Raw genomic sequence first — 537,225 nt, 5'->3', positions numbered from 1 at the left:
CACAACTTTTTCCCTTGTTATCTCTTAGCCACTCCATCTCGATCTCTCTTTGCTGCTGTGAATCGACGTCTCTCTGTAGCTCTCCGTGTCCCCTTCAGATGGCCCATGTCTCCGTGTCTCACTGGATCGTCTCACTCTTCACCCACCCTGCCTCTCCTGCTCTGGGTCTCCCTCTGGGTCTCCATCTCAGTTTTGACAGCAGTCTGTCTCTCTGTCTTACTCTGTCCTTGGTCTCTGCATTTCCCTCCGACTCTGTCCTTAGTCTCTGTGTCTCTCGCAGTCCTGGGGCCACGTTCTCCAGGACCTGAGGCCTAGCCCAGGACCTCTGGGAGCTCCTTCCATCCCTGCCAGGAGACAGATGGCCCAGCGGCTGCCACCTCACATCAGAGCAACAGCCGTGGACCGAGAGAGTGTGCCCCACCCCCATGCCGGGGGCCTCCGGAGCCCAGGACTGGGGTGAGGCAGCAAAGAGCAAAAGCAACGAGAGGGGAAGCCACCTGCCTGGGGTCACACAGCTGGGAGGCGGTAAAGCCAGAAAGTGCCCAGGGGCTCAGACAGGGCTGGCCGCGGAGGAGCCACAAATGAGACGGAGGGGCAAAGCCTGCACTGAGAGCCTGGGGCCAGGCTACCCCGGCTTTCTGTGTAACCATGCCAGGCCCTTCCTCTCTGGGCCATTTTCCCCACTGGAGCTTGTTCTCCCTTGGGGCCTCTGCACTTGCTGTTCCCTCTGCCTGGAATGCCCTTCCCCCAGGTCCCCATGGCTGGCTCACCCTTGATTAGATACAGGTGCAATGTCACCACCCCAGAGAGCCCTCCCTAAGACCCCAGCAGAGATAGCAACTGCCCCTCCCTCGGTCACTCTTTCCCCTCTCTACACCTCAGAGTACTTGTCACTAGCGGCCTTTCTAAAATTCATTTATAAGTGACTGTAGGTAAGATAGCCTGGTAAAAACTCCACCACCACCCACCAGCTGTGTGACCTTGGGCAAGTTGCTTCACGTCCCTGGGTCTTGATTACCTCAACTGTAAAATGAGCTGAATGATATCAGGGCCAATCTGGTGGGATTGTTGGGAAGATTAACTGAACTGAAATCCAAGAGTACTTTGAACAGGGCTTGGCCCCAGGGGCGAGCTCAGTAGCATCTGATGATTGAGTGAGTGGTAGATTGAATCCTTCCTTCCGTCATTACTTGTGGAAGGCACCAGGCTTTGCCTCGCGTGAGCCTGGGCGACTCTCTGCCCTCCAACGCGCTCCCTTCCTGCCCCAGGTGTCCGAGCGGAGGTTTGGCCTCCCCTCAGCCCGCCCCCAAGGCCTGGCCAGCTTTCCAGGAGAGAAAGTGAGATACTTCCCTGTTATCTGAGCTGGAGATGCACTAAGGCAGCCGCCCCCTCGGAGCCCTGCCAGGGCTGTTATCGCAGACGGAGTGCACATCACCCACCAGGAATTTGGGGCCCGGGGCTCAGGCGAGACACGGTTGGAGGGAGTTCCAGGCCGATAAGGCCAAGACAGAATGCTCAGAGTGGGCAGCCGAGTTACATCGGTGACATCTCGGCAGCCTCCCGGGCATCGAGGCGCCAGGGCTGGCGGGTGCGGGGCCCACCTGCACCCCCGGGCAGCCCAGGTGGCGCGGAGGAGGCCCGCCGGGCTTCCTGGGTCTGCATCCTCGCTGGGTAGCCAGGAGGAGGTTACTGTGCCTCTTCTGGCATCTGAGAAATGAGAGTGTCAATAATAATAGCCCACACAGCAGTAGCGTAGGGTTTACACGCGTGGGCCCTGTAGCCACGTGGTTGGTTTAAAGCCACGTGCCCCTGTGTGACGTTCACGGTGGCTTTAGCCCTCTGCCCTCAGTGGCCTCGTCCACAAAATATTCCCTGTCTCCTGTGATTGCTTTGGAGATGCTTAGAGCAGGTCTGGCAGGTGATGAGCCCTCAGTTAAATGCTCGCTGCTCCTAACGGCACACGACCTAGACCAGCTCGAGCCAGCGTGGCGCCCCCGTCTCCCTGCACACCTGGGTGCCGGCAGCATGGGGGCAGCTGGCTCCTTGGATGCTGGGCCTGACCCCCCTGCCAGGACCTGGCCTGCTGCTGCTTCTGGGGGCCAAGGGACCCCCCTTTGTCCAGGGGTGAGCTCTGCACTGGGCCGGCTCCGTCATCGCTCTGGCCTCACATTCAGCATCCGATGTAGCCACCATGACTGGGCAGGACGGAAAGGGAGTGTCTGGGCCCAGCCAGACTCGAGAATATTCCGTAACTACAGGATACATATTCAGAGCGGATGGGCAGTGATTTTCGCACAGAGGCGCTCCTCACCCAGGGGTGGCACTGCCTGTCAGACTTCTGCCCAACAAGCCCCAGGGCAGCGCCACCCAGACCTCAGCTGTAGGACAAATCCGTCCTCTAGAATCACCCGGGGGCGTCTACACCCAGAACGGGGGGAGCTGAGTCTCTGGAGGATGCAGCTGGGCATCAGTATTTTTTAAGCCCCAGGTGCCCGGAGATGCTGCCAAGTGTAGAAAGCACAGCCTCCCTCTACCCTTCTTCCAACTGTGTCCCTCCCACCTGGAGCCCACGATGCCTCATGCCAGGCCCTGGCATCCCCTGCTCAGACGGCCCTGAGTCCCAGGGTCTGTGTTGGCCCTGCCCCCAGGTGTGGGCCGCGGTAGACACCCCCCAGGCCCAAGGGGTGGCCGAGGGCAGCGGCTGGCAGGTGGCGTGAACGGAGCTCAGATCTGTGGGCACACAGGCAGTCCTGGGAACGCAATTCAGGTCCTCTCTGGTCTGGACTCCACCCACCTCTCAAGCCCCTTCGCCCACCCCACGCATGCTCCTGTCCGTAGCCCCGGCCTCCTACTCTTCAACCCCATGGACAGCTGATCGTGCCCTGAAAACTTCCCCACCTCCTGGCCTTCCCATCCCCTGTGGAAGCTGGGCCACCCGGGGCAGACGTGACCAGCCGTCCCCCACTCTCCACGTAAGAAACAAAACTATAGAAACTTGACACAGACCCACGGCTGCCTGACTAAAGACTACAGTCCCAGCCTCTCCGGCATCCAGGTAGGAAAGTGAACATTTGAGGCCACTGAATGGGAGCAAAAGTGGTGTGGCCCCTCCCTCCCTTTCTCCTTCCTGCTGGAGGCGGCGGCCTGGGGTGGGCATGGAGCTGCAGCACCGCCTCGACTACCAGGTGGAAGTCACACTTGGGTGGAAGGCATACCTGAGCATCATGGAGCCACTGCACCTGGCCCAGACCTTCACCTAAGAGAGAAATGAGCTCTCAAATGCGGTAAGCTGTGAGTCTGTAAGGCCTGAAGCCAGCCCACCCCTTTCAGTTCCAGGGGCCACTAAATTCCCTTTGGGGCTTCAGCCAATCTCAATTTGGCTTTTATTGCTCGCACCCAAGAGCCTTGGCTAATAGCCCGAGTTTCACTGTGGCGACATTACCTACCGGCATTTCCCAGGCCCATTTTGGACACCGGGTTAGTTGGCCATCAGGATCCCTTTGGATCTCTGAGCCATCAGGGATCCGTTTTTTATGATCCCCAAGGATGCTTTACCTTAAATAAATGAAAAGTAAACTCGTATCTGTTCATCATACACTTTAATAGGCACCCTACACTGATTAATTCATTCGATCCTCAAAACAGTCCCAGTGGGACTAGATATTATCACCCCCATCTCACAGACAAAGATACTGAGGCTCGGTGGCATAACTAGGGCCCCAGCCCAGAGCAGTCTGACTCGAGTTCACACGCTCTCCCTGCCCTTCCCGAGGCAGGAGGGAAGCACCCTGCAGTCAGGCAGTGGGTTCCCCATCCCCAGGGTATGAACAGGGACCAGGCGCCCCCTTGGCAGCGTGGCTGGAGGGGCTGATGCACGTGGAGGGGGGTATACAGAGAGAGGAGGTGGGGGAAGCCGTTACAATTTTTCTCTCACTCACACTTTCCCAAGCTGTCTGCTTATTCCAGGAAAGCTGCCCAGCCTAACGCCTCCCATCTGGGAATGGTCAGCCCCTACCTCCTGTGGCCTCGCTCGTTCGTGACTCACCCCCGCCCATCCCTCCGCCTGGTGTGATGAAATTTCTGGCACTTCTGAAAAGTTCTGGCCACCCTAGACAAGACTTGGCCCAGCCTTGCAATCAGGCCAGCTCGCCTGGCAGGGGGGAGAGCAAGGAGGCCAGGGGCACTCCGTTCAGGGGCTGGGACCTCCCTAGCGGGCTGGAGAACTAGGCTGAAGGGTCTCAGAGCCGTTTCCCTACTGGAGCAGCCCAGAGCCGGGAGGCCTGGTCCCAGCAGGTTTCTTGCTCACTCCAAGCCTCAGTTTTCCCATCTGTGAAATGGGAGAGGCTGACTCTGATTTTTAATAAACAAGTTAGGAAACACACATAAAAAAACATTCAACACCAAAAAACCCGCCTTCACAAGAGAACCTCTTCCAACCCCTTTTGTTTTATACATATAAGTTGCTGCATGAATGAATGTATGTATGCATACCCACGATCAAATTCTAATGAACACTTTTTCTGCTACATTTTTATGTGATCTATTGTGGCCATTTTCTACAACAAAACATGTATCTACACAATCACTGTCAAGAGCTGCCCCGTATTCCACCATCTGCTATAACCACGGTTGATCTGATCCTCCACTGATCATTTCCAATTTTTTTATCATGAAAAATGATTTGAAGAATATTCTTGAATCTGTGTTTTGGGACATTTGTCCACCTCACAGAAGTCGCACGGGCGAAGGGCATGTACATTTGCAAATGCTTGTGATACGTCTGCCAGGGGAAGATGTTGTCCCGTTGTTTGAAGCCGATTGCCTTTGTAAATGTTTACCAGCCATTTGTGTGTCTTCTGAGAGCTCCATGTACATGTCCTTCATTCACTTTCATTCTTGAGGCGTTCATCTTAATAATTTTTAAGACTTCTCTGTATAGTAGTAGTACTGGCCCTTTGTCCGCCAAGTACATACAGCAGACACCTCTGTTTTAACTTTGTTTCTGTATATATATATTTTTTACATGTAGAACTTGTAAAGTTTGATGTAGAAAAACTTTCCAGTATTTTCCTTTGTGCTTAGAAAGGCTTTCTCCATTCTAAGTAAGCTACCTATGTTTTCTTCCAGCACTATTTTTGTTCATTCATTCATCCATCCTTCATTCATTGTTACCCTTTAATCTAACTCTGAGTCCTCTGGTTACCCGGGTCCACAGAGCTGGTAGCTGGACCCTTAGCACAATGCCTTGTTGAGGGACAGGAATTTCCGGTAATTCCTGGAAGCCTCCCCTTCTAGGAATGTGGGGAGGGGAAACACATCTCTAAATAATGAACCTTGGCCTCCAAGGCTCCAAATGACCTCCAGTTACCTGACAGGGCTCCACCCAACCAGTCCTTGGGTGCCAACGAGCTTAGGGTAATGATGCTCGTGGCGGCCATGGGAACGCATCACTCAGATCTCCTGCTCCAAGCAGAGCGGGTGACCGCCCACCCCCTCCATCTGAGCTGCCCCCCAGCCAGCAATGGAGCACAGTGGCTACAAATGCAGGATCACTCCAGCAAGACCCAGTATCCCCCCAGCAGAAAAGTGGCTGAGGGCCCCCGCGTCCTGGATGAAGCTTTTTGGAATAATAGTAAAGACAGTAACTAAAATAGTCATGGTGTCATACACTTTAGGAAGCCCTGGTACGACCATGTCTCTTGCATCCCTCTCCACCACACCGCTGAGACTCAGAGCCGGGCTTGGGTCCAAATCCAGGCTCTCTCTGTCCCACCAGGCAGCTTGTGTGAGCCCCGTGCCCACTCCCAGCCCAGAGTCCCAAGCCCTTCAGTCTAGGCCTCCCAGTCCAGAGCCATGGCCCAGCAGGCTCTGTGTTTCCTGATCCAACTCTGAGACCCCTGGGCCCCACTTGGCCATAGGGTTGCCGGGGGACAGGGCCCAGAACACCCTTCCCTGAGTGGAGGAGCCTGGAACCTCCTGCCCCAGGTGAACCTGGAAGAAGGAGCCAGAAACTGGGCTATTAGGTGTGGAGAGAAAAGTCTTCCTCACACAGAGAGGCGACTCCTTCCTGGGCTCCGGCCCTGCCCTCCGGTAACCGCAGAGCTCCCTGCTCCTCCTCAGTCAGGGCCCAGGGCGACTATGTTCCACACCTACAAAAGCCCAGCACCCTGTGGTCATCTCAGCCTGTCCCTCTCCCAAGGTTGGGCCAGAGGCTGAGCTCAGGACCCCAGGGCTCTCTGTGCAGCCTAGAGAGAAGTTTCACCTTCCACGTTCCAACCTTTAGACCTCAGGCGATGTGACCCAGGCTGGAAGTAGTTATTTGGGGTGACTATTGAACTGCCCATACACACGGACCGCAGTGCCCCTCGGCTGCCGGCTGAGCACACAAAGCTGAGGACTCCTTTGTGTTTTTTTGTTTGTTTGTTTGTTTGTTTTGCGGTACACGGGCCTCTCACCTCTCACGGCTGTGGCCTCTTCCGTTGCAGAGCACAGGCTCTGGATGTGCAGGCTCAGCGGCCATGGCTCACGGGCCCAGCCGCTCCGCGGCATGTGGGATCTTCCCGGACCGGGGCACAAACCCGTGTCCCCTGCATCGGCAGGCGGACTCTCAACCACTGCGCCACCAGGGAAGCCCTGAGAACTCCTTTGAAGGAAGGGCTGTGGAAGGACAGGATTTGACGAGGCCCGGTGGGCTCTCGGAAGCATTCGGTGTTTATTCTGAGAGCTGTGGGAGCTGCTGGAGGATTAGTGGGAACTGCTGAGGAGGCTGGTACTAGAGTCCAGGTGGGAGATGATGGAGTTCAGATGAGGGTGGTGACATGAGGACGTGGTAGGATTGGAGAGATACTGAGGAGAGAGACCACACAGGCTGGTGTGATGCTGGGAGCCGGGGAGAGAGAGGGGCAGGGGTGACTCCTGGGTTTCTGGCTCAGGAGGTGTCACTGATGAGCTGGGGAGGGGTGCCGGTCTGGACTTCCTGCTGCAAGTCACAGAACACTTGACTCAAAGAGGCTTAAGCCAAAAAAGGGAGGACTTCAAGCATAGCTGGATCCAGGTACTCAAATGTCTCCAGGAGCAAGTTTCTCCCCGCTTGTCTCTGAGCTCTCCTCCCCTCTCCTCCATTTTCCACCAGAAGCACCTCTCCTGGGGACCAAAATTCCCAGCAGCTCTGGCCCACAAGCCTTCAAGTCCAGACAAAATGAAGCAATACTCCACTGGTAGTAAGGTTCTCTCCAGTTGGGGGGGTTTAAGTCAGATGCTCAGGCCTGGACCAATCACTGCAGCCAGAGGAATGGGCTGTGCTGATTGGCTCAACCCAAGTCATATGCTCTCCCAAAAGCCTGGCTGGGGGGGTGAACCTCTAATTGGAAACTGGGGTCCGTTGCCAGATGCTGGAGAGGAATCCATGAATGACCCCGACAGGGCGGATAAATTTGCATTCTTGGATTTGAAGTTGATTTTTTTCTACATTCAACTCAGATACTGTCAGCTAATAGCACACATTCTTAAAGTATGTCCTCTGTAAAAGCCCCAATAGACACAAGGGGACTTCATCAAGCTCATCAGTGATTGGCTCTCAGCCGAGGAAGCCCTGAGCCAGTCCAGCCAATGAGAGCCCAGAGATTCCCGGATCTCACACAGTCATTGACTCCTGCTGGGCTGGGTACCAGAGGCCGGGCACCACCGTGGAAGCAACGTGGGCCTGATAGGAATTCTGTCGCCTGTGGCTGGTGACTAATAATAAAACAAGCAGGTTACACCCATTGCAAAAATGTTAAGCCAGATGGAGAGAATGTGACATGAGCCCAGTGGCTGATTTCCATTTTGTGAAAATGCCAGAAGGGGAGATTGTGAAAGACAGGGCCTTCCAGATCCAGAAGTCCCCTCCCAGGCTCCTCCCCAGTTGCAGCATCTCCCCAGTTTTCCTGAAAAGGGTGACTACCTCTGGGTACATCCCTAAACTGTTATGTCGTTTGGGCTGTATTTGAACTTGACCTAAACAAACACCGTGTGAATGTTCCTATTTGCATCGATGAGCGCACCCATGTCAGTCTGCAGCTGGTCTGCGTTTCCTTTCAGTGCTGTGTAATATTCCACTGCCCCTAACACACTGGGTGAATCTCCTGTCTATCGACATTTAGGCTGCTGTCTGATTTTCCCTATTACAAGTGATGCTAATCTGATGGCTCTCACACCAGTCTTCCCGTGACATTTGTACTAGTCCTCTAGGGCCAGGGTCCAGGAGAGGCAGCGCTGGGTCACGGGTGCATGCATTTTCAAGTTCACCAGCTCAAGCCAAACTGCTGTTTCCGAGTGTTTGAACCAACCTGCACTCCCGCCAGCTGCTGCCGACGCTGTACCTCCACTCCAACCCTGTTAATGTTAGCCCACGTAGTAGGTGTGAAATGGTATCTCAGTGTGGTTTTAATTTACATGTTCCTTGTTACTAATGAGGATGAGCACCTTGCCAGCCATCTGCATTTCCTCTTCAGTGAAATGTCTGCTCGTGTCTTTTGCCCCCGAAGATATTGTTTTCTTCTTGGCAATCACTGATTTCTAAAGCACAGTCTGGCCATGTAACTCCCTGCCTTTAAGCCCTTCTGTGGCTTCCCAGGGGCCATGGAGCAAAGCCCACGCCCGGAGGCCAGGCCGGCAAGGCCCTACAGTGGTTGGGCTGTGATCTGCGTCTACCCTCCATAGGAGCAGAGTGTTTCTGAATCTCCTCTCACAGTGTCCCTTCCCCTCCATGCCTACGGGGCTTCTTCCACTTGCTTGCCCACACCCTGCTCTCTGCAACCTCCCAGCTCCTGCTCATGCTGTGGCACCTGCCAGAAACACCCTTCCTTTCCCCACTGGCCCCACATCCTTGCCTGCCTGCTTCTTTCTCAGCCTTCAGGTCTTAGCTGAAACATCACTTCCTCCAGGGAGCCCTCCTGGCTTCGCCCCCCCCCAACCCAGACTGTGGGGCCACAGTGCCTGTGTGCTGTGTCTCCGGGCACTGCTCCCGTGCCATAATTGTCAGCAGCCTCAGCAGCCTTTGCCACTGGACAGCAAACTCCCTGACGGTCAAGAGCATGACTGTTTTGCTCACACTTATGTTCCTCATAAGTGGGAATGTGGCTGCACAGAGCCAGATCAACAAAACTCTCTGTGGAAGACAGGGATGGACAGGGGCAGCATGGGCTTGTTTAAGAAAAGTGGCAGCCCCGACACAGACCCTGGGAGGGACCCAGGGACCACTAGGAACCGACATTAGGGTGGAGGACGGGGGAGCAGTGGACTGGGAGTCCGGGAGCTGGTGGGTTCCAGTCCGGCCGGACTAAGCCCTCTCTGTTTCCCCGTCTCACAGAGGGGAGCCCTGGCCTTGTTTCCATCAGAGATCATGCCCTGGGTGGCCGGTCTGAGGTCTGACCCACCATTTCAGGCCAAGGGAGTGGGCAGATGTGGGACCGAACCAAGGGGCCGTGTTCTGGACTCTTTCAACAGCTTGGCTGCCGCTGAACAAAGCCACATGCCAACATGTGGGAGAAAGGGGCGGCGGGCAGGCAGCATCCCAGCATCCCTCAGCCTCCAGGCCCTGCCATCTGAGTCTCGCACGCCCCCGAGTGCCAGTCAAAGCATGTTCCTCCCCTGGCTCGTGCAAGGCTCACACCAGCCCTCCGGGCAGGCGTCGCCGCCAGTCCCGTTTAACAGATGAGGAACCTGAGAGGCTTGGAGGTCATGGACACGGGCCCTCAGACTCTGCCAGGAGGGGCAGAGGCTGGACCGAGAGTCGCTGCACTGCCCAGAGGCTCCCTGCCCGGGGTCACAGCATGGTGCCGTCCAGTGCTCTCAGCAGCCAGGGCAGGGGCGTCCTCCCCCCAACCTCCCCTGACCCTGCCCTGAGAAGATGGGGTGCAGCACAGCCTCCCCTCGGCAGATCAGAGGACAGGCAGGGGCGGCTGTCATCACCCGGCCTGCTGCACGGCTTCAAGGGAGGAGCGCATCTCAGTCCCACTCACCACTTGGTGTCAGGAAATCTGTGGAGCATCCGCCCACGTCCCCTCCACCTGCCGCCTGCCAGCAGAACGCCTCCCGCAGAGAGCCTGGCTCAAGTCCCATCCCGCCTCCCGCACGCTGTGTGACATGGGGCAAGGGACTCCCTCTCCGGGCCTCTGTTCTGTCGTCTGTGAAGTGTGGTAGAGGCTCGTGGGGGAGCAGAAGGACATGGTGCGTCCCACGCCCACTGGGTTTGCAGAAGGAAGAGGACGGAAGTCTCCAGTGTGGGCAGGGAAGAACAGCAGCTTCTTGTCCGCCGCTGGTGGGAGCTTCACACAGTACGATCATCTCAGAAAACTGTTTGGTAGAATTGGCTAAAGCTGAACACTTGAACTTGGATAACCCGGAAACTCTCCTCCAGAGGAGGTGAGCGGGCGTCCTCCAGCGGCCCGACAAGAAGATCCCCAGCAGCACTGCCCGTAGTTCCCCAAACTGGAAGTCACTCGAGTGCCCACCACAGAGGGGACGGACAAGCGAGTCAGGGGGTGCCCACACACCTGCAGATGGTATCGCAGTGAAAACGAACAATTCCCGGTCACGCGCGACAACACGGACATCGCTCACTAACTCAGCCCAAGAAGTCGCTTGGGAGCGGGTACCCTCGGGGTGGCTGGGACTGGGAGGGAGCACACGGGGGACTTTCGGGGGTCTGCTCAGGTTCTGATTCTTGATCTGGGGGCCAGTTGCATGAGTCTGTGTGATTTGTGAAAATCCAGCACACACTTATGCCGGGGGCATAAGAAGTTACCCAAAGACAGGACTGCGGTGAGCTGCGATGTCCCCCCAGGTCTGTTTATGTGTGTTTTGATTAGGTCTCCAGAGGGTATCAGAGTGGTCCAGTGGCAGACAACGTCCGTGCCCTGCCCGCCGCCCTTCAGCCCATGTGGGAGGTCGCCGCAGCCCCCGTGGTCAGCCCTGCTCCCACAGGGCTTCTGGTCGCAGGGGTGCACCTGGCCCACGTGTGCAGGGCCACCCGAGTGCCACGGAGTTAACCTCGGCCAGCGAGGGGCAGGATGGCTGGGCAAACACCTGGTTTTCTCGGCCCCCGCCAGGGCAGTTCTGAGGGGTGTACTGCACAGGCCCTCCAGGGTCCCCAACTGGCTTGGGCTCCAGTTGCCCCCGTGGTGACTCACTAATGAACACGCCCCCTGCTGGTGACTTTCCTCCTCTTGCCTCCACCCTCACTGTGCTTTCTGGGGTCACTACTTGTACCCGAATCCTTGTTCCTTGTGTCCTTAGATGTCAGAGCAACAGGGAGTGATGGGGGGATTATCCCTATCTGGGGATCTAGAGGAGGGAAGGCAGCCTCAGATCTAATCAGGACACCCTGTGGGGTCGGGGCTGAGTCACCGCCTTATCGGAGCCTGTCAGTAGCCCAGGGTGTTGCGAGAGACTTTTGCTTTTCCAGGAACTAGTGGCCAGGACCCAAACCTAAGGACAAAGATGCCCCCCGAAGCCCACACTCTATGAGAGTTTCAGATTATGGTTTTCGTACATATTTTCTTTTTTAGGGGGGCGCTGCACCACACGGCTTGTGGGATCTTCGTACCCCGACCAGGGATCGCACCCAGGCCCTCGGCAGTGAGAGCACTGAGTCCTAACCACTGGACACCCAGGGAAGTCCCAAAGCCCACGTTCTAAAGAGAGTCAGAAGCCTGCAGCTCCGGCCATCCCCCCAGGAACCCCTCACGCCCCACACACGCATCTGAATCTGTAGCCGACCAGGAGGATGTGGGGTGCTGGGAGGGCATTCAACAACCATCAGGGCTGTGCACTGTTCTTACAGGACATAAGCCGAACTTCCCCTCCCCCAGAAGCCAAATCTCTGGGAGATCAGGTGGGTCTGCAAGGACACAGGCCCCTCACTCTCAGTTTGGATGTCACGTCCTGCAGAGGCCCAGTGGCTCTGTATCCTGCACCTCCGTGTGGGCAGGAGACAGCGGGCGGGGCAGAGGGCAGCTGCAGGGACTGTCCGCTGCTGCCCAATGGTCAGCACAATAAAGGGGCCTGGCGTGGGCTGTCTTGTCTGTTTTCCACCCTAGAGGGACGCCTGGTAATGGGAGGACTACAGCAGCAGGGGGCCCTGCTGGGGCAGGAACCGAGCAGATGGGAAAGAGTCCAGCTGGGCCCAGGTGCCCCAGGTCAGGGCTCTCCGCAGAGGGGGGGCCTCTCCCTAACCACTTTTGGAAGAATCACATGTGCCGTGAATGTGATGGTTGCGATGGAGGCCACACTGGGGACACTGACAGCCGCTCAGTGCAGCCCAGGAGGTTACAGAGACCAGCAGAGAGAGGACAGCAGACTTGGACGCCGGCCTCCTCCCTGCAATCCCCCACCTCCGCAGGCTGCATGCAGAGGAGGGCGGGGAGCAGGGGAAGGCCGGCCGCACCCTCCCACCATGTCCCGGGCCACAGACCACATCCAACCCGGGAGGGGAAAAAGGGGAGGAGATTTGCAGTGGCCGGAACCGACTTTCCCTAGCTGAGCCCTCTGAGATCTGCCGGAGGTAGAGATCATGGAACAGCCGGCCAGCAGAGCTGGGGGCAGCACGGACGGAAGGAAAAGAACCTTCTGCTTTGTCCCCCCAGGAATGCAGGCTGCTCAGTGAACCGGTGGCAGTGAATTAGGAAGCTGGGCCTTGTGAAGGAAGAGACGGGGGCTTCACGGGGCACCAGGCTGCGGCCCAGCTGCAGGAGCCCCCCATCCACCAAGTCAGGCCCCCACCTGCCACGCAGACTAAGGGGGTCTCCGTCCGCTTGATGACTTTGCCAGTGGCCACCAGCCTCACACATCAGGAGCCCCCCCCTCCCCAGAACCCCCCAGGCTGTACAGATGAGCTCAGGTCTACGCAGACCCAGGAAGCTGCACCCGCAATGACCACCTGGCCCTCGGTCTTGGGGCCCCGTCCAGCTTAGATGGCTGAGCTGGTGAGAGCATAGCGGGGCAGGGGGAGCTAAGAAATAGAAGACTCCCCCAAGTACAAGGAAGGACAAGCACAGGCCAGTCTCATCCAGAGACACAGATGCAAAAATCCTGAACAAAAATGAACAGACCAAATCCAGCCGCCTCTGCAGAGGGAAGGCATCACGTGCAAGCACAGCCCATTCGGGAGCCTGGCCTCACCTGTAGGGCAGGTGGGCCGGGTACTGGAGACGCAAAAGGCCATTCCATCGTCTCAATGGGCACGGGGAAAAGTGCTTAATGAAGTCAACGTCTTCGCACAGACTGGGGTGGCGAGTAACCTGATAAAGTGTGTAAATATATCAATTCCACTCCTGCAGAAGATTGAAGGCAGGGCTGGACGAGCCCATGCCTAGTGTCCAGTCTCATCTCAACACCGATGGCTCTTCCAGACAACAGCGTCCCTCAGCACCTCCCGGGCCGGACCCATCACTCTGCTGATGTCGTACAACAGCACTGGGTCCCCACCTGGTGGACTAAATACCCCGTGGGCCGTGCAGAGCCCTTGCCTTGGGGCAGAGCTAGCTGCCCTGGGGCTTTGGGAACAGGCAGCACCGGCCCTGGCGCCACCACGCCAGCCTCCCTGGCCTGCCTTTCCCCTCCCCACGGGAACATCACGGCCACCGTCTTTAAATTGTAGTCATTTATACATAGCACAAAACTGTAGTAAAATACACATAATGTAGAATTTACCATCTAAACTGTTGTTGAGAGCACAGTTCAGTGGCCTTAAGTACATTCACACTGTTGTGCAGCCATCGCCACCATCATCTCCAGAACTCTCTCATCTTCCCAAACTGAAACTCTGTCCCCATTAAACACTAACTCCCCCTCCCCCATCCCTGGCCCCCACACACATACACCCGCCCATCCTCCTTTCTGTCTCTATGGATTTGACTGTTCTAGGGGCCTCATATAAGTGGAATCATACACTATTTGTCGTTTTGTGTCTGGCTTATTTCACTGAGCAATGTCCTCAAGGTTCATCCATGTTGCAGCAGGTGTCAGAATTTCTTCCTTTTATGCCCAAATAATATTCCATTACATATACAGACCACATTTTGTTTATCCATTCATATGAATAAATGAATCAACCCTGGGGTGTCCAAGCCAGTCCACCTTTGGCTATTGTGAAGACTACTGCTGTGAACATGGATGTGCAGATATCTGTTCAAGACCCCACTTTTTTTTTTTTTTTTTTTTTGCACTACGTGGGCCTCTCACTGTTGTGGCCTCTCCCGTTGCGGAGCACAGGCTCCAGACGTGCAGGCTCAGCGGCCATGGCTCACGGCGCAGCCGCTCCGCGGCACGTGGGATCTTCCTGGACCGGGGCACGAACCCGTGTCCCCTGTATCGGCAGGCGGACTCTCAAGCACTGCGCCACGAGGGAAGCCCAAGACCCCACTTTTAATCATGAAATGGAAATATTTTATGCCTGGACAAAAACATGCAGCCACCAAGTGAAAGCATTTCTCTCAGAGTTTGCATTTTTTTCCCCACTGTTTTTAGATTTTAAACCCAAGTAAAAGCTCTATGTGGTCACATAGAAAGAACAATAGTAAGTCAAGTTCTGCTTTTCCATCTTTATAATCCCTGTGCAGTCACCGATTATTTCTAATCACTGCCTAAACACGAGTAGTTGGCACCACAGGCAGTAGAGACACCAAATGCACCGTAAGTGGCCTCGGTACTCTGAACCGTCACCAACTTACCCCCCAAACACATGCCTAGAGCTGAATCCACAGGTGCCAGGGCGACTGGATCACGGGGACTTCAATGAAATTCCACATACAACATAATGCTTATGAAAAGATACGTCATCAAAATTCGCACATCCGAAGCACGCATCTATGTTATTCAAACAACCGTATCCACAGCAATGGTTGGGCACAGTGAAGTATTTTATCCTTGACCTCTTTTTAGACGTTTTGGCGCGTGGTGATGATACAAAGCAGACTGCCTTTATTATTGATTCAAATCATGTACAGGCAAGGCCCCCATGTTCGTTATCAGGGGCATGGGGGGCTGTTCCCCCTGGTCCACACAGCCCCGGGAAGTCGCCAGCTGTGGGAAAGGGTCCTGCTCCCCAGGCCTTGCCCTGGGGCCGCCACGTGGGCCCTGTGGCTGGAGCCTTTGTCTTGTTTGCTGGGCCCACCCGGTGGGCATCAGATCAACAGGGTCTTCGCCCTGACTGTGTCCCACCTGGAGTGACCAGCAGGCCTCTGATCTGAGTAGTGGCAGGGCTGGCCCGGGGGGGAATCTCTGAGGATGCGGACATTTCCGGCTCTGCCCTGTTACCCCAGAAAGACACTTGTCAGGCTCTCTCTGGCTCTCGTTTTCCCAGCCCAGATGGCCGCGAGCCCACCGCTGCAGAGACGTGACCCAGCAGCCAAGCCCCGTACCAGCAGGGAGGCCGTGCCCAGCAGGCAGCCTGGATCAACCCATGGCTGCTCTGCCAGACTGATGACCCTCATCCCACGTGCAGACGGGGGCCGGCCAGAATCCCTCCTACGCACAAAAGGCCTTTGTTCTGCTGCCCTTGCCCCTGGCCCCCCATCTCAGCCTTCCCTGAGGCCAGGGAGGAAGGAGGTTTCCTGCCTAGCATCTACCACCGCCAGACCCTGTGCAGGCCAGCCCTTGTGTTGCAGCTGCGGAAAATGCTAGAAAGGTCAAACGTGGGCTTTGGTGTCACACCCAAGGGGGCCACTCCTGATGGCCAAACACCAGCTACACAAGTCTGAGCCCCACTTCCTGGACAAAGAGATGTTCTAACTCCCGAAGCAGATCTTAGGGCAGTGGGAGTCCCCGTTGTCCCCATGTGTCCCCTGCTCCTTGCTGTGTCCCCCACCCCCCAGCCTGCCTGGACCCTGGGCCCTGGCGTCTGTGGAGCCCTGTGTCTGGGCCCTGGTGTCACCGTGGCCCTGATCACGCTGAGCAAGCAAGCTCTCCCTCTCTGTCTGCATTCTTACCCGGTGTAACACCTACAGGTGTATAACCCAGTGGGCCGCAAATAGTTTCCTCTCTGGATCCTTTACTAGGGTTGCCAGGTTTAGTACATAAATAAAAATACAGAATGCCCAGTTCAATTTGAATTTCAGATAAATGACAAGCAATTTTTTTAGTGTAAGTGTGTCTCAAATATTGGACATACTTGCATTTTATCTGGCAACCCTCTCCTTTACACTCTTAACAATTATTGAAAACCTCAAAGAGCTTATGTTTATGGGATTATAAACATTGATATTTACTGTATTAGAAACTAAAATGGAAAAATTGCTAAAATATTTATTTTTAAAAAACAAGAAATAACGTATTTTTATGAAAAAGAGCTCCGGGGCTTCCCTGGTGGCGCAGTGGTTGAGAATCTGCCTGCCAATGCAGGGGACACGGGTTCGAGCCCCGGTCTGGGAAGATCCCACATGCCGCAGAGCAACTAGGCCTGTGAGCCACAACTACTGAGCCTGCGTGTCTGGAGCTTGTGCTCCGCGACGAGAGGCCGCGACAGTGAGAGGCCCGCGCACCGCGATGAAGAGTGGCCCCCACTCGCTGCAACTAGAGAAAGCCCTCACACAGAAACGAAGACCCAACACAGCCAAAAATAAATTAATTAATTAATTTTAAAAAAAGAAAAAGAAAAAGAGCTCCATTTTGGGCTTCCCTGGTGGTGCAGTAGTTGGGGATCCGCCTGCCGACGCAGGGGGCTTAGGTTCGTGCCCTGGTCCGGGAAAATCCCACATGCCGCGGAGCGGCTGGGCCCGTGAGCCATGGCCGCTGAGCCTGCGCTTCCGGAGCCTGTGCTACCACAAAAAAAAAAAAAGAGCTCCATTTTGCAAAACAAAAGAAATTAATAAGAAAAGTGGCATTGTTTTGCACTTTTGCAAATCTCTTTAATGTTTGGCTTAATTGAAGATAGCTGGATTCTGCATTCAGTTTACTGTGACATGTGATTCTGGTTGGACGTCGTGAGGAATACCTGACCTCACACAGATAATGTAGTAAGCAAAGGAAGGAGTATTCTAATAGCCTTTTCAGATTGCTGTGAATAATTGTCTTTGCTTTCACACCAAAACTCAACAAATGGTAATTTCTTAAACTTCAGTTGCTACATGGAATCTGAAAACATATGAATGAACTTTTCATACTTGGTTACACAAAAATCCATTTGTCTACCTTGCACTTTGAATGGGTCTTTTATTTACACAGGATTTTGTATTAATAACAACCTGCATTAGTCATTTGAGAAATACAGGTTTCCTGGTCTTCCTAATGTTTACATATTTCATTAACTAGCTACTAAACTTCACATTTGTTGATAACACTGCCTATCTCATCAGAAAAGCCTTAAAGTTTTGGCTTCTAGTGCACGTGGAAGTTTTCCCATATTCTAAGTTTCTAGCTCAAATTTTATCACTGGCAACAATTACTGTCAGCTGCTCCCCTTGAAGTGACAGCTCTCTTCACTTTCAAGAATATGTCTGTCAGATGCCCAAGTCTGAATAACCCGTGCTTTTCTTTCAGTTTTCCTTTCCATAAAAAGGCAAGTGGTTGAGCTAGCACCTCAAATAGTCATACACGTGCTTTTTCCTGAGACAACCATCATACTTGGGGATGCTTTCTGTGTGCTTCCCATGTCTTCACACAGAATAGGAAAAAGACGCGTGCTCGAGAGCAATACAGTTAGTTACGTCCTCGCTTTAGCAAGGACACAGCGCAAGGGCACGGTGGTGAAGAGTCCAAAGACCACTACTGCAGCTGTGCTGTGGCCCTGATCCATGCTGGACCCGCCATTTTTTGCATCATCAGTGCAAGTATCAGCAAGAGAAAAGGGCAAATAATATCTTAGGATTATTAGGAAGGTAGTTTTGACCTTGCGGATCTTCTAAGAGAGTCGTGGGGATGGCCAGGGCTGTGCGGACCACACTTTGAGAACCTCTGCGTTAGCATGGACTCTTAGCCCCTCCACCGGTGCCTGGCACTTAGGCAGTGCTCCCTAACATACCACAGAGGAGGCTGATGTCTCCTTAAGACGCAGGATTGACCATCACGGCTTCTCCTCACTGCCCAGAGGGACCCATGGCCACGACTCTGCTGCATAGACATTCAGACATTTTTCTATGGGTTTCCATACATGTATAACACACACCCCTAGGAAATAAGTAATATTAATTCAACACATACTTCCTGAGCACTGACTCTGTGCCCGTCACTGCTCCAGGCACTGGGGACGCAGCAATCGACAAGTCAGATTCTCCGCTCTCATGGACCTAACGGCTTAGTGGAAGAGACCACTGGACAAGACAGTGTGTCCGACGGTGACTCAGGCAGCAGGAGAAATGCAGGAAGAGCTGGCACCTGCTGGAGGGTGAATATTTAGCAGGGAGTCAGGCTCCTCTGAGAAGGTAACATGTAAGCAAAAAACCAAATAAAATGATGGAGTAAGCTGCGTGCATATTCAGGGAAAGAATGCACGTGCAAAGGCCCTGAGGCGGGAATATGCCGGCTTCCTGTATTAGCCAACAGTACACGGGTTCATTCAACACCCCTGAGATATTTACAAAGTAGACTGCCAGGCACTGTTCTAGACCCTCATGGAGCCAGACACAGAGAGAGGAGAGAGACAGTAAAAAAGAATAAATGAACAAATAAATAGGTAACATGTCCGAAAGCGGTAGGTAAAAAAAAATCCATCAGGGAAGGACAAGGACAGACTGGTTGCTGTTTTTAAAACAGAAGCTAGGGACGGCCTCCCCGAGGACGTGACATGAGGAAGAAGAGGAGAGCCTTGCTGGCTTCATTCCCATTTCACAGACAGGGAAACTGACCTGCCAGAGGCACGACCACCCAAGGGCACGCAGCTGTACAAGAAGGAGGCAGGAAGGGACCCAGGGGTCCCAGAGCAGAGCCCCCTCTTGCTGCCTCAAGCCAGCGGGGCCCAGAGCTCAGGGTGGGGCTGCAGGGGGGCTGGGCAGCTCTCACTAACAGGCTCACACTGCCCCGATCACTTCACGAGCACCCAGTGAGAAAGCGCAATTATTACCCACATTATATAGGCAAGGAAACCGAGGCTCAGAGAAGACATCTCACACTTGGGGCTACGGGCACACTGACTCTAAAACCATGATTTTTTTTTTTTTTTTTACAATTTTCAATACAAAACACTTCATTATTTAATACTGACGTATTCCTATATGCCATTCCAGGTCCGGCCACAGTGTAACAGGGGCCAGCCCTTTGGGCCTTGTTACGGCCCAATAACATTCCGCTGTGTGGATAGACCACATTTACTGTACACGTTCATCCACGGATGGACACTTGAGCTGCTTCCACTTTGGGGCACACATTTATCCGCACGAAACTGTAAACCATAGTGCCCGTCTACACCCACGTGAAGGCAGAACACTTCCCCACATGGTCATAAATAAAACAGTCCGGGGCTGAGGATTCAAAGTGAGAGATTTCACACCACAATAGACAAAGCACTTTGCTATTCTTTAGGATTTGCTTCATGACTTTTTACTACCTCAAATTTCCAGCAGAAGTAGACAGCACGGTAACAACCACGGCAGGTGCCCACCGCGAGGCTCCCTGAGTTTCCGACCCCAGGACGAGTCTGCCCTCACCCCGAGACCACCACAGCCCAGGGTCCTGCGGGGCTGTCAGGAAGGGGTGCTGGCACTGGGCCTGCTAGGGGATCGTCCAACTGGTGGCCACCCAGGTGTCCCTGGTCACACTGCCAGCTTCCCCCAATTGAAGATTTTGGCCTGGGCTCAGGCAGCGTTATCTCTGGGTGGATACCTTCCCTGTGGAGCCGTCTGGGCAGGATGGAATGCTCAGAGGGCGGGGCCTCCCTGAGGGGGCCCCAGCACTGTCCCCACCTGGGCAGCTGGCCACCGTCCCCTGCCTCATCTTTCCCTGCCCCTGACCTCGTAATCCCCTCCATCCATCCAAGGACAGCCTGGCTGGAGCTGGAGTTGGGGAAACAGAGGCCCAGAAGGGTCAGGGAAATCTCCCCACATCTCTGGGGGCACACTCCTCAGAGAGCTCCTCCCTGGGGTGCCGCAGAGGGAGGGCCGCTCTGTCTCAGCCTGGCGCTGCCCGGGGTGGGGAGGGGAGATGGGGGTCAGGTGGGACGGGGCTTCCGCAGCGCCCCAGGGCGTGGGGTGAAGACGCACCTGCAGGAGGGAGCCAGCCTCAGCCTGAGCCTGTGGGTACCTGTAGGGGCAGCTGGGCATCCCTTTGGTCACACACGGTGACCACCGTGGTCTCACTCTGGGGCCTCACTTCCCTCTGGTGGTGCTTAAGTCTTCACAGGGTTTTCTAAACGGTCCAGCCCTGGTGCAGGACCCCAGGCAGGACCCCAGCACACTGGGGTCAGGGCGTCAGAGAAAGGTCACCCCCAGCCCACCCCAAGGCCTGGAGTCATGGGTGAGGGGGGAAACACACTCAAGGTCAAGTTCAGTGGGGGCACTGTGATCCAGCTTCCCCACCAAGGAGGCTGCCCTTCCAAGACCAGCCTTGGGGAAGGGAAGCACCAGCTCTGAGGACGACCAGGGCGGCTGTGTCTAGTGATGCTAGGACACCCGGGCATGGGAAGCCGTGCGCCCCACCAAGCCTGAGCACGCCTGCTGTGTCTGCTGAAGGGCCACCTTCTTGCAACACACTCAAAGGCATTCTGAGGTCTACAGCTGCTCTGCGGGGCCACACAGGCTGGGTCCGCTGGGTCCTGCCAGCCCACCCAGGGATGGAGATCTGACCCCAGGAGTCCTGGCCCCAGGCCTGGAAGCCTGGTCCCAGCTCCCTGGCTCCGCACGCCATCTGCCAAGCCCTGCTAGACGTCCTCCCCTCACTCTCAGCAGCTCCCCTTCCCCGCCTCCCCAGGCCACGTGTCCAGCTGCCACAGGGAGCTCCCCGAGTCAGCCCTGTTCCAAGCATCCTTTGGGGAGATATTTGCTCACAGCCTGCAGGCTTCCCCGGCTCCCCTTTCCAGCCCTCAGTGGGGAGCACCGCTGTTTGCTCTAGACCCTGGCCAGAAGCCCCTGGCGCTGAACCTGGAGGGCAGTGCCCACTCTCCGTCCCAGGCCCAAGAGAGCTTGGCAGACCCCTACCCTCCCGTTCCTGGGATGGACCCAAGTTCCCACGGGCAGAGAATCTGTCTCTGGGTGGGCGTCGTCCGGGAGAGGCAGCCGAGGGCTGGCCTGGAGGTTCCCAGGGCCATGGGAACCAGAGCCGGTGCCCACACTACCCACATCTGCATCCTCAGCTCCCCGGACAGAGAAGGGGGGATGGAGGTGGCCAGAGGCACAGAGCACCAAGTGCTTGCGGGCTGTTGGTACACATGAGGGCCAAGTTGCACACGTTGGGGGCATTACTTCCCCGCTTTGTGGAAGAGGAGTGGGGACTCAGAGAGGAGAAGGGCACTGGCCAAGGTCACACGGCCGGGAAGCAGCCCAGGCAGGATTAGCACCAGGGCCCTGTCTCCTCAATGCTCCTCAGGCCGGCCTCTCCCTGCCTGGGGCCCGGGCCTTCCTGACCAGGGAGGGAGGGGACAGCAGCCTCTCTTCCATCAGCAGGTAGGGCTGTGGGCCCTGTCCTGACCACGACCCTGGGGCCTGAGTGCCCACTTAGTAGCTGTCTCCCTGCTGGGTCATGTTCATCAGGTCCTATAACTGGGCTCCTGCCTCCATTTTCCTGCTGCCCCAAAGGCTGGGCCCTGCTGCCCCTGCTGGTTCCAGCAGGCAGTAACAAGAACCCACCTGGGCCCAGCCCGTCCCCAGGATCCACCTGGCCCGGGACAAGCTCCCCAGGCCAATGTTATAAATCTCCCCCCAGCTTCCCGAGGGCCCCTGTCCCATTCTGGGCAACGTGGTCCTTCCACAGCCCAGGAGCTGCCGCTCAGCCCAGACCCAGATGGGTCAGGGTGGGAGGAGGGGGTGGCGAAGGAGTGCAGGCAGGGACTCTGGGGGAGGTGCCCCACCCCTGGAGGCGCACCTGGGCATCTTCTCCCTAAAAGGGCAACGGCCATTTCTGCCTCTCACATGCCATCAGGAGGTGGCTCCCGGGGCCCCGCCCCGCCCGCTGCGCCCCGTCCGCCGTCCCCCAGGCCTGGAGTGGGAAGGGCACGTGGAGACCCACAGCTCCATCCCCTAGTTTTCGGGTGGAAGCAGGGAATGGAGGGCCAGAGAGCACCAGGCCTACCGCTGGCTACCCAGGGCATGACGCGGTCAGCCAGGGGCTGTCCGAGGCCAAGGAGCCGGGGAAGCCAAGGGGCAGGGGGGCCGCCAGGGGCTAATGACTGCCGTCTCCTCCAAACAACAGCGCGGGACGGCGGCCAGGCGGGTGGGGACAGCTTGTTCTCACAGCCGGGCCCAAGGGATGTGGCTGACCACATCTCAGCTACGCTGGACCTCACATCTGCTCAGCAGCGGCCCTGTCCCCACCGCAGCCTCGGTTTTTAATTCTGTGCAAAGGGGGCCGGGACATGGCAATATCCGGGGCCATAAGTCCACCGTTTCTACGGCCAAAGGAGCTGTCCCCTGCCTCTCGGGGCAGCTCCCAGGCTAAAAGAAGGAAGAAGGAAGACAGAAGGGGAAGGAGAGCAGGAGGGGGGAAGGGGCTTCCACCTACCCCGTGTCTATTGGCTCACAGCTTCCCTACGCACCGGGTCCACTGAGGCTCGAGGCCAGACAGACCTACTTCACTGTAAGAGTAGAACCCACAAGAACGATGACTTACAATCATAATAATCATGGCAACGCGATTCTGGAGTATTCATTCTGTGCCAGGCATTATTCTAAGTGCTTTGCGTGGGCCGACAGCAAGGCTGAGAGGTAGGCACTGATGTTATCCCCATTTTACGGATGAAATTGAGACCAAGGACGTTAAGTCACTCACCCAAGGTCAGAGGAAAGTGCCAACCAGCACCATCCACTTCACCCCTGTGGATGGAGAGGGTGAAGCTGCGCTCCTCCCATGCCCGCCAGCGTCTCACCCCGAGCCCCCCAGCTTGGCTGCCAGCAGCTCCTTGGAAGCTCCAGGTGGAAAAACAACTGTGGTGTTGGCCCGGGGCTGCCGGAAGGGCCCAGGGCTCCCTCCTCCATGCCCCACAGATGCCAAGCTGCCCTGACGGAGAGACCTGGGAAGGGCCTGGGCAGGGGCTGGGGATGGGCAAGTGATGGGGCACTTGCTCAGGATTCAGACCGGGGGTTGGGCTCCCCCCGCAGACGTGGGATGGGGAGGTGGTCTCTAGGCTTGCCTGGCAAAGACTGCTCCTGGCCTGTCCCCACGCCCAGCCTGCAGGGCGCAGACCACCCTGACGGGCACCAGCCAGTCCCCCTCGCCGCCGGAACACAGATGGAGTGCTTACGGACCACCTACTGCATGCCAGCTGGCCCTGTTCCGGGGATGGTGCTGGGGGGCAGACCCCACCCCTGAGCGCTTACTGTCCGGCAGGGAGCACAGAGAGCGGAAGCAGAAAGGGCCCGACTGCTTCCCACACCCTGCGAAGTTCCATCTGACGGATAAGGAAACTGAGGCTCCACACAGTGAAGCAACTTGCCACCACGCCCTGTGCCAGCCCGTGCGCTGAGCGCCCTCTAGGTGCCAGGGTGCTCCCATGCCCACCTGACCCCCCCGACGACCCGGCAGGTGGGTGTCAGTTTTCCGTCTCTTGAGAAGTGGCAACTGCGGCTCCGAAGCAGGGAGCGCTTGCCTGGAGTCATCTAGCTGGAAAAGGCCACGCCAAGACACCACCCCAGGTGGTCTGACACCAGAGCCCCCAGCCTTCCCCAAATCTTTCCTGGAAGCTCCCAGCATTTCGAGTCGTAAGCTCTCCTGAGCCGGGCAGAGTGGAGTCAGGGCGCTGGCCTCTGGGCAGACCCTCCTGTGCAGGGGACAGCTGGGGGCTGGACCTCGGCCAACACCATCCTTTCACAATGATACATTATTTATCTAGCTTAAGCCACACACACATGTGCCCTCTCCAGATAATTTTGGTCTATCCTTTTAAGCAACAACACAGTTATACTTAACCATTCAAGAGGAAGTGAAGCCCACACAATGTCTCCTCTGTGCTCCTAAAGAAAAACAACCGCGCCGACCATGTTCAAGCCACAGCACAGCAGAGCAAGAAACTAGGTGCTTGTGGAGAGAGGGGTGGTTACTCACGCCTACACAAAAGGCCCCAAACTGATACTTTGTTGATGCTGTTCTTGTGTCTGCTTTTAATGGTTGTTCTGTTTCCTCTCTTACTGTTGGACTGTTACTTCCAGAAGCACCTAGGGTTTGCTTGGAAAGCGGCTAACAAGCTTGATGCATCTTGCTGGTCAAAGACTCTTAACGACAAAGGGATTCATCACGAGAACAAATGCCACCAAGTCCTGCTCGAGCTCCGGGTGCTCTGGGGACTGCAGGACTGAACTCGGGGACGTGACACTGCAAGGCCGCCATCCTGGACAACAGTTCTGTGCCAAGTAGAGCAAGGTTCCACTTCCTTGAGACACTTTACTGCCACCTGCTGGAAAACCATCCTGATAAATACACACATCTACCCCGATTACTGTGCGAACAGGACACTTCAGAGTTGTGCAGTGCGCAACTTGCACAGCTGTCCATGGCAGCCCTATCTTGACGCCACCAGGATTCCCTCTTTCTCCATCATGTTTTATCTTTTTCTCCCTCCATTTCACTCTCTTGTACCTTAGACAGGCTTTATCTTTGTGATTGAAGTAGGGCTGCTCTGTAACTCGTTAGACAAGGTCGCTTCCCTTCCTGCCCCCAAATTTAAAAATCTAGGTAAAGACTCTGGTCCAGCTTGAGTCACACTGCATCACTGAACCATCCCCATGGTCAGGGGAAGGGGACGGGTATCAGTCAGGACCGTCAAGGTTGTGCTGTGCAACACGCCGTGGAAACCCTCAGTTCATTTCTCGCTCACACTGAATGTCTGCCCCCATCTGCCTGGGGGCTCTGCTCACCGGGGGCTTTCAGAAACCCAGACTAACAGGTGCCACGGCTCAGAATGTGCTCCCGCCATTGCTGCAGCCAAGGGGAGGCACTCGGAGAATCGCCCCCTGGCTGGGGAAGCTTCCCCCCGGGAGACACACAAGCACTGAGCTCACACTTCTTGAAGCAAGTCTGTGGACACATCCGAGTTCCGAGGGCGGGGAGGTGCAGTCCTCTAGGGTGATTGACCTTGAATCACATACTACTCTTGGGGCAGCGGGGGCTGGGCTGAGGGGGGCAGGGGACCGTGCCTGTTACAGGCTGGGACTGAGGGGTGGGAATTCCTCCAGGAAGGGAGGAGGGTGCCAGCGGCTCTAAACAATTGTTCAGAGCAGCAGCTAAGCGTGAGCCAGGCCAGGCGGGAGGGCCGTGTGTGAGCGAGGCCGCCGAGCGGCCACACCAGCCTCCGGACGCGGCCGCAGCAGGAGCCCTGACGGACCCACAGGGACCAGCACCCTGGGAAGAAGAGCACGAGGGGCCCGGCCTGGACTCCACGTGGATGTTTTAGATGAGGAGCCTCTGTATTCGTTTCTCCTCTGGTTCTAGGGATGGCTGTGGGTGGGCGGAGGTGCCAGGTGAGTCAGGAATGATTATCGACATCCCTCAGAGCTGTAGACCCCGTTCGACAGAGGCTACTGGCGCTTGGATTGGTTAAGGAACTTTCTTGGGTTCATGGAGCTGATTGGGAAACTGGTGCTGACTAGGTACCCACCACATGCCAGGCTAGTGTGTCCCCCTCCAGGAGCTCCTGTCTCTGCTGCACGGGCGAGGAAGCACAGAGGCCAGGGGCACATAACACAGCCAGGCACCCCCCTCCAAGGCCTTAGCCCCCCACGGCATCTCAGGACTCCCGGGGAAGGAGCCGCAGCCTTTAAAAGGATGATGGGTCCTCACGTGATCGAGGATCTCGGGGAACCAGATGGGCGTTTGCCGGCCTGTGTTCTCGGCACATTCCTGAGCTCCGAAAGGAGAAATAAAAGTGTTGCCTTGTCTGCAAGCTGAAGAGACAGCAATATTGTGGTGTAACTAGGACCAGATGGGCTCCAGGAATTTCCAAAGGCCTTTTAACATATTAGACAAAATAGCCTCCCAGCCACACACCATAACTGCGTCTGGCCGCCTGGGTATCGGTTACCGCGACGACTGGCAGGCTGCAAGCACTGGCTCGGGGGTCCCAGCAGGGAGGAGTCTCTGGCCGGGCCCTGCCCACTCCTCCTGGCCCCGCGGGAGCGCCCCTCGGATGTGACCCTTCCCTGGACCTCCAAGGCTTGCCAGGGAACCTGCCAAGAATCTCACGCTCAGAGCCAGAAAGGGCTGGGAAGTCCCAGCAGCCACCTAGCTGGATCCCCGACCACCCCTCGCTAGCACACCCCCTGGGAGGGGAGGTCATGGCCGTGGGGCACCCAAAGGTGGGGTACCTGCAGCATGCTGGGCCCAGCCTCTGGGGTGGGCAGGGGCCGTATCCGGGTGGAGACCCACCCTCCCTGCGCCCCTTTCCTCCTCCACAGACACAGCTGTGTTGAGAACAAAGCGGTCGAACACACGCTCGTGCGTGAACCGTGCCGTGAACCCAGAAGCTGCATCGTGTCCCGGCTCTGAGAACACCCGCCTCGTTCCCACCTGAATGACATCATTAGCTAACGTTAACTAAGCACCTGCTGATGCCAGGGCATCGCATGGGGGGAAGATCGGGGCTCAGGGAGGCGACTGCCTTCCTCAGGGCCGCACAGGTGGCGGAAAAGCCAGGATCCGACCACCATGTACACCGCCTCCCGATGGGTGAGCTCCCACATGCAGCGAGGTCCCCGTCTCTCCGGGTCTCCATTTCTGTCTGTGCAGCGAGAGGGTGGGGAGCAAGCCAGAAGGATGCATCCCACACTCACGCTTTGGACACTAATTCTGCCCTCAAATGACCCAGAGAGTATAGGCCAGCACACTTCCGTCACCTCACACAGGCCTCTGCAGAGGGAGGGCCAGCTTCCGAGCGGGGACACACCTGCCCAGGGTCACTCGCAGGCCAGTGGCAGAGCAGGTTCAAACCAAGGCTGGCCAACCCCGAAGTCCACGTCCTTTCTCCAGAGGCCCCCCGCCGTCCCGGCAGAGCTCAGGACTCCCACTTGCCCTGTCAACCGTGCCTTGACCCTGGTGGCAACAGGGGTGCAGAGGAAAACGCCCGGGGTGGTGGCGGAAGCGATGCTTGGCCCACCATGGGAGGAAGCCAGGAGGCGGGCTCTGGTACCAGTTGGCCGCCAGGGGTGTCAGGCTCCTTAATAGCCCTCCCTGGGCCTCACTTTCCCCATTGATAAATTGACGGTGGTGACCACCAGCAGCGAGCCAGGATCCCAGCGGGCCCTCCACGAGGACAGCCTGCCCTCTCCTGCAGTGCGCCCCACCCACCGTCCAGCTGCCATGCACGAGGTGGCCTCTGGGTGCCATGTGCACGAGAGGTGAACAGGCGGCCCCGGGGCAGGACGCGGAAGCCGCCTGAGCAGACAGCCACTTAAAACCGTCACATGTACCTCAGCCTGGCCCTGACACCACACTGCAGGACCCAGGAGGGATGCCTTCCCTTTGGGGTCCGCTGTCTCATCTGGACATCGGGGTCTGACACCTGCCTCTCCCGGGCGTGAACCAGGGAACAGCTGAGAGGTCCAGGTGGGCAGGGGGACACCATGCCCCCCAAGACACTCTCATTCCAAACCTTTGCCAGAAGGTCTGGTTGTGGGAAAAGGGCACTCGTTCTAGTCAGGTGGCCTTGGGTCCCTTCCCTGGCCTTTCCATTGCCTGCCTGTGTGACCTTGGACAAGTCACTTGGCGTCTCTGAGTCTCGATCTCATCATCTGTGAAACGGTAATGATGACGATGATGGGTAACTTGTACTAAGTGTATGCTCCGTGCTGGGACTGCGCTAAGCACTTTAGAAATATTAACTCGTTTAATTCTCATGACAGTCATCCCCATTTGGGGTATCATCCCACTTTACAGATGAGTATATTAAGGCACAGGAGGTAGAGTCACCCAGCTAGCAACGGCAGGAGGTAGGACTCAAGGCCAGTCCAGTGAGGCATGGATTAACCACTGCCCCCCGCAGCCTGGCTAACAATCACGGGACGACATCGCTCCCAGGGTGGCACCGAGCTTCCCCGTGTTGGCCCTGGGCTACGAGCGGAGCATCCCCAGCCAGTGTTGGCTGAGCTAAATGAAACCAACCCAAGGGCAGGCGGCCCTGGAGGAGTTCCTGGCCCTAAACCCCAAGCATTTGGCCGAGGAGCCAGGGAGGTGTCCTACGTCTCCTTCAGCTCTGCCCAGGAGTCCTGCTAGGCTGGGGGGCCCTGCCAACGCCCCCGCCTTTGTTTATGCCCCACGCATCAGGCTGGGTACATTCGTTCCTGCCTCTGCCCCCACCAGCCTCAGGAGGGGGTAGGTGGGGGGACACTGCTGCCCCAGTGCTGCCTGACAGCCTGCCACCGGCCCCCGGCAGAGAACAGGGCTAGGGCTCCGCGAGGGCACCCCCTTCCCCTAGGCCTAGCAGGCTCCCGCCAGCGCCAGGCACGGTGCGGGGTCTAGGGGGGGAGGAGAGGGATGGCAGCGATCACACAGCACTCACGTGGTGCCAGGTTCTGAGCTGCCTCCGGGGTCACCCGACACCCCTGCTCAGCCCTGCAGGCTCAGGATGTGACCCGCCAGGAGGGCTGAGGAAGGAGGCTCTGAGAGGCTGTCACTTGCCCAAGGCCCCACACCCAGGCCCAGGCCCTGCAGGGCTCCCCACGTGGCGGGCTTGGGGTCCCAGGTCTGCCCACTCCCCAGCATGCTCCCCAGCACATGGTGGGGGGAAGCGGCCTCATCTGAGCTCAGACATTCAGGAGGCTCTGGAGCTGTCTGTTGCAAAAATCCCACGCCCGCCAGGACCGGGCTGGCCCACGCGGGCTCCTTTTTGGAGGTTCTCCCCGGAGCACGTGTCTGACCCCAGAGCTCCCGGCCTGGCCCCAGTCTCACCCTGGGCTGCCCCACCCACCCAGACAGCCAGGGCTTGGAGTGTGCCCCCTGGGTTTTGATAACTTGGAGAATAATTTGCAAAGAGGACAAAGTGCACAGACCTTAAGAACAGATCCTGAACACCTCACCAGAACTGGCCTTGGCTCTTCTCTCTGCCCTTCAGGAGAATCACCCTCATTGCTAACACCCCCTGGGCACTCATGGCGTCCTAGGTGTTTACTCCTGGGCCCACCCTCCAGGTGACTACGGTGTCCTGAAAGGCCCAGAATACAGAGGAGGAAAGGGCTGCGGGTTCTGGAACCAAGGCCTCGGCTGGAACCCTGCTCCTCCGCCTGCTAGCTGTGTGCTCTGAGCAAGGAACCAAGCGCCCGTGCCTCGCTGCCTGCCTCTGGAAAACAGAGAGGACGGGGCCGTGCCAACCTTCATCGCCCTCACACCTAGCACAGGGCCCACCACCCCGATGTCTTCATCTCCTGCCCTTGCCCCGGCACTGACCCTTGTGGAAGCGCCCATTCCCCACCCAGGCTGTGCCACTAACCCTGGGGGTGCCCTGGTCACCCTGCCAGGCTGAGGACAAGGTCCTGCTCCCCAGCGGCCCCCACCCAGCCCATCTGCACCTGTGCTCCCAGCCCAGGCCTGGAAGACCCCCCCCCACACACACACCACCCCACCAGGGCCCCCAGCTGCCTCCTACACTGGGCAGAGCCCAGCCCAGCCTGCCCTCCCATCCCCACCCTTCCCCGCCCCTGAACCCCTCTGTCTAGAGAGCACCCTTCACCCTTGCCTAACCTGACACAGCTCAGAACACATACTTTGGAAACGGGCAGAGCTGAGGTCAAACTTGGCTCTACCATTCACGAGACATGTGGCCTGAAGCAAACTCCTCGCCGACTCTCAGCGACCTCATCTGTAGAATGGGAATAATGACCTTCTCCATGGGACTCTGTGCATGGGCTAAAACACTAGCGTTTATCAGGCAGCTCCCCACGCCAGGCCTCTTGCCGTGTGAACTTTCAATCTTTATTTCCTTTAATCCTTAGGAGGTGTGGATTCTTCACCTCAAGAACACACGGCAAGGCTTCCCTGGTGGCGCAGTGGTTAAGAATCCGTCTGCCAATGCAGGGGACACGGGTTCGAGCCCTGGTCTGGGAAGATCCCACATGCCACGGAGCAACTAACCCGGTGCGCCACAACTACTGAGCCTGCGCTCTAGAGTTCACGAGCCACAACTACTGAAGCCTGCGTGCCTAGAGCTCGTGCTCCGCAACAAGAGAAGCCACCGCAATGAGAAGCCCGTGCACCGCAACGAAGAGTAGCCCCTGCTCGCCGCAAGTAGAGAAAGCCCACGCGCAAGAACGAAGACTCAAGGCAGCCAAAAATAAAATTAATTAATTTTTAAAAAACACACGGCAGCCAGGTCGGATCAAAAGAGCCTTTATGGTTCTCTGGAGCAGAGGCTCCGTGGTGACAAGCCTGTCGCCGCCTGCCCCCCAAGGCTGCAGGCCGTGTCGGAGGTGAAGTGGTGTTAGGTGCCTCGAGTCCGATGCAGGGACCAAGGGCAGGGACGGGGTGGGGCGGGGCGGGGTGGGGCGGGGCGGGGCGGGTGCAGCGTCCAAGCCTAAGGAGTTCAGCGTGTTTGACACTTGGTGATCTTGGAACCCTTCCTGCCCCGCCCCCTCCAGCAGAGGGAGCAGCGAGAGGGGTGTGAGGGAGAAGGTAGGAGAATTCAGGAGACCCCCAGATGGCAATGAGCACAAGTCCCGTGGGGGGGTTGATCAGGGACGGCCCTCTTTCCCTCCCCGCCCGCTTTGACCACTAAGCACACACCCAGGCAATGGAGCAGCGGACGCTCCCCCCGACCCCCCGCTTCCTGTGGGGTCCTGAGCATCCCCTTCAGAGTAGAGCTGACGACAAGGTCAGGGCCCCCCTGGGCAGTGTACATCAGGGCCTGGAATTTTGGATGAGCCCAGTGGAGGCTGCAGCCCCCGCCGGGGCCCCGCCCCAGCCCCCTACGCGTACAACCTGCAGGCCAGGATGGAGACCCTCTGCTCCCCTCCAGCAACGCCAGCCTGGCCTCGCCAGCGCCTCAGTCCCCACCTGGGCCTCGGGGCCTGTGGGACCCAGCTTGGCCACCTGTCCCTCCCCGATCACCTGGTCCAGGCCTCACCCTCCTCTGTCCCTCAAGCCTCCAGAGCTAAGGCCTGTCCCTGAGCCAACAGTTCTTCCCCCCAAACCCGGCGCTCTCCCTGGACGGGCAAGATGCTGCTGAAGCAGGGGTTTGGGGGGCTCCTCAGCCCTCCCCTCCCCTCCCCACCAGGGAGGGGCTCTCGGACAGCAGGTCCAGACCTCGCTTTATTGAAGGAGAAGCCAGATGGGAAAACCCACCTGCATCCCCTTCCCTGCCGCCCCCTCACATCCAGGACCAGGGCCCCTGCCTGCTGGCTGGGAATCCAGGGACCCCAGACGCCTGGCTCCAGCCCCCTCTCAGGTCTCCCACCCCTGAAGGGAGGAGGAGAGGGTGCAGAAGAGGAGGGAGGGGGCCCAACTGTGGAAGAGATGGAAGCTTCCTTGGTCTGAAACGGTCGCACTGTTTTGAAAACCAGAACACCCCACCCCTGGGGGCCCTCCCTGCGCCTGGGAGCTTCAACTGCCCTCCTCCCTCCTGGGAGAACTGCCACCTGGTCAGGCCGTGACCGTGACCGTGTGGGTCTTTCTGGGACTCAGGCCCTGCCCTCTGCCCCCACCCGCAGAACGGCCCGGAGACCGCGACACCCAGTGCGGAGAGTGCAGCTGCGCGCGAGGTCCCCCCCCTCATTTGGAAAAGGAGAAGCACTGAGGGGCAGGTGGGCGGGCGGGCGGGCGGGCGGGTGGGCGGCAGGCAGGGAGCCACTCAGAGGGCAGTGTCGTCAGGGCACCTCCAGGGGCAGCAGGGGTGTGTCTGAGTTCTGTGCTGAGACGTTGGCTGGCTGGGGCCCGATGAGCCCCTGGCCATACAAATTAAGGATGGAGTCGGCAATGATGCGGGCTGTACGCTTCTGGTACCCGCCCGAGGTCACCATGAGGATGGGCACCTGGTGGCCTCGGACCAGCCGGAACACCAGCTCATCCCGCTTCACGACACCCTGGTGTGGGGGATGGGGAAGGCTGGAAAGTCCTGCTGCAGGTCTAACCCTGCTCCAGACTGCTGCTGCTTTTGCCCTTCCCCTCTGGCTTCAAGAGAAGCACCACTGCTGCCCACCTGCCCTGCCGCTGCTGTGTCCCTGGACCCTCCCCTGCCCCAGGATCAGGAGGTACCTGCGGACTGATGGACAGCCCCCCGAGGCGGTCCCCCTCAAGGACGTCAGTGCCTGCGTTGTACACCACCACGTCGGGCTGATGCTCCTGGAGGGCTTTCTCCAGGTTCCTCTCCACCTTCCTCAGGTACTCATCATCCTCCGTGCCCCACTCCAGCTCCACCTTCCGCCTGATGGCCTCTGCGAGGGAGACAGCAGTAGCCCCAATGTGCAGGGGTGGGAAACTGAGGCTGGGGAGGGCGAGGACGGCCCATTTCCCCACCTGACTCCCCAGTGCTCGACCTCTTATTCACCCAAAACTAGGCTAAAAAAAGAGCACACAAGCGGCAAGGGGGACCCAAAGGAAAGAAGGGGGATCACAGATGAAACACTGGCCTGGGGATTCAGGGACCCATGTCAGGTGTCTGAGCCCACTGTCTCCGTAAGTCCTTGCCTGGACACCCCATGTGCCCTTAGGTCCAAATCCAGAACATCTGACATTCAGTTCAGAAACGGGTCCCCGGGGCGGCAAAGCGGCCGATGTACGCACAGCGGCCCCGCCGGCTCTTACTGCGCAAATGTCCCTTCCCCACAGGGTGGGCAGGTCCCTGTGTTTCCAAAGCTCAGCTGAGAGCCTCTACCTTTTAATTAATCCACCTGCATTTACTTAGTAACTATGACATTTGAGCTAATGTCTGCCGTCTCGTTTTATGTTCATGTGTCCTCCTCCTTTTTCCTCTCCGCCCTCCGCTGTTCTGGCCAGACAGCTGCACACCTAGTGGAGGGGGCTACTTTAGTCTTCCGGTGGCTACCCCAGAAGAAGGACTCACAGTGCTTATTGGGCAGGTTTATGTGGTCTTGGGTGGGTCAAGTGGCCTTTTTAGGTCTCCGTTTCCTCGTCAGTCTCCCCTCGCAGGGATGCCGAGGATAAATAAATGAAGGGGCCTCTGCAGGTCCCAGCATGTAGGAGAGGCCCCAGAGAGAGCCCCATCCAAGCAAGAGGCCCTGCGGCTGAGGGGCAGGGCAGCTTACGCTTGGCAAAGCGGTCCCCGGGGTAGATGTGGCGGTTGTAGACGTCCATGATGTACACGCGCTTGTCGCCCATGAAGTCCCGCTCGTGCCCGTTGCCCTGTGGGGAACACACGGAAGCCACTCACAGGCAGGTGCCCCGGGAAAGGCACCCCCAACCACACCCCAGGAAACACCCCACGTGCCTGGGTGCGGGCGTGCCTGGGTGTGGGCGGCAGAGGCCCAGCCTGGGGCTTGGGGGATGTTCCTGGGGGAGCGGAGCCCACAGCACGGTGGTGCGCGTCAGAGGCAGCTGGGGAGTGCGGGGAGGTGGCCTGGGGGGGCGGGCCTGTGGGACCCCGGGCCCCACCAGGCACTCACCTGATGGGCATCGAGATCAACGATGGTGGCTCTGGAGACACCCTCCACTCGCTCAAACAGAAACTGCCCAGGGCGGGAGAGGGGAGAGGTAAGGACCACACAGGCCAGAGGACACAGCCCTGTAGAGGCTCCCAGTTAGCGAGGGGGTGGGCCGAAGCCTGTACATGCTTATGGGAGATCAGGCCACCAGGCAGAGCCCTGGGGAGCTGTGTGGCTCTGGAGAAGCCTGTGTGTGTATTCAGGGAAGGCTCCCTGGAGGGGCACGTGCTGTGCCCTGAAGGGCCAGAGGTGAGGAGGTTAAGAGAGTTGGCCCTCCGCGACAGCTCAGGATTCCCGGGGAAATGCTGGGGTGCAGAGCGGGGAACCCCCCTCGAGGCTGTGCCTGGAACTTCATTCTGCCATCTCCACCTTCCTACAGGGCCCAGCCCTAAAGCCTCCTCCTCTGAGAAGCCCTCCTTCCCCTCCCCCACCCTCCAAGAAGGTCTCCTTGCGTCCCCCTCTCCGAATGCCCAGGGTCTGCTGACTTGTCCCTCCTCCCCGTGGGGACAGGAGCCACGGGGCCCATGCCAACCCCGAGCACGAGGCCACGCGCAGGTGCTGAGGCAGCACTGCGGTCTGACCGACGTGGAGACCGCTGCCAGCTCTGCCCCTTCCGGCTGTGCCCTCGCCCCTCTGGGCCCGTTTCCTCATCTCCTCCTCTGTAAAACATGAGGATGCAGGGGCGAGCCCTGGAGGATGGAGGCGGCCACAGGGCTGGGCCCGCGGTAAATGCTAGCCGTTGTCACCACCATCAGGGTCATTATTTCTATCTCACCCTTCTCATAATTTAATATTGACATGGAAACTGTTCCCCTCCGGTCCCCTGCCACTGTTGAAGGCTGTCACCTCTGGACCGTCTCAGGCAACACGAAAAAGCAAGTGTCGCATCTGGGTTTGGGTCCCAGCCCGGCTGAGGGACCTGGGCGAGCTCCCGCCCCTTCTGGGCCTCAGCTGTCTTCTCTACAATGCGGGGTGAGCACACCAGATTGGGGGATTCCAGGGAGGCTCTCGGAGGTGACCCCCCCCACATGCTCTCGGGCACACCTTGATGGCGAGCGTGATGTCTGCGTAGGCGCAGAAGCCCCCGCCCCGGTCGCTGGAGCAGTGGTGGAAGCCGCCGCCTGCGAGGACAGCCGAGGTGTTGCCAGGGCCAGGCTCAAGGCCCAGACGCCCCCCTCCCACCTTCCTCCCAGGGCCCCCCTCCCCGCTCAGCTCCCAGGGACGGCTCCGGGCTCCAGGCTGCCTAAGTCAGCTGACCCCACGTGGGCATGTCACCATCCCTGGGTCAGGAGGCAGCTTTGCCATCGCGGCCACCCCTGTCCACAGTGGCACCAGAGCTGCTGCCCCCAGGACCCAGGCCAGGCCACGGGGCACTCACCTATGTTGATAGCCCAGCCTCGCTCCACGGCCAGCTTCCCCGCCTTTGGAAACAAGCACAGGATGAGGGGTGCGGGCGGCCAATTCCTGCACTTACTTATTCATTGAATCACTCATCCCATAAACACCATTTCCAGCCAGCTCCAAGGTGGGGATGAGCTGGGAGGTGGGGTACAGGAAGCACCCACCCATCCCCAGCAAACCCCGAACTGGCTGGCTTATGAGACATGCGGTGCGTAAGCCCCTGTGCAATTTGGTGAGGAGACTGGAGGAAATCAAAGTTCAGTTCTTAGGATGGAACGTGAGCTGACAAGGGTTCTCAAGCAGCTTTTAAAGGGAAAATGGACAAATTTTTGTTCCTGGAAATACTGTCACCTTATTACTGAAATCCTATAGGAAATCATAATTTTGGGGTGGGCAGTAATATTCTAATAAACTTTCAAAATGCACAAATTTGCAAAGCTGAAAAGAAAACTATCGGGGTCAACAGGTATTAATCCCTGTCTGGGTTGGATCATTGTACATTCAAATCATTTCAGCTCCTCTACCTCCAATCAACTCAGCAGTCTGTGGTGAATTTTAGAGAAAACTACACACAGAATGTGAAACCCAGTTTTGCTGCAACTGTTTGTGACTGTCACACCCACGATGGGGGGGAGGGGCACCATCCATCGCTGACGTCATAGGGGTTTGTTTCCATCTGAAATTTGAGTAGCTCGGAGTCACAGTTTTAGGACATACTCTCCAGGGGGTGGGATACATCTTATACACCAGCAAATACGGTAACTCTAGCAGGTGGTCTTGGGGGCAGAACAGTGAATTCTAACGTCCCAGCCAGGCAGGAGAGGCTTTGGAAGAAAGAGTTCTTGTTGCTACCTTGAGGAATATTTAGGATTTTGCTCAACTACTCAGCAGCACGAGGCATTCTAGATGGAGAGCCCAGGGTGGGCAAAGACCCAGGGTGGGAAGGAGCCTGGGGTGGAGGGCCCAGCCCAGCCGCTGCTCCCCGCCCCAAACCAGCTCCCCACCTACCATTATGGTTCCTCCCGTCTGGGTCCGGAGGGGCTTCAGCACCTTCCTCTGTACCAGGAAGTTGGGCAGGAAGATGACAGGGGGGATTTCTGTGATGGTTGCGACAGCAAAGGACCACTGTGGAAAGAGATGTGGGCCATTGGCCTCCCTCTGCCCGGTGAGCCCAGAGGCAGCAGCGGGGAAGCAGATTCCCCCTGGGCCAGCTTCGGGGTGGCGCGGGGCGGGGACTTCGGGCGAGCGCAGCTCCTTGGGTGAGAAATGGGAGCTCCCACCGTGGCTGAGCTCTGGGCTCAGTACAGAGATGCTCACAACCGCACTCTCCTTAAAGCTAAGTCAGCCCTCGGTCCTCGTGCTCCAAGGCCCTCGGCTGCCCTCTTGTGCCCAGAAGGAGAGCTGCAGGGGACTCCAGGTCACCACGGAGCCCACCCAGAACTGGCCCAGCCCGCCCACTGCACAGAGGGGCACTGAGGCCCCGGAGAGGCGGGGGGCTGGGGGGAGGATCTTTCCTTCCAAGGTCACAGGGAGTCACTGACGGAGCCAGGACTGGACGCCCAGGGCTCCTGCTGTCCAGGCACAGCACAGCCTCCCCATCCACCGGGAATCAGTCATTCCTTCAAATGGGGCTGGATGTCCTCATCCTCCACTGCTGAGGCAGGAGGGTCTGGAGCACCGAGAAGGCGTCTGCACCAAGATAAGGACACAGGCCTTCCCTATAACCTCCCGAGCCCTGGGCAAGCATCCATGCACCCCGCTCCTAGACCATCTCCTGCCTGCTTGGGAACGCCCGAGGTCCAGACCCTGCTCTCCACTGACCCCAAGCAGAGTCCTGGAGGGGCCCCAGCACTTGGTAGGTATTTACTAAGCGCCTGCTAGGCTGCAGGTCCCAAGATGGCACTGCTCCTGGCCTCACGGACACATAGCAGCCCAGCAGGGAGGCGCTGATATGCAACGCGACAGCCTTGCTGGGGAGAGGGAGAACATGGTCTGGCTGGACAGCTGCGAGACCCATGTGTGTGTGTGTGTGTGTTTTCGTGCATGTGTGCAGAGGTGTGCATATGCACATGCATTCAGGTGTATGCGTGTGTGGTAAGGGGCAGACCCAGAGAAGGGAAGACAGCCAGCTCCACCCATCTGTCCCGCCAAGCCCATCACCCAGCACCGGTCCGGCACACGTGAGGCAGAGAACCACTGTTCGCTACAAGAAAGTGAGCAACGAGCCCCTGAAGGAAAACACTGAGTCGATGCCCCCCTCCCACCCTCGGCAAGCCAGCAGGGGACAGAGAATGAAAGAAGAGGAAGCCATAGCCCCAGACAGAAATTAAGAAAGCAATTTCATTTACAACACCTTCAAAAAGAATAAATTTACCAAGCAGGTATAAGACTCATACACGGAAAACTACGAAACGCCGCTGACAGAACTTAAAGATCTAGATAGGTGGAAAGACATCTTGTGTTCATGGGCTGGAAGACCTAACATTGTAAAGATGTCAGTTCTCTCCTAATTCATCTCCAGATGCACAATTCCTGCCAAAATCCCAATGGCCTTTTTTTTTTCTCTGCAGAAATGGAGAAGCTGATCCTGTAACCCCGGGCGTCCTGTTTCCCTGGGACTCTCTGAGACTCGCCCCCCCGGCTGCTCCGTGGCACACACGGGGGCCTGTGTCTCTTCTCCCACAGGCGCCGGGCGCTGTGAGGGTAGCAACGAGGCCCAAGTTGTGCCCAGACTCCCTAGGGCTCCAGCCACAATTTCTGGGACATCCTTGGCATCCTTGGCTTCCTTGGCTTGCAGACCCCACACCCAATCTGAACAAAAGAAAATCCTATTGTTCCAACTTCATAACAAACCCCAAGTTCTGCCACGTACCCCCCCCCCCCAGGTCACAGCTACTTCCAGCCTCATCTGAGAGGCCAGGCTCTCTCACCAGGATCATTGCAACCACCTGCTCCCTCCCAGGCTCCCTGCTTTTGTTCTGACAGACTGGTCTCAACCATTCCCATCACAGCTGCCAAGCAATCCTGTTAAAATCTAGGTCAGATCACGTCCCCCTGCTTGAAACACTCCTGGGCTCCCACCTCCTTCAGAGCAAAGCCACAGCGACCACAGGCCCTCTGTGGCCTGGCCCCAATCATTTTCCGACCCCACCCCTTACCGTCTCCCTCCCATTCCTCCCATCCAGTCACTTAGTCCTCGCTGCTGCTGGAACACACTGGAGATACTCCTGCCTCAGGGCCTTTGCACTTGCTGACCCTTCTGCTCGGAATGCCTACCCCCAGACGCCCACCGAGCCCACTCCCTCAGGGCCCTCAGTCCATGGTCACATGGCAGTGAGACCCCCGGCCTCCTATTTTGAAGGGCGGTCCTCCCCACCCCCTTTCCTGCTGTCCTTTCCCCAAGGCACTGAGCGCCTTTTAACACACCAACTCCGTCCCATCAAGAGAGGGATTCAGTCTCTTCTGTTCCGCCATCATCCTACACCCAGAGCAGAGCCTGGTCCTCTAAACACTCACTACATAAATGTGTCCCGAGCACTGCCCAGCACAGGGCACACGGGGACTACATGTCGGGTCTGCATCCCACCACCTGGCGCCCCACGGCAAACTGTCACAGGGTCAGCACAAGGCAGGAGCCTGGCCCTGGCCCGACCCAAACCCCACCCTCAGTGGGGCCGACTCTGGGCCTTGCACACAGCAGGCACTCAATAAACACTTGTTTCCCTGAATGGACGTCATCTGGCAAACATCAGGCCACTGCACCTCGTTCAATGCCCAGTGTATTAAGCATTGAAGGCCACACCAGTGCAGGGCCAGGCATGAGCCCGGAACACGGGTATGGGGCAGTACGGGCATGGCACACACAGGACCGCTGAGGAGAAGCAGCCCTGGGGGTCCTGCAGCAGAGAAAAGAGGAAAGAAACGTCATGGACATCAGGGGCCAGGGGGCTGTTCCCGAGAGCAGCCCCTAGACACCACACAATGCCTGGAACGTGCATGGGTCTCACCTGAGCGTCTGGGGCACATGACCCCACATCACTCTCCTGTGGCACCTGGAACAAAATCCAAACTCCTCCTGAGGCCTGCAGGGCTTGTGGACCAGGGCTGCTGGCCTCCCTGACCACATCACGTGCCACGTCAGCGTTTCATTCCCTTCAACCTGGCCACTCAAGCAACCCTCTCCCCTTTGGGAGGCCAAGCCCCCTCCCTCTCCAGGCCTGAGACTCTGGACATTCTTCTTTTAAAACTCCACGAGTATCACCTACTCCTCATTCTTTGATCTCTGCTCACACCTCACCTCCTCTGTGAGGCCCTCCCTGACTGCTCAAGCTAAATGAACATACCTCTGCCTAATTACCCTTTTTTTTCCCTTCATAGCCCTTGGTGCTCTCCGAAATGCTCTTGTACGGTTACTTCTTTATTTTCAGTCTTCTTTAATGAAATACAAATCCATGGGAGCAGGGAAACTTGCTTATTCTTTTTTTTCTTTGCATCCAGTACACAGTCAGTATTCGATATAGATGTGCTGTGTGACTGAATACTTCTTCACCTTAGTAGGTCATGTGGAAATCATCATGTTTCTCCTTTTGCTCTGGCTGCCAGGGAGCTCCAAATACATGGCACAACCATAGCATCTTGGTTATGTTGGCATATCTGAAGTCTCCTCCTGTCCTTGACCTCAATTTTCTATTTGGGGCTCTACTTGTTTGCATTATTGCTTATCTCATAGTAAGCTGCCTTCAGGCTTCTGGGGTCCCAAGGCCAGGCATGCAGTCAGTCCCACACCGTTCCCTGAAAAGCCCCTCAAACGGATGAAGCCCTGGAGCCCTGGAGCCCATCCCCCATCCCCAGCGTTATCCTGGCACTGGCTCCAGCCTGGCGCCACTCTGTTCTGGTCTCTCCCTGCCCCCACCCTCACCCTCCGGACTCTGGCAGGCATGTCCTCCTGACCGAGCTGCTGGGCTGTGACCACGCATGTCCGGGCCCTGGGAAACCAGAGCAGCCAAGTGCTGGGCTTCGTGCCAAGGCCTCGCACACCTCGCTCTCCCGGGAGCCAGGTTTCAACCTCTTCCTGGTAATCTTTCATGAGCTCACACTGTCACGGATCCATCTAGAATTCTCACAGCTCAGGCCGGCGTGGAGGAGGACGGAGGGCAGCTGCCGTGGCCTGGAACCCGGAAGACCTGACCGGATGCCCTGCCTGGGGTCTCCCCCGGGCCTGCTGGACTTCCCAGGTGACCTTGAGCAGGTGGGGCCTCTTTCTGGGCCTAGGTGTTTCCACCTATGGGGAAGAAGCCTGGTGACCTCTGGCGCCCACTCTAGCTCTGAGTCTAAGATGAGTCCTGCTGGGAAGTCTAGCGGTCAGGGGTCAGGACTGCATGCCCTTGGGGACAGAGAACCTGTGGCATCCCTGACACACCAGGTTCTGATGCCACCCCGAGCCCAGCCTGCCCTCTTCTCCCACACAGGGGACTGACTGAATGCCTCTACCCTCAGAACCACACTGAGGAGAGCCATGCAGCTCCTCTAGAATGAGGTCACCACGGGCAGACCCCATGTGCTCTGCAGGTGGGCTTCAGAAATCTTCCAATGAGTTGCTACATTAAGAAATCAGGAACTGTCACTTAACATCTGGATTTCTGGCTTCTTCTTTGAAAGCTGGGCCCACGGTGGAGTCTGGGCGGCAGCCACCAGCTTGGGAAGGGCAGGAGCTCCAGTTGTCCCAGACACCACCCACCACTTGTTTATGTTCCCTGCTGGGCCCTGGGGCGTAAAAACTCGTTTTCAGCCCAACAGTTTCCAACACGTCTTTAGCTGCAGAAGCCCTTGAAACAGTATCTTATACTTTAGCCCGAGGTAAAAATAGGCCAAAGTGGAATAGCTTTGGTTGGATGGGGACAAGGGACTGGGGCCCCCCACCCATCATCCCAGCAGGGGTCTTTGAGGCCTGTCCACATAGCACAGATTGAAAGTCACTGATGCAGAAGCCCAAAACCCCAATGAAGGTTCAACCCCCACCAAGCGGCCATCCCTGCTTTCATACTCCAAGGATGGGGAGCTCACCATCCCCTGGACTAGCCTAGCCCACCCCTGGCATCTGCCTTTCTAGGACACCTCTCTCCTGTCGGGGATCACAGACTCACATGCTCCCCCTGCACAGGGACAGGAATGGAGCCCCTCGAGGCTGTGCATCCCCAGGCTAAGCGCCCCCTCCTCCAGCCCCTCCTTCTGGCTGGCAGCCCCCAGGCCCTGTACCTTCAGCTCGTTGAGATAGCGTCTCGTGTGCACCACCAGCAGGTCTTCGTCCGAGGCCTCCCGTGCCTCCACCAGCATGCTGTCTGATAGAAGTTTCTCTTCTGAAACCACAAAGCAGGCCCCATGCATCCCTGCCGCCTCCAGGCCAGGCCCAGCCCCAGCCCCTCCCACAGGCTGGCAGCCCTGCCCCAGGACAAGGTGGGCCCTGGTGGCTTGTGGGCGGTCTGAGAACGGGCCACCTCTCAGGCCAGTGGGGACAGCGGCCAGGCCCTCGGGCCAGGGGACATACGACATTGTGCACAGTGATCCTCGTGTTTCCCAGGCCACTGACAGCCGGGAGGCGAGCTCAAGTGTGACTGGACACCTTCTAGAGGCAGGTAGCACACGGGTCATTAACGCTGACTCTCAAGGTGAGAAAAAGCTCTTCTGATCGATTCTCCCTCCACCTTGGGATGACATCATGGGGGGTTGGTATACGGGGGGCCTCTCTTTAACACCTGCCTGACCCTTGCTCATCTCCCTTTTTTTAACCCCCCAAAAGGAGCAATCAGTTTCACAGTACGCAGCAACAGTAAGCTGCCTGAGCTGAAATAACACTGTTGTTTTCATTGCATTTATTTTTTACCATGACCTTCTATTTATGGCAAATGAAACTGGCTTTTTCCATTTAGATGACATAATGTTTCCTTTTAAAACAGGTTTATTTAAGTTTCTTAAAACGAAGGCTAAGTCAATAAAAACTATGAAGTAAATAATGGAACAGGTGGTATGAGGCGATGGCAAGGGACCAAGAGTGGTTTGCAAATGACTGATGTTTGGGGAAAACCATGTTATTTCATTACCACATACGCATACACCAGACAAGACTTGCTCCCTTTTGCAACAGAAGAAATAAGGCAGAGAGGATGAAGTGCTCTAGGGCACAGTGACAACAGGACCATGATGCTCTGGTTCTAGGGAAGTCGAAGGACAAGGTCAGAATCTAGGGGACCTATGCTAATGTGTCACTCTTAGAAACCAACCCTGGTAGAAACCAACTAGTTCCATACACTTCTCACAAAGAGCTCCACATATAGCAGGTATCCCGCCCGCCCCAAACACTCCATGGCTCCCCACTGCCTTCCGGCAAGGAACCAGCTGTTTTCCTGGCGGTACCCAAGGCCCTTCACCATGTGACCCTGGCTCCTTTCCACCCACCTGCTCAGAGGAAACTCAGGAAGATGGTCAGCTCAGAGTGAGGGGGACAAGGAACCCTTATGTTGCGCTACTGGGTGACACAGGAGCCCAAGAAGGGGCAATGAACACAGAGACTCAGGACCACTGGGAGCAGAGTATAAAGGACCCCATTCAGGAAGGCATGAGAACAGCCAGGCGAGAGGCAGGATGGCTCCGCTCACCTCACCAGAGCTCTTGCCACGGCTGCACACCACTTGTACTCTTTTCTACTTAATACTTTTCTTTGAATATGCACTCTGGTCACTATTGCAAGTGGAAAATCAGTATCCCTTGTCATAAACAGAAGTTAACCAAAAATAAAAACAAAAAATATAAAAACAAATAACAATAACAGTGTTATTAATCTCTAACTTGACTCTATTTTCTGCCAGGTGCAGAGACTGAGGCTCGCTCTAGATTTGCTAAAAAGGGAGATGGGCTTAGGTGTTAAAGACGGGCTAGCCCCACAGTGAAACCTCCCCCAGGCGTCATCAGAGGGATTGTGCGATTTAAAGATATGCAATGTTTCATCCTACGCCCGGCAACATTTCGGGTAATATTTCCTACTTCCCTCAGTTAAAGAACCCACAATACAAGGAACTAGAATATTTTTTTTCACCAGCCTACTGTGATGCCTGAATTTTCCACATGAACCAGATCCCTAGATTACAAACCACAATTGAAACAACGTGCTCCCCAGAGCACCACCCCACTCAGGGGATGAGCCATGAAGCGGACGAGCCTGGGGCTCTGAGGTCCAGGCCCCATTCCCCCACTCAATAGCTGTGTGCCTTTGGGCACATTTTCTAACTCTCTGGGCCCCAAGTTCCTTCATTTGTAATCCGTGAGGTTGGAGCAAAGGCTGTCCACTTCCCAGACTCTAGGAGCTTGTGGGCTATGGACAATGCATTCCTCCAAGCATCAGTTCCCCTTCTACTGGGTCTCCAGGGGCAGAGACAGGACTTACGTCCACAGCGATGGAGAGCCAGTGAAGGTGTGCTACGGGAGCATATCATGCTTAGAAGTCTGTGTTGGAAAGACCCTTTTGGCAGCACGGGTGGGAGGCTGTCTCAGGGCTGACACTGGAGGTGGGAGGGCCTGGCGCTTGTGCCAGGGAAAGAGCAGCAGGTGGGCTGGAGAAAGCAGACGTAGGGTCCGAGTGGGGCGTTCCATACCTTTTAGGAAGCTGATCACTTTGCCCCATTTTCCTGCATCAAAGGGGTGCAGCTTCTCCAGGCCCAGGAAGGTTACGTTGTAGCGCGGTGAGTACACGATGGGCCAGCGTGACTCCGGCACATGCTGGTACAGCTGGGTTGGGTGTGGCCTTCCATGGGCACAGAGACAGACATGCACAGACAGGAACAGTCTCACCGTGGGAAGCAGCTTCCCCTTCCGCGCCAGCAGACTGGGATTGAGCAGACAGCCCTGACCCAGTACCACCAGCTCCCTCGGTGGCAGAAAAAGGGCCACTTACGAACAGCAACAACAGTAATAATAGCGGTTCCTTACTGAGCTCCCTGAACCATTCAACCCAATCCTCACAGCAGCCCTGGGGGGTAGGCACCACCATCCCACCGGAGGCTCCGGGAGGGAACCAGGTGCGCCCAAGGTCACACGGGTCTGTGGAACAGCAGATGTGAACCCAGGTGTGTCTGGCAGTAAGGCCTCAGCACCTCACCTCCACATGATAACAATTACATCAACAGCTCTGTGGCCGTAGGCCTCGCTTTCCTCAACTGTAAAATGTGTGGCTGTTGAGAAGAATGAGATAACGCATTTAACAGCTGAGCACAGAAAGCGCCCTTTCCCTGAGAGCTGAGGTGACAGTTCCCAGAAACAGCAGGTCGGGGCTCACGCAAACTGCGGCCCAACCCGGAGCCAGGAATGGGGTCACCTGGGGCCCCGCCGCGCAGCTGACCCCCATAACACCTCCGCAGCTGCCGCACAGGGAACAGAAACCCGGCTGCCACTGCGGGGGCCTCCGCTTAGCTGGTGGGGTCCGAGGGCAGACGTCAGAGCTGCGCTTGTAGCGAGCCCCCGCCGGGACGGCGCCCCGCGCCGGCGCCCGTCCCGTGGGCCGCAGATTGGCGGCGCTGGGCTGGTCCGGCACGCGGGGCCGGCCTGGCCACAAGAGGCCCGAGCGCCCCTCACCCGCCATACCTGGGCCCGCACCTGGCGGGCTCGCCCGGCCGCCCGCGCACTGGTGCTCCCGCCCACCGGGACCCCCGGGAACCCCCCGGGCTTGGCCCGGCGCCCCATCCCGCGCCCCCATCCCCGCCCCCGCCACACTCACATGCCGGGGCCGGGCCCTCCCAGCGCTGCCACCACTCCGCGACCGGGCGGGCCGGGGAGCGGCCCCGCCCAGGACACGCCCCCAGCCTCTGTCGTCTCCACTGGGGGCGGAGCTCCGAAGATTCGGCTCCGCCCCGCCTCCACTCGCGCCTGCGTCACAGCACAGAGGTCTGGAGTCCCGCACAGAGCGCCTCTGCGGGAGGGAGGCCACGCCACCCAACGGCCTTCAAGCGCGAAGTCCCCCCTTCCTCAGACTAACACCCAGTGAGATCTCGCCCGGCTCGGAAGCCGCGCCCCTTATGGGGAGGACCGCTCGTCCCAGAGTTGGAACGGGAGGCATCGCCCCGCCCCATGGGAGGGGCCAGTCTATGCCCCGCCCCCGGCCGCCAGGCCTTCCTGCGCGGTCTCAAGGCTTGGGCGTCCTGGGTGTTAGGGACGCCGGGCTTCCCGGCGGACTCCGAGGCGGAGCCGCTGTGTGGCCTTGGGCAAGCGTCCGGGCTCTGTGGTCTCTGTTTCCACGAGTAAAATGGAAGAGTGGGGGCCGTGTGTTCTGGCCCTGACATCTCTGACCTAATGGGATGCATGACCACACTGACTTGAGGCCACCCACTCCCCCCCACTGCCCAGCCCCATCTGGCGGCTCTGACATGAGACAAGCGCTCTCCACACAGTTCTTTAGGCTCTCTGAGCCTCAGTGACCTTACCAGTAGAATCAGACTGGTGATCCAGTCTTCAGGGTACAGTTGTTTATCTGCACACTCACCCCGGCCCCGCCCCGGGAAGCCAAGAGGAGCCCGGCGACAGCTGAGAGTGTCTTGGGGCTGGATCCTGGGAGGAGGCCCCAACAATAGAGCCCCAGAGGACAGAGACAATGGGCTTCTCTGTAGGCCCAGCTGCCCCGCCCACCAAACAGAAGCAGCTGACCCCAGGGCTGCCAGGAGCAGGGCAGCTGAGATCGCTGTGTCGGTGTGACGGGGGTGGAGGTGAGGGGGCACCATGAAGGGGAAGGGCACAGACGTTTGAACAGTGCCCTGCACGTGCCCATCACCTGATTGCACGATGACCCTGGATTCTCACAACCTAATCCTATGAGGGTTACCATCATCACCCTAATTTTATCATGAGGTAACTGAGGTTCAGGTCTGGATTAAACCCAGACCGCCGCCTGCCTGCAGCGCTGTGGCCTTGGGTAACTGGCTTCGGCTCTCTGGTCCTTCATTTCTGTGTCTGAAAATGAAGTGACGCCTGCCCCTCCACCCATGGGGAGACTGAGAGAATCCAAAGAGATAATCATGCTAATTATTATTTAAATAGCACATAGCTTGTGTTAGGTTCAATTCTAAAAGCTTTATGCTCATTTGATCCTTACAGCACCACTAGGAGTGGAACTATGGTTATCCCCATTTTACAGATGAGGAAACTGGGGCACAGAATGAAGTAATTTGCCAAAAGGTCAGGGATGTGGACAGAAAAAATATAGCCACAGAAAGAAAAATTAATATTTAATAACAACAAGGGAGAAAGTGCACACAGTGGTCCTGTGTCATTGAGAGAGGTTGACTTCATCTCAGGAGCTTGCTCTGTGGTTTGGGAAGTCACATGGATGAACCTCTTGTTGAGAGAACAAAGATCTGGGGCAGACTGGATAGGAGAGCTGAGGCCAAAAAGAGTGGGATTGCTCTGGAGAAGAGGGTTTTTTAAGTTGTGTCCTGTGTGGCTGAGGAGAGAGGCGCTCTGAGGAGCCCTGGGGCTTGAGAACACCTTCAAACCTCCATGCCAGCCTGGACCACCTACACACGCTATTACTTCTGGGAGAAATAAACTATGTTATTCCTGCTGAGTGTTTGGGGGCCTCTTTGTTACAGAATCCTAGTCTATCTGCTCACCAACACACCACACTGGGACAAAGCAGCGAACCCAGCAGGCAAGATCTAAAAGGCTTTGTCAAGCTCACAGGTTAGGGGGAGAGACAAATCTTAACCTACCCAGGAAACAAATAATCATGATTACACAGTGTTGAGAGGTGTTGTGAAAGGGACAAGGTGTGATGGTGAGAGAGAATGAGGGGGCCCCTGGTTTAGACAGTGATTAGGAAGGCCCCTTGGAAGAGATTATTATTTTTCACTTTTTAACCACGTATATCTTATTTTAAATGTCAGTGCGACGAAACGAGACCCTGAATTATCGAACATTTATATTATTTCCCCCCTTTCATGAAGTCTTGGAATATATTTCAACTGAAAGTGAATAAGGAGCCCCCAAAACATAACACTTCTTTTGAACAATACAGTTATACAAAGGACAACATGAACTGTAGAAATGTACCAAAGGTGATAATTGGCACAGACCCAATACTTCAGTATTAGTTAATACTAGTTAAATTGACATGGTTTTAAAACCATGTCCTTTAAGTTCACGTAAGCACCCCTCTTGCCATTCCACTGCTGTACCTTGGCAATTTTGTCCATATTTAACACCACAGCAACAATAACAACAATTATATTAGCTAGTATTCGTTAAACCCTGAATCAGGGCCAAAGCACTGCCAAGTATGTAAAATGTGTTTTGCTATTTGTTTATTGATGAAGAGACGATTTTTTAAACAAGCAAAGAAAACTGCAAGTGCAGAGGCATGGATGCCAGAAGGAGCTTGTATTCAAGAAACAGAAAAAGGGGAGTGTATATTTTATTCCTGCCACAACGTGAAACTCTAAGTAATAGGCAGGGTCTCAGGAGAAAAGAGAGGACCCACTCAGTGGTTTATTGAAAACAGTTTAATGAAGGGGTAATTTATCTGAAGAGTGTGTTTGGAGAAGGTGTTCAGGGTGTGTAGGAGAATCAACAGGGGACGGTACAGTACTTGCGCTGGCAACAGTGGGAAGCCTTCATCCCCTAAACCTGAAGAGAGTGGGGGAGGAGTGGTTTTCTGGAAGAAGTGAGCGCTGCAGGTATGAGTCAAGGATCCTCTGAGAAGAGCAGCGTTTAGAGACATTCAGCCACTGCCAAAACTGGGGGTTGGTAGAAAAAATACCCCAACTTTTCTCTCCTCCCACCCTCGGATGCCCACTGATGCTTCCCATTGGCTGTCTCCCACTGGTGCCTCCCATTGGCTAGGTCCCATTGGCTATCTTCCTTTGGTGCCTCCCATTGGTTGAAGCCAACTTGGAGCCTGGCCAAGGAAGCCCAGGTGATGATGTCCACAGAGGTGAGCTTCATGAGGGGACACAAAGCAGAATGGAAAGCTGTAGCAAGTGCATCTGGGGGATGGGGATAAGCGGAGAATAACCACTGGTGTTCTAGGGGACCTTGGAGATTTCTGCAGACCCTTCTGAGCCAACTCTATAACAGGAGTGAGTTAGACTTGAAAATCGACGCTGTCCCCAGTACCGTTGACCCAGAGCACTCACAGGGCCTGTCACCATGGAAACCTGAAACTCGGCTTGGCCACCTCAGCCTACCATCCAAACCGTACCCCAAATCAAAGAGCTGGTCCAAGAGCTGACCGGGTGGCGCATCTGTAGAGCCTCGGGCCTTAGCCTCAGACAGACAGGTTGGCAGGGCCTTCTGAGACCAGCAGGATGTTTGGGCGCCCTGGGTGGGATGAAATCATCGCTCCCATCTCTGGGCTCCTAGCGGCAGTTTGCTCCGTCAGGGAGGACTGGCCCTGAGGGAACTCACTCCACAACCACGGCATCTCAGCCCACAGCTGCCTGGTCTCTGTCACTTGCGGGCCCAGGAGGCGAGCAACAAACAGCGCACAGGCACTCGGGGTGTCCCTCAGCTGCATACCCGCAGGGACACACACCCCACAGCCACAGGCAAACACCCACCGCGTCACACCCAGATACACACAACAACGCATACGCGCCCACAGCGCGGTCCACCACGCCCAGCCCGCAACCCTCCACCCCGGCCAATTCTTCCGTTCTTCCAGTACCAGTTTTCCGGACTGTCCCGGGATGAAGGTGGGATGCCCCTCAGTGTGCCCCTGTGGATCCCTGATGTCTGCTTCATCGAGGTGCCTCTGCCCCAGAGGGGGATGTTCCTGGAACACAGATCTTGAAGGAGGAAAGGAAGGATGGAGGGCAGGAGGGAGGGAGGGAGACAGAGACATAGATGTGTGAGAGCACGATATAAATATGTCAGGGGCAGATTCAGGTTTTGTTGGGCCCGATGTTTATTCATTGGGGGAGGGAGAAGTTTTTCCAAAAAAGGAGACTCAAACTATGAAAACAGATTAGAGACAGACCTTGGAAGGGGCCTGTGTCAGTGAGGGCCCTGGAGTTTGACAGCAAAGCGACTTCTAACACATGCGTCAAACACAGACGTGTAAGCCCATCAACACATGTGGGAGCACAGACACAGGTGCCCGGACTCCAGACCCGCTCCAGGTGGCTAGCAGGGGCTGGGCCCCTGTGGGCACCAGCTTCAGAGACCCCTGCAGCCCTCGCTTGGAAAGCGGGCTTCGGCCCAGCTGCTTCACACCAAGAGAGCATCCTCTCGGAGCCATCCCCATCTGTGTTCTTGCTGTTTCTGAGGAGTGGACCCTGCTCCTGCCTCCTCACCTGGACCCCAGCTCCAAGCTCACCTCCCCCATATGAGCTGGCTTCACACCAGATGGGCAGGACGAGGAGGGGGTGGCATCTGCCTCTGGAGAGAGGTTCCCTCTCTCAGTGAAGTGGACCCCTCCCCCAACCCACCTGTCCCAGCCCTTCCCCTGAGGATGGTAAACAGGCCCAGAGAGGGAGGGCATGAGTTCTGTGCGGATCCTTGTGGGGAACAGCTGTACATCTCTCACATACACACACACACACACACACACACACACACACACACACACACACAGAACCATCACACATTTGTCTGGAATGCAAGAGATTTTACAAGGTTTTCTTTTTCAATATAGAAAAAAATAATGAAAATGGCTCGTAATGCCACCGCACAGATAATCCCAGTGGCATTTAAAAAATAAAGTTAACGTACACGCACATGTAGAAAATGTAAACAGTTCCAAAAAGATAATAAAATAAAAACTAAAAGCTTTTCTATCACGGTCCCTCTCCCTGGAGATGATCGCTCTTTGCATCTCCTTCCTGAATACTTTGGTATAGCAGTGTTTTTACTGATTAACAAAGGATCACACTCTGCCCACTATTTTGTACCTTGCAAGTTTTGCACCTAAACTATATCTCTGCTGAGCTCTCCAGATCAAGACGGCCTGATCGCTACCTTCTTTTTTTTTTTTTTTTTTTTTTTTTTGCGGTACGCAGGCCTCTCACAGTTGTGGCCTCTCCCGCTGCGGAGCACAGGCTCCGGACGCGCAGGCTCAGCGGCCATGGCTCACGGGCCCAGCCGCTTAGCAGCACGTGGGATCTTCCCGGACCGGGGCACGAACCCGTGTCCCCTGCATCGGCAGGCGGACTCTCAACCACTGCGCCACCAGAGAAGCCCCTCTACCTTCTTTTTAATGCTTGTACTCTATTCCCATTGTAGGATTGCATTCTCTGTCTCTGCGTGTTTATTTACAGTTTCTTTGCTGTTACAAAGCCCCGACAGCAGCTCCTTGGTATACCTGGATGTATGGAATTTCCATAGGGTCAGTTAGAAGTAGAAACCCTGGGAAGAAAGGTCTGTGTGTTTTTAATTCTGACGGAGATTGCCAAAATGCTCTTCAAAAAGGTGTCACCAATTTCCACCTTTATCAACAATGTAAGAGAGAGTCTGTCTCCCTACACTCATTAATTTTGCCAATCTGGAGAGTGAAAAGTCATCTCTCAGGGTTTTTTTTAACAGCTTTATTGAGATATAATTCACATGCTAAACAATTCACCCATTTCAGGTGCACAATTTAATCATTTTAGTATATTTAGTGCTGTGCAACCGTCAGCATATTCAATTTTAGAACGTTTTTGTCCCCCCCAAAAAAACCCCTCTGTAACCACTAAGAGACACTGCCCCATTTCCCCATTTCCCCCAGCCCCAGGCAACCATTAATCCACTTTCTGCATCTATAGATGGGCCTATTCTGGACATTTCGTAAAAATGAAATCGTATAATATATGGATTTTTGTGTCTGACTCATTTCACTCGCCATAATGTTGTCAAGGTTCATCCATGTCGTAGCAGGTCTCAGTATTTCATTCCTTTTTATGACAGGATAATATTCCACTATATACATAGACCACATTTTGTTTATCCATTTAGCAGATGATAGACGTTTGGGTTGTTTCCACCTCTTGGCTATTGGAATAATGTTGCTAGGCACATTAGGGTTCATTTACTGTTGGGTTGTTTGTATGTTTCCTATTTGTGATATTGTGATTTATAATATAGTTGGTCTTCATTCTGTTGTTACTGGCACAGAGCTCCAAAAACCCTTGGAATTTCTTGACTTGAGCCTTAAATGTGTCTTTTGTTATGTTAATGACATGCCTTTGGGACACCTCCTAAGGGGGCGGGGCTGGTTGCCAGGGGAGCCAACCCCTTGATTAGAGGGTTGGAACTTCCAGTCCCAGCCCCCCACCACCTCCAGGGAGGGGAGAGGGGCTGGAGGTTGAGTTCAATCACCAATGGCCAATGATTTAATTATTCATGCCTATGTAATGAGTCCTCCATAAAGACACAGAAGGACGGGGTTCAGGGAACTTCCTTGTAGGCCTGAGCCCTTAACCTGTGGGATCTGACACTACCTCTGGGTAGACAGTGTCAGAACTGAATTGTAGGACACCCAGCTGGTGTCACAGAATTGCCTGGTGTGGGGAAAAGAACCCACACAGCATAATTGGCGGGCAGAAGTTTAGCTGGTGTCAGAATCATTTTAGTTGGTGTCTAATCAGCTCTACTGATTAGAGCTCTTTGTTAATCATGAAAATGTAGTTCATTGTCTGGCGCGCATGTTCTAAGTAGATTTTTCTACTCCTTCATCCGTCTTTTGATTTCATTTACCGTATTTTGTGACATTCAGAAATCAAACGTTTTTATGTTCTTAAACTTACTAACTTTTTCTCTTTAGGCTTATAACCAGCTTTGGAAGGTCTTTCCCACCATGATTATAAACTTATCCATAACTTCTTCAAGAACCTTCATGGTTTTTCCTTCCCCTCCCTCTTATTTTGTAGCATTTAAGACTTTGATCCATATGGGATTTATTTTGGTGCCGGGAGTAAAGATCCAATGGTCTTCCCAAACGATCAAGTAATTATCTCAGCATCTCTAACTGAAGAAGCTTTCTTCTTGCCACCAATTGGAAATGCCACTTTACCAAAAATTACATGTTCTGTGGGCCAAACCCGCTTCGGGACTTGCCAACCCAGTTGTTCTCAATCCTGGCTACATAACAGAATCCTCTGGAGGCATTTAAGAAAATACAAAATTAAAAATTTGTAGATCTAAAAATTATTTTTTTTATTTTGCGGTACGCGGGCCTCTCACTGTTGTGGCCTCTCCCGCTGCGGAGCACGGGCTCCGGACGCGCAGGCTCAGCGGCCATGGTTCACGGGCGCAGCCGCTCCGTGGCATGTGGGATCTTCCCGGACCAGGGCACGAACCCGTGTCCCCTGCATCGGCTGGTGGACTCTCAACCGCTGCGCCACCAGGGAAGCCCTAAAAATTTGTTAAAGGAAGAAAAGACCAATATCCACTTGCCACCCTGTAGGATCAGAATCTCTGGGAATAGGGCCCAAGTTTTTTTTTTTGTTTTGTTTTGTTTTGTTTTTTAGAAGCACTTTAGGCAATTCTAACAGGAAGCCAGGGCTGAGAACCACCACTCAGTAGCGCTCCACTGAGCTATCTAGCTACTTCTTTTCTACCAGAGTGTGTCTTTTTAGGGTTGGCCCCTGTCACTACTCTTCTTTTTCAGAATCATTTTGGCCATTCTTCACAGATGTAGTTTTCCAGATGAACTTTATTATCATTTTGTCAATTCGGGGTGGGAAAAAAGCCTGTTACCCTCATTTGAGCCACACTGATCTAATCTTCAGCCAACAGATATTTACTGAGCACCTACTATGTGCCAGGCACTGTTGTAGGCAGTGAGGATACAGCAGTGAATGAGAAAGATAAGAATCCCCACCTTCAAAGACCTTACCTCCTAGGGGAAGGGACAGACAATAAACACGTTAGTGGAGTCCAGGAAAGCTTCTTGGAGGAGGTGGCATTTGAGCTGAGGCTGCAGGAGGAAGAGGGAGTGAGGTGGGAAAGCTGGAACGGAGGTGGAGAGGGGCAGTGGTGGCACAGAGGCCTGGAGAAGAGAATTCCTCCTGAAGCTGGGACGGGTGTCACTGAGGATGAGGCCCAGGCAGTAGCCACTGGTGTTGAGAGCCTTTTGGTTATGGAGACAATAAGAGCACAATTGGAGAGGGCTGAGAGGAGAACGGTAGGTGAGGCGGTGGGAACCGTCAGTGCAGATCACTGTTTGAAGGAATTTGCTGTGAGATGGAGAAGTAGGTGGAGGAGTTACGGGGCCAAGAGGAAGGCTTTGCGAGATGAAACTATTAAAGCAAAGGGATGCTCAGGAGAGAGGGGGAAGCTGTTGATGCATCAGGTGCCAGAGGGCAGGGGTGGAAGCCTGGGTGGAGGAGGCGGTACGGCTGGGGAGCCCAGTATGCGGGCAGGGGGAGGACACGGGCAGTGCTGGCCTCTGTGTCCTCTGAGCAGTGTGGACACGGCATCCGCCAGGGGGCATGTGGAGCAGGAGGAAGGGGCCATCTGCGGACAGGTGAGAAGATGTAAAACGATTTCCTGGGCCCGTGGAAAGGTGAGTCTCCTGGGGGAGGGTGGGGGGCTTGGGGAGAGCACTGTGCACCCATCTTTGTCTGTGCTGGAGGTGAGAATGGACAGCGTCTCCATGGCGTGTCTCCCTGTGGCTCCTGTCACGCCCCCAAGGAGTCTTACTGCAAAGGTCTGTCCTGTACACTCTTCACGCCATCGACTCCTAAGCGTTTTGTGAGCAGAAACTTTTCTTCTATTATCCTTTCTGCTGACAACCTACTTATAAGGAAAGTAATGACTTTTTTTTTTTTTAAGCTTTTCTTATTTATTTATTTATTTATGGCTATGTTGGGTCTTCGTTTCTGTGCGAGGGCTTTCTCTACTTGCGGCGAGCTGCGGCCACTCTTCATCGCGGTACGCGGGCCTCTCACTATCGCGGCCTCTCTTGTTGCGGAGCACAGGCTCCAGACGTGCAGGCTCAGTAGTTGTGACGCACGGGCTTAGGTGCTCCGCGGCATGTGGGATCTTCCCAGACTGGGGCACGAACCCGTGTCCCCTGCATTGGAAGGCAGATTCTCAACCACTGCGCCACCAGGGAAGCCCTGAGGTCCCTTGTTTGAGCAGGAGGCAAGAGCGGCCCACGGGTCTCTCTGCTGCACTGGCTGGGGTGGGGGTTTGCTGCAAACACTGAAATTGCTTCTTAATTGGAGTCTCCTGCTTAAGTAGCCGCTTCCTGAGCAGACTGTGCTCCCTGTCTGGAAATCTCAGTCAACACCATCATCTCTAAACTGGTGCGACCTCGCTCTTCTCATCTCATCTCATCTCTCTGCGCTGGGATTTGCTTCCTGGTTTTGCCTGGTGGGTAGGACAGCTGGGTAGCTGATGGGTCGTGCAGGCATCCTTCAGAGAGGGAGCAGCTCTTCTCACCATCACCCCTGCTCCCGGGACTTGAGAGCACTTGGCAACCTCACCACGAGGGGCAGGACCTGAGAACAGGCAGACTGGCCTCAATCCTGGATTTGCCACTAACCCCCGTGTGCTCTTGAGCAAATCTCTGTCCTTCCGTGGCCCTCAGGGGCCACTTAAGGTTTCTCCCAAATTAGGGTTACCAGGTTTAGCAAATAAAAATGCAAGCTGCTCATTTACAGTTGAATTTCAGTAAACAGCAAAGAGTTTTTTTAAGTACATCCATGCAATATGGGACATACTTATACAAAAATTTTTTTGTTGTTTATCTAAAATTCAAATTTAACTAGGCATCTTGTATTTTATCTGAGAACTCTACTCCAGACGAAAAATTCTATTCCATTCCGCTCTCTGGAGGCAGCCTGATGCAGCACTTAGAGCAGAGGCTGGGGGTAATACAGGCCTGCGTGTAAAGCCCATATCTGCCACCCATTCCTGTGTGATCTTGGGCAAGTCACTTCACTTCTCTGAGTCTCGGTTTTCTGAATTATAAAATGGACAGGTTAATCCCTGGTTGGTTCTCTCTCAGGACTGATGTCAGCACATAAATTAAAGAACATTAATTAAACCCCCTTTACAGACTATAAAATGTGCTGCAATCTTGAACATTTATTAAGAAGTTACTATTTCAATTAAAAGAAAAAAGAAGCTACTCTATGTAACACACTCTACCAAATATGAGAAACAGAGATATTTGGGAAGATATTTGTGTAAAAAAAGGAAAGCCTGACACTATCTATTTTTCACAGAATCCTTCCATAAAGGGAAATTCCATCATGAATCTGAATTATGACTGCTATGAACTGATAAGGAATTAGACACTTTAGGAAAAAAATAATCTGTGTAGTCTCGGGAAAGAGTCACACCTGGGCTTGATTCCAGAAAGAGTGGGAATAATTCCTTGGACACACTGGGCTTTCAAATTCCCATTTGGGACGGGATCTGACTAATCCAAAGTGATCGAATTAATCAATTTGGGTGGAATCTTTCCCATCTTTCCCTTGGGCCTTGGATGTGCCTCTGCTGTGACGGAAGAGCAGACTAATTCCCACCTTCCAGAAACCTAGACCAATAGGGTGGATGTCAGTGGAATTGCCTGCCCAGCACCCCGTCTTGTTAAAAGGACCCATCTCAGCCACCCAGAGTATGGGAGAAAATATTTGCAAATTACATATTGGTAATGGATTCCTGTCCAGAATATATAAAGAACTCCTATAACCCAATAACAAAAAACCAAACAATGCTATTCAAAAATGGCAAAGGGCTTGAATAGATATTTCTCCAAAGAAGATATGCAGATGGCCAATAAGCACATGAAAAGATGTTCAACATCACTAATCATTAGAAAAATGGAAATCAAAGCTACAATGAGATACAGTTTCACACTCATTAGGATGGCTATGAAACACACACACACACACACAGAGAAAACGACGAGTGTTGGTGAGGATATGGAGACGTTGGAAGCCTTATGTACTGTTTGTTGGTGGGAATGTAAGGTGGTGCGGCCACTGTGGAAAACATTTGGGCAATTCCTCAAAATACTAAACCAGTTCCACTTCTGGGTGTACACCCTAAAGAATTAGAAGCAGGGTCTCAAAGAGATATTTGGACACCCATGTTTCTAGCAGCATTGCTCACCATAGCCAAAAGGTGGAAGCAATCCAAACGTCCAAAGATGGGCTAGTGGATACACAAAATGTGGTCCATCCGTACAACGGAATATTGATCAGTCTTGAAAGGGAAGGAGGGCTTCCCTGGTGGCGCAGCGGTTAAGAATCTGCCTGCCGGGCTTCCCTGGTGGCGCAGCGGTTGAGAGTCCACCTGCCGATGCAGGGGACGTGGGTTCGTGCCCCGGTCTGGGAGGATCCCACATGCTGCGGAGCAGCTGGGCCCGTGAGCCATGGCCGCTGAGCCTGCGCGTCCAGAGTCTGTGCTCTGCGGCGGGAGAGGCCACAACAGTGAGAGGCCCGCGTACCGCAAAAAAAAAAAAAAAAGAATCTGCCTGATAACGCAGGGGACACGGGTTCGATCCCTGGTCTGGGAAGATCCCACATGCCGCAGAGCAACTAAGCCCGTGCGCCACAACTACTGAGCCTGTGCTCTAGAGCCCACGAGCCACAACTACTGAAGCCCGCATGCCTACAGCCCGTGCTCTGCAACAAGAGAAGCCACCACAATGAGAAGCCCGTGCACCGCGATGAAGAGTAGCCCCCGCTCGCTGCAACTAGAGAAAGCCCACGTGCAGCAATGAAGACACAATGCAGCCAAAAATAAATATATAAATTTATTTTTAAAAAAGGGAAGGAGATTCTGACTCATGCTACAACGTGGATGAACCTTGAAGTCATTGTACGAAGTGAAATAAACCAGACATGAGAGGACAAATACCGTAAGATCCCACCTATATGAGGTCCCGAGAGCACTAAAATTCATAGAGACAGAAGATAGAATGGTGGTTACCAGGGGCTGGGGGGAGGGAGAATGAAGAATTATTATTTAACGGGTACAGGGTGTTAGGTTGGCGTGATGAGAAACTTCTGGAGCTAGTAGTATGTTGCACAACAATGTAAATATTCATAATACCACTGAATTGTATACTTCAAAATGGTTAAAATGGTTAAGTTGTGTTATGTGTATTTTACCACAATAAAAAAATGAGGGGTAAGGAAGTGGCCTTTATAAAAAAAGGGCTCATCTCTTCTATTTGGGGAACCAGTCCTCCCCACTCCTCCCCCGTCCAATGGGCTCTCCAGGGGTGGGCATTTAATTCATGTGATCAAGGACATGTGACTTGAGCTGGACCAATGAAAACCCTTCCTGAGATTGTTCCTGGAACTCTGGGAAAAGGCAGCTTCTCCCCTGAGGCTGCTAAGTTAATGGAAGAAGAATCTACATCAGGAGCGCTGGGGACCATCTTTGGGGCAACTCGGGAGAGGCTGGCTGAGAGGGAAGCCAATGCATCCTCATCGGGCAGCAAAGCGGGGCAGCTGCGGGGACGAGGCCCAGAGGGTTTGAGCCGGGCCCAGAGCCAGGTCAGTGCGACCAGCTCCCCTAAGCTCCCTTTGTGCCAGTGTGAGCTGGATTTTCTGTCTCTGCCACGCACAGACACACGGCCCCAGTCTGCTAAGATGCACGGAGAGAGGCTTCACATGATGACGAAATCCACCCAGTGGCTCAGCGAGGTGTTTCTGGTAGGCTCGTGTGGGGTTCCTATACGTCAAGCGCCCACTGCGCTGATGTCTCACGTGGTGGCACCTTCTCCCTGTGTTTGGGATCCAGCAGCCACGATCTCTGGGCATCCTGAGCAGGGCTTCTGGGGGTGGGCCATCTCCCAGGCCCCCCCACCCCCCAAGCTCACCCCTCATGGCGGCACTCAAGGCTCCCCGTGACTTGGCGCCCCCAGCTCTCTAGCCCGGAACACCCCACCCACTTGACACTGCGGCCACACTCTCTAATCCCCAGGAAGCAGGCTCTGCTTCCCAGCCTCAGCCTCTTCCTCTGCCGGACATGCCTTTCTGCTCTGTTCACCCCCATCTTTCACAGGTGGAATATCGACAGGAGCAAAGCAAAGCGCTGCCCCTCAGAGACATGTCCCCGATTTCCATCCACTTAACTGGCACGTACTTCACTCTGACAGCCTGCCAGAGCCCTCAGTTTGAACCAGGAGCAAAGAGTATTCTGTGATGTTTTGGGCAACAGGGCTCCAGCCTGAGCCTGTGCTGAGCTTGCTCTGGGGTTAAGCCATCCAGGCATATCTGATGAGCCAACGGGACTGAGGAGGGGTCACTAAGTGGCCATTTTCAAGCCCTGAGGCTACACACGGGCCATCTCTGACTTTCAGTTTCCACATCTATAAAGGGTGGATGGAAAGTAATACTATCCACCTCATAGAGCTATTGTGAGGTTAAATGACACACTGCATCCAGGACCACTACACCCCATGTTACCATTTACACTCAGGAGCTATATCATAGGCACACTGAACTTAGAACAAATCCAACCTGAGAGAGACAGCTCTTTTAACCCCTAAGCCTTCTGTGGTTCCCACCCCATTCAAATTAGACCTTGGTCTCCACTGTCCCAAGGCAAGCCAGGCCAAATTGAAAAGAGAAAAAAGTTAATTATGAGCTTTGGAACTTCCCAAGGCCTTAACTTCTGTTAATTTCAGGTGTTTTAGGGAATTTTCAAGCGTAAGTTGACTATAACGCATTTGAGTCTTGTATGCGGGCTCTAGAACCTGGTGTCCACAGAAGGCCCTTTATCTTCCTTGTCTCTTCCTCCAAACCAGTAGATCTAGGGCCCTGGGGGCTGACTTAATCCAAGGGGCCCCGTCCTGCAGGCTAACACCGGGCAGAGAGAGGACGAACTGGCAAGTCCCGTCTGCAGCCTTGTTGCTGTAGTCGCTGCCTCAGGATTCGCTCTGAAACGTCAGCACAGTGGAATCTCGCTTTCTGCCTTGCTGGTTCTCTCCTGGCCCAGATACCTGAGCAGCTCTGTAAGGATGAGTCCGCGTGTGGCGTCAAGGACAGGGAGAGAGCACAGGCATCACTTTTGCCGGTTGTGATGGGCGCTGTGATGATGGGTGGTCATTTACCTGGTGCCGCAGGTGTCCAACTACAGGAAATTAGGGTGCGGGTTCTGTTTCGAAGTTGCTTTTTAGAAGTTATATTTCATTTCTTTGTCTAGATGAACTCAAAAAGTCACTTTAGAGTAAATTGTTATTATTTAGAGAAGAATTATAAGTGGCTCCTCTTAGCTTACCTCAGTCTACTTAACTAAGTTATTGACTTAGTTTATCCAAAAAAGCAAGTGTGGAGGGGCACCCAAGACCTTGGGAGGAGGAGATTATAATGGGCTCTACTAGCTATCAAAGCTGGTGGCTGGGGAAAAGTTAAGAAATTTTGCATTGGGACCAAATTACCTCTTGGGCATAAAGTAAGCGAGATCCCAGCCCATTCTCTTTTGAGATTCCACTATAGTAAACCTGTCTGACAGACTGGGGTGTTCCTGAATGAAGACACCTTGCAAGAACGGACATGTGGAGCCACCCACGGAGAAATCACCACTGGGGCATTCTGACTGGGGCTCCACACCAGGCCTAGTTGTGTAGGGGGAGGGGAGAGTATATTGTACCCAAACTAGGAACTCTGGCATGCTGGGCGTGATTTGGGGACAATGGCTGAATATGAGATTGTGAATGCAAGCCTTAAACAGTGTGGGACAGCACCATGCCAGAACAGTGAGAACGCTGGCCCACGGCCAGGCTGCACAGGACAGGTGCTCCACAGAAACAGCGTGCGGCAGCACGGAAGTAATCCCAACCAAATCGCACCCTGCTAGGGGCTGGATCCAGCTCTCTTTCAAGAGTTCCTTTGAATTGCTGGACTAATTCCTCAAAGTTTTCCAAAAATTCAGGAAGATAAACAACTTACCTAGTATGTGCACACTCAAATCTGTTTTAATTTGAAAAATTAGACGTGGACTTTATTTGTACCCCCAAGCTGCTAAATAAAGCACAAGTTACCCTTAATTTTGTTGTTAAATTGTCTTTTCAACGAGCTTTCCTCGCTTTAGGCACAGTCATTCCTGAGGTTTCTTTTCTGCTTTTCTTGTTTGCTCCTAGGTCTGCAGTTATGACTGCAAAATCCTGGGCTTGATTATTGGATAAGGCTTAATGACCTCCCACTTAAAATGGAAAGGGGAAACTAGGCCAGGTGCATCTAAGACAATTAATTCCAATTTGTTTCCCAGCCTCGGCATTCATCCAGGACCGCCAAGCTGATCAATACGCCTGGATTCCGTCTAATCAGGGGTCAGTTTCCCAGGAAGCCTTGGTTGTGCTGGAACTTTGTGCAGGGGGAGGGAAACTTGAGACTTGGGGCTGGCAACGAGACGATGCCCCCCTCTAAGGACCCCATCTGTATCGTCAGTGTATTAGAACCCTCCCTTTTATTTACTGTCCTTTCAATACCCGTTCTTCCTTTTATAGAATCCTTTGAATTGATTGCGTTAAAAGCTTGGCTGCTAAAACTAGAAATAACAGCGAGCTTAAATCAGCTAGAATTTTATTTCTCTCTCATAAAAGTCAGTGTGGGTGACCCAGGACAGGTAATCCAACTCTGGAATAATCCAGGATGTCACTCTGCCGTCTCCTGTGCATGGCTTCTTGGCTCTAAAACGACTGCGCCAGCTTCCACCGGCCTGCCCTCTGTCCCCTTTCCATAAGCATCTAAATAGGAAGGGAAGGGCAAGCCCCTTCCTCCTGAGTCCTCACCCCAGGAACTGCTCCATGTGACTCTGCTTTTATACTACTGGACAAGAGCGGCTCATAGGACTGCTTACATCCTATTGGCCAGGAGTGACTCACATGACTCTGCCTACATCCTATTGGCCACAACTTAGTCACATGACTGCGGCTGCAAGAGAGTGGGAAGTGTGTTTAGCGGGCCGTCCGGGGCACTGCTAAAGTGCATGGCTTCTGTTAGGAGGGCAGGGAGAGCTGAGTGGCCCAGGAGCCCCTGTGGAGTGGACCTTTGGTGGCAGTATATAGAGCAGCCAAGGGCAGAGGACGGAGAGCCACCCTCTCCGTGGCAGGTTGGGTTCCCAGGGAGCCAATCTCAACAGGGGGGAGGGGGTCTTGGACTAAGGGAAGCACGACTGGGCAAAGCAAGCAACTTAACTGCCACACAGTTGCAGAAAGGCCTCAGGGGATGCGGGGGTGGAGGAGCTCGTGATGGAAGGAGCTCTGGAGCGGAGCTGGCCCTTCACAGAGATGAGCGAAGTTGAAGCGGCTGGTGGGAAAGGACACACAGCGGGCCTTTGTAAACACCCTGCCGTCCCTGTCACTGGGTGTGGTCATTAGATGTGCTGCATTCGCTTTGGGTGAAGCGACCCCCCACTTCCACCCAGGACAGGCTATGAGGGAGGAGCGCAGATGAGCTGCCAGTGGGCAAGCGTTCTGACAGCCAGAGAAACAGCGCCTCAGCCCAGAGGGAGCCTCAACCTGCAGCGTCCATTACATCCTCCTTCACCAGCCCAGCCAGGGGAGCGTGGAGAGGCTTGTGAGGTAGGTTTGGCCGACCCACTGCTGTTACCCAGGGTTGGACCCTTCAGCGGGGAGCCACGGTCTGGTACTGAAGCAAATGTGGGTCCGCTGGCCTGAGCGCAGTAAAGCCGATCTGCTGACACCGGGTTGTGGTGAAGGAAATCACAGCGTTCATTGCAGGCGCCAAGCAAGTAGGCAAGGTAGCCAATGCTTAAAGGGCCCAAACTTCTCGAAGGCTTTCAGGAAAAGGTTGTTTTTTGTTTGTTTGTTTTTGTTTTTTGCGGTATGCGGACCTCTCACTGTTGTGGTCTCTCCCGTCGCGGAGCACAGGCTCCGGACGTGCAGGCTCAGCGGCCATGGCTCACGGGCTCAGCCACTCCACGGCATGTGGGATCTTCCCGGACCGGGGCACGAACCCGCGTCCCCTGCATCGGTAGGCGGACTCTCAACCACTGCGCCACCAGGGAAGCCCAGGAAAAGGTTTTTAAAGATGAAGTGAGGGAGGTATGTTGTGGGGTGTGTGATCAGCTCATGGACATTCTTCTGATTGGTTGGTGGTGAGGTAACCAAGAGTCAACATCATCAACCTTCTGATTCCAGCCCGTCTGGGGTCTGTGGGCTTGTAGGGAGCATACAGTTAATTTCTTCCACCTGGTGGGGGTCTCAGTGTCCGCAAAGCTGCTCAAAGGGCATGATTCAGAATATTATCTATAGCCCTTGAGGAGGAACTAAAGGTCCTTGACTTTGTTTAATGGCTAAACTTATTATTTTGTCTTGCTTGACTGTTTTCCTTTCTTTGTGCATGTTGTCACTTCTCTGATTAAATGTACTCTTTGGAACTTGGGGAACGCCTAGGAGACAGAAGTTTTCCTACAGAAAAGAGGCAGGCAGAGGACACGGTTGGGGGCCTGTTTCGGGAAGGTCCCTTAGGGTCCTTCTCGGTTACAGTGGAGGCCATACTGACTGTCCTGAAGTGGGGACATGCAGAGTGGCCCATTCCTGCTCCTGTAGCAGGACCTCTGGTAAAGATCCTGCTGCCCGACCCCCTACCACTAGCACCCTGGGTTCTGGCCCATATTGCCAGCCTTTTTCTCCAGGCTCCCAGTCATCCTGGAGCCCCTGGTACCCTTCAGTAAGCCCCACTTTTGGATTAAGTGAGCCAGAGTAGGTATTGCCAGACTCAAGAAGGGCAGGCCCTCCCGACCAGACTGGTGTCTTGGCACTGCCCTCACCCCCAGCCCCTGGTCAGAGTGATCAATCCTTCACCCCTCTGCTTTAGACCTTACAAGGGTGAATAGGAAGGGACCAGTTCCCTTCAGGGTAGGGTTTGCCCCAAATCCTCAGGACACATCCTGCTTCTACTCTCTGAGGCCCAGGGAGCCACGGGGTGCAGCCTTGCCTTGGGATCAAGGAGGCGAGCTTCCAGACAGGAAATGACTTGTACCCTAGGTATTGCTCACTCACAGGTAAGCAGGTCACCAGGAAAGGCAAAAGAACATGGGGCATCTGAAATGGACCTAGCACAGCATTTCCAGACACTGTCCCCTCCTTCCCTTGGCTCCTCATTGTACAGGTAGAGGAACTGAGGCCCAGAGAAGGGCAGTGACTTACCGGGTGTAACACAGCACAGGAGTGGGGAACAAGAGGAAGCCCTACGGGTCTCTGAGGGTCAGGGCACGCTCCTGTGCAGTGTTCCACCAGCTGTTGCATGACTGCAAGTGAATCACACCCTTCCCACTCATCTGGATTTGTGGGACTGGTTTATTGGTAATGTGTCCCCTCCCCACGAAGAGCCAGACTGCAATTCCTGCACCATGGTGGTCACAAGATAGGGGATCGTGTGGTCTGTCTTTCAGCCCCAGATTCTTCAGCTGCCTGTTGTGTGATTCTTGGAAGTTACTTGGACTCAGTTTTCTCGTCTATTAAATGAAGATGATTATCCCTATCTCATAGGACTTTAAGGATCAAAGTCCCTCACTCCAGAAATACTCTGTGAGCAAATCCTAGCTACTGGGATACGGAAATGAGCAATACCGACAGCAAACCAGACTGCTTCCTGCCCTCAAGGAACGTATATTCTAGGTGGGAGAGGCACACAAAAGACACTAAGGAAATATGTAAATAAGCCATTTCCGCTGTGGGAAAGATGAGACGGGGTGACGGGTGAAGACCGAGTTAGGGGGGCCGCTTTGTCTGGAGTGGGCAGGGAGGAGGTGATGTCTGAGCTGGGACCAGAGTGATGAGCAGGACACAGGCAAGGTGAGGGCTGGCGAAGAGAATTCTCAGAATGCCGGGGAGAAAGTCCCCTGCCGACTGTGAGAGGTGGCCCCGGATGCCCATAGCTGCCGTTCTGAGGCAGCTGAAGGACCACGTGACCAAGAGAAAGGCCAAGGCCAGCTTTCTATCTTGGAGCAAGGCCTTCAGCTGTCTCATGGGCACCTCTGTGAAACGGAAATAAAGATCACCGAAGGAAGTTTGTCGGGGAGGGGGAATTTCTCCTCTATCCTTCTTGAGTTCTTGTGGCTGGACTAATAATAAAATTGACACATGGCAGATGAACAGGAGGAAAAGAAAGAAGTTTCATTTGTAGGGACGGAGGTCTCATAGAAATGGGACCTCCATAAAAGCGGGCAGTTTTTATACTTTTTAGACAAGAAACAATACATTTGAGAGGAATTGACAGGACAAAGAAACACGGTTGGGTGCTTAACTAGTCAGGAATGTAAGCTAAGTTTGGGCTTGGGTAGTAAATTAGTAAAGAAGTAATGAGGTTTGTTTATACAGGATTCTTGGCCCTGAATTCCCTGCGTCTGGCAATAAGGATGTTTCTCCTGGTATAGGGAGGGCACCTTCCACATGGAAGATTTACTTCCTGCTTTCGGGGAGACAGAGAGGAGGGTCAAAGTGTCCCTCTTGCATCGGCCATTTCTTAAGTAACTTTAATTTAAAATAATCAATATGCCATTGAGGTATATTGGGGGGCAGCCTGCCCTGGGCCCCAGCAAGTTCAGCCTCACAGGTAACCGCAGAGAGGTAACCTGGCAAGGTCCGACAGTTTTACAAAATTAGTCCCAATCGTCTGCTAGTCTCAATATCTATACCTCTTTTGTTTTCATTTTGGTAAAATACACATAACATAAAGGTGACCATCTTAACTATTTTTAATTGTACAGTTTAGTGGTGTTACGTACCTTCATATCGTTGAGTAACCAACCTCCAGAACTCTTCACCTTGCAAAACTGAAACTGTCCTCAGTAAACAACACCTCCCCCTCCCCCTCCCCCAGCCTCTGACCCCCACCCTCCTACTGCCTGTCCCTGGGGATCTGACTACTCCAGAGACCTCATATGAGGGGAATCATACAATGTTTGCCCTTTGGCGACTGGCTTCTTTCGCTTAGCATAGGGTCCTCGAGGTTCATCTGTGGTGTTACGTGTGTCAGGAAGAAATTCTTCCCTTTTTAAGGTTGAATGATATTCCACTGCATGTACAGGCCACGTTTTGCTTATCCATTAATCCGTCAATGGACACTTTTTGGCTTTTGGGAAGAGTGCTGCTGTGAACATGACTCTACAGATAGCTCTCTAAGACACTGCTTTCAGTTGTTTTCTGTATATCCCCAGAAGTGGAATTGCTGGATCGTGTTCATTCTATTTTTAACCTTTTGAGGAACCACCGTCCTGTTGTCCTCAGCAGCTGCACCATTTCGCATTCCCACCAGCAGTGCACAAGGGCTCAGATGTCTCCACGTCCTGGCCAACACTTGTTGTTTTCTGTTGCTTTGATTGCAGCCGTCCTGGTGGGTGTGAGGTGGTATCTCGTGGTGGTTTTGATGTGCGTTTCTCTAATATCCCTGCCCGTTGCGAGGTGATGCGGCAGATCTTCCCATCGAGAGGCGGCATCTGTGGTTTACCCCTTGCCTTCATGGTTTACCGCCACTGGAGCAAGGCTGCACCAGTAACGAACCTTGGCCCGAGAGGCCCCTCATGCTTCCCCTCTGTCCCTGAAAGAAGCCCAGCTGCTGTGTGAAGGACCCCAGGTGGTTCTGCTGGAGGGTGACAGACCCGTGGCCCAGTGACTCCTGTCGTCGTCCCAGCCAACAGCTGGCCAGCTGCCAGGCATATGTGAGGCCATCCTAGACCTGCCAGCCCAGCTGAGCTGCCCGTGGACTACGGCTAGGATCCGCCAGGCCTGGCTCAGCTCAGAACCACCACACTGACCCACAGAGCCATGAGCAGTAAGTGATGGTTTTCTGAGGCACGAAGTTTGGCGGTGGCTAGGTGTGAAACAGCTGCTCACAGGTACATCAGGCCCCAGCGCCTGCCCTAGGGTTCCGTTCCCAACGTTCCATGGACTCTCCCGATCTGGGACAGAGCAGGTGAAACTCTCACCTAATTCCTGGAAGAAAGCAGACCTACTCTTACCTGGCATCTAGGACATCGATGTGGAATGACTCTCTTGGAATCCCAATCTCTCCCCCCCGCCCGCCCCCAGTTTTATTGGGATATAATTGACGTGTGTCACTGATGAGTTTCAGGTGTGCAGCATAAAGGTTTGCCTTACATGGATTGTGACATGATTAGCACAAGAAGTTCAGCCAACATCCATCATCTCATATACATACAGTAAAAAGAAATGGAAAAAATGTTTCCTTCTTATAAAGAGGACTCGTGTTTTATTCTCCTGATAACTTTCCTATACAGCATAGAGCTGTGGTCGCTGTAGCCATCGTGCTGTACGTTACGTCCCTAGTAGTTATTTCTCTTATAACCAGAAGTTTGTATCTTTTGACCACTTTCCTCCAATTTCACCTCCCCCACGCCACAAACTGTGATAACCACAGATCTGATCTCTTTTTCTGTAAGTTTTTGTTTTGTTGTAGATTCCACATATAAGTGAGATCATGTGGTATTTATCTTTCTGACTTATTTCACTTAGCATAATGCCCTCAAGGTTCATCCGTGTTGTCACAGGTGGCAGGATTTCCTCTTCTATATGGGTGAACAATATTCCATCATTTATATATATGCATATACCACATTTTCTTTATCCATTCATCCATCTATGGACACTTAGGTTGCTTTCATATCTTGGCTGCTGGAAATAATGCTGCTATGACTGTGCGGGTACAGGTATATTTTCAAGTCAGTGTTCTCATTTCCCTTGGATATATTCCCAGAAGACGAATTACTGGATCATCTGGCAGTTCTATTTTTAATTATTTTAGGAACCTCCGTACTGTTTTTCATAGTGGCTGCACCACTTTACACTCTCACCAGCAGTTCACAGGGTTCCGTTTCCTCCACATCCTGGTCACTGCTTCTCGTTCCTTGTCTTTTTGATGATGGCCATCCTAACGTGTGAGGTGGTATCTTGTGGTTTTGCTTTGCGTTTCCCTAATGACCAGTAAAGTTGAGCATTTTTCATATACTTATTGGCCATTCATATATCTTCTCTGGAAAAATGTCTTAGGTATTTTGCTCCTTTTTAAGTTGGATTAGTTGGGGGGGGTTGCTATTGAGTTGTATGAGTTCTTTCTACATTTTGGATATTGTTTTTGTCTCTGGCTTCATTCATTCAACACTATGCCTATAGCATTTGTTTCCATCTTCATGTGAAGCACGGGTTTGTTCTATTTTACTGCTGACTGGTACCCACTTTATGAATACACTACAATTTAGTTATGAGTCCTACTGCTGTTGGGCGTTTAGGTTACTTCCAGTCTGAAGCAATGATAAGTATGGCTCCTATGAACATTTGCATACAAAATTTGTGTGTGTGTGCGGACATATAACTTTATTGGGTAAATATCTAGCTGGAATTGCTGGATCATAGAGATAGTTTCATTTTATAAGAAACAGCCGAACAACTCTTGGAAGCCATTGTACCGTTTAAAACTCCCACCAGCAACAGGTGAGACTTCTGTAGATCCCTGGGAACACTGGGATTGTCACTTTCCTTCGGTACAGCTGTTCTAGTGGGTGGGAAGTGCTGTCTCATTGTGGTATTATCTTGTATTTCCTGATGACTAATGACAGTAGACTCTTTTTCATATACTTATTGGCCATTTGTGTATCTTTTATAAAATGTCAGTTTTTTTGTTTTTTTTTTTGCGGTACGCGGGCCTCTCACTGTTGTGGCCTCTCCCGTTGCGGAGCACCGGCTCCGGACGCGCAGGCTCAGCGGCCATGGCTCACGGGCCCAGCCGCTCCACGGCACGTGGGATCTTCCCGGACCGGGGCACGAACCCGCGTCCCCTGCATCGGCAGGCGGACTCTCAACCACTGCGCCACCAGGGAAGCCCCTCTTTTCACTTTTAGAAACGGCTTTGGGGTGTAAGTGACTTAAAATAACTGCACATATTTCAAGTGTATAATTTAATATTAATTATGTACATCAGGAAAACCAAGACTACAATCAAGGTACTGAGGTATCCATCACCGCCAAATCTTTCCTGCTGCCCCTTTGTAATTCCTCCCTATTCCACCCTTGGCCCTTCTCCTGAAACCCACACCCAGACACCCATTGATGAGTTTTCTATTACGATAGATGAGTTTTCATTGTCTACATGTTTCTGTATATTTGCAATCATGCAGTGTACCTCCCTTTGTGTCTGGCTTCTTTTATTCAGCTGTTTTTTTTTAATTTTTTCGTTTCTTTCATTGTTTTGCATTGTTTTTTCCTTTTACACCTCCCTCAATCAGGTTCCCTCAAACCTATCTCACTCAGCCTCCCTCTCTCCCTCCCTCACGCAGGCTCCCTCTGTCCCTCCCTCACACAGGCTCCCTCTCTCCCTCCCTCACGCAGGCTCCCTCTGTCCCTCCCTCACGCAGGCTTCCTCTCTCCCTCCCTCCCTCAGGCTCCCTCTCTCCCTCCCTCACTCAGGCTCCCTTTCTCCTTCCCTCACGCAGGCTCCCTCTGTCCCACCCTCACTGAGGCTCCCTCTCTCCCCACCTCACGCTGCCTCCCTCTGTCCCTCCCTCACGCAGTCTCCCTCTGTCCCTCCCTCACGCAGGCTCCCTCTGTGCCTCCCTCACGCAGTCTCCCTCTCACCCTCCCTCACGAAGGCTCCCTCTGTCCATCCCTCACTCAGGCTCCCTCTCTCCCTCTGTCGCTCCCTCACGCAGGCTCCCTCTGTCCCTCCCTCACGCAGGCTCCCTCTGTCCCTCCCTCACGCAGGCTCCCTCTGTCCCTCCCTCACGCAGGCTCCCTCTCTCCCTTCCTCACGCAGGCTCCCTCTGACGCTCCCTCACGCAGGCTCCCTCTCTACCTCCCACACGCAGGCTCTCTCTCATCCTCCCTCACGGAGCCTCCGTCTCTCTCTCCCTCCCTCACGCAGGCTCCCCCTGACCCTCCCTCACTCAGGCTCCCTCTCATCCTCCCTCACGCAGCCTCCCTCTCTCCCTCCCTCACGCAGGCTCCCTCTCTCCCTCCCTCACGCAGCCTCCCTCTCACCCTCCCTCACGCAGGCTCCCTCTCACCCTCCCTCACGCAGTCCCCCTCTCACCCTCCCTCATGCAGGCTCCCTCTCTCCCTCCCTCACTCGCCCTCCCTTTTACCTTCCTTACTCAGCCTCCTTCTCAGGCTCCCTCACTTGGAGTTCCTTCACACCCTCCCTGCCACCCTCCTCACTCAGCATAGTTATTTTTAAATTCATCCATGTTTCTATAAGTATTAATACCTTGTTCTATTATTATTGTGACGTATTCCATTCTATGAGAAACCACAGGTTTTTTTTCCCCACTCTGCTGATGGTAATTTGGGAGTTTTCAGTTTTTGGCTAAAGCAACTGAAGCCAATATGTATATCTGTATTCAAATCTTTTTGAGACATATGCTGTCATTTCGTTGGGTAAATACCTAGGAGTGAGATTCGTGTGTCATATAGTATGTATATGTTTAACTTATTAAAAACTTCCAAGCTGATTTCCAAAGTGTCTGTAGAATTTCACATTCCCACTAGCTTTCCATAAGGATTCCAATTCCAACACAATCTCATCAGCATTTGGTTTGGTACATCTTTTTCATTCTAGCCATTTTAATAGCTATGTAAGTATATCTCACTGTGCTTTTAATTTGCATTTCTTTTATGAGTAAGGATGTTGTGTATATCTTCCTTTACTTATTTGCCACCCATATGTCTTTGGTGGAGTGTTTGCTCTAATCTGTTGTGTATATTTTTTTATTGGATTTTTTGTCTTCTTATGTAGTTTTGAGCGTTCTTGTTCTGAGTACAGTTCCTTTATCAGATACATGATTTGCAAATATTTTCTCCAAGTCTGTGGCTGTCTTTTCATTCTCTTATTGGTGTCTTCAAAGAGGAGAAATTTAAAATTTTGTTGAAATCCATTTTACCACTTTTTTTCTTGTATGGTTTTGTTACTTAGAAATCTCTGTCTGCCCCTAGGTCACAAACGTATTTTTCCATGTTTTCTTCTAGAAGATTTATGGTTCTGCCTGTATCTCAAATTATTTTTTTATGTTTTCGTGTACTCTTCCGAAAAGCTTGCATTTCCCAGCTGAAATTCTTTAGGATCTTTGTCAGTATTCAGTTGCCTATGTATGTGAGGGTCTATTTCTGACTCCATTTTGTTCCACAAATGTATTTGTCTATTCTTATGTCAATACCATAAAAGCTTGATTACTTTACCGTGAGTGTTCAGATAAAAAAGTAGAAGTCCTCCAAATTTGTTCTTTTCCAGAATCATTTTGGCTCTTCTAGATCATTTTCATTTTCATGTAAATTTTAGGATCAGCTTGTCAGTTCCTACTAAGCAGCCTACTGAGTTTTTTTCTTGGATTAGCGTTAAATTGTAGGTGAATTTGGGGATGAGGCACAGCTTACGAATTTTTAATCCTCCAATCTATGAACATGGTGTATCCACCCTCTCAGCATTGTTTCATAGTTTTCAATGTAGAAATCATGCATTTATTTTATCAAATTAATTTCTAAATATGTGATATTTTTATGGTATTACAAATGATGTCTTTTTACATTTTTGTTCCCAATTTCTTGCTGCTACTGTATGTAAACTCAAATTTTGTATGTTGATCTTGTATCCTGTGTAGAGGAGCAAAATTTGCCATGCCATATGCATCTCTTTGGCAGGGGATTATGTCAAGTTGAAAATAATCAAGGCCCAAAAGATTCTGGAAGAATCTTTGACATCCCCCTAACTGCCTAAAAAGAATGTAGATAGAGGACCTGTTCCAGGAAGGGAGCTATCTCCACAGATTACTATAGATAACATGAACTAGGTGTGTACACAAGGAGGAACCCAGCAAAGTCTGTTGGTTAAAATTCCTCTCTGTGTCCCATTGTCTCTGCCTGGCCCAGCAACAGCTTGTTTACCAAACATGTGCTTTTCCATCTCTGTGTGAATTGCCTTCCTCCCCTTTGAAGTCACAAACTACTTCCCCCAGCATCCTCTTTGTCTTTAGCTGAAGATGGTATTTAAGGTGATGGATTCAGCCACTTTATTGAATTCCTGCATTTTCCTTGGTCTCTCCCATATATACATGTTATTAAATTTTGTTTGATTTTCTCCTGTTCATCTGTCTCATGTCAATTTAATTCTTAGACCAGCCAGAAGAACCTAGAAGGGCAGAGGAAAAACTCCGCCTCCGTATCACCTGCCACATTGTTAAATTCACTTACTAGTTTTTGTAGTTTTTTGGTTTTGTTTTTATGATTCTTTGGGTTTTCTGTATACAGGATCATGTTGCCTGCAAATAGAAACAGCTGTATTTCTTCCTCCAATATATTTTTTTTCTTTTTAAAAAATTTATTTACTGATTTTACTTATTTGGTTTTACTGGATCGTAGTTGTGGCATGCATGTGGGATCTACTTCCCTGACCAGGGATTGAACCCCGGGCCCCCTGTGTTGGGAGCGTAGAGTCTTATCCACTGCACCACCAGGGAAGTCCCCAGTATGTTCTTTTTTTTCCCCTTACTTTGCTGCACTGGCTAGAACTTCCAATACAGTGTTGAATCGACGTGGTGAGATTAGACATCCTTGCCTGGTTGCTGATATGAAGGAAAGCTTTCCACGTTTCACTATTAAGCAGGTTGGTAACTATGTGTATTTCATAGATGCATTTTATTAGTTTTCTTCCTACTTCATTGAAAGCTGTTAGCATGAGTGGGTGTTGAATGTTCTCAAATGCTTTTTCTGCCTTAATGAGTTGGTCATATGATTTTTCCATTTTACTTCCTTAATGTGATGATATATACTGATTGAGTTTTACTGTTGTGGCCTCTCCCACTGCGGAGCACAGGCTCTGGATGCGCAGGCTCAGCGGCCATGGCTCACGGGCCCAGCCGCTCCGCGGCATGTGGGATCTTCCCAGACCAGGGCACGAACCCGTGTCCCCTGCATCGGCAGGCGGACTCTCAACCACTGCGCCACCAGGGAAGCCCCCTGATTGCGTTTTGAATGCTAAACCAAACTCACATTCCTGGGATAAGTACTTCTTGGTCATGATGTGTTATATTTTTATATATTTCTGGATTCTATATTCCAATATATTTTTTAAACATCTTTATTGGAGTATAATTGCTTTACAATGGTGTGTTGGTTTCTGCTTTATAACTATCATCCAATATTTTGTTAATAATTTTTGTGTTTAAAAGGGATATTGATGTGTACTTTTCTCTGCTTGTAATATCTTTGTCAGAGTTTGGTATCAGGGTTATGTTGGCCCACTAAAAGGAGTAGGGAACATCTTCGCCTCCTCTATGTTCTGGAAGAGATGGTGTAAATTAGAATTATTTCTTCTACAGATGTTTGATCTACTGTCCCTAGAGAAGCCATTTGACCTGGATTTTTCTTTGTGGGAAAGTTCTTTATTACAATTTAATTTTTTTTGACAGTTAAGGGATCATTCAGATTTTTTATTTCTTTTTGTATCCATTTCACTGAGTTGTGATTTTCAAGGAATTTGTTACTTTCATCTAGGTTGTCAAACTTATTAGCATATAATATTGAATACTTTAACACCTCCTTTCAGTAGACAAAAAAGTACATGAAACATGAGTAAGGATACAGAATATTTAAGCAACACTGTCAACAAACTGTCCTAGTTGATATTTATAGACTGAACGCTTGCAGAATACACATTCTATTCAAGTAGTCATGAAATATGCATTGCATATAGTCCACATGCTGGACCATAAAATAACTCTCGAAAATCACGTTAAATCAGGTATTAATAAAGATAAGCTATTTTTCACACCCATTAGGGTGGATACTATTTTTAAAACCCCAGAAAATAACAAGTGTTGGCAAAGATGTAGAGAAATTGGACCCTCACACATCGCTGGTGGGAATGTAAAATGATGCAGCTCTGGGGAAAACAGTATGACAGTTCCTCAAAAAATTTAACATAGAATTACTATATCCAGCAATTCCACTTCTGAGTACACGTCCAAAACAATTGAAAGCAGGGTTTCAAGAGACATTTTTACACCTGTGTGCCAGTAGTACTATTTGCAATAGCAAAAGGTAGAAGTCACCCAGGTGTCCAGCAACAGATGATAGACAAAACGTGGTCTCTGCAGACGACGGAGTATTGTTCAGCCTGAAAAAGGAAGGAAATTCTGATGCATGCGACATGGATGAACCTCGAGGACATTATGCTCAGTGAGATAGCCAGGCACAAAAAGACAAATACTGTATAATTCCACCTATATGTGGTCCCTAGAGCAGTCAAATTCACAGAGACAGAAAGTAGAAAGGTGGTTGCCAGGTGCTCAGGGAGAGAGGAATGGGGAGTCAGTGTTTATTGGGGACAGAGTTTCAGTTTTGCAAGATGAAAAGAGTTCTGGAGATGGATGGGGGTGATCGTTGCCCAACAACGTGAATGTACTTATGCCACTGAACTGTACACTTCAAGATGGTTAAGAAGATAATATCTGTTATGTGTATTTACTACGATGAAAAAGGAAATTAAAAAGCTATCCAGAAAATCTCAAAAATATTTGAAGATCAAACCACCTACTTTTAAATAAGCAATGAATAAAAAACAAAGTAACAAGGGAAGTTTCAAACTATTTTCAACTGGATGAGAGTGAAAACACAGCAGTTCCTAATTTGTGGGAAGCCCAGAAACCAGTGCTTCTGGGAAATTAGTAGCTCTTATGTTGGTTAGGTCCCGGGGGCGCCGAGACATTTGGTCAAACAACATCCTGGGTCTCTGCGTGAGGGTGTTTGTGGATGAGATTAACGCCTGAATCGCTAGACTGAGTAAGGTGAATTGCCCTCCCTAATGCGGTCCAGTCAGCTGAAGACCCGAATAGAACAAAAAGGCTGAGTAAGAGGGAATTTCCTCGGCCTGAGTGCTGAGCTGAGACTTGGGTCCTCTCCTGCCCCCGGGCTGGAACTTACCCCATTGGTTCTGCCGGTTCTCAGACCTTCGGACTTGGGCTGAACCACAGCATGGGCCCTCCTGGGTCTCCGGCTTGCAGACCACAGATGTTGGGATCTGTAAGCCTCATTAACCATGTGAATCATTCCTTATAATAAATCTCTTGAGGGACTTCCCAGGCGGTCCAGTGGTTAAGACTTTGCCTTCCAATGCAGGGGGTGCGGGTTCGATCCCTGATCCCATATGCCTCGCGGCCAGAAAACCAAAACACAAGACAGAAGCAATATTGTAACAAATTCAACAAAGACTTAAAAAAAAAATGGTCCACATCAAAAAAATCTTTAAAAATAAATAAATAAATACGTAAATAAATAAATAAATGTCTTGAAACGCACACACGCATGAACATCCTATTCCGGTTCTCTGGAGAACCCTGATTAATACAACTCTAAGCAGTTGTTTCACGAAAGAATAAAGGCGCGCAATCAGCTCTCTCAGGACAGAAAGGAAGTCGAGGTGACCTGGCCGAGGCCCCGCCATCAGTAGTGGAAGATCCAGGACTGGGGTGCAGACCTCCAGGCTCGGAGTGGCGTCGGGGCCTCACCCTCAAGCTGAGTTGTGTCTCGGAGTCCCCTTCTCCCGCAGGCCTGTGTCAGGAGTGCAGAGGACAAGCAGTGGGGCGAGGGCCGTGTCAGGCTCATCCTCAGCGGTGCTCCCGCGGGGAGAGTTTAGGCCGATGGATGGAGGGAAGCTGTGGGAAGGCAGAGCCTGGATTGAGTGGGGCAGAAGAGCCAGCAGCCGGCTTAGGTGGTGATGAATCCTCCATCCCTGGCGGTGCTATAGCTTGTCTGTGCTCACAGTCACAGCCTATCATTCATGTTCGAACAAGGATTCCATGGACACTCTTCGAGAAGCTAGCATGTTCTGCCTAATCTATCATGTTTCTTTAAAAAATTATTATTCACAGTTTTCCGGTCATTGGTCTAAAGACCATGAAGCTATTTTAAGCAGGAACATGGTCCATTTCCCTGACTGAAAAGAAATAATTACTATGTATAAAACAGATAACCAACAAGGTCCTACTGTATAGCACAGGGAACTATATTCAGTATCTTACAAAACCTATAATGGAAAAGAATCTGAAGATAGATATTTATGTATCTAGCTGAGCCACTTTGCTATACACCTGAAACACTGTAAATCAACTATACTTCAATAAAAAATATAAATACATGAATAAACAAGATCAGATTTTTTAAAAAGAGAAATAATTAAACCAACTAACAAAATGCTCTTGTCCTGGGGTGTGTGGAGTGTTCTAACCTCACCTCGATCGCAGCCCCCAAATACAGGAACATGCCCTGGGGCCAAGGTCTCAGTCAGACACAGTGGTGTCATGGGCACCTCACTCCACGTCTCTGGGTCTCAGTGTCCTCGCCTGTAAGATGACAGTGGGCATAAAAGCGTGCATTTGCTGGGTCTCTTGAAAACACTTTCCCAATTCCTGTGTCTTGTGCTTTGATATTTAGTGAGGATGGAAAGATCACAGTTGACAATGGCATCTGGAAAGTTAACAGCTGAGGTGCAGGCAGGGTGTCATTTTCTTCTGCCCAGGAGGAAAAGAACATGATATTTGAAGCCCACGTTTCTCAGGACGTCAACTCTTTAGCATCCAAATGCAGCCCATTTTTGCTGAAAGACACACAGAGTTCTGTGACAGGCAAACGTCTCATCCCACCTCAGGGATGAAAACTGGCATTGGAAAACAACAGAGCTCTTCACAGCAGCTCCTTTTAAATCTCTTTTAATGACTAATATCCTCGTTCCGGTGTGTGCCTGAACTGACCTGAGCAAAATCAAACTGAGACTAATTAGTGTGGAAGAGATGACACACATGGGTCCAGTTCCTGTTCTCATGGACACCTCACACTCAAAGTAAGAACGGAACAGGAAAAGAATTCTCATTTTTAAAAAAACATGTCGGGACTTTCCTGGTGGTCCAGTGGTTAAGACTCCGTGCTCCCAGTGCAGAGGGCCTGGGTTCGATCCCTGGTCAGGGAACTAGATCCCACACACCACAACTAAGAGCCCACATGCTGCAACTAAAAAAAAAAAAAAGATCCCACATGCCACAGCTAAAGATCCCGCATGCCTCAATGAATATCGCGCATGCCACAACTAAGACCCAGTGCAGCCAAAATAAATAAATATTTTTCAAAAAACAACAAAAAACCCCCACATGTCATTGGAAATATCCTTAGCACTGGCCTGGATGTCAGGAGAACTGGGTTTTAAGTGTTTTTCTACCAACCAAGTGATCATGTGACCTTTTAGAAGCCACTGGCCTCGCTCAGTTTCCAGATCTGTGAAATGGGGTTGGTTTTACTTGCCTACTATGAAATAATAGGAAATGTGTAATTGGTCTCCGCCCCCAGTTCGTGGCACAGAGCTCCTAAAGCCCTTCTAATTTCCTAAATTATAAAAGTACTAGGAGTATCATTTGTTCTAATATTTGGTCCTTAACCCTGGATCCTTACACAGAGCTCTTAAATCCCTTGGGATTCCCTGGCTGATAGGAGGGTCTTTTTTTTTTTTTTTGGCGGTACGCGGGCCTCTCACTGCTGTGGCCTCTCCCGTTACGGAGCACAGGCTCCGGACGCGCAGGCTCAGCGGCCATGGCTCACGGGCCCAGCCGCTCCGCGGCACGTGGGATCTTCCCGGACCGGGGCACGAACCCATGTCCCCTGCATCGGCAGGCGGACTCTCAACCACTGTGCCACCAGGGAAGCCCTAGCAGGGTCTTTTGTTCTCATGAAGTGAAGAGAAGTTGGACTTAGTCTCACAAACTTTTTTTTCCATGAGATAATAATGGTAGGAGAGAAAGTAAGAAATCTCAAATAAAGATGACTTCTGCTGTTGGGACCCAGGGCAGGCCACCCCCAAATATGCCTTAATGGCATAGGAACTATCTTGAATTAAAGTTACTTAAGACATAGCTGATACGAGAGGGGCACTGTGACCCTCCTCTCTGTCTTCCTGAAAGCAGGAAATAAATTTCTCATGTGAAAGGTCCACGCTCTGCACTTGGAGGTAGAAGGACACCCTTATTGCCAGAAATAGGGAATTCAGGGCCACGAGTCTATACAAACAACCTGTTACTTCTTTAATTTACCACTCCAAACCCAAACCCTGTTTAGTCTTCCCTAATTAAGTACCCAAAGCCTAAGTTTCTTTTTCCTGTCAGTTCCTCTCAAATTTGTTTCTTTGTCTAAAAAATATAAAAGCTGCTTGCTTTGGCCACTTCTTAGGTCCCATTTCTATGAAACCTCTATGAGCACAAATTAAAATTTATTTATTTTTCTCCTGTTCATGTGTCTTGTGTCAATTTTATTATTAGTTTCCCTCCGGACACTGCCTTTCTCAATCATACAAGAAGCATTCAGGGCCCACGTGGTAAAAATGGCAGGAAAGACACCTTCCCCCCAGTTAATTAAACCTTGAGCTCATTTAAGTTTCTTATGGGTGCAAAACCACAAAACCTAAATTATCCAGTCAAGTCAGGTTATGACTTAAGGACATTATAGTTCGTCACAGTCTAATGTGTACCTTTGTAATGTAAATGTTGTGATATTGTCAACGGTTTAGCTAAACTTACCTGGCTGATCTGTTCAATGATTAAGTAAGCCTGCTCCGTGGGCAGAGAGACTGGAGCATCACACGGAAAGTCGCCCTCCCTCTGATAGGTGTCTCAGGTGGAGGGCAGACAATCTGAGGGCTGCTGCAAGGTTGACAGAGTAACTGTGGCTCCCCCTTCAGTGAACATATGGGAAGTTAGGGGAAAAACAAAATTCCTCTTGATCACTGCGTTGGCGAAGCTGTATGTGAAATGAATTTCCTACCGTGTATTGGTTTCTTGGGTGTGAATTTTTTTTATGTATAATGTAAAGCTGGCTGGGGTGTACAAAAGGGAGTGGTGGGGACTGTGGCCAAAAGGGAGTGGTGGGAACTGTGGCAAACTGGGGAGGTCACAAATCCTTCTTTTATAAGCGGCTGCCACTCATCTCCAGCATGTCATTGCTGTGTGGAAATATAAGCCCAGTGTTGCCAGCACTTCTGATGTTTTGAAAGAAATTATAAATCTAGATCTTATATAAAATAGCCTGATTTTTAAACATTGGGAAACAATTCAAATTAAAGAAATCTGGGTAGTGTTTTTTGTCCGATGGCTAATAGGGCCTCCTTGTGGAGTGAATACTTGACCACTTACTGTGCTAAGCACTGTCCTAATGCTACATGTGTTATTAATGGAATCTTTGTGCCTTAGATACCATGAGGAGCTACATGTTATCAATGAAGGTGTAACTAACTAACTTCTCAGGGCCACGCAGCCAGTAGGGAGCAGAGACAGCATCTGACCAGCATTTGCAAAGGCCTCAAAGCCAGCTGTGCCCAAGGTGGGCAGGAGGGCCGCCTGCAACATGAGGGTGCATTGTCCACAGAGATTTTGAAAACAGTAACAAGATGGACTGAAGCTTGTCTGGTTTTTATGACCATCACGCACAGGCAATATTAAATAATGTCAGTGATAAAATACACACTGTGTATTTATTATTTAGCACACAGGGATAAAATACACAAATCCCCGCAAACTTCTGTAGGTTTAAGTTCTAAAGAATTGCTGTGGCTACTGTTAAGGGGTTTAAAAAAATTTTTTTTTTTTTAGCTGTGGTAAAATTCACATAACATAAAGTTTACCATCTTAAATCATTTTCTTTTGCGGTACGCGGGCCCCTCACTGTTGTGGCCTCTCCCGCTGCGCAGCACAGGCTCCGGATGCGCAGGCTCAGCGGCCATGGCTCACGGGCCCAGCCGCTCCGCGGCACGTGGGATCCTCCCGGAACGGGGCACGAACCCGCGTCCCCTGCATCGGCAGGCAGACTCCCAACCACTGTGCCACCAGGGAAGCCCCATCTTAATCATTTTTAAGTGTGCAGTTCATTAGCATTAAGTGTGTGTGTGTGTGTGTGTGTGTGTGTATATATTTAAATTGGAGTATAGCTGCTTTACAATGTTGTGTTAGTCTCTGCTGTACAGCAGAGTGAATAAACCACACACATACATATATCCCCTCTTTCTTGGATTTCCTTCCCATTTAGGTCACCACAGAGCATTGAGTAGACTTCCCTGTCATTAGCGTTACACGTTAACATTATTTTGCAATCAATCTCCAGGCATTTCATCTTGCAAAACAGAAACCCCAAACCCATTAAATACCACCTCTCATTCCCCCTCCCCTAGCCCTTGGCAACTGTAGGGGAGGAATATTTTTCCTCTACCCTTCTAGGTTCTTTTGGCTGGTCTGTTCATTAAATTGACATATGACAGGTTAACAGGAGAAAAACAAATTTATTGTCATACTTATGGGAGCCTCACATAGACATGAGAGGTTCCAAGACAGGCAATGGAGGCTTGTGTGCCGGCTGAACTAAGGTGAAGGGCTAGGTAGGGCTTTGGGGCTCCAGGGGGAGGAAGACAAGTCACAGGAAGCTGGGAAGAGCAAGTGCTTGGTGAACACAGGTTTGTCAGGCCCTGCAGGACGACAGGGTCAGGACCTGCCAAACGCCCAGCTCATCACGCCAGCCCACACTCTGTGGTTATCTCTGGTGGCAGCTCCGTTCCCTGACCATGCCTTCTAATTCTTTTAGGCAGTTAAGGGAAGTACACAGCTCTTCCTGAGTCTTTTGGGCCACGACTGTCTTCAGTTCAGAATGATCCACATGCGAGAGTGGCATGTTTTGGGGTGGCATATTCTGCTCCCCTTCCCAGCTACCGTCCGACTGTCTCTATGAATCTGACTGCTCTAGGGACCTCATATAAGTGGAATTTTTTTAATTTTTCTTTTTGTGACTGGCTTATTTCACTGAGCATAATATCCTCAAGTTTCATCCATATCGTATCATGTGTCAGTACTCCCTTCTTCAAGGCTGAATAATATTCCATTGTGTGTATGCATCACATTTGGTTTATCCATTCATCTGTTGACGGATGCTTGGGTTGCTGCTATCTTTTGGCTGTTGTGAACAGTGCTGCTATGAACATATCTCTTTGAGACCCTGCTTTCAATTGTTTGGGTTCCATAAGTGGAATTACTGGATCATATGGTAATTATGTATCTTTTTGAGGAACCTCCATATTGTTTTCCATAGTGGCTGCACCATTTTGCATTCCCACCAACAGTGCACAAGGGATCCCTATTTCTCCACATCTTCATCAACATGTTTTCTGGTTTTGCCTTTTTTTAAAAAAAATAGTAGCCATCATGATGGGTGTGAGATGAGATCGCATGCAAAAGTCATTTGCATTTCCCTAATGACTATGATGTTGAGCATCTTTTCATGTACCTATTGGCCATTTGTATATCTTCTTTAGAGAAATCTATTCAAGTCCTTTGCCCATTTTTTTTTTTAATCGGGTTATTTATATTGGTGTCGTGGAGTTGTAGGAGTTCTTTCTATATTTGGATATTAGCCCCTTACCAGATATGTGACTTGCAAATGTTTTCTCCCGTTCTGCAGGTGGCCTTCTAACTCTATTTATTGCATCTTTTGATGCACAGAAGTTTTGAAGTTTGATGTGGTACTATTTCTCTCTTTTTACTTTGGTTGCCTGTGCACTGTTGAATTTTAATAACATATAAACATTAAAATTACACACTTTAAAAATGTATGCTTTACACACAATGTACTCTACATGGATGTTAATTCTGAAAACTCTTAGTTACACAGTAGGCCCCATACATATGGATTTGTGCTTGTTTCCAGAGTAACTTTTGGAATCCTGTGAATTTGCCTCAGACACAGTTCTTGTCTCCAGCCCCCACCACGGTACACATTTCTGTGCCTAAACAGTAGATCCGAAATGATCAGTGACGGCACCGTGATTGTCAAGACAGAGAAAACAACTCGTGTTATTGTTATTCAGCCATCCTATGAGCCCACTTATGATTCTTACCTGGTTTAAATTTTAAGACAGTGAAACAGAGTGCAAACTGTAAGGGGTAATATTTTTGTTGCTTAAGTGCAAATCTTACCTTCTACTTGAACTATTTTACTGAATTTTCATATTAGATTAAGAATAAAGATTTCTTCTTTGTTGCTATTCCCATTTATTAAATGGACCAGTACACTCTGGTATTATTTATTATTGCAACAGGCCAATATGTCAGTATACATTTTTAAAAAATACATTAATGTCATTAAAAATTATTAATCTATTACCTTTCCCTTTTTGGCTATTAAGTAATATTTTTTTTTTAATTAAAAACTTGCTTTTGCTGGCTTGCTTGTATATACAAAGCTCAATCAAACAAGTTTTAAAAAGTTATTTTTTCCCAGCCATTATTATGTTGCATTTAATGTTTTTTTTGTTTTTGTTTTTGTTTTGCCACACCACATGGCTTGTGGGATCTTAGTTCCCCCACCAGGGATTGAATATTGAACCCAGACCCATGGCAGTGAAAGCACCCCAGTCCTGACCACTGGACCGCCAGGGAACTCCCTCATTTAATGTTTATTACAGAAAATAATTTTTTCTTATAAAGGAGTATTAAAAGAAATCTTCCTTCCTAAGAGGTTTGATGAGCTAGGTGCGACACTGGAGGTATGAAATAGCCATTTGGGGAGCCAGGGGTAGGACGTACCCTCCTCCAGTTCTGGTGGCCTAGTGATGTCTAAGGACTCCTGTCCCTCCAGGGCTGCTGGTGTCAGACTTAGCCGGCTGGGATAACACCCGTGCCAGAACTTCTAAGGGGGCCTGACGGTATGAAGCTGCAATCAGCTTATCCTGCAGCCACTGTCCCATAGCGATGCCTTTGGGGACGAAGGGAGTAGGTGGGCGAGGATGAGGTGTTCAGTGGTCCGGGGGCAGCTAACTGGCCGAAGCAGTCCCCGACTCCGGCAGAGAATGGATGTGGCAAGTGGAAGAAAGCCGTCCTGAGTGAGAGTAGAAGCACAGATAGAAACTGGATCCTGTGAGCAGGCAGCATGTCTGCGCATTGAAGAAAAGCAGCGATTTCTGTAATTAAATGGCGCCATTCTCTTACACAAGATGAAGTTCGGGAAAGCATTCTGCCAAGGCTGAAACTGTTGCCGTGCTCCCAGACGTTTTCTTATTTTTTATTTCCCCAAACGTTGAGGTTTCCAGCCCAGAGACAGTGCTGAAGGCCTACAGTGGGACCCCCTTTCCTCAGTCCCCAGGGACCGTGACCAGAAGGTAGCTGCGGCCTTGTGCGGCAGGGAAACCCCTGCTGCTGGGCTGGGTCCTGCATATGGGGGTGTGCTGGGTGTGAGTGAGGGTGCTCTAAAGAAAAACTTTTACTCCAGCAGAAAGGGGCAACACAGACAATGCCAGGAGGGAAAGAGCGCTGAAGGGGGAACCTGGACATTAAAAGCTCATTTCAAGCCATTGCCGTGTGAACCTTACGTGGATCCTGATTCTGAAAATACAAACTGTGAAAAAAAAGCTACGATGTTTATGAGACACTTGGAAGTTTGAACTCTGCATATTTTATGACTGAGGAATTATTGTTCGTATTTTAGATGTGATAATAGTATTGTGGTTAGAGTGTACCTCTAAAACGGTCCTTATCTTTTAGAGGTAGGATGCCTCAGATTTGTTGCAAAATGATACGGGTGAGGGCTGGGGTTGGCTGCAGGCGCATGGTCACGGGACTGGACGGTCATGCCTGGGGCTTCAGTATACTATTCTATCAACTCTTGTGAATGCTTGAGCTTCTCCACTGCACAATTTAAAAAATCTATTTGTTGCAAAAAGATGGTAGGGCTTCCCTGGTGGCGCAGTGGTTGAGAGTCCGCCTGCCGATGCAGGGGACGCGGGTTTGTGCCCCAGTCCGGGAGGATCCCACGTGCCGCGGAGCGGCTGGGCCCGTGAGCCATGGCTGCTGGGCCCGCGCGTCCGGAGCCTGTGCTCCGCAACGGGAGAGGCCGCAGCGGTGAGAGGCCCGCGTACTGCAAAAAAAAAAAAAAAAAAAAAAAGATGGTAGATAGGTTCTAATATGACAACATACCACTAGGAGTAGTTCCTTGCCTTTGAAATTCCTTCTCAACCCTTATTCGCTCAAGAAGAAAGACCCCTATCGTCCAGTGCTTGGTCCTCTCCCTCTGAATGGTGAGAACAGGCCTGGGACTCTGAGCCTTTGACAGGAAACAGTGTCTCCTGTAACTTAACGGCATCCCTTTGTTTCGTTGTATTTATTTTGTGGCTACTTCTATTTTGGCAACAGATACTGTTTTTCTACTTACTGGAGTGACAAAGTTTCCTTTTTAAATATATGTAAACACTTTGATTTAAAGACAAATAGGAAATAACAGCACAGATGGTACTCAGATACTGTAAGGTTTCTCCAAGCGTGGAAGTCACCGATACAAGGCATTTTCCTATCTCATTTTATTTATCAGGTAGACAAATCTGGGGTCTCTTCATCCCTGAGGGTCTCTGTGCCTGGGGCAGCGTGGCCTGCTCAGGCCATGCCCACTGTCTCCCTGACTCTCAGATATAGCACTTGATACCCAGAGAAGGCGCCCAAAGGCAGAGAAGGAGGGTGCTGCATGGACCCCGGGGCCCCGACATGGTCCCTTACCAGGCTCACTGGCAAGTGAAAATGGGGGGGTGACAGAGTTAAGGACAATATAAAGAAAGGGAAACATCTCAAATGGGAAAATGTTCTATCCATCATTTTGTTGCTTCCCGTTCGTAGTGTTTTGCTGGGGAAATTTCCTGACCGCCTTAAATTAAAGCATACAGGTGGCCAGCAAGCTGTGTCCACCCGGATTATTTTGTTAGGCCTGTTTGTATGTTTGCTTTTTTGTTTGTGTAAGTAAACTTTTTTCTTTTTAGATAACTGTAGATTCACATGCGGTTTTAAGACATAGAGAGAGGGCTTCCCTGGTGGCGCAGTGGTTAAGAATCGCCTGCCAATGCAGGGCACATGGGTTCGAGCCCTGGTCCGGGAAGACCCCACGCAACTAAGCCCGTGTGCCACAACTACTGAGCCTGAGAAGCCCGCGCACCGCAACGAAGAGTAGCCCCCGCTCTCCGCAACTAGAGAAAGCCAGTGCGCTGCAACGAAGACCCGACGCAGCCAAATACAAATAAATAAATAAAATTGATTCTTTAAAAAAAAAAAAAAGACATAGAGAGAGACATATTTAAGACGTAAAGAGAGACTCATGCACCCTTTTCCCAGTTTCCCCCAATGGTGACTGCTTGCAAAACTATAGGACACACAGGGAACTATATTCAATATCTTGTAATAACCTACAATGGAATAGAACCTGAAAAAAATAGATATAAATGAACCACTTTGCCGTACACCTGAAATGAACACAACATTGTAAATCAACTATACTTCAATTAAACAACAATAAAAAAAACCCGTAGGACATCGCAACCAGGATTTACCATAGACACAGTCAAGACAGAACATTTCCAGCCGCACAGAGATTTCACATGTTGTCCTTTTATGGCCACATCACCCCCCACCCCTACCCCGTCTGGCCCTCACCCACTGTCAGTCACTCACCTGTTCTCCAGTTCTATAACGTTGCTTTTCAAGAACGTTATATGAATGGAATTATGCCGTATGTAACCTTTTGCGATTGGCTTTTTTTCCACTCAGCATAATTTCCTGCAGATTTGAGTTGTCCAGTGTGTCAACAGCTTGTTCCTTTATTGCCGAGTAGCATTCCATGGTGTGGATGCACCCAGTCTGTTTAACCATCACCTGTGCAAGGACCTCTATGCTGTTTTCAGTTTGGGGTTATTAAGTTTGTTTGTTTGTTTTGCGGTACGCGGGCCTCTCACCGCTGCGGCCTCTCCCGTCGCGGAGCACTGGCTCCGGACGCGCAGGCTCAGCAGCCATGGCTCACGGGCCCAGCCGCTCCGCGGCATGTGGGATCCTCCCAGACCGGGGCACGAACCCGTGTCCCCTGCATCGGCAGGCGGACTCCCAACCACTGCACCACCAGGGAAGCCCCAGTTTTGGGCTATTATGAATCAAGCTGCTTTGAACATTTTATGTATGGGCTTTTGTGTAAACATACGTTTTCATTTTCCTGGGATAAATGGCCAAGAGTGTGTATGTTTGTTTTTAATAAATCAATTGCATTCATTTACAGTTGAGCTGTTTCATCTACAAATCCACATTACTGATTTCTTCTCAATAATCAGAAGATCTGGAAAGATGGGGCCATAGGGACTCATGATCCTAACAGGCCAGATGGGCTTAAGATCCCTGATACTCCGCCTAGTCCTTTGTATTTATTTACCTGCTGGGCAAGGCTCCTGGTTTGCCAATTTAAGTGGGCATAATTGGAACATGATAAGTTATATCATGAATTTTTTTTTATATATCATGAATTTTAACTGTATACACACAGGCATTTGCTTGTATATGCATAAAATCTGTCTGGAAGTATACACAAGCAGAAAATACTGGTTGCCTCTGGGAAGGGTACTGGGTGAGGGGTAGTAAGGGGGAGTCACTTTTACTATGAGCCCTTTTGAGTCTTTTTTAGCTTAAACTCATCTGTTATTTACTAAAAAATGAATCAATAAAACATGCAAACAAGAACACTAAAAATTCCTCACAGATACCTGCTCTGAGGCTGCTTTGTCCATACAACTCTTGTTTCTTTAGACAAGAGAACCCATTGGAATTTCCCCACCCAGGGAAGAGCCCAGCTCCAAGAGATCTCTGGTCTGGGGCCTTTAGGCTTTGAGGGTGATCCCCAAACAGCCCTCCTCACCATCCAAAATCTGGATGACCCCTGAGGGGCACGCTCAGACCATCTGGGCCTCTCTGAAGCCTAGTGAGGTGTCTATGCCCAGCCCAGGGGCCACCTCCTCCAAGAAGCCTTTCCCAGCCTGATTGAAATTCAGCTTCTCCCTCCCTCATCAGGCAGGGGCATCCATGTGCGTATCCGGTTACAATCCAGGGCACACTTCCTGGACCCTTCACACAGGCTGGGCCCCAGTGCACTTACCCCGCCTCTTCCTGACCTCCCACTAGGCTGGGCCCTCCCCGCAGCAGATTAACATTTTAAAGGCACTGGTGCACAGGGTACCTGCAGAGCTCACCCCCTCCTGTAATTCGTGACAAAGACTATTACAAACCTAGGGCACAACCTGTAAAGTGAATTTAAGATTTAGGGTTTCTGCACGCACAATTCAGTGATGCTGAACGTTCTCGCTCTCGCGCTCGCGCGCGCTCGCGCTCTCTCTCTCTCTCTCTCTCTCTCTCTCTCTCTCTCTCTCTCGTGCGGGGGAGGGGTAGGATGTGCTCTGGCAGCGTTGGCGCCTTAAATCTGCCTTTTGGGTAACCTCCTCACGGCTTCCGGAAGACAGTCGGTGCAGCGCAAAGAAGGGCTTTGGGATCTGAGAGCCTCAGTGTTGCCCTTCGTAGCTGCGTGGTCTTCAGGCCAACTCACCCTGTTTCCTCCTGGAGAACTGGGGATCATGACGCCTCCCTGGCAAGGCCTGGAGGAGGTTGAAGGGGGAAGGAGCACCCACAGGGCCCCCAGGGCTTCAGCAGTTCGTTTGCCGTTGCGGAACTGGGCCCCTCTACTGGATGCGTGGGCCAGGATGCGCTCCGCATTCCAGATTTCCTGGGGGCCTTTGTGTGTTGATGGTCTGAGCTCAAGGTCTCAGGGGCCTGGCGGACTTGTTTGTCGGGCCCTGGCCAGGGTGATTGGCCAGAGGCGCTGAACAGGGCCGAATGAATGGCTGCGGGACGGCTGGGAGGCTCCACATCCGCGTGCAGTGTCGCCCGAGAGTTTGAAACCAAGAGTTTGAAACCAGGGATACGAGTGTGGAGGCCAGAAAACCGTGCAGTGCTTCCCGCGTGGTCGAGGGGCGCCACCGCCGCAGGGCGCCTCATCCCTTCTCCCCCGCCAACGGTGACTCGGGCGCGCGCCCCATCCCACTCACCCAGGCCCGCGTGGCCTCGGGTGCGCTCCCCAGCCCCTCCCTCCGCCCCGTAGGGACGGGGGCCGCGGGTGGGAGCCCGGGCCCCTCAGTTCCAGCGCTCAGGGCCCGCCGAGGCCCAGGAAGGGGCCCGAGGCCTCGGCCCTCGCCCCGCCCCCTCCCTCCTCCCTCCCGCGCTTATCACCTGCCGGCCGGGCGCGCGCGGCCGGGGACGGAGGGCACGAGGGGAGCGCGCGCGCGTGCGCGCGCGACCGGGCTCCGGGTCCCGGGAGGTGAAGAGCGGCGAGGATGGTGACGCGGGGCAGGCGGCTGTGGCCGCTTCTGCTCGCGCTCTCGGGGCTGCTGGCGCTGGGCCCCAGCGCGCCGGCGGCCAAGCTCAACATCCCCAAGGTGCTGCTGCCCTTCACGCGGGCCACGCGCGTGAACTTCACGCTGGAGGCCTCGGAGGGCTGCTACCGTTGGTGAGGCGCGGTCAGGCGTGGGGCCGGGTCGGGAGGCAGGCCTCGGGCGCGGGCGGCCAGGCGGGCGCGCTGCAGGTGCGCGGGCGCGGGGAGGAGGCCGCGGCCTCGGGCGGGTCTGGCGGGGCCTGCGGCGCGCGGCCTTCGGGCCCGGCCGGCGCCAGGAGGCCGGGAGCCGCGCGCCCCCAGCAGGCCCGCGCAGCAGGTGCGCCGGCGCGCGCTCCCGGGCGCCGGCTTGGCGGCCGGGCGACCACTGGCCTGGCGGCTGGTCGCGCGTGATCCGGCGGCGTGAGCGTGGGTCGCCCCTACTGCGCATGGCGGCGCCGAGGCCTCCGCGCTCTCTGGCGGGAGGGGGCCCGCCCGGGAGGTGGTGCGGATGGGAGCCCTGCTGTCGGCGGGACTCGCGGAGGGCGTGCGGCGGGCGCGGCGAAGGGCCAGCGAAGCCCTGCCCGCCCCGGGGCTTCCGGAGGGACCTCCTGCCGGAGGGAGAGGGTCGCACTGGCGCAGCTGGTCCCGGGATGCGCGTCCACGTGGTCGCACGCCTTTCTCGTCCAGGCTCCGGGAGAGGTGGTCAGGGCCCTGCAGAGAGACCTAGGCTGGGGACGCCGCTTTCCGGAGTTTGGTGACCGGGACTCACCCCTGGCGCCGGACTGGTGTGGGAATTGGGCTTGTGGAGAAGTGGGGAAGGTGTGTGTGGGAGTCGAATCAGTCGTTCAGCGTCTTTGGGAGGAACGGAAACCTTTGATGAAAGGTCTTTCGGAGAAAACCCTAGGTGTTTAACAGATGATGCACCTGTTTTACAGATGAGAGATGCAAGGGAATGGTTGGTGGTTCACCCCAGGTTGCCCACAGAGCAGGGTTGCCTTGATCCCTAGCTTCCTGGGGGGACGCAGGAGTTCTGCACCTTTTGTGGGGGATGTGATCTGGGAACCCCAGGAACTAATGAAACTAGAGGTCCGCCCCCACCTCACGGTAGCTGGGTGATGTGGTCCAGCCCTTCCATCCTTCAGATGGAGGAGCAGCAGCCTGAAGCGGCCTCTGGGTTCCACTCCGAGCAGGTTCATTCCTAGCAGGGTGCAGGCGGTGCTGGGTGTGACCAAGGCCCTACCACACCTCCCCGCCACCTTGCTGGAGATGAAAAGGAGGGGGTGATCCCCACGCGCTACGCCCTTGCTCCTCCCTTTGGTTCCCTGTTTCAAGGCTAGACAGTGTAACAGGGTGTGATCACAGTACAGAGAGTCCAACGTGTGTTAAGTCTGTTGGGATAGTCATCCGTGCACATCCGCGAGCCTAGTGCCGGAGCTCAGACTACCTTCTAGCTTATGTGCATTACTAGTACCTATTTGTGTTCTGAAGGTCACCTCCTGAAATAAGGACACGCCACATCAGACAAATGCATTTTGGGTTTAGTGCCCGCCTCCTCTGGAGGGTCGTATTTCTGGCTTGATATCACATCTTCTCTTTAACTTTTCTTCATCCCTGTCCAGGGCCCTGTCTGGTGTGGGGAGGTCACCTGTTAGTCCACACTTTGCAGGTGACCGTGCTTATTCTCTGGTTGAAGTTGTTCTCTTGATATGGGGGGCAAGAAAGAGGAAGCTGGCTATTAAAAGCAGCTGGCTTCAGATGAATCCGTTTCGGTGTATTTGTATGCTGCTTCCTCTGAGATTCTAGAGCTGTGTTTTTCGTTTCTGAAGTAACAACTTTTTTTTTTTTCTGACTGCATTTTCTTTTCCTAGAAGAGCTGGTGGATTTTAATTTACTTGTATAGTTTCTGAGGAGGAAGGGAAAAAAACATCCCTAATCACTGATGCATCAGAGGGTTGCTAAGTATCTTATAACTTGTTTTGAATCTGACCCATAGCTTTTATTGCAAATGTGTAACTGCTTACCTTAAGTGTCTTGGAGGTGTTTGGTGGTTGTGATTTTCCCCTTAACTTCACAGGAAAAGCTTCTGTCAGTCAAGCGTTGGAAATGTTTCCCTTATTTTAGTGTGTGCTTCCTAGTTCAGTCAGGTATTGCTTTAGTGTTTGAAGAGTCCCCTCTGGAGTTTTACGAGTGGGCCTAAAGGCAAGCTTTCTATCTGCATTCATCTATACCTGGGAGGAAAACAGCCTCTTCACCTAGGGAGTTCATTGTGCAGTCTGTGAGGTGAAGAACAGAGGAAATGAAAACCTTCCTGGACCTTGGGGGAATTTTTGCTCATCCTTGGACTTTTCGGCCAAGCTCCCACTTTACTGGAACCACTGCGTGCCTGAGCCCCAGGGGCTTTAAGTCTGCTTTTCCTGTTTCTTGATTTTATAGCATCAAATCATCAGGCAATTTTAAGGTCAGGGGAACTGTAGAGAGCATCAGGTTAAAACTGTTCACGTTTCAGTGGGAACCTCAGAGAGGGCAGTGCTCTGGGGGACGCGTATACGTAGTGGTCTTGAGTTTGGGACCGTGCCCCCTGTAGCACCTCTTTCAGGGGTTTGCAGCCTCTGGCGAATTGGCCAGACCTGATTGAACCCTTCCAGTCACAACGAGGGATTGCTGGTTATGTGGCAAACTCCTGATTCTTTTTTGCTATTTCATGTTATTGAAAGGGCTCCAAAGCATCTTTCATTAGCTTCTTTTTAAGGCATCCTTTATATAAATGACACGAGAGAGAAAGTTGGGAAAAGGGAGAAAAAGAGAAGTATCCCATAATCCTTTTTTTTTTTTTTGGCCGAGTGGCATGTGGGATCTTAGTTCCCCGACCAGGGATCACACCCACGCCCCCTGCACTGGAAGCGCAGAATCTTGACCACTGGACCACCACGGAAGTCTCCCATAATCCTTTGACTGTAACACAGTCAGTCACCATTTTGTTTTCCTTTTGATCACTTATTCCACTCCCCCACCACCACGAAGCTCAAACCTGGTATTCAGGTCACTTGGGAACTTCCTTCTCTACCAACCACCAGCAAGTGTTAAAGCCCAGCTGTTTTTCTGTGTTGCTTCATGATCTTAAGTTTTCAGTGCCTGAGCACCATGCTGCTGGGTAGAGGTTCCATCCTGCTTCCGTGGGTGGTTTTCTTCCTGCTTCCCTTGTGGGTCCCCCCCCCAACCAAGCCTGCTCTGCCCCTTGACGTGGCTTCCGCCCTGCAGGCCCTGCCTCTGTCATGGGGGACAGGGAAGGGTGGACCTGCAGGTGGATGGAGGGAGGGCTGTGTCTTCCTCTGCCCCCACTCACTGCTTCTTTGCACAACCGTCACTTCTCCTTTTTCCACTGTAGCTTTCTGGCCTGACCCTCCCTGTCCCCGGGTTTCCCTGTCCCATTAGACACCCTCAAGGTAAAAAATTAATTTCTGGTGCCAACATGTTGTTTCCATTTTTTCTTTTTAAAAAAAATTTGGTAAAATATACATATCATAAAATTAACCATTTTTAAGTGTCCAGTTCAGTGGCATCAAGACATTCACACTGTTATATAACCATTACCACCATCATCTCCAGAACTTTTTCAGCTTCCCAAACTGAAACTCTGTCCCCATTAAATGCTAATAACCCCTCCCCGTCCCCCGGCCCCTACAACCACCTTCTGCTTTTCCTAATACCCTGTAATATCTGCCTGTTTCTTTTTTGGGGGTGACAGTGTCCCCCACCCCCCCCAAATGCAGTAACATTGTTTCGATTCTTGTTTGTTTTTATCGTTACCTCGGATGGATCGCAAATGGTATAGGCTTTCTGTTTGCATTAGTGATATAAAGTTTCCTTTTAAAGTATTGTTTCAGGACTTCCCTGGCCGGTCAGTGGTTAAGACGGGGCACTTCCACTGCACGGGGCGCAGGTTCAATCCCGGGGAACCAAGATGCCACATGCCGTGGGGCACGGCCAATAAATAAATAAAGTACGTTTTCATTAAGGAAGAATCAATTTAAAAGAAAAATGTAAGGGACTTCCCTGGTGGTCCAGTGGTTGTGGCTTCACCTTCCAATGCAGGGGGTGCGGGTTTGATCCCTGGTCAGGGAGCTGGGATCCCACATGCCTCGCAGCCAAAAAACCCAAACGGAAAACAGAAAACAGCAGTGTGGTAACAAATTCAGTAAAGACTTTAAAAAGGTCCACATAAAAAAAGTCTTAAAAAAATTAAAAAAACAAATAAAAGAAAAAAGTAAGAAAAAGATACGAAGGTTACTTGGATGTAACCGGATGGGGGGCCGGGAAGGGCGGAAGGTGCAGGTGTCCAGGCAGCTGCCCCGGTGGGTGGCCAGAGACCCAAGTCCAGAGGCAGGGACTTTGAATGTTGCAGGTGGGGATGGCAGAGGGAACCAAATAGCAGAACCAGTTTTTCCGCTAATTCCTTTGCATACTTTGCATGTTATTCCCCACTCACCGGCAGAACCACATTCAAAACCAGGTCACAGACTCAGCTCAGTCCTGGGATGCACGGGAAGTGTGCCAGACCTTCTCATCAGTGGCTGTTTTACCCAGGTTCAGTAGCAGTTAAGGGAAGTTGATGACACATTAAGAAGCAGTATTAAGGCTGCATGTGGCGTAGGGGGTGATTGAGGAGATGGAGCCATTTTTCACTGAGGTCTGGCGGCCTGGGCCCTCCCATGGGCAGCCCCAGGTAGGTGGAGGCCATTAGCTCTGTTTTGAACAATCTGGGTGCATTCACCACAAGGCGGGAGGTGGTGTCTGGACCAGGAGTCTAGAGCCAGGCCCGGCTGAGGTGTTTTCCAGGAATGTAACCCTGGGCAGGTTACTTCACATCCGTGCAGGGGTTTCCTTGTGTATCAAACGGGGGGTTTCAATAGGGCTGTTGGGAGGCAAATAAAACACTTGTGATATGTTTTATTTCGAGCCTGACACAAAGTAAGCACATAATAAATGACAATTTTTTTTCTTTTTAAAAAAATATAGTACCAGTAGTTTGAATGAAATAAGGCCACAAGTCTTGAAGAATTCAGTCAGGGGATTTCATTTGTCTCAACTCTCCTGACTTTCCTGCATGTGACAGGAAGCTCAAACCAAAATAGTTTAAATAAAGCAGGGATGTTGTTTTGGCAGATTTTGTTTCAGGCCGCACACAGGGCTCAGCAGGACCTGGTCTCGGGCCTCAGCCGGGTGCCCCCTGGGGTAGCAAGAGGACGGGTCCAGCCCTGCAGCCCTTGTCAAGCCTTTCACGCCGGGTCTGAACACCTCCATCCAGGGGGATGCACAGCCGATCGGCCAGGCCCCAGCCACCTGCCTCCCAGGGTCCAAGGAGCATGGGTGCCCTGGAGCCTCATGGTCTGAGGGTGGAGGGGAGCAGCACCCCCAGAAAAGCTGGGTGCTGTTACTGAGGAGGGGGAATGGAGTCTGGGCAGCCAAAACCCAACACGGGTCCCCTGCAGGAATGACACTCATGTGTGCACGTTTGCCTTGCTTCCTGTTTGCCTTGCTTCCTGTTTGCCCAGCGTGTGTGTGTGGGGGGGGGGGGCGGGGCAGTATATATACCCTGGGTTTGCTCACCTGGGGCCCTTGTCGGGAGCTGCTGTGATCTGGGAGAGGGTCTCGCTGGGATGTGGGCGAGCAATTCGAGAGGAGAGGAAGCAGCATGCCCACCAGAACTGAACCGCAGGCTCCCCACCTCCTGTGCAGGACTTGGGGAAGGTTCTCAGGCATAGAGAGCCCTTGGTGCCTCTCGGTCCACTTAGGACATTTGGTAAAATTAAGTTTATAATTATAGACCTTCTCATAAAGAAAACTCCAGGGCTTCCCTGGTGGCGCAGTGGTTGAGAGTCCGCCTGCCGATGCAGGGGACACGGGTTCGTGCCCCGGTCCGGGAAGATCCCACATGCCGCGGAGCGGCTGGGCCCGTGAGCCATGGCCGCTGAGCCTGTGCGTCCAGAGCCTGTGCTCCGCGACGGGAGAGGCCACAACACTGAGAGGCCCGCGTACCGCAAAAAAAAAAAGAAAACTCCAAGCCCAGGTGGCCTCACTTGTAATTTCTATGAAACGTTTAAGGAGGAAATAGTACAAATCCTTCATAAACTCTTTCAGGAAAGGCAGGAAGAACAATCATTTCCTAGCTCCTTTTTATGAGGCCAACATTACACTGATTGCAAACCAGCCTCAAACATTATAAGCAAAAGAAATTCACAGACGCAGAGTACAAAATTCCTTAACAAAATAGCAGCACATCAAATCCAGAAACATAAAAAGGGTGTTGTGTTATGACCAACTGGAGTGGATCTCAGGAATGCAGGGTTGGTTTAACACAAACCAATCAATGTAATTGCTTGAGCAACAATAAACAATTCTTGTATCAACAAAATGAAGAAGAAAAGCCATATAATGGTCTCAATAGGTGCAGAACATTCAACAGTCATTCGTGATAGAAATTTGCAGCAAGTTCGGATTAGAAGAGAATCCATAAAAAAAATAAAAAAATAAAAAAAAATAAAAAAAATAAAAAAAAGAAGAGAATCCATAACCTGATAAGGGGCATCTACAAAAACTTGCACCGGGGCTTCCCTGGTGGCGCAGTGGTTGAGAGTCCGCCTGCCGATGCAGGGGACGCGGGTTCGTGCCCCGGCCTGGGAGGATCCCACGTGCCATGGAGCAGCTGGGCCCGTGAGCCATGGCCGCTGAGCTTGCGCGTCCGGAGCCTGTGCTCTGCAACGGGAGAGGCCACAACAGTGAGAGGTCCGCGTACCGCAAAAAACAAACAAACAAACAAACAAACTTGCACCAGAGTCTTATGCTGGGTGCAGTGAGGGCAAGAAATGAGCACGCACGGGCGCTGTCCTCAGGCTCAGTCTCCGAGGGGGTCAGACAAGGAGAAGGATCACACCAGCCATGGTCTCGGGGCCTTTGCCCTCGCCCATGCTTTTGCCCGAACGCCCTTCTCCCAGATATCCAGGGATCCTGTGTCTGCCCCTCCTCCTCACATGTCGCCTCTGAGGGAGGCTCCCTTCACCATCCGGTTGGAAACTACAGCCTTTCCCTCCCCTGCCTTCTATTTGTCCATAGCACTGTTGTCTGAGATCCCACCTCCACTCACTCATTTTGTCTATCCTTGTTCTCCTCCCACTAAAACGTAAACTCCGTGAAGGTGGGGATTAATGTGTATTTTGTACCTCGTTGTGTCCCCGGCACCTAGAACGGTACCTGGAATACTGCACATCACCCAATGAATATGGATTCAATGAATGAATGAACGAATGGGTGCATTAGGGACCCCAAGAAGGACCAGCTGTGAGAGCTGAGTGGAGGTTGAGCAGGGTCAGGGATGGGTCCGTGGAAGAGTTACCATTTCGCATGAGTCCTCAAGGCCGGGCCGCACAGGAGCTGGTGGGAGGGACGCGAGAAGTGGAGGGGTCAGCATCAGTGGAGGGATGGGGGGAAGCTGGGGGAGGGAGAACTTCAGAGCAGAGGTTAGACTTGAAGTCAGAAGCTTCAGGCTCTTGCCAGTGGTGAACCCTACTTCGGGCCTGAATCTTTGCCTGTGGCTCTGAGGATGTCTGCGGTTGGGGGTAGGGCCCCACCAGCAGGGATCAGGGTCAGGCTTCATTCAGGGAAGGGGATGGACAGGTCACACATGAACGATCACAATCCAGAAGGGCCCATGTTTTCTTACTTTCTTTAAAAAGCAAAGGTCTGTGGTCAGAATCTCGCCAAACACCTCAGGGCCCGAAGCCCTTCATTTAGGCACCTCCTGCTGGTGCCTGAGTTGGAGAGCTTACTATGTGCGACGCCCTGCAGTAAGAGCTTTACATCTGTCATCCTACCTAATCCGCCCCAACCCTTTGCAGCAGGTACCACTTTTATTGCCATTGTACAGCTGAGGAAACAGGCACAGAGAATTGAGGTGGAATTGTTTGCTCAATGTCACACAGCTGGCGAGTGGCAGCACCCTGCTGCCCTAGGCGTTCACCTTCTCAACAGAGAGTGAGGCCATGTCACCATCACTGCCTGCACCAGGGGCCCGGGGAGGCCCCTGAAGCTCCTCCCGTGGGCCTTAAGGCGAGTCCATGCGTGGGGAGGGTGGGCAGGCGTGCTGACCACCAGCTGAGATGCACAGAACGACCAGGTGGGCAAGCTGGAGCAGCTCTCATCCGTTCTGAGCAGCGGCCGTTCGTTTAAACTGGAGACAGAGGAAGGCTCTTCCGGCAGAAAAGCCATTGAGCCCGGACCTGCTTCCTTGGCAGAACGTGATGCTGTGTCCAAGTGACCTGGCCTTCGGAGCTGGTTTCTGGGTGGGCCTCTCAGCTGTCAGCTCTGTGCAGACCCCGCCTTCTCTGAGCTCTGCTCCCTGGACCCGTCCTGCCGCCTGGGCCATGAGCCCAGAGCCCGCGAGGGTTAGGCTGAGGGAGCTGGCGCGGCCCACGTGCCTTCTCCCCCCTTCCCTCCGTGCCTCATGTGGGTCCTCCCCAACCAGTGTGGGGACAGACTGGTTCTGAGAGCTCCAGCTATCAGTGTGAGAGGCCGCTCTGTCCTTGTTTTATAGAAACACTGGAAAATGGCGGCTGATGGGCAGCCCCGCCCCTCACAGCTGTCCTGGGAACGCCACTGTCAGAGTGCTGCCTTTTTAGTGTACCACGTATACGAAAACTTACTGTTTGCTTCAAAATGACCCCGTTTTTGAACATCAGACATCCTCTTCAGTATTAACATGTAGGAGCTCATAAGTTTGATACATTTGTTTTTCCTGAAACAATTAAAAATGAATGTGTAGTAATTAAATGACATAAAGAGTCAATTTAAAGACAGTTCATCGGTGCCTCACTGCTCTCTGGTGTTGTGTGCTCCGTACCCTGGGGGAAGCACTCGTGTGGTGGGAGGATTGTCTGATCTGGAGTCACACAGACCTGGCTCTGATCACTGGCCCCGCCACGTACAGCTGTGTGGCTTTGCGGAATTACTCAACCTCTCTGAGCCTCGGTTTGGTTTTCCCATATAGGCCTCCTGGAGGGTTAAGTAATCTGATGGACAGAAGTATTTGGCTCTGGGCTTAACACATGGTAGATAGTTTCTTTCGTTATCTTATTTGCTCTCCCTGTATTGGTCAGGGTTCTCCAGAGAAACTGTGTGTGTGTGTGTGTGTGTGTGTGTGTGTGTGTGTGTGTATACACGCCTCTGAAGGCTTTCAGGCAGGAGGAACTCCCTCTCATTTGCAGATGAGTCAGCCTTTTTGTTCTATTCAGGCCTCAACTGATTGGGTGAGGCCCACCGACACTGGGGAAGGCAATCTCCTTTACCCAGTCTGCTGGTTTAAATGTTAACCTCATCCCAAAACACCCTCAGACACACCCAGAATAATGTCTGACCAAGTAGCTGGGCACCTCATGGCCTGGCCAGGTTGACACGTAAAATTAACCACCACACTCCCCCAGCACACTTCTGTATTTTAATAACAGTCTCTGGGTGTCTCTGCGTTCGCCAGACGGGACCTGCTTCTGCCTCTCATCCCCTCTCATGTCCGGCGCTCTCTGCCTGCCTCGGGGTGCAGGGTGATTAACCATCGCTTCTGTGAAGAATGACCCATCCTCCCTCTGTGGCGAAGGTGTTTACCTGCCCTTCCGCCCACCTTCTCTGTAACCTCGGCCCCGTGCGCTGGGCCTTGTGCCTGTTGCCAAGGTTCCTGTCGGTGAGCTCTGGGTTTGTAGGGCCTGTTGGGGATGGAGGTGACCGTCTGGGAGGCTGCCGTGTGCCAGGTCCTGCCTAGAGGTCAGCAGGTACCTGGCCTCTCCTCCTCCCCAGGGACCGTAGGCGCTTTTCCCACCAATAGTTATTTCCAGTTCCTTGGAATAGTCCTGTCAGGTGACTGTTGAACATGGAGGTGTTTTCCAGTGTCCCGAGCAGTGACTCTCTGCCTGTGTGATATGTTCAGGGCTGGGGTGGGGGTGAGGTGGGAGGGGAGGTCCTCGCCCTCGGGATGTCCTGCTCCTACTAGAGGGGCCTCGGCTGCCTGTCTCCTCTGGGTTTGAAGCTGGTGGAGCCTGGCCGCTCTGTCCTGCGAGTCTGGGACAGATCGGGAGGGGCTGCGGCTCTGGCTTCCGGTCCCAGCCCTGCCTCTCCAGTGGCTCCAGAGGGTGACTTCTCTTCTTCTCGCCGCAGGTCATCGACCCGGCCGGAGGTGGCCAGCATCGAGCCGCTGGGCCTGGACGAGCAGCAGTGCTCCCGGAAGGCAGTGGTGCAGGCCCGCCTGTCCCAGCCCGCCCGCCTCACAAGCATCATCTTCGCGGAGGACATCAGTAAGGCCTCCCAGTGCGCCGCGTGGCCCCTGGTGGGGATGGGGGCTGAGGGGCTGGAAACACCCCGCTGAGGCCTCGGGCCACAGGGACGGAAGAGCCCATGGCCACGCTTCCCCTTCTCTTGTTGGGTCTGAGGACGCCCATGGAGCTGGGGCGACACTGAGGAGGCAACATGAACCCTGGTCCCTCCTGCCACAACCTTGTCCTGCTTGCCCTCCCGTGGAGGCTGGCTTTCATTTCTAAGTTATTAGTTGTTACCAAAATAACTCTTAATGGGCGTTGATTCAAAATGAAGAAAGTTGTGCAATGTTTCACTTCCCCATATTTAATTTGCCATATTATGGTCGTAAGATGCTTAGAAAACAATGAATTTTCTGTCATGCTTTTCCCCCACCTAACATGGTATGAAAAGTTTCCCATTTTATTATAGAATTTTTTTAACATCTTTATTGGAGTATAATTGCTTTACAATGGTGTGTTAGTTTCTGCTTTATAACAAAGTGAATCAGTTATACATATACATATGTTCCCATATCTCTTGCGTCTCCCTCCCTCCCACCCTCCCTATCCCACCCCTCTAGGTGGTCACAAAGCACCGAGCTGATCTCCCTGTGCTATGTGGCTGCTTCCCACTAGCTATCTACCTTATGTTTGGTAGTGTATATATGTCCATGCCACTCTCTCACTTCGTCACAGCTTTCCCTTCCCCCTCCCCATATCCTTAAGTCCATTCTCTAGTAGGTCTGTGTCTTTATTCCCGTCTTACCCCTAGGTTCTTCATGACATTTTTTTTTCCTTAAATTCCATATATATGTGTTAGCATACGGTATTTGTCTTTCTCTTTCTGACTTACTTCGCTCTGTATTTTTAATGGCCGAAGAATATTCTTAACCAGAGGTTGTGCTGTAAGCATTCCCGTATATGAGGCATTCAGATCGTTTTCAGATGTTTGTTTCAGTGTCAAATAGGAAAATAAATAGTTTCATTCGGGGAACAGTTTTGGGTTCCTTCAGGTTATTTCCTGCCAAGGATAGATTCGCAGCTTTACTGGGTCACAGCCTATGAATATTTTTAAGGTTTTTTGATAAATGGGGCTGAATGGCTTTCTCACAAAGTTAAGGGTGTACAAGTAGTTATATGGTGCCTGGAGAATGGTCGGAATGATTTCGTGTCACAAGCTGTTACTTTCTACATTAGAGGATTCTCCAGGTAATGCCATTTATGTGTCTTATTGATGGAGCAAGTAAGAAATCCGTGTAGACGTGCATACTCTTTTTTTATACTATAGTGTAGTTGATAGTCTTATGCAAAAATTGCAGTGTAAACACAGACACACACAAATGCACAAATTCCGGGTGTAATTGCTAATCTCAGGGTAGGGACAGGCGTTCAGAACAGCATCGTCCTTTTGGAGGCTAACTTATCATACCAGAACCCTTGCGTTTAGCTCAGTGGTTACACTCTGAACAAAACTCGGAAGTCTAGGAAGAGTGTTTTGCACACAGCTTTAAACGCTGGCGCTCGCGGTGGAAAAGTACAAGATGGGCAGTGAAAGTGTCTGGAAGGCCGTTACTTCCTGGACGTCCGTGCTGACTCTCGGGCCTCGTGGAGGTCCTGAGGGTCGACTCGGTTCTTCCAGCCCTGTTTCTTGGGGGGGATTGTTGGTTTCCCTTGTCTTTCCCAAAGAATAAGACCACCCAACCTATGAGGCGCTGGAGGTGGGGTGGCCGCCCTCCGGCTGACCCTGTGTTCCCTCCCCTGCAGCCACCGGCCAGGTCCTGCGCTGCGACGCCATCGTGGACCTCATCCACGGCATTCAGATCGTCTCCACCACCCGCGAGCTCTACCTGGAGGACTCCCCGCTGGAGCTTAAGATCCAGGCCCTGGACTCGGAAGGTGAGGCCACTGGCCTGGCGGGCTCTGTTTCTTCCTCTCCTCGTGTGCGGCCCGCTCTCCCCCAAGGCGGGCTGCTCCGGCCAGTGGGGCAATGTGGAAGAGGTCAGGACCACCTCTAAGTGGACGCCAGGCCCGTGGTGGCAGCGAGGCCACGGCCACTTCTCCACAGGGCCTGGAGGCCAGCTCCGTGCCTGTGCACAGCTGGGAGGGGCTCACGGGGTCACTGCTGTGAACAACAGAGGCTCTGGGGTCTGGGGCTGGCTTCCTGATCCAGACTGCAGCCTGCGTGCGCGCGCGCGCGTGTGTGTGTAAGAGAGCACGTCTATGCTGCCGGCCCCATGTACCATCCTTCACTTCATAGCAGAACATTGGCTTGTTCTGGGCTGGGATTCTTTGTGGAAGGTCTGTTCTGCTGGTTGGCAGACTGTCTTGGCTGTAACCTGACCTCTTGGTCAAGGAGCAAAGGGAAAATTTGTAGGTTAAGGTTCTTGTTGAAGAAAGTAGGTCAGGCAAAAGGCATCTTCCAGATGAAGGATCTTCTAAAACTTCACGTCCAAGCCAGGACTCACCTTGTCTTTGAAATCTCCCCTGACCACTCTAGCCCCCCCTGCCCTGGCTTTTTCAAAACATTGTTATAGATCAGGGTTTCTCAGTCTAGGCAGGATTGGCATTTGGGGTAGATAATTCTTTGTGGTGGGGACTACCCAGTACATTTTAGGGTGTTTGGCAGCATCCCTGGCCTCTATGCACCGGATGCCAGTAGCACCCACTGAGTTGTGACAACCAGAAATCTCTCCAGCCATCGCCAAATGTCCCTTGGGGGCAGAATCAGTGTTTCGAAGCATCTGTCCGAGCCTTCCTTCCGCTCTGTATTCATTCATCAGATAAGCTGCCCAGCTTCTCTGAACTCCCCTCTGATCTGTGAAGCTGACATAATGATGCTTACCTGGTCACGAGGACCTGGTGAGTGAGTGTGAAGGGTCAGCCCCGCCTGGTGTGTGGTGGGTGCTCAGTGCGCTGGGTGGCCATGGAGTGTGTTCTGCCTTCTGGGTCTGCCAGGTCCTGGGGTCCTGCTGTGGTGGGGCGGGCGCACTGGGCCTCTGCCCCTAGCGTCTCAGGCCAGGGGGTCCGCGGGTAGGTCAGGCCCCACATGCATCCCGGCAGGTGCGGTTTGTAATCACGTTGGGTGCAAAGTGTGAAGGGACCACTGGGTGGGAGAGCAACTCCAGGGGGCTTGGAGGTGGGGCGTGGAGGTCAGGGGTCAGAACAATTTCTTAGAAGGCAGGATGTTTGACTGAGCCTCGAGGGATGTGGGGTCTGCCAGGCAGGGACCCCGTTTCATCCTTGAGACTGAAATTGGAGAGGCCAAGGGACACAGGATATAAAGGGGCCTTGTGTCAGGTGTGGGATTTGCGCCTGGTCTTGAGGCAGAGGGCGCCGAGGAGGAGTTTGTGCAGCGAGCTGATGGGAGCTCACCTGCCCGACACGGTGGCGGGGGTCATATGCCGCTCACTGGAGCCAGGCGTCTCTGGGCGCCTCACCTGTCCTGACTCGTTTCACTTCCAGGAGCGGAGACTGAGAGAGAACACACAGTGCACACACAGACACACACAGACCAGTCACACACACTTCCTAGTCCTTCGTTCGCAGCAGAGCCAGAATCTGAGCTCCGGCCTGGTTGGGTCCCGGGTTCACTCTCAGCCAGGAGTCAGCACGTGTTTTCCGTGATGGGCTGGGTAGGAATTGTTTTAGGCTTTGCCGGCCCGATCGTCTCTGCAGCAACCGCTCAGTTGCGTCAGCGTGGCTCTAAAACACTCACAGACAGTGTGGAATGAAGGGGCGTAGCTGTTCTAATAAAACTTTATTCACAAGAACTGGTGGGCGCTGGATCTGGCCCAAGGGCTGTGGAGTGCCAACCCCTGCTCTTAACCTCTCTGGTCTATTTCCTGTCTTGTCACTTAAAAAATAAAGTTTCGTTTATTTAAAAAATTTTTATTTTATATTGGAGTATAGTTGACTTACAATGCTGTGTTAGTTTCAGGTGTACAGCAAAGTGGTTCAGTTATACATGTATCTATTCTTTCTCAAATTCTTGCCCCATATGGGTTATTAGAGAGTATTGAGCAGAATTCCCTGTGCTCTACAGCAGGTCCTTGTTGATTATCTATGTTATATGTAGTAGTGTGTACATGTCATTCCCAAACTCCCAATCTATCCCTCCCCACGACCCAAGGTTTGTTTATTTTTATTGGGATTTATATACCATGAAATTTACCCATCTCAAGTGTACAGTTCAGTGGTTTGTTTTAAAAGTATATTCGCAAAGTTGTACAGCCATCACCACTGTCTAATTTTAGAACCTTTTCATCACTGCAAACTGCAACCCCACACCCATTAGCAGTCGGTTCTTGTGCTTTTCTCTTTCCGGCCCCTGGCAGCCACTCATCTACTGTCTGTGTGTATAGATTTGCCTCTTCTGGGGCTTTCATATGAATGAATCATACAGTGTGTGGTCTTTGGTGTCTGCCATCTTTCACTGAGCCTGTTGTCAAGGTTCACCCACGTTGCGTCCTGTGGCGGTGCTTTGTTCCTTTTCATGGCTGAGTGATGTCCCATTGTATGGATGGACCACATTTGTTTATCCCTCCGTCAGTTGGTGGACAGTTGGGTTGCTGCCCCCTTTGGGCTGTTGTGAGTAGTGCTGCTGTGAACATGGGTTCGAGTCTTTGTGTGGGCATAGGCTTTCACTTCCCCTGGGTCTACACCCAGGAGTGGAATTGCTGAGTCAAAGGGCAACTCTATATGTGCCTTTCTGAGGAACAGCCGGAGAGTGTTTCCACAGTGGCTGTGCTGTTTCACATCCCCACCAGTGATGCATGAGTGTTCCGGTTTCTCCAAATCCTCACCATCACTTGTTGTTCTCCATCTTTTTTTTTTTTTTTTAATAGTTTATTCATTTTTAAGTCACTTTGGTTTTTCCCCTTGGGCAGCTGGTGGATGTATCAGGAATGGAAGGTGGCTGCCTGGCCTTCCTGTGTGGGACAGGTGCCCCGTGGTCCTAGGGGATCACGTTTCACAGTCCTCCCACTCCTAAGGTTTTGGTGGTGCATGTGGCCTGTTCCGGGGGGAACCCTGGCTCACCCAGGCCTGCATACACTGGCCTTTCAGGAAGAGCCCAGGTCAAGGCCCACCTTTGTGGCACCAGGTGGTTCACTCCCTGCCTCCCTGTTCGCTGTGAGGGTGTCCCCACCCAGAAGCGCTTGGACTAGTTCCTTAGAAATCCCCTCTTCCTGTGTCCTGAGCCTGTATCCTCCCTACTGGTCAGTCTCCGTTGTAAAGATGAACTTGACCTTCATAACCTTGGAGGGCCCCCCAGTCTCAGAAGGGATGTACCTTATCTAGGTTGGTGCCTGTTTGGTTTTTAACCTGCTTGTGGCTCAGCAAACATTGTTAGGTGCCCAGCCCTAAGTGTAGTCTTTTACCCCACGAGGGTGGATGGTAATTATACATTAGCCCATTGTACAGACAAGTATGCTGAGGCCTAGAGAGCTTCAGTGACTCACCCAGGGTCATGCAGCTCGTGGGCGGCAGAGCAGGGGCTGGAACTCTTGTCCACTAGGCCACACTGCCTGTCTCCAACTGCTGCATTTTTCCTGGGCACCGTGGTCTGCACCAGGGGCTGGGGTCTACTTTATTGGCCTGAGGCCATCTGCAGGGTTCCTGCCTCGAGTTAATGTTTTCAGAGTTCTCTCCCAGCCCGCATGTACCTGGTGCCCGGGCAGTGCTGGGGGCTCCGGTCCCCCAAATGCCACGCCTCACCTCCCACTCAGAGCACCGTCCACTCCCACTTCCGGATCTCTGCTTTCTGAAGCCCAGGCCCTCTGGGCATCCCCTCTAATATTTTCTCCTCTAGGGCTCTCCCAAGGTGGAGTTTGTCCCTCCTTGAAATCCCTCAGTGATTCGCAAGCCCAGCCTTGGGGCACGGGGCACTTTTTACTCGTTGTCAGGCTCCGCACTTGGGTAGAATTGGGATCACTTCATTCTTTGTTTGACACTGGACTTTGGGCCCAGCGGGCATCCAGCAAATGTTTGTTAAGTTGAATTGCTTAGTGTTTTCCGGCTGCCCTCCTGGGACCAGGACAGGGGGTGCAGCCTCCGGAGACTGGGCCCTGGGATTTCCTTGTTAATGTGAGCACTTGGCACATAGTAGGTCTAATAGCTGCTTTTTTTAAAAAAATTATTTTATATTGGAGTATAGTTGATTAACAATGTTGTGTTAGTTTCAGGAGTACATAATAGCTGCTTTTCAAAGAGACACGGCAAAACTCTAGGCAGAAGCTTCTTGAACCGCCCCTACCTCCAAGCCTGCAAATTCCTGCTGAATGTGTGGGTCTTGGAGCCTGTTTTGCTGGAAGGTGCCCTTGCCCACTGTCCACTCTGGGAAGTTGTAGTCAGGTCACGTGCCATCTCCTGTGGTTTTACTTTGTCATCCAGACGTCAGGGCTAGCTTCACACAGGCTCTCGTGCTACAAAGGTCCCCAGGCTTGGTTTAATGCTCCACCGTTGCCGTCTTGAAATTTTAATAGATTTATTTTTGTACTCGTGTTTTGTGAGTGGGGTCTGATGGGACTTGGAGCCTCCGTGATTTTGAGATCCTGCTTCCCTGCCACCTCCCTGCCTCCTGGGCTGGGTTCCTGGCCACCTGTGCCCTGTCCCCCAGTGTCCTGGGTCCTGCCTGTCCGCTCCCTCCCCAGCCTTGTCCTGTGACTACGGCCACCTTCCATCCCCAGCGGGGGCCTGGGATAGGCGCGTGTCCCCAGGGTATGCAGGGTGGAGCGTGGCAGAGGCCATCCCTGTCCCGGGGCACGTCCGTTCTAGAGGCTGCATTTTGGCCGGAGTGAGCCTCTCACCCACCCTCATCTGGTTTCCTAACATATCCATACACAGGCTACCGAGGGTTAGTGTGGGGATCAGCAGAGCGGGAAGGAGAGATGCCTGACTCAGTTTCCACAGAGCCTGCTCAGCTAGGACACAGTGTGTTGGTCCAGTGGCTGGCAGGAGGGGACCCCTGTAACTGGCACATCCATGTGTACCCCAAATTGCAGGGCAGGGCCTCTGGGTACCTCTAAGGGTCTGACTCACCCTAGAGTGTCCCTACCCGCCCAAGGGAGCACCCCCTCAGCCAGCCCCATGCCTGGGGCTTTCTCTGTCTCCTTCCAACTCTCCCAAGTCTGACTTGCGTCCCTCTGGTGCTTTCCCTGCCTTTGGAATGAGGAGCCCCAGGTTTTCATTTGCATACAGCCCTGCAAATTAGGCAGCTGGTCCTGCATGTGCCCCTGCCCATGTGGGTGAAACTTCTGGAAGCCCCAGGATGCCTTCTGCTCCAGGAATGATCCCACATTCATCCCTCCCCTCACATCCGAACATGACAGAGATGCGGGGATTCTGACTGAAAAACCGAGCTCCAAGCGTAACCACTGAAATGGATGAACACAGGGTTTCCTGTCTCCATTTTCCAGGTTACGAGACCCAAGGAGGCCTCCCCCAGCCTCGGTCTTCTCGTCCTCAGAAGGCCGTGCTGGACCGCACTCGCCCCTGAGCTGGCTGGCACTCTCTCCTGTCGATCTCAACAGCCCGGAGACCTCAGCGGTGGGGTGGGGCCTGACTCTGAATGCTCTGCGCTTCGCAGTGAAGAAAGAGCTTTCCTGGGCCCCAGATGCTCTGTTTTGGGGGCTGGCCAGGCAGGAATGTAGATGATGGAGGTGGAGTGGGTGTGGGCGATAGGGTGTGGTGTGGGGAGTGGGACAGACCAGCTGGAGAGGCTGAGCCAGCCTCTCATCACCAGAGGGAGCAGGGCCCAGGCAGCGGGGTCTTCAGACTTTTGAACTTGCAAGCTGGATACACAGTATACTGCATTTCTTAATTTGAAATGATGGGAGCCAATGAAGGAACGTAAAATCAACATCGCCTGGGGAAAAAGCAAACCATAGTCCCCAGCAGATCAGGCCTTTGAGCGCCCAGTTTTCGTCCCCCGCCCTGTTCCCGGGTGTCTGCGCGGAACCAGGTCTTGCAGTTACCCTGACAAGGTGTTTACGGAGGGATTCAGACCCTCCCTGAGTCCCCCTCCGGCAGCGGTCGCCCAGTCACGTGCCGGGCTCCGCGTGTTCTGGCCTCTGGTCCAAGGCACGCGGACGGCAGCCAGGGCTTCAGAGCCGAGGCCGGCTGTGCGAGCGTCCACCTCCTCCACCCGGGACTTGGGGTCTCAGCATCTCGGCCGAGGGGCAAGGATGGGCACATGAAAGCTCACGGCCTGGGTTCCTTTCCCAGCACAGGGAGGTGGTGAGGGGGGAGTGAGCGACAGTCTCAGGAACCACCGTCTAAACCGTAAAGCACTTCCCCACGTGAGGGGTGACGGGTGCGCACAGGCAGGAGGTACAGCGGGAAGGACACGGCTCCCCCGAGAGGCCAGGGCTCACTCCTCACGGTCACGTGACCCTGGTTCTTTCAGCCTCGTTTCCCCTCCCTCCCTCCCTCCCTGCTGAATGGAGGCTGGAGGCTGCAGGCAGTGCTGCCTGCTCTGCAGGGGCTGGTGCATGTCCCCTGCCCCTGGCCCCGGGGGGTAACTCGGGTGCGCCCCTCTGCTCCTACAGGAAACACGTTCAGCACCCTGGCCGGGCTGGTCTTTGACTGGATGATCGTGAAGGACACAGAGGCCGACGGGTACTCGGACACCCACAACGCGCTCCGGTAAGAGGCGCCTGCCTTGGAAGGGAGGCGGGAAGGGGGTTGTCGCCGGCTCCACGTGGGCTGGGGGTTTCCATCATCATCATCCCCCTCGGCTCACACGGTTGTGCAGGAACCTTGCTGCTTGTGCAGCCCACGGGGGTGTGTTCTGTGGGACATCGTCGAGGAGGCTGGGCTGTCCAGCTGCCGAAGAGAAAGCTTGTGCCAGACAATGGGAGCTGTCCCGGGGTGCAGGCGAGGGGCGGGGTGCGGCCCCGCTGGGGGTGAGCTAACGGGGAGACAGTTCCGGCTGGGGTGACCTTCCTGCAGTGACCTCTTCCAGGCGCAGGAGGCTGCCTTCCCCAGCACGGGGGTGGGAAGTGGGCCTGCAGGCGGACTCCTTGTGAGACAGGCTCATTACCCATCTTGACTCAGCCAGTGCCCCCAACGGCCGTGTGGCTTCCGTCCCACTGTCCACGTGCCTTAGGTTGGTAAGGGGCGGAGCTACAATTTGAACTCAGACGTGTATAGCTTCTCACAGTGCAGTGTGGTAGCCATGAACCCTATCCTGGCTGTTTAAATTTAAACTAGGTACAGTGGAAAATTCAGATCCTTGATTGCACTGGCCACACGTCAAGGGCTCGTTAGCTGTGTGGCTGGTGTTACCACACACTGGACAGGGCAGACGTGGAGCATTTCCATCCCAGAGGGTCTGCTGGCCGGTGCTGGTGCAGACCCAAGGTCTGGGCTAATGTCCTCTGCTATGCTGCGTTGCCTCGTGCTGTATTAGAAAAATGTTAGAGTGTAGTCCCTTTTGGGGGAGGAAGACTTATTTTTTTTAAAGACTTTGCAGCAATTTTTAGCCTACAGAAAAGTTGCAAGTGTAGTGCAGAAAGTGGATTCCCCGAACCATCTGAGAGCAAGCTGCCGCCCTGGTCCCCGTAACCCCCAATTATTTTAATGTGCATTTACTGCCTCTGAGGACGTTTTCCTGCACGTTGAGAAGACGGTCATCACAATTAGGGAATTAACAGTGATGCCCACAGTCACAAGACCTTGTTCAAGTTTTGCCAGTTTATCCCAATTGTATCCTTTGTAGCAGAACATGACCCCCGGGGTCACCTGCCGCATGTCGGCCTGTCTCTCCTAGTCTCCGTCAGCGTGGAAGAGTTTCTCGTGAGCTCTGGAATTTCTGGGGTCTCAGTAAGCCAGGAATGTGGGCTTTAGGTCCAAAAGACCTGCATTCCGGTCCCGGCCTTGTGATGTCCTGCCTGTGGCCGTCATCAAGGACTGTGACCACCTGAGCACCAGCTTCCTCCTGCAGCAGATGGAGGTGTCACTGTGCCCACCCCTGAGGGTGGCAGGGTGGGCGAGCACGCTGACGGGGGTGAGAGCCCCTCTCTGGGCCCGGCACGTACTAGATGTTCAGGGGATGCTGGTTACCTGCCCCGCTCGCACCACCAAGCTTGTTTCCTGCCCTGACGGCCCCCGGAGCTTCCAAGCACCCGGCATGTAAGTCGAATGCCGACCGAAGTCCAAGGTGCTAAGGGGTGCTGGAAGCAGAGTGTCCTGGATTTTCATTAAATTCAGCGTGTGACACGTCGTAAAACTGGGCAAGGAAATAAATCACTGCGTAGTATAGCGCCCGGCAGATCTTGGGGAGGATGAAAGCGTGTCCGACTGACTGCTCTCATTCGGGTGGAACTGGAGGGCTTATCTGTAAATCACGGGCTGCCAGGGAGAGACTCAGGCTGGCCCCGCTTACCAGCCTGTGCTCTGGGGGTTCCACCCCATCCTGAATTCTCCCTCCCTTCTCCCCACAGCCTAACTCCAGGGAAGGTAGGATTTGATGTGATTCCCTGTTTCTAACACTGGAGGGCGTGGTCGTTGAACCATTTGCCAGATGCAGGAGCTGGCCAAGAAAGGGGGCTGGGACTCCTGGGGAGCCCTGAAGGGCCCTGGCTGGACCTGGGGTCCTGGGCCTGTTCTCAGCTTCCGTGAGCCTCACCTTTCACGTCTGTGAGACCAAAACATTTCGACTAAGTGGGCGGTCTTCAAATTTCAGTGCCTGCCTTTTATCATAATCACATTGGGAGTTTTATAAAATGCAGATCCCCAGGCTTCGTGCAGACCAAGGGCCGGGCCGGGGCCGAGAATCTGCATGTTTCACAGGGACGCTGACAATTCTGAGGTAGGACATTCCAGGGACAGGTTTCCAGGCAGCACCGTCTAGGTCAGCACCACTTACATGGGGTCTGGCACCACGCACAGGAGCTTCGGACAGTGAGTGCGTGAGGTTCCTGGGTTCCAGGCGTCAGGTCTGACCGCACGTTCCTTTTCCAGCATCCTGACCTTTTTGGAGTCCACGTACATCCCTCCCTCCTACATCTCAGAGATGGAGAAGGCGGCCAAGCAGGGGGACACCATCCTGGTGTCCGGGATGAAGACGGGGAGCTCCAAGCTGAAAGCGCGCATCCAGGAGGCCGTGTACAAGGTGGGCGCAGGCGGGCACCTGCGCTCCGGGGCGGGATCTGGACGACTGGTTCCCTCACATATTTAGTAGCAGAGAGGAGATGCCCTACCGGGAACGGTGTCTGGTGTGAGCCACGGCTTAGGAACAGGTGGCCGGGGCACCAGAGCCACCACCTCTGCAGTCACAAGGCATCTTCTCTCCTCAATTTCCAGGGAGGTCCGGGAGCAGTGGGGTTGGCATCAACTAGCTTATCTTCAGTGAGCTCCCCTGTCCCGCTGTAGAGACACATCCGAGCCTTTGGAACACCCAGCCATTTCACCCTGTGCCCCACCTTCAGCCCTGACACTGGTTGCCTGGTCCCACGTGTGGAGGGCTCGGACTCCGGACCCCCCCTCCCCCCGTCGTCTGGCCTCACCAGCACCTGCTTCTCCATCAAAGCCCCATTTTGGGAGTAGAGGTGGGGCAGGGGCAGAAAGGACAGCGAGAAGTGGGTTTAGCCAAGGCCTGCTTCCTTCCTGGTTCTTGTGGGCTCAGGCCTGCCCTGCCTGGGCCTCCTTTTGAGCTGCAGACCTGGGGTCTTCCTCTTGTTTGCCTGGTTCCTGCAGCCCAAGCAGGAAGTTTGCGGTACACCTGCTGATTAATTTCTAAAGTGACGGATGGGAATTCACTGTCTTCAGCGGTTTGGCTGTAGTTTGGGAATCCTGGAGGGCTTTGGAAACGTGAGGCAGCCACGTTCGGCACAGTCCTGCAGCGTGCCTGGGACTGCAGTTAGCGCTTGGGGAGTTTGTCTTCTTGTGTCCTGGGCCCCGTGGGGGCACAGGGCTGGGCTGGGACCGGGCTCCCGCTGAGCTGCAAAGGCGGCCTTGTCCTGCCTGTGGAAAGCACCCACCTCGCAGCCCGGCCCAAGGTGGGTGCTCTGTGTGGTGGTTTTTTCTTTTTAATGTATCAAAGATATCATTTAACTTATTGGTTTTTTCTGTTGAGGTATAGCTGACATACAACATTATAGTAGTTTCAGGTGTACAACATAATGATTCGATATTTGTATGTACTGCAAAATGATCATAAGTCTAGTTAACATTTGTCACTATATGTAGTTACGGAGTATATTTTTCTTGTGATAGCAACTTTTAAGATCTATGCTGTGAGCAACTTTCAGATGTGCAGTACAGTATTGTTAATTATAGTCGGCATGCTATACAGGACATCCCAGGGCTTATTTATTTTATAACTGGAAGTTGGTACTTTTTGACCCTCTTCACCCATTTTGCCCACCCCTTTTTTGCCAACCACTAATCTGTTCTCTGTGTCTGTGAGCTTGGGTGTTTTGTTGTGTTTTAGATTCCACATGTGAGACCATATGTTATTTGTCTTTCTCTGTCCCGAAGGGGAGGATCTCAGTCAGCACCTAGATCCAGACCCAGACTGGTTAGAAGCCAGGCCCTCAGACAACAGCTTTTTTTTTTCTAATTAATTATTTTTTTTAGATTTTAACTTATTATTTATTTATTTATTTTGGGGCCGCTGTCGGGGTCTTAGTTGCAGCGCACAGGCTTCTCTCTCGTTGTGGCGTGCGGGTTTTCTCTTCTCTAGTTGTGGCGCGTGGGTTCCAGAGCACGTGGGCTCTGTACTTTGGGCACACAGGCTCTCTAGTTGAGGCTCACGGGCTTCGTTGCCCTGCGGCACGTGGGATGTTAGTTCCCTGACCAGGGATCGAACCCGCGTCCCCTGCATTGGAAGGCGGATTCTTTACCACTGGACCACCAGGGAAGTCCCCAGACAACAGCTTTTAAAGGACGCGCATATGTACAGTCCTCTGGGGTTGTGAGCAGAGCCTCCCTGGCCCCCAGAGCCAGGGGATCTGGAGGTGTCTCCTGGGCGGCAGTCACAAGAATCGGGCCTCCAGACAAGGGTGCAGGCTCCCGTCTGGGAGATGCCACGAGCTGTAGTGAGGCAATGGGGGTACAAAGATAATGTCCCCAGCCTACGTTCCCCGAGAGCCCCTCTGTAGACCCTACATGTGACAAGCCTACCCTCCAGGCCAAAGCCTCTTTCCAGCAGGTAGGCCTCTTCCACCTAATGGCTGGGGGGTGTCAGTCAGCTGTGTGTGCAGTGTCGGGGTTCGTAGCCCAAGCACTGTCTCTGATTGATGGTCCTGTGGGGCCCAGGGGCCCCCAGGGCCAGGTGATCCAGGGGCATCCCCTGGGCGGCAGCCGCAAAACCCAGGGCACCAGGTGTAAGAGCTGGGGTCCTAGACATGATAAGAGCCCCCCTCCTAGAGATGCTGGTGCTCTGGAGTGGGGCGGAGGGAGGGCATGAAAGTATGTCCCTCCAACCCCCAAGGCCTCAGGAAGGGTTTACTGTCAGCCCTTAGATGTGTGTTTAATTAGAAGCCACCCCTCAGGTGCAGCTGTGATGATTAGCTAATGGGCCTCTTTCCAGAAAGATCGGGTTTCTCTGCTGTGCCCTGGGGCTAGTAGCTGATTAAGAACTCTTTCTCCGTTGGTTCCGGTCCTGCGGGACCCAAGAGCCCAAGGCTGGGCACCAGAGACGGGCATGGAGACACGTTCTCTGGCAGCAGCTTCCAGAGTCAGGGCACCAGAGGCGGGTATATACTCCTTCTGTAAGAAACAGGCGCGCTCAAGTGAGGAGAGGGGCTGTGACGGTGCCCTCCCCGCCCCCGCTTCCTGAGAGCCCTCTGTGGGCCCCTCTGCCCAGGCAGATAAGCCTCTTTCTCAGAAAGCCCCGCGTGTGTCGGTCTGCTATCTGTGCAGTGCCCTAGGGGTGGTGTCCCGCCAAGAATAGTCTCTCCAATCGTCAGGGTCCTGTGGGATGCATGAGTACGGCCCCCAGCACGGGCCTTTGGGGCTTTTGTGGGTGGAGCCCCTGGGCCCCTAGTGGCCTCTGTATCCGTAGCCATCACTCCTGACTCGGTATACTTTGGCAATGACCTCTAAATGGCTGCCTGCTGTACCACAGGGCTCCCCTGGGCTTCTGGGGTGTCCAGAGGTGCTGCCTTGTGTTCTCACCCTACCCTCCCTGTGCCCACATGAGCAGACTGGAAAGTTCTAAACACCCTTTCTCTTGCTCACACTGAACCCTACTCCGGGCTCACCTCACCTTTCCTCTCTTCCTCGTGCTAAGAACGTCCGCCCCGCGGAGGTCAGGCTCCTGATTTTGGAGAACATCCTTCTGAACCCAGCTTACGACGTCTACCTCATGGTGGGGACATCCATCCGCTACAAGGTGCAGAAGATCAGGCAAGGGAAGATTACAGGTGGGTCACCAGCTCAGCTCGGTACTCATGGCAACGCCTCCCCTTCTTTATCGCGGTGAAATAGGCCTAACCTAAAATTTACCATTTTAACTACTTTTAAGTGTTAATTTTAGTGACGTTGATTACATTCGCATTTTGTGCAACCATTACCACCATCCATTGCCAGAATTTTCTCATGTTCCCAGACTGAAACCCTGTGCCCATCAAACACTGACTCCCCATCCCCCTTCCCCAGACCCTGACAACCACCCTCGTACTTTCTGTTCTATGAATCTGACTGTCCTCGGGACCTCGTATAAGTGGAATCATGTAGTATTGGTCCTTCTGTGTCTGGCTTATTTCACTGAGCTGAATGTCCTCAAGATTCCTCCATGTTGTAGCAGGTGTCAGAATCTCCTTCCTTTTCATGGCCAAATAAGATTCCATTGTCTGTATAGACCAGGTTTTAGACACTCAGCCATTGATGGATGCTCGATTTGCTTCCTCCTCTTGGCTGTTGTAAATAGTGCTACTATGAACATAGGTGTACAAATATCTCTTCGAGACCCTGCTTTCCATCTTTTTGGGTTTATATCCCTTTGTTTTAAGAATGTCCGAAGCCATGAGCTTCACGTTGGACTGGGTTTTGCCAGTGGGTCTGCCACTGACTGCTGGGCAGCCTTGGCAAGACACTCCTCCCTTTTGGGCCTCAGTTTCTCTCTTGGAGCCCTCAAAGCCTTTCTGCCTGTGCTGAGGGCAGAATGAATTAATGGGCGTGGAATTTTTCTGGAAATTCTAAAGTGCCGTGTACATGTGATACATTTTCAGTGGTGAGTGTTCTTAATGCAGCACCAAGCCTCCTAAGAATTACTGTCGTTATCATCTTTTTGTTTAGTTTACACACATTTCTTGGTCAGAGCACAGGTCATCTAGTGTCTCGGGTATAAGAGTGTCCCATTCTAGGCCCGAGCGCTTGGACGCATGTCTGGGCAGGTGCTTCCCCGGTTGCTGGCTGCTCTGTCTGTACTACAGGGCATCAGTTAGGAAGCGTGTCGATGCCTCAGCATCCGAGCAGCCTGGGCTTCGTCCATAGTTGGGTCTGAAAGTCTGAGGGCAGTGGGTCTGGTCAGTCATTACTGTGTGGCAGGGCGCTGCAGCCCTGGGGAGGCCTCAGAACCGAGGACAGGCCCCGAGGCCTGGTTCTCTCCCACACGGGGTGCCCTGCTGAAGGGCAGTAGACTGAGGGTTCCAAGTGTCTCCGTGTGCTGGGCGTGCAGCGTCCCGCTCTTTAGCCCCTGTCACCATGCAGGCGGGCTGTGTACGTAGCTGGGCTGGGGGTCCTGGCCAGAGCCTGGCGTGCACCGGAGACTTTAGGGCTGCAGAGTCTAAAAGCAAAGGGACGAACCTGGGTGTGGCTTTCTGAGACCCTTAAAGGGGAGATGGCTCAGCGGTGGAGCTCTCAGGACCCTGCCCCTGCGTCCTCAGGGGGAACGCAGTGGAGACAAGTTGAAAGACCAGAGGGCACCCACAGGGGCTTCTCAGAAATACCGTCTCCACCAGAGCACTGTCTTGAACACATTGTGGCCTGATGGAGACAGTCTGGAACATCTGACTGTCATGAGAGTTTCCTAGGTGTTGTGCTTTTCACATTATGACTCAGCGACTCTGTGAGGTGGGTTGCATTAATACCCTGTTTTACGGACGAAGAAACCAAGGCACAGAATGCCTGATAGTCACAAAGCTGTCAGGTCCTTGGCCTTAATCAGTCCTGCAGGGTCATGTGGTGCTGGGCCCCAGAGGAGCACAGGAAAGGCTTTCTGTTCTCCCAGGGCAGGGCCGGTGGCCCCTTTGTGAGGGCAGATGAGGGCGGGGAGCTGTGCCCCCACCAGGGAGGTTAGAGGGGATTTAATAAAGAGGGATTCTGAGCTTACCCTTTGGTGCATGGCCCAGATGGACAGCACATCCCAAGACACCCAGAGAACGTTGGGGTTTGCTCACTGACCTACGGTAGAAGTCAAAGAATGGGGCACATGAAAGATACCCCCGGACAGGAAGTAGTTAAGCTGCCTCTCTTGCATCTGTGTGGTAATGAGATGGAAAACGCCTCCAGAAATAAGCACACCTACGTGACTCATGGTAACGGGTGCCACAGGGCTGGAGTGGGTTCCAGACAGATGCTCTAGGGGAACAGATGGGGGAGGAGCCTGCAAAGGTCCACCGGGAACACGACATCGGGTGGAAGCTCACTGTCCATTTGTTTTGATGGGTTGTGTTGTTTTGTTTTGTTTTTTAATTGAGATACAGTTCCCATCACTGTCATTTTTAACTGGCTGCTAGACAGGAAAGTCAGGGCATGACACCATTACAGGGAACATGAATTTTGGCAAGCCCCTGTCTTGCACGGCAGAAGGTTCAGAGAATTACAGGTGAGAGGGCAGTTACCCCAAATTAGTTCTTCACATTTTCTTTCAGTCTTTCTTCCTTAAACATGTAATGTTCCTTCTTGCCTTCCATACTTTTGCTTCCCGACGTCTGCCTTCTGTTAAGTAGGGGCTTCCTTTCTCTCGGGCCCGTTTACGGAGCCCCTACTCTGTACTGCGGGCACTGCTGGGGGGCTGCAGTGGTCAGGGGGCTGCCCGGGTTCCTCCCGCCTGGAGCTCCAGTGATGACCTGCAGACACCCCCGCCAGTGGGGCAGGCGAGGGAAGAGAGGGGCCTGGAGGAGGGGTGTCTGTGAGGCCATGGGCAGCGTTCCCAGCACAGAGAGGGGGCACAGCCTTCTCCCCTTGCTGCTCGCTGCCTGGTGCTGGTGCTGTAGATGTGCCCGGCCCAGTAACCAACCTATTAGACCGAACAAGATGTGGGGAGGACGAGCTGGCTGAGGGAGTCGATGTCTGAAAAGAACTCGGGTGACGGGAATGCTGGAAATTACTGGGATAAATTGTGCTGAGGTTGGAAAAAGGACGGGTGTGGGACAGGGGTTCCTGCGTCCAAGCCTCAGCTGGTAAAGGACCCATCGCACCCTGAGCCGTGGCCTCCCAGGGCGAGTGCATGCTGGGCTGCCTGATGGGCTGGGCTTGGAGGCAGGGCAGTGGGCTCCTTGTCATTCTGGGCTCGGACCCTCCGCCCCCGGAGCTCCATGGTCCTCCCCGGACCCTGCATGGGGTGGGAGTGGGGGTTCTGACAATCAGAAGCACATCTGGGGGGTCAGCCAGGGTCGGGAGGGGTCAGAGACCGGGTCTCCTAGGAGAACGTGGGCCTCCTGGCCATGGAAGGGCAGCCTACAGGATGACCCGTTACCCTCAGCGGGTGATAGCAGGGCTGGATTGGGGCCCCAGGAGCAGCCTTCCTCTGCCTGTGGACAGACGGGGACCTTTCACATCCACAAAGGCTTCCTTGTTCAGTGCCTCTGAGAAGTAATGAGGTCCTGCAATACAAGAGGTGTTGAAGGGCTTCCCTGGTGGCGCAGCTGTTGAGAGTCCGCCTGCCGATGCAGGGGACAGGGGTTCGTGCCCCGGTCCGGGAAGATCCCACATGCCGCGGAGCGGCTGGGCCCGTGAGCCATGGCCGCTGAGCCTGCGCGTCCGGAGCCTGTGCTCCGCAACAGGAGAGGCCACAACGGTGAGAGGCCCACGTACCGCAAAAAACAAAAAAGAGGTGTTGAAGGGGTCCGCCAGACAGGCCCTTCTCTTATCGCCTTCGGGCTTTGTAAATAGGGCTACATCACGTGGTGCAAGGTGCGTCCAGAGTCGGTCTGTTTATTTCCTGAAAGGGCCTTTTTCATTTGCAGAATGTTACACAAGGGAGGACACTAGTGCTTCCTGCAGCAGCACCGAGTAATGCTGCTCTCTGAGCAGTGGCGTTACCTTATTATTTTATTATGACGTGTGTCCTTGATGCACTGCTGCTGTGTTCTGATCACTGGGTACATCGTCTACAAGAGTCTCAACCCAGCATGGCTGGGCTTCCCCATTAGAGACCAGGAAGTGGGTTGTGTGGACTGGAAGGGCTTCTCAGTTCCAGCAAGTGCCTGTGGAAATGCAGAGTGCTGGCTGCCCCCCAACACCCCTCGTCCCCCATCCCCCGAGTTTGGTTCAGCAGGTCTGGCATGGGGCCAGTTATTTGCAGTTTCCCAGGTGATGCTGGTGGCCCAGGGAACACACTTTGAGAACCCTCTGTTCCAGGGCACATTCTTGGGGACTTACTGGAACACACAACAGATACCCTGGGACAAGAGGTGGGCAAGTTGCCCCCCTTTCAGAATGCCTGGGAGTTTTGAAGGATGTTCTAGCTGAAACTCCTCCAGGATCCTTGTCCTGGGTGCCTCCCATGGCAGTCCCTGCCTGGGACCCCAGTGGTGAGCAGGGAAGCTGTCTGTGGTCCCTGCATCCTGTCCCTGTCTCATGCAAGAGGGCTGGAACGGGGCCACCTATGCAGGCACAGCGAGTGGGTTATTTGGAAACCCCCAAAGGACGCCTAGGTCCAGTGAGCCCCACCCTGGGCCCCTCGATGCAGAAGCCGACCTCACTTGCTTCCGTGATGAACAGGAAACGGTCTGATGTCGGTATCCGGCCAGCAGCTGGCAGTTTGAGTCACAGGCTGCGCTTAATTTTAAAAAAGAAAGGTGCTCATGGCATCCACAAAAAAGTGATTGCCTCTGAAAATTCATGGAGAGTGTCAGCTTTGTCCCCAGCCATGGAGAATAATATTAAAATTTAAAGCACTGAAAAAAAATGAAGCGAAAAAATCAAGCAGCTGTACTGACAGCAGGGTCCAGGGATTGGGGTGGGGAAGGAGGCGACACTGACTTTTAACATCTCCTGTTTTTGCTCTCTCTCCCCTCTCTGTTCTGCTTTGTTTCTGGGTGACCAGAACTCTCAATGCCCTCCGATCAGTACGAGCTACAGCTTCAGAACAACGTCTGGGGCCCCGAGGGAGACCCGGGCCGGCCCGTGGCGGTCTTGGCCCAGGACACATCGTTGGTCACCGCAGTGCAGCTGGGACAGAGCAACCTAGTCCTCGGCCACAGGAGTATCCTTTTCCCGGGCAGCGCACACGCATCTGCGTGTCTTGCACAGGAGATGTGCTGTTTGGAAGTCAAGTCACTTTTCTCCCTGAAAGCTTGGCGAGGCTAAAAATAGCCCCGTTTTCCCTCAAGGTCTGAAAATCAGAAAGGACCAAAATCTCACCCCAGCTGAGCGGAAACGCTCACCTCTGGGGAGACTTGCTTTAGAGGTTTTGAGGTGAGGGGTGGTGGCCGGAGAGGAGCCCCAACCCCGCCTCCGGAACCTTCTCTGGTCTCATCTGAGGGGCCTGGCCGAGGCCGTTTCCGTGTGGGTTGTCATGTGTCCCCAACTTGTTTGCATGCCCTGGGTGGTCTCCAGGGTCCTTGCAGAGGTCCCCCTTTTGGAGTGGAGGAAGTGCCCTGTGGCCGCTGAGTCTGGAAACGGCCTGTGCTGTGCGTGGCCTCAGGCCGGGACCTTCCCATCCCCTCTTCTCACGTGATGTTGATGATAACGAAGCTGTGGGAGCCAAACCGACGCCTGCCAGCTGGTTTATTTGTTCCTTAATTCAGAATCCAGGTATCCGCATGCAGGGCGCTTCCCGGTTACCCAATAGCACCATCTACGTGGTGGAACCCGGGTACCTGGGTGAGTGGGCATCCTGGGTCGTTTGTGATCACAGGAGTTAAAAAGTCACATAAAAGTAACAGCCCCCCAGGAAATGCTTCACTCTGGCCAGCTCTGCCAGCGGGGAGGCCGGGGACATCAGTGCCACCCTGCCCTTTCTGGGGCTGCCCCTCCAGCCCTTCCCCTGTCTGTGCACAGAATAAGCAGAGGGTAGACCAAGGTCGGCTGGTGGCCAGCTCTGCAGGGAGAGAAACAGGATAGGGTAGAGTGGGGGAGGGCTGTGTCTTCTGGTTTTATACCAGGGCTCTGCCCAGACCTCACCATGGCTATGGACGTTTGGAAGATGCCTTGGTGGAAGAGAGGGTGAGGCTTGAGGCCGAGACAGGAGGGGAGGAGTCCACAGCCCTGGAGGACCCGGACGGGCACAGCCAGGGCCCAGGAGCTGCCGTAGAGACGACCCCTGGAAAGATGTCTGGACACACGTGTTACCTGGGCCTGAGCCGCCTCTCCTGTTGGGCGCCCTGAGGTGGTTCGGGTGAGAGAGCTGTTGGCTGATACCCAGCAGCCCCCTGGTCCTCTTGTTGGCTGCTGAGTGAGGCTGCTGTTGGGTGAGACCCACGCTGACACGTAGTGACCTCGGGCAGGGTGGCCCTGTGTGTCTTGGGAGCGCCGTCTGCTCAGAACCCTTGGTACCTTCCGTCTGTCTGGCACGTGCAGGGCACTGGAGTCTGGAGGAGGGAAGTGGGGGCCTTGTGCTTGTTTTTGCAGGGAGAGACCACTGCAAACAGATGGTGACAGGACAGTGGTAAAGAGTTAGTAAACGTGAGTGCAGCGGAAGGGCTTCTGGGAGATGGTGCTCGAGGCAGGCGTTTTCCCAGAAGCTGCTCTTGTGCGGGTTCGCTATCCTGGCAGAGGCACAGCTCAGGCGATGGTGTGGAGGTGGGCAGCACGTGACGTTGCAGGGGTCAGCCAGCAGCTGGCGGCATCGTGTGTGGGAACAGAGCTGGAGGCCTGGGAGGGCAGGGCCGGCTCACAGGGAGAGCGCTGAGTGTAGACCTACGGTGGATTCAGGGTATGGACTCACTATGGATTCAGGGTGTAGACCTACTGTGCACTCAGAGCGTAGACCTACTGTGCGTTCAGAGTGCAGACTCACTGTGGATTCAGAGCATAGATCTACTCTAGATTCAGAGCTCAGACTCACAGTGGACTCAGAGTGTAGACCTACTGTGGATTCAGAGTGTTGTCTCACTGTGGGTCAGAGCCACCGTGGATAGGGTCAAGTGTGAATGGCCTGGGGCAGCTGGTGGGGAATGTTTGGTCCTGGTGCATCTGAGGTCAGCTCAGGTTCTGAGGGCTCAGGCCTGATATGGGCATTAGATCTCACCGTCACGCACAGCTGGTTCCTCCCCCGACGAGTGCAGAAGAGCGGCCTTGGGGCCTCGGTGCTGACCAGGCCTAGTGCCGTCCTCTCCCTCAGCCACAGGCCCCCGTGGCTTCAGCGCTGAGGCTCTGTGCCTGCCTGTTTTGTAGGGTTCACAGTCCACCCTGGTGGCAGGTGGGTGCTCGAGACCGGCCGCCTGTACGAAATCACCGTCGAAGTGCTTGACAAGTCCGGCAACAAGGTCTACCTGTCGGATGTGAGTCCCGCTTCGGGCCTGATGGGGTTGGGGGGTGGGGTGCCTCTCCTGGAGCAGCTGCCCAACGAGCAGCCCCCAAACACAGGGGGCCCTGAGCAGGCAGGCTGAGTTGCGGTGCTTCCTAGCGGTGCGGCTGGGTCCATGGAAGACAGTGTCGTGGGACCCCTCGGGCGTCTCAAGAGCCTGTCAGCCTGTGCGTCTGCACCAGGGGCCCCGCTTCCTACAGGGCTGGAGCTGGGAGAGGAGGCCCCTGGCAGCAGGGTCACAAAGGCCCGCTGCCCTCCTGCCCCTCCTCATTAGCCCGGGGACCTCACAGCGCTGCAGAGCCTCAGGGCCAGGAATACCTGCAACCTGTCCGGAAGGCCCCTTGACTGAGGCCAAGCTCAGTCGCTTCCTGGCTCTGGAAAGAGCATCACAAATGGGCAGGTGGAAAGCAGTCTCGGCCGTGTTTGGTCCTTTGTGAGAAATTCCCAGGATCATGAGAATCTCCGACCTTCCTCGTGGGGTCTGAGGTTTCGAGGAGGGGGCGAGGTTCCCCTTCAGCCTCTCTGCCGAAGCCACTGCCTTCCTTGTGTTACTAGACAAAGACTCGGTCGATCACCATTTTGTGTGAAATTAGCTCTAAGGGCTTTTGATGTCCTTTTCTGTATTTGGTGGTTTCCTTGTTGGGACCGCAGGGTCTGAGAGCCAACAGTAGCCTTCGGGCTGGGGAGCGCCAGGTCCTTGGGTCACGAGGGGAGGGCAGCCTGGGAGGGGTCAGAGGTCAGAGGCCAGAGCACTCAGAGCTCAGATCCAGGGCCTGGCTGCTGTTTTGGGGCCACACGGCTTCTTTCCTGCGTCCCAACGTCCCTGAGTTGTCCTGGAAGCTCCTCTCACCTTCCTGCTTCACCTTCCAGAACATCCACATCGAAACCACGCTCCCTGCGGAGTTCTTTGAGGTTCTGGCTTCTTCCCAGAACGGGTCGTACCATCATGTCAGGGCGACAAAGAGGGGCCAGACAGCCATCGAGGCCGCCCTCACCTCTGTGGTGGACCAGGCAAGTTGGCGTCTCCCTCGGCCCCCCCAGCCCCCCCAGGACCTTCGCAGACGGAAATGTCAAACCAGGCTGGACATGAGCCCGGGGGAGTCGGGACCCCAAGTGTGCACTGCTGTCGTGGGCACCACGGGGGTCCCTCCTGCTCTGGGCTCACAGTGGTGTCTGGGGGTGGGGGGTTTGGCCTTTGCCTGTCCCCTGTCCCTGTGCTGGGCCAGAGCCCCTCTCCCTCTGCCCTTTGCTGGCCCCTGTAAAAGTGAGCCTGCACCTCTGGGCCTGGGGGTGGAATCCCTCGCCGGGAGCAGTGTCGGGCCCGTGTGTCCAGCCGTGCACTGACCAGGACCCACGAGCATCTCTTTGGCTGTTTTGGGTGCTTGGATTCTTCAAAGTTTTAAAATTTCCCCCTGTATTTAAAAGGCCAGTCGGTTTCGGTGGGAGCAGATTTTACTGACTGGAAGCTTGGCGTGGGTGTTCTTATCTTCCTACCCCACACAAGCCTCTCCCGGACCTGGCAGTGGCAGAAACGGCCTGTGAACCAGGCAGAGATTCCTACCAAAGGGAGACTCCTACCGCTTCCGTTCTGGAGGATTTGGGCGAGTTGCTGTCACGCCCCATGACTAGATTTCCCCATCCGTAAACTGGGGATAACCACGTCCATCCCGTCAGGCGTGCTGTGAAGAGGCAGTCAAGCAGCATTTATTTGAATGGCTGTTGCAGAGCCACCAAACGCCGTCTCCATGGAGATGGAGAAGGCCGCAGGGTACCTGGCATCTTCCTTCCCACTCCCCCACAACTGAAAAATCTACCTGGGGACCAGTCCCCAGGGAGGGGCGGGGCCCTGCTTGAGTGCTGACCTGGTTGTCATGGTGGCATACGGCACCCTCCCCCCCTGCAGGATGGAGGTGTCCACACGTTGCGGGTGCCTGTGTGGAACCAGCAGGAGGTGGAAATCCATGTCCCCATCACCCTCTATCCAAGCATCTTGACGTTTCCCTGGCAACCAAAGACGGGCGCCTATCAGTACACGATAAAGGTAACCGTGAGACCCCATCTGGGTGCATTCCTTTGGGTGTCTCCATGGGGTTGGGGTTTTACGTCCATTCTGTTTCTACTATAATTACCTTCTAGTGGTCAGGAGAGAATTCAAAATCAGAGTCTTTATGCTTTCTATATTGTCTGAGGTTTCTATCACAGCAGTGTATTTTGGTAATTAGGAAAAAACCTTGAAAGATAGTAAAGAAAGCATGATAAAGAAAGTCCTGAACGTGGATTTAACTTCCACACGTTTCTTTTTGTAAAAAATTTTTGTTTTCTGGAAACAATGTAAAGATCTTCAGAGAAAAATTTGGAATTCGAGGGGAAGGCGTCTCCAACTCTGTCACATCTAAGGTGTTCTTGGTCTTTGTTGTTCACGTGGCCACTTGGCGTTAGTGGCAGGACCCGATGCCCGTCGGGGCTAGAGCCCATGTGGCCTGCTCCGTCCCATCAGTTTTTGCTCTCTCACGGCAGTGAGGACAGGTGTCCTGTGTGGGTACTGGGACCCACTGCCTCTTCACTCAGGTGTGTCACCTTCTTGGCCCCTCTAGGGTCCTGGGATGGTGGCCCCTGGTCTGGAAGCCTCTGGACTGTCCTTGACTTTATGGCAGATGACTCGAAGCGGGCAGGGGTCTATGTCAGGAGTGGGCTGGGAAGCCGAGTCCCGCACGCGGCTCTGGGGCACGGGTCTTCCCATTCCAGCCTGAGCTCGGGAGGTGCCCCTGGGTCCTGGGGCCACCGTCATGGGCATTTGCATACGCGCGTGTAAGCCACAAGGTCCCCAGAATATGAGGACCAGAAAGAGACAGGGTGGGGAGAGCGAGGGGCAGAGGCAGTGCCAGCCAGACGTTGGCTGATGCCACATGTCACCACGTGGTGGCGCGATGCCGACTGCGTGTGAGAGAGAGAGGGACCAAGGGACGGGCAGGTGGGCTGACCTGATGATGGTTTCCCTCCCCAGGCCCACGGTGGGAGTGGGAACTTCAGCTGGTCTTCCTCGAGCTCTGTGGTTGCCACGGTCACTGTCAAGGGCGTGATGACCACAGGCAGTGACACTGGACTCAGTGTGATCCAGGCACATGATGTGCAGAACCCGCTACATTTCGGTGAGATGAAGGTAAGACCTTGGGCCAGGTCGGCCGCGGGGAGGCTCGGGTGGTGGTCTGCAGCCACCATCTTAACCAGCCTCAGGCTTAATTCAGAAACACCCTTTCGCCCTCGGTCTTGCACTTGGCTTTGGTGGTGATGGTGAGGGCATTGGGTGTCAGGTCTAGCCCTGCCCCTGAGCTCATGGCCAATTCAGGGACATGGTCGTCCCATCCCACACCAGGCAGGGATGGAACCAGCCGGGTTTCTGGAAGGGAGACCAGAGGACACAGAGACACGAGGTATTCAAAGGAGTCATTCTAGAAGATACCCCCAACCTGAAAGCTATGAATCTCCAAGTTGGAAGGGCCACTGGGCGTTGGGTTGTAAATTCACAGTGAAGGGAAAGCTCCCAGACTCCAAGAGACTGGCCCCATTCCTTTCCTCTGACTCCTGTTCAGGTCCAAGTCGGGAGTCCCTGCACGGGGCCCCTACACCTGGTGTTCGTCCCAAGTGACATGGGACCATCTCAGCAAAGGCCGAAGGTGGGTGTGGCCACCTGCAGCCGAACCTCTGCCAGCCCCACCTGGTGGCCTCCGGACCCCAACTCTTTCCTGACCGACTGACCCTGATCTCAGCCTGTTTTATTACCTCATTTAGGGCTGACATGAAAGCTCCGTATGCAGCGCGTCCATCCCCAACCTTCTCCTACACTGTTTGGGACATTGACGTACAGGCTTTTCTCCTCTTTTTATCTCGATCCACACGCACCTACCTAAAGATCCATGTAACTCGTGTAAGGAGGGTTGTAACTGAGACCCCTTAACTGCAGCACAATTGTCAAGTATTTGGATAATCTGTGACCAGGTTGCCCCCTCCCTTGCCCCCAAGCTTCTTTATCGCAGTACATGTGCCCCTCTCACCTGGCTGCTCAGCCCAGAGCCTGAGGACAGTTCCTGAGCATGTGTAGTGGTCAGAACCTGGCTTCCAGGGCCACTGCCTGGTCCAGACACCACCGTGCTCCAGCCGGGCAGGCTCTTAACCTCCCGGGCCAGGTTCCTCATCAGGCAGACAGGTTGATAATAGAACCTTCTTAACAAGGAAGCTGAGAGGATGGGATGAGTTCATTCTGTTCTTGGAACAGAGCCTAGTGTGTGAAAAGTTTGTGTGGTGTAAGTATTAGTGTTGTTGTCGGTGATGCCCCTCTCACCCTGCACACTCACCTTCTTCATGTTCATCCAATGTGCTGAGCCGTATGTGCCTCAGGACCTTTGCACGGACCGTGTCGTCTTCCCAGACCTTTGTCTGGCTGCCTCTGACATGGCTCCCAGGTCTGAGCTTCTACAGCACCCTCCCAGGGAGGCCTTCCCTGACGGCTCTGTCCTGAAGGTCTCCCTGCCCCCAGTACACACCATCGTGTCCCCCAAGCTCAGGCTTCTCACCGATGGGTCCTCAGTGCTCAGACACAAGGTCTCAGGAAAGCTGAGCAGCGGCTCTTCCTCCTCCGAGGAGCCTGCCAACCATGCACGCCCCTGTCCTCCAGGTGTACGTGATTGAGCCCAGCGGCATGGAGTTCGCCCCGTGCCCCGTGGAGGCCAGCATGGGCCAGAGCCTGGAGCTGCCCCTGAGGATCCACGGCCTCATGCCCGGTGGGGCTGACGAGGTGGTCACGCTGAGCGACTGCTCCCACTTCGACTTGGCGGTGGAGATGGAGAACCAGGGCGTGTTCCAGCCGCTCCCAGGTAAAGCAGCGCTGTGAGCGGCTGCCGGACGGCAGGGTCGGGGCCGACGGCCTGGGTTCTCAGCGTGGGCTGCCCTAGATTCCTAATTCAGGGGCTGAACCAGCAGCAAGGTCATAGCCTGAGGAATGGCATTTGTCCCCTTGTCCACCATCAGCAGTGGTCTGGACCTTACTGCCATGTGGTTGCATGTCACTCGGCTTTCTGAGCCTCAGTTTCCACATCTCTAAAACGGGTGTCATCCAAAGTAGAGGCGCATGTCACCATGCCCGTCGTGGTGCCTGGAATGTGACAGGTGCTCAGGATACACTGTCAATAGGGGTTCTGACGGGTTACAGAATTATAACACCTTAGTGACTGCATGGTCCATCCCTCCAGGGCCATCGAAGCCAAGCACCCCCTGCAGGGCTGGGCAGTGATATTGGTGGTGATGGTGGCAGCTATGCTCAGCCACCGTCTTATAGGGTGTCAACCCTTCCGGGCGTGGTGTGTGCACTTGGCGTGCGTGACCTCACCAGGCGTCACAGCCACCGTGGGAGCAGGGGCTGTGGTTGGGTCACGTGTCAGACAAAGAGACTGAGGCTGCGTCGCGCTGCCCAAGGTCCCGTGAGGTTCCCGGGCCACAAGGGATATGGAGCTGGGTGTGTCTGACACTGACCCTGGATCCTTAGTCCCCCGGGAAGCAGGGCCTCCCAGGGGAGTCAACCCAGGGAGTGCCCTCCGATTGCAGATGACGAAAACCAAGGACTGATGGGGAGTACGCTCTGGGCAGGGTTAGAGTGGGCGGGGAGCAGCGTTCACAGGCACACCCGTGGGGGGGTCTGTGCACACAGTGGCCTGGCGTGGCGGAACCTGTTGAATCCGGAATCACGGGGGGCTTGGGGGGGCGTGGACCTCAGGGGCCAGAAGTGGGGGCCACCGCTGGTTTTGGAGCAGAGGAGTGACCACGTGATGCTGGCAGAGTTCAGGAAGCTTGACAGCAGAGGTGTTTGTAGGCTCGCCTGTGGGACCGAGCGGCTTTCCACGCCGCCACCATGGTCGTCGGCACTCACAGAGCCGTTTGAGCGTGAAGCTGCTTGGACGTCACAGAACGTCCCTGGACATCATCGCATTCACATCCTTCCCTGGAGGTGCTGCTGCATCCTCTCTGACTGTCCAGGAGAAACTGGACTTTATGGACTGTGTCCCCAGTGAGGCCACTGTTTAGGGTGGAAGCAAACATCAGTGTGGGAGAGAGAGGCCCACCAATGGCAGGAGAGGAGCCTGCTGCTAGCACCGGCCCCCACGCGCGTCCTGGAGGGGCGTCCACAGGCTGCAGCCAGGAGGTCCCCGGAATAAAGGATAGTGGACAGGGTTTGGGTTCCACAGTCCTAGGTCCCAGCTCTGCATTTGTCAGAATTCCTGGCGTGCTCCGCTCCAGATCTGTGCGTTTCACCTGTGTAAATTTGACCTTAAGAGAAAAAGAACCCTAAAGAAATACTGACCTGCAGATAATTCTGTGTGTGCGAAAGCGTTTAGGATGAAGTGTACTGATGCCTGCGGCTCATTTTTTTGTTTTTTCTTTAAGATATTTTTGATGTGGACCATTTTTTAAAGTCTTTATTCAATTTGTTACAATATTGCTTCTGTTTTATGATTTGTTTTTTTGCCCATGAGGCACGTGGGATCTTAGCTCCCCGACCAAGGATCGAACCCGCACCCCCTGAATTGGAAGGCGAAGTCTCAACCACTGGACTGCCAGGGAAGCCCCACGGCTCACTTTTCGAGGCATAAGAAAGTGGAATGGACTGATGGATGGGGAGGTGGTGGATAGATATGCAGCAGAGAAACAGAAACAAGTGTTAGCTGCAGAATCTAGGGGACAGGTCTGCGGAGCTTCACAGCATGATTTCTTTCTAAATGTTTGGAAAGAAAACTAAAATTCCACCAGCATGGCATTTTTTAAACGGGTGGAAAATACCAAGTATTGGCAGGGATGCAGCGCAGCTGTGAGTAGCAGTGTGACTCGACACAGCCATTTGGGGGAGGATAGTTGGCAGAAGTGACGAAAGCTGAACATAGGTGCTGAGGACCGGAGGTGAGATCCTGCACTCCTTGGGACACACCCGACAGAAATGCGGAAATACGCCGCCCAGAGAAACACCACACGTGCTCAGAGCAGCACGATGCATCCCTCATGGCCCCACGTGGCCCCACATGGCCCCGGGAGCGTCGCCAGGCTCCTGGCTCCGCGTCCTCTTGCTCTGCATTTAAATGCGGTCCGCCCTTCCTCCGCCGTCCAAAAGGGGTCACACTGGGCTCACTTTGCTGTGACACTTCTTGCCCGGCAGCCTGAAACGTAGATGCTTTCTGATAAAGTTCGAGAATCTCCCAGCCACCCGCTGCCGGTTCTGGCTGCCAGAGGGCGAGGCGGGGGTCCCAGCGTCAGGGTGCCCAGGAGGGTCCCGCCCTGGGGGCGTGCGGCTTTCTCTGAGGCTCCAGTGTGGCAGCTGGTGCTGTGAGAGCAGGGGAGGCCCCGGGCCCTGCCGCAGGGCTGGGCTGGAGGTGGTGGTCCTTGCCTCCAGGCTGGCTGGGGGACCAGCGGGCTCTCTGGCCTCTGCCCTGACTCCTGGCACTCCTCAGGCCGCCCACTTTGTCCCCGTCCAGCCGCGTGGGGACGCAAGGCTCCTCTGCCCGTGAACTCACGCTGGGGCCCAAGTCTGCAGCTGTCGTGTCCATCTCATCCTCAGAGAGGAGATATCCTGGCTCAGGTCCCAGGCTCGATCCCTTCCTGGTGGCCGTGCTGCAGGGCAGAGACCAGCTGCCCATGTGCCCCGGGCCTCCGTGTGTCCTGTGGCCTGTAAATGGTCCAACAGGTCTCCTCTGGTCAGTCACCTCAGATAACTTTATGATGTTGGGTGATTTCAAACCTTCATGCTGTGTACTTCATGGAAAAGTGCCTGGAGGCTGGAGGAGCTCTGCTGAGTTTCCTTAACGACCCTGATGGCCATCTGGGCCAATGTCACCTTGGCGAAGCTACCTCGGCCAGTGGTCCTGAGGAGCCTGGAACAGTCCACACGAGCCTCCTTGTCAGCAGGGAGGCCTCAGTGAGGCCCTGCACCATGGTGACCTGCTAACTACACTAAGTGACAATATTAACTAACAACGCTAACTATACTTACTGTGCTAATAATAATACTACCTACACTAACTATACCAACAATTCTAACTGTACTAAAAATACAAAAAAGAATTCAGATAAAATGAGAAAAAGAACAAAGAAACTAAAGAAAAATAAAAGAGTAGAGAAAAAAGAAAAAATAAACAAAACAGCGGTAAAAAGCAAAAAACAAGCCAACTGTGGGTCCAATGCCATCAGGTCACCAAAGGCAGCTTCCTGGGCTATAAAGACCCAAAACCTGGGCCCAGCAGGGACTTCTATAGGTTTTCTGTGAATACATCACAGTGGCACCTATGAGGTCAGAGCAAGAAACGGACCAGTCACAGCTGGGGATAAACCACAGTGGTTTTCTCACTAATCAGTCTCAAGACCCCTTTACTCTTTAACAAACAAACAAACAAACAAACAACCAAAAAAAAAAAACCAAAACAAAAACAAACAAAAAAAGGACCCAAAGAGCTTTCTGTTTATGTGGGTTATTCAAGATTGATATTTACTTTATTCGAAATGAAAACTGTAGGATAATCCAGTGGCCTTTTCATTTCTAGCTTGAAAATCTGTGATAATTTTTGGCTTCTAAAGACCTCATAACATAGACACTTGAAATATTAAATTCTGTTTCCTTAAACTCTGGTCTCAGAATAATACTACAACTCAACTGACATCACGACACTACAGGAAAATATTCTGTTGCATAAGACATGGTAAGGTAAGTATCTTTATTAAATTTTTGTTATTATGTCGAATGCATAGTATTTGAAAACCTGGGATGTTGAGGGGTGATTCCAGAACTTCCCCTTGTGGAGCTCACAATCCAACTAACCCACACAGAGGAAACAATGAGAATAGAATTTAAATGGGAATTCATTGGCCCCAGATTTTCCTCTGTGCTCTGTATTTTTTTGAAAAAGCCTTACTGGCACAAGGATAGAGGCAAGAAAATAACAGGAGGAATATTTAGTCTCTTTGGGAGTTAAAGGAAACTACTATTAAAGGGCTTTTAAAACAACCCAAAGACACCTACTTACCTACAAAGAATTGATGTTCTAATTACGAATGATTAGTATCTGTTCCAGCGGCTCACCGAGCAGTCCAATAAGACAAAGTGAACAATTTTGCTGGTCTGGAAAATACTGGAGTCTGGAAACAATTGATCTAGGGATTAAAAGAGGAAAACACAAATGCCTTCTGTTTGCCTAGCTCTCTGCGATGATTCCTATAACAAGTAACTCAGCAAGAACCCCTTGGCTTGAGCAAAGCTAGACCTGGAATCCAGGTGTTCTCTGTGTGGTCCTTCCTGCTACACCTGTGGGCCGTCCCTGCGCAATTAAAGAGCGCTTCTTCACACACACACACAAAAAAAGGGAATTCATTTACTATCAGTTCTAAGAACTGTCGGCTCCAGGAAGTAATGCATATGAAGAAACTGCATGGAAGACGAGTAGAGACCTGGCCTGGGTGTGAAGGTACATTGTTAGCATCTGTAGAGCTGAGAGAAAGTTTTTTTTTGTTTTGTTTTGTTTTTTTGTGGTATGCAGGCCTCTCACTGTTGTGGCCTCTCCCGTTGCAAAGCACAGGCTCCGGACGCGCAGGCTCAGCGGCCGTGGCTCACGGGCCCAGCCGCTCTGCGGCATGTGGGATCTTCCCGGACCGGGGCACGAAACCGTGTCTCCTGCATTGGCAGGCAGACTCTCAACCACTGTGCCACCAGGGAAGCCCGAGAAAGTTAGTTTTCATCTGATTTTCTCCAGTAAGATCAGGAGATTTCTCATCAGAAACCTTGGAGGCCGGATGGTGTGGGCTTGATGTATTCAAAGTGTTGAAGGAAAAAAGCTGTCAACCAAGAATCCTATATCTGGCAAAACTGTCCTTTAAAACTGAGGGAGAAATTTAGACCTTCCCAGATCAACCAAAGCTGAGCGACCTTTACCACCAGACCTGGCTGCAACGAGGGGCATCCTTCAGGTTTAAATGAAGGACAAAGCCCTGTGAAGAAATTAAGTAAATACACAGATGATTAGAAAAGCTGGTGCTATTGTAACTTCAGTTGGTATCTCCACTTTTTGTTTTTTGATTTAAGAGACTAATGTATTTTTAAAAAACACAGTCTGTTTTGGGACACACGGTGCATAAAGGTGTAATTCTGTGACATCAGTAACTGAAAGGGGGTGGGGTCAGAGCTGTACAGGAGCAGAGTTTTTATATGTTATTGAAGTTAAGCTGGTGTAAATTGGCATTAGACCATTATAACTTTAGGATGTTAAATGTAATCCTGCGGTAACCAGAAAGAAAATAGCCATAGAATATACACAATAGGAAATGAGAAGGGCAGTAAAATGATTCACTACAAAAAATCAGCTAAGAGCAAAAGAAGATGGCCAAGCAGGAAATGAGGGACAAAAGAGCCAGAAGGCGTATAGAAAACAAACAGCAGAGTAAAAGAAATGTCTTCAGTAATTATTTTAACTGTAAATGGATTAAATTCTCCAAACAAAAGGCAGATTAGTAGAATGGATAAAAATGTATGATCCCGCCATGCCATCTATAAGAGACTCATTTTAGTTCCAAAGACACAAAAAAGTTGGGACTTCCCTGGTGGCGCAGTGGTTAAGAATCCGCCTGCCAATGCAGGGGACACAGGTTCCAGCCCTGGTCCGGGAAGATCCCATATGCTGCAGAGCAACTAAGCCTGTGTGCCACAACTAGTGAGCCTGTGCTCTACAGCTCGCGAGCCACAACTACTGAAGCCTGTGTGCCTAGAGCCTGTGCTCCTCAACAAGAGAAGCCACCGCAATGAGAAGCCCATGCACCACAACGAAGAGTAGCCCCGCTCGCCACAGCTAGAGAAAGCCCGCACACAGCAACGAACACCCAATGCAGCCAAAAATAAAAAATAAATTTAAAAAAAGACACAAAATTTGAACATGAAAGGATTGAAAAAGACAGTCCATGCCATGCAAACAGTAACCATAAGAGAGCATGGTGGTTATACTAACATCAGACAAATAGACTTTAAATCAGAAATTGTTACAAGAGACAAAGAAAACACTGTATATTCAGTACAGCTGGAAAATAAAACTGTAAACATTTTCACCCCTCATGACAGATCGTCAAGATATATGAAGCGAAAATGGGCATAAGTGAGGGAGAAATAGTCAGTTCTAAATAATAGTTGGAGCCTTCAATACCCCACTCTCAGGATTGGATAGAACAACCAGACAGAAGATGAGCGAGGAAGTAGAGGACTTGAACAACACAGTGTAGCAACCAGATCTAAGACACATGCGACCCTACCCACCAACACAACACACAAGTGCACGTGGGGCCTTTTCCAGGACAGACCACGTGTTAGAGTACAACTTATGTCTTAGTAGATTTTAAAAGGTAGATATCATACAAGGTATCTTCTCCAACCACAATGGGAGGACGTTAGAAATCAGTAACAGAAGAAAAGTGGAAAATTCACAAATTTGTGGAAATTACATAACATACTCATAAAGAACAATTTTGTCAAAGAAATCACAAGGGGAATTAGAAATTACTTAGAGATGAAGGAAAACGAAACAGGATGTACCAAACTTAGGGACACAGCAAAACAGTGCTAAGAGGGTAATTTATAGCTATAAGTGCTTACACTGCAAAACAAGATCTCAAATCAATAACCTCACTTTGTGCAGCTTAGAAAACTAGAAAAAGAAGAATGAATTAAACCCAAAGCTAGCAGAAGGAAGCTGACAATAAAGATTAGAGCAGAGATAAAATAGAGAATAGGAAAGCAATAGAGAAAATCAACAAAACCCAAAGTTGGTGCTTTGGAAAGATTAGCAAAGTTGGCAGACTGTTAACTAGACTGACTAAGAAAAAAAGGGAGACAAATTATTAAAATAGAAGTGAACGTGGAGGCATTACCACTGACTGTGGAGAAATAAAAAGGATTATGAACAATTGTACTCTTATGAATTGGATAACCTGGATAAAACGACAAATTCCTAGAAATACAAAACCTGCCTAGACCGAGTCACAAAGAAATAGAAAATCTGGATAGACTCATTACTAGCAAGGTGACTGGATCAGTAATCAAGAGCTTCCTGACAAAGAAAGTCCTTGGACCTGATGGCTGCACAGGTGAATTAAAGAACTAACACTTATCCTTCTTCTAAAAAATTAGAGGGAACACTTCCTAACTCATTCTGTGAAGCTAGCATGATCCTGATACCAAAGCCAGACAAAGATACTACAAGAAAAGTACAGACCAATATCCCTTATGCACGTGGATGGACAAATCCTCAACAAAATACTAGTAAACTGCATTCAGCAGCATATTAAAAGGATTAAACACCGTGAACAGGTGGGATTTATGCCTGGAATGCATTGTTTCAGTAGTCTAAAACTGATGTGATACATCACATTAACAGAATGTAGGAAGAAGACCGCATGATTATCTCAATTGATGCAGAAGAATCAGCTGACAAGTCTCAAAACATTTTTATGGTAAAATCAGCCTACAAACTGGGCATAGAAGGAAACTACATGAACATAATAAAAGCCATATAAGAAAAACCCACAGCTAACATCATGCTCCATGGTGGATGGCTGAAAGCTTTTATTTACCCTAAGATCAGGAACAAGACAAGGTTGCCTGCTATCACCACTTCAGTATAATACTGGAAGTCTAGCCAGAGCTATTAAGCAAGAAAAGGAAATGAAAGACCCAAAATTGGAAAGGAAGATGTAAACTTACCTGTTTGCAAATAACATGATCTTATATGTGAAAACCCTCAAGATTCCACCAAAAGAACTCTTAGGTGTAAAATGAATTTAGAGAAATAGCATTCATGTGGAATCTCAAAGGATCCGGAATAGCAAAAACAATGCTGAGAAAAGAACAGACTTGGAGATCTCATTCTTCCCATTTTCAGGACTTATTACAAGTTACAGTAATCAGAACAGAGTGGCATTTGCACAGACTTACAGTCCGATGGAATAGAATAGAGAGCCCAGAAAATACTCGGTGTGATACTGTAATGACGGATACATGTCGTTACACATTTGTGAAAACCCATAGTGTGCACGACACCAAGAGGGAGCCCTAATATGAACTGTGGACTCCCGGTGATTGTGGTGTGTCAGTGTAGGAGCATCAGTTGTAACAAGTGTACCACTTTGGGAGAGGATGTTGATAATGGGGGAGGCTGTGTATATATGAGGGTAGGGAGTACGTAGGACATCTCTGTGCCTTTCTCTTAATTTTTCTGTGAACCTAAAACTGCTCTAAAAAAGTCTTAAAAATAAAAGGCAACCTATGGAATGGAGAAAATATTTGCAAATCATATGTCTGATATGGGGTTCATACCTAGAATATATGGGGCTTCCCTGGTGGCTCAGTGGTTAACAATCCGCCTGCCGATGCCGGGAACATGGGTTCGATCCCTGGTCCAGGAAGATCCCACATGCCGTGGAGCAGCTAAGCCCGTGCGTCACAACTACTGAGCCTGCACTCTAGAGCCCACGAGCCACAACTACTGAGCCCGTGCGCCACAACTACTGAAGCCCAGGCGTCTAGAGCCGGTGCTTCGCAACAAGAGAAGCCACTGCAAGGAGAAGCCCACACACCACAACGAAGAGTAGCCCCCGCTCGCCCCAACTAGAGAAAGCCCCTGCGCAGCAACGAAGACCCAATGCAGCCATAAATAAATAAATTTATAGAATATATAAAGAACTCCTACAAGTTGACAATAATAAATAACCTAACGAAAAAAATGGATGAAGGATGTGAATAGACATTGCTCTAAAGATGATATACAAATGGCCAACCAGTATATGAATAGATCATCTGTAATCATGATATAAATTCAAATTAAGACCACAGTGAGATACCACCTAAACCCCTTTAGGATGGCTCCTAGCAAAAAGACAGAAAAAAAAACAAGCGTTGCTGAGGATGTGTAGATATTAAAACCCTTGTGCTCTGTTGGTGGGAATGTAAAATGGTGCAGCCACTGTGGAAAACAGTATGGAGGCTCTTGAAAAAATTAAACGTGGGGGACTTCCCTGGTGGTCCAGTGGTAAAGAATCCACCTTCCAACGCAGGCGACGCGAGTTCGATCCCTGGTCGGGGAACTAAGATCCCACATGCCCTGGGGCAACTAAGCCCGCGTGCCATGACTACTGAGCTCGCGGGCCTCAGTGAGAGAGCCCGCATGCCACAAACTACAGAGCCCATGTGCCCTGGAGCCCGGTGCCACAGCTAGAGAGAGAAAACCCACGTGCCACAACTAGAGAGAGAAGCCCGCACGCCACAACTAGAGAGAAGCCTGCATGCCGCAATGAAAGATCCCGTGTGCCAAAACTAAGACCCGATGCGGCCAAAAAAATAAAGAAAAAGACAGTAAACATGGAACTGCTCTATGATCCAGCAATCCCATTTCTGGGTGTATACCCAAAATAATTGCAAGCAGAATCTTGATGAAATACTTGTATGTTCATGTTTATAGCAGCATTAATTCATATAGACAGAGAGTAGAATGGTGGTTGCCAGGGGCTGGAGGGGGTGAGAGTTGGGAAGTTATATTTAATGGGTTCAGAGTTTCAGTTTTGCGAGATGAGAAGTGGTCTGGAGATAAGTGGTGGTTCACAACAGTGTGAATGTACCTAATGCCACTGAACTGGAAACGTTATTACCGTGGTAAAAGTTTATGTTAATGTGTATTTTACCAGAATTTTTTTTAATTAATAAAAGATGGAAAATATTTACCAAGGATTGGCAGGGATGTTTCACAGCCACTAGAGGCAGTGTAAGTCCATCAGCCATTTTGGAAAGGTAATTGGCGATAATGAGGGAAGCTGAGCACACACTCCCACTATCTGCACTCCCACTCCTCGGGGTGCACCCCTCTGAAGAGGCGAATACGTCCCCAAAGAAACACGCACACACGCGCACAGCAGCGCGCCGCGTCGCAGCCCCGCGTGGTCCCTGTAGCGTGGAGCAACCGCCGTCTGTTCACACGGCAGTGTAACGCGCAAATGTGAGTGGAAGATCTACAGCGTGCGAAACAAGGTGGAATCTCACCGCCAGTGTTGAGTTGAAGGGGGCAGGTACCAAGGCGGTTCCCTTCGTATGGAGTCCAGAGCCAGCAGAATTCAGCTGTGCTCCTAGAAGTCAGTGAACAGTGGTTTTCCTCTGGGGCGGGGCTCCTGACCAGAAGGGTCCACAGGAGATCCCAGGGGTAGTGTGCAGGTCGTACTGCTTCTTGATCCTGGTCCTGGGACCAGAGCGTGTTCAGCTTGTGGGGGAAAAATTGTGAGTTGTGTGCTTACAATGTGTCATGTGCTCTTTGGTATGGGAATTATACTTTAAAATGGTAAGTTAAAAAGATTCGTTTCAAGCCCAGAATGGAAGAGGGCGGTCAGCCTGTCCTGTCTTTCCCGGCAGAGGCAAGGTCTCAGTGACCCTGTGGTTCTCTTCTTGCAGGGAGGCTGCGGCCGGGGCCTGAGCACTGCAGCGGTGTCACGGTGAGGGCAGAGGCCCAGGGCTACACCGCGCTCCTCGTGAGCTACAAGCACGGCCACATCCACCTGAGCGCCCGCATCACCATTGCCGCCTACCTGCCCCTCAAGGTGAGCCCCAGGCCCTGCCCTCCCCCCGTTCCCTGGTGCAAATTATCCATCTGCTCTGGTGAATGTGTGTTAAAACACTGATTGTTCAGAATAGCTTTTGGGACAGCTACAGAGGTGATTGTCAAGCTGAAATTAGGAGTATGGAGCAGGGGCAGGGCCTCCCTGGTGGCAGACGGTGAGCGCCGACATCCTTGTGGATGAAATGATTCCCACACGGATCGGGACAGAGGGGCTCCTGGTCCAGTAGAGACTCACCCTGCAGGGTCTCCACAGAACCCTGGCGTGGGGACAATGGCCCTGGCACGTGGTGCAGATTCTGGGGCCTCGGGGCCTGGGTCAGGTCTGGATGTGCCCCTCGCCTGATGCCAGGTAACCGTCAGCGTCTGGGTCCCCCATGCGTCTTCGTGCAGAAGGCATTTAGAGTGTTCCTGCTCAGAGCATGCTGCCTTTGTTTGACACCAACTCCCGACTTTCAATCCAGGTCCAGCACCAAGTCTGTGACTTTGGCTGATGTAATTTCCCTGGGCCTCAGTTTCCCTGCCTGTAAATGGGGCTAATACAGCACCTGCCTCCCAGGGTTGTGGTGACGATGAGCTGAGCTCACGAACCAGGTGGGCTGAGAACCGTCCCTAGGAGGTACTGAGCGCTCAGTAAGGGTTAGCTGTTACTGTGTGAACAAGGAAGCCCTGGCCCTTCCTCCAGCGTGCGGCCAGGCAGCCTCGCTCGGGAGGCCCGGGGATCGTGGGGCGGGCCTCCCAGGCTGGGCCAGTCAGCACTTGCATTTCCCGGGCACCAGTCCCAGCCGCTAGGATAGCTCTGGTCCCCTTGATTTGGGATGCATTTTCTTCTCCCCCTCAGCCATTAGAAGCTAGCTCAGTGACATAAGAATTCTTCATCGCTGCACCCCTAGCCCTGGGCACAGAGCAGACGACACCAAGGGCTGTTGTGGATTTCTTATTGAGATATAATTGACATATAACCTTGCGTTAGTTTCCTTAGGACAACAGAGTGACTCAATATTTGTATCTATTGGGAAATGGTCACCACGATAAGTCTGGTTAGCATCCATCACCGCACATTGTTACACGTTTTGTGTGTGTGTGATGAGAACTTTTAAGATCTACCCCCTTAGCTGCTTTCACATATGCAGCACAGTGTTATTAGCTAGAGTCACCATGCTGTACCTCACATCCCCAGGACTCACTTATTTTGTAATTGGAAGTTTGTACTTTTTGACCACTTTCACCCATTTTGCCTCCAATTCCTGCCTCTGGCAGCCACCAGTCTGTTCTCTGTTTCTATGAGTTTGTGGTTTTTGTTTTTTTGTTTCTAGATTCCATTTATAAGTGAGATCATAAGGTATTTGTCTTTGTCTGTCTTGGTTTATTTCACTTGGTGTGATACCCTCAAGGTCCATCCATGTTGTTGCAAATGGCAATGTTGCAAATTCCTTCTTTTTATGGGTGAATAATATTCTTTTATATCTATATCTATATACCTGTATCTATATCTATATCTATATATATGTCACATCTTCTTTATTCATTCATCCATTAATGGGCATTTAAGTTGTTTCCATATCTTGGCTATTGTAAATCACGCTGCTATGAACATGGGGTACAGATTTCCTTTAAAGTAAGTGTTTTTCTTTCCTTTGGATAAATGCCCATAAGGATTTATGGGAATTGCTGGGTCATGTGGTAGTTCTGTTTTTAATTTTTTGAGAAGAGTTGTTTAATTTAGAAGGAGTGAGTGGGGAAATGTGTCCAGGGTTACCTAGCTAGGGCTGAATCCAAGGTCTCCTGATCCCCCAAACCAAAATATATATGAATACCTACTCATAGGTGCCGGTCCCTGCTCTAAACGTTAGGGGTACAACAGTGCGAAAAACCACACAGAAATCCTTTTCCTCATGAGCTGACATTGTAGCAGAGACAGAGGTAGAGACAGACAGTAAATAAACTAGTAAGTCATGTATTTTGTATATGCATGCCATGGAAAAAGTAAAGCGTTGAAAGGGTGATAGGGAGGGCAGAGGAAGGAAAGATGGCAGCGTAAAATTGAAAGGTCAAGATCCTCTCACTGATCAGGACCCTGGAGGTGAGAGGGCTCAGGGAGCAGGGCTGAGAGAAAACTAAAATCCCTAAGATGGCAGCGGTCATCCTGGGCAGGCCCTGCCACAGCCAGCCGTGTGATGGAGCCTGGGGAGGAGGTTCTTCAGGACCCCTCCTGGGTGCTTGTCCAGGTGACCACATGGTCTGATTATCTGGGTGTTTGTTGGAGCATCAGGGGCCAACCCCTGAGCTCACTGTCCCAAGCTGGGATGTAAGGATGAAGATAAGGTGGACATGTCCCCAGTAAAGGTGGCTTCCTGACTGGAGAAATTATAGGGAAAAGAACAGCATATGTGTCTCTTCTCTCATCTTCCTTGTGCCTTGATATCTGTTAAGATTAGGTGTATTTGCAAGTAACAAAACGCAAAATAACAGTGGCTCAGTGAATAGAGAGTTTGTTCCTCTTTCACATGAGAGGTTTCACACAGGTCTAGTGTGGCAGCTCTGTAGTCATCAGGGACCCAGGTTTCTGTCTTTCTACTTCATCGTCCTAATATGTGGATTTCATCCTCAAAGTTGCCTCATGCTCTAAGGTGGCTGCTGGAGCTGCAGCTATCACATCTGCATTCCATATAGCCAGAAGGGGAAAGAGCTCATCTCTGAGCCGAGTTAGTTTCCTGTAGTAGCCTTGTCAGAAGTTTAACAGAGCAGCTTCCACCTGCACCTCATTGGCCGGAACTTCATCTGCTGGCCACAGCTAGCTGTAAGAGACGAGGGAGTCATTTCAGCTGGGCAATTTACCACCCTAATAAAATGGAAGTTCTTTCTCTGAGGAAGAGAGGAGTGTGGAAACTGGAAGGGCAGCTACCAGTTCTTGTCCAGCCTGTGCTTGCCAGTTCACTCTGCAGACAGTCCCTGGTGCTTTGTTAGTACAAGGTTCAGGGTGGGGAGACAGATCTAGGGAAACATCTCACCCTCTGTGCCCTGGGAGGCTGCCCATCTGTGAGGAATGCAGACGTGCAGACAGACGCAGTAAGTGTAGTAGAGGTAACGAAGAGTCCTGTGGGCACAGGTCACCTGTGAACGCAGAAGCAGAACGAGAGTGTGAAGGCAGGAAGCTCGGCTGGTGGGGCACCAGAAGGCGTGTGTGTATCTCGGGGTGAGGCATGAGACTGGAGGCTCCCTGGGTCAGGTCGAGCGAGGGTTAGAGCTGGATGTTCTCATGCAGCAGTGGGCAGCAGGTGAGGTCAGGGAAGGACAGTCACACCCATGAGACCCCTGCTGCTGGCGGGGAGGGTGAGTGGCCGTGTCTTGGAAGCACATTGTAAGGATGCCCCCCACGGCAGAAGAAAGACCCTCCCCAGATCTAACAGGTGCCACTCGCCAGCCCCCCACTCCACCCCCCGGCCCGACTTACCTGTAACCTCTTCTGTCTAATTGGCCCACAGACAGAGGGGGGCTGTCTTGCCAGTTCCCTAACTCCCTTCACAGCCAACACACTACTTCCTCTTCAGCCTGGTTGGCTGCAGCAGTTTGGGGTACATTGTCACCCCACCTGCGGGTTACCCTTTGGGGGCCTGGAGTGCCAGGGTCTGGGGTCCCCGCCTGCCCCCTTCATCCCGGTGATGATCAGCGTGGGCTGTGCACCCTGGAGCCTCTGGGTCAGCCAGGTGCCGGGGCGGCGGGGGGGGGGGGTGGGGACTGTCACCTCTGACTGCCTCTCCCCTCCCCTCTCCTTTTCTCTGGATCCTGGACTGAGGCGGGTAGTCCATCTCCTGGAAACGCAGACTGCTGGTGCTAAGGGCCTCTGGATGACCAGACGCCCTCCTGTTGTGCAAACCAGGAAATTGAGTCCCTGAGAGAGAAGGTCTCGACTGCGATACGGGGCCCCTCCTCTCCTGCTTGGCCTGTCCTGGTATCTGCGTGTTGACGCCCCCAGTACGATTTATCAGTGTCCTTCATTAGCCATGCTGATTATTAACCTATCTCCCTGGCACACGGTTCGGTGACGCTTTTATGCCTGGATGGGAAGAGAATTGCACAGCAAGGTGATAATTGATCATTCTCCAGCTTTAATTATAGGACATGTGGTACTTTTGCACAGTCTTTCTATTGGGCTGGTCAGGAAGAAATCCTCCTGCAAGGTTTACAGTGACCTACTTTGTCCATAGCAGAGCTGTTCTGGTTGTGGTGGTGAGACGGGTGAGAGCAGGGCATCTGGAGTCGGAACAGACCCGGGCCCGCCAGCTGGGTGAACTTGGACGAGTTGCTTCTGCTTGCTGGGCTTCACTCTTTCCATCAGCAAAATGGGGGTGACAGTTGACAGTAGTGGGGGCCATTTACTGATCATATGCTGCATGTGTGTTCAGGGCTCCCATCCATGCCCCCTTGAATCCGCGATAACCCATGAGGCAGGGTTCTCATTGTACCCATTTTATAGGACGGGAGACTGAGCCTTATAGACATTAACCTGCTTAAGGTCACACAGCTGAGTGACAGCTTCATTCTAGCTTTGGGGACAGAGAAGCAAATGCACTTAAGAACACACAGGAAGTGATGACAGGTGGTGAGAAGGGCGGTCCAGCTGGGAAGGGAGGTAACAGGTGACAGGAGGTCCTGCCTTGGACGGGGGATCCAAGAAGGCCTCCCTGAGGAGGAGGTTTGCGCAGAGGCCTGAGTGAAGCACGGGAGCAGGCCGTGCAGCTGTCTCAGGAGGGAGGGGTGTCCAGGGAGGAAGGGCCAAAGGCCCTCATCACGTGCAGGAAAAGGGCCCTGTTGATGGTTTCTTTGGTGGGCATGTAGCAAGATAGAGTCTGTGGGGGGCTCCTTGGAATTGTGTGTGTGTACACACCTGTGCACACGTGTTCAGGGAGGGATGCCTGGAGAGCTAACTGACAGCAAATTCAGAAAATTATTCATATTGCAAAAAAAAAAAAGTCGAAAGGACAGAACTCTCACTGACAAGTGATGCCCTTTCTTTACTAAGGGTTTAGCACCCAACCAAGGGGACCTGAGCCCCACAGGCCTTGGCAGATCATCACCTTGCCCCGACCTGCCTCCATCCTCAAGGGTATGTGACATCTTAAGGCTGTCACACAGTGACATTGCCTCTCCATACGGAGGTGCATCTGGCTGGGTCACTGCTTCAGGTCCAGGACTGCGGCGACAGCTGAGTGCTTATCAGTCTGTACCTGCGAGGGCTTCAGGCTGTTGGCAGTTGGGGGAAGCAGCCCCCATGGGGGTGAGAGCATGGAAAGAGCTGAGCGGAGCATCAGGGGTCCGATGAGCAGGTCAGCAGAGATGACCGCAGCGGCGGGCTGGCGAACACCGTGGGCCAAAATGGAGGGAACAGGGGAGGCTGGCGCTGGCTGGGTAGGGGAGGCTTTGGCTCAGCCCAGGCTCATGACATCCCCACAGGGTCTCCGCTGCAGAAGGTCTGAGATGGGTCGTTGTGCCCTGATCTGCATGAACGCTCACAGGGTTTTAAGGGGTCCAGGTGAGTAGGGCTTGGGGGAGCCGGGCCCGGAGGTAACTGTCAAGTATTCTGTGTGTTCTGGGCATTAAGCTGTCAAGGACTCACTTGATGTGGGCTCCTGGTAACCTCCACGTGCCTAGGACACTGGCGATTCTGAACGAGAAGTCACTCTGCCTTTGTGAACTCTGGTCTAATGCAGGCACAGCTTCTGTGTGTGCCTGTCTGTGCCCACTGCAGACATTGCTAATCAATCCTGGCTGCCTTTATTGCCAAGCACTGATTCGGCCTCAGGAGCACAGATCCCCACCCCCATAGCCATTACCAGCCAATCAGAGTTGGACCTTGGGGCTAACAGGTGTCTGCAACTCTTGGCCAAAAAGATATTGGGAAGCACCAGAGGTTAGGGTCAATTAGTCCAAGAAGAGGGGATTGATGCAGGTTTGGTCTTCTCAGCACTGAGATGATCAACCTGTCACAGGTAGAATCATTTGTTTCCATTTCTTCTCAGTTTTAGGGTTTGCTTTTTTTTTTTTTTTTTTTTTCCTTTGTGCTACGCGGGCCTCTCACTGTTGTGGCCTCTCCCGTTGTGGAGCACAGGCTCCGGACGCGCAGGCTCAGTGGCCATGGCTCACGGGCCCAGCCGCTCTGCGGCATGTGGGATCCTCCCGGACCGGGGCACGAACCCGCGTCCCCTGCATCGGCAGGCGGACTCTCAACCACTGCGCCACCAGGGAAGACCCAGGGTTTGCTTTTTTTAACCTTATTTTTTGTCTAAGTTGTTTATGTGGTTCCCAAGTTAAACCCGTATTCAAAGTACACCCAGAAGCCTCACTTCCATCCCTTCCCTGCCTCTTGTCAAAAACTATTTTGATTAGTTTCCATTTTACAGTTTCAGTGTCTCTTTTTGCAAAAGTCAGCAAGAACGATTGTATGTTCTTATGCCTTACCCGTTCCTCTCTTACTCAAGGGTAATATGCTAGATATCCTGTTCTGCACTTTGCTTCTTTGCTTGGAAAATAACCTGCAAATCTCTCCACATCCACACGGGAAGATCTTTGTTTGACATTCCATCGTATGGATAGACCACAGTTTACCTAACTAGGCCCCTGCTGGTGGGTGTTTGTGCTGTTTCCAAGCTTTTACTCATAAAGGTAATACTGTAATGCCTAGCTCTGTGTGTATGTTTTATATATTCATGGAGGCATATCTTCGGAGTCCATTCCTAGAAGGAATGTTGCTTGGACAAGGGATAAATGTGACTGTCATTTTAGTAGATATTGCCAAATTTCCCTCTGTTGGGGTGGTGCCATTTTCCTGTCTCCCCAGCGGGATAGAACACGTTTCTCGATAATACTGTTTTTGAAAATTGCTGAGAGAATAGATCTTAAAAGTTCTCATCACAAGAAGAAAAAATTGTAACTTTGTGTGGTGATAGATGTTAACTAGACTTATTGTGGTGACCATTTTGCAACATATACCAATATCAAAACACTATGTTGTACTAATGAAATGAATATAATGTTACATGTCAATTATATTTCAAAAAACAAGTTAATTAATTTTATAAAAGAGTACGTGTTTCCCTACGGACTCACCGGCAGTGTGTGTGCTCAGACTTTTGGATTTTTGCTAATCAGATGGCAGAGAAATAGTATCACAGTGTAGTTGTAATTTACTCTTTTAAAAATATTTCAGTTTGTCTGTAAGGTCTTTCATTTCTCATGTGGTTGAGATCGCGCTGCAGATACAAGAGGAAACAGACATGCCTTTCCTTTAATGAGCCTATAGGCCAGCTGGGGAGACAGACGCCCAAACAGATCATTTCCTGGCAGAACAACCAGCACCAAGTAAAGCAAGGACCAGAGAGTGAGCCACCCCAGCCCTGGCAGGCTCGCCTCTCCCAGGGAGACGTTGACGCTTCCCCTCTTTTCTCCCACAGGCTGTGGACCCCTCCTCTGTCGCCTTGGTGACCCTCGGCTCCTCAAAAGAGATGCTTTTCGAGGGGGGTCCCAGACCCTGGGTCCTGGAGCCTTCCAAGTTCTTCCGCAACGTCACCTCTGAGGACATGGACAGCGTCAGTCTGGCTCTCTTTGGGCCCCCTGCCGCACGGAATCACCAGCAACACTGGATCCTCGTGACCTGCCAGGTCTTGGGCGAGCAGGTGAGCGGGGGGCCACCCCCAGACCAGCCTTGCCCAGAGCGAGGGATGGAAAGTCACGGCCCCCAAGCACCCTGCTGTGCCTCGCAGCATTATTTTATCTAACTGCTCGAGGCAACCCTGAGAGACAGCCGTGGCTGTTGTACCCATTTCACAGACAGGCAGACTGAGGATCAGGGTGGTTGAGTAAGCACCATCTGGGCCTAGCGGGGTGTGGCAGTTGGGACCGCGCTACACGCTGGCCAGTCCTGCTTCTCTTTCCACACCCGGGGCAATCTCTTGGTCCAGGGCGTCAGCACTCCCCACTGTCAAGTCCGGGTGGGTTGAGATCGGGCTCGCAAAGTCAGAGGCCTCCAGGGTCAGGCAAGTATCAGTATTATAAATGAGTGGGACTGCAGACCCAGGGTGGGCAGATCCTTTCGGTGTTTCAGGATGAGCCGAGAATCCCAATATTTTTTTCTCCGGAATCTTTTTTTTAGATGGAAATATAGTTGATTTACAATATTATATTAGCTTCAGGTGTATGGAGTGTCTTGATTTTTTTTTTAATGCTGAAAACCAAAAAAATTAGCCTGGGTGGACGGAGCACAGTGCACCTGTGATCCCTGCAGGGCCGGTATCGGCTGGATAGAGCAGCAGCTCGCCCCTCCGTTCCCCTGTGCCTGGCAGTCCCAGGCTCAGGGCTGCACACTCGTCTGGTTATAGTAGGGGTGTAACCCTCCATTCCCAGGGTGCCCGGAAACAGAACGCAAGGGGTGAGGAGGCCAGCGTGAATCAAGAGACATAGGAGAGAGCCCCTTTCTTGGGGGAAGTGAAGAACACCTGTGTTTATTTACTAGTACAGAGCATGTCAGTTGATGTTAAAACACACACACACACACACACACACACACACACACACACGGCCCCCAGGCACCCTTATGAAGACGGCCACACCAAGACTGGCTTGGTGTGAGCGGAAAAGAGGCACAGTGAGAGGCCCACTTCCACTGGCTTCATTGTTTTTTTTTACAAAATCAATTGAAGAATAAGAAAAATAATAAATACCACAACAAGAATAAACTTAGTCAAAAATGAACGTAGAGAACTTTCTTAGCCCTGGCTTGGCTCAGTCATCTGTGTCCCCCTCGGACGGTAGGGGTTGGACCCTCAGCAGGGTCGCCCTGAGGGCCCCCTACCCTGGTGCTCTGGGGTCGCTTCCTGGGGTGTTGGGGGTCACCCAGGACACTGCCCTCTGTCCTGCCTCGTGGTCAGGAAGGTTGAGGGGCTTCTGGACCGGACTGTTCTGGCGTGTGAAAGTGAGTGTCACTGAGGGGCCGGGGACCGCTCCCTCAGGACCGGCCGTGAGCCGTATTGCTCGTAAAATGGGGGCCGGGCTTGATTTCTGAGGTCCCAGCTCTGAAAGCAAACATAAATCTCCGTGTCTTTTCTTGCACCTTTAATTTCCATCTTTGCAGCCTCCAGCTGAGCTTGTCTAAGAGGCGAAAGGAGGGCAGGGCTGTGGCTCCAGCACCTGCTCAGCGGCCCCGCCCTCCGTAGCCCTCAGCTGGTCCCTCCCCAGGGGCTCAGTCCATCAGACACGCTCTGCGGTGCCTGCACCTCGTTGTGATGGGTGTCTTCAAGTCACTCTGGATTCCTCATTCAAAACGCACAAGCTTGTCGATTTGCTCATCAGCCTCGGGGTCTTCATAGGGTCCCGGGAAGCTGCATGGTGTTCCCCCGACCCACCTCTTCCTCGGGCCCAGGAGCCGGCAGTGGTTCTGTTCTCTTAGTAGAGGGCGCCAGGGCCCCTGTCGGAAGGTCTCTTGCACGTTGAGGGAGCTCTCTCCTGGGCGTGTGGCGCTGGACCACCGTAACCCGCTTGGGATGCGGGCATCACCACCATCCCAGTTCTGCAGAAGAGCACGCTGAGTCCCGGGGGCTCCCAGCGGAGCAGGGACTCGGGCGTGGGGTGTCTGACGGCTGCTTCTGCTCTGCCAGGTCGTCGCCCTCACGGTGGGGAACAGGCCCAGCATCACGAACCCCTTCCCGGCACTGGAGCCTGCTGTGGTGAAGTTCGTGTGTGCGCCACCCTCCAGGTTCACCCTGGCGCCCGTCTACGCCAGCCCCCAGCTGGACCTGTCCTGCCCGCTGCTGCAGCAGAACAAGCAGGTGGTGAGTGGCCTTCTGGGGAGGCGGCGTGGGTAGGCCAGGCGACACCCGGTGCTGCCCCCTCAGCCCTACACTCGCCTTGTCCGGTGGGCACTCGTCTGCGTGTGACACATGAGGCCCGGGATCTGGAGGGGTGGGGCATCCCCCGCGTCACAGCTGCTGGTGGCAGCGCCCGGACTCTGCCGCCTCTCTGCGTGGGCACTTGGCGGTCTGTACAGATCTCGTCGCTTCCCTGTGTGGCTCGAGGCTGTTAAGGTGGGGTTCTTGTCTCAAGGCAGGAGTTGCAGAGGGAGTGGCTGGCGGTAGCCTTCTCCACGGTGCGGGGGATGGTGCTGTGTTTCCAAGGTCACCGCGAGCAGAGGGAAGAAAGTCACTGGGGTCCCTGACAGCAGGGATGTGAGGTGACAGCAGTCCAGCCTCCACCCCTGAGACCCTCGAGACCGGACGGCTGGACGTGGAGGATTTGGAAGCCCCTGGTCAGGGTCAGGCGTGCACACGTCCTGCTGGCCGGCTGCGGCCCTTCTCGGAAGGGAACCAGGCTTCTTTCTTCTCATCCCTCAGCATACGTTTGTTGGATCTCACCCCCTGTGCTGGGCACACGTCAGGTTCTGGAACGCAGAGTACCCAGGGCAGGCGAGGCTCGGGCCTTGGAGCCGACAGGAGGCCCACAGCAGACGTGGTAGATGGGCGGGTGCGAAGCCCTGTGGAGACAGGGGACCTCAGACTATAGGGAAAGGCCCCTGTGAGGAGGGCACACAGGCTCACGCCTGTGCTCGGGGCGCCAGCCAAGAGGGGCCAAGCTCAGGGTGCCCCAGGCAGGTGGAACAGCAAGTGCAAAGGCCCCGGGGCCAGCCCAGGGTCTCTGCAACCCTGCTGCCCACACAGTGATCAGAACCGCTGTGTGTGTCTTGCTCCTCGTCCCTGAGGGCTGGACCCGCAGGCAGAACCTACGTCTGTCCAGCTCCAAGTCCGGTGCCTCCTTGGCAGCCCTGCAGATGCTTCTCTCCCAGCCCCAGCCTGCAGTCAGCCCCGGGGCGTGTCTAGCTGCCTACCTGGGGCAGCGAGATTGGGAGTCGGCTCCTGCTGCTGCTTGGTCAAGTTGCATCCCTTTGAAGCTCTAGGGGAGGCGCCAGACTCCAGGGCCTGGGAGTTGGGAACAAGCCCACCCTCTGGCCGGTGCCTCTGGGCCTCCTGTCCTTGTGAGCTTGGTTCAGCTTTTTCTCCCGCTGCTCTGGCGATCGTGGGGGGCTTCACTGACCCCTCAGCTCTGAGGCATGTGAGCCCCTCCGCTGGTCCCGTGAGGACTGGGGCCTCGCCGGCACTGGTTAAAGTGAGGAGTCTGTGTGTGCGGCTCAGGGCCCTCTCCCCTGCCCCGCGGGCCTGCAGGGAGCATCCTCCTGCGGGAGGAGACCCGGGCTCAGAGCCCAGGGCCCCTCCGCAGGCTCGTTGCCATGGTGCCACATCCTCCCCGTCCCAGGCCTGGGTGTGCATGTCATGGAGCGGCTGACCATCTTCCCTAAGGTGAAAATCCTTGTGTGTTCAGGAAAAGACTTTGGGGCTATTGAGATGAATGTCCTGAAAGTTTTACATTTTAAATCACTTTTATGTACTCAGCAAATTATCCCTTGTGGAAAGAAAGACAACATATAAGTCTGGATGCTTGGAAGACTCGGCTTGCTGGGTCCACCGTGTGTGTGCCGGGGAGCCGGATTCAGGCCCGGCCTGAATCCCACCCGCTGTGCAGCTGCCTCCTTTGAGTGATGACAGTGACATCCAGAGTTCCTGCGGGGGATAAGCGGGACCGGACATAGGGAGTCAGAGTGGGACCTGCAGGCCCTGGGACCGCCCGTCACCTTCCCCCCGCGATCAGTGCTCGGACGCTGGGACAGTCCCATGTTCTGGCTTGCTGTCCCCTGGCTGGAGTTGTTTCCCTCCTGAACCCGCAGCTCTTTATTCACACGTTACTTTCTCGGGGTGTGGGGGGGCCTTCCTCAGCCTTAGACCTTATCTGAAGGTCCCCACTCAGCATTTCCTATGCGGTTCCCTTCTCCCCCTCCCCGCCCCCAAGCACCTAACATCAACTAATGCTGTAGAATTTATGCACAGGCAGGCCTCAGAGACGGCGTGGGTTCGGTTCCAGACCCGGCAGTACAGTGCGAATATCGCGATAAAACAAGTCGCAGGAACTTTTTGGTTTCCCGGGGCATATAAAAGCTACATTTATATTATCCTATAGTCTATTAAGTGTGCAATAGTGTTATGGCTAAAGAAACAATGTATAGACCTTAATTAAAAAGGACTTTATAGCTAAAATATGCTAACCGACCTCTGAGCCTTCAGTGAGTCATGGCAGTAACTTCAAAGGTCCCTGATCACAGACACCCTAACAAGTACATATAATAATGACGAAAAAGTCTGAACTATTGCGAGAATTACCAGAACGTGACCCAGAGACATGAAGTGAACAAATGCTGTTAGGAAAATGACAGTGACAGAATCTCTCGACACACGGTTGCCACGAACCTTCAGGTTGTAAAAACGAGGGATCTGCGAAGCGCAACATCTCCGAGCTGTGCCTGTACTCATTTCCATCTTTGTGAGTCTCTCTCTCAGGGCCCAGCTCGTGGTGGGAGCTCAGCGAATGGTGGGTGGATGAGTGATCCAGGGACCCCTCCCCAGCCCCCCCGCCCGCTGCCCTTATTCTGTAGGCTCACATGCCTGGTGCCGAGGACAGGGCCGGGGGGATGGTCAGGCCTGAACAGCGGGTGCTCCTCCAAAGCCCCCTCAGCTCCAGCCTGTTCAACCCCAGGCTGGCCAAACCTTCTCAATTTCAAAGGAAAAAACAGATCCAAGTGCCTCTTTCCTGTACTTAAACATTGGCTACTCGCTGAAGGAGCCGAGTCTGGCCGTCTGTGGGCTGTGACCTCGGGGTCAGCCCAGGGTTGTCTCTTGGCTGGAAGATGCCGGTCAGGCAGCGAGTGCGGCTCTGAATTGGCTCTCGTGTGTTGTAGATCTTTGCTCAGACACAGAATTCCTTGTGATCCATCCGTGCTGGGATTCCAGAGCCGCAAGCCAGTCAGGTGTGGCCCCTGAGACTTGTGGTCTCACCAGGGGACCCTGAGGAAGATATATCCTTGCCACACATCCTGGTGCAAATCGGTTTCACTTTATACGTCTCCAAAGCCAGAGGCTGCCCAGGACGTGTTTGCAGAGTCGGTCACTGGCGAGGCCAGGCACTAAAACGGGGCTGACCTGTCGGAGTGACAAAGTGGGACTGCACTCTGGCCTGACCCCAGTCCTCTGAGCTGGGCATCAGCCGTGCAGCTCACTGCCAGAAGGTGACAGGCTGGGGCTTGAATGGAGCTGCCTCCTGACTCGTGTGCTGGGGAGAGGCTGCACAGCGTCTGGCGAGGCCGGTGGGCTTTAAAATCAGACCAGAGAGTCCCACCCCTAAACCTGTGTGACCTTGGGCAAGCAACATAACATCTCTGAGCCTCAGCCTCCCCGTTTGGGGATGATGCTCTTGCCATTGGCAGGACCAGTGAACCTGCGAGCATGATTGATGCTTTGTTCATTCCCCCCCCCGCCCCCGCCCCGCCCCGGGGAGGAAGAGGAAGGGAAGAACGTTAGTTTTCCGCCCTGGGTCGCATCTGGGGGACAGAGTGGGGCCTCTAGAATACGCACTTTGTTCTGCCCACCCAGTCACAGCTCCCGACTCGTGTCCACAATGGTTGTAAACTCCTTTGCATCCCCAGGTGATCATGCTGACCTGCATTTAGAATTTGGGACCTGCTTTGGTCCAGAGTTCTCCGGGGGCGAGGGAGGTGGGAGTTTGCTGACTGCATCAGGCGGGCCAGGTGGGCTCGGCGGCAGTACCGACACCCCTGCACAGTAAGGGCTCACTTCGCGCTCACGCAGTGTGTGCATCGCAGTGGGCTGAGGGCCCCACTTCGTCGTTATCTTCCTTCCAAGACTTGGGCGGTGGAGCGGCCCCCAAGTTGAACGTGGGCAGAGAAGCAGAGCTGGCAGATCACGTTCTAACCATTCAAGCTTCTGCCCCCAGAACTGTCACGAGTGACTTGTCACATTTCACTGGCCAAAGCAAGTGATGCCCTCACTCCTGACTGCAAGGGCCAGAGAAGCTCAGTCCTTCCTCCTGGACCCGTGCCTGGGGAAGTACGGATACTGCTGAGCTCAGGTTCCTGCCTGAGTGACACGAACCAGGCCCCTTAAAATGCTCTCACGCGACCCTTATTTAAAACAGAGCCCTGGAAGGAGGATCTCGTGCAATTCCCACTTCACGTGGAGAAACTCCAGAAAGTGGGTGACTTGCCTGGGCGGAGGTGGGTTGGAGTCCGGGCTGTGGGAGCCGGGCGTCCATTCAGGCCGGGAGGGCGGGGTGAACCTCGGTCTAGGGGAATGAGGCCGCTCCCCCACGGGCCCTGGGGAGCAGAGCTGCTCAGGTGCGCGCAGCAGGAGGTGGGCTTTTGGAGTGGAATCCTAGGGGCCTGCCGCTGAGCCACCGAGGACCTCTGTCCCTTCCCTCCCCCGGGACCCGTCCTCACCCTCAGTGGGTGGATGGCAGCCCCCATCACCGGGATGGTCAAGGCCAGCTGAGAGCTTTGCCATCCCAGTGGCTCTGGGACACTTTGGGGTGTAATTGGCGTTCCTGTTGAACCACGAGGCGGGGCATCCTGGAGGGGCTGAGGTGGGCATGGGGCGGGGGGAGGTGGCAGGATTTGGAGAGGGGAGGGCTGAGTGGAGGAGAGCAGCCTGGCTCGGGTGGGGAGGCCGAGGGCAGGGCCCCCCAGCCTCGGCACTGCTGACATTTGGGGCCAGATCGCCCCTTCTTGGGGGGCTGCCCAGTGCACCCTGGGGTGTTCGGCAGCACCCCAAGCTCTACACACTAGACGCCAGTTGTGCCCCCCGCAGTGTGACAACCAAAAATGCTTCCAGACCCCGCCAAGGCCCCCGTTGAGGACCACGGACTGGAGCAGGAGGCCAGGTTGCATAGGGCTGGGGGCACCTTGCTGGCTGGCAGTAGTGACCATCCGTTCGCGACTTGCCCCCCACTGGCTCACCGGGACCCCTACGAGCTTACAAGGCAGCCGGCAGGTCCGCTGCACCGTGTGGTCAGGGGCGACCCCGCCCAGTCCGGGGTGCAGCCATAGCGGGTAACCTCGGCTTCTTGCAGGTTCCGGTCTCCAGCCATCGCAACCCCCTGCTGGACCTGGCCGCCTATGACCAGCAGGGCCGCAGGTTCGACAACTTCAGCTCGCTGAGCGTCCAGTGGGAGTCCACCAGGCCGTCGCTGGCCAGCATCGAGCTGGACCCGCCCTTACAGCTGGTGCCCCGGGACGATGGGAGCGGCCAAAAGAAGTTGCACGGTGAGCGGGTGGCGAGCGGCGGCCCCAGACAGACGAGCCGCGCGCCGAGGGGGCCGGCAGCTGTGGGCGGAGCGCTGGGGCCCCCTCTGTCCAGGGCCAAAGCTCAGGGAGCCTCAGGACTCTCCTTCAATCCTCCCACGTCTGTGACGTAGGAATGGCCTCTCTGTGTGGGAGATGGGGAGACAGCTCGGGGCACACGGCGGCTGAATCTCAAACCCCAGGTTGTACACAGACCGGCCTGGCGCCGACGCCCTGTGACGCTGCCATCACAGACCCCTCGGCAGCCGGGAGCTGAGCTGTCTCCTGCAGCTCCTCTAAGCTGCCCCGGGAACCTTGCTCAGGGCCCGTTAACTCTTATGGTGCACACAGTGTAAGCGAAGCCCATCACCTATTCTTAGGGCTGTGGGAGATCTAACGCTGCAAATTAGACAGAGGGAAGGAGGGCCGCCTCACAGATACAGCAGCGGGGCCCAAACCCGACGCCGCTTTCTCTCCCGCACTCAGGTTTGCAGGCCATTTCAGTTCACCAGGCCTCGGGCACCACGGCCATCTCTGCCACTGCCACTGGCTACCAGCAGTCCCACCTGGACATGGCCAGAGTGAAGCAGCCGGTACTGACCAGAGCCCTGGGGGGCTGGGGAGCCCTGCTGCTTCTGCTTCTCCTGTGCTGTGCCCGGCGTCCCAGGGTCCTGAGCCCCTCGCTGGGCTGCACCCCGGTCACCCCCCGCTCCATGATCAGGGGTGCCTCCTCACCAGGCTCCCTGCCTCAGTCTCCCCCGCTGCACACCCTGCACGCAGGCAACGGGGGGATACAGCTGAAAGGCAGAGGGACCTCGCCACACGCCGTCTCTCGCGCACGCCTCGGGGGCCCTCAGGCCTTTGGGCCGCAGCCTCTTCCCCGCCGCGGCCCCAGCTGAGTGTGCAGAGCTGGTTCAGCCCCATCCCCTAAGCCCGCAGCTCCCACTGCCTGCAACGCCGTCCCACTTTCCTGGGGTGCGTGTCAGTCGTCCATCCCGGGAGCCTGGCAGGTGGGATGAGGCGCCCACCTGGGCAGGACTTCAGGAGGCCTCGCAGGGCTGTGGTCTCAAAGCACGATGGGTGTTACTGGGCTCGTGTCCCCGACATAATGAGGTCCTGCGGGGCGGGGGGGGCGCCAGCCCCTGGGGCCACTCGTCCTGCTCTTCTGGGGGAGGCCGTGGGCTGGCCTGAGGTGGCCCCCAGCCCCCCTGCATCTGACAGTGCTGGCTTTGCCCGTTCAGCACCATCCCCTCATGCCTGTGTCGGCCTCCATCGAACTCTTGCTGGTGGAAGACGTGAGGGTCAGTCCAGAAGAGGTGGCCATCTACAACCACCCAGGCGTGCAGGTACAGCCTCCCCCCTGCTCCAGTGCCTGGGTGTGACCCCTGGGGGACCCCAGGCCTCTGACACCAGCTGGCCCCTCCTAACAGGCAGAGCTGCACGTCCGAGAAGGCTCTGGCTACTTCTTCCTCAACACCAGCAGCGCGGATGTGGTCAGGGTGGCCTATCAGGAAGCCCGGGGCATCGCCACGGTGAGTGGGGCCCTGCCCCCGCCTTCCTCTTCGTACTAGTGAGCAGATTGTTGCCGAAGCTGGCCCTTAGTCTCGGCTGGTGTGTTGAACAGTCTTCAGATTCCCTGATTCGCTGTTTGTGAAACTCACGAGCTACCTTTGTGGTTTGTATTCCATCTCCACAAACTACCCGCACTGTAGTTACCTAGTAATAATAATTAGTATTTAATAATTAAATTTAATAATTAATTGAACTTAATAATTATATAATAATTATTGTTACCTAGTAATAATATTTTCATCTTAATTGGTTTCCTTTCAATTAAGATGAAGATATTATTACATGAGTACCAGTATAAGAACCATAAGGAAATTGCCTTTAAAGATGTATCAGCTCTCTCTGTTTCTCCATGTTCCTTCCCTGACCCTCTCCCTAGCTGTGCCCATGGTGTGGAAGAACTGAGCATTCTGCTCTTTTCAGTGCTTTTATTCTAAGGGTTTTTTTCTCCGTGTTGCTATGTAGGCTGGCTGATTATTTTCTCACAGTCATGTGTACTCAGCCATTCTCTCCTTGTAGAGCATTTAGGTGGTTTAATTTTTTTTATTTTTAAAGAATCGCCCTATGATCATGACAAAGAGTAAAGGCAAACAGACACCAACGTCCTAAATTCTACATATTGGCACAGTGAGTTATTATGCTGTCGTGAAAACTGAACTTCCTTTAAAAGGAAACTCTGACCGCTGAGTGCGTCAAACCACTGCTGTGAGTCGCAATTGCAGGCAGCCAAGAACCAAGAGACCGTGACACCCATGCGGTGTCCTGAAATTGCAGCTCTGCTGCGGCCTTTGGGTTGCTCAGAGCCTAAGACCTGCTTTCCCCTGGTGAAGGCTGGTTGCCAGGTGTTGGGGGAGTTTTCCAGTCATCCCAGCACCGAGCGAGACTTGTCCTGGACTCGAGAGAGGCGGGGGCACTCCGTGCTTGACACATGGTGCGGGTTCCTGTGGTGCAGCCGGGGAAGCCAGGAGAAAGCCATCCTGCCATCCTGCTGCCTGCGCTTGCTTTCAGCATTGCCTGTCCTTGCGGGGGAGCCCTCACCACTGGCGAGAGCACAAAACACGCATTCCAGGGACTTAGCCTTCACAGAGACTGGTCCCACAATCTCCTTTCAGAAACACAGCCCGGCTGCCTTGCCCGTGGTTGTGCAGTAAATAAATGTGTGTCGTAGCCGGGAATTAGGAGTATGTCACCTCACTCTCCGCAGGGTTTCCAGCCATGACTCCCCACGGGTCCCTTTCTCTGACTTTCTTTTTGCCTCTGTTGACTGTCTTGATACAGTGGCCACAACATGAGTTGTCTCTGAAGTGGGACAGGTGTAGAGTAAGTGAGGCAAATGAGCAGGGTGTGAGGAACATACTGGGAGGAGCTGGGCTAACCGTCACCAGATGCTTAGCTTCAGCGTTGGAGGTAATAGGGCGTGGTGGGGACTGCGGTAAACTAGACGGCAGAGACTGTAGCTAAGGGACAGCTGGCCCGCACCCTCGCCAACTTTTATTATTTTTAATATCAGTTTTATTGAGGTATCTTTCACATACCATACAATTCACCCACTTAATGTCACAATTCAGTGGTTTTTAGTGTACTCATAGATGCAGGCAACCATCACCACAGTTAGTTTTAGGTTTTTTATCGCCTCAAAAAACCCCCAAATACCTTAGTAATCACCTCCCTATTCTTACACACACACACATAGGAAAGGGTGTTGGATTTTGTCAAATGCTTTTTCTGTGTCTCTTAAAATAATCTTTTTTTTGTTTGTTTTTTATTCTATTGATATCATGTGTTACGTTAATTGGCTTTCAGATATTAAACCAACCTTGCATTCTGGGATAAACCCTACTTGCTCATGGTATATAATTCTTTTTACGTGTAACTGGTTAAAGTTTGCTGGTATTTTGTTGAGTTTATGTTCATATTCGTGAGAGATTTTGGTTTGTGATTTTCTTTTTTGTGATGTCTTTGCCTGGTTTGGGTATCAGGGTGATATCACCCTCATAGAATGACTTAGAAATGTTCCCTCTTCTAATTTTTGGAAGAGTCTGGGTAGAATTGGTAACAGTAACTCTTGAATGTTTGGTAGAGTTAACCAGTGGAGCCTTCTGGTCACGGGCTTTCCTCATGGGTAGTTTTTGATATGAATTCAAACTCTTCACTTCTTACATGTCTATCCAGATTGTTTGTTTCTTTTTGAGTCAGTTTTGGTAGCATGTGTCTTTCTAGGATGATCTAGTTTTTTTGTTGTTTTGTTTTCCTAACATTTTCTTACCTTCCTCCAGTGGGCGACTTTGGTCTTTAGCTGTCTTGTTGGAAGGATGCTTTCTCACAGGGCAGCCCCTCGGTGAAGGGCGAGGAAGCACGTCATAACATTCCTGTTTTTCTCAGAGGCAGAATTACAGATGTTGGGACCTTTTGGGTTTATCACCATAGATCAGAGCAGGAAAAAGCCATCTCTCGGCACCTGTGGACAAATGTGTGTCGTTAGAGGGAGCTTGGGGGCAGCTGGATGCCTGAGATGGTAGGAAGCTCTCCCCCATGCACTTATATTCCCTCTATAAAAGAAAGAATAATTCCCTGGCCATTCCTCTTCCATGTAAGTAAGTGTTCACTGTCAAATCCTTAACATTAAAGGGAAAACCTCAAATTGTAAATGATTCCAACTGCTTGAAATATGCCTTTTTTTGCTTTATCTCTGGAGATTAAAAATAACTCCCCTGTTATATAAAAGAGGGAAATTTCAAGTTCAGAAAAATGTATGCAGTGCTAACAAAACTTGGGCACCTTTTTACTCACGTTTACCTTGCACCACACGTTTTGAGTGAGCCCTGAGGGCAGCCCTGTGGCCAGAAAGAGACCCTTCTTCCAAGAACAAGAGGTTCTGACAGTCTGTGATGGACTAGGCTGCTGCTTCAGGTAGTGAGCTCCCCGTCTCTGGAGGCATTCAAACAGAGGCTAGCATGCTTGTCCGACTCAAGATGGGATTCCAGCGTCAGAGTCAGGTTTCCCAAAACCTACGAACCCCTGCTTAGCCTAGCAATGTCCTACAATGTGCAGTCCCTGTCAGCAACAGTCTCTAGGCTTCTCCCGGCCAAGACAAGCCTGACATCCCCAGTTTACAGATGGTCCCAAAGAGTTATAGCAGTTCCCTCTCCAGGTTGTAGGACTGGCCTTCGCCCACATGTGTCATCCTCCGTGGCTCTTGTTGAGTGGGGCTAAGTGCCCCACTGCAGACACGACCCCAGGACACGTCTGGCACCGAGTTCAGGACGTGCCAGCTGTGCCTGACGTTCAGTGCCCGATCCACCAGGATCGTGTTTGCCCAGAAGGTATCCTGGAGGCGCCTTGGCCGCCAGGCTCTCTGCTTTCCCCCACCTCAGGCCTGTGCAGAGACCACTGCGGCTCCAGGTGGAATCGGGTTCTGGTTCCCTTTGCCTCTTCTGTAAAGTGTGGGAGGGATTTTTCATGGAGTGTTGACAGCCGATGACAGCTCCTCGCAGCTTCTCGGAGGGCTGTTTCTGAAGGACGTTTACACGTTTCTATGGCATTTTCCATCTGCTAATTAGCAGCATTCTCATTTCCTTTAATCACAGAGGCGAGGAAGCCCACAACATTTCTTCAATTAGCTCAGAGAGAATTGTTTCTTTCTTTCCTATTGATACCCATTTGGAGGCAAGAATGGCTGGTGGTGTGTGTTGGCTTCCAAGCGTCCCCGGAAGGGAGTCTGGCGCGCACGCACCGCACGGGGGCTGTGGTGGTGGTTATGCCCCCACCATGCACCCAGGGCTGTGCAGGCTCACACAGACCCAAACCCTCTGCAATGCACCTCTCTTTCCTTCTTGGCGAGTTTACCCATAGGAGCGTTTACCTGATTCAAACTCAGGGTTTCTGTCTTCTCACCAGTTCGTTACATTTCAAAATAAGCCCTCCACGCAGAAGCTGTGTGATTATAAGATCGGCAGCTGGGAAGCAACCTAGCGTGTGCTGAGCCCTCACGCCCTTCATTAACGCATTCACCCTGCAAAGGTGCGTGCCCGTCACTTGCCAGGCCTGGTCCGGGCTCCAGGGCTCCAGCGGGGAGCAGACAGGGCCTCTCTGGGTCCTGGGATATGCGGCTGGTCACGGTGACGTTGTACCTCTGAGGAGGCGCATCAGAAGGGGGTCCTTCCTTGGGTTGGGGCAGGTGGTAAGTGGTAGCCGTGGGGCGTGAACTCGGGTGTGTCCCGCCTGCGGTGTGTTCGCCTGCGGGAAGCCTCCGGGCTGGCTGGGGCCCTTGGATGAGGTTTCTTATCTCAGTGTGACCCTGGTCATCCCCCACCAGCCTCAAGGGTGTCCATGTCTGCCGGGGGCATGGATCCCCACCCTCTCGCATGGCACGGCCTGGCCAGCACGAGACATCGACGGGCACGCATGGGAGATGGAAGCGGATGGTGCCAGCGATGTTCGGAAGTATCTTCAGGGTCCTTGCTCCTCTGTAGTGAACACGTGTGAAGTGTGATGGGCCCTGGGAAGCGAGGGGCCGTGATGACGCAGCGGCCCCTCGGGGCTTGGCGGGTGCAGGTGGAGGGCGCGAGCAGAGCGGCCCCGGCTCCACACATGGCTTTTAATGCACAATAACGCGTTCCCGTCTCCAAAGAGATGACAGGACTTCTCCTGGGCTCTCAGTGGGCACCTTTACCCCTTGGGAACGAGAATTCATGCTGGGCGTGGGTTTACCCACCTCCCCTCCTGCACGTGCATCCCTCACACGTCCGTCAGGAAGCAGGTGGGTCTGGAGCCTGGAGAAGAGGGTGGTGACACATACACAGTCGGCGGGGGGGGACAGGATCCCACCCCCGCCACCCCCACCCCTGTGCCATCTGCTGGCCGGCACGTCCCCTCGTTTCCTCCAGTGGTTTGTCTCTGGAGTGACGGGTGGGCACGCCCGTAAAGCACTGTTCATTGTCCAGTGGGCTGGCAGGAGCTGACGTGTGGACGGGCCACGCGGCCCTTTGGTGGGTGGCAGCCTGACGCCGTCTCCCGCTCCATCATCCGGAAGGCGCCTGGACGTCCAGCTGCTGGGAAATCAAGCGGAAAAGGAATCGATTTCCCCACCGCCATTTATGTCTTTGTTTAAAATGCGCAAAGTGGCTCTTTCGAAGGAGAGAAAAAGAAGAGGGAACGCCTCCATGCGCCCCCCGCGCGGGTCTGGCCCCGTAGGTACAGCGAGCGCGTCATTTCTCTGCGTTATGAAGGACGTGTCGCTCCTGACAGCGGCAGCTTTTGCAGGAGGATCAGATTAGAGCTCTCGCTTCTCCCTGTGATTTTTAAATGGGTTCTCTCTGGGGGATGCGTAATAAGCCAAGTGAATCGTCCTCCGCAAAACTGGAGCCCTGTGGCCTCCAGTCCTCGGCGTATTTGATAGCAGGCTGGCGTGGCCCTGGGTCAAACTACACAGCCGTTGTTCGGAGCGCCAGCGTGATTTCCACTCTGGAATCTTTATTAAGCGACTTGAGTCCTTGTGTGAAATACCCTGGGCCCCCTTCATCTGTGGATGTACCTGTGAGCCCAGTGCTGCTGGCAGAGTTCTCAAGCCCCTGCCGCCTCCCCTGCCCGACGGTTCCTTTCTGGCTGCTGGTGGCATCCAGCTCTGGGAAGCGGCTGAGTGTGGGAGAAGAAGCCCTAAACTGGGGGCTCGGGCACCATGTTCCCTCCCCAGTGCTGCCCCTTCAAGGCTGGGTTCCCACCCTGGGTGGGCCTGTCTCCCCATGTGTTCACTGAAGGATGTGGGCCAGAATCAGCACTTCCCAAATAGATGATGGTACCTGGGGTTTGCAGACCCCTTTTTTCAAAAATTCCCAAGTGTTGACAAAGCCAGGGCTGAAGCTGAGCTGAGGCAGGTGCAGGTCTCCTTACATTAACCAGCGGCTTGGAGCTGTGACCCTGGATCTCAGTGTACTCAACACGCTGGGCGGGGGCCGAGTCTTGGCCAGGTGTGAGGCTCGGTCCTGAGGCTGCATTAGGGGAGAAGACAGCCTGGGGGAGGTTGCACAGGGAGGTCTACATCGAGTTGGAGTGAAGAGTGGTACAGCTGCAGCAGGAGAAGAGAGCAGAGGGGCAAAGGTCCCGACCTTCCAGATCAGGGGAGATTTTACCGAGGAGGGACACTTGAATGGGACCGAGGGTGAGTGGGAGCCAGCAGGTGGGCACAGGGGGAGGACAAGCCCCCACATCTCAAAGGTGGACTATGCAGCCCTGAGGCGGGTAGACAGGCGCCAGATGGCTGGAGTGTGATGGCCATGGGGGAGGGTGTTTTGCGGTGAAACCAGAGTCCTGGGCAAGGGCCAGATCGTGCCAGGTTCTTATAGGATGTGTTAAGGATGTGGGCTCACTCTGGGCAGCCTTTGAAGGCTTCTAACCTGGGTGCAATAGGATAGTATTTGGTTGTCTCCTGACATTTTTCCCCCACAGGTTCTTGACATTGAAATTGTAGCTTTGCCAACACTGAGCAGTTCACTGTACCCACCGCCCATCTCCCACCCCCGGTGAATATAAGACCACAAATCTCAGGCAGCAAAGCCAGGGCCAGGTAGAGATGGGAGGCAGCCGCGGGCCCACCCACTAGCTCCATGACATGCCTCCACCTGCCCAGCCCCCAAGACCACTCAGTTGAGATGCACGCCTAAGCAACATGACAAGTTACCACGAGTCCATCCCCAACGTGAGAGAGTGGTGATGATGCAGTTTGTCTGGGGAGAGACTTTTCTGAAGGTGGGATCCTTGGAAGAAGGTAGAGAGAGAAGAAGACTTAAAGGGGGCCTTTGGCAGTGAAAGCGTGGAAGACAGGAGCTTAGATGAATTCCTGCACTCCAAACATTTTATGAGGGCTCTACTGCAAACACAGCAGAGGTTGAGGTGAATGTGGGGATGAGCAAGATTCAGAGAGCTCGCACTGAAGACTTGGTGGCCTCCTCAGCCCGTTCCCAGGTTCTGAGAGTCTGTGGGCTCAGGTTAGGATTTCTCAGTGAGAGCTTCATTTGGAAAGCAGCGGTCTCACCCTCTACCAGCCCCTGACTTGCAGTTTCACAGGAGACCCCATGGGATGCTCTTCTCTTATGGGAGCTGCAGGGGCAGGTGGCCTGGACAGGAGATACGGAACCCTGGGTGTGAGTCCTCACTCTGCCAAGCTCTGACCAACCCCACCTTGAAGCAGCTTCCATTTTCTTCTCTGTAAATTGTGCAAAGTTGAAATAAATGCTCTCTGAAATCTATCCTGGCTCTAACATTTTACATCCCAAGCCCCTCCCCTGGCTGGCAGTGGGTACTCGTGATGAGGAGTGGGCAGGGCAACGTTAGGGTTTTCCAAGCCCTGGTCTGCAGTCTCTGGGAGACAGTGTCCCACGGGCGACAGGCTGCTGCCGTGAGCAGCTGTGTAACCGCACCCACCTCTGACCTTGCAGGTGCACCCTTTGCTCCCGGGCACCTCAACCATCATGATCCACGACTTGTGCTTAGCCTTCCCGGCCCCGGCAAAGGCTGACGTTTATGTCTCGGACATTCAGGAGCTGTACATCCGCGTGGTGGACAAGGTCAGTGTCAACTTCCCGATACGGCTCCCTCCCTGCGGAGGCCTGGAGAACGATGGGGGTTCAGGGGGTGTTTTCCTCGTGTCCACCTGCAGCTCGCAGTGCTGTTTCACCCAGCATTCTGGGCTCAGTGCAGAGCGGCCTCCGAGGGTATCCGTCTTCATCTCAGTTGACACCTGTAAAACCTGGCTGTAAATCCCGCCGGAAGTTGTCCCCACGTTAGCTGCAGCTTGGGAATTCCTGTCCTCTGACTGGTGCAAGTTACTAACCAGCCCGGTGCATGCATTGCTGAATGTGAATTTTCTCCCCAGTATGTACATTTTGGATTCTTAGAAATTTCAGTGGCAGATGAGTAAGATGTACTAACGCCGAGTGCTTTCGCAAAATGAATACATAATAGATCTGGGCTTTTCTTTAATGTAAAGAGGGATTTTACTCCAAATACCTGAAGTAACTGCAGTGAGGCTTAAAGAGGGATGCTGTCAGAGTCCTGTCTTCCTGGGGGGAGAGAATAGTTGGTAATTAGAGGGGGACATTCAAGCAACTTGGACTCCTTAAAAGTCAATATTCTCTTAGCCTCAGGTAGTCCTCCTCTGATCTCATTTCCTCTGGTGATTTGCCTCCAGACTTGAGTTCTTTCACTAAGCGTTTCTGACTCATGTTTCCCAGAGTTCTCGCTGTATATATTACGTGCCAGGTGTGAACTCTTGGGTCACTGAGCCCTTTTTAACCCCCACTGTACGCCTGTTGCTATTCTAAGCTATGGATTGTCTCTCTAAGGAGATGTTAGTTCTCTCTTTTTATTGGATTATAGTTGATTTACAATGTTGTGTTAGTTTTTGGTGTACAGCACAGTGATTCAGTTATACATACATATATGCTTTTTCAGATTCTTTTCCATTATGGGTTATTATGAGATATTGAATATAACCCCTGTACTATACAGTAAATCCAGTTGTTTATCTACTTTATACATAGTAATGTGTATCTGTTAATCCCATACTTCTAATTTATCCCCCCCCCAAGATTGTTAGTTCTCTCAGAGTGGGATGTGTCATTTATGCGTCGACGTATCCCTGAGGCCTCTTGAATACAGAAAGCACGTAACCGATTTTCATTTGTTCATGGGCTGATAGTCTGAAGGTCAACTTGGGTCTGTGGGTTTGAGGTTGTTGATGCTTTTGCAGAGAGCCGTAGGGTACCACAGGTGGTGGCATGGGTCATTCGAAGGCCACCCCTGAGTCTCTGTCCCCCTTGATGTAGGTGGAGATTGGGAAGACGGTCAAGGCATATGTTCGCGTGCTGGACTTCCACAAGAAGCCCTTCCTGGCCAAGTACTTGGCCTTCATGGACCTGAAGCTCCGGGCAGCCTCCCAGATCGTCACGTTGGTGTGAGTCCTTGCAGGATCAGGGGTCAGAGGAGGGCATCTCAGGGCATTGCCGACAGGTCTGTCGGGGAAGAAGTCCCAGCCCCTCCCTCTGTTCCAGGGCCCTCGACGAGGCCCCAGACGACTACACCGCCGTGTTCCGCGTCCATGGCGTGGCCATTGGCCAGACCAGTCTCACCGCAACCGTGACCGATAAGGCTGGACAGAGAATCAACTCGGCCCCACAGCAGATTGAGGTAAAGCTGTCCCTCTTCATGCTTCATGGCCTCAGCCCAGCCCCTGTTGCATGTTGGGGCTTTTCTGTGATAGGCTGGGCGTTTTAGGGGCAGCCCAGGAAGCCACGTGGAGGGGCCGTATTAAACTGCCCTACTGTGTCTTCTGATGAAAAGGGGGCCTTCACTGGTCCCGGGGACCTGGGGCCGCAGGAGGGAGGGGCCTGGGTTACCTCAGTCTCTCCGGGACGGAGCGGGTGTGGCGTGGCTCAGGGGAGGGGAGCTACTGCCGCACAGCAAGGGGGTGGCTGGGGAGGAGTGCGGACCGGTCTGGGCTCGTGTGCAGAGGTGCCCATTGACAGTCGGGGCCTTAGAGGCGGTGCGCTCCTCGAGGGAACTCTGGGAGCAGCCGTTCTGGGTGAGGGAGCTCCAGGGCCCCGACACCGTCTCAACTGTGACGGGAGCCCCACAGCCGCCAGGGCCAGGAAGTCGTGTCCGAGTTTATTCTTCGGCAGCACTAAACTGGTCCTGCCCCCTCCTCCACCATCTCGGCCACATGGGCCGGGGGCTTGGTGTTGGCGGGTGTGGTTGGTGCTTCTAGATGGCAGTGCACCTTTCTTCTACTGCTGAGAAGAAAGTCCTGTCTGCCTGTAAATGACGCAGCCATACGGAGACGACTCCTCACGCACAAAGCAGCCCCGGGCCGACTGGCACACTTGCGGCAAAGCAGGGGTTGTAGGGGTACAGGAGGAGGACTGGGGGCTTTGCACTGCTGCAGAGACGGGGACATCGTCGTCCCTGCCCCTCGAGTCCTGCTTTCCTCCTCTGGAAAATGTTGAGGCTGTCGAAGTAGAGGGCTCTTCTAAGGCAATTAGTCAGTAGGAATCTGGAGACATTTAGTGGAGAGACGACCCCTTCCAAAGAGGAGTTGGGGAAGTCTCGAAAGCAGTGGGTTGGAAGCTTGGACGCGTGTCAGACCTCGTGGTGACTTGTTGAAACACACTGCAGGACCCCACCTCCGACTGGCGGGGCCGGGGCAGGCCGGGGAGCGGGCATTTCTACAGTTCCCGGGTGGCTTCCGCAGGAGCAGAACACGGCCCTGAGGACCGCAGATCCTCGGGCCCAGGGGTGGGATGAGGTCTCGTGGGGGCTGCTCGGGCTCCCCCAGGCTTGGCCGGGACCCCAGGCGCTCGCCGGCGCCCCCTTCAGAAGAGTGATGTCTGCGCACCGTGCTTCTCTGGAACTGAATGTGACTGTGTCCGGCTGCAGGAGCTTGGAACACAGCGGGCCCCTTTCTCCCTTGTGTCTCCACACCCAGGTCTTTCCCCCGTTTAGGTTGATACCCAGGAAGGTGACGCTGATTATCGGGGCCACGATGCAGGTAGGAACCAAAGGCCACGCCCCCGCCCCACCCCCACCCGCGGCCGTGTCCCCTGCCTGGGGCTTCAGAACGGGCTGTGGAGAGTGCTGGGGTGTTGGCACCCTTGCCCCCGAGGGTGAGGCGTGGGCCGGCCGGGGGACGGGCTGACGGGCGCTGCTCTTCTCCCTCCAGATCACCTCCGAGGGTGGCCCCCAGCCTCAGTCCAACATCCTCTTCTCCATCAGCAATGAGAGCGTGGCGCTGGTGGGCAGCACCGGGCTTGTGCGAGGCCTCTCCGTGGGCCACGGCGCCGTGTCGGGGGTCGTGCAGGCTGTGGATGCCGAGAGCGGCAGGCTCGTCGTCGTGTCACAGGTAAGGGCGTGGGCTGCACCGCAGCGGGCACCTTCCGAATCCGCCCTGGACACAGCCTCGCGGGTGAGGCTCGTTGCTCCCCAGGCAGCTGGCGGGGTTGGTGACCCGGGCTGGGAGGAAGCCCTGCCTGCTGGGCTGGGGCTCTTGCCAAGGGCCGCCCTCTCCCAGGGTCTTGCTTCTGCCCTCTGAGCCCAAGCCCCTGCCTGTCACCTACCCCCACCAGGGCCAGCCCTGCACTCGTACCCCCGAGGTTGCCCTCCTCCAGACTGAGGCTCCCCGGCTGCTCCTTAAGGGGAAGGGTCCCCAAGCCCCACGCCCGGGGCCATTCCAGTGCAGGCTGACAGTAGCCGTTGTGCCAGCGGACTCTGCTTTACGTGCCTCCCCGAGTCCTCCCCGGACCCTCTGCCCTGCTCATGTGCAGGTGATGGGCCCGAGGGACGGGCTAGTGACCCACGGCCACCACACGGCTGCTCTAGGACCCGACCTAGTATTGCCAGCACCAGAGCCCTCCCGCCTTCAGGTCTTCTTTTCCAGCTGGGCTTGGAGATGTTCTCCTAGCAGAGTTGGGCTGCTCTAGGCTCGGACACACTTGCTGGGTTATGGTGTATGTTTTTGGAGGCATGTGCTGACTTGGCTGCTGTACACGAGGGTAACTGGACACCAGTAGTGTTTCAGACCTGGATTTATATTTCCAGGCGAAAAAGAAAGCCTGAGTCATCCGCCAGAATCTTTGCTCAGCTAGAAGTAAAGTCATCTCCCCCGCCTCCTCGCTGGAGTGGGGGACATTTCCTGACCAATTTCCTGGGTCAGCAGAGATGCTGGAGGCCGACTCAGGGGAAGCCTCACCCAGGAGGGTCCCCCTGTCCCATATCGGTGGCCCTGACTCCAAGCAGGTGAAAGCAGGTGTCTCTAAGTCTGATCGTTTCTGCCTTTCCCAGGGCCAGGCACTTCCGTGGGCCTCTGGGAAGGACAGGGCAGAGCATGTCCGCCTCTCGAGAAGAGCTCAGGGTGCTTGGATTCTTCCCCGTGTCCTTGGCCTGCCGCGACCTGCAGGAGCGTCAGCTTGGTGGTCAGGCCACGGTGGAACCCCAGCTCGAAGAGGGCGTTTTGTCCTGGCTGGTGTGGCTGTGGACAGAAACTGGGCTCCTGACAGCAGTCCGGGAGCACCGCCGAGTTAGGAGCACCTGAACACACAGCTCTGGGGCGCTGGGACCCTCTGGAGGGGGTGGGGCTGACTTTGACCCGACACTGAGTGCATCGATTTACTCCTTTCCCAGCAGTTCCACTCTCTCTCCAAGTATCCCGCTTACGCCACAAAGTCCTTTTGAATCACTGGGTGGATACTCCAAGTTTACCTATCTATTTTATAAAGACGAGAAACCACTGGGCATAGGAGAGTAAAATTAAGGACCAAGGAGGCCCTGCTTTGTTTCTCTCTAAAGAAAGGGTTGCAGCCTCAGGAATGGGCTTGTTTTTCTCCTCCTGGGGCCCCGCGTGGCTGACACAGCTGACACAGCAACTGGCTGGGGATTGGTCTAGAGGACACAAGGCCATGCAGTCCCTCCTGGCCACCCTCCTCTCTAGGCCGACCTCACTGGGCCACCTCTCTGCGTCTCCCATCTGGCAGGCTGGAGGAGGGGCCGGGGCAAGGCCCCGGTGCCCCTTGGTAGATGGAAAGGCCGCACCGCCAGCTCCATCTGAAAGGCGTCTCCTTGAGCCCAGGCAGGTGGGGGCTCAGCCTGAGGCCCTGAGGTCCGCGTGTCCCAGAAGGGTACGCGACTCTGGTCAGAAGCTCACGGTTCCATCTGTGCGATTCGGGTCACCCTAAGAATCAGCTCCCAAAGCCGAGGAATAGTCCAGGACTAGCAAGGGAAGACAGCAGTGAGAAGGATGCAGGGAAGGAAGGGAAGGGAGGCTAGCTGGGCACCTACTACGTGCCAGGAGTTAGCCCACATCACAAGGCACAGGAGATGGGCTCACATGAGTGTATGTACAAAGGACTTAAGGGTTTTAGCAGCCTGGGTTCAGCATGTGTCAGCAGCACTACAAAGAAGCCAGTAAAGTTAGTCTTTGGCCAAATTAACAGGAGTATAGAATTCAGAAGGAAGGAGGATATAGTCTATTCTAAGCACACTCTACCTGGCTCCTGCATTTGTCCCGGTACTCTGCTCAGAGACAGACAGGCTGGATTTGGGGTTGGGAGCTCTGGAGACCTGTCCTGTGAGGGCTGCCTGGCCTAGAGAGGAACAGTCCCTGGTCAGTGTCCCCAAGTCTCTGCAGTGCTGACCTGGAGCATCTGGATCGGACAGGTCTGTAGGTTCAGAGGACCAGGCCGGCACCCCCAGGGGCAGGGAAGAGGCAGCAGCCAGGTCCACGTGGGGCGAGCCACCCGCCAAGCCAGGCCTCCTAGGGAGGAGGAGCATCATGGGTGCCTTCTGACCCGTGACTCTGAGCTGGCCTTGGCAGGAGCCTCCTTCCTGGGGGAGGGGTGTCCCTTCCCCAAACTCCTGTCACTAGCACATAGCGCCTGCCCACAGTCAGCCTGAGCCCCAAGCCCTCTTCCTAGGACCTCGTGGAGGTGGAGGTGTTGCTGCTCCAGGCCGTGAGGATCCGTGCCCCCATCACCCGGATGAGGACGGAGACCCAGGTGAGGCGGGAACCTCTCCAGGCCCTCCTGTCTGAGCTCCCGGAGCAGCCTCTCGGCAGGGCTCAGGCCCTGAGTTCTGCTTCAGAATGAGCTGTGCCCTCTGCTGGGACAGTTCTCCATGCCCTTCACCTGCTGAACCCTGTTTACCTGGGGGTCCAGCTTCACTCCCCTGCCTTTCCTGCGGCAGCCCAAAGGCTCCCTGCCATTCTCCCCAACGGCGCCATCTCCTCTTACGCACGGCGCTTACGCCTGTCGCCCCGTGTGGGTGCCGTCAGCAGGTGATGCCTGTGTCTCCACCAGTCTGTCGCCCTCCCGCACCTAGACTGGCACCTGGCGCCTCTCGGGAGCCGGTGTTTGGACGGTGCGTAGCTTTCTCGGTGCTTTCTGTGTGTTAGTCCACATGGGGCACGTAACAGCCCCGAGAGGTAGCTCCGGGGTCACGTCCACGTCACAGTAGAGGAGGTGCGCACGTGGCAGGCTTAGGGCGTCCGCACAGCTGGCAAGCGGCGGGACGGGGCGCCGACCCACAGCCTGGCTCAGGTCCGTCCCCGCCTTTCGCCGCGTCACCTCCACGCGCTCCCTCTGGTCGGCGCTCGGTCAGTTCAGATTGTCGGAGACCGAGTCCACCCCTCGTGAGCAGGGACCCCCGCTAGACTGAGAAGGAGGGGAGCAGGGTAAGCTGTGTGGCGGGGGCTGGGGGCGCTGCAGGTGTCCCAGAGCTAGAGGCAGTCGTTTAGGAATGGGGTCTCCCGGCCGAGCTGCGACAGCCCGCAGCCCAAGAAGGACGGGAGGTGCGGGGCTGGTGCTGTGTTCCGCTCGGTCCTTTGCTGTTTTGTCAGGCCTCCTGGGACCTATGCTGCACCTGCCGCTGCTTAGGGAGGAATTGGGTGCGGCTCCCATTGCCCTGCGGAGACGGGGAAGCACCCAGCAGCGGGCGGCAGCTCAGGCAGTGCCCCGGAGCATCCGGGGGGTGGGGCTCCGGCCGCTGGACCCCGGCAGTCACAGGCCTGGCTTCTCCCCGCAGATGCCTGTCTACGTCACCGGGATCACCAACAACCAGAACCCTTTCTCCTTCGGCAATGCCGTGCCGGGCCTGACCTTCCACTGGTCTGTCACCAAGCGAGACATCTTGGACGTCCGGGGGCGGCACCACGAGGTACCCACCCTCCCAGAGTCCCCCGACTCCATCCCAGACAGTGTTGGGGTGGGAGGGTTCTCACCACATGTCTTGCGCTTCACGCCCTCCTGTGGCTCCCTGACTCCTTCTCCCAAGGCTGCGGCCACACTGTCGCTCCCCGGTATCCCTCCCGGCCTCTCAGTCTTGCTCGTGTCCAGGAACCAGGTCGCCCAGCTCCCCCCTCGCGGTTCCCAGGACAGTCCGCAGCCTTTTCATTTTAAGTACATTCTTGCCGACCAGCCGCGCTGCACAGGGGCTTAGTGACCTGCTAGCGGAAGGCAGCAAAAACGACAGCCTGGTGGGGATGTCACAGAAGTTCCAGAACGTCTCGGGGTCCTGGTCGGGGTCCCCAGTCTGTAGCTTCCGACCCCCTTGCCGAGATGACGCCTGGCAGCCCTGGGGTTTTCTCCAGGTTTATCCCAGGACCCCACCCCTGTCCCCTTAGGCCTCCCTAGGGGGTCCCCGGCCCCTCCCTAAGCCTCAGCTGGAGAGAACGTGCTGCCCCCGTTTGTATGAGCTGGAGCCCATGCGTGAGGAGGGGGGACGCGCCCGGGGTCGCCCAGCCAGTGGGCTATGGGCCGGGTGCCGGCCCTGGTGACTACAGGCTGCCACCCTGTGTGGGCCTTGGTCACCCAGGACCCGAGTGGGGTTGGTACTGGGGGTTTCTTCTTGTCCTCTCCATGGATGGGGGGGAGGGGGCCGGGCATGGGATGGGGGTCTCCTGGAGGCTTCCTGAAGCTCATCTAGTGCTGGACGAGAGCCTCCCCCCGACCCTATGGGACCAGAGTCCTGTCCCCGGACTGTCCCCGTGTACCCGGACGTGTGACTTTTTCACAGATAGCCCACGGCGGGGGCTCTGGGGGGACACCCCAAGTCTAACATCTTCTTGGTGATTCGCCTGACCCCCCGCACAGCCGAGGCTCTGAGAAGTCCTGTGTGAGAACGCTGGTTGGCCTAGCCTCTTTCACAGGCTACTGTGAACATGAATCGCAGCGTGGGGCGCCCTGCGCTCGTGCTGAGGTGGCCACGGGCTGCAGCCCCCAGGTAGCAGGCCCTGACGGGGCGGGAAGGCAGCAGGATGAGAGCATTCAGGCAGTGCAGGGGGTCTGGGGCTCCTGTCCGGCTCTGCCCTTTGGGGACACTTTCGACATCTGTCGCAGGCATCGCTCCGGCTGCCGTCGCAGTACAACTTTGCCATGAACGTGCACGGTCGGGTGAAGGGCCGCACCGGGCTGAGGGTGGTGGTCAAGGCCCAGGACCCCACAGCCGGGCAGCTGCTGGGCCTCGCCAAAGAGCTCTCTGACGAGATCCAAATCCAGGTAAAGGACGGGTGGGCAGAAGCCACCGTTAGCGGGAGAGCAAAGGCCAACCCAGCAGCCCTGCTCCTCCCAGGGGCCTTGTGGGCACATGTCAGGGGGCTGGGGGTATGAGGTGCTGTGGGAGCCCAGAGATGGGGTGACCCAGGGCTTCACGGAGGGGGTATGTTTCAGGATTGGGGGGCCTGGCATGTGCACAGGGCTGAAAGTCTGAAGTAGCTTAATGTGCTCCCAGAATAGCAGATAATTCTGAGCTCAGAGTCTGGGGTGCCTTCTTGGGGGAAAAGCCTGGAAAATTGTCTGAGCCGGGCATTCATTTAGTTGTCTGTATATTTCACAAACATGTGACGCACTTAGCAGAAGCAGACACACTCTCCCCACTCCCCAGGCGGGCTCCCACAAAGCCTGCGGGGCAGGAGCTGCAGGTGCGGCTGCCCTAGATGAGCCAGCGGCCCTGGGGGTGAAGTGTCCCTGCGGGTCCTGGGGAGTGGGCAGCAGAGGGTCCTGAAAGGCCTCGAGGGATGTGCCTGGAAGACAGAGGGTGCGACCCATCGTTCACTGATGGAAACCGAGCCTGAGGACGGGAGGTGGCCTGCTCAGAGCCCCTTGGGGGGGCACCCAGCAGGACTCGGACCAGGCAGGACCAGAGCCCAGCCACCCCTGTCCAGCCCAGGGCTCGACCCACGTCTCTCTCTACCACCCCTGCCCCCTCTGGGCCCCTCTGTAAAAACAACGAAGAGCATTTTTAGCTTCAGGGACCCCATTCTGCTAATCTGGGGCTCAGTAATGTCTGGGTTCCCCTAAATTGCAAAGAAAAACTGATAGCAGCCCCTAAGTATCATGAGAAAAGAAATGGGTTCAAGCCCCCTCTTCAGGAAGGAGCAAACCATTTCTAAACCAGGCACATACCTCATTAGGGGCAAAGAAGCAGATTTCAAAGAGAAACGCCTGTCTGCCAACCCCCCTCACCCCTGCCTGCACAGGCACACAGGCGCGCGCACACACACACACACACACACACACAGACACGCACACACACAAACCACACACACACATACAAACACACACACACACGGACAAATACACACGTAGAAACACACACATACATGCTCTTCCTAGCTGAAAACAAGGAAGCAAGTTCTGACACCTATCCTGAAATTAAAGACAGGGCTTTGCAGCTGCCAGGTTCTGTGACCTCAGTCAGCTCGTCTAACCTCTCTGCGCCGCGGTGTCCCTGGCTGACAGCAGATGGGTTTTGAGCACATCGGAAACTTAGAGGCGCTGGATCCAGCCCACAGAGGTGTTTTATTTGGCTCACTCAGGGCTTTGAAACAATTTTTATTTGTTGCCAACATTTAAAAATAGGAAGATTTTGTCTAAAAGCCCAGTATGAATGCATGGCATGATGCCACACGGCAAAACCAGCAAGAGATAAGGGCCAGCCTCCCGTTGATAGAGAGGTGCCCCCCGGTATCACAGGCGCCCCAGCCCCCATCGTCTCCCTGGCACCGAGGCCGTTCACCATGGTGCTGGCAGTGGTGCTTTTCTGCCGGTCACATAACAGGAGAGGAAGGTCCCCCTTGTACCTTCACGTCCATCTCAAGAGGGACCACAGAGGTCCATGCCTAAGGAAAGTGGGAGGGGACCTGCCTGTGAGTGTATTTCCCGCAAGATACGTAATCAGTGAGGCAGCTTCACTCTGGATGCCGCCTGCCTGGCAGCAGTGCTCACGCGACTCCAGAGCCCGGTCTGGCTCCCGAGGCCGTGCTCCGTGCCCTGTGAGGAAGCACTGCCACTCCGTCGTGTCGCACGAATCCCCCAGCTCTGTGAGACAAGCGTGGCAAGGATGATTACGTCTAGACCCTTTTTACAGATGAGGAAATCGAGGTTGAGTGTACGGTCAGAACATGGCGGTGCGCGGAGGGAGGGGAGTCAGGCCAGTTTCCTCTCGGAAAATCATCCATCAGCTCAGATGATTTTAGACACAGGCCCTTAGGAGCGTCCAGCTGGTCTGATCGGAGCAGAAGCCAGCGGGGAGCCAAAGCTGTGCTTGGCATCTAGGCTCAGATGGGTCCCTGGAGACAGGTACCTGAAGGGTGCTGGGCGCGTCAGGCTGCGTGCAGAGAGGGGTCTGGAGCCCCAGGGGAGGGCTGCCTCCGTGGCAGGATTAGAGTCCATCCGACGTCATCGGGTTTATCGGCTGCTGGCCTGAGGTCACCAGGCACCCCGTACCAGTTCTGTGCGGATCCTGCCGGAGCCTGGCAGGCTAGAGGGCGAGAGGCAGGGCTGAGGGGGTGGATCTGCGAGGGGCATGTAAGGAGCAGCATGTCTCTCTGAGAGGCGAATTGAGAGCTTTCTCCAGGCTCCGTCCTGGCAGCATCACCGAGCAGGACCCTGGGCCCCGTCACTCTGCCGCTTTCCACACACATATGTCCCGAGGGCTCAGGGGAGGCCCGTGCTTCTGTGAAGCAGCCCCAGGGGCTTCACCAGCGCACCTGCTGTCCCTCCTCATCGCGCCTTCAGCCTCTTAAAGCTCAGCCCTCGCCACCGCATCACCAGCTGCATAACAGGTGCTGGCACCGGCCCCTCTCACCCCTGGGAGACAAGCAGACCCTGGACGTGGTTCCAGGGATCCCAGGAAACAAAACTCCCCCTCTCTTCCAGGTGTTTGAAAAGCTGCGGCTGCTGAACCCTGAGATAGAAGCAGAACACGTGCTAATGTCGCCCAACTCATTTGTCAAGCTCCAGACAAACAGGTAGGTGACTCGACGCGGCTTCGTCCAGGTTGCGAAGCTGTGCTCACATCCGACGGCTCATTTGTCCAAGTCGTCAGGAGCCGTGGGTGCCTCGGGCGAGCTGCACCTCCCTCCTGGCGTCGCGCTGGAAGCGGGTTTGACCTCTGCCATCCTCCCGTCACTGTGGACGTCCCCTGCTCGTCTGCGGCGTCTCCCCGTGGGTCCCTCTTCTCCCTGTGGCCCAGAACCTCTCATGCTTTCTGCGGACATCCACTGCTTCAGAGGGGGAAAAGTGCCAGCCTGGAGGTGTTCAATTTCTCGAATGCCCCTGTGTCTTCAAGACTTGCTGCTCCGTGTAGTCTAGGAGCCGGGGCGTCACCTGGGGGTTCGTGAAAATGTGGATCTCGGCCCCTGCTGGGTGGTGGGGACATGCATGAACGCAGAGAAGCGGGGTTTTGAAGCCTGCCTGCAAACCTGCCTCCTGCCCGGCATTCTAAGACGATGCTTTGGGTAGTGGTGCCTTGTGTGTGAACTGCGGGTGCAAAGTTGGGCATTGTAAGGACCACTGGAGAGACACACACGTGGGGGACGCACAGCCAAAAGTGTCCCTTCCCGGCTCCGTGCAGGGCTCTAGGTCAAAGGTGGGTGACAGCCGTGCCCTTGAGGAGTCCGGTGGGGAAGAGGGCAGTGGAGAGAGAGAAGGGCTGTAATGAAACGAGGTACAGTGTTGAAGCCACAGCCCAAAGGAAGGCCTTCCATGTGAGGATCCGGGGAGGCACACCCCCAGTAGAGATGCTGGAGCTGGGACTTAAGGATGCATAGGAGGTTAAGAGGCTGGGGTTGATGAGGGAGGAGAAACTTGAGGCAGAAGCAATGACATTTGCTTCAAGTCATCTGCAGAGCGTTTGTGGGGCTGCGGCACAGAGAGAGGGTGAGCGGGGCCAGGCCTGGGAGGCTTTTCCTTCCTTCCTTTCCTTATAACATCAATGAATATGTAAAAGAGCATAAAATACTGCATAATTTGTCTTCTCCCCAGTGCATATTATCAGTAGTTTTCCAAACCACATTCTTAGCAAGTGGCCCGTTTTTATCCAGTTACTGGCCCTTGGAAATAGGACAGGGCAGGGCCATAACTCCCAGTTCACAGTTGAGGAAGCCGAGGCCGAGAGAGGGGACACGTGCCTAAAGGTGCATAGTTGTCAGCGGGCTGTTGGGTCTGCCTTTGGGCTCCGTCCAGCTCAGAGCCCCATCCTCTTCCCGCCGCACCCGGCTGCCTTATTTCAGCAAACTGAAGACAGTTACCGCAGAGGGGTCTTTGACAGCAGCTGCCTGTGCTGCTGAGGGGACCCGCAGCTCCCGCAGCCTTCCCTCCCTTCCCTCCCACTGACCGGCTCGTGGAAGGTGCCGCTCTCCTTGGAACCCTTGGATTTACAAGTTAGGTTTCCTGTTGGCAACTGAGGAGCTGCAGCGGGCTGTGCACAGCGTCCCGGTGCTCGGCGGGGCTGAGATCGGGCCTCTTCTCCCAGGAGCAGCGGGACTCCCAAACCCCGGGCCCCTTGCTGTGACACTCCTGCTGTCTGTGAACACGGGTCTGGTTTGTTTTCCGAAGGGACGGCGCTGCCTCTCTGAGCTATCATGTCCTGGACGGGCCTGAGAAGGTTCCCATCGTGCATGTTGATGAGAAAGGCTTCCTGGTGTCGGGGTCCATGATCGGGACATCCACGGTCGAAGTGACTGCCCAAGAGGCTTTTGGGGCCAACCAGACCATCATCGTGGCTGTCAAGGTAGGATCACGTCCGCCTCCTTTTTGGAGTAATAAAATCAGCAGGACTGCTTTCCCCTCGCAGGTGTGTGAGTGAATATACTCGCCTTCCAGCCAAGAGATTGTCTGCAAGAGTTTATTAAAGGTCCTAGGTGAGAAGCTGCAGCATCTTCTGGGTGTCGGAGCCGAAGATCCTTGGAGATGATTGATGGCAATGACCTCGTCTCATAGATGGGGAAACTGAGGCCCAGAGAGGTCCATGGTTTTCTGGGACTGGCACTCCAGTGTCCTGACCAGTCAGCATTGAATGTGTGTGCTGGCTCTTGACCCAGAAACCATTACATTACAGACGGCACCTCGTAGGATGAGGTGACCCGTCTTACAGGCAAGGAGACCAAGACTCAGGGTGTCCCACAGTAATTGAGAGTCAGGCTCTGGGTTCTAGCCCACGTCGGCCTGGCCCGGGTTGGCGTCCTTCAGTCCCAGCCGGCACTCCCGTGTCCCCTTGCCATTCTGTGCTCCTCAGAGACAGGACTTTCTCCTTGGGCGTCCCTGGGTCGGATCCTGGGGTTTATCCTGAACAGAGTTTTCTTTGCACAACTGATTCTCAATGACAGAGAAAATACACGACCACTGTAATATTTAGATTTTGCTTGGGTCGTGGGCCTGTTTCCTTCCTAACATCTTTTTGTTTCAAGATGGGTGTCTAGCAGGGAACCGTCCACCCTAGTTTTCGAGTAAGTGAAAGTGACTGACCCCCCATCCTGTGTCAACAAATAGTATTGAGCACCAGCTGCGTGCCGGTCACTGCACCACTGATCTTCGTCAAAGAAACTGGGCTTTCTGGGGGCTGGCTTTTCGGCCAGGATGGATTTTACCTGGAGTCAGAGAACCAAGTCTGTTCTCTAAAGAGCTTGCTATCTAGAGCTCCCGAAACCCATCATCCCCTCCTTTTCCCGTCTCCCCTCTAACTGGGGCGTCTGTTCCTGGCAGCTCTGTAGCGTACGGAGGCCCCCAGGCAACGCTGCCCCTGCAGTCCGAGCGGGCCTTGTTTCTAGTTTAAATGCCTGGAGCCAGGTCCTCCAAAGAAGCTGAGCAGTCAAAGCCCAGAGGATATTTTTGCAACATGAATAATGATGTAATTTGTCACAGTCATGGCTTTTGACTCTTGTGGGTTGGGTTTCCTGAGAGCGAGGCCGGCCGTCATGCAAGGAGGGGGCCACCGTCGCGGGCTGAGCCGCTCTTTCCATGACCCCAAGTCGATCCAGCCCCCACGCCTCCTGAGATGGGGACCGGCTAGGGGCAGGCGTCCGTTCTCGGGAGGGGGATCTTCAGAGAGGTGTTCCTGGTGCAGTTGTCACTGCGTTTGCTCACTGTCCCCAGGTGTCCCCTGTTTCCTACCTGAGGATCTCCATGAGCCCCGCCCTGCACACCCAGAACAAGGAGGCTCTGGCGGCCCTGCCCCTGGGAGTGACCGTGACTTTCACCGTCCACTTCCACGACAACTCCGGAGACATCTTCCACGCTCACAACTCTGTCCTCAACTTTGCAACTAATAGGTAGGGGTGGGCCCCCCTCGTTCCCCACATGAAGTCACGTCTCGATCAGACCCAGATCTGATTCACGCAGGTGACTGATGGCCACGCAGAGAGGCCAGCGCCCCTGAGAGGAGAGTTTGTTACTCACGGTTCCCAAGAGCAGGGGGTAAGCCTTGCTCGCAGGGGCCACGGGGGAAGCACCGGCCTCGGCCAGGCATCAGGAGCAAGGGGAGGCGTGGCCGAGAGTCTGTATTACCGGAAGGCACGCAGTCATTCAGCAGAGGTGCGCCAGTGGGCAGGAAGCAAAACCCAGATGTTGGGGTTTGTGGTTGGAAGGTCTGTAGTAAGATTTTGTGCAGCCGTGAAGGCTGGGCTGCAGGGGAGATGCATACAGCCCTGGTCGCTGGCCTGGCCCTGTGGTCAGTGGGTGCAGAGCGCCAGTTATACCTGCTACGAAAGCTGGTCAGAGAAGACACACACCTTCCAACGCTCAAGCCCTTCTGCGTGCCGTCTCGCCGACTCCTCGCTGTCACCCATTTGTAGAGGCCCAGAGAGGTCAAACCACTTGTCCAGGGCCACACAGCCAGGAAGTGGGGTTTGGATACCAGGTCCCATTGGGCTCCAAGGGCAGTTCTTTTTGGCTGGTGCTTCTGAAATACAAATGCAGCCTCAGGCCTAATGTGAGGAGAGAGGGGGTGGTCTCCAGGAAAGAGAGCTGTGGCCTCGGGCTAGACCTGCCCCCATGTCTGAGTCTACTGGAGCAGCGGTTCTCAAAGTGTGGTCCCCAGACCAGCATCATTACCACCGCCTGGGACACTCAGAAATGCACATTCTCAGGGCCCAGCAATCTGGGCTGTAACGAGGCCTTCAGGTGATTCTAAAGGTTAGGAACCGTTGTCCTGGGGGACGCAGACCAAGCTAAGAGCAGGAGGGGGGAGCCCCAGACCTAGGAGGAAGGAGTAGCGCTCCAGAGAGTCCTCTCTGGGCTCAGAAGCTCATGTCCTGGTGTTGGTGACCATTGCAGCGTGGGCTTCCCATGGGCCCTGGAGCAGATGTGTCCCCTGTGGTTGAACACACCCAGGGCTGGGCCCTGGGAGAGCAGGGTTTGGAGTTGGGCCCTGTTCAAGCCGGGCTCGGCCCTTTATGGGGCCCATGAGCTTGGGCGGGTCACCCTTCCAGGCCGCTGTGTTCACACCTGTCACGTGGAGAACGTGGCCTAGTCCCCGGGGCCACCAACTGAGGCTGTGGTCGCCAGGGCCTGTGGCATGCCGTGGCGCTCTGCACAGAGCAGGGCATCTGCTGGTCTGGCGTGAAGGCTGCCCTGGAGGGAACGGAGCCCCCTGTCCAGCTCCCCTGCAGAAGTCACACGGGCCTTCTGTGGCGGGGAGCGTCCATCTCCGAGACAGCGGTCAGGGCTTGGGGGTGTGGGCAGGGAGGCAACGGAGCAGAGACCCTGACCCTCTCCCTGCCCAGCCCAGCCGTCCCTGCGGCCCCGCGGGGGCTGCCGTCACTGAGTGCCCCCCGTGTGCCCATGTGCCGGCTGCTGGCCTAAGCCCTTTCCAGCTGCTGACCGGGTCTGCGGCTCACGTCAAGCCTGTGATGTGGGTACATTGTCAGCCCCACTTGGCAGATGAGGAAGCGGGCAGGGGCAATACCACTGGTCCCAGTAACACGGCAGAAGGCAGCCTGTGCCTCCCCGAGTGTCCTGGTTCCCTACTGGGAAGGGATGGGAGCACAGGGTACATCACTTTCCTCTGGGGGGATGGTGACGCTGGCCATCCTGTCTGGGCTTTGGGTCCCCCCGCCCCACCCGGGTGGTGGGTGAATCAGGTCGGTGTGGCCTGCGGGTCCCTCACCCGGGTGACATCAGGGCGCAGTGGGCGGGTGCGGGGGCCCTTCGCTGGCTCCTCCCTCAGAGCTGGGGCCTCTCCCGAGACTGAGAGCCACGTCTCCTGTGCCCAGGGACGAGTTTGTGCAGATCGGGAAGGGCGCCACCAACAACACCTGCGTGGTCCGCGCGGTCAGCGTGGGCCTGACACTGCTCAGAGCGTGGGACGCGGCGCACGGCGGCCTCTCTGACTTCGTCCCGCTGCCTGTCCTGCAGGCCATCTCCCCCGAGCTGTCCGGAGCAGTGGTGGTGGGGGACGTCCTCTGTCTGGCCACGGTTCTGGTCAGCCTGGAAGGTACGAGAGATTCTGGCCGAGGGAACCATCTCTGGTTGGGAGGTGGGACGGGGCTCTCAGCCCGCTGTGACAGGTGTGCACGTGGAGCTTGGTGATGGTCTAGAGCGGGCGTCGGAAAACTGCCGCGCCGGCCAGAGCCAGCCTGCCGTCTCTTTCTGCAGCAGGCTGTTATTGGTGCTCGGCCGCACCCCTGCATCTCCGTGTCTTCAGGGGCCGTTTTCACGCTGCATCTGCTGGGCCGAGTGGTGGCATCAGAGACCCTCGGGCCCACACAGCCCCAAAGACTTACAATCTGGCCCTCTACAGAGGAGCTCGCCCCTCCCCCCCGCTCTAGGGGTTTTCCGCCCTTGTGGAAACCGTCTACCCCCATAGCCACGAGCCACGGGACCCTGGAAACGTGGCTGGTGCAGCCGAGGAGCTGACTGTTCGGTGTTTTGTTTGGTTGTGGTTTTGGCTGTGCCGCACGGCACATGGGATCATCGTTGCCCTGGTCCCTCGCCCCCTGCACCGGAAGTGCGGTGTCTTAACTGCTAGACCACCAGGGAAGTCCCTGACTGTTCGGTGTTGATGAGCTTCTTGGCGGGGCTGCTACACGGGCAGGTGCCTCTAGGAGGGAACTTCAGCCGAGGAAGCCGCTAAGCGGCAGGGCAACTGTCCGCACCACCCGTGCATCCACGAGCCACACGTGCAATCGTTTACTTAATTTTTTTCCTAATCGGCTCCCTTGTTTTAAAGCTAATTAAACTCATTGTAAAAGGAAGTTACACGCTGCCTTTAAAGAAAAGCATGTATTATTTGCCACAAATAGAATGTGGTTGTCGAATCCTTTCATTGCGTTTATCATGTGACGAGATTGGCTCTTCACTGAGGACCGCCGTCTAGTGACAGCTCAGAGTCTGCCACCGCCTTGTTTGTTCAAAGGGGATTGCTGAGCAGGGTGGGCGGGCGGGGGCGGTGCAGTGGGGAGGCATGCAGTGGGCCAGCCCTGGGGGGCCAGCGCCCGGGTCACCCCAGGGTGGGAAATGACCAAGAGATTCCCAGCGGGGAGGCACTGTGGTCGCAGACAGGAGCCGAGCGGTGGGACAGTAGAGCGTGGGGCTGGGGGTGGCGAGCACACTGCCCAGGTGACCCAGGTGAGATGCAGTGGCTGGAGTGTCAGTCATGGGAAAGAGGGGTCACGTGCAGCTTCCCCTCCCAGGCATCCCCGGGACCTGGAGCTCATCAGCCCGCAGCATCCTCCACGTTGACCCCAAGACGGGCGTGGCCGTGGCCCGGGAAGCGGGATCTGTGACCGTTTACTACGAGCTCGCCGGGCACCTGAAGACCTACAAGGAGGTGGGGCTTTGGGGCCCATGTGGCCGAGCCTTTCGGGGTGGAACTCTCAGATTCCGTACTGACTGATTCCCGTTTGTCAGGAAGAAGGAAGGTCCAGCATCTCAGGAGGCAGGCGGATGGGGATTCGTGAGCCTGGCGGGGGCAGGTTCCCCTCCCAGGCTGCCGGCTCCCTAGTGCACAGTGGTGGGAGGACGGAGGCGGCCTCCTGGGGGTGATCCCCACGCCCACGTGCTTCGGCTGAGCCCTGGGGGCAGGATTGCCTGCGTGGGCGTCCCCCAGGAGTCACGGCCGTAGGTGGTCCCGCTTAGCGACTTGGCATCACTGGCAAAGTTAAACTCCCCCAGCAAGTCACCTTTTGAGTCTTTCTGGAGGTGAACAGAACCACTCTCTCTTCTGTTTATCTCCAGCCAAGAATGAATCGATGAGCAGTCTGGCTGCGTTCCACGCGTCTCATTTTTAGAGCAGCGTGTGCCCTGTGGAATCTAGCAGTTTAACTTAATAGCGGGTGTGTTTAGTGCTGCGACCGTGCAGTGCGGTCGAGCCCAGTGCAGATAGAGGCACCTTGAGACGAATAAAGCAGTCCCCCCCCACCCCCAAGAAGCCCCGGAGGGTGGTCGGGCAGGGCTGGGGGAGCTGGCAGAGGAGGGCACCGCACGGGAAAGGTGGGCAGGGTTCGAGAGCCAGCCCTGGGGCTGGAACCCGGGGTGTGTGGGAGCGGAGGCTAGCTTTGCGATCAGATCACAACAGTGGTTAAGCTCTGGGGCCAGGCTGCCTGGGTGCAAATCCCAGCTGGACCACTGAGAGGCTGTGTGACTTTGGGTAAGTTACTTGACCTCTCTGTGCCTCAGTTTTCTTACTGGTAAAATGGGGCTAACGTTGTGTGGATTAAATGAATCATTAATGTGTGCGAAGGCCTTAGAATGGTACTCGGCACAGAGCACGTGCTCCGTGGGTATGAGCTGCTGCTGCTGCTGTTGGGGGTAAAGATGTTGAAACCGATGCCAGACACAGTAGGGATTCATCAGAGATTTTTTAAAGGCAAGAGTGATATAGATCAGAAGTATGTTTAGGAAGATTGCCTGGTGCCTGGCTGAGTCTAAGAGCCTGAGGGAGGGGGCATAGCTGCAGGGTGGCAGCTGAGAGACAGAGGATGGGCCCTCACTGGCACCCCTGCGGAGGCCGAAACTAAGGGTGGGTTTGGAGAGACTCCGGAGGGAGGGTCATCAGAGCTTGGTGACTGTTTGGAAGCGGGGCTTGGGAGAGGGAGGCCTTGGGGATGAGTCTCTAGGTCTGGCTGGGGCGACGAGGGGGAGGATGGCCCTTTGCAGAGAGGGGAGCACAGGAGGAGGCGCCACTGTTGGGGGAGGACGATGGGGAGTTTGAGGTGTTTGTAGCTCCTCCAGGTGGGGCTGGTGGTGACGCAGCTGGGCCGGCACGTCTGGAGCTCCGGGGCCCAAAGCTGGAGACAGCGGAGGGTGGGGTGCCTGCAGCACAGACGTGGGGCTGAAGCTCTGGGGGTGGCGGGAACAGCAGGAGGGAGCGGGACCAGGCCTGGGGCCCTCTGCCAGGTGTGGAGGAGGACGGGGCAGGAGACTGCAGAGTGGAAGTCAGGAGCAGAGAAGGCGGGGGCAGCGGGAAGGACCTGGGCAGGGGCGCAGGTGACTGCGGTCAGTCTGGAGGGTGAGGGGCCGGCCCTCCAGCTCAGCATCGGCCACGGCTGCGCTGCGGGATCTGCAGGAGCTTGGGGAGGAGTGAGACCCCGTCCCTGCTCTCGAGGGACTCACGTGCTGGTGGAAGCAGGCCCGTGGGGGGCAGGAAGTGCTCGGCGCCTGCCCAGAGCCGGAGACGGCCTTCCACCGGGAGGCGGTGGCCCACAGCTGGGCCTGCAGGGCGGAGTGTTGGCCCTGCAGGAGGGTGGAAGGGGTACCCAGCCTAGGAAGGCTCGTCCTGTCTCAGTAAGGTGTTCAGTGGTTAGATGGGAGGGGTGAGCCGGGAGATAACTTGGGGAGATGAGCCTCGGCCGCCACCACTGGGCCGTGTGGGTCTGCGTTTTGGTCGGGCTGATTTATTCTGAATAAATGGCAGTGAAGTAAAATGGATCCTTCTCTCTTTGCTGAAAGATTAAGTAACCCATCTGATGTGCAGAGACGCGATCATAACTGACAGGGGAGCCAAAGTCTGCAGCCCGCCCCGACTGCTGCTTGCATTCAGGCCTGGTGTCGCCCTGCCCCGCTGCTGGGGCAGCCGGCTCCAGGGAGAGTCAGGCCAACCTGGGGTCTAGTCCAGCTCTGCCCCGTTTGAGCAGGTCACGTAGCCCCGGAGCCTCAGTCCTGTCCCCTGTGCCGCGGGAAGGGCAGTACCTGCGTCCCAGGCGCTCGGCCTGCACGGTCAGCTCTCGAGGGCCTGCCTTGGCTTCCCCCCCAGATAGTGGTCAGCGTCCCTCAGAAGATCGTGGCCCGGTACACCCGCCCCGTCCAGACCAGCTTCCAGGAGGTTGCGGCCTCCAAAGTGATGGTCACCGTGGGAGACCGGAGCTCTAACCTGAGAGGTAAGGAGTGAGGGGTCGTGTGTCCCGCGTGGGCCCTGCCAGGCCAGGGGCCTCGGGCCCTTCTGATGGGGTTTTGCTGCTTTTCCTACTCAAACTCGCTGACTCCGAGGCGGGCACTTAACCCCCGCTGGCCCACCCCTTCCAGCTCTTTAGAAATTCGAGTCCTCCACGGGCAGAAGCAGTGAAGGGATCTTCCTGAAAGCCCAGTGCCGCGAAACTGCCTGTTTCTGGGCTGGAGGTGCAACGTCAGCCCGAGGGCACCCAAGTGGAGAAAGCCACTATTCATCCCAGAAACCGTGGCTTAGCAGGCCTCGCCGCCGATTCTGATTTTCATAATTACCTCTCCCAAGTCATGCATAGAACGTTCGACCTCATCCCCTGCCTGTGACAGCCCTGGACAGCAGCTGCCGGAAATAAATGCGTCAATACAGGCTGTTTTTAAAAAACCACTTAACTGGTAGAATTCAATACCACTGTCGTGGTTCTGATGCACCTCTGCTGCCTCGTGGTCACCTCTCGCCCTGCTCCAGTGCAAGTGGACAGCACTGTGCCATTGCCCAAACGATGCTCAGGGTGTTAGTGGGGAACTAGTGCCCTCCTGATGTCCAGGGATAAATCGCCCGTTTTCCCTGCTGACAGGAGCAGACAACATGCACTAGCCGCTCGACCCACTGCCGTGCCCCTGGATGTGGGCTCTGAAAAAAATACTGAAATTGCCCATGCTACAGGGTGCCCCCATTCCCACATCATGAGTCATTTGTCCTCCGCTTTTATAAACTGCGGCATCCTCAGGAGGAATGTGGGCACAGGTCCGGTTCTTGGGCCGGCCAGCCTCCACGTGGCCTGCTCTCATGTCCTCGTGCTGGGGCTCTGCAGGTGGGGGCCTCGGGGGCCTGGGTGCGCGGCCTTCTCACCCCCTCCCGTCCCCAGGTGAGTGCTCCCCCGGCCAGATGGAAAGCATCGCAGCCCTGCACCCAGAATCCCTCCTCGGCTGCCAGCTACAGTTCAAGCAAGACATCTTCGACTTCCCAGCCCGTGAGGTTTTCACCGTAGAACCGGAGTTTGACGCTGCCCTGGGTGAGTCCGCGGGGTTTGGAAGTGAACACTGACCTGCATGGCAGGTTCGCCTGCGGTTCATTTGGCCCGCGATGGCTGTCTGTCCAGGGGGCGGTATCCGTCAGGAGCCCAGCCTGGGGACTGATGCCGTCACCCCGGCCTCTGGTTCCCTGCAGCCGCCGGGAGGGGTTGGCATTCCCAGCTGCTCTCAGCAGCCACCTACACCTGGCGGAAAGGACTCGGTTCAGAGCTGGGGACCTGGTTCCAGGCCTTTCCTGCTCTTCTTGCCTCAGAGCCTGCAGGCGAGGAGGCTGCTTCCCTCGTGAAATGGGAAGGGTGGTGCCCTGCTCTGCTGGCATGACGGGGCTCTGAGAGGGATGGAAGGGACTTTATTCAACCAGTAGTTGAGGGCATGGGCGTCTGTGGAGTGTAACTGCTCCACGGAACTGGTAACCAGAGCCGTGGAACTGGCAGCCGGCACCACGGGCTGGAGTGGCGTGCTGGCCGAGTGGAGTGACCTGAGTGTCACCAGGTCACTCTGAGAGGAGGGCCACCCCTCACCGGATGCCGTGAGTGCTCAGGACAGGCCCTGGGATGAGCTTGCACAGTGCCCAGCTCGTGCACATGCCGAGACGCTGAGTCCCGTGCTCGTGCAACGAGACTGTCAGTGTTGTCGTGAGAGGGGCTGGGGATGACCATTTGACAGGTTGCTCAGTTCTTTCTAAGAATCCGCTGCCACCGGCCTGCAGCTGCCAGGGGCCAGGCGAGGCCCTCCTCCCCCTGGTTCGCTCTGCGTCTCTGTCCCTCTGGCAGCAGCGCAAAAGCATCCTCAGCAGCCCGGCTGCCGTGTGGGATACAGGCGGTGTATCCTGAGGGCACACTGTGTGCAAGACCTGAGCTTGGGGCTTAGCACAGAGTAGGCACTTGGTGGTCCCGGGCCCCGTGGATTCACCAGCACAGCCCCACAAGGGGTGCGATGTTACCCCCACTTGACAAGGGAAACAGTCAGCAAGGAAGCCGACTCACCTGGGGGCTCCTGGCTGGTGGTGGGGAGAGAGGAGGAATGGAAGGGACTCACCTAGAGGCCTGGCCGGTGGGAGCACAGGAGGGACCCCAGCCCAGGTGTTCTGATTCCTGGATCTGGAGCTTTCCAAGGCACCGCTCAACAGTGTTCATTCAGCTCTTTTACCCACTGTGGGTCAGGCATGGACCCTGAATAGTCCCAACCGGGCCTCCACAGAACTTCCTGCCGCACCTGGGGCGTCAGCAGTACTGGGGCTCAGCCCCACTCACGTACGACCAGGGTTGGGTCGTGGTATCTGTTCACCGTTCCCTCACCCCTGTTCTGAGCCAGACTGGCTGGGCCCTGAAATGCAGAGCTGGAGCAGGCATTCCTGCCCCGGGGGAATCCATGAACAGAGGATTCTGAGACAGAGACGGGGAGAGCTGGTCACAGAATGGGTGTCCAAAGGGAGGGGGGCACTGAAGAGGGACTTCCCAGGAGGCCCCTGGAGGAGGGCATGCCTCACCAGGCTTTGCAGGGTGGGTAGGAGTCCTCCAGGGAGCAGGGTTAGCATCAGGGCCTAGGTGGAGAGGAGATGAGGTGGAATAACGCCCTCGTCTCCACAGGCCGGTACCTCTGCTCGGTGACTATGCTCAGGCTCACGGACAAGCAGCTGAAGCACCTGAGCCTGAAGAGGACAGCACTGCTGGTCACTCCCTCTATCCCAGGCAGCCACTTCTCCGGAGAGCAGGTCGGGGCCGAGGTGCCCTTCAGCCCAGGGCTTTACACTGACCAGGCTGAAATCCTTTTGAGCAACCACTACACCAGCTCCGAGGTCAAGGTCTTTGGTGCCATGGAAGTTCTGGAGAACCTGGAGGTGAGTGGTGACCAGGCAGGAGCCAAGGCCTCAGAGGGACCAAGAGGCACGGAGGACCAGCTGGGGTGTGGCAATCCTGGACCACCTCTCTTTAAAATTAGAAGTTGTAAGGGAGTTCCCCGGTGGTCCAGTGGTCAGGACTCCGCACTTTCACTGCTGAGGGCACTCGTTCAGTCCCTGGTCAGGGAACTGAGGTCCTGCAAGCTGCGTGGCGCAAAATTAAAAAACTAAAAGGTTTTAAAAATTAAGTCCCTTGACCCTTTTCCCCATAGCACTGCTGCTGTCTGTCGGCCCGTAGAATCGTGTGAATGGTCGTGATTGCCCCCGGTCTTCCCCGGCTGGAAGTGACTTATGGGGGGAAGCACTGAGTGCAGGGCCCGCCTGACACATGGCATCTGCTCAGCGAACGTGTCACGTGTCCACGAATGAATTCAGGGCAGGAGGGCCCGCTGACGAGGGGCAGGAAGAAAAGCTCTAACCTCTGACCTATCCCTGATCCACTGATGCCGCACACCTGGGGACGATGGTGTCCCCATCTCTGGGCCTGGGTTTCCCCCTCCGTTGAGTGGCGGTGCAGGACACCGGTCCTGCGGCCCGGCAGGCCGGGAGGAGGTCGGGGTGATGTGCGAAGGGCTCGCTGGTGTCTCCGCCGGCTCCTTCTCTGGTCTCGCTGCGGCAAACGTAGCTGAATGTCCTCACAGTGACACAGGCATGAAGTCGCTATTGGTGGTGGAGCTCCTGCTGGGCCCCAGGCTGGGCTGCTGGCCACGGGCCATGGACAGAGCTCCTGGCTGCTCCCTTGGGAAGCTGGAGTTTGGTGATCGCTCACGCAGTGCAGCATTTTTTTTAAGGAGCTCTTGATTAGAATTCCATGATATTGATTTGTCCTTTCCCTAAAAATGCCCCAGCATAGACAGCGTGCTCCCCTGAGTTTGCGGATTGCACGCCTGTCAGAAGTGCCCAGGCCTCCTCACCTGCCTGGGAAGCGGGAACTGGTGGGGTCCCCGCCATCGGCCCACGGGCCCGGGAGGGCAGCTCACGTGTGTCAGGCAGACGTGGGGTGTGCCCCTCAGCCCTGACGTCTCTCCCAGGTGAAGTCAGGGTCCCCGGCCGTGCTGGCCTTCGTGAAGGAGAAGTCTCTGGGGCTGCCCAGCTTCGTCACCTACACAGTCGGCATCTCGGACCCCACGGCCGGCAGCCAGGGGCCTCTGTCCACCACCCTGACCTTCTCCAGCCCCACCACTAACCAGGCCATCACCATCCCCGTCACCGTGGCCTTCGTGATGGATCGCCGGGGACCTGGTGCTCGTGAGTTACAGGACGGGACACCCGCTGGGAGGGACCTGGCAGAAGGGACGGGCAGAGTGGTCCAGGTGGGAGTGGAACCAGGAGTCTGAGGGCTGCAGGAGCAGAAATGCAGAATATGTCTCTCACCCGGGGCCCCTCACCCTCTGAGCACGCACACGACGTGAGGGCCTCCGCACACGGTTCGGTAACTCTCTTTCCTTGGACCACAGACGGCGCCGGCCTCTTCCAGCACATCCTGGACTCCTACCAGGTCATGTTCTTCACGCTGTTTGCCCTGCTGGCCGCGACCGCGGTCACGATCATAGGTGAGGTGGGCGTGCCGTGTCCCCACCCCCCGATTGCTCCCCCATCCTCACCCCCACTCTAACCACCCGTGCGTCTCGCAGCCTACCACGCGGTCTGCACACCCCGGGAGCCCAGCACACCACCGGTCCTCTCCCCGCGAGCCAGCCCTCGGCACAGCCCGCACTGTGAGTAGCCACCCCGAGGAGCGGGCGGCGGGGGAGGATCCCCAGGCCTCAGAAGGCTTGGCCCTGGGCATGAGCTGCAGCTGGGCTGTGAGGCCCAGAGGGCAGGCCTGCGAGCTGGTGGGGGAACGGGAGCTGGCGGATGCTGGTCCCGGAGGGGCTGGGGCCAGGGAGCCCTGTCTCTGCGGGTGGGCGTGTGGGGCCGGGGTCCCACCCGCTGGGGCTACCGCGAAGGGCTCTCAGCTGGGGCTGGATGGGCTGACTCAGAGGTGAGGGTTCTGGGGGGTCCCGACGAGGTGTTTCTCGGATGGAGAAGAATCACTGGACTCATTCCTATTAGTGGTGCCCCTGCCTCTGGTGGTCCTGAAGCCCTGGTGACCCTGCACAACCCCAGGGTCTCCTCTCTCTGTGAGTGGTGGCCCCTGAGGCTGTGCAGTACCCCACCTGCACAGCTGTCCGTGGCATCCCTGTGTCTCCGGGTTCCCATTGAAGGGTTCTCTCCCCTCCACAAGGAATCCTTGAGGGGCTGTCTACTGACCTATGGGGCCATGGCCTGGCTTCAAGGGCTCCGTGAGTTTTTTGAAAGAGGACACCACTGTGTATATAGGTTGGTGTTCCTGGGGTAACAAGATCCTACATGCATCCTGGACCCCTAGAATCACAGCCTTCTCAGGCCTGCGACCCCAGGGAAAACCGTGGACTGCTCAGCAGCTCGCTTCCCCACGTCAACTCCGATTCATCATCCAGCTGTGCTTGCAGTGGGCGCTCGCCTTGCTAACCGTCCCCCAGCACACCCCTCCCCGGTTTGTTGGAGCCACGCCGGGGGCTTCGCGTTGCCTCCTGGGCACTCCAGACCCTTCGCACACGTGGGAGTCTGTTCGTGCAGCTTTCTCTGCCCAGATGGACGGTCCCGCTCCCCGTGTGTCCTGTGGATGGGACGTGGCCGTGGGATCCTGGGACCTGGCAGGCCGTGCGCGCCAGGAAGTCAGGGGCACGGTCCAGGCCGCTGCGTGCGCAGCTCAGCAGGCCCCTGTGGGCCTCGTGCGCTGGCCCGGCAGCCGGGGGCGTAGCTAGGCCGCAGCCCCTCAGAGCCGTTGTCTGGCGTAGGCCCTGCGGGGTGTGAGGAACGTAGAGGTCTCCGTTTGGCTCCTTGCTCACCGGGGCTCTCTTCCCACCCTAGATGTTCCTGCCTCATCGCCAACGCCTTTCAACGCGCTGCTTCCTGCTCGCAGAGCCAGCCCTCCCTCGGGGCTGTGGAGCCGGGTGTACCCCTCCCACTAGTCAGGAGGGCCAGGACCCCCGTGCCTCCACCACCCCAGGGCCGGGCCTGCTGGGTCCAGCCTGGAGCAAGCCCGGCCGCCGCCGCCGCCCCTCTTCCTGTAACTGTAGTTTAGGCCATGCTCACGAGCTTGTTCTTATAAGTAGGAGTTTAAGTTTGTTGTCTGGGGGTTTTTGTGTTGTTGTCTTGTTCTACTGAGAGTCTTGCAAAGGCAAAGACCTTGGCTCATTCCTCAACCTGGTTGTCTGGGGTTTCGGGACGATGTACACTTCGGCTTTTAGTTTCTTGGTCTCTAAAATCGCTCCCTTCTCAGGACCTGGAGCCGGTGGGAGTCTGTGGAGAAGGGGTCTGTAGATGCTGCGATAGCAGTGGTCTCAGGGAAAGGACTTTTTTTTTTTTTTTTTTTTTTGCTGAAAGGACTTTTTATTGGATTTTTTACTTGTGTGGGTTCTTCTCTCTCTGGAAACTGGACTTTTCCCCTTGTCGGGCTGCTGCTGGGAAATGACTGCAGCGAACAGACACGAGTGACAGGGGCCGCCCCGTCCCTGCACAAGGAGCCTCAGGACCGGGGCCAGGGCGCCCGTCTCAGCCTCGGGGGCGCCCGAGACTCCGGGGAGCTGGGAGCTGGGCCTCCTGCCCGCCTCGGGCCACTGTGAGTGGATGGCCATCCTTTGTGGTGCTTTGTTTCCCGAGCGGTGTACTTGGACTCGGCCCCAGGGGGCCCGGCTCATCCTCCCTGTCCTGGCTTCGCTATCAGCACAGGGACTTCGGAATCGGAACTGGGAAATGTCCTTGGCCTGGAGACAGGGACTCTCCTTGTGTTCCACTGTTCCGCCCACGCACAGACCCATGTTCTCTGTCCCTCCCTCTGTACAAAGCACCTCGCGGATCTGAGCCTCTGCCGCCCCTCGGGACGGCCTCCCTCCAGGCAGCTCCCAGGACGGGCCGGGGAGGGGGCGACTCGGAAAACGCCCTCCTTCCCAGCCCTCGTCCACACAGCAGCTGAGACCTCCAGGACGCGGCCCCTCCTGAGGCCGGGGTGCCGTGCCGCCCCCAGGAAGGCCCGGAGCCTGGCAGGCGTGGACCCCGAGCTGCACACGTGAATCCGCCTCAGCCCTTTGGGACTGGGCCATGCGATTTATTTTTTTAAAGCTGGAGACAGGAAGAATTGTGCCTTGCATATTACTTGAGCTCAAACTGGCAACTTGGATGTAAATAGGCGCGTTTCTACTTGGTTTATTTAATAAAGCTCTATAATTTCTTAAGATGAGCGTGATTATTGCCGGAATCACATGCGTCCTGCCCAGAAGTGACCCAGGCCTGGTGACATTGCTTGCCGTTGTGTGCATTTGGGGAGCAGGTCTGTGTCCTGCCAGCCTCTCTTCTCTAGCTGGGCAGCCCAGCCTCCCTCCCACCCCTGAGGGACCGGCAGGCACCAGGGCGGGGTGCCGTAGTGTCTGCCCACAGCTGCCTGCTCAAGGCCCCCAGACAGGCCTTCCCTGTCGGAGGACGTGGCAGCCCTGCCCACACATCACTGGGGTCACCTAGACGGCCTCTCGGCTCCCCTCCCTCTCCAGCCGTCCCCTTTCTCTGCAGCTCTGGCTCCACCACCCCACCCCTGAGACCATCTCCCCTGGTCACAGCCGGACACCGGCCCCGTTAGTTAACTGGACCTGCCTTGCTGGCAGCCCCTCCTCTGTGTTCCCCGGCCCCTCACCCTGTGCCCCTCAGGGTTGGCCCTCCCAGCCCCAGGCCCTGCCTGCGGCCTTCACGGGGCACTCGTGCGGGGTCATCCTGAGTGCCCCGTGGGGCAGGGCCTGGCATCACGTGTCACAGGGGTGGGAACGGAGGCTTAGAGACAGGTAGCCACCCAAGGTCGCAGGCCACCCAGAGGTGCTGCTGGTGGAGACCAGCTGTCCCGGACATCACTTGCCGGCCTCCTCGGAGTCTGAGCCCCTGACGCGGAGCTGGGCAAAGAGCAGCTGGAATTTCAATGCAAAATTTGCATTTCGCAGCCCCTCGTGCTGCTAGAAGCCAACATGTGACTACGTTTGGGGCCAGAACAGAGCGGCTGTGTCCCAGGCAGCTGGTGAAACGGTGCCCTGAAGGGACGGGTGCCCTGTTCACCTCCCGTCCCATCAATGCCGGCTCAGCAGACCCGGTGGGGCTCTGCCTGGCAAGGACGGTCGGGCCACCGGAGTCGCTGGGCTTTCATTGTGTCCAGCCTGCACCCCAACCCGGGACGGCGTCCCCTGACGCCCAGGCATGCGAGCAAGAGTTTTGGGCTCTCTTCTCCACCGACGTCACCGTCATCTTAAAGCATGTGCTGCTAGAAACAACCAGACCCGGCCAGAGACGAGGGCGTTCACAAAACCCAGTGACGTGCTTCAGCTTTCTGTTCCCAAACTAACCCAGCAACTTTCACTCTCTAAAGGGTGCCAAAAAATGCTTTTAGCACCATTTAGCGCTAAAATTATAGTATTGCATATAGATTTTTTTTTCTGCAGAATTCCTAAGTTTGGCCAGAAAATAACTCTGTGTGTCTCTCTCTGTCTCCCCTTGTTTTTCTGTGTGTGTGTTGGTGTGGGGGGCATACTGGAAATGTTACATCTCGAGGTCTGAAATACCACCTATGAGACAGCCCGGAACCTGGGCATCCAGGGGGGTGGGAAAGGCGTGGAGTTTAGAGGTGAGGTGGCCAGGGGTGCAGGCCCCCCGTCTGGGGCTAGAGCGGAATTGTGTTCCCTCCCTGCGCTGCAGTGTTCCCCTGTCTGCATCTGGCCTGCCTGCCACCCCAAGTGGCTCCGGGGGAAGAGGTGGTAGGTGGGCTGCATGCTCATCCCAGCCCTCAGCCTCCCAGTGCCTCCCCCAGAGGCTGATTGCATTCCCCCCGTGGAGGGGGCGCCATGGTCGCGTGACTTGCTTTGGCCAATGGAAAGTGGGTGGAAGTGACCGCATGTCAGTTCAGAGCCTGTGCTTAAAGAGGCCTCACCAGTTTCTGCTCACCCTCCTTGTCCTTCTGCAGTTGACAGAATAACAAGGAAACCCAGGTAGCTGCTGGCCCCAGGAGGAGGAGAGACATCTAAGAGGGACCTGAGACAAATCTGCCCATCCCAGACCAACTGACCTGCAGACTTGTGACCTTGAGAGTAAATGATGATAGTTACAAACCACTGACTTTGGGGACAGTTTGTTAGGCGGTGTCATTGCAGCAGTAGGTGACTGATACAAAGCGTGGCATGGATTCCCTTCTGGCTGAGCCCTTCAGGGTGGGTTTCTGCCGCTTGTCACAGAGTCTGATTGACATTGTTGCAGCCTCGTGGCCCCTTACCTTCAGTCTGTTTTCTCCTGGGCCCTGCCCAGGGCTGCCCCTTTGGCCCATCCCGCTGGACAGGGCTTTCCAGTGGCCCTGGCAGAGGCTGGAAGGGTGCCTGGTGCTCAGAGCCTGGGCCAGGCACTCAGGCAGGCACCTCAGAGGCCCCGTTTTCCTCCCTCTTGGGAGGGGCCCAGTCAACCTCACCCTCGGGCTGCTGCTCTCATCTTGTTGTCACCCCAGTGGGCTGGGTGAGACACGTCCTGCTCATGGTGACAACCCGGAGCAAGAGGGCAGGAGGGAACACACAGCCCCCCAGGGGCTGGGCCGGGACGGGCCTGCTAGCCTGTGCTCTCCAGTCCCTTGAACAAAACCAGTCACGAGTCTGAACCTAGAATCAAGGCTCAGGAATAGTCTACCTTGGCTGGGAGGAGCTGCAAAGCCACAGATGTGAACGGAGGGGTCAAGAGTCAAGGTCATTAAATAAATAAATAAATTTAACAAAAGAGTCAAGGTCATTAAATAAATAAATAAATTTATTTAACAGAAGAGTCAAGGTCATTAACACAAAGCAATCATGGGTTGTCTTTTCTTATTGTTCAACTCCCTCATCATACATCATACAGACAGGAAAATTGAGGCCCAGAGACAGGAAGGGACTAGCAGGGGCCACCCCTGAGTAGCACATCAGGCCCCGGCCCTGAAGGTCAAGGTCATCCGCCACCACCACCCCCGCCTCCCCAGAGCAGTGACACAGGTCATGAGGACGCATTAGTCAATGGCGTGGGCCTTTCACCCTATGATTAATTCTCAAGGATCCTGTCTAGATCCACAATTTCAACATCACATAAAGTGAGCAATCTCAGAGAGAGAGAGAAAGGAAGAAAACAAAGCCGGGAACCGTGCGTTTGGTGATTGTCTATTATTTTGTTTTATGTTGTATGTAATTAGCACATTAACTTCCGTGGAAGATTTCATTAGCAGACTCATCAGGTGACCACTTTTTCACGTGGGGAGTATTTACTGATGGCAAATAAAGACAATTTATAAGAACCAGGAAAGTGGAATCCCATTTTCCCATTGCTCCACAGCTGCAAGGTGTAATGGCTCCAGGGCAGTGGCGGCTCCCTCTCTGGGTCCTTCTCCACAGAGGGGTACATCAGGAGGCCAAGGGCAGCAGCCCAGAGCCTGGTGGACAAGACCCAGGCACCGGGTAGATCTCCTGCCTGTGCCACTAACCAGCCAGGGGGACCTTGACCTTGAGTACTTCCTGTCACCTCTCTGAGCCTCAGTTTCCCCATGTGCAGAGTGGTAGTTATCACACTACCTCCTCCGTAGGTGCGCCGTGTGGACTGAGTGAGCTTCTGTACTAAAACTCCCAGCATGGTGGTGAGCAAACATTTGGTGCTCAGTAAATATGAACTTTTCTGCCTTCTTCTCCCTGGTGATTAGGCACAGTTGTCCTCACTCTCTTGGGGGCCATGACACATTCCCCAGGAGTCCCTGTCACTGCTCACCCGGCCAACTGAAGCAAATCAACCATCAGGTCCAGGCTCACAAACGTGGATGATGGGCCAGGCAGGCGGCCCCCGAATGCAAGGGGCTGGGGGTGGACGCTGGCGACCTGAGCGCATGGCCTCACCCACTGACCTCCAGCTGCCAGGTGGGGACAAAGCCCAGTGGGGCCCATTCTTCTAGTTTTCTAGAGACTCCAAAAGTCCTTTGGGGGGCAGTAAAACCTTCCACCTTATAAATAATGGTAATAAAATTAAAGTTTAAAAAATATTAAAAAAAAAAAAGCTTGTGTGGGCCGAAGAAACCTACCCTCAGGCCACCAGTTTTCAATCTCTGAATTTCTTCATAACTGGTAAAATTCTGGTTCGTGTGTTTCCCCAATCCCTTCCTGTGGCCCTGGCAGACATTACTAATCGCTCCCAGCACTCTTTCCTGCTCAAGCAGGACTCTGCCTCAGATTCCCTACAATCCAGCATCCTGGCAGCCACAGCCAGTCAGCTGGTGTTGACAGAGGAGAGGAGTCCCATCGTCCTCCTTAATCTACTCCAAGCCCCTCATTTTAGAGGCAGGAAAGGACTAGTTTTAGCTCACCTCTAACCAAAGATGTGAAGGCATCATCTTTTCTCTGGCAACCGGACACAGAGGGAGTGGCTAAAGGATGCTGTGTATGTTAGAATATATCTTTTTTTTTTCCTTCAGAAGCATTGATTTGGGACTGAAGCATCTTAAAGTGCAGAAGAAGTAGGCAAATGTTGCAGCCCCAGCTACCTGCCCCTACTGCCCACAGGGTCCAGGGGTCCAGGGTGAGGAGATTGATGGGCAGAGGTAGGAAGTTTAAGTGTATAACTGTAATCAGTTTGTTAAGTTTTCAGGAACCATTGAAATGACATTCACCATCCATGTGGAGAGGGGAATGGGCGCTCATGGTCTAAATCAAAGGAAAATGATCAAGGGCTGTTTCTTGGGCACCCCAGTTGGAGACAGATTCGTGTCGGCTGTCAAGTCGGTAATTTTGTTCCCTACGCCGGGAAGGTTGAGATGCTGTTACCACCTCCAGGGGCTGTTGGCAGCCTTTATCAACGCCCTGCTTCCCAAGGAGCTGGCAGGGCAGAAGGCAGTGATGAGTCAGATGGGCCTTCTCTGTGGAGGGGCAGAGAGACAGACAAGGCTCAGAGCACCTTCTATAGGTGGGGAAAGGGACCTTGGTGGTTTGGAGGGTTGGAAGAGGCTCCAGGGAGGAGGCGAGTCAGAACCAGGGTGGGAACAATGGGTGTCTAGGCGGAGGGGCCAGTTTGAGCCCAAGGTCAGACACTTCTAGCCTCCTGTGGGGAGGAGCAGATAGTGGCCTGGGTTCCAATCCTCACCCATCTGGGATAGAGTTATGGCATGTTGTTCTGGGTATAAAAAGCTCTTGGCTCCCAAGCTAGGGGATGTGGGGAAATACTGATTTGGGGTGACTGGGGTCAGTATATTCAAACCAGGTTTCCTGTCCACCCCCACCCCCACCCCCACCCCTGGTCCTGTAACATTCCCCAGGGGCACATGTGACTGGGTTGAGATGTTCTGAGTTCAGGACATCCAGAGAGGAGAAGTCAGCAAAGTTAATTCTTCCCAGTCTAACTGGACTTTCTTTTAGGTTTCTCACTTTTCGACCTACATTAAAACCCATTTTCAGTAAAATTTCACATAATTTCAGATTCGGAGTAGGTTATTTAATTTGATAATTAAAACCTATTTTATCAAGTCCTGTCATAAAATATTCTAATTATGGTTAATCCTCATTGTATTTCATCCTGTAAATTGTTTCATATGTTCTACTTCCTACTGATAAAAGTATACAACAGGTGTCAACTTAGAAAGGGTGGTGGGGGATAGAGTTTTTCCCAAATTCTATGAGGGAGCACACGAAAAGCTGTGAAACTTCCCCCGTAGCCAATGGGGAGCCATGGAGGGTGCCAGAGCAGGAGTGTGCCATGGCCAGAGACCGGCTCAGAGGGTCACTCTAGCAGTAGATGTCTGTGTGAGTGGAATCCCTTCAGGGCAGCCAATGGGATGACTGCTCATCCAAGGCCTGCTGACGGGCTCTATTTGGGGAAAACACGTGCACTCACCTCACCTCTGCCCCTTGGTCCTTTCACCAGGCTCCCCCAGGCTTCTGCTTCCGGCCCTGACTGTCCAGCCGGTCCCCTCCCCTCTCTGGGTCTCAGCTTCCCCTCGGTTCTGATCAGGTGCCCCAGCTCCAAAAGGCTGCGGGTCCAGGAAGGGAGCAGACCCAACACCCGGCCCCACCTACCCGCCTACCCGCCCGCTGGATCCACAGCCTCAGGGAGCACAGCTGCCGCCACCGGGGGCTGCCCTGCTCTTGGCAGGAGAGAGGCTAAACCTCAGAGGCCACAGCTGAGTGGGGCAGGGCGGCCCGATTTAACCAGCATGCCGCTGTGAGGCTCTGAAGGGCAGGACACTCAGGCCCCACTTTCCTGACTGATTCGGAACATCTGAGCCTCATGGGCTCCTCCCACCCCAGGTCCGCTGGGGCCTTGGGTATGCTCCCGTCGGCTCCTGGGCCGGTCTGCCCTTCTGTTTGTCTCTTCTCCCTTCTCCCCCTGCCTGGCCCCCCCCTCAGGGCAGAAGTCTCACCTCTTCTGCAATTTCTCTTCTTCCTCTTCGCGTCCTGCACCCCTCCCCTCCCCCTCCTCCTTTCACTCCCCCCTCCCCCTCCCCCTCCGACTCCCTCTTCTAACACCCTACAGCCACGCTACTCAAACTCTGGTCCTCCTCGGATCAACAGTGTGGGCGCCACCCGGGAACCTGTTAGAAATGCAGACCCTCAGGCCCCGCCCCAGACCTGCTGGATCAGGACCTGCATTTCAGCAAGACCCCCAGGTGACTTGTGTGCACTTTTCTAATTACAGAGTAATCTGAGTTAATTGAAGTAGAAAATAGAGACAAGAAAAGAAACATCACCTGTAGCCCCTCTGCTGATTGCCAGCTCCGTTTTCAAGTTGCTGTTCTTTCTTCCCAAGATTTTTTTCTTAATTTTTATTTTATATTGGAATATAGTTGATTTACAATGTTGTGTAAGTTTCAGGTGTACAGCAAAGTGATTCAGTTATACATATCTATTCTTTTTCAGATTCTTTTCCCATATAGGTTATTGCAGAATGTTGAGAAGAGTTCCCTGTGCTATACAGCAGGTCCTTGTTGGTATTCTATTTTATATATAGTAGTGTGTGTATGTTGATCCCAACCTCCTAATTTATCCCTCCCTCCCCATACTCCCCCTTTGGTAACCACAAGTTTGCTTTCTAACCCTGCGAGTCTGTTTCTGTTTTGTAAGTAAGTTCATTTGCCTCATTTTTTTTAGATTCCACAGAAGTGGTATCATATGATATCTGTCTTTCTCTGTCTGACTTACTTCACTTAGTCTGATGATTTCTAGATCCACCCATGTTGCTGCAAATGGCATTATGTGCTTTTCTCTGGGTGGGTTGTAAGAGTTGTTGAGCCAAAATCCCAACTGGGATTTAATTTCTGGAAGCCCCTCCCTGAACCAGCCGCCCTGACTGTGGCCATCTCTGTCCCAGTGGAGTCCACTCCAGTCGGCCTGGCATAGCCAGGGATGGGGACCAAAGTCCTGCTGAGGACAGAAATGACAAAAGCAGTTGAGGTTCCCTGCTGATGGGAGGGATGGTCCTCGCAATCGTGAACTTCACTCACCCTCTAAGCCCAGCCTGCACTGGCTGCAGGGCCCCAGGAGGCTTCTGACCCCTCTCTGCACTCCCGGACCTCATGTCCCATGCGGAGACAGCCCAGGCTTAGACCAGGGCCAGAGCAGGAGCAGTCCTGAGGGAGCTCGGAGGAGGCCTAGCCAAGTGTAGGGGAGGGGATGGTCAGGGAGGGCTGCCTGGAAGAGGGGACACTTGCTCAGGCACCTTGGTGGAATAGTAACAGCTTTTTCTGGTGGACAAGAGAAAGAGGGAAGGGTTCCCAAGAAAGGGGAACAGCACTTGCAAAGATGACCAGGGAGAGGACAAGGAGGTGTGTGTGTGTGTGTGTGTGTGTGTGTGTGTGTGCTGGGCGGGCAGTGGCAGTAGCAGGGAAGTGTGTAGCAGAGGTCAGGAGAATGTTGAGGTTATGTGTCTGGGGCAGGGTTTCTGCAGGCCTGTTGTAAACACTTAAGCAAGTGAAGTTAAGGGCTGGACCAGGCCACTGTTTTCTATGTGCAGGCTCTGGAGCCAGGAGGCCTGGGTTCAAATTCTGACTCTGCTTCTCATGTGCTGTGTGACAGTGAGTTAGTTGATGAACCTCTCTGTGCCTCAGTTTCCTTACCTGGGAAATGGAGGCAATGATGGTGCTTCCATCATTTGGGCTGATGTGAGATTAAATGAGTTAATTAATGGAAAGTACTGGGAAGAGCTCTCGGCATATAAAGGGCCAGCCAGAGACCAAGGATGGGTAGTCCATTGCTCCGATCCTCAACTTCCTCAGATGCACTGTGGGCAGCGTGAAACCTCTCCTGCAGGGGCGTTCGTAAATATTCAGCCACATCCAATAGACATGCATGTGCCTGGCCTTCTGCCTGGCAGGCTTGGCTTCTCTCATGGAGTTGGCACTGTAGTGGGGGACACGGAAAAAGTATAAATAGATAACCCGGTTGCGGAGATAGTGCTAAGTGCCATGAGAAGCAAGATGGTAGGAGAGAGGATGATGGCATGGTGGAGGGGACCCTGAATCAGTTTGGTGGTCGGGGAAGACTTTTCTGCGGTGATATTTGAGTTGAGATCTCAGAGCCAAGGAATCAAGAAAGATGGGGCAGGAGGAGCATGCCAGGCCAAAGGAACAGCATATGCAAAGGCCCTGAGGTGGGAGTGCTTTGGGTCTGACTGTGGAACAGCACGGGGGCAATGTGGCTGGAGAAGGGTGGCCAGGTTTTAGCAAATAAAAATAATAGGGCACCCAGTTAAATGTCTGCAATTAGAATTTCAGGTAAACAGCAGAGGATTTTTTAGTTTATGTATGTCCCAAATGATGCATGGGACATACTTATACTAAGAAAAATCATGTGTTGTTCATCTGAAATTCCAGTTTAGCTGGGAACCTCTATTGTATCTGGCAATCCTAGGCTGGAGGGGGGATGTTGGGGGAGATGAGTCAGCAAGCAGGCGGGGCTTGGCCGACCTGGGGAGGTGGCTGGATGTCATTCTCAGGGTCATGGTTAACAGGGCCGTGGCCTCCAGCTTCCATCCTGCTCCAGGTGCTAAATGGGTCGGTGTTTTAGCTTAATGGGGGAAGCGTCTGTCAGGGACCCCGGAACAAGTGGTTCAAGCCACCCACGTCATGGAGAATTCTCCAAAAGATGACTCATCCCAAGTAACAGACAAGAGAGCTGGGGCTGCATCGCGCTCCAGGGAGGCGAAAACCTCCCTCACAGGAATGACAGGGAGGGGAGGCGGTCGAGGTAGTAGGGAGTGATGTTAAAATTAGAACAATCCTGTTCTCCTAATCAGAGATGCAGCCAGTGCCCCACGAATCTGTAATGGGCTTCCTTGCAGACTTCTGGAAGGGGGAGGCCAGGGTCAGCTGTGTAAATATTCATGGGGAGCCGGGAGAGGGTCCAGGGGGATGCGGGCCTGCCCCCTCCCCGCAGAGGCCCAGCGGGAGGTCTGGGTGCCTATCCTGCCCTGTGGCTAACTGGGTGAATTGTGACGTCAGGCCTGCCCTGCTCCCTCTGAGCCTGGGGGGACGGATGGAGAATCAAGTTCAGGACAGGATCCCAGAGGGAGAACAGGGCCCCTCACTTGGCCTTTGCTGGCCCCGCAGACTCAGTGCTTGCTGAAAGAAAGAAAGAATGAATGAATGAACGAAGGAGGGCTCTTTGGCAACCCCCTCCTTTTCCTGGCAGGGCTATTTTAAGCCTTCTGCTAGGACCTTTGTGGGCACATCCACACCGTGTCACGGCAGACAGATTAAAAAGCACCCACATGCCTCATTAAATAGAATTTATATATAACTATATGGCGCTGAGTCAAGATGCAATTGACTAGTTGACTGATGTTCTGTTCTGTGGACATTTAATTAAACATTTATTCATTTTGACGTGTCAGTGTGTCTTTGTCCTCCCTCCTCTACCCCATCTCAAACATATTCCTGGGCCCCTGACAGGCTCCTGGCTGCCGAAGCTCTGCCCCAGCGGCTAAAGGGGCGGCCTTGTCTCAGGGCCGCAGGCGCCCCGTCTGTAAAAGGGCAAGGTTGGATGAGGTGACCCCCACTAGGCATGCTCCTCCCATGAGGAGGACTGTTAAGAGCCCCCCATCCCCGTTCCTACAGAGACCGCGGAGTGATAATCACTGCAGCCTCTCAGAGGGACGTTGAATTCCACAGCCTCCAACATCAGCAGATGTTCTTATCCCCATTTTACAGATGAAAAGGCAGAGGCTGGGACGTTAGGACAACACATCTGGGGCCCTGGTACACCTGAGACAAAGTCCCCAAGGCTATTTGAGGAGATGTGGGCCAAAGAGCATTAAACATCATGGGATGACAGGGCAGAGAGGGCCATTTCCCTTCAATCCTGATTATAGGAGGGAGAAGCACTTGGCCACCTGCTGATGGGTCTTCAACACCCCTCCAGCACTTGCTAATCGAGAAAGAATAGGCCTCACACTCACAGTGTAAAATGACAGCAATTTCCAGCTAGAAATTAACAGGAGCACTGAGGCGAGAGGCAGGCAAGGCTTCCCCGGCAGTTACGTGGAGGCCCCAGCCGGTCAGGAGCTCCTGGGTGGGCTGCATGCTTAGCCTGAAGAAGCTGGTTACCCAGCCCCTCGCCTCCTACCCGCTTCAGATGAGCCCCAATGGAGACATGGGAAGAATGGTCAGACTCCTTAACTGAAGCCATTCTAGCAGATATGGTGTGTGTATTTTCTTTCTTTGAATAGCTTCAGTGAGATATAATTAACATACTACACAACTCTCCCTTTAAAAGTGTACGATTCAATGATTTTCAGTACATTCACAGTGTTTTACAGTCCATTTCAGAACATTTTCATTACCCCATAAAGAAATCTTCACCTACCTACGACTCACCCACCCCCGGCCCTAGGCTACCACCAATCTACTTTCTGTCTCTATAGACTTGCCTATTCTGTACACTTCATGTAAATGGAATCCTACAATATGTGGTCTTTTGTGACTGATTTATTCCGCTTAGCACGTTTTCAAGTTTCATCCATATTGTGGCAGGTGTCAGCATTTTATTCTTTTTTATTACCAAAGAATATTCATTGCGTGCATAGACCACATTGTATCTATCTATTGATCAACTGATGGACATTGGGTTGTTTCCTCTTGTTAGCTCTTATAAATAATGCTCTTCCGACATTTGTGTACAAGTTTTTGTGAGGCTGTATGTTTTCAATTCTCTTGGCTATATACCTAGGGCTGGAATTTCTGGGTCATATGGTATAAATGCTTAAATGTTTGAGGTACTGCCAGACTATTTTCCAAAGCAGCTGCACCACTTTAGGTTCCCACCAGCAATGTATGAGTGTCCCATTTCTCTACATCCTTGCCAACACTTATTATTTTCTGTATTTTTAGCTAACCTAGTGGTAACCTAGTGGTATCTCATTTTGGTTTTGATTTGTATTTCCCTGATCACTAATGGTGTCAAGCATCTTTTCATGTACTTATTATATTTTTTTGAGAAATGTCTATACAGATCCTTTGCCCATTTTACATTGGGTTGTCATTTTTAATTATTGAGTTGTAAAAATTCTTTATGTATTCTAGAAACAAGGATCTCATCAAATGTATGATTCAGAAAAATTTTCTCCTGTTCTGAGGGTTGTCATTTCAGTTTCTTGATTGATGTCCTTTGAAGCACAAAAATTTTTCGTTTCAACAGTGTCCAGTTTATCTCGTTTTTCTTTTGTTCCTTACGATTTTGGTTTCATGTGTAAATCATTGTGATTTTGACTTGCATTTTCCTAATGACTAATGATGTTGAGCATCTTTTTGTGTGCTTATTTGCCATTTATATATCTTCTTTGGTAAAATGTCTGTTCAAATCTTTTGCCCATTTTTAATTGGGTTGTTTGTCTTGTTATTATTAAGTCATAAGAGTTCTTTATATAGTCTATACACAAGTTCTTTGTTGAATGTACATATTGCAAATATTTGCTCCCATACTGTGGCTTGTCTTTTCTTTTTCTTTCCTTTTGTTTTTTTTGCGGTACGCGGGCCTCTCACTGCTGTGGCCTCTCCCGTTGCGGAGCACAGGCTCCAGACGCGCAGGCTCAGCGGCCATGGCTCACGGGCCCAGCCGCTCCGCGGCATGTGGGATCTTCCCGGACCGGGGCACGAAACCGTGTCCCCCGCATCGGCAGGCGACTCTCAACCACTGCGCCACCAGGGAAGCCCATCTTTTTCTTAACAGTGACATTTGAAAAGCAAGGTTTTTTTTATTGTTGTGATGAAGTCCAGTTTATTGATGTTTTTTTCTTTCAGAGTTCGTGCTTTTGGTGTCATACTTAAGAAATCTTTGCCAAACTCAAGGCCATTAAGATTTTCTCCTGTGGTTTTTTTCCCTAGAAGTTTTATATATTTAGCTCTCACATTTAGGTATACACTGTATTCCAAGTTAATTTTTGTACATGCCGACAGGTATGAGTTTTCATTCTTTCACATTGTGCCAGCAACATTTGTTGAAAGACTATCCCTTCCCCCATTAGGCTGCCTTGGCATCTTTGTTAAAATCAATGGACCACGTACGTGTGGGTCTACTTCTGCACTCTATTCTATTGACCTTTTTGTGTAGCTTTACACCAGGACCACTTGCTTTGATTACTCCTGCTTTATAATAAGTCTTGAAATCATGTAGTGTGAGCCCTCCAACTTTGTTCTTCTTTTGGCAATTTGAGCGGGGCAGCTTTTGTTAGATGGGACTTCCCTGCATTAAATACCAGGCCCCTGCCCATTGAATGCCACACTGTCCCCAGTCATTGTGATGATCAAATATGCCCCCCACCATATTTCCAAAAGTCCTGACTGGATGCAGTACCCCCCCCTCACACACAAGAGAATCTCTTCCTCAAAGGAACGAGAATCAGATTAGTATCAGCAGCACTAGATGATAGAGGAAAATGGTGCAAACCCTTCCAGGTTCTGAGGAAATTGATTTTTAACCTGGAATTCTATACCCAGCAAAACTGTCAGTTGAGTGTAAGGGCAAAATAAATCATTTCAGACACACAAGGACTCAAAGACCTTCCTCCGGGCCGTCTCTGGGAGAATTGCTAGAGGATGTACACAGCAAAATAGAAAATGAATCCAAGGAAGAGAATACATAAGATCCAAGAGAGCATGGACCCATTCCAGAAGAGTAATGCCAGGAAATTGCCGATGACAGCTGCATAGCAGGCCAAGGAAGCGCCAAACCAAATTACAACAGTGAGTCAGAGAGCTCTCAGAGGAAGGTTTTTAAGGAGAAAAATGAATATTCTTCAACAAATGGTGATATTAAAAAGATAGATGGTCTTACTGAGCAGCTGAATGTGGATAATAATAGTAAAAATTAATAGATGATCATAATATGCCTCCCCTTCCCCTCTCTCCTCCTCCAAATTTTTGTTACCTTTATTTTCTTTAGAGTACGTAGTTACATCTTTTTTCCTGCAGTGCAATGTAAACTCCTTGGCCTTGTATTCATGTAATGATAATACTGGAAAAGCCTATTACTGTTTTTTCAGGTTTAAAATCTCTCTCCATACAAAGCACGGAGATTTTCACTAGAGTTGCTGGACAGCATAGAAATCCCATAAATCATCACAAGGTCCAAGTAGTGGGTGACACAGTCAGGAGAGGAGGGGAAAGGAGGTTCGGTGCAGGAGGCTTGCTGGCGGAGCTCTCAGGACCAGCACAGCGTGGGCGTGAAGGAGCACTGCTGGGCAGGGGGAGGGCTGGCCTGGGTCTGATCCCAGCAGAGGCCTCAGAGGGTCCTGTCAGGGGCTCTGGAGCTGGGATGACCCTGAATGGTTGCCCAAGTTTGGACAGGGCACCAAGCTCTTGTACCCGTGCATGCACCAGTCACTGTCTGGCCTCAGGGAAGTGGGGACATAACCTTGGGTGAGGCAGATTCCATGGGCACAGGGCAATTTCCCAAGAGGGACGTGGCTGTGAGCCGTTAGATGCCAACATGTCTGGCTGGTGGGGGATGAGAGCCTCGTCCTGAAATGGGGGTCCGGTTGGCCACCACAATGTCCATTGCACAGTTCTCCTTTGTTGTACCCTGTGGGAATTAAGATGAGAGGCAGTGTCTAGACTGGACAGCCTGCATGTGTTTTCACTGCTTCGTGTTGCAGGTGTGTTAAAGCACCCTGGAGTACCCCTCCTTGTCCACTTCTGCCACCTTGCCCATCAATGCTCTTATGTCATGGGCTTACGTGGGGAGACTGTAAGGGACATCTGGGTGGCTGAGAGTCCAGAGTCTAGTCTTTCATTCGGGGGGTGGTGTCAATCAGCTCACTGCATCTGGGGGCTTGGGGGAGAGGCAGCGTGGAGATGGAAATGTGAGGTCAGCTTCAACCCGGAACTGCTGGAACCGGGTTGCAGGGTGAGGGTGGGGGACAGGCAAATGGGGTTGGGGTGGGGGGAGGGGGAAGCTACTCCTCCCCCCAATCATCTTCTCCCCCCACAATCTTCACTCACATGCCCCAGGATTTAGATCTGAATTTCCTTCATTCCCAAACTGGCAGAGACCCCATGTGTGACCCCAGGGTCAGGTCTCCCAAATAAGTCAAGAGAAGCCGAGGCCATATCCCTTTTGGGAAGTCTCCTGTTGTCTTTATAAAATGAGGAAATATTAAAACAGGATTGCAAAGATTTTGGTATATTTTCAATGTATAAACTGAAATGATAAACACAGTTGACACACACAAGCAGGATGTAATATAATTGTGCCCTTCACAAAATAATAACAGGATTTATAAAAATAATATTAATTTCTAGAACATCACAAGTAGCCTAGTGAAAGTGCTTGGTGAATTTGAGGACCTCTGAATAGCCCCACTGCCATTCTCTCCCTCTCCATAGGCCATGCCCAGGGGCCACCCAAGGAGGCCTTAGGGCCCTGGAGGGTCCAGAGTCTCTCCATGCAGGGCTTATCCTCTCCTGGAGATAAAGGGCTATCAACAAACATAGGTATAGGATACTAAGTTTCATCAAAGCCAGTGTGATGCCAGCCTTAACAAAGAGACACTGTATCATCAAAATGTACATTATTATAAAGTTTTAGAAACTTATGAGATGTAGCTAAAGCTTTACCCAGAGGTAAATTTATAGCCTTAAATGCATTTGCTATAAAATAAGAAACTATGGAAATAACCGAACTCTTCAAGAAGATAGAAAAATAATGTTTAGCCCTAAGGAAATTTAGACTATGAAAATGATAAAGGTTTTAAAAAGTCAAGAAATAGAAAATACTATTGCTGGGGAACCTGAGGCTCAGGGGCTAAATAAACTGCTTAAAGTCTCCGTGCCATTTTTGAAGTGGGTCTTTGGCCTGCAGGCCCATCACACCAGACCCTGGGTGTGAGTGGAAGGTGCCTGCCTGGGCCTTGGTGGCTGGTCCACATCCACATCGTGGAGGCCTCAGTGCCGCCAACCGCCTAGAACAGTCTAGGAAAGGATCAGTCTAGGAAACTTGTCTTGCTTGTAACAAAATGAACCGCGCGTTTTATCAGACTTAGAAAAAATGTCAAAGTACTTATGAGTTCCTTATTTTCCTATTCACAGCTCAGTCGTCGGCTGACAATACGTAGTAGGAAGGTCTGTTTTGCCGAATTCCTACTTTGTGAAATTTGTACATCAGAGCGGCCCAGGCGGCTATGCAGAGGCGCGAGTCGCACCCCGGCGGCAGAAGCGGGCGCGGGGCGTGGGGCGCGGGGCCGGCAGGCGGCGCCCTCCCTCCGCCGCCGCCGCCCGCCCCTCCCGCCCGCTCCTCCCGCGCCGGCCGCCAGGTTCCGGCTCCCGCTCCCCTAGCGCCGCAGCCGGCACTTTGTAAACTCCTCGCCCGCCCGCGGCGGCCGCAGCTCCACGCACTGTCCGGCCCGGCGCGTCCGCGGGGCCGCGGGCGGCGTGGAGGCGCCGGGGGCGGGCGCGGGCGGAGGCGGGAGCAGGGCGCCAAGGCGGGGCCGCGTCGGCCCCGCGCGCCGCGCCCCCCGGGCCGAGCCCCGCGCCGCGCCGCGCGGAGCCGCCGTCACCGCCGCGCAGCCATGGCCGCGCCGCCGCCGCCCCGCCGCCCGCGCGCCTGAGGCGGGTACCATGGCTAGCGCCGCCGAGCCCCCCGGCCAGGCGGCCGAGTACCTGCAGGAGCTGACCCGGATCGTCGCGGCGCAGCAGGAGCTGCTGGCGCGGCGGCGGCGGCGCATCGAGGAGCTGGAGCGCCAAGTGGCGCGGCTGAGCCGCGAGAACGCCGGCCTGCTGGAGCGGCACCGGCGGCACCTGGCCGCGTGCGCCCGCCGCCCCGACCCCGGCCCCGGCCCGCAGCCGCTCGGCGCCATCCCGGAGCTCGGAGGCCGCCGCGACAAGTAAGTGGGGACCGGGGGCGGCGAGCGTGTCGGGGGCGCGCCAACTTCTTGGGGGGCCCCGCTCCCCTCGGGGCCGGGCGTGGAGGGTGTCGACTGGGGGGGGCCGGGGTACCCCCGGCGGGGTCGCGGCCCGACCTGGGGCTCGGGCTCGGCGGGACCGAGCTCCCAGGGAAAGGGGCTCCGGGGCGCTGCCCGGCGCTCCCGCCCGCCCGGCTCTCCGTGGCCGGCCGGCTTGGGACTCGGGCTCCAGCGACCCAGGAGCTCGGGAGCTTGGATGTGGGGTCGGCCTCGCCACAGGGGGCCGTCCCGGCGCAGCCCTGGGGCTTTGGGTGGCCGGACCAGAACTCCTGACTCGGAGACTCTAGACCCGGAGTGCTGGGGCCGCGTCAGGCGCAGATCCCGCCCTCGAGCGGGCCTGGGTCACTTGCGGGTCGCACCCCTCCTGAAGGGACTCTGTGCTGCCTCCAGCCCGGGACGCGCTGGGCCCTCCTCCCTCTGGACTCCTCGGTCTCTTCCTTCGCGGCTCTGGGTTAATACCCCACCCGCCTCGCCCCGGGATTACCGGGGTTATGTCGGAGCGAGGATTAAGCAGGGGACGGGATGGGGCGGGACTGCCCGGCCGCGCTGGACAGAGCGTCCTGGCCGCGCGTTTGCCTCCCGTGGGGTCCGAAGTCGCGTACGCGGCCCGGCTCCGCAGAAGTCCTGGCGCCCATCTCGGCGAGGCAGAAGAGAGAGAGAGTGTGTGTGTGTGTGAGTGTGTGTGTTGGGGGGGGTGGAGTGGTGAGGAGAAACCGTGTGTGTGTTTGTGTGTGTGTGTGTGTGTTGCGAGGGTGGAGTGGTGGTGGTCCGCAGCTTCAGGTCACGTTTCCGGGGAGGCTGGGGGTGGGCAGAAGTGATGGGGGAGGAGTTAACCCTGACTCTAAAATCCTGCGGGGGAGGGGCTCCTGATTCCCAGGACTCCAGGTATGGTTATCTGGCCCTCTGGTCACCGGAGACCCCGTGTCCCCCCTGCCCCAGGCCGGGCTGTGCGGGCTGTGTGTGCAGGGCTACCGCCCTGCTTCTTGCATGGTTCTGGGCGGTGCTTCTGGGCTCTGGGGGGCCCTGGAAGAGGAGCGTTGTAGGGTGGGGTCAGGGCGTGGGTGAGCCTGGTGGCTCTGTGGTGGCAGGGCATTGGCACACTTCAGCACTCTGTTTATGCTGGAAGGGAGGCATGGAATCGCTCCTAGCTGGCGGCACTGAGAGAAAGCACAGCCCCCCCCCCCCCGCCTCCATAGCTCTGCCCCCGGCCCCCGGCTCTCTGGTGTCTCCAAGACCCCTTTGTCACTTGGTCTCTTCAGCGGTCATCTGGTGCTAGTTGCAGAGCCTGAGCCCTCACCCCCCAGCAAGGACTTAAGGAAGAGCCAGGGGCCCAGTGAAGTCGTCAGTCGCTCGGGGAGGCAATGCACCAGGGCTGGGACACACGCCCCGCTTTCCTAGGGGACAGGGACACGCACTGTTGGCAGGTGCCTCACAGCACCGTCCTGGGGATGGATTCCTTCTTTCCCTTCACAGTCGCCTCTGGTGACCAGGTATCGGTGGGAAGATGCTGAGAGGTCTGTGTGGGGACTCCCCCAGTGCTGGTCTGGGTGGCAGCCTTGGAGGGAGCTTGGGGTGCTGAGACAGGACTTGTTTCCTGAGTCCCCAGCTCTGTCAGCCTGGCTTCAGAGCCTATGATAGTATCCCTTTCCAGAGAAACGGTGGCAACACAGGCCTTGGCCCACGTTCTAGGTGGACGGGAGCTTCTCAAACTTGCAGGTGCACACAGGTGCCTGGGGATCGTGCTGAAACGCAGGTTCTGATCAGTGGGTCTGGGGCGGGCTGTGTTTCTAACAAGCTCCTGGAAGTGGAGGTGCTGCGGCTTTAGGGCCACACGAGAGGAGTGAGGAGTGGGGCTGGGAGGCTCCAGTGTATTGAACAGAACTGGGGGTCCCCCTCAAGACAGCGCTCCAGGCCCAATGGCCCTGCTCCGCGTCTGCCCTGTCTTTGGGCAGGGAGGTTGCTGGAACCACCCGCCTTCCACAGGGCCCCTGCATGGGGCCGCTGGGTCACATCCGTGGGTTTCCGGCCCCTGCAGTGTGAGGGGAGTGAGCTGGATTTGGGGGGCCCCTGCCCATCCATGGAGAAAATGATTTATGCCTAAGGAGCATGGGGTAACTAACCCCCTGAGAGCAACCAGCTTTTATTAAGCACCTACTGTATGTGCAACCATTAGTGATGTGCTGGAGACCCAAAAGGGAGAGTGGGGAAGCCAGGCAGGGAATACACAGCCCCGCATGGGGAAGGGGACGTGGGCAGGTGGATGGGCCCCAGGGCTGGCTCTGCGCTGGCCCCAGAGGCTGTGGGACAAGTCACCTCTCTTAGCCTCGGGGCGTCTAATGCACGGAAATGGGGATGAGCATAGCTGTCTCCCATGCTCTTTCTGAGGATTAAGTGAAGATAACGGGAGTGGAGGAAACAGTACGCAGTAGGTGCTTAATGCACATTCTTCCCTTGTCGGGCAGGTTCTCATTTGGGGGCGGGGGCCAACTGAGCACAGGTAGGAGGCGAGTGCACTTCCTGAGAAGCTGGGTGAGACCTCCGGGGGCCCCAGCGTCCACGCAGAGGATGTGGAGTTGGGGGCGTGACAGCCTGGAGGAGATGGCCCAGAAGCTGGGCTGGGGCAGGGGTTGGCCCCCTGCAGTCGAGACTAGAACCTCTGTGTGTGGGCGTCCCAAGGCGACAGGCAGTTCGAGCCGGAGCCGGCACCATTGGGATTACTTCCTGCTGGGGCGCTCCGCTCCACTTTCCCCAGTGCTGGTGCGCCCACCATCTCCCAGGCACCCCCGCCTGCAGACAGGGGCCCCTGTGGGTGAGGGTCTGGCGAGCATGCAGGCTAGGCCAGGCCTGGCTTCCCCTTTCCTAAACAGCCTCCTGCTGCTCCAGCCTGAGTCAGGAGCCCCTGGCCCCCTGGCCACTGGACAGGGTGCCCCTGCATGCCCGGCAGGCACAGTGTCCTGCTGGGGGATGTACAGATAGATGCCATGGGACAGGCTCACATTGGGGCTGCAGCAGTCTCTGTACCACCTCCTCCAGGCAGTCCTCAGGAGGGTTCCTGGGCGTGGGGGAAACCCTTAAGCCCGGAGACCTTTAAACCCTTTCTCAGGAAGTCCTCTTTTGACCACAGCTGAAGGATGTCATCATGAGTTTCTCAGCTCTGGGGAAAACAGGGTTATAACAAGGAAAGAAATAGGATGCCTTTGGTTACACTGGGTATTGAACTGTTTCATTTCTGACATCAGAATTCACATCCAGTGTTCAGTTAGCTACGCTCTAATGATGTTTCTCGAACTGCCCCCCCCCATCCCTCTAGGGATTCGGGCACATGCTAGGTGCTCAGCAGGTGTTGTTGAGTGGCTGAAGGCACGGGGGATTGATTAGGACCCCTGTGTTTTCCATTAGAAAGGCAGCCTGGGCTTTAGCAGATACAGCTGGTACCAGGGAGCACCCAGAGCCGGATGCACAGGAGGCAGGTGCGTGTGTCCCGGCTCCATCCGTGAGGGCGCCCTGTGTGCCCGGCACTGCTCCAGGTCTTTGCATTTACCAGCTCATTTCATGGTCCCAGCTCTCCCACGCGGCAGGAACGGTTGCCTCTCCCATTTTACGGATGTGGAGACTGAATCTCAGAGAGGTCCTACGACCGGCTCCAGCCCTCTCACCTGGCCAGTGGTGGAGCCGGGACTGGGGCTCGGGTGTCTGGTTCCAGGCCCTCTGCTCTCACCCGTCTCCCACCTGCCCTACGTGCTGCCCAGTGATCAGACCTCCCGGGATCCTGCGGGACTCCCAGCCTCCAGTGCTGGAGGAAGCCCAGCACGTGTGGTCCTTGTCCTGCCTTGTGGGCCCTTGTCACCGAGGCCGGGTCCTCGGCATCACCTGAGGTCGCTGTGCGGAGGGGACCAGGATGGAAAGAGGCGCTCCCTCCCAGCCTCTGCTCCTCCAGGGTTTCCCGGCAGAAGTAAACATTGGCCCGAAGAGGTTAGAGAGGCCTGTGGAGCTGCCTCTCTCGTGCTCTCGTCCCCTCCAGCCCTTGAATGCTGTCACATCACTGGAGAGGACGTCTTTCTGAAGCTCCAAGCTGGTGACTCACTCTGGGGGAGGTTTCCAGTGGCATTCAGTCTCTGTTGACTTTCCAAACAAGCGCTCCTCTGGTCTGTGCTGACATTAACCATGACGGGGGTGCATCAGCTGGGGGGGAAGCTCGAGGGTGGCCAGTGATGAGGGTGTGGCCGGACCAGGGACACGAGCTGCTGTCCTGGGGCGGGTCCTGGCCAGGAGCCTCTGAAAGCGCGTTCACCTTCAGAACCGCCGCGGAGCCCCAGGCCCGGGCCACGGGGTCTGAGGTCCTGGCCGCTTCTGTTCCATTTCCTCTTCCCCTCGGAGCAGAGAGCGGGGGCCAAGAGAGGCTGAGCGGGCTTTTGTGATCTGTGAGTGGCAGAGGGAGATACCGTGTTCACGTTCTCGTTCAGTGATTCTCTTGTTCTCCCAGTTGAGATAGAGCTGAGTGGCCAGCGCTGGGGAGGACGTCCCCCAGCGGGCAACAGGCTGCAGCGTGTTGGCGGGGCCTGGTCCCTGCTGGATGAAGTGTGTTCAAGTCCGAGGGAGCGGGGCAAGCCGTTCTTTCTCCAGCAGATGGTAGAGTCCGCAGAAGGCCAAGGAGCTGCTTCCCTGAAGCTCTCTCCCAGCCATCTGACAACTAGGCAGCTGATTCTTTTACAACCTGGAGGCTAGATCGTGGAATGCATCTTTATTTAGCTCAGGTTGAGACAGATGGGGCAGCGCGGTGTGTGAAGTGGAGACCTGCTCTCCTTTCGCCTCCGCTGTCCGGGTTCGGGCCTCTGTGCCTGCAGAGACCTCGGGGCTGTGCCCTGGGAGCGTTTGGGCTCCGGGACGAAGAGGCCCGGATTTGGGAGTTTGGGGCCATCAGCAGTTTTGGTCAGCTGGGTGGCTGTTCGTCAGCTCCTCTGTCGATGACATTATTTTGACAGCTGATCTCCTTTTTGTTCTTGGCTTTCTGTTTCTGTAAGAAAGAGCCATGCTTTGCCCGACTTGGGGAGGGCACCGTTCTGAGCTTGTCAAGGTGTCATCCGTGTAACTGCCACAGAGCAGCAGAAAAAACAAGCCGCCCGGCCGGGCGCTGGCCAGGAACTGGAAGGAGGGGCATAAATGGACCTCACTGAAATGGAGCGGCAGCTACAGACGAGGCCACGAGGCAGCCCAGGGCCGTGCCCGGGGCCTGGAAATTCAGGGGGCCTCCAAGTTACCACCCCCTACCCCGTGTAGACGCAGGCCAGGCTGCAGTGGAAATTGCCCCGACTGCGAACCAAGCTTCACAGGGTGACGGCCTGGCTAGGAATCCCGAGACAGCGAGGCCTTTGGCATCTGAATCCTGCCCCTCCAGGGGCCTGACCTGTTGGCGGGAGATGCCAGACCAGTTATGACAAATGCTAAGCGCTTATCTTTTATTGAGTAGGGAGCTGCAGCCTGGAGTTTTTCAAATGCCTCCCCCAGCCTCGTGGGGACCCTCCGTGATGACACCTGAGCAGCTAAGTCCTGCTTGGGTCTGCAGGACCCCGTCAGCCTCAGCCCCCTCCCAGCAGGAGGACCGTCCAAGTAAGGCAGGCTTTGCCCCGGGTGCCCAGAGGCCAGTGCCCATGTAAGATGGGGAGGTGGCCCTGTTCCAGGAGGTCCAGGTGGAGGGATTGCGGGGTGCCTGGCACTGCAGGATGCGGTGAACACTGGCTCGGGGGAGGAATAGGGTATTGACAGCACCCTTAAGGATTGTTTTTCCCTAGCATTTTCTTATGAACATTTTCAAACCTATGGAAGAGTTGAAAGAACTGTACCAGGCAGAACACCCCCCAGATGCCATAGTGAAGGTTGTGCAGCATTTGTTTATTACGTGCCTGGCCATCCGGGAGGGCGTCTGGAACCGCACGCGTGGGAGCACCAAGGCGGGGAGGGGGGCGCATGGCGTGTTTCAGGTAGGGAGGTGCTGTCGGTGGTTTTGCCAGGCCTGGGAGCGGGGACGGTGGGCCACACGAGGCCCAGACGGGCATGGACAGCCCAGGGCGCTTGCTCAGAACCCAGCCTTCAGCCTTGTGGGGTTGGGGGGGTGAGGTGGTGAACAAGCCTGGCTCACCCCCAAACCAAGCTGTGCTCTGTTTGAGCCTCGATGTGAAATGCTTAGCTTTCCCTGGAGGAGACAAGATTCACAAAGGAACAGGACAGAAATCCTGTGTTCTGGGCACCTAGACTTAGAGCGCTTCAATTATAGTTAAACCACGGAAATAACCAAGCCGTTCCTGGTGCCGCGTGCCGACCACCTTCTCCTTGGGATCTCTGCGGATGCCCCAACCCTGTGACATGTGTGCACTGCCGCCATCCCATTTTGCAGATGTGAACACTGAGGCTCAGAGAGGGTAAGCAGTTGCCCACGGTTACCCAGCGACAGAGCCGGATTTGCACCCAGGTCTGTCTGCTTCCAGAGCCCGTGCAATTTGCCACTGCACTGTGGCTCCACAGCTGTTCGCTGCGTGATGTCCGTGTTTGGAGAGACGTTTGGGGCCGTTTCAGGATGTGCGTGGTCAGCTCACCCAGGCTTTTGGTTCCAGGGACCAAAACTGCCCCCAGCACCACTGCCTACCCGGGGACAGCCCTGGCTTTTCCCTTTGTGTGTTGGGTTTGGCCTCTCCCTCACTGTGGTCACCTTGGGGAAGTTATTTTACCACCAGGAGCCTGAGTCCCCTTTTGGCAAAAATGATGGCGGTGGCCCCCGCCAGCGGGGTGGTGGTGGTGGGCAGGAGGTGACACGTGCAGCTGTCAGGCACCAGCCAGTCGGGCAGTTCTCTTTGAATTGGCCCATTTCCCCACCCCAGGCACGTGTGCGTCTGCTGGCCTGCTGGTGAGGCAACCCCAGGCCTTGCTGTGCGTGTGAGTCCCTCAGGGCACACTGGGCGCTTGGTGGAATGGGAGGACTGGTGTTTGTGCCCCTCTCCTGGCTCTGCCCCCCCATCTTGTTGGCTTCAATGGCCTGTTTTCTCAGCACGTAGAGTGTCAGACATTGTGGAGCCTCAAGGCTCCTGGGCCTGGCCCTTGCCTCTGAACCGCAGGGACTAGGGCTCACTGTAGCCAGAAGGCGGGGCTTCCACGGAGGATGTTCTGGGTGGCGGCTCTGGCGGGGCTGTCCAGGTAGGTCGTGCCTGTGAAGTGTCCAGCGGGGCAAGGCTGGCATGAGGTGCCCATGAAACCCCACTGTCCTCCCGGATGGCCTCGGTGCTTGAGTGACAAGTCCTCAGCCCTTGTCCAGTGGTACTAGGGCAGCCTCCAGGGACCCTTACAGGGCTGAGCACATGTGTGGATGAGATCTGGGGACAGACTGAGGGGGTCCCTGACAGCCTGAAGTTGAACATCAACGGGCAGGTGGCCCGTGTGGTCAGCCAGGGGTAAGACCCCGCCCGGGGCCCTGGTCTGGAGGCCCAGCTCTTCCTGCTTCCCTTGGCACATGGAAGGAACCTCTTGGGGCTCTGGCGTCAGTGTCTCTGGTGGGGACAGTAGCGAATGGGTCTCCCTTTGGGGTTGCCTGAGAGGGGAGTATGCCTGGCGTGGTCCATTCACAGCGAGGAGGCTGGCGTGTCTGCAGCAGAGTGACCGAGGGGACAGCAAAGGAGAGGAGGGAGAGGGGACCCACAGGTGGGGCTGGGCAGGGCCAGCAGGCTGGGGAGGCCACGAGGGACATTGGGAGGAGACAGGAGTCCCTGGAGGGTGCTGCTCAGGGGAGGCACTTAGGTGTGGGCGGGACACCTGGCTCTGGGGGGAGGCGGGGACCAGCGGGCAGGGGCTGCAGGAGACGCTGCAGGACTCTGGGGTGCTGGGGGCAAGCAGGAGCACGTGGGTTTTGGATGGAAGGAATGAGCCCCGTCCTGTCTTACCCCCAACAACTGCCTGTCCAGATGGGAGGGAGAGATCGTTGCTTTAGCAGAAGGAAAGGATCCAGGTGTTGGCCTTTGTCTCTGCAGTGTTTCTTGGACTGGTGAGTGAGTGGGGCGTGGCTTGGGGTTATAGACAGCTCCTGGTCGGGGTACCCATGCAGTATGTGGACAGAGCAATAGTCAGGACACGCACTTGGGGTCAGGCCACTCCCTCTGCCATGTCCTGGCTGTGCCTCCCCTATAAAATGGGGTTATAAAGCATCACCTTCCTCCGAGCGGGGTTGTGAGCATTAAATCCTTAATATGTGTCCGTGCAGAGTACTCCTCATTCTTGCTAACTTTAATCACTGTTGTTCCCTCTTTCTAAGACGAGAAGAAATTTGATGTTAGAGAAAAGTCACGGGATTTAGAATCAGATGACTTGGGTTTTGGCATTTGTTTCTCTACTATCCACCCAGCTTCTGCACATCTAATGTAGCCGATTTTGAATCCAGCCCTTTGTAAGGTGTGCCGTCACAATCCCTGTGGCCTCAGTCACAGCCTCTTCACGTGTATTAAAGTCGTGGGGACTTAATGCTATTAAACTAGAACGAGGGCTCCCTACAGCAAAGCAGAGGCTTCTGGAGCGTCCCCCACCCTACCCTGGCAACCCACTGCCTACGCACAGCTCTGTCGAGACTTCTTAGACGCTTTACTGTCCCCCGGCTCAGCAGTCCTCAAACTTCCAGGTGGGTAAAAATCCTCCACCTGAAAGGGATGTTGGGGGTCCCCCTGACCACCCCATTCAGTTCCCACCCAGAGGCTGACCTGCATCCTCCCCGGCACCTGTTGCGAGCCAGGTAAGGAGGTAAGGAGGGGGGAAAGTCATGGTTTGGGCAATGATGAGCCAAGCACATCCCCATGAGAGCTGTCATCTAGACATTTTAGGGGACCCTTTAAATTCCAGTCCACTGTTTTCAGAGAACACGCTCTCTGTGATATGTTCCTTTGTAATGTATTGAGCCTCGCTGTAAAGTCTAAGATATGGTGTGTCCTGGAGAATGTTGCATGCACCTGCGAAGAATGCGTGTTCTGCTGCTGTTGGGTGGAGTGTTCTGCAGGTGTCTGTTAGATCTAGTTGGTTCCAGTGTTGTTCGTATCTTCTGTTGCCTCGTTGATCTTCTGCCCAGTTGTTCTACCATTCTTGAAAGTGGGGTATTGACGTCTCCAACTGTTATTGTTGAATTGTCTGTTTCTCCATTTCTGTAGTTTTTGCTTTGTGTACTTTGGGGTTCTGTTGTTTGGTACATATATGTTTACAATTATTATGTCTTCTTGATGGGTTGACCCTTTTATTGTAATACGGTATCCTTCCTTGTCTTTAGTAGCTTTTTGTCATAAAGTCTACTTTGTCTGGTAGGAGTATAGCCACTCTAGTTCTCTTTTGGTTACTGTTTGCATGGAATATCTCTTTCTATCCTTTTAGTTTCAACCTATTTGTGTCTTAAATCAAAAGTGAGTCTCTTGTAGACACCATATGGTTGGATTACATGTTTTTTTTAAATCCATTTTGCTAGTCTCTGCCTTTTGATTAGTGTTTAACCTACATACATTTAATATAATTGTTGATAAGGTAGGATTTACACCTGCAACTTTATTATTTTCTTTTTCCTATTTTTTAAAATAAATTTATTCTTACTTATTTATTTTTGACTGCGTTGGGTCTTCGTTGCTGCGCGTGGGCTTTCTCTAGTTGCGGCGAGCGGGGGCTACTCTTTGTTGCGGTGTGCAGGCTTCCCATTGCGGTGGCTTCTCTTGTTGTGGAGCACAGGCTCTAGGTGTATGGGCTTCAGTAGTTGTGGCGCATGGGCTTCAGTAGTTGTGGCGCACGGGCTTAGTTGCTCCGTGGCATGTGGGATATTCCCGGACCAGGGCTTGAACCTGTGTCCCCTGCACTGGCAGGCGGATTCTTAACCACTGCACCACTAGGAAAGTCCCAACTTTATTGTTTTCTGTCTTTTTTTCCTCCTCTACTTCTCCCTTACTACCTTCCTTTGTGATAGATATTTAGTGCACCATTTTCATTCTCTTGTTTCTTTTAGTATCTAGGGGACCTTTTAGAGTAAAATAAAACCTGTTGGAGAGGCAGACCATCCCGTGTATCTCTCCTCACCCAGAGAGAATGAAGGCAGGGGCCGGCACTGGACAGGGGAGTGTTGACAGTGAGCCCAGAAGTGACGGGCCTGGGAGAGAAAGCTGCCAAACTGGGAGATGGGTACGTGGGTGTGGACCCAGACAAACTGGGTGGGCTCTGAGGAACCAGCCCAGAAGCTCCCCTGGGGACAGGGAGAATGAATTATTGGTCTCTGCTGTTTTTGTAGGGGGCCCTGTCTCAGGGTAGGTTTTAATGAAGATGTGTTGTGTGAATGAATGAGTGAGTGAGTGAATGAATGAATGTTCTAGTTATCTGTGGCCAAGTAACAAATTATTCTAAAATCTAGAGGCTGAAAACAAGCCCCCTGTTATCATAGCTCAGATTCTGTAGGGCAGGGCTTGGCAGGGCTTGGCTGGTTGTGTCTTCTGTTCCCTGTGTTATTAGTGGAAGTTACTCAGTGGTATTCACATAGTGGATGGACTAGTCTGGAGGGTCCAAAACACCTTAACTCACGTATCAGGGGACTTGTGGAGACACCTGGAAGGCTGGCCCTGTGGACCAGAGTATCTGCACGTGGCATCTCAGGGATCCCAGAACCAGTGTTCCAAGGCCTGGTGGGAGATGTGAGGCTTCTCGTGGCTTGACCTTGGGAGTACCACAAGGTCACTTCTGCCACATGCTGTTGGTCAAGCAGATCCGAAGGCCAGGTTCCAGGGGAGGGGCTTGGACTGCACCCTCAGTGGGAGGAGAAGCAAGGATTTGCAGCTGTCTTCACGCCCCACCTTCGGGGTGCCCAGGCCTTGTGCTGTCACTTCCACCTCTTAAGGCTGCTGGAGGGTTGCTCCTCTCTCTGCGTGGCGGGTGACAGCCTGTCCTGCCCCTGGTGGGTCTCCCTCTGCGGTGCTGTGTGTCTGAAGGGCGCTGTCCTGCCACAGGCCACCAGGAGCTGGGCACCTCGGCTCAGCGTGCTTCCCAGGCCCCGCCGGACCCGATCCGCACCCCACTGCTGAGGTAGCCGGCCCACTCCGCCTGCAGCCCCCTCACTCTGAGCTGTATTTTTAACTCCTGCCATATGGCGAAGCAGTCAAAACATCCAGGGAAGGGAACGGGGTCTGGAGGAAATCATCGCCGCTAATGCGTTTTTGATAACTGCAGTAATTAAGAACGCGGCGCCCTCCTTCCCGCCCCCTCCCCCGGCATCTTGGGTGCTCCGAGCGGCGTCACTCCTGCGTGGGGGGAAGCTGTTCCGAGGGGTTGGGGGATCCCACAGACTAGCTCCTGCCTGCGGGGGCAGAGCCATCACATGGCTGGTGGCTCGTGCACGGTGGGGGGGATGGGGTTGGAGCGCGCGGAGCCCCTGCTTGCCAGAGATGCGTGTCCCTCCTCCCTTCTCTCTGTTTCTCCCCTTCCCGGGGCATCTTGGCACAGACGCGGCGTTTCCCTGAAGGCTCCTTCTTGCTCAGAAACCTGCCCCGGGTGGGGCGGCCGGTGGCACTGTGCAGTTTTCACACTCCGTGCCTTTGGTCATGCTGGTCGCTCTGCCTTAGACACCCTTCCCACGCCTCCATTCCTGCCTCTAGAAACCCCACGTGTCCGGTAGGGGCCGGCTCCCGTCTTGGAACTTTCTGTGGTTTTGAGCCTTTTCTTTTATCTGTGCTGTAGCCCTGGGCCCCCTGGGGCCTCCCATCCGACTTACTTTGACTGTGCTCTGCTGGGGTGCTTGCCTCTAGGCTCATCTGGCAGGCAGCACCAGATCACGCTTCCGTTAGGAGGCAAACTGCTTATATTAAAGACGAGATGTTTAAGATCAGCCCACTGTTGTCACGTGCGCAAGGCCAGGGTCTGCGAAATGGAGTGTGTGCACCCCTGGGGGCAAATGATACCATCCTTTGAGGTGCAGGGAAAAATGTGGGGACTTCTGTTTCCATTGATCCTTAAATTCACCCTTCACTGTCTTTTCTTGGATTCTTTTGCGACACGAATGACATTAGTGCAGTTGTGCCTGCACGTGATTAATAAATATATACAGATACGGTTATTGCGCGGATGTGCGCCCACACTCTCTTCGGGCAGGGAAGGCTCATCAGAAGCCTAGTGGCCGGTGTCTTTACCTGCAGCCGGCTTTTCACTGCTTTTCTTCTTGAGGCAGTTGCTTTCCTGGTACGGGGGTCTCCACTGTGAGATGGGCTGAAGTAGGCATTTATTGAGCACCTGCTGTGTGCTCCCTGTGTGGCCCCACTTTACAGATGAGGAAAGTGAGGCTCAGAGTGGTGATGTGCCTTGCTGGGGGTTGCACAGCTAGTAAGTGGCAGGGCCGGACATGACCGGGCCTGGGTGACTCCCAAACCTGTGTTCTTTACGTTCTGCTCTGTGTCTGTGGTCCTGAGACATGGCTGGCTGAGCTCTGCGGCTCTGCCCATGGCTGGGCCGTGGTGGTGATGGGAGCTGGCCTCCCCCATGTTTCCGTGGCCTCTGGCGGGGGTGGTCCTGCTAGCAGTGGTCTGGACAAGGCATGCAAAGGCCCCTTCCCTATGGGTAGGACTCAGTCAGCCCCTTCTCTCTCGTCCCCCAGAAACCTGAAAGCCCCAGGCCAGGAGGAGAGGACAGTGGCCGAGTAGGACCGGCATCCATGGGGCATGGGCTTCTTATTAAGAAACCTGCTGACTCTGGTCCCTGAGGGTGAGGGTGGCTTGTGGAGTGGGGGGGAGCTGATTCATCACCATTTTCCCAGATTTTCATTCACCAGATGCCAAAAGTCCTGTCCCCCTCAGCGGGAGGAGAGCAGGGGGTGGGAAAGGCGGCTTCTGTTTTGTCCACACATCAGCTGCCGCCTCTGCGTGGGCCGTTTACGTTGCAGAGGTGGGTCTTCTATCTCTCCACTGAGCTTCACTCCAGGTCCCGTTCAGCAGACATTTATGCGCCTCCTTACGTGAGGACGTGTGTGGGGTTGGGAGGGTAGGGGTGCAGGGAAGCAGATGCCCCTCGGCCTCCCCCCGCCCCGTGCAGGGGGCGAGGGCAGTTGTCGGGGGGGGGTACAGCGAGCCCCGGGTGAGTGCGCACCCCTCTCGCGCTGCCCTCAGGGGCTCCACATCCTGGTTCTGCCATGTCCCTCTAGGGAGGGGTTGGCTTTTGGTGCCTCTCAAGGTGACAGCTTCAGCCAGAGCTCACAGTTTTTCTCCCTGAACGGCTCTCCTTTGCTTTCATTTGATTGAAGCAGACCGCGCCCTCCCCCGCCTGCAAGCTGGTGGGGGCCTCTCTGTGCACCCAGTTGGGGCGCCCTGAGCCCCTGGTTTAATGAGAAGGACCCCGGACAACAACTTGTGTTGTTCCAAGGCCAACTGTATTTACTTTTGATCCCTCTTAGTCAGTCCTAAGGTTACAAAGAGCGTGGTTTTACGGCTGTGATTTGAAGATGTTTGACCACATCTCTGGGAGCCCGAGGCCTCAGCGTTGGAGCCAGTGGGGGTGGAGGTGGGTCCCCCCAGGACCCTAGTGTTGGGGTAGTTGCTGACTTTGTAATCACTCAGCAGATGAGGGCCAGTTACTTCACACAGTGTGAGATACAGAGGTGGAGAGATGACCCTCAGGGGATGGTGGGTGTCTGATGACAGGGCACTGCCTGGGGTGGTGGGAGAAGAGGCAGAGACAGAGGGGGAGACAGAGAGACAGACTGAGAGACTGCAGGCAGCTGCTTGTATCTGACCCGCTCCTCTCCCCCGTGTGTTGAATTAGCCATAGATTCGTCATTTATCCGTTGGTAACTAGCACTTCCCAAGCCTCGTAAGTGCCAGCCTGCGGCTGGGGGATCCTGGAGCAGAGCGGCCACGGTCCGCGCCCTCCAGGGGGATGCAGATCTGTTGGGAGGGAGATGGGGAAGAGAAGGGTGTGCTGTGTACCCGTCGGAAAATGCCTCTGCCACGTGTTTTGAAGGTGCTGTATCTGCAGGTTGATTTTGAGACTGATGAGATTTCATCATGGGGATCGTGTGAAAGCAAGACTGGGCCCCAGACTGGGGTCACAGACCAGGGGGCGTGTTCTTACAGTTTGCTTCCGGCTCTTCCCCTCCCCCCACACCCCAGGTGTCCACATCCAGGTGTGCCCCCCCCCAGCTGTGCCCCCCTGTCCCTTGGTTCCTTGAGTCCTTACCCAGCAAACCAGGGGACGGGCCTGCTGATGATTCTGCTTTGGTTTAAAAACCAGTTTGAGTTTGGAAAGAGAAACTGTGACAGGCAACAAGATGGGGGTGGAGCACAGGGCCTGAACTTGAGGCCTGGAGAGCCGGCGAGGATGTGGCTCTGCTGCAGGGCCTGCGGGGCGGCCGCTCCCTGAAGGTGAGTTTGGAGCCAGGCTTGCTGGGTCCCCTTGGCCGTCAGGCCCGCGACGCTGGCTCAGCAGCCGAGACTGGGAGCTTTGGGCTATTCATATCCACTCCAGCAGACCTTCTGATCTCAGGGATCCTGCTCAAAGGCTGCGTTGCGCTGGCCTCTTGCACGCGGCCTCCCTGGCTGGCAGTTCAGGGGCGAGGACCGAGTGCAGGGAAGGGCTGGGCTGCAGGCCTCCTCGTCCAGCCCTGGCTCTCAGGCTGAGAACTCGGCCCCAGGCCCTGTGCCCCTGCTCTGGGCAGTTGTTTCTCTGTCCTTAGGGTGAGGAGGAGGCTGGCAGGAAACAGGTATTACTTGAGCACCTACTGTGTATGGAAGTACTTTTTTTTTCCCAAGGAGGTTTGTTTATCTTATTTTCAAAAATTGTGGTAAATGTACATAACATAAAATATACCATTTTAACCATGTTTAAGTGTATAATTCAGTGGCAGGAAGTACATCCACACTCTTGTGAAACCATCACCCTCATCTCCAGAACCTTTTCTTCTTCCCAAACTGAAACTCTGTGCCCGTTAAGCACTAACTCCCCTCCCCTTCCCCCAGCCCCTGGCACCTACCATTCTACTTTCTGTCGCTACGAATCTGACTCTAGGGCCCTCATATAAGTGGGATCATACAGTAGACGTCGTTTGTGACGGGCTTATTTCACTGAGCCTAACGTCCTCAAGGTTCATTCATGTTGCAGCAGGTGTCATAATTGCCTTTGATTTTAAGGCTGAATGATATTCCATTGTATGGATGGACCACGCTTTGCCTACCCATCCATCCGTCGGGGACACTGGGGTTGCTTCCTCCTCTCGGCTACTGTGAATAATGCTGTCGTGAACGTGGGTGTGCAAATGTCTCTGAGACCCTGCTTCCCATCCTTTTGGGTGTCTCCCCGGAAGCGGCAGTGCTTCAGGGGATCGTATACTGATGTGCCAGAGACTTTAGACACAGGAGCGCTGCCTCCACGTAACCGGCCAAGGTAGGTGTTGGTGTCTGTGTTGTGCAGAGGACGCGGGGGAAGAGAGGGCTGATTGCAGGGTGGCCGCACGACCCCCTCATCCCCGTGTGCCGGCTCTGAGCCCGAGAGGCATGTGGCCGGCCTCCTCTCATCCTCTCGGGGGGCCCCTGAGATGCCAGCGCCCCCCACCAAGCCCTTTCCTCCGCCCTGCTCTCCTTCTCAGCGCACCCCTGTTCAGCACGTCCTGGGCGTTTGCTCGTCACCTGCTGCCCCCAGCGCGTGGGCTGCACGAGGGCCGGTTCCTTCTGTCAGCTCTGTCTTGAAACCCCCATGGCCAGCACACAGTGGGCCCTCGGGAAGTACTCATGAGTGACCGGTGGCGTGTGGCTGGGTGTTCTCTCCCTTCCCTGCTGGTTCTGGGCAGCCCGACCTCATCTGCACCACCCCGGGCCCGGTCTGCCCCCCGCAGAGGGTGTCCCATCTCTTCATGTGGAGTGGGTGCCCTCGGCCGCCTGGCCCTGCGCCCAGGCTGACAGTGATGAACGGCCCTCCGCCGCTCCGGTTATTAACTCCGCTTCTGAGAGCTCTCGCAGCTCCAGACTCAGGGCTGCTGTTTGGTTTGGGAGCTTCTCGGGGTCCGTGACCCCGCTGCCGGGGGCAGGTGGTCCCCCCTGCTGCACGGTGCACAGCGCACAGCCTCCCTCTCCTTTTCTGGCCTCCGTGCAGGGCTGGGGAGGTGAGTTCATGACACCCGGGCTGGCCTGGTGCATTTATCACCGCTACCAGCCAAGGCCTCTCTCCGGCTCTGCCCGTCCATTTCCCCGGCCCCGAGTCCCTCCTGGTCCCCCCCAAGAATCATGGCCACCCTCCTCTGCCTTTCGGGGCCCCTGTCTCTCTGTGTCCTTCCTCTGTGTGCACAGCACACAGGGTTCCTGTGGATACATCCCTTTGCCACCAGCCACTGCCATGGGGGTGCGGCTGGCCTTCTCCGGAGAGATGCCTTGGGTGATGGGGTCCTCACCCGGGGAGCCCCCCAGACCTCACAGCCCCCTCTGGGCTCCAGTGACCCACGATGGGGCCACAAAAACTGTTGGTCCCGCCCCAAGGCAGGACACCTCTGGTGCATCCACTATCTAGACCCCGTGGATCAGGCCGCGCAGACCCCCGTGAGCCCCTGCTCTCCCCCCGCTTCGCAGGTTCCCCTGAGAGCAGCCCTCTGCTGCCGGCAACCGGCCCTGAGGCACTTCAGTGTCCTTGCTTGTGCACCCAGCTGGTCGCTTCTCCCTGATCAGAATCCTCTGGGGCTGGGGAGTGGGCGTCCGCTGCACCCCACCACCCACTCCTGCGGGACGGACACCCAGGCTGCCTCTGCTGCAGGGGATGCTTGGTGAGCGGCATCCTCCTGCGTGGCACCCAGGGGCCCATGTGAGCATTTCCCTCGGGTGGATGCACAGCCGGGAGTGGAGCCACTGCTCACAGGGCGCATCTACCCCAGCAGCGAGGGATTGTTCTCTGAAAGGCAGCACCAGCTGCGTGCTTGCAGTGGGGCCGAGTCTGCACGCCCACGCCCGTGGAGGGCATTCTCACCTCCTCATGGCGCTCCTCTTGCCCCTCCTGGCTTTACAGCTCTTTGGAGGTTCCTGGTCTGCCCCGCTGCCTGCTGGTCAGTGACTGAGCTCAGATGTCACCTCCTCTGGGAAGCCTTCCTGGTGCTTCCTCCGGCCCCTCTGCAGGCCCAGCTGGTTTCACTGCTGTGGCACTGTGGCGATGCTGCGGGGACTTGGGCTCTGCCTCCTCTCTTAGGTGGGCATTCGGGGGCTGGGGACCCTGTGGGGTCATCTGTGTGCTCCAGATGTGTCTGTACACTGGATGGAGGAGGGGTCCAACCCACAGCCTCCCCTCTGTGGGGGAGACGCCCTGCCTCCTTCTCCTTGGCTTCCCTGTTCCTTGGGCCACCTGTGCCTAGAGGGAAGGGTCTCTTTTGTCCCCACTGAGCTGGGGGTGGGGTCTCTCCTTCCATTTCTCTGCCGGGACGTCCAGAGGAGACCCTGGGAGATGCCGGGGACCAGGAGGCCTGTTCCCGACTCCTCTCAGCGCCTCGGTTTCCTCATCTGTGATGGGGGGGTGAATGAGCCCACCCTGCCGGCGTGGAGGGAGGACGTAGTGGTTGCCAAGTGTCAGGAGGGCCTGGTGCCCACCCCCGTGAGCTCTGGAAGGCCTGCTCCCACGTGCTCTTGTGGCCCATGGGCGGGTGGGCTGGAGTGGGCTTTCTGGACTGGCTTCGTGACTCAGAGCATGGGCTGTTCCCCGCAGCCAGACCCGCCGGCTTCCGGGACCAACTGTGGCCTTGAGTGCTTTTGTTAACCACTGTGTGCCTCAGTTTCCTCATCAGTGAAATACGTTTACTATTTGGACCTCAGAAGATTGTTGAGGGTGAGGCGCTGGCCTGTAGGTTGTGGTCCATATAAACTGGCCACTGTGATGATTATTGCTGTTATTTATCATTGACTGCTTATGCGATTGAGGGCCCAGGGTACTTGGGGTTCAGGTCTGGGTGCTCATCACCCTTGACACCCAGCACATGGAGGGGCTGGCCTGCTCCAGACCCGATTTTACAGCCACAGGAAGAGACCCTCGTTCCCGTCACCTGAGTTTACAGCAGGGAGTGCAAAGCGGCTTCGTGCTGTCATAGGAGCTGCCGATTTCCCCAGATAGGAAATGCGATGATTTACGAAAGTTGCCTAAGAAAAAATGGGACAGATACTTTACACATCCACAGAGCCCCAGAGTAGGGCTCTTTTGTGCTGGCTCCCAGCTGACCTGCCCAGACGCAGCAGCCAGGGCCACACCTGACAAGGCTTGGAGCCTGGAGCACCATGGATTATGAAGGGAACAGAGCTGGCTGCCCCAGGAGCCCGGGGACAGACACACATCCACCAGTTACTGCAGTGCAGGTGGTCACGGAGGGAGGGGAGCAGAGGGCAGCGGGGGACATAATCCCATCAGTGACTTCCCACAGCGATGCGCCAGGAGCTCTGGAGCTGGGATGACCCTGCAGAGATGTCCCTAATAGAGGCCGGGAGGTGGCCTTTGTCCCTCTGCATGGACCAGACGTTGGATGTGGTTGCCCCTGGGGGAGGGAGCCATGTCCTTGGCCAAAGGTGGCTCCCCGAAAGGGACTCAGCTGAGAGCCATTGGCAGCCGGCAGCCCTGGCAGGAGTGGCACGAGGGCCTCGTCCCAAGGGGGGACCTTGGCAGCCACCACAGTGTCCACTATATCTGGTTGGGCTGATCTTTCCATATGCAAATCAGACTGCATCCCTTCTGCTGTGAAAACCCCTCTTCCCTCCTTTGCTCTCCTTACCTTCTGAGTTGGCAAATTGGGCTCCCAAGACCACACCCAACCTACAGAGATATAAATTTAAAATCTGAATTAGTTGGAAACATTTACAGATCAGGAGATTTCACATAAAGCCTGATTTTCGGCTTCTCTTGATACTAAGCAGTGCCCCCTCGCCTGCACGGGGCAGCCCTGCCTCCGCACAGGGTGGAGGCGTCGTCCCCATGGGCTTCCCCTCCCCAGGGTCCTGGCGGAGCCCTGCGGCTCGGCCCCGTGGGCTGCAGGTGGATTTGAAGCTCTTTATTCCTCACTTGTTCATCCAGGCTGTGTTTGGGGTTCCCACGGGGTATCAGGTTCTGTGCTGTCCCCCAGGCTCCCCTGTCCTAGCGGGGGGACAGGCACTCAGGAGAGAAGCAGGTCCGTGGGGATTGGAATGTCCAGCAGGGCTGGGAGGTGGGGAGTGATGGGCTGCATTTTAAGGCAGGTGGGTCAGGGCGGCCTCTGGTGGGTGACCTTGAGCAGAGAGCAGTGGAAGTGAGGGGTGAGAGGCCAGCCCCCGGGGACCAGGACGGGCCAGTCCCGAGGCTCCTTGTATCCACCACGCACTTCTTGCCTCCATGGGCTTGCTCGGCCCAGGGGACCCACCTCCCCTCAGCCTTGAGCCACCTCCTCCAGGAGGCCTCCCCGGCTGGGCCTTGTTCCCCGGGTCTCTGGGCAGTGTGGTTGTCTGTTTCCATGTCCATGTCACCTACCTGGAGGACCTTGGGGTCAAGGTCAGGGTTAGCCTCTGGGCCATCTTGGTCTCCGTGTCCTCAACTCTGGCTCAGTGCCTGGCACAGAAGAGGAACATGAGTTGTGGGTCAGGTAGGTGAAGGCGGATTCAGGCTCCTGCGAGGGACGCCAGTTCTCAGACCCCCTGGGATGCTGGGGCTTGCGCCAGGCTTGGTAACGATGCCCCCAGGAACTAGGGCTTTCCGCCACCTTTACTACGAGCACCTATTCTGACCAAAATTGGTCACTCAGTGAAAAATATGAGAGAGAAAGCCTTGCCTCTTACTGGGTGGAAATCAGTGACGCTGCTGTGAGGACAGATGCCCGTCGGTGATTAATAACAGTTTTACTCACCAACCTATACTGATCTGGGTTTCTGCACCACCGTACAGGCTCCCTCCGTGGGCTCTCCCCAAAATGTCAGCCTGGGATAAGGCAGCCCCATACCTTTCTGTTGGCTTCCAGGTAGCAGCAAATGTCAGGCCAGAGAACACAGTTAACAAGCATCGTACAAATGAAGGCTCCTGGCTGGAGTACTGCGCCTTTCCTGCCCTTCTCCCTCCCTCCCCCCACCTCTGCCCCACTCACTCCCCACTGCCAGGGTCCTCCGGGGGCTGGGAGCCATGGCCGCTCCCTGAGATCCAGCGCCTGGGCTCGTCTCTGGCAGGGCCAACTTCTGCTGGAACGCTGTGCGTTCTCCCTGCCAGCGTGAGTGTTCTAATTAGTCATTTTGAAAGCAGATCTGCTTAATTGCAAGCGGTACTAAATATTGGTACATAAATAAAGTCATTAATAACTGCATATGCAGAAAGTCCTCCCACTGAGCTCCACAACAGCTGGGCCCCTTTGGCTGTCCCTTGGGCAGCCCCAGCTCGACGGTGGTGTCCCGCCAGCCCCCTCCCAGCATCGATCAATAATGAGAGTGGCCGCAGGTGGAGGAGAGGGATGGAGGCTTCCCACAGGGGAGGACGAGCAGCGGTGGGCCGGGGACCCTAAGGACCAGAGGACGTGGTTCCAAAGCTCTGAGTTTTGAACAGCAACAGTGTAACGGGTCTCCTGCGATCAAGTTAGCATACGCTTCCTGAACAGTTCCGGCTTAAACACAGCGTTCGTCATCATCCAGGCCCCGGGGGGTGGCAGTGCTTCCCTGATTCCCATCCACAGAACGCAGATGATAACATCTGTCCGGCACGTTGGGGGCTTTTCATTTCTTAGGATGTTCAGCAGTGTTTACTGAGTGCCAGCTATGCGCCGAGTCGTGTTCTGGTGGAAACGTCACGTGCCAGTGCCTGCGTGTCTGAGGGGCGTGGAGGTGAAGCAGAGCGGTTGGTGGCGACTCGGGAGGGGGGTGGGATTTTGCTCTGCTTGCAGTGGAATAAGGTCCAAGCCGTCATTTTAGAGGACCCCTCTGGCCGTGGTAGGAAACTGTCAGGAGGGAAGGCGCGGGCTGCAGCAGTGGCCCAGCAGAGGGATGGTAGGCTTGGGCGAGGGAGGTGGGTGGAGGTGGTCAGAAGCCCAGATTTGGGGGCCGCTGTGAGCAAAGCCCAAGACTCACAGACGGGCAGGGGGTGATGTTTAGAACCGCAGAAGAACCCGTAGGTTTCTGGCAGCGGCTCCTGGTGAGCGGGGTGCGGGAGACGGTGCGATTCCAGGGCGGGGGGTGAGATGCTTCAGTTCCCCTATTGGCTCTGTTTCTCACTGGCTGCCGTCCCCTGACTCTGTCAGTTTCTCCAGGTTCTACATTTTTTAATCTTTTTTTTTTTTTTAAATAGACAGTTTTTAAATACTATTGTGGATTTGCAGGAAAACTCAGCATTCAGCGCAGAGAACTCCCGTGTACCCCTTCCAGTTTCCCCTCTTATTAACATCTTGAATTAGTGGGGCACAGTCGTCACAACTGATGAGCCAACGCTGCTGCGTTATTAGTGGCAAAAGTCCAGTTTAGTGAGGGTTCACTCTTGGTGATGCGCATTCTGTGGGTCTGGGCAAATGTGTGATGACACGGACCCACCGTAACGGTATCGTACAGAGTAGTTTCACTGCCCTGAATATCCCCTCCTCCAACCCTTGTCTGCCACTGATCTTTTTACTGTCTTCCTAGTTTTGCCTTTTCCAGAACGTCACAGAGTCGGAGTCACACAGTACGTAGGCTGTTCAGATTGGCTTCTTTTACTTCGTTTCCTCCATGGCTTTTCATGGCTTGATAGCGCCTTTCTTTGCAGTGTTGGGTAATATTCCATTGTACGGACGGACCACAGTTTATGTATTCATCCATTTACTGAAGGACATCTGGGTTAGCATCCCCATTTTACAGAACAGGAAACTGGGCAAAGAGAGGTTATGCAACTTGCCTATGAACACACAGCAGGTTGGCCGAGTGCCAGGGCAGGAGCAGGTCTTCGGTTGAGGAGTAGAGAAGGAGTGGGGGCCACTTCCTCGGGGTGGGGTGGGGATCCTGGGCCCCTGAAGCTCTTTACTCCGGTGATGGCTTCGCAGTGGGTGCCTGTCCCCCCGGGTTCCTGTCACTGCTCTGCTCTTGGCTTCTCTCCACTGCATTTGCCACCAGACGTGCCTTACTGCGTGTCCCCTTGGGTTTTGTTCCTGGTCCACGCTCTGGCTCCCCAGTGTGGCCCAGCCCCCCGAGGGGCAGGGTTTCTGCCTCCCCAGGGCCTGGCACAGAGGCAGTGCTGTTTGCCGAGTGAACTGTCCCGAAGGCTGCTTTGGGGTTGATGAGAACAGAACCTTTCCCCAAGAAGCAGTGGGATGGTGCCAGGTTCAGAGCCTGCCAGGCTCCCCACCTGGGCCATGGACGCGTCACTCTACCCCCTAGGCTTCAGTTCGTGCCCCTCCAGTGGGGGTAAGGACGGGACCAGTGTCCCGGTTATGATGGGACTGGTGTATGGTGCACTCAACATTATGAAGTAATTAATCAGGTAATATATACGATGTAATTAAATAACATAGTTTGTAGATTTTTTTTTACCATGGTAAAGTCTGCATAACATAAAGTATACCATTTTTACCATTTCTCAGTGTCCAGTTCAGTGACATCACGTACATTAACTTCTTGTGAAACGATCACATCCATCTGCAGAACTTGTACATCTTCTCTAACAGAAGCACATTATAATACTTTGTGTTATAAGATAATAGTAACTCTTATTATTTCTTTTCCTGAGACAACTTCAGCTAAGGGTCCACCTGTTTATTGACAGAGTTTCTCGACCTTGGGCCCCTTGATGTCTTGCCCCAGGTAAACAACTCCTTGTCCGGGATCCACCGGGTGTGTCTTAGGACGTTTAGCAGCCTGCCTGACCTCAACCCGCTAGATGCCAGTAGCACGCCCTCCTCAGTCTTGACAATGAAAACTGTCTCCAGACAGGCACAAAGTTGCAGCTACGTAGGATGGCAAGTCTAGAGATCCCAGGTACAGGGATGATGGTCCTACTTGGTAGGACTGGATTGAACACAGGACATATGCTGAGGGGGTAGATTTCGGGCTCTCATCACACATGAAATGTAACTGTGAGGGGATGGTGAGTTAGCTTGACTGTAGGAATCATTTCATTCTGTATGTACATCAAAGCCTCGTGTCATGCACCTTAAATATATGCAAGTTTTGTTTAAAACTATATAAATCAATGAAAAAATGTCTCCGGGCATTACCCATGCACCTGGGGTTGGGTTGGAAATTGCCTCTGATTGGACACCGCTGGTCTAAGAGTTTGAAGCTAGTTGGAAAACCAGGCTCCTCATTTTGGGAAGCAACTCAATCATTACAACCCTGCGAAGCTTTTCCAGCCACCAAGAAGAGCCCCTTCTTACTGTTTGGGTCCCCGAGCCACCTGTCCTTCGTACAGACTTTCTCCCGTGTGAGTTGAGGCTCTCGGCCTGGAGGAAACCCCGGGCAGAGGCGGGAGCTGGGGTGATGGAGCCGTTGGAATCCAGGTGCCAGTTCTGCATTTCACATACAGGCCTGTCCACGGCTGCGCCGTGTTGCCCCAGGATCAGGGACCGGCCCCGTCCTTGGGGCCCAGGCTGCGGTGACCTCTCCCTCCCTTGGACCCCGACACCTGTGTCTCCCTCCCACCCGCCTGCTCTCTGATGAGACCCAGCAGGTTTGGAAAGGTTATAACCCACTCCTGGTTCCTTCCTCCGTGCCAGAAAATTAGTCTTTAATTAAAACGGATGCAGCTCCTGGAGCTGCTGGACGTGGAGGTTGAGCCCAGCCCTTCTGGATGTGTCTCCAGGTGTGCAGGGTCATCGAGGGCAGAGCCAGGCGAGGGCTGCGTGGATGTGGCTTGTTCCGTGTGGACCTCTGTCGGGATGTTGAAATCGTGTCGAGACTCGGGTTCAGACCCACGAGGCCTGCGTCCGGGCCCAGCTGCAGGCGGTTAACGTGCTCAGAACCACTCCGGGCTCGCGGAGCAGGGAGGAGGGGTGGCAGGCGGTGGGCAGGAATCCAGAGCGGCCCAGGGCACTGCTGGGAGTGCCCCATCTGCTCGGCCCTCCAAGTTCAGCCTCCAGCACCCTTTGCTGGGCGTCTACCAGCCCCCACCCCGGGGAGCAGGCGCGGGGCCGTGCAGGCCGAGTGCGCAGATACACGATGGCCGCCCCGCAGGCCGTGATCTCCCCAGAAATGAGGCTCCTGACGCTTCAAAGATAGAGTTGCTTAAGAGCACCATTACGTTTATCGCCCGGTGCGTGCATACAGCTTGCATTTTAGAAATCAAACACTGACTGTTCCTTATCGAATATTTTGATGGATGTAATTTTCACGAAAACGGAGTTGAACTTCATGTTCTCTAAGGCAGTACCCAAGTGCATTTTATAATAAAGCATCACTGAGCCTCCATTTGACTTCGGTGCGAGCTGTTCCGACCCCGCCCTGGTGTCACTGCACCACCCAGTAACCGACGTGCAAGCTGAGTTGGCCGGAGTTGCATCTTAAACGCCGTCCGGGGGTGAGGGGTTATTTCCAGGGAGGGCTCATTTGCCCAGGGGGTGTCATGCCCTTTCTCTGGGCGCCTTGCACTTTCTCTGGAGTCTGACGTTCTGGGTGCGAACCTGGGCTCTGCCACTCACGATGTCAGCTTCCGTACCCTTTGGCAAGTCACTAGACCTCTCTGGGCCTCAGTGTCCACATCTGTGTGATGGGGATAATAGTGGTACCGACCCCATAGGGCTGTTTGGGGCTTACATGGGTTAATGTTTGCAAAGCACTTAAAATAGCATCTGATCTCTAGTGAGCTGGGGTTTGTGTTTGCTGCTGCCGCCGTGCTTGTTAAGCTGCGAGCTACCTGAGGTCAGAAATCCCCCATTTTGGGGGCTTTGTGATCTCAGCACTCAGCCCCGAGGGATGCTTTTGTTGAACCTGCTGCCCGGTCTCTAATTCTGGCACGAGGTCCAGGAGTTGTTGCTCAGCCCTCTGAGCAGGTGAGGATGCCTGGCTTGGGCCCTTAATTCAGGAATCTCTTGCAGTCCTTATCGGGACCTTTGTTTTCCTCACCCAGGCTCCAGATATGTCACTCTTTCAGATGCTGGTGTGTAAACACTGTGGTTTCCGTCCTCTGGTTCCTGCCTGTGACAGTCAGCTTCTCGAGGTTTTCCCCTGCATTTTTTAGGCTGGGAATCACGGCAACATTTAAAGTATTCCTGTGTGCTTGGGTTCTTTCAGCTGACACCATTCATTCATTCAAGAAATATTTATCGAGCACCTACTGCTTATGCCAGGCATCATTCCAGGTGCTGAGCGGTTACGACAGTGCACAAAACAAGAAAATCCCTGTCCTAACGGGCTTACGCTGCAGTGGGGAGAACCAGATAGTAATTGAGATAAATTTGGACAATATTTAGTGTGTTAGACAGGAAATGTGGAGAGGAGAAAAAGAAAGCAGGGGCAGGGAGAACTGGGGTGGGTGAGACGTTGTTGGAATTTTAGACCTAAAGGAAGTGAGGGAGTGAGCTAAGTGCTTATCTGGGAAGAGCGAGCCAGGCAGAGGGCACAGCCGGTGCAAAGGCCCTGAGGCAGGCATGCACCTGGCATGTTGGAGGAATGGCAAGGAGGCCCGAGTGGCTGAGGGTGAGCGAGGGGGACTCTGGCTTTTACCCCAGGGAGGGGCGGGCCATGGACGTTTCCGAGCAGAGGAGGGACGTGATCTGGATCTGGACCACCCTGGACGCTGCATGGGGAAGAGCCTGAGGGGCTGAGGGTGGAGGCCATTGCAACAGTCCAGACAGGCAGTGATGGTGGCTGGTGTGGGCGGCATCCCCTCTGTGGTTGGTCCAAACCAGAGGACCTGGCTTGTCTTCTTTGAGTCCACAGACCTTTTGTTGCTGTTTGCGGTGTCCCCGAAGGCTTGTGACCAGCCCTAGAAAGGCCAAGAAGGAAATGTCCTCCTGTGGCTTGTTTGTGGCAATGTGGAGCCAGGCTGTACAACGTTAACCACAGCAGCAGCAGACAGGATACTTAGTCCACAACAGAATAAAGTCTCAGAGCTCAGATGTGCGGGAGGTGACAGTGCAGGAGGGGACCTCCCCGGACAGGTGGCGAAGCTCAGTAAATGTAAGCCATCCTTGTTACAGGGTGGAAAAGAGCTCTGAGGAAGCAGGACACCATGTATGGTTTGCAGCCGTCAGGCAAGGTCCCCTGGAAGAGGAGACGGTGAGGACGGGTCTTGAAGGGTGGGGGGCTCCCAGCAGAGAGAGAGGTGGCCATTCCATGGGGGGGTCTAGGAGCTGGTATATATATATATGTATACACACATACATACACACATATACATTCTTTTTAAAAAATTCTTTTCCATTTTGGTTTATCACAGGATATTGACTATAGTTCCCTGTGCTATACAGTAGGGCCTTGTTGTTTATCCATTCTATATATAACAGCTTAGATCCGCTAATCCCAACCTCCCGCTCCATCCCTCCCCCAGCCCCTCCCCCTTGGCAACCACCAGTCTGTTCTCTATGTGTGTGAGTCTGTTTCTGTTTCATAGATAGGTTCAATTGTGTCATATTTTAGATTCCACATACAAGTGATATCATATGTTATTTGTCTTTCTCTGTCTGGCTTCACTTAGTGTGATAGTCTCTAGTGGCACAGGAGCAGGTTTTGAGGGGTGGACATGTGAGCCTGATTAGAAGCCAGAGGGGCTCAGACTGGGGTCTGGGCACAGGTGGAGTGGGGGTGGGGGGTGGGGAGAGGAGGCTGGAAGGCCAGAATACACGCAGCCTTGCAGGCCCGTGCGGATGCACCTTTGTTCAGCAGGCGGTGATCTGGTGAGAACCACCGTTAGGAAGCTCGGGGGAGAAGCCCAGGTCCTTCTGCATTAGCGCAGAGTCTGAATTTCCAATGGCTGCAAAGATGCAGTAGGAAACTTGGAAAGAGCCCCGGGTTCTAAGACCAAAGCATCCCCTGCCTGTGCTTTTGAAAGGCAGCTGGAGGTGGGGATACCCCAGCCCTGGTGACTCTGCTGGGGGTGGTGGTCCTGATCCAGGGCGTTAGAAGCCTGCACTGTCACAAGCTGGGCCTTGACCGCGGGCAGGATGCTGGGGAGGGTGGTCAAGCAGACGGCCCAGGCTCGTGGACGGAAGACCACAGGGTCAGTGGGAGCCCCGGGCCCAGGGAGGAGCCCCTGTGGCCGTGTTTCCTGGGGCCTGGGAGGCAGTCCCGCCTCTGTGGGAGGGCAGGAACGAGGCTGGGGTGGCCCTGGGGTGGCTGGGAGCCCAGAAGAAGGCTCCGGAGCCCCGCCTCCCATCCTGGAAGTCTGCCCTGAGATCTGCATGGGGCCCACTTATCAAATTTCTACTTGGCACAGAACCGAGAAGGCTGCTCATGTGATGGAATCAGGGCTGTCAGTGGTTGTGACACCCCTAACTGCGGGTGAAGGCTCATGGAGTGGAAATTATGAGAGAGAAGTATCTGGCCCAGCTTTGGGTGTAAGGAGAGGACTGAGCGGAGCACTTGTTGACAGGGTGAGGCCAGAGGGGAGGGGAGCGCCATGTCGGGCCAGGTGGCCTGAGAGCCCGCAGGGCTTTGGGGCCATGGGAGCCCAGGCGTCCGTCCCAGGCCCCGCCTGTGCCTCGGGCTGTCCCTGGACAGAAGCTGGGGGCTTGACCTGTGGGGTCCAGAGGCAGGGCTTGGGCAGTGGAGGAAGTGAGGGGGACAGGCTGTCAGGGGTCGTGTTACCTGGGGGAGCGGAATGGGGCCCCAGAACATCCTGGGGTGTCTGGGAGGTATGGGGCAAAGCCAGCCAGGCACATCTGTAGGTGCACTTGAGTAGCCTTTGGAGGTCAAGGCGGCTGTACATGAGGTTGCAGATTCCTCTGCAACCCTCAGGGGGATCCAGGGAAAGCAGGAGTTAGGCCGGATTCTGCCCGCAGGCAGCCACCTGCAGTCGAGCCGCCGGCTCTGAAGCGTTCCTGGAGAGAGCAGTCAGGGTCGGGGGGCAGGACTCAAGGAGCAGCCCCGGTCCGGTCCGGAGGTCAGCGAGACTCCACCCCCTGCAGACGGCACCGGCCCTGCAGCCCCACGAGGACCGGGCCTCCTAGCCGTTCATACCTGTCCTATAGGGGAGGGCGGTCTGCAGGATCCTGGCGGGAGCGCCACCTCTGGCCCGGTGAGAACCCCTCCCACGTCAGTCATGCTCGTTAGCAAGCTGCTCATCTGACCCGGGAGAGCCTGTCCCGACCTTGCCTTCTGCTCGCTCGCCAAGACTTTGCACCTGGCTGCAGACTGGGGAGTGGGGGGCACACAGCAGCCGGGCTGCCCCGCTGGCAGCGGGTGGTCCTGTTGAGGGCACTGCCTGCCCCCAGGCCTGAGCCTCGCAGGGCATGGTGTCAGGCTGCGAGGATTTTCAGCTGGACTTGGGTCTGTAACAGGAGGCTTCTGAAAAGCTCCAGCACGGCCTTTGCCACGCCCGTATTTCCTTTGCACTACTCTTTTTCTTTCTTTTTTCTTTTTTTTTAATTTTTTTTTTTTTTGATGTGGACCATTTAGCTCCCTGACCAGGGAATGAACCTGCACCCCTGCACTGGAAGGCGAAGTCTTAACCACTGGACTGCCAGAGAAGTCCCTATTTTTCTTATTTTTTGTCTTGTAGGGAAGTCCCTATTTTTCTTATTATTTTTCATTGTAATAAGGTACACATAATGGAAAATGGACCACCTTAACCATTTTTAAGTGTCCAGTGGCATTAAGAACATTCACACTGTTGAGCAACCATCCCCCCGTCCATCTCCAGAGCTGTTCCATCTTCTCAAACGGAAACTCTGTCCCGTTAACCACTAGCGCCGCCCATGCCCCGCCCGCAGCCCCCGGCACCCAGCACCCTGCTTTCTGCCTCTATTACCAGTCATTGCTCCTGGGCCAACCAGGCCAGCCCCCCGCCCAGCTGCCCACTGACCGCAGACACAAGATCGCGGAGCCCAGGCCAGGACCAGGGACCCTGTAGACTTGGGACAGATGATAAACGGTGGCTGCTTTAAGCACTAAATTGGGGCCATTTGTTTTGTGGCATCATAGCAATAGGTGCTCCCCAAGACTGTGGACTCGGTCTGTGTGACCCCACTGGCGCTAAGGATTTCTCAGTGGGTGTGGAGCTGGGGTTCCCAGTTGGCAGTGTCACAGGAGCCCCCCCGACACACACACACTGCCACCCCCAGAGCCCCGCGGTACCTTTCCCAGTGCTGTGTTGTCTGAGAGATGTTTGCGTGGTGGTCTTGAGAGCTGGGAGGTCTGGAGCGGAAGGAAGCCCTCTGTTCTCTCTTGACAGCCCTTGGCCACGGGTTTATCGCAAGCCGGGGACCAGAAGCGGGCATCAGTATTACGTGTGCCTGGGTCACACGCTCGAGGGCATAAAGGCTTGCTGTCCACTCTCTGGGGTTACATTATTCTGATACAGTGAGTCAGCACACGTTTATCTCGCACCACTGTAAGCCAAGCCCAGGGCCCGATGTGGGAATGATGGGTGAGTTACACTAACTGATAATCACCGGGCTGTTGGTGTGTAACTGTTGCAGTTCAGCTGTTTCTGCACTTGCGTAGAGGACCTATCTCTCGGTGTTAAAAAAATAGATGGCGTTGTATTTAATTATCAGTTCCTTTTTTCTATCAGCTGCTTATTTAGAAAGCAGCAGCGAGGCGTGGAGTGAGACCGGCTGGGGATTGGTCTTCGGCTCTGGTCACAAGCGGGGCCACCCCCTCCCTGGCTCCTTGCTGTGTCCCCAGCACCTGCAGTAACGCCTGGCACAGAGCAGGTGCTGCCCAGGTACGTGTGGAGAAATGAGAGGATGTAGCTGCCGTTTGATTTTCCTAATCACTGTGCAGCCTCATCCACAGATGAGGGAGCCTGGCCAGAAGGATGCAGGGCTCCCGGGGCCGCCCAGTGGGGAAGTGGAAGAGGCAGAGTGGAAACCCGCTGTTCTGCGCTGCTTCCCTCTCTGCTAAGCTGCCTCCCCAGGAATGGAGAGCTGCAAATCCGCATGCTTCTACGAGGGAGGCCGTCGGGGGACCAGGGACGCCTGTATCAGCTTATCCTGGACCGTGAGAGGAGGCCCTGCAGGAGGAGAATCAGCCTGGTGGTCAGGCTGTTCTCGGAACTTCTGGCCTCAGGGCCCTCGGCGCTGGGGGAGTGTGGCTGCCTGGCCCTCGGCCCCTGCCGTCTCCGGTGAAGCGCATCTGCCTCACCTCGGCTTCTACCATTGCTGATGCTTCTGGGAGACAAGAGGCCAGCAGCCCCTCCTTCCTGCCATCTGTAGCTGGGAACCACCCACAGGAGGAAGACCTCTCTCCAGAAGGGTGGTCCCACGCACTCTCTCCAAGAGGCTCTGAGCTGGCCGTGGCTGGGGCGACCTGTGGGCCCCGGATGTGCAGACAGCCCTCCACCCTGTCGTCGGCTGGCGTGGCAGCCTTCGGGGGTCAGCCGATCCTCCCTCCTTGTCCAAGCTGGATGCCACAGGGGTTGAGTCCCCTGCCTGAGCGACTGCTCTGGGCCACCCTGACTCAGGGCGGTCCATGCATAGGAATGGACCTTGGATGGCAGAGGTTTCCAGACTTTTTATATTTTAAATTTTTTCCAGACTTTTTATATTTTAAATTTTTTATCAGCAGAACCTTCTCTCCAAATGAAACCTTCTATGGAACCATGATGTATACATCAGAGAAAAGCAGAGCCGCTCTGGGTGGGGGGACAGGGTGAGGTCTCCCAGAGATGGCCCCCGCCTCGGGACAGGGCATGTAGGGGAGCATGGTAGAGCATCCCTCCAGCCTCAGGAAGCTGCTCCACGGGCGGGAGCATCAGGGGCTGGTAGGAAGTTTGGAGCAGCCTCTGGCTACCCTGGGGTCTCCAGACCAGGTCCTCGGCCGCAGACAAGTAGAACCGCCCTCCCCAAAGCCCCCGGGACCCTCGAGGTCCGGCCAGCAGGGGTAGGAGGGCAGCACGGGCTGCGTCCAGCAGAGGCCAGAAGCCCCAGGTGCAGAGAGCCAGCCTGGGAGGTGAAGGCGGCAGCCCTGCCCCTTCCACTGTGTCGCGGCCCCAGCCCAGGCCCTGCGTGGAGTCGGCACCTTCACAGGTCTGCATCTGTGTGTGTGTGTGTGTGTGTGGTGTGTGTGTGTGTGTGTGTGTGTGTGTGTGTGTGTGTGTTGGGGGTGTCACGGGCAGAGGGGGCAGAGGGGGTCTCAGCTCGATGGCAGAGGGAAGTGCTTGAAGATGGGGTGAAGGCCTTTGGAAGGTGGCAAGCCTCCGGCTGCTGGAGGATGTGCAGGCGGACGCAGAGTGAGTGAGGACTGGAGGCTTGCAGGGGGCCCACCTGGGTCTCAGGAGGCCTCACTCGACTGCAGCTCTCTTCCACTTTCTCCACCAGGCTCCTCGCAGGAGGCCACGGGCTGTGGTCCTTCAGAGCCTGGGTCTAGAGCCAGACAGCCTGGGTGCTGTGTTTCCTCATCTGACAAATGGGGGTGAACGTGGGACCCACCTCTTGGGGCCGATGTGTGGCTGGAGTGAATTAATACACACGAGGCACCACCTTTCTTCTTTTTGGAAAACTCTCCAGACTTTCCGGGTGATGTGAGTGGGGAGGACAGGTTTGGGGCGCCTTTAGGACCACCTGGAACCATAGTTTCCCCACGAGTGAAAGCAGGGCAGAGACTTGGGCCCCACTCCTGGCAGGAGGTCCAGCCCCTGGAAATGTCAGCTAAGGAGACGGGGTAGCCGGTTTCATTTGGAAAACTCTGGCAGATGGGGGTCGTCAGGGTCTCCAGTCCCGCATGGCCAGGCTGTGAGGGACGCCGCGCTGGGGCTGGGGTGCCTGAGACATCCAGACCGGGATCTGGGCTCTCATTTGCTGAGCTGCCCGTCTAAGGGCCATGTCTCCCGCCCACTGTCCGCCTGGGAGCTGGCAGAGTGGTCTCGCCTTGAACTTGTCTGTATCAGGCTGAGGGGAGTGGCGGTTAGCAGACGTCAGCTGTGCCAGCAAAGCCACTGTCACGGCCACGCTCGGCGGGTCCTTGGGGGAGGAGACAAAGGCATCAGCAGCTGTGTCTCTTGCGGAGGGTCCCCAAGCGGCGGGGCCCTTCTCTCCTGCCTCTGCCTGCTTCTCAAATGAGCCCGAGGGGCAGTGTGGGAGCAGGCTTTAAAGACCTGCCTCCCCAGGGGGTCCCCGCTGTACGCTCGCCAGCCCCCCAAGTCTGTTACTGCCTCCTACCTTCAGATGACAGGCGGTCTGTAAAGCCATAGTGGCAGTGACTACATGTTTCTCAGATGCAAGAATGATGGGCTCGGCCCTTTGTCACGGGCACCAGGGGCTCGTTCCTCAGCTGCCCAGGCCGCCAGGGGGCCTGGATCCCTGTCCATGGGCAGGGAGGGCAGCAGGCTTGGAGCCTGGCCTCGGCAACAGCAGACAGCATTTCCCTCCCCTCTCAGAAGGGAAAGCCCTCCTCTTGCTGTCACGTTTTCACGGCCCCATCTGGTTCAGTGGCCAGCCCCCCAGTCCCCCCCCAGCCCTCATCACCCTACCACCAGCACCCCGTGACCAACTCGGATTATTGGGGGACACTGGAGAGAGAGGCCCAGCCATGGGGGGCATCTACCCAGAGAGGGTCCTCCTGGGCCGTCTCATCGGGGATTTTATTGTGGTATGGGGTGCACAGATCCCACCTGTGAGCAGGGATGTTTCCCGATGGATCTGGGCTCTCCCCTCCTCTGAGCCGACGGAGGAAGGTGCCTGCAGGTCCTTACACGGCCGGCACCCGCAGCTGGGAGGGTACGGTCACCCCCTCTGACCCCAGCATTGCGGGAGATCCGGACCCCAGTGCGTCCCTGGAGAGCCAGGTGCAGGGGACGTGTCAGTGGAGCCCCCAACCGGGTGAGGGAGGGGCCGTGCAGCCCAGTCCTACTTCTGACAGGGGCCCCCTCTGAGCCCTTCTCCGGGTCTCCGATGCCACAAAGGAGCCTGATGGATCTTCTCCCTCAAAGGCAGTCGGACGCACAGACACACACGACTGGCACGTTTCATCGGACCCCTGGAGCCTCGCCCCAGGCCTGTGGGATCGGGGCCCCTGCTCCCCACATGGACGCCCCCTACTTTCATCTGGCCCCAGTGCCGCGGTGCCGGCTGCCAGCGAACTCACACCACGTTTCAAAATAAATCCCGTGAGCAACGACCGCAGGAAAGCGAGGGAGATTGATTGGCTTTCATGGTGAGAAGCCACGAGGACCGCAGTGATAGGATGCGTTCCTCATTAGTTGTAAATGCTGGAAAAGAATTAAGGAACACTCATATTTTCTGTCTTTCGTCAAGCACAATGAGAGCTGCGAGGCGCAGGGCACTGGACAGCTGTGATTTGGGCGTCAGGCTCCCGCGGGGCAGTGTCACTCCAGCCCGCCATCGCTGCACACATAACCTGCCTGGGAGGTTTTTCTTTTTTTTTTTTTTATCCCAGCCAGACCAGCCCCCAGAAGGGATGATTTGGGGGTACCCCAGTAACCCCTCTTGTCCAGATGCAAGGATGTATTCATGTTGGCAGCAACAGGACAAGATAACAAGGAGGGGAAATAAATTCAGAGAAAGTTCCTGTGCCTCCAGCACGGGGGATCGAGGTGGGCTCCTGGGGAAGGGAAGGCCCGTGGGAGTCCTCTTGGAGCGACGTCACAGCCCACCTAGGGGTGGGCAGGGCGGGTCTGCAGTGCATGAGACCTGGGGTTGTGACCACCCGGTCGAGGCAGAGGACAGGGACTGCTCTGCTGGCAGAGGGCCGGGGTGCCCACACCCCACCCGGGAGCCCCGCAGCACCAGGACGGTCCAGAGGGCGGAAGGGACGCCTGCCCGGCGGGAGGGACGTGTCGGAAGTGCCCCGGAGCTGGGAAGGTGTGGGCAGAGCAGGCCTGGGGAGGCCCACGGGGGCTTGGAGGTGGTTCTGGGAGAGCGAATCAGGGTCTTCGGGGGGCCTGGGAAAGGGGTCCAGCAGGGGGACGGCACGAGTAGGGGTACAGAGTCTGGTGGTACCTGGCATGTGGAGGGACAGTGCTGCACGTGTGTGTGTGTTTGGTGGGGTTGCACAGGATGGAGGGGGCACAGAGGGCAGGAAGGGACCTGCGGGGGAAAGTGGGCTCCATCCCAAAGGGGAGTCATGGGCCGTGGTGCCTTGTTCTGTCCTCCTGGTAGTGGGCGTGTCCCGGAGATGCCTCCCCTGGGGAGAGACACGCCAGCCCGCATGTAGGAAGACCACACGTGAACATGCACACACACACAGGCACACAGACGCACAGGCACAGAGATGCAATCTATGCCAAAGTTTTAATGCATAAAATTAGACACACCCAGTTTTCAAGAGCTAGAGGAAGCTTGTATTTTTAAAAAATTCCATTCAGATCCCAGAAGTCACATTGAGAGCATCTGTTTCACGTCGTCGGCGATAATCACAGCAGACACTTAAATAGCACCCCTCGAGGTGCCCGCCCCCGTGCGGAACACTGCACGCTTACCTCATTTCACCCTCCCAGCCACCTGACATGGGTTGCTGGTACTATCATTACCCAGGTCTAATGACATGAGGATTATCTTTGCATAACAATTTACGGTTTATAAAAACATTCATAATCATTATTGCATTTGATAGTGAAAGCCAAGAAGGCATTATAATCCCCACTTCACAGGGAACAATGATGTGTGTATACATATATAGAGAGAGAGAGAGGGAGGGAGAGAAGAGGGAGCGCTTACTATATGTCGGGTACTGTTCTGTGTATTTTACACATATTAACTCAAACTTCAAACCAACGCCATAAGTACTATTCCTGTTCTCATTTGACATGTGAAGAAAGTGAGGCAGAGAGAGGTTGGGTCACTTGCCCGAGGTCACCCAGCTAGGAAGTGGTAGATCCAGGCGGAGTCATCCAGACTGAGGTGAGCTGGGCTGAGTGAGGCTCTCAGAGAAACTAACTTTCTAGTTGAGAGCTGAGCCGTGCAGAAGAGAAGTCAGGGATGGATCTGGGAGAAGCATTCCAGCCAAGGCGGAATGGCTTGTGCGAAGGCCCTGGGGCAGGATCAGACTTGGTGAGTTTGAGGGGAGAATGAACGAATGAATAAATGAGTGTGAGTCCCACTTGGTGAGGTTCTCCTTGGCGAAGCCCCTGCTGACCTCTCAGCCGTCTCCCCTGTGTCTCGTGCACTGGCCTGTGGTCTGGGCATGTGACGGTCACCCTGGGCAGTCGGGACAGCTCAGGCTTGCTTCCTCCATCGCTCTTTCATCTCTTGCTCTGCTGTTTAAATTGTCACCCAGGAGGCTGTGAACAGCTTGAGGGCTGGGGTGGGGGCTGCCACCTCAGTGTCCCATGACGGCTGTGGCTGGCCCGTTGTGCACTCAGGACACATTGGAGGGCTGAACGGTCTGTGTGTATGATATTGGCAATGCTAGTGATAGTTAACATTTAAGTAGCAATCAGTTTGTGCCAACTGCTGTTATCATAATGTATTGTATATACATCAAAGGGCATACAGTCCTGATACAATGTTGTGATGCTCAGATCTTGGCAAGCTGAAACAGTAGCCTTAAAAATTGGCACATGGGCTTCCCTGGTGGCGCAGTGGTTGAGAGTCCGCCTGCCGATGCAGGGGACACGGGTTCGTGCCCCGGTCCGGGAAGATCCCACATGCCGCGGAGCGGCTGGGCCCGTGAGCCATGGCCGCTGAGCCTGCGCGTCCGGAGCCTGTGCTCCGCAACGGGAGAGGCCACAACAGTGAGAGGCCCACATACCGCAAAAAAAAAAATGGCACGTAACTAAGGGCTGTTTAGGGCAAGGGGGGTTTTGAACGTAGGCAACCTAGAATTTGACACCACTGTATGCAATTCTCTGTGTGTGTGCACCAGTGGTGCCAACTAACGTCACATCATTATTTATTCTATAATCTGTACCCGTGCCTACCAGGTGCCAGGCGCCAGGCTGGGCTTTAGTGGTTAACAGAAAAACACAGAAGACATTCTTGGGGAGTTCTCAGACTGAAAAGAAATTGTCCTCAGCACCCCAGGGAGAAAATGTGTGAGGGGCTGCATTTAGCCGGAGCGGCCTGGGAGAGCTTGCTGAGGAACTCATGTTTACGCTGAAGTCTGAGGAAAGACAGGGACGGAGACCGGCAGGGGCTGCGTGGAGGGGGCGGCTCTGGGCAGGGAGAACAGCATGCACAGAGGCCCTGAGGTGAGCGTACGTTTTCTTGTTTGGAAAACTAAGAGGCCAGTGAGTCTGGAGCCTGGAGGGCAGGGGTGACAGGGACGACCTGGAAAGGGAGGGACCAGCAGGGACAGATCATGTGGCACGTTGCAGGCCATGCAAAGGGGGTTGGTAATGTTTTAAAACCAGATCAGTTTTTTTTTTAAAAGATGTTAAGGCCTTTGCAAGTCACAGTAAGATTTCGGCTTGGCAAAGTTCCAAGGTCTACTTCCATATAAAGTCAGTGAAAGTCATTGCTGTAATTCTTCACGTCTCCCTCTCACCAAGCCTTTCACGCACACTGCCCTACATTCTGACCACCTGCACCTAGGTCGTCATTGCCACCTGCGTCCGGTTGACCAAGGGAGGCTTTGCAGGGACTTGACTCGGCCAGGGTCATGCAGCTGGTGTCAGGGTTTGGGCAGGTGCGGTCTCGCAGAGCCTGGTGCCTGCGGAGGGGGAGGCTGGCTGGTGGGCCCGGCCTTGGAGGAGCCTAGCTCGGTCCCAGCCCAGCAAGGTCGTCTGCAGAGCCATCCTTCTCTCTGCTCCGTCGTTCCCTGTCTGCTAAATGGGGGTCTTGAGTGAAGTTGAAGCTTCTGGGAAGTTCTTACAACAGGGTGTTCCCGTGAGCCGTGTGAAGAAACAGCAACTCTGCACTTCTTAGCAAGTGTCATCAAAGCATCACCTTGTTCCCACGTGACGGGCTCTGGGACTCTCAGTAGTGCTGGGAGCAGAAAAGACTGACTTTTCAGTTCATTTATTAGCGGGAGCCAGGCTGCCTGGGGCTCGTGGCAGAAAAGACAGACTTTTCAGTTCATTTATTAGCGGGAGCCAGGCTGCCTGGGGCTCGTGGCAGAAAAGACTGACTTTTCAGTTCATTTATTAGCAGGAGCCAGGCTGCCTGGGGCTCGTGGGTGAATAAATCACAGCTCCTGCCGCAGCGTCCCCGAGACTGAGGGGAATGGGAGGATGTGTGGGCTCCTGCTGCGGGGCGGGTGAGGGGTGGGCAGCGCAGGAGGCCGGGAGGGTCAGGGTGGAAGGCATCTCCTGGCCTCACCCCACTTGGGAGGCTGCTGGGCCTGGGGGTGGGCTCCAGATTTGGGGGGCGGGGAATAGCCCAGAATCCGACCCCTCCCCACCCCCGCCTGGGCCACGCCCCCACCAACCTCCTAAGTGGTCTCCCGGCTCAGCCCTCAGCCACAGCGTCCGACGAGACCCAAGTCGGCCCTCGACCCTCTCTGCTCAGGGCCCCACGGCTCCCGCTTCACCCAGGGTGCGTGGGTGCAGGCCCTGCACCATCTGTCCTCGTCACCCCTCGCCCTCCTGTCTAACTGCACGTCCTCTGCTCCCTCTCCCGTCCCCCACTAGAGCGTGAGGTACGAGGGGGCAGGAATCTTCGTTTTGCTCCCTGACGTCTCCCCATGCCTAGAATGATTCCTGGTACACAGTAGGTGCTCAGCAATTATTTGCTGAACGAATGAACAGTGATCTGAGTATGATTGTTCTCATTTTGCACATGAGTAAATTGAGGCACAGAGAGATTCAGTAACTAATCCGGGGTCACACAGGTACTAGATGGCAGATTTGGGATTCAAACCCAGACAGACTGGCTTCAGAGTCTACATTCTTAATTTCTAAGTTATTTTGCCTGTCTAATTAAGAAGTGATGAATTAATGAATCACATAGCCTTTCTAGATTCTTCTTGCATCCTATGCACTAGATCATCAAAGCTTTTCTTGCTTTTGAGTCTCTGTCCTGCCTCCGTTCCTTTGCGCATGCTGTTCCCTCTGATTAGAATGCCCATTCATGTAGGGAACTCCTGTTCATTCTTCAGAACCCAAGCTAAGTTGTTCCTTCACCAGGCAGAGGCAGTTTCTCTCTCATCCTTGCTTTCATTGCCCTGTGGATACACCTTCATCAGAGCCCTGACAAGCCACTCACTTACGTGTCCTTCTGAATCCCCATTTTGAGACTCGTGATGGCAGGGGCCTTGTTTTGTTTTCTTAGTCTCTCCCAGCCTGTGTCCCACACGTGTTTTCTAACATGTGAATGAATGAATGAATATTTGCTGAACGTGTGACTGGAAGTGTTTCTGGCGCTTACAGCCTGCCTAGTAAATATATGCATATTGAATCCTATTTGATGAACTTTCGTTTTTACACTGCCCATGTGTTCCAAAGAGAGAAAAGTAGGCCCAAATCATAACAAAATCTAATAAAATCCTATCTAGTGGTAACTCTTCATGTCATGCATTTAGAGGGAGGGAAATGCTTCTGGTAAAATACTGTTCTGTCTTTGGTGTAGTAAACACAGACATTGAATGTCATTCAGTGTAAAGTTACATTAAATCCCCAGGATCCAAAGGTACTGTGGGGACCATAAAATGAACAGGTCAGAAGGGAATTCTACTTGGTTAGGGGATAAAAGGGACATTCGTGTCCCATGGGGTAATGCCAATCCTAGTGGCCATAAACGCGTTAACGTCTATGTAATGGTGTTAACCAAGAGTCATAGGTGTGGATTATGGGAACCCTTTCTTTTGCATGAGAATTTGACCTTTGCTTAACTTTCTAGCTGTTTTCCTGGGAACCAGGTAACTGTCACCTCTCTTGCTAGGCAGCATTGCTTAAGGTAAAGCATCTCTTGGTTGGTAATTGCATGTGGACGGGGTGGGGCCCTACGTACCTGGTGGGCCGCCAGGCTTGGGCTTCGGGAGCCTGGTGGCTCTTGGGCTGGCCATGTCCCTTGGGATCCTGGACGCTTTGCCGGTGGGGCTGTGAGCGGAGGTGCTGGTCACCATGGGGCATGAAGGTTTCAAACTAGGGTAGCTCCCACACCTGCCAGGTGTGTATCTCACCTCCTCGCACCTGACTGGTCCCCTAGAGGTGGAGGTGCCAGGTGGCTGCACAGAGGAGGAGCCCTGCCGGGAAGCTGTACCTCCGTCCCGGGTCCTTTTCCGTGGACGGTGGCCTACGACAACTGTGTGACTCTGAGCGCTGGTTGAACCCTAAACCACCCTGGCGGGCATTGCAGAAGTGGATATAATATTTGCCTAACACAATGGCGAAGAGTGTGTAAATGGTGCCGGTTCCAGCACCTGGGAACAATGGACAGCGGCTGGGTGAAGTCAGGAGGCGGAAGCCCCCATGCGCGTGCAGCGCCCCGTCCCGCATCTCTCCTGGGAGCGCAGGCATCCCGGCTGCGCTGGGCCTGGGCCCTGGACCTGCCGAAGACCCGTGATTTCTCAGGCGCTGTCACTGCTCCTCCCGGGCCTGGTACCTAGGTGTGGCGAGCATCTTTCTTCCTTCTGACCTGGAGGGCCGGGGCAGGGCCGGTCTCCTCCCTCCCTCTGGTTGGACCAGCTGTAGCGGGGACTTCCAGCCTGGGTGGAGAGTTAGGGTTGCTAGTTCTGAGGGCCCCTGTCACCCCCTCTTGCTCTGTGCCGCCCCGGATGGACCACTTCCTGCCTTCCCCCAGTTACGCCTCCCGGCAGTCTCAGGAGGCTTCTTATTGTCTTCATTGCTGAGATAAAGAACTAGAGGTTCAGAGAGGTTAAGTAACTTGCTCAAGGTCGCCCAGTGGCTCTGTGGCCCGGTGAGGACTCAGCCCCACCATCCAGCCCCAGAGCCCAGCTCTGAACCCCACCTGGCGCTGGCCTCCCTCTTCCTCCCAAAGCTAATTAATGTCCTGTGATTCTAAATCAGCGTCACCTCGGTAGGTGGCTCGGGGCAGTGAATTTCTAGGGCACAAGATGTCCTTCTCCCTTCCCTCCTTCTGCCTGAGTCTGTCAATTCCGAAAATGCTGAAATGGGCCAGGTGTGGAGTCTGGAATAGGGCCCAAAAATTAATAAGCTTTTCCTTTTCCCTCTAATGCCTTTGTTTTGACTTCTGCAGAGGGCCACGCTCTCCCTGGTGTCCCAAGCGTATCTCTCGTATGTAGAAGCTTGGATTCCGGATCTGGTGTGACAGGCAGGGAAGGGCCGGACCCGCCCGCCTCTCCCGTCCATTCCCAGCTTCCTTCTCACATGGCAGGTCTGCCAGCCCCGAGGAATTCGGCCACCGGGAGTCCCTCTGCACAGGAGGGTTCTGCTCAGTGTGTGGTAAAGCCTTGTCACTCACCAGGGAAGGAGGAGGCTGGCCCAAGGGCTGGGGACCCCCCTTTCCAGCAGAGGGGAATGGGCAGAGGCTGGGCAGCCACTTGCCTACAATCTAGAGGATTCGCATCTCAGAGGGAGAACTTGAGCCTTTTAGGGGTTCTTCTAAACCTGAGCTTCTGCCGTTCCGTGATTTCCTCCTGCATCTGCAGCTCCAGCTCGGAAGAGGCCAATTATGCAGCGAGGCATTTATTTTTTCCTGAAGAGATTACATTCTGGGTGATCATTTGCAAAGCATGGCCGGGCAGGCGGGCCAGCTCCTGATGTGCACGTTTACGGGGACGCCCTCCCCCACCCCCTCCCCAGTTCCTTTTTTTTATTTTCAAGCCATCGAGATGGATGCTTTGGTGAAATACAAAATCCTGCTTTGGCTGTCGGGGCACCGTCAGATGGCCGCAAAAGTTTCTGAACGTTGACTCCGTTTCTGTGCTTACGGTGCTGTGGGCCTGTGACGTGGGGACCGGCCAGTCCCTAGGCTACCCTCTCGGAGCACAGCTTCCTCAGCAAGTCTGATGAAAGCCTGCAGAGTTTGGAGCAGCTGCACTGACGTTGTCTGGTCCCTGAGCTCACAGGGGTATTAACAGTTCTCAGGAGTCCTGTGGGAAAGAAACAATGCCCACTGATTCCCAAACCTATTTGACCTTGGAATGTTTTTCATCGCCTGCCACAGAGCTCATACCCCAGAGTTTGCTTCTAGAAACTCTTTTCCAGTGGGCGAGGATGTGGAGAAATTGGCGCCTTGCCATTTCTGCACTGCTGGTGGGAATGCACAATGGTGCAGCCATTATGGAAGACAGTATGGCGGTTCCTCAAAAACTTAAACGTAGAATTACCGTATGAGCCAGCTAGTCCACTTCTGGGCATGTACCCAAAATAATTGAAAGCAGGGACTCAAGCAGGTATTTGTACATCCATGTTCATAGCAGCACTATTCACAATAGTCGAAAGGTGGAAGCAAGCCAAGTGTCCAGTAACAGATGAATCGATAAAGAAAGTGTGGTCTATCGATGGAATATTACTCAGCCTTAAAAAGGAAGGGCATGCTGACACCTGCCGCAACATGGGTGGACCCTGAGGACATTATGCTCAGCGAAATAAGCCAGACACAAAACGACAAATAGTGTATGATTCCACTTATATGAGGCCCCTAGAGCAGTCAAATCCATAGAGACAGAAAGTAGATGGTGGGTACCAGGGGCGGGGGCATGGGAAGCTGGTGGTTAACGGGCACAGGGTTTCAGTTTGGGAACGTGAAGGGTTCTGGAGATGAGGGTGTGATGGTTGCACGGCAACGTGGATGTACTTAATGCCACCGAGCTGTGCGCTGCAAAATGGTGAATTTCATGTTAGGCATCTTCTATCACAATAAAAACAAAGTCCTCTTGGGGATGCCGGGCTGTGGGCTGGGCCGGCTGCTGCTTCTCCCCCCTGCTTCTCTGCTCTGGGGGCTCCTGCCCTGGGCGGGTCTCGGCGCATCTCCGGAACACACTGAGCTGCCGGATCTGCCAGCTGCCTGGCCCTGGGGTCCCTTGTGAACCTCGTCACCGTGGGCGCCGAGCCTCGTCTCCCACGTCACGGATTGCAGGCGGAACGTCCTTTCTGTGGCAGATGCTGGTGCAGGAGCCCCTTGGAGTCAGTCCCTGAGCCGCGTGCGGCCCCGACTGCAGCTGCCTCTGTGCTCGGGAGGGCCACCGTGCGTCTGGTCCCCGAGCATCTGTCCCCGGAGGTCCCGGGAGCTTGCGCCATGTGAGCTCACGAGGTCCCGGACCCAGTGTCGCGTGGGGAATGGGGCACAAGGTGGCCGGTGGGCTGCAAGGGTGGGACCCCCGGCTCTGCTGCTCACATGGAGGGGCCCCCCACCTGCTTCACAGAGATGCTGTAGGGCTGAGCGTGAGGGTGCTCTGTCCCTCCTCTGCCTTTTCTCTGGCTCCTCCTGCAGGGTCTTGGGCCTGTCATTGTTCTCACTGAGCCAGAGGGGCCTGCACAGGCCGATGGCCCAGGGAGCAGGCAAGCCTGGGCCCCGTGCCCACCCCGGGGTCATGGCCAGGCAGGCATGACCCTCTGGGCACCGCCCCCAGGTGATCCCACCTTGGCCAGGTTGGGAAGGCCTGGCCTCTGCCCCCGGGACCTGGCACAGCGCTCAGGGGTAGAAACGCCCCCTCTATCCCCACGCTGTCTTCGCTGGTCTCTGCTGGAGGCCTTCCCATGGCCTCAGAGCCAGACACCGTGGGCCCCTACTGGCCCCCTGCTCCCTGGCCTCCCTCGGACTCCTCGCCGCCCTCCACATCTTCTCTTCCCCACGGGGTAAGTGGCTCGTGATGCCAGTTTAAGAAACAAGTCTTCCCAAGTCGGCAGCTAACTATAGTAACGGGAGCTGGCAGCCAAAGCCCATCCACACGGATCTGGATGAAGGGACCTGTGAGGGGCAGGTGGCTGGACGTCCCCAAGGCTCATTTAGCCACACGTCCCAGGACGTGGGTGTCCAGGTGGGCCATGCCCTTCACACTTGGGGAGAAGGTTCTGTAAGGTTGAAATGCACCTTCAGACAAATCTGGTGCTGCTTTTCGGGGAACTGCTCCGAGACAATAAAAGAAACCGGAGAAGTAAGTCAGCCCTTGCTTTCAGGCGAGCCCTCACTTTGCAGAAAATAGGCTTGATTATTAATTAGTCGCTCGATTCAGTGAGTAATTATTAGGATGTTTTCTTCCCTGGGCACCCAGTGTTGGTGAGAGGCCACCTCTGTCCTAGGCGATGTTTTCCAGGGCTCTCAAAAGATGTGGCCCCGAAGTGGAGCAATGCTGTCCCTGTGGACAGGCCACACTGGCCCAAGCCCCACCCGTCTGGGTTCTCTCTCCACAGACATGTTCCCGTCCCGAAGTCACGTTCCCCGACTGCCTTGGGCGACATCAGCATTATTGAAATAAGCTGTGAGCACCTCGGGGGGCCTTGCTGAAATGAGCGATGAGCTGCAGACGAAGGCTCGCCATCTCCCTCCTTGTTGGAGGTGCCATGCTGCTCCGTGGCTCCGTGGCCGGCGAGGCCCATCCCCTGGGCTGGGCAGGCCCGCGGAGGTGGCCAGGCCTTGGGCGAGCGTTGATGCCGCTGCAGAGCAGAGCAGAAAGCGTGCGGGTTCGGCAGGGCTGCTCGTTGTTGAATTATTTAACATCTTAATGAGTCCGTTTTTCACGGCTGTCCTCCGCTGGTTCCCCCAGGACCCGCCGGGGGTGGGCAGTTGGTGAGACTGTGACGAATGTTAATGAGGCGGCGTTCCGCCTGGTGTTCTGCTCCCTGTTCCCTCCCGCCGGCGTGAGGCCATGTGGGGCCACCTCCCCGATGGCCATGGGGCCATCCCAGCTTGGGGCCACCGGGGCCCTGGAGGTGTTTCCAGCTTGGGGGAGTCCCTGGGGGTGACATCACAGAGAGCGGCTTCAGGGAGGCGCTCCTGCGCCTGCTCGAAATAGGCGCCACGACCGCTTGCTCGGTGGTCCCGGTCTGCTGCCCTCGGCTTCCTCTTGCTGGTGAACTTGGGAGCAGGCGCTGGGGGACTGGCGTGGAAGGGGAGCCTTGGGGCGCTCGTGTCGGCGTTTGGGGGTGACGTGGTGTGTCGTGGATTACGAGGCCCCTCCTGCGGCTGAAGGAATTGTGGACGGTCCGAGGGGCTGCCAGACCGGCTGGGTGGCTGGTGCAGTGGTCCAGGGAGAGGTTCTGCTGGCACGTGGTAGCGTGGTGGCCTTGGGGCAGAGCGGGTGATCTTAGGTGCACGTCGGAGGGGGTAGTCGGGGGGCCTCTGATAATGGCACGTCGTGGGTTGGGAGAAGGAGGTGTTGTCGGTGATTTGGGAGGGTTTCAGCAAGTGTAGAAGTCAGCGGGCGTGGGATGGGAGTGGAGGTGGTGGGGGGAGTCCTCCCGTCTCCAGTCTCCCTCCCTTGCACACCTGCTGCCGGACGAGTCATGCTAGAGCCCAGTCTGATCAGGCCACCCTCGCTCAAGAACATTCAGTGGCTCCCACTGTCTGCAGGACCCAAGCACAGCCTTAAGGATGGCATTCCGGGGCCTCCCCAAACAGCCCTCCCTGCTGCCCCCGTCCCTCAGGAGTGGATGGAACGCTGGAGCCTCTTTTCCCAGCTTCTGTTCCTGTGTCTTTTTAAAACTTTTCCCCTCCCACCATCACTAGAGGTTAAACGTCTTGTTTGTAAATCAGCCCAGAAGCTGCCTTGTCCACCGAGATTTCCTTCACCTCCTGACAAGAGGCCCTGTGCTCAGACCTCAGCCCCTTTCTCACTGTGTGAGTAGTCTTCAGGTGGGTCATTTTAGCCTGTCTTTTCTCTCTGACCAGCTAGCTCATTCATCCACGCATCTGTGTGTCATTCATTCTACATTGAATGAACACCTGCTGTATACTCAGCGCTGAGCCCAACCCTGGGGTGACTCATGGGAATAAGAAATGGCCCAAACGTTCAAGGACCTAGAAGTCAGAACAGATCCAGACTGCCCTTCCGCCACCGCCCCCCGGCCCCAAATGTCTGCTCGGGGCCTGGCACGCCTCCGAGTGTCATGGGTGCACGTGGAAGGAATTGACCAGCGGATGCCAGGGATTCTGCGGGAGCTTCCACCCACGGCTTCTGGGAGGTTCCGAGCCTCCGCACTTGGGGATCCTGGAAGCCGGAGTTTCAGAGTTGGCAGCACAGGGCCTCAGAAGCGGCAGGTGCACCTTCCGTTTGGGTGGTGGGCGAGCAGCTGTACTGCTGCTTCTAGAGGCCTCGACCCCCACCCCCCCCCGCCCCGCTTGAGAAGGTACTGTGTTCTAGCTCTTCCCTGCACCTGCTTCCCTGAGGGAGAACCGCTCAGCATAGCCTGGAGCCAGGTTGTCATGTTTGCATGGTGTTGATTTTGGGGGGGTTCTTACTCTTTTCGGGCAAGTGATAGTATTTTTACATTTAAAGTGTGAATATGAGTAAATATGAATTTTCTTTTCAAAATAAATGTATTTAAGTTTAAAAAGTGAGCCGCCATAAAGGAAGATGCTAAGGAAATGCTAGTGCTCAGGCGCAAGCTTGGGGAAGGGGGTTGCAGTGAGGCAAGCTGGGGCAGTTTGGAGCTGGCTGGGTCCGAGGTTGCTCGCACAGCCGTGGGGTGCCTCCCCTAGTCGGCCGTCTTTCTGGAGAGTGGGGCTCCTCTCGCTGGTTTCTGGGTGGAAATGCTCTGGTAAGCGGGGTGAATGCACAGACCGTATGGTGCACGGTGCACGGTGACTCAGCCCTTAAGAAGGAATGAACTACAGATGCATCCTGTGTTACAGGTGAACCTTGAACACATGGTGTGCAGTGAAAGAAGCCAAACAGAAAAGACCGCTTATTGTACGATTCCATCGTGTGAAAGTCCAGAACAGGCAAATCCATAGAGACAGAAGTAGATTCGTGGTTGCCGGGGGGCTGGTGACGAGAAGGGGGTGTGGTGTGTGTAGCGAGGCGTGAGGGGTCTTACTGGCGGAAGAAAATGTTTTAAAGCTGATTAATGCACCACTCAGGAAAGTTACTAAAAATCATTGAATTGGGGGCAAAAAAAGAAGCGCTAAGGACAAAATGAAAACCCTCTTTAGTTGTCCACAATGCAGGTTTCCCTCTGTCCCCACACTGAGGTCATATAGTCCGTGCACTAGGTTCATTTCACCTACTGAAGGATACGCTTTGTCCTACGTCATTAACTGTTCTAGGTCAGGGGAACCCAACGTCGCAGGAGGAAAGGTCAGTAACTTCGGGAAGGGGCAGGAGTGAACGGAGTTAAACGTGTCTGTGGAGTGTGCTGCTGGGCCCGTGTCCTGATTCTCCGAGATTCACCTGTGCACCTGGACCCCTCTGCTCACTGCCCTCCCCCGAGCTCTGTGCCGGGGAGGATGCCCTCCATCGCTGGCTCCTGTTGACTCACCCGTGGGAGGCCCGGACCCGGGATCAGTGGGCAGAGTGGAGTAAGGCTGGGGTGTCCATTGCTCCGGTCCCCTCCCTGCTGGGCTGGGGGGGGGCCGTGCCCCTGTCCCTCCATCCACAGCTCCTGCTGAGGAGCTCTCTCTGGCGAACCTTTCAGGGTCTGTACACGCTCCCTCCCCTGTTCCTGAGGACGAGGGGTGAGCAGCTCCCCGCCTTTGCCAGCCCTGGGAGCTTCAGCATCTCCGGCTGGCTCCCCTCACTCTGCCCACACCTCTGCAGCAGCCCCTTCCTGTACCCCACCGCCCCTTGGGAGTCTTCGGTTCCCTGCCAGGTAGGGAGCCCTAAACGTACCTGACCTCGTGCTTCTCACGGAGGTCACATAGGCGAGTGGTGTGTGGGACTCACGTTTGATGAAGATGGTTTTCTTTCTTTCTCTCTCTCTCTCTCATTCCTTTCTTTCTTCCTTTCTTTCTTCCTTCCTCCCTCCCTCCCTCCCTCCCTCCCTCTCTTCCTTCCTTCCTTCCTTCTTTCTTTCTTTCTTTCTTTCCTTCCTTCCTCCTTTCCTTTCCTTTCCTTTCCTTTCCTTTCCTTTCCTTTCCTTTCCTTTCCTTTCCTTTCCTTTCCTTTCCTCGTTGGGTCTTCGTTGCTATGCACGGGCTTTCTCTAGTTGCGGCGAGCGGGGGCTCTCTTCGTTGCAGTGCGTGGGCTTCTCATTGCAGTGGCTTCTCTTGTTGCAGAGCACGGGCTCTAGAGCGCAGGCTCGGTAGTTGTGGCGCACGGGCTTAGTTGCTCCGCAGCATGTGGGACCTTCCCGGACCAGGGCTCGAACCCGTGTCCCCTGCATTGGCAGGCGGATTCTTAACCTCTGCGCCAGCAGGGAAGTCCCTATAGAGGCTTTTCAGTGGCGTCGGAATTTCTTGTAATCGTATCACACGTATGATACTGTTATATGTTTAGTCTGCCGTGGAGCAGCTGGTCGCCACCAGTGTGTTTTGCATCTTAGAGTGATGGTTCTGTGCTTTGGGTAGGTTCCTAGAATGTATAGGGAAGACCCACTTCAGCCTGGTTCCAGGGATGCTGGACAGGACTCTTGAAGGCGGTCCAGCTCCAAGGGCGTGGCTCCACGTGTTCCAGGCACAGCCCCCGGCCCCAGTTCCGGGGACCTTCATGAGTCGTGAAGAAAACAGGCTGCGGGAGCTGAAAGCAGCACGTTGCTTTGGGGGACCCGTTATTCTGGAGCCTTGAGGACGTTTGTTCCGTGAGCTCTGCCAGCAGGCCCTGCCCCCCCCCAGTGCCCGGGCTGGAAGTCACAAGATGTTTTTCAGAAACCCAGCGAGCCCCTGGCAGAAGTGGGTTCCACCCCCGCCCGGCCGCTCCCCAGCAGTGAAGCAGTGATATTGGCCGTCAAGGGCCCCCTGAGCCCCACGGAGTCGTGCAGTCAGTTGAAACGATGTGATGAGCAGGGTGAACGCGTTGCCCGCGGTCCTGGGGACGAGACGCAGAGGCTGCATCTCGCCTTCTCCGAGCTCCGTCCACACGTCCGCGTGTCTGTGCCGAGGATATTGCGTGATATCTCGGCTTTTTATCATCCGTGTAGCTTTGCCGCCCTGCCCTGGCCGCAGAGGGGCATTTATGAATGTCCTCACACGTACAGACTGCCCTGCCTGCTACTGAGGACGCGTAAGCCGTTCAGGCTTAGAATATCTTTAGCATAAAAATCACACCATCGTCGTCCTTTGCTTTTCCGAGGGAGCCAGAGTGTGGTCATCACGGTTAACGTGATGCCGAGCCGGGGGGTCATTGTCCCTGGCTTGGGTGGTGGGGCGGGTGGTGGCCGTTCCCGAGATGGCCCAGGAGTCCAGCGCCTGCCATGTCTTCTCCATCCTCTTTTCTTCAGTCCCAGTCTGGGGACTTGGTCACACCAGGCAGGTTCACAGGGCAGCGGTCACTTGAGTTACAGCCTGGTAATGACTAAATGTACTGATTGGATTTGATCAGGTTTAATCTGATCCTTTATGGCTGAAAAACTTGCCTCAGAGTGAAGGACATGGAAGTTTACAGGAGCCCTGGGTGCAGTCTTTCCTGCGGGTTCATACTGATCAAGAATTGGGGTAACACACAGACCCTGCAATTCACTGGAATCGTAAGGAACCCAGGAGAGACAAAACAATACTGAAAAAGAGGCAGCCTAGGATTCCCACTTCCCAACTTCAAAACTCACTACAAAGCAACAGTCATCTCCACTCTACGGTATTGGCACGAGGGTGGACATGGAGAGCAATGGAACAGAGTTGAGATTCTAGAAATAAACTCATACGTCTGTGGTCAGCTATTTCCACAGGGTGCCAAGATCATTCCGAGGGGAAAGGACAGTCTTTTCAGCAAACGATGCTGGGCCAGCCGGACATCCACATACAAAAGACTGGGTTTGGACTCTTCCTTCACACCAGAAGCAAAAACTACCTCAAAATGGATCAGAGGGCTAAATGTAAGTGTTAAAAATAATGAAACTCTTACAGGAAACCATAGACGTAGGTCTTTGTGACCTTGGATTTGGCAAAGGATTCTTAGATATGACACCAAAAGCCTGGGCAACTAAAGAAAAAAATAGATAAGTTAAATTGAACTCCATCAAAATCAAAAACTTCCGTGCGTCAAGAAACACTGTCAAGAAAGTGAAAAGTCAACACACGAAATGGAAGAAAGCATTTGCTGATCTCATGAGGGACTTGCATGTAGAATATGTAAAGAACTCTTACAATCCAATAATCAAAAGAGAAGCAACCCAACTGAAACGTGAGCAGAGCAACAACCAAAAACCAGGCAGCCCCTTAAAGAAACGGGCAAAGGACTTGAATAGACATGTTCTCCATACAGGGTATACAGACGACCAGTGAGCACACGAGAAGATGTTTGACATCATTCAACATCAGGAAATGCAAGTAAAAACCACAATGAAATGCCACTTCACACCCACTAGGATGGCTGTAATCCAAAAGACAGACGGTGACAAGGGTTGGCCAGGGTGTGGGGAGATGGGAGCCCTCTTATAGTGCTGGTGGGAAGGTAGAATGGTGCAGCTCCTGTAGAAAACAGCCTGGCGGTTCCCCGAACGGTTACACATAGAGTCCATATGTGTGGCCTGGCAGTGACACTCCTAGGTATACACCCAAGATAAATGAAAACATAGATCCCTGTGAAAACTTGTATGCGGAAGTTCACAAGAGTAGTATTCATAAGAGTCAAAACGTGGAACCAAATGTCCGTGATGAGTGACAGATGAATGGTTAGATAACATGTGGTCCATCTACACAATGGAGTATTATTCAGCCGTAAAAAGGATGAGGTACTGACATGTGCTACTGCATGGATGGACCCTGAAAGCATGATGCTCAGTGAAAGTAGCCAGACACAGAAGTCCACATGGAGTCCATTTATGTGAACTGTTCAGAACAGGCGAATCTATAGAGACAGAATGATTGCTGGTTTACTGGGGGCTGGGGTGGAGAAAGTGTGGGGGAATAGAGGGTTTCTTTTGGAGGTGATGAAAATGTTCTAAAATTGTGGTGATATTTGCACAACTCTGTGAATAAATTAAATAGCATTGGCTTCAAATGGGTGAATTGTATGGTATGTGAATTATACTTCAATAGAGCATTAAAAAGGACAAGAGTGAGCTGCTCATTCCTGAGGTAATCAAGAAACAGCTCACAATAAAGAAGATGTGGCACATACATACAATGGGATATTACACAGGCATAAAAAGAAACGAAATTGAGTTATTTGTAGTGAGGTGGATGGACCTAGAGTCTGTCATACAGAGTGAAGTAAGTCAGAAAGAGAAAAAACAAATACCATATGCTAACACATATATATGGAATCTAAAATAAAAATGGTTCTGAAGAACATAGGGGCAGGACAGGAATAAAGATGCAGACGTAGAGAACGGACTTGAGGACACGGGGAGTGGGAAGGGTAAGCTGGGACGAAGTGAGAGAGTGGCACTGACATATATACACTACCAAATGTAAAATAGACAGCTAGTGGGAAGCAGCCGCATAGCACAGGGAGATCAGCTCGGTGCTTTGTGACCACCTAGAGGGGTGGGATGGGGAGGGTGGGAGGGAGATGCAAGAGGGAGGAGATATGGGGATATATGTATACATACAGCTGATTCACTTTGTTATACAGCAGAAACTAACACACCATTGTAAAGCAATTACACTCCAATAAAGATGTTAAAAAAAAAAAAGAAGAAAAGAAGCAGCTCACAGCCATCCTTCAGGAATGCAGCAGAGGAGATTCCTACCTTGTTCGGGGTAGGATGGTTGACTTTTTGGAGCACTTTATTGAGACAGAACTTTTCAATCCTTTCCAGCCCTGTGGGACTTGACATTCTGTGCTTTTCTTGGAACGCCTTCTACTTCATGATGGAGGAAGCCAGGGTGGGGCATCAGGGGAGCAAATAAAATAGGAGGGCTCCTGTGACCTTGACCTTGATTGATTTGCTGCCCGTCGATCAATGTGATTAGTGATGTATTCAGGGCAGGAAACACTTGCTGGGTGTGGCTGAATTGGGCTCTGTGGCCCTGGGGACACAGATGTGGATGGGCCTCTGACCTCACGTGCCCTGCAGCCCACAGTCTGGTTCTCTGATGTCCTGGAGCGTTGTTTCCCTGTATGTAAAGTGAGATTGCTGAGAGCCTGGCGGAGGGAGCTGGGTGGAGGGTACCGCCTTGGCGGGCCAGGCCCCTCCTGGTGCCCCGTGCAGCGGAGGCATCAGTGAGCACACAAGGAGCTGCCCCGAGGCCTGGCTGCTGTGCTGGGAGTTGCTGCCCCCTTGGGTGGGCCAGGTGAGGCCCCTTCCCGCCTGGGAGGAAACTGGGTGGATGCATGGTGAGCCATCCTTGTGGAGGACAGAGGCCTGGATGCTGGGACACCCTGGATGGCGCCAGTGATGTGTATGGTCCAGCAGGGGCCGTCTCAGGTGAGCACACCCAGCCCTGCACGGCTGGGGGTGGCAAGGTGCGGGGAGCACGCAGTGGCTGGGCATGGTGACCGGCAGGCCACCCAGTGTCTGTGGGCGGGGGCCAGTCAGTGTCCCCTGAGAGACCCACCCTCGCCTCGGAGTTGCATTTTGCCAGGCTTAGGGGAAGGCGTTGGATTGGCAGCCCAGCCCCTCGGGGGGTGTGTGTGTGTGTGTCTGTGTGTGTGTGACCTGGCAGACACCTTCTTCCTCTGATTTCTAGTTAGGACTCGGAGCTGTAAAATCTTTGGCATTTGTCTTACCTTTTGGGTTATCAGTTATGGGAGGGGGTTTCCTCCTCCTTTGCCCCCTGCCTGCCTGCCTTCCTGCTATAATCATTTCCTGAGTCCTGCTCAACTCGGGGCCTGTGCACAGCAGGGTCAGGTGTGGATGAGGGACAGGCCTGCCCCCGAGGTGCAGGGGCAGTGGGAGCTGGGGTTTCACTTGCATTCATGAAAATTCATCAGGTGCTTATGGAATGATAGTATCATTATGACCATTATTGTTAGTCTTATTAATGTCCTCTTTGTTAGAACCTCCTGTGTGTGAGGCTGTGTTCCAGGATTTTGACTTATTTAATCTTTACAATAATCTTGGTAAGAAGTACAATTGTCCCCATTTTACAGATGAGAAAACTGTTGCTCAAAGAGGTTAAGGAATCTGTCTCTGAGGCCACACAGCATAAATGTGGCAGAGGTGGCATTCAGGTTCTAGATGGCGTGACTCCAAAGCCAGTGCTCTCAACCACACCCCCTCCCCAGGGCTCTCGGTGAGTTTGAGCCGCTGTGCTCCCAAGAAACCCACAGGTGCTCAGATGAGACCAGGGCCCTGTGGGGCATAAGCGAAGGGATGTGGGAACAGGCAGCTGGAGCAGAGAGATTGTGGCTGCAAGGATGTGGCGTTTGAGGCGGGCTTTCAATATTTGCATCCATTTGGATGGGGGGCAGTGAGGGAGGGCATTCCAGGGAGAGGTGAGTTCAAGGGCAAAGGCTTGGAGACTGGGCAGCTAGATTTGAGTTGAGTTCAGCTACTGAGCAGAACTGGGGTGGGGCAGAGCTCCGGGACCTGGTGTGGCCCTCAGGGATTTGCTCAGGGGATGGACCTTCTCCTGGGGCCTGTGGAGAGCCAAGGACAGAGAATCCTCCCCAGGCCTGCTGGGCTCTTACCTTGGGGGAGGGACTTGTCAGGGCAGATGCTCCTAAATGGGTTGGAGGATGGATACCTGAGGGGCCCCGGAATCTGAGGTCTTTGTAAGATGAACGGGGGCAGGGAGAAGGTGGGGTTTGCAGAGGAAAGACACCTGGCAGGGGTGTTTCCTCCTCCCTTTCCCAGTTCAGGAGACTTTATGGAACACATAATCATTGGAAGTACCTGGATCTGGAACAAAAGGGTGAGGTGCTCACTGTGGGGAAGCCTTTCCTTGGTCCGTGCTGTCCAGCAGGCAGTGAGGCCTCTGTCACCACAGGCATGAAAACAGGGACTTAGTACTCACCTCCCCAGGCTGGGCCTTCCCAGCATGCAGCCATCAAAGGCAGGAGCGCTGCTCTCCTGTTCTTCTGTCTTGTCCACCTACTGTGAGCTCCTGAGGGGGGAGATGGCTTAGTCACTCAACAAACCTGTACTGCATCCTTACTATGTGCTAGACACTTAGACTGTAGCAGGGGGCAGAGCACACAAGGTCCCTACTTTCCGGGGGACTTTCGTTGCCTCTCTGTCCCCAGTGTCCAGCACCAACCCTGTGGGTACCGAGGACGGAGTGGCAATGTTTGTTGAGTGAATCTTACCAGGAAGGATGTATCTGGTGTCAGTCCCACCGTGTTTATGGATTCAGGGGCTGACCCCCTCCCCCAAGACCTCCCAGAGTCATTAAGCAGGCAGTCATCCTTTTAATCCGAAACAGCCCATGCCCTCCACATGGATGGCATTTGTCTAAAGGGCCTGGAGCCCTGCCTCCTTCCCCTCGTCCTCCCAGGAATGTCCCCGTGGGATGGAAACCTTCCTGAAACTCCCGAAATGCTGTTTCATGCCCTCAGAGATTTGCTGGGCGCCCTCTCCTTGTTAAGGAAAGTCAGGGCAGAGGCGCCCAGGCCCTTAGTGGGCTCTGACGGCTGGGACAGGTGGGCCTGCAGCTTCCAGGGACCTGGCTCTGTCTGTGTAAGTTGGAATCATCTAGAGTGGTTGCCCGAGCTCCCAGGGTAATCTCCCCTGGCACGAATGAGTCCCCTGCTCCCTGGGGCTGAGCACAGTTCTCCAGGGAAGGAGCCGGTGGTCTGGCAGCTCTGAACCTCTGCGTGGTTGGAGAGGATGCTTGGAGACGGGGGTCCCCAGGGCAGCGCAGGGAGATGGGAACCCCGATAGCTTCGTGCGACACCTCTCCCACTGGCATGCGGGGGACCAGGTGGGAGGCAGAGCGGAGATCGTCCTGGGAGAAGGGCAGCTTCCCCTCATTGAGGGCCTCCTGTGTGCTGGGGGCGGGGCCTGTGAGACCTCATTGGATCCCCCAGCTGGGGGTGTTATTAAAACCCCCACTTACTCATGGGGCCACTGAGGACCGGGGTTGGGGGGCTGGGTATAGCCACTCCCCCAGGCCACATCCCTGCATTTGACGGAGCTAGGATTCAACACCCCGCCAAGGCTGACACACCTTCCCACAGGGCCCAAGGACTGGGAACCCGAGGCTCAGAGGAGTGAAGCAACCTGCTCAAGGTCACACAGCAAACGTCTGACACTGCTGGGCGGTGACTTGGTGACCTTCCACTGCAGGACATGAAGTGAAGCCCAGTGATGGCCTTGCTCCACTCCGGTGCCCCGAGATGGGAGGAGGAGGGAGCCTTGGCCCAGGGCGTGTGAGGGGGATGTGGCCACAGTGCTGGGTATTGGGCTGCTGCCCAGCCCTGCCCCCCACAAGTGACAACTGTCCTTGTGTCTGACCCTCTCCTGGCTTTGTTTTATTACATAATGCGTACAAAAGAATTTTTTTAGTTTTGCCTATGATTTTAAAACTTTTCTTGAGCCATACCTACACAGAGTGAAGGGCACATCTCCGCTGCACTCTCATTGAGTTTTTCCATTCATATACACCCATGTGCCTACCGCCGAGATGAAGATGGAAAACATCCCCAATGCCCCAGAATTCTCCCTCATGCCCCCTCCCAGCCATTACCCCACCCCCATCACTGTCCTGACCTCCACCAGCATAGATGAGTTGTGGGTGTTTTTGTATTTGTATTAAGTGGAGTCACACAGTGTATATTTCCTGGGTCTGGCTTCTCTCACTCAGCATTGTGTGAGAGGCGCATGTTTTTGTGTGTAATTGGGGGCTGGTTCATTTTCACTGCCATTAGATATTCTGTGACTTTGGCGGGCACATATGTACGTGTCTGCTGGGTATGTACCTAGGAGTGGAATTGCAAAGGGCAGGCTTTCATAGAAACAAATTTCCAAACAGCTTTTTGCTTTCCCACCGAAGAAGAATTAAAGTTCCTGTCTCAACGTTTGATTTTAGCCCCTCTGATGGGTGTACACCGGGACCTCCTTGTGCTTTTTCATTTGCATTTTCCCAGTGACTGAGGATATTGGACATCTATTAGAGGTTCCCCAGCCTTTAGAATTTCCTCCGTGTGAAATGTCTATCCAGGCCTTTCGCTTATTTTATTTATTATTATTATTTTTTTTTGCGGTACGCAGGCCTCTCACTGTTGTGGCCTCTCCCGTTGCGGAGCACAGGCTCCGGACGCGCAGGCTCAGCGGCCATGGCTCACGGGCCCAGCCGCTCCGCGGCATGTGGGATCTTCCCGGACCGGGGCACGAACCCGTGTCCCCTGCATCGGCAGGCGGACTCTCAACCACTGCGCCACCAGGGAAGCCCTGCTTATTTTTTTAAAAAGCAAATTGTTTTATTTGTTACCGAGTTGTGGGAGGTTCTAAAAAATATACATTGTGGATGCGAGTTCTTTGTGAGATTTATGTATGTGACTATCTTGTCCCACTCTGAGTTTTGTCTTTGCAGTCTATTTATGGTGTTGTGGTGACAGAATTTCTTCATTTCACTGTAATTTAATGTATGTCTCTATGTAATCTTGATACACATTCTTTATTGGTGATACAAGTTTTGTTTTTTTAAAAAAAATTTCATTTATTTATTTATTTTTGGTTGCATTGGGTCTTCGTTGCTGCACGTGGGCTTTCTCTAGTTGCAGAGAGCTGGGGCTACTGTTCGTTGCGGTGCGCGGGCTTCTCATTGCGGTGGCTTCTCTTGTTGCGGAGCGCGGGCTCTAGGTGCGTGGGCTTCAGTAGTTGGAGCATGCAGGCTCAGTAGTTGTGGCTCACGGGCTTCGTTGCTCCGTGGCATGTGGGATCTTCCCAGACCAGGGAATCGAACCCATGTCCCTTGCATTGGCAGGCGGATTCTTAACCACTGCACCACCAGGGAAGTCCCAGATACAAGTTTTTTGACACCACCTGTGTTTTGCATGTTTTGAAGTATGTGTCAGGCCCTGTGCTTGCACGGCAGGGCTGTGGTGCAGACCCATTCCCCGCATAGCCTAACAGGAGGAGATAGATGCATAGTTCATCTATGACATCCCTTAGGGATGGGGAAAACCCTTAGGGCACTGGGCGTCTAGAGGAGGATCCCCTAACTCAGTTTGGGGGGAACATGGATGGCTTTCTGGAGGAGGTGACATGTCAGCTGAGCCCTGAATGATAGAAAGAGGGTAGGCAGGGAAAGAGGAGGGCGAGAGGGGCAGAAGGGATTCCTCAGGTAGAGGGCAGAAAGGGCTGGAATGCCTTCCTCCACCTCCCTGGCTATCCCAGCCCTCTGCAGGCAACTCCCGATGACTCAGGGTTGCTGCCCTGGGCCAGAGTATGACCTGGGATTTTGGTTCCCAAGCTTGGGTGTCTTAACAAGGGCTGCACACCGTCCCCCTGAGCTCTGTGCCTCCTGCTTGCAGCCTTTCGTGTTTGGAAGGGGTTGGGACCCCAGATACACAGCCTTGCTCTACAGACCCCCAAGAGAGCGGAGGATCCAGGCCCACCACATCAGAGCCAGCGGGGTGTCGGTGAGAGAAAATGGGCTGTGTAGACGCATTCCAGGATAAAATAAAGCAAGGAAGATGGGAAGAGGGCAAGACAGAGGGAAGGAAGGGACAGATAGGTAACCAACACAGAATCGTGGTTTTTATCGGACAATGTCCTCCTTACGCGATGCGGGCTAAAATCTTTAGGCGTGAAGTATGGTGATCCTGGTAACTTATTTTTTTAGCAAGAAAAGTGTGTAAGTAAGTATTTAACTGAGTTTTCATGGTATTAGTTTGAACCACGAAATTGCTGGTTTTAGAGATCAAAATGGTCACATATCCACAATTTCATAGGTTCAACCTAAAGCCGTTTTTTTGTTTTTTTTTTGATGTGGACCATTTTAAAAGTCTTTATTGAATTTGTTACAATATTGCTTCTGTTTTATGTTTTTTGGTTTTTTGGCCGCGAGGCATGTGGGATCTTGGCTCCCCGACCAGGGATCGAACACGCACCCCCTGCACTGGAAGGTGAAGTCTTAACCACTGGATTGCCAGGGAAGTCCCCTAAAGCCGTTTTCTATTCAGTTTTGTTTGTTTTTTTAAGTATCTCTTCACCATTGCTAGAATAATTGCTTTCTTTTCTTTCTTTTTTTTTTTTTCTGGCCACACCCTGCGTCATGCAGAACTTCCCTGACCAGGGATCAAACCTGCGCCCCCTGCAGTGGAAGCTGTGGAGTCTTAACCACTGGACCACCAGGGAAGTCCCCTAAAGCTATTTTTAATTGCTTTCCCTGTTTGAAAATTTTTGTAATATGATGATAGAAAAAGAGAGAATCCGACCTCAAAATTTTAAAAAAAATCAAAGAACATAAAAATTTCTCACAATTGTTTCATGCTATAAAGCAACTTAAGAACTCCAGTTAGAGAGCTCAAAAATTAGAAGATGTAAAAAACATCAGAATGAGATGAAAAGGGAGATTGAAGACCTAAGGAAAAGAATTGAAGATCAAAGTGGTATTTTTAAGGAGCAGGTAAATAAATTAGGAGCAGCAAGGAACAGAAGAAGCACTGCTGAAATGGAGGAAGTGTCAGAAAGGGAAGAAAAGATAACCAGAGTGCATGCAGCTGGAAAAAAAGAGAGAAAGAGGTAGAAGCAATTAGAAGAGAAGCAGCGGGTACAGAAGAAAACTCCTGTGGTGCTCATAGCATAGCTGACGGTCCTAACAATTAGACAGAAGAGGCACCCCGTGATGTTCTTACTACCGGAGAATGGAAGAGCTGCACCAGCTGGTCGGACAAGCCCTGCTTGAGTCGATGTTCTGGAATCATTTGATCAAATCCTCAACGCCAAGATGTGTCCACGTTCAGACCAAAGGTAGAATCCCCCAGGCATCCAGGCAGAAAGAGCGCGTCACCTACAAGGATAGAAATATCAGGCTCGCCTCACCTCTGCCGACTCAGTGCCAGAGAGGAATGGAGAAAGGTCCACATGGTTCTGAGCTGGGGGGAAAGGGTGTGTTCCCAGAGAATAATGTATGTACACAGCCTTGCTGTTGTTTGTATATAAATGCAATAGGCAGACTTCCTCAAAGATGGACAAACAGGGCTTCCCTGGCGGCGCAGTGGTTGGGAGTCCGCCTGCCGATGCAGGGGACACGGGTTCGTGCCCCGGTCCAGGAAGATCCCACATGCCGCGGAGCGGCTGGGCCCGTGAGCCATGGCCGCTGAGCCTGCGCGTCCGGAGCCTGTGCTCCGCAACGGGAGAGGCCACAACAGTGAGAGGCCCGCATACCGCAAAAAAAAAAAAAAAAAAAAAAAAAAAGATGGACAAACAAGAGAAATGTGTTTGGTTTGCAGATGAATCAGAATGAAGAATCCAGGAAAGGAGATGCTGATAAAAATTAAAAGACTGGCGCTGAACATTTAATCCACATACATACAGAACGAATGGGAAATCCAGTTGTGAGCAGAATGTGAGTTGGATAACCTGGATGATGTAAAAATAATAGTGGAGCTCAAAAAAATCAGAAGGTAGCGGAGGAGGAATGAGCTGGATTGTGGACGTACAAATGTCCTCATCTTTCACCTGCCATGTATAGTGCCCCCAGCTTACCCCGTCACATCACCCTCATGCCCTTCTCTGGGTGCTCCACTGCTGTGCTGATGTCTTGACTTGTTTATTATTCTCCTCCATGAGTCCAACAGCTCCACAAGGTGGGGATTCTTCTCTGTCTGTTCGCTGCTGGGTCCCCAGTGCCTCATAACTGTTCTTGGCATATAGGTTGCTGGATAGATGAATGGGTGGATGGATGGATGGATGACTGGATAGATGGATGGATGGTTGGATCGGTGAATGGATGGATGGGTGAATGGGTGGATGGTTGGATGGATAGATGGATGGATGGATGGGTGAATGGATGGTTGGATGGATGGATGGATGGATGGATGGGTGAATGGATGGATGGGTGAATGGGTGGATGGATGACTGGATAGATGGATGGATGGATGGATGGATGGATGGGTGAATGGATGGTTGGATGGATGGATGGATGGATGGATGGATGGGTGAATGGATGGTTGGATGGATGGATGGATGAATGGATGGATGGGTGAATGGATGGATGGGTGAATGGGTGGATGGATGACTGGATAGATGGATGGATGGATGGATGGATGGATGGATGGATGGATGGATGGATGGGTGGATGGTTGGCTGGATCGGTGAATGGATGGTTGGGTGAATGGATGGATGGATGGATGGATGGATGGAGGAGTGACTGGATGGATGGATGGATGGATGGATGGATGGATGGATGGGTGGATGGTTGGCTGGATCGGTGAATGGATGGTTGGGTGAATGGGTGGATGGATGGATGGATGACTGGATAGATGGATGGATGGTTGGATCGGTGAATGGATGGTTGGGTGAATGGATGGATGGATGGATGGATGGATGGATGGATGGACGAGTGACTGGATGGATGGATGGATGGATGGACGAGTGACTGGATGGATGGATGGATGAACGGGTGAGTGGATGGATGGATGGATGGATGGATAGCTGCATGGATGAGTGACTGGATGGATGGATGAATGGATGGGTGAATGGATGGATGGATGGATGGATGGATGGATGGACGGACGGGTGAATGGATGGCTGGGTGAATGGATGGCTGGGTGAATGGATGGATGGGTGAGTGGATGGATGGACAGGTGAATGGATGGATGGGTGGATGGATGGATGGATAGATGAGTGACTGGTTGGATGGATGGATGGATGGGTGAGTGGATGAATGCATGATGGGTAGAGGGATGGATGCATGATGGGTAGAGGGATGGGGTGGCCAGGAAGCATCTCCTGTGCGAATAGGAGGCATGTTTAAGCTGTGTGGCAGCAGTTTTGTAGTCCTGGGTCTTGGTGCAGGTGAATGTTTATAGTCCTGTCTGGTGGTTCTGATGGGCTGAGTGGCTGAATGAGTCTGCTGTATCCCACATGGAGGAGAATTTGTGGCACAGAATAGTCCCTAGTGTTTCAGGGTGGCTGCATTTTGAGACAGATGCTGTCTCACCTTAATGCTATGTCCTTACTGTTTAGGACAGGAGTGGCCCGATTCCCCTTGGGGGCAGTGGGCAGTATGAGCAGGAGGACATTTTCTGTGCAAAATTAGTGACTTGGGTGGAAGTGGGAGAGTGTGCAGCACAGGAGAGCATGAAAAGAGTCCCGCAAAGTGGCCCAGCGCTAAGGGGCTTTCACGCCCACGCATCCCGTGCAGTCCTCACAAGCTTCCTAAAAGCCGAGCATCACTGTCCCTGTTCTGGAGATCAGAAAACTGAGGCTCAGCTCAGCCGCTTCTCACTGGCGTCCGGCTGCCTGGGCGAGTTTCCTCAGCTCTCGGAGCCCCAGCTTCTTTAACTGGAAGCCAGGGATAAGAACGGCGCCTGCCTAGTAAGATCGGGATTGTTGGGGGCGGCCGAAATGTGAGGATAGTTTGCAAGGGCTTTGCAAGTTGTCCAGCCTGACGTGATGCTGCGTCCTCGCAGGCGTGGCTCAGTCACTGTTCCTTAGTCTTTCCCGGCTTGGAATTCCCATGGACGTGGTGGGAACAGCTGCTCACCGTGATGCCTGCAGCATTGGCTCTGATGCCCGAGCTGCTTGCCGAGGGTTTCCTTCATCATAGTCACAGCGGAGGCCGTGAGGGATGCAGGAGGTGGCACCCACTCCCTGCGGCCCTGCCTGGGCTTTGTTCGGGTTGTAATCTTCCCTGCCCAGCAGGGACTTATCACTGTGACCCATCATGGTGGAAAATGCCTACCCCCTCACTTCTGAGGTCTGGACAATACCCACCCAGGAAGGGGTTTCACACATGGGCGGGGGGGGGGGGCGAGTGGACTGGCACCGCCCTGAGGGGCAGCCCAGTTCCGCCGTCAGTGTGGCCTGGACACAGACCAGGGGTCCAGGGCGGGAAGGCTGAGCGTGGGGCGGGGGAATGCCCCTGGTGAGACCCTGCAGATGCCCACCTGACGCCCTGTGTGTTCATGGGCATATTCCTGACACCTGGCACGTAGTGGGTGCTGAGTAAATACGAGAGGAAGGAAGGAGGGAAGAAGGAAGGGTTAATTTTTGGACTTCGGGCCATGTGACCAAGGTCAGTCTTCTGCTAACGGGCAGCTCCTTCCTGTCAGTTTACTGCAATCCTTTGTTATTCAGCAAATGTGTTCCTGGACTTGCGTCTAAGCTGCCACATCAGGCCCATGCGTCTTAGTGATTTGCGTGGCAAGTGCTGCTGCAGTGAGGTCTGTTTCTTCTCAGGATGACTGACCCTTACACTCCTGCACGCTCTGTGTCCTCCTGCACGGGCGCTCTGTTCACACCCCTGTCTGCTGGAGGCCTGGAGGGCAGGCATCTCCAGATAGGATCAGGGGTCTCTGCAGTCTGTGGAGGCCCCAACTAGGAATTTGTCCTGGGCATGTGGGCAAACAGATGGGTGAGGGGGTGCCGGGGAAACCGAGGCCCACTCGCAGGGAGGATTAACGAGAGATGATCAGCAGAGGCGTGAGTAAGGTCAAGGAAACCAGCGGGGCTGGTGCAGCACCCGGGGACAAGCGGCAGCAGGGAGCCATTACTACTGTCAGCCTGAAAGGTGTGTGTGCATGTGTGGGCACCCACGTTCCTGTGTCTGTGTGTGCGTGTCTGGTATTAGAGGAACCCTGGGAGCCCTGCAGCTCCAAGAGAGGCCTGCCTGACGGGGCTCCGTGCTCAGGGCAGGAGGCAAAGCTGCAGGCCGGCAGGCGGGGGGCAGAGCGATGACGGCCAGCCTCTGTCTCCTGCCGGGACCTCCCATTGGCTAGAAGAGCTCAGACAAGAGCGCAGGGAGCCCAGCTGATGAATCTGTGTGAGTCACCCTCGCAGGGCACGGAGGTGGGCAGAGAAGGCGCCTGGAAGATGGGTGTAATTAAGGCACACACCTAACAGGGCACTGTGGGGAGCAAATGAGGAGTTGCCCGGCACAGCGCTCAGAACGCTGGCTGGCACCCTGAGCGCTCCCAGGAATGGTCATTACTATCATTACAAGGTTCTTTCTCCCCTCACAGTAAGTATCCAGCACAGACTTTTTTGTGTAATAAAACACACATAACATAAAATGGGCCACTTTAACCACTTATAAGTGTCCAGTTCAGTGGCATTTGTGCAGCCATCACCACCAGCATCTCCAGAACTTTCTCATTTTCCCAAACTGAAGCTCTGTCGCCATTAACCACTAACTCCCCTCCCCCTCCCCCAGCCCTGGCAGCCACCATCCACTTTCTGCGTCTATGGGTTTGACTCCGCTAGGGGCCTCGTATAAGTGGAGACGTACAGTGTTTGCACTTCTGTGACTGGCTTATTTCACATAATGTCCTTACATTTCGTGCATATCGTAGCATGTGTCAGAATTCCTTTATTTTTTAAGGTGACTAATACTCCATTGTATGTATAGACCACGTTCTGTTTATCTGTCATCACTAAGGAAAAAAATGTTGATAGACACTTGAGTTGTTTCTACCTGTTGGCTACTGTGAATGATGCTGCCGTGAACATGGGTGCACAAATATCTCTTTGAGACCCTGCTTTCAATTCTTTTGGTCATATCCCCAGACGTGGACCTGCTGGATCAGTTGGTAATTCTATATGCAATTCTTTTTGAGGAACCGCCATGCTGTTTTCGACAGTGGCTGCACCATTTTGCATTGTCGTCAGCAGAGCACCAGGGTTCCAGTGTCTCCACATCCTTGTTATTTTCTGTGTTTTTGATAGTCGCCATCCTAATGGGCGTGAGGTTCTAGCACAGACTTTTGAACATGGGATGGATGGGTGGATGCATGGATGCATGAGTGGGTGGGTAGATGGATGGATGGATGGATGGATGGGTAGATGGATGGTGACAGTGTCTGGTTGTTACAACAAGACTCCTATTGGGACCACTTGGCTACCAGTTGGCTAAAGTGTCACTGTGGATTGGAAAATAGTGTAATATTTCTTCTAAAGCGCTCTATAATAATTCCCCCCTTCTTTCTCCATTTGTCCTACCAGTAGGAGTTTGATGTAGCAAAACTATCTAGAATGCCAGTGTTCGTGATCACAAATGAACTGACTTGGCAACACAGAGGCGTGGAGTTGAGGCTGAATTAGCGGGGGTGTTTTGCTGTGGTGTTTAGAACACATCCCATGTTATTGTAATCCTGGAAATGAAAACGCTGTTTCCCCTACAGAGGAAGCTTTGTCTTAAACCATCACGAGAAAAGCTTCTGTCCAGGGCGCTGCCTGTGACCATGGGAGTCTGCCCTTTGCGCATGAAATCCTCATAAATCAGCCCTTTACATTGTCCCCTCTCCCGGCCTCCTGCCCAGCTTTAAAAGAGCAAAGTAGCCTGCAGGAGTACAGGGGCAGTCGGCAGGTGCGGAGGGAAGGTCGGAGGCCCTAAGGGTGAGTTCCAGTCACCTCCCTTCCTGGCTGTGTGCCTTGGGCCAGCTGAGTTCTATTTCTTTGTGGACCACCAGTCCCCTCTGCTACAGAGTGGGAAGGATTTGACTCACCTTGCGGGCTTGTTGTGAAGATGAAATGAGATGATCATAGGTGGTCCCTCCTCAGGCAAGTTCAATGTGGTTTCTCGTTCCTGAAGGGGTGCAGTAGGTGGGACTCAGGAAACGTGGGATGCGGTCTTGCCTCAGTTTCCCCATCCTGCACACACTTCTGTTTCCTGGCCCATGTCGCAGCTTTCATACTCATGATCTCCCTTGATCGTCCCAAGAAATCATTACCTCTAACTTAGAAACAGGGACATGGAAGCACAGAGAGGTCTAGTGACTCACCCAGAATCACACAGCAAGGCAATAACTGAAAAGAGCAGATGACATAAAGGCAGTGTGACACAGTGTGGGAAGGTGTGAGATGTCAGGTGAAGGTGTCGGGCTGGCTTTGGAAGTGGGGACCCCCACGCTGATCCCTCTTCTCGCTCCACCATCTCTCCTCAAGCATCCCCGTCCTTGCAAGAGGGAGCGAGAGCTTCCTCTGACGCCTCTCCCTGCCTCCCCACCACCTGCCTGACAGGAGCCAGACACACCTGGGCTTCAGTCCTTCCCCTGCCGGGCACTAGCCCTGTGACCTTGGAGACGTAGTTTACCACCTCAACTGCCTCGTTTGAGAAAGACCCCAACCCTGAATTTTGATGCAAGTCCTTTTAAAAAAACTGTTGTTGGCAGTTACAAAGGTGACGCATGATCATCGTTTCCGATTTGGAGAGTCCAGGGAAGCAGATAGAACAGGATAATCATGGGAGGGCCCCATTGAAATGAAGCAAACGCTGCTAACATTGGGGGAAATTTCCTGCCAGTCTGTTTTCTGTGTGTAGACCTTTCACAGTTGAAGCAACTTGGGAGATTGCTCGCCAATGGTAAGGGGTGTGGGTCCCGAGAATTCCATTCGGCTGAGTGACACCCCACTGTGTCCGTGTGCCGCGTCTTCTTGGTGGAAGGATACTCAGCTTGTTTCCTTAGCTTGGCTGTTGGGAATACCGTTCAGCCATAAAAAGAAGGAAATCCTGCCATTCCTGACACCACGGAAGAGGCTGGAGAGCGTTATGCCGAGTGAGATAAGCCGGGTGGAGAAAGATGGTATCGCTTACATGAAGAATCTTGTCGAGTAGAATGGTCGTTGCCGGCGGCTAGGGGTGGGGGAGAGGGGGAGATGTTGGCCAAAGGGCACACACTTCCAGTGACGATCCAGTGTACAGCGCCAGCCTGGTGACTGTAGTTAACGATACTATATTGTGTACGTGAAAGTTACTAAGGGAGTAGATTCTAAGTGTTCTCACCACAACCCCCCGAAAAGAAAGTTAGCTGTGAGGTCATGGATGTGTTAGTTAATTTGATGGTGGTAAATATTTCATAATGTACGTTTATCAAATCATCACGTGCACTTTAAGTAGATATGATTTTATTTGTCAATTATACCCAGTAAAGCCAGGGTGAAAGAATTCTGCTTCTGCCATCAGTTCCAGTTACCTGTAGGGAAGGGGCTCTTGTGGGGGGCTTTGAGCAGCGGGAAGGATGCCCTCGGAGGCCGTGTCAGCCCTGCTGCCTAGGCTGTGAGGGCAGCCAGCTGGGGGCAGAGGGGCCTGGGGAGGGGGTGTCACTCTGGGCCAGCGGGCCCCTCGGGGCAGCAGGCAGCTCTTCCGGTAGCCACTGCAGACTTTGACAAAGGAAGCCTGGGTGACCCCTGAGCGGACAGCGTGGGACCACCCCAAGTGCGGGCTGACCGCGGGGCTGGCCTTTGCAGCCCGGGGTTGGGGAGGGAACTGAGAGGCCAGCCTGCAAGCAGGTGGAGAAGGGCAGCGAGCAGCGCTGGCGGCCACACATCTGGGTCCACGCCGTGCCCTGAGCCACCCGGACAGGGCCCTGAGCCCCGCGCCTCGGTGGCCTCCGCTGTGAGGTCGGCTTCGGAGTCCCACCTCCGGGCTGTTGGATGCAGGCCCATCCTGTCTGAGGGGCGTGGCTCAGAGGGGCCATCACTCTGTAGAGAGGGTGTGTGTGGCCCCCACCCCTGGTGTCCTCTGTAAGGAAGTCGGGGTACTTGACCCACACCTTGGGATGAAGATTTGTCACGTCGCGTTTTCTGAGTCGTAACAGCTGGGGGCAGGGGACTGAGCCCCAAGCCCCCATGTCCACCCTTGAACCTCTCCACAAGGGCCTGTCAAATGTCTTCCCCCTCTGTGAGAAGGGGACAGGTGTCACCTTCAGGAAGTCCTCTTGCTCCCCAGCCCCTCTCCAGCCCGCACTGGGCCAGGGGCCTCCTTCCACCCCATAGCTTCTGTGACATGAGGCTCATCTCAGTCTGTTCTGTGTCACCTGCTCCACGGGACTTCTCTCCAGGGCCGCCTGCAGGCAGCACGTGCCTGTTGATGGCGTGAACGATCGGATGCACTATTTTGATGTCAATATGTTTTTATTATCAGTGCAGGATAGAATCACGACAGAAAGTTTAGAAAGTCTAGGCTCAAAAAAAACCCCCAGGGCTTCCCTGGTGGCGTCGTGGTTGAGAGTCCGCCTGCCGATGCAGGGTTCACGGGTTCATGCCCCGGTTCGGGAAGATCCCACGTGCCACAGAGCGGCTGGTCCCGTGAGCCATGGCCGCTGAGCCTGTGCGTCCGGAGCCTGTGCTCTGCAACGGGAGAGGCCACAACAGTGAGAGGCCTGCGTACTGCAAAAAAACAAACAAAAAAACCCCAGCCCATCAGCCTTCCCCAGCCGTGCGGTTATCACTTTGGTGTATTTCCTCCTAGTAAGTTTTTTCATCAGTGTGCTTTTTCTTACCCAGCAGCAGAAAATACAGGGTTCAGCTCTTCTTCAGAATAATAACCCCACTCTGGGAGCACGGGGCCTAAGCGTTCACATTCCTCGCGTCACAGTGCTCTGGGGACGGTTAGTCTTCACCCCTCTTTGTGGCCAAGGAGCACAGGCTTGGACAGTTGGAGGACTTGCTCAGGACCATGCAGGAACACACGGGCACAGCCAGCTGGCACTGGAGTCGGAATTCAGGACCAGGGCCTGTGTCAGGGTCCGGCTCTGAGCGTCCACCGTGCCGCTGCCCCGTCAGCACACGGACGTTTCTCAGTGCTGCCCAGAGCATCAGGACAGGCGTCTCCGTGGCTGCAGAGTATTCCAGCCTCCCCACCAGATGCCAGGTGCTGGATTTGCCTCTGACCCTGGGCGAGCGCCTCCCCGCCCCCCACCTGCCCCAGTGGGCGAGTTCTCAGACTGGGTCTCCGAGGAGCCCACGTGTTGTTGAGCCGTGGCCGTGGGCCGCACAGAGCCCCCGGGAGAGGGTGATCGGCCAGCTCAGGCCTTGGAATTGCCAATTAAATATTTTATGTTTACAAGGATGCAGGCTTTAGGCTTTTGGGGAAAGAAAGCCCACAAACGGGTTATAACAGGCAGGAGAAGCAGAGAGTAAATTAACTTTTAATGTTCGGATAAGCTTGCTGACCACGGGGTAAATTACAGAGGTCCTCTGTGGGGGAATAAGTGGAAATTGTTAGAATTAGAGAAACAGACAGGCCACTTGGCCCGCTCTGTTCTGGATGGGCTCGGCGCTTCTCTGCTCCATTTTCCCCGGGAACGGGTCATCTTCTCTGTCATTTCAGACATGCTGCTCAGAACAGAAACCCTTTCTGGGGGCACAGGGCAGAGCCTTCCCAGCAGAGAGGCTGGGGGAGGCTGGGCTGCAAGCACTGGGCGCTGCTCTCAGCCCTGTGACCTTGGGTAGGTCCCTCAGGCCCTCCGAGCCCAGAGTTCCCCCTGTACTGACTGGGGGGCTCACTCCCACCCACCTCACAGCCAGCCTTGTGCTGAAGCTCAGGGACTGGCCTGCAGTGATGCTGGACATGGGGTGGACCCAGCAGCTGGCCGACAGGCAGCCCTCACTTCCCGGGGCCCTTCTTTGGCAGGTGGGCTGGGAGAGAGGGGTGGGCTGGAGCGGGGCTGGGGTGAAAGAGCAGGATGGTGGGCCACTAGGTTTGCCTGAGCTTAGAAGCCGGACCTTCACAGCCTTGACGTGACACCAGGGCACCAAAAAGTTTCATCAAACAGCTGTTCAGAACATCAGCTCTTACTGCTGCAACACAAGGCCATGTGACCTTGACTTTCTTCTGTGCCATCTCTGGACCTCAGTGTGCCCGCCTGTAAAAGGGGCACATGGATCCCTAGCTGGTTCAGATGTCAGACACCAGCCCATGCCTGGCAACTCACCTCTCTGAACCTCAGTCTTCTCATCTGTAAGATGGGGCTCCACCTAGTGACTGCCTCATACCATCGTGAGGACCTCAGGGCCTGGGTCTGGATGATCCTCAGGGTGCCGCTGACGGGGACGGCTCCATCGGGCCCTGGTCACTCTCCAGCCAGGAACTCTTGAGGCCCCAGGGACCCTGTGGCCTTGTTGGAAGTGGGTTCCCAAGTCACGTACGCAGCTTCGCCCTGAGGTTGGTTTGAGCCGTAAATGCTGGCCTGGGGGTGTGCTGTGTGGAAGCCCCCTCCCTGCAGGAGACAGGCCAGGCAGTGTTTCCTATCTCCAGAGTGGAGATAAGAGAGGATTCATGGAGAGAGGGCCTTCTCCCTGCTCCAGGCCGGGCAGGCATCCTCCAGCCGGCCAGGGCCTCCTGCCTTCCCTGGCAGGAGGCCGTCTTTAGGAAGGTGCCCCTCATGCCTCTGTGACGCACCCGTGGGTTGGCAGAGTTGATGTTTTAAATCCCACTGTGCGCACGGAGCAGGCACGTCCCATTCTACCGAAGGAAGACGAGGGCTCGTTTGCATGTCTGGTAAGATTTCTCTGTGGGTCCCAAGAAACCTAGCAATTTCTACAGCACCAGGGGAGGTTGCCTTTGAAGTACTTGCCATCCCGGCCTGTGATCCGCAGATACCCAGGCCCAGGCCGCCCTCCAGGTCCAGGTGGAGGCTGACCTCGGGGGCAGGGGTCCCATTTGCAGTGGCCCTAGGACCCCCCCGATGACCCCTGCGTGTCTCTGCCTGAGACAAGCCCTTGGTTCTGGGCTGGGTCTGCTGCCCTCCGTCACGCCCACCTGGACCCCTACCATGGACGCGCACGATCTTTGGAAGGAAGCGAGGAGAGCTGGGAGACTGCTTACAACCTTCCTTGGCGTCTAGCTGACGCTGTTGGCTGTAACACCCACTCCTTGTGACGTGGGCGTCCTCAGAGCATGGTGGCCGGGGCTCCAAGGGTGAGTATCCTGAGACAGAGACAGAGAGAGAGACAGAGAGAGATGGGCCACTGTAGCACATCCAGTCCCACGGTCAGGACACAGAAGAGTTACACCACCACCCGGGTCCCTCATGTTGCCCTTTCGTAACCACGCTCACCTCCTTCTGCCTCCGTCACCCCTGGCCACCACTCATCCGTCTCCGTCTCTGTAATCCTGTCATTTCACGCATGTTATATAAATGTAATCATACAGTGTGGAACCGCTTGGGATTGGCTTTCTTCACTCTGGATAATGGCCTTGGGATCCCTCCAAGTGGCTGTAGATCATCCCTCTTTGGTAGTGTTCTGCGCTGCGGTCTTTGGTAGTGTTCTGCGCTGCGGTCTTTGGTAGTGTTCTGCGCTGCGGGCGCCATGGAGGGGCGTCTGAGTTGTTTCTAGTTTGGGGCTGTTACACTAAAACTGCTATACATGTTTCTGAACAGGTTTTTGTGTGAACATAGGTTTTCGTTTCTCTGGGATAAACGCCCAAAGAGCCTGATTGCCGGTTTGTGTATTAGCTGCATGTTTATTTTTATAAGAAACCGCCCAAGTCTTTTTCTGGAGTGGCCGCAGTGTCCTGCATTCCCATCAGATTCCCTCCAGCATTTGGCATTATGCGATTTTTGATTTGCGTCTTTACCATAGGTGTGTGGTGACATCTCCCTGTGTTTTCCCTTGTGTTTCCTTAACAGCTAGTGATGTTGAACGTTTTTGTGTACTTATTTGCCACCTGTCTGTCTGGTTAGGTGAAGTGTCCATTCATGTCTTTTGCCCGTTTTCTGGTTAAGCTGGTTGGTTTTGTCCTGTTGAGCTGTGCACACTCTTTCTATATTCTGGATAAATATATCCACCACTCCTTTGTCGGGTGTGTGGCTTGCAAATGCTCGTCCCCGTAAAAAGCCTGTCTTTGCATCCTCTTTGTAGCGTCTTTCACGAAGCCAACATGATAAACTCACTGAGGTCCAGCTTACTGACTTTTCCCTTTGTAGGTTGTGCTTTTAGTGTCAAGCGTAAGACTCGCCAATTCCACCTTGGTTTTCTCCTAAGTGGTTTTTGGGTTTCCATTTTTCAGGTGAGCCCATGATCCGTGCAGGGTTCATTCCTGCATGAGGTGTGAGGTTCAGGTCAGGGTTCACCTTGATTGCCTGTGGATGTCTGACCTTAGAAATCACTCGCTGTCATGATTTCAAGTGTGTTTCCACTGGTCAGGACACCTGGGGATGTGGGGAACATAGACTCCCACCTCTCAATCTCTGGAACAGACCGTCCACCCTGAGGTTGTACCCTGGAGTTTCAGGAGGGCACTGCCCCTCTGGGATCACAGGCTTCAGACGACTGTAAATTCGTGTAGAAATGAGCCTAGAGCAGCAGATGGCCAGTGGGATGGCGATTATCACTCAGCATCCTGGTGGGAGACGGCAGGTCCTTTCAAGGGGAGTGAGGGGAGGCTCACAAAGGGGCGAATCACAGAGGTGTGGGCGGCACTGCAGAGCTGGCCCGGGATAGTGCAGCACCCGGGGCCTGGCAACCCACTGGCTGAGGGGGCCTGGGAGGGGCCGCATCACCAGGAACCAGTGAGAGCAGAGGCTTTGGGGGGCTTCTCACGCTAGGGCTGTAAGTGGAGAAAAACAGTTATTGACGCATCTGCAGCCCAGCAGTAGGGGAGCTGGGAATCGACACCCCGACCTCCCTCCCGTCCCCTGCTGGTGCCTCCCAGTGACTGATCCAACTGTGTATGGGCTGGACGGTGTCCCTCAAATCCATATGTTGAAGTCCTAACCCCCAGGACCTCAGGATTTGGAGATGAAGCCTTTAAAGAGGTGACTAAGTTAAAATGGAGTCCTGTGGCTGGGCCCTGCTCCAGTCGGACTGGTGTCCTCATAAAAAGAGGAGATGAAGACCCTGAGAGCCCCGAGGGACAGCCACGTGAGGACACAGGGAGGAGGCGGCCACCTGCATGCCGAGGAGGGAGGCCTGAGGAGGAGCCAGCCCTGCCCACACCTCACAGGTGGCTCTGAAATCATCACAAGCCAAGACACAACCCAGGGTGCCTCCGTTTCTAGGGATTTCTTCCTAATCAAAGAATTGAGATGAAAAGCTAGTTGCAGTACTTGGACGCCAGGCTCCAGGGGGCAGCAGACGAGCGATGGAGGCTGTAATGTCTGAATATTTTTGAGGCTGAACAGCAGCACACGTCCTCCTCAGCTGGAAACACACACACACACACACACACACACACACACACACACACACACAGTACAGAGCACAATAAGTAAAATCTGTCTGTGCGTCCCGTTGCCTCATGGTAGAATCTGAACTCTTCTGCGCAGACTGTGGTGCCTGCTCTGTTCCCACCTTGCCAGTGTGTTCCTTCCCATCCCCCTGGATCCCTGGACTCCAGCCATGCTGAGTACCTGGAGTTCCCCCGACACAGCACTCTGCTCCCGCCTTTCCTCATTCTGTTCCCTTCTCCTGGGAACCCTTCCTGGCCCTCTACCTAGAAACGGTCTGCTTATCCTGTCCAGGCTCCAAAGAGAGGCTGCTTCCTCCAGGCAGACCTCTCTGACCTCCCGGGCTGGGCTGGGCTTTAACTTTTCTGCTTCATATTTGGGTCCCTTACCCAGTTTTCACGCTGTGGCTTCCCTTGTCCCCCGAAGATGGGTGAGCTTCCTCCGATGACCTGGCTGTCCGCCTGTGTGCAGCCGGTTCTCTCTAAATGTCTGCAGTGACTTTTGTTAATAGTGCAAAGGACTATTAAAATACAAGTTCCTATTAGAATAATGGTGACAGTGATTACCATTGTTATGGAGTTGGGCTTTGGGGCTTTGCTTGGGACTTTGTCTGTGGGGCTCGTGTTTGCCTGAAGGGCCTCTTTCATGCCAGTTAGAAATGGATGGTTATTGCAGACAGTTGGTCTCCTGCCTGAGCACAGTTTTGTTTTGCTTTGTTTTGTTTTAATCCTTCGAAGGGCAGTTAGAGCCTGTCTGGCCCCACTACGGGGACGTGGTTCAGCCATCCATAGTCATTGAAGTTGCTTGTTACGAAGCAGCAAACAGACCCGTTCCCGGGCATCGCTAGCACCGCACAGCTGCTGCTGGACGCTGCCCCTCTCTCACGGCAAATGCAGTTCCTAGGGCTGAGTCCCGTGAGAGGGTGACAGAGGGTGGGGAAGACGGGGACGAGTGTGCATTTGCAATCGAGAGAGGACCCTGGCAGCCACGTCAGGGCACCAGCTGCCTGCAGGCTGTCGCAGGAGGCTGAGGAAAGGACTCCCGGCATCCGTCGTGGGCGTGGAGATTTCTGCAGCTCCCCCCACTTCCAAAGGGGCATTTGGGGCTGGAGGGTGGGGAGTTTGTCCCTGCTGCCTGGCCCAGCGGGCTGCACTTTGCTCTCCTCTCTTCACCCCTGGGGCCCTGGGGCCGGATCTGCAGGCTGGGGTGGCCCCGGGTCACGCGGCTGCAGAGCCCGTGCTCCAGGGTCGATGGCCCGTCGGCGGGGTCCCCACCCCTGTGAGGAGCAGGTATGAAAGTGACCGGCAGCTGAAAAGTTATTGCCCCGAAGCACACTGTTAGTTTTTTTTTTTTTTTTCTCAGAAATATTTATTGCTTTTGTGAAGTTGGTGAGTCCACAAGGATGTTGAAGCATCCAGGGCACGACTGGGCCAGCTGACCTCAGGAACCCTCCAAGCTCAGTGTCCAAGATGCTGAGATTTAATATAAAGCAGGAGAAATGTAATAAAAGAGCTGAAGAACGCTTGCGCCGTCTTGGAGGGAAGCAGGGCAGCGCTGCGCTCTTCCTGTTTCTCTGTCCCTGGGATGCAGCTGCTGCGGAGCCCGTATGCCCTGGGTGGTGTGGCCGAGGCCGCGCTGGATGGATGTAGCCCCGCCCGGAGCCCCTTGGCCACACAGAGGGGCCTAGCTGGGCTCCTGGGTGGGGCGGGCGTGCTGCGTTCTGACCAACCACCGATGGGGGAGGATCACACCGCCGTGGCAGCGTCTTCGGGCCGCACCTCCGCGCTGGGCTCAGCCGTGGCGCTTCCTCTAGCAGCTCTGCCTTGTCCTCGGGTCTCAGAGAACTGGCAGCTCATCCTCCAGATGCTCGCTCTGCGTGTGAGAATGCCTGAGACGTCTCAGCCAGGCGGATCAGCGGGTCCTCCCAGAGCTCCAGGAGCCTCCAACCCAAGCTATTGATTTTTTGTTTTTGTTTTTGTTTTCCGGTACGCGGGCCTCTCACTGTTGTGGCCTCTCCCGTTGCGGAGCACAGGCTCCGGACGCGCAGGCTCAGCGGCCATGGCTCACGGGCCCAGCCGCTCCGTGGCACGTGGGATCCTCCCGGACCGGGGCACGAACCCGTGTCCCCTGCATCGGCAGGCGGACTCTCAACCACTGCGCCACCAGGGAAGCCCGATTCTTTTTTTTGAACTGTGAAGTAGGCAAGTCTTTTAAACGCAGAAGAGCCCAATTCCCAGATTTTCCCACCCCCTCATGACTTCTTCCCAGGTGTGGGGTATTTTAAGCAGTTGTAAACACCCTTTTGGTCAGACCTTTCCTTTCTGATAATGACCGTATTTATACAGATTTCTGTCACAATTCATGGTCTAAGAGAAGATCTCTTTCAAACTCAGGCTTCGGCATTTTTATAGCGTTTCCATCCGGCGCAGGCACAGGGCCGGGCTCAGTGGGCACACCCTCACGGTGCTGACGTTCCAGGGGTGGCAGGTAATCCGCAGATGAGTAGGATGTGATTTCAGGCCGAGCTAATAAGTGCAGCGAAAGAGAATGAGCAGGGGAAGCCGTCAGAGTTGCGGGCACTGAGAGGCCCTCTAGGGCAGTGTGGCCGAGGCGGATTTCTCGAGGAGGTGATGTTGGATCAAATCTGGAGTCAAGGAGGGAGCAGGACTCGTGGAAGACTGGCAAAGGGAGCGGCAGGTGCAAAGGCCCTGAGTAAGTACTGTGCCCAGTGTATCCAAGGCCCTGCTCTGGGAACAGCTGACCACAGCGTTAGAAACAAGGAGAGGAATCCTGGGGCCTGGGGGGATGGGGCAGTGAGAAGCCAGAAGGTTCAGGGAGACGGAACACGCTGTAGAAGGATGAAGGGAAAGTGGATCGTCCATGCTCGGCCGTAGCCAGAGTCCGGAAGGGGACACACAGGCACGCCTATGCATTTGAACTACATGTGAACTCTTGCAAGGGACAGGAAGGTCAATTTAAACAGATGTTAAAAAAAGAAGGGGGGAGGGGAGGGGATTCATTTATTAGTTCATGGGACTGAGAATTCCAGGGAAAGGTCTGGCTTCAGGTAAGGCTAATCCAGGCGTCAAACACATTCATCAGCACCTGGTGTCTGTGTGCATGTGTCTGTGCGTGTCTCTCTGTGTGTGTGTGTGTATATCTCTCTCCATGTCTTGGCTCACTTCTGCCACCCAGTGGCTTCTCTCTCACATGCCCACTCTACTTATGAGCACCTACTGTGTGCCACGTGCTGTGGTCGGTTCTAAGAGTGCAAAGATGTGATACAGCGGAGCTGCGGGACTGGCTTCTACAGCTTGATTTCCATGAACACTTGGTGTGGAAGCTGGGCCAGGTCATGGCCTGCCCTGGGGCCTGAGGCCTCTCTGAGCCCCAGGTCTTCACTGCCATACCTGTCAGGGTCACTGCGTGTCTGAAAGCTCCTGGCCAGGGCTCTGGTGCAGAGTCAGTCCCCGTGAAAGGGAGTTTCCTTTCCTCCAGAATGAAGGGAGGGAGGGGCAAGAGAGGGAGTGTGAACTTGACCGGCTGATGTAATGACTCCCATTTAAGAAAGCAACTCCTTCTTGAAGTCACATTTAAGGACAAAATTGTAAAATTCTTATGAAAAGACACTCATATTCTCAGAACTTCCTCATGAGCAGAAATTGCACAGTGGGGCGAACTTCCTCCCAGAAATAGTTTGCCTGGGGCCTCACTCTCCAGGCCTGAGACGGGCCCTGGGTGGCTGCCTGGTGCTTGGGGTCTGGCTGCCCGCAGCCCCCTTGAGGCTGCCCGCCTGTTGATGCAGCTGTGGAACATCGGAGAGGCTGTGATGCTTCCCCCTGTGCCGTTCGGGGCGAGGAGGAGAGGAATAAACCTTCTCCCACAGCGCTGAAAGGACTTGAGATCACCTGTTTTAAATCCTGGTGACTGTGTCAGACTCAGGTAGAGCAGTTTCCAAGCCAGAGTGAATTATGATGGCAAAGCCCACTGCCCAATATGTCCTCTGAAGGGCACTTCTAGTGGGGCCAGGTCCATCTGGGGGCACGTGCCCTGCAGCGGTTCTGCCCTGGGAAGGAACAAAGAGGAGTATGCCTGGAAAAGTGGGCCAGACAGTTAGCATCCAGGCCAGGGTCCCACTAGGCCCCTGAAGACACCTGCTCCTGGGAGAATGGACCTCCTGGGGCATCAGCGGTGCTGTCCAGCAGTTAGGACGTGGCTCTAATGCCATCCCTGCTGTCCTGGGATCTTAAGGGACTCCCTCTCCTCTCTGAGCCTCAGTTTACTCCTTTTACCTACAGTAACATTCTGGCCTTTATATGTGGGCATCTCCACCCATGGAATGGACAGTCTCCCTTTGGTAATGATCTCCCTGTCTGTGGAGGTAATCAAGCCATAACTTCAGCCGTGATTGTACATCGTACATTCATAACCAGATATTTGCTGAGGTGCTACTGTGTGCCAGGCACAGCACAGGGGACTCTTGTCCTCCGGAGCTGAGGTTCAAGGCAGAAGTTAGAAAATAAACAAGTACACAAACAAGAGCTTCGGAGAGGGGGTGTGACAGGGTGTGACAAGGGAAGGCAAGGGTCAGGAAGGCTTTTCCGAGTCAAGACCTGAAGGATGAGAGGGTGCCAGCCCTCAGACAGCGAGGGAGGAACCTTCTCGAAGATAGAGTCTCGTGCAAGGTCCAGGGTGGAGGGAGTGCTGGCTCAGCGTGGGTGTGGGTGTGGGGGGACTTGGGCATCCTAGATGTGGGCCGAGAGGAGTCTGCGAAGGGTGGGTGTTGGGGGAGAGGAAAGGAGAGGACCCAGGGGATGCCTCTGGCTTGCTCAGCAGGGGGTGGTAACACGGGTTACTGGGAAGCGGAGGGGGAAGCAGAGGGGCAAGCAGAGGGGCCCGGGGACTTGACAGGAAGGGAGGAGCCAGGAGTCTGGTCTGGCAGCAGGAGTTTGAGCCGCCTGAGAATGTCCTGGTGGCACGGCGGGGTGGCAGCCGGGGTCAGAGCGTGGAGATCAGGGAGGGCCCATCCCATGGAGGGTGGTTGAAGCCCTGGCAGTGGGCGACCCAGGGGCCCAGCCCACTTCTTGGCTAATCCCCACATTTTGCAGCTAAAGGAAATGGCATCTAGAGAAAGGGACTTGCCTGAGGTTACAAGGAGAGTCGGGGCAGAGGTGGACTAGAGCCCAGGTCTCCCGACCACTGGCCCATAGCATGTGATGATGATTTTAATGAAAGCTGATTGGACATCTGCTATATCCCAGGCTGTGGTGTGTAGCAACTCATTCAGTTTCCACAGCAACCGGGAGTGAAGGCACATTTTACAGATGAGGAAACAGAGGCACAGAGAGGTTAAGTACCTCGTCCAAGGTCACACAGCTTGTCAGTGGCAGAGCCAGGAATGACTGTGGCCAGCTCCTGGGGGCGCACAGGTGGTTGGGAGCGACATGTCACATGCAGACAAACCGAGACCAGCCCGGAATCAGTACGGTGAGAGGGGGAGGCCAGGGAAGGCCTCACGGGGAAGGTGACACTTGAGCACAGACCTGTAGGAGGTAAGGGAGCCACGTGGACATGGGGAAGTACGTCGCAGGAGGTCAGCCCGTCACTAAGGCCTGGGACACACAGGCTGTCCCTCAGGGGCGGCCGCGGAGGGTGTGGAGAGGAGGGATGCGTCCTGACGTGGGCTGAGTGGGATCGTCCGGCTGCGTGTGGAGAGCAGGCTCTGGGGTGAGGGCAGAGGGGACCACGACCGTTAGAGGAAGGGGGAGGCGGTGGTCGGCTCCGGTGAGCACAGTGGGCGGGAAAGGAGCGGATCCTGGGCGATTCTGAAGGCGGAGCCACCAGTTATCGGCGGACGGATGCGATGAGGGCGTGAGAGCAGGGGGGCCGGGCTGACCCTGGTGTCCGGCCTGAGCTCCTGGGGAGGCGGTCGGGCCCAGCTGAGACGGGGACGTTGTAGGAAGGGGATCCCTTCCAGGGCCTGAGAGCGGGGTCTTGTCTAACACGCGGAAATGAATTGTCCCAGGAGACACACGTGCTGACAGAGCAAGAGACTTTATGGGGAAGGGGCGCCCGGGCGGAGAGCAGCAGGGTGAGGGAACCCCGGAGGACTGCCCCGCCACGTGGCTCACAGCCTCGGGCTCATGGTGATGGGCTTAGCTTCCGGCTTGTCTCCAGCCAATCATTCCGACTCAGGGTCCTTCCTGGTGGCGTGCGCGTGGCTAAGCCAAGATGGATTCCAGTGCGAAGGACTCTGGGAGGTTGGCAGGACATATTATGGGCTGGCGTCTCCTCCCTCCTTCTGGCCCCTCCCGAATTCTCCCTGTTAGTTTTCGGTGATAGCACCGTGGTGCTTGTCGGACCTGCTGTTGTGAGACAGCTCAGGCAAGTGGGCCTGGCCAAGGTGGGCGGTTTCAGTCAGTGGTTCCCTAAGAGGAAGGCCGTGGTGGGTTCGCTTCATCCAGCTGAGGCTGAGGCGTCCGTCAGGCCTCTGAGCAGATGTACCGAGAGGGCTGGTGGATACTCGGGTCTCAGCCCTGGGAGGAGCTTGAGGCTGACCGTGTCGGCGTGGTTTTCAGCCCACGTGCATTCTCGTGGTAGGCTGAGACCCTCTTGTTGAAACAGGACACAGAACTTTCTGGGAGTTGGGCAGGGCCGAGGCCGCCAGGGTGAGAGCCCCGGGCCACGCTGACCACACAGGGCTCTGGGACGGTCCTCGGAAGCCCCAGGAGGCAGAGGACTTGCAAGCCCACCCTTCCAGGCTCTGTCCTCCCACAGGAGCAGGTGGGCCCTCCATCCAGCTGGGTGAGGCTGCTCTGGGTCTGGTCCCCAGGGCACTGAGGCCACGCCTGCCCCGTGCGGGGCCCGGGCCGGGAGGAAGGGCTGCCTCTGTCCGGCTGGGTCCCCGCGGGCGGGCAAGGGTCAGCGGCTCAGCTGTGCCAGTGGGAGGGGGCGCAGGGGCACAAAGGCCAGGGGTCTGCCCATCTCCTCACACACCTAACGTGGCCGGAGTACATGAAAAATTCCCAGCAAGGTGCCCGTCGAGGAGACTATTGGATTTTGTTTCAATAGTGACTGATCTGGAGCTAAAATGTCCGGGGAATCCTCTAGTCATTGGAAGTGCTCCAGATTTTGTCAACACTATGTAATTCCTTCCAGACTTCTTGGGGAAAGGAAAAAAACTCAAAATGCCAGGGAGTTGGGTTACTACTGGCCTTTCAAGGAAATCATTTGGGTTTTTTATTTTTTCTTCCTCTTGAAAATAACGAGGCACGTGAGGGTTTCTCCCAGGCGGTCTTTGCCTGCAGAGCGGGGGAGAAATCATACAGTCTTTGGGGTCAGAGGGAACCACCTGAGCGATGGGCATTTATCACTCCCGGTTCACAGATGAGGAAACTGAGGCCTGGGACACTGAGGGACCTCCCCAGGGACACACCGTCCTGCCTGATGCAGGGCCCTGAGCTACCACATGCCTGCGGTGTGACCTCGGGGAGGTCACTTTGCTCGTCTGTACAAAGGGGACACTGGCAGTCCCCCCCTCCCCGCGGAGTTACCGTGTGAGGAAAGAACGAGGTAATTGGTACAGAGACCTCAGAACAAGGACCTCAGTGCACGCGGCACTTCGCCCGCTGGTCGTTGTGATCTCTGCTGTCCTCAGCCCCTCCCAGTCTACTTGGCACCCACTGCTAGGGGCTAAAGTCCTCCCGCTGGAGCGCCAGTTCATCCTATCACCCCTCTGCTCCAGGATGTTCTCTCTCAGCGCTAAGCCCCACACCTGGGACTGCTGTCCTCACCTCGTCCCTCCATTCAGCAACTGTTTATGGAAGACAGACCCCCTGTGTGTGTCCCTGCTCCAGCACCTCCTGGCTGTGGTTGCATCTGCCCCTGGCCCCCACCCACCTGGGCAGGCTGGAGGCTGAGACCTCACCGTCCTCGGAGGTCTCGGCGGGGGAAGGAGGGAAGAAGAAAGTGTCAAACATTTTTTGTTTTTCAAAATGCGATTTGGACACATGAGCAAATGGGGACGAGTGGCAGCTCTCCTGCTGCAGGCATCTGGGGCGCCTGCGCACCCTCCCCCGGTTCTGGAGGAGTGAGGACAGATTTGGGGCTGTCGTCCAGGAGGTGGCTGCCCTCAGAAGCCTCTCTCATTGCCCCCTCTGACCCTTCGGCCTGGACACTTGCTCCCCGCTATGACCCGTTGGGGACCCTCGTGCACACTCAGCCCCGAGCAGGCGGCTCCCTGCTGAGCTTTGCTGACATCCGTCCCAGGACCAGCAGCGAGCTGGGCTTTGCAGATGCTTCCTGTGAAATGACAGAGGCATCGACAGAAGCACATGTGACGACGTGGAGCTATTTTACCTACAAAACACACAGTCCACTCGCAATTGGCTGGCACTGACCGGCCAGGAGGAGTTTTCTGGACTTGCTTTAACAGGGAGGAATAGTCACATCTTAGCATCCTGGCTTCTCCTGGTGGTCTCAGGGACCTTGGAGATGGCCCAGTCCCCCATTTAATTCTGCATGCCCTTTCCACCAACCCAGATTCTTGCATGCCTCCAGGGCCAGGGAGCTCTGTTTTAGGTACAACCATCCGTCTTGAGACACCTGTAGTTATTGAACAGTTTTTGTGATGGAGAACCACAATCTCTACCCACCTTGTGGGCTGTGGGGCGTGGCTTCCCTGACTCTACCTGCTCCCTTGCCCTGGGGCAGCCGTGTCAAGTCCGCGGGCAGGCCCGCCGGCCACTCCTCCCTGGCTAGGGGTCCTCAGCAGGCAAACTGGTCTCCTTCACAAACGGAGCCCTCAGAATTCCCGATCTCACTCTCAAGGACCCATCCCCATGCCATCCCTGGAGCTTGATGGCGTGACTGCTGGGAAGAGTTTCCAGGAGGTAAGCGAGGCCTGGTGTGTGAGGCTGAAATCAGCACCACTGAAGATACAACGCTTGCTCAGGATCTGATGGAGCCTGTTGGGATACGTAATTGTCATTCTGAGTGCCTCCCCCCCCTGTGAAAATCATCTGTCCGAAAGAGTTCAGAATTCTCACCAAGGGGACAGTAGATGCGTTTAAAGCGGGCAGTGGCTTTGGTTGGACCATTTCTAAGGTTCCAGTTCGCTGCCTTCAACGTGATGCAGGACTACCGATTGTTTTGCCACAAATATCTTTTACGACTGAACATTTACAGAAGGAAATCTCTTGGGCTTCTCCCCACCGGAACGGACAGCCGGCTGACCGTGTAATTCCGCGCGCTGGTCCTGGGGTGCCCAGCTTCCGGCCTCATCGGTCAGGACAGCCTGGCCATGGTATTGGAAGTGTCCTTTTCTGCTGGTGGCATCCTAACTCAGAGCGTTCACGCACTCTTGTTGGGAGTTGGAAGCTCTTTGGTGAAGATTTTAACAAGGGCAGTGGAGAGAACTGTCTGGACTCGTTAAACCTCAGTGTCCGTCATGATGTGAGAGGAGGAAAGAGCATTCTCTCGTCCATCTGCTTCTTTGTTCTTCTTCCTGCTGGGCCCTGCCTGCTGCCCTGCCGTACTCCCCGCGCATGCCCAGGGCCTCTCTGGGTCCTTCACACACTGTGTCCCCTTAGCCCAGCTCAGCCTTCCCACAAGCAACACGTTATTCACCGAACACTGTTCCCTGAACATGTGTTAATCCCACGTCAGCTGTGCACAGATGCCTTGCTCGGCTTCAGGAATTAGGCGGGGAGCGGGGGGGTTTACCCAGGGGCTCATCCAGGGCCTGAGTAAGCCCTGGGCATTATCTAGGCCTAGGGGAGGGGAGGACCCCCCAGTGTGCAAAGGCCCTGAGATGGCCAGTGGGAGGCACTGTAAAAAGCCCATGTGAGTTCAGGATGGGGACAGTGGCCATTCTGTCCATTGACTTAGGACCAAGCCCTGCCCCTTCCCACCCAACTGCCTTCCTGGGCTGATATAGTCAGAGGGCTTGAGTCTGAATCCTGGTCTGTCACTGCTGATAGCTGTGTGACCTGGGCCAGTGTCTTCCCCTCATGAAGGCTTGGTTCTCTCATCTGTGAAATCGGGGGAAGGCTGTGCAAATCATAGGACCAGCTCGCAGGACTTGGGGGAAGTCTAGGTGGATGTGTGTAATGCACCTGAAACGCTGCCATGGTTAGTACTAAGTGAATGTGTGCTGCTGTTTTCTTTTGTTATGATTATTATTACTCCTTTGGTTCAAAGCTGATGACTCGTGGAGGCTAGTGGGTAAGGTCACAGGCTTTGCCATTAAACTTGGGAGTCAAGTAGTGCCAGTTCCTCTGTCTGCCTGCTGTGTGACCTTGGGCAAGTCACTTCACCTCTCTGAGCTGCATTTTGTTATCCACAAAATGGGGAAGCTAATTCTAAGAGAGCCTTCTGATATGTGCTTGCATGTATTGGCATAAGGACAGGCTGCGTGCATGAATTTACTCGCCCTGGTTGTGCTGAGAGAGGGGAAATGGAGCCGGGATGGACAGGGAGAGAGCAGGCACGGGGATACTGTGAACTTGCTCTGTGCACGTGCCTTTTCTGTTAGATGTGCTCCAAGGAGCACACATTCCTTTTGCAATTAAAACAAAGCAGCCCCCAAAATGGAAGAGTTAAATGAAATAGAGGTCCTACCTTCTTCCCAGGGTGCAGTGAGGATTAAATGAGTTAATACCTGTAAACTGATTAGAATAGGGTCTGGTATGTGGTAAGTGCTGAGTAAATGTTAGTTGTTAATAGTAATAGTAAATTATTATTATTACCATCACCGTTACTTTTCAAGCGGCTCTGCAAAATCATTAGCCTCTGTCATGTCACCCTGAGAGAGGTGAGGTCCTCTTTAATCCTGGGGGCGTGGGGTACCCAGGGATGCTGAGAGTCACCTGTTCCAGGCAGGAAGGTAAGAAGCCCCACGTGGTTCTGGGCAGGGCCGCAGCCCCTGTGAAGGGCCCCCACGCTCTTATCTAGTGCTGCCTGCTTTGGGGGCCCCTCTGTACTAGGGTGGGAAGGGCAGGCGTGTTCCTTTAGTCTGGTGACTGAGACGCCCTTGAGAGTCTGATAAAGCCTGAAGGTAGAGAGGAGATGTCTGGGTGGAAACTCAGTCAGGTCCAAGCACTGGATCTGCAACTGTGACTTCCAGACCTCTTCCAGCCCTGGCAGGTTGGAAGGCAGGGGACGGGGCCCCCAAGGCCAAGAGCGGGGGGCGGCTCTTGTGGGTCACCAGGTGGATGGCTAGGGAGCTCCTCGTGGGCTTCTCCCCTTTCTGCAGGCTGGAACCCCGAGCACTGGCCCAGGAAGAAGCAGGAGGATTTGGTTTTATTTTAAGATGCAGGAGACCTTGAAAAGAGGCGTGTAAGCATTTCGCAGAATGGGTCTCTGTAGATGTCGTTTGCATGACAAGTGTCTAAATCATCAGAAATAGGGAAGAAACTGCAGATGAGGATGAGCAGAGATACCCTGGAAACGGAGGTCTTTCAGTACTTATTTCAAGTTGATTACAGCACCCTTGGGTTTGGGATTGGGGGAGAGGAAGTGGGAAACAGGTCCGTTGGGAGTTGGGGCTGATTCATGCCTTGTGAGGCCTGAATCATAGAACTTATATAGTTTGGCGTGGCGCTTTTTAAGAAAAAGACCCGGGCTTCCCTGGTGGCGCAGTGGTGGCGCCGATGCAGGGGACGCGGGTTCGTGCCCCGGTCCGGGAAGATCCCACATGCCGCGGAGCAGCTGGGCCCGTGAGCCGTGGCCGCTGAGCCTGTGCGTCCGGAGACTGTGCTCCGCAACGGGAGAGGCCACAGCGGTGAGAGGCCCGTGTACCGCAAAAAAAAAAAAAAAAGAAAAAGACCCCAGAATTACGTGTCATATATGAGAAGGGGCCAAACAAGTGAGGGCCCTGCAGTTTCAGCCTCCATAGCTTCCCGGGAAACCTGCCTCTGGTGGTGAGTCAAACCCAGGGTTTTAGTAAGACAACCTTTGTCTGCGTGTCCACTCTGCCCCTATAGGCTGTGTGACCTTGACCTGGCCACCTCTCCTGTGTGGACCCCCAGAGGGTGCATACTAAGGCCCTGTACTCACATATGAGAAAGACAGTGACGACAGTGTGGACTTCCTCCCCGAGGAGAGATGAGGGGCACGAGGCTGTTTAAAGGCTGTTTAAAGACTCCAAATCGGCCGCTGTACCATATTTAAATGCTGTTTTGACTCACGCTCCCATTAAGCTACTTAACAGTCGCCTAATGCGTCTCGTATTTTTATTGTTTTGCATCTCATGCGAAGATACCAGCAATGTTGTAAAACGTCCCATGGGACTGGAGCGGCCCTCCTCTCTGTCGGCTGCAGTCCCCCCACCATGACCCCCGCTGCCCTGGCCTGGACTGTGTGCGTGCCGTGCCCATGTGCGTGTGGGTGACGTGTGTGTGTGGGGAGGTGGCTGTGGACACTCGTGGGGTTTCTCTTTTGGAGCCTCTTGCCTCCTTAGTTTGTGCTGAACGCACCCGCACGCGCGCACACACACACACACACAAGCCTCAGTGCCCAAGCTGGTGCCTTTCTGTGATGGCTTTGGTCCTAGCTCTGGGGTGGCCCACCCCCATCCAGCTCAAGTCAGCTTCAGGTCCAGCTTGACCTAGGGGCTCAAATTATGACCTCAGGAGTTACCTTAGCCCTGCTTTCCATGTTGGCCTCGCTCTCCGGGCAGTGAGCTGCATGTAGTGGCCCTGGCAGCCCCCGCAGAGGGCAGAGAGCTTCTCATCCACAATAGTTCTGTTGTAAGTCCTGGCATGGGTTTGCTGGGCCCAGGTCACATGTTCACCCTCAAACAGGTGACTGAAACGAAGGCGATGAAATCTGTTGACTGGCCAGAACTAGGTTATATGCTCACCTTTTGATTCTGGTATTGTAGAGGGTTAACTTCCCCTAAGCCACGTGGACTAGGAAAGGCTGGGTAGGTAGCTGAGGGTCTTCAAAATAAAAAAGAGGTACTATTGGCGTAAGATGAGGAGAGACAGGGCAGGCAGGAAAGGTAGTCACAGATGTCCCCTACCCCACCCAGGGCGGTGCGGCATCCTGGGTCTGAGGGGATACGTTCACCCCACACCGAGTGGAGAACCCAACTCAGAACCCTAAGAACCATCAGGGGTCATGGAGCCTGGAGTTGAGAGCCAAACGGAGACACGGCCTGAGGCAAGCAGAGTGGGAACAAGCAGAGGCTTTGCTGCTGGGGCTGCTGCCTTGGAGGCTGAGGCACAGGTGCCCAGGGGCTGTGTCAATATGGAGCCCAGGTACTGACAGGAAAGAGCAGGCAGGCGGAGGGCCTCTGGGAGGACTCTCCGGGGAACTTGTTAGAAATGCAGCATCTCAGGCCCTACTCCCGACCTCCTGTATCACAGTCTGAATTTTAATCAGATCTTCAGGTGATCCATGTGCACCGCTGCTCTAAAGACTCATCTGTCTCTTAGCCCTCACGTTCAAGGGTGGTGGCGCTTAGGTCTTCCGGGGTGCAGTGTGGCCCTGTGTATGAAGGATCCTTAACCATATTCATGCTCTATGATGGAGCCAGTATTTCTACTTCTGGGACGTTACTGAACAACATCACCAGAGTCAGGGACAAAGCATGCTATGCACAAAGGCTGTAAGAAACTATTGTGAACAATTCTATGTCAATAAGTGAGACCACCTAGAAGAGATGGATAAATTCCTAGAAACACGCAACCTACCAAAATGGAATGAAGAAGAAATAGAAAGCTTGAACAGACCAATAATAAATATGGAGATTGAAAGAGCTGAATTACCAGGACCAGAAAAAAAGAAAAACCAACAAAGAAAAACCCAGGACCAGATGTCTTCACAGGGGAAATCTACCAAACATTTAAATAAGAATTAATACCAATCCTTAAACTCTTCCGAAAACTAGAAGAAGGAACACTTCTGAACAAATTTCATGAGCCAGCATTATTCTGACACCAAAGCTGGACAAAAAATTAGAAATAGAGCTACCATATGATCCAGCAATCCCATTTCTGAGTATGTACACAAAGGAATTGAAATCAGGATCTCAAGGAGATATCTGCCCCCCTCTTCATTGCATCATTGTTCACAATAGCCAAGACGCGGAAGCAACCTAAATGTGCATTGACTGATGAATGGATAAAGAAGATGTGATATATACATGCAACGGACTATTATTCCGCCTTAAAAAAGGGAATCCTGTCATGTCACAACATGGATAAACCTGGAGGATGTGATGCTCAGTGAAATGTCAGAAGGACAAATTCTACATAATGCCACTTATATGAGGAATCTAAAATAGTCAAACTCGTAGAAGAGAGTAGAGCGGTGGCTGCCAGCGGCTGGGGAGAGGGAAATGGACAGGTGATGGTCAAAGGGTACAAAGTTTCAGTCATGCAACATGAGTAAGTTCTAGAGGTTTGCATGGCAGAGTCTGCAGAGATAATAATGCCTTACTAAATGCTTGGAACTTGGCTAAGAGGATAGATCTTCTGTTACGTGTTCTTATCACAAAAAACAGTAAATAAAGGGGGTGGAGGAAACTTCTGGAGGTGATGGATGTGTTTATGGCATTGATTGTGGTGATGGTTTCACAGACATATACTTATCTCCAAAGTCATCTAAATACATACAGCTTTTGCTGTGTCAATTATACCTCAATACAGTCATTTAAAAATAAATAAATAAAAAAGGGTGGATGGAGAGGAACCTGATTTGCTCTAGGGAGCTGAAGGCCTCGTGGACAAGGCCCCTGGGATGTGATAATCCACATTAAGTGAGCAGAGCTGGCATAAATAGAATGATATAAACTGCATCGTGTTGACTATATAAAAATAATAACAAAAAGACAAAGCCTGGAGATAAACATGCAAAAATATTACAGTATCTCCAGGTGCTGGATTATAGATTATTATTATTTTTTTGATGTTCGGATTGTATTTGTTTCTTTTTTCTGGAATTTTTGAATTTTATTTTATTTATTTTTTATACCACAGGTTCTTATTATTTATCTATTTTATACATATTAGTGTGTACATGTCAATCCCAATCTCCTAATTCATCCCACCACCGCCCCCGCACCACATTCCCCCCTTACGTTTGTCCATACGTTTGTTCTCTACATCTGTGTCTCTATTTCTGCCCTGCAAAGCAGTTCATCTGTACCATTTTTCTAGGTTCCACATATATGTGTTAATATACGATATTTGTTTTTCTCTTTCTGACTTACTTCACTCTGTATGACAGTCTCTAGATCCATCCACGTCTCTACAAATGACCCAATTTCGTTCCTTTTTATGGCTGAGTAATATTCCATTGTATATATGTACCGCATCTTCTTTATCCATTCGTCTGTCGATGGGCATTTAGGTTGCTCCTGGCTATTGTAAACAGTGCTGCAGTGAACATTGGGGTGCATGTGTCTCTTTGAATTATGGTTTTCTCTGGGTATATGCCCAGCAGTGGGATTTCTGGGTCATATGGTAATTCTATTTTTAGATTTTTTTTTTTTTTTTTTTTGCGGTATGCGGGCCTCTCACTGTTGTGGCCTCTTCCGTTGCAGAGCACGGGCTCCGGACGCGCAGGCTTAGCGGCCATGGCTCACGGGCCCAGCTGCTCCGCGGCATGTGGGATCTTCTCAGACCGGGACACAAACCCGTGTCCCCTGCATTGGCAGGCGGACTCTCAACCAATGTACCACCAGGGAAGCCCTAACATTTTTTTTTTTCTCTTTTTCTTGATGAGTCTGGCTAAAGGTTTATCAATTTTGTTTATCTTCTCAAAGAACCAGCTTTTAGTTTTATTGATCTTTGCTATTGTTTTCTTTGTTTCTATTTCATTTATTTCTGCTCTGATCTTTATGATTTCTTTCCTTCTGCTAACTCTGGGGTTTTTCTTTGTTCTTCCTTGTCTAGTTCCTTTAGGTGCAAGGGTAGATTGTTTATTTGAGATTTTTCTTGTTTCTTGAGGTAGGCTTGTATTGCTATAAACTCCCCTCTTAGAAGTGCTTTTGCTGCATCCCATAGGTTTTGGATTGTTGTGGTTTCATTGTAATTTGTTTCTAGGTATATTTTGATTTCCTCTTTGATTTCTTCAGTGATCTCTTGGTTATTTAGTAACGTATTGTTTAATCTCCGTGTGTTTGTGTGTTTTACGTTTCTCTCCCCCCTGTAACTGATTTCTAATCTTATAGCGTTGTGGTCGGAAAAGATGCTTGATATGATTTCAACTTTCTTAAATTTACCGAGGCTTGATTTGTGACCCAAGATGTGATCTATGCTGGAGAATGTTCTCTGTGCACTTGAGAAGAAAGTGTAATCTGCTGTTTTGGGATGGAATGTCCTATAAATATCAATTAAATCTATCTGGTCTATTGTGTCATTTAAAGCTTGTGTTTCCTTATTAATTTTCTGTTTGGATGATCTGTCCATTGGTGTAAGTGAGGTGTTAAAGTCCCCCACTATTATTGTGTTACTGTCGATTTCCTCTTTTATAGCTGTTAGCAGCTGCCCTATGTATTGAGGTGCTCCTATATTGGGTGCATATATATTTATAATTGTTATGTCTTCTTCTTGGATTGATCCCTTGATCATTATGTAGTGTCCTTCCTTGTCTCTTGTAACTTTCTTTATTTTAAAGTCTATTTTATCTGATATGAGTATTGCTACTCCAGCTTTGTTTTGATTTCTATTTGCATGGAATATCTTTTTCCATCCCCTCACTTTCAGTCTGTATGTGTCCCTAGGTCTGAAGTGGGTCTCCTGTAGACAGCATATATATGGGTCTTGTTTTTGTATCCATTCAGTGAGCCTGTATCTTTTGGTTGGAGCATTTAATCCATTCACATTTAAGGTGATTATCGATATGTATGTTCCTGTTACCATTTTCTTAATTGTTATGTGTTTGTTTTTGTAGGTCCTTTTCTTCTCTTGTGTTTCCCACTTAGAGAAGTTCCTTTAGCATTTGTTGTAGAGCTGGTTTGGTGGTGCTGAATTCTCTTAGCTTTTGCTTGTCTGTAAAGGTTTTAATTTCTCCATCGAATCTGAATGATATCCTTGCCGGGTAGAGTAATCTTGGTTGTAGCTTCTTCCCTTTCATCACTTTAAATATATTGTGCCACTCCCTTCTGGCTTGTAGAGTTTCTAATGAGAAATCAGCTGTTAACCTTATGGGAGTTCCCTTGTATGTCGTTTGTTGTTTTTCCCGCGTTGCCTTCAATAATTTTTCTTTGTCTTTAATTTTTGCCAATTTGATTACTATGTGTCTCAGTGTGTTTCAGTACCTCCAGGTGGTGGATTACAGATGATTTTTACTTGTTTAGCTTAAACGTTTCTGTATTTCTTCCACACAAGAAAAACAATAGAGGTGATTTCAGAATCTGAATTTGTATCAGTCACAGTGATTAGTTGTAGACGACAGAATCCACTCTTTCTGATTTGAGCAGGAGAGGACTTATTCCTGGGTGTTAGGACTGAGATTCCAGGACTACCAGGGGACCAAGATTGGATGCCCCATAGCTAGGGACAACACAGCCTGGACAATCGCCTACCCCCACCTGACCCTGTTGCCATGGAAACCCCACTCTCTGTAATGCTCAGGCCCAGACCCCTCTGTTCCTTGCCAGCCAGGAGCCCCATCCCTCCACCACCCTGTGTTGTTTGCTTCCACCTTTTAAATCTTACATAGACATCTGTCCAGAGGAACTCAGGTCACCTGCCGAACTCTAGATGCAAGGGTGTCTGAGAAATATAGATTTCAGTTTTCCAGAGGCTAACTTATGCAAGCCATGGAAGGAGGGGTTGGCACACATGTTGAATGAGTCAGTCTGCAGGGTCCACCACAGAAGTGAAACAAGAGGATGAAATGATCACTTGTACCCTTGACATTGTGAAGTCCACATGGCGGCTCAGTTATCCATGGTGTTATCATAAGGACGGCAGGGCTCTCTCTTAGGCCAGGGAGCACTGGCTGCAGAGCCCCTCACCCCAGCCTCTCACTTCCAACCGCCAGCACCTCTTTGCCTGGGGTCTTCTCTTGAGGCTGGAGACCCCTTGGCCTCCTGTGTGGCAGGCTGGAGTGTGGAGACTTACTGTCCCCTAGGAGCAGACTCAGCTAGGACTGCAGCAACTTACTCCTTGGGTGGGAACTCTGCACTGGCCCCCAGGGCTCCCTGGTGGACCAATTTTTGTTGCCTGCAGTGGAGGCTCCCACAGTGGGGGGCAGCTTGATAACAGCCATAATTAGGCAACTTCTCTTTGTCTTCTCACTTCCCTTGCCTTCACCTCCCAAGTAAATTCCTTGTGCCAGAATCCTTATCTCCAGGTGTGTCTAGAGCATCCCAAACTAAGGCATCTCTGACCTGAGCATCACACATGTAACGCCTCATCCTGGCCCTGGATGACCCACTGGGGACAGTCCCCTGAGGTTGGGTTAAGAGGTATGAGACTGCTTCTGTGACCTCACCGCCATTCCTGCCAGTTTAGGAAGTCATCCCGTTCCTGGTTCCCATTCATGGGCAGGAAACCAGAGGGCTCTGGGGTGCTCGCTGCCTGCTGCCCAGTCCACGGTAGTGCCACGTCTACGCGCACACAGGCCTCATCTGCCCACCCCCGCTGCGTTCTTCGTTGCTCCTTCTGTCCTAGGACTGACAGCGATATGCCCTGGAGTTCTAAGGGTCCTCTGAATGTGCTGTCCTTGGTGTAAATGTGACTCTGCTGTGTGTGGCTTTTAGTGTGTGAGGTTTGGGCCAACGCCATCATGGGTTCACACAGCAGCCTTTGCCATGGAGCCTGCTGGGTGCCAGGCCCTTGCTGCGCTCCGGGCGTGGGATGCATCGTCTCCTGTGGAAGCCACCCTTCCCTCTGCATGAGACAGGGGGCTTCAGGCAGCTTTACTGACCTGCTCCTCCGGGCATCAGTCTACCTCACCCGTCCGTGCCGGCTTTTGCCAGGGCTTCCTGAGAACGGCTTTGGCGACTCTCCAGCTGACAGAGGGCTGCTTTGACCTTGTCTCGGCCCCTGGGGGAGAGGGCACAAGGTCTGTTCCTGTCTTCATCACCTGCTAGTGTGGAGGCAGTGTGGCCGTGATGGTGGGCGCTGATGCCCACCTGGAGGGAGTCCAGGGTCCTTCTGGACAGGGGTTTACACTCAGGCAGCTGGGAACTACCTGCTGTCTCATTGCCGCTGGTGAGAGCAAGGGGCGGGCTGGGTGCTGCCAGGGGAGCCCAGGTTCATCCGCCTGTGACAGTGGGCCTGGGTGCTTGAGTGGCAAACTGGGGGCTCTGTCCCCCTCTGTGCGGCTCCCACTGCTCTTATCTCTCAGGAAATTCCAAGGGTGTTGGAAGCTTTGAGCAGGAAACTGTGGATGAAGACCAGTTGCATGTGAGAAACATATTTTTGTAATAGGGGCTTGGGCAGGCGCGTGACCCATAGCGCTCGGTCCTTACTGAGCAACCAAAACCATTACCGCGAGACCCTGAGAGCGGGAAGGTTACCGCGAGACCCTGAGAGCGGGAAGGTTACCGCGAGACCCTGAGAGCGGGAAGGTTACCGCGACACCCTTAGCTCCGCGGTTAGAAGCCACCCTTCGCCACCGGCGGTCCTCGCGGCGGAGAGCGCAGTAAGAGGCGGATCACGGCCTTCTCCCCGGGGCTCTCCAGGCCCTCCCGCCTCGGGCCGGCGGGTGAGCTGGGCGTCCCGGGGGACAGGTTGCGTCCTGCAGGGCCCTCGCCACAGCTGCCCACTGGCCGGGCCCAGGCCTTGAGGTGGCGGTGAACCTCTCCCCATCCCCGCCCGCGGGACATAGTGGCGGCAGCAGTCTGCATGGGTTGCGGTCCGTGGGACCTGGCACACGCTCCCCCGCCTCCCGTTTGCGTGGCCTGAGGAGCCTGCGGGCCGGCTGGGTCCTGGGCTCCCGGCTCCCTCGGCGATGACAGCTGGGCAGGGTCTGGGGACCTGGCCCTGAGGGCGCTGCCAGCTGAGATCTGCCTCTTCAGCCGGGCCTGGGCACTGGCGGGAGGACCCAGACGGATGCTCCCAGGCATGGTACCCAGCCCCCACAGGGACCCCCTCCTCTTAGCCCGGTCTGGACCTCGGAGGGCGAAAGTCGAGCCTGGGGACCTTGCCCTTTCTTGTCAGAACAGAGAATAACATTTGTTTTGGTGGAGGGTTACAGGAACGTCGTTCCCTGCCCAGGTCCCGACCTCAAGAACAAAGAATCTGACACCGAGAAGTTCTCAACAGTTAGCCACGCCCCTCGCTCACCTTTGGGGTTTTTAAGGCATGAGCCACCTCTCTCCTTGCACAGCCCTGCAATAAACCTTTCTCTGCTCCACACGCCGACATTTTCCTATTGTTTGGATTCACTGTGCGTCGGGCACATGGACTTGCATTTGGTGACACTTTGGTCATCTGAAAGACCAAATATGTAAATACACATTTCTTATAAATGACAGTATCCCTGGGTAACCAGTCCCTGATCAGGAGTCACACACCTGCAAACCCGTGTCCCCTTCCGTCACCAGCCCTGTCACCTCTGCCCAGACTTTGAACACGGCAGAATGTGGTTTGCTGACCACTGAGGTTGCGTCGGGAGCTCAGCCTGGCAGGAAGAGGGTGGAGTTTGCATAGCTGGGTTCAAAATGCACCTGGGCACTGGCCGGTCATGTGACTGTGGCACTTAGCCTCCAGGACCCTCAGTCCCTCATGTGCTCAGCGGGGACCGTGCTGGACCTGCCAGGTTGCTGTGGAAATCACAGATTACATGCATCAGGGCCCAGCCCAGGGCTCGGCACACAGTGAGGACCGAATAAGGAGTGTGTCTCATCGTCGTCATCATTGGCGGCACCCGAGGCTTGACGGGATGTGGCCTGTGGCTGTGACACAGACACCTGAGCGTGACGATGAGACAGGCTCCATGGCCTGTGGCGTTGTGTGGCTACAGCGAGAGCCGTGTACATGGCGTTTTGGGCAGCCACCGGCTGCCGGCATCCTGGAGACACGGTCCTGCACCGGCCTGTCAGTCAGCTTGAAAGGCAACCGGGATAACATCTTCTCCGACGCGGCAGACAGGGGGAAGGGGCACAGGGTGGTCTCCTGAGGTCAGCCAGCCTGGCTCAGTGGGAGAAGCCACCCCCTGGCTTCCGTGCTGAGGGGGCCGTGCAGCCAGTCTTCAGGATGACTGGAAAGGCAACTTGCTGAAAGAAAAGTCATCTGACTTTGGGTTGCGTGTGTTTTTATTTCTCAGGCTCTCTGGCAGTGAAATCCAGTTTGGGATGTGCAGGGATTAGAGTCCCAAATGTGCTTACTCGCAGCCCTTAGCTTGTTCAGGCCCAGGAAGCCCGCCAGCCTCTTTTGCCCTGAGCTGTTTAATCCCAAAGTCCCTTTCCCTCGGCTTATAGAGCAGAAGTCATCGCTGTTGATGGATTCCGCGTGTTTCTCGGTCTATGCGAAAGTTCAGGTGCGCGTGATACGATCTTATTGTCTGGTTTCTTGACATTGAGCCTTGTCTCCTTTGTAAAGCAGTGGAATTGATTTCTGGGCACTTGAAAATAGAGCTGGGAGTGGGGAGACACGCTGCAAATACCAAGCAGGGGCAGCAGCAAGGCCAGCGCAGCGCCCACGCGCACTCGTTCATTCACTGGTCTGGGTGCTGCCTTGCAGAGCCTGGACACAGAGTTCTGGAACCGTAGCTCCTCCTGCAACTCTGGGGTTGCTTCCCAACTCCTGTAAAAACAATTACCTTCGAAGTGATGGGCATGAGGGGGTGGGAGAGGAGCCCTGAAGCTCCTAGAGGTGGCCCTGGGGCTGGGTGGGGGCAGCTTGCTGAGGCTGGGCAGCGGGGCTCAGGGGCCCCACGTCTAACATCCTCGCCTGGGTCCCCGGCAGCGGAGGGTCTGCATTCTAAGCGTGTGTTCTCTCTCGTTGCAGGTCGGAAGGAGAAAGCTCCCGCAGCGTCAGGTACGTGTGTCGTCAGCCTCCGTCTGTGCCTCTGTCCTGGGAGTGGGCGGCGTCGGTGAAACCATGTGCTTCGCTTTCTCTCTGACGGGGTCTGGCCAGGTCAGAGCCCTGCCCGCCACCTGGGCACCTTGGCCGTGCTGTGCTGGCTTGGGGTCCTGGAGCTAGAGCGCCAGTTTACTGCGTCGGCTTTCCTGGTCCTTGAGTGACCTTCACGGAGTCACCCCGCCTGGTGGTGGTTCCTTCCCATCGGGGCTGATGGTGACCGGGTTTGCCTGGGCTGTGACCCACGTAGGGCCAGAATCGTCTCAGCTCAGACAGCCCCTGAGGCCAGGCTGGGCAGGTGGGGCAAGTCTCTGGGGACTTTGGTGGAGGCGCGGGCTCTCAGCCTGGACTGCAGTGTCTCTCCAGGGTGCGTGGAGCAGACTGATGGTACTTTCTTGGGGCCTGCGGTGGAGACCCCTCTGCCTCCCCACCCCTACCAGCTGGGGGCTCTGAGTGGACCACGCGGAGGGTGTTAGTGCCTCAGCCCAGGGGCTGGTGCAGCAGGTCTCAAGGCTTGAGCTGGGGCCGAGAAAGCCATGGGGGATGGGAGACAATGGGTGGTAGAGAGAGTGGGGGCAGGAAGGAGAGACAAGGAGGCAATTAGAGAGCCACAGGGGCCCCGGGGCCCACTGGCTGCAGACCGGATGGTAGGTACCTTCCCGTGACCCCCTGGGGAGAGGAGATGCTCATCCGGGGCTGGCGCTGGGAGTGTCAGGCAGGGTGGGGTCTTCTGGACAGCCTGCGGAGCCAGAGGCAGAGGCGAAGGTGGCTGCACCCCGGGGAGGCTCCCTGGAGTCAGTACCTGACGCACTCGGCTGTGGCGTAGCCCAGGAGACACGGGCGGGGCCAGTAGAGGGCCTGGGGCTGGTGGCCCCAAGCCATGCAGGGTCCCAGCCGGCAGCAGAGGCACACACACTCAAGGGGACCCAACAGAGTGTCACAAGGATGAGGGCCTGAAGGGGCTGGGCGAGACGCTCTGAGGGACAGAGGGTGTCCAGGAGATGCAGGAGGAGGCCCGGCCGGGCATTCAGGGACATCCCAGTGATGCAGCTGGGAGAGAGGAGTGTGCTGTCGGCTGCCGGCGGGGAAGAGGCCCAGGGCTGCTGTCCGTGAACAGAGCCAGGTGCAGGAGAGCGTGGGCCTCACGTTACATCCTGGGGCAAGGGCAGGAGACACAGGCAGCCACAGAATGTTCTCTCAGGAGGTGGGGGGCAGGGCAGGCAGGGACAGGGTGGCCGTGAGCCTCCCCTGAGTCCCTTTGCTGTTGTTGGGCTGTGAACCGTACCCGTGTATGACCTCTTATTAAAAATCGAGAGCCGTCCGAGCTGAGGGTGGGTTGCTGAGCAGTGAGCGTCCCGGCACTGGGGGTGTGCAATGACACTGGAAGGGGATTGGCTCGCAGATGGGGGGGTGAGGTCCCGTCCCCTGCCCCGTTGGGATCTGAGAACCCCCCTCTCTGGCTGACACACTCACCCAGAAGGTGCTGCGGCTGGGATGGGGCCCTGCACTAAGGTCCCCTGAGACCTGTGGGTCCAGCCGGGCTCCCCATGAGCAGCGGTGGGAGGTGTGTATAGGATGAGCGAACCTCGAGGTGGCCAGCGAATGGCCCTGAAGAGCTTGGGCGCCCAGCCAGTCCCCCACCTCCAGTCTCAGCATCTCGTGGTGGTGGTGATGGGGTGTCGGGAAGGTGGTTCTCTGAAGGCACTGACGCTGGGGCCGGGCCCAGGGAGGAGGGTTCTCCCCTCGGGGGAGGGGGGAGGACGTGTGCAGGGACCCGGAGCTGCATCTCTTGGCTGCCTGGCGGGAACAGGAACGGCCTCGGGACGCGGGTGGCGGAGTGCAGCGTGAACATACGCTCCCAGCTCCAGCCAGACGGTTCTCGGCAGGACGCCGGGCACTCAGGCGCCAGGCAAGGAAGAAAACTGATGGGGGCGCGAGCAGAGAAGGCTGCGTTTCAGCTCTTCTAGGGCTGAGGACCCCACCCCGATGGCTCCAGCCCGCTTGGCTGTGTGCACTCCTGGGTCGTGGGTGGAAACCGTTAGGACTTGAAGGTGCCGTGTTCAGGTCTGGACTGCGTCTCCATCCTGCGTTTCAGCTCCGGGGCTGTGGACGCCGGCATCAGGCCTTGGCCACATGTCACACCCTTTGCTCGCCGGTGTGGGCACAGCACACACGCACGCACGCACGCACACACACACAGCCCTCCCTTTGCTCAGGACCAGGAGCTGCCAGGCTGCTCAGATATGACCTCTGATGGGTCCCAGTCCTCTCCCCATGCTCAGGTCGCTGCCTCCCAGCACAGCTGCAAAATTGGGTTTCCAGGGAAGAGTGTCGTGGGGTCTCTTCTGTCAGTGAGCCCAGACCCCGCCGGGTGGCCTCTCCGTAGCCCCTCGGCCCTCAGGGCCGCAAGAGGGACTGCTCTGAAGCAGGGACCCTCTGCTTCTCCTCCACGATCCCCGTTGCCCCTCGGCCGGCACCTCCCACCTGTGCAGTCTGGTTTTCCGCTAAGTCCCCCTCGACCTCCTGCTTGCTCCCACCCGTCGGTGCTCCTCGCCTTCTGAATGCGTCCAGTGACTCCCTGCCTGCCTTCCGGCTTGTCCGTGTGACTCGGGCCATTTCCTCTGCCCCCTCCACGGGGCAAACCTGTGCCTTTCTCGGAATTCCCCCAAGCTGCTGCCTGCCTGAAACTTTGAAGGACGCAGCAGCTCGGGGGGATTGAGGGGGGCATGGATGAAGTGCTGTCCTCCCCTCCACCCCTTGATGCTGAAAACCTGGCCTCTGTGCACCGGTGCCGAATCGAATCTCAGAGACAGTTTGGGGTGAAGTAGAAAAGAAGAGCTTTATTGCTTTGCCAGGCAAAGGGGGACACAGCAGACTCCTGCCCTTGAAAACTGTGTCGTCTCCTCCCAGGAGGATTTGGTGAGGAGGTTTATAGCAATGGTTCAAGGGTGGGGTTGCTGATAAGGATTACAGTGTGTGCGGGACCTGTAGTCCTTTAATCTGGTCTCCGTGGTCTCTTGATGAGCTTCTCTGGTTCCTTTAATCTGACCTCAGGTGGTCTTCTCTGGAATGAAGAATGCTGACGTCTTCCATCTGTAGGGGTTTTAGTTCTGTAAAGAGCTCAAATATGTTGTTGTGTGTATCTCCTGAGGGGAACCAGGACCCCGCCCCAAGGCTGCACTGTTGTTTCTTGGCGTCTCTGCATCCCCTCCGTGCCCTGATTGGCAACTGTTTGAACTGCCCTTTGGAACTCAGGGAAGGTCGTACAGGCTGCACAGAGAGGCTCCTTGCCCAGGAGGAGCCCCGCAGGGTCCTGCTCGGTTTCATCCTTGCCTTCTGTAGCTGCTGTGCCTGCTTTTGATATCCAAGTTCATGCTGCTTTTGCGTCCTAGTGATGTGAGCCCCTGTCTTACTTCCCCAGGCAGAGTAATGGGCCCCGGATGTGGCCCTGGGTCGTTTCCAGGTAGGCCAGCACCTTCCAGGCACACGGCAGGCCGCAAGGGCCTTAGTGGAATGAATTTACCTGGTATCGCTAGGTATCCCTGGAGCCCCAGCGTGATATCTTGCACATAAAACATGGACAAGCTAATGTTTGTTTTATTGGATTCAGGACCCATAAATGTTTTCAGGCCGTGAACTTGGAGGAAAAGAGAAAAGTGGACCATTCACCTTGGTCAGTGGAGAATCCTTCACATCCCTACGTCCACAACAAACCCTCACTAAAAATAGTGGGCAGAAGGGGCCACCTTTTGGGGGTTTTTTTGTTGTTTTTGCGGTACGCGGGCCTCTCGCCGCTGTGGCCTCTCCCGCTGCAGAGCACAGGCTCCGGACGCGCAGGCTCAGCGACCATGGCTCACGAGCCCAGCCACTCCGCGGCACGCAGGATCCTCCCGGACCAGGGCACGAACCCGTGTCCCCTGCATCGGCAGGCACACTCTCAACCACTGCACCACCAGGGAAGCCCAAGGGGCCACCCTTGACGTCTGGGTTTCGTTAGGCTGGCAAAGTGAGGTATTGATGGACGGACGCCCTGAGCGGATTCTTTGCTGAATGTTAAGGAACTGAACCCTGGGAGACCCCCTGTTGCTCACACCCTCCCCAGGGCCCCTTCGTGGGGAGGTTATTTCTCTTTAGACTCCAGTGATCTGAGGCATTATCTTTCTGCTTGGCTGTCTCAGCCTCCCGGAGCAGTAGGAAACTGCTTGTCCAGGAGAAGGCTGTTTGAGAATTCGCATGCACTTCTCTTCCCCGAGGCGAAACATTTGCAAGATCAGATGGATTCATTTTCCACAAATGAAATGACTCATTTTTGACCATTTTGCAAACGTAGGACTTTGCTCCTTGTGCCCGGGGAGCACGTGTCTGCTTTTCACTCCATTCCAGGGGAAGCTTACGAGGCCCAGACTTTGAATCTTTTAATGATTTATTTAGTGGGAAAGAGGAGAGGTTTGCAGAGTTTGGAGTTTGAAAAGAATGATGAGCTGCGTGGAGGCCCCAGAAGGAGTGCTGATACTGTATTTAAGATGCAAGGACTTTCTGCACGGTAAAGAGTTATTTTTCCTCTCCCTGGCTCTCATCAACCCCTTGAAGTGAACTCATATTCACCGGTGGGAATTAAGTATCATTTAACGAGTGTTCACCGTGGGTCGGGGCCTCACCTCATCTGTGCCAGCCCCACCCCTGCATGCGAATTATTAGCCGCATTTTTTCAGCTCTGGGAAATGGAGGCTGAGAAATACTAACCAGCTTCCCTGGGAGCCAGGACGTGGAACACCAAACCTTTCCAAGTCAGAATTCCTGGTGTCCTTGTTGAAAATGCAGATTTCCAGGCCCGTCCTTACCGTGATTGAACGCAGCTGGCAATGTTTGCTGTGCTGGGTGAACAGAGCTGACCGCTCACCTCCAGGATGGACTGGGAGCCGGTTCCAAATCAGAGAGAAGGGCTGGGGGCCTTGTCCGGCAGGATGTCCAGAGAGCCTGGACGAGAGGCTGAGCAGGTGGCCTAGGACGTGAGCAAAATCTTGCTTAGCACCATGGAATGGAAGGAGCAGAGGCACTGGATTTAGACAACTCTGAATCCAAATCCTTTCTCCTCATCTTTCCCTCGTGTCACCAGGGATCAGACGCTGAACTCTCCAGGCCTCAAATTTCAGTCATTCAGCAGTCTTTATTAAACATATACTGGGGGCTTCCCTGGTGGCGCAGTGGTTGGGAGTCCTCCTGCCAACGCAGGGGACACGGGTTCGAGCCCTGGTCTGGGAAGATCCCACATGCCGTGGAGCAACTAGGCCCATGTGCCACAACTACTGAGCCTGCGCTCTAGAGCCCGCGAGCCACAAATACTGAGCCCACGTGCCACAACTACTGAAGCCCGTGCGCCTAGAGCCTGTGCTCCGCAGCAAGGAGAACTACCACAATGAGAAGGCCACGCACCGCAACGAAGAGTAGCCCCCGCTCGCCACAACTAGAGAAAGCCCGCACTCAGCAACGAAGACCCAACACAGCCAAAAATAAAATAAATAAGTCAATAAAATAAATAAGTATATTAAAAAAAAAAATAAACACCTTCTGTATGCTAACCCCTAAGGGCATGAAGACCAGTGAGATACAGTGAATGAAATGGGAGCAAAGATCTCACCCACAGCCAGTGGGCCTGTCAGAAGAGGCTGTTGGTGGAACAGTGTGTGACAGGAAGTACCATTCAGTTCACTTCTACCTTCTTCTCTCCTTTCTCCTCCCTCCACCAGTCTCTGGAGACTCACCTCCTTGGAATCCAGAGGGAGGATTGGAGGCAAGCCGTTCCCAGCTTGGGGAACATCCACGTGGCTGTCTTCCATCCTCACTTCCCTCCCCCCACCCCGAGATTTCTTGTCTCTCAGGGCCAGTTTCTTACTTTGCATCTCCTTGGCTCTGTGCTGCATCCTGAGCCGTTTCCTCAGGATGGCCTTTCAGTTCACTAATACTCCCTTCAGCTGTGTCTATCTGCTGTGGGGCCCATCCCTGGGGGGCTGAGGCTCTTGGGTGGGGTGCATATGTGTTCAGCCTGATTCTGGAGGTACCATTGCGCCTCTCTTTACAACAGGAAATTAAAAGATCTTACAGGAACCAGATTCAGGTCACTGGGCGAAGACCATCTGGCTGGATATTTTATTTTGTTTTTATTTTAATTTTTATTTATTTTTGGACCACCCCACACAGCTTGTGGGATATTAGTTCCCCGATCAGAGATTGAACCCGAGCCTCGTGAGTGTGGAGTCCTAACCACTGGACCGCCCGGGAATTCCCTCTGGCTGGATGTTTTAGAAAAATCCCCCGGTGACCGTCTAGGAGATGGGCCAGAGATGTTTGGGGGGTATCACGGCAATGCCAGCCTCATAGAGTGAGTTGGAAATGTTCTCTCTCCTGAATTTTTTTAGATGAGTTTGAGAAGGCTTGGAGTAAGTTCTTCTTAAACTATTTGGTAGAATTCACCAGCGAAGCCATCAATCAGGTCCACAGCTTTTTTTTGTCCAGAGTTTTTGATTACTGATCTAGTCACCTTACTACTTGTGAGTCTATTCAGATTTTCTATTTCTTTGTGACTCGGTCTAGGCAGGTTTTGTATTTCTAGGAATTTGTCGTTTTATCCAGGTTATCCAATTCATTAGAGTACAATTGTTCATAATCCTTCTTATTTCTCCACAGTCAGTGGTAATGCCTCCGCGTTCACTTCTATTTTAATAATTTGTCTCCCTTTTTTTCTTAGTCAGTCTAGTTAACAGTCTGCCAACTTTGCTAATCTTTCCAAAGCACCAACTTTGGGTTTTGTTGATTTTCTCTATTGCTTTCCTATTCTCTATTTTATCTCTGCTCTAATCTTTATTGTCAGCTTCCTTCTGCTAGCTTTGGGTTTAATTTGTTCTTTTTTTTTTAGTTCCCCAAGTTGTATAAAGTTAGGTTATTGATTTGTGATCTTGTTTTTTCGTGTAAACATTTATAACTATAAATTACCCTCTTAGCACTGCTAAGTTTGGTATGTCCTGTTTCATTTGCCCTCATCTCTAAGTATTTTCTCATTTCCCTTGTGATTTATTCTTTGGTACAAGGTTCTTTTGAGTGTGTTGTGTAATTTCCACAAATTTGTGAATTTCCCACTTTTCCTCTGTTACTGATTTCTAACTTCATCCCACTGTGGTTGGAGACGATACCTTGTATGATATCTACCTTTTAAAATCTACTAAGACATAAGTTGTACTCTCACACGTGGTCTGTCCTGGAGAAGGCCCCACGTGCACTTGTGTGCTGTGTTGGTGGGTAGGGTCGCGTGTGTCTTAGATCTGGTTGCTACACTGCGTTGTTCAAGTCCTCTGCTTCCTCGCTCATCCTGTGTGTGGCTGTTCCATCCATCCCTGAGGGTGGGGTATTGGAGGCTCCAACTCTTATGTAGGACCCACTATTTCTCCCTCACTTATGCCCATTTTCGCTTCATGTATCTTGACGATCCGTCATTAGGGGTGAAAAAATATATACACTACGTTTGGTAGTGTATATATGTCCATGCCACTCTCTCACTTCGTCCCAGCTTACCCTTCCCCGTCCCCGTGTCCTCAAGTCCATTCTCTACGTCTGCGTCTTTATTCCTGTGCTGCCCCTAGGTTCTTCAGAACCTTTTTCTTTTTTTTTTTAGATTCCATATATATGTGTTAGCATACGGTATTTGTCTTTCTCTTTCTGACTTACTTCACTCTGTATGACAGACTCTATGTCCATCCACCTCACTACAAATAACTGAATCTCATTTCTTTTTATGGCTGAGTAATATTCCATTGTATATATGTGCCACATCTTCTTTATCTGTTCATCTGTCGATGGACACTTAGGTTGCTTCCATGTCCTGGCTTTTGTAAATAGTGCTGCAATGAACATTGTGGTACATGACTCTTTTTTGAATTACGGTTTTTTCAGGGTATATGCCCAGTAGTGGGATTTCTGGGTCATATGGTAGCTCTATTTTTAGTTTTTTAAGGAATCTCTATACTGTTCTCCATAGTAGCTGTATCAATTTACATTCCCACCAACAGTGCAAGAGGGTTCCCTTTTCTCCACACCCTCTCCAGCATTTACTGTTTGTAGATTTTTGGATGATGGCCATTCTGACTGGTGTGAGATGATACCTCATTGTAGTTTTTTTTTTTTTTTTTTTGCGGTACGCGGGCCTCTCACTGTTGTGGCCTCTCCCATTGCGGAGCACAGGCTCCGGATGCACAGGCTCAGTGGCCATGGCTCACGGGCCCAGCCGCTCCACGGCATGTGGGATCTTCCCGGACCAGGGCACGAACCCGTGTCCCGTGCATCGGCAGGTAGACTCCCAACCACTGCGCCACCAGGGAAGCCCTCATTGTAGTTTTGATTTGCATTTCTCTAATGATTAGTGGTGTTGAGCCTCCTTTCATGTGGTTGTTGGCAATCTGTATATCTTTGGAGAAATATCTATTTAGGTCTTCCACCCATTTTTGGATTTGGTTGTTTATTTTTCTTATATTGAGCTGCATGAGCTGCTTGTATATTTTTGAGATTAATCCTTTGTCAATTGCTTCATTTGCAAATATTTTCTCCCATTCTGAGGGTTGTCTTTTTATCTTGTTTATGGTTTCCTTTGCTGTGCAGAAGCTTTTAAGTTTCATTAGGTCCCATTTGTTTATTTTTGGTTTTACTTCCGTTTCTCTAGGAGGTGGGTCAAAAAGGATCTTGCTGTGATTTATGTCCTAGAGTGTTCTGCCTATGCTTTCCTCTAAGAGTTTTGTAGTGTCTGGCCTTACATTTAGGTCTTTAATCCATTTTGAGTTCATTTTTTTTTTTTTTTTTTTTTTTTTTTTTTTTTTTTTTTTTTTTTTTTTTTTGCTCCAGACTCTAGCCAGCATATTCTGTTTATTTCGCACCAAATGCTGAGTTTACATCTTGTAAGAAACCAGGTCTGTAGCATATGTCATAGATTTCATATTAGTCCTTGAGGCACATTATGTTAGGTGACTTTTATTTTTTTTTTTTTTTTTTTTTTTTTTTTTAACATCTTTATTGGGGTTGAGTTCATTTTTGTATATGGTGTTAGGGAGTGTTCTAATTTCATTCTTTTACATGTAGCTGTCCAGTTTTCCCAGCACCACTTATTGAAGAGGCTGTCTTTCCTCCATTGTATATCCTTGCCCCCTTTGTCATAGATTAGTTGACCATAGGTGAGTGGGTTTATCTCTGGGCTTTCTATCCTGTTCCATTGATCTGTATATCTGTTTTTGAGCCAGTACCATACTGTCTTGATTACTGTAGCTTTGCAGTATAATCTGAAGTCAGGGCATCTGATTCCTCCAGCTCCGTTTTTTTCCCTCAAGACTGCTTTGGCTCTTCAGGGTCTTTTGTGTTTCCATACAAGTTGTGAAATTTTTTGTTCTAGTTCTGTGAAAAATGACATTGGTAGTTTGATAGGGATTGCATTGAATCTGTAGATTGCTTTGGGTAGTAGAGTTATTTTCACAATGTTGATTCTTCCAATCCAAGAACATGGTATATCTCTCCATCTCTTGGTATCATCTTTAATTTCTTTCATCAATGTCTTATAGTTTTCTGCATACAGGTCTTTTGTCTCATTAGGTAGGTTTATTACTAGGTATTTTATTCGTTTTGTTGCAGTGGTAAATGGGAGTGTTTCCTTAATTTCTCTTTCAGATTTTTCATCATTAGTGTATAGGAATGCAAGAGATTTCTGTGCATTAATTTTGTATCCTGCTGCTTTCCCAAATTCATTGATTAGCTCTAGTAGTTTTCTGGTAGCATCTTTAGGATTCTCTATGTATAATATCATGTCATCTGCAAACAGTGACAGTTTTACTTCTTCTTTTCCAAATTGGGTTCCTTTTATTTCTTTTTCGTCTCTGATTGCTGTGGCTAAAACTTCCAAAACTATGTTGAATAAAAGCGGTGAGAGTGGGCAACCTTGTCTTGTTCCTGATCTTAGTGGAAATGGTTTCAGTTTTTCACCATTGAGAACGATGTTGGCTGTGGGTTTGCCATATATGGCCTTTATTATGTTGAGGTAAGTTCCCTCTATGCCTACTTTCTGGAGAGTTTTTATCATAAATGGCTATTGAATTTTGTCAGAAGCTTTTTCTGCATCTATTGAGATGATCATATGGTTTTTATACTTCAGTTTGTTAATATGGTGTATCACATTAATTGATTTGTATATATTGAAGAATCCTTGCTTTTCTGGGATAAACCCCACTTGATCACGGTGTAGGATCCTACGTTTTTATCCTGTCTGCCAATCAGTCTTTTGTTTGGAGAATATAATCCATTTACATTTAAAGTAATTACTAATAAGGAAAGACTTATTTCTTTTATTTTGCTGTTTGTTTTCTATACACTTTATGGCTTTTTTGTCCCTCATTTCCTACATGGCCATCTTCTTTTGCTCTTAACAGATTTTTTGTAGTGAACGATTTTAATGTCCTTCTCATTTCCTTTTGTGTATATTCTATGGCTCTTTTCTTTCTGGTTACCATGGGATTACATTTAACATCCAAAAGTTATAACACTCTAATGCCAAGTTATACCAGCTTAACTTCAATAACATACAAAAATTCTGCTCCTATACAGCTCTGACCCCACCCCCTTTCAGTTACTGATGTCACAGAATTACATCTTCACGCATTTTGTGTCCAAAAACAGACTTATAATTGGGTTTTTAATTACATTAATCTCTTAAATCAGGTAGAAAATAAAAAGTGGAGCTACAAACTGATGTTACAGTAGTACCAGCTTTTTAATCATCTGTGTATTTATTTTTTCACAAGGCTTTGAGTTACTGTCCAGCATCCTTCATTTCAACCTGAAGGACGCGCCTCGTTGCAGGCAGGTCTGGTGCTAAAGAAGTCTCTCAGCTTTGGTTTATCTGGGAAGGTCTTAATTCCTCCCTCATTTTTGAAGGACAGTTTTGCCAGATATAGGATTCTTGGTTGACAGCTTTTTTTCCTTCAGCACTTTGAATACATCAAGCCCACGCCGTCTGGCCTCCAAGGTTTCTGATGAGAAATCTCCTGATCTTACTGGAGAAAATCAGATGAAAGCTGTTTTCCTCTCAGCTCTATAGATGCTAACAATGTACCTTCACACCCAGGCCAGATCTCTACTCCTCTTCCATGCAGCTTCTTCATATGCATTACTTCCTGGAGCCGATAGTTCTTAGAATTGATAGTAAATGAATTCCCATTTAAATTCTATTCTCATTGTTTCCTCTGTGTGGGTTAGTTGGATTGTGAGCTCCACAAGGGAAGTTCTGGAATCACCCCTCAACATCCCAGGTTTTCAAATGCTATGTATTCGACATAATAACAAAAATAATAAAAATACTTACCTTACCATGTCTTATGCAACAGAATATTTTCCTGTAGTGTCGTGATGTCAGTTGAGTTGTAGTATTATTCTGAGACCAGAGTTTAAGGAAACAGAATTTAATATTTCAAGTGTCTATGTTATGAGGTCTTTAGAAGCCAAAAATTATTACAGATTTTCAAGCTAGAAATGAAAAGGCCACTGGATTATCCTACAGTTTTCATTTCGAATAAAGTAAATATCAATCTTGAATAACCCACATAAACAGAAAGCTCTTTGGGTCCTTTGTTTGTTTGTTTTTGTTTTGGTTTTTTTTTTTTTTGGTTGTTTGTTTGTTTGTTAAAGAGTAAAGGGGTCTTGAGACTGATTAGTGAGAAAACCACTGTGGTTTATCCCCAGCTGTGACTGGTCCGTTTCTTGCTCTGACCTCATAGGTGCCACTGTGATGTATTCACAGAAAACCTATAGAAGTCCCTGCTGGGCCCAGGTTTTGGGTCTTTATAGCCCAGGAAGCTGCCTTTGGTGACCTGATGGCATTGGACCCACAGTTGGCTTGTTTTTTGCTTTTTACCGCTGTTTTGTTTATTTTTTCTTTTTTCTCTACTCTTTTATTTTTCTTTAGTTTCTTTGTTCTTTTTCTCATTTTATCTGAATTCTTTTTTGTATTTTTAGTACAGTTAGAATTGTTGGTATAGTTAGTGTAGGTAGTATTATTATTAGCACAGTAAGTATAGTTAGCGTTGTTAGTTAATATTGTCACTTAGTGTAGTTAGCAGGTCACCATGGTGCAGGGCCTCACTGAGGCCTCCCTGCTGACAAGGAGGCTCGTGTGGACTGTTCCAGGCTCCTCAGGACCACTGGCCGAGGTAGCTTCGCCAAGGTGACATTGGCCCAGATGGCCATCAGGGTCGTTAAGGAAACTCAGCAGAGCTCCTCCAGCCTCCAGGCACTTTTCCATGAAGTGCACAGCATGAAGGTTTGAAATCACCCAACATCATAAAGTTATCTGAGGTGACTGACCGGAGGAGACCTGTTGGACCATTTACAGGCCATAGGACACACGGAGGCCCGGGGCACATGGGCAGCTGGTCTCTGCCCTGCAGCACGGCCACCAGGAAGGGATCGAGCCTGGGACCTGAGCCAGGATATCTCCTCTCTGAGGATGAGATGGACACGACAGCTGCAGACTTGGGCCCCAGCGTGAGTTCACGGGCAGAGGAGCCTTGCGTCCCCACGCGGCTGTACGGGGACAAAGTGGGCGGCCTGAGGAGTGCCAGGAGTCAGGGCAGAGGCCAGAGAGCCCGCCGGTCCCCCAGCCAGCCTAGAGGCGAGGACCACCACCTCCAGCCCAGCCCTGCGGCGGGGCCCGGGGCCTCCCCTCCTCTCACAGCACCAGCTGCCACACTGGAGCCTCAGAGAAAGCCGCACGCCCCCAGGGCGGGACCCTCCTGGGCACCCTGACGCTGGGACCCCCGCCTCGCCCTCTGGCAGCCAGAACCGGCAGCGGGTGGCTGGGAGATTCTCAAACTTTATCAGAAAGCATCTACGTTTCAGGCTGCCGGGCAAGAAGTGTCACAGCAAAGTGAGCCCAGTGTGACCCCTTTTGGACGGCGGAGGAAGGGCGGACCGCACTCCCTGCATTTAAATGCAGAGCAAGAGGACGCGGAGCCAGGAGCCTGGCGACAGGTGCAGGAGGTGGGCCGGGGCTGGACACACACTCCCTCCTGCGAGCGGGAGCAGGGCCGGACGTGCGCGCTGTGTGCACGGATGCCAGTGGACGAGGGGTTGTTCTCTGCCCGAGATTCAAGTCAGGAGGGTATCCAGCATCTCCATGGTGAGCTTCGAGGACGAACTGGAGCTGCCTGAGGCAGGTCTGACCCTCGGCCCCCGCCTGGGTGTCACTGCAGAGGCTGGACAGTCTTTCCTGCGGCGCTCCCCTCCCCCGCTCCTCTCTGTCTTTTCTTCCGTGCTGGTGGGGAGGGGACAGTTCTTGTCAAGTACTGGGTTCTTCCTCATCTTGAACTCGGTGCTCCAGAAAGCTGCAACACAGACGCTCTGTTCTGCACCCTCCTGCCCAGAATGGGGGCTGCGTATGCTGCAGTCTGAGGAGCAGGGAGTGACGCGGTGCTTGGAGTTCGTCAGAACAACTAAATGCAATAATGACTTTAAAGAATTATCCCGGCAACTCCCAGCAGCCATACATGCGGTGCTGAGGGGAAAAGGCTGGGAGCCGCACTCAGGGCAGAAACGCAGACGCTGTGCATTGCCTTCCTGCACGAACAGCACCGAACGTTTCCAGAAGGACTGCGGGGAACTTTTGGTCCTGTGCCCTGTGTTCATTATGACCAAGAGGTTCATTATAGGATAACAAAGCCCCGTGAAGCAGCCTGTGTGGGGAGTCGGAGAAGGGGGGGTGGGCGTGGCCCCCCGGAGAGGCTTGGGGTCACTTTCCTGTACAGCTGGCTTTTCTGACTGTCATGCAGGAGTCGGGCCTTTTCCCCTTTCCCCATCTGGGAGGGGCCCCGAGGCCTGGGTTTGAGCACAGGAAACGGAGAGCAGACATCCGGGCGGCAGGAAGCCGGGGTGTCAGGCACACGCAGGACAGAAATGGGGAGCGAGGCTGGGAGGCAGGGGCTGGGCCGGCCCCCCTTGCTTCCAGGCCCACCCCCACTGGTGCACCGTGTTCGGTGGCCCCAAACTCACGCTCCCCAGCTCAGGGCCTGGAAGCCGGCGGCTCCGATGTCAGAGCTCTCAGCCCCCGAGACCGTCTCCTCCTCTTCTGTGAGCCTCGGGCCTGGGCTGGGCCGTGGCTGTGCTCATTTCCCTCATCAGTCCAAGCTCAGTCCCACAGGGAGGGCTTTGGGTTTTTTTCTAAAGAGCAGGGGACCCACGAGCAGGGAGTGACACAGCTGCCTTCCATTGGACAAGACGCGTCTGGCTGCAGGTGTCCAGGGGGCTCGGGATGGGGGCAGGGGCGAGAGCCTCCGTCAGTAAGGGGGCCCCGCCAGCGATTTGCCAGCAAAACTCATGAAAAGCACCCAGACAGAATCTCATGATTTTTAGCTGGTTCCTGAATTATGAATTGCTTAGTGCAATTTGATGGACAGTCTTTCATACAGCATGACTTTAGGTTGGTGAGGAGGGGGGAGGGCGCACTAGAAGGGGCGGGGCCGAGGGGTCCGGGTGGCTCCCAGTAGCCTTGTCCACTTCCCAGAGCACCGAACACTGACTTTCCACTGGTCACGCGGCCGCCCGGGACTACAGAGGTCCCAGCTCCTCTGCGGCGAGGCTGCTTGTGTGGCCAAGCTCCCCCTCGAGGACGGGTAGGGAAGCTACGTGCACAAGCTCTAGAGTATGTCCCAGGAGAGAGAAGCAGGCGCTTCTGCCTCTCCCTCTGTCCTGCCCCTGGAAACATAAGCTCTGAGGTTGGAGCTCGGTCCTGCCCGTGGGGACGAGGCAACTCCTCTGGGACGACAGGGCAGCAGGGACAGGGGCTTCCTGGACCAGTCCTGGACTGTCAGCCTCCAGACCCAGTGCGGCGGATGCCAGCTTCCATTTGCCACTCTGCTGTGAGGCCCTGTGTCACAGCCGCTGGGCCTTTTCCTAAGTAGGACAGCAGTCCTGGAGGGGACATTTCTTGTGGCTCCCTTGGGTCCGGTTGCTCCCAGGACCGCAGCTGTCTGACATTTCCAGCCCACCCTTCCATAGGTGACAGCCAAGCTCAGCTGCAGCCCACTCTCTTCTCTGGGCGCTTCTCTGGAAATCTAACGCAGGAAGACAGATGCTCCCGACTGAACGAGCCAGGAGCTGATGTCTTCCTGGGGCACCAGCCCCACTCAGTCCCAGAGACGTAGGTTGTTTTGAAATATTCTGCACTGACTCTCTCCCTGCTAATATCTGCAGATTCTAATTAGATAACTCAGGGAACAGGCCGTCTCATGCGTGGTGTAACTTGATTATCGCTAGAAAGATGAGTTTGGAACTGACAGGTTCCCTGCTAGGCTGACAAGTATAAAAACGTAATTTGAAAAACCAACCAAATTTCATACACAGTGTGAAAGCAGAGACTAGGACTTGGTCAAGCCTTGGCCTGAGCTGTCCATTTGGGGAGATGGATATTTAGGGCCTCCTGGGTGGCTGGCTCTGTTTAATTTCTTATATGCCTTCTACTTCTGAAGCCTGCGATTTAATGGGGGAAAGGAACTCTAACATGAAAGTATTCAGCTGATCAAGGACATGTTAAAAAGGTATACAGTTCATTTGTTAACTTGTTTACTCTAAGTGTCTGCAAAGTATCTTCTCAGGCTGGTTTAAAACAGGATGTATTTATAGAAAATTTGCCGTCAGCACCTGCTGTGTACTTGGTCCCAGGTTGGGGGCTCAGGGTGCTGTGAGGAGGAGGGAGCCTGGGTGTCTGTCCACAAGAGACCAACTAACGCCAGATGTGGAGGGCTTCGAGGAGAAGGGGCGATACCTCTGATGGGGGAGGGGAGCTGGGGTCTGGGGTGGCTTCGGAGCACCTCCACAGTGTGATCTGGTGGGGACGGGGAAGGGTGTGCGTGTGCTGGGTGGAACAGCATGCACAGTGGCTAAGAAGGTGTGGGGGGTTGGGGGATGTGACCCTGTAGCAGGCCTCCATCCCCCTTTCCTCTGTGATGATGGGGAAGATGATGAGAGCAGCTTAGTGAACCCTCCTGGGGCCCTGTTTCTAGTTCTTTATCACAGATGAGGCCACTGAGGCACAGAGAGGGCAGTGGCCGCCCAAGGTCACACAGCAGGGAACCAGCTTAATCCAGGCCACACGGTCAGTGTCTTTTACGACCGACTCTCTGCAGGGGTGCAGGCCTGGAATGGATGATGAAAGCAGCCTGAGCCCCAGTGCCCCATCGGATGCTGCCCTCGGGAAACACCCCTCAACACCTACTTGCACACCCCCAGGGACGGAGCTCGTTGCTGTTCCTGGAAGCTGGACAGGCCTCCCTGTGATTTGGCCTGGAGCAGCCACAGGCCCCTGGAGGCTCCCTGTCTCCAGCTGCGCAGCTCTGGTTCCCTGACTGTCCCTAGCAGAGAGCCTGATGGAGGTGACAGCCGTGCAGCCAGGAGTGCTGTGGAGATGAGGACACAGTGGGCACAGTGCAGGGACTTCACTCAGCACACACTGATTCAGGCCTTGCAGTGTGGCCAGCCTGGACCTGGGCCTGGGTGTCCAGCAGTGAATACAGCACAGCTCCTTGAGCTGCCTGCCTCCTGGGAAAGCAGCGCTCAGAGAAACGGGCCCCCAGTGTGCCCCGACCCTGCTCCCCACGAATAATCACTCTGAGCTGAGCCTGCAGCCGTGGGTCCCAGTGGAGGGTAAAGGAGACAAGGGACACCCACCACGGGCACTGACCACGAGCCCGGATGCTGGAGCTGGACGGCCTGGGCTCTGTGACCTGGGCTGTCACCTCACCTCTCTGTGCCTCAGTTTCCCACCTGCAGAAAGGGGTGATGACATTGGCACCTCCCCTAGATTTCCATGAGGATTAAGTGGGTTCCTGCTTCTAAGGCACGTAGGACGGTGTCTGGCAGTGGATCAGGCTGCCGCTCACCTCACAACAGTCTGTCCCCATTTTAAAGATGAGAAAACCAAGGCTGAGAGGAGCTATGAGACCAGTTTGGGCTCACCCCCTCCTCATGCTGTGCTGATGTCCCATCTCTGTCCAGCTCTCCTGCGTTCACCTTGTCTCTCTGTCCCCTGTAACCACTCAGCAAAGCAGATGCTAAGAATCTCTGAGCAAATTAATGGATGAATGAAGACAAGCCCTGCTCCCCACCTTGGGCTCTCGGGGCCGTGGGCTGGACTGGGGCATCGGGCTCCCCCAGACCATCAAGGAGACACAGCACGTCCATCACCTCACTCACACCCAGCACGGAGAAGGTGTGGGGACCAAGGGCCAGAGGGCGCTGGAAGAACCCCCGGGTTGGGGGGGGTGCCAGTGAGGCGGTGGGGAGACACAGAGAGGCCTCTGGAAGACGGTCTCCAGGCAACCGAGGTGCGGGAACAGTGATGCCCAGGGGAGCAGAGGACACAGTCGAGCCTGGCACTGCTCCCTGCTGGACACTGAGTGGGGGTGAGAATTAGGACAGGCCTGGCCCCCACTAGGTCTCCTTCTCATCCAGCAGAGAGGAGAGGAAAAGGTAAGAAGACCAGTACAGATGACCCCAAGGTGCCCCCTGCATGCTGGGTGCTGCTTCAAGGATTCTGTAGGTTCCTCAGAACCTTGTGAAGTGGCTGCTGATTCCAGCACCACATAGACAGGAGAACTGAGGCACGGAGGACACAGTGTCGCCCCTAGGACAGAGCCAGGACTCAGCCCAGAGTGTGTGCGCTGGGCCCCTCACTGAGAGCAGCCTCTGGGCATCACGGACTCGGGGAGCGCCCCGGCCTCCCTGCCACAGCGGTGTCCTGGCCTGTTAGGCAGGGAGGCTCCCTGCGCCGATCCCCAGGCCTCTCTGAGGGACACTGATGTGTGGGATCATGGTGGCTCCGGGGAAAGGAGAGAGAGTGTGGCCTGGACGGCAGGTCTGCGTCAGACCCCAGCTCTGCCCCTGCCAGCTGTGGGACCTGGAAATGTTCCCCGACCTCTCCGTGCCCGGCTTTCCAACCCTGAGTCGGAGGACTGCTGTGCTTGGCACACAGTAGGCCCTCAACCAGAGAAAAAAGCCAGTCCTCCCCAAAGAACCTCTCCTATTACATGCCCAAAGCAAAGCACATGTGCCCCGCATCACAGAGCTGATCCTTGATGAGCAGGGCAAGTGCAGTCCAGCAGGTCCTCCCGCCCCTGCCTGAGGCCCTTCCCTCCTCAGTGACAGTGGCTCGGAGCCCGTCACAGCATCCCAGGAAGTCTCAACTGAGCTTCTGTGACTTGAGGGAATTCCCTGTTCCCCACAACTTGGTTTCCAGGTTGTTCCAACAAGGAACAAGAGTACCTGCTCAGTGTTTTAGCGGCAAGGTCCTCCCTTTACAAATCGCCCATCACTTCTGGGCCAGAAGATGTGAATTCCTGAGCACGTGACTGTCTGCCCAGTGACTTCAGGGGAATCATGCCCACCCACCACGCTCCTTGTAGCTGGCCTCCTAGAAAAGAGGGGTTAGTGATCCACGGCCATGTACGGTTTTATCAGAACACAGACCCGCCCACTACTGGAAACACAAGGGTGAAAAACGGAACCTCCCCAGTGCCTGGACCCCGTCATCCAGAGAGCAGGGGTCAAGGTGCCTCCAGAACAGAAGAATTCAGCCGTAAAAAGAGAAGGAAATCTTGCCATTTGCGACAACCTGGACCTTGAGGGCGTTATGCTAAGTGAAAAAAGTCAGACAGAGAAAAACGAATACCATACAATCTCATATGTGGAATCTGAAATAAAACAAACCGGAACTCATCAACACAGAGAACAGATGGGTGGTTGCCAGACGTGGGGGGCAGGGAAGGAGAAATGGATGAAAGGGTCAAAAGGTACAAACTCCCAGTTATACCATAAGTAAGTCCTGGGATGTCCTGTACAGCAGGGCGACGAACATTAACAATGGCGTGTTGTGTATTTGGAAGTTGCAAAGAGAGTAGATCTTAACAGTTCTTGTCACAAGGAAAAACACATTGTGACTCTGTGTGGTGCTGGATGTTACCTAGACCTACTGTGGTGAGCATTCCACAATATGGACAGATATCAAATCATGCTGTACACCTGAAACTAACACCATGATACATGGCAATTATATCTCAATTTTTAAAAATGAGGGAGCAGGGGTGAGAGCGTGGCCAAAAGCTGCGTTTGCCCTGCAGCAACAGAGGGCCGTAATTGGGACAGAGTCCGTAGGTCCTACAAAGCCTGAAATATTTACTGTTTGAGACTTCATGGGAGAAGTGTGTCGATCCTGGAAGACAGTGGTTGTACAGCAACGGCGTGCCTGGGTGCTCGCCCAGCCAAGCCAGCTCCTGTGCTCTACTGGTCGCCCCATTTAATCCCCCTTCCCACCCTAAGAGGGAGAGACTTCAATATTCTCATTTTACAGATGAAGAAACTGAGGCTCCTTTTGCTTTTAATAACTAACCAAGAGGTGGAGCCCCCAAGAACTCCAGTGTTCTGGTTTCAAAGCCACATAACCCCGATTTCTAGAAGGCGGGGGTCCAGGCACTGGCGACCCTCCCTCTTCCACGCTTAGCCTCGTGTTCCAGGGCCGGCCATCCCAGAGGCTGCTGGATGAACACTCAATCCACTTACTCTGCACCTGCTCAGCCCGTGGCTACTGCTGGCACTTCTGCCAGCTGAGGTTTTCCAGGGGAATCATCACCGCCGCCCACCCTGCCCTCCTGTGGGGCAGCCCCTCCTCTCTCGTTATTCGAAATCCTTAGCTCACACATGTGCAGAACTGCATTAAAAGAGCCCTGCCAGCCTCTGTGGAGGTGTTGACAAGGGGAAGGGAGGAAGAGTTTGGGGTGGCCTCTTATACTGAAGGTGACACATGAAAGGGACAGTATTTATGTCCATAATTGGACTCAATTTGATGCTAAGAACTCAGTCCCAGAGAGAAATAAAAGCTGAGAGGCTGAAGCTTACGCAGTTGCTGATGAAGGGGCTTGACTGCTGGGTCGTAAGTGTGTAATTTAATTTAGAAAATAAGCCCCCTGGATGATGACAATTTGCCCTTTAAGGCTGGAGATGGCCACCTGACCCCTGCACCCCCCTCAATTCCAGGATGCGATTGTCTGGGCATTGGGGGACCTTAACTGGGCACACCTGCCCACCTGTGCACCCACGGACTGTGGTCTCCATGGGTCAGGGCACTCCTCATGCCAGGCCCAGGAGGCCCACCCAGGTCATAAGGGAGGACTGACAAGTCTGTGGGGTCCCACGTGTGCCCTCTGCAGGGCTGAGCGCTGTGTAGAGAAAAGACGTCCCCATCTAGCAAGCATCCTGGCGGGAGTGGGGAGGCTGTCCCGCTCTGAAGTCATAAAGGGGATGGTGGATTGGAATCCCACCCCCCAGCTCGCCAGTGAGCCCCTCACCCGCGTCCAGTCTCTGTTTTCTCCTCTGTAAACTGGAACCCAGTCACCCTTGCCCTCGGACATGGGGGCGCCCTGTGTAAATTTTAACACAAAGTGCTGGCTTGTTTGGGCGCCCTGGGGTGTGCGGGCCCGAGGCTGGGCTGGGGGCAGGTGGGAGAGAAGAGGTGTGGGTGAAGCAGGTGTGATGGCAGTGCTGTCTAAGAATTGGGCTGAGTCTGTGCGTTCTGATATCCAGAAACAGGTAGCTGCCAGCAGCTCATTCATTACCCAAGGTCATGTTTACAGTCTCTTGTCAGTTACAATCATCTGTTTGAATAGAGGCCTCTGGAGTCTATTAGCGACATTACTGCCCATCACTGAATGGCTCTGCCCAGCTCCTAAGCACAGGGGCCTCCGTGCACCATGATTTCCCATCTGCTCCTGCACTCGCTCTCTTACTCTCAGTAGCTCTCCGTTGCCCAGGGCCTGCATCTCTGCAGGCAGAAAACCTCCTGTGAGGCCCTGCCCACCTTCCCCACCTGTGCTGTGAACCACCGGTGATCCCGAGCCCCCAGTTTGTCCCTGGCACCTCTGAACCTCTGCCTGTGCAGCTTCTCCTGCTTTCCTGTTCCCTTGTCTTTGAACCCTCAGCTCCCTTGTGCATTTCTCCTTTATGGCAAGATGGTGTTGGTTGCTTACCCAGCAGCCTTTGCCCAGGCCACCCGCCTTCTTCCCGTGGATGCTCAATTTGGAGGAATCACAGTTGGTCCAAGCCAGTCATGGCAGCTGCTTCCCCCCTACTCACTAGTGATTGGTCAGGACAAGGGCTCATGACCCAGTTCTGGCTGGTGACATATTAGAGGAAGTCTGTGGGGGCTTCCGTGAGAGATTTTCTTTCCTGAAAAGAAAGAGCTGCACAGGGAAGACGGTACCCCCTTGCTTCTGGTTTGAGTGTTAACTATGCAGAGGTGATGGCTGGAGCAGAGGCAACCACCCTGCATCCATGAGGGAGTGACGCCAACATTCTGTTAATGGTGCAGTAGAGAGGTGGGTGGCATCTGATGACATTTTTGGGCCACCAGACTACCTCTGGACCTCCCATCTCTCACGTTGTCTTTATTTTTTTTAATTTACCATTTTAACCATTTTTTAAAATTTGTTTTTTTTGGCTGCATTGGGTCTTCGTTGCTGCACACGGGCTTTCTCTAGTTGCGGCGAGCGGGGGCTACTCTTCGTTGCTGTGTGGGGGCTTCTCATTGCGGTGGCTTCTCTTGTTGTGGAGCACAGGCTTTAGGCATGTGGGCTTCTAGTTGTGGCTTGTGGGCTCAGTAGTTGTGGCTTGCGGGCTCAGTAGTTGTGGCTCATGGGCTCTAGAGCACAGGCGCAGTAGTTGTGGCGCATGGGCTTAGTTCTGTGGCACGTGGGATCTTCCTGGACCAGGGCTTGAACCCATGTCCCCTGCACTGGCAGGCGGATTCTTAACCACTGCACCACCAGGGAAGTCCCCTCTTACGTTGTCTTTAAACATTAAATGTTAGATGCCTACATAGTTTAAGCCACTCTCAGTAGGGATTTCTGTCACTTCAGCCAAACATGTAACTAACTGATACAGCCTTCAGGTCTCAGTTGAAAATTTTCTGTCCTTAACCAGTTCCCCAGAGGACTTGGGTCTCTGCCCTTGTCCCCTTCACCCGTGAAAGCAGCTCAGGTGCTATAGTGCCCTGTCTGCCTGTCTGGCTCGACCACATTTGGTCTGTGAACACCTTCGGAGCAGGCCTCTGCCTTCTCTTCTCTGTGCACCCTGAGCCTGCACACAGTGGACGTTTAGAACCTCAGGGACCTCGCCCCACCCCACCATGGCCAGAAGCCCCCAGCCATCACAATGCCTGCGTATTCATTTTGGCCCAAGCACCGCTTCCAGACCCTGGAAGGGGGCTTCTGAAGCCTCTGCATCATGAAGAGCAAGGTCCCTTGTAAACAGAGTTTCCCAGCTATCAGATCTCACCTCACATGTGCCTTCCAGGGCTGAGCTGTCAATTCTGTGTCAGCTTGGTCTCTTCCTGTGGCAGCCACGAGGGCTGCGATGCAGAGAAAGGAGCACATGAGCTGAGTTTCAAGGGAGATGTGGAAAGGGCAGGACTGGACACATTTCATTCCACTGAGTGAGGTTCTCTGCATGTTCTGGAAAAGACCTCTGGTGAGCCAGTGGGGAATAGGGTCTCCCAAGACCCAAAGGAAGGAGAGGTCCCCAGGTATGGTAGTAGGAGGTGGGGGTCAGTAGGAGCTGCTTGACCTCCCCTGTGGCAGCTGCAGCCCCTGGACGGGGGACTGCCCCTGTGGTCACATGAGCATGACTCTAATTGTCACACAAAGCAAGAGAAAGGTGTGCTGGGTGTGGGGGGAGCTGGGAGGGTGTGTGAGGGGCTGGTGAAGGAAGGTCCCCCTTCTGTCTTTAGTGTGAATTGCTTTTGTGAGTCTCGGAGCAGCCGCGTGGCGGTCACCAAGTCTCAGGCCCCCACAGTAGCTGCCGTGGCGCTGGGTGCCTTAGCCCCATCCCATGGCCAAGCCATACCATGTGGTTTCCCCGAGTTCAAGCAGCAGGATCTGGGGGTTCTGTCTGCAGCCACACTTCGTCACTACAGCCCAGTTACCTCCCTTCTCTGAGCCTCAGTCTTGTCCTCCAAAATGGGGGCATCGGTTGCTACCTTAACTGGGTTAATTCCATGAGGATTAATTGGGGTAATGTATCTCAACAGATACTGCTTAAATGCACTTGGATCTCCAGTTAGAATGGAGTCTCGTAGTGTTATCTGGAAGTTCTTTCTTGAAGCTAGCCTAAATCCATACTGTGGCAGTGCCGGGTGCTCCATTTAGCCAGCTGGAAGGAACGGTCAGAATTTTTTTTGATAGCCAGTGACGGAAAGCGCAAAGTGGTTTAAACTAGCAAGCAAAGTGGGAGAGAACAATGTATGTAAGTAAGAAGTCTAAAGGTAGACAGCTTCAGGCAAGGCTGTATCTGGGTGCTCAGTGAAGTCAGCAGGAATCATCTCTCCCGACCTCTCAGCTCTGCTTACTGGTGTCACCCTCACATGGGCTGCCCTTTTATGAAAGCAAGAGGGTCACCAACAGTCACAGGCTGGTGTCCTGTCCCCTTGGCTCCCAACAGAAATAGAGCTTCTCTTCCCCAGATTCCAGTGCCTGGCCTGACCCGTAGGACCTGATTAGTCACATGCCTAGCCCTGAGCCAATCACAGTAGCCAAGGAGGATGGAATATGCTGATTGGCCATGGTCATGTGACCACCCTCTCCTAGGAAACTTGTGAGCTGCTCACCCTGTTTCGGCATAGGAGACGGTGTGAGGCCCCGGAGGGCAAGGGTGAGGGTCCAGCCGCTGTGTCCTCTGTGCTCAGTTTCCTGAGATGTGCCGGCTCACATCCTCTTCCCGCCCCCTGCTGTCCTTTGTTTACAAAAGAATTCATGGCAGCCCCTCTTCCCTTCCTACCCACACCAGAAAGGAGCAAGACCTCCTGTTTGAAGACAGGATTGGGGATGCCCTCCCAGCCTCAAGGCTTGCTTTTTGTGTCTCATTACTGTCATTTTTTCACCCAACAAATGTCCACTTGTTACAGAATGCAAGTCCATGTGCCCGACGCACAGTGAATCCAAACAATAGGAAAATGTCGGCGTGTGGAGCAGAGAAAGGTTTATTGCAGGGCTGTGCAAGGAGACAGGTGGTTCATGCCTTAAACCCAAAGGTGAGCGAGGGGCGTGGCTAACTGTTGAGAACTTCTCGGTGTCAGATCCTTTGTTCTTGAGGTCGGGACCTGGGCAGGGAACGACGTTCCTGTAACCCTCCACCAAAACAAATGTTATTCTCTGTTCTGACAAGAAAGGGCAAGGTCCCCAGGCTCGACTTTCGCCCTCCGAGGTCCAGGCCTGGCTAAGAGGAGGGGGGTCCCTGTGGGGGCTGGGTACCATGCCTGGGAGCATCCGTCTGGGTCCTCCCGCCAGTGCCCAGGCCCGGCTGAAGAGGCAGATCTCAGCTGGCAGCGCCCTCAGGGCCAGGTCCCCAGACCCTGCCCAGCTGTCATCGCCGAGGGAGCCGGGAGCCCAGGACCCAGCCGGCCCGCAGGCTCCTCAGGCCACGCAAACGGGAGGCGGGGGAGCGTGTGCCAGGTCCCACGGACCGCAACCCATGCAGACTGCTGCCGCCACTATGTCCCGCGGGCGGGGATGGGGAGAGGTTCACCGCCACCTCAAGGCCTGGGCCCGGCCAGTGGGCAGCTGTGGCGAGGGCCCTGCAGGACGCAACCTGTCCCCCAGGACGCCCAGCTCACCCGCCGGCCCGAGGCGGGAGGGCCTGGAGAGCCCCAGGGAGAAGGCCGTGATCCGCCTCTTACTGCGCTCTCCGTCGCGAGGACCGCCGTCCGGCCCACCTCTAATCGCCGCGGTAGCCGTCTTGTACTAAGGTTAACGGTGTGCGCTCACGGGCTCGCAGTAACGGTTGCCTGATAACGGTAGCTCGGGCGTGCGTGCTAAGAGCGCCGCCCTGCTTCTGTTACACACTGCGCACCTACTATGGGCTGTTAGTTTTCAGGACTGTCCGTTGTTCTGAGTAGTGGGCAGGAGCCTTCCAAGGGCAACGAGTTTTGTCTGAGGAAGCATCTGGAGGTGAGCTTCCAGTCCCACCTCCGCTAGGGGTGTGGTGGGGGAATCATAGAGCAAGAAGCAGTGTGCTCAGAGCGTCCAAGGCTTGAAAGAGGATGCGCCCGGGAGCAGCCGGGAACAGAAATGAACACCTGGCATCTGTGTTCCTGTGAACCCAAGCGGTATTGTTTCGGCGCCTTCGCAGGTGAAAAGCAGAGTGGTTGGAGTCTGGACGGTGATGATTATAGCAGGTTCCAGGCCCTTCCACACGTTGGGTGTCATGGCGCACTCTGGCCTGGGGGTCAGGTGGACCCTGTGTGGGCACGTGGCTGGCTTTGTTGGGGATGAAGCAGCAGGCGACTGCTTTGTCTGTTCATTGAAGGTGTCTGGATGCTTTAAGTTCCTGTCCTCGTTCCCTAAGAACCTGCCACAGTTCTTTCTAGTAAATCAAGACTTCCTATGCCCACAGTCCCAGCAGCCATTTAATATTTGTATAAAATGAATAAAGTGGCAGCGAGATGAATCACCTAAAACACCATGTCGCTGGATGTAATGTCTCGGCTATGATTGCGTTATTACAATAGTCTTCAGGGCAGGGTGAGACCAGACGAGCCCGCTGCTCGGTGCCTAGTGACCCCGGTCACTCAGCGTCCCCTGTGCTGGGGAGGGACGCGTGTCCACACAGGCCTGGGGCTTCAGGGCCCTGATGGGATGTGGCAGGAAAGCTCCCAGCCCCCCAAAAGGTGGGAAAGTGGGCGTGATGCTGGAAAGTCACCCCCCTTCATGGCCCTTGATTTTCTGGTTGTTACGAAGGGAGGTGAAGCGTGTCCCCCACTGTCCACTTCCCTGGTGTGAGGCTCATGCAGTCAGTGGACCGGGCTTGGAAAAGCCCACTTATTCCGAGGGAGCTTTGTTGTCCTGGTGGTATTATTAATTTCATGCCAGTTGTGAGGTGGACCCTGAGGGGGTCCCTGAACTGAGGGGATAGACACCCACAGAAACTGGACCCTGACCCGGCACACAAGTTCTCCATGAGAAAGCTGACCTGTGCGTCCTGGACTTCGAGAGGAAGGAAGTTAACTCCTACTGGGGAGGGAGCAGATGGGGGGCTGGGGGAGATGGGGGCTCCCCAGGCAGGGGGAGGACAGGAACAGAGGGACAAAGGCCTGGGGCCTGAGGAGGCAAAGGTGGAGAGAGGAATGCAGTCCCTTTGTCTGGGGGGATGGATAAGGCTCAGCAGGGATGTGCCCTGGAGACTAGGTGTGAGGATGATCCTGCCTCGCCCTCTGTGCTAGTGGAGCTGGTTTCAAGTCCGGCGAAACTCACCAGCCTTGTGTAGACATGAGCCTGCCCACTGGGCAGGTGGCAACCTGGGGACCCAGGAGGATGGCAAGGGGGCAGCGAGGGGCTCCAGAGAACGGAGGCTACAGGGTTAGGCACCGTAGCAGCTGAGGTTCCACTGGCCAGCTCCAAAGCCAGTGGGCTGCTCCTCGAGAGGCACTGGCTTTCAGAGCAGCTACTGCCTACCAGCTGGGCTTCAAATCTTCCAGGCCAGAGCTGGCTGGACTCTCCAAGTCAGGCATCATTTAGTGTTCCGTCTTTGATCGACCGCCACTGGCACCCTGCAGTGTGAAGCTGAGGAGGAGTCCAAAGCTGTATATGTGCTCAACGTGAAAGAGTGCTGCAATCCATTAGTAATGTCTGCAGTGGGTGAGGAAAGGAAGACCTGTGTTAATGCGTGCCAGCCATTTGTCATTCCTAGTGCAGCCTGTTATTTTGCTTATGGAGAAACAGGCCCAGGTTCTTCTACCTCCTGGTCTGGCCTCTGGGTACCCACTGGGATGCAAAGAGAAAACAGTGAACTGTGTGACAGGGAATCAGTCATACTGGATCTGTCTGGATACACACTGTGTTCCTCCTCTATTTTCTCCTTGCCTGTGTCTTTGTAATATTTAATGCATTTTGTCCATTATAAAGGATAGTAAAATAATGAACATCTGTGAATACACCACTCAACTCCAGAACTAGAACCTTCTTAATAATTTGAATCTTGACCCACCCTGGAGTCTCCACTATCCTGAATTTTGTGTTTGTCATTCTCTTGCTCATAGGTTTACTACATCTATCTAAACAATATATTGTTTTGTTTGTTCTTGGGCTTTATAAAAATGGTACACTATGTGTGGACTTCTAAGATTTGTAGTTTTCAGTCAACATCTTGCCTTTCTTAAGCTTTCTTCATGCTGCTGTGTGTAGCTGTAGCTAGTTTCCACTGGTGTGAAAATAAACTCTGTGACTATTGGACAATTTATTTCTGCATTCTCCTGTCAATGAGTCTTTGGGTTTTTTCTGGGTTCTTTTTTCCTGTTATTAACAATGCTGCTAGGAGATCTTCTTGCTCGTGCCTTGTGTCATGCCCAGGAGGGGACTTGCAGGGTTATAAGGTGTGTGAATGGTCCACGTACAAGAGAATGCCAAAGTGATTTCCACAGTGGTTATACCAGTTTTCTCTCTCATCAGCAGTACCTAGATATTCCAGCAGGTCTTTACCCGCTTGGGCCCTTGGTATTGTCAGATGCCTCACTTTTTGCCAGTCTAGTGGGCATACAGTGAAATATTGGGATGTTAATTGCATTTCCGCGTGCACTAGTAAAGCCAAGCGTATTTTCACGTTTTCATTTGTGCCTGTTTCCTTCTCTAAGAAATGCCTGCTCCAGGCTTTTGGCTCCTTGCTTTTCTTTTTCCTGTGGATTTGTAGGAGTTCTGTATATATTCTGGACGCTAATCCTTTGCTGGTTGTGCATATTCCAAATGTCTTCTTGCCATCTGTGCTTTGTCTTTTTCCTGTCTTCTGGTAAAAAGAAATTCCTCATTTTATTGTAGTCAAATGTACCCATTTTTCATATGCCTAGTGAGCTTTTTGTTCCTTGTTTAAGAAATTATTCCCAGCCCCAACTGTAGAAAGATAATCCCTCATAGAAAACTATTCTGAAAGTTGTAAAGTTTTCACTATCAATTGCAGGGTTTTAACATGTCTGGACTTGGCTTGGGGGTGTGGTGTGAGGTGTGAGGTAGGGATCCAAGTTCACTTTCCCACATGGATATTCAGTTTTCCTGCACCGTTGACTAAGTGGGCCTCCTTTCTCCAGTCTCATATCAAGAAGCCTTTCTAAAATTCCTCAGGATTGAGGCCCTCAAACCTTTGGTGATTTGTGAGTGCCCAAAGCTTCTGCTTCTGTCTGTGTCTTCTCCCCGTCTCCCTCTTTTTACCGTTGCAATTTCTGGTGTGTGCAAGGACCCCAGAACGCCTAGTGTCGTGATCCCTGGATGTTTTTGTGGAAACACGAGCGTGGAGGAGGGGCTGAGTCCATCATGACTGTATGACCATGTGGGGTGACCCAACGTGGAGGGTGGCCGGGACTTCCCGAGGGCAGGGTCTGCGTTCCTCTGGAAGTCCGGATGCGCACAGTAGGGCTGGTGGGCTGGGACCCGGGGCTGGCAGTGGAGGGGTCAGACCCCCAGCCTGCATTGCCATTTCCCTCCTGTGGGCTCCCCTGAGCCGCCGCGGAGACATTTCTGGTACATTTCCCCTAAGGCGCCTCTCAGAGAGGAGCTCGCTGCTTCTGCTTCTCATCCCCTGCAGCGTCCCTTCTCGTGTCCTTTTGACAATAAAGCACCTGTACTTTAGTGAACTCCAGCTCCTGACCTGGTAGCGAGATGGAGAACTCTGGGAGCAGCACCCCGCTCACCCTGGAACCTGGATCAGAGAGGCTGTCCTTGACAGGAGGGCTCCAGCCCTGCTGTGCAGGGTTCGGAGTCATGGCCTCTGCCTCCTCTACTCCTCCCTGCCTCCTGGCCCTTTGACACAGGCCCCACTCAGAGGTCTTGAGCCAAGAACGGAGGTGGCCTCCCTTCCCTGACCCATGACCAGGAGCGAGCACTCAGGCCAACCCACTGCCGTCTCCGCCCGGATCCTTGTCCGGCCCCGTCCGCAGGGTCAGGAGGGTCCAGGTTCCAGGACAGTCTCGTACACAGAGAGGCTCTTGGAGGCCCCCAGACCCTAAACCTAAGAGGATAGCGATGATGACAGCGTGATGTGCCAGGCCCTGGTCTAAATAAGCATTTCATGGGGTCCTCACAGCCCTGTAGGGAGACACTGTTTGTGCCCATCTGACAGATGAGGAAGCTGAGGCTCAGCGCCCAGGGTCACTCAGCAGCTAGGAGAGTGGGCTGGGGTTTGAAACCAGGCTGCCTGGCTCCAGATGCGTGCTACTCACCACAGTGCCACATGGTCCCTCCAGACCTGGACATGGCCCCCAGCTCTGCCTCCCAGTGACTGATCTGAGGCCTCAGACCCCATGGGGACTGTCCCCCCTTGCAGAGTGTAGAAGAGCTTTGTCCCTGAGCCCTGCATCCGTGGTGGACCTGGACCTGCCCTGGGCCTCCGTGGCCCCAGAGAACTCCCTCCCCAACTTCTGCGGCCAGGCCAGGCCAGCCGTGGGGCCTCCCGCCTGCTGTAGGGGAGTCCTAGCTCCCTACAGTGAGAGAATTAGCTCTACCGATTCTGAGAAAGGCCCTGAATGCTGGGTCTTTAATTTTAGAGTATTTTTCACAGCAGGGGCTCCTATGCTCCATGGAACAGACCTCTAGTACCACCTTCAGTGAAGGTATTTTCGACAAACGTGTCACCCACGGGAGGCTTGTAAGCAGTCGTGCCACGGCCATAAATCTGGGCTTGGGCTGTGCTGCTGAGTGAGACCCCAGCTCCTAGAAGTGGCTGAAGCACGTCAGGTGTCGGGCAGAGAGGAAGGCGGGCTGCTGCAGGACACCCAGGCTCTTTGCCCTGGAGGGCCCCAGGCTGACCTTCCTCACTACCCGCCCCCTTCCTGGCTCTCGCTGGCTTGGGCATTGTTGGGCCAGGTGCTAGGTGCTCTGAAGACAAAGAGAGCAGCAGGAGGGCCTGGAGGGTGGCAGGGGCCGTCTGACAAGGAGCAGTCTGCTGGCTATGTGCTAAAGCAGGTTGGAGCAGAGGCCTGCAGGAAGTGAGGAAGGAGCTGTGTGGTGCCAGGGAACATTCCAACCCAGGGAGCTGCATGGGCAAAGGCCCTGGGGTAGGGCTGGGTTCTGTGGGTTGGAGGCCAGTGTGCCTGGAATGGCATGAGAGGGTGGGAGACAGGAAGCTGAGAGGGGAGCAGGGGTTGTGAGTGCTGTGTGGTGGGGTGAGGAGGTTGGATTTCATCGTGAGTGTCAGGGGAAGCCACTGGAAGGCTTTGAGTAGGGCCCATAAGCAGGGGAGCCTAGAGGGCTTGGGCACGGGGATGACGGGGGGACTGTATCTCGGTTGTAACAGTGCGGACTGAGGCCTGGGGTCCAATCTGTAGGACAGAGCCTGGATGATGGCTAATGTGAGGGCAGGGAGGCGAAAGCCCCGAGGCCAGTCCGTCTGTCTGCAACCAGGCCTCTGCCGATAAATCCCAGAGCCTGTGCATGGAGGCCTGTGTGCTCAGAATTCTGCGCTGCCTGTATCAGTTAGCTTCTGCTGCGTAACAACCACTCCAACATGGAGCAGCTTACAACAATAACCGTTTACTAGCCAAGTAGCTAGCAGCCTGGGTGGGTCTCCTGGGCTCCCTCAAGTGTGCATGGTCAAGCAGGGCAGCAGGGCCTGCCTGCGGCTGGGGGTCAGCTGTCAGCTGGCTGCTGGCTGAGGTGACCAGGGATGGTGGTGACTGGGCTGCGTGTCCCTCATTCTTCTGGGAGGCTAGAAGAATGTCACACCTGGTGTGACAGAGTCCCAAGAGGGTGGGCACACAAGGCCACAAGGCCCTCGAGGCCTATACCCGGCACTGGCACAGTGTCCTTTCCAGCATACCTGTTGGCCAGAGGCCAGAGCAAGTCCTGGAGGGAGGTTCAAGGCTGGGAAACTGGACCTCACCTGTGATGCTTCCAGACAGCTGCCCAGTCACGGTGCAAAGGGCATGGGAACAAGGAGATGGCGGGCACCACAGTGCTCTCCAGACAGTGGGAAACAGCTCTGCCACTCAGGGCGCAGGCACTGGACGGGAAGGTGACCCGCAGGAGGGGCTGCAGAGGACCCTCCGGGGGTTCAAGGGCAGCAGTGGGCAGGTAGTTAATTTCCAGTTACAGAGTTTCTGCTGCCTGAATTCTGACTTACCCAAAATAAATATTATTATCATAAAAAGACAAGCCTATTGGGATGTGACAACCCTGAATGCAGTGCAGTTTCTACACCGCCACAGGGCAGGAGAAAAATCCTTGTCAGCTTATCGTGCGCAGCAGAGGTGAAGGAGGGAAGGATGGCGGAGGTGAGGTGGTCTTCACTGGGTCTCAAGGGTGGGCCTCGCCAGGACCCACAGTAGGTTAGGCCGGGCTGGTAGTGTGTGAACCCTCCCTGCAAACTGGGCCATCGGAGCCATTGCCCTGGCCGGGCCAGGCACTCTCTCCTTGCGGAAGGAGTTTGAAGCCTTTGCAGTTTGTCGTTGTCTGTTGTATTTAGAAACCCAAGCATCCCAGAGTCATAAATTACCTTGAACTAGTTTGCTAACCAGTGTGACTCATGGCTCTTCAAAGCGGCCAGTTATGTAACTGAATAAGGCACAGCCTGGGCCCCTCAGAGAGGCAGAGCTGAGCCAGTCCTGGCAAGAGTGCTGGTTACCCAGGACCACAGGGGACAATGCAGGGAGATGCAGCAGGACCATGCGGTTCACTGGCATTTCCATGGAAATGCACTCCTAGCAAGGAGCAAGGGTTTCCAAATTAATGAGGCCGGATTCTCAATCCCAGCGCAAGGTCGTGGGATCTGAGCCACATGGAAGGGGCAGAGAGCACCACCTGGTTCAGCCTCCCCCGTGATACCCCTGCTAAGGGATCATCCAGTGCCTGATTACACCCTTCCAGGGATGGAGAGCTCATCACCACTGAGGACATTCCCACTGACAAGAAGTTAGCTTCCTGCTGATTCTAGCGCTCTCTTCTGGGGACACAAGTGTATCCATGCCTGATACAGCCTGGACAGAGTGATATGACCCCTGGCCAGCCTTTCCTTCACCACCACCGGCCCTCTGGACAGAGCAGGCACTAACGGGGCCAGCTGGTTAGATGTGTAGGGTGTTATCTCCTCACTGTAAGTTCACCTGGGCCACCAACGTTGACATCAAATTTTAATAACAAATGGTTGCAAGACAAACATGTCTACTTTTCTTTTCTCTAAACAGAGCTTCAACCCCCTCCCCATTCCTGTATTCAGATAGCAGAGGTGACCATGCTGTGGGCATGGGGAGGAGGTCCAGGTGTGAAGGGAGTCTCTGCTTATAATGTGGGATCAACTTCCAGTATCCCCCAGGGTTCCCTGAAATTTGCTGGAGAACAAAACCCATTTGATGTTTAAAATCAGGCTTCAAACTGAATGGGGTGCCTGAAACTTTCAAATAATGGACAAACATCATAAAGGCCATATATGACAAACCCACGGCTAACATCATACTCAGCAGTGAAAAGCTGAAAGCATTTCCCCTAAGATCAGGAAAAAGACAAGGATGCCCACTCTTGCCACTTTTATTCAACATAGTTTTGGAAGTTCTAGCCACAGCAATCAGAGGAGAAAAAGAAATAAAAGGAATTCACATTGGAAAGGAAGAAGTAAAACTGTCACTGTTTGCAGATGACATGATATACTATACATAGAGAACCCTAAAGATGCCACCAGAAAACTACTTAGAGCCCATCAATGAATTTGGTTTTTAAAATTTTGCATATTAATTGAAAAGTAATATACAGAAGTCTATTGCATTTCTATACACTAACAATGAACTATCAGAAACAGAAATTAAGAAAACAATCCCATTTATCATCACGTCAGAAAGAATAAAATACCTAAGAACAAACCCGTCTAAGGAGGTAAAAGACCTGTACTCAGAAAACTATAAGACACTGATGAAAGAAATTGAAGACAATACAAACAGATGGAGAGATATACCATGTTCTTGGATTGGAAGAATCAATACTGTTAAAACGAGCACACTGCACAAGCCAGTCTACAGATTCAGTGCAAGCCCTATCAAGGCACCTAATGGCGTTTTTCACAGAACTAGAACAAATATTTTAAAAATTTGTACGGAAACACAAAAGACTCTGAATAGCCAAAACAATCTTGAGAAAGAAGAACAGAGCAAGTAGACAGAAATCAGTAAGGATATAGATTTGAACAACATTCTCAGCCAACTTTACCTGTTTGACATTCCACCCAACAGCAGCAGATAAACGTTCTTCTCAAGTGCACCTGGATTGTTGGCCAAAATAGACCAAATTCTGTGTGATAAAACTAACTTAAACAGATTCAAATCATACAGGGTATGTTCTGTGACACAGTGAAGTTAAACATCAAGAACAGAAATATTTCCAAGAAAATCCCCAAATATTTGGAAAATAAATAACACATTTCTAAATAACTTACGGGTGAACGAGGAAATCGAAGTCTTACTGACTGAATGATAATGAAAACACTGCATATCAAATTTTGTGGAATGCTACTAAAGGGATACATACGTAGGGGAAATTTTAGGGCACTAGATGCCAATAATAGAAAAGAGGAAGGATCTCGAATCTTCCATCTTAAGAAACAAGTTTGGGGTTTTTTCTTGTTGTTGTTGTTGTTGTTTAAGAAGAAGAAATTAAGCCCAAAGTAAGTAGAGGAAAGGAAACATGAATATAAGAGTGGAAATCAATGAAACAGAAAATACACAGACAATAGAGAAAATAAATGAAACCAAAACCTTGCTCTTTGAGAAGATCAATATAGGTAATAAATCCTTAGATAGATTAATCCAGGGAAAAAAGAGAAAAGACACAAACTACCAATACCAAGAATAAAAACAATGACATCATTACAGGTTTGATACATATTTAAAGGAAAACGAGAGAATGTTGTGAATAACTTTATGCCAGTAAATTTAAAAACTTAAATATATGAATTCCTTGAAAGACAAAAGCTAAGAAATCTCACTCAAGAGGAAATAGATAACCTAAATAGCTTTATATCTATCAAAGAAATTGAAATTATATTTTAAAATCTCACAAAGAAAGCTCCAGACCTACATGTTTTTACTGGTGAACTCTACCACACATTTAGGGAAGAAATAACATGAATTTTACACAAAATCTTCTGGAAAACTGAAAGGGAGGGAATATTTCCCAGCTCATTCTTAAAGACCTGCCTTATCTGTTACCAAAATCAGACAAAGAAATACAAAAAAAGAAAACTACAAACAGGTCCCAAGGTGTAATGGTTAGCACTCTGGACTTTGAAAACTATAGACGTGACTTTCTGATGAACGTAGATGCAAAAATTCTAAACAAAATGTTAAAAAAATCTAATCCAGTAATGTATAAAAAAATTTATACCATGACTAAGTGGGATTTATTCCAGATATGCTAGGCTGGTTCAGTATTCAAAAATCAATCAACGTAATCCATCATCTCAACAGCCTAAAGAAGGCATAAGTCCTATGATCATATCAGTGATGCAGAAAAAACCAACACCCATTCACAGTTTTTTTTGTTGGGGAAGTGGCACTGTGTGGTTTGCCGGATCTCAGTTCCCTGACCAGGGATTGAACCCGGCCATGGCAGTGAAAGCGCTGAATCCTAACCACTAGACCACCAGGGAACTCCACCATTCACAGTTTTTAAAACTCTCAGATAAATAGGAATAGAGGGAACATTCTTTAAGTTTTTAAAGATCCACAAAAAACTTACAGCTACCATCATACTTAATGATGAAGACTGAATGCTTTCTCTCTAAGATTGGGAACAAGAAAAGTATGTCCACTCTCACCATTCTTATTTAACATATCACAGAGCAATAAGTAAAGAAAAAGAAATAAAAGACATATAGTTTGGAAAGGAAGAAATAAAATTGTCCCTATTTTCAGAAAAGGTGATTCTCTACGTTGAAAATCCCAAAGAATCTACCAAAAAACCCCTCCTAGAACTAAAAAAAAAATTCAGCATGGTAGCAGGAAACAAGATCAACACACACAAAAATTACATTTCTACGTACCAAAAATAAACATGTAGAAACCAAAATTGAAAACACATACAATTTATCATTTCTACAAGGAAATAAATTACTTATGCATAAATCTAATAAACACGTGCAGGATTTGATACATAAAAATGCAGATGAAAGAAAGCAAAGAAGACCTAAATAAATAGTGAGCTATACCATGTTCATGGATTATGGATGGACTGTGTTGGCAAACTCAACATAGTAAGGATGTTTGTTTCCCCAAATTGCTCAATAGGCTTAATGCAATTCCTACCAAAATCCTATCTAGGATTTTGTAGACATATAGAAGCTTGTTCTAAAACTTATATGGAGAGATAAAGGACCTAGAATAACAAAGCAATTTTGCAAGAGAAGAATAAAGGACGAGGAATCACTTACTTATATTACGTACTTACAGGCTTATTATATCGCTACATTAATTAAGGCAGTGTGTTATTGGCAGGAGGACAGACATACGGATCAATGGAACATATAGAGAGCCCAGAAATACGCCCAACTGACTTTTAACAAAGATGCAAAAGCAATTTAATGGACAGAAAATAGCCTTTTCAACAATGGTGCTAAAGCAATTAGATATCCATAGGCTGAATAAATGAATGTCCACCTAAATCTCATACCTTATACAAAATTTAACTCAAAGTAGATCATGGACTTAAATATAAAGCTATAAAACCTTTAGGGGAAAGAAAAATAGGAGAAAATCTTCGCGATCTAGCTCCAAGCAAAGAGTTCTTAGACTTGACACCAAAGGCACAATTTATTAAAGAAAAACTTGGACTTCAAAAATGAAAAACTTTTGCTCTGGGAAAGACTCTGTGAAAGGGACGATGCTTGGCCTCATTACCTATTAGAGCAATACAAATTAAAACCAAAATGACATAAATTTCTACATACCTATTAGGACGGCAACAATTAAAATGACTTATCACAGCAAGTGCCTGTGAGAATGTGGAGGAACTGAAAACTTTTACGATCTGCTGGTGGGAATATGAACTGGTGTAACCTTATTGGAAAACAGGTTAGCAGTTTCTTAAAAGGTTAAACATATACCTACCGTATGCTCCAGCCATTCCACTCCTCGGTATTTACCCAAGAGAAGTGAAAACACGTTCACACAAAAACCTGTACACGAATGCACATAGCAGTCCGATCCATAATAGCCAGAAAGTGGAAGTAAACGAACGCCCGTCAACTGATGAGTGGATAAACAACAGTAGTCTGTCCACACAATGGAATTCTACTTGGCAGTAAAAAGCAACAAACTGTTGATACATGCAACAACTTAGATGGATCTAAAATAATTATGCTGAGTAAAAGAAGCCAGGCTAAAATATGTGCCGTGTGATTCCGTTTCTCTAAAATTCTAGAAAGTGCAAACGAATTCTTATGAATCAGTGGCTGCCTGGGGATGGGGTCAGGTGGCAGGGTCAGTCCCCGAGACCTAGGCCAGTTACATCACTAAGGACACTTCCACTAGTGCCCTTTCCTGAGCTCTTAACACTTGCCAGCCCACCTGGCCCGTCACAGCCTGGGCGTCTCCTCAGCCTGCACCTTCTCGATCCAGTGTGCGAGGGGGGTGCTACTCACATCCCCCCCACCACCCGCCACTCAGGTTTGTCACTTGTCAAAGGATAGCCACAGGTGCAGCTGTCCTGCAACCTGTCAGAAGTCACCAGCCCACATGGCGACTTGAGCCCGCCCAGTTGCGTGCTGGCCACTGACCCAGGCCAGCCTCGCCCGTGAGGGGCCAACCGAGGCCACGGGCCACGTCCCCTTGCAGCCAGCCCCCCAGCTTGAGGATGTCTGATTCCTCCCTCTCCAGCCCTCGGTGGTGTTGTTACCGTCCTTTTATTAGAAGACGAAGACTGCCTTTCCTGCAGAGGCTGGCTATAGGTCTGAAATCAATTGCGGGTGTAGTGGGGACACAAATATTAGAACAAGTTCCTCCTTCATCACTGCCCGGTGATGCCTTCCGAGGCCTTTCGTGCTGAGCCCACATCTCAGAATCAGCTCACACAGAGCCTCCCTGGCTGGGTTTTTTCTTAATCGTTTGCTCAGTGGGTGTCTTATTTAACATGTAATTGTCATCCTAGGGGAAATTAATTTCCAGGGCTTTGAATGGTCTTTATGAAACTTGTGAGTGTGGTGAACCCTGGCCCTGTCCCGGGGGCCAAGGGAGCCCCAGCACCCCTCTCACGGGAGCTCCAGGGGAGCAGAGGCCCAGGCTGCGTCCCGAGGTTCTCCAGGCTGTCTTTCTAGATGTGATTGACTCGGAAGTGGCTCCTGCGGTGTCTGAGGAGTGGGCACGCTGCCGGCCCCTCGGTGGCCCAGAGCCTGGTTTTGTGGTTGTGAAGGTGTCCAGTGATGAGCCCCTGTGACCTTGTCATCTCTGAGCTTCGGGGTCCATGGCAGCAAAGTGAAGGCAGTCAGGGGAGCTGGGGGCTGGGCTTCGCCGGAGGCCTGCCCTGAGCCCCAGTGCCGCAGGCATCGGGCAGCACCTGCAGGGCATGGTGAGGGGCGCGCGGCCCACAGGCCGCCCTCAGCTCTGCATGGAGCTCTGCCTGGCTGCTTGTCCCCATCACCCCCTCTCTTTCAATTAATTCACTCATTGGTCCCTCCCTCCCTCCTTCCCTCCTTCCCTCCCTCCCTCCCTCCCTCCCTCCCTCCCTCCCTTCCCTCCCTCCCTCCCTCCCTCCCTCCCTCCCTCCCTCCCTCCCTTCCTTCCTTCCTTCCTTCCTTCCTTCCCACAGTCATCCCATTCCACACCGAGCAGCCAGAGTGACTGATAAAACCCTCCTGCTCGGCACCTGCCCTGGCCCCTCCTCAATCACGGCAGAGACAAGGTCCTCCCAGTAACCATCACGGCCCTGACTATCTGGCCTCAGCCATTCCTGGGCTTCCTGTCACTCACTGGGCTCCAGGCACGCTCCTGCCCCAGGGCCTTTGCACTGGCAGTGCCTGCCGCCTGGCTTGCCCTTCCCCCAGGCACCTTGTGGCTCCCTCACCTGCTTCAGGTCTTCTCACAGACAGCCTCATCTCACAGAGGCCGCCCCTGGGCAGCCTGCTTCATTTGCAGCCTTGTCCCCTTCCCCGGGGTGGGGTTGCTGTTCACGGCGCACGTCACCACCTGTTGCATTTGGCTAACTGTTGTCTCCCCACTGGAAGGTGAGGGCCCTGTGGGCAGCCTGGCCCAGGACAGGTGCTGGGAGCTGTTGCTGCCCCTGGGTGACCTGGATGGTTTCCACCCAGCCTAGACAGGCCTGGCCTTTAATTTACATGGAGGTCCCCTTTCAGCTTCCTGTTGCCTCAGCGGTCCCCCGAGGCTGGGAGAGGTTCTAGAGGGCTGCTCGTCACCAGCGCACGAGGCAGACCGTGGTTGGTCCGTCCCCTCCGTGTCACAGCCGGGAGTCCTGCAGGCCCAGCTCAGCGCCTGTCCTGGCCGTGCTCCCTTGATTCAGCGTTCGTGGAGCAGGGCGCCTTCTTCCTGTGGGCCGGGAACTGCTAGCTCCCTTCTGTCTGCCCAGACCAGACCCCCAAGCCTGCCGCTTCCAGAGACAAAAACAGCCTGTCCTGTGCCTGCCTGGCTGCCCGTGATGGTCAGGCTGATGCTCTGTCCTCTCAGGGCTGGCTTTGGTCCTCTTGTGTCCTGGCTGCCCAAGACCTTGGCAGATGCCGGGCATGTCGCTGATGCACAGCTCTGCTCAGGGCTGCCGCCTCCCAGGCCAGCGAGTGCCTTATCCCCACAGGCTACCAGGAAGGTCCCTGTGGCCTCAAACTCCACACCGAGCTCAGTCACTCAGCCACGTCATCACCCAGCCATCCATCCGTCTGTCCATCCGTCCACCCATCCATTCAGCAAATAGTCACCAAGCAGCTATCCTGTGCCCGAGCCTGCTCTGTGTGCTGGGAACAGGACAGAAGCCCTGCCTCCCTGGGGCTGGCCTTTCCTCTCCCAGCTCTGGGTTCCTCCAGAGAAATGAGAAAACTAACACTGGCTTCTCCAGGAGGCCATGAGGAGTCCATGAGACAGGTGTAGAATGGGGATTAGGCTTTGTGGGCCGTACGGGCTCTGTCACCACCACTCCATCCTGCACCTGTCTCAGCCACAGACAAAACGTACACGAATGGGCATTACTTACAAAAACAGACGGTGGCTGGAGGTGGCCCGGGGGTTTGCTCACCCCTGGTGTAGAGAGTCTGGGGTGGGTGCAGGATAAGGGGCAGCTGGCACTGTCATCATATCTGAGAATGACAGTGTGATGATGCTGAGATGCCGTCCCTGTCTGGGATGCAGGACTACGGGAAACTCGCCGTCCAGGGGCTGCAGGGCGCTGGGGGTACGCAGGCAGGAGGTGAGACTTAAACAAAACTGCCTTCTGTTTAAATCTGTTTAAATGTCGTTTAATCTGGGGTTTCCTGGGTCCACATGTAATCCCTAACCTAGTGGGGTACATTCTCTGAGAGAGGGAAGCTAGGATTTAACTCGTGACTGAGGGCTGCCCGGAGCCCAGCTGAGGCGGCTGATTTCACCATCATTTTGAAGGAAGCCTAGGCTGTGCCGCTGGGGGCCATGAGGGTCTCATGGACCCTGCTTCCTTGTCTGCAAGACTCCTCAGCTGGCCCTACCCTCGCTCACTCCCCGGAACTCCGAGATCCCCCTGCTCAGCGCTCTGTCCAACCCCATCGCAGATCACATGGTGAGGTTTTCATAATTAAATGTATGCCTCCTCCCTCTAGACAGTGAGCAGCCCCTCCTCAGGGAGGGGAAGAGGGAGAATTAACATTAACGAAGTGTGTGCCACGTGTGGCCTTGGGGAGCCGTGCAGGGAGCCCAGAGAGGTTCCATGCCTGCCTGAGGGCACACAGCGTAAGAGCCACAGAGCTGGGATCTGGAATGAGGACCCTCCCTCGATCCCCTGGGAGAGGGCAGGCATGAGGAACCCAGGCTGGAGTCAGAGAGACCTGGGTGGCAATAGATCTCTCTCCCAAAGCCTCAGTTTGCTCACCTGTAAACTGGATGCAGTGACGGTCACCACCTCACAGAGTGGCTCTGAGGATTCAGTGAGGCCGGGAGGGAGGCAGGAGAGGACAGAGTCCTTGCCTGTCTCTTGGGCCCTGAAGGTCACTGCTGCTGCGGACTACCTGGCCGGACCCGTGTGCACCCTGGTCCCTGAGCTGGAATGGCTGGCGGCAGGCCTGTGTGCAGTGTCCCTGTGCCAAAGGGGATGCCTTCCAAGGAACATGCCGCCGTGGCCAAAAACAGACTCCAGAGCCTTCCCGGGCAGGTGAGAGCCACTGGGGGCGGACCCCTCTCCACCCCCCCGTCCTTGGCCGCCTCCCAGGCAGGGCTGCAGAGAACTGGGGAGGCTGTGCTCAGCCGATGAGGTTGGGTGCGGATGGTCTTGGATACTTACAGAGGCCGACAGCAGTGCTGTGCTGCCCTGCGGGAACCAGAGCGTGTGCTGTAGTCAGGGATCCAGGTGCGCATGTCACCCTGCGGGAACCAGAGCTTGTGCCTTAGTCAGGGATCCGGTTGTGCACATCACCCTGCGGGAACCAGAGCGTGTGTCTTAGTCAGGGATCCGGGTGCGCAAGTCACCCTGTGGGAACCAGAGCGTGTGCCGTAGTCAGGGGTCCGGGTCCTCACGTCACCCTGCGGGAACCAGAGCGTGTGCCGTAGTCAGGGATCCGGGTCCTCACGTCACCCTGCGGGAACCAGAGCGTGTGCCGTAGTCAGGGATCCGGGTCCGCACGTCACCCTGCGGGAACCAGAGCGTGTGCCGTAGTCAGGGATCCGGGTCCGCACGTCGTCCTGCCGCTCATGATCAGCTGCATCATCATCTACCATGAGCGTTATATCTGCAGCCGCCCTCATTCTACACCCACCTTCTGCGCAGCCAGACTGTCCGAGATGCTCTACACCGCGGTCTAGAAACCACCACCACATCCAGCCCACTGGCTGCTTTTTTCTTTCTTTTGTGAAAGGTTTTGACCGTTTATTTACTAAAAAGCGTCAGTCGTGGAAAAAAACAGAACTTTTCTGGTCTTAAGCTGATTTTGCAGATTATTAGAATCTCTGTATTAAATTATAAACCGTGAGTTGCAGCATGGTGACGGTATCAAGGCATCTGAGATTATCTCCACTCGCCGTTCATACCCCACAATCAGCTCCCTCGCTCTGCTTGCATCACCATGGAACTACCTTTAAAAGTTTGTTTCTTCAGTTGTTGGCAGAAGCAGGTTTACAGCTGAGGAAACTTTAGCTCTGAGCCCCTTGGTTCCCTGGATCCCTTTTAAGGGTGGGGTTGGAGGGACTAAAAGATGTGTTCACGTGGGCATACGCTTTTTAGTTTTTGTTTGCTTTTTTATTGTGGTAAAAATCTACATGACAGGACTTTCCTGGTGGCACAGTGGTTAAGAATCTGTCTGCCAATGCAGGGGACAGGTTCGAGCCCTTGTCCGGGAAGATCCCACATGCCGCAGAGCAACTAAGCCCGTGTGCCACAACTACTGAGCCTGTGCTCTAGAGCCCGTGAGCCACAACTACTGAAGCCCACGCGCCTAGAGCCCATGCTCCGCAACAAGAGAAGCCACTACAATGAGAAGCCCGCGCACCGCAAGGAAGAGTAGCCCCCGCTCGCCGCAACTAAAAGAAAGCCCGCGTGCAGCAATGAGGACCAAACACAGCCAAAAACAAACAAACAAATAAATAAATTTATGGAAAAAAAAATCCACCTGCCGACGCAGGGGACACCGGTTAGAGCTCTGGTCTGGGAAGATCCCACATGCCACGGAGCAGCTAAACCCGTGCACCACAACTACTGAGCCTGAGCTCTAGAGCCCGCAAGCCACAACTACTGAGCCCGTGTGCCACAGCTACTGAAACCTGTGCACCTAGAGCCCGTGCTCCACAACAAGAGAAGCCACCGCAATGAGAAGCCCACGCACCGCAAGGAAGAGTAGCCCCCGCTCGCAGCAACTAGAGAAAGCCCGCGCGCAGCAACGAAGACCCAGTGCACCCAAAAAAAAAACAACTACATGACATAAAATTTACCATTTTAACCATTTTTAAGTGTACAGGTTAGTAGCATTAAGAACACTCACATTGTTGTACAGCCATGACCAACCCTCATCTCCAGAACCTTTCATCTTCCCAAACTGAAACCCATCAAACACTAACTCCCTCTCCCCCTCCCCCAGCCCCTGGACCCCACCATTTACTTTCTGTCTCTATGAATCTGACTCCTTTAGGGACCTCATATGAGTGGAATCGTATAGTAGTTGTCCTTTGTGACTGGCTTGTTTCACTGAGCCTAACGTCCCCACGGTTCATCCACGTTGTAGCAGGTGTCAGATGTCGTTCCTTTTTAATGCTGAATAATATTCCGTGTATGGATGGACCACACCTTGTTTATCTGTCATCCATTGATGTACACTTGGGTTGTTCCACGTTTTAGCTACTGTGAATATTGGTACATGGGTGTGCGTATGTCTCTTTAAGAGCTTGTTTTCACTTTCCAGCGTATGCCCAAACGTGGGATTGCTGGATCACAGGCTGATTTATTTTCATCTTTTGAGAAACCTCCATATCATGTCCCAGAGCAGCTGCACCATTTTACATTCCCACCAACAGTGCACAAAGGTTCCAGTTTTTCAGCATCCTCACCAACACTTTTTGTTTGTTTTGAGATTTTGTGGGGTTTTTTTTAATAGTAGCCAACCTAACGGCTGTGAAGTATCTCACTGTGGTTTTGATTTGCATTTCCCTAAGTCAAGCATCTTTTCCTGTGGATATCGGTCTTTTATATATGTATATTCAGGCCCATTTTTGAATTGGCCCATTTTTGAATTGAATTATTTGGGTTTTTGTTGTTGAGTTTTAGGAGTTCTTTGTATGTCCGATATCAGTCCCTTATCAAATATGTGATTTGCAAATATTTTCTCCCATTCTGTGGGTTTTCTTTTCACTCTATTATCGTGCCCTTGGATGTACAGAAGTTTTTAATTTTGATGAATTTCAATTTAAGTATTTTTTTGTTGCCTGTGCCTTTGGTGTCATATTCAAGAAGCCATTACCAAATCCGTTGACATGAAGCTTTCCCTCTATGTTTTCTTCTAAGATTTGTATCATTTTATCTCTTAGGTTTAGGTCTTTGATATATTTTGAATTAATTTTTGTATATGCTGTTAGGTATGGGTGTAACTTTATTCTCTTGTGTGTGGAATCCGGTTTTCCAGGCACCATCTGTTGAAGGCTACCCTTCCACCGTGGAGTGGTCTTCGCACCCTTGTTGAAGATCACATGACCGTGTGTGTGCGGGCTTACATCTGGAATCTCTGTTCTGTTCTGTTTCTGTAGGTAAGGTTGTATTGGGACATGGCTGCACTCATCTGTTTATGTATTGTCTGCGGCTGCTTTCGAGAGAAAACTGGCAGAGTCCGAGTAGTTGTGACAAAGAACACTTGGTGCTCAAAGCCAAAAATACTGCACCCTGGTCCAGCCCACGCCCCGGCTACACAGCCCCACCGGGCCTCCCTGGTCCGTGAGGGCCCCGGACGGTCACCTCCAGTGTCCCCACCACCCACCCCCGGCAGGCAGCGCCAGGCCTAGCACATCGTAGGCCTTCCGTCACTGTTGTTCTTTTATTGCTCCCTGTTGAGCCAGGAGGATTTACAGCTGCCTCTGGCTGGTTCATCTACCAGGGAGAAGTGGCAAAGAGGTTAAAGTACTACAGGACCCCTCATTCACCCCTGAGGCCCCTCATTCCTTCCCTGAAGGCCCCCTTCCGTAGACACTGGGCCCGGGGAAAAGCTGAGAGGCAGGGGCTGTAGTGTAGGCGACGGGTAAACTATTTCGCAGGGTCCTGGAGGCTCCCGCTGCACCAGATGTTAACCTTTCAGTTGCTGACTTGCAGGAAAGAGGGCAGCAGGTCCACGCAGGTGGCCACGCTGTGGGAGGGGCTCAGGGCAATGGCGACTTACCAACCAGACCAGGGTGCTTACCATTCAACAGCTCTCGATCCCAGTGCCGACCTCATCTGGTGGAAGGGGCCTAGGGCCAGCTGTGGCCCATGGTAGGTGCCCACTCCCGGCACCTGGCCCTGGGCATTTGTTGTTGGCCGTGGATGCAGTAATTGGGGCCAAGATGTTCTGAGTGCCTGGGTCCAGCTGCCAGCGTGTCCCTCCCTGGCAAGGCAGGGTAGCACGGTGCCCTCTTCACAGATGAGGAGACGCATCACAGAGGAGACTCATCCATGGTCACGGAGTGAATAATGGGGACCCCCCGCCAGAGGACATCTTGCGGGCCTAGAACTCTGAGGAACACTGTGGCTTGGACCCGTTTCTGGCCGGACCCTCATCCTGAGACAGGTACCCACTGTCGTCTGGACTGTGTCCTCACAAGGCTTTCTGCGCGTTTTCAGGCACCACACGCGCTAAGCTGACAGTGTTCTGTGCACAGCTCCCTCCCCCACGAGCAGAGTCGTGCTGTGTCGGAGGGTTCTGCAGCTGGCCCTGCGGTCCCGGAACTTCTCCTCATGTCACCTGTGACCTGCAGCTTGGGATGCCTCACAGCACATCCAGCTGGCCCCCCACCGAGGGACACCCAGGTTGCTCTTCGGTTCCGCTTTCCTTTTATTTGCTGAGCCCCTGCCACGTGGGCCCCTCGCAGCTGGGACCCACCCCTCCCCTCCCTGCGGTGTGTCCACGCCTGCTTATCACCCTCAGGAGACGGGAACTCCCAGAGGGTGGGGGCCTTGCCCCCTGGCCACCCCACCCCTGCCTAGGGCCTTGCCCACCTCCTGGTTAGGGGTGAGCTCTCCTCTGGGTGCCGCACCTGCTGTGATTTCTCTAACCCTCACTCCCCACCCCAAGGCGGGCAGGTGTGAGCCTCATCTTACAGACACACACGCTGAGGCCCAGAGTCCTGGAGTGGGTCAAGGTCACGCGGCAGCAAGGGCGGGCGATTGGCTCCAGGGCCTGTGTATTTAACCGCTGTCTCTTCACATTGGAACCCGCCCAAATGAATTGAATCCCCCTGCCCGGCAACAGCCCTTTCATTACTGCCACCTGCCTTCTCCCCTCGCCCTGGATCTGGGCAAAGGGGCAGCTGACAGGGGCTCAGTTACAAGCTGTGTGACCTCGGTTGGTCACTTGCCCTTTCTGAGCCTCAGTTTCTTCACTGTGAGAGGTGCTGGTAGCAGAACCCTCCTTGGGGGGGGCGGTGTGGCATTGGAGGGACCCCTGCAGCGCCAGGTGCTCAGTGGGAGCCTGAGACGAGAGCACCCGCTGCCGCCGAGAGCGGCTCTGCGGTTCAGGCCCGGCCACCTCCCACCCAGTGATGGGTGTGCAGCTGTGCAGCCCGAGGCCAGGGAGAGTGTGTGATGCTCCGGCTGGTTTTTAATCACAGCAAGAGGAAATTGGGCAGATGCAGACGCTGATTCACGTGACAGCGCTGTCTCGTGTCTCACTCAGCTTCCCCTGGCCTCGTGGCGATATAGGGGGTGCAGGTGGGGGGCTTCTGCTCTTGGGAGCTCCCTCAGAGTCCCTCAGGCGCCCCTGCCTCTCCCATGCCTACTGTGCGCTGGGCCCGGGCCCTGAGGCCAGGCCTGTGCAGCGAGTTCAGGAGAGGGACGTGGGGGCAGGGTGGTGGAACTCTCCTAGCCTGCGGCCCCTGCTCCTTCCCTGTGAGCACCCCTGCCCGCCAGCACATGCTCCTCTGCTGGGTGGACCGCCTGGCCTGCCACGGCTGGACTCACAGCCTAAGAGGCTTCTGTATCTGCCACGGGAGTTACTCGGAGGTGTCGAGGCCAGCTCCACTCAGGTGTCACTTCCTCAGGGAAGCCCTCCCTGACCACCCTACACAGACTGTCCCCTTCACAGCTCTCAGGGCTGGGGCAGAGCTTTCTGCACGTAGGTCTACTTGTCTGTTGTCTGTCCACTGAGAATGATCACTGGCACCTATGCAGCCCTTGAAGACCTATGCAGGGTACTGTGCTGGGTACTGTGTGCAGGGTACTGTGTGCTGGGTACTAGGTGATAGGTACTGTGTGCTGGGTACTATGCAAGGTACTGTTTGCAGAGTACTATGTACTAGGTGCTGGGTACTATGTGCAGGGTACTGTGTGCAGAGTACTATGTGCTATGTACTGTGTACAGAGTACTATGTACTAGGTGCTGTGTGCTGGGTACTATGTGCAGGGTACTGTGTGCTGAGTACTGTGTGCAGGGTACTGTGGGCTGGGTACTCTGCTCAGGGTACTGTGCCAGGCCCTTCACAGGTGTTAGCAGTCCCGATAGCCTCACTTTTCAGACAGGCACAGAGAAGGTCTGGAATTGCGTGAGGTCGTCCAGCTTGCACTGAGCTGGGCTGGCTGGTAAGCTGGGTGTTCCCGGCATTCCCGGCCTGTGTGTGCTGCGCTTCTCCATGTGGGCTCCCAGTGGTGAGAATGCTCCAGACACCTGGTGGGTGCTCTATCAGCAGTGGTGCCTGTTGCCCTTACAAGTGCTATTCTGAGTGCTGGGGGCCCAGGAGGAAGCCGCTAACTCGTGCACCAGCAGCGCTGGGAGAAGATGTCAGGAAGGACACCGGGGACAGGGGAGGGGGGCGACTCAGCTCTGCCTTTCAGGCTGAGTAAGAGTCCAGCTGGCAGGTGGATGGGAGGAAGGGCAGCCTGGGCAGAGGGACCAGCATATGCAAAGGCACGGCAGGTGCAGGGAACGGTGGGGAGGGGGAGGGGCCGGGCAGGGAGAGGAGGTGGGGAGGCTGCCTGGGGTAAAGGGTGGGGAGTTTGCAGAAAACAGAGTCACTCCATGTGTTAGGCAGCTCGGACTGCTGTGACGAAATCCCACAGGCTGGGTGGCTTCAGCAACAGAAGTTTATTTTTCCCAGTTGTGAAGGCTGGCTGTCCAGGGTGGAGGTGCTGGTGTGTTCAGTGTCTGGTGAGAGCTCTCTTTCTGGCCTGCAGACGGCTGCCTTCCTGCTGTGCAGACAAAGGAAAAGGAAGACATCTAACACTCCGGCCTCTGCTTTTCTTCTTCTAAGGACACTAATCCCATCATGTGGACTCCACCCTCACAACCTAATGTAACCTTATTGCCTCCCAAAGGCCCCACCTCTACACCCCATCACACTGGGGATTAGGGCTTCAACACGTGAATTTGGGGACACAAACATTGGGTCCATCACACTCAGCTCTCTGAAGCAGAAAGAGTTTTCAGAAAGGGTTAGATGCTCACGCACATCCTTGGAAAGTCTGGAGGCACAGGTTCTGGGCAGGTCTCGAGGAAGGAGCCCAGAGCAACACTAAGAGATAGGGTGGCGGGAGCGGTGGGAGTTGCTGCAGGCTTTGCCACAATGAGGAAAATGGGGGGTGGGGTGCGGGGGCTGCCGGTCGAAGGGTCAGGAAGCCAGGCTGCGGTCAGCATCCAGGAAGCACGGCTGTTGACCCATGCGTGTGCTGGGAGGGTGCTGCAGGGGCCGGAGAGGCCAGGTCAGGACTCCCCAAGCCCTGGCTGCAGGGAATGGGGTCTCCAGCCCGGCTGGGCAGGCGGGGCCGGCGTTCCCTTTTGCTTCTTGCCTGCTCCCTGGACCGTCCTCTTTGTGTCCCTCCAGGCCCTTCTGTGTTTCTTCTTATGGGGTGACAGCTGGGTGCAGTCGTCCCCCAGCCCCCCTCATCCTTGTTTACTGCGAGGAGGCTGTTCCCTGGTAAGCTCTTTAAGACGGGTTCATGGGCATCGCCTCTCTAATTGGCGTCCCGGCCCACCCAGCGTAAATCTCAAACCGCAGTCACGCAGAGTGGACATCTCACAGGCTGGGGCAGCGGCCTCCCTCTGCATTAGTGTCAGAGGCTCAGCAGCCCAGAAGGTGCCTCTGATGGGGTATCAGGCAGCGTTTTTGTGGTCAAGACACAGAAGCCAACTTTGGCTAAAAGAGAATCAGAGATGGGTCAGGGCGGGGGGATACCCACGCGGGCAGGGGTGTAGTGGGTGCAGGACCAGGCCCGCGGAAGGCAGAGCCAGGGCAGCTTGGTGGGGGCCAGGGAGCAGGAACTGGTGGACCGGCTTGTCCAGACACCCTGTTGGAATCACTCAGCTGCCATTATATGGGGGTTTTCTATTTTTACTTTTTCTTAATTTATTTGTATTGAAGTATAGTTGACTGACGATGTAGTGATAATTTCTGCTGTACAGCAAAGTGACTCAGTTATACACATACATACATTCGTTTTCATATTCTTTTCCATGATGGTTTATCACAGGATATTGATACAGTTCCCGGTGCTGTACAGTAGGGCCTTGTTGGTTATCCATCCTATAGATACTAATTTGCGTCGTTAATCCCAACCTCCTGATCCTTCCCTCCCCCATCCACCCCCTGGGCAACCACAAGTCTGTTGTCTGTATATGTGAGTCTGTTTCTGTTTCGTAGTTACGTTCATTTGTGTTGTATTTTACATTCCACATATAAGTGACATCATATGCTATTTGTCTTTCTCTGTCTGACTTACTTCACTTAGTTGGATAATCTCTGGGTTCGTCCATGTTGCTACAAGTGGCATTGTTTCCTTCTTTTTTTATGGCTGAGTAATATTCTGTTGTGTATATGTACCTCTTTTTTATCCATTCGTCTGTCAATGGACGTTTAGGTTGTTTCCATGTCTTGGCTGTTGTGAATAGTGCTGCTATGAACATAGGGGTGTGTGTATCTTTTTGAATTATAGTTTTGTCTGGATATAGGCCCAGGAGTGGGATTGCTGGGTCATATGGTAATTCTGTTTTTAGTTTTTTGAGGGATCTCCATACTGTTTTCCATTGTGGCTACACCAATTTACATTTGTGTGGGGTTTTTAGATTATAAAATATTTCAAACCTAGGGAAAATAAAAATAACAGCCTATCTGCATATAACACATCCTATGTGCCCAGAAGCATGCTAAGCATTTAATAAACAAAAATTCCTTGAATCCTCGTGATGACCCCCTGAGGCAGGTGCAGTGTTTTCAGGTAAAGAAACAGGCTCAGAGCTACTGCCCAGGTGAGCCGGGGGGCCGCGTGGATGGAGAGCCCAGTACACCCCCAGCCGCGCCATCCAGATGCGCTTAAAAGGAGGGAGGGGAGGAGGGAGAGGAAGCTGCCACTCCAGCTGCCCCTGCCTCCCAGGGTGGGCAGTCCTCTGCGTAAGTCTGAGCATTGGCCTTGGAACCCGGGCCCGTGAGGACCCTGGCAGCCCCTGTCTGAACCCCTCCACCACACACTGCCCCCTCTCTGGACATGCCCTTCCGTGGCTGCTGTCTGGAGGTCTGTGTCTGAGGTCAGGGCCCCAGAGGGACGTACTGGCCGTGTGACCCCGGAGCTTAGAGGAGGCCACACCATACCCACCCACGTCCACTGTCCCTCGTATTTCCCTTCCAAGCATTTCCTGACTGGGGGGCCGTAGCCTGCAGGTCCCTCCCCTGATCCCCGCAGAGCGGCTGTGAGGTCCATAGGCTGTTGTTTCATCTGTGTGATTTGTACAGACTCTATCACAGGCTGCTTATCTCCACGCAGCCTGCCCTGTTGGAGCCGCTGTGGTGTTTTGAAGCTTTATGGGCTCTAGGAAGACTTGACCAGCAAGGGAGCCCGAGCTTCTCTGCCTGGGAGCCAGGCAGCTCAGGACTGCAGACTCAGAGGGGTGGGCTTGTCCAGCCCGAGCTAAGGAGGGAGGTTCCCACCAAGACTGACTCACGACAGGATGAGGGGATGCCCTCGTGCGAGAGGGGAGATGCGTGTGCGCGGCTGGAGAGTAGCGCAGGACCACGCTCGCCGCAGCCTGGAGGACAGCGTGGACGTTTGTGTCGAGTATCCCCAAATAACCACAGGCTTGACCCGGAATCCTGCCTCTTGGAATGCTCCTGAAGGAACTCCTCATAGATAAGAACGCGGATGCCTCGCCACGTTGCTTTATGATCACAAAATACGACCGATAACATTGCTGTCTAAAAATAGATGTTTCGTTTCATAGTTGACACTACAGCCACGTGTATGAGTGTAAGAGAGTTGTTAAAAATTAGGGTTTTAAGGACTTCCCTGGTGGCGCAGTGGTTGAGAGCCCGCCTGCCGATGCAGGGGACGCGGGTTCGTGCCCCGGTCCGGGAGGATCCCACATGCCGCGGAGCGGCTGGGCCCGTGAGCCATGGCCGCTGGGCCTGCGCGTCCGGAGCCTGTGCTCCGTGGCGGGAGGGGTCACATCAGTGAGAGGCCCGCGTACCGCCAAAAAAAAGAAAAATTAGGGTTTTAAGAAGATGAGGTGGAAGGATGCCCGTGAAGTTACATTCACTAGAAAAGTGAAGGCAAAACTTAAAACTCCAGCAGTGTGTCATTTAGGTAAAAATAAATACCTTGAAAAAACGCCTAGGAGAAAATGAACAAAAAGGCAGAGAGGTGGTTTCTAGGTGGTGAGCCTATGGGTGACTTTTGTTTCTTTTGTACTTTTCTATAATTTTCTAGATTTAAAAGCTCCAGTGATATTAGCGGCAGCATGAAGGGTTTGGTCCCCCAGGGCTCACTGGGTGGGGGGCTGGGGAGCTCTGCTCAGGGCCAAGGTGGGTCAGGCGGTGGGTGCGTGGAGTGGCGGGGGTGGGGGTGAGTCCTCATGCATCTCGCTGGCCGGGTTCTGAGCCAGCTGGCAGTGAAGCCACAACTCCACCACCACGTCCATGCCCAGTGGGGCTTCCCTGGAGTATCAGACCCACCAGCCCAGAGTTCTGTGGGGTCTGGCAGTCAGTAGCAGGGTCTTCGACCATCAGTGGAAGTCCTGGCAGAACCAATCTAAGTGGTAAGAAAGCACAGCCACCATGACGCCAGCAGACATTGTACCAGCTGCCGGATTTGGGTTCCAGCTCAGGTCTGAGCAAAGCCCTGGTCCTAATCCTACCATTCTCACCAGCTGTGTGACCTTGGGCAAGTGACTTAACCTCTCTGAGCCTATCTAGTTTCTTCATGCATACAGTGGAGATAACGATTACCTGAATTGGTTGCTGGGAAGGTTAAACACGTGGGAAGCATCTAACTGTGCTGGCCACATAGTAGGCACTCAATTAATTGTAGTGGCCACGGGGGTGGTGCTCATGTGGGTGATGTCCTGTGCCTTTACTTACCTGGATGGTTTCTAGAGGGTCTGGAGCTCAAGGTTAGAAGTGGGAACTGGATTTATTTTTCTCCAGCCACTGCTCTGATCGGCCCTGGCTTGGACTTTCTTTCAGTTCCTGGATGACTGTCTTTAGACACCTGCTGGGGGTGTGCGGAAGCCCCAGGTCTCTGTCCGGCGTGGTGCTGGGGGGTCACCCGAGCCATCTCACCCCTTTTCCACATCAAACAAAACACAGGCAATGAGAGCCGGCCAGGGGTATGCCAGCTTTGTGGCATTTTACATGTCCGTTGTTACCTTGGGTTGGCATTTCATTAAGATTTAAGCGTTTCCATGAAACCACCCGAGTCTTGTACTACTTCCATTATTCCTGCTAACTCCGCATGGTTGGGTGACTTCAGTGGGCCACAGAGCTGGCGTTTGGTGTCTCTTCTCGCACAGGCTTGACATGATGTATTGGGGGAAGTGTGTACTTAGGATTTTGAGGTTGTGACCTCCCAGATGTTCTAACTTCTGGAGACGGCTGACCACCAAGATGTTTATTCAGTCACTCGTTTTATAAATACATTGAGCACGTGCTCAGAGCTTGGCCTTGTGCTAACCCGCAGGGTAGGAATGGGTAGGAATTCTTTTCTGATTCTGAGAGGCTCCTCCTGGTCTCCAGGAGGCAACGGCAGAATACTATCATTTATTCTTCACTAGTTACTCACCATGGATTAGCCCTGCTCCTCCAAGAGGCAGTGCTGACCAGTGGTTAAGGAAGGGCATGCGGGGGGTCAAGGTTTCAATCACAGCCCCACCTCCCGCTACCGTGCAATTCGGGGCATGTCACCCGGCCTCAGCTTTCTCACCTGTACAATTTCATGGGGTTGTTGTCAGGATAACGTGAGATAAAGAGCTCAAAACCATAGTAAGTGCTCAAAAATGGAGTCTCTGACTGTACTGGGCCCAGTGCTGGGTCTGGAATAAAAAGAAGACTTAGCGTGGCCCTGTGTCCTCAGGCACTGGCATGGAGGCAGAGTCACCAGGGACCGTGGGTGTCCTGGGGGGAGGTCACAATGGAGGGTGGGCCTGGGTGCTGACGGGGGCAGGGAGGACTTCCTGGAGGACTCAGCTCAGGGCTCCAGGCAGTGGATCCACGCTCATTTCTATTGAGTCCAGGGTTGGGCTCAGAGGCAGCCTGGATGAGCCCAGGGCTCTGCTCCACAGAGCCACCCAGGGACCCAGGTCCCCCAGTCCTGCCCTGCGGTTCTGCCATTCCCTCAGCCGAGGCTGGCTCTCCATTTATTTATTTTATTTTTATTTCTGGCTGTGTTGGGTCTTCGTTGCTGTGTGTGGGCTTTCTCTAGTTGTGGTGAGTGGGGTGTACTCCTCATTGAGGTGCGCAGGCTTCTCATTGCGGTGGCTTCTCTTGTGGAGCACGGGCTCTAGGCGCATGGGCTTTGGTAGCTGTGGCACACGGGCTCAGCTGGTGTGGCTTGCGGGCTCTAGAGCGCAGGCTCAGTAGTTGTGGCACATGGGCTTAGTAGCTCCGCGGCATGTGGGATCTTCCCGGACCAGGGCTCGAACGCATGTCCCCTGCATTGGTAGGTGGATTCTTAACCACTGCACCACCAGGGAAGCCCTGGCTCTCCATTTATTACCAAACTCAGGTCCGGCTGCCTGAGGCCCAGGAATCCAACACTGAGAGACAAGTGTGGGTAAAAGGAAAGACAGCTTTGTTGAGGAAGCCGGCAATCCTGCAGAGAAGGTGGGCTCATGTCCCAAAGAACTAATACCCCCTTGTGGATCAGGGGGCAAGAGTTTTTAAGGGGAGTTTCAGGGGTGCACAGGCCAGGAGCGGGGGGTGGGCGGCTATATGCAGAACAGCACAGTCAGCTGCGACAGTCATCTTGAAATTGGTCACATGGTTGTCTGATCCGCATCATCTTGATTGTTTTAAGTATGGTTAATCTTCAGTTTCAGGGTTGTTTTGTTCCCATTTCTTTGAAGCCAGTTCTTGGAATTGTGCAGGATGGAGTGGCTTATGTCATGGCTACAGTCTGGTCATCACGTGGTAGCTTTCACCTGGTGGGGACTTCAATATCTACAAAACACCTCAAGGGACATGGCTCAGAATATTATCTATAGCCCTTGAGGAGGAGCTAAAGGTCCTTGACTTCGTTTAGTGGCTAAACTGTTATTATTTTGTCTTGTTTGACTGTTTTCCATTGTTTCTGCATTTTCTCGCTTCTCTGATTACATTTATTCTTTGGCTAAAGTTTGTCTACAGATGAGAGGCAGGCGGAGGACATGGTGTTGGGGGAGGGAGCATGGTCTGTCCCAGGAAGGCCTCATAGCGCCCTGCTCTGTTACACACTTTCCCCCACGTGGCCATACTTCACTGGTCAGCCTCATGCCCTGCTAGGGGAGGGGGAATGGACACGGGGCGGGGTGGGGGTGGTTTGTAGAAGGAGAGTGGTGGCAGGGAGAGTGCATATGTGTGCATGGGGGTTGTAGTTTTTGGTAACTGGATGATATATTTTTTTTTTTGGATGATATTTTTAAATGCAAATGTCAACTTGACTGTGTGTTTTGTGGGACTCCCAATGCTCCTGAAATGTCTTTCCTCTATTTTCTCTGCACTTTGCTGGCGGGGTAGGGTCCCGGGGAGCGGTTGGTTGTCCCCGGGCAGTATCTTGTCTGCTGACTATCCCTGATAGCAGCAGAAGGGACCTGGGATGTGTGGTCAGGACCCTGGGCTCCAGACCAGGTTCTGCCTCGGCTGCTGGTGGGGCCTGGGCAGGAGAATCTGTGTGCAGAATCGAAGGTCGTGGCGGGTTATGCCCTGGCGGGGCGGAGGAGCAGTCAGGGACGGCTTCCTGAAGGAAGCAGCATCATTCTGGGTGGAGGGGACTAGAAGTTCACTCTGGACTCAAAAGGGCCTCACCGTGAAAGGCCCTGAGTGCCAAGCCGAGTGTTCACCCTGAGTGGACAGAAGCCACAGATGAGACCCCGGAAAATGGCCTCTGGTCTGCAGAGTATGAGTTAAAATTTTAAATTTTTTAATTTTACACTCGAATTACCTATGGACATTTGAAAACCAAAAGATTTCAGATGGGTCTCTGGGTTTCTGTCTTCTCTTCGTGGCTCAGAAGATCTGGCAGCTCTGGAGGGGTTCCCTCCTCGCAAGTCCCTTCCACCCACCTCGCTCACTTCATCCCCCACCAGCTGCGTGCCTGGAAGACCCCTGAACCCTGCCACATGTTGGGGGGGGGTGCCTGAAGGCTTTGCCCCCCAGGAGGACCCAGTGTTGTCCTGGTCAGCATGTGGTGGAGGCCAAAGGTGAGGGATGAACGGGCGGAGCCGTGATGGTCCCCGCACCTGTGGTCCCTGAGAGCAACTGAGTCCAGAGCCAGGCCGAGGGGGCTGGTGGGGGGAGAGGACAAGGGGAGACCCAGGGCTGAGCTCTGGCCCCCAGTGGGTGGTTTCTGCCTGCATGTTGGGTAACTGTAATCCACTTACTAGAAAGTTTTAAGACTCCACATAAAAACGAAATCATGGCTCTGAACCCACCTTATAGACTGCAGAGAACCTGGATCTAAGGGACTGGTGAGAGGGAGTCCGGGTGGACTCAGAGGGTCCCTAGTGATGGCCCCCAGCATGCACTCACCGGGAGGTTTGTCACCTCAGGGCCCCCCAGGGGACTCACCCCCTTCCTCCCCTTCATCCCCAGCCTGGAACATTCCAGGTTTGCCCCCACAGACTGGTCAACTGTGCTGTGTTTCAGAGAAAGCAGGGAGCGCAGAATTCACTCATTTATTCATTCAGTAAGCACATCTACATGAAGGGTGTATGTCAGGAAGTTACACGGGGCGCAGGACACAGTCCCGGCCCTTCAGGTTGGGGGAGCAGGTAAGGGAGAGTGGAGTGACTAAAAAGCACAGCTCGAGTCGGATGGCCTGGGTTCGAACCTCAGCTCCACCACTCCCTAGCTGTGTGACCTTAGGCGAGTCGTTTTACCTCTCTGTGCCTCAGTTTTCCCACCTAGGAAATGAAGATGCTAGCAGTGCCCACCTTGGGGATCGCTGTGAAGCTTAAATAAGATGCTGTAGGAGGGTGCACAGGGCAGTGCGTGGCACAGAAGGAGCGCTCTGTCGGCAAGTGCTACTGTGCATGCAGCAAGGGTTTACTGAGCACCTACCACGCGCCAGGCACTGAGGATGGAGCAGTGACGGAGACAGGCACAAGCCCTTGCCCTCGCGGGGTGGGAGGCCCCACAGGTGCGGAAGGCAGACCCTCTTGGGGTCATGCCCCCCCGCCCCTGCTGTTCCCCCGCCAACCAGACCCCGTGGTCCTGCAGCATCTGGAGGGCTTTTGCAAATCGCCTGCCCTAAAAGGCTCACTTGCCCTAGCTCTTGCCAGCTGGGGGGCCTTAGGGCACTGTCTTGGCCTCTCTAGTCCTTGGCTCTCTCTCTGTGATGGAGGACCCAGTCCCTTCCCCGGGCTGTGGAGAGGGCCAGGGGACAGACGTACATGGCATCCAGGCGCGGGGCTGGCTCTGCCAGTGATGGGGGTACTGTGATCGGTGAGCTCTAAACACACCTGCAGCTCTCCTGAAGCTCGAGCCTCGTGGTCCGTGGTCTGCAGACATGGCCTGTCGTGGGCGATCTATGGCCGCCTTGGGTGTGTTGGAGGGGAGTTAATTAAAAAGGTGTCTGGGAGATGAATTTCTGGAAACACAAATTGGAAGCCAGTGGAAGCTATTGATCCATTTAATGGGAAGCCGATAGTATCAGAGTGAGCAGACAGCTCTGGCTTAGGGAGATCGATGCAGCCGCTTCCGCAAGCTGACCTGCCGGGGCGGGCTGGGGACACGGCAGCGCCGGGGAGGGGCTCCCAGCCTCCGTCCATACCTCCCCCCCCACCCCCCCGCTCCCTGCAGGGCCCCAGGCGCTGACTCTGGGTCAGAGCAGGGGAGTTAGCTGTGCTTCTGCTGGGCTCGGAGCCTCCTCTGAGGTCACCACCCCCCCCGGGGAAGCCCCCTGGCTGGACAAAGTGACGAACCTCTTCAGGCCTGTTTCCTCCTCCGGAAACTCCTGAGCCCTGGGGATGTTGTGGGGTTAAACGTGATTGTAGTCAGGCAGTGGCAGGCTGTGTCGTCCTCAGCACTGGGGCTACTGAATCGAATAGCCTGCCCCAAGCCCCGGCCCTCCTGGGGCTCACCTTAGTGGGCGGGGCTGACCACAAAGAGTCTGTTTATTACGTGGTCCGAAAACAGGCAGCCTCAGGGAGAAGTGCGTGTGCCAGGGCCCGGAAGGGTGAGAACCCAGCAGCCAGCAGGTGACAACTGCAGCCTGTGATGTGAGTAGCTCATTGTCATGGCAGCCGACAAACCCCCTCCTGCCCCCCGCCAAGGTCCCCACCCCGTGCGGGGATGGGGCGGCCGCAGCACTGCCGTAGCACTGCGTGCGCAGCACCGGTCTACTCCCTTCCTGCTTACAGACCCTGGGACGCACGTGCTTTGGTGCCCATTTCTCAGAGAGGTTGTGACCATGGGAAGTCTCTGGGGACTGGACGCCTTCGAGGCCTGGGCAGGGCTTGTAAGGCACCTGCTGATGAGGGGCTCCCGTCCCCATGCACTCCCTCCCCTCCCCGGGAGTCATCTTGAAAGTGCTTACTTGTGAAGTGCTCTCCCAGGATCTGGGTGGAGAGAATGGCATGTTAGTCTGTTTATTGACTCCTGGCCTTTATAAGCCTGTAGCACCTCCCCTCCGCAGCTTGCCCTGGAACTTGCGGCTCCTGCATTAGTGCCTCCTCAGGCGTGACCATCCCCCACCCACCCTGGCCCCCCCACCTGGTCCCCTGGCTCCTTTCCACCCTCTCAGCAACCAGGGGAGCTTTTAGACACACAAACCACATCGTGTCACGGGCTTGAAACCCAACAGTGGCTTCCCACAGCATTAGGTGTAAAATCCAGACCCCACACTGCACCGGCCCGGCCGTCCCCCAAACTCCCCTCCCCCCATGCCCTCCCCCAAACTCTGCTTCCCTGAACCCCTTCCCCCATGCCCTCCTCCACACTCTACTCCCTGAGCCGCCTCTCCCCCCCATTCCCTCCCCCAAACTCTGCTCCCTGAGCCGCCTCTCCCCCCATGCCCTCCCCCAAACTCTACTCCCTGAGCCCCCTCTCCCCCCATGCCCTCCCCAAAACTCTGCTCCCTGAGCCCCCTCTCCCCCATGCCCTCCCCAAACTCTGCTCCCTGAACCCCCTCTCCCCCCCATTCCCTCCCCCAAACTCTGCTCCCTGAGCCGCCTCTCCCCCCTGCCCTCCCCCAAACTCTGCTTCCCTGAACCCCTTCCCCCATGCCCTCCCCCAAACTCTGCTTCCCTGAACCCCTTCCCCCATGCCCTCCCCCAAACTCTGCTCCCTGAGCCGCCTCTCCCCCATGCCCTCCCCCAAACTCTGCTCCCTGAACCCCCTCTCCCCCCATGGCCTCCCCGAACCTATGCTCCCTGAACCCCCTCTCCCCCCATGCCCTCCCCCACACTCTGCTCCCTGAACCCCCTCCCCCCATGCCCTCCCCCACACTCTGCTCCCTGAACGCCCTCTCCCCCCATGCCCTCCCCCACACTCTGCTCCCTGAACGCCCTCTCCCCCCATGCCCTCCCCCACACTCTGCTCCCTGAACCCCCCTCCCCCATGCCCTCCCCCACACTCTGCTCCCTGAACCCCCTCCCCCCATGCCCTCCCCCACACTCTGCTCCCTGAACGCCCTCTCCCCCATGCCCTCCCCCACACTCTGCTGCCCTTGCAGCTTTTTGGCACATGGGTGTCCTCTGACCTCAGGGCCTTTGCACTTGCTGCTCCCTGTCCAGACCACATGTGCCCTAGGTCTTGGCATGGCTGGTGCCTTATGCCTGTTCATTTCCCAGCTCTTCAGGAGGCTCTGAGGGGCGCCCCCCACTGACCACCCCCTTCTACCTTCCCAGCACTTGCCGGCCTCTCCAAGCTTCTTTAGTGCACCTGTGCGGGACTTTACCGTCTGTCCCCCACCCCATGGCAGCAGGTACTGTCTTTCCTGCTTACTTCCTGGTTGCCAGGGCCCCAGGGTAGGGTTCTGTGAACATTTGCAGAATCAACTGATGAACAAAATGGGAGGCTCTGCAGTTCAGCTGGAGATTCAGCCTCGCTCAGCCTGGAATTCTGGGCTTTGCTGGATCTACCAGCACTTGGTGGCATTGTACCGAGTGTCCCCCACCCTCACCCTCAACCACTGACCTGAGGATGGGTGACCCGGGCCCTGACCCAGCTCCAGATCTGAGAGGCAGGGCTCCAGGAGAAGTCCTGGGGGCTGGTCTGTGCTGAGACCCCATCCTCTGCAGGGGTGGTGGGGGCGGGGAGCCCCTCACCTTGGGGAGCCACGCCCAGCGGGGGGAGTAGCTCCTCCACCCAGAGGATAGGAACTTGAGGCTGAACATTCACCAGGCAGATGAGGAGAAGGGAAGGATGTTGTGGGCAGAGGGAACAGTGCGTGCAAAGGCCTGGGTATCAGGAAAGCTGATATCAGGAGAGAAGAGGCAGGAGCTGGCCAAGCCCCGCTTCAGAAGGAGGACCATGGTCCCCCTCTGCCTCATTTGATTCCCCTCCCTCCTCCAGCTGAGGGGTCTGGTGGGTCTGCCCTCGAGACCCTGGGGGTCTCTTCCTCCTGTCCGCCTTCTCCTGCCCTTCCCCCACCCCCCACTGTCTGTCAGCACAAAGCAGAGGCTTCCTTCCCACCCTCCCTGGGGATCCTCCCTGGCTCCCTCAGCCTTCACCAGCCGGTTCTGTTACCTCTGATGTCCTCTCCCCTTCATGTCCTCTGCGCCAGCCGCTCTGGCCTCCTCGCTGTTCCTGGAACGCCCCAGGCGTGCTCCCACCTCAGGGCCTTTGCACTGCCGCTCCCTCTGCCCAGAATGCTCTTCCCAGACAACTCCATGGCTCCTTCCCACACTCCCCTCCTCAGTGAGGTCCTCCCCAGCCCCCATCTAAGTGGGTCACTCTGCCCTCCCCCAGCCTCCCCATCTTACCAGTGTTTCTTCTGACATCCCCAAACTTCCCTATTGTGTTAGCAGCCTCCCCAGATCCAGGCTTTGTCCTATTCTCTGCTGTGCCCCAAGTGCTAGAAAGATGACTGCACATAATATCTACTCAGTCAGTGTTTGCTGAATGAACGAAGAAACTCTGGGGTCTCCTGAGATCCCCTTACCTTATTCAGGCCCAGCCGAGGGTCAGGTCAGGCCATGGGCCACCTGGGGCAGGATAGATGTCAGGCACCATCGCCCTGGGATGCTTGGTCTCGGCCTCCAGGAGCCCCCATAGGGCTTGGGGACCGGGGCTCCGGCCAGCCAATAGGCATCTCCCACAGTGCCCGGAGCTGGTCCTGAAGAAGCAGGCTGCAAACGGGGCATGGGCGCCCGCCCTTCCCAGTGACAAATGGCTGGTAATTAATGTTGGGCCTGCACATTACTGATCAATTTAAAGTTCAGTGTGCAGCCAGAAGCGATCCCAAGAGAAAAAATGTTCAGCCCCTCCTTGTTCTTACTCATCAGTCACCAGCTTTGCAGGCAGCTTATTAAAATGTAGAGAAAAGCATGACTGGAGATATAAAAGGCCTTAAAGGCCCAGAGATGGGTTATCAGGGTTTTGTATTTGTGGGTGTGGAGAGCGGGGAGTGGGTGCCGGGAATGCAGAGCTGAGGGCCTGGCCCATTTCACAGAGGGAAAGGCTGCGTCTAGAGCAGGGCGGTGGCGTGAAATCCGGAAACGGGTGTGGTCAGCAGCTCGGACCCCCAGGTGCAGGTCCTTGGGGGGTGCATGGGTGGGCAGCCAGGCAGAGTCCAGGTCCCATCCAGAGGACTTAGTGATGGGAGGGCACTGGACCCACGTCCAAATGCTGGGCCGGGGAAGAGCGTGGTCCAGAGTCGGGCAGACCGGACTGGGATCCCAGCTCTTCCCAACCAGCAGTGTTGACGGGCACATCACCTTCCCTCTCTGAGTCTCAGTTTCCTCCTGAGCCAGGAGGACACCCTCAAAGGTTTGCAAAGATGAAGGGAGGCCACGTATATCAAGGCCTTAGGCACTTAGGGAGAGTACCTTAGGCATACAGTTGGTACTCAATAAATGACAACTCTCTCCCCAGCAATGCAAAGGCCCAGAACTGGTCCCTGAGGGCAGCTGGGGTTGCTTCTGTACTTCCCTGGGGCATGAAGACAGTATTCTGGCCTAGAGCCAAGTGAGTTTCCCTTTGCCAGGACAGTAGTTCAAAGCACCAGGCAGGCAGCCACTATGCCTTTGCTCATGCTGTTCCCTTTCTGGAAGGATGCTTTCCTCAGTTATCTCCTCTCCCCAGGGAACTCCTATACATCCTTCAAAACCCACCTCGCATGGCACCTCCTCTTGGTGCCTTCCTGATGCTGAGTCAGCTTCTTGCCTTCTGTGTTCCAAAAATACTTGATTCTTGCTAGACTGTGAATCCTGGTGGGAAGGGTCTGTACCCTATGCCCTAGTGTGCAGTGACATAAGACATTTTGTTGGATGAATAAGCAAAGAAATGAGTGACTAAATGAGTGAATAGCTCTCTGAACATTCACCCCTGCCCTGAGATCACCTAGAGGCCTCCCCTCACTGCCCCCTGCCTCCTTTGAACTCCCTGAGTGCCAGGGCCCGGCTGGGGGTCTTGTCCATCTCCCACTGCCCAGGTCTGTTCTTGGTACATGGTATGTACTCAACAGAGGTCAGAATGACTAAGATGAAAGAGGGGCAGGAAAGCTGAGCCCGCGTTCCGTAAGCACCTGCTAAGGGGCAGGATGGTGCTGGACATTTCGCCCGTAGGATTCTTTCTTTCCCTCGTACCAAGCCCGGTTCACAGATGTGGATACTGAAGCAGAGGGACCCTCGTAGTGGAGGAGCCAGGATTTAAACATGGATTCTGGATGATTCTGAGAGCCCTTGCCACTCCCTCACGATGCCTTCCCAGGAGGTGATGTGCAAATGAATGAATGAGTGAACGGGTGACTGAGTTCTTATGTGTACCTTGCCACCTCCTTCCTGTCTCACCCCAGCCTCCCGCCCGGCCAGTCTCCTGTGCAGCTGGCTCAGCACTCTTATTTGGGGCTCTAGAATGAAACCAGGCGTCTGCAGGACCCCCCAGACTTTCCTTCAGTGCCTCCGCCCCTCCATCCCCTGCCTCTCCCTGCTCTGAAGCAGCAGCTGCTGGCCCCTCCCACTCCCCTGCCAATCAGACCCCATTGTCCTGAGGCATCTGGAGTGCTCTGCAAATTGCCCGCCCCGAAAGGCCCGCTAAGCATCCTCAGAGAGAAGCCGTCCGCACCTCCTTCACAAGCCTAGCTCCTAAAAGGCTGGTGATTGCGTCCTCAGCGTTCCCGCCAGGCCTGCCCAGCGCCTGGGAGTGGCGGAAAAAGCCCCAGCTGGCTGGGGCGGGGTGGGGGGATGGCAGTGATTATCCCTGAGCAGGAAGTGAGCTTGGCCTGCAAGTAAGCAGGGAATGCGGTTCTAAAATACCTTTCAGCCGTGCTCCGCCAGAGCCTGTGCCGTCGCCTTCCCAAGGCGGCATCACTGTCGTCAGCAAGGAGCCCTGTGCGAGCCCCGAGGCTCGGCCCTCTGGGTCTGGTTCAGGGGGGCGGGGGTGGACCTGAGACTGTGCTGCTCTCACAGATTCACCTTCGATGCTTCGATGCTTGGGGTTAGGGGGCCACACCTTGGGAACCACGAGGGGGCTCGGGAAGGGCAGGGACCACGACGGGCTGGGCTCACCTCTGGGGAAGGCCGAGCACCTGGAATGCACAAGGCACTTAGGCCCCCGAGGGGCGGGGACGGAGGCAGCTCTAGCTCATCTGCTAGTGGAGCATCTTCATTGAGCTGCAGTCAGCCAGGACAGGCGGGGAGGGGAGGGTGCTGGCCCCGTCCCAGCTCACACTAATGGTCATAGCGTCCACCAGCATGACAGCGCCCACCATGCGCCAGGCATGGTACCTCCTAGCGAATGATTTGATGTCCCTGGAGTCTGTGTTCATGAACCATCGAAGTGCATCCCCGTGATTTAAGCCCACTTTCCCACCCTGCCTGAATTTCCAGCAGAGGCCCGGAGAGGTCACGTGCTCTACCTCAGGTCACACAGCTTGGAGGGTGCAGGACTCACTTGTGGTTGCTGAAGCCAGTCGGCCTGAGTTTATCCCTGTGCCCCTCTGCCAGTCCTGTGGCCATGGGCAGGCCCCTGACCTCTGTGTCCTCAGTTTTTGCATCTGTACTATGGGTCTGAGAAGGTGAGTCTGCGGCAGGAACTTCCCTGAGCCCCAGATCATTGGTCCAGGTCCCTCCCCTGTCATCACCTCCTCCTGGCAAACCTCGGAGGCGGGGGCGGTGCTGTCCTGCACCCATTTAGCAGACAAGGGACCTGAGGGTCGGTGGGCGATTCCCCAGGTCCGCAGTGTCAGCCCCTCCCTGAGACATCGCTCTTTATCTGGGAGCTGAGTTCGTCGGAGCCAGCGGCCTCCTAGGAGATGGTGTCCAGCCAGTACTCCCTCTGAACCTGGGGCTCTGGTGTCATCAGACCTGTGGTGGGGGGGCTCCCCAAGCACAGGAAGGGCAGGGCCTGGCCTACAGGCACCCCACAGGGACGTGGGAGACAGGCCCTCAAAACGTCTTGGGTGAAAAATACCTGATAGGTGGAAGTTGGTAAATGCTGAACTCCGTGTCCTCAGGTGAGAGGCGACAGCTGACCAGGGGCAGCTCAGCCCCTCCCCCAGAGGGTCGTGTAGGACTTAGCACCCGGGCAGGGCCCCGAGGAGTGATGCGGTTTGCAGGTGGAGGTCACCAGGTCCATTTATTGGCTGGGAAGTGCTACAACAACCCAGGTACTGAGACAGGAGCCTGTGGACCGGAGCGAGCTTGCCCGGGGGTGGTCAGGGAGGCCCCTGCACCTGTGACATTTGGGCCGAGAATTCAGTGTGGGAAGGAGCCAGCGCTGGGACTGGGAGGGCGCGGGGCCGGAGCCCATGCTGGTGGCTAGGGTCTGCACGAGGCTTTAGGAGCAGAGGGATCTGGGGCCGTCAATGGTGGGAGAGGGCATGGCAGCTGGGAACAAGGCCCAGACCGGGAGTGCACGATGGGGACCCACAGGCATGACCAGGGGGCTGGAGGCCGGGGGCTGGGTGGGTTGGGTCTCTGGATCTCCTTGGGTACCAGGTTTTGGGGCTGCGCAGGCCACCCTTTCCAGGACTATGTAGCAGCCGAGTGCTGCCCTCTGCTGGTGTGTGTGAGTATTACACCCATGGTGTCAGGCTGGACCCAACCCCAGAACTTCCCTGAGAACTTCGTGGGAACATTCCTGGGATCCGTGGTCCTCAGGGATGCAAGGGGCTCCTGAGGCCTTCTTCTGCCCCTGATAGATCCTTGCTTGATTACTCCTAGTGACAGGGAGCTCACTCCCTTTTGAGGCATTCTGTTTCGACTCTATACAGCACAGATCAGCTTGACCCCAGAAGGAGTTGCACTTGGCCTCCTCCCAGTCTCAGCCCTGCCCTCTGGTTCTCAGGACTGGCTGTAGGGCGTGGGGTTACTGACCTCCCCCTCACCAGTTGCCTTGCTCTGGGCTGGGCTGCTCCAGGCCCTGCCCACCCTCGCCCCACCCAGACAGCCTTATGCCTGTCCATCTTCCATACAGCCTCCTGGACCAAGGAGAGGACCTTGCGGGAGGTCCAAACATCCTCGGCCCCAGCAGAGGACGTGGCTTTCTCAGGAAGATCCCTACAGACCTCCCAAATGTGCCCCTCTGAGTTCCCCTGAGTCCAAAGGGAGGTTGGCAGGGGGCCTGGTCTTGGGGAACAGCTGGGCACGAACAGAGGGGCGAACGGCTGAGTCAGAGGCCAGCAGGGGCGAGGCTGCAGCACAGGGGACCCTGGAGCATCATGGGCTCGTCCCACACCGCCCTTCCAGGACCTTCCAGCCCCAGCCCCTGCTTCTGCAAATGAGGGTATTCTCAGGGAGGCCAAGAGCAGAGGGAAGGGGATGGGGGAGAGGAGGAAAGTGAGCAGGCTTGGTGGCAGAGGGGCAGGACCAATCACCCAAGTAAGGAGCCCAGCAACTTAATCCATCACGTAAACAGATTCATTAATTTATCAAATACTCTTTGAGAACCTGCTATGTGCCAGGTACAGTCCTAAGCCTTGAGGCTACATCAGTGAATAAAACAGACAGAACCCTTTGTCCTCATGGAGTCTAACACTTTAATGAAGAAAACAGTCAACAGACAAGGTGCTTTCAGAGAGTGATAAGTGCTCTGAGGATGGAGGGGGGAGGGGACAGAGGTGGGCAAGGGAGGCCTCTCTGAGAAGAGACCTGAGTGATGGGAAGGGCAGGCTGGTGAAAACGCAGGGGAATGTGTTATTTATACACATTTGCTTATTTTTTAACAGCCGGAGATGTAATTCATATAGCATAGAGTTCACCCATTTGAAGTGTACAGTTCCATGGGTTTTAGTATATTCAGATTTGTGTGACCATCACCACCCTCCGTTTTAGAACATCTTTGTCATCCCCAAACAAACCCCGTATCCACTAGCATTACCCCGTCCCCGCTCTCCCCCAGCCCCCGGCAGCCATTCGTCTACTTTCTTCTCTGTGGTTCCAGCTCTGCTAGATGTTTCTGGTAGATGGAATCTTACAATCCTGGTCTTTTGTGCTGGGCTCCTTTCACTTAGCACCGTGTTTTTAAGGCCCATTCGTGTTGTAGCATCTATCAGTACTTCGCTCCTGTTATAGCCAAATCATATCCCGTTGTGTGTATGTAAGACATTTTATTTATCCGTCATCAGTGGGACATATGGGCTGTTTCCACTTTTTGCTGTTGTGAATAATGCTGCTGTGAGGATTTCTGTACAGGTTTTTGTGTGAATGTATGTGTCCGGGGCTCGTGGGCATGTGTCTAGGAGGGGAACTGCTGGGTCATGTGGTAACTCCACGTTTCATATTTGGAGGAATGGACACACTGTTTTCCAAAGTGGCTGCAGCATTTTCCATCCCCACCAGCAGTTTGTGAGCAGCGTGTTTCTGCACATCCTCACCAGCACTTGTTATTGTCCGTTTTTGATCCTAGTGCGCGTGAAGTAGTTTCTCGCTGTGGTTTGGGTTTGCATTTCCCTAGCAGCAAGCGATACTGAGCATCTTTTCATGTGCTTATCGGCCATTTGTATATCTTCTTTGGAGAAATGTCTATTCAGTTTCTCTGCCCCATATTTGCTTGTTTTTGAAAACAAAAACCAATGCCTACACAAGAAGACTGCCAAAGAAATTAATGGAAGTGTCTGCCTTTGTGGATGGGAGCTGCAGAACCGCGAAGGTGGGGCTAGAGCTGGGGACCAGCCTTCACTATACACCTTTTACATTTTCGCTTTTGAATCCTGCAAATGTATTATAAAAGTATGTTTTTTTAAGTAAAAGTGAAAAATAATAACTGCATCAAGCCATCCAAGTTCGTCCTCGGCAACCCCTGGACGCAAATATCTGAAGCTCGTGTAAGGAAACCCGTTTGGGGTCTGGCTGGGGCTGAGCAGGCCGTGGTCCCCCTCCCCAACCACGGTCCTCACGGGGTCCCTCACCTAGCCAGAGTGGGCTTCCTACTTTCCCTCCTATGGCGGGATGGCCGCCCTGGCATCCCCCCTCAGCTGTGTCTTATATAAAAACCCCTCTGGGGGAGGCAGCAGGATCGGAGGCCAGCTGTGGGAGGTGAAGCTCAGTGCGGTCCCCGTGTGCTGTCCCCGTGGCCGTGGTTCTTGGTGAAGGCAGCCGTGGGGACCGTGGATGCCCAGGCTCAGCTCAGCCCTTTCTCACAAGAGTGTCCCTGGCCGAGCACTGGAGGGTGTGGGCCTCCTGGCCCAGGGGTCCAAATCGGAGATCTCTCCCCAGCCCACGTCAGGCACAGGGAGGCAGGTCCGTCTGCATGTCCCCCTCATTAAAATATTGAAATATGGTTCATGTCAGAAGTTGCAGACTGTGCCTGAGCCCCCAGACTGGCCCCTATTGGAGCTCTGCTGTCCTGTCCCTCCCCCGGTCCCCCTCAGACACCCCCAGGACCTACAATGAAGGAGTTAATGCTCAGTGTATCAGAGGTGTTTCTGAGTATATACTCAAATATTCTGAATATGCCCCCGGGCAAAAAGCACAACACATGCAAAGGCCCTGGGGCAGGAGAGGGCCTGGCAGACTGGAGGAAAGAAAAGGCCACTGTGCCAGGAGAAGAGCCAGGGAGGGGGAGGGGGCAGGGGGAGAGGATCACGAAGGGCCTGGTGGGTCACTACAAGGACTTTGGCTTTTGTTCTGAGCGAGGTGGGAGCCCCAGAGGGTGCTGAACCGGGACATGGTTTCACTTAATTTTAGCCAGAGGAGTGGTCCGGCTGCTATCTGGAGATAGTCCGTGGGAATCGGGGGAGCAGGGGGGCTTCCACTGTCATCCAGGGGAGAGAGGGTGGCCGGGACCAGAGTGGGGTGTGGAGCCAGGTAGAGGTCAGAGCAGGCCCTTGGGGTGCGAGAGCGGAGAGGCAATTGGGAGGGTTAGGTGGTCGTTTGTCGAGAGAACAGGGCTGCAGAGGAGTGGCCATCAGGGCAGGCAGGGCGGCCACTAGGCCTGGCGAGCTGGCCTTCTCCTGGATGTCCGTCTGAACAAAAACAACTCGGAGGCAGCAGGACCTCCAGTCGGGAGTTGGCACCGAGGTGGAGGTTAAAAGCGTAACCATGGGCGTCATCAGCGAATGGGTGGTTTACAAAGCCGGGGGGCTAGATGGGCCCACCAGGGTGTGAGCACAGACGGAGGACGCCAGCGATGAGGAGACAGGAGGAGCCAGGAGCCAAGGCCAGGAAGGGGCTGTGGGGCCCGAGCAGAACCGAAAGGACATCATCACCCAGTTCACGGCTGTATCCCTGCACCAGGCAGGCGCCAGTGCACAGTAGGTGCTCACTCAACAGTGTAGAATGAACGAACGCAGGGAGGGCCGGCTCCTCTGGACCCTTCAGTTCCCCTGCTGGCAGACCGCAGCCATTGGTTCCTTTACCACCTACTGAGTGAGACCTACTGTGCGCCGGGCACTGGTTTAAGCCCCATGGGCTCAGCAGTTTAGCAGCCAGACAAGGGAGCTGACGACCCACTGGGAGAGACAATGACCACAGAAACCCATCGGTGTGCTGTGAAGCTTCAGAGGCGTGCTCCCACGAGATATGTGTGAGGCAGGCGGCCCTGGATTTCCATTTAGGGTAGTGAAAGAGTTTCCCTTTAAAATGCATTCAAGGGCTTCCCTGGTGGCGCAGTGGTTGAGAGTCCGCCTGCCGATGCAGGGGACACGGGTTCGAGCCCTGGTCTGGGAAGATCCCACATGCCGCGGAGCAACTAGGCCCGTGAGCCACAGCTACTGAGCCTGCGCGTCTGGAGCCTGTGCTCCGCAACAAGAGAGGCTGCGATAGTGAGAGGCCCGCACACCGCCATGAAGAGTGGTCCCTGCTCGCCACAACTAGAGAAAGCCCTCGCACAGAAACGAAGACCCAACACAGCCAAAAATAAATAAATAAATGAGTTTAAAATGCATTCAAGTGAATAAAAAGTCCGTTTAAAGAAAACTGTTACTTGGATACTGGTGCAGAGGTCCTGGCATGTTGATGGTCATTGCGGCGATGGAGGTTTGGGCTCTTTGTCTCCTTCCCTGTGAGGCAGGTGTTATCGTCCCATTTTACAGATGAGGAGATTGAGGCCGAGGGAGGTGAAGGGCTTGCCTCCAGGCCTCCTGCCCGCCCTCTGGGACTCTTCCCGCACCAAGAGCGTCTTCTCCCGTGAGCAGCAAATTTGGGAGCTCCCCGAAACAGCTGGGGAACTTTCCAGATGCAAATATTCCATCTGGTCCATTAACTAAAATCACGGGAAATAAACCATAATCACAAGACCTGTTATTAGCGTGGAGGCACGCATAATTACCCAGCGCAGATTCACTGTCAGAAGGATCTTCGTTGGGGTGGGGGGTTTACCAAACCCTCGAAGGGTGAGGAGTGTGGAAATAATGGGAAGCTACAGGGTGTACCTGTGTTCCCGCTGATGCAGCTGGGGGCGAGCCAGGGGGCATGGCTTGAGGGCATTCATTAATCCTTTCTGTCCGTGGACATTTATTAGACACCTACTGTGTGCAGGCCCCATCAGTGCACTGAGGGATGCTGTGGTGACCAGACAGGTGGTGACCCTGCCCCTGTGGACCTGACATTCTCTTGAGGGAGGACAGATGTTGGAAAAAAAAAAAATTAAACAGGATCATTTTAAATGCTCTGGATGAAATGAAATGGGCATCTGGGGGGCCATTTCAGCAAGGGTGCTCAGGAAAGGCTTCCCAGGCAGGTGAGCTCTGAGCTGAGACTGGAATAGAGCAAGATGTGCAGAGACTGGGAGAAGTGCGTTCTGATGGAGGGAGCACATGTGCAAAGGCCCTGAGGCAGGAACAAGGCAGGGAGCAGAGTGGGGGAAGGGATGAGTGTCAGCAGGTGAGCGGAGTGGCGGAGGTGTGGGAATCTGGGGAGGCCTGGACCTGACTGGTGTTTGTGCAGGATGCCACGTCACAGTGTGGGGAATGGGAGGTAGCCCTGGTCAGGACGGAGAAGGACCCTGGCCCCTCCCAGGAAAAAGACAGGCACTGGTTCCCAGCCCTGGGGGTAGCTCTGTGCACCCAGCTTCCTCCAGGCCACTCCCCAGGGCTGAACCAGCTTGGAGACAGATAGGCCTCTCAGCTCTGATGATGAGCTGTGTGCCCGGCAACCTTCCTTGTGTCCATTCTCTGGGAGGACCCTGCTTTTCCCATTTCCCAGGGTATGAACTGAGACTCAGAGACAGGTAGTCACTTGCCGGGGGTCACACAGCAGGTGAGTGGTGGGTTGGGACCTGAGCTGATAGGTTTGATGGCAGAGTCCATGCCTGCTGGGCCCCCAGCTGACTCCACCCCAGTCTGCCTGGGAGCAGCCTTCATCCGACCAGGTGGGGCTGCATCTCTCCAGGTCCACAGCCAGACCAGGCTCCCACTGGCCTGGAGAGGAGCCTCCTTCCAAGTACCCCCTCCCTGGGTAAAGATGAACATGTGACCAAACTGGGCCCATGGCTGCCTGGAAGTGGGGGAGAGGAGACCACAGGGCCCAGGTGCCATTGGGTCAGCCCTGCCCCCTGCAGCCCAGCGGAGCCTGGCCTGGGCTGCAGCCCACGTGCCCCTCAAGCCGGGACGATCTTGGACAGTCTCACAGGTAGGGCGAGAGGTGGTCCAGCCTCGTCCCCCATCCGCAAAATGGGGAAACGACACCTGAGTCAGAAGGTGGCAAGGGGATCCACTTGGGTAACGCCCACAACACAACTTGAAAACTATAAAAGGGGCTCTGAGGACAGGGCTGTCCTCAACCCCGGGGCACTCAGTCCAGTAAGGACGCCTCGGGGCTGTGGCCTGGTGCCCAGCCAGCTGCACCCGGGGTTCCAGGGCCGCCTTCTCAGTGCCCTGACCTTCCTACCCCTTCAGATGCTGCCACCTTTGGGGAATACAGGTCACGGGCGCCCCCGCTTCCAGGCGCTGCTGGCGCCCAACCCGGGGTGTTCCCAGCAGCCTCTGCCAGTGGCCAGGTGGGACCGGTCCTCAGACAGGACGCCCAGGGGAGCAGGGAGCCAGGGATGGGCCCCAAGGCAGGCGGCGTGGAGCCAGGGTTCAAACCCACATCCGACCCCAGACCTGCACGCTGTGCCCCGCAGGACCTGTCCCCTTATCCTTATATGATAGATCAGTGGTGTTTCAGTCACTTTTAGATGACTGGGGAATTTTTTGTAATAATATATTTTTCGCATATTATAGTTAAGTATGTTGCAGAACATTTGAAAAATAAATGAAAATGGAAAGGGAACTAAAGTCAATCAGTGACCCCCACTCGAGGGCCAGCTGTCGTTGTGGTGTTTTTCTGGTTGTGTCTTGGTCGCATTCTTAGGTTTGTACCGAATACACACTTTGAGAACCTACATTTTTTTTTTTTTTTAACTAACAATCGTTAACGTCATTGTTTGTCAACATCCCTTTTGAAGGCTGGCTGATGCCCCATGCCAGGCAGGAATCATGTGTTCTTGTTTTTGTTTTTTTTGTGGTACTTGGGCCTCTCACCGTTGTGGCCTCTTCCGTTGTGGCCTCTCCCGTTGTGGCCTCTCCCGTTGTGGAGCACAGGCTCCGGACGCGCAGGCTCAGCGGCCATGGCTCATGGGCCCAGCCGCTCTGCGGCATGTGGGATCCTCCCGGACTGGGGCACGAACCTGCGTCCCCTGCATCGGCAGGCGGACTCCCAACCACTGCGCCGCCAGGGAAGCCCCAGGAATCATGTGTTTTTAGCAGCTTCAGTATTGGGCGTTCACCTTTCTGTTTGTTTGGGGTTTTAGTTTGTTTATTGTAAATAGTGCCGTGATGAGCAGAAAGCTTAGAGCTTACTTCGGATTCTTTTTTGCTAAGAAATGTCGTTCCTGTGTCATGTCAGGCCCTGGGGGACACGGGGACATGGCCTGCATCTCTGTGACAGGACAGGGTGGTTGATGGACACCCAGGGAGGACGGGCAGGGCGGGGGCTGGGCAGTGAGCTGCGGGAGAGGCTGCAGCTGAGGGCCCGGGGCTCACCGGGTCTCTCCACCTCCTTTGCTGGCCTTTGTTTCTCCCCTTAAATGTCTGTATCCCCAGGGCTCTGCCGACCTCCCCTCCTGACCCGTCACACTTTCCCGCCCCTCTCCCCCAGAGCTGAGCCTCCAGCCAGACCCTTAGAGCCTCCTGGACGCTCCCCCTGACCCCCAGGCACCGCATCCCAACACATCCAAAGAGGAGGGTCATCTCTCTTCCACCGGGCACCTCTTCCCGTGTCTCAGTGTAGGTACATGGTGCCACCCGCCACCCAGTGCCCAAACCAGGAACCTGGGTGTCGCCCTTGTCCGCATACCTCACCCACACTTCTCCCCAAGACACCCCTTCTCTCCATCCCACCCCACGCTGTGTGCAGACCTCCCCCTCCTCCTCCCTGCAGAGGGACCGTCCTCCAGCCTCTAATCGCCCCTCCACCCATCCCCCATGAAGGAGCTGTTTAATCACAGGTTTAATCACATGCCCCTCCTCTGCTCCCCTTTCCCCTCAGCCAAAGCCCAAGGCCCTCAAAGGCTGAGGCTCATCACTCTCTGCCTCTCACCTCCACGCCTTTGCACATGCTCTTCCATCTACAAGTAACGCCTTTCCATGCACTGTCTGCCTGATGAGTTTCTACTTACCCTTCGAGGCTCAGCGCCCACACCCTGCCCTTCAGGCAACTTCCACTTTTCCTCCCCATTTCCTTTTCCCCAAGAACTTACCCCTCCTTCCCTCATACTTACATTCTGTGTAACTTCTATGGAAACAGTCACTCAATATTGCAATATTCACTCAGAATTATAACTGTTAAAAGGCACAGGTATTGGGACTTTGGGTTGTAAATGACAGAGGGCCCACTTCAGACTGGCCCAAGTGAAATGGGATTATCAGCTCACATGACCTCAAAGCTTCAGGCGTGGCTGGACCCAGAGGCTCCAGTGATGACCCCAGGGCTGTCCCTCTTCCGCTCTCAGTCCGGCTCCTTGTCAGGGGCCTGTGTGAAGCACCAGCTTGTATGTCTCAGGTCTGAGCTCAAGCTTAAGTCCAGAGGTTCTCTCTCCCAATGACACCAGTGAAGCCGGGCTTCCTCTCAGGGTCCAGCTCGAGTCCGTGGCCGATCCTGAGCCGGGAGAAGAGTCAGCCCCACCCACACCCCAGGCGCCGAGGGGATGCAGGGGTGAACGCAGGACGGGCGGCTCGGGGCAGGGAGACAGGTGGCGGGCCACCACAGCCCCAGGATGTGCCCATTCCTTTCCTCCAGGCGGGAGACGTGGCTCTTTCTCACCTTGGACCCCCACTGCCTGGACGGGGCCAGCATCAGTCAGCGTTTCAGTCCGCGTTTTATGGATGAAGCGGCAAGTGGGTAGGGAATTAGTGCCGCTTTGTGATCAGGGAACCGTCCTGGCCCCCGGGCCGGGGGCGGGGCCGCGATGCTGCACTCCTGGCCGTCAAGGGGCACACACAGCCCTGCTCGGCTTGTAGATTCCCAGGAGGACCTGGGAGGAGACCAGCCCTGCAGACCAGCCCCTAGAGATGCTGTCAGGTGGCATGGGGGGTGCTGCCCCCTTCATACGGATCTCAGAGACCTCAGCCCTGTCCCAGGGAGCAGTGCAAATCACCAAAGACAGACAGACAGACACACCCTCACACACACAGACACACACACAGAAGGGCAGGTGAGCCTTCTGGAAAGGAAGGGAGCAGTTACCAGCCCAACAGTGGCCACAAGCAGGTCCCCGGTCTGCCCTGACCCAGCCCGTGAGCAGGGCCGACCCCGCCACCTGCCCTGTGCCCACCTGCCCGCCTCCCTGGCATCAGCATGGGGCTTCCCAGGCTGGGGCGCCCAGACACCCCGGGGCCAAGGGAGGGTCTCAGGTGGGCAGCTTTTCTTTCATAACCATATTTATTTGAATATTTCTCGGTGGTCTAACCAGCCTGTCAGGTCCACGACTTGTAATAGTGAGTGGAAGTTTTGCTTTTAAATGAAAATTATTTTAGACTTAGAGGAAACTATTAATCAAATAATACAAGCAGGGTGAGAGATGGGAGCCGCTGTGGGGTCTGTACAAGCCGCCGGGGCTGCGGGGCCCGCCGCCTGCTCTCACTTGCGCCCGGCGGCAGGCGAGGGGGCTGTGCGGAGGCCTTAGCCTGGGTCTCCCGACTCCAGGCCCAGCCAGGCTTGAGAGCAGCAGCGCCCAGCCTAGCTGAGGCTTTCGGAAGAGGCTGAGCTTGGGTCACCTGCCCCAAGTCCCACAGCTAGCGGCAGAGGTGGCTTCTGGTCTTGACCGCCGGGCTGCACTGCCTGCCGAGGTGCAGCCGCTTGAGGGGGGTGGAGAGGGGGTACCGCACGTGTCGGGAGAGGGAGGGGCCCACCGCCCCGCACACGCTTGGACCCTTCGCCTCTGGCTCGGCGTCTGGGGCTGGTCCTGTCCTGCCGCCCACGCGGGCCTTGGGCCGGCCAGCGCTGCCCCACCTGCACCTTCCCACCCACCCTGCATCCCGCGGAAACTGCCTCCCAGGCTCCTGAGTGGAGGCTCCCGGGACCCTCTGCCCCCGCTTGCTCTCGCCCTCTGGGTGATCAGGAGGCCAAGTCGAGTCCCAGTCCCGCAGAAGCCGACACACCCTGCAGCGCTGGTCTCCATGCCTCCTCCCTCCCTCCAGCACATCCCAAGTGCCGCCAGCATCTGCGGGGCCCCGGCTCCCTCGCTTCTCCCGGGCGGGCTCCTGGGACCGGGCGTCCTCGGCAAGCCTGGCCCGGCAGCGGGAGCACAGAGACCGATGCCAGCCAGGTGGTTTCTAGCTCACCGTCAGCCGGGGCTCCAGAATGACTCCAAGAACCAGCAGCCATTGCGTTTCAGCCACGTGTCAGGGACCCCTCCTCCCCCAGGACAGGGGACAGGACACGGGTAGTAACCGGTGCACAGCACACGGGGTGTGCCCAGCCCCCAGAAGCCCGCCCACGTTTCAGAGATCATTGCTGTGGCCGCTTGCTCCCTTCCTCAGCTCCCTGAACGTGGTGGGGCGGGGGCGGGGATGCCAGGGCTGTTCACAGCCTGTGGGACCCTCCCCAGCTGCAAGAGCCGAGTCCATGCCTGTGCTTTGGCAACTGCACAGGAGAGCCTGTGGATTAGGGATTCCAGGATTCAGTGTCCTGAGTGTATGTTGAGGGCGAAAGAGCTTCATGGAAAATGACACGTGGCGTGATTCCGTTTATGTAAAGTCTAGAAGCATGCATGAGTGTTCCTGCCGTTTGCGGGTACCTAGCTCCGTAGGAAAACTGCACGGAGAGATTTGCTACAGGAGTGAGTTCACTGTGGGGTGTGAGGAGGGGGGCTGGTGTGGGGATGGAGCAGAGGTGGCCATGGCTGCCATCAGACCCACTGGGTTCCAACTCTCATAGTGGGTGGGGCATACCCAGAGCTCACTGTCTGCATCTTTATGCCTTCTGGTGTATTTACTTTTTAATTTCGTAACTTAATATGATACCACTTTTTAAGGTCTGCATAGTACTTGATACTTCCTACAGGCACGTGTATGTAGCTAAATGCATAGGAAACATTCTGGGGCGTACATCCTGACAGATGACAGTGGGTACCTCTGCAGAGGTGGGCTACAGCAGTGAGAATTGGGGGAGTGGTCAAGGGGACCTTGTTTTGTTTAAGGAGAAGAGATTTTCATGTTATTTATGAATTTAAGATTGATCCTTTAAACCGTAAAGCTTAAGCAAGAATGAAAAAAAATTCCAGGCCTTGAAGGATTTGTGATTCTGAGATTTGAAGAGTCAGAATGTAGATGGGAGGATGCTGGGACCCCTCCCCACCCCCTCCCCCGCCAGCAGTAGCCTGGAAGGTCCCGTGACCTGGGGATCTGCTCCAGCCCTCTGTGTCCTTCCTCCATCACACGCTGTTGTGCTCCAGCCCTCTGTGTCCTTCCTCCATCACACGCTGTCATTCTCCTTTCACGGTGGGGACAGATGGGGGCAGTGGCCCCAGGTTGCAGGAGCAGTATGCTCTCTGTGTGATTGTGACTGTCCGCCTGCAGGGTGGAATTTTCCAGTGGAGGCGGGAAGCCCTGAGTGTGAAACGTTTCCCTACCACCTTTGGCCTCTGCTTTCTCCTCCCAGTCTGGGTTCCTTCCAGGGGTCCACAGTGACCAGGTGGGGGGCAGGGGGTGAATGCCGGCATTTCCGGAGTGACCCAGAGAGTGGGTGACTGCTGGGGTGAGGACCTGTCCCAGCGCCAGTTCCGATGTGCCCCAGTCCCGGGCCTGCAGGAGGGCGTGGGTGGGTGAGCCTGCCTTTGGAGAGGCCGGCTGACCTGTGCTCCCCACCTCAGGCATCTGGTTACGGTTGGGAGAGCCCCACCAACCGCTCAGTACAAAGTCCTGCAGCGCCACTTCCTCATTGTGTGCCCTTGGACCCGCTCATGACCTCAGCCTTCACATCTGGAAAGTGTGCTGACAAACCCACCCTCCGATGGTGATGGTGCAGGCGTGGTGTGATGCAGGCAAAGCCCCCACACACACACACACGCCTGCACATGTGGGCACGCCTCCTTGCTGAGTGACCTTTGTCACTTTCCGAAAGGACAAGCCTGTGGGTCTCTAATCTCAGCTCGACAATTTTTGGAGACTCCCTTGCACCTGACCGTGTGCTAGAAACCCACCTTCAGAAATCTAGCACCTGCCCACGTGCCTTGTAAACACCTACAGTCTTGGCATTTGCGTCTGAACTCCGGGGTCTTCTCCATTTGCCTTATTTCGAAATAACAGACTAACATGTAAGAAACACACATGTAACTTTGTGAGGAGGAAGTGTCAAAAAGCAGTGGGCGTGCAGGTGATATCATGACCCCCAGGGAGGCTCCAGGGTTCTGAAAGTGGAGACCCAGGAAAGGGACACTGGAGCCGGCCCTGCCATCAGGTCCACCTACCGCACTCCTTTGAGCCTCAGTTTCCTCCTCTGGAAAATGGATGTGATAAAATAATCCCCACTCTGAGGAGGTCCTGAGGAGAGATGCTAGGGCCCAGGCCTGGAAGCCACAGAGATGGGGGTTTGAGTCCTGGCTCTGCCATGCAGGGAGGTGAGCCCCCTCTGAGTGGGGAGCCTCTGAGGAGTCACTAAACATCGGAGCTGAAACAAAACCAGCCTCGTGATCATAGTTGTTGTGATTTTTGCGTTGTTCTTAAAATCTTGTGCAGCTGCAGTGGGGGGAGAGGTGGGTGGGCTCTGCCACAAGTTCAGCCCACTTACGTGACAGCCTTCTTCTCGGGGAGTGAAGTACCTGCTGGAGGAAGATGGGTCCTTGACAGGTGTCATTCAGGAAGCCTCCTGCAGCTCTGATGCCCTTCACCTCCGTCGCCCAGCCCTCATCTCTACTGCTGCTCCGTGTGAGGGTGTACAGCCAGAACTGGCTACCAGTCCCACCCCTGCCACTCTGTGCTGTGCAACTTCAGGCAAGTCACTTGCCTTCTCTGAGTTCTCTTTCCACCACTGTAAAGGAAAGACTAAAACAAAACTAGATGATGCAGCAACCCTCCTTCACCTAAATTCAGCGGGTCTGAAAGCCCAGAGAAAATGGGAAGGAGAGAATGGCCTTCTGAGTTGCCACCAAGGGGCCGGGGCGTTCCTACCCATTTGCTCATGTAGTTGTCCCAGCGAGGAAGTTTTGCAAGAGCTTAAGTGCCGAGACTTTGGAGCCAGACTGCCCTGGTGTGCCGCCCACCAGCTGTGTGACCCTGGGTCAGTTGCTGAACCTCTGGCTTTAGTTTCCTCTTCTGTAAAATCTTATATCCCACTGAGGTTGTTATTAGGATTATAATGTGCTTAAAAATTATATATAGATATATAGATATATATATATGTATATATGAAATAGATTTGGAGTTCCTGGTTTACATGTGAGGAAACAGACTCTGATCAGTTTAAAGTGAATCTGGGAGGGGAGGATGGATGGTGACCTTCTCATCATCACCTCCCGGGGACTCACTCACTCCAGCCACACTGGCGTCCTCAAACGTACTCAAACACACTAAGCTCATTTCTGCCTCAGGACCTTGACACTAGATCTTCCCTCTGCCTGGAATGTTCCCCCGCTAGATCTTCCATCATACATGTCTCAGCCCACGTGTGCCCTCCCTGACCCCCCCCACCTCTGATGTGAGGGAGGGGGCTTCCCTCCCTCCCCTCCCCCTCCCTCCCGCCTTCTGCTTTATTTTTATCCTGATCCTTATTACTATGCAAAATTATATCTTTGATCTTTGACTACATGTTGACTTCCTGTTTCCCCCGTAGAATGTAAACGGGGCATTCTAATGAATGAATGAGGGCGGATAACTTTGCCTTATTCACCACTGGGTTGCCACCAGTCCCACAGCAGTGCCTTTGGAATGAGTGAGTGGGTAAATGAATGAGCGGGCACCACAGCTAGACCAGAGATTTCGCTAGCCCCAGGACATGGCCGGCACGAATGATAGCAGCTCCGCATCTGTGCGGCTGATGTGTGTGGTAAGCCCTCCTGGAACCCCGTGACACAGCTGCTGTGATCCCAGTTTACAGTATCATAGATCAAGGCTCCCAGAAGAGAGGCGGCTTGCCCAAGATCTCAGGGCCTTTGAGAGGCAGAGCCAGTCTGGGAATCTGTCGGCCTGACTCCAAGACGCCAACCCCGTGCACTCCGTGCCTCGCACGTCTCCGTCGCAAAGGCAGAGAAGCCACCCTGGGAAGCAGCGTCATCGTAGGCTCCGGGGCAGCGCATGCATTTTGGGAACAGATTTCCAGGTTCCGAGTGCCGGCCGTGGCGCGGGCGCTCTCCGCCTGGTGGGTGACTTTGCAGCGAGGGCGCCACTGGGCGGCCGCGCCTGATGCTGCGGTTGCCATGGCGACGAGCGCCTCGGCGATTGGTCCAGCGCGGCCGCACTACGTAGCTCCTGGGGCGCGGGGGAGTCTCTGCGCCGGTCCCTCCTCCGGATGCTGCGAGAGCAAAGCGGGTGCGGACACTCCCCCAGCCCTCCCCTCCCCGCGGCGCCCCGCCACCCCGGATGTGCGGGAGGGAAAAAGCCCGAGGTGGTCTCAGGTAGCAGCGAGGCCCACGCCCCCCCCCCCCCCCCCGCGCCCAACCTGGAGACCATGGTGACTCGACGTCTTCGCAGGCTGCCAGGCTCGGCGTGAGCCCTGCGTTACCTGGGCCCCCCGTAGCCCGCTGCTGCCACCCCCTGCTCCTGGCCCAGCCTCCGTGGAGCAGCCTGCCACCCCCGGGAATGTGACTCGCCCTCGATTTAATTTCATTCCCTTCCACTTCTCGCCTGAGCATCGCGCTCCTCCAACCACGTTGAGCCTTCACCACTGGAGAGGGAGAGAGAAGGGAAAACTGCCCCCAAACAGGATGGCGTGCAGAAGACGCTATTTGTGAGTATAGGTGGCAGGTTTATGCCTGGGACTCGAGGCCAGAGGAGCCGCAGCCCAGCCTGGAGCTGGAGCGGGGGCTCTGTGCGGGGAGGGGTGGGTTGCCGTGCAGGTGGCTTGCAGAGGGAGGTGGCCTCCAGGCAGAGATGCCAGCATTTGTTCCCTGCAGTGGAGGTGTTTGAGTGGTGACGATGAGGAAAGGCTGTTAGTCAGCAGGACTCTGTTGGGCTGTAAAATTCCCTGTCTCTGAGGGTACGTAGCACCCCAAATCTACGTACAGGGTCCCCCGACCTGCTGCTACCATTGTGGCGTTTGGTACAGCCCACCTGTGTCCATTTGGAAAATGCTTCTCGTGCCCGGCTCTTCAGTCACCGCTGATGGAAGGTTGGCAGGAAGGTCAGGGTGGGCACAGGGTGCTGTGCCCTCCAGGGACAGGTTAAGGTCCAGCCTGCCCTTGTGAGCAGGGAGCAACAGTGTCCCTCTGTGCCACCCAGGTGTTCTGTGGGCCAGAAGCAAACACCTGTCTGCTGGGCCCCAGGCCAGCGGCAGAGGCTGTGAAAGTCTGCACGGGGCAGTGACATCACAGGTCCGGGTATTTATGGAAAGCCAAGCCTGGGCCTCGTTAAGCCAGGCTTCCTGGGGCGTCACATTAGAATGCCAGCTTCCCTCGCAGCTCTCCGGGGCTCTGCGATGTTCTGTTCTGGGGTGCGCAGCCTTTGGTCTCTGGCCTCACAGGACCCCTCCTCTGGGACCGGAAGCCGTAGGGGTTGAGACACAGACCCACGTCTCCTCCTGCCCTAGGTACCTTGCGCAGGCCAGGCCTCTTGGGGCTGTTCAGTGACCTCAGACCTTGTAAGATCAGAGGGCAGAGCTGGACCCTCAGGCTGGGTTCAGTCCCCCGGACTAGAGAGGTGAGGCCTGGAACATTATGTAGGGGGACGTCTGGGGGGCACTCCAAGGCCTTGAACCCCCCTATACCATGACAAGGGCCCCTGGACCCCCTAGTGAAGCCGCACCCACTCCCCTCCATCAGGGGACAGACAGCTCTCTCGCTAACGGAGCGTGAAGGAAAGGAAACATTGCTCCTGCCACTGTGTCAGCCGGCCGGGCGGGAGCCCCTGGGGTCATGAGGGTGGCCTGGGTCTGTGGTTGGCTATGATGTTTATTTGCTTTTTAAGTGGAAAAGCCCACGGGTTGGTTTGTTGATGTGAGCAGAACACGCCAGAGTTCTCCCTCCCTGTGACAGGGCCCCGGCTTTTCTGGGAAACAAATAGTAAATCCTTTCCCGGCACGGAACTTCTGCTCTTGCTGGGAATAGGTCCGAGGCAGCCATCTTTTTTCTGCCACACCTTTGCCTGGGCCCAGGAGCCCGATGTCAGAGATTCTCAACTCTCAGGGACTGTTAAACCCCGGGGGAGAGGGGGTGTCATCAGGGTGAAATGTGACGTCGGATGTTGCCTGCACTAGGCCCAGCGCCTGGTCTCGGTGGAATCCGCACAGCAGCCTTGGCTGGGCGGACACTAAGATTCCCATTCTAGAGATGGGGAAACTGAGGCTCAGCAAAGCTCCCCAGGAAACTTGGAGTGTCCTGGCCTGAGGGTGGGGGTCTCAGCCCAGGCTCTGTGCTAGAAGCACTGGAGAATTTTTTAAAGCTCCCGTGCCTCAGTCCCATACCCAGAGATTCCAGTCTATGCGTCCGGGGAGGGCCCAAGCCTCAGGGTCGTTTTAGTTCTCCATGGGATTTTGATGCACAGCTGTGGCTGATGTTCACAGATGCAACCATTTCCCTTGGCATCACTGCCCAAACCTATCCGATCGTGATTCTGCTGAGGACACAGCTACCATACTGATTTCAGTACCCCTCCTGGATACCAGTACAGACTCATTCGGTCTGCCGGGAGCCCAGGAACCTGCATTTTTAACACATGGCCCCTGGAAGGACCCACAGACCACGCCTGTCTCACCTGCTCACCTGGGAGAGGGGCTGGGCTGGTGGGAAGGGCAGCGCGTCAGGCACTCTGGGCTCCCTGCCTCCCTCCTGTGGGTCTCTTCATGCTGCCCTGGCTTTCAGGCTCCCACAGTCTGGCAGCACAACACCCAGGCCGTCCCCCCTCGTGCTGCCACCAAACCCACAGGCACCAGAGATTGCAGAGAGACTGGGGAGGGGGTGGCTGAAGAGGAGGGGTCACACTGCTTTATAGAAAGATTTGGGGACCAGAACCAGGGGTATCCCTCACCTGCCGCTCCAACCTTGTTCCCCGGGCTTTCAATGTGGGGAGGGCTGGGGAGTTGAGTGTCTCTAGATGCTTAACTTTCAGGACAGCTGGAGACGCCAGCCCAGGACCACCGTAGCCACCATCAGAGCTGCACCACTGGGCTTCGAGGCTTCTCATGCCACTCGCCTCATTGGTTCTCGCCACTGCCATAAAGTGGGGTGTTAATAATCCCATTTTACAGAGGAGGAAACTGAGGCTCAGAAAGGGGTAGCAACTTGACTGAGGTCTCATGGCTGCTTCCTGCCATGCACTTGGCGGTACATCCCTCCCTCAGTATGCCGCACAGCAGGCCTGGACACACGTGCTCCAGAAGGAGCCCTGCCAGCGACCCGCCCCATCCCTTCCCCGCCTCCCTGTCCTCCAGTCTCTTCCCCTCCACCTCTTGGGCTCCCAAGAGAGCTTTGGAATCTAGACTGCGTAGGCACTGAGAGGAGGCGGGTCCCCACCTGGGAGCTCAGGCGCTGATGGAAGTGGCCGAGTGAACGGGAGAAGGGGTGACAGCGGGAGCGGGAGAAGATTTATTAATGAGATGGGGAAATCGTGAGGCCTCCAAGAGTCAGTTCCTTAATCAAATTTGCTAACAACCGAGGCCATTACTGTACTGACAGCTTAATTAATGGTGTCTTAATTAATGTCAGCCCCCTCCCAACAGTAACTACACCTAACATGGGCACGTCACTTCCTGCTACTGGAATGCAGGGAGTCGGGCTGCAGGGAGTTTGCAGTGAGTGTGTGAGACTCTTGGAGCTGCTGGCGGGGAGGGGGCTGAAGTGAGGCGCTCATTTATAATTCATTCATTCATTTGCTCATTCATTCATTCACTTTGCCTGGCCACCAAATCTAGATGGCAGCTCCCACCCTGACATTCCCCCGCCCCTTCGCTGCCCAGCACTGTCTCCGTCTGGCCTGCCGCCGTGTCCCTACTTGGGGGTTGGTTGGTCCATCTTGGCCACTAGAGTGTCAGCTGCACCAGGGCAGAGAGGTTGACAGTGTGTTAGCTGCTGCATCTCCAGCACCTAGAAAAGCACTGGGCATGTAGTAGTTGCTCAGTAAATCTTCGTTGGTTGAAGGAATGAGGGATCTTGTGCCAGGCATTGCCTTAAGCAAGGGGGTGCAGAGCCCAGTAAGAAATAGTTTCTGCCTCCTGGCAGCCTGCAGGCAATGAACAGACGGTGTCAGTATAGAGTGCCAAGGGCCGGGACAGGACGACGACCCGGAAGTGGGGAGTGTTCCTGCAACCCACAGCAGGCATGGAGGGTGAAGGGAGGTTGCCAGGTGGTCAAGGAGGGGAGGGCGCTCCAGGTATGCAAACCTCAGGCCTCAGGTTGCAAGCATTCTGCAGGCGCTAGCTCATTTGACCTTCACAGAGGCCCTGGGAAGTGGGGCTGTTGTTATCCCCTTTGTACAGACAGTGCGACTGAGTCACCGAATAACTTGCCCCAGTGAGGGGTAGAGCTGGGCTTGCACGCAGACAGGGCAGCCCCAGAGCCCGGCTCTAGTGCCCTGTGATGTACCGCAGGCTTTTACTCAAAGTGGTCGGGTCTGCCTCCAGCCCCGCACCCCTGAGGGTGAGCAAGGAAGTGAGAGGTGAGCCTGGAGGTGTGGGCGGGGCCAGGACAGGAGGCGGAGGGGCTCTCCCTGCAGGCAGGGGCCATGGGCAGCCACGGAGGGCTCTGATCTGAGGTGGCGGCCGCGGTTACATCGCTGGACTGTAGAAGGAAGTTGGGGGTAGGGAGACCGGGCAGGGCTCTCAGCCATCCTTTTCCTGTGCCCACAGCGGGGCACATGTGTCCCCGGAGAGCAACAGCGTCCTTATCCCAGGCCCTCGGCCCTCCGCACCGCCTGGGGCCGTCAGCAGCTGCTGCCCGCAGGTCTGCTCAGGGCCGGCCCGGGAGCCAGGGTGGTCCCCAGGAGGCCCCGGCTCGTGGCCTGCCAGGCAGCTCTGTGGCCCGGGTGAGAGGGACCCATCCCCTCTCCACCGTGAGGCTGACCTTCACACTCAGTTCCGGTCTGGCCTGGCTGGTGCCCAGGGGTGTGGACAGGGACCCCCAGCTCGCCCTGAGGGACACTACCAAGCCGGGACCGGGGTGGGGCTCGTCCTTGCCGCCTGCCCTTGGCAAAGCGCTTTCCTGCAGCATCTCCTGTGGGGTCTGTCCTTCCTCCGCAGACCCTACTCTTCAGCAGCCCCATTCTGTCCGCCCTTGAGGGAAGACGCAGGTACACAGAAGGTGGGCAGACAGCAGGGCCAGAGGGCGGCCAGGCAGAGCCGGGTGACAGACACGGCCCCTGGTGCCTTGTCCCTGATCAGGTTCCTGACCCCTGGCCACGGGGTTCTGCCCCTCCCCCCACGCGTGCTCCCCCGGGAACTAGAACGTGGCCACGGCTTCCGCCCTCGTCCAGGGCGCTGAGGGTGCCTTGTCTGGCAGCGGCAGGGAGCCCAGCACCTGGGGCCTGCGGATGAAGTCGGTTTTTTCTCCACCTGCAGGGACCTAGGAGGCATTGTGGCCAGGTGCTAAGTGCTCACCAGGCTCACCTTGAGGCTGCTGCTTTCCCCAAAGCCGGTGTCTGCTCCGCCCACCCCCCCCCCCCCCCCGCCCACCTGCTCACTGGCTCTTGTTCTCTCTCTCTCCCTCCACTCACCCCTGCCCCTTGGTCTCTGAGGCCCTGGCCCTCCCTGGAGCTCACAGAGCAGGGGAAGGATGCTGTGCTCCAGCTCTGCCCCTGCCTTGCTGTGTGACCCTGGGCCAGCCTCTTGCCCTCTCTGGGCCTGTGACCTCATCTGGAACGAGAGTGGCAGGGTCAGCTTTTGACGGTTCTGTTATGCGGACTCACACAGGAGGTGGAGGGGAGCGGGACCAGGGCCTACCAGAAGCAGAAACTGAGCTTCAGACATTCTGGCTCTTTCCCACACAGCCCGTCCTGTGTATCACTTGTGGTCCCCGGGGACGTCATCATCCACCGACTCATTCACTCACTCACTCCACAGTGGTTGTCAAGCACCCAGTCTGTGTGCTGGGCCAGGCCCTGCCGCCTGCAGCTGACAGTCTCAAGCGGGGACACACCTCAAATAGGGCCCCAGAGGCCCACCCCACGCCCGTCCTGCCTGCCCTTTCGGGAGAGCCCTTGCTGGTCCCTCTGCCGGGAGGGCCCTTTCTCCCCCTCACCTCAGACCTCGAGATGCGATCACGCCTCTCTCTCGACTCCCCAGGCGAATTGTCTCCTCGCCGAGTTCCCCGTCACTGGTCCTCCCCTTTGCCACAGTGCAGGCCCCTCTGTTGTTCCCAGCCACCTGCTTCTCTGTCTCCCCCACCGACTGGGACCTTCCCAGGCAAGGCCTTGCCTTTGTTTCCTGGCATTCGTGTAGGCCCTGGCCTGGCAAGACACCAATAACCTTCTTTTTAAAATTGTGGTAAAATACACATAACATAAAATTTACCAGTTTAGCCGTTTTTAAGCGTGCAGTTCGGTGGCATTAAGTACATTCACACTGTTGTGCGGCCATCACCACCGTCATCTCCAGAACTTTCTCATCTTCCCAAACTGAAGCTCAGACCCCACTAAACACGAGCCCCCCTTCCCCTGCCCCAGGCCCCAGGCACCCACCATCCTCCTTTCTGTCTCTATGGATTTGACTGCTCTAGGGACTCATATAAGTGGAATCACGTAGTATTCGTCTCTCTGTGATTGGCTTATTTCGCTTAGCATAATGTTTCCAAGGTTAATCCACGTTGTAGCCTGTGTCAGGATTTCCTTCCTTTTAAGGCTGAATAATATTCTATTGTGTGTATAGACCACACTTTGTTGATCCATTTGTCTGTCTGTGGACACCTGTGTTGCTTCCACCTTTTGGCTACTGTGAATAATTGAACGTGGGTGTTCAAGTATATCCTTGAGACCCTGCTTTCAATTCTTTTATGTATATACCCAGAAGAACTGCTGGATCATATGGTAATCCTATGTTTAACTTTTTTGAGGAACCTCCATACTGTTTTCCACAGCAGCTGCACTATTTTACATTCCTGCCACCATTGCACAAGGATTCCAGTTTCTCCACATCCTCGCTCACACTTGCTATTTTGTTTTGTGTTTCTTGTTTGTTTGTTTGTTTTTGCGATAGCAGTCCTCAGGGTGTGAAGTAGCACCTCATTGTGGTTTGGATTTACCCTTTCTTGAATAAAGGCAGGTGTGAGTGGTAAAGTTCAGCCTCCTTCTCTGCTGATGGACCACTCAGCCCCGAGGACCCCTGGCATTGTCTGGGGAGGGCTGGGTCTGCCGGACACCTGCTGGCTGATGCCTCCACTGCCTTGTCCAAGTTTCTGTCCTAGGGGAGGGGAGGGGGGCGTGGGCGTGAGGCTCTGGTCTCCCCACCAGAACCCAGTCCTCCAGGATATCAGTAGCCCAAGGAGTTGGGTCCTTGGGGGTACGTGACACGCAGTAGGGGCTCAGAAGTTTTTAATCACACCAATAATACCTGCTTACATCTTTTTTGGCTGTTCTTTGTTTCTTCGTATAATTGAGAGAGAATTCATCCACATGGTACAAAAATGTCTGTACACAGTGCAAAGGCGCCTCCCTCCGCTGTCCCTCTGCCCAGAGGCCACCACTGTGTCCACTTTCTTGGGGTCCTTCTGGGGAAGTTCTGTGCGTCGATGTAAATACTTTATTGTTGAAGTGCTTCAACCACCCAGCCAGTTACACAAAGAGTTTCCGATCGCTGCTTTGCAGTTCTGGATTTGAGGGCCCACTGGGGGGACCTGGTAACCAGCGAGCCCTTGAAGGAGGTGATGTTCTCCCTCTAGCGGGAAGCCCTGACCGGTGGCTGGCAGAGTGGTCTCCAGGAAGGAAGCAAAGCCGCGGCAGGAGAGCGGAGGTGGGCGGGTCTGGTCCTGGGGCATCCGAGGATAAGATCACACCGGGCCTCCCAGCAGCCTGTTTGTCCTGGGCTGGCTGTCGGTCCAGATCCGTTCTGCTGGCACATTTATTAGCTTCTGTTCAGCGCTGGGCATGGACTGCATCCTGGGGGGCAGCGACCCCTGCCCAGAGGACACAGACACAGGTGGAGTTGCCAGTGCGGGGTTAGACAGTGTGCTAGGGGCTTTCAGCAGGGGCCGCCGGGCACGTGGGCGGCATTCAGGGTGGAGGCAAGGAGAGGTGTCTGGTTGGTGGAGCCCGGGGAGCCCATTCCCTAGGGTGTAGGGGGCAGCCCTGCACAGCCGAGACCTGCGAATGTCTCCCCAGATCCTCCTGAACGTGAAAACCCGCGCGTGGTTATCTGAACCTGCGCCTCACTCCACGTGACACCTAAACCACTAAACACGTTTCTCGTGATTGTCAGCACTTTGACCTTTCCAGGAATGCGGCTGCTGTCCTCACAGTCAGGGGAAGATCAGACTCTGATATGTTCAGAGCTCTGCCAAGAGCTGTCACCACTGAGAGCATCACGGCACCGAGGGCGGCGTCCCTCGTGGCACCCGAGTGGCGAGCAAACCCCTGTACCCGCCTGGGTGTGTAGCCGCTGTCACCTAGAGGGGCGGGCGACTGACTGCCTCCCTGTGTGCCCACCACTAATACGCAGGTCACTTCATTATAAAGTGCTTTCCTGTTCTTCTCTCTGTATTGTTACAACTAGGGCATTCTGTTGATTTTTGTTTTAGAATATGTGTGTAGATAGATCATATGATTCATGAACTTCATTTTAGACCAGAGAAAGGGTAGCACAGGTTGGAGCTATCAAGACGGGGGATTGGACGGGGGGTCTTTGCGGTGACGGAACTATTGCGCGTCTTGACGTGAACATGCACATAGAACCACGTGGAACTAAGCCCTCCCTCCGCTACAGAGACACACGAGTAGGCGTGAAACAGGAAATCTGCCCAGGATGGTGTCTGGTACTGTCAGCACTGTGCTGGTGATGTTGTTCTGTAGTTTTGCAGGACGTTGGGGGAAACAGGGTAAAGTATAGATAGGATCTCTCTGTATTATTTTTAACAACTATAAGTGAATCTACAGTTATCTCAAAATTAAAAGTTTAATTGGAGAAAAAAGGCCTGGGGCAGGTGTTGGGTCTGATGACTGGACCCTTGGTGACTGCGGGACAGGAAGGCTAGCGACCACGCCACACCCTGTCTCAGTGCCTCCATGGGAGGCCTGTGTGGTCACAAGCCTTCTCCCCAAGGCTGAACCCCACCAGGGCACTGGGACCAGCCTCCTCCCTTTAGTTGCCAGCTGGGGCCTGGTCGGTCCCTGGCACCCAGTTTGAGACCTTGGAGCAGGGTCTGGTCCATGCTCCCAGAGCCCCTGGCAGAGCTGGGACCCAGGCTCCCTGCCTCCCACCCCGAGCTGCCCTCGGCCGGGCGGCCTGCTCCCGGGACCTGCGGACTGCCCTGCTGCCCAGTGCCGTCAGCACAGCGGTAGTGCGGGCAGCTGGCTCTCCCGCCCTCAGTCCCCACGTCCCTCCTCCACCCAGCAGCAGGAGCTGGGACAGACGCAGACTGACCGTTCCTTCGAGTGCCATTTTGAAGACTAAAATTAATGCAGCCAACTAAAACTGGAAGGTTAAAGCAAGCGCGTGTTCTTGATGGGTCTGTCCTCCTGCACGTTGACCGTTCAGTGGCTCGGCTTCTGGCAGAGGGACTCGTCACGGGTTGCAGGGCAGCCGGGACGAGGCCGGCGAGGCTGCGGGCAGCAGGGTCCAAGCCGGCCCGCGCGTGGTGCCGGCTCGGGGCCCGGCCCACCCGTACCTCGGGACCAGGCTCACTGGACAGACCCAGCGGGGTCCCTGGCCTTCCCTCCGGTTTATCCGATTTCCAGGGGATGAGCTGGGGACCTGAGGACTCCAGGAGCCCGAGATGCCCCCTGCTCCCTGTTCCCAGAAGTGCATGACCCCGGAGGAGTCCCCGTGAGAGGGTCCCATCGGAGCAGCCCCCGGGCTCCTCGGGCGGCGGTCAGAGTGTGGCTAATTTCATTCCTCAGCAAGCTGGTCCCGGCATCTGTTTGGAATGGTTAATAAGGGAAGCAGTACGTTTTTAATCAGTGCGGCTCTCGCTGGAATCATCAGCCCGGGGCTCTCTCGAAGGCCTCACCAGGCCAAGATAACACAAGTGTCTTCTCACATTTGCTCTGTTATCAATTCCGGCCCTACCTAGTCCAGGGGGCATGGCCGCAGGCGCCCTGGCCTCCCTCAGGGCTTCAGTCCCTGACCATCTCCGGGGTTGCTGAGCGATTCTGGTTCCTCGGACGAGCTCCCCGAAACCGGCTGGGCCGAGCAGAAGTGGGGGCTGAGGTATCGGGGTGATCAGGGCCTTTTCCCGTTACCACCCGCTGCCTCAGTAGCTACTCGGATGGAACCCCTTCTCTGCTGCCCAGTGGCTGTGTGACTTGAGGCAGATGACTTAACCTCTCTGAACCTCAGGTTTCCTTTCAGTACGATGGGGCCAATAATTGAAACTTTGCAGAGTGGCCTTAAGGATTCAGTGACCCACATGATGGGTCCGTAACTTATAAATATCCTTGTCACCTTCCTCTCCTGGACTCTCACTGCACAGGGATAGACTTGGGGACAGGCTGGGACTTCAGAAACACAGGCCTGGGAAGGGGAAGGAAGCCCGGCTGGGGCGGAGGGAGTGTATCAACCAGAACTCTCTGGGTTGCAAGGGACAGAAACTCAAGTCGGAAGTGATTTTAATGGTCACTGTTGGCGAATGGCCCAGGGCTCAGGCTTCGGCGTGGCTGGGTCTGGGGGCTCCAGCGCTCTTTTTGCCATGTCCTGCTTGCCTCCCGCCTGGGATGTGTTCCCACGTGGGGGCTCTGGTCCCCTCAGGACCCCTGACCTCCTGATGGTCAGCCCTGGGGTTCGTGGTCATTCCTGAGACCACATCCATGGCCCGAGAAGGCCGTGTGCTGATTCGCCAGCCCTGGAGCTGGGCGGACGGGGTCAGCTCCCCCTGAGCCACTGCCCTGCGCGTTTCGGAGGGGGTTCGAATGTGTGTTTACTGGGGAGGGGGCAGTAAACTGAGGCTGGAGATGGTGCACCGGGTATGCTTGGCGTTAGAGGGCAGCATGCCGAGCTGGCAGCCTCAACTCAGCGCTGGGCGGACGCCCACAGCCAGGCGCCAGGGAGGCAAGCCCTCAGCTGGGTGGCCGGGCCCTGGCCCCGGAGCTGAACCTGGAGTCATTGCCCCGAGTTCCAGGGGCTCTGTGGCTGGGAGGGGAGGGGAGGGCTTTGTGGCCGCGTGTGTTGTGTAAGCCCGCGGGGCCCCTAACGCGAGGAATCTGGCTGACCCTCCCACCCCGCACCCGGGCTCTCCTATCTCCCTCTTTCTTAGCCAGCTGGGACCTATTAACAAGAATCTTTTTTCTTGTTATTTCGTCTTCCCTCTTTTCCCAGTGGTATATACTAAAAATTTTTTAAAAGCTGCCTGGGGCACTTTGTGTTACCCAAGAAAACTCGTCACCTTCTTCAGAGCGACCTCACACCCTTTTCACCGGCACCTCCGGAGGGGACCCCCTTCCTGGCTGTGCCGAGCCTCCCCCTTGGGGGCAGCGTGCCCTGCTGCCGGCTGCGGGTCTCACGTCCCCATTCCCGGTCCCTGAGGTGACCGCAGACAGCATGTGGGTGCTCAGGCGGGAGCAGCCTCTCAGCCAGCGCAGGGGCGATGATGCCTGGGGTCCTGCAGCTGGAGGAAAGAGCACCCTCACGTTTGTCCACCGCGCTTCCCAGTTTACAGAGTGCCCTGAAGGCAGAGCAGGGCTCAGCTCCAGACCTCCCGGGCAGGGGCTGGGTCCTGGGCTCAGCCCCTTGGCGCCCCTCCCTCCTGGCCTCAGGAGCCTCCCAACCCCAGAGTCCTGGGCAGGCCCCACCCTCCAGCAGCCCTGCCTCTATCCGGTCCTTGTTCCACACACACGCCCTTGGCCTCGCATTAGCCCTTGGACAGGTGTCCTGGCTCAGGAGCCCCAGGTCCAGAAGGGACGTGATACCGGAGAAGGCAGGGCTCTCCCTGGGGTGGCCCGGTGGAATGCCAGGGCACAGAGTCGGGCTTGGGGACAGCAGGGCTGCTCACCCTCGCCTAGGGCCGTGTCTGTCCCTCTGACATCAGGTTGCGGGGTCTCCGTTCCCTGCCCCCTCCGCCTCCCCACCCCCTTGCTCCCTCCTGTGCCCACATGCCTGGCTTCTGTCCACTGCCCGCCTCTGTCCTTTCAATCCCAGCTTTCCCACCAGACTGCCGCCTGCCTGCGTCCACCGGGCCTGCCGCTGGGTGCCCACTCCTGGAGCGGCACCCGGGGACAGTTGCTGCGCCACAGCTCTCCCTATACCGCCTGAGGGTGGAGCCCCTGGCGGGGGCACGGAGGGGGTGGCCCCTGAGCTGGGCCCTCTGGCCTGGGGCAGCTGCAGTGTCAGCGAGCGAAGGATGCCCCACGCTGCTGGCTTAAGCCTGAAGTTTATTTTCTCTCTTCCTTTTATCCAGCGCCGCCACGGGATGATGGGAAAACCTGGAGGTGTCTGATGGGGGGGCCCAGGCAGCTGACGGAGCAGAGTGACAGGGGTGCAAGCTGCAGGCCGGCCTGAGGCCGGGGGGCGGCGGGGAGAGGAAGGCATCAAAGGCATACAGACCACTGTGCCCAGGGGTCTGGCTCAGAGGGCTGGGTGGGTGACAGTGCTATCGCCAAGGTGGGCCCCCCAGTGCAGGGAGATGCCTGTTGGGGGCCAAGGAGGGGCCGGGGAGCACCAGCTTGGTATGCCTCTAGATTGGTGGGGCAGGTCAGAGGCTAGGATGCCCCCACCCTCATGCCCCAGTGAGGACGCTGCTTCTCCATCCACCCACTCTGCCCTGCACCCCGGGGCTCAGCTCTGCCCAGCTGGCCAAGGGTACATCCTCCCCTCTGCTGTAGCCGCCAGCCACCCCGTGGGCCGAGGGCACCCAAGGCCTTCCGCCCGGGCTCAGCCATCTGCCAGGAGAACAGTCTGCGTCCTGAGCAGAGACCAGACGCGTGGGGCACAGCGCATGCTGTGATGGCATCTTGCTGGCCCTGAAACAGACGCCCCCGCCCGTGGCCTCCAGGCTGAGTTCTCCGCCTCCTCGTGAACAGAGGGGGTGGGTTGGGGCTCCCTCTGGACCCAGGGACCACCGCAACCGTGGACCCAGGGGCTGGTAGTCCCCAAGGCTCCGCCTCCAGGCCCCTCTGCAGCCCTCGAGAAAGTGTCCCCCCACGGAGCTGGGGTCGGCCTCCTGCTGCTGCAGGCTGAGGTCCCCCAGCAGCTGTGCGAACCCAGCTCCCGTCCCTTCCCTCCTGCCCCACCCACTCCCCAGTCCCCACGCCCTGCAGTCAAAGAGGCACCCAGGAGCCCTCACTTGCTGAGACTGGGGATGAGCTCCTTCCCAGCTCTGCACCCAGCTTGCTCCTCTGCAGGGCGTCCAGGAGACACCAACCCCTCAGGGGACCTCCAGCGGCGGGGTCATGGAAGTGCAGGGTGTGTGAGAGATGCCACAGCTGTGTGGCCGCAGGAACCACATGGGAGACAATCTGCTGGGACAAACGTTCCGTCTGCGCCCGAGTCGGGCCGGTAGGCCTGGAAGGGGTTGGCGCCGTCCCCCGGTGCGCGGCCTGCAGCACTTTTCGGTAAACCCTGAGAGAGATGGTGCCGCAGAGCAGCAACGGGGCCACGTGGACGGCACGGCCACGGTGCCAGCACGCAGGAGGCTGAGCAGGGGGACCGTGAGGCCTGTGAAGACCACTGCTAAAACAAAACAAAACTCCTGAATAGAGAATAGGGCGTTTGCGAGGACAGAAGCTAGGTGGTGCCCGGCGCTCAGCACGGCGGCCTCATTGCTCTCGAGCGCCCCAGCCTCGGTTTCCCCTTGAAGTTTCCCCAGAAGCCCCCAGCTCCAGGGGGTTCTGGAACCATTCCATGTTGTTTTTAACTTTCATTCAACTAAAGGGAATCAACACACCCGGTTTGCATGGAAAGACCCTGGCGGATTTTCCTTGACTGTGGTTGTTGAGTGCAGGGCCTGGGGCACATCCCAGCTGGACTCCTGCTTGCGTGTGACCCCGAGACCAGGCCCGAGGACGGGGGAGGTGCTTCCAGCCGCCCGCAGGAGGGCCTGCACGCGCATACGTGCCTACAGGCGTGTGTGCACGTGTGCTGTGCAAGCATGTGCGTGTGTGATGGTTCAGAGGTCTCCTGTTTTTTTCATTGAAATATAGTTGATTTCCAATGTTGTGAGAGTTTCAGATGTAAGTTAAGAGGTGTCTTGTATGCGTGTTTGTCCGACCGTGTGAGGTCAGCGTGGATCCGAAAGCGTGTTTGTGGCTGGGATGCCGTCCGGCGGGCCCCAGGTCAGACCTGGAAGGGGAGGCGGCTGGGCGGAGCCCACCGTGCCCTTGCCAGCATTCCAGGTCAGGGGCGCTGAGCAGGCAGGGTCCCCCAACCTCGCCCTGCCACAGAGGGCGGCTGCCCTTCACCCAGCCCCTGCAGGGGCCGTGGAGGCGGGGCCCCGTCCTTGTGTCTGCGTTAGCAATTTCTGTGGCAAGGCACAAGAAGCTCGTGGTGGGACTCCCTGGGGGACAGGGGGACCTTGGTGGAGGTGGTACCTTTGGGAGGGCGACTTTCCCCTGGATATCTTTTTTGTTGTACTTATGAACTATGAGAGTGCATTAGCTATTTAAAAATTAAATTTGTCAAGTCTGTAGGTTGCTGGTTTTGGGGTAAATTGGCTTGTTTTCTGGATATCTGAGGGATGCCCCCCCAAGGAAGGGATGCTCTCAGGAAACATGTGCCTGAGCACATCCCTCACCCTCAGGGGGTTGGGGGTCAGCTGCCTGGATGACTGTGGACAGTGGGGACTCTGGAGCAGAGGGCAGGGGACCCAGGTCAGGAGCTGGTGTGGCCGCTTGCCAGCTGGGAGTCCTCGGGCAGGTCTCAGTCCCTCTGAGCCTCGGTTTCCTCATCTGTAAAATGGGGATATGAAACTCCAGCTCCCCAGGCAGGCTTGAGGGTAAAATAAGATCATGTTGGCATCTGAAGAGAGTTCCAGCATGGTCGGACCCCCTCCCGGCTGGGCTGGACTGAGGCATCTGTGCTCCCTGCCCATCAGCGAACCAGGTCCAAGAGTGACAGGATGTGGCTCCCAGACACGGCACCCGAGGGCCCTGGCCACAGGCCCGGCCAGGCTCCTGGCCGAGTGGGAAGGCCTCAGCCCTCCTCCCAGCAGCCGGAGAGGCAGGACATGCCCTGGCCGGTGGCCCTGCACCCTCGGCCGCTGCTCTGCCTCAAGAAGAGAATCCTGGTGGGAGCTTCGGGGTCACAGAAGAAGCTGGGATGCTGGGTGCTGGGGTCTCGGGGGTGCTTCTCGGCAGGTGGGAGCAGCCAGGGAGGCTCCCTCGCCAAGCCAGGGCCCCCTGTGCCCCTCCCTGTCCCACTCCGGGACCCTCCCCTTGAACACACTCAGACCCTGCCCTGGCTGACCCCCTGCACGCTGCCCCCGCTGAGCCGAGGTCTGGGCTGAGTCACTGTGTCCGAGGGGAGCCCCGCCCTTGTCCCCCACTGGCTCACACACCTGGTCGGAGAGACCCAGCTGGGGTGCGCCCTCCCCCCATGGGCAGCCATGCATCTTACAGTGTTTCTCCCTGTGATCTGATGATGCCTCAGTTTCCTCATCTGTAAAGTGGGCTCCTTGTTAGGGTGACATGAGTGAGGATGATGCTCTCGGAGAGCTGGGCACAAGGCGGGGGCTGCGTGGGGGGGGGGACGAACAAATCCTTGTCCCAAGTGGCCCGAGACACCCCACCATTAGCCCCTAATTATCCCTTCTCTAGACAAACCTCCTTGTGGTGCAGATGAGGCCCAGAGGGGGATTTGGTGCCCCCCGCCCCAGGTCTCACCCCAGGGCCGCTGCCCGCCGCCCTAGCTCTCTCTCCACACCTCTGTCCGGAAGTGGGGGCCCTGGGCAGAGACACCCCCTCCCCCCGCAGCGGAGACTTTTCCAGACTCGGGCTGAGCTCCTGGGCAGGGCAGCCTGGCAGGACGGAGGGGCGTGGAGGCCAGCCCGGGGACAGTCACTCACTGTGCCCGCAGGCAGGGCTGTCTGGGGCCCAGAGCCAGGACAGGAAGGCCGGGTGGGTGGGCAGGGCCCCTGTGGCTTTCTCAGAGGCAGGCCCAGGGCAGGCACTGGGGGCCTGGGCGAGACAGCTAGACGTGGGGGAGGGGAGCCAGCAGGGCAGCTCCTCAGGTCGGTCTGGCTTACGAGGCGCCCCCTGTCCGTCTGTCCGTCCGCTCCTGGGAGCCGCACCGGAGTCTCCAAGGCAAGAGGCGGCCCCATTCCACAGACGAGCCCGAGTCTGAGGCAGACCAGAGCGGGGCACCCGGCAGGCGACAGGAGACAGCAGTCTCGGCCCTCGGGGATAATGGGACGCGACCTCGGGGCAGCCTGGCCACCTCCTGCCTTCTCTGTGTCCCTGCTTCCAGAGCCCCAGAGGAGAAGGGGGACAGCGACACACGGGGCAGCGGCGAGGGGTGAGCCCACCCCGGACAGGCGCTCTGTCTGGGGTTGGCTGGGGGCTCAGGAGCAGGGGTGCTCAGGCTGTGCCCCAGACAGAAACTTCGGGAGCCCTGGGGATGGCCAGGCACCCCCATCACTGCCCTAAGAGCACTGGTCCAGCCTACTGGGTCTGCATCCATGTGTACCCAGAGCCGTGAAAACATCGCTCCCCTTGACCCAGAAATCCCAGGAATGGGTTCTAGAGGCACATCTGGTGCCTGCACAGAGACCTCACCGAAGGACAGCCCAGCAGCCAAGGATGGGGAGAGACACAGGCCTGACCCCGACGCGGGCAGCGGGGAGTGCGCCCAGGGTTCCGGGCCGCTTCCAAAGGGTGACGCAGGGGAATGTTTGACGACCTAAAAACACGGAGAAGTGTTAAGTGAGCGGGGAGTGCGGGCCACAGAACAGAACGTACTTTTGTGCAACCACAACACACACAGGCCCAGTCCCCGTCCCAGGCCCACATTTAGAGAGGCCTCAGGCAACAGCACCGGCAAGTCTCCAGGGAGCTGGGAAGGTGGGTTACTTCATTTTCCTTGCTGTGCTCTGTTGTTATTTTCCATAGCTGACGCAGTGGCTATGTATTATTTGGTAAAAGGGAGGCGTGCGGCCTCCCCTGCCCCTCTGGAAATGGGGCTAAATCCACAAATAACTCCAACCCAGGGCCCAGGAGTCTGGAGCCGCCCTGCCCCACGTCCCTCCCAGGCCATGCCCTCACCCACTGCTCCCCGCCAGCCAGCCCACTCAGGCCCCTGTGGGCTTTGAGCAGACTCCCTTGGCCGAGGGCTACGTGGAGAGCCTGCCCTCTGCCCATCCTGACCCTCTCTCTATTTTCTCCCTATTTCTTCTCAGGAACAAACAGAGTCACCCTCTGGCCTGAGCACAATGGCTCAGAGCCACCTTTGGCAGTCTGGAACCCGCCCTAGGGCCCTTCCAGAAAGCACAGTGTGCCAGGAAGAATTCTTACACCAGTGAACATGTTCTTTTTAAAACTGACAGAACTGGGACTTACCTGGTGGTCCAGTGGCTAAGACTCCGTGCTCCCAGTGCAGGGACCCCGGGTTTGATCCCTGGTCGGGGAACTAGATCCCACGTGCAGCAACTAAGACCCAGCGCAGCCAAATAAATAAATAATTTTAAAAAATAGAAAGTAAAACTGACAGAACTTTCTAGGCTCGGAGGGCCCTAGAGGTTTAGCTGGTTCCATGTTCGACCCATCCGGGCAGCTTTTAAAAATGAAGGTGCCCCTTTGTTTCACCGAACAAGATAGGCAGGTGGCAGATAAACACATGAAATGATGGTCAGCGTTGTAAGCTGTTAGGGAAACTTGAACTAAAACCACAGTGAGGTTTCACTGCATGTCCATCAGAACGGCTGGAAGTAAAAATATGGGCAACACGAAACACTGGCCAAGATGCAGGGAAACTGGATCCCTCTTGCATTGCTGCTAGGAATGTACAAGGGTACAGCCACTCTAGAAGACAGTTTGGTGGGGGGGTTTCAGAGTAAGTGTACTCTTAGCAAACAACCTGGCTGTGGCACTCCTGGGCATTTGTTCCAGAGAAGGGAAGACTTACGTTCACACAAAAACCTGTGGGAGAAGGTTCATAGCAGTTCTATCCCTGACAATCCCCCCGCCTGGAGCCTGCCCAGATGTCCTTCCCAGGGGGGATGGATTAAAAAAACTGTGGTACGGCCATGCTGTGGAATATTACTCAGCGGTAAAAAGGAAGGGACTGTTGATACATGAACAGCTTGAATAAGCCTCCAGGGAATTCCGGTGAGTGAAAAAAGCCAGTCTTAAAAACTTACATCCTGTACAATTCAGTTTGTATAACATTCTGAAATGACAAAATGATGGACAGGTCGGTGGCTGTTGGGAGTGAAGGATTGGGGGAGAAGTGGGTGTGGCTCTGGAGGGAGGGGTGGCATGCCAGTGCCATGTGATAGACCGTCTTGGAACTCGATCGTGGGGGGGGGTCACAGAAAGCTACACATCTGGTGAAATTGCATAGATACACACACACACATGCACGCACGCATGCATGCAACATCAAAAGAGGACTACTGATCACAAAAAGACAGACTTCTCAAGTTAATGATTTTAGTACTTTTCTGTGTATGGGAAGATGCAAGAGTCTGGGCTCATTGAAATTACCCTTCGATATGCCTCTTAACTCTCTAGGGCCGGTCTCCTCTTTTTCTCCATCCTGAATCCCCTCAGGGCGCACTGTCAGGTCAGCTGCAGTGGCCGATGGCTTGATGGTGGGCAACATTTTTTTGTGCACAACGTTATCACTGGGGGAGGCTGGGGGAGGGTTGCATGGGTCCTCCCTGTACATTTTATTTTGCAACTTACTGTGAATCTGTGGTTATTTCAAAGTGAAGAGTTAAAAAACAAAAACAAAAAAAACACCCAAGGTGCAGGAGCACAGCCCTCAGAGGTTCTGTCTCATCCATCTGGGTTTGGACCCAGGCATCAGTACATCTGTATTTCTTAGAAGCGCCCATGTGTCTACCGCACGGCCAGGGATGGAAGCACTGCCGCTCCGTCATTCAGCAGAGGGAAACTGAGGCCAGAGAGGAGAAGGGGTTTTCCCAAGCCCACACAGCTGCTGCGGAGGAAGGGGGTGGCGGGAGAGGAAGACCACCAGCTCTGAGGTCTTGGGTTTTTACTGCTGCTCCAGGCTGGGGCTGAACCAGGCTGGTTGTTTTGTTTTGTTTTGTTTTGTTTTGCGGTACCCGGGCCTCTCACTGTTGTGGCCTCTCCCGTTGCGGAGCACAGGCTCCGAACGCGCAGACTCAGCGGCCATGGCTCACGGGCCCGGCCGCTCCGCTCCGCGGCACGTGGGATCTTCCTGGACCGGGGCACGAACCCGTGTCCCCTGCATCGCCAGGCGGACTCTCAACCGCTGCGCCACCAGGGAAGCCCTGGTTGTTTTTTTTTTAATGTAAATTTTTATTGAAATCCGGTGTACAGCTTGTTGAATCGTCACGAGCTGAACACAGTCACGTAACCGGCACCTAGACCCCCAAGCAGAAGGTGACCAGCCCCGCGGGAGCCCCCTCGGGCCCTGCCAGTCATAGCCCTCCTCCGCATCCAGGGGACCCTCTCTTGACTCACAGCGCAGCGCCGTCTTTCACCCTCCTTGAGCTTTGTAGGTGGCCGGCGCCGTTTGGAGCCATGCCAGGGAGTAGGACTGGAGCAGCCCGCGTACTCTGAGCGGGAAGGAAGTGGCCTACCCAGGAACCCGGTCACGTAGGGCTGGGGACAGGGGCTTCAGGAGGGACTGTCCCCAGGGCAGTCGCCTTGTCCAGGGTGGCCGGAAGGGGCTCTTTCCCCGGAGCCTGCATTGGAGGCGGGAGGAGGGCTGGAGCCCTGCCCAGTTGACCCAGAGTGCCGCGTCCGCGAGCCTGGTCCAGGGGCCTCCAGAGATGCTGGGGGAGGAGCGGCAGCCCAGCAGAGCAGACAGAGCTCTGGACGTGGGGCCACCACACCTCAGTAAGAGACCGTGGGGTTTCCCTGGTGGCGCAGTGGTTGAGAGTCCGCCTGCCGATGCAGGGGACACGGGTTCGTGCCCTGGTCTGGGAAGATCCCACATGCCGCGGAGCGGCTGGGCCCGTGAGCCATGGCCGCTGAGCCTGCGCGTCCGGAGCCTGTGCTCCGCAATGGGAGAGGCCACAACAGTGAGAGGCCTGCGTACAGCAAAAAAATAAATAAATAAAAGAGACCATGGTACTGCGCGGTCGCCACTCAGAGCCCGTTTCCCCTGTAAATGAGGATTTTAGATATGTGGGTAAAAAAAACATCTATTAATATAGAATTGGTGTGTTAATACAACACATTAAGATCATTCGCATACTGTCCATATCACACCTTCATATAATACATAATGTGCTACTGTTTTGAGTTCTATGCTGGTCGTAGCTGGATTTATGGAATACTGACTCTGTGCCTGGCACTCTTCTAAGTGCTTTAAATGTATTAACCTATTTAATCTTCCTAAAACACAATAAAAGAGGACCCTAAACTGAGGCACAGAGAGGTTCATTAACTTGCCCAAGGTCACACAGCTAGTGTGTGGCAAAGCTGGGATCTGAACCCCGGCCCTCTTGGCTCTAGAATTCACGTCGTAACCTCTAGTCTCTAACATCTCACTAAACGTTATTGGATGTAATCATACAATAGCGTGTGATACCGCAGACACACCTGCTCTACACCTTCTGGTATACAAGGCGCTTCTGCTCCGTGGGCAGCACCTCACCTTTCTCACAGTGACTGTGTGAGGTGGAGCTGTTACCGCCGCCCCGCATTCCAAATGGGGAGGCTGAGGCAAAGAGGCACTCTGGCATGTCCCAGGCCATTGGTTCCCAATCCAGGCGCTGGGCCGTGCCCCTCCTGTTGGCAGCTGGGCTGAGCGGGGAAGGAGGGTGACGGGCAGAGTGGGCCTCAGTCTGTGGCCAGCAAGGCTGCGTGGACCCGGTAGGGCACAGGGCAGAGGTTGGGTCCCCATTCAGAGCCAGTCCCGGCTGGGCTGTCAGGGTCCGCAGCACACTGAGAGGGGGACTGCCGAGGGGTTCAGGCCACCGAGGGGTTCCCCGGGATGGGCGGGACATGGGTGGGGAGGAATGGGGAGCCCAGGGAGGGACCACCGCTTGTCACAGGGTTTAGAGCTGGGCCACAGCAGGCCAGGTCAGCCTTGCACGTCTGGGAGGGTCCCCGTCTGCACGTGTGTGCCTCGTGGACACTACTGCCTGGGGGGGAATTATTGTGCACCCTTCCGTATCTTGGACCCGAGTGTCACAGTGTGGTGGGGTGTCCCCGTGCCTCCCTCACAGGCTGTGCTGACAACCAAATGAGGTGACACTGGTCAACAGTTAATACCAATGCCTAGTCTATAGGAACTGCTCAAAAAATATTCACTGTCATTAAAGGAGTGGGAGAGGGACGAAGTGGGGAGGGAAGGAGGGAGTGAGGAAAAAAGGAAGGAAGGAAGGCGTCTGATTAGGGCGATAAAGTAGGCAAAGAAGTCTGCACAAAGGAATTGACCTTTGAGCAGGGTTTTGGAGGGTGAATAGGAGTTTGCTACAGGATGAAAAGGCAGGGAATGGAGTGGTGTTCCATGTACAGGGAGCCCCTGGGCCGCATGGTCAGCCTTTGTAAAGGGGGGTCATGATTCCATGTGCCTCGGGAGGTTCACGCAGGGGTTAGGGGAGGAAGCATTTGGAGAAAGAACCTAGCACTCACTAGGTGGACTGGCTGCAGCAGGACGAGATGGTGCCGTGTTATCACGATGTAGTCAGAGCAGGACTGGAGCTGGGGAGGGCAGCCCTGGGCCTGGGCAGAGTGCGCTCCAGGAACCCCAGCACCATTGGCTGTGTCCCTGTCACATCACATTGGTGTTACCTCGCATGGCATGTCCATGTCTGAGCAGCCAGCTGGGGGATTGTCCAGACTTGGGGCTTCCAGGAGGCCAGGTTTCCTCACCTCTCCCAGCACAGGTCCCAGCACGGTTCCTGGCCTGGGAGGGAGGGGAGGCCTGTCTTGCCAGCCCCGCCCTCTCCATCCTCGAAAGCCACTGTCCACCCCAGAGTGGGCACAGGACAGTGACAGTCCAGCAAGGTGACTCGAGGGCATCCTGACACCATCCCTCACATCCTCTGTTCTTTCTGATCCCCGGCCAGGCCTGCTGACACACAGGCAGAGGCGCTGAGCCGATGGTGTGCGGCCCCAAGTGGGCTCTGGCTCCAGGGGAGGGGGGAGCCGTCTGTGGCCTCTTCAGCTGATGCTGGAGAAATGGGGTGTGCCTGAGGCAGGTTCTGGGGCATCCCATCTGCTGCACGTGGGGTCCGGCACCCAACGATGCTTCAGCCGGACAGGAAGTAGCAGAACCAGGTCGGTGCGGGGATGTGGAAGGAGGGTCAGGGAGCGAGGGCGAAGCTCAGATGACCCGTGGTGGGCTCCCAGCGGTGGCCCAGAAGGGCGAGGCCCACGGAGCCAAGCTCAGGCCCACGCGGAGCAGCTGCCCTGGACTTCTGGGTGTTGGGTGGGGAGAGGCATGTGGGGCACCCGCAGAGGGAGGGCTGTGGCCCACGTGGGAAGCAGCGTGGCATCGGAGGAGAGGTGTATAGCCCAATGACACCGCCTCCAGGGGCGTGTCCTGTGTCACAGCAGCCGCTGCGCAGGAGGGCAGGGACAGGGTGTGCCGGGGAGCTGGGCCCCCGCCTCGCGGAAGGCGCCCCAGGCCCGAAGGCCTCGGTCACCGGGCATGGCGCCAAGCAGAGCCAGCAGAGGCTCGTGTTCTCGACATCGTTTCAGATCAGTTATTTGCCCACAGGAGCTTTGTACTCTCGCTTCCATTTTACGAATGAGGACGTTGAGCAGAGAGGCACTTGTACCAAACGCGCGTGGCTGGTCGGGGGTGGGGTGGGATCTGACCCCAGGTGGGCTGGCTCGCAGCCCAGACCCACAGCGGGACCCCGAGCCTCTCTGCCAGGGCTCCCGGCATGGGGGTGTTGGCCCCTGCCCGTGGTCCGGGCCTCTTTGGGGAGGACATGCTGGTCTCAGGCAAACACACCGAGTCCCCGTGCCACCCAGTCTGTACAGCGGGGGACCCACAGCACTTACCTGCTCGGAACCTGTTTCCTCACGGGCGTCTGTGGGGCCTCAGCAGCGCCCCCCCCCGACTGCCCTCTCCACCTCTGACCAGGTTTGTAGCAGGTGACAGATCAAAGGAGGCACCGTCATGGCCGGTCCCCTCAGTGGGACAATGACCAGGACACACGGGGCCCTTGCCTTCGGGAGGGGACTCTGACGGGCAGACAGGAGTGAATGAGCAAACAGATAGATGACTCGGCCTGTTTCACGTGGGGCTCTGAAAGAGAACGAGTCGGGGGCGAGGGTACTGAAGGGCGGGGGAGGGCTGCTATAGACAGGGAAGGCCTCCTGGAGTTGGAAAGCTGTCAGATGTGATGGGGACAGAGCATTCCATTGCAGGGGCAACGGCAAGTGCAAAGGCCCTGGGGCAGGAATGATGAGAGGAGCGTGAGGGGGCAGAGGCCAGCTCATGCTGGGAAGGGGTTGTCTGTGGTCGGGGGCTGTGGACAGACCTGCCAGCTGGCAGGCCCAGGCCACACCCCAGGGTGCAGCTCTGCCTCAAAGAGCCTCCGCTGGGAGACTCCCTGTGGGACCTTGGGCCTCGGCATCCCCATTGAACAGGGAGCAGTTGGACTTGTCGTTGCCAAGGGCCCCCTGGGACTGAGCCCCTGCACTGGCGTGTGGGGTGGGCACAGGGCGGTGTCTTGGCTGACCTGTCAGAGGACAAAGAAGCACATGGTTTCTTGCATGCGGGCTTTCCCCAGGGCTGCTCACCTACCCCAGGACCTGACCTGGGACCACCCAGCATGGCCTGCGCTGGCATGGCCCGGGGGGGGGAGGGGCTTGTTGTCTGGGGTCGCCGGTAATCCTGCCTCACTTTTGCCACCTCAGGAGCTCCCTGGAGACCGGAAGCAGCCTCTCCACTGACCGATACAGGTACTGTTGTACCGTCCGCCCTGGACCTGCTCAGGACCGCTGGCCCACTCTCCCCATCAGCACCTGGGGTCGGCCCCAAGAGGCCATGGGGGAAATTAGCCCCCCGTTTGGCCCTAAAATTCCCCCAGGGACCGGAGATAGTGCTGGCACATCCCCTGAGAACAAGTCCAGCTAGAAGTGGTCCCTCCTGGACCATGGCTCAGCCCATAGTTGCTCCGAGATTCAAGGCTGGTGGTCCCCCGAGGGCCGGCCTACAGCCGTGGCGCCCATGACGACCAAGGCTGCAGCCCAAGGGAGAAGCCGACAGTGTCTGTTAGTTTCCACACTGTACTTGGTGGAAGTGGGGATGGTGGTCTGAGGGTCTTGTATGTTGATGTTTCTGTAAGACGTCTTCAGAAGGAAGGGCTGTACACTGGGGTGTAGGGGAGGCCCCTGGATGGGGCAGCAGGTGGGCATGGAAGACCAGGAATGGGCAGCTGGTCCTGAGTGGGGTTGGCATGGACGGGGGGCTGGGAGGGGACGTCTGCGCTACATGTGGGGGTGACTAGAAGTGGACTGGGGGTGCCCGCTCCCAGGAGAGGGCAGACTTTGTGAGGCCCTGAGAAGTGGATGTGGACCCAGGGCCTGGAAAGCGAGGGGGCGGGCGGATGGCAGACCCAAGTCCCCCTGGGGAGCTCGGCCTCGGTGAGAGGGAGCTTCTGCACAAAGGCAGCGCGCCCCCCGAACTGGAGCCGTCAAGCAGGGGCTGGGCCCCAGCTGTCGGGTGGCAGGCGTTATATGGGGATGAGATGGTCTAGCGACCAGCTAGATGCCTGAGGCGGCTGGGGGTGGGCACGCGGGCGCGGCTTCCCTGAGCAGCTCGGGGCTGGGTACCCTCAGGGGCACTGCTGGAGGACGGAGAATCGGGTGGTCCACACACGTTCACACTCTCATGTGACCCCGTACACAGACGCTGTGCAGCCACAGCACACATAGCAGTAAGGGTTGTCGCTTCTGTTGGCAGAAAGCTGGCAGCGTCCCACCCCTGCACGACCGCGCACAGCTGTCGGCCCATTTGACAGGCGTCACATTTTCAGGACTCTCAGCTGGTGAGCAGAGCTGGGATTTGAACCCAGATCCTGGTGTGAACACTGCCTGATGCTGTAGCACACTGCTCGCCCATGTGTGTACACTTCCTGCACAACCACACACACACACACACACGCAGACTCCCGAACATCTGCACACTCTGTTACTTCGGCACTCGGACCCTTATACCGTCCCTCTGCACGTGGGTCCACACACAGCCACGGCCTCACTCCAGTTCGGTCACATAAGTGATGGCGGTCATGGTCAGGGGTTGGCCACAGTAACCACCGCTGCTTGAGGCTGGCCACACTTGACCTCACAGGCAATGACACCCTGCACCTTCAGAGAGCAAAGACATCAGGGCCCCTTGGTTCTGCCTTCCCCCCTGCTTCTCAGCCATTATTTCCTGAGCATCTGCGGGTGTGGGAGGAATAAGGAAACCACAGGGACCTGTCCTGCTGCCTTTGCAGAGCTACTGTATCAGGCAGCAAACGGACAGAGAAATCGGATTTTAATATGATATGTCAGGTGGTGACAAGCGTGTCGACTGAAGAAAAGCACACAGCCCAGAAGTTGCGAGCTGTGTTTTATCTGGACCTCACTGAGGACTGTGACCTGGGAGACAGCCTCTGCGACAGCCCTGAGGGACCTGCTGCCAAGAGGGGAGGGAGAAGCCAGGAGGTAGAGGGCTTTTTGCTGGGAAAGACGTGCTCTACCGTCAGAGATGCCTGCTAATCACAAAAACCCAGACATCTCAAGTTAGTGATTTCAGTGCTTTTCTACGTATGGGACAATGCAAGAGTCCCATAGGAATAATAAGAAATTATTCCTTAGATGTGCATCTCCACTGTCCAGGGCGGGTGTCCTGTTTTTCTCCATGTTGAATCCCCTCAGGGTGCACCTTCAGGGGCTGCTGCAGTGGCTGACAGCTTGATGGCAGCAGCATTCTCTGTTTACTGAAGTACCAGCGACACTTCTTGTCCACAAGTGCTATGAAGAGAAATAAAGCAGCGTAAAGGGGATAGCGATGGGAGGGTAGTCAGGGAGGGCCTTCTGGAGGCGGCGCTGTTTAACCAGACAGCAGCAGGAAAGGCGGGCGAGGGGTGAGCCGTGCAGCTATCTGGAGTAGGGAGCGTCAGACAGTGGGACAGCCAGTGCAAAGGTTCAGAGGTGGAGCGTGCCCGGCACGTTTGAGAAGCAGCAGGTGCTACGTGAGAGCTGTCCTCATCCCCTTGGGACATAGGCAGAGCCCAGCTTAGTGTTCCCATTTCACAGATGAGGAAAACTGAGATCCAGAGACCAGAGGACTGTTGGTGCCAGACCCAGCCGCCCCCTCCCTCCCGGCACGGCCGCCAGACCTCTGCCCTTTATGCGCAGCGAGGCCGCTGGCTTTGCTGCTTTGTGGGAGCCTCTGAGAAAGCCGGCCCTCGGGCTCTGGTGGCCAGTCCCACGGAGGTTCTGGAGGCCTGCTTACAGCCTGGGAAATTCAGAAACAAAGGTCCCAGCCAGTAATTGCCTCCTTTCAAAGGAACAGCCGGCTTCCTCTGCCACAGGCGTGAGAGGGAAGCTGATGTCCTGTTGGGGGAGGGCGGACAGCCCTTCGGGGAGGCTGGCAGACAGGCCCCTCACCCTCGGCAGACCGCCATGTTGCCCTCCTTCCTCGCCTGCCTCGTCACCAGCCCAGTTACCCAGCAGCTCCCCTCTCCCCAGGCTGGGTTGGTGGACTGTGCCCCACGCTGCATCCAGCTCGGCCGTCCTGATGATGCTGTCCGTGCCCGTCCCCTCACTGGGCTTCACGCTCCCCGCTCGACTGAGGCATCGCGAACGCCCTTCCCTTCTTGCCATCCACGGCGGCCCTTGCTACGGAGAGCCACCCTGCAGAGCCGCTAGACTGCGTCACTCCCGGTGGAGGGGGGCGTCCTGTACACTGTGGGGTGTTTGGCGGCCTCTAAGTCCACTAGAGGCCCGTAGCGCCGCCCTCCCCATTGTGACAACCCGTGGTGTCCCCAGGCATGGCCACTGTTTCTCGGGGCACGGGGTGGCGGCAGAATCGCCCCGGGGGGAGAGCCACTGCTCTAGAAGCAGCGCATCCGAGATGGCGGACGGAGGAGACTCCCTCCTGAGGCCGGTGACTTCGTTTTTGGCTTTGCCGGGGGGCGGGGGGTGCTGCGATCAGGCCCAGTTCCGCACCCAGCCTTGAATGCCCGGCCGCCGGCGCAGGACACGCAGGCCCAGCGCTCTGGTGGCAGCTGCTCCTGTCTGAGGCCGATGGGCCTGGACGTCGTCCCTCACACACGGTGATGGGGTCTTCTCTGAGCTGTTTCCTCATCTGTGGTTGGGGGAGGGGGAGCGAGCCCTCCTCACAACGATGCGATGGGACCACTGCTTTGTCAACAGTGTTGAGCAGACCAGGGACCCCAAGTAGCAGGCGGGGTGAGTGTGGTGTGCTCAGGAGGACCCTTCACTCCTGCAACAAAATGATGGGGTGCCTGCAGTGGGCCAGGTGCTGCCCTGAGCCAGGCAGGGCCGGGATGCTTGCGCTGCAGTTGGGGGCTGGAGCAGATAAGTAAATCAACGGATCATCTCAGAGGAGGGCATGTCTGCCAGAGAAAGTCAGGGTAGGGCGTGCAGGGGGCTCGGACGTGATGCTGGCGGTAGCATCCAGTGGGTGCAGAGGGGCCGGGGAGGGCACCTCTGGCCAAGGGCACTGCCCGGAAGGCCTGGAAGAGAGGGTGGCTTCAGGGACCTGACGGGAGCCAGGGGGCTGGGCGTCGGGAACCTCAGAGAGCGCAGACGGTCGGCAGGAGTCGGGGCACGGAGGGCCGGTGGACAGTCGGGAGTTTGGCCTTTATTCTGAGAGCAGCAGGGGCACCGGGTAGAGCAGAGAGGGACGTTTGAGATCCCTGTGGCTAGTGTGTAGGGAAAGGGCTGCAGGGCGCCCAGAGTAGAAGCCAGACCTGCCAGGAGGGGCCCAGTGGTTCTGCTTGGCCACCGTGACGCTGGGTCCTGGGCCGCAGAGCCACCCGTTCTGCCCATGGCCCCCGTCCCTGCCTGACAATGCCCCGCTGGCCACGGCCCCTCAGCCCAGGCCCCCCCCCCCCCCCGGCGTTGGGAGTCCCCTCCCGGCAGCCAATGAGCGGCTGTCATCGAGGTTCCATTTTAGATTTTATCAATGTGTCCCTGTCACCCAGGCAACCACGGTGGCCCTGTCAGTCTTTCTCCCCTGCCTTTCAGAGAGAGCGGCTCCCACTGCACCATGTGGCGACGTGGTGAGTTTCCGCTCTCGGGGCCGAGCAGGGATTCCGCCAAACATAACTGACCTGGCGAGGAGGCCGGCATCTGTCACCTCGCCCCCTCCCTGCCTGCACCCCACACCCCTGGTCTTCCCAGGCTTGGCCACTTCGGGCCAGGCAAGCGGCTGGGCCACTGCCCGGCCAGGTGCCGGCGCAGCCACTGGGGACCTGGGGACCAGTTGGAAGAGGGAGCTTTCGGAGCCGCCGTCAGGAGCCCCGGCATCCAGGCCCCCAGGATGACGGGCCGGGGGCCCCCACCACTCAGCACAGCCAGGGCTGCCCCCGTTTGCCCCGGGAACCCCCGGGGAAGCCCCGAGAAGCTCCAGCCCCCCGCGGCGGCGGCAGCCTGAGGCTGCCTGGGCAAGCCTGACGGAGGAGTCGCTGGGCTTTTGTGTGCGCTGCTCTTTGTATCGGAGGCTGTGCTGGAGGGGCGGCTGGCAGCACCGGGCCATGTGAGTGGGGCCACTGTGGCAGCGGGGACCGGGGTGGCCGGAGCGGCCCGTCCCCCAGCTCCCTCAGCCCCTCTCCAAGTCTCGGTGGAGGTGCCACGGGGGTCCGGCAGGAGACCGAAAGGCGAAAATGCTCAAGTTCAAGGCCCTTTGCCTGGATTACTGGCAGTTCCTGTGCCTGCAGCCGCTGCACGGAGTCTATAAAAGGTACGTGCCCCGGGAGGGCCTCTGCCGTGGGGCAGCCGAGCCGGCGGGCCCGTCCCCTGCCTGGCGACCACAGGGCCTCCTCGTCCTGGGGCAGGGCCCCTGCTGGCGTTTGCTCTGGGCCACTGGGCAACTTGGCTGGATTGTCCCCTCCTCTCCCTGCAGCCCTGAAGCTGGTAGCATTTCTGCGGAGAAGGGGTCACCCCCGAGTGCTCTGTGACCATGCGCTGAGTTTCATTGTTCCTTGCTGCTGAGAATCGCCCCGGAGCGGACTTGCTGGGAGCACTGTCACCCCACAGGAGGGCACCCTCCACCCTGGCCTGGCCCTGCCAGGGTCCATGCCCCCTGACCTCACTGGCGGCTCATGTGACTAAGGGGTTTGACGGCCTCCATCCCAAGCAGAGATCTGAGACACACTTGGGGTAATGAGGGTATCTGCCTTACTTGGGCAGAATGAGGGTATCCCTGGTGTGGAGGTCAGGAGACCAGAGTTCAAGTCCCTCCGCTTGCTTTGTGACTTTGGGCAGGTCACTTTCCCTCTCTGAGCCCCAATTTCCCCATCTTTAGGGATTTGGCCCTGTTGACGGGTAGTGGCACTTGGGGACTACTCCCTGAGACTATGCGGGCATGACCCCGAATGTTAGTAAAACTGACAGTGTCTTCTGCACGTGCATTCTGTCCACACACACACCTTGTCTGAGGAACACCGGTGCCCAGGCCAGCAGGAAGGGCGCCTTCAACGGCCTGTAATTAAAGGCCTTGGAGGAGGGAGTTAGAATACCGGCTATCCCGAGGGAGTTAGTTTTTCCTGATTTCACACTCTGTGAAGTCCGTGGCTATTAGTATGCGAGCCGTTCTGGGAAAGTGTGGGAACTTTTCTTTTCTCTTCCAAGGCTTTCTCCGAAGGGGGCAGGTCCTGAGGGTCTCACAGCAGCCTCAGAAAGGAAGTCCCCGCTCTTGGGTGGGTGCCAGGGAGAGAGGCCCACCCCGCTTCTGATCATCACCGGCTGTACCCGGGGCGTCTTCCCCTCGTGCAGGTGGACCAGCCTTTCCCACCATCCTGGGAACTTGTTCCCGTGGGCCCGGGGCACCTGGAATGTTCTGGCTGTTAGCTATTAAGTGTCTGCCGAGGGTGCACTTTACACTCTGGTCAATCCTCAGCCCTACTGCAAGAGGGGCGTCGAAGCCCCACTTTGAGCAGATGAGACCCAAGGGCAGGCAGACACGTAAGTGTGGCCACAGGATTTGGACCCAGGTCTCTCTCGTTCCAAGGTGGACTCTGTCTCGAGTGCCCCGCAGCTCAGGAGAGGAGTGTGCCAGCGTCCTGAGGCGAGAGGGAGGAAGGAAGCATGTCCCCACCCCACAGGGGCTCAGGTGGACACGGTAGGAGGAGTGGATCTGGATGTGGGGCTTCATGGAGGAGTTGACAGCTAAGCGGGCAACGAAGTGTCTGCAGGAGTTGGCTGGGCCGAGGTGGGGAGATGGGTGTTCTAGGCAGAGGGAAAGGCATGTGAAAAACCCCAGAGGCTTTCAAAGGGCCTGTGTCTTTGGGTGGTGGTGAGAAGCCATGGAGCTGAGAGGGGCGCTGGGGACCTGAGTCTAGGACCAGGGGCTGGGCCTCCTGCTGTGTGCAGTGGGGAGCCCAGAGGGGCTCTCAGCGTGGGAGTAGCAAGCTGAGAGTCCCTCTGGGAGTCACGTGGTGCTTGTGAGAGACCTGGCTCAGCCTCCAGGCCAACCAGTGAGGGCCTCCTCGGCTCCTCCCACCATGGGAGGTTCTTATTCAGAGCAGGTGCTCTTTTCTCAAGGCCCAGCTGTGACCGGAAGAGAAATGGGACATAGTCCTCAAGGAGCTCCCAGCCTACAAGGGGAAAGAGACCCACTAACAAGCCATGAAAGTTGAGGATGGGGGATAAATAGAGGTGGCACAAAGATACCAGCAGTATGAGGGAGGCTGGCTGGCCTGGGAGAAATCTAGGAGGGCTTCCTGCAGGAGGTGTCATTTGAGCTGGGCCTGAACGTAGGAGCAGGATTTTTTCAGATAAGGAAGGGACAGTAGGCAGGGAGCACAGCATGAGCAAACGTGTGGAGGTAGGACCGAGCCTGGTGTGGTTCAGAAATGGTCACAGATGAGGCTAAAGTGTAGGGTGCCTGTCAGGCAGTGGGGTTAGAAAGGGAGGCCGGGTGGGCAGTGTGATGCAGAGGCTCACGGAGTACCTGCTACGTGGGAGGCATCGTTCTAAGCCCACCAACCCCGTGAAGGGGAGGATGTAATTGTCCCATTTTCCAGGTGAACAAATAGAGACGCGTGGGCGAAAAGTGGCTGGCCCAGAGTCACATGGTCTGTCAGGGGGACCGAGGGATTTCACAGGCTGCACAGGGCCAGCCAAGGAGATTCGACTGGCAGATGAGATGCTCAGGGCTGGGGACAGTCCTCTTTACATTGACTAGTGTTCACAAATAATGGTGATGCATCAGTCAGGTGGACAAGAGACTCCAGCTTTATGGCCAGACCGCATCCTGGCGGGACTCCGACTGCTCGCCGACGGTGGGGGAGGGAGCTAGCCCACCTGCCACGGCCCCTCCGGGGGATTGACAGTGTCAGTGCCAGGGAAGCACTTAAGGCACCTCACGTAGGGGGCTTAGGGAGCCGCGGTCACCTCTGTCCAAAGAGATCCAACCCCAGGAACTTGGCACATGGAACCACTTGGCTTTCTTCCTGATGCCATATTCCATTGTTTAAAACAGCGACCCAAAACTTTCGAGTATGAAAAGGGTGTTTTGCAGACAATGCATAATTAACCACTTCTAAACACAGGGTGTGCCAGGCTCCCTTGAAGCTGTTAATTATTCTTCATTAGTGATCTTAAATTCATGTAAAATAATCCTGGAGCCCTGCCAGAGGCTGAGGCTCCAGGAGGAGCAGAGATGCTTATTTCAACTAGAAAGCGCAAAGGAAGTTCTTGGCGCCGCTGCCTTGTGCCTGGGGCGATGGCCATTCCGCAGAGCCCCTAGCTTTGGCCCAGAGCCCATCCTGGGAGGCACAGAGCCCGCTCCCCAGGCCCTAGAGCCTGGTGGACCTCAGGGCACTCTGCTTAGTGAAACAGTTCAGGTGGGAAGAAAAGGTAGAGAGTGGTATACCCGTCACCTGGCTTCAGAAATAAACTGTTATGACGCGGTGGACGGCCCCTGTGGGCCTCCGTCAAATCCCGTCTCACCCCGATCCCCCCAGAGCTAAGCCTAAGCGGTAGTGCCCCCACCCTGCCCATCTGCTGTGTTTATCTCACATGCACATTTTTATAATTTGGCTAACACAAAGCTCATTCTACAAGTTTTAGAACTTTACGTGCATGGTGTCATAACCTACAACTTGCTTTTCCAAACTTTTGAATTGTGGTAAAATACACATGACGTAAAAGTGACCATCTTGTCCATTTGTAAGTGTACCGGTTGGTGGCATTACGTTCACACTCCTGGGAAACCATCACCGCCATCATCTCCAGGGCCTTTTCATCTTCCCAAACCGAAATTCGGTCCCCATTAAACACTCACTCCCCACCCCGCGCCCCCAGCCCGTGGCACCCACCCTCCTGCTTTCTGTCTATGAATTGGACTGCTCTCGGGACCTCATATAAGTGGAGTCATTCGGGATTTGTCCCTTTGCGACTGACTTTTTCACTCGCCATAATATCCTTCCGGTTCATCCATGTTGTAACGGGTGTCAGAATTTGCTTCCTTTTCCAAACCGTATAATATTCCATTCTGTGTGTAGACCACATTTAGTTTATCTCTTCATCCACTGATGGACATGTGTGGCTTCCGCTTTTCGGCTCCTGTGAGTAACGCGGCTGTGAACATGGGTGTTCAGATAGCTCTTCAAGAGGCAACTTGCTCTTCTCACTCCACATTTTATGGGTGAGAGTCATCCGTGTGGCTGTGTATAGTTCTCATGTTTATTTTTGTTGGTGTAAAGTATTCCACTGTTCTGCTGTTGATAATTTCGGTGGTTTCCCATTTTTTTGATGCTCCAGGCAGGGCTGCAGTAAGGGAGGTTCCTTCACTCGCTCCTTGCACACACGTGTGGTGTGTGTAGGGTTTGTATCAGGGCGCTATACGAGTGCCTTCAACTTTACTGGGCTTTGCGAAATTGCTTTCCAAAGTGGTGAACAGTGCACCTCCTCAGCAGCAATGAGTGAGGGTCCCGTGTCTCTACATTCTTACCTACACTTGGTAGTAAAAGCCGGATGATCTTTTTAATGTATAAAGGAGAGAAAGAGAGAGAGGACAGGAGAGGAGAAGACTGTAAATGGTGTGGGTGTGCACCCCAGCTCTGCACAGCATCAGGCATCCTGGAGTGGAAGCTGAGACAGCACGTGCCGTTCCCTCGGTCTGTGTAGTTCCAGGTCCTCCGTGGTAACGAATTTTCAAGGATGACTGTAACTCCGTGTTTTCTCACCCCACACCCTGACTTTGGCGCCTCCCCTCCAAGCACATGGTGGGCACCCCCATCTGCTTTTAGATGTAGGACTAGTTCGGGTTAGACCAGCTGTTAACTTGCTTCCTGATGGGCAGGTTTCACCAGCCCCTTCTGCTGGAAATAACAGAGGCCAGGTGTATCGAAAACACTGTAAAGACACTCGTTTTGAAGAGGGTTCCCCAACCTCAGTCACAGTCAGTGAACGCGGTGGCCTGGCAGCTCTGAGCACACAGCCCGGGAAGCTGGGCACAGAGACTCAGGGCTGGTCGGAGGCTGCAGGGTGCCCGCACACACGCTGGAGCCCAGGCGTCTGCTCCCAGCCGGCAGGCTCAGCCCCTGAGGCTTTGTGACTTGAGGGGCTAGCGAGGGCGCTGACATCAGCTGGCTGGGGATCCGATGTGGCCGGTCACATCATCGTTAGATCATCGTTAGGACTGCTGTTACTTTCCGTGGGTGTTCGTTTAGGTGCCGAACGCTGCGCGCGCGGTGTCTCCGTGAGTCCTCTCAACAGCCTCCTGAAATAGATACTGTTCTTTTCCCCATGTTTCAGACAAGGAAACGGCGGCCCGGAGAGGGCAAGTGACCTTCTTAAGGTCACAGAGGGGGGATGTGGTCAGTGCACTCCACGTGACCAGCTCCACGAAGCGGCCCAGCCGCACTTGTTATCCTCACCTTCTAGCCCCTTCTGGCTCTGGGCAGCTTCTCCGCCTGCCGTGGCTCCGTCACAAATTGCCGCACGCTTCCGGTAGTTTCAGACGATGACAGTGTTTGTTTTTCCCACAGGTCTGCAGTTTGGGTGGGGCCTGTCCTACTCGGCATCAGATGGGGCTTCTTGAAGACTGGGGGCTGGGTCCTCAGAGGCCTCGCCCTCCCAGCCACTCACCTCACAGCTGCTGCAGGCTGTGAGCTGAACACTTAGACAGGACCTCCCCGTGCAGCCTGGGCTTCCTCACAGCATGGTGGCTGGGTTCCCAGACCAAGTGTCCCGAGAAAAAGAGAGAAAGCAGGTTGGCGTGTGGGGTGTGGGCAGACAGTGCCAAGTAGAAGGCATGCCAGCTTTTATGACCAGGCCTCAGAAGTCCCAGAGCATCACTTCCCTTGCATTCTGTTCGTTAGAGCATCACAGTTGGGACCGTCTCAGGGCACAGTGACACCCCAGTCAATTCTGCTCTCTGACCTTCAGGTCGTGAGCTGAAAGGCACTTAGGAGGAGGACCCAATGGGTGCGAGGGTGCCTGGGGAACAGTTGGCTCTGGGTAAATGGGGGCTTTTCTTTTCATCGATGAAGTAAGTTCAAAGAAAGCGTGAATGTTATTCAGGAGAGAGAGCAAGCATTTCGGCTGCGAAAGCCAGAAGGGCTTCTTGTAGAGCAGAGACGGGTCTTGAGGGCTGAAGGGGCTTTTCCCACTAACAGAGAGAAGCAGTACCCTTGGCAGAAAAGGCATGGAGAGGAAGTGAGGGTGGTGGAGCTAGAGCGTTGTATCGGACAGAGTCTTTTGGGGTGAGCAACAGAGATCCCGTGAGGCCAACCAGAGACACAGGGGCTCCAGCGGCACTGCACCCCGTGCGGGAGGGCCGGTCCCCAGGCGCCATGGGCGGGCAGGCAGGAAGGGCTGTGCGTGCTGGGCGGTGCAGGATGCCCGTTGTTCCCCGAAAGTGTGTCCTCCTGGCTCAGGCGCTCCAGCTGGACCAGAGTGCGGCGCGGGTGAGAAATACGCCGAAGGCTCACTTTGACCCAGTGGCTGGGGGCCTTGAGAAGCTTGTCTTCAGCTGAATAATCGGTGAATGTTTAAGAATCCAGCAGCCGGAGCTGAACCTGGCCCAGGAGAGAGGAACGAGTGTCCTCGGGTGGAACACCAGTGTGTCCTTGCCAGGTGCATCTAGAGGGCGTGTAAAGCGGACGCTGCAGGCATGGGTGGGCTCCAGGGCTCCGGACTTCCGAATGACCGCTTCTCCCCTGCTGGAGGCCTTCTGTGTCTTAGCGAGGTCCCGCTGGTGCCGGAGGGTGGCAGGAGATGGGTGTTACGGTCATGGAGAGTTTATTCAGGGGAATGCTGTTGCCTGGACGAGACCCCACTGGGCTCCCCCGACAGACACTTCCTGCCTTCGGTATAACTGCCGGACTTAGCACGTGAGATTAATCCATACTGAGTGACCGTCTGCACCTCAGCCACGTCTTGGCAGCCGTCGGATGGATGGGTCAGCCTGCCTGAGGGGCTCCACGTGTGCAGGCACCTCAGAGGAGGGAAGAGCCGGGCCTGCGCGCTTCTGGGCTGAGACCCTTCTCCTGTCAGGGCCTGTTACGGGGGCAGATTCATATGTTGAAGCCATAGCCTCCAGTGCCCGAAAATGTGACTGTGTTTGGAGATGGGGCCTTTAAAGAGGCAACAAAGGTGAAATGAGGTCACTAGGGTGGCTCTCATCCAATAGGACTGGTGTCCTTATAAGAAGAGGCGATTAGGACACAGACACACCCCGAGGGCCGACCGTGTCTAACAGTTAATGTCGTGTGTCAGCCTGACTGTCCCTGGGGCGCCCAGAGGTTCGGCTTAGCGTTATTCTGGGTGTGTCTGTGAGGGTGTTTCTGGATGAGATTAACGTTTAAATCACTAGACTGAGCAAAACAGATTGCCCTCTCCAATGTGGGTGGGCCTCGTCCAATCAGTTGAAGGCCTGACTAGAACAAAAACGTTGAATAAGAGGGAACTACACCCGCCTGACCGTCCTCGAGCTGGGACATAGGTTTTTCCCAGCATCTGGACTCAGAGTGAAACATTGGCTCTTCCTGGACCTCAAGCCTCCTGGCACTAGGACTAGCAGAATTTCATCAGCTTTCCTAGCTATTCTGAAGCTCAAGGTCTCCAGCTCACCAGCTGCAGATCTTATGACTTGTCAGCCTCCATAGCAGTATGAGCCAATTCTTTATAGTAAATAAATATATCTGTGTATTTATATATATGTGTGTGTGTATGTGTGGATAATAACTAACTGTATACACGTGTGTATATAGTTACGCACACACACGCACACGTACATCCTAACGGTTCTTTTTCTCTCAAGAACCCTAATACACCATGTGAGGACACAGCAAGAAGGGGGCTGTCTGCAGGCTGAGGAGAGAGGTCTCAGGGGAAACCAACCCTGCCAGCACCTTGATCTCAGGCTCCTGGCCTCCAGAACACGAGACAATACATTTCTGTGGTTTCAGCCACCAGTCTGTGGTGTTTGTGACGGCAGCGCTGGCAGACTTCTCTAGGACCTCCCTTTCTTCATCCGTGAAGTGGGTACAAGGACCCATTCTCGGGCTCACTGTGGGTCTCTCTTGAGCACAGTATGTGCACAGCAGCAGAGCCCATGTGTGTGGCGTGGGATGGGCAGGGCTGGGATCTGGGTGAGGCAAGTGAGGCATTCAGCCTGGGTGTGGAATTTAAGTTGGCCCCCAAAAATTCAGCGATCAAACAACCAACAAAACATTGAACTTGCACATAAAGACAGGCTGTTGTTTGTTTTACAACCCTGCGTTATTGTGCAGCGGGGACGGTCATTTCAAGGGGCTGTAACCTGTACCCTGCAGGGTGGGTTATGAGGGCCGACAGAAACGTGCGAAGAGATCAAGTAACAGTGGGCTCTTTTCATAATCATTCTTTCCGTTTTAAAGGTTTATTAACTTTTTCCCTTGGGTCAGAAATACAGAGGCTATCTTGGTAGGTGTGTATACGGTGCTCATTTCCCCTTGGCGTCAGGATCCAACACACAGGCCCTGAGCGAGCCAGCCCGTGAGCTGAATGGTCCACCCCCAATGGGCCGGACCGGTGCTCTCCTTAAAGGCCGCCCTGGGAACGCAGTTCCCTCGGCATGTTTGCAAAAGACGCTTAAGATCAGGGACTGTTCTCCGTGGAGGACGTCCGCTAGGTCAGCTGGCAACTCTGAATAAGATCTGAGGATAAGACAGCAGTATTGAACCAATGTGAATGTCCCGACTTTGAGAATTGTCCTTCGGTTATGTCACAGAACGTCCTTGTTTTCAGGGAACACGTCAACGTACCAGGGACTCGAGGGGGGCGACTTACGCTCAGAGAATTCCGATCGCAAGCGTGTATGCGTGTGTGTGTGCGCGCGCACACACATACGGCGAGAAGGAGTACGATAATCAGGATACACTGTTAACGTGGGGGGAATCTGGGCAAAGGGTGTACAGAATTCTTTGTAGGCTTCTTGGCAACTTTTCTGTAAGTCTGAAATTAACTCAAAATACAAAGTTTGAAGAAAGAGTCAGGACTTGCTGAGGGCTGGTTGCCTGTGCTCAGGCTCTTGCTTCTCTGGCGCGCCCTGGCCCCCGGTCTCCCCCTCCCTCCTTCTCTCTCCCCCTCCCTCCTTCTCGGCACTTCGGGCCTCAGCCTGAGTGGCATCTCCGCCTCCACCTCCCCGACTGCCATCGTTCACGCCCTCCAGCCTGGTTTCTTTATCCTCCTCAGCAGCATCGGAAATGATCTCATTCGTTTGCCTAGCTTTTGTCCTCTGTCCCCCGCCTCTAAGTGTCAGCTCTTTGGGATTTTGTCCTGTTCACCCCTGCCCCCCATCCTCTGTGCCTCGCACACAGTCGGTGCTCAGTGAATACCTGTGAACAAGGTTCCATGATCATGAAGGTCAGAAAATCTGGAGTTTTGTCATTCCTGGTTCCCCCCGCCCCCAGACTTTCCGTGTGACCTTGGGCAGTGCCTGCCCCGCCTGGGACTCAGTTTCTTCATCTCTGCCCCAGCTCTGAGCTTGTGAAGGGCCCAGGCTGCCACCGAGGCTGAGTCCCCACCGAGCCCCTCTCTGCTGCAGAGACTGCGGCTGCCGGGGGGGGGGGGCGGGGAGGAGGGGGCTCTGCTCCGATGCTCACCACCCCTCCCTCCCTGATGCACGAAAAGCGGAAGGTGAGAAAAGGTGTTTCAGGGACCTACCTGCAGCCCAGCGTCCCCGGTGGGCCCAGGGCGAGAGCGCAGGCGCTCACCTCTCGCCCAGGGCTTCTCGGAACAGAGGCGGGCAGGTTTGCAAGGCACCCTTGGCAGGACACAGAATCCTCCTGAAATCGGATCGCACTGTCTTGTTTTCATGGTAACCTTCTACTTACAGCAAGTGATACTAGTTTTCCACGTAGGGGAGTGATCTAAAGTTTCCTTTTGAAATAACCATACTCAGGGGCGAAAGCCAGCGCGTTTGGCATTTTGCACATTGTTTTTAACTTTTCATTCTTGCAAATTTGAACCGGTCTCAAGTCCCTTGGCTTAAAGTCCCGCCGTGAACCACGTGCCTGCACCGGATGCCGTGGCTTTGCCCGCCCGTCAGCTTGTTCCTCTGTCTCCTGTAGTGCCTACAACCTGGGAGTTAGACCTAGAAGCTTGATCAGACTAGGGGGCAGCTTTTTAAACCAGTTGATCTTAAAGGAAAACATTAAATAGTATTACATGCTATAAAGTCCACGGAGAGGGCCTTGGGAACTGCCTGTGCACGGAGACGAGCGACGGAGAAGATTCAGGCAGGGCCTCGCCCCAACAGGGCTGGGCGCTGGGAAACAGGATGCAGGGAAGCAAGTGAGGAGGTGAGGTCCTGGCCCGGGGTGGGGCGGTCCTCACCAGGCCTCTGTACACACACACACACACACACACACACACACACACACACAGTCAAGGGGAGGGTTCCTGTTTGGGGTAACCTGACCCGCATGCCAGCACCCAGGGAGCTGGGAGCCAGGGGCCAAAGAACTTAGGCCTTTCAGCACAGAATGGGGGCCATGGGCGGAGCTTTTCCCCTTCGCCTAAGAAGGACCTAGGGGTCCTTCAGGTTAGACCTTGAGAAGGACTTCCGTGCCGTACTAGGACAGCCGTGTCGCATGGTGGTTATCGTGGGTGCTTGGGGGCGGAATTGGTTCAAATCCTTGCTCTCCCATTTCCTGTTTGTATCCCCCTGGGCATGTCTGTAAACCTGCCTGTGCCTTGGTTTCCATGCCCTGCAGATAATAGTAGAAGCTGCCTTGTAGGATGAACCTAAGCATTTGCTGAGTTCATCACGCGTAGGGCGCTGGCCCCAGTGAGCACCCAGTAACCACTAGGTGTAATTTCTCTTGGGTGAAAGTGAGATGTGTCTCCCTGGAGGTTGGAAAGGTTGCCGCACCCAGACCATTCAGAGACCAGAAGCTAAGGAGAGTGTGGCTCTGTAGTCACGAGCCTGCACACGGCACCACACACCACGAGCACGTTCACACAGCATCGGCCCTCAGGGGCGCTGATGTGCACAGAGCACCGCGGGGGCGGCTTCTGCCTCTCTTCCTGTTTTGCGGATGAGGACTCCGAGGTGGGGGAGAAGGGTGTGGGGGGTGGCTTTAAAGACGCCAGGGCCAGTGCAGCTCAGCAGCCTGGAAAGGATATAGGACTCGGAGTCGGGACCCCAGATCTGCTGCCCCCAGGCTGTGTGACCTTAGGTAGGTCACTGCACACCTCGGAGACTCCGTTTCTCCGTTGCCAGTGCTGGGAACTGGGCTGGGCCTCCATCGCCTCCGTCATCTGATTTCTCTACGTGGCAGATCTGAGCACAGACCCTGAAGGTCCCTGGCACAGCCTGCCCTTCCAGGGCCAAAAGGGAAGTGGGTCGAAACTCTCAGAAGAGAGCCCAGGAGGGCTGGCTGTCACTTTAACTGACTACCGATGTCAGACCCCGCCCTCGGGGGGGTCCCTCTGTCCACAGCCAGGCCACCCCCAGCGATGCTCAGTCCTAGGGGTCTGGCTCTGCCCTGACCCCAGTGGGTGGCCCCCGTCGGCCTGGAATGGGCTCCCTACCCTCCCTGGACACTCAGGGGCTGCCCAGGATCTTGTTTTTCCCTCGGGTGGCAAAACCTAGTAAGATTGTGCAATCACCTTCACACTTCCTGCTCGCCCAGTCTCGGGGGCAGCTGACAAACAGGCTGGACAGCAAGCAGGCCCTGGCCCCAGAGCCCACCGTGGACAGGTCACCTCCCTTCTCTGGGCCTCAGTTTCCACATCTGCAAAATGAAAGGTGGGAGGATCAAGGGAGAGAGAGAATCCTTCAGTAGGTACTCATTCAATAACGCCTGCTCTCGGCCAGAGTGTCTGCTGCGGGCATGAGAAATTGACAAGCAAACCCACACCCACCCTCAAGTCACTGCCAATCTGGTGGTTTCAGTGCTGTGAGGAGGCACAGGCACCTCTAGAGCTGGAGTAATCACAGGCAGCTTCCTGGAGGAAGTGGTAGCTCTGTGAATCTTGACGGGGGGAGAAGGAACAAAGGGTACAAGAGGTAGCCTGAGGGCCAGACCCCTCCAGGTGTACTTTATTTGGTGTGCACCGGATTAGCCCACATGGCATTTTAAATTTGAATTTATCACAAACATCTAAAACCCAAGAGCCTTTATGAAAAAAATCTGGATTTCTGACTTCTGAAAATCCAGAGCCTTCATTCCCACAGAGCAACGATTTTCCCCTTAGGCCACTTGTGGTCCTCACCACTCTGTCCCACCCAATCACCGCCCATGCCTGCTCCCCATGTGCCCACTGCCATCAGCGGGGCCCCCATCCGCCCGTAGTTCAGACCAGAATCCCAGGCATCGCCTTCCACGCCTCTGTCCCCCGCCCCCTGTCACGTCCATCAGCAGCCCCTGCTGGCTCTGCTTGGTGAGTGGTTCTAGAATCCAATCGCTTGTCCCCACCTCCTGGGCCACCACCTGGGTCCAAGCAGCAGCTGCTCCCTGGTCCTTGCTCTGTCCTTGCCCCCCCTCCAGCCTCCCCTCGGCTTGGCAGGCGAGTGAGGCCCCGCATGCCCAGGCGGGGGCTTGGCCGCTGGCCCCCGTGCCCCCTGCGATGGACCTGGTGAAACTCTTCTCTGGCTTCTGCCCCACACCTGCCTCCTCAGTGGCCTCCTGGGCCTGAGAGGAGAAGGCGGAACTCAGGATCCCATGTGACCGAACGCTCTTAGCAGCCTTGGGCCTCCATTTTCCCATCTGGAAAATAGAGGCATCCGGGGTCCCCTCCCCACAAGGCACACGCCGCTTAAGGAGCAGGACGATTACGGTCTTTGATGTTCAGCCCACTTGACGGGGGTCTAGCACCGGCCTCGTGCTGGGCGCCGCTCTGGGCACCGCTGGAAGAGTCTGCAAATATAGCTGACGGTGACGCACTTCGCTTTCAGCCTGAAGCAGGAGAAAGAGCTCGGCCGTGGAGTCAGGCAGGCAGCGCTGGGTTTGGGTATCATCCCAGGCAAGGTGTTGGCGCCGCGGTTTGTGAGTTTGTGGAAAACGGACCTGGTAAGGACTGTTGCTACTTAGGCTGTTGTGAGGCTGGTTCGGATGATGTGCAGAGAGCTGAGTCACCATGTTCTCCCCTCCCCGCCCCGCCCCAGGCTCTCAGAGCAGAGGCAGAGGGACAGACAGGGTACTGCAGGGTGAGCAAGGCCACAGCCCGGGCCCAGCGAATGGGGGGTATGTGGGCGGGAGAGGGGGACCAGGGTGAGCTCATGGCAAGAAGCTCTGCCTTGTTTCTCTTCCCTGAGGCCCCGATCGCTGCCGACGTCATCTGTTTACCTGCTCGCTAGGTGCCGGGCATCCCTCCCACCGGAGGGTCCCCTCCTAGGCTCCCCGTCTTCCTCAGCGAGTCCTCACGTGGTGTCTGGCGATCAATACGTGTGGAATGGATGGAGGAGCGAACAGACAATTGCTTCCTGGAGGCGGTGGCCTTTGAGTTGCACCTTGAAGGGCAGTGTATGGAGACCTGGCGGAAACAGCGGGTCCACTAGGAGTTGGTGGGCCGTGCTGACCGTGGGGGTCTGTGCCCAGGGGCGGGGTTAAGGGGCAACGGTGGAGGGGGGCCTTCCCTGGGCCCGAGGGCGGGCGAGGGAGCCTTTACGAGAACCCAGGGAGAGCCCTGTGCAGAGACCACGCACCAGGCACTGCGGCTGCAGAGGGCGCAGGACAGGAGCGGGTGGGGCAGTGAGCTCCTCCGCCTGTGGTCTTGCCATGCCTCCCGCTGGCCACACCCACCGGAAACGGGGTGCCTGGGGATGCAGTCCATGGCCCAGAGCAGAGTGGAGTGCAGGTGGCAGATGGGAAAGGGCCTTGCCTGCCTGGCGAGGTCAGCAGTGGGGAGGGTGCTGGGTGCTAGAAGGACCCTAATGGTGGATGGGGGGTTGGGGAGGGACGGGACTGGCGGAAGGCAGGGGGAGCCTGCAGAGGCTGCGCACGGACCCAGCCAGGGGGAGGGGGCCAAGGTCTGGCCTCAGAGACCCCATCACCCCCAGCTCACCGCCAGGGAGTGGGTTGGGGACGGCCATTTGCTGGATGAGACGGGCCGACATGGAGTAGCCCCTTAAGTCAGAGGTGGGAACTGGGGGCGGTTCAGAGCCCTAAGACCACGGACGCCCCTCACCATGCCAGCAGAGGGGACAAAGCCCACTGGGCCTGGAGGCTGGACTGAGGTTCGCAGACCCTCACTTGGCCCCCAGAGGCGGGCCACGCCCCCAGCCCCGTCCTCAGGCCGGGTCCTCACCCACTGCCCGCCCCCCGGGCTGCTGCCGCCCTCAAGCGAGCAGAAGCCCTCGCAGGCCAAGTGCACCGTGGCGTTGGTGTCTCCCAGGGAACAGGTGTGTCCTTTTCTCTGCCTGGGCGGCAGTGACCTCACCCCCAGTGGGCCATGTGAGTCACTGGGCCGAGGGTGGAGGCCCGGGCAGCTCTCCGCAGAGTCTGGCTTTGGCCGTGAGGCTGGGAGAGGGACCAGCGGAGGGTGTGAAGGTTTCCATGCCCTTTCCCCGCCTGCTGCTGTGGCCCCGTGTCCTACGGGGGTGGGGAGGGGGGACAGCAGTCACTGAGCACCTCACACATGCCCAGCGGTGCCCGGGTCTCTCAACATGATGCTGACGGGGGCTCACCGGTCCTGCAGGAGATGGCCCTGAGAGGTTAAGTCTCACATCCAGCGTCACACGGTTCTTTGGCCTCGTAGCTCTTATCCGTCACCACAGCCGGGAGGGGAGGGATGCTTGTCCCATTGCGCAGAGGAGCAAACTGAGGCTCAGCGGATGATGCGTGTAGGGACGAGGGCATCAGAGGGGAACCAGGAGTCTGCGCCCGTTCTCGAGAACAAGCCACCGTCGGCATCAGGAAACCTCGCAGCACTTGGAGTCTCAGTGTGCTCATCGGTAAAATGGGGATAATGACACCCACCCCTCGGGGATGGAGGAAGCAGAGAGGGGACGTGACAGGTGCAGTGTGGAATCGGTGGGGCAGCCCCTGTACACCCCAGGCCACCCCCCGGGCCCTCTGCCATGTGACAGCCTCCACTGCCATCAGCCCTGGGGCCGGTATCGGGCCAGTGCAGGGCCATGTGCAGCTCAGGTTCGAGGCTGGACCAGAGTGATGGCCATGGAGTGGGGCTGCCAGGGGTTCAAAAGGCAGATCGTCAAGGGCCGCCGGTGAAGGAGAGCGTGGGTGATGGCGCCTGGATTGGCCCCTGCTGGGTGGGCCCATGGGGTGAGCTCCTCTTGTGCCCCAAGGGATTCCTGAACCCTCACACAGTCTCCCCAGCCCATCCTCACCAAGGAGCCGCCTTCTGAGGAGCAAGTGACTCCCTGGGAGCTGAGAAAGCCGTGCTCCTCCCCTGGCCTCAGTTTCCCCATCTGTAAAGTGGAGGGAGGGAAGCCCTAACTCGGTGCTGCTGGGAAGGAGATGGACCAGGTGGACACAGCCAAGAGGAGGAACGAAGGATGGGGCCCAGGACCTCCAGAGCTTTTGGTGATGGGACAGGTGTGTCCTCCAGGACGAGAGCGACTTGAAGGAGGCCCCCTCAAGGGTCTTGGGCCTCTGGTCTTAAAAATGGCCCTCTCTCTAAGACCCCCTCCAGGGCAAAAGGGCCACGTACTCCCCTCTACCGGGTGCCTGCCATGACTGGTGTCTGGCACAGAGCAAGCCTGTGACAAATACTCCTCCAGCTGGGCGTCAGTGCTGAGCCCAGGACCAGGGGGTCGGCCCCAGAGCCTGGGGCAGTAGGACCCATGAGACATGGGAAATCAGAGGCTGGGGGCCACACAAGGCATGGGGCAGAGACAGAGAAGGCTCCAGTTTGCCAGGGACGTGACAGGTCATGGATGGAAACTTGGGGACCAAGCAAGAGGCGCGGGCTGGCAGGGAGGAGGGTTCAGGAAGACAGGAGGAGGACGAGCTTGCTGCCACCGCCTGTGACACCTCGTGACCCTGTGGGGACAGGGGCCCAGGCCGGGGGGGTGAGTGAGGCGGAGGATGGCTGAGGGGATGGACGGATCGATGGGGAGGTTGGATAAGAGGATAAATGGATGCATGACCGGAACAGAGGGAGGGAGATGTGTGTGGACATGTGAATGGATGAATGGGTCCATGGATGGTGAGTTGGACAGGTGGGTGGGTGAATGGATGTGTGAATATAGGGGTGGGTAGAGATGTGTAAACAGAGCCTGCCCCCACCCACAAAAGATGTTGAGGAAACTTCCACTAGTAGGAGGACAGACCCGATAAACCTTGGAAGGGAGACCTTGCTCTGTGTGGCACAGGAAGTAAAGCCAGTATGAAAAGTGACAGGGAGGCTCTATCCAAAGGAGAGTTTCCCTAGGTCAGTGGAGGCCCATGATGGAATGTGCAACTTTGAAAGGTAGTGAGGTTCCTGTCACTGGGGGTATTCAAGGGTGTTCAAGCTGAGGATGGGCAGCCACTTCCCCAGAGTGCTGTGAGGAGGTCCTGTGGCAGGTAGGGGCCTACTGTGGTGGTGTCTGATAACAAAGAGTGAGAATTTGTGTTCACGAGGCCCCCAGGGAGGCCATGGCCTTTGTAGAAGCCTATCTTCCTTTCAGATAAAAAGTTCTTTCCTGGCTTGGGGGAGAGACAAGCGTGCAGCTGCTGTCCTCACTGTGGGAATCGGGCTGGAATCCACAACAGAACTCCCATCCTGCACAGGCCAGGGCGGGGGGGCCCAGGGACGGAACAAGGCTTTGACCCGGAGACCCGGTCAGGCCCAGCTCCATCCTCCCTGACTGTGGGCAGGTGATGCCCCTCTCTGAGCGTCGGTTTCCTCGTGGGTGAAGTGGGGGCCCTGACGGCCACTGGACATGATGGCGCTGGCAACTGGGTGTGAGGCTCAGGGCTGCAGGGTGCTGGGGTCTGGGCCCACCTGCCTTCTGGAGGACTTCCTGGGGGCCGTGGGCTGGGAGAAGTGGGTTCTGTGAGCACCCGCCTTGAGCTGTGAGTCACTGTCCCCAGGGGCTTCGCCTGGGAAGCCCCAGCTGCCTGCCCTGGGCTGGGCCTGGGAGCAGCTGGCAGGGGGCGAGGGCAGAGGCTCCAGCTGGGGCCCTGCCTGGAAATGCCCCAAACCCGGCTCAGGCCCAGACCCCACAACTGCTGAGAGGAGCCCAGCCCTCCGACCTTCCTCCTGCCCCACCTGTGCACGGAGCAGCTGGCGTCCGCTGGCTGCTCCAGTACGGGCTCCGAGAACCCATCGCACGGCTCACATCCCACCTCCGCCGCCTCCTAGGTCTGCGGCCTCGGTGACTGACCGCCTCTGTCTGTGCCTCACTTCCCTCACGTGTAAAACGGAGCTGATGATCAAATGCACCTCAGAAAGCAGTTGGGAGAATCGGTTGGTCAGTTCTGGGCCAGTGCTCAGGGCTCCATGAGGCCGAGGTCGGGGGGGTGGGTGGGGTGGAGGTAATTGAGGTCAAGGAGGGGCAAGCCACCCCAGGCTCGTCACACAGCAGGGAGGTGGCCTGGCCAGGGCTGGAAACCTCATCTCCCCCACCAGACGGAGATCCTCGAGGGCTGGCGCTCTCCCAGGAAGCAGACAGCCCCTCTCCGCGTCCTGGCCGGAGCTTCGGTGGGCAGGGCTAGGGCTGCAGCGGGCGGGTGTTGGGTTTAGGCCTCTGGGGAGATGAGGGAGGATGTGGGCCCGCCCTTGCCTCCCCGCCCACCTCCCTCCTTGGGCTCAGCCTCTCCAGTCCCAGTCCCAGGCCGGCCTCTGGACGCAGGACCAGACCCTGGGCTCCAGGCGGACGCCCCTCACCCAGCCCGCCCTGAGTGACTCACTGCTCCCCTGGCCCCGGGCCACCGCCGTCCCCTGGCAGGAAGCCGGCGAAGGTTGTGCAGGAGCCACGGGGTCTGGTACACGAGGGCCGCTCAGCCAGGAGGGTCTGGAGCAGCTGCCCGGGGACTGCACGGCCGGCGGCTAGGACCTGCAGTGGCCTGTGGAGCCAGCGCCTCCTCCAGGCCCCCAGGCTTTGGGCCTTTTCTTTCTTCTTCCCACCATGAAGAGGGAAGCGACCTGAGAGCCAGACCCCCAGCCAGAGCGGACCAGGGCCGGAGGGCAGCGCCGTGGGCCCTCGGCTGCCCACTCCCCCCTAGCCAGGCATGAAGGGCGGTGGCAGCGCCGTGTGGAGCCTTATGTGGAAGTACTGCATCTCCGTGAGGACCCTCAGGTACCAGGGGGTGTGCGTGTGTATGCAGCCGTGCCTGGCTGTGCCCCAGCGGGCAGAGGCAAGCGGCCACTGGGCTGGCCAGTCGCGTTGGCTCTACGAGGTCCAGGGCAGCCCGCCCTGGGGGAGCAGGGAAGGAAGCACGAAAGGCCACCCTGGCGCTCTCCTCTGAGCCTCTGATGGGGAGGGAGCAGGACAGTGGGCCAAGGGTCTGGGGTGCCCAGGTGCCCCGGAGCATGCCTGGCAGGTTCGGTGTGGCTGGCAGTCTCCCCAGCGTGCACGGGAACTGCGCTTATCACAGAGCGCACCAGCCTTGGGCACATCTGAGTGACCTGGGCCCGTCCCCAGCCTCCCTTGCTGTCACCCCTCGGTGAGATGGGCTCAGAACGCGGGCAGGACTGTTTCACACTGTTGTCCACGCAGTCGCTGAGCCCGGACTTGGGCACCAGGCAGCCCAGGGTCACTGGCTTTTGAGGGTGAAGTGGCTTCACCTCTCGGGCCAGAGTTTCCCACCTGCAGATCCTTGGAGGCTCAAAGGGAGGATTAATTGAGGGAACAGAGGGTGGAGCCTGGCATGCGGCCAGCGTTGGGTAAGAGGTAGCTGCTGACTTCCCCCTCCGTGAGCTAGGGGGTGCCCAGAGCCAGGTGCAGTGGGGGTGGAGAAGGAGGTAGAGCAGAGCTCCACCCCTGGGGAGAGGGCACTCCCCCCCACCCCCACAACACCAATCCCAGCCCCACCCCCGGGTTGGCTGCAGCCTCAGCAGCTGCTGACAGAGTTCAGAGCCAGGAGCAGCGACCAATGGATCCTGTGTGATCTCAGACAAGGCTGGGCTCCACCTCTGTCGAGGGGTTGGGAAGGGCTTAGAGGCCCCACCTATTTGGATAACACCTTCCTTCGGGCATGTTTTTTACTTCAAGGGGAGGTTTTAGGAAGGATAAGGGATTGGAAGATTCCCTTCCCTCTTTCTTCCCGCCCTCATTACCTGGTATGTAAACTATATAAACTCTCCCTTGCTTCCTTCCTTCCTGCCTTCCTTCCTTCTTTCCTTCCCAGAATATTTGTGACCACTTAACATGAAATACCTACAATAAAATAAATAGTAAAACATCAGGATCAAGAAAAACACAATTTAGAACAGGGTATCATGACCTAGCAGAAAAAAAAAAATAGAATAGAGATATGCAGGGTCCTGAGGTCCTTTTGTTGAGATGAAAATTGCTGAGCTTCCTAGCAGCCAAAGGGAAAAGGGAAACCCAGACACCCAGGTCGCTCTCACGGTGATAAGAAGCTATCATTTCCAGGACCACAGTTGTCTCTGCTGCTGGGGGAGAGTGTTTGGGACCCTGGGCCTCATCCTGGGTAGATGGGTGGGTGAGAGGCATTGCAGGGACGGGCCTTGGGCCTGGCTTTAGGGAAACAGGGCAGACAGTAAGGGCTGAGGCTTTTTCTTGGGTGGGGATGCAGGCTGGCTGTAGGAAAGGAGAGGAAAGCTCACCCCTGGAGTGAGTCAGCAGCCGCTTGTTCCTCCTCAAACCCTGGGACAGACCTCCTCAGGCGGGTACCTTGGAGGCCAGGCCAAGCAGGGGGTGAGTCCCTGGGTGCCTTTCCCTGTAACCGCAGCAGGATTTTCCTGCGTCTTGTTCTCTCCTGCGGTTTCCGGGATTGGCACTCTGGAAGCCTCAAGGGTTGTTTACAGGATGCAGTGGGCCCAGGCCTGGGAGGCCCTGCCACGCTTTGCCAGGGGCTCACCAGCTCTGAGGATGAGCAGCCCAGCCTCGTGGAGCCCTGCAGGCTGGCCTCTCCAGGCCTTTCCTCATCCTCAGGGTGGGAGTAATGGCACAGCCACCCGAGGGCTTGTGGGGCTCGAGGTCAGTGCCCACTCAGTGTTTGTGGGCACTGCTGGCCGTACAGAAGCGACAGGCAGGCCTGCAGTGCAGGGCCAGTGTGCACACTGGCAGGGTGGCCGCCTGGCTGTCAATGACAGAGGACCGGCTTGGGGTGGGTGAGGGCACCGTAATTGGCCCTGGGTTCTCCCCAACCCCCCACTTAGAGCCCATAAGTACAGGGTGCTGTGTGGTCAGCAAGGAGGATGGTCCCAGTGTGGGATGCACGGGGTGGGCTCCAGGCTTCAGCACACACACCCTGCTCTGTGCACCCCCCACCCCACCCCTTGGAGGGCCCCCAAGAGGGCAAAGGCCACTCCCTGAGACAGACGGACAGACAGCTGGAGCAGGCCCTCGGCGGGATCCCAGCCCCCTTGGCTGCCGGAGGCGGGTGGGAGACCTGAGTCAGCAGGTCTGCGGCCCCAGGCGGGGCTAGCGGCAGCCACAGGGACAAATTGGAGGGTTGTGATCGGACAGCGCATAGTTTTCCACTTGCGTCTTCAGATTCCCCTCCGCGTGTGCCGGTCGCCCTGGCTGGGCCGCTCACGTCTGGAAAAGCGCGAGGTGAGTGGGGAGCAGGCCGCTGCTGGCTGGCCCTCCCTGGCCCTCTGCCCGGGGCCCCGGTGGCTGCAGCCAAGAAGCCGGTGGCAGGATCCCTGGGACTTGGCCTGAGGTCCCTGAGAGGGGACCCCTGGGCTCAGGGCGTCTCCTGGACAGATCTCCCGGGAGCTGGGCACACGGCGTCCCAGCCAGCAGCGGTAGGTTGTAAGATGTGCAGTCACGGGCCAGATGCTGAACTTCTCGGGCCCGTTTCCTCGCCTGTAGAGTGAGGGGAGCGGTGCCAGCCGGGCGGGCTTCTTGGGGAGATCCTAAGGGGGTTCTGTCAGCTCGGCACCACTGACGCCGTCCCCTGCCTTCCCTCCGAGTCGTCTGCGTCCTGAGGACTGTGATGGAGTGCGGGGGAGGTCAGGCTTGGCAGTCAGGCTGCCCAGAGTTTGGAAGCAGCTCAGCCCTTTCTACCACGGGAGTGACTTTTAGGGTGGTTCTGAAATTAACTGAGTCGATGCCTGCGGGCCTGCCTGCCTCTGGGGTCGGGCCGGAAAATCACTGGTGCACCTGGCATTATTTGGGGAACGAGAGGTTGCTGTGTGCCCCGGGGGCCAGAAGGGCATTTGAGCTGCCAGGGGGGCGGGGTGGCCCAGTTGGGATGCAGACCCTGCCCCCGGCCCCTCCCCCACTGTGGTGAATCGGGGAGGAGGGCAGGGGAGCAGCTGGCAGCCAAGCTCCGGGAGCTCCCAGGGAGCTTCCCGGCCAATTAGCCATCTGATGGCCCTCAGCAGGCAGCCTGCGTGCACTCGTCCTGGGGCGGGAAGCGCGCTGCCTCCCCGCCTGGCCAGCTCTCGGTCGCGGAGATCCTTTCCCACTTGGAGCTGGGACTTCTCTTCCTTTGATGCCACCCCCCACTCTGGGCTGGGGGTGCTGGCCCTGTGCTCAGGCCCCCGGCCCACCTCCGCCCCTGTCCTGACACAGCCTGCAGTGGCCGGGACTCCCAGTCGCCTCCTCACCTTCTCCTGTGGACACACGCCAGGCTCTCCTGGTCCCTCTCTTGGCACCAGAGCCGAGTGCGGCCAGGGCGGGAGATCCCAGGCAGGGCAGAGGAGCTGCCGCCTCCTTGCTCTGGGCGCTGCCCGAAGCTCATGTGGATTCTTCTGGCAGCTTCTCTCCCCTCTCATACGTGGGCCTCCCTGAGCCTCAGCCCTGCAGGCCTGCCCCCTGATCACGCGCTGCTCCGTCGCCTCTGTGCAGGCACGCTGCTTTCTCACATCCACCTGGGAGGGGCACCATCCCCAGGGCAGAGGAGGAGCCTGGGGCTCCGGGCCTAGCGTTATTAGTTCCCTCTCGGGGTCACTGGGGAGACCTTTCTTGGTGGGAGCGCGCTTGCCCTCAGAGAGCCGGGCAGGGGGGATGACGGGGGCCAAGCAACCCCAGCAGGCGTGGGAAAGGCTGACTGCCTACTGTGCGCCGCGCCCTGGGGTTCCGGCAGTGAGTACGTGGACGGCCAGGGTCTCACAGGGCTGAGGTTCGGACGGGAGACCAACAGGAAAACGAATAGATGAAGAGGTCTTCAGACAGGGATTCAGGGAAGAGGGTTAAACTGGGAGGCGTGATAGGACGAAGGGGCAGGAGGGGCCACGTGACCTGGGTGGTCCCGAAAGGCCGCTCCCAAGTGTCCTTCAGCTGACGAGTGGGTCCATCCGTGCAACGGGATGTTACGCAGCCGTGAAAAGGAGTGACGTGCTGGTGCACGCTATGACACGGACACACCTTGAGAACGCCAGCCTAAGCGACGTGAGCCAGTCAGGAAAGGCCGCAGAGTGTGTGGTTCCACTTACACAAACGTCCGCAAGAGGCAAGTCCACAGACACAGGAATAGACTAATGGTTGTCCAGGCTGGGCGGGGCCGAGAGGGACTGCTTAATGGATGTTTCTTTCTGGGATGATGAAAATATTCCAGACTTAGATGGTGGTGATGTTTGCACCACTCTAAATATACTGAAACCATTGAACTGCACACTTTATTTTTATATTTTTTATTTTTTTGGCTGTGCTGCAAGGCATGCGTGATCCTAGTTCCCCGACCAGGGATCAAACCCGTGCCGCCCACAGTGGAAGTGCGGAGCGCTAACCACCGGACCGCCAGGGAAGTCCCGTGAATTGCACACTTTAAATGGGTGAATTTTATGGAATGCAAATTGTATCTCGATGAACCTGTTTTAAAACAAGGCAAAGAAAAGAAAGGCCTGTGTGAGGGGGTGGCCTTGAGTTGAGCACGGCAGGAAGGAGTGAGCTTGTGCAGAGCTGGGGGAGAACTAACGTTCCAGCAGCGAGCACAGCAGGTGCAAAGACCCAGAGGCGTAACGTTAGAGACAAGGGTCAGGGAGAGAAGGAATGCGGTGTCCCCAGGGTCCAGGACCACATTCTTTTGAGGACTTGAGAGTTGACTGAGGTTGGAAGAGAGACAGGGCAGGGTTTGAAGCAGGATAATGACATGACGTGCTTTCTGTTTTAAAACAATCACGGCTGCGAGGAAATGAGACGGTGGAGGGGACAGGGTGTGGGCTGGCGGGGCTGGAGAGACCAGTCAGGAGAGAGATGACGACGGATACCCCAAGGAGACAGACTGGCAGAAGGTGGCAGTGATCGGTCCCACAGTGGGGAAGGCTTCCTGGAGGAGGGGCCTGGGCAGGGCCTCCAGGAATGGGGGATGGGCCGGACAGTGGCGGGGAGTGGCCAGGGACTCTCCAGGTGACCCCACTGGTGTGGGCACGGGGAGTTGAACGTGTGGAGACCCGCCCGGCCACAAGGAAGGCAGGCTGACCGCCCCACCCCTGCCATCCCCGGTCCCCTCTGGGCTGAAGCAGCTTTCAGAGTAAGTAGGGTAGTGTCCTCCAGGGCCACCTGTCACACGCCTTTGTCCTGCCTGCTCAGGCTGGCCCACAGTGAGAGTGTTAGCTCCGTGTGGCCAGAGACCCAGCCGGGCCGGCGCTCTGAACAAAGCAGCCTCGACGAAACTCGAGTGGCCCCGAAACGCGATCGGCCACGAGAGACCGGCCAGGCAGGAAGCTGTATTATTTATTGAGCAGAGCCCGTGGGGCGTGCCTGGTCCGGGGCCCCTTGGACGGGCCAGACCTTGAAAGAGCCCACTGGGCAGCGTCCGGGCCCTGTCGGGGGCGGGCGGGGGCCCCAGGGTGCCTGGGGCGTGGTTTCCTGGACGCCGGCTGAGCAGGGAGGAAGTCGGTCAGGCCCTGCGGGGGGAGGGCCCACAGCTGGTCCCGAGGGGCCACGGAGGCAGGCAGGGTGCTGGGGCTCCAGGAAGACTGCCGCCCTCTCCGTGGTGACACTGTGAGTACCCACCGCCTGCCCAGGAGCAGGGAGAGGGGCTCGGCCACCTGGGTGACCTGCGAGGGGCCGTCAGTGTTTGGGGCAGCGGCTGGGGTGAGGGTCTCTGGCGCGCTCGTTGGGGTTTTGGCTGTTTCTTGGAACTGTTTTCTGTGCCTTCTCACTGCCTGGATGGTGTGGCCCAGCTGGCCCAGGTGCCCCAGGTGTTTCCCCACAGCTGCCTGGAAGGGCGGCCACGGCTGCAGGAGGGAAGTCCGCTCGCTCCCCTGGGGGTTAGACCCACCCCCACGCCCTGGAGGGAGGACAGCCAGGGCCCCTCAGCCCACCCGGGCCGGCTGGTTCTGTGCCTGGGGCCCCACGACCCCCCCTCCCGCCCGAGAAAGAGGAACTCTGGCCCAGGCCCACTTCACAGCCAAGTGAACTGAGGCCCCAGAGGCCCCCAGAGCGTGGTCGGTGCATCCCCCCCACTCCCTCGCCCGAGGAGCCCGCACTTGGAGCCCAGGGAGACTGGGCCGAGGGCGCAGGAGGCTTCGCCGGGCTCTGGGAGCCGGGCTTCCTGTTTGTCAGTCCATCAGGGTCAGCTTTGTCCCGAGCGGACACTGCCTGGGCAGCTCTCCCCCCACTGGCCCCGCAGTGGCCCGGCGCGTGTCCCCTCGGCAGCCCCAGCCCCGCCGACAGCTTCACCTTCTTTCTGAAATGGTGCAGCACGGAGCCATGAGGCTTGGCAGATCCCGGGGCGGGAGGGACTCAGGGACAGTCCCGGTGGGTGGGCAGCTCTGTACACACAGAACGAGCAGCTCAGTGTGGCGCTGGTGCCGTCCCTCGGGAAGTCCCCTTTGGCGCGCAGGGGACCTGGGCCACCTGCCCCTCGGGGAGGTTCCCCGCTGTGTCCTGCTTCCCCCTCTAACCCTCACAGCAACTGGGAAGCAGAATGGCTGTCACCTCTGGTAACGTGAGGGCGTCCATGTGGCGTCCCCCGGCCGGCGTACATAGGGGAGCCGGGGTTTGAACCTGGAGCTACCCCCAGCCCCTCGGTGTATCATGCAGCCTCTGTCGGGGCAGGAAGTACAGGGGACAGGGGTCAGTGGATCCCATGACGACCCCATTGCTGGGTCTGTTTCTCCCTTTGCAGGGGTTGGACTCCAGTCCTGAGGAGGGTCTGCTGCCCCATGAGCCCCCAATAGCCGGGACTGGGGTGGAGGAGGCTTGGCTACAGGAGTGAGAGCTCCAAGGCTGCCCTCTGAGCTGGGGTCAGCGAAGGCTTCCCCTGACCCATCCATAAAGCTGCCTGATGGCCCAGAGGGCCAGGGGTCACGGAGGACCCCAGTGGTCAGACCGCTCAGAGCCCAGGGCTCCGGCCCCCAGCTCGGCATCTCCAGCAGTGAGCTGCTTCTGCTGGGCTCCAGGGCACAGCTGCGGAGCCTGGCCAGGTGGATGCACGCTGGTCCAGCCGGGCAAAGGCCACCCCGAGGGCATGCGGGACTCTGGGGCCGGCGCTTGTGCCGGTGCCTGGGACAAGCTGCTTTCACTCCCGAGGCCTCCTGTCCTCGCCTGTGCACAGGCCGTGGAGTCAGGAGCCAAGCACCCCACGACTCTGCCGTCTCAGCACCTTGCTTGTCCATAAGTTCAAGGATTCCACTTTTATTGAGCACCTACTGTGTGCCAAGCACTGTGTTGTCTGGGGATCCAAAGGGACAAACGAACCAGACAAAAAGTCAGGGGAGGGGGATGGATAGCAGGGAAGGGGCACCAGGGCAGACGTGATTTATTTTCATAGGTCCACGTGGCCTATTTGAAACAAAGCCAGCTAGTATACCAGATTGATGATTTCACAGTTATCAATGCTTAGGATGGAGCAAAGCTAAAAAATCAAGAAGTAGGTAGATGTGAAGTTGACTTGGAGAGCAGGTGGCGGGCAGAGAGGGCCCGCGTGGCGCAGGGTCGTGGGTGCCTGGAGCTCTGAGCGGAAGCGTGGCGAGTGGGGCTGAGCTCCGCGTCTGCAGCCGGGCTGTGAGGAGGGATGTAGGGCATCCCAGCCGCTCCCTCCCCTGAAACTTCTGGAAGTCCCCAGACCAAGTCCCAGTGGTAACGTGACCCTCCTCAACTTGGCTCTGCTAAGATCGGTCCTCATGCCCAACCATCCCTCCTCCTGACCCTCCGAGTGAGGGGGTCGCGGCTGTGTAGACATTAGGGTCTCATAACGCTGGGGGGTCCCGGCTCTGCACTCCTGCCTGTGGGGGCCAGGTCAGGCTCCGCTTGCTCGAGCATGAAAGGAGACTGCTTCGTGGTCACCAGATACATTCAGGTTTGATGGGTGTTCCTTCCCTGCCACACCTCGAAGAGCCCACATCCTCGGAGAGTTTCCCTCGGGCCTGGATACTTTCCAGGTGACCCTTTCCCCCGGGGCATGGCCTGGGTGGGACACGGAGTCCACGGAACCGCCTTGGGCCCATCTCCCAGAGGCCTGCTGGCCTCATCCTGTTTGGAGCCCCTCCCCTGGGCTTGGAGTGAGCTGGGGCTAGGCAGGACCCTCACCTACACCATCAGAGAGCCAGAGCAGCTCGGCCTTCAAGACCCCTGCCCAGAAGTGGGGCTACTGCCACGGCAGGAGGACCGGCCAGGCGTGGGCAGGGTGTGCCTGGATCTCCATGTGGCCCCCGAGCTGGGGCGGGGGTCTGCTGAGCACAGCATCTGCAGGCCGTCCGCCAGGTGAGGGAGGAAAGGAGGATCCGCACCGTGGCCTCCGCTCCGAGTCCCCCCCCCATGTGGGCCAGGCGAGCGTGAGGCATCCTCTGACCTTCACTGAGAGTCTGTGAAGGAGGAGTCGTTACCGCAGTCGATGGATGAGCAAACCGGTGCCCAGAAATCCCTATCAGCGTGACATCACCTGCTTCTAGGAAACAGGTGCGAGGGCTACGGCCCGGCAGAGCAGGGTCTCTGGGCCGCACCCAGAGTGCTGGGCCTGGACGCCGGGCTGTGGTCAGGCTGCTGACGCAGGCTGAGAGCTCAGACTTTGGTGTGAGTGTCACTCTGCTGCTTTCTTGGATATGTGACCTTGGGCGCTTCAGGTCACCTCGCCAAGCCTCATAGTAGACGACCTTCTAGTTGCAAGTGACAGAGAAATCCAAAACAAACAGGCTTATGCATTGAAGGGGCTCCTCTGGCTCATGGAACTGAAAAGTCTAGGGGTAACTAGCTTCAGGAATGGCTGGATCCAGGAGTTCAATTTATGTAATGGGTTTGGACTTTTCAACCCTCATGCTGCTTTCTCTCTACTGTCTTCATTTTGGCCTTCTCCACGTGGGTGCCTGGCATGTCGGGAGTGTTCCCCAGCCCTGCGATGGGCTGGCTGCAGGGCCAGGCTGTGGCGAGCCGCATGCTCTTTCTGTCCTGGGATGTTGACAGTGCCCTGGGGGAGATGGGACAGGAAAAGAGGAAGTTACGACACAGGCAGTCAGAGCTGAGCAGGGGTGAGCTCCAAGACCAGTGGGAGCCCAGAGGAAGAATGTCAGAGTTCACATCCGGTCAGGTTCCCCAAAGGCTTCCTGGAAGGGGTGGCAGCTCAGCTAGACTTTGAGGTCTTGGAGTTGGCCTGGGGAATGAGAAGTGAGGGAGCAGGTGCCCTGGGGTCCAGTCTGGGGCTCAGGTCAGCTCAGGATCCGCACACGGTGGGACTGACCTGGCTGTGCTGGGTTCTTGGAGCTCCTGCCCAGGCTCAGAGGTCAGGATGCCTGGGGGGTGGCGGTGAGGGAGCGACAGGGCCTGTGTTTGGGTGATAGATGGCCCGGCTTCTAGGCTGTGAGGACAAGAAAGAGAGCACTTAGTGAGCACCTACTGTGTGCCTGTAACTCTCCATCTGGCCTCGTTCTGGCCGCAACAGCCCCTGGAAGCTCCGCATCCCCTGTTTGCAGAGAATGAGCCGGGTGCTTGATGAGAACAAGCCTTTTCTAGATACGCCCGTCAATCGTATTTCCCTGCAAAGTTAGAAGGTGCGCTAACCCGCTGGCCGGGCTCAGCGGCCTCTGCTCTGCCATCAGGAGGCTGCAGGGCTGCCCCGTGGCAGGGTCGCGTGGGGAAGCCACCGTGTTCAGAGCGGTTGCGTGTTGAAACACCTTCCCAGAAGACTAACCACCAGGCCTCCCCTCACACTGGCAGCAAACACGGTAAATCTGAAACCTGATGCCTGCAAAACAGGGGCGCGTCAGAGCCAGAGGCCAGGGGTGAATTGTGAAGCCAGGGACCCCGACGCCGCAGTGGGTATGGACGGCCACCCGCTCTGGGCAGCCAGGAAACAAGCTTGGTTCTGAGCTTTAAGCGGCGAATTTTTAAACCCCTTCTAAACTGCTCCTCAAGTGTGTTCACGGGCGGCTGAGATAAGCCAGGGTGGGAGCAGGAAGATGGAGGGTCAGATCCCAGCTCCCCCTTCGGCTGCCGTGACCCCTCGGGCAGCCCCCTGTGCCTCTCTGAGCCTCAGTTTCCTCCTCTGCAAAATGAGGGTAGCATTTCACAAGGTGAGGATTAAATAACATTATACTTGGGCGTGTCCACGTGTAATGACATAGCAGTGGCTCCGTAAAGGTCAGTGATTACGTTGAGTAAAACTACTGTTCTCAGTTTGACTGTAACATTTTTTAAATTGTCGTTTTTGCAACCATGGATTTGAGACAAATGGGAAACTGTTTGGTTCCGGGTATATGCCCCCTGAGGGCAGGCACCAGGCCAGTGAGACCTGAAGGTCAGGAAATGCACTTGGTGAGTTAAGAGCAGATTTTGAATTTGTCAAATCCCAAGTCAATCCAGGGTGTTCTTCTCCTCAAAGATCCAGTGAGACAAAAGCAAAGCACTAGTGGCCTTTGCCCGAGGGATATAATCAAGCGTGGCAGCAGGCCAGAGCCGGGTGGCCGTGGCTCTTCGGGGGTAGGGGGGTAGCATTTAGGAGAGGTTTTCAGGGGAGCACAGGCACCTGTGCTGGGTCTGGAGTGGGCAGGTAGAGAGGGAGGAGATGGTGGGTGGATTCTGTAGGTCGAGTCCCCGTGTGTTTGGGGAGCAGCAGTCAGAGTTGGGTGGTGTTGGGTCTGGAAGGGATGAGGGCCAGATTGGGGCCAGAAAGCAAGGCAGGTGGGCCGGAGCCCGGGGTGCTGTGCTCTCTCTGTGGGCACAGAGGCGCCGTCGGGGCTTTTGAGCAGGGAGGTTAGATTAACCAGTGTTCTTTCGGCGGCAAGTGAGAAAAGCAAACAAACAAAAACCCAGACTGGCTGAAGCTGAGGCTGAATTCATTGCCTTCTACTTCTGAAGCAGACAGGGCTTTGGGTACAGTTTGATTCAGGAGCTCACACTATTTGTCAGAGACACTGGTGTCTTTTTCTCTTCTTTCCCGACTTCATTCCCAGGCAGTATCTCTGCTCGTGACGGGACTGACAGCTCCAGGTTTACAATAGTCTGACAGCTGATGATCCCAACAGAAACGGTTCCAACAAACTCCCAGTACAGGCTCGGGTCACATGCCCATCCCTGGACCAGTCACTTTGGTAAGGGGGCGGAATACTGTCAAGTTAGGGATCGAGTCCCTGGACACAAATTAGATAGACTAAGAGTGGAGGAGGGGGATCCCCCAGAGAAAAGTGGGGTGCCTTACTGGAAGTGAGCTGGGAGGCTGGGCAGGCACAGACATCCAGCCTCCCCGCCGTGATCTGATAAGACCCTCCAGGCGCTGTGCTCGGCGACTTGACCTGCACCATCCCTTCCTGTCAGCACCGTAGGCTAGGGTTTCTTATAATTCCCATTTTGCAGGTGAGAAAACCACGGCTTAGGGAGATAGTCACTTGCCCAAGTTCACATCATTAACAGATGTCCTCACACCTCAAATCATCCTGACCCCGAAGCCCAGGCTCTGAACCATTTGCTCCACTGCCTCCTGGTCATCAGACCTGCGTTTGAAGAAGATGCCTCAGGACCTCAGATGGAGGATGGATTGCAGGGGTGACCGGAGGCAGAGGATGGGCAGGAGGCTGGAGCCACGCAGGCAGAGAGGAGGGCAGCCCCGAGGGATACAGCTACGGGGCATCTCAGCCCCTTGGTCCCAAACCACTGCCAGCCCAGCTCTCCTGTGCTGTGTCCTGAAGTAGAGAAAATATACAGTAATATGTGAGTGTGTATGCACACACACACATATGTGTGTGTATTCATTATTGTGCCTCCTGGTTCCCGATTGGGGCGATCTTAGTAGGAGGGTGTGAGGTGTGAGGCTCTGGGGCTGGAGGCTGGCTTTGTGCTCCTGCTGTGGGCACAGGGGCACTTCCAGGGCAGTTTCCGGAGGAGGTGGTCAAAGGGAGGTGACCACCCACCTGGCATAGGGCCAGGGTGGGGAGTGGGCGGGATGGGGAAACAGCCGCTCCTCACTTCCCTTTTCAGCCCTAAGACTTCCCAGGAGAGAGTCCCACCCTCCTGATGACATCACACCAGGTCAGAGGTCATTCTGCCCACACCTTCCTTGCAAAAAGAGGAAACCGAGGCATTGGGAGCACAGCGTGTTCTGCCTCGCTGTCGCCACCTGGGGAAGTCTGGCGGCGTGAGTCCCAGCCCTAGATGGCCTGCTGCCTTGCTTTGTGACCTAGGGCAAGCCACAGAGCTGCTCGGGGCCTCAGTTATATCTGCAAAATGGACCTACTGTTACCTCACAGAGTGGGCAAATGAGAAAACCTTGAAAGGACTGGGTGCAGTGCCAGGCACCTCACAGGTGTCAGTGAATGCTGGCTGTGACGATTCCTTCCTTTGCATGGTCAGCTCAGAGGGACGAACAGCTATAGATCCCAGGAAGCTGGGCCCAAGCTCCAGCTCTGCCGTCCAGGCTGTATGGCCTTGGGCAAGTCACCTCATTTCTCTGGGCCTCAGTTGCTTTACCTGGGAAATGGCTTTTGCATCACCACCTCAGGGGTCACTGAGCGGACTGATGGAACACCCTGTCCACGGGATGGGATTTTCGGGGGCGTCTCTTTCCCACTGGGCGGTTGGACGTCCCCTCCCCGACGACTCCCCTTCCTGCCCTGGGAGGGGATCGAGTGAGTTACTCTATTGGTAAATCTTTCCGCTGAGCACCTGCAGTGTGCCAGGCACTGCCCGAGCGATGAGGAGGTCAGACCAGGATCCCTGGCGTCCCGTCTCCCAGGTGGCAGCTGGCCCCCAGCTGGTGCCGCCACTGCTCCGTCATCTGCTGGGCCAGTTACGGGAGAAGGGCCCCCGCGGAGCCTGCCTCTGGACGCTGCGTGGCTGCTGAAGGCGGAGTCCTTTGCTGACAGCTCCCGGGCCTCTTCTGGGGGTCCGCGTGCCCCCGTCCTCATTGCATCGGGCTGGGTCGGTATCCCCGCCCCCGGTGTGGCAGTGTCCTGCTGCCTTCCCCTGTGGCCCCAGTTGGGAGTTGGAGGAGTGTCTGCAGGGTGTCCCCTGACCGCAGCGTGGAGGCTTTTGGACCCAGAAGCCGGATGTGGAGGAGGGCAAGTACAGGCAGGGTGACTCAGACAAGCGCCTTTGCTCCTGAGTCTGTCTCCTCCCCTGTAAAAGGGGAGAAAGACACCCACCCACGGCAAGGGCTTTGTAACCTTCTCCCGTAAACGCCCCAGGAGAGGCTGGGCTGCAGGGCACTGCCGACCCAGAAGCCCTCTGCACTTCGGCCAGTTCAGGCCGATCAGAGCCCAGCTCGGTGCAGGGTGCAGGCGTCTCCCAAAGGCTGCCACCCTTAGCCCCGCTCAGGACTCTGTTCTGTTTAAAGGGCACATAAGTTCCCCTGGGGCCCGGGACACCGCTTGTGGGTCCCCCACCCCTCCAGGGAACGCTTTAGGTCCCTGGGTCTGCCTTCTGGGGCGTGGGCTGGGCCCTGAGCTGTGACCACCCCCCCACCACTGGGCAGCCACGCTAGTGATGGACATGCCATTTCCTGTTTCAGTTAGTGTTTGCTGTGTAACAAACCACCCCAAATGTCGTGGCTGCAACCGCAGTGTGTGACTGTGCCGGCTAGAACCCGGGCCGCCCTGCTGGTCCTCCTGGGCTCACCAGAAGGTGCCAGGTGGCCCCACTCACATGGCTGCAGTTGGTGCTGGGGCACCTCTGTTTTCTCTACCCCCCCGGCAGTTTGGCCCTCAGTGGGCAGCCAGCGGCCATGGCATCTGAGGGCAGCGTTCCAAGGGGGTGAAGGTGGAGCCTCAAGGCTCTTGAGGTGCAGCCTCGGAACTCAGACAACCATCCCTCCTGCCACATTCTGTTGTGCAATGAAAGTCCCGTGGCCAGGGGGAGGGGAGACGGACCCCACCTGTGGGAGGAGGGGACGAGTCCTAGAGCTGAGGGGCCTGGGTACCGGGATGCAGGGAATCTGTGGCCATATTTTGCAGTCACAGAGTATGCGTCATTAGGATTTTGCCAGCCTCTTACCTTACAAGGGTTGGGGTCAGGGGAGCTAGTTCTAAAATCATTGGATACAGAGCCAAAAATTACCCGGTAGAACTACCCTTGAAGACCCCTTACGTTGCCACGGCATGCAGAGCCCCTGGTTCGGCACCCACCCTGCAGGAAGCTCTGTGCCCACTGAGCGGGCGAGTCCCTGAAGCAGGCCAGATGCGGGGGTGAGGCTTGCCCAGGCATTCCAGGCTTTGCTGGGGCAGGGGGAACCCCAGATCCCAGCTGGGAGTGGAGGGGGTCCCAACCAGCCAGCTCACCTTCTGCGTCGGCTCCATTCTGTGTTTCCGTTAAGCCTCTAGAAGCTGCATTGCCCGGGACGGAGGCCGCTGGCCATAGATGGCTATTTAAATGTCAACTACTGAAAATAATTCAAATTTTAAAGAAGTCAGCTCCCCAGCTAGCCCCATTCCAAGTGCTCAGTGACCACATGGCTAAGAAGTGGAGGGCCAGGAGTCAACTGGCCCCAGCCAGCCCCCTTCACCCAGCCCTCACCTTCATGGTCACCCAGGCCTGGTGCTGGCCACTTGAGACTCAAAGTGACTCGGCCCCATCCCAGTAACTGCCCTCTAGAGGCTCCCGACCCGCTGGGAGCAGGCGGGCTGGGGAAACGCAGTGCCAGAGTGGGAACTGGGCAGCCAGGCCCCCGGAGACTTGCTGAGGTGGGAGCCCTAGGGCCTCCCCCTCGCCGCTCCAACCCTGTCCTCCCCGCCACGAAGCAGCGGCGTGGGGAGTTGGGATGGCTCCATGTGCACTTGCCAGCTTTTCTGGTAAAGGGAGGACGCCTTTTCATCTCCCCAAATCCCACACGTACCACCCCCCCGACCAGTGCACATAAGGGTTAGTATCCGTGGCTGAAAAATCACGGTGAGCCACTGAGAACCCATTTTACATGAATGTGAAGTCTGTGAATTTTATTCATCGCACAGCATCTGTTTTGGTTTGAAAGATGTTAATGTGTGAAGCATAGTATTTGGTCTACCAGCAGCGTATATGGAATGCAAGAACCCCTAAAATAATTCAGGGGCTCCCAGCCTGGGAATCGGTGGAATCTCCAGGAATGGGATGGGTAGCGCCCGGGCGGTGGAGGGGTGTGGGAGGGTACCTAGACATGGGATGAGCAGGGACACCCCCTGTGGGAGGTGTGTTCACAACTGCATCAGCGCCTTTTCTCCTTTGGGGGCCATGGATTTATTCTCAGGGGTACTCAAGTTCCACTCAGTAATATTTTTACGTGTGGATTCATTACAAGTTATTTTGTAACAATTTCAATCTTGAAGAAGGCCTGCAAGAATTTAAAAAAAAAGAATTCTCCCGTGTACCCTTCACCCACTTCATCATAAGTAACATTTCACCCGATTTCAGTCTCTCACAAAAACATTTTTTTCTCCCCGAACTATTTGAGAGGTCATCGCAAACATGCAACCTGGGACTTCCCTGATGGCGCAGTAATTGAGAGTCCACTTGCCGATGCAGGGGACGCAGGTTCGTGCCGCGGTCCAGAAAGATCCCACATGCCGTGGAGCGGCTGGGCCCGTGCGCCATGGCCGCTGAGCCTGCGCGTCCGGAGCCTATACTCAGCAACGGGAGAGGCCACAGCAGTGAGAGGCCCGCGTACTGCAAAAAAAACAAAAACAGAAAAACATGCAACCTAATGACTCTTACTCCTAAATAATACTTCAGCATGTTTCCTAAGAGCAAGGACACTCTCTTACATATCTGCGGTCCAATAGCCAAATTCATGAAACCTAACATGGTCACAGTACTAGGATCTAAAGTACAATTTAGGGACTTCCCTGGCGGTCCAGTGGTTAAGACACCGAGCTTCCAATGCGGGGGGTGGTGGTTCAATCCCTGATCAGGGAACTAAGATCCCACATGCCACAGGGTGTGTCCAAAAAGTAAAAACTAAATAAATAAAATACAATTTAGAGTTGCATTTCACCAGTTATCCCAATGATGTCCTTTATGTCAAGTTTTTCCCCAATCCAGAATCTTGCATTACATTTAGTCATCATGGGTTTTCATGAAGCTTTACCAAGGTTTACTTTGTATCATAAAATTCACTTGTGTTAAGTGTACAATTTAATGATGATTAGTATACTTACAGAGCTGTGTAATCGTCGCCATGATTTTAAATCATTTCAAATCATCTTGAAAAGAAATCTGTGTCTGTTTTCTATCACTCTTTTGTCCCACCCCAGCCCCCGACAGACACTAATCTACTTTCTGTCAATAAACTTGCCTTTCTGAGCATTTCATATAAATGGAATCATCTAGTAAATGACCTTTTGTGACTGGCTTCTTGCACTTAGCCTAATGTTTTCAAGGTTCAGGCATGCTGTAGCAGGTGTTAGAACTTCATTCCTTTTTTTTGCTGATTAAGACTCCCTCCGTTGTATAGATAGACCACATGTAGTTTATCTACTGTCCTCAGTTGATGGACATTTGGGTTGTTTCCCCAGTTGATGGACATTTAGGTTGTTTCCCCAGTTGATGGGTATCTGGGCTGTTTCTACTTTTTGGCTATTATGAATATACTGCTAGGGATATTCACTTACAAGTTTTTATGTGGACATGTGTTTTCATTTCTCTCGAGTAGATACCAAGGAGTGGAATTGCCAGGTCAGGTAGTAACTCTATGTTTAACTTTTTAAAAAACACACAACTGTTTTCCAAAGCGGCTGCGCCATTTTTTATTCCCACCAGCACTGTATGAGGCTTCCAGTTTCTCCAGACCACCTGGACGGCTCTCTAAAAACTGAGTTCTGCTGTCTGGTTTCTGTGGCTGCCTTTCCTATTCTGTTTTTGAACACGTGGTCTTCAAGGGACCCTCCAGTGTGGTCTCACTTAACTCTGGATTCATTGTTCCCTAAAGTGGGGTCTGATGAACGTTGCAAACTGTATTCTTAGGGGTCCACCAGTTCTTAAGTTTGAGAGACCCTTAATATAGAGCCATCTCTCAGACGGGAAAGTAGAGGCCCTTATAGAGAAAGTGATGAGTCCAAAGCCGTGCATCTGTGAGTGCCCACAAGCCAGCACGGAGGCCGCGTGGAGTAAATAGGAGCCACTTAGGAAGTCGTTCAGCACCCGCCCAGTTTTCTCACCTGTAAAATGGAGGGGGCGTCACCCATCTCTAGAAGCAGGAGCAATAGAGACAGTGTCGGTAGAGAGCCCAGCTCAGCTCCTGCCTGATGCAGAGTGGACACCACGTGTGCCCACCACCTGGCCTTGCACCCGGCCCCCTCCTCCGCAGCATCTCCTCTCCCCAGCAGAGCAGCCCCGAGGGCCGGCTCCCGGCTCCAGCTGTCCCTCCCCCTCACGCACCTCAGCTGTCCCCAGTGCTTAGCCACTTACTGGGCACGGCTCTGTCACAGGCCCTGTACTGATGCTGGCAAAACAGAGATGATTCCTACTCCATCCCCGCCCTCGGGGACTTTGGGCAATGAATAGTCTCATTAGCTGATGATTACAGGACAGCGTGGCAGTGGTTATTTTTACAATCAATAGCTAACAGTTATTGAATTTCTCCTATGTGCCTGGTCCTGTTCTAAGAACTGTGTCAGGATGTACAGGGCATTGTGCGAGCCAAGATGTCTAGAGGAGGTGACATTTTTGCAGCTGGATCTTAAGGGTGGGTTTGGACTTGAGCTAACAGGCAAAAAGCACTCTTCAGGAATTTTTACTAATTTGGTGGGTGAAAATAGTATCTCATTATTATGGTATGCGATTCTTTATCAGTAAGGTTATATATCTTTTTGTATGTTTATAAGCCATTTATATTTTTTCTTCTCTGAGCTACCTAGTTAAATCAGCTGGACACTTTTATTTTCATGGTTTTCTTATTGATTTGTTAGAACTCTTTGTATATTGATGAACCAAAGGGCATAGTATGTGCAAATACTCAGTGTTGTGGAACAGCATGGCGTACTCACAAGACATTAAGTGTAGCTTGACTTTGGGGGAAGCAGCTGAAGATGGGGGGGTGGGCAGGGAGGCAGAAACTAGTTCTGGTGCTGAACTGGGAGCTTAGACTTTATCCTCCAGGTCATGGGGAGCTTTAGAAGGGTTTTGAACAAGGAAGGGATGTGATTGAATCTGTATTTTTTTTAATATAAATTTATTTATTTTATTTATCTTTGGCTTCGTTGGGTCTTCGTTACTGTGCGCGGGCTTTCTCTAGTTGTGGCGAGCAGGGGCTACTCTTCGTTGTAGTGTGCGGGCTTCTCATCGTGGTGGCTTATTGCGGGGCACGGGCTCTAGGTGCACGGGCTTCGGTAGGTGTGCCACGAAGGCTCAGTAGTTGTGGCTCGCAGGCTCTAGAGCACAGGCCCAGTAGTTGTGGCGCCCGGGCTTAGTTGCTCCACGGCATGTGGGATCTTCCCAGACCAGGGCTCGAACCCGTGTCCCCTGCATTGGCAGGCGGTTCTTAACCACTGCGCCACCAGGGAAGCCCTGAAGCTGTATTTTTGAAAGTTGCTTTAAATAAGGGACAATGATGGGTGGAGGGATGGGCTAGGAGGATAAATTGAGGCCAGAAAGTGCAGAACCGTGAATGTCCCGCTGAAGAGCGTCAGTTTGGTTTGCTGGGCAATGGGGAACGTTCTGGGTAACGACAGGGGGTGGGGAGAGGAGAGGGGCAGGATCAAGGCCATGGCTGATCCCCGGTGGGGTAAGTGGTTCAGTCTCCCTGCAGGAGGCTTTGCCCCCACTGACGTCTCCTTCCCACATGGGTGCCCAGTGCTGGGTCGTCTCTTCCTGCTCCGAGGAACTGATCTCCAACCAGACAGACGGGACTGTTGCCAGGGCTGATCTGGAGAGGAAAGATGAACCAGGAGTTTCCAGGCAGGGCGCGGTGGGTGGGAGAAGGAAAAGGGAAGAGCATGGTGGCCAGCCTGGAGGGGCCTCAGAAGTCATGCATTCCATAGGCCAAGGAAGCTGACCCTCGGCTTCCGCTCCCACAGCGCAAGGCCGGGAAGCCCCACCTCCCGGCAGCATTCCACATCAGGTTGGCTCTTCCAGTGAGAAGGTTCTCGGTCTGGTCTGACGTCAGAGCTGCACGGAGCCTTGGCACTTGCCTTATCTCAGGCTTCCTGCCTGCTCGATTGAGGGGACCTCAAGGCTCAGAGGAAGACGATCCTCCCGCGGTCACACAGGGAGTGAGCCCCAGCCCGAGTCAGAGCAGGCCTCCCAACTACGCGTGCAGACTCAGAAATGATTCTTTTTAAAACATAATTTTTTTAAGCAGTAGTACATGCAGAGGGCACAAAAAATATTTAAATGGAACATTTCAGTGAAAAGCCATTCTCCTACCCACCCTGGCCCCCAATTCTCCACACCCTTCCCCAGGGCACCACTGTACCAGTTTCTTAAGCACCTTTGTCAGAGATAACACATCCACACACAAGCAGGTACCCTATACCCTGCTCTTTTTTTACATAAAAGGTAACACACCATACCCTGTACTGCACCTTGCTTTTTCCACTTACAAAAATACCTTGGAGATTGCTCCTTGTCCGTCATGTACAGAAGCTGCATCCTTTTTGACCGCCGCGTAGGTTTCCACCGGACGGATGTATCGTAACAGGCATCTGTCGAGCAATCCCTCTTTGGCGCACTTTAGGTAACAAGAAGACGCCAATAATTTTTATTCACTTTAAAGACAGTTGCTTAATTTTTTAAAGGCACATAAAGAAGATTTAATCAGCCCGTGAGCCTGTGCCTATGTCCAGATAATCCCTGGCGACTTTTTACAAATCAACTAACCCTCAGAAAAGTATCACATGAAAAGTAAGAGCTCCTCCCACACGCGTTGCACACACCCCACCGTCCTCCCAAAAGGCAGCCATGAATAGCAGGTACTGTTTGGGTATGTGGGTATCCTCTCGGAGAGAAGTAGGAGATTACAGTACGCATATATGTATAACCTTTTACAGTGTGCACAAGGGGATCACAACATACACAGTGTTCTGTCCCCTGCATTTTTTTTTTTTTCGCGGTACGCGGGCCTCTCACTGTTGTGGCCTCTCCCGTTGCGGAGCACAGGCTCTGGACGCGCAGGCTCGGCGGCCATGGCTCACGGGCCTAGCTGCTCCGCTATGGCATGTGGGATCTTCCTGGACCGGGGCACGAACCCGTGTCCCCTGCATCGGCAGGCGGACTGTCAACCACTGCGCCAGCAGGGAAGCCCTGTCCCCTGCATTTTTCAGCAGAAATGCCTCCTGGAGATACTCCCGTGAAGTCCCAGCCTGTGGGTGTGTTCGTGCCGGCTCACCCTCCCCCAGTGTTGGACACCAGAGGTGTCTCTCTTCTTAGTTTGCTGACTGACACAGAGTGCTGTGTGCACTGCCCTTGCGTCTTCATGCCAGCATGCTGGATGGCTTTGCCGGATCACCCTTCAAAAACAGGTCGCCCCATCTTGCACCTCACCCTCCAGTACTCTGGATGCGCTCATCTCCTCCCACCTTCAGTAGCGAAAGCATCATCATACTTGTTCTTTTCTGCCAGCTTGGTAGACACAGAAAATGACAAGCATGCTGTGTTTCAGTTTGTATTTCTTCAATATGCATTAATTACAAGTGAGATTGAGTATCTTTCCCTGAGCCGCTGTTTCTATCCTCTGCTCTTTTTTCTAATTGGTTAGTCATCTTTTTCCTATAGCTTTGAAAGAGTTTTTTACGTATCCGGGAAAGTAACTTTCATCTCATTTTCCTCAATTAACTTCTGTCATATGTGCTGCAGATATTCTCTTTAAGTTTACTCTTCGTCTTTTTTGACTTTGTGGTATGTTTTATTCCATTTAGAAGTTTTCGTTTCTATGTAGTTAAATTTACCAGTATTTTCCTCCATCGCTTCTGGGAATACAAATATTTATACAGTACATCTTACACAACCTTTTCACACATTATCACAGTCGATCCTCAGAGCAGCCTTTGAAAGGAGGCAAGGTGACGATTTTTATCATCAGGTCTATTTTACAGATGAATTCACATGAGGCTCAGAAAGGTGGTGGGACCTGCCCAGGCTGAACAGATTCTAAAACCCTTGCTCTTCCCAGGTCCCTCACCTGCCTTCCTGCCAGCCAGGTAACTCACTCCTGGCACTGACCACAAAAGGATGGAGTTTCTCTAGGAAAGCATTTTTAATTATTAAAACTACAAGAATCTTTCCTTCTTTTTTTTTTTAAGTTTTTGAAATTATAAAATTAGTTCGTAGTTTTTAAAAACATAATGTCCAATGATACAGGAGAGTGTAACACAGGGTTTCGGGGGTGGGCGGGGGCTCATGCCTCGCCCTGAAAGCCCATCCCCCAGGGGGACCACTGTCTTGTTTGCTGTGAGCACCAATGGTGAGGAAGACCCACTGGGAGCTGGACCGTTCCTTATCCGTCTCTGCCCATCACCAGTGCATTGTATATTCCAGGAGCAGCTCGGGTGCTCATAAATGCTGCAAGACGAGACTGAGGTGGTCAGGCACCCACCTTAGCTTACACTCTGCAGCCCCACAGACCTGTGTTCAAATCCCAGCTCAGCCACTTAGCCAGCCATGTGAGTGTGGGCAGTTGACTTACCTTTTTTGTGCTGCGCTGTCCTTGTCTCTGAAATTGGGATAATAGTTTACACCTCAAGTAAATGAAATTAACCTCATAAAGTGCTGAACAGAATGTCTACCACTCACCTCTGATCTGCCTGTTCCTTGGGGGGGTCCACTGCCTACTTCCACCTGGCCCCAATATCCAGGGTCATGACATTTCAGAGTGGAAAGTCAGGCTCCCTCCCCCCTCCAGAAGCCCAGAGAGGGGAAGTTCCTTGCCCAAGGTCAGAGCCCGCAGAGACTCCAGTCTCCTGACTCATTACATCACTCGCCAGGCTGGACCACTGCGGCCCGTCCCCCGGCCTCCTGTCTCGCCCCTTGTGGCCACCAGGGGGCGCGCCCTAACCCAGCCCAGACTGCGGCTGCCCTTGCTCCCACCTGGTGGGGGTCTCCCGGCTGCCCACGAAACGAAGAAGTGTCCTTAATCTGGTGTTCAGGGCTGTCAGAATCTCCCTACACACCGGGCAGCGCGCCTTCCTCGCTTGCTCGTACCTTGGGTACAGCCTTCCTGGAGTGCCCTCCCCCTTCCTGCCCCTTCCAGGCCAGGCCTTTCCTGCCTACTCCACTCCTTCCCCACGAACTGGCCCCTCTCCGAGGCCGTGCCGCCCCACCGAGGCCCGTCCCCTGCACTCAGTGGGTGCCGAGTCCATGTTTGCTGTAGGATAAGGGGCGGCGCCGGCAGGCCCGGACCCCCCTCCCCAAACTGCCAGGAGCGCGCGTCCTGGAGGGGACACAGAGCCCCACCACCGCGCTGTGCGATTCTGGCCGCTGCTTTCTGGGCCTCGGTCTTCTCATCTGAGAACTGGGGAGGCTTCGGGGAGGGGGCTGGGCATGGCCGGCGGGGACCGCAGTTCTCCGTGGGAGGGGCCTGCGGCTGCAGCTCCCAGGTGTTTACCTAGGGAGTCTCGGGGAGTCTGAGCGAAAGGCCGGGGCCCCAGCGCCCCTCCGCCGCGCTCGACTGTGCGGACCCCGCTCCCCGGCCTATCCCCTCGGCGGCCCCACCGACCCGGGCGCCCTCAACTGGCCGGGGTTCGGGTGACGTCGGCGGCCGGGGCGGCACCCGTCCCCGCGCCCACACCCCTGTCCGGGGAAACTGAGGCTGGGCGCGGAGAGGCCGCGCACGCCAAGGTCACTGCGCGGAGGCAGGCCGGCCGGCCGGCAGGCAGCGCTCGGGCTCGAGCTCGAGCTCGGGCTCCGGCTCCGGCTCGGGCTGGGGCTCCCGCGCGCCCGCCCCCCCGCGCCGTGCGCCCGCCCGCGCTCCTGCCCGCCGCGGGGACGGCGGGGACGGCGCGCGCTCGGAGGCTGCGGGCGGCCCCGCGAGGTAGGAGGCGGGCCGGCGGGGGACGCGCGCGGCAGCGGGCGGGGCGGCCAGGGCCGGGGGCCGGGGGCCAGGCCGGGGGTCGGCGGAGGCCGCGGTGCACCGACGCGCGAGCGGCTTTCGGGAACTGGGCGGGGGCGGCGGGTGGCTTTGCGGAGCCGGGCCCGGGACGAGGGCCGAGGCCGCAGTCGCGGGGACGCGGCGGGCCCCAGGGTTGCAGGGTCGGGCGCCCGCGGCGCCGGGCTCGGGGGGATGGGGCGGGGGCGGCGGCGCCGGGCTTTCGGAACCGGGACTCTGCGGTGTCGATCCCTGGGTCGCAGGAGATGGAGCCTCCGCGGCTCTGCGGATCGCTTCTCCAAAACCTTGCGGACATGGAAGGCGCGATCTGGGGGGAGGGGGGCTGAGGGTCTCTGTGTCTATACAGCTGGCTGCCTGGACTGGGAAACATGAACCCAGGTCGCGAGGGTCGCAGGGGGAAGCTGCACGCCCCCAGGACACACACTCTTTCCCTTTTCTCCCCCCTCCGCCATGCTCCCGCCTCTCCGCGGAGAAATCCTGCCGCGGGTCCAGGGTCCGGAGCCTGCGGGCGGGAGGTTGAGGCATCTCAGGAATTCGCTGTGAGCCAGTTAGACGCTCTTGGGGTGGGCTGGATGGCTGGCCCCGAATTCAGCCCTGCCCCGACCCCTTGCGTGACCTTGGGCAGCCCCTCCTCCCACTACCACGTGGGCAGGAGGCTGGCTGGTAGTCTTGGGGATCCCCTGGGTCAGACCCCCAGTGGGCGAGGAGTCGGTTTAAGGGACTGTGCCTGGGGGCTGGAAGAGCCACTGCGATCTCCGGACCCAGTCCCAAATGGGGCAGGAGGCAGCAGGAGTCTGAGAAGTGACGATGGGGCTGTCGCAGGTATCAGGACACCCTGTTCCACCTGCCAGCCTTGGGGGGGAGCCCTCATGGACCAGGGGCCTCTGACTGCGGGAAAGCCCTGCCCTGCCCAAACTAGCTGCCCCTGGGCTGTGAGGAGGCAGGGCCGGTTGCGAGAGGTGTGGCCAGGCTGTCCCCCTGCCCCCCCACAGTCACGGGGACACCCCCCTCCCAAGTTTCTGCCGCGCAGTTGCCCCTTTAAATTGCTAAGCTCTCGGCTGTCACAGCTGATCTGTTTCCAGAGCAAACGGAGCAGAAAGATGACAGTGGGTGTCCCCGCCCCCGGGCCTGTCCGAGAGATGAGGCTTGCAGGCCAGCGGTCCCCTCTGCCTGGTCAGCTTTCTGCGTTTAACTCTGGGCATGCTCCGTCATGGGGTGGGTGTGGGGCACTTGCTCTGCACCGGGGAGCCCCTGCTCCGCTCGGTGGTCAGGCACCACCAGACAGCGTGCGTGCCAGCCTACACAGCCCCTGGGAGCAACTTGGAACGAAGGTGACCTCTGGTCACCCTTCCCTGCCCCCAGCTTTATGCCTGCCTCCTCCCTTGGGCTGGAACGGTGGCCAAGCCTCTGAAACCATGTGTGGCCAGAGATCCCATGTGCAGCAGTTGGGTTTGAAAGGAGAGAAAAGCAGCAGCCCCAGACGCCCCAGAGACAGGAAAGGACAAGCCAAGAGGTATTCAGGGGGCCACAATGCCGCGGCCCAGCCACTGAGCATCAGCCCTAGATGGGGCATCTGGGGGCCAGTCTCCTATTAGAGACGGAGAAACTGAGGCTAGAGAGAGGCAGGGACACATCCAAGGTCACACAGCACCCCAGTGTCCCCAGCTCTCCAGCAGTCTAGCCATCCCTGAGGAGCTGCTGCCTGGGGAAGGCTCAGAGGACTCGGTGTTCCCCCCAGCGGTCCCTGCTGTGGAGGGATAAGGAAGGGGAACCCTGGCTCCCGCACAGGTTGCAGACATTAAGTAATCTTGAGTCTCGTGAGGAGAGTTGCCACCCTCTCCCGTGGCTGCCTGCCCTTCCAGCACTTCTTTGCTCACCCCGTGGCTGCCAGCCCCACAACGACACCGTGAGCTCAGTCATGCCCCTGCCCCATTGTGCAGAGAGGGTGCCAAGGCCAAGCCAGCACTGGGACCCTCTGTGTCCTCAGCTTTCCTCCACCCAGTGTTCTAACTGCTGGGGTGCTAAGCACCTAGGCGGCCCTAGTAGAGCACAGCCGTCCTTTGTTCTCATAGTAAGCTCCCCGTCACTGGGATGTGCAAGCTGGAGCTGAATACTCATCGGTTAGGGAGGCTATGAATTTGACCAGATGTCTCATCACCACCCCACCCCGTCCCTCATAATTAGGCGGTAGGGAAGGGGGTTGCTTGCACCTATCAGGAGATGATGTTTCTTGCATGAAAGAGGCTGGGTGAAGGCACTGGGGCAGGTCCCTGTATGAGGCCCAGGGTTCCACCTACTGCCATTGCTCAGACCTGGTGTCCACACTGTGAAGTGTGACTCAGACCCGCTTCTGGGGGCAGCATCTTCCAGTGCCTGCTGCCTTCCCACCGGGCCCAGCCTTCAGCCTTGCCCGTCCTGGCTCCTGCAGGTATGCCCACCCCACCTGCGCCACCCAGAAACCTTTGCTCAGCCTTCACCCATTGGTGTCACCTCTTCAGCAAAATCTGCCCAGAGTCTCTGTGTCTGCCTCCCCTGGGGGTCCCATTGTCACTGAACTGGGGGGGGGGGTGGGGACAGTGTGCAGGGACATAGGTAGGCCTGAATGCAGGACACCTGCCCGCAACTGCCTGAGCTCTTCAGTGGCCCTGCCACACAAGTGCCGGCTTGGAAAGGCAGCGTGCAGGCAGCCGAGCTCTCGGTGACTCTTCGAAGAACTGAGTGTATGTGGCCTTCTGATCCTTCTGAAGTATGATTACACTTCACACCCAGCAGGCATCTTTTAAGCACCTACTCCGTGCGCGACCTTCTCACGGGGTCTCACTTGTATCAGCCCATTTCATCTTCGAAACCACAAACCCATCTGCTCATGTGTATGAAGGCTCTAGAAGCGTAATATCAAACAATGATGTCAGCCGCACGGGCCAGTGGGACCCACTGAGAATGCTGCACGCCCCCACCCGCCGCTGGCCGGAGTCTTTTCCGTGACTTGGGCCCTAGTGTCCCGACAGCTTGGCAGTTTGCGCACCCACGTGGCCTGGGGAGGCGCGGGGGCTTAGGGTGCTCAGAGGGGACCGACCCCGTGAATCCGCGCGGGCTGTGTGGACAGAGGTAGGAAGGCTTGCAAAGGGGTCCTGTGACCAGGTACCTGCGTTTGGGCCTCATCTGCTGCCTCTTTAGAAGGAAGTCCTGTCGGGATGACAGTCTCGTTGTCCACCAGACTGAATCCCCTGAGGGCGGAACAGTGGCTGAGGCACCTGCGGGTCCCCAGCGCCAGGGGCTAATGTGAGGCTTTGCTGTGCTCAGCTGAGGTGGATCTAAACAAGAAAAAGGTAGTGAGTTGTTCTCATTGGAGGTATGCAAGCTGCGGCAGTCGAGAAGACTCCTGTGCCTCCGTTACGCGAGATGCCCTGGAGGGCCATCTTAGCTCCAGGGCTCCCAGAGCCAATGACTTTTTTTTTTATTTTTTATTTTTTTATCTGAGGACTTAGTGAAAGCTATCAGGATGGTAATATAGGTTTGGAAAAATGCTCAGTGCCAGGCTGTTTTAATAAAGCCAATTGCCTCGGGGTATTATGGGAACACTCCATTATCCGGCTCCTCCAGGATTTGGACTTGGCCAAGGGGCCCGAGGATTTGGCGTGAAGCAGGAAGGAAATTGAGAGTCTTATGGCCAATCCCGGAGCACTGGGGTCACTGTCAGCCACACTAACTTGGGAAGCCCTGAGGTCAGAGCTGAACTCCTTGTTGCTTTAGACAAGTCCCTTCCCCTCCCTGAGCTGAAGAAGTTTGAAAGAGTCCGGAAAGCACTTTGGAAATTGTAAGGATTGGGGGCCGGGAGGAGGGGCTGAAGCAGCAGATCCTGATTGTGTCAGGTGCGTGGACCAGCGGAGGGCCAGCCTGCCGCTGGGATGGGTTCCAGTCCCAGCTCTCAGCTCCCTAGCTTCCTGCACCTCCGTGAGCCTCAGTCTCCTCCTCTTTAAAATGGGAATGATGACAGGGCAGTTATGAAGGTAATTCTGGAAAGTGTGTCAATGTCATACAGCTAGTTTCCATTTTCTCCTTTGGGAATATTGAGAAGCCACTCAGTATTCCTAAGGCCTCAAAGTCCAAATAGAAATGCCAGCTCTGTTGATTTTCTCATTCAGCAAATATTTATGGAGCGCCTGTGATGATAGCACGGGAGCCACACAGACAAAACGCCTTGCCCTCCAGGAGCTTTGATTTCAGCAGCAGGAGACCTGCAACAAAAAAGTAAACAAACAGAATTTCAGTGAGTGCTAAAAAGAATGAGTCTGTCCTGGTCGGTGTTAAAGCTGCTTTGCAATGGAAGAGCTCTTCCATTGAAAAGGGGGATGAGAAGGAGCCCCCCCACCCCGTCTGGGCTCCGGGAGACCTAGATTCCAGTCCTGGCCCTGCGGGCTTCCCACTTGCTGTGCAAACTTGGGCAGTTTCCTTCCTGTCTCTGATCCTCGGTTCTCGTTTGTGAAATGAAACAGCAGGTATGCCCCTCCGGCTCCGGTGCCCTATGTGGTGCTGCACTGACGTCTGCACTGCCGTCATAGCTGGGGTCCCTGCCTGTCCCCTCTGCCTGCCACACCACACATACCTTTCTATTTTAGATGTGACAGGTAACCTGTCAAACAGAAAGGCGAAAAGACAGGCATACAGCAGCTTCAGCAGAAATAAGAGGAACGCACACGTTGTGAGACCACCACCCGGGCGCCGAGACGACGCGCTGCCAGAAGCCCCCTGCCCCGCCCCGTGGGCTCCCCCTCAACTGTTGCCCCTCAGGGATGCTCACCACCCTGACATTTGTGATAATACTGTTCTTCTTGTCACTGTCTTACCACCTGTCTGAACAACTCTTTACCACATGGCCTTGTTTTTATTTTTTATTTTTGCAAGTATTTTATTTTATTTTATTTTTGTATTTTTTGCGGTACGCGGGCCTCTCACTGTTGTGGCCTCTTCCGTCGTGGAGCGCAGGCTCCGGACGCACAGGCTCAGCGGCATGTAGGATCTTCCCAGCAGGCGGACTCTCAAGCACTGCGCCACCAGGGAAGCCCATTATTTTTGACTCGTTTCTACGTAGACTTAAGCTGTAGATATTTCTTCAGGTCTGGCTTCTTCTTAAAGTCACAAGGAGCTGTTGCTTGTCCTCGTCACGGCCATGGTGTTCGTATTCCACTGCATCGCTAGGCCATGGTTTATTATCCAGTCTCTGCGATGGACACACAGGGTGTCTTCAGTTCGGGGCTGTGTTCTTGAACCTGCCCACGTCCTAGTGCACGTATGACCTCCTTTCCGGCATCTGTCTGGAACTGGGCCACACGGGACGCACATGTTCAATGTCATAGAGCAGACCAACACTGTGGTCCTTCCGTCCAGTCGCCCCCCACTCCCAGCGGCACCACCTGTCGTCAGTCTCTGCCATCTTTGCTCTCCTGGTGGGTGTGTAATGGTTTTAATCCGCATTTCCCTGACCGCTTATGGGGTTGAGCGTTTTCGTACGGTTATTGGCCGTTTGGATCTCCTCCTCGGTGAGGTGACTGTTCAAGCTTCTTGCCTCCCTTGGGCTGTCTTTTTGTTTTCTTGTTGGTTTGGAGGATTCTTTAGGTATTCCGGATTCCAGTCCTTTGTCATTTGTATATGTTGTAAATATCTTGCATTTTTCACTTTTCCTGGGGTCTTGGAATGAATTTCAGAGTTCTTAATTTCTATCAAATCTTTCACTTTATTTATTTATTTTAAATTTTTTTATTATTATTATTTTTGCGGTACGCGGGCCTGTCACTGTTGTGGCCTCTCCCGCTGCGGAGCACAGGCTCCGGACTCACAGGCTCAGCGGCCATGGCTCACGGGCCCAGCCGCTCCGCGGCATGTGGGATCTTCCCGGACCAGGGCACAAAACCACGTCGCCTGCATCGGCAGGCGGCCTCTCAACGACTGCGCCACCAGGGAAGCCCACTTTCACTTTATTTTTGTTTTGTGTTTTAAGAATCCTTTCCTACCCTGTGGTCATGAATTCACCTTTTGCATTAGATTTTTAATCTACGAGGAATCGATGTTAGTAAAGGGCATGAGTTAAGGGTCCCATTTCCCACGCGCACGCATGCACGCACACGCACACGCACGCACACCCCATTTCCCAGCCTGCCCAGCGCCGTTTGGTGACATGTGTGTCCCTTTCCCCTACCTGCCCTGCCCGCCCCACCCCGCGCATATTCATACTTTTCCCGGGCAGGCAGGAGCCCAGGACCGCAGGCTCCGGCCTCGGAGCCCCGGCAGGGACAGCGCCCGGGGGCAGGGCAGGGCGGCCAGCCCTCCCCCACTGGACCAGCTGCCACTCCTGACAAACAGGTCTGTGGGGCCCGTCACGTGTCCAGCTGGCGCTGACTCGGGCTCTGGCGGATTAAGCAGGGGCTCAGGGCTTATGACCCGCACCGTCCACTGCACAGACCCCCGTGAGGGCCGAGGGAGCTCAGCTCTGTGGGCTGCGGAGGAGACCCCCCAGAGGCCAGCGAGGCTGCGCTGTTTGCCTCAGGAGACCCGCAGCCGGGGCACTGGAGCAAGGTAAGAGAGGGCCGGGTGGCCCTGGCTGTGTCTTCCCTGCCCAGCTCTGGGAACTTCTGTCTGGAAAATGAAGTGTCCCCCCCTCACTCCCCCGCAAGCTCTTTCCATCTGGGTCTACTGGGGGAAGTCGAGAGCCAGGAGGTGGAGGGCGGCGGCCGAGAGCAAGGACCTGCCGGTCTCAGGGCCCTGTGCACACTCACCCGGGCTCATACACACATGTACACGCACCTGCCCACCGGTTCCCGAGGGACTCCGCGTCCTCGGACCTGCCCACTGGGGGGGGGGGGGCGGGCGGTGGTGGCACTGCCAACCTCCAGTCTGCCTTCCAGATCCTGGTGCCTCCCCCCCTCAATGGCCAGTACCTTCGTGCTCCTGGAGTCTTGGGGCAGGGAAGAGGGAGAGGAAGTGGGTGTGCGCTGAGCACCGCCTATGTGCCGGGAACCTCCCCTCGGTGATCTTTATTCCAACCCTGCAAGGGAGGGAAGATTCGCCCATTTAATAGATGAGGAAACTGAGGCTCAGAGATGGGCTATGGCCCAGCTGGGGCCCGGGCTGGGAGGACGGTCCCCAGCATCTCAGCAGGCTGGCTACGTGACCCTGGAAGTCACAGGCTCTGCTCACCCCCTGCCCAAAGGCACAGTCCCTCTGGCGCAGAGCTGCTGCTCCCTGGGGCTCTTTGAGAACTCTAGGTCCTTGCGGGGTGGGGGTGGGGGGCATCAGGGCGGGAACAAGAGCCGGCGGCTCTGGGCCCAGCTCAGCCTAGGCTAGTGGGTCAGACTTGGGCTCTGTCTCCACGTGCGTGCCATGGTGGGGTGACAATAGTAGGCCCCACCTCTCCAGGCTGCTCTGAAATGCCACCGTGCATGAAAGGGCTTCCAAACACGTCCGCTCCCAGCAGGCACTTGGGCACTTGGCTTTTGTTTTTACAGGGAAGGTCAATACCTGAGTTCACTGCGTCCTCTGAATTTCTGAGCTCCTGTGCCTTTCTCTTCTTCCTGGGCTATATGCATGCATTTATTCCTATGAGTTTAATACTTGCTTAGGAAACACAGGCACGTGGTAAAATGTTCAACATTGTAAGAGTATACAGTGCAAACGATGTATGCCCCCGCCCCCTCCCCAGAGCAAACAGGATGAGCATTTTGGGGGTATCTGGTCAGAAATGTTCCTATGTATATATTCGTTCCCCTGCCATATTTTAAAGAGAGCACCCAGCAACTTGCTCTGCCCCTATCCTGTGACTTCCCTCTGGGCCTTTAAATCCACCCGCCCGGTTAGAGAGCCTGATGGCTGCTTCCCTGCAGAAGGCGCGCATATTTGTGGAAGCTGGCCCCAGATCTTCCTCGTCAGCAGGACTTGAGGGAGGCTGCAGCCTGGCACGGGGCAAACAGGGGGATTGTTGAGCTGCAAAGAACGGTCCCTCTGTGCCCAGTGAAGGCCCAGTTGGAGACCGGCTCCCCCTCCTCCCCACTGCAGCAGATCTGGGTCTGGAGCAAGGGTGGAGCCTGGGGACCTGGCTGAGGCCCAGCCCGCTGCCAGCTGTCCATCGGGTGACCTTGAGCCGCCTCTGGGCTCCCGACTCAGTGCAGAAACCCAGGGCGCGTGGTGGCCCCAGTGAGAGGACCAAGGGTCTATCTTCTTGAGGACCCAGCAAGCCACGCCTCACCCATCCCGCCCAGGGAAGAAGCGCGTGATGTCGGCTGGAGTTCTCACTGCTTCCTCTTGAGCTTTGATGGTGCTCTCTGGGAAACAGCCGAGATCAGCGCTAAGTCTCACTGATATGTTCTCTGTGGGCCTTGTGACTCCTGGACCTGCCGGCTTCTTATCTCTGCCAGGGAAAGCTCCCAGAGGGCTGAGGGCAGGGCTTTATCTCTCCCAGCCTCTGAGAAAGGAAGGCAGCAGGTGGCCACATGTGGCAACGTACCCTATGTGCGTGACTAGGAGGCTTCATCAGAAAGGCTCCCTGCCCCCTCGAAGCAAGAGCAGGATCCACCGTTGGTGTCGGGAGGGTGGCCAGTTACCCAGTGGGGCAGAGGTCCAGGCGCTGCCCGTGTGCAGATGTTCAGGTTGTGCACTGCACAAGAGCAGTTGGCAAAGGAAGAATGCACTGTTAGCAAGCCACAGGCCTGAGAGGCTGTGTCCACCAGAAGAGGGCGCTTTTTCCAAATTCACACGCAGGCCCTGCATGCTCACTAGTGAAGGAGAGGTGCCTGGTGAGGTGTCTGCTCTCCACTTACGCGGTCTCCCTCTGCTCAGTTTTCTAGAATCTCCCTCCAGGACGCTGCTGGTAAACCCAGGGGAAAGGCAGCTCCAAACACTCTCCTCTGTCTGTGGGAGCAGCTTGGGTAAACCCAGCCCAGTGGATCCTCAGAGGGAACGGGGCCATGGCTCAGAGACCATGTGCGTGCATCCACATTGCAGCTCTAGCTGCCCCTGGTCAGGACTCCTCAGCAGAGACCCTCCACTTTAGCATCTGTTAATACTCCCCCCAAACCTCAAGTAGGAAGGACCCTTACCTCTGTGCCCAGCCCCTTGAGCAGGGCCACTTTATTTGTGAAGGCGTGTTGATTTGGGGACAGGAACTCATATGAACTCATCTCATGCACATATATTTCTCCAGCACCTAGCGTGTGCCAGGCTGGCAATAAATGGTGAGTCCCGCAGACGTGACTTTTATCCTCACGGAGGTGTCCAGTGAAGGAGAGGGAAATGCCCCCACGAACAGCATGGACCAGGGGCTGGGAGGACTTGCTCAGTGGGGCCTGTAAGGAGGTCAGGCAAGGCTTCCTTGAAAGTGGAGCCGGGGATAAGTAGGTGAAAAGAGAGAGACGTATGCACCCGGCAGTGGGAACAGCACGTGCAAAGGCCCAGGGGCAGGAGCCAACTTGCCGGGTATGAGGCTGGAGCCGAGACGTAGGGCAGAGGCAGGCAGAGGCTGAATCCATGGGAGCTGTGGGCGTGGTGAGGAGTTTGCTGCTTATTTCTAAAGCAGCGAGCAGCCAGGGTTCGAAGCAGGTCAATGACTTGTTAGATAGAAATGTCAGTGAAATTGGGTTTGAGTCCTGGCTCTGCTTCCTGATCCAGCTGCCCTCCCGCTGTATGATGGGGATGGGGGCGGCAGGGTGGAGGGTGTCTTAGGTTGTGCCGGAAGGAGGAGATCTGAATGAGGAAGCTTACCGTGGCGTCCAGAGGCTGCCTCAGCTGCCCCTCTGGGCACCTGCCCCGTGGCTGGGCACCTCCCTGTCCAGGAGGCTTGGGGCTGGGAAGGCCAGATTGCAGTTCTCCAGCAGGGCGACAGGTGGCGCCAGCCCCTCAGGGGTGACCGGTGGGCTGGCCCAGCAGGGACCAGCGCAGGTCAGGTGGGGTTGGGTCTAGCTCTTGTCAGGCCGGGGCGGGGCCACGCTTCCCCCTGCCCTCACCCGCACCCCAAGTGGCACCCAGACTGCTGGTTCGGTGGCTCCAGCCCGCAGTTGCCAGCACCCCGTCTTTCATCCCCTCCGAGGACCATCCATCAGTTGTGACCTGAGCTGACGTTTTAAGCCGATCTAAATTTGCCACCAAGCCTGACAGGGGGACAGCTGGGTGAAACCACCCTCTGCAGGGGAGTACTGCGGTCCAGATCCCCGCTCTGCAGTCTCAGCCAGTGACATGCAGATAATGAGGTACCCCCTCCCAGGGTGGGCACGCGTCAGCACACACTGAGTGCCCAAGGAAGGTTGGCCCAGCCAGGGCTGGGCACCCAGGAGGCCTGCAGGGCCTGGCAGTGCCTCCCCTGCTCCCCCGGGGCCCCCGCAACTGGCATGGGGGCTGGAAGCACAGGGAGCCGACGTGTGTTGAGTGAAGACGTGCCCTACCCACCAGAGGCTGAGCCCCAGAGTGGGAACGCTCACACCTGGCCCATCGCTGGCATCACATCCTGGCTCCCCGAGGCTGGTGTGTGATCTGGCATCTTGGGCAAGTGGTTTGGTCTTTCTGAGGCCTATTCCTTCTGTAAGATGTGGACGGTACCCTCTCTGTAGGTGGAAGGATTGCTTACCCGATGGGAGTCCCTTGGAGCACCCAGCACCGAATTGGTGCTCAGGGAAGGGCACCCACTGCCACTGGGAGTGCAACCAGCCATCCCTGCCTCGGAACCATGGGTGGTCACTAAGGGAGACCAAGGGCAGAAGCTGGAGCCGCGATTGCAAGCAGCCTACAGCAAGCTGGCTGACCAAAGCAAGAGGGAATTTACTGGAAGGTAGCGTTGTCCCCAGACTGCCCAGGAAGGACAGGAAACAGGCCCGTACACAGGGCCCCTCCTGAGGGCAGGGGGCAGTTTCCTCTAGGGATGCCCCCTGGAAGGGGTGCCTACTTGTCCATGCTTGGGTGCCTGCAGGCAGGGCCGAGCCCCGTGAGAGGCCCACCGGGTGCAAATGCCCCCAGGACGGGGCACTGCGGGAGGGAAAGGAGGGATCCTGGAATAGGACGTGGCCTTGAGGGGAACCGCGCAGGCCCAAGCCCAGCACCCCCAGCGCTGGCTCTCTGTCCCTGGCCCCCGTGCACCCCGCTGTACTCGGGTTCCTCTTCACCAGCGTGATAATTACTGGACACATCGCTGACATTGAACAAATTGTTGTGTGCTTGTAATTACAAATTACGTGTCTAACACTCCAGGGGGTTCCAAACCTTGATATCTGTGCTATTAACACATAAATTACAGTCATTTATGGAAATTACCAGAGAGACCAGAATTGTCTGTGGATTGTGCTGTGTGAGAGATGCTCGTTGGCGGATGTGCTCCAGGAACCTGGAGGGGCCCAGCGTGGGCCTCGAGCTTTACTATTTCATGGGGTCAGATTCTATTCCCAGCCCTAGACTTTTTTTTTAAATTAATTTATTTACTTTTGGCCGTGTTGGGTCTTCGCTGCTGCACGTGGGCTTTCTCTAGTTGTGGCGAGCTGGGGCTACTCTTCGTTGCGGTGCACGGGCTTCTCATTGTGGCTTCTCTTGTTGTGGAGCATGGGCTCTAGGCACGCGGGCTTCAGTAGTTGTGGCACGCGGGCTCAGTAGTTGTGGTGCGTGGGCTCAGTAGTTGTGACTCACAGGCTCTAGAGCACAGGCTCAGTAGTTGTGGCGCACGGGCTTAGTTGCTCCGCGGCATGTGGGATCTTCTCGGACCAGGGCTCAAACCCGTATCTCCTGCATTGGCAGGCAGATTCTCAACCACTGCGCCACAAGGGAAGCCCCCCAGCCCTAGACTTTTCACACATGGTCCCCCAGGTCGGAATCCCAGCTCTGCCACGACCAGCTGAGTGGCCTCCAGCCACTATGTGTGTCTCAATTTCCTTATGGACTAAATAACGGGACTTGATGAGTGATTCCTAGAGATAGCGGCCGTCCAGCTGCAGGCACCCACCTCCGCGCAGGAGGTGCCCCCGGGGGCCTTTTCTCCTCACTCACAATGCAGGAGGTGCACAGTGAGGCAGCAGCCAGGTTTTGTTCCCAAGAGGAGGGAGGGGACCAGGGCCCTGGAACCCCGCCTTCAGTCCCCCCTGGCACCAGACAGCCCTCCCCAGCCTTAGGTTGCTGTGAATTCCTTATGTGCTTCAGGGCGCTATTTCTTGCTGCAGAGAGTGTACCCTCAGAGTCCTGGGTTTCTGGAACTGTAAGACCCAGGCCACAGGTGGGCGTGAAATGATTCCAGGTGAGCCGTAGATGCTGCATTGGGTGACACGGAGCCAATCATACGAACCCGGGAGAAAGCTATTCCCCTCCTGGAGTTCTTTTAGCCCCTCCGATTACACTGAGCCCAGAGTGTTGGTCGGGGCTAATATCTCTTTAATGCCTTTTTATCACTCCAAAAAAAGCTTAATTCTATTTCCTTATTTTATAGGAAGTAATGTGTCACATGGTTAAACAGTGAAAGATATAAAAGGCTACGAGACAAACAGTGAGCCCTCTCCCAGCCCCAGCCCCCCAGAGGTAAACACCATCCAGAGATACTTAGTGTGTCTATCAGCGTGTGGGGTGTGTGTGTGTGTGTGTGTGTGTGTGTGTGTGTGTGTGTGTGTGTGTGTGTGTATTCTTCTTCCCTTTTTTGTTAGGCACATACAGCATTCTAAGTTTAGCCTTTTCACTTATAATATATCTTGTATCTCATTCCCTACCAGAACATGAAGAGCCTCCTTCTTCTGTTTTCTGGCTGCCCTCTGTAACGTGGATTCTCGATACTTGCTAATCTCTCTTTTAAAGAAAGACAGAGCAAGCCTCAAGCATAGGCCTTCTTCTGATAACAAGATCTGAGCAGGATTTTATAACAGTGTATTGGTTTGGGCGATTCCTTTCTATGGGAAAATTCAATTTATGCTCAGCGAGACTGGCTTTTCACAGATGGAGCAGATATAACGTGCGCCTGATACGAAGAATAGTATTAAGTAATTGGTATACAGGTGCTTATGTGGTTGTTGGGAAAACTAACCTGGGGATAAATCCAGGCCAGTTCTGCCGGCTTCCTCCCCAGCGACACACACCCATAGGATGAAACCCCAGCCCCATCCTCTGGCCTCATTCCTCACAGCACACCCATCCCTACACTTCACGCTCCCGTATATGCTGTTCCCTGTACCTGGCGTGCCCTTCAGTGAACTCCCATTCATGCCACAAATCCCGATGCAGGCTTCACCTCCTCCAGGAAGCCCTCCCTGATGGCCACCCCATCAGCTCGCAGTCATTCCTGCTTCTGTGCCAGGTTGATCCCATGGTTGCATTGATCACCCACTGTAGTGCCCTGGCACAGTACGAGATCCTCAAACTTCTGCAGATGTCAGAATCACCTGGAGGGTGAGAATGTACATTTCTCAGAATTCCCAGCTGGGACTGCGGTTGCTGCTGTTCTGGGACCATACTCAGAACTGCTGGTGGAGGGACAAGGACACAGCGTTCTCCTGGGTTCTCCTCCCGGCTCCATCATTTATGGGCTGTGTGTCTCTGGACAAATTACTTACCCTCTCTGGGCTTCAGGGCCTCTGTGAGAAACTGAGATGTGACCCCACCTTGTAGAGAATTGCGTGAACGTGTTTGGAAGCAGGGCTGGCACCGACTGATGTGAGTTGCCTCCCGCCCCCTCCCCACCGAACTTCCTGAGGGCAGGGCCCACATCTGATGTGTCTCGGATGCTCGGAGACACCCAGGCTGTGCCTGGGGGGCAGCTGCTGGTCATGTTCAGGAACGCACATGTGCCGGTTATCTATTTATTCAAATAGTGAATCAGATGTTGCACATCTCCCGCACCCATTGATTCCAAATCTGTGGAGCCGGGTCAGGCTGGTTGAAGTCTTCCTCCCACCCGGACCAGAGAAGGGGTTGTTTAAATCAATAACGTAAAGACGATTGCAGAGGGGAATGTTTAACCCACTTAAGAGAAGCTGTTGTTTTCGGAGCACTTAGTGGCATCCGTTTGCAAAACAGGCGTCCCAAGCACTTGTTATAAATGAACGCTCTATTCATTAAAGCAGAGGGCCACTGAGGCTCGGCTGGGCTGGCCCTTGGTAGCGGTGTGGGCATGACAGTTAAGAATCAGTGCCGCCAGCGGGGTGGTCCATGGCAGGGCAAGGCCTAGCAGCCCCCTCTCTGCCCCTTTTAGTGCAGGTGGGCCCTGCAGGTGAAACGCAGCTCCTGGGAAAGAAACCCACATGCCTCAAGAATGGTCATTCGCTTTGCCCCAGGGCTACTTCTCTTTAGAGAATCTTTAGCTGACAGGTTCCTTAAGTACTGGGCACCCTGGTTACGAGAAGCAGTGTCTCTGAAAACCAGTTTCATGAGAAGAGGGGCGTTGGCTCAGACTGAATAGGACCAGGATGTGAGTGGGTAGCATGGAGGGGGCTGGCCCCGTGGCTGGCCCGGAAGCAGAATGAATCTGGTTCTACATGATTTGTTTGTTCATTGTTTATTGAGCACGTGCTGTAGACCAGACGCCTTCCGGATGCTGGGGACACCGTGGTGACGCTTCATTCTGGTAGAGGATAGACAGTAAACAAGGGAACAAGTAATCGAGCCAGATAAACAGGCGGTGAGATGGGCTTTAAAGGGAATTAGACAAGATGGAGAGAACGGGGGTGTGCTTTACCTGGGGGCGGCTTAGGCTGTTCTCAGGCACAGGGAGTGGGCACGGGGCAGTCCTAGAACAGTCTGGAGCCAGTTTCTTGGAGCTGTCCCCAAGGGAGGGACTTGGCATAAGCATACCCCTCCCTCCTTGAGATCTGGCGGTGGCTTCCTTGTGCCACCAGCCAGGAAAAGAGGGTTGAGTGTGAGGGGCACTTCTGATTGTGTCCTGGGGCCGGCAGGGCTCCCTGACAGGGAGTGTGATGAACAGGGTAATTTCAGGGCTGAGGGGGGCTCAGGGAGGAGACCATCACTGGTGAAAGCAGTTCAGCTTTTTGCTTCTGAATTTCTTCCTGATGTTGTCAGGCCCCTTGAACCCTGCAAGAAATCTGGCCAATGGCCATTTCCCATCCACTTGAATAGACTCATAACTCCAGCGGCCGCACCTAGAAGACGCAGGTCTGTTTTCTGCAGGCCCTTCCCCCGGGGCTTCAGGGCAAGCAGTTCCGCTCACCTGGCTGGGCCCAGCAGAGGGGTGAGGGCGGAGGGGGTGTTCCCCACGAGTGCCCAGACTGGGGAGGGATGCGGTGAGCACGGTCTCACCTGTGGCCGCCACCCCCATCTTCCTTCACTTTTATAACAAACCAGCATCTGCTGTGCAGCAGGGGTGACAAGTGCTCTGGGGATCCAGGCTAGGAGGTCTTCTTAGAGGAGGTGATCGTTCTTGGCTGTTCTGTTGACTTTGTCAGTCACTGAGGATCGTCGTGCTAGGTTTGTCAGAGCTCCACAGAGCCACCCCATCCCATGTGGGGTTTTCTTTCTTCTTGCATCTGACCCTGTGTCCCAACCATGTGGTTCCATGATTGTAACCCTCCTGGAGGAGCTTTCCCAGGCCCTTGCAGGACTGTTCACCCATTTGTCAACTGTTGGCATTAATAACAACTGCATCGAATTTTTAGTGTTCATTTAAAGACCACAAGAAAAGAGCTCCGTACACCACCAACCACGATGGTTCCCTACCTCTGTGGCTTCCTTTGCCAGAGCAGTGGGAAGGAGCTGAGGAAAGGATGCCCTGTTCTTGGCTGTGCCCCAGACTGACTTGGGGACTGGAGGACTCAGGTTCCTCATCTGAATAAGAGCAGGCCGTACTGGGTCACTGGGTGACTCCTTCCGGCTCTCAACTTCTAGGGTACACTAAGGTTAAGGCCGCTTTCATCTCACCAGCGTGGGTCAGGTCTTGGCCAACCCAAGTACCAGTGAGTTTTTTGTGGTTGGGACCCATTTCCCCTGGTGCCAGGACAGGTGTCTGGAACCGGGCCGGTTATGTGAAGCAGTAGTCGCACCTGAGCCCCACCACTGGGAGAGTGATGGAGTGCCATTGTCCCTGCCCTCAAGGTGCCCACAGTCTGGGTGAGGGGTTCTTGCTTAGCCTAGGGGGTGGGGGCATTAGGGGAGGCTTCAAAGAGAAGGTGACATTTGGGCTGGGCCTTGAAGGTTGAGTCGGAGGTTGCCAAGCAGCTGAAGAGGGCAACCCAGGAAGTGGGAACAGCATAAGCAAAGGCACTGGGGCAGGAAAGTGCTTGGTGCATTCTGGGAGTAACTGTATGGGAGGGATGGTAGCTGGGAATGGGGCTGGAAAGAGTCGGGGGCTAGATGTCACCCAGGTAGTACCTGAGCAGGTAAATAGTCTGGTTCACGGTAAACAACCCTACACCACCTCCGGGTGACCGCAGGCTCCCAAGATAAGTTATCCCAGGGTCATTTCGTTTACTTTGTTTAGTAAGATTAGGGAAGTCCGTGATTTGCAGAGGTTTCTATGAAAACTGCTTGAAATTGTTAAAATAACTTGGCACTTAATGAGAGCAGCTTTATTTACCTGGGAAATTTCTCCTCTGGGGGGCTGACTGGGTTCCCAGAGAGGTCACGCTACAGAGTTCTCTGTTCTGTGCAGTGTCTGTGGTTTTCCATGGCATCCGACACTCAGATAAATAAGTTCCATTCCATACGGAACCCACAACTCACCCACACGCAGGCTGTATGCTGGACAGTCCCCATCCCTGCCATGCCATCCCAGCAGCGGGGGCTTGTGGCCTGGCAGGTAGGACGCTTGGGTCAGGGTCACTGTTTCTAGGACCTGGCCACACACCTGCGCTCATCCCTTCGTCTCTCTGGGCCTCAGTTTCCCTGTCTGTGGAGTGAAGGATTGGGCTGGAGGGAGGGTCACAGAGCTGTGGCTGTGACATGGGGAGGATCCTTTCAGTGATGTGAAGAGTAACTTACTAGTGATCAACAGACACTAGGAGGGAAGCTCGCTCGGATGGGCTTGACCATAACCTGTTTTTATGGCTGTCATAGGACACAACCTCTCACAGAGTGGCCCAAGAGGCGGCTTCAGTACAGTCTGGCCTTTGGGGCCTCTGTGACTGGCTCTGGTGGGCTTCAGAGTCTTCTAGAAGATGCTAGAAGACCTGTAGTACCTTGGATTGTTACGTCTATCATGGATTTCTTCATTTCCCTGACTTTTAAAACAATTATTTAAAAATTTGCAAACACTGTAGTTCTAAAGTGCTCCTTCCTCCTTCCCACCCTGTGTCCCAAGCTTAGAGGGCAGAGCCGTGTCCCCAGGAATCTCTGGAACCCCCGTTTCCCTTCCCAGAGGCAGCCACCAGTACCCGTTTCTTGGGTCTCCTTTAAGAAACAGCCTATGAGCGTATCATGCTACATAAGCGTACTAGTGTTCTGTATGTTTTATTGTCTGTACATTTCACACTTGTCTGCACTTTTTGTCACGATGTTGTGTCTCAGACCGTTTGCTGCAAGTGCGTACAGTGCTGCTGCCGTTCTTTTAACGTAGGGCTCCTCTGTACCGCAGTTTACATAACCAATTGACAGATGTTGTCTGTGTCCTTCTCCGCGTTCTGCTGTTACAGACAACTAACACCCTTGGACCTGCGTCTTTGTGCACCTGGGCAGGTAGCTCTCTCTGTAAGTGTCTGTTCCGAACAGTGGATGGTCCCATCTTGTGGCCATCTGTCTGAAGGTTGCCTGGCCCGGCCCTATCGTTTCGATCACCATCTTCCCCATGACACGTGGACTCTCTTTCCCAGATCTCGTCCGCAGCCCTGACGCAGGGAACGGGGGGGTTGGCTGAACAGGCAGAGAATTCACGTGGAGCTAATGCAGAACTCCCTCAGGGGAGCTTCATTATGTCAGGCTGACAAACCTTTTCTGTGGAGAACTAGACAGAAATATTTCAGGCTCGCGAGCCCTAGTCTCTCTTCAACTTTGTTGTGGCACAAAAGTATCCGTAGACAATACATAACGGAATGAGTGTGACTTTGTTCCAATAAAACTTTATTTAAAAAAGCATGCAGGGGGCTGGACTTGCCCCCAGGCCTTAGTTTGCATTTGATTGATTTGCCTGGGCACCTCGGTGTCCCAGCCCTGTAGTGGGCACAGGGGATGCTGCAGAGAAGGACGCAGGCCAGCTCTGCCTGGCAAGGACAGCACAGTTCCTCTGCCCCTGGCAAGGAACCGGGGAGCATGTAAAGGGAGTTTCTGGCTTGGATTGGGGGCCAGTCAGGGTGGCTTTCTGGGTAAAGTCACATTGAAAGCTGAAACCCAAGTCCTGGCTACCAGCCAGCACAGTGGGGAGTGTTGCTTGAGGTTCGGCGAGGGCCGGAAAGAGGAGCCTGACCAGGCCTCACAGGAGGAGGCCTCTGGGAGACGGACTGCAAAGGTTGGCCTTTGGGGGCATGCGTGCCACATGTCTGGTCAGAGGAGAGCAAGGAGGCAGTGGAAGGTGGGAGGCTGTCAGAGGCCCAGGAGATGGGAATGGAGTCAGGTTGGGGGCATGTGAAATGGGCCAAGGTAAGTAGGTTAGGACTGAAACCCAGGTTGATACAGTGAAAGTCAACATTTTCATGCACTTCTGGCATCTTCCAGCCTTTTAGGTGGGCTCCTACTCACCTCTCAAGGCCCAGCCTAAATGTCCCTTCATCTTTGGAGCCTCCTGTGGGGCAGAGTTATGGGCGGCTTCCTCCAGACTGTCATAACATCATCCCCAGGGACACTTGTCACGGCAATGTCTCCCCACTGTGCCTCACAACAGCAGCCTGGAATATGCGCTGATGCATGTTTGCTAAATTAAAGGAAAGGGCACGGTGGATTAGCCAGCGGAGAGGCGGCTGATGAGCCTTGCTTTACAGCTAAGGAAACTACGGCTCAGAAGCCTAAGCAGTTTGCCCAAATGGCACGTGTAAGACTTCTACCCAGTCTAGTCATTTCTGCCCAGCAGAAAAATTGGCTTTCTCTACCTCTCCAGGCTTGGCTTTCTCACTTGCCTCACGATTCCTTAAATTATTAATCTGTGAGGAAATTAACTGAGAGCCAGAAGCAGAAGTCACACTCTGCAGGAAGATAAAAGGAGAGAATGAAAGAGGCATTTGGTTTCCAGGGACTCCATCCTCTGGTAGTCCAAATGCTTACAGGGAGACTCAACGCCCTTTTTCTAAATCCCAGCCGGAACTATGTCGCCAAGACTGTCCTGGCGGGCGGTGAGGCCCTGGGCCTGGAGAAGTGCCTGGAATTCTTGGAGAATCCGGGTCGTGAGGCGGTCAGAGCCCGTGTCTGGAGCGCTCCAGCAGCTGAGGGGCGACGCTCTTGGCTCCATGTATTACAGCCTATTTTTAGAGGGCAGTTCAAGTGGGGGTGGGACTTCTCCACCCCCCTCCCCAACTGGACTGTTTCAACCCTATCAACTATATCCCCTCCCATCTCCCCACCCCCAGCCAGCATGCAGCATGTGAAGGTCTTCTCCTTCCAGAACACTGTGTGGAGGGGCTTTTGTCCATCTTGATTCCAGCCATCCTAGTAGCCGTGAGGTGACACCTCACTGTGGCTTTGATTCGCGTTTCCCTAATGACTAGTGACGTTGAGCAAATTTTCACGTGCTTATTGGCCATTCATATATCTTTTCTGGAGAAATGTCTGCTCAGGTCCTTTGCCCATTTTTAAATTGGGTTATTTGCCATTTTATTATTGAGTTGTAAGAGTCCTTTATCTAGTATGGATACTAGACCCTTATTTGATGCATAATTTGAAAATATTTTCTTCCATCCTGTGTCTTCATTTATTTTTATTTTATTTTTTTCCGAATGATGACCTTTATTGTTTAAAAGAAAAATGCTCCCACGCGTCTGATTTCGTCTTTACTTAGGGCTTTAAACACCCAGCTGGTTGTTTGTAGAGCCGAGGCCGCCTGTGCACCCTGTAATTTTTCCAACCTCGCAGGTCAAGGCCCCGGCGGTCACGGGGTCAAACAACGCCAAAAGGCCTCCGCTGTCTCCGAGACCCACTTGGGGACCCCTGCCCGCTCAGGTGGCGCACGGGACTTCCTTCACAGGTCTTCATTTATTTCTAATGTAGCAAAGAAAACATCAGAAGTGAAGAAGAGGCATGTGGAGATGGGCTGTGGATTCCTGCTCAGCCTCCCGCCTGGGAACCCTGGAGCACTAAACTGGCTCTAGGGCTTGCCCTTTCCCGGCCGTAAGCAGGGCCAGCCCAGCCCTCTCCCTCCACTGTTGTCCACCCGCCCCAGTTCCCCATCTGGGAATAATGCTCCTCAACGGGCCCGTCGCACCACCCCCTCCAAATGAAAGAGTCAGAAGGGCACAAGCGGATGCCCCTGCATGCGTGGCTTCCCACAGCTTCCTGACCCCCGCAGACCTGCCAGCTGCCTGGCCCTCCAGGAGATGTACCTGCGGGTGGGGCGGCCCAGGACAGGTGGGGTTTTGGTCGTGTCTTTCTGCTTGAGGTCTCCCAACTACATTTGGGCATTCCACAAGTGTGGGTGCTGGGCACTGTGCCTGCCTTCAAGGAGCCGGAGGACAGACGATACAAAAAATGTGCAAACTGAGAACAGCAAGGCGTGATTGCTTCTAGGAGCCTGGGAGCCTCTCAGAGTTAACCCCGGTAAACTGAGCCTCAGTTTCCTCTTCTGGAAAGTGGGGTCAGTAATAACTCCACCTGCATCACAATGTTGTCTTGAGGACCAAATGTCAGTAAAAAGCTCTAAAATGCTAATTAGTATTACTTTAAGCTTGCCATGGGGGTCTGGAAGTTGTCTCTGGGTGAGGGGAGGGCAAAGGGTTGGGTGGGCTTAGGGAGAAAGAAGCAGCTTCCATCAGATCCTCCCCCAAAAGTCCCCTAAAGGGTATCCCCAGCCTCAGGCTGGGACCCACTCCCCTATCTCCAGGGCAGGGGTGTCAGAGCCCAGACCCGCACTGTCTGGGAAAGCAAAAGCCCCGTTTTATACACTGAGGCCAAAGTCAGGAGTGGCAGAGCTTGGCGCCGTTGGCAGAGTAGGCTGCAGTTGGCTGGTTTGGGGTTTTGTATTTGTTGTGCTTACACGCTTGGGAGGGACATATGGCTACTGGGGGCTCCGTCTTGGAGGGAGGGCGCAGCCCTCCCAGGAGAAGGCCCCTGTCTGGGACAGGGTATGATGCCGCCTTGGGAGAATCCCGCTCCAGCTCGCGGCCCCGCCCCTCGCTCCCTCCCGCCCGCGGCACGGCCCCCACCACGGCCCCGCCCTTCGCCCCTCCGCCCGCGGTCCCGCCCCTCGCGCCTTCCTCCCGCGCCCGCGCCCACGGCCCCGGCCCCGCCCCCGCCGGGGCCACATTCCTCCGGCCTGGCCTTGCGCTGCGCCAGGCGGGCGGCGGGCGGCGGCGGGGCGGACTCGGCTGGCCTGGGGCTCGGACTTGGGGTCGGGAGCGGCGGGGACCTGCGGGTGCTGGGCCGGGCGACCCGAGGTGGTCGCGTGGCGGGCGGGCAGGGCGCGGGCGGTCGGGTGTCGGCCCGGGTCCGGCCGCCGCTGGCCCGGCCTGGGTCCCGGGCGCCCGGCCCCGCCAGCCCCCTCCGCGGCCGCCATGTGGTGCCTGCACTGCAACTCGGAGCGGACGCAGTCCCTGCTGGAGCTGGAGCTTGACAGCGGGTAAGGGCCGGGGCGGGGCGACCGGCTGAGCGGGGTGGGCTTGTGCGGTCGTGCAGCGCGGGTCCAAGTGAGTGTGAGCGAGGGGTTGGGGGGCTCCGGGGGCAGCGCTCCCCGTTAGTGTGCGTGCGGGCCAGGAGCGGCCCGAGAACGGGGGAGGGTGTGCGTTCGCGCTCGTCAGCGACTGTCGGTTGGGAGCCCGTGTGGGCGAGTCTCGTGGGGAGACCACTGGGAGTTGGTATCCGGCGCAGGCGGCCCGCAGGGGGCCGGGAGTTTGTGGGAGGGAGCGTGGTCAGCGGGCGTCTGTGCTGTGTCTGGTGGCAGGCCGGCGGAGGTGTCAGGCCTGTTGATGCTGGACCCTGGGCCTGTGTCCGCTCTGTCGGGAGGCCCCCGGGGAGAGTGTGCGGGGCTGTGCGCAGGTGCCCGGGTGTGCTCTGGCGGGGACGCCTGGCAGTGCACCGGGGCACCTGGAGCAGGAAGGTCGAGTTCTATGTGGCTGCTGCTGTGTCTGAGCCGGGCTGCGAGGGGGCCGCTGGTGGGGTTGGGGGCGTCTGTTGATGTGTGTCTGGTGCGGCCCGGGATGGAGTCTGGCGGGCATGATTGTGTGCCCTAGAGATCATCCCTCTTCTTCGGGGCCTGCGGGTGGCTGGCTGAGCGTCCAAGGGCCTGTGTTTATGGAGAGAGAGGGAGAGAGTGTGTATGTGCTGGGAATATCGATTTCCTCGCTCTTCCCGCCAGCACAGCTGCCCCCTGAGCTGTCTGCAGGCCCCCCGGAGGAGCAGGGCTGTGGGGCGGAGGGGATTTGTTGACAAACTGTCCTGGCTTGTGTCGGGCCCCTTGCGGCGGGAGCCCGCCTTCAGCCGTTTGATCTCTGAGTTCAGAAATTCTGCAGCGTGTGTCTGGCAGCTGCGCTGAGAACGCATGTATGTTCTTCTCCGCGCCCCCCAACCTCACCTCAGGGGCCGGGGCCCTGGGACTGAGGCTCCACGTGGGGTTGTGGGGTGTGGCTCCCAGGGACCATGGCTACTTGCGTCTGGGGCGGAGGCCAGGCAGGCTGCAGCTGCAGGACCAGCTGTCTGGAGTCAATGGCATCAGTCCGAGAGCGGTGTGGGGGTGGGGGGTGGGGGGGGGTCATGATATTCGCATCCCACACGTGCCGGTGCCGCTGCCGTGCGCAGCTGTCCACCCCGTATTCCTTTGCATTCTTGTCCTTGCGGTACCGCATCCCCATGTTGCAGGGGAGCAAACTGAGGTTGAGCCTTCTGTTGTCAGCACCAAGGCTCTGTGGTGTGAGTGCCTGCTGTATACAGTCCCTGCTCTAGGCACTGGGAACACAGCAGTGAGCAAAACTCAAGAGGCTTTGTACTCCTGGGGCCACAGGCTGGCGGGGACACGGTAGTCGGCATGCTCTGCTGGCTGGGCCTCCTCCATCGCCAGCAGAGAGAGCCTGAGGAGTCTCTCCGTCCGTTAGGACTTGTCCAGTGCCACCCTTCCCGTTGGGATGTCCGTGGCCACCTCTTCTGCATGTTCCTACGTCCTGCATCTCTTCTCATTGGAAGTCCCTCCGTGTAGCCAGTCTAAATCTTCCAGATATAGAGAAGCCTGCTTGGGCCCTTTTGTGGTCAGAGCTGGTGATGAGCAGCTGCTCCTTGGTCTCCGCCGGGCCAGGTGCCCTGGAGATTAAGCCCTACTCAGGCCCAGCCCGCAGCTCACCCTCGGGCCTCCGAGCAGGTGGGGCCCATTTGCTGCGGAGTGCCTGGGGGAGGGCGGGAGAGGATCAGCGCAGCCCTGGCCTGTGGTGGCTTAGCAGGGTGCTCCTTGGGCTGGCCAGCTTGCCCCCAGCCCAGAGTCCTTCCGGGAGGGCCATCTCCCCGTCTCTAAACACAGAGAGGACCCAGCAGGCTCCAGAGGCCTCGGGACACCCCCAGCGTGTAACAGGTCCAAGGCAACCTGTCCCGGCACGGCCGCGCCCCCCGGCCAACAGCGTGCCTGGCACCTGTCCTGGGTGCTCTGCTCTTCGAGCCTCTCCCACCCTACCTTTCCACATGGGCACATAGAGGCAGGGAATCCAGGGATATGACCAGAGCATTATAAGGCGAGCCCAGAGTAGAACCCACACGATCTGTTGGAGGCCTGCGGAGGGTCCCTGCCAGCCCTGCCGCCATCCTTGGGCTTTCGCTCAAGGAAGTCGGACTCTGAGCTGGTTGTGCTAATATTTACACAGCTTTGGTTCCGAAACACGGACAGGACTGCCGGCTGCACAGTCAGACAGCGTGATGACCAGACAAATAGGTCCTTCTGGAAGAGTATGGACAGGGCTCCAGGCGCTCAGTATACACGTGTGCGCGTGTGCGGGTGTTATCTGGCTGGGCTCTGGAACGTGCCATCGTGGTTTGCTGGGAGAATCCGTGGGTCCAGGGCGGCTCAGGGCGTCAGGAAAGAAGGGCTTGGGGAGGCGGACAGCCGTTATTCCAAACCCCAGCTCAGCTCTGTGAGTTTATGCAAGTTTCCACACCCTGCGAACCTCTGTTTCCCCATCTGTGACAGGGAGTGGTGCTGCTGGCTCATGGAGGGGCCCGAGGCCCTCCCAGCGGGCGGCTAAAAGCCCTCGCTGCGCTGGCTGCCCCGTCCTCGGTCAGACGCACAGTTGGCCCAGGTCAGCTCTAGGTGCTTCCCACCACCAGGGACCCATTGGATTTTCTTCCTTCCTCTTTTGTAAATTTCCTCTGCATTATGATGACGTGTGGAATATCCGCCCAGTAAGCACGGAGGCAAGGCGACGGCACAGGGCTGATGGGTCTGGACCCAGCCAGGAGAGAGTCCTGTGGAGATAGCCCGGGTGCCCTGGAACTGTGTGTTCCTGGGGGGCGGGGGGAGGGTGTGCAAAGGCTGTTGAGTGTGATTTATCATTTGTTCTCAAAAAGCAAATCGTAACGAGTTTAAAGGCCATTACAGCTCTTGAAGAAGTCGTCGGTGTGGCCTTAGAGAATCTGGCTGTTCCTGCTGCGTGAGGGGAAAGTGGTGGCAGGCGTGGTGGAGGACGTGGCGTGGTAACTGCTGCTCGTCTGCCTGCTGTGCCTGCACTTGGGTTGGGTTGGGCGTGTGCCCCCGAGCCCCCGGCTGTGCTTCGTGCTCGGCCGTCGCGGCGAGCAGTGCACCCGTGGATGTACACGCTCTCCGGCCCGGAGGGCACTGTGTTCTCTGGAGAGACGTGTGCAGCCCCGGGGCAGCCACGTCACACTTCCTGTGTTCCTTTATTCACTCACCAAGCACCTGCTCTGCCAGGCCCTGGGCTCGATGTAGGGGAACCAGACTACTCGTGTGAAGCCGTGAGCCCCGGGGCCTGGACCTCGGGGTTGCACAGAACCCTGACTCTTCCCAGCTGCGTGGCTTCAGATATATTGCCTCCCCTGTCTGAGCCTGGATTTTCTCATCTGTGAGGTGGGACCCCAAAGTACATTGTGGGGCCTGTGCAGCTTTGCCTGGTGACTGAGGACCCCTGGTACATGCCCAACAAGGAACGGCAGCCCTCGGCCCATCATTACGCATCCTCAGTGCTTTCCTTCTTGCTGGTTTCTGGAGTCTGCATGGGGCGCTGGGCCTGGTCCTAGTTGCTCTGACTTTAATAGCTTTTAATGCCTTATTCGTACATGGCTGTAGTTTCTCTGCTCCTTGATGGAAAGGACTGTTCTTTCCATTTCATTTCCTTGGTTTGCAGTTTCCTAACACGAAGACAGGTTCATGTGAACTTAAGGCCCAGGTGTAGAACCATGGCCAGAGTCCCCTCCCTCTTTGTATAGATGGGGAAACTATGACGACATTGTTTTTTCCTCTTTGTTCAAAGGTTGGTACAATAATAATGACAGCAGCGGTTGCCATTTGGTGAACTCTGTACGAAGTACTTAGTTCTCAAAGCAGTTTATGAGAAAGAGCTTCTGCTGGGCCCATTTTTCAGTTGGGGGAAGGTTACATGCCTTGCCCAGGGTCACCAGCCAGTAATCCCGAGAGCTGAGCTTTGAACTCCGTCTGCCTGGCTCTGAGGTCTGCACTCCTCACAGCCAGGCTCTGCTCCCTCTCGGACTAAATAATCTTCAGCAAAATATGTCACATCGCAAGTAGAACCTTGTGCACCTTTCCCAAACCACAGAACAGGAGTCTAGTATCCCCTGCTGTGAGGATTCCCAGAGTGTCCCCAAACGTGCCAGCTATAGGCAGGTTGATGACATCTCTCTCCATTCTCCTAAAGTCTTGGCAGACCCCAGAGCTACTTCCCCAGACACTCCAGCAGGATGCTGGAGGATGCCCTTTGTCCCAAGTACTTGACGCATTTGGAGGGTAGCACGCTTACCCCCAGGCCAGTCTCAGTGTGGCACGGGGTCTCAGGGACAATAGCCAACTTCCCCTGCCTTGCTGAGGGACCCGTGCGAACATAGCTGGCCTGTGCATGGTGAGGAAGCCCAAGGGCCTTTGACGTCATGAGGGGACACACATGCATGTGGGCTGTTGAATTCCATCCCATGGGAGGAGAGGAGGACCATTAAAAAAACTGGAAAATATGAAAGAGTCCCAGCTGGGAGGCAGCCTCCTCGTCTGGGTTTCCTGAAACGGCTGTGGTCCAGGCAGGGTCCGTGTCTGTCTGCCACTGTGTGCACTTTCTTCCCGATGCCTGAAGATGGAAGATGGAAGCAAACAGTGTTTGCTTTTCTGTCTCTGGCTGGGAGGCTCGGTGGTGTGAGAACTGGATGCAGTCGTCCGAGTGAAACATGGTGCCTTACTGTGTTATAGAAAGAGCTCAGTAAGTATCAGTTATGGTCATTGTCAGTGTTATTATTTATCCTGATTATTATCCTGATTATTACAGAGAGAGGAGGCGTCCCTGGGAGCCCTGGCGTCAGGCATCATGTCACGTCCCCTTTCTGGGCCTCGGTTTCCACCTCTGTGAAGACCGCGGGACCCCTGTGGTCATTTGCTGAGGGAGGACGTTTGGTCCAGCGGTTGGGGGGCAGATACTGTAGCCTGTGACCCTGCCCTGGGCCTCACACTCTCTGTGATCCTGGGAATGTTCTTTAGCCTTTCTGTGCCTTGGTTTCCCCACTTGCAAAAGGTGAGTGACAGTAAGAGCTCATTACATGAGTTGATCCACGTAAACGTGTCATGTAAACACCTGGTAGACGGTAGCTTCTCACTTTTTCAGAGTTGAGGGGTTCCACGGCGCTGTTCCTCGACAGGAACGGATGGCCCCTCTTTTTGACTGCAGGCAGGGCCAAGGCTGCTCGTGGTGCACGGCGGCGGTGACTGGAGGACCCAGATCGCAGCCTTGGTGAAGGGCGACACGCCCCGTGGGCTTGTGTGTGTGCTCCTAGCCTCTGCTTACAGCTGAGGATTGAAACGTCCCACGGAGGATGGACAGTGGAGTGTTTTGCCCAGAGACTGGGAAACGTGCAGCTGGGCACCTGCAAGGAAGGGGAAGGGCTTGGCTGGGTTTGGTGGGTCTGGAGTTGGCACAGGTCTGATCCAGACTGGAATGGGCCACAGAATAAAAATGGTAGTATCTGACATTCGGGTGGCCTTTGAATCTTACACACACTTATCCTATTTGAACCTCCCAAGAGCCTTGTGAAGTATTATTCCCATTTTATGGACAAGGAAACTGAGGCGAGAAAATGAAAACATATTCAAGTTTTGTACGATGTAGATTTGGTCTTCAGGTTAAAGTATATCTTTCCCCCTCCCTGACCTTACTGTGGCGAGGGCTTGGGCTTTCAAGAATGGAGGATGAGGCAGAGGCAGGAAGGGGCGGGGGGCAGACAGGAATGTGTGGGACCCCCCCCACCCCAGGCCAAACAGCAGCACTGGGTTCTCCCAGCAGCCACGTGTGGATAGCACAGAGTCCACATCGCAGTGGGTGCGGAACCCTTGCAGCTCTGGCTAGTGACCTGGCATCTCATAAACATGTTTGCTGGCCCGTGAGGTCACCCGCGAGGCCACCCGGCGTGAGAAGGGCCCTCCGGGTCCCCTGACAGTGTCAGGACGGCTCCCCCGCGGAGGGGCTGGTGGCAGTTGTTCAGGAACTGCCGGCTGCTCCCGGGTTCTTATGAATCGGTCTTATTTCCCCGTGTAGACCCTGGACAGGCCCCAGGGTAGCTCAGTGCCGTGCTGGGGCCGGAGAGGAAGTGATTGGGAAACGGCTCTTTCCTCTGCCGCGGGGAGGGCGAGGTGCGGCCCTGCAGATGCGGCTTCTCTGTTCCCTCTGGCCTTGACTTTCTCAAAGCCATAAATCAAATGTGCAGGGTTTGGGCTTTTTCCCCCATGCAGTAAAAATGGCAGAATGGCCCAGGAAGATGCTAGGCCTTGATGTGGACGGCAGATTCTTGGCACTATTTTAAACTCGTTCTGATGGAAAACTCCAAACATATCCAAAGTAGAGAGAATGGCCGAATGGCTCCCATGGGCAGTTTTACTTCCTTGCCTCCGGATTATTCTGAGGCAAATCCCAGACATTTTGCTGATTTTAAATCAAGGACCTGTCGTGCGGTCAGCCTCACGTCTGGCAGTGGAGGTGTCGTGTGGCTGGGGTGGGTCCCTGGGGCACATTCGCGTTCCTCCAATGGCCCTTGGCTGTGGTGGCCCAGCCTGGGAATCCAGAGCCTGGCCCGGTTTCCCGGCCTTGAGACCCGAGTGACGCCAGCCCCCGGGGGAGGCCAGGCCTGCGAGGCCCCTCCGTCAGGTCGTCGGGTGGGATGCCCAAGGCACTGGCCTTCACCCCGCAGGCCCCCAGGCAGGACTGGGCTCCCTGCCCAGTGTCCCCACGGGGCCCTGCCTGCTGCCCCGGGGCTGCCCTCGCCCGGTGGTGGGGTAGCAGTGGCCTCTGCGCCCCTGTCCCCGCACACAGTAGCCTCTCATCTTGCCTGGCCTCTGGGTGGCCTGACACGTGGCCCCCAAGTGCTCGTTCCTCTGGCTTAAGAGACATCCACATGTACCACCGCAGCTCCTTCCAAGCCCTCGTGGCCAGCCCCTCTCCCACCCGGGCCTCTACCAGGCCCTCGTCCCTCCTCTGTGTCCTGCGGCTTCTACCCTGGCTCCTTACGGCCTCCCCTCCCCAGATCTCCCCGCCCGACCCTGGCTCGGGCTCCGGATAGAAGGCTGGAGTCATCCTGACACCCACCCCCCCTCACCGCCCTGCATTGTGTCTCAGCCTGGCACACGGTGGGTGCTCAGGAAACATGAGTGGGTCTGGTCCTTAGGAACATGTTAACGTATCCCTGTCACCGCCCCGGCGTCTGACACAGCGCTGGGCACACAGAGGGTGCGCAACCAGATTCAGTTAAAAAGCCACGGTATGCCCGAGTCCCACCCCACTCCTGCTCTGAACCGGTGCCCACCCAGTCAGCGCACCCCGCACTCTGCTCAGGCGGGAGCTGGTCTTGGGTCACATGGTCTGACGCCTGGTTCTGAGCAAAGGCCTCTCCTTAAGGTCTCTTCCCACTGCCACCCACCCACCGCCTTCCAGCCACCCGGTCCCTGTGGCGCCGTGGGACGCAGCCCCCAGCACGTCCTGATTCTCAGGCCCCAGGTGAGGACTTGGGTGCGTTACCACGTGGCCCTCACAGCAGCCCTGTGAGCTGGACAACACCCCCATCTTATGGCTAAGGAACTGAGGCACAGAGAGGCCTAGTCACTTGCCCGAGGTCGCGCAACTCCTGCTTGCCAGGTGCCAGACAGGGGAGGGCCGTGTGCCGCTGTTACAGGAGGTTGAGGGGCAGCATCCTTCCCCAGGCCCTCGCTGTTCCGGCTCCGGCTGCCGCGTGTGGGTGGGGGCCTGTCGGCGGTGCTGCACGTCCAGGTCCTGAGAGGCAGGAGGGGGTCGGGGGGCAGGCAAGGGGGGTGGGCTCCCCCTCCCAAGGAAGGGATTGCAGAGGTGCGGGTGTGAAACACGGTGGCCCATCGGCCGGCGGCCCGGTGCCTTGGTTGGCCTCCCCCCTTCTCCCCTCCCCCACTCACTCAGTTCCATTACCTCTGTGTCTCAGTTTCTCTGTCGACTAAATGGGTAGGTGATAGAGCACTTGCCTCTACCTTTAGCTCCGAGCGTGAGCCCTCAGTGACCTGCGGCCCCTGGGTGACAGCGCGGTGTCCACGTGTTCCCGACTGTGACAGAGGTGCCGCTCTGGTGGAGGTGTTGATGGGGGTACGACTGTGCACGTGTCGGGGCGGGTGTATGGGAACCCTGTACTCGATGCTTCGTTTTGCTGAGAACCTAAAACTACTCTAAAGAGTAAAGATCTATTAAGGAAAAAGTTGTTGGATGGTTAGTCAGTTCCCTGTGAGACGCTCAGCACGCTGGGGGGTGTGGCTGTCACCTGCTGCTGTGCAGTGATTCCTGTCACTGTCAGTTCCTTCCTTCCTTCACTCATCCTAGGATGTGCTGGCCCTGAGGACACAGACGCACAACGTGTGTGCCCGTCCCAGGGTCAGCTCACTATCAGGCAGGGCGTCCGGGGGCCTCTTATGGGCTGTGCCCCCTCCGTCATGGGCGCCCAGTGCCCCGGGAAGGGCCTGGACAGTGCCACAGCCTGGAGCACAAGGGGAGGGGTGGGCAGGGCCCCGTGAGAGCGGGCATGGGCGCTGCCCCAGGGAGTCGGACCGTGACAAAGATTTTAGGTCGGCAAGGACTTGGATGATTTGCAATTTGGAAAGTGCTTTCTCGCAGCGGAGGGAGCGAGAACAGCTTGGTGGCCCGCTGTGTAGGGTGGGACTGGACAGCTGGGCCGAGAGCGTCCCGGGCTCCGAGAGGGCCCTGCACCGGGCCCTGGCCGACAGGGTGGGCTGCAGACGGGAGGCCTGCATGCCGGATGTCCCCTCTCTGCCCGGTCGCTCCCCCGAGCCACCTCCCCAGCTGGTGCCTCCTGCCTGCCCTGCCAGGAGGGGGGTGGGTAGGGTCCCTGGGGCCCGGCCCAGCCCAGTCTGCTGGAGCCTGCCACAGAGAACTGCTTTATTTAAGTCCATGTTGCGCCTCTGGAAATAACTAGAGGCCTCTGTATTTAATTTGGCTCAGCTGGGAAGGGGTGTGTGTGTGTGTGTGTGTGTGTGTGTGTGTGTGTGTGTGTGTGTGTGTGTGTGTGTGTGTGTGTGTGTGTGTGTGTGTGTGTGTGTGTGTGTGTGTGTGTGTGTGTGTGTGTGTGTGTGTGTGTGTGTGTGTGTGTGTGTGTGTGTGTGTGTGTGTGTGTGTGTGTGTGTGTGTGTGTGTGTGTGTGTGTGTGTGTGTGTGTGTAAATCTTTCCGAGTGCACCCAGGGACTGGAAGCCCCAGTCATCCTCATGCAGTCAAACGGTCAAAACCGACCAGGACCGCCCTGGCTCAGGCCGGGATGAGTGTCTGGCGAGGGCAGGCTGTAGGAAGTGGCCAAGAAGAAAATACACATGGGGCAGAGGTGATGCTGTGTGCACGAGATCCCGGTGAGGGGAACGGTTTTGTCAACTTTCAGGTAACCTGTGGGTGGAGTGAAAGGATGAAGCTCTGTGCGTTGCACCAAGGTGTTCCTGGTTCCCGAGCAGGGAGTGCTTAGGTTGGTGCTGGACTGGAGACCACGTTTCCCACATCTCTCTCCGGCCTCAGCAAACCCGGCAAAGGCTCTTGGCCAAGCCCTTGTCCGTCCCGTGTGCAGAGCAGAAATACCCCCCGCGCTCACACGGGGGCTTGCAGTTGGCAAAGCCTGTGCTCACTTGATTCCCCCTTGCCTGCTGGGTAGCGGGCAGGAGTGATACCCATTGCTAAGATGAGCCAGCGGAAGCCTGGAGAGGTGAGGTCACCTGCCCGGGGTCACTCAGCCCGGCAGTGGGGCAGCTGGAGCTCGACCTGGTCTGACCTCCTCCCAGAGCCGCCCTACACTCCCTGTGGGCGCTTCCCGAGCTGCAGGGCACCGTTCCTTTCACAGACGGGTGAAGGGGGCTGCTGAGGGTGGGCCAACCCCAGGACGTCACCTGGGCATCCAGGTTTGGATGAGCGCTTTTTAAGTTATATCCTAGCCGCGTGACATTGAGGAAGGAGGACGTCTGGTGGGTTGAAGTTTGGTGGCCGTGACAGCTGTGTGGTTGTGGATTGTCAGCCACGTGGACCCACTGCGGTGGGTCTTGCAAAAATCAAACGCTCAGAGGGTGCGACAGAGTGGAAGGCCTGGGCGTTCCCACCGCTGTGCGGAGCTGTGGGAATTCTGGAACCCTGCCCCTCGGGACTTGGTGTTCTAAATCAGGTTCCTTGGGAACAGCAGATACCGGAGCTGCAGATCTGACTTTTCTGCTCTTTGAGTTGTGAATGTTGGTCCTTTGCAAGCATGGCAAGCAAATGCAGATGCTCTGAAAGGAAGGCGGTGTGAGGGAGAGGAGCAGGCCAGGTGTGGGCAGGCTATAGGGAGTGGTGAGGACTGTGGCGGTGGGAGAACGCCTGGCCTCTGATGGGTGTGGCTGCCGCCCAGCTCCGTCTGATTGTTACCAAGCTGGAATATGGGCCCATGTGGCCTGATCCTTAGCTGCCCATCTGGAGCTCTGTGTTGAGACCTCGTGAGCTCCCCTCGCAGAGACCCTTGTCTCCCAGAGAGCTCTGCCCCTCAGGTGCCCATGTGAGGAGTGGCAGAGTGGGTGCCAGGCCTCCCAGCCAGCCGTCCTGGGGGTGAGGCGCAGGGTCCCAGATGGCTGGGCCTCACCCTTCCCTTGGTCCTCGCCCAGATGGCGCTGGGGAGAATAAAAGGCTTTTTCCAGCCTTTCTCTGGAAAGGCTGCCCGTCCTGCGTTTGGCTGCAGGACTGTCATTAGAGGCCCCATTTCCCTTGGTTTAGGCCTGTCCCCTGGCTTGGTGCTCTGGTCCCTGGGATGTGGGTTGAGATCCTCGGGCAGGTTGGGGTCCCCTGGGACTGCGGGTGATGCCACGTGAGCAGCCCCTCGCCAAGCAGAGGCCGTGGCTGGGCTGGATTGGGGGTTGCCTGTGTCGGCCCTCACCCCTTCCCCGCGACCCTGCCTCCACCCGAGCCTGTGGCTTCCCCGCCAGCTGGATTCCAGCCCAGGTAAACGCGCACATTTGCCGCCTGTGGAGGGGTCCCTGTGCCTGCCTCCCATGAGGCCCCATCGGGGCCGGCCAGCAGGCCTCCCAGGGCTGGGGAGGTGGGCGCGGGCAGAGGTGGCCTGCACGCGGCCCCTGTTCCTTTGAGCCTCGAGGTTTGGGGAGCGGCGTTCTGGGTGCAGGACACACATCTCTGCCTCAGAGAAACTCGCCTGAGTCTGCGGCCGTTTGGTGCTGCCGAGGCCGGGCGGCAGGGCCAGGGAGCAGGCGTGGGCGCAGGTCCAGAGTCCCAGGCCCCGTCACGGCTGTGGGTGTGTCGGGGGAGTCGGATGAGTCTGCCCCCCGCCCCAGGCATCGGTGCCCCCGCTTGTAAGTGAGGGAGGAGTGAGCCCGGCTGCGGGCTTGCTGGGCCTGACTGAGGCGACCCCAGTGAAGTGCCTGGCCAAGGGGCTGAGGGCGCCGCCCAAAGGTCTTACAGGGAAAGTTAGGGGCACGCGGCCCCTGGTCCAGGAGTAGCTAAGAGAGGGCACAGGTGTGGGAGGGGAGGCTGGGAGGTTCGCCTGATGCCCAGCTCTGGATCCTGATCGTGCAGTGGGCCTCATCCTTCTCATCTCTGTGTTTGTTGAGTGAATAAGCGAACGAACGAGGGATGCTACTTCCCAGATTCACTGGGGCCCCTTAGCCACTGGTGGCATCGCTCGTGTAGCATCGCTCATTCGCTCATTCACTCATTCAGCAAATGCTCACTGAGCTCCCCGAGCCCTGTTGTCAGCCCTGGGGGCCTGAGCAAGGGGCCAGCAGCATGCAGCCCCCACCCAGCTTTCCAAGGCAGAGACACAGGATGCAGGAGAAAAGGCAGTCAGATAACCAGCCTGCTCGATGCAGTGGAGACAGTGGAGGTGGGGGAAGGTGGGGCTGGTAGCTGCAGAACCCCTTTCCCTTCCCTGTTGCCAGGGTGGCCTTTATGCCCTGCATTTGCCGTGCCCTGAGCCCCATGGGATGGCCTTTGCTGGATCTGACTGCAGGCTGTTGGTGCTGACCTCTGACCCTCCGTCCTCCCCCCCCCCCCCCCGGCTATTTTAATGGGAGTGACTCACGATGAGCTGCCGGGAGGTCCAGCCCGGGCTCCGGCAGGCAGGCGGGTAGACAGCCGTTCTTTATGTTTAGGAGTCAGGCCTGCGCCAGGGATGTTGGAGCCGCCACCTCCCCAGGGCCGGAAGAGCGACTTGGAAGTATGTTCACAGGGCGAGGGCCTGGCTGCACAGCGGACTTCTGTTCCTTCCCTCTGGCCGTGCGCTGGTGACAACAGGCCTGTCTGAGGAAGGGCGCTGCCCCGCCCCCTGGAGGGTTCCTGTCCAGTTAGGCTCGGCATTGGCTGTCTGTAGGGCTCCTGCCCGGCAACGGGTCCCCGACTCCATACCCCCGAGGGGGCGGCCTCGCTCCTGCCCTGCAAGTGGGAAACTGAGGCTTGGGGAGGGTGGCTGGACCCCGGGGTGTGGGCCACCCGCCCATACTCTTGCCGACTCCCGTCGGGACACCGTAGAGTGGTGAGTGCCCTGCAGGGCCGTGTGGGCACTCAGGACCTGGGGTGGAGAGTGCCATGCGGTGGCCCCCACGCCCCACAGCTCGGGTGTCCCAACACCGCCCCTCTCCTGATGCGCTCGCGTCCTGAGGAGACCCCGCTCCTGCCCGAGGCCCATCTCGCCAGCAGCATCTGACAAACAGGGAGATGCTGAATGTTGGCGCAGTTAGCAGGGCTCTAAAAATAGCCTCCCACTCTGAGAAGTTCATTGTTCTGAGTCCTATATTTTTAAACGTATATAAAAACCACTTCTGGAGGCCTTGGTGCCAGTAGAGCCAGTCTGCAGCCCGGGAGGCGGGAGGCGGAGCTGAGCTGGACCTCATCCCCGGCAGCGCAGGCCTCGGGGCAGGGGAGCGGATGCTTTGCGGCCACAGCCCTCTCCCCGGAGGTGATGGGGCAGTCGGGCCAGCGACCTGTCCGCCCTCGTCAGGGAGGACGGTGGCTGGGCGGCTTGGGAGGGGCTGTTCCAGGCTCAGGGGCCATCCGAGGGGTCTGCGGGTCACAGAGGCCAAGAGGCGCGGGGGTGGAGACCCAGGGCCAGTGTCAGGGCTGCAGGCCCTCCCTGCAGCTGGACACAGGGTCGGAGTGAACCCCATTTCTCTTGCTTTGGTCTAATTCAGACCTCGGGCTCCCGAAACTGGCCCTGCCCGAGTCCCAGCTAGCTGGGGGTCGGGGGCAGCCCACTGACCACCCCGCCCCGGCCCTTCGGAGAAGCAAGGCAGGGGAGAGGTCCTACCGGGCTGCTGGGTCCTACCTGCTGGGGCCCTCTCCTCTGGTGCTCCTCCAGGGCCCTTTCCTGTACTGTTCAGGTGTGCCCAGGTCCCTGCCGGCTGGCACACCACAGGCCTTCCCTGGAGCGCCAGCCCCTTTAGCCACTGCCCATCCCCTCCTCTCACCCACCCGTCCTCCTTCTGCCCCAGCTCCCTCCCTCCCTCCCCTCCGGGCCCTCTCAGCCCCATCCTTAGCCTCCCCAGCTTCTCGGTGACCTCTGGCTCATCACTGTCCCTGGGACCAGCCCTTTCCCCCATCCCGTCGTCAAGGCCTGCTCGTGCCCGGAAGGGTCACTGCAGAGGAAGGATGGGGGGAGGCGGAGGCAGTGACTCAGGGGCTGAGGGGCCTGTGCTCCACAGTTAGCGTTCCCTTTCTGGGGTGCCACTGCCATCCGTCCCACCCCAGGTAAACCCTAGACCCTCCCTTGGCCTTGCCCCGACCCTGCGGTCCACTGCACCCTCCCTGACAAGCCTTGCAAGGTCCTGAACACTCTGGCTCCTGCTGCCCCGTGTGTGTCCCGCCAGACTGAGCTTTCCCATCCCTTGTGCACACAGTGGACCCCGACCTCCGCTGCTTAGCCTCCACACACACAGTGTCCTGAGCCGGGAAGAGCCCTGCCCCGCCACCCGCTGCTCCGCCTGGGGTCCTGGCAGAGGGTTTGTGCCTTCCAGGAAGCTTCCCGCCTCGGGCGCCTGATGCACCCCCATGACTGTTCCTAACGCCATCCGTCGTCATCGTCCGTGTCCCCCCGCGTCCCTGGCCCTGACCTGGGTGTGTCATATAGTTGGCTTCAGTTCACGGAATGAAGTGACCAGCCTGGGGGAGGGGGTTGCACGGGGGCTCCTGGGGGAGGACAGACCTTCCCACGGGCGGCTGCTTTGGGGTCTACATTGCGGTCCCCACGCAGCCCAGCTGCCCCATCCATGGTTTGGTGAATGAGACTTTTCAGGTCCAGAGAAAATCTTGAGAGATTAAAACCGGTGAGGTTTTAAAATCACCATTCTTTTTTTAAAAAAACAACACTCTGTAGTAAGTTATCTTATTAGCTATGTGGCTGTTTAAAGCCTCAGTAAGGGAGCTGGTCAGGCCAAATCCTTAGGCTTCGGCCTGCAGACGCCATGTCCCTTGGGGGCCCTGGAGGGGACTGAGCCGTCAGGCCGCTGCTGCAGGGCCCTGGCTGGACTGTTTTACTGTTGGGAACCTGAGGTCAGGCCAGGGGAAGTCACCCCTTCGGGGGACTTGGGCCCGTGGCTGCGGCTCTGTGCCCTCGGCACCTGCGGGGCAGGCAGGCAGGCAGGCGTCCACCACGAGGCAGGCGGCCGGCGGGGGCCCAGGGCACTGCAGGTGGCTGCCTCTGAGCTCAGCGATGGAGGCCACGCAGGAATGCGATCTCTTCTGATTTTATCTAAGAAAAGCCAGAAATTCGGGTGAGTGAACACTCCTGGTACCTAGTTCTCACCTGAGAAAGAAGAAGAAGATGGTGGCCACTGCTCTGTGTACAAACAGAGCCACGTGAGCTGGACTCAGGCCCTCCGCCTCAGGTGTGCACCTCGCCCGTGGGTGGGCTTCCAGGGCCAGGGCTGTGGGGCGGCGGGAGGGGGGCGGTGTGGCCGCGTCTCTCCTGCTGAGCCCCCGTTTCCTCTGTGTCTGACGGGGGGCTTGGCTTGGTAGTCAGGATTCCAAACAGGCCACAGGTCACAACCAGCCGGGGCTCTTTTTGAAGTCCTGTTTCAGGGGCCGCACTGCTGGCTGACCCTTTGAATTCTCGGGATCTCCAGACTTGGGTGGGAATCGGCTGCCGACTCTCTGAAGGGAATCTAGGGACCAGCCCGGTTTGGGGGCCACGTGCCCCAGGCCCTCTGCAGTTATCTCGTGTCTGTCACCTGGGCACCACCTCGCGAGGGAGGGGTGTCAGTGTCCGGCCAGAGGGTCCTTGTCCCTTTTGAGCCCAAAAGTTAGGGGCGGGGAGGTAGAAAAGCTTCCAGCTTTCCTTTAAAAACCTATTTCTAGACAGTTCTGAGTCATGTTTGCGTGGATTTTCTGCATTGAAATTGGCACTTTGGGCGTGTTTTGGGTCTCAGTGGCTCCGTATCCCGCCATCCCCAGCCAGGATCTGAAACCTTATCTGAGGGTTGGGTCCAGCCAACCCGGCTGAGACAGTTTGTTGTAAGTTGGTGCCCACCCGGGCTCAGGTCCCGCTCCCACAGACTTTGCGGTCCACGTGGCAGACAGAGCAGCCCTCGGGAGTCTGGGTTTCTTTAAAAAGGCTTCCCTGGCTTGGTAGGGGTAGTTCAGAGTGTGTGCATCTCCTATGTGCCAGGTGCTGTTCTGAGACCTAGATGTCACGGGACAGACATTCCCACAGATGGTGGCAAGGCGGTGGCATACCACTGTAGGGAGGTGCAGCAGGGGAAGATTGGGGGAGGGCTGGGGTCCTCGCTGAGACTCGGGCAGCCTTTGAGCAGAGACCTGGAGGAGGTGAGGGAGTGAGCCAGGTGGACGTCTGGGAAAAGACACCAGCAGAGGGAAAGCACATGCAAAGGCCCTGCGGTTGGAGTGTCAGGAATGTGGAGGAACAGCCAGCAGACCAGCAGGGTGGGGGTGGGATGGCCAAGGGGGCATGGAGGAAGGGTAGCAGGGGGACAGCCGGTCCTGCAGAGCCTTCTGGGTCACTGTGAGGCCTTGGCTCTAAGCCCCAGGAGGGACAGCAGAGGAGGGACCTGGTCCGAGTTGTGTTTTAACAGATCCCAGCTGCTGAATGAAGGGGCGAGAGGGGCCGGATGAGCCTGCTGGAGAGGCTGTGGCCATAAGGCAGGAAGAGGTGAGGCCTGCGCAGACCGGGCTAGTGGGGGGTAGGCCAAGCAGTCAGGTGCTGGCTCTGTTTTGAAGGTGGAGCGGCCCAATTTGCTGACAGACGGGGAGTTGGGTGTGAGAAAAAGAGAATTGCCAAGAGCGGCCGTCAGATTTTTGGCCTGAGCAGCTGGAAGGATGGAGTTGCTATCGGCTGAGATGGGGCGATTGCAGGGGCGGGTGGGGGCCACGCAGGAGCTCAGCGGAGCCTGTGTTCCAGGGGTCTGCTGGGCAGCAAAGAGGGTGCGCCTGGGGCTGGACACGCGTTTATTCAGTTCCTTTGTGATCACTGTAGAGCCTCATTAAAGCAAGTGTAGGAACTGGGTAAAAACAGGAACTCTCCTGATTCTCCTGCGCCTGCCAAGCCCTAGGGCCGCCTCCAGATTGTCCAGAAAGCTCGTCGCCTCCCTCGTTTTGGATATGGGGCTCCTCGTTAAGCAGCCAAAAGGGACCTTGGACGTTTAGGTGGGCGTTGAGGTGGATGTGGCTCCCGCCTCCCCCAGCCCCTCTGTCTGAGGCCTCGGCGGGGTCTGGAGGCCCTGCGTGCTCCCCGTGGACTTGCCCGCCCGGCCCTCCATCCACCCTCCCCAGATTTCCACCAGCCCTGCAGCCCTCCCGAGGTCCTTCTAGGTCACACTGACCCAACCTGCCCACCAGGGGAGGTGCCTAGCATTACCCGGCCTCGGTCTAGGGGGTGCCCAGCTTCTCCTCCCTGGGAGGGAAGGGCTTCGGGGTGTCCGCCGGGATCCATAAGTCCCTTCGGTTGCCAGCTAGGCATCCGTCTTCACTGAGGACCACTTACCAACTGTGGTCCAGGCTGCGAGGCTTTAGTCCTCCCTGGAGATGCTGCCTCCACCCAGACCAGGGAGGAGGGTGGGTGAGCAGCGTAGGTGCGGCCTCCCCGGTCCCCTGGGGAAGCCCTCTGCCCCCGTCTTCCTGGCACACCAGCTCTTTGTCCCTTTACACACTCACTTCTCCCTTCACATCCACCCCGTGTCCTTGTATGCTGTTCCTCGGGGCCAGGCATGTGTCAGTGGGAAAGACTGGGAGAATGACCTGCACTTGCATCCTGACTCTGCTTCAAGCTCTGCGTCCTTGGGCGAGCCCTGAACCCTGAGTCTCCATTTTCCCGTCAGCGGAGCGGGGAGAGCCGTGCCTTCTCCACGGGGCCACGGCAGGGATTAAATACATGCACTTAGCTTGTGCCAGGGCTCCCACGTGGCACGCTGGGTGGGTGTATGTGGGTGACGACCCACCCCAAGCCACAGCAGTCCCTGAAGACTGGTTTTCCAGACCCTGATGGAACGCCTGCACTGCCCCGAGGCAGCCCTTCCCCAGTAGCTGAACTGCTAAACGCCTCACCTCCCGAAGCCTCCAGGCTGCCTTCACACTGCCTGTGGCCCCTGAGACATGCCTGCCCTTGTTGCCCCAGGATGGAGGACACGGCCACCAGTTCCTTGCCCCCTTCCCCTCCCCTCCAGACCGTGCCCTGGTCTGCCTGCGTTCCTCCCCCAGAAGCTAGTGCAGAGCAAGACCGTCCCCTCCGCGTTCTGGGCGACACACGTGTTAACGTGGCCTAGGCAGCAGAGTCACAGGAGCCCAGGGGGAGCTTGCGAGGCCGCGCGTCAGTTGCCTCTGGCCTGGACTCCCTTTCTGGAAATCAGAAACCCTGAACAGAGCCCTGGACGTCTAACCACGGGCAGGCCTGCAGATCGCTCTTCCTCTGTGTGGGGCCGGCCCACTCGGAAGAGGGTGGCTTTTCCATGTCATGTGACCACAGCTGGCACCATGCAGCCCGGGCTGGCTTATCTCATGACCACGCACGACTCCGAGACCCCCAGGCCCTGAACCCCAGCTCTGCCCCCGGCATGTCAACCGCACACGCTTTCTCTGGGCCGCCAGCTGGCAGGTGCACCCACCTGGGGTCAGGTCCCCTGCATGGGTGACCTTGGCCCAGTGACTCAGCTCCACCAGCCCCACGTTCCTCATCTGCAGAAGGGACAGTGGCCTAGCACCCACCCACCCCTACCGCCTCGGTCCCCAGGGATGGTGGTTGGGTTACAGGCCACGTAGGTTAAACACCCAACACAGCTCCTGTACGCAGCAGGTTTACAGAGGAGAGTTGCTGCTGTATAACCCAAACGTGTGTGTGTGTGTGTGTGTGTGCGCGCGCGTGTGTGTGTGTGTGTGTTTCACTCAGAAGTCATAGAAGCACAGGGCATACGTCTGTCGGCTCTGAGGCCAGGCTACCTGGGTTCTGATTTCACTCGTGAGCTGTGTGACCTCAGGATGGGCCCAACCTCTCTGTGCCTATGGGGTGTGTTGGGCGGTCAAGAGGACTAAATGAGCTTCACGTACAGCTTAGAACACCACTGACTATGCAGACGTTAGTATTATTTCTGTCATCAGCATCATCAGTGTTGGGGGTGAGCAGCGGGTTCCTGCTTCTGCCCCGAGCCTCCTCTAACATCTTTCTTAAGAAAAGTCATTCAGGACCTCACAGGCCATAATTAGACATCCGTGGCTCAAGAGGCCGAGGGCCCCCTGCCCTGACTCTCCCCAGCTAGAGTCAGGATGTGGCGTCTCGGCTGTGGGGCCTGGGCCCCTTTCTAGGACCCTCCTGCCTTCCCCTGGGAGCCCCTCACCCGCCTCCGTGGCTCAGTGCTGCAGGGGGTGTCCGCAGAAGGAGGGGCCCTATAGCAGGCAGGGTAGGTGACCCTTCTAACTGCTGGCACGTGCAGGTAAGGCCCTGTCAGTCAGAGAATAACTGGAGACAGCAATCAGAAAGTGCTTTTATGAGCCGAGCAACTTTTAAGGACTTTTCCTGTACCGACTCTGTAAAGCCTCACAGCAGGCATGTGAAGTTGGCTCTCTAATCGCCCCCATTTTACAGGAAAGGAAACTGAGGCATGGAAGGATTCCTGCCTGTGGTCACACAGCTGGTGAGCAGTGGAGCCAGAATTCCAGCCCAGACGTCTGGCTAGGAGGCGGCGGCCAGGAGCCCGTCCAGCCCCTCACTTGGCAGAGAGGAGGCGGAGAGGCTTCAAATGTGTCCTCTGTTCTTATGTGGTTTCCGTCATCCCAGGGCTGTCGGAAGCTCCGGGCGCTGTGATCCAGCCATTTCCCCACGTAAACATAACACAGACCAGCCTCTAGTGCAAGAAGACATGTTTGGAAAACTGGAGAAGGGGAGGAGGAGCCTGGGGTAACTCGGCGACGCAGAGCTCGGCGTCCCCAGGCTGGTGTGGGTAGGGCCGGGCCACTGTGGCCGCCTCTGTGTGCAGCTCCCCTACACATACAGCCCCCTCCTGCTCTGTAGCCTCGGGGCCCCGTTGTGCATGTGCGGAGCTTGGCCTCTCGGGAAGGAGCCAGTCTTGGGTCGCGGTCTTTGCCGGAGGCTGAGGCTTTCAGGGACTGAGCCCTCACAGAGCAGAACTCCCAGTGGGGTGGATGGACCCCACACACACTCGCCCAGGTGATCTCCACGGTGACCGGGAGTGCGGGAGCGGGGGCCGCAGCAGGCGGGGGTGGCCTTGTAGAGGAAGTGGGACTTGAGCTGATACCTGGGTGTGGCCTCAGAGGCCAAGAAATGCAAGTGAAGGGCAGCGGGGTGCAGATGGATGGCGGCTTCTAGCCAGTGCAGGAGTCCTTCAGCCACACCTCTGACAGGTGTCTGACCTGCCGCAGCTTGCACACCTCCAGTGACGGGGAGCTCATCACCTCCAGAGCAGCCCTGACCACATGAGAGCATTTTTTCTCGAGCAGGGCGATGCAGGTCACAGTTCTGTCTGCAGCAGGATCTGCTCTGTCCTCTGCCTGTCAGCCCGTCAGAGGCTTGACCGCAGACCTCATATCCCCTCTGGCCGCTGCTCTCCTGGCTACACGGTCTCAGCCCTTGGTGGGAGGTCGCCTTGTGCTGTAATTGGGGTTGGCAGACGGGGCCTCTCTCGCCCCAGCTGGCGTCCGTCGTGGTCTGTGGTGCGCCGTGCTGGCAGCCGTGCAGAAGGGAGTCTGTGATGGATTAGTGATGTCTGTCCTGGGCTGGCGGGAGAAGGTGGGAGCAAAAGCGCCCAGGCTTGAGAACCCATCTGGGGCTCAGACGGTCTTCCGCTGTGATCCGATACCTGTCATGGACGGTAGGGCTGGGTCTGCTTCTGGCTTTTTACTCGTTCTTGTTAGTGGCTGGCTTCTCGGCTTGTATTAAACTCAGGTCAGCCAAAAAGGTCCCCCAGTCTTTTTCATAAGAACAGCCATCAAGCTAAACCTTCGCCCATCTTGACGTTGTTTCCAGTATATTGATATATAATTAATTTAAATCAATCCCTTGTTGACAGGCATTTAGATTATTTCCAAGTTTTTATAATTAGAAACAACACTGCGGTGGAATTCCTTGTACTCGCCTCTTTGCGTATTGGTCTTATTTCCTTCGCGTGGATCTCCAGAAAAGGGATTGCTGGATCAGGAGCGTTTTCTCAGAGTGCTGGCACCAGCCTTAACTGTCATGGAACGTCCCAGAAACTCTAAACTGTCAGGGAATGGCAGGGACTTGGGAAGGCGCCTGCCCATTCCTAGATTTGCACATGGCCCGGGAGTCTGTGCGTGATCACGAATTCCAGTGTGCAGCTGAGGACCCACTCGGGGGTGTCCGGTCCTGGCTGATGGACAAAGGCTTTGGGACAAGCTTCCCCAAGAGAGAAAGAGGACCTGGGTGGTGAGAGGTGGAGCTCCCGTCCGTCGAGCGCGGTGGTGAGGAAGAGGCGTGCAGGGCAGGCTGGGAGCCGGGCCAGAGATCTGTGTCCCTGGGGCAGCCTGCAGTGGGCATCCTGCTGTGGGGTGCCTCTTCTGCTCAGGGGACAAACCCTTCTCCCCCAGGAAGGAGCTGGGGGCAGAGGCGAGTGCTAACCAGGACAGAGGGGCTTCGAGCCCTGAGCTCCAGGATGTGGGTAAACGTCTCCATGGGTTCAGGTCAAGCATCTGCAGGACTGAAGGTCAAGGACCAGGTCTAGCTGCTGCCCTGAAATATTTAGAGCAGCGTGTCCTGAGAGCATCTGTTGCTGCCCGTGCTTGTCATCAGCAGGCGTTTCACGTCAGACGTTGTCCTTGTGTTCACCAGGGGTTTGGCTCTGGTTAAGGAGACTCTCTCGGTGTCTAATACTATGTCGCTTGTGTTTGGGACCATGAAGGAGTGATGTTCTCTGGCTCAAGATGGGTTCTTACACTACATGCTCTGCTCGCTTTTGTCCACTCATTTCTTGGAGGACAGTGAGTCATACTGGTTGCAGTAGGATGGCCTGGCCATTTCTTATCGGGATGGTTTGAAGTTTGGATTTGGGGCGTGCAAGGGCTGCCACATTGCACAGCTCAAGGGACCCCATTCACGGAGATTCGGCAGGACTTGGTGACAGATGGAATGGGGTGAGGCCCCATTCCATCTGTCCCCAAGCGGGGTTTGGCCGTCGGGGAGGGACTAACTTGGTGACTCAGCTCGGGACTCTGGCTCCGTCACTGCATGGTGATGGGCGACCGTCACCGGTTAGGTTTGGGGCAGGTGGGATGTACCGGCGGGGGTGATGTAAGAAGCCACATTCCGGGACCGGCAGGTGGCTGGCCTGGAAAGTGCCTGCACTCACTCAGCAGGTGTCGCTGGGCCCCGTTAGTCTGGCACATGTGTCAGCATTTGGGGAGCGTCAGCCAGCAACGCAGAAAAATGACCCACGTCCTCACAGGGCTCCGATACTGATGTGGGGGGCAGCCGGCAAAGGAAAGACAGGAAGAATACATCACACTATACAGCGTGCTGGTGGGCAGACCACTGAGTGTGGGACTAGGGGTGCTGGGGAGAGGGCTGTGTGGTTTTAACTTGGGCGAGTAGTGGGGGCCTCATTGGAAGGTGGCACTGAGTAAAGACCCAAGGGAGGTGAAGGTGTGGTGCGTGCTGAGATCTGTGGAACGGCGTTCCAGGCAGACGGAACAGCCAGGGCAAAGGCCCTGAGGCCTGCCTGGCCCCTTGGAGAAGGGAGGAAGGAAGCCAGTGAGGCTGGAATAGAACGAGCAGGCGGAAGAGGGACCGGCGTGCAGTCAGCCAAGGTCAGGTCTGAAGGGCACTGCAAGGAGGACGGTGTCTTCCCAGTGGGACGGGGAGCAGGGAGGCCCTCGATGTGGCTCCCGTCTGGTCAGGATTGCTCTGACTGCCGTGGGGAGAAGAGAGGCGGGGGCGTGAGTGATAATCCCGGGAGCCGCGGTGGCGGTGGCCTGGAACACCTGCTGACAAGTGGGCAGGCAGGGGTGTTTCAAAGGTCGGGCTCACAGGGGAGAGGCTGCAGGTGACTGTCAGCCCCTTCTCTTGGCCTGGAAGGAGGCCTGGCCCTCTCCGCCAGGCACCTTCTGAAACCTGCTGGCTTGAGACGGTCGGGAGCCAGGTCATGGGCAGAGCAGGAACCCCGGGCTGGCACAGCCCCAGAAAGCCCTTGCATCCCCCCAAGCACCTCCATCCCCATCCGATCCCGAGTGCGCCCCTCCTGCTGGGGCCCAGCCTCCACACGGAGGGACTCCGCACAGATGTCCTGTCCATGAGCTCAGGCGGGCGGCCAGGCCTGGCCCCTCCGCAGGGTAGAGCATGGCCGTGGGTCGGGGGCAGTCCCCTGCCTGTCCTTCCTCAGCTCCCTCTGCCCCACACCGGCCCAGCCCGGCCTACTGCGGGGGGATAGGGGGACGGCCTTTCACCTGTTGACACCTGTTCACGTCGCTCCGAGATCAGGTGAGCGCGGGCGGGGTAGGGGTAAGGGGCCAAGCCCCTTCCCTGTGAGGGTGGACACCCCCTTTGTCGGGGGGTGTCGGGCGCTGGGGGGAGAGTCCAGGCCCCCAGCAGTAGGGGCCCGTGAGGCACGGAGGGACTTCCCGCTCGGACCTGCACGGAACCCGCCCTGTCTCCGTGGCCTCTGCAGACTCAGGGCTCAGAGACGATTTAGAATCCTGGCGAGCTGAGCCCCGGCTGCTTCTCCTCAAGGACACGGTTCTGTTTGCTGTCACCCTCTCGCTGGGAAAGACAGAAGAGGCTCTGACAGAAGTGCTTGCAGGGGAGGCGTGGCGCAGGCCGGGGCTCCGGTCGGCCGCGGGCACCTCCGGGGCGTCCATCGCCTCTCGGGCCTGTGGGCTCCTTCACTCTCCCCTCCAGCTGTCCGTCCCGGGTGGTGGGCCTTATCAGGAGAACGGGAGAGTCTGCAGTGCTGCCCACACAGGCCCACGAGGCCCCGAGGAAGCTGCTGCCGGGTGACCACGAGCGGCCAAGGAGGGTCTCGAGTGGTGGTGGGCCTGAGGCACCGAAGGCGGCCCACCTGGGTCACGGACAGGGGCCAGGCCTTGCGATGAGCGTGAGCCCTTGACTCACAGCCGCATTGAGGCCAGGCACCCAGGACTCTTCCCCGTGGAAGGACCCTCATCACACCCCAGCTCCTGGGCACCGGCTGGGATGTCCTCTGCTGCAGGAGACCCGCCGTCGATCCCCGCGGGCCAGAGCGGAAGGCCTGCACTCTTCTTAGACGGCCTGCCGGGCAGCATGTGCTGGGCTTTACAGCCAGGTGGGCTGGGGTGTGCTGGCTCCAGGGCCTCCGTGCCCATGCCCCCTCCGCAGGAGGCATGTTACACGCTGGGCAGTTGGCTCTGCAGGCCCTGGGACCCGTGGGGACGGTGGGGGCGGAGCTGGGCAGGTGGGCCGGGCACAGAGGCTGCTGAAGGCAGGGCGTTCCCACTGTTCTAAAGGCGGGACTCTGGAGGACGGACTGTAGCTCACGGGGTCTGTGAGCCCTTCCCTCCTCCGGGCCACTTCCAGAGGGACCCCACCCTGGCCCCAGGGATCCGATGGACCGGGGAGTGGCAGGGCGCCTCGGGAGAGGCCGCCAGAAGCTGCCAGAAACTCGGTTGCACGTTTCTCCCTTCTCTCTGTGTCCCCAGTCTTCTAAGGTCATGAGTTCGGGACAAGTAAGCCACCCCTCTGTCCCCCCACCAGGCACTTGGAAGATTGAGGGATCTGCACAGGCCTGGGACGAGGGTGGTGGGGTGGAGGGGAGCCCCCAGTGTTGGTCTTTAATCCCAACTCACCTACGTTCTACCTGTGCAACCTCGGACAAGGCCTGTGCTGTGTGGGCCTCAGTCTCCTCACCTGGAAAAGGGGTTAATAATCTGTCCTCTGGAGGGCTAATCTCGCCTTCGGGGACACCAGTCAGTTTGATTAGGACCCTCAGGACCTCACTTTAACTCAGTTACCTCCTTAAAGACAATCTCCAAATGCAGACACGTTCTGAGGTGCTGGCTGTTAGGGCTTGAAGTATAAAAATGTTGGTGGGGGAGGGACCAGTTCAGCCCATAACAAACACCAGCACAATGCCTGACTCTCCCGTAGGTATGCAGTGAAGACTCGTTCTGTTTATTATTGTTTTTTTTTTTTTTTAAAAAAGAGTGGTTTACTTAAACCGGGCAGTGGGAGTGAGGGAGTGGAGGGGACGGGACCCGCTGTCTGTCAGTGAATGTCACTAGGCACCTGCTCTGGGCCGGGCCCGCTCGAGGTCCTGGGTTCGTCAGTGGACCCACGGGGCCGACCTTCCCGTGGGAGACGCACAGTGAACAGAGTCCTTCAGGGAGGGGTGTTGGCTGTGAGGAGGGGCGAGCTGTACAGAGAAAGTGGAATCACCGCAAGGGGAGGCGAGGGTCACGGCCCTCGGCCTCCGCCGCCCCTGGGGACCACCTGTAGGAGGGTGGGGGGATGCCTGCGGGGCCCTGGGCTCTGGTTTCCCTCTCACCGGAGGCCCGTCCTCTCTCTGCAGTGTCGAGGGCGAGGCCCCCAGCAGCGAGACTGGCACGTCGCTGGACAGCCCCTCCGCCTACCACCAGGGCCCCTCGGCGCCCGGCTCCGGCCTGGGCCCGGACCACTCCGAGCACACGCCAGGCGGCGCCTATGGGCTGTATGCGGGGCCGCCCGGGCAGCAGCGCACGCGGAGGCCCAAGCTGCAGCACTCGACCTCCATCCTGCGCAAGCAGGCCGAGGAGGAGGCTATCAAGCGCTCACGATCCCTCTCCGAGAGCTATGAGCTCTCCTCCGACCTGCAGGACAAGCAGGTAGGCGGCCAGCCACGCGGGCCACGGGGGAGAGGCGCTGGGGGTTGGGGGAGGCTGCGGTGCCTGCGCGGCCTCGGACGACGCGGCCCTTTGCTGGGGCCGCCCAGGGCCGCAGGGGACCCTGTGTGCTCCACAGCCGCGCCCAGGCAGGGGCTGTTCCCTGCGGACGTGGCCTCTGCCTCAGCCTGAGCTGGCTCCTCCCGAAACGCGGAGGGTTCCGAGGGAAGGAGCCGATGGGGGACGTTCCTGTCCGGCCTCGGCCTCTGCCCGGTTCACAGCCCTCCTCTCTGGGCTCCGGGGCCCACTCTGGGTGTCAGGACCTGGTGCCACCAGTGCACTTGGGTTCCGTGGCGGCCGTTGAGGTCCTGGGATCCAGGAGAGAGCTGAACCTTGGGAGGTCTGCAGGAGGGGCCCTCGGGGAGGGGACGGTCAGTTCACAGAAAGAGCACGTACTCTGAACCGAGCAGCGAGCCCATCCCCAGCCAGTGAGGCCAGGCTGTTCATTCCACCCCTCAGTGTACAGCCCCGTGTCCTGGGGGAAATCGCCTCCTTGCAGGTTGCTCTTCCTCCCCGGAGCCTTGGCCCAGACCCACTGTGGGGCTGGCACGTGTGTACAGAGCGACGGGCATGCATGACCTGCTCGCTTGGCCTCTTAGGTTGATGGGAGAGAGGGGAGGGGTCCCGGCTGGGTGGCAGGTGGGGGGCAGAGGGAGTGAGAGCTCATGAGGGGACAGAGGCTTCTCACTCCCAGCCCCTCAGAGTGCAGGCACGTAGTAGGCACTGTACTAAGAATTCTTGTGTGAAGCTCTGACAGGAAGCTCCAGGCTTCAGGAGCACCCCCAGGCTGCCGGCGTGCGGGGCCGGCCTGCCTGTCGCTGTCCCCAGCTCCTGTGCCCTGAGCTGTGCGCAGTCTCCTTGTGAGCCCGGGCGGCTGCCTCTGCCCCGGCCTGGCTGCAGGACCTGCCCGGCAGCCCCTCAGACGCCAGGCTGCAGAAGTCGCCCTGCCCTCTCACCTCCCACACCTACCCTGGCCTGGACCCTCTGTTTGCTCCCCAGTCTAACTGTTTGTCTCTTACAGAGCAGAGGTCCGGGCCTGGTGTAGCCCCAGACTTCTGCGGGGAGCGGTGCGGTGTGTGGGTACTGCCCAGGGCGGGTCTTCCCCCGACACGGTCCGTACCGGCCCCCTCTCCCTGTTCTTGGCGCTGCCCTGTGACCGTGGACAGCCCTGCCTACCTGCCCTGGTCTTCATCTGTCTGCCCGTGAGTTGGGACTGACGGGGGGTGGGGCCCGCAAGTGGCCAAAGCCTGAAGCAGATGATCCCCGTCAGGCAAATATTGGGGAGCAAACAGACCCCTGGCCTCGTGGCGCTTGGCCTCGTGGCCAGGTCCACGGCAGGAGCCTCTGTTCCATTTATCAGGTTCACCCATAGCCAAAGTGGATCAAAAACAGTTTATAGTAACACACGTCTGCAGCAGGACCATTAAAATAGAAGTGGGAAAGGTTAAAACTTCAGAGAGGCCTGTGGAGGTAATCATATGCTTCCTGCAGCCTTAATGTGGCCACAGCTGTTCATTTTCATCCCTCGCACATTAGCCTGATGCCCACCGTGTGCCAGACCCCGTACTGGGTGCCGGGGAGTCACCAGGGAACAGAGTGCAGCCCCAGCCCTCAAGCAGACGCTGTGGTCCAGAGACAGGTTAACAGTAAAGACACAGGTTAATTCCAGAGCGTGATACAAACTCCGGGAATGAAGAAAGAGGGGAGAGAAGCTGAGCACCTGTGGGAGGAGACAGCTTGGATGAGGTGCGGGGGACCTCTCCAAGGTGGTATCAGAACTGGGTGTTTGAGGACGGGGTCTTCCAGGAAGAGGTAACAGCAGGCACGAAGGCCAGAGGCAGAACCACTGGCAGAAAGGATGGCCGGGAAGAGGGGAGGGGTGGGGAGGTGATGCTGAGGGCCACCGAGCATTCGACTCTCTGCTGAGCCTCCTGGCAGTCAAGGTGAAAATAGGAACAGGACAGATGACCCAGGAGTTTCCAGATGAAGGTAGGGTGCCCGGTTCCACGAGGGGGTAGAGTCTGGGTGACGCAGAGCCCCATTTTAGTGGCCCTCAGCCTCCACGCCTCCTGGCAGTTTCCTGTCTGAGCAGGAGGCCTGAGTTGGCAAGGGTAGCACTTCAGCTTTGTGGGAGGGTGAGGTGAGCCTCTCAGCTCCTCGTCCCCTCACTTGTCAGAGCCTCTGCCCCCCTCTGCAGGGGGTGGGGGACTTCCTGGGGTCCCTCTGCAGACCAGACGCTGTGTCAGGTGAGGGTGATGCCCAGCAGACGAGCACAGACAGGTTGGGGTCCCTGCCCTGCACCCCCAGTTAGCGTTCAGACTGGGCCTTGGGTTGGTTCTGGCCCGGAAGGAAGAATGAGTGGCCACGGTGGGCCCGGGAGCTGAGTAGGAGCGGACCTGGGTCTGTGTGTCCCCTGGGGGGAGGCCAGGAGGAGGGGCTGAGGGGGCTTTGCCCATGCAGCACAGAGCCCACGTCTGCCTTCCCAAGGTCCCTCCTGTCCCGACCCAGACTTGGGGAACGGTCTCAGGCCAGGAGTGTCGCCCCTGGGGTCGCGAGATCCAGAGTCAGAAGGCGACAAGGAGCCGTGGAGCGCACTCTGAGCTGTACGGTGCCCCTCCTCCTCCCCACACGAGGGGCCCGGAGCCCAGGCCTTGGAGGGCGGAGAGGAGAGGGCTTCCCAGAGCTCAGCCGTGGGCCTTCTGCCGGCGCCGTGGGCTTTCAGAGCTCCACTCCAAACCCAGAAAACAGACGCTGCTCACAGATGCGGAAGTGAGGTCATCTCTCTGGATGCCGTTCAGTAACTTCAGGGCGAGAGGAAAAACAGACCCGCCCTGGCTAACTCCAGGGCCGGGCTTTGAAAAGTCATTTTGATCCTCACTCCGCCCCCCAACTCCTCTCGTGCGAGGGGCCGCTCTGCCCTGCCTGCTGCTCCCCCTCCTGTGGGCCCCGGAGAGCTGCACGTCTGTGTCGCGGGCGGGGCTGGGGGGGGGGAGCTGGCATCCCTCAGGGAGACCAGGACCCACCCTGAGTCCTGAGTGAGGCACGGAGCCCCCCTCCCCCTTCCGGCCCACCCTCAGGCGGCTCTGAGCAGCCGTCTGCCCCACTCAGCCATGGCTTGGGGTTTGCTCAGTGACGCGTGTGCCTCTGTCCTGGACGGCCTTGGCCTCTTGAGGGTGGGGACCTTGTCCCTCTGCCACCGGTGTGGGCGTGGCGCCTGCATGGAGCAGACAGCGGTGCTCTGCCCCCTCGGGATATGAGCACGCCTCACTCCCAGGGACCCGAGGCCTTCCCACCCACATCAGGGGCCACCCTGCCCAGCACCCGAGGGCTCAGCTTGGCCGACCAGCCAGCTCCCTATCCTGGGCTTTCCCGGGTTCTGAAGAGCGGGCTCGGGCCTCACTCGGGAAGCAGGCACAGGGAGCGGCCCTTGGGGGCTGTCCGGAGTCCTCGGCCAGCATGAGCCTAGGACTTCACAGGCCCACGTGGCACACGGGAGTCCCAGCGCCCCTGCCTGCCTGCAGCCCGGCCCCATCGCCAGGCTCACGGAGCCTGCTCTGCGTCTGGAGGCCTCCAGGGGTGTGCTGGGCCTCTTTTCTGGGCCTCAGTTTCCCCATCTGCCACGGAGGGGACTTGGGGCCCCTCACAAACTGTCTACACCTCCCAGGAGTGCAGCTGAGGGTCCTGCACCTCCTCAGCCCCCAGCTGGCATGTGCCGAGGGCCTGTCTCACCTGTGCCCACCGCTGCCCTGCGAGGTCCGTCTGATGGGACTGAGCAAGCCTTGCAAGAAGCAAGGCTTCTCAGAGTCACTCCACTGCCAAGGGCAGGGCCAGGACTAGACCCAGGCCCTCGGGCAGTGCCGCAGGCGGAATTGGGGCTGGAGGCCTGCAGCCAGTGCTCAGCACCCAGGGCCTGCTTGGGTCTCGGGCCCGTCTCTCGCTTTTCTTCATTTATTTTTTTTGGCTGCATCGGGTCTTAGTTGCGTTATGTGGGATCTTCCTTGCGGTGTGCGGGATCCTCTGCTGCAGCGCACAGGCTCCTCGTAGCAGCGCGCGGGCTTCTCTCTAGTTGTGGCATGCGGGCTCAGTAGTTGCAGCGCATGGGCTTCGTTGCCCTGCGGCGTGTGGGATCTTAGTTCCCTGACCAGGAATCGAACCCACGTCCCCTGCATTGGGAGGCGGATTCTTAACCACTGGACCGCCAGCGAAGCCCCTCGGGCCGGTCTCTTAACCTGCACCTGCCGCGAGCTTCCTCTCTCTGGAGGGGCTGCCTGCACCTCTTCCACCACCTCCAAGTCTCATTCAACTGCATGCCCCAGGTACACCAGGGCCAAAGGCTACTGTGGCCAGAGAACTTTGGGAAACCACCACTCTTTAAAGGTTCTGAGAAGTCCTGCAGGGAACACTTGCTTTAACTGGGTCTGACCCCTGGGATGCGCTGGGCCTCCTGGGCCGTCCTCACGCTCCTCTCCTTCCCCCGCAGGTGGAGATGCTAGAACGGAAGTATGGGGGCCGCCTCGTGACCCGCCATGCGGCCCGCACCATCCAGACAGCCTTCCGCCAGTACCAGATGAACAAGAACTTTGAGCGGCTGCGCAGCTCCATGTCCGAGAACCGCATGTCACGCCGCATCGTGCTGTCCAACATGAGGATGCAGTTCTCCTTCGAGGGGCCGGAGAAGGTGCACAGCTCCTACTTCGAGGGCAAGCAGGTCTCAGTGACCGACAAGGGTACCCCGCTGGAGGCCCTGGTGCCGGCCGAGTGCAGAGACCTGGGCCCGCCGCCTGCCCTCCAGGCCCCTGCCCCGGCCGGTGACTTCGCAGATGCCATCACAGAGCTGGAGGACGCCTTCTCACGGCAGGTGAAGTCGCTGGCCGAGTCCATTGACGACGCGCTCAATTGCCGCAGCCTGCACACCGAAGGGGCCCCCGCGCCCGACGTGGGGCGGACCCGGGACGCCGAGCCCTCGCCGGCCCTGCATGGCGCCGAGCATCGCCAGCTGGACGAGATGACCGCCTCGTACAGCGACGTCACCCTGTACATCGACGAGGAGGAGCTGTCGCCACCCCTGCCCCCGATGCAGGCGGGCCGCCGGCCGTCCAGCGCTGAGTCGGACCTGCGGCTGCGGCCCGGGGGTGCTGCCCAGGACTACTGGGCCCTGGCCCACAAGGACGACAAGGGGGACACGGACACCAGCTGCCGGAGCACGCCCTCGCTGGGGCCACAGGAGCCGCGGCTGCGCGGGGAGCACCTCCCGCTGCTCACCATCGAGCCGCCCAGCGACAGCTCCGTGGACCTCAGCGACCGCTCGGACCGCAGCTCGCTTAAGAGGCAGAGCGCCTACGAGCGCGGCCTGGGCGGGCCGCAGGGCAGCCCCAAGCACGGCCCCCATGGGCCCCCCAGGGGCCTCCCCCGGGAGGAGCCGGAGCCACGGGCCCGGGCGCCCAGGCCCCTGGATGGCCACCTGGCCATCAATGGCTCGGCCAACAGGCAGAGCAAGTCCGAGTCGGACTACTCGGATGGGGACAACGACAGCCTGAACAGCACATCCAACTCCAACGACACCATCAACTGCAGTTCCGAGTCTTCGTCCCGCGACAGCCTGCGCGAGCAGACACTCAGCAAGCAGACCTACCACAAGGAGACCCGCAACAGCTGGGACTCGCCCACCTTCAGCAACGACGTCATCCGCCGGCGGCACTACCGCATCGGCCTCAACCTCTTCAACAAGTGAGTCCCCGGCCGCTGGCGGCCCGGGCGGGATGAGGGGCGGCTCCGGGGTGGGGGCCGGGGGGGTTGCATGGTGCGGCGCCTGCTATACCGCGCTGGCCCCAGCGTCTGGCCCTGGGTGGTGCGGGCACGGTGGTCTTTGAGCAGGGGCGGGCCGGGTGCAGGTCCGTGCCCGTGTCCGTGCAGCCTGGACTCGGGCCCGCACCCGGGAGCAGGGCACTGGTAGGCCCTACGCCCTCTGGGAGATTGTACGTTGGGTCCGTGGCGTGGCCGCCACGCCACATTCTGGCAAGGCGCCGTCGGGGCAGCCTTGAGAGCAGGTCTGGGGCAGGAGGCTGGTATTTAAAGCTCACTATTCTTAGCACAGCTGAAAATAGCAAGTGGAAGGGCAGGCGGGCTGAGCAGTCCCTCGGAGAAGACGCTGGCGGCTCTGGTTGTTAAACCTCGGATTTCTCCTCACTTCCATCCACAGGGCCTCTGGATTTGGGGTCACCAGACGCCGGCCTGGCACTGGCTCCTCCGGGGAGGGGGACGTGGAGGGGATGTGGCCAGCCTGCTTGGTGGCTACTGACACCTGCACACTGTGCTTCCCTGCTCCCCGCTTCCTCTGCTAGACGGGGGTGGAGAGTCTTGGGGGGCACTTCTGAGCCATCCCTGGTGCAACTGGCAGCGCCGGCTGGGGGACTCAGAGAGACCTGTCCTGAAGGGCGGGTATGGGGGAACTGTGCAGTCCCCCACTAGGGGCTGGGCGTCATTGGTCCTCGATCAGCTAAGGACTAAGAGTCTTGGACCCGTCACATCTGCCAGGGGTGCTCTCCTGAGACTCCATCTGCATGTGAGGACCAGTCCCACTGCCACGCAGTCCGTGGCCAGAGCAGTGCGCTGAACGGGGAGGTCGTGAGCTGCCAAGCCCATCCCGAGGTCGGTCCCGAAAGCCTGCCCCCACCTGCTTCCAGGCACAGCCAGTTCCCGGACCATCTCGGATCCTCATGGGGGAGGCTGGGATGACCTGGGGGCTCCCCCAGTGTCCGAGGTTCCCTCGTCCCTGGCAGACGTTGTGTCCTGACGTGGGAGTCCCAGCTGGGTGGACGGGTGGAGGCCAGAAAAAGTTGCATCCCTCACCCGAGCAGCCTTGGTCTCTGTAGGTTCTTTCTGGCTCTCTTAGTTTTTAATTACACCTGTAACGCATGAATACGCTCTCCACTCTGCGTAGAAGTTGAAAGCCTTCAAGCTAGGGTTTCTGTGCATGTGTGGTCCAGAGCGCAGCTCCAGGCCAGGCCGCCTGGGTGCAGACCCCGGTCCTTGCACTTCCTGTCTGTGTCCCTGGGCAGCTCGGTCTCTACCACGGCGGCTTCATCTGCATGGTGGCGCTGAGCCCAATAGTGTCCACCTCACGGAGTGTGAGTTGGAGATGAGCGGGTGTATGGGATGCTCAGCAGCGCCAGACGTGTGGCGAGCTGGGCCCGAGCCTCTCTGCTGTCCCCGTGGCCCCTGTTGACGTTACCTGGGCCCAGGCCACACACACTGCCCCCCTGTGATGCTGCCACGCGGTTTGCTGTTGGAGGCCATTCCCGTTGGTGCCGCGGGCCACCTGGTCTGTGTGCTGCTACGTGGGGTCCACGTGCGGCTGTCCAGGGTGGTCTGGCCACTCGCTCCCATGTTTTCACAGTCACCAACCACATGACAGTGACCGTGGACCTGCCCCTCCCACACGCTCCCGAGTCTCTGGGGAAGGGGATAGCTGGAGGAGGCGGTGTTTGGGGCTCACGTGGGCGTGTTGTCCATTGAAGTAGAGCCTGAAGCTGGACCTGGAGGGCCCGTTTCCTCACACGGTGGACAGCGCCCAGCCTTGTCTCCCACCCCAATCAAAGCGTAGAAATAGTATCTCTATTGTTTCAATTTGGATTTCTCTGCCTGCTTCTAAGATGCAGCATCCGTATGTGTGTCTTTCGGCCATTTGGGTTTTTTCTTCTACAAAATGCCTGTTCCTATTTTTTGCCCATTTTTCTGTTATTTCTCATTTTGATTTATAAGTGGTTCTTTATATATTGTGGATACTAATCCTTTGTAATTACAAATATTTTCTTCCTGTCACTGGCTTTCTTTTTTTTTTTTTTAAACTTCTGAAATAGGATTCACAGACCATAAAATTCACCTTTATGAAGTGTACAGTTTCAGTGGGTTTTAATTATATATCTTTTAACTTTGTGTATGCTTTGTTGGTCAGAAGTTACTAATTTTTTTTGCATTTTTTTTATCGAGGTGGAATTGACATGTAACATAGTTTCAGGCATACAACATAATGATTCAATATTTATATATATGTAGTCAATTCATCAGTGTTCTCTTTGTTTATTACTTTGTTTTTTTTATGTTTCATTTTAAAAGGCTCCGCCCCAGGTCATAATATAGTTTTAAAATATTTTCTTCAGGACTTTCTTAGTTTTGTTTTATATCCTTTAGGACTTTAACCTGGCGTTTGTTTTGGAGAACGGTACAAGGTGAGGGGTGTAGTTTTTATAGTTCTTTGTAAATTAGCTGGTTGTCTGCAGACGGTGTGCTGAGGAGTCTGTCCTTTCTCTGTTGACTTGAAATCCCATCTAATTCCTACGTGAACAGGGCCTGTGCTTGGATCCTTTCGTTCACTTGGCACATGTTTATTGAACACCTGCTGCATGCCAGGCCCTGTGTAGGGGGCCTGGACTCAGCCCTGAACAGAATAAAGACCCTGCGATGCTCCATGCTAGTGGGTAGAGGCTCTGTGTGTTCCTTTGCCAACATCAGACTTTCAGTTTTATATGTTTTTGTATTAGAACAGAAACCACTCTTTTGTTCTTTTAAAAAGTGGTCTTGGCCCTTGTTGGTAGTTACTCTTCCACATGGATTGCAGAGTCAGCTCGTTAAGACCATGAAAACTCCTGGTGGACTTGGCACTGGAGCCCCTTGAGCTTGGGGGACCTCGCCCCTTTACAAGTCGAGGGACAGAGGTGAGGTCCAGCCACAGATGGTGTTTAAGTTCAGATTGAAGGTAACCACAGTCCGTCCAGCTCCCCCGGTGGCAAGCCGCAGTGCAGGCGGTCACCGGCCACACGTGCTTGGTGGCTGCATCCCTGGCAGTGCGGGTCCAGGATGGTCCCCCAGCTTCAGAGCCCGCCGTTGGATGACGCGGGTCTCGCATGCAGAGAGGGGCGGGTGGCAGGCTGGCTCCTCCGAGTGGCGTGCGGGGCAGGTGTTGGGAGGTCGTGCGGCTACAAGCTCTGGCCGTCCTCAGTCTTCTCCTCCTCGGCCTTGGTTGTCCACCTAGGGGGTTGTTTGGAGGATTGAAGGCGCAACCACAGCACTGTGGCCACCGGCCATCTCCCGAGTCTCACCAGGCCCAGAAAGGGCTGGCGGTCCGACCCGAGTAGATAGAGGGCCAGGCCCTGTGCGGGGCTAGCGAAGCTGGGAGCCGGATGCCCCTGAGCAGGCCCTGGAGCCGCTGGGCGAGGACGCACACTGGGCAGCCTGCTGCCCGAGGCCAGGGCCCCTCCCTGGGAGGCCGGACCTTCGCGCCTCTGTCCTTCCCCTTCCTGGCACCCTTCTCTCACCCCCACCTGTCCACTGCCCACCTCTGTTCTGCACGCTCTCCCTGTGGGTCTCCTCTCCCCCCACCATTTCCCTCCCTCCCCAACCCCTACCCAGGCCCACACCCAGGCTGCCTTTCAAACAGTTCTCAGGTCCCACCCACTCCCGGGAGGGAGCTTTCCAGCACAGACACCCGCCCCCTCCAGGGGGTATGTGGAGGGCCTGAGCGCTGGATCCAAAGTGGGTGAGTAGCCGGCTGGGGAGGAGAGAGGGAAAACAAATGAAACAGGGTGGTGGGGAGGGGCTGTCCCCGGGGCCACAGAGGAGGCTGCCGCAGTCTGCCTGGCATCCAGATGGCCTCCCAGGCTCCAGGACTGCACGTCCGGCTCGCAGCGCTGGGCACCGGGCCGGGGCCGGGAGCCGAGGCAGGAGAGTTTCAGCCCCAGTTCAGCGTATCCGCTGCAGGGACTCGGCACCTCCGTGCACCCTGAGCCTTGCTGGCTGCGCCCAGAAACTGGCCATGAGGTTCCTGCCCCCACAGGGCGTAATGAGGGTTAGAGACCGTGAAACCAGGAGCCGCTGTCCAGGGTGCAGCGGGTGGCAGCTGTTGTGGTCCGCGGGGCTCCTGCGTCCGGAGCCAGTGCAGGGGGCCTGGGGCTCGGGCCTTAGAGGACCCAGGAGGTGGCTTAGCGGACAGAGCAGCATGGAGCACGGGAGTGGCTGATGCCCGCGTGCACTGACACGTGCCCGGTGCTGTTGTACGAGCCCACCGTGCTCACGGGAGACCGTAGGGAGGGGACCGTCACTAGTCCGCTTTACAGTTTGGGTGAGCTGAGGTGCCCAGAGGTAGCTTGCCCGAGGTCCCACGGTCGGTGGATGGCCAGACTGGGATTCACGCCACCGCCACCTGGCCCCTGAACACACCCTCGTAAAGCCCAGTGCAGGGACTGCGGCCTGGAGCATGGCCTCCGTGGCCCCGCCCGCTCACTGGGCCTCGCGTGTGCACTGAGAGTCCAGGGGGCGGAGCCTCATATTTGCGGTGTCCGCCACAGCGGTGGGAGCTGGGGTCCGCACCCCACAGCCCGGAGGGGCACCCAGCGGGACCTCACCGGGCCTGTCACCTGCTTGCCCACGGAGGGCCCTGCTCCTGTGCCCCTCACCTCATCCTCCTCCGCTCCTTCACGCCCTTCCCTCTCGCCCTCGGGCGTGGGCCCAGGTGACCATGGGCCAGGCCAGCCCTCTCCCCGCTCTGGACGAGTGTCCTCCTCCCCAGAGCCGCCCCTGATGAAATGGTGCCGTCGGAAGGGACTGAGGGCCTCTTGTCTGAGGAGCATGTAAGTCGGGCCTTGGAGACTACTTGGTGTGCCGGGACTCCTGATGGCAGGGAGCTGCTCACCTGGCCTCCGAGGTCCCTCCCTGCCCAGGGCCTGCGTTTGGTTTGGAGGCAGGTCTTCTCCGCCCAGCACCGGGTCGCCACCTGCCTGCTCCTCCGGCCACTGCCCGCTGGAGCTGCTGCAGAGAGCCCCGCAGTGAGGCTGGGGTGCTCCGAGGTTCCATCCTTACAACATCCATGGGGCTCGGGGATCGGCCAGCCTCCCAGTAAGCGGCAAAGCCCGGGTTGGGCTCCCGATTCCGTGCGCCTTGGGCGTTACGTTTGTTGTGACCAGTGAAGAGGACAGTGGTGACAGCCAGCCTGCGTAGATGCGTGTTAAGTTGCCAGCTGGTGCCGAGCAGTTCGTGTGCAGCATCTTGCCAAGTTCTCACGGTGGCCTGGGAGGCGTGGCTGCTGGGAGCCCGGCCGCGGGACCCCAGGCGCTGGCTCGAGGCTGCAGAACCAGAAGTGCTGGCTGTGCCGGGCCGTCTGCTGGTGCTGGACGTGCTGACGGTTTTAGTGACTGTGGCTCTCTTACGAGCACTCTGAGTTGGGTCTTTGCAGATCAGGGTCCTATTCCCCTTGACGTGAGCCACTCCTCCGGCCCACGCCACCCTCAGAGTGCTGTCGCGGGTCTGGGCTGGCTGGTGCCGAGGGCCTCAGGGAGGGAGGCAGTGCGGGGCAGGCCTCACGGGTGTTCCAGCCATGCCAGTTCCTTCTCTTTTTTCTAAACTGAAGTGTAGATGATTTATAATATTGTGCTGGTATACAGAAAAGTGATTTAGTTGGGGTTTTTTTTTTTCAGATTATGTTCCATTATAGGCTGTTACAAGATATTGAATATAATTCCCTGGGCTTTACAGTAAATCCTTGTTGCTTATCTATTTTATGGATAGCAGTTTGTATCCATTAATCCTTTTCTTTTTTCTTTTTCTTTTTTTTTTTGCCTCATTGAACGGCTTGAAGGATCTTAGTCCCCCGACCAGGGATTGGACCTGGGGCCATGGCAGTGAGAATGCTGAGTCCTAACCACTAGACTGCCAGGGAACTCCCAGTATCCACTAATCCTATACTCCTCATTTGTCCCTCCCTCCCCCCCTCCTCCCCCGAGTAACCATGAGTTTGTTTTCTACGGTATGTCTGTGAGTTTGTTTCTGTTCTGTATATAGATTCATTTGTATGATTTTTTAGGTTCCACTTATTTATTTATTTTTGGCCACGCTGCACGACTTGCAGGATCTTAAGTTCCCCGACCAGAGATGGAACACGGGCCCCCTGCAGTGGAACCACGGGGTCCTAACCACTGGACCAGCGGGGAACTCCCTAGGTTCCTCGTATAAGTGATATCATGTACTATTTTTCTTTCTGTGTCTGACTTACTTCACGAAGTATGATCAGCTCTAGGTCTGCAAATGGCAATGTTTCATTCTTTTTTACGGCTGACATCCCGTTGTATATATCTGTACCACATCTTCTTTATCCACTTCTCTGTCCATGGACATTTAGGTTGTTTCCACGTGTTGGCTATTGTAAATAGTGCTGCTACAAACACAGGGGTGCATGTATCTTTTCGAATTACAGTTTTGTCTGGATATGCCCAGGAGTGGGATTGCTGGATCATATAGTAGCTCTATTTTCGTTTTTTAAGGAACTTACATACTGTTTTCCACAGTGGCTGTACCAGTTTACGTTCACACTAATAGTGCATGAGGGCCAGAGGGTAATTCTTCCACCTTGTCTCTGGGATAAGTGCGAAAAAGACCCCGGCAGCCACGTTCAGCTTGGGTTTCTAATATCAGAAAGAACTTTGTGAAAATCAGAGCTGGATAAAATAGGCAGTGTGGGGAGGCGACGGGCTTGCTGGCCGTGCAGGTGTGCGAGCCGATGGGAGGTGGCCGCTTCTCTGCAGGATGTTGGAGGGGTTCGAGCCTAGATTCCGGAGTTGAAGGGCACATCCGGGCGCAGGGCCTCTGGGTGCTGAACTTGGTGAATCCATCCCTCGCCCCTGCGGCCAGTGAGAACAGCACGGGGATGGCTCGGCCTCCAACCTCGGGGCATCCTCGGGCGCTGCCGGTGTCTGTGCAGACCCCGTGCTGGTCTCTGTGTGCATGAGGCCCTTCTTCATTGGAAATGATGGGCATCTGATCAAACTGGTTCAAGCAGAGGGGCCTTACTGGTTCGTGTACCTGAAAAGCCACTGGGCATCTCTTGGCCGTGCCCCACCATCGCGCCCTCAGGGCAGGAGGGCAGCCAGTAGTCCAGGCTCGTGGTCCAGCCTCATGGCAGCCCTGCAGGAAGAGAGGCTCCCGCCGGCGCCCTCTGAACCGCTCGCCGTGGTCAGCGGGGTGCAGCACTCTGACTGGAGTACGGGCAGCCCGTGGGATCAGGGGGCGGAGCTCGAGGGGGGTGTGGGAAATCCAGAGGCCAACAGGGTGCCGGGCAGACGCCCACGTCCATGTCTCTTCAGCTGCTATAGCAAGTGAAAGCGACAGGAGGAGCCGTTGTGGCCCCTGCAGACCCTGCTGGGAGGAGAGGGGTTCCGGCAGGTGGGTGGTCCTTAGGTGCAGAGCCCGGCCTCGTAGTAACCGCCTCCCGAGAGCCCCGGGCTCAGGCTCGAGGACAGAGGTGCGAGGAGGGCAGCACCACTGTGGTCTGCACGTGCTCACCTGGCACAGTCGACGAGAAAAGCTGGACCTGGGGACAGCAGAGGCTGCTCGCAGGCCCAGAGGACGGGCAGTGGGGGTGAGGGGCAGAGGCCCGGGGGCCCGGGATGCAGAAGCGCGTCAGGTGTAGATGGTGAAAATGTCGCCTCTGCACCTCGTTGACGCTGGTCCTGGAGGGTGGAGGTCAGAAAGCTAGAGAAGGAGTCGTCAGGGGAACCTGGAGAGATGGGGAGAGCTGGCTGCGCAGAGGTGGGCAGAGCAGATTTGCAGCCCTGGGCTGGGAGCATAGAGTGGAACTTTACGGGCTTCTACCGCAAAGGGGTAAGAACCTGGCTCTCCCTCGCTGGACAGCCTGGTGCACAGCTACTCCGCCTTTCTGTGCCCCGTTTTTTTGTTTGAATTTTATTTTTTTATACAGCAGGTTCTTGTTAGTTATCCATTTTATACATGTTAGTGTATACATGTCAATCCCACTCTCCCAATTCATCCCACCACCACCCCTGCACCACTTTCCCCCCTTGGTGTGCCCCGTTTTTGGGGGTTTTTTGGGGTTTTTTTGTGTTTTTTTTTGGTGTGCCCTGTTTTGTTACGTGTCCAGTAAGGCTTTTGCGTTGGTCGTTCCCGCCCCCAGGGACCTTCTTCCTGGCTCCAGGTTCAATGCCACCTTCCCGAGGAGGCCTTTCTGGACCACGCCTTCTCACCCCATCCATCTGAAGTCCAGGCCTTCTGTGGTCACTACGGCTTCCCCTTGGTTTAGCTCTGCCCTAGTGCTGACCCTTTTCTTAAACAGCCATAAAACCAGCGTGTTTTCCAAGGGCTTAGAGGCATTAACTCATTTAATCTGCACAGTGACTCTGCTGTGTGCACTGTCACTGTCCCCACTACCCGGGTGGGGAGGCTGAGGCACAGGGAGGTTAGGTAACTTGCCCTAGGTCACCCAGCCAGAGAGCGGAGCTGGGATCTGAGCCATGCCTGTGAGCGTCTCTCCTGGGAGTTCATCGCGCTCCAGTGAGGATGTGTGTTCAAGGACAGGGACTTTGTCTAGACCACAGGTGTGCTGGTGCCACACCCACCCAGAGCAGGCGCTGGATGGATGCCTGGGGTGAATGGAGAAGTGGATGAGGGGTGAGGGGCCGGAACTTGTCCTGCAGGCTTGGGAGGCCCTGAAGGTTCTAGGGCAGAGTCCTGGGAACACGGGCCAAAGCACCCCCTCCCAGAGCCACATCGGCCCCAGCCCCAGACACAGCACGTTCTGTTTCTCTGGCCGGACATGCGCTGTGTGGGCCGGGCCCCCGCTGGCCCCTGAGGGTGCACAGTCAGCAGGGCCCCAGGCTGCGCCTCTTTAGTCCCGAGGGCCTGGAGCCGCGTTCAAGCTCGCAGGCAGGGAAGGGGGAGCCCGTCTGCCAGGTCGGGTGGGCTCTGTCACAGCCGGGTGCACTTCTCTGTTCACTCGCCGCGTCCGCTGCGTGTTGGCCAGGCCTGCTGCGCTCATCAAGTGTCTCAGGGACAAGGCAGGCAGAGGCTCCTTTCCATGGCGTCCCCTGGGCGCTCTGGGGGATCTCGGAGCCCCACAGGACGTGCCTTCTACCCTTCTGCCTCGGCCCGAGCCCGTCCAGTGCCCCTCACTGCCCCAGGGCGGTGGGCAGGGCTGTGGGTGAGCAGCAGACCGAGTGTGTGACTTACCCACGCAGGACATCTGGGCTGCTCCGGTCAGCACGGAGCCCTGTGAGGGGCCAGTGGACCCAGGACCCCTGCCCAGCAGGGCCCATGGAGTACACGGGGGGCAGCTGGGGGCCAGCAAGATCCTGCGGGCCAGGGACTCACATCAGTGCTGGCTCTCCACGGTCAGGGAGATCACTCCCCTTGCCAGCCGCGCGCATCCCGAGCCTGGAGCCCCCACCCGAACCCCCGCCTGTACCTCCAGCCGCAGCACCTTTCCTCTCAGTTTGCTGGGAGCCCCTGGTCTCTGGTCGTGGCCTGGTCAGTCCACATTCCTCTCCTGCAGCATCTTGTGAAGGGTGCCAGGTGGATGCGGCTCCTGCCCCGTTGGCCTCGGGCTGAGAGCTGGATCCCTCGGGCTCACACGCGGGTTCACTAGCATATATTGTGATCGCTGCCCCCAGACGGTGTCCTGAGCCCGCCACTCCTCCCCCACTCCTGCACCAGTGCTGGGGTGCCTGCGAGGGTCTCCCACCTGGGCTCCCGTAGAACAGCCAGAGGCGGCTTCTTAAACGGGGACCCAGGTCCCTCCACTGCCCTGTTCAGAGCATGCCAGGCTTCTCATGCCACTCAGAGGAGAGCCAGATGCTCCTGCGGCCTGTCCACCCCGCTGCCCCTCCCCCAGGGCCCTACTCTGAGCCCTGGAGCAGCCTCATGGCCTCCATCCTACAAAACCCACTCCCACCTCAGGGCCTTTGCATTCGCCATTGCCTCCACCAAAAAGCTCCTTGAGCACTCTTGTCACTGTGTCACCTGCTCAGAGAAGGCCTCTGCCTCCCCTGCCAGAACCCCTCCCACCCTCGCTCGGCCACTTTGCCCTTCAGACTGGGCGGTGGCAGCCGTCGTGCCGGGCGTTCGAGGCCAGCCATGCTCGCCGCTGTCATCCAGAGTGCCGCCCGGCACAGAGTCGGCATGCGGCACTTACGCCGTGGGGAGTCCTCATCCTACGGCCCCTGCGCAGCCTGCCCCTCCCACAAGGCTGTGGGCCCTGAGGGTGGGCCTGGCAGCTGTGAGGCTGCATGCCGTTGGCCTGTGAACACAGGCAGGAGCAGCTGGGGCGGAGAGGGGAGCAGCCACCCCAGGGCGGCAGGACGAGGCTGGGCTGGACCAGGCATGGTGTCAGGGCCTCGGTGGGCCAGGCTGGCCCGGGTGGGTGACAAGGGCGCCCGAGAGGGGGCTCTCCAGTCACTTTCACATGGGATCCAGGCCGGGGACTGCCACGCTGTCTTCTCAAGAGAAGCCGGAAATCCGGGTCCTGTGTCCAAGCTCCCGGTTTCTAAACATTGGCGACCAACTGGAATTCTTTCTGTTAATGTCGTGTGGGCCGAAGAAAACACATCTGTGGGCTACTGTGGAAGTGGGGGGCGGTCAGGTATGGGCTGGGGTCCTGCGGGGGCCGCTGTGGAGCTGGCGGTGAGGAAGCGTGACCCACCCCACCCCGACCCCACCCCCGGTTGCTGCATCAGCACCAGTAGCCCGGTGCCTGGAGAGGCCTGGGGCTGGGGCAGTTCTTGGTTGGAGACCCCAGGGTTGCCGGGAGGAACGGGGATGTGGGGGAACGGGGCCACTCGGTGACCACTTCTGTGCCAGGACCCAGGCGGCCGGCAGTCGCTCCCTGCCCAGCTCTGAGCGCAAGGTTGGGGTGTGTGGCCACCTGGGATAAAAATAGCAGGGTCATCTTGAGGCTGGAGATTGGCCTGCGTGTGGAAATACGGCATCTGCGGGACCCGCTGTCAGCGCACGGCTGGTGGTGGCAGGTAGATCCTGGCCCTCACCTCCATGCCCCCAGGGGCCAGCAGGACACTGACTTCTACCACTGGGGCAAGGCGTGGGGTGCCGGGTATACCCAAGGGCTCCGCAGCTCCGAGGCTCCGGGTTCGTCAGAGGAGGACACCGCCCTCCGAGGGTCACAGGTGCAGAGGGAGGGTTCAGTGGCACCTCCCCCTGCCCTGTCTCTTTCGACCACCGCCTCCCTGTGAGGTCAGCTGAGCCGGTACCAGGCCCCGAGGCCAACGGGAAGAAGGGACCTGCTGGCTCACTGCTCAGCCCCTGAGGGCGCCCCGGCCCCCGGGCTCTTGGTCTGGGTGGACGCTCGGCCCCATGGGGCCGGCACAGCCCCGCCTCAGGCCTCTGACTGCAGGTGGGGCCAGCACTGCGCCCCCACGTCCTCTGCCGTCCGTTGAGGTTTATCCTAAACCTTCCCGGTGCTCACCTACTGCGTGCAGCGTTCCAGGCGTTGCTCACCTACTGCGTGCAGCGTTCCAGGCGCCCGACTGTGTTAACACACAAGTCTCACGACACGGGCACTCGAGTCCCCAGCAAGGTCACGTGGCTGTCAGGCAGCACAGGTGACGAGCGTGCCAACCCCAGGGAGTAGTGTGGGGACTGAGTTGGCATGCAGGGTCCTCAGACGGTGACGGCACGGAGCACGTGCCACAGGCGGCCAGCGTGTGCTGGGCGGGGCCCTCCAGCCTGCCTGGAAGCTCGGCACAGAGGGGACCACGGAGCAGGGAGGGGTGGGGCCCTTCTGTGCCCCCCCCAGCCCCCGGCACCCTCCGTGTTCCTGCGCTGGCCCAGCCCTCCTGCAGGGCCCAAGCCATCCCGGTTCCCCTGCGTTGTGGGCTCAGGGTGGGGCAGGACAGGGTGCCGTGGAGGAGGAGGGGATGAGGGCTGGGGGAGCTGGAAGGGTGGGAGCGCCCGGCTGAGCCCATCTCTTGTCCCCCAGGAAGCCCGAGAAGGGCGTCCAGTACCTCATCGAGCGCGGCTTCGTGCCCGACACGCCGGTGGGGGTGGCCCACTTCCTGCTGCAGCGCAAGGGCCTGAGCCGGCAGATGATCGGGGAGTTCCTGGGCAACCGGCAGAAGCAGTTCAACCGCGACGTGCTCGAGTGAGTGGGGCTGGGGGCGCCCCACGCACACCCCAGGCTCCCCGCTCCCCTTTGTCTTTCTGACTCCCAGACACAGGGAGATACCCTGCCAGCACCTCTGGCCCCATCCAGCAGGGCCAGCCCCTTCCCCCGGCCCAGCGACCCCTGGGCCAACCTCCCGCAGGGGCAGCAGGAGGGGAACCGGGGAGCTCAGCCCCCCTCCTCCTCCCTCTCCTGGCGGGAGATGGGGTGAGGGGCCCACCAGGCTGGGGGCCATAGACTCTCAGCTACTTGGAACCCTGCAGAAGAACAGGTTTCCAGCCCCCTGGGAACTGCTGACAGCTTTGAGAAGTCCTGCCCGCACGTACCCTGCACCCCCGGTCCTCCTCCAGACTGTCCTGAGTAGAAAGCCACCACACCTGGGTCCTGTGGTCACTGGGCAGGTGCTACATGCGGGCTGTGTCCTCACCTCGTCCGCGGGGGTGTCAGGGGTCCATAACCCCTTCCGCAGACAAGGAGCCAGGGCCAGCAGGTGCCCTGCTCCCCTTTGTGGGGACCTGGGGGTGCAGCTCCAGGCCTGCCGTGGGCACATTGCCGACCCAGACACTGCAGGCGGGATGGGTGACCCAGCCGGTGGGCCAGGAACGGGATCAGAGCAGGGTAAAGACTGACCCTCAGCAAAAACGGCAGGGCGGCCTGGCCACGCACACCTGCCGCCTCCGGGCGCCCTGGGAGGAGTGGGGCGTGGGCTGTGGCCTCTCTGTTTCACAGGTGAGCAGACCCAGGCTTGGGGAGGGGCGGGGGGTCTGGCCTGGGTGCCCCCCCATACAGACACACCCACGTGCACACACATATATGTACACTAGTGTTCACTCAGTCACACAGACAAACACACCGGAGAGGCAGCGAGCCGCTGGCGGTGCCTGGCCTGTGGCCGGCTGTGGCGTCTGTCCCGCTTGGGCTGCTCTCTCACAGCCCCGCCTTTCTGTTCTGGCCCCGCCCTGATAGTGTGGCTGGTGCCCCTCCCCCTTCGAAATCCGGGAGGAACCGTCCCAGGAGAACATGCTAGCTGCTCCGTGAATGGGGCCCAAGACCATGTGGTCTGGCCCCCTCCCCTGCAGCCACCCCTGCTCTCCCCCAACACCCCCTCCGAGCTGCCTGTGAGTCCGTAGGAAATCCGCACATTGTTCTCCTCGGATCAGAAAATAGCAGCGGCCTCAGGAAGCAGCGAGACCCCCCCCCAGGCATCCTAATCGGATGCTGGTCAGCGAATTGTCCTGCGGGGCCCCTGCCCTCACCCTGCCCCAACAGCCTTGAGTGCTCAGAGCGTCGCCCCAGGGGAGGGGGGCCCACGGCCGGGGTCTCTGCAGCCCCACCGGGGGTGGTCAGGCGAGGGTCCCTGTTGCAGACCCATCTACTGTTCAGGGTCATGGTCAGAGGCAGGAGCAGGCGGCGGGGCTGTGATAAGAGGTACCTGTGACCTGCAGCTCCCCAGCTCTGCCCTCCTTGTGGGATCGGCAGGTGAGGGCAGCACAGCTCCTCCAGAGGCCCTGCAGAAATGCCTGGGAAAGCGTTGACGTGAGGGGCAGGCCCAGGGCGCGGTGGCTGCAGGGCCAGTGGGTGCCCAGACCTCCATCTCCTCCTGTGGAGGAGGGAGCCCACTGCGGCCGCCCTCCCTCTCGGGCCTCCCTGCGCTGACCCCTTGTGCTCCCTCCGCCCTCTGCGAGCCGCGCTTGCCTCTGCACCCGGCGGGAAGGTGGGCAGGGGACACTGACGGGGCCTTCTCCTCTCGTTTCAGCTGCGTAGTGGACGAGATGGACTTCTCCGCCATGGAGCTGGACGAGGCTCTCCGGAAGTTCCAGGCGCACATCCGGGTCCAGGGGGAGGCCCAGAAGGTGGAGCGGCTGATCGAGGCCTTCAGGTGGGGGCGGGGCAGGTGTCAGGAAGAAAAAGCGTCCCCGCTCGAAGACCGAGGCTCAAGGGCAGACCCCCCCTTCAGGGTCAGGTGGCCATGAGCTATCAGGGGACGGGGGTGCGGGGGGCGGCAGCCCCTCCTCTGCCATGTGCTGTGCGGCTCAGTGCTGGAGCCAGGGCCTCGAACGTCTTCATGGTCCTCTTGTCCCCACTGGTTCGTGAGTCCATCTGCGTCATCACTCGTCTGCTCATTCACAGGGGCAGATGCTCCCTCAGTGACGCAGAGGGCGTGGTTCTGACACCTGCACCACTGTGTGACCTTGCTCTGGTTACTTAATCTCTCTGTGCCTCACGTCCTTGCCAGTAGAGAGGGGTTGATGAACGCACCTACCCTGGAGGGGGTGGAAGGATTAAACCACTCAGGCCGTGTGGGTGCACTCTGCCCAGCGCCTGGCCCCCCAGAGAGCCTGCAGTCAAGGCAGGCTGTCCTTGCGCCATCTTCCATGCTGGGATGGTGTGCACACTGGCCGCGTAGGGAGTCCGTGCCCTGCGCTGGGTGTGGGAGACCCAGCTCTCTGGGCTCAGCAGGGGTGGTGGGTTCACAGAGGAGCAAGGTCGCAGGAGGAGGAACCCCGGGCCCTGGGAGGGGAGCGTTCAGACACTTCCATTCAGGAGGGCTTCCTGGAGGGGGCGGCACTTAACAGGGAAGACGAAATTGAAGCCCACATCATCTAAGCGCCCATGGCTGCTGCCTGCGGGTTGTGGGCCTCGGTCACGGTCACGGTGCCCCACCCAGTTCCTCTTCTCCATCCCTGCCCCACCCACCTACCCCTGCACAAGGTCGCCAGTGGAGGGAACTGTGGGGTGGGGTGTGGGGCGTTTTCAAGGCAGTGAGGACGTGAGCAGATGACTCTGTGAGGCAGTTTGTAGCGAGGCTGTTAGTTCGGCTGCCGCAACAAAGACGTCCGCCACAGCTGCCGTGTCTGAAACGCCCCGGAAGTGGGCCGCCCTCTGAGCTGGCGTGGAGGAGGCCTGGGCTCCTGTCATCTGAGGTCCCCGGGAGCAGATTCAACACCCATCACATTCACGTTCCAGGCAGGCAGAGAGCACGCAGGGCACCCCCTGCCTTTAAGGCACAGCCTCGAAGGTGCCCACATCGCATTGGCCGGAACTTAGCACGTGGCTGCGCGGGGGCCGAGGGACGTGGTCCTCAGCCCTGAGCAGCCACATGCCGGCTGAACTACGGGCGGGTGGGACTTAACTCACGTGGTGGGGGGGGGAGGTGAGTGGACGGTCAGGGCCGGCTCTGCCAGACAGGCGACATCCCCGTGTACCAGAGACGGAGGCTCCGAGGTCAGTGACCAGCTTCAGCTGTTTAGGGCCGCTCATGGGTGAGGGGCGGACTGGCCTCCTGCCCTGGCTGAAGCACCACCCCGTCCTCCCCCAGCCAGCGGTACTGCATCTGCAACCCCGGGGTGGTGCGGCAGTTCCGGAACCCAGACACCATCTTCATCCTGGCTTTTGCCATCATTCTACTCAACACCGACATGTACAGCCCCAATGTCAAGCCCGAGCGCAAGATGAAGCTAGAGGACTTCGTCAAGAACCTCCGAGGTGAGCTGCCCTGGCCGCGGCGGGACGCCCGCCCCCTCCCCGCCAGCACGTACCTGACAGAGGTGCGCGCAGCGCGGCCTCACGTGGGGAGGGGTGGGGCTCCTCCCCAAAGGAGCCCACGCAGTGCAAGTTCCCGTAGAGGGCGCTGATTGCTGTGGCGGGGGCACTCCGAGGGGGAGGCGACGTGTTGTGTCAGAGGACTGCAGGGCTCCGCAGGCCCAGGGTGCCAGAGGGCAGAGGCCTGAGAGCGCAGCTGGGCTCAGCGCCTGGGGCCCGGCCGCACACGGTGGATCCAGGCCTGGTTGCAGGGGCAGAGGGAGGATGGACCACAAGCTGGGTGCTGGGCGCCCCGGGGCCTCCGAGCACGGGGGGTGGGGACGGGATGGGGGCCGGGCGGGGGCTGGCACTGTCCTGCCCCCATCACTGCTGCCCACACAGCATCGCCCACCATACCCCTCTCTCAGTGGTCTTCTTGGAACAGACTTGTTTTTTTGTTTTTGTCTTCTTATGAAACATATGTATTTTTAAAACGAACTTTACGTCATCGGTGTAAGCGGGAAACCAGTAGCATTTGTCACACATGGGCATCATTTACGAAAACGAGTGCCGTGAAGAGGCAAAACCACTGTGGGTTCCAGCCAGGCTGTTCCTGGCTGGGCCCAGGGCCCGAGGCTGCCCTCTCCTCCCTCGCAGGTGGGCCCACGTGGGGCAGGTGACCAGGGGCTGGGCAGCCAGACAGAGGCTTCCTCCTGTGTAGCCAGGCAGGAGAGGGATGGAAAAGGGAACGGCTGTCTCCGTGTCTGCTGCTGGCAGGTCCCTCCTGTCCGGGGAGTCCCGGGCTGGGAGACTGTCCCTGTCCTTGGGAAACAGCTGTAAGGGACTGAAGTCCCTTTAGAAATGGCATCATAATTTTATAAAAGGGAAACAACTGATCTGAATCAAGTCCAACTTTTCGAGCTGTTTGAATTTCTCATTTTGTCCTTCATTTCTGTAAAACTGCTCCGTCGTCGCGTCCCCCAGAGCGGAGGGTCTGTGCTGGCGCTCCCTGGGGGTGGGCCCCACCCTGACAGGCGGTCCCGCAGGGAGCTGGGCTCAGGGCCCTCCCCGTGCGGCCCTCCGCAGGCCCCGGGGAGGGGCAGGTCTTAGCTGTGGTTCCTAGGAACCTCGTTGATAAGAGATCCAGTTGCCAGAACAGGTGAGGGAGCAGGGCGGTCAGTGGACACTGATGGTCCGGGGGGCTGCACCCCCTCCCCTCCTCTCTGCCACCTCAAGCCCCTGTCCTCGCTGGGCCTGGTCAGGTCTGGTCTCCACGGCGTCCCCGTGGCCCTGGATGCAGGCGGTTGCTGTGTAGCTGCCGGGAAAGCTGGCCGTGAGCTGCATGCTGTTGGCGACCCTGGGGAGCTTAAGGGACTCTGATGTTTTTCTCTGGTTTAGCAGCTCAGCCATGTAACTGGGGCCTCTCCTGTGTGAGAAATGAGACAGAAACGAGGCCCGTGGACAGAGGCTCGGGGGAAGACAGGGCTGCTGGGTCAGATACCTGCTGGTCGGCCGCCCTCATATCTGCGGCTTCATGGTTTGTGCGCATCCTTGCATCCGCCGTCCCGGCAGTCTGGGGGAGGGGGGCTTTGTCACCCCAGTTCCCAAGGCAGGGGCTGAGCACCCCAGAACCAGGAGAGGAAGCCACTGATTCTTTCTTGCGAGCCTGGGCTGTTGCCACCAATCACCTGTTTTCTTCGAGCCAGGGACTCTAGCGTTCTCTGCCCCATCTTCCTTGAGCTTCAGAAGGTTCAGAGTGGGAGGGGACTTGGCCAAGGTCACACAGCAAGTGTGTGTCAGAGGAGGCAGGACGCTGGCCTCCCAAAGCCAGGTCGGCACTCTGCGCTGAGCACATGTCCCAGCTTGTTCTTTTTAGGGAGTGCCCCCCTGCCCCAACATGCGCCGGACACACATTTTCTCTGGAATCGCTCAGTATGCCCAGCGGGTCCAGCAGCAGGGGGGCCTCCGGGAGTTCAGGGATAGGCAGGGGAGGAACCTGGAAGCCAGGCAAGCGATATTTTGCTTTTATTGCTATTTGCCTTCAGATTTTTTAAATGTATATTTTGAATGGGTCTTATCCTCACATAGTTCAAAAACCAGGAAGTAACATGACCCAGCAGTTGCCCTCCTTGGAATTTACCCAAATGAGCTGAAAACTTACGTCCACACAGAAACCTGCACACGGGGTTTATAGCAGCTTTATTCGTATTCACCAAAACTAGGACGCAACCAAGCTGTCCTTCCGTAGATGAATGGATAAACCTTGGTCCGTCCAGACAGTGGGATATTATTCAGCACTGAAAAGAAATGAGCTACCAAGTCGTGAAAAAACACGGGGGAACCTTAAAGGAACATCGCTAAGTGAAAACAACCTATCTGAAAGCCTGCAATCTGATTCCAGCTGCGCCACATTCTGCAGGAGGCGAAGCTGTGGAGACAGTCAGGAGACCAGTGGTTGCCGGTGGTCGTGGGGGAGGGATGAAAAGGAGAAGCACAGAGCGGGTTTTAGGGCAGTGAAAATTCTGTACGGTATTATAATGGCAGGCACATGGCCTTGTCCATATGTCCAGACCCACAGGGTGGACGACACCAAGAGTGAACCCTCGTGTGAACCGTGGGCTCTGGTGACTGGGTAGGTCCTTCGGTTGTAACGAAGGCGGCGTTCTGGTCGGGGTGCTGATTGGCGGGGAGCTCTCTGTGCTTTCCCCTGAATTTTGCTATGACCTTAAAACTGCTCTGAAAAAATAGCTAATTAGAAAAAAGCCAGAAAGCATAAAAGGTGCACCGCAGGGCCCTTCCCATCCCTGGAGGTCATCGGCTTTGAGTCCCTGCTGTGCCACGCGGAGCTTCTCGTGGGAGCCGGTACAAATGTGCGGGGCTGGTCTGACCCTCCCGCTCGGCGCCTCACTCTTTGGTTCGGTAAACCTCAGGGCTGTTGCCAAGGCTTGCCGTGGCCTTGCTCGTTCCTGCGGGCGCACAGTAATCCCTGTCCCAGGAGTCCTCGTATGCGGACCGCTTAGCCGGCCCCCTGTGAGTGTGCAAACGGGTTCGCTCCCGTTTTGTGCGATTTGGAAGCAGGGCTGCGTTGAATGTCACACCCCACAGGACCAATCCCCCAGAGCCACTCAGTGGGCCCGAGGGTGTTTGAATTTCTGACTGGCAGGTGGTGCCGGACAGCCCACCAGAGGGCTTGAGCCGTCCCACTGCCCCACGTACCTCCAGCAGCGGTACCAGAGGGCGGGGGGCGGGGGGCTTCGCGTCTCTGTCGTGAGCGGGGCTGGGACTTCCTGACAGCACTTTGGGGGCCGTGCAGCAGAAAGGGCGCAAGCTTGTTGTCAGAGCGACCCGGCTTCAAGTCCCAGAACTGGGACAGCAGCCACTCAGATCCCCTGAGCTCTCGTGTCAGGGGTGTGAGGGTGACCCCGTGAGCCGCCCTGGTCCCTGTAAAGTCACCGTGCTCTTGGTGACCTGTGTCACTGAGGAGAGGACTCGTAGCTCAGAGAGACCATGACTCAGGCCGACAAGGGGCAAAGTGAGGATGCGGGCCGGGCAGCCCCATCCCCAGGCCCCCGCCAGCCCGTCGGTGCAATGGGGACCGTGGTGACCGCCCCACGGGGCGGCGGCCGGGATTGAGCGGGGCCGTGTGTGCTGAGCCCCCTGGGCATGGCTGCAAGGTGGCACAGGCCCCTGCACACTCATCCGGGGGCAGTGCCAGCCTGGTCCCTGGTGCGGGGGCTCCGAGCACACGTGTGGTGGACGGGGCAGGGCCGGCTGCGGTGGGTCTGGAGGCCTTTGGTTCAGCTGGGGAGTGGCAGGGGGACCGCTGTCCGGATTTGGTTTAGAAGCCGGTGCCTTGGGGTGAGCCCTGCCGCTGTCCCCTACCAGGCGTGGACGATGGGGAGGACATCCCCCGGGAGATGCTGATCGGGATCTACGAGCGGATCCGGAAGCGGGAGCTGGAGACCAACGAGGACCACGTGTCGCAGGTGCAGAAGGTGGAGAAGCTCATCGTGGGGAAGAAGCCGGTAGGTGGTCTCCGTCCCCACTGGGGGCGGGGGGGGGGGCGCCGCGTGAGGCCCGGGGTGCCCAAGACCCACCCGCCCCGCGACCCCAGGCTGCCCTGCTGGCTCGGCTTTGGCCAGTAGCCACAGTGCCTTCGGAACCTGTTCCCTTCCAGGTGGGGTTGGTGGATTATGTCAGGTTTGGGGCTTTTTAAGGGAGTCACAGCCCTTCTCTCTGGGTCCCCTTTGATGAGAATCTGAGGCTCTTAATAAACCAATGGCCGGGGCTGTGCAGTGGCTCCCTGGCAGCCTGGGCTCCCCGTCAGAGCCCGCTGGGGGCGCCCTGGGGGGCGCTGTGGGTGGGGTGTCACCCCGGAGTCTCTGTCAGGGCCCAGATGTGTATTTGGAACATTAACATCTCTTCTTGTTTGTTCACTGCTTCCCCTGTAGATTGGATCCCTGCACCACGGGCTCGGCTGTGTGAGTTCCCCTCGGCTTCCGCCTTCCGTGATCCCCACTCCCCCGCAGCTCGCGGCTCCCAGACCCACAGTTCTGGCTGCATGAGTTAATTTCCGGAGCCATAAGAAATTTGATTTTCACAGTTATCTCCACCTCAGATCTCTGAGAGCACGCGGGAGGGTTGTGCTGTCAGGCCCGGAGCAGGTGGTCCCCTCCCGTCTTGTCTGGTTGAGCTCAGAGATCCCGCTTGTCCCTCGGCCCCGAGACCCTGTACCTGAACAGATGACCTTGGTGTGGCGTTGAGGCCTCCCCCTCCCCACACAGCCCACGCTGTGCCTCTCGGGTCCCTTTCGCCGCCAGGGCTGGCAGTAGTGTGCCTGCTGGCCGTCATGTGGTCTGCTCCTTACCCCACCCTGGCAGCGGGGTCAGCTGCCCCTGCAGAAGGCCTGAGACCCCTGGCATGCCCGTGACCTGCTCTCGCCCACCTCCCCAGCCCTGCGTCCTGCCCTCCTTTCTCACTCACACTCTGCTACGGACAGCGCTGCCCCCTGAGGGCACCAGGCTGGGCCCGCGTCCCCTCCCTCTCATCTGTGGGTCGCTGAGCTCAGGCCTGGAGAGCAGCCCCATGTAGGGCCATGTGTGCCCATGGCCGCCTGTGCAGAGGGCAGGGACCAGCCCCTCGAGGTGGTGACTGCCAGCTCGGGACCCTGCAGGGCTCCTCCAGACCCAGCTGTCGGGGCTGAGAGCCTTCAGGAGGGAGGGCCTGGGGGCGGGGAAGCCCAGGCTCTGCAGCCTCCTATGTGTGTGGCTCGGGGCGCACATGACAGGTGCTTTGGGGGCTCAGAAGACACGCGTGGCTCGTGGCGGGGGCTCCACGAGCCCAGTGCCGAGAGGAGTCGGAAGGCGGTCTCCCTGGAGCAGGGGCCTCCGGAGGCCCGAGGGAAGGCAGGGTGGGGGAGTCCCTCGTCCCCGCGGGTGCGTGGAGCTGACGCCGCCCCTCCACACAGGTGCTCTCGCTGCCACACCGGCGCCTGGTCTGCTACTGCCGGCTCTTCGAGGTTCCAGACCCAAATAAGCCCCAGAAGCTTGGGCTGCACCAGCGAGAGATCTTCCTGTTCAATGACCTCCTGGTGGTACGTGGGCCCCACGGGTGAGGGGCTGGTGTGCAGACCCCAGAACGGCTGCGCCCAGTGGCGGCTGCCTGGGCTCCCACCTCAGGCAGGCTCATCCAGGAAGGGGGAGTCAGCCTCCGCAGGTCCGGGCCTAATCCTGTCCCCTCGGCCGCGGGGGAATCCTCTTCCCGGGACTGAGCAGAGGTCTCGCTGCTGCCCAAGCCCGCCCCTGGGGCCAGGCGGGGGCGGTGCTGTCCCGCTGGCCTGGGTCTCAGCCCCAGGACTAATGGGCTGAACATGGCAGAGGTGGGCTCCCCACAGGGAAGTGGAGCTCTTGCCCCAAAACAGGTAGCACTGATGTAGATGTTCCCGCAGGGAGCAGGGGGCCTGCCCTTTGGAGCTCTTGCCTCCTGCAGGCCCCCTTCTTGCCCGAGACCCTATCCCCTTTCCCCACCTGATTGAGGACCAGCTGCTCTTCTCGGGTTCCTGAGGCTGGAATCTAGACGTGTGGGTTCAAGTCCTTTCAGAGTTCCTGACCTTGAGCAGATCGTTTCAGACCTCTGGCCTCAGTGTCCTTCTCTGTAGAACTCATCTCTCAGAGGGTTTCACGGTGCCTTTGGGCCGTGCATGGGGATGTCGGGCGTGAGTGTCCGTCCCTGTATCGGCCCTCCCCCGCCCCGCGGGCCTCCTGACCTTGGAACCGCAGGAGGGTCCTCACACAGGAGAACTCGAACTGAGGGTCCACTTAGAGTCCTGAGCGCCCAGGGCTGCTCCCGGCCGCGCGGGCCCAGTGGCTCAGCCTCTGTCTCTGGCTGCCCCCAGGTCACCAAGATCTTCCAGAAGAAGAAGAACTCTGTGACGTACAGCTTCCGACAGTCCTTCTCCCTGTACGGCATGCAGGTCCTACTCTTCGAGAACCAGTGTGAGTGAGTCCCTGGGCCCGTCCGCACATGGTCTGCACCCCGTGGCAGGAGGTGGCCTCACTTGGTCCATCCGTGTAGCGAGGAAGCTCTCCTCCGCCGTCCCCTCTTCTTCCTCCTGGCTCCATCAGGGACGACCCCAGGGTGGCCTCTCCGGTGTTCTAATTCCCACTTTCCCAACAGAGGGCAGGTTGCCGGCTAGGGGTAACCAGGGAGAATTCAGTATCATTGTATGTAGGACTCATCGGGTTTACTTTTACCGTTATTTCTTGAAGGTGATAAGATTTTTAAATTTAGTGCAGAGTGATAAAATGTTGATAGGAAAACATCGAGTGAATGGCACAAGTGATATATAGATATGGCCAAACAATCAGGTGAGGGTCGTGCCAGAGACACTGCAGGCAGAGGTCACGAGCAGAGCCCCGGTCCATCCGCTCAGGTTTCAGCGCCATGTGTTCTGGCTGTTGGACCTCTCCAGCCCGGTTCCCTTGGTCCATCGATGGGGTGATGGTAGTGCCTGCCTCAGGATGAGATGAGGCCGTTCACATTAAAGGCCAGGACAGCCCGTGGCCCAGGGGCGGTGCTTGTTCAGGCCTTTGGGTGTGAGTGGGTCCTGGGCCTGGGGATCCCGGAGCGGGGAGCTGGCCACCCCTGCAACCCCGCTGACGGGTCCTTTCGGGCTTGTTCCTTCCCGCCACCCACGCCCTTCCCTCTTCCTCTCTCCCTCTCTGTCCCCTCCCTGTCGGAGGACCTCGAGCTGCAGGCTGAGCCAGTGCTCCTGGGGTGGGGTGGGGGGCGTCCTGCTGCCCGCCATGTTCCGGAGGAGCCAAGGGAAGGGCCGCCACAATGGAGCGTTGGGGCGTGTCCAGCAGCAAGGTCCCGCGGTCCTGTCCCGTCCGCCTTGCCTCTGCAGGTTGAAAGGTGCCAGGGACCCGTGGCTGGGCCATCCCAGAACACAGGGCCTGAGGGCTTCTCTGTGCTAAACGGGACTGGACCTGCCAGCTCCTCCTCTTTTCTCACGTGCCCATGAGGAGCTCAGGATGCAGGCCCCGCCATCACTCCACCCCAGGCCGGAAGGCCGGCCTTGCCTTGGTTTCTCCCAGGCAGCACCGGGGGGGCTGGTGCCATGTGCACTGTCCTGGCCGGCAGGCCCCTCCTGGAAGGGGTGGCGGTGGTAGTGACCACTCAGCAGCGGCCCGGGCACACTGAGTCCTTTGCAGAGGCCGCGCCCAGACCGCTTTCAGGCTCCCAGGGCTCAGCCCTCAGCCCTGGAGGCAGTGCTAGTGAGAGCCGACCCCGACCTTCTGTAGGACATGCCTCACACCCGGGGTCTCAAGCTGGCAGCCCCTGGTCGGTCGCAGCTCAGTTATGTTATATTTGAACTTTATTTTAAATTCGTTGAGCTCATACTAACATCTTCCCATAAGGCTCAGGTATCCGTGGCTCTTCTTGTAAAGCTAGGTTTGGGCGGATGGCGGGCAGTAGCGGGCTGCACACCCTCCACAGAGTCAGCAGCCGCAGTCTTACCCTGCCCGCTTCCTGCATTGAGGAAACCCACACAGGCCTCTAGGCGTTTGAGGTCCCCGCCCTGACCCGGGTCTGAACCGTGGTGGGATTGGTGTTTGGGCGAAGAACCTTCATGCACTCAGTGGTGGATGCTCGATTCCCACTGAGGAGAGAGGCTGCCGGCATGCCAAAGCCCCAGAGACCCCGAGAGCACGGAGGAGGCACCGGGCAGGTCTGAGCAGAAGGCTCTGTTGGGTGTGGGGTGCCCACAGTGTACCCCAAGGGAGCTGGTGGCCTAGAGACCAGTGGGGAGAGGACAGAAGAGTCCGAAGTGACTGGATAAGACTGTCCCCCAGCTGGGACACCACCTTCCCCTCCTCCCAGGCTCGGCGCCTGGCCGAGTGACCAAGGATCCTGACCTAAAGAGTCCAGGCTCCACGCCCTTCCGGCGGGGAAGAACGAGGGCCCTGGCTTTGCCTCAGGTCAGTCGGATCTGCCCTCGACTTGAACACGGAGCAAACACAGACCCAGGTCAGGAGGCAGAGACTGCCTGGTGGTCCCTCCAGGCTGCACCGTGAAGCCTCTCCTCCCTGGAGGGATGCGTCCTCTGGGAGCCTGGCCTCAGCGTGCTCCCACACCCCGGCTGCATGGAGACCCGCTGGTCCTTTGCCAGCCAGAAGGGAGGTGGCAGGGCCCGCCCTGAGGCCCGCGCTCTCCTCCTCTTCTGCAGACTACCCCAACGGCATCCGGCTCACATCTGCCGTCCCCGGAGCAGACATCAAAGTGCTAATAAACTTTAACGCTCCCAATCCTCAAGACCGGAAGAAATTCACTGATGACCTGCGGGAGTCCATCGCGGAGGTGCAGGAGATGGAAAAGCACAGGATAGAGAGTAAGTCACGGGTGCCCGGCGGGGGCCTGCAGGGTGCAGGCGTGGCCTCCCATCTGGGGGCCAAGACAGTGGTGAGAGGCCAGGTTGCAGTGACTCTGTAAGCCCAGAGGTGAGACGGCCACGTGACCAGGCAGCCCACCTGCCCAGGTCACGGGAGGCGGCACAGAGGAAGGAGGGGTGGGCAGGGGCCTCTGGGTGGGAGCCGGGCTTCCAAGGCCCAGGCCTGTCCTGCCCGGGGAACTACATCGTGTGCCCTGAGGGGGGGCTTCTCGGAGCCATGGTCACCCCGTGTCCAGAGCCCTGGACCTGAGCCCTTTGCACTTGAGCATGGTTGGTATTTGTGTCTTCTGCACCCGACCACCCGGAGGGGTCAGGGCTAGGGTCATCCCCTGGTTTTCATTAAAGCCGATGGTACCCCCGCTTCTCCTGGCTCTAAGCCTCATTCCTGGAGGTACATGGGTGCACCCACCCCTGGCCTCCATCCACAGCCAGGCCGGGTTAACTCCTCTCCAGACGCGGGCGAATCCACCTCCTAGGAAAGTGACTGACCTTCCTGCAGACCTCGGGCACTCTGGCCTCTCCAGCCTCCTTTCCGGGGTCTCCTTTCAGCCCCTTTGGTCACAGGTGCCGTCGCTCCTGCCCTTTCCCAGACGACCTTGCCCCTCACTTGCCCCCTGGAAGGAGGTGGCGGCTCAGCCCGGTGCCACCCTGAGCAGAGGGCCCCCCAAGTCGTCGCGTTGCCCTGGGGGGGGCCCAGCCCCTTGCCCTCTCCAAGCCACCCTTGGCTGGGGGCCATCCTCCCCTCACTGGGCCCCTCGGGCTCTGTTCCAGCGGAGCTCGAGAAGCAGAAGGGCGTCGTGCGGCCCAGCATGTCCCAGTGCTCCAGCCTCAAAAAGGAGCCGGGCGGCGGGACACTGAGTCGGGCCTGCCTGGATGACAGCTATGCCAGCGGCGAGGGCCTCAAGCGCAGCGCCCTCAGCAGCTCCCTGCGCGACCTCTCAGAAGCGGGTAAGAGCCGGGCCCAGGGCTGCCCCCTACCCAGCGCATGCGGGACTCGGCCGCCCGTGGCCGGCGGGGCTTGCGTCGGCCAGAAGGGGCTGTGTTGGAGGCTCGGACAGTGGAGGGGCTCGGACGGAGCTCACTTGGGTGGCCGTCCCCAAACCACAGCAGCATGTGGCCACGCGGAGAGGGTGTCCCCCAAAGGCCAAAGGGAACGGGGCCGAATGGTCACAGGCAGGACAGCCGGAGGTTAGCCCTGGTCTCCCTTGCTTATTTATCCTACTCTTATTTGTTTTCTGAAGTTTGCTCTCGCGCAGAGTGAGTCGGGCCCCGCTGATGGGTGTGTCCCCCGCACTCTGTGCTGCCCCGTCCCTGTGCTTCACGCTGGTGAATGAGATGGAGTGAAGCCCTTGCTGCTGTGTCTGGGACCCCGTCTCCCACTGTCCCAGGTCTTGCTTTCCCCACAGAGGTGTCCCTTCCTGGGAAACCCAGGCCTCCGTCCAGGCCAGAGACGCGGCCACGCCTGGCCCTGGGGCATCAGGGGAAAGCCCTGGCGGAAACGTGATTCTCGTTGTTTCTTTGTTTCTGTGTGTGTCTGATTCGCTGCCAGCCTCTTAGCGTGCGTGCAAGCAAGCAGCACCCCTCGAGCCGCCCAGGTTTCCTGGGGCGGGGCCGTGCGTGGAGCATCAGTGAGCAGGGAGCTTCTGCTGGCGGCCCTGCCTGACCTCGGCTGGGGGGGGGAGGGGAGCGCTGCTGCAGCCTGCTTTGCCTGCCAGCGCCGTCGGTCGGAGGAGCCAGGAGCCACGGGGTGAGGGGATGCACGCCGGTGGCTCTTCAGCCCCCCACTAGGCGTATCTAGCCAGGCAGCTTCTCCCATGAGGAAGCTCAGGGGCTGCGGCGGAGCGGAGGGGGCTGGACACGGGGGCACGTGGCTGTGCCAGGACCCCAGGCTCCCACCCCGAGGCCCCAGCTGTCCCAGCCGCAGGAGCCTGACGTAACCGCGGCTCTGCTGGCGAAGACCCTCTCAGGCTGAGACCGGCCTCCTCCTCTCCAGGGCCCAGCGGACCCCTCCCCACCAGGGCCTCGCCCACGCCCCCGGCCTCAGGCATCACCGCTTGACCAGCTCTGGGCCCCGTAGAGAAGCTGCTGATGACCCCATCCTTCCCTTCAGCTTATTCATTTCCCAGAATTCTTTTTCTTTTTTTTTTTGAGTTGGATTTTTTTCTTTGTTTCTGTCTTGTCATTTTTTTCTTCCATAGTGAAAATCCGAATTGCATGGCCAGCGTGAGAGTCAAGCAGGGCTTCTCAACCCCGGCTCTGCTGACATCTTGGGCCAGATCATTCCTGGCCGTGGGGACTGCTCTGTGCAGGACGCTTAGCAGCGTCCCTGGCCTCTGCCCACTAGATGCCAGTAACACCCCCCAGTCATGACAACCAGTAATGTCCCCCCAAATTGCCAGGTGCCCTCTGGGGGAGAAATACCACCCCTGGTTGGCAGAATTGCCGTGGTTGAGAACCACTGGTTTTCCCCGTGGCTTGTTACACCCAGCTAATTGTAACCAGACTGCTCGGGGCCTCTGCAGGCTGGGGGCCCAGGGCCTGTGTTTGAGTTTGTGCAGTGGGGCAGGTTCTGGCCTCTCTGGGTCCTGCCCAGCCCCCTCGGGTAGCAGTGGCCTCAGCGCAGCCACTCCAGGGCCTCAGCCGTCCACTCTCTGCTTAGGGGCCAGACAGAGCCGCGTGCCCGGGTGCATGGCCATGTGAAGGGCGGAGCTCCGAGGTCTGGCTGATTTCTGTTTATCGTTACCGTTGCCATTTTTGTTTGGGGATTCTGAGCCGAGAAGGACTCCAGGCAGCGAGTCCTCTCAGGTCCTAAAGCACCGTGAAGAGAATCCCCGGGAAAGTGCCCCCTGCACCAGAGGTGAGAGGGGCGGTGAGGTGTGTGTTTGAGCCCCGATGACCGCCAAAGCCCCAGGCTGGGACAGCCCCCCGCGACCTCCAGAGGAAGGCGGGCCAATGCCAGCTGCCTGCCGGAACATGCCGGAGACATGCCCCTATGTGCTGGACTGGGTCGGGGCGAAGCTCTCCCGCACCCGCCGTGCGCCGGCCGAGATGGGCTTGTCGGGAAGAGGTGAGGCTCAGGGCCAGTGACGCCCAGCAGCTGGCTTGTCATCGCTCCCAGAGCAGCTGCCCCAGACCTGCGACCACACATCCATCCAGGAGACAGCACCCGGGGATGTGCCCTCGGCCCGGTACGAGCCTCTGGGATCTGGGAGGCAGTCGTGGTTTGACGGCCCAGGAGGAGAGGGGCGGCAGACTTTCCTAGAGGTGGGGGGGTGGTGCCTGGCCCCCAGCCCGGCCCCCCTGCTGAGCTGCGAGGCCTCGCCCCCTGTCTCCACGTGGTCTTCCTTCAGCTGGGCCCCCTGCTTGCCTCAGTGGCACCAGAGCCCTGCCAGCCTGAGATCAATGACCCACAAGGACCTCTGACACAGGTGCGACTACTGAGTCTTAGCTCCTGCCGCAGATCTGTCAAGTCACAGTGGACACTGTCCACGGACCCCGAGGCCCCCAGCCCCTCACCAGCCGAGCTGCCCAACACCAGTCCCCACGGAGAGGACATCTCCCGGGCCCGCGGGGTCTGCTTTCGTTACCTGGGTCACAACTGGAAGACTGCCACGTCCTGCACCTGTTGGGGAAGAGCTGGCAGCTCCTGGCGGCCAGTTTCCAAAGCAGCCCCTGCTGTCCCACGATGGGCGCTCCACATGTGTAGCAGCCAGTGGGCCAGCGGCTGCCTCTCCTGGGGTGGGGGCCACGCTCGGGGTGGCCTTCCAAGCAGAGCCCATCAGAGGGCCGCGCAGCACACCGATTCCGGGGTCTTTGGCTCCGGGCCCTGGTCGAGTTACACCTCTGGGCCTGGGTTCCCCAGATGCAGGTGGGACTAGCGCTGCCCTCCAGAATCTGTGAGAGTCAATACCCACAGAGCGTTGGGGGTGGGGCCCGGCCCCGCGTGCTGGCTGTCGTCACCCTCAGCGTTGCTAGGGCCGTGGTGCGAGGCCTCGGGCAGAGCCCTGTCTGCCTGCTGTCCCAACGCTGAGAAGCCAGGAATGCTGGGAAGAGCCGCACTGGGCGCCCCGTCTGGATGTGGCTCCCAAGCTGTCCGTGGCCGGGCTGGCAGGGCCTGCTCTGGCCCTCGAGAGGCGCCAGCTGGGGCAGGGCTCACCTGAGGCTTGTGCAGGATCCGGAGATGGTTGGGGGGGACCCCCAAACAGGGCAGGCAAGGAAGGAGTGGTGGGGATACGTGAGTGGGAGCAGCTGGCCCGGCTCCTCCTCCGTCAGTAGGTGGTATGCAGGTGTGCAAACACCCACACGTGCGTCTGCCGTGGGCAGGACTCCTGCGGGGACATCCCATATCTCCTGCTGAGTTGAGAAGTTGAAAAGGTGAAGTCTGAGAAACTCAGAATCACTCCAAGACATCCAAGTTAGAGCTCTCCTGAGTCTTGGCCCACGTGGGCGGGGGGCGGGGGCCTGTTCAGCTCCAGCGGGGGCAGCATATGAAGCCGCAGCCCGCAGCCCCGGGCCTGGCCCAGTCCTGTTGGGAGAAGCAGGCCGGCTGGAGCGCGCTGCTAGCCCGGCGGGGCCTCTGTCTTCCCTCTCTGTCCCTGGTCCTTAGTCAGAGGCGTGTCCCCAGCCTTCTAGGGGCTAGAGTGCAGATTGAGGCACCCCAAGGACAGCAGAGGTCTGAGCATAGCCATCCCAGGGAGTGGGTGCCATGACTAGTGGACAGATGTGGAAACTGAGGCAAAGAGTGGACGGCGTGCCAGGTAGGGTCACCCCTCCAGCTGCAGAGCACCCCTTCTGGAGGCTGGACTCTAATTCTGTTCCATGTCCCCGGGCCACCGTGTTGGGACCGAAGGCAGGAAGGAAAGGTCACCCCTCTTCTCATACCGGCGGAAAGAGGAGGAAGGGAAGGGTCATTTTCAGCTGGGAACGAGGGCCAGTTCCCGCCCGGTGGTCCGTGGTCTTCAGCAACCTCATCCGCCATGTGGCGCAGTTCCGAGTGGGCTCTGAGGCCGGGGTCCAGCACGGCCTTCAGTGGACCCCAGGCTCCCAGCTGGAACTCAGGTTTGGGGGTCAGCAGGCAAGGCAAAGTCACCGGAGCTCCCCTGAACCTGCCGTCGTGAGCCCAGGCCCGAGGGCCTGTCCCAGGCACGCGCAGCTGCCACCATGAGGCCGGAAGGATCCAGACACACCCTCTGCACCCAGCGTGGGCCCGGGATGTGGGCCACAGGGCGGCGCGAGGCAGCAACTTCCATCTTCCAGGCTTCTGGGTCCAGCCCGGGTCCAGCTCAGAAGGCAGCGTGGCCAAGATTTCCCGCCTCAGGTGGACGGGCAGACACGGTGTGAACCTGCTCACTGTGGGGACTGAGCCGGTCAGTCCATCGGCCAGAGCTTCCGTCTCCTCCTGGTGTGGACAGAGGGACACCTGTCCTGCACTGTGGGGCTTGGCCAGGCCTGCACAGGTGGAAGCTGGAAGAACGTCTTGGAGCCCCTTCTCTGCCTCAGCCTCGGTGTCCTGCAGAAATGCCTGGAGAAGTCGTCCGGGGGACCTGCAGGGGCCAGGGGGGGCGCTGGACGTCCAGAACCAAGAGGAAGACTCAGTCTCCTCTGGCACAGCCAACACAGGTTGCGTGCCTGCTACGTGCCATGTGCGGGGGACACAGAGGCGTTGGCAGTGAGGGCTCACGACTGGAGAACGCGTGTGGCGTCCCAGTGGGCCGTGCCCACAGAGGACTCCAGGCCCTGGGCTGGGAGGAAGTCCCAGCATCCCTGTCCCTGGCCAGACACTGCACAAACCAAACACGGCCCCAGGGTACGGCCCCTCTGCTCCACCAGGAGAAAGAGGATGTGGAGTTTAATCTCCTAACCGTCAGGCCCACCAGCAGCCGGGGAGGCAGATGTGTGTGCGTGTGCGTGCGTATGTCCATACATACGTATGTGAAATCCACCGAAGGTCAGGCCGGGCAGGACCACGCTTAGCTCGTCTTAGCTGTGGGAGGAGCTGCCCTTGCCCGTCCCCGCGGGCAGGCGGCTGAGGCCCCCTGGAGCTCGGGGTGAGCCGGGCCTGTGTGCCCACCCCAGCCCCCCGGAGGCCCCTCCCCCCAGGCTCCCGGTCCCGGAGAGGGGGTTAAAGTTGGGCTGGTTGAAAAAGATTTTGTTTTTTTTGGTTTTTTTTTTTTTTGCTTTTTAAGAACCCCATTGTCTTGTTAACTCATTACTGCCCTGCCACCGGCTCCCCCGGGCCATCCGGCGGCAGCGCCCCGCCCCGTGTCGCGTCTAACCTGTGGTATTGCATGTTCTGGGCAGGGAAGCGAGGGCGTCGCAGCAGTGCGGGATCGCTAGAGAGCAATGTGGAAGTAAGTCGGAAGCCCCCGTCCAGCTGGCTGTCGTGTGTCGCCTCCTGGTGTCTTTTTGTTTTGCTCCTCCTCCCCTTCTGCACAGAGGCTCAGACCCCCCGCCTGCCTCGTCCGCGCATGCCGCCCGCCTGGCGTTCCCATGCCCCTCACCGCTTGTTTGCGCTGCAACGGTGGGGGTGGGTCTGGATGTTGTGGTTTAGTCTCCGCCTAACCCATCCCCGCGGTCCCGAGCATGGTTAACACCCCGGCTTCCCACTCATCCTGGGCCGGAGGCGGCGGCCGCCGGGCACCCTCCCCCGCCCCCTCGCTGTCGGGTTCTGCCACCTCGGGACTTCCATGCTCCGCCATCCCCATCGCTTCCTTCCTGGAGGTTCGATTGCTGTGTGTCTGCAGTCAGGGCACCACGGAATTGCTCAGCTAGCTCGGGGGAGGAGAGCCATGAGAGCGAGAGGAATTCAGTGTGGATTTCATGAGATTTCATTCATCCTCCAGCCATCTCGATATCCCTGTTCACATCTAACCTCAGCTTGCAGACCTTTCTGTTTCCTTCCTTTCCCGTGTTTGGTTTGCAGTAGGTAGCCGCAGTGAAATGCCTAGGCGGTGCCCAGCCCCTCCTGTCCCCCTCACCACCTCCCCAGAAACCTCGGGACCGGCACAGGCAGAGCACACGCCCTCGGACGTTGAGAGGACCCAGGAGAGCTTAGGGCAGGAGGCGGCAGGACCGGCCCTTCCCCTGCACGCAGCTCGCCCGCCCCGCCCTACCCAGCACACGCCGCTTACACACACCCGCAGACACACGGTTCTGATCTCAAAGCTCCGGCCGCCTCCGGCAACAGGGTGCTCATCAGGCCAAGAGCAGAGGTCAACTTTGACCCGCAGCAGCTGCGTTCCCCCCCCAACCTTTCTCCCCAAAGGCCCCCTCCTGGCCCCCCCAGCCGACCTGCACGGCAGTGTCTGGAGGTGGCGCCGGAGTCCAGCCTCACACGGCCCGGCCTCTGCGGCTAGCGAGTTGAACTAAGGCTTAGCAGTCAGTGGGCGAACTTTTTTTTGACATTTCTTAAGAATCATTCTGATGTAAGTGCTCTAAGCTCTTTTAATTTTGGTTTCTATGAATTTCCTTTTTAGGGGTCCATCATTAGCAGTCCTCACATGCGCCGGAGAGCTGCATCAACACGAGACTGTCCATCTCGCCCACACCAGGCCATGCCCAACTCCTCGTCCCTCCTGGGCTCCCTATTTGGGAGTAAGAGAGGGAAGCCCCCTCCCCAGGCCCACTTGCCCCCAGCCCCTCCCCAGCCGCCCCCCCACCCGCCTCATCCCTCGTCCGGCCACCCCCAGGGGCCCACGGAAGGCCCCTTGCAGGCACCAGTGCACGGGCATCACGGCCAGTACTGCCCCCTCCAGCAGAACCCGCCCCCCTACCATCACCACCACCACTACCACCCGCCCCAGCACATCCAGCACGCACACCAGTACCACCACGGCCCCCATGGGGGGCAGCCCGCCTACGGGGCCCACGCGCACAGCCACCCGCCGCTGCCCTCGGCCCACGTCGGCCACCCGGGCCACGTGGGCCATGCCGTGCACCACCACGGGCAGCCCCCTGCCCCGCCACCCCTCCCCGGCAGCAAGGCCAAACCCAGCGGCATCAGCACAATTGTGTAGACAGCCTGGGCGGGGGTCCCGGGCCCCTCAGAGCAAGTGCACACCACACAGGCGCGCCCAGGGGTGGCGGCCCCAGACCAGCCCCAGAGCACTTTCTGTTTCCACCTCCCCGTCTGCTCCCGGCCCGGATGGCGCCCCCCAAGCCCCGGGGCTTGTGTCACAGGGAACAAACCCCCCCGCCCCCAGTTTCATTTAGTGGTGGCGCCCCGGGCTCCATCCTCCTCAGCCCGGGAGGTGGGCCTCGGCCACCATCAGCCCTGAAACAGTGCCGCCGGCCAAGTAGATGTTGAGCTCCCCGCCCCGACCCCCCCACCTGCAGCCCTCAGCTCTCTGCTCCCTCACTATACACGCAGATGAGAACCCAGCCTAGGAAAAGAAGAGACGACACAAAAAACCAGAGACAGAACCAAACAAAAAACCCAAAACTTGCTGCATTATTGCTCTTTTATTGACAATGGGCAAAAATTAAGTAGACCTGATATGGTTGATGAAAATACGTAAGTAAACTTTATATAATATAAATATATAAATATATAAATATATATATATATATACTGTATAGGTAGTATTTGTGTGTGAAAGGCAAACGTTTCAGTCCACGAAATTAGCAATATAGACTTTACAAGGAGCTCCACTTACCTGATAGGAAGACAGTACCTTAGACAAACGTGTGAGAGGGTAGACCAAAAACTTAAATGCTAGGGACAAAATTCATATTCTTCCGTATTTTCATAAAAAGAAGAGAAGCCCCCCTAGGACTGGCGGAGATCTTTACACGATCATTACTAACTGTGCCAAGTAACATAGCATCTAACTGTTTTAAAAGTCCGATATTGCTTTGTATAAATCCTTATTTTATTAACAGAAGACTAACATAAGTAATCAGTATTATAACTGCTCTGTTATTTCAGGTAAGCAAATAGATAAAATGCAGTAAACTCTACAGTAGCAACTCGAGACAGCTAGTTAAGAACTGGTTGCCTTGGACTATTGGTTACAGATTCTTAGACACTTTAATGGCTGCAATAACTGTGAATTTCCATGATCCATGTTTCTTCTGTATGCATTTGATTTAATGCACACTCATTCAGAGCCCTCTGCGGGGGGCCCCATACACGGCCGAGGTATTCATCTCCAACATGAAAACGACCAACTCATCCTGTGTCCCCAGCACCATAGCTCCCTCATCCTGTTTCCAACCGCAGCAGGCAGACGCCCCGGAACCCGAAGGCTTCTCTTAGCGTTTAGCAACCCAGGGCGGTGTGTGTGTTTCCCGTTTTGTTTTCTGAGTGGTGGCCGTGATCATCGTGATTCCATGTGGCCGTGTGCTAGCACGACCCCCGTGTCATCGCCGTGGCCCATCTGACCCCAGCCGACGAGTGCCCGGCCCCGCCAGTGCGGCCCCGCCACCTCCTCACGGTCAGGCGGCTGCCGGGGCATCACATGACTCTCCGCTGTGCTCTTGTCGCTTCCATGTTGTGGTGACACCATCCGCTCCCCCGGGGCTGGCGCCGCACGCGCCTGGTTCTGTGCCTGAGTCACCCACGGGCCGTACTTTGTAGTTTCAGCCCTTCGAGCCACTGCAGCAGCCAGTGCTGTGCTCCTAAGCCGTGGACCCGAGGATCGCCCCCGGCACCTGCCGGGCAGGGAGCTCTTCCAGAAAGGGCGAAGCTGGCGCGGGACTCCGTGGGCGCGGGGCTCTGGACAGGCGGCAGCGGGACGACGGAGGGGGGCCCACCCTGGCGGCGGCCGGGGCTCTGCCCGCCCACCGCCCCCTTCGTCGCATCATCCAGGTCACCAAACCAGCAAATCTGCAAACCGAGCACTTTGTTAATCTCCATAGAGAGCAAGTACAGCAATCTAGAGTTTAGCTTTTTTGGTTTTTTTTTTTCCTTTTTTGAAAGAAGTGTGACTTTAACCTGCCCGCCTTTATCTTCCCGTCCGTGTCGTCCTTCTCTCTCATCTGCTCAGAAAGAGAGAAACGAAAAGCACGGGCGTGTCTGATTTGGTCCAGGCCGGGCTGGTGGGAGGCTCCCCGGTTCCGCGGACCCCGAAACTCCTTGGTTTCCCTCCAGAGTCCCGCTCCCGAGGCGTTCTCTGTCTTGTGGTTTAAAGGGCGTTGTGATGACAGGGAACAATCGAATTGTGCTGCATGTCCTCTGGCGCCAGGCGCGAGGCCACACTTTTGTGTTCTGTGTATTTGCAAACTCTCCCAGTGTTACTGTTGACAAATAGTTGAAGTAAAGTGATAACATATTAAGTATGTCGGCTTTTCTTCACCCTCTGTACCAATCGTAGGATCTAACTGTAAACTCCAGGTTGTTCCAGAAAAGATGCAGCCAGGCTGATTGACACCAGGTCGCCCTTCCCGAAGGGCAGTCACTGATGGAAACAGAGCCAAGCTGGGTAGAGCCGGTGGGAAGGGTGCTCTCTCTCTGCAGGCCACTCGGGACCCCCACCTCCAGACTGTCACCGGGCTGGGTCCCTAAAGTGGGGGGAGTCTCTCCCTGTGTTCCCAACTTTCTGCTGGACTGACTTCTGGTCAGTGAGGTTTCATCAGTCTTTGTGTTTCATTTCCAAACTTGTCATGGAATAAGTGTTCCCAAAAGGTACACTGTTCCCTGGAGGAGTCTGGAGCCAGGCTGCCCCGAACTCGTTTGGGAAGCAGATGCTCCTGGAAAGCTTGTGGCCCCATGTAGCTTTCTCGAGACTGCGCTCTCGGGATCCCAGCCCGTCGCAGAGCCGCAGCTGTGGGCACCTGTGGTTCACGCCCTGGCACAGGAGGTGGGCGGCTGAGCATCCCCGGGATGTGTGTCATCCTTTCTCGCTGTCAAGATACTCGTGGGGCATTTTGCTCACGTCACAAATTATTTCAGCAGGTGACCCTTAGAGAAGGCAGTTGGTACCGTCACAGACATCTTTTCTGGGACAACAATTAAATCATGTTTGTTTTTTCTTTTTAAGTTTATGAATGGATTGCACAACAATGTAAAAATAAAGTTCATCCTAATATGATGTGCACATCTTGCTTAAAAACATCCTCAGTCATCCTGTGTAGAGCGATTTTTCCATCTCGCACTGCATGTAGCAGAAACCTCTTGGTTTTCTTTAAGATGAGCTGAAAAGACAGCAGATGTTAAACATGACCCTAGGTGTTGACTCAGCACCGTACGAAGCTATGTCGCTACAGGTAAGCATGCATCTTACAGTCCGTTGTAAAATACCATCACCCTTCCTGCCTGAAAAACGAGTCCTTTTGTAAGTATTTTCAATACAACAACAGTAATCCAGGAAGCGGGTTGCAGAATGAATCGGCGTGAGGTGAGGGTGGTGAATGGGCACAGCGAGGGCGGGTGGGGGGGCGTCACCGTGTGACCCGCCTGCGGTCGTGCCAAGGTCGTGTGTGGGACCATCTACTCTGGGGCACTGTCATTCACCTCGAGTCGTTTCACACACTTAGAACCAGGTCTTGAATGCAGGCTCTTCAGACCTCAAGGGCCGCCTCGCTCGCAGGAAGCCCGGCACCCACGACGTAACTTTGGGGAGGAAAGAAGTGCTTTTGTTGCCTGTGCGTTCGTTCCGTGTGTAAAACAGACTCTGCTGATGTAAAACCATAGCTGTGATCCCTTGGAGAAATCAAATAAACGCTTCAAAACCCTCGAGTTCTTACTTTTTCTGGGAAGTCCAGCAGTTTCCCTGTTGGCCACACACAGAGATCTCCAGGTGACAGGGTGGCCCATCCCTTGTCATGACTGCTGTGGGCTCCGGCTTTCCGGGAAGACGTTAACTTGAGGATGCTGATGGACGGCTTAAGATAAAGGTACGCGTCACAACGTAGGCACTGGTAGAAGATTTCAGAGGTATTTATAATTTCTAGCAACTTTCGACAAAATTTTGTGCTTTCGTTGAGTTAGAAAGAGACAGGAGGTGGACCGTATAAAGTGTGCAGGTGGGCTGGGAGCGACTGGTGGGGGCAGAGAAGCACCCAAGGGCCCGGACCCCATCACATGATGTGGAAGCCAGGGAAGGAATTCCGATGCTGCTGAGAGCAGGCGTTCTGTGGGACCGTGATTGGCTTGTACTGTTTCTCCTTTCCTCGAGGCAAATTCAGTCCCAGAGAATACCCCTTAAAAGTTTCAGTACGTATCATAAAACCAAGTAAGACTGGCAGACCTAATTGTGGGAAACACAAAGAGGTTGACGCCAGCGGCCATAATGGGCTGTGGCCCACCCTTCACAGAGAAGTGGGTCCCTATGGGAAGACGGTCTCAGGTCTCTGCAGCGGGGAGGCCGTCCCTCTCCCAGGCCCTCGGGGGCCTCCGAGGGAGGGGAGCTGGTTCCCGGAATTCTGGGAATACTTAGGTCTGCTTCAGCGTGTGATGCCACCACACGGGGCTGCTGACCCCTGCCGCTCGGGGCACCCGAGCCGCTCAGCCAGTGCTGCGGCGCGACCATCCTCTGGGTTTCGGGTTTGTCTCCCCAGCAGACTGCGAGCTCCTGGGGCAAAGGGTGCATGTGGTCCCCTTCTGTGTGTCCGGTGGCCAGCACACGACTGCTCCCGTCAAGATGCATCCGAAAACGAATTGGTGGTTGGAAGGGGGCGGGGGTCACAGCAGAACCACTGGCTGATCTGAGGGTGTGTAGATCGTCAGCCTCCCAAACTGATGGACAGTTGTTCGCTTGGTGCTCTGCTGCTCCTGCCACCGAGAATCTAGCTGGGGATGCAGGTGACGCAGTGAAACTTCTCCGAGCTTGTTTCCTGCTCACTGCCCGTGTCCTTTAGCCCGCGTTTTATTTGGCCTCTCAAAGCTTCCAACGCTGTTCACACGTCCCTTCGTGAAACATGCGGTGTCTCTGGTCGCACACTCTCTCCTTCTCTCCGGGGGAGGAGGTGGGGGGCTCCTCCCGTGTCTCCTTTGCAGGCTGACACCCGTCCCGGAGCCATGACATGTTGGACTCAGGGACGCAGAAAGCCTTCTTCCTTTCTTCCTACTTCTCGGCAACGTCACGCAAGCCCACAGCTTCGGCTGGCTTTCTGTTTTCCTATAGAGATTCCCAAATTCGAATCTCCAGACCAGACCTCTGCTCCCAACATCCACATCCCTTGGATCTTTCAGTAGCAACTCTCTCCAGGAGGACCAAATCCATGGTCGCACACGGACACACACGTGGAGCTGGGGCCTCCCTGGGCCCCTCGCATTGATGAATAGCATTCCTGTGAGGGGTGTAAGTTAGAATTTAGGAATTGTTCTGGAACACCTGTCCTTTCCCTCACTCCCCAAGTCTGTGCTGTCACCAAGCCCTTTTGATTTTTTTTAATAATAATTTACTTATTTGGCTGTGCCAGGTCTTCGTTGCAGCATGTGGGATCTTTAGTTGCGGCGTGCATGCGGGATCTAGTTCCCCGACCAGGGATCAAACCCGGGCCCCCTGTGTTGGGAGCGCAGAGTCCCAGCCACTGGACCACCGGGGAAGTCCCTAGCCCTCTTGATTTTTACCTCCTGTGTGTTCTTGAATCTATCTGTGCCTCTTCACATCTCTCACTTGCCGTCAGGCCGTTGTCTGTCTGTCACCCGGTCGGTACCTGGGCTCCTGATCTCCACGGTGGGTCCCTCGACCCCGTTCTCCACTGGCACCAGAAGGGTCTTTTTAAGATGCTGCCTGCTTGAAGCCATTAAAAAGAAAATAACAGAAGACACTTGACGTAGGCTGTGTGAGGCCTGCATGGTCTGGCCCTTGACCCTCGCTGTCCCCTTTCATTCCAGCAACACTAGCCCTTCAGACGCCCAGGGAAGCCGTGTTCCCCCTGCCTCCGGGCCTGTGCAAGTATGACCCTGGCCGTTCCCCGAAGGTAGGATGCTCTTCCTTGCATCTTTGTTGAGTTAGCTCCTATTTCCTGCATCAAATTTCAGCTCAGCCACTACCCTCTCTGCAATGCGTTTGCATACTTGTATATTCAGTGATGTGATTGTTCCACTGCCAAAGCATCAACAAGGTCAGGTCCTTGCACAGCTGTAATCCTAACACGTGGCACAAAGGGCTTCAGCCAGCGTTCGTTGAGTGAATAGATGAGTACCGACGCCCGAAGAAGGAGACTTAGTGCTGAAATGCACAATGCACTTCGGTGGTTCACGGTGAGATCAGAGACCTAGGGAAGCGGCACGAGCCAGAGGCAGGGAAAGACTGGGTCCTGCCGCTTCCTTGTTAATTCAAGGAATAATTTAGGCGATGGCTGGAGGCTTTTAATCACTGTGTTTTAACTTCATCAAACATGTTTTTAACATTCAGAGGATTTGGAAAGAATAGATTCGTAACAAGCGGGGGGAAAAATCACCCACAATCCCACCACGCCAAAACAGTTATAATTGAGCGTTTAGTCTCCCTCCTTCCCACCCTGTCTTTGGGCATGTTTCTCGGTTACCTAGTTCAGATTTTTTTTTTTTTTATGGTAACTTTATTAGTTCGGATCTTTGATGTGTGTCCCAAACAGTCTGTAAGTGTTATTCGGTGCCCCTCGTGAAGAAAGAGTTTCACATTGGAAGCCATCTAGGAGACGCCAGGTCTGATCAGAGTTAAACTGTCTCTGTCCTGCAGGACGTCTCAGAGTGTTACCAAAAGTGGGATCCGGCTGCCCGCAGCTCAAAAGACAATAAAGAGGCAAGGTTAATGGAAAGGAAAGTTTGCTTTATTTCGGAGGCCAGCGTGGGAGGGGACGGTGGGGGACAGACGCCTGTCCAAAGGTCAACTCCCTCCCCCATGACAATCAGTGGAGAAGAGCTTTTATAGACAGAGGGAGGGGGCTCCAGGCAGAAACAGCACAGTCAGCTCTGACAGTCGTCTTGAGATCAGTCCTGCAGTGGCCTGGTCAGCATCATCTTGATTGTTTTAAGTACAGTTAGTCTTCAGTTCCAGGGTCGGTTTGTTCCCATTTCTTTGAGGCCAGTTCCAGGAATTGTGACAGCTTATGTCATGACTGTGGTCTGGTCATCATGTAGTTCACTTCTTCCACCTAGTGGAGGTTTCAGTATCTATAAGACAGCTCGCAGGATATGGTTCAGGATATTATCTATAACCCTTGAGGAGGAACTAAAGGTCCTTGACTTTGTTTAATGACTATTGTTATTTGGTCTCCTTTGACTGTTTTCCTCTGTTCCTGCATTTTCTCACTTCTCTGATTAAACTTACTCTTTGGCTAAAGTTTTTCTACAGACAAGACTCAGGCTGAGGACATGGGGGGCAAGGGCCATAGGGTCCTGCTCTGTTTCAGGAGCCTCTTAGAAAGATGACATTTGTTGTAAGTCTCCGAAAGATAGTCTGTGCCACGTTCCCCAAACGTCTGTAGCGGTGGAACTCTGTTGCGTTCTACAGCATACCGTTTAGTTGAAGTTTGTATGTGTAAATTGTATTTCCTTAACATATCCTGATGTTATAAAAGATGCAACAGTTGATGACGTTTGCGCACTGGCCCATCGTATGGGTGGCCTCTGACGTGCTTGCCGTCAGATAGTGTTGTTTTGGTGAATAAGGAACAGATGGTTGGAAATCATAGAGTTTCTGAGCAGATTTGGTGACTCTGGTAGGGACTGGGGCCTGGGGGAGTGGGGCACCCCTGAGTCTGACTTTAGGCCAGAGCTCCTGGGATGAACAGTGACACCACTTTAGTGGCCCAGGGCAGCCACGGCATCACCTGAGAAGCCTCTCCT

At 55.8% G+C, this 537,225-nt stretch overlaps 3 protein-coding genes across 12 annotated transcripts; 2 read left to right on the top strand and 1 right to left on the bottom strand.

Annotated features, from left to right (window-relative positions):
• Window positions 1-30,413: 30,413 nt before the first annotated feature.
• On the bottom strand, window positions 30,414-45,122 carry HDAC11 (histone deacetylase 11). Its single transcript, XM_030849525.3, has 10 exons — window positions 44,860-45,122; window positions 43,742-43,890; window positions 41,352-41,452; window positions 36,105-36,221; window positions 35,074-35,116; window positions 34,740-34,816; window positions 33,657-33,719; window positions 33,300-33,396; window positions 32,290-32,468; window positions 30,414-32,117 (listed from the first exon to the last, which is right to left on the bottom strand). Coding segments are annotated over exons 1-10 (1,044 nt in total). The 5' UTR covers window positions 44,862-45,122; the 3' UTR covers window positions 30,414-31,901.
• A 41,975-nt stretch (window positions 45,123-87,097) lies between these two features.
• NUP210 (nucleoporin 210) lies at window positions 87,098-187,097 on the top strand. The gene is made up of 40 exons (XM_030849519.3): window positions 87,098-87,411; window positions 97,474-97,610; window positions 99,375-99,506; window positions 106,157-106,253; window positions 108,573-108,723; window positions 111,847-111,979; window positions 116,830-116,988; window positions 117,540-117,608; window positions 119,121-119,227; window positions 120,124-120,264; window positions 121,157-121,294; window positions 122,258-122,413; window positions 123,926-124,124; window positions 134,753-134,898; window positions 142,367-142,588; window positions 144,566-144,739; window positions 149,931-150,123; window positions 150,628-150,734; window positions 151,383-151,487; window positions 151,572-151,673; window positions 159,144-159,272; window positions 160,533-160,660; window positions 160,758-160,893; window positions 162,188-162,250; window positions 162,422-162,601; window positions 165,168-165,248; window positions 166,273-166,404; window positions 167,586-167,744; window positions 170,406-170,497; window positions 172,086-172,260; window positions 173,622-173,797; window positions 175,739-175,959; window positions 177,158-177,294; window positions 179,719-179,842; window positions 180,773-180,919; window positions 182,528-182,778; window positions 183,870-184,086; window positions 184,296-184,391; window positions 184,473-184,556; window positions 185,734-187,097. Exons 1-40 carry the CDS (start codon window positions 87,239-87,241, stop codon window positions 185,832-185,834), a joined length of 5,670 nt encoding a protein of 1,889 aa, XP_030705379.1. The 5' UTR covers window positions 87,098-87,238; the 3' UTR covers window positions 185,835-187,097.
• A 15,849-nt stretch (window positions 187,098-202,946) lies between these two features.
• On the top strand, window positions 202,947-533,182 carry IQSEC1 (IQ motif and Sec7 domain ArfGEF 1). 10 transcript variants are annotated; one of them, XM_060307267.1, is made up of 16 exons: window positions 202,947-203,247; window positions 296,087-296,116; window positions 397,801-397,845; window positions 490,734-491,025; window positions 495,563-496,809; window positions 508,853-509,014; window positions 510,792-510,914; window positions 512,355-512,521; window positions 516,443-516,582; window positions 517,009-517,038; window positions 518,025-518,150; window positions 518,952-519,051; window positions 521,286-521,447; window positions 522,279-522,455; window positions 527,808-527,857; window positions 528,983-533,182. In XM_060307267.1, exons 1-16 carry the CDS (start codon window positions 202,982-202,984, stop codon window positions 529,520-529,522), a joined length of 3,657 nt encoding a protein of 1,218 aa, XP_060163250.1. In that variant the 5' UTR covers window positions 202,947-202,981; the 3' UTR covers window positions 529,523-533,182. The 10 variants fall into 10 exon arrangements, with proteins under 10 accessions (XP_060163250.1, XP_060163251.1, XP_060163252.1 ...); XM_060307272.1 differs by having other exon boundaries at window positions 202,951-203,247; window positions 531,085-533,182; XM_060307268.2 differs by lacking the exon at window positions 397,801-397,845 and having other exon boundaries at window positions 202,948-203,247.
• The last annotated feature ends 4,043 nt before the right edge of the window (window positions 533,183-537,225 follow it).

Source organism: Globicephala melas, chromosome 11 (genome assembly GCF_963455315.2).
Source record: "Globicephala melas chromosome 11, mGloMel1.2, whole genome shotgun sequence".
NCBI lineage: Eukaryota > Metazoa > Chordata > Mammalia > Artiodactyla > Delphinidae > Globicephala > Globicephala melas.
Note: the sequence above shows the minus strand (reverse complement) of the source record. Positions and strands in the feature narration are given on the sequence as shown.

Bases quoted from the DNA above. Each gene is read 5' to 3' on its own strand.
- HDAC11 (XM_030849525.3), bottom strand. The intron at 33,720-34,739 runs GTGTGCCCGAGA...CGCCCTGGGCAG, and splicing joins ACATCACGCTCGCCATCAAG to TTTCTGTTTGAGCGAGTGGA. The intron at 32,118-32,289 runs GTACCTCCTGAT...CCCCCACACCAG, and splicing joins GGCTGTCCATCAGTCCGCAG to GGTGTCGTGAAGCGGGATGA.
- NUP210 (XM_030849519.3), top strand. From the start codon at position 87,239: ATGGTGACGCGGGGCAGGCGGCTGTGGCCGCTTCTGCTCGCGCTCTCG. The intron at 159,273-160,532 runs GTCAGTGTCAAC...CCCTTGATGTAG, and splicing joins ACATCCGCGTGGTGGACAAG to GTGGAGATTGGGAAGACGGT. The intron at 166,405-167,585 runs GTACCCACCCTC...CATCTGTCGCAG, and splicing joins TCCGGGGGCGGCACCACGAG to GCATCGCTCCGGCTGCCGTC.
- IQSEC1 (XM_060307267.1), top strand. From the start codon at position 202,982: ATGGCTAGCGCCGCCGAGCCCCCCGGCCAGGCGGCCGAGTACCTGCAG. The intron at 397,846-490,733 runs GTACTGTTGTAC...CTCTCTCTGCAG, and splicing joins CTCTCCACTGACCGATACAG to TGTCGAGGGCGAGGCCCCCA. The intron at 519,052-521,285 runs GTGAGTGAGTCC...CCTCTTCTGCAG, and splicing joins CCTACTCTTCGAGAACCAGT to ACTACCCCAACGGCATCCGG.